At 42.4% G+C, this 576716-nt stretch overlaps 4 protein-coding genes across 12 annotated transcripts; 3 read left to right on the top strand and 1 right to left on the bottom strand.

Annotated features, from left to right (window-relative positions):
• The first annotated feature begins 152932 nt into the window (after nucleotides 1-152932).
• Nucleotides 152933-241028, top strand: VIPR2 (vasoactive intestinal peptide receptor 2). 3 transcript variants are annotated; one of them, XM_038755971.1, is made up of 13 exons: nucleotides 152933-153138; nucleotides 159807-159906; nucleotides 183464-183574; nucleotides 187384-187484; nucleotides 221333-221430; nucleotides 223873-224014; nucleotides 231154-231304; nucleotides 232714-232774; nucleotides 234382-234451; nucleotides 236504-236595; nucleotides 238984-239113; nucleotides 239204-239245; nucleotides 240538-241028. In XM_038755971.1, the coding sequence occupies exons 1-13, from the start codon at nucleotides 153037-153039 to the stop codon at nucleotides 240709-240711; spliced, it is 1374 nt and encodes a 457-aa protein (XP_038611899.1). In that variant the 5' UTR covers nucleotides 152933-153036; the 3' UTR covers nucleotides 240712-241028. The 3 variants fall into 3 exon arrangements, with proteins under 3 accessions (XP_038611899.1, XP_038611901.1, XP_038611900.1); XM_038755973.1 differs by lacking the exon at nucleotides 152933-153138 and adding an exon at nucleotides 157287-157364; XM_038755972.1 differs by lacking the exon at nucleotides 152933-153138 and adding an exon at nucleotides 157982-157995.
• Nucleotides 241029-330837: 89809 nt separating this feature from the next.
• On the bottom strand, nucleotides 330838-376060 carry DYNC2I1 (dynein 2 intermediate chain 1). Of its 7 annotated transcripts, none has more exons than XM_038755519.1 (25): nucleotides 376032-376060; nucleotides 370385-370435; nucleotides 369174-369606; nucleotides 365955-366115; nucleotides 365061-365372; nucleotides 363415-363473; nucleotides 362542-362599; nucleotides 358088-358153; nucleotides 353964-354041; nucleotides 352009-352213; nucleotides 351089-351191; nucleotides 349336-349465; nucleotides 347269-347380; nucleotides 345555-345649; nucleotides 344591-344720; nucleotides 342516-342688; nucleotides 341463-341625; nucleotides 340676-340789; nucleotides 340513-340574; nucleotides 339998-340049; nucleotides 338183-338243; nucleotides 336155-336254; nucleotides 335681-335812; nucleotides 334670-334893; nucleotides 330838-331205 (listed from the first exon to the last, which is right to left on the bottom strand). In XM_038755519.1, the coding sequence occupies exons 1-25, from the start codon at nucleotides 376044-376046 to the stop codon at nucleotides 331034-331036; spliced, it is 3261 nt and encodes a 1086-aa protein (XP_038611447.1). In that variant the 5' UTR covers nucleotides 376047-376060; the 3' UTR covers nucleotides 330838-331033. The 7 variants fall into 7 exon arrangements, with proteins under 7 accessions (XP_038611447.1, XP_038611448.1, XP_038611449.1 ...); XM_038755520.1 differs by having other exon boundaries at nucleotides 363415-363470; XM_038755521.1 differs by having other exon boundaries at nucleotides 365097-365372.
• Nucleotides 376061-382546: 6486 nt separating this feature from the next.
• Nucleotides 382547-485491, top strand: ESYT2 (extended synaptotagmin 2). The gene is made up of 23 exons (XM_038755645.1): nucleotides 382547-382990; nucleotides 419358-419399; nucleotides 419832-419966; nucleotides 425143-425219; nucleotides 429964-430036; nucleotides 430373-430462; nucleotides 454753-454808; nucleotides 457153-457273; nucleotides 459077-459253; nucleotides 459972-460054; nucleotides 460306-460354; nucleotides 461582-461671; nucleotides 462300-462395; nucleotides 467605-467667; nucleotides 469523-469597; nucleotides 471058-471144; nucleotides 473252-473401; nucleotides 474774-475159; nucleotides 477760-477858; nucleotides 479030-479161; nucleotides 480766-480871; nucleotides 481906-481955; nucleotides 482041-485491. Exons 1-23 carry the CDS (start codon nucleotides 382547-382549, stop codon nucleotides 482084-482086), a joined length of 2727 nt encoding a protein of 908 aa, XP_038611573.1. The 3' UTR covers nucleotides 482087-485491.
• A 16330-nt stretch (nucleotides 485492-501821) lies between these two features.
• On the top strand, nucleotides 501822-556547 carry NCAPG2 (non-SMC condensin II complex subunit G2). The gene is made up of 27 exons (XM_038755748.1): nucleotides 501822-501901; nucleotides 502432-502620; nucleotides 503968-504082; nucleotides 504649-504803; nucleotides 506045-506179; nucleotides 508555-508649; nucleotides 509343-509412; nucleotides 510454-510540; nucleotides 516873-516968; nucleotides 519327-519452; nucleotides 520982-521161; nucleotides 523977-524129; nucleotides 529950-530172; nucleotides 530410-530513; nucleotides 531142-531315; nucleotides 531879-531949; nucleotides 532725-532878; nucleotides 532978-533151; nucleotides 534771-534887; nucleotides 534977-535117; nucleotides 536120-536219; nucleotides 537783-537970; nucleotides 539617-539757; nucleotides 546434-546537; nucleotides 546736-546836; nucleotides 548911-549010; nucleotides 556368-556547. The coding sequence occupies exons 1-27, from the start codon at nucleotides 501824-501826 to the stop codon at nucleotides 556417-556419; spliced, it is 3423 nt and encodes a 1140-aa protein (XP_038611676.1). The 5' UTR covers nucleotides 501822-501823; the 3' UTR covers nucleotides 556420-556547.
• Nucleotides 556548-576716: the final 20169 nt, after the last annotated feature.

Below are 576716 nucleotides of genomic sequence, written 5' to 3'. Positions count from 1 at the left end.
GCTCAGGCTCCAAACTCTTGCAATCCATCAATCAATCAGTCATATTCATTGAGTTCTTATTGTGTGCACAGCACTGCACTAAGCATTTGGGAGAGTACAAAATAACAGAGATGGTAGATACATTTCCCACCCACAACAAGCAGTTTAGCTCTCTAACTATTGTCATGTCAGTCACCAGTTTTCTTTTTCTGACATTAGGTTTTAATATGCCAATATGATTTTCCGTGATTCTGCCTTCTTCCAGAAAGAATTTACCTACTCTGTTTATCTGCCTATCTACCTTTTTAAATGTATCTTTATGCCAGAGTCTGAAAGCAAACTTAATGCAAGAGCACTTCAGGGATTCAGAGCCTGCAAACCATTTAGCTGATTGACACTAGAAAAAAGGGGAAAGTCTAAAATTCTCACAGATTTCTGGGTCGACAGGTGTTACCTGTTTACCATCCAGGAAACCTGCTTTGGTTTTTCCCTAGAAGGAAACAGCTAGAAGGTCAAGCCTCTTCTTCATTTAGTCCGTTAAAGGTCCTCAAATACAGTGAAATCTTTTGAACTTTTACCTTATTTTTCTGCTGCCTTCTCAACTTGAAGAATGGGCTGAATAACACTGTCATTCAGCAGATGAAGGAGGAAGCTCAGATTTCAAAAGGAGAGTTTTATGTCTTTTTTTTCTCATCCTCAGCTTCTCACCTTTACTTTTCCTTCAACTATCCTGCAGCTGGGCTGCTTAAAGGGACACATCCATCGTTGTGTTTGGTTGGCCCCTTTGAGAAAGAGGCTCACTGGCGAATTCAAGATGAACACAGACAGAACACCAGAACTGGGGAAAAGGGGACCAGGGAGAGGTGAGCAGGGGCAGAAACAGCAGACCCATCTCTGCTGGGGAGAGAACCACTGGTCTCATTTCAGTCCATTCCCAGGCTACCTCCAGTTCTACCCTGTTTCTCCACAGGCCTTCCTGCCTTCTCACATTTTGCGTTGGTACGGAACTGGCAGACCAAGGAAGGCTATCCAAGGAAGAACTGAGGTTGCATCCCAACTTGCACTGCACCTCCCAGATGGAAGCGCTTAGTACAGTGTTCTGCACACAGTAAGCACTCAGTAAAATGATTGAATGAATGAATGATAATAATAATGATGATGGTATTTGTTAATCGCTTACTATATGCCAAGCACCATTCTAAGCGCTGAATGAAGGGCAGAAACAACAGCAGGAGCATGAGACCATCATGAGACAAAGCCGCTGGCTTCTGTGGCTGCATTTGTGACTGGAAGCCTATGAGGAGTCTGAAATTCCATTCCTCTAGCCAGAGTTCCCTATTGATTTTTGCTTTTATTTTTATATTTGTCCTTGCCTTTTACTTTGCTTAAGGGTTTTATTGCTTCATCTTTCCTTAGGTATCTGGCCCAGTCCTCTCCCTCAGCCCCTTATGTTCTTAGACTTTATGTGCCTTGAGAGCCAGGGACCATGTCTAATTTCTACCCATGTATTATTTCCCAATGCTTAATAGTAATAATAATAATAATAATAATAACAGTGGTACTTATTAAGTGCTTACTATGTGTAAAGCACTGTTCTAAGTGCTGTGGTGGTTACAAGGTGATCAGGTTGTCCCACAGGGGGCTCAGTCAATCCCCATTTTACAGATGAGATAACCGAGGCACAGAGAAGTTAAGTGACTTGCCCAAAGTCACACAGCTGACAATTGCCGGAGCCAGGATTTGAACCCAAGAGCTCTGACTCCAAAGCCCATGCTCTTTCCACTGAGCTACGCTGCTTCTCTAGTACAGTGCTCTGCACATGCAAGTGCTTAATAAATATTGCTGTCATCACTACTAATATTATTCCAGGCTGAGGGGGATCAGTGAGAGCCAGTATCTAATGGCCTGGCATTAGTAAGGTGTTTCTAGATTGTCACTCTATCAATCATATTTATTGACTGTCTACTATGTGCAGAGCACTGTACTGCTTGGGAGAGTACAATATAACAGAGTTGGTAGACACGTTCCCTGCATCAGTGAGTTTACAATGTAGAGGATCTTGAGGTGCTCCTCTCAAGACTTTAAATTTGCAGTGTAATCTGGGAATATGTCTACCTTTTAAAGGGGTAGGTCACTCACTGGTGTAGATAGGCAACTTAGAAGCAAAATCCTCATTACCATCCTAAACTCCTGTATACTTGTTCACTCCTGAACAGTTACAAGTTTCTATGTCCTTGCCCTATGTCCCTACCCCTTCATGTGATTTTTAATCAAATTGTGGAATCCATTTTTGCACTAATTACGTATTTCCAAGTTGTGTCTTATTCTTTGTCAACCTCCATAACTGTGTTTCCACACAGGAAAATGGCCAGTACATACTATTAATACTCTATGAGTGTTTTCCCTGAAAGCAGCTGCCATTTACAAACGGCATACGGACTTTGTGACATCAGACTATCAGTTATTGCTACACTGATCTTCCACCCACACGTGTGGTTTTTTCCATTTTCATTTTATAGTTTTTTTAATCTTACAAACAGCAGAAACTTTCTTTTGAAGCTGACTTCACAAAATACAGATGGAGAGTGCATGGATAAGTTAATCAATTCCTCAAGATCAACTGCATGTATCAAATGGACTCTGCTGAAATCTGGGCCATAACGCACGTAACACATGATAAATCTTTATGTTTAAAATCTCCTGAACTGTATTTCACTTATCAACTCGAACCTCAATCCATCGGCTTTGCTTATTGGAACAGGGAACAGAGAGGGTGAGAGGATGTTAGAAAGATTGTATGTCTCTTTCTCCTCTAATGCAGCCTCACCCAGAGTTGAATGAAAGCTGTTTATTGCAATTCTAACTGGGAAATTGGTGTAATCACACACTCAGCTCTAACTGAAATGATGCTTGAGGGTACAAATCTGGAAAACAACTACACCACAAAATCCAACAGTTAGAAGTACAGTAACATCTGAATTGAATGATAGTTCTGATTCATGATAAATTTATTACATGCAGGGTATATAAACCAGATGCATCTTTTGACTACATCAGTCAAAAAACAACTGTCACACTAATAGCAGCCATCGTAATAATAATCCCAACAGGAATCCAGATTTCCAAAGGGAAGATTTACAAACTTAAGGGTTTGAGGGTGGAAACTTGCAAAGCCAGTTAACAGAGGTGGGCAGGATCCCATGAGTGTTGGGCAGCACGGTGTGGAGTCGGGAACTGCTGAGGTCAGGACAGGAAGAATTGAGGTAAAACGGCAGGCTGCCCTCGCTGGTGCTTTCACTACGAAACAGTCTCAGATTGTACCCACTGAAGCAAATGGGGGAAGCACCGTGGTTTAATGGAAAGAGCCCGGGCTTGGGAGTCAGAGGTCACGGGTTCTAATTCCGACTCCGCCACTTGTCAGCTGTGTGACCTTGGGCAAGTCACAACTTCTCTGGGCCTCAGTTCCCTTATCTGTCAAACGGGGATGAAGATTGTGAGCACCACATGGTACAACCTGATTACCCTGTATCTACCCCAGCGCTTAGAACAGTGCCTGGCACATAATTAGCACTTAATAAATACCATTATTATTATTATTATCAGGCTCAGAATCATAATTCCCATTTTACAGATGAGGTAACTGAAGCACAGAGAAGTTGAAGTGACTTGCCCAAGGCAACACAGCAGACAAGCGGTAAAGCCGGGATTAGAACCCATGTCCTTCTGACTTCCACCATGCTGCTTCCCTAGCATCAAGTATAGTGCTTTGCACACAAGTAGGCACTCAATAAATAAATCTGTCCCTCAGGGTCAAAGATGATTTCTGTCATGGTGAGATTTTTGTGTTGACGTGTACCAGTGTAGCTGATCTGAGCAAGAGGTGACTGACATCGCGTTAGAAAGATAATCATCTCTGTAAAGATGGGTAATTGTAATAATCAGATTTTACTCACTATTTCCATAAAGCTTTGGTCCTGAAATTAGTTCACTGTGAGCTCAGTTCTTCCAGAGTCTAAAGGTGTTCCCTGTTAGGACGCTAGACAGTTTGCAGGCAAATTTATCTCTTCCAATGCATTGCTGAATACAAGGCACAATCAGAGTGGCAATGCATTTGGTGACCCCCTAGGAGTCTGAAACTATTCATGTTTATTGCAAAGTGCCTAACTTATTCCCAGGGAAATGCTTTGAGCACTAGGAGAATCAGACTCATTGTAATTTAGTGCTCAGAAGTTGCAGCAGTAAGATCAATGACTCTAAAAACAATTCCTCAGTGTAACCATAAACACGACAACAAGATGAAATATGAGTCACAATGAGGGTGGATACAGCCTCCGGTCTTGTTAGTGCAGTGCTGAATTTTGATGTCATTGTCTCCAGGTCCTGAGCTCAGAATACTACTACTACTACTAATAATAATAGCAATCATAATAAAGGTATTATTGTTATTCTGGTGTTTGCTAAGCATTGTATTACTATGGGCCAAGCATTGTACTAAGTATTGGAATAGGTACAAAAAAAATCAGGTTGGCCATAGCCCCTGTCAAATATGGGGCTCATAGCTTAAGTAATATCCCAAACCTCCTGGTTTTTTATTGGACCTCAGAACAGCAAACAAATCAATCAATCAATTGTATTCACTGAGCACTTATTGGGTGCAAAGCATCACCATCAATGGTATTTATTGAACACTTACTATGTGCAAAGCACTGTACTAAGTCTTGGGAGAAGTATATAACAGAGTTGGTAGACACACTCCCTGTCTAAAATGAGCTTAGAGTCTAGAGGAGCACACATTAATACAAATAAATAATTTATAATATATATCAAGCACTTGGGAGAGTCCAATATAACACAGTTGGTAGACTTGTGCTCTGCACACAAGGAGCTAGCGGGGAAAACAGGCATGGATATAAATAAATTACAGCTCTGTAGCTGTGTTGTGGGGCTGAGTGTGGGGTGAATAAAGGCAGCAAATCCAAGTGCAAAGAGGATACAGAAGAGAGAGGGAGCAGAGAAATGAGGACTTGGTTGGGGCATGCCTTCTGGAGATGTCATTTTAGTCAGGCTTTGAAGGTGGGGAGAGTGATGGTCTGGCAGATGGGAAGGGGGAGGGGGCTCCAGGCCAGAGGCAGGACGTGAGTGAAGGGTCAGTGTCAAGACAGACAAGATCGAGATCCAGTGAGTAGGCCAGCGTTAGAGGAGCCAAGTGAGTGTAGTGGGCTGTAGAAGGAAACCAGTGAGGTAAGATAGGAGGGGGCAAAGTGATTGGGTGCTTTAAAGTCAATGGTAAGGAGTTTCAGTTCAATGCAGAGATGACTGGGCAGTCATGGGAGGTTCTTAAGAAGTGGGGAAACACGGACTGAATGGTTTGGTAGAAAAATGATCTGGGCAGCAGGGTGATATATGGACTGAAGTGGGGAGAGACAGGAGGCAGGGAGGTCAGCAGAGAGGCTGAGGTGATGCGGGGTGGGGCGCGCTGGGCCTCATTTCTTGAAGGTGCTCACACACACAACACAGTTCTTCAGCCCCCCTAGTGTCCAGGTGCCACTGACTTGGTGAGTGTAGGGGATCTCTTTGGGGATTTTCTGGGGAGCAGGCCCAAAGACCGGTTGGGTTAAGATCCCAGACAAGCCTGGGGGAAGTTTGGCTAAGATCCCCATCCCAAATCTCCTCATTACACCTGGGAGGTGAGGACCATACCCGGTTGAGCGCTGAGAAGGGTGGCAAGCTGAGGAATGGAAGACGTGGGAGGTAAATGGCTGGGGACCAAGGGCCAGCAACTCCCTCCCGCACCGAGATTCAGGATCCCAACTAGAACGGAGACATGTTGAGCACAAAAATCAGCACCTCAGAATACCGCTGGGGAGCCTTGCACACCAAGAAAATGAATGAACAAAGACATCTGGATAATGATTCCCACTGTGCTCAATGACTTCCACAAAGATGAATGGATAGAATAAATGGACACAAGCATGCCACAGTTAACTGCTTTCTCAAAATGATTACAAAAATATAAAGTCAAGAGAGAAAAAAAAAAATCAAACTCGGGCCTTCCAGAGTAATCAAAGGAAATATTCCTGTTTTTAAATAAACTTTTTCACCCCTTCTCAATTCCACATCATCTTTGGCAGTGAACAGAAAATGTGCAAGTATGTTTTGGGCCTCCTAATTCTAATAAAATAATTAGAATTGGTTCTAATAAAAAATAAAATGATTCGTAGCAGTCTCAGTAAGCACTCAATAAATACCACTGATTGATTATGCCCTTTAAATTGTAGAGCCCTTAATGACTGATCAATGGAAGCTGAATAGGAGGGAGTTCACTCATTTTCTACATTCATCTAGCTCTAACCTGGGAAAAGCAGAACAGATGACAAGGAGTTCTGATGAAATGTGCATTTCTGTTAGCATATGTTAGTCATTTTCACCCAGATCTACTATTCATGCTATTCAGCCTGTCCTAAAGAAAACTTTTCTCCCCCTCACTGCTGTAAAGTTCACCTAGTTTTTATTAGGATCTTTATTATGCAAAGCTGAGAGTGTCCTATAGGGAGATTCCCTAAACAGCAGCAAACCAAACCCAAATTAGAAAGTTGCTGAGCTTTTTTTTTTTTGTCAGAAATACATTTCTTGTAAAAGTGAGACAAACTCTCTTTTAGGAGACAAAATTTGGGGTTTCCACGATAATCTACTTTTGCAGCCCTCTCAACTGTGCTTAGCTGAGCCAACTGAGAAACTGGAGTTGTTGTTGGGTAACTCTCAAACTCTCAAACCACAGAGTCAGAGTTCCTTTTGATATGGAGCACAGTGGAACTACCCATTGCCTCTCCCTTTCCAACACATTAGAGTTAGACAGCAACGGATGATCTGGATTATCCTCAGGGGTACATTTCTGTGAGAAACACCAAGTAATCAATCGATCAATAGTATTTATCCAGTGCTGTGTGCGGAGCACTGTACAAAATGCTTGGGAAAGTTCAGTATAAGCGTTGGTAGACTCATGCCCTGCCCATGAGTTGACTTTCTAGAGATGAGTTTACAGTCTAGAAGTAATGTATTCATGTAGTAATGCTATTTATTATGTACCCGCTGTGTGCAATGCAGTGCACTAAGTGATTGGGAAAAGCACCCTGGGCACATGACACATTTCTTGCTTATAAAGAGTTTACACCCTTAGGATGCTTGTACTCTGTAGAGAGATGGATTCCACTCCTAGCTCTGTCACTTGTTTGCTGGGTGACCTTAGGAAAGTCATGACTTCTCTGTGCTTCAGTTTCCTCATCTGTGAAAATGGGGACAAAATATCTGTTCTCCTCCCTTCCCCCACTTTAACTATGAGTCCCATGTGGGACAGGGACAGTGTGTGAACTGATTATCTTGAATCTATCCCAGTGTTTAGCACATTGTTTTGCAATGAGCACTTAAGACCTTCAATAACAATAATGACTTATTGTAGCAGGCTTTAGGCAAACCCAAACAAACTTTATACAGTCAGAAAATTAACTCACATACTTGGCTAGCCCAACTCCAGCAGTGCTTGGAAAAACAGATTAACTAGAATCCACGCAGAATCCAACTAATCCCTGGTGAATCAAGAATAGTGTCCCTACAAATGTTCTTCAGAGTAAGGAGGAAAGAATACATTGTTCTTCTAGAAGGTAAGCTCCTGTGGGCAGGGTATGTGTCTACCAACTCTGTTGTAATGTACTCTCCCAAGCGCTTAGTACAGTTCTCCGCACAGTCAATGCCCAACAAATACCGCTGATAGATTGTCCTCAAGACAGCTTCTGACATCATCTCAGGACTTGCAAGTCAACCTCAGCCACCCAGTTTTGGGGGGTTTTTTAATGGTATTTGTTAAGCACTTACTACGTGCCAGGCATTGTTCTAACCACAGTTGGCAGGAATACCCTATTCTTGCCCAATTAATCAATAAACAGTATTTATTGAAAACTTACTGTGAGTACAACACTGTATCCACCCAAGTGCTTAGAACAGTGTCTGGCATATAGTAAGTGCTTAACAAATGCCACAACTACTATTATTATTATTACTAAGTGTTTGAAATCCCAAGGATTGCATAAAGACCGCAGAGCCAGAGACACCTGAGACTTGAAATATCCAGACTAGAATTATTATAAGCAATGATTCAAATTACACATTGTAGTTAATAGGTAACCAGAACTCCAGTAGTCAGTGCATTACTGAACTAGCGATTTATCACACACATTCATCAAAATTTATTGGATGCCCATAATGGTGTAAAGCCTACACATAAGTATGACAGGTAGTGTTTTATTTCAAGCCTCACTTTTCACTTGCTGAAATATGTCCGCCTGGAATACCTGACCTGAATCCCTATATGGTTGTTAGGATTAACAGAAGAGCTAAAAGTTCAAACATTAGACATATTTTTAAAAATCCATATTTTCCAAAGCGATTTACTGATGAAATGTTGCTATGGAGAGTCACACCTGATTTATTTGTCAGTATTTGTCATACTTGATGCTTGGCAGAGTTCTAATTAACACATAATTGCTCCATTGAGTTTTGGGGGGGAACTGCCCTGTTTCTAGAGCTCTGTCCCTTTACTGATTAACTTGTTTACTGCAGAGTTATTCTGCAGGGTCAGGCTGAACTAATGAGTTGAGCGCTGAACTTGAGCTAAACAGAAACCAATCAGAACAAGCCAAGGTTGGAAATGGTCCAGATTTGGGGTATTTAATCACAGAGATTTCTGGAGCTTTGGGGATAGAGCTGAAATGAAGTACAGGAAAGGCTAGCAAAAAAGAAAAGGAGTTACATGACAATCTGGGGGGCGGGGGGGGGGGCGGGGGAAGAGGGAGTATGAGTTAATTAGATGGGGGATATAAAGCGGAGAATAGTAAGACTAAGAGGGATTTTTAAATTCATGACAAAATGTTCTTTGAAAATGGAGATGACTGGGCAGAGAACAGAGGTGCTTGTGTGGCTAACGATTTTCCCTGGGTTTGTGACTTTTTTTTTTAAATCATTTTACAGTCCTATATCTTGCCTGCCTCCTCTGCCATAATTAGTTCCACATGTGATCTCTCCATTTTCAGAAGATTTATTCCTCTTTAAGCTGCCATTTTCTTGAACACAAGGCCAAATACACTGGTGCTTTTGAAGGGTTGTGCTCCCTCTGCCACATTGCAGACAAAGAATGAGTAACTCAAAGGTTAATTTCTCGCCACCCCGCCTCCCCGCAACTCTTATTAGCACTAATGGGTAAGTCGTAAGGGGGTTGGGTTGCCTCTCTTCCCAGGGGCTACAAAAAGGTCAAAGGAACATTATATATTTTTCCATAGTCCCTACCCAGTTCAATGTTCGGTTCCTCCCAGACGCTGAGTGGCACACACAGATAATTTCAGCAGATGCTGCTAAATATTCCCCCATCCAAAGCACTCCTTACTATAGTACACCATTCAGCTCAGTATATAGCCTCAGGTGACAACAGAAGACCAGCTGCCATGGTAATAACAGGCGAAAGAAGGAGAATGTTATGGCAGTAAGCGGGGAAAAGAGATTTCTCCAACTTTTGACTCCACCAGTTTAGAAATATCGAAGGACGATTGACACAGTGAAGTATGTGTTTTCTTCCCCAGGAAGAGCCTAGAAGAAAGTCGCCATTGCAAGCTCTGGCGGGGGCCACAGAGTAGTGAAAAGTAGAAGTCTTGGCCTTCTCTGCTCCCCGCTTTGGGCTGTGATAGCCCTAGCTATGAGTTCTCTGCCTTGGATATAAATACATTTTAAGCCCCCTGAAGGCAGGGACATTCTGCCTCAATATATTATTTATAAATATATTTATTTATTATTATTTAGAGAAGCAGCATGGCCCAGTGGAAAGAGCACGGGCTTTGGAGTCAGAGGTCATGGGTTCAAATCCCAGCTCCACCAATTGTCAGCTGTGTGACTTTGGGCAAACCACTTAACTTCTCTGGGCCTCAGTTACCTCATCTGTAAAATGGAGATTAAGACTGTGAGTCCCCTGTGGGACAACCTGATCACCTTGTTACCTCTCCAGCACTTAGAACAGTGCTTTGCACATAGTAAGCACTTAATAAATGCCATTATTATTATTAATAAATTATTATTAATAACTAATCAAATTATTAGCTCCAAATGCATCACCAGATACCCAGGGTATTATACCAGTAACAATAACATTTATTAAGTGTTTACTGTGTGCTAAACACTGTGTTTAGCTCCTAGGTCCCAGTTGAGACTCAGGCTCAAGAGGGAGGAAGAACAAGTATTTTATTCCAATTTTATGGGTGATGAGACTGAGGCACAGAGAGGTTATGTTACTTGTCCAAGGTCACACAGCTGGTAAATGGTAGAGCTAGGGCTAGAACCTGTGTGCCCTGACTCTCTAGCCCATTCTCTTTCCACTAAGCCATGCTGCCTCCCTGGTGGAAACCCAATAAATGTTATTTGAATGAAAAAAAATGAAGCACTCTCCAAGTTAAACAAAGAGAGCTGCCATCTGAGATTATTCCACTTCATTTGTTCCTCCATTTTGACTAGAAGTAGGCTGCCAGGTATAAGTAGAGTTGCTTGTTTCAGAGACAATAGCAGAGTATCTGGCAAGATCACGATGTAGGCAGATTTTCTTTGAGCTTGAAAATGGAAAGATAAACTTTAATAAATAAGCAGTTCCAGAGAGGCTAGACACTCACATTTGACATTTGCACAACCTCTTTCTTTTCAAGGCAGAACACATCATATGTTTTCTTAAGGTCTTGGACTTAACAAATAGCTTGCTCAGAATCTTTATAAATTGATATGTGATCTATCTATATGGTTTAGACAGGTGCTTAACCGGTACTGAACACTGAAGCTGTATTTCTCAGGTTTGAAGACAACAGCATCAGAATCCCTGGATGCAGGCTTACAAAGAGGACTGGAGTGGTTTTTAGCAAGTTATTTTTGTCTTTGGGGCAAGTAAACTTGTAGCATAAATAGGAAAAGAAAAACCAAGGGGCATTTTTTTGTATGCACTTAAGATCCCAAGCTGCAATAATGTGCACTTAGGTCAACTACCATTTTTGATAGGACTCTTGCTCACTATGCCTAGTCCAAATGGACATAGGGATTTGATTCTGAAATGTTTCCATTTTAATAATAATAATAATGGTATTTGTTAAGCGCTTACTATGTGCAAAGCACTGTTTTAAGCACCGGGGAGGATACAAGGTGATCAGGTTGTCCCACGGGGGGATCACAGTCTTAATTCCCATTTTATAGATGAGGGAACTGAGGCACAGAGAAGTTAAGTGACTTGCCCAAGGTCACACAGCTGAGAAGTGGCAGAGCCAGAGTTAGAACCCGTGACCTCTGACTCCCAAGCCCATTTTAGGAGACTGATTGCTTTGGAGACCCCTTTGTAAATTCCTAATTTTTTTTTTATGCTCCTGAGATGCTGAGGTATGCACAGTGAAATCATATGTCTCATGAAAGATGTAATGGCCAGTGTGAAATGCGACTGTTTCAAGTATACCCTTCACTCCACAGGCAGGGGGATGGGAATGTAGTTTTTTTCTACTTGCTGCAGAGAGGAAGTATCCAGACTTTTTGGAGTTTGAAATGGAGCATTCTTCTTAGGATCCCTTCATTGTCCCCATCCCCAGACTACCTCGTAAATAATGTTCCTTTAATATGGTATTGGTTTATGGAAGCTGTTTGTGGGTGGGGAACTCTTTGTACTGTACTCTCCAAAGTACTTAGTACAGTGCCCGGCCAGTGGTAAGCATTCAATAAATACCATTATTTAGATAAATATGTATATTTAACTATCTCTCTCTAAATAGGCATATGTATACTAGAGAAGCAGCATGGCCTAATGGATAAAGTAGGTGCGTGGCAGTCAAAAGGACCTGGGTCCGAATCCCGGCTCTGTCACTGGTCTGCTGTGTGACCTTGGGTAACTCATTTAACTTCTCTGGGCCTCAGTTACCTCATCTGTAAAATGGGGATTGAGACTGGCAGTCCTATGTGAGACACGGACTGTTTCCAACCTGGTAGTTATTTTGTAACTACCCCAGTTCTTAGTACAGTGCCTGGCACATAGTAAGCACTTAAATTCCACAATTATTATATATGTATAAAATATGTACTATATATAAAATGTACAGATATTCTTTCATATCCAAAAGACCTCCCCTTGATTTCACCTTATTCCCTTCCCAAGCTCCATCCCCCATGTTGTTACCCCTGCCCCATTTCCTTGGTTCTGCTATGACTTTAAGTGGAGGAGCCAGTCTGTTTTACAGTCTGTGATTGTGGCCACACTTTTGTGCGGCTGCAGCAACTGGTGTGGGTAACCCAGTCATTGTAACCCTAAAATCCTATAGCAACTTTGAGGCCCACTGCTCTAAATCAACCAAAGTTTGAAGCATAATCACTTTTTTTTGCATTCCATAGCTATTTTCTGTGATTGATTCGTCATCCAAGACTCTCTCCCATCACTACAAAATGTGCATCTATGACATATACTTCTATATTACTTTTTGAACATCATAATGATTGCCAAGATTTCACATGCATTCAAGTTGAAAGCAGATAAGGTTTCAATTGCTTAACACATCAACCTTTGGTGCAGTGCTCTAAATAAACTTTTGATCATACTCTTGCAGCCGGCTTCTGCAGTGGCTTATAGAAATCTGAAGTGGGGAAATTTACAGATTGCAATCTATCACCCAAACCCCATCATCGTGTTGGCTCTGAAGTCAAATCTTCACAGCCAGATAACGTTCATGCCTTACTGAACCGAAAAACTCTATGCTTCAAAAGACCCGACTTTACTAAAACACACCTGGAATGACCTCGCTGTACTTGCTATTGAAGTAACTCTAGATTAAGAATGGAATAGAGGTCAAGGTTCCCAGAGAGGTCAGACTACTTTAAAGAAAGGCTGTGTCAAACCAAAGAGGCACTTTTTCTGGGAAGATTGTAAAAAATGTACACTCCACAAAAAGACCAAGAATCCATTAATAATTGGTAAAGCTGTAAACTTGACAGGATCCTTCCAATATCTGTACATACACCAACATAAGAACCAAAAAACTCCCGTCTTCTGAGGCAGACAGAATGCCAATACTACATCTCTATTTTAAGAAACTAAAGAAAATGGAGGAAACCTGATAACCCAAATAAACCTTTCAAATGAGACAGAACTTTCAAGAGGACTTAAAAAACTAGATACACATTTATTTTTGCTCTTCTCTTTTATTCTTTGTTATTGCACACCTGTCTTTCACCTGTCCCACACAGAGCCTGTATTTGGATCTTAACTTTTCGGTGCCTCATCTGTAAAATAGACTAAATACCTGTTCTTCCTTCCCCATGGACTACTAGCCCTCTGTGGACAGGGACCGTATGGGATCTCATTATCTTGTATCTGACCCATTGCTTACCCTAGTATTTGGCAGTGCTTACACAACCATTTGATTTTGACTATGGTTTGTAGGTGGGGCTGGTGAAACTGCTGTAGAAGTTGGAAATGCCAGCTGCAGAAGACACAGTTCTCATAGTCATTTAGAAGATTAAACACCACAACACCCGTACAGGCCTTCCATTTCATACTCCGATTTGCAATCTGCTGAAAGCCATACTGTCTTTTTAAATTCTTTTTTCTATCTCTTTGTATAGCTGTGCACTGTAGGACAGTGTACTATCAAGGTAGCAGAACTTGATGACAGAATTAAGCGCTATGTTACTGATGAAAAATGACTGCATTTAAGGCTCTCCTGGGTCTAGGATGGTTCATGACTTCCATTTTCTTCAGACTTAATGATTAGCCTATGGATAGAGTCTCTCATCAAGCCTTGGGCTTGAGGCCTCAGGATGGGAACCTGAATAAAGTAATTGATTTTGGTGCTAGTGCTTTCTACATCACCACTTCACCTTCTCTTTCTTGCCAGGCAAGTTCCCGCTGGGGCATGAGTGCAACAAGCATGAGAGCAGCAGGGGTACAGTACACTGTGAAATTTACGCCACAGCTTTTTATTGCAAGATCCATCTATGGCTGAAGTGACCACAGCATAAAGCCAATGTTGCAATGTGGCAGTATGACCCAGAAGGTGGTGGCCCTGGTAGCCACAATTTGCTTGGCCCTCCCATCTTGCAGAATGCCCCATGTGGTGCTTTGAGCAGAAGCTTTCACCCGAACAGGGAGATTAGGGGCTAGAACAGGGAATCATCTGTTTGCCTTCCCATGTGAATAATTCTAGAGCACATTCATCTGCATAAAGCAGTTACTGAGACATCACCTCAAAGACGTTTGACAATGCTCATACCTTATTTTGTTGGAAGCATTTTTTCTTACTGGATTGGAAGCCTATTTTGATTTTTGCATGCAGACACCTAGTTGTATCTTCAGACATAGCCCTGCTTCACACCAACAGTAATGGGTCGTATAGGGCACTTTCAACTCTGATTCTCCAAACCATTCCATTGTTTAGAGGTGGAATGAAGGAAGCAGAGAGCCCTCAATCGGCAACAGCTGTCCACCAGGTGTTCTTCTGAGCCAATTAGGAGACAAGCTTGAGGTCCCCATCTCAAGGAGAAAAGTACCCCCCCAACACCCCTCTTGATGCTAGGTAAAGGGTATTTTCAGAGCAGCAAAACTTCAATCCAAAGCTTTCCAAGCCTTTGGCGCAGAATTGTGACAGAAAGCACTAGTATCAAATTCCTGTAACATTAGCTGGTTAACCAGTCAGGTATCATTAGCCTCATTAACTCAGAAGTGAAATCCAAGGAATTTTTGAAACTTGCCATTAAAATTGCTCCCAACAGACCACTAAAAGTCTTTCTGGAATTCTTCCTCAGAACAGGGATCTGGTCAACTTCTCTATCTTTGGGGTTTGAACAAATATGCATTCACTTATTCATTCAGTCATATTTATTGAGCGCTTACTGTGTGCAGAGCACTGTACTAAGCACTTGGGACATACAGTATGCATGAACCCCCTGAGGGAAGCTTGCTAGCATTGAAAAAACCCGACAGCCGCTTAATTTAAACTGGAAATTATTTGAACAGTAGAAGGAAACATAATCTTTATACAGAAGCAAACAAGACAAAATTTCAATAGTGTTCTTTCTATAAGCTATTCTCTTCTTAATGCCAGGTAGAAAGCTAGTCCCAGAATCTTTTGCTGGACCATCCTTTTACTATGCACGGAAAATATATCAGACGAGACATTCTGTGCAATTACAACATCTAAACCTTGTCCAACTGATAGGTACCCAAGGCTCATGGACTATGCCTGGCAGCACTCTGGGGAAGAAAGAAACCAGTTCTTTTGATCGGTGCATGTAGGAGGAAGGTAGTTACAGCCCAGCAGAACAAGATCACCTAATGAAGCATTTCGTAGCATACTGAGGAAAGAGTTCTGGTCAAAATGGTCTGTTGGGTGGGCTTACTGATTTATGACCTTACTACCAGATGTCTGGCTGGCCGGGGTTGGAATTTCAAAATACATGCGAGGAGGCATGGCAGAATCATTCTGATTAGGGTGGGCATCACTTTTTACGTTGCACTGCCTGATTTTCAACTGGCTTAGCTCTTGTCTGGACCTATTGAGGAAGGGAGGAAGGTTGGCAAAAGGGTGCCTAGAACTCTTAATGCTACCAGTTGCCACTATAATTCTGATACTAAGAGCTAACTCAGGGTTTTACCAGAGTTTCTCCTTGCCCTCCAGTTGACCTCTGGTATTGCCACACCACACAGACTGTGGAACACTCTTCAGTCTCTGGCTTCTTTCCTCTCCACCCACCACAGTGTTAAGAAGTTCAAATGGAGTGGAGACATGTCCTGAGGCCAGCCACTCTGTAGCCAAGGACCAACTCACTCCCCTGAGAGGACCACTGATGCCTTATGATCTCCCCGTTAGGAGCAGCCTTAAGCATAGTTTAGTTAGTTTCTTATTGGGATAGTCACAAGACATGTCAGGCAAAAAATGTTTTGGGTTATTGGTTATACAATACAGTTCTTTCAGATGGACATGGGGTCAGTGACTTTCCCAAGGCATCATCAATCTTTAATGTTACTCGATGCCCGTAGGATGGCCTGAATTGGAAACTAAACTCCACTTCTTCCCAGAATATACACAGCACTAACCTCCTCAGCTCTGCCCAGTGGTCACATGGAACGCATGGGACTGGGACACAAACACGGAAAAGAATGACTTGCAACTGCCAGGGAAATAGCATAGTCTAGTGGATAGAGCACAGGCTTGGGAGTCAGAAGGATCTGGGTTCAAATAGTAACTCTGCCACTTTCATTCAATCGTATTTATTGAGCACTTACTGGGTGCAGAGCACTGTACATTTGTCTGCTGTGTGACCTTGGGCAAATCACAACTTCTCTGTGCCTCAGTTCCCTCATCTGTAAAATGGGGATTAAGAATGTGAGCCCTGTGTGGGACAGGGACTGTGTCCAATTTAATTATCTTGTATTTACCCCAGCACTTAGAACAGTGTCCAGCACACAGTAAGCATTTAACAAATTTATTATGTTCTCCCTATCTCAAGGCAGACCTGTAGACTTTAGACAGATAAAGGCCAGGTGAATCCCAAAAAGATACCAGATCTAGAAGACCATGGGGTGAGTAATCCTGTGGTCTCAGGAAAATTTAATCTCTGTTTTTTGGCTGAGTTTTTAGTCATAACAGAGGACATGATTGATATGCATTCCCTTCTCTCCAAGCAGTCTGTGCTGCAATTTCAACCTGTTCATGAAATTCACTCCAAACAATTTTGGGTACCTATTGATTCGGATTCTGTCTGCTCTGAAAAGGGAGAGTGCTGCTGTCATAAACTTAGGGAGTGACAGAATCAAGAACCTCCACCAATTTAACACCGGCATGAGACTAACTCTTGGCCATGCCTCACACAAGAGTGAGCTCAAGTGACGGGATGAACCAGGTGCCCAGTCTATCTTGGAGCCCCTTAGGGAGTTGGGTTGTAGGCAGTTGCAGAAGCTTCTGAAGCCCCGGAAGTAATTCTCAGGAGTGGCCTGGTTCAAGTTGAGAATACACAAATAAGGAGAGAGCAGCTCGGCCTAGTGGATAGACTCTGGGCCTGGGTTCTAATCCTTGCTCTGCCACTTGTCTGTTGTGTGGCCTTGGGTAAATCCTTGATTTCTCTGTCCTTCAGTTATCTCATCTGTAAAATGGGGGTTAATACTTTGAGCCCCATATGGGACAGGGACTGTGTCCAACATGATTATCTTACATCTACCCCAGTGCTTAGTACAGTGCTGGCACGTAGCCAGTGCTTAACAAATACCAAAAAAAACCCTCAAAACAGAGAACATATGTTCCTCTCCCCACACCTCCCCAAATCATGGGGTTATCAATTTGAGTGTAAGCTCCACTGGGCAGGAAACATGTAACTTCATTATTCTGTATTTCCCAAGCACCAATTGCAGAGCACCACACCAAGTGGGAGTTAAATACTACTACTACTACTACTACTATTAATAGTGGTATTTGTTAAGTACTTACTATGTGCCAAACACTGTACGAAGAGCTGGGGCAGATACAAAGTCATCATATCCCACATGGGGCTCACATTTTAAGTAGAACGGAGAACAGGTATTGACTGTCCATTTTGCAGGTGAGGGAACTGAGGCACAGAAAAGTTAAGTGACTTGCCCAAGGTCATACAACAGGTACGTACGTGGTGGAGACGGAATTAGAACCCAGGGCCTCTGACTCTCAGGCTCATGCTATTTCCTACTGCACGCTGTTTCTTGCTGAAATGCTGCTGCTACTACTACTATTGTTACTATCCTTCTGTAGATGCAAAGAGTGAACTGGGATCAATCAATACAATAAAAAGATGGTACCTATTAAGCACTTATTATGTGCCAGGCACTATGTTAAGTGGAGGGGAAGATATAAGAGAATCAGATTGGACTCACACAGGGTTCTCAGGCTAAGAGGGATGGAACACAGATATTTTATCAACATTTTACAGTTGGGGAAACACACAGAGAAGTTACGTGACTGGTCCAAAGTCACACAGCAGGCAAGTGGCAGAGCCAGGACTAAAATCAGTTACCTGGTACCTAGTCACATGCTCTTTCAGGTAGGCCACACTGCCTCCCTAAAAATGATTGACTGCATAACTCTTTGGAAACATAAATTTCTCTAGGTGGTGGAGATCTGAAAGAGCAGACTGGAATGGTTTGGGTACAGCTTTTTCTGGAGGCAGGAGGATGGATGAGATGACCTAAGAGAGGAAATGTGAGAGGGAGAGAGGAGAAATGTTCAAGGTCCCTTGTCTTCCTCAGTAGGCAGAAGTTTCCACAATACCCATATAGTTCCCCAAATACATTATTTCTATTGACACCAATGATGACCTAACCCTTTGATTTTATAATATCTGTAAATGTCCAAATAATAGAAAATGATCTCCATGTGCTATAATTGGGATTCAAACACCTAACATAAATCAACCAACTGAATCTTCCATTCTCTTCCAAAAAAACAAATGAAATATTAAATTTGAGGCCCTGTTGCTTATTACTGTTTTAATCATTTGCTAAGAAGGAAACCCAACCTAGAACACTGCACATTTTGTTAATATTGAGCTGAGTTTCGTGGGATATTTGCCAAAATGAGAGTTAAAGGACATTTCCTGCTTCCTGAAAATCTTTTCCAGTTTAAGCTGTGCTGTTATTATCCTTGCTTGAGAAAGCACCATAAGGACCCCACATGTAATCAAAACAGTCCATTCAATCCTGGGGCTAAGAGGAAATCTTTTCATATGTTGCTTCACTGTTTTTCAGACATTGGATCCTTTTAGGAGCAGATAGCCGAGTTATTTTTACATTTTCTCCGTGTAATTGTTTTTCACCTGTTGTCGATATGAAACTGATGCCATTTTCAGATCAAGTCCATGGTACAATAGTAAAAACCAGGTCGACTTGACTTGAATTATGTTTTCAGTATCTTATAGAGCCCTGTGATGATGATATTTGTTAAGCGCTTACTATGTGCCAAGCACTGTTCTAAGCACTCAAGTAGGTGTTTAATAAATCATCAGTGGGACTTCCTGAACATCTGTTCTGGTGTAGCACTGTGCAAGGTGCAGTGGGGAATTACAAAGGGCTAAGCCATGAATCCTGCCCCACTAGGGCTTTCAGTCTAATGAAAGAGATGAGAAAAGCTAAGAATGTGAACATACAATTGAAGTGTAAGAGCAGACAAGAGAAATGCATCTGGAATCCTAAGGGCTGTGCCAAAGCAGCTGTAGTGCTTGGTGAACGAAAGAGAGAGAGGAAGAAAGGATTCCTTTGGTAAAGAAAAGTAGAAGCCAATGAAGAGAATCTAGAGACCCATTGCTCAGAGTTTCCCAAGAGCAAAGAGATTTTGTTGGAAAGAACATTTTTCCTGTATGAAATGTATTAAACCTCTTAACAGCATAATAAAAGAATATATCAGATAACTCCAGTTGAGTCTATGTTTTTAGAAGAAAAACAAGTTACCCACAGCATAGTCATAGACCTGATATGTTTCATATCCAGAGATGTTCTTGTGTGTTGCCATGAAATTGTTATGGTTCTTTTATTGTCAGTATTTTTTTTCCAAAACTTCATAAAATTACGAGCATAGTTTTGGAGACACATAATCAGGCTGAGATACCTCTATTCCCATTAGTAAATATGGCATTTTCCTGTTGAAATGAGGAGATTGAGAATGTTTATTCATTTAGCCCACTCCCAAGTTTCTTTGTTTTTCTTTAACTAAACAGCATTTCAAGATGAAATGACAGCGACAGCTGCCCTTTGGTTTTTATAGAAAAAAAGTCAAAGGGATTAGAAGCAGGCATGAGAGAGCTAGCCACAGTTTCAAAAAATCCATTTTGTTTTCTTTTTACTATGTGGTGGCTTAGCTCTTACATTCATTAATGCTTGTGGAAGAGACTAGGGTGATGACAGGCTGAACTTCAAGGAGAAAGCAAAAAGAAAAAAGCTGGATCATGAACTTCACTTGGAGGGCCAGAACTGGTGCCCCTCTAAGTGGAATTTTACTTTCTCATTCCTGAAAGAGTCGAGCATATCACTAGAGGAGTGAAGTGTCCCAGATTTTCAGGTCAGACCACAACAGGTGGTGTGCCAGCAATTGATTAATAGTGGGATGAGATCCAGCAACTAAATTGGGCCCGGGCGTCTGTCTCTCACGGAGGCCGCTCCCATTTTCCGGCGTTCGGCAAGAGAAGCCTGTTATGAACTGCTTATTGTCCAAGGCAAGAAAGGGACGTCCCCGGGAGCTCTTTAATGAAGGAGCCACCTGTCTCAGAGCTCGGGGGCCCGACGCTTTGAGGCCGGCTGGGCGGAAGCTGCCCTCTCCACCTCAGACCTCGGGACCCGCTGAGGTGGGGAAGAGGGCGCTTGTGTCTACGTTTCCCGCCAGATGCCCTGTGCGGCACCTTTCTTCCTCTGTTGAAAGAAAAACGATCTTCAGTCCCCAAATTGCCATCCCAGCTTGCAGGGCTGGTTCGGCCAGATTCCCAGCAGCAGATTCGGTTTAATGGGATCAGGCGCAGCTTCTCTCTGGCCTCCTTCCCCTTCCATCTCATGCTAATGGGGACTGGGGGGCCCCGGTTTTGTCTGCCTTGCCTCTGGCCACCTCAGGGCCGGTCTCGCCTTTGACTTGGAAGCCGGGGTTTTTCTTTTGTGACCCTCAGGAGCCCTCAGCCCATTTTTCTAAGACTCCAATGTCAAACTGCAGCCTCAGAGGCCTTACAAAACAGGAATGCCGCCTTTAGCTCAGCCGGAGCTATGGAAGCATTGTCCCAAACCACTTGTTTTGGCTACTGGGCTCCTTTACAGTTCTCCAAGTCGACCTGAATCTCGGACTGGGCTTAGCATGTCCATTCTCCCACTCTCTCCAGGTTCTTGGCGTAGGTTGCTACTGTTTGTGCATGGGGTTTTCAGCCCATATTAGATGGCTTCATTCAGTGACTCGCTTTCACGTCTTTAGGGATGAATCAATGCAGTACACCCTGCACGTTAATCACAGAACCAAACCACTGTGAACTGCCTCCCAGATGCATCTCAGAAAATGTTGGTTTAATGCAAAATGCCCAGCATCCTTTGTTAGGGAGTGGAAAAATAAGTCTGGCCAAATTAATATCTCCAACAATAGAACAGAACCATCTACATCTGGGACAAACTGGTTGGGCACCATTGGTACTGACTCAGTTCTTTTCAGAGAGAGACAAGCGAACCTTGGAAAATTTGTTCTGCATTTTTTCCCCACGATGGAGCATTTCTCTGTTTCAAATGTGTCCTCTGTGGACGCTGGAAGGATCAAATAAGAATTTTATGTTTTGGCCTTTCATTTTGAAAAGAGCTTAGCATTCCATTTATGAGCCTCCTGTTTCAAAGCCTAGAAGTTTATCTGTTGAAATGTTTCCTGGTCTGTGCCATTCGATTAGGCTAATACTTTGATTTTATAGAGCACGGACTTGGGAGACAGAGGATGTGGGTTCTAGTCCCGACTCTGCCACTTGTCTGTTGTGTGACCTTGGGCAAGTCACTTAACTTCTCTGTGCTTCAGTTACCTCATCTGTAAAATGGGGATTAAAAGTGTGAGCCCCAGGTGGGACAATCTGATTACCCAGTATCTACCGCAGTGCTTAGAACAGTGTCTGGCACACAGCACTTAGCAAATGTCATAATTATTACTATATAGCACTTTTATTCTCACATCACTTATCTCATTTGTGTTCTCATTCCATCCCCATGAGGTAGGAGAAAGAAAGGTATTACACACTGCCCTGAATAAGATCTTAATAAATAGCAATATTATACTCTGCCCTGAGTAAAGGCTCAGTAAATAGCAGTGGTTGTTTGATTATCCCCATTTTCCAGGTGAGGCAATGGAGGTACAGAGAGTTTTGTTTGACTTGCCCAAGGTCACACAGCAGCCTCATGGTAAAGCTGGGACTTGAACCTGGGCCTTCCTGGCTACCAGATTGGCATTTTTTTCACACCATCCTATGTCCCCTAAATATAATTTATAGGGCAGCACTGCAGATGGGTTGGGCTAAATCATATGGCTTTCAGTATTTTGAGTTTTAAGGAGGAAAAACTTTATGTGGTCTGAATCTTATGATTGCATTTATAATGAGGTATCATGTTAAGGGTAGTTAAGATGATGACTTTGGGAACCATGTATATATTGCTGTATCTCCCCCTCTAGACTATAAGGCTCCTTTTGGGCAGGGGATGTGACTGCTAATTCTGTTGCATTGTACTCTCCAAAGTGCTTACTACAGTGTAAGTGCTCAATAAATATGATTGATTGATAATTGATAAAATGAAATATGTTCCACAGTCTGTAAGGTAATGTCTACCATCGACGTCCAGTGGACAGTTTTTCACTTTCCAACTGTGCTCCAACTCTGCTCTAGTTAAGGCAGTTTGAATTCCTCCAGTGGATACTTTTTTATGGTATTTATTCATCACTTGCTATGTGTCGAGCGCTGTTCTAAGCACTGGGATAGATACAAGTCAATCAGGTTGGGCACAGTCCCTGTCGCAAATGGGGCTCACAGTCTAAGTTGGAGAGAGGACAGGAGACGAGAAGAGAGAGAGGATTCATGAGAGATCATTGTAAGGATTTTTTTGGATTAGAGCATGATGGATATAAGGCTCTGTCCATACTTCTCTAAAAAAATGTGAGGGGGCAGTTTTCCCCAACATCAATCAGGAGAATGTCCAAATGACTCCTGGAAATATTCCAACTCTGTAATCCTTTGAGGTACATTTTTTCAGAGGTCACGGAGGTTACTCCTTATGAGCCCCATTTCATTCATGTGAACATTTGTCAGGTTGAACATCAAAAAATGTTTTCAAAAGTTCTTTTGTGACTTCATGTCTCGGTAAGGGATAGTGCTTCAGTCCTAATGGCTGGGAAGAGATGTTCTTCCTCTCTCCCTGCACCCCCACTACTTTATTTCACAGGGAGTTACCAAAAGTAAAACTGAAGCATGGAGCCTTCAGGTTGTCTCTACTGGGCGTAGGGAAAGGTGGTCATACAGAGAGACACGTTCTGCTAAAAGAAAATGTTGGAACCTAGTGGAGCTTTGATTTCCATTTGTGTCAAAAATATACAAAGTATATGCCTTTTGGTATTGAAAATGTGCTAGTGGAAGGAAAGGAGCTTAATTTAATAAAATTCAGTAGAGGGAGCCACCATCCGAAAAGAAGGAATAGACCAGAACTTCAGAAGGGGCAAGTTGGGACAACGCCAGAGGAAATTGCTGATGAATTTGGAGGTTTCCTAGTTAAGATTCTTCCCAGGACTTCAATGTTGGGCTTAATCTCATAAACCCAAGTACACTTCAAAACACTGCTCTGAACCTGGCTCCACACTCCTGAAAAATCTCCAGTGGTTGCCCATTTTTCTTCACATCCAGCAGAAATTCCTTGCCATCAACTTTTAGGTACGCGACCAGCTCCCTGCCCCCTCATTATCCTCACGCCTCTCCAACTATGCCCCAGCTCCCATGCTTCATTCCTGTGAAGCCAACTCACACTCCCTCGTTCTCATATCTCTCACAGCCAACTCTTGCTCACGCTCTCTCCTACTGAAATTTCATTTCCTCTTCTCCCACTTCCTCTGTGTCACCCCTGCACTTGCTTTCACACCCTTTATTCATACCTCCCTTAGCTCCACAGCACTAATGTACATATGTGTAATTTATTTATATTAATATCTAATAATGATTATACTTGTTAAGCACGTACTAATTGCCAAGCACTGTTCTAAGCACTGGAGAAGATACAAGTTAAACAGGTTGCACACAGTTCCTATCCCCCACAGGGCTCATACTTTTAATCTCCATTTTACAGATGAGTTACCTGAGGCCCAGAGAAGTGAAGTGACTTGTCTAAGGTCACACAACAGACAATGGCATAGCAGGGATTAGAACCCAGGTCCTTCTGATTTCTAGATCTGTGCTCTATCCACTAAGCCACACTGCTTCTCTATCTGTCTCTCTCCTCTAGACTGCTCATTGTGGGCAGGGAACATGCCTACCAACTCTATCATACTGTACTCTCCTAAGTGCTTAGTACAGTGCTCAGCATAAAGTAAGCACTCAATATGATTAAATGAATAAATGAATAAATATGATTGATTGATTTATCAGTTGATCAATAATTTTCTTTCCCTTTACATCAGTAGAGCAATTCTCTCCCCACCTTCAAGGCCTTTCTGAAATCACTTCTCCTCCAGGAAGCCTTCCCTGATTAATCTCTCAGGTCCCCATACAACATCCTCAACTTCCACCTCAACGCTTCCACAACATCTAAATACTTGAGTGTTCATTTTCCAACCACATTTAGCGCTGATGTACCTATCTTTATACTCCATTACTTTCTCCTACTTTCTCCTAATTTATTTTAGTGTCCACCTCCCCTACCAGATGGTAAATTCCTTGTGGGAAGGAATAGTGTCTGATAAGTCTATTGTACTTCCCAAGTGCTTAGGGCAGTGTTCCCCACTCAGTAGATGTTCTATAAGTATTATCGGCTTTCCGGTGGGCAAAATGTTGCAGGGATGGTCGAGGATAAATGAGGACGTATGTAAGCGTGTTGTGGGCAGGGAATATGTCAACCACCTCTGTTGTATTATACTCTCCCAAGCACTTAGTATAGTGCTCTGCATGCTATAAGCACTCAATAAATACTCTTTATTGATTGATCTGAGAGTCAACAGCCAGCCTGTTGTTCTGCTTTTGCTCTTGAATCGTTTCTGGAGACAGCCAGGGAAACGTACTCTCACCTAGCCGAAATCTGGAGAGGGATCCTTATTCTTCTTTCAACCATTAAAGCCCCAGTTCTCCCAACATTATCCCTCATAACCATGGATGTCACCCATCTCATTTTGTGAAACAGTTGGACGAGAACCTCATTTCCAAGGAACACAGTAGAGAGGTTACGGCAGAGGGACTGAAGTCCCTCTCTTCAAACTACCCATGAGAAGTGAATTTGCCAGTTCTTCTCTGCCAAAGAGGAATGTGCAACAATGTTGAGAGTCACTGGGGAGAGGCAAAACAATGAATATGAAAGACTGTGCCAACATGGCGAAGCCTGAGAAGAGTATGAGTTTATTTACAGTGTTAGTACTGGTTAGGATGACCATGACGGTCGGCAATTAGAAATGATCCAATGATGAATCTTGAGCCCAAAGCCTATACTCATTAATTTCATATTCCGCTAAACCCTTATAATGCCCAGCTCTTCCCAGCTTCACTTGCAGCTACAGACTAGCCTGGCAAGTAAATAACAACATTTATCATTAGAAGCCTCTAAGATTACCATTCTTCCTGTTCCAGGAGACAAAGCCTGAATTTTTCAGGCAACAACATAAAATCCAATACTTTCTATGATTAATCAGCCGAACACTGATATTAGCCTTAGTTATGGGTCTCACAGTAGGGTGTCTCTGTTGAGATCCTACTGATGGCTTGTATTTTACTGTTTTACTAATTCCGGTCACACCATGACTTCTATTATTACAGCTTCTGTTATCTCTGACACTTACTGCACCTATTTCTGCATAGAGGTTAAAAGACACCCTAGCTGAGAAGGCAAGATTCACTTAGCAAAATAGGTCAAGCATAAATATGTCCTGCATGGTTTCCCAAAATGAACGCTTGCAGAGAACAGGAAATGAACATAATTTCCAAGACTTAGCATCTCCCCTTAGAGCATCCTGGCCAAGTCTTCAGAGTCAATGTGAAATAGTGTACTCTATTAAGCACCATGGTAGACACAAGATAATCAGATCAGACAAAGTCCCTGCATCACGTGGGGCTCAGAGTCTTAAGAGGGAGGAAGAACAGGTATTAAATTCCCATTTTACAGACGAGGAAACTGCGGTACAGACATGTTCCGTGACTAGCCCACGTTAACACTGAAAGCAAGTGGCAAAGCTTTTACTAGAACCCAAATAGTCTGACTCCCAAACTCACGTGCTTTCCACTAGAACAAACTGTTTCTGGAAAGATGGAAAAAAAGAACAGTCATGGAAATATGAAAGACTTTTCTGCTCTGTCCAGTCCTAATGAGCTATCTTTTCATCTAGGCCAGAGACACATTAAACCCTTAGCAATTTAGCTACCTGGAGAAATCAAAATCAACATTTGTGTTCGGATTTGTTTTGAAGAAAAAAATCAAGTCAATAAAATCACAGTAGCCATGGCCATTCCAGGAACTAGTATTATACCCAATAAGTATTTTCTATGGAAGAGTTATATTTTAGCTACAATTTCCCCCAGGGAAAGATTGTTGGCCAGTGGCTCACCGAGATTTGGTCTGCATACATGCAACAGAGAAATAACCCTTGGGGGAAGATGGCTATTTGTCTAGTTTTCTACTGGATAGTTGGGTTTTCAGCAGACTCCCCTAGGTATGCCATTCTTATTTTCAGGACCCAATCTCCCTCCACCTTGGCTCCCGCTACTGAGCTCTGCAGCTTTTGAAGCATGGCCAACATTCATGGGAATCTGGGAAGGTAATGCAAATGCTCTGAAGTAACAGAAAGGGGAAGAGGGAAATTCCCCCACCCTCGAGAAAAAACAGTCTAGGTTCTGACAGACTCAAAATGATTCTTGTGCAAAATGGTGTGTGTAATATTATATCACTATGTTAAAATGCCCTAGGTGTCAGTGGACTTGGACTTCGGGAAACAGTAAATATGATGTTGTTAAGTTATACAGCGGGCCCAGTGAGATGCATCTCATGCCTTTTGCATCCGCGCAGGCAGGCAGTGGCCGGCTTGCTCGGTAAGGTTCACGTCAATCCTTCTCCCCCTCGGACCTCCGTCATTGCTCTGTTTGGCAAAGAGAACTTCAGGATATTCCAGTCCTGTCACCCTACCACCAGAGCAGATCCCGAGATCCACATTCCCAATGGGAAACTTCAAGGGGACCATCAGCTCCCTTGGGAATCAACGGTCTATCATGCGCACTCCAAGGCCCAGCCAGGGAACACTGAAGTGAAAAACCAACATCAGAACACCGGTCCCCCTCCCCCGCCATGACCTGGAGCAATAAAAAAATGCCAGTTTTGTATCCAATGGCTGGAATTTCAATAGCTGTAGATATCAGGCAGTGGACTTTCAGATTCCCTTTATTTCTTTCAAATCTCCATGGAGTCGGCCTGTTGTATTGAGTCACGCTATTTGAAAGAAATTGAATAGCTACTAAGTCCTACAACAATGAGGGTCAGTGCTTCAAAAATGACTACAGCCATCTGTATCACGCTTTCCCATTTGGCTGGGTTTTACCAGCCCAAAGTAAAGGGGTGATTTGGTGAATTATCCCATGAACTGGGACTGTCTACACTGAATGATATTGCCCCTGCCCCAATCAACAATAATCAAATTAACCCAGTAAATGCCTAAACTCCAGTTTCATTTGTAGGGTTGGATTTGTTCAAAATAAAAATAGCGGAAGCTGCATGCCGTGTTTAAAATCCAAGCCTTCTACTTATAAAAAAATATTTCTTGTCTAAACCAAACAAGTTATTTGACCCTGCATTTTCTTTCATTATTTCTAGATGTGTTTTTCTTTATTTTAATTAACTGCATTATCCCACCTGCTATGAATCATGTATTTTAAAGAGCAAATTTAGTCGTGAAGATTCGCTATTTTAGTCACCTTTCCATTATGATTAAAATTAGATGTTCATCATGCTTATGGCTTCTTTTTGAAACCACCAAAAGCTGCTTCACCCTCAATGAGAGAGAGAGAGAGAGAGAGAGAGAGAGAGAGAAAGAGAGACAGTGGTGAGGAAAATGTCTATCTTCTTGGAACTATTACTTTCTCAACTTGATCATTCAGAAAGACTAACCACCTTATCCAGGTTGTCAGAGTCCTCAATCAATCAATGGTATTTAGTGAGACCTTACTGGATTCAGGGCACTGAATTAGGCAAGTGAGAAAATACAATGCATCAGAGATGGTAAGCATGATCCCTGCCCACAAGAATCTTACAGTCTAGAGGAGAAACTTATAAGTGGGTCTTTGCTGGGCCATCAGGAGGGAGTTCCATGAAGCTGATGAAAAATTCTACTTTCTGGACACAAATTAGGGGAGTCTCTAAACCCCTACAGTTCTACTAAATCGTAGGATGTTCAATGTTGGCTAGATTTTTTTCCCTTTCTTTTTAATAGTTTCCTTTTCTTCATGAGAGAGTCAGAGAAGCTTCTCCTGTACAGTTGGGCCAGTGGTTCTCCAAAGGCTCCCAAAGCAACAGCAGATCCCTTCATTCACTTTCTCAACACTCACTTGGATAAGGGGAAATCTTTCTCATCCATGATCTAGGAATTGATATTCTGTACTCTGCCTTCTGAACAATTGGCTCTTACACAGGATCTGCACAAAAGAACACTGCATTTGTATGACAAGTATCTTTTTACAAAGAAAATAATGGTAGACTTGGGATAAATATACACAAGGCTCTGAAATTTGGGGGACCAAGATAGGCAGATGGATGATGACTAACTCCAAGTCACATGATGCCAGTGGCCAAGCTTTGCTATAGAAACCCAGATTCTCTACTCCCCATGGTTTGCTTGTATTGCTAGATAGCTTCCACGGGTCTCTTGCTAGGATAGGGAAAATTGATCCAAAATGGAGAGTCCTCTTTTTTTTTCCTACAGAACGTTTGGGTTTTGAAATTTGGCAGAACGGCTAAGTACAAGAACAGATCTCATTTTAGATGGGTAATAATGAGTCAGTTTTACCCTGTGCCTCTTCTGAGGGGAGAGCGCACTGTTTGATCCAGCAATGGCAGAGGTGTGAGGGAGTTGTTAGTTTACCCGTCCCTCCCACACCTGCCTCTCCTTGCCCTCCCCACAAACCCTGAGTTTCTGCATGACTGCAGCGACACTTTGCCCAAAAATAAATACTGTGTGGCTGGATACTGTGAGCTCTCAATAAAGCACTGTAATAAGGGGTTGGGAGAGTGCAGTACAGTAAATAAAAGTAATTGTTTTCCTCCAAAAAGTTTCCTTTCATTTCTCCTCCCCTCATGAAGAGAGCTTTTCTTGAGCACACTGAAGGTTTATTTTCAACACTTCCTATGTGTCAAGCATTGTTCTAAGCATTGGAATAGATACAAATTAATCAGGTTGGACGCAGTCCCTGTCCCACAGGGGTCTTGCAGTCTAAGTAATAACAATAATAATAATGATGATGGTATTTGTTAAGCACTTACTATGTGCCCAACACTGCTCTAAGAGGGAGAACAGGTATTGAATCCCCATTTTACAGTGGAGGAAATTAAGATACACAGAAGTTAAAGTGATTTGCCAAGGTCACACAGCAGGCAAGTGATGGAGTTGGGTGTAGAATACAGGTTCTCTGTCTCCCAGGCCTGGACTCTTTTATTTTATGGTATTTGTTAAGCGGTTACTATGTGCCAGGCACTGTACTAAGTGCTGGGATAGATACAAGCTAATCAGGTTGGACACAGTCCCTGTCCCACATGGGGCTCACAGTCTTAATCCCCATTTTACAGATGAGATAACTAAGGCACAGAGATGTTAAGTGACTTGCCCAAGGTCACACAGCAGACAAGCGGCAGAGCCGGGGTTAGAACTCTGGTCCTTCTGATGTCCAGGCCTGGGCTCTTTCCACTAGGAAATACTGCTTCCTATTTTAATGACCATGAAAACTTCATAGTGGCCAAAAATGTGCTTCCAGGTGACCCTTTTCTACCCCTGAGGTGAACATGAGGACAAGCTGAGCAATGAAGAAGCACATTCCTTGTTCACATATCCCAAGGTGGAGGTGGTAATCTGGTCCAATCCCAGGGTTTCCAGCAAAGAGAACTGTCCTATTTGGTTTTTCAGGGTTTACCTGTCACCTGCGTGACCTAGTGAAAAGAACACCGGTCTGGGCTCCAAAACACCTAGGTTCTAATCTTGGTTCCCCCTTGGGCAAATCGAACTTCCCGGTGCCTCAGTTTCCTCACCTAAAAATGGAGACAAAGAAATTATTTTCCCTCTTCTTTAGACCATGAGCCCCATATGGGTCAGGAACGGTGTCTGACAATGATTAGCCTGTATCTACCCCAGAGCTTAGCACATAACAAGCACTTCCCGAATATCACTGTTATTAGCTGCAAAATGAAACCCTAGTTCTTACTGTCTGGCACTTACAATACAAATAAATGCTAGACATGAGATGAGCATGAGACTTTCAAAGCTGGTTCAGCCTGGATTACACAAGGGTAAAGTCAGGTCCACTGCCTCAGTGCAATATACAATATATTTCCTAAAATAAAAGGGAACAGAACTCCTATCGTGAACCTTCCCTTCACAATTTTATGTACACAAATAGGAGTTTTTCCTACCACGCATTTTCACACACCTCTCAAGGTGGCACTGTAAGCACATGGATAGGTTTCAACACAGCCATTCTGAGGGACTCTCAGGAATATTGGGATTTAGACTGTAGCTGTAGTTTACAGTCCTTCTAGACTAAAAGCCTCTTATGGGGAGGGAAAATGTCCATCAACTCTATTGCATTATACTCTCCCAAGTGCTTAAAATGGTGCTCTGCAGTAAATGCTCAATAAATGCAATTGATGTATTGGTGGAAATGACCTTCCCATGAAGAGGGATTTTCTAATGATAAGGCTGAGCCAGAGGGATGAATCCCTGCCATGTTTTCAAGGAGACCCTTTATGCCCCCTCACCATGCATCACTTGGGGACACTGAGCAACCCCCTCGTGTATGTGGTGCCTACGTGCTCTGAGATTCAACAACAAAGAATAGGATTTTGTTTCCAGATGCTAACATCTGCACCTGCCCTGCCTCGGTATATTCGAGGTCCCCCCCCAACCCCCACCATTTCATTGTGTGTTAGTGACACCGACTCAATTGCTATCACTGAGAACAAGTTTAGAGCTAGATTATGAATTCTCCATTAAAAAGAGGGATTTGTTGAGCACCTACTTTAGGCAGAGCACTGAACTAAACACTCTGTACCATACAATACGCCTGGGGCTCTTCACCCATTTTTCTACATTTCGCTCATGCAGATTCAATAACTGTTCTAAATTAATTTAAATCAAGAACCCAGTACTTGGGAAGGCCTTGCGGGCCATTTTCTGACCATTATTTGAAGGAGATGCTGCACAAATTTGGCCAAGGAACACTACTAGACTAGGTAAATGGGTTTGGTTTGGGATACCTGGAAATCTGCAAGACTCGACACTGCCATAGTCAATTCAGTTCCCAGCAGGTTATATTTATAGGCATCGCACTGCTCTCCCTTGGCCAAAAAGCAGTGACATCATGAAAAGGAGTGGACTTGGCAGCATCTGCTTTATTGGTTCTGGAGGGGTTCGAATTCACGGGTGGATGTGCCACCAAACACACGCTGCTTTGACTGTACCTCTGCCGTGACGTCAGCTCCGGTCCAGAGCCAAAGTGTCAGAGGCAGCCCTTTTCCTCCTGCTCAGAAACCTCTTGGGGTCACATAAATAAGTCCCAAGCCAAACTTCACACAGGGCCAGACCAGGGCTGATAGGTGGAGGCTACTGATTCCATGGGCAGGGGGAGCTTTGACAGTGCTTAGAACAGTTCTTTGCGCATAGTAAGCGCTTAATAAATGCCATGATTATTATTACTATTATTATAGGAGAGCTTACTCAAAGCACTATTTTGAAAGTAGCAGCCCCAAAAATGTGCAAGGTAAAAGTGAGAGGAAATGGAAATGAGGAACTTCTCCCCCTAGTATCACAGGAGGGAAATTTAGACCATAAGCCCCATATAAGAGAGGGGCACGGGAACATCAGACATTCCTTTGCTGACCCAGAAGTATCAGACGTATAATAATAATGATGGTATTTGTTAAGCACTTACTATGTGCAAAGCACTGTTCTAAGCACTGGGGAGGATACAAGGTGATCAGGTTGTCCCACGGGGGGCTCAAAGTCTTAATCCCCATTTTACAGATGAGGTCACTGAGGCAAAGAGAAGTGACTTGCCCAACGTTACACAGCAGACAAGTGGCGGAGCTGGGATTAGACGCTTTGTCCTCTGACTCCAAAGCCTGTGCTATTACCACTAGGCCATAGTGCTTCTCACCCAAGATCAATCAATCAATCAATTGTATTTATTGAGCCCTTACTGTGTGTAGAGCACTGTACTAAGCGCTTGGGAAGTACAAGTTGGCAACATATAGAGACAGTCCCTACCCAACAGTGGGCTCAAGATCTCATCCAAGCGGAGGTGGAGAGAGGCTGGGGCTTATAATCAAAGTTCCGGACATGAAGAAGCCCAATGCTATTCCTGCACTGAGTGGGGGGAGACCAGCTGAAAACCTTATTGGTTTAAAACTGGGTGAATAATGATAATAATAATAATAATAATAATAATAATAATAATAATAATAATAATTACAGTATTTGTTAAATGATTAAATATCTCTTCTCCCTCCCCCTTATTCATATTAACTTGTCTCCCCCTCAAGACTGTAAGTTCATTAAGGGCAAGGAACATGTCTGCTAATTGTTGTATTGTACTCTCCCAAGTGTTTAGTACAGTGCTCTGCACACAGTCGGCACTCAATAAGTACCATTGATTGATTGATTATTCTACAAGCCCCATGTGGAACAGGGACTGTGTATGATCTGATTATTTTGTAGCTACCCCAGTGCTTAGCACAGCACTTAGCACACGCTAAGTGTTTAATACCACAATAATATTCAGAAAATTCAGACACACAAGACAACACCAGAAAGCACTCAATTGAGTAAAGTATAGGGATTTAATCAGAAAGGAAGATGCTTCATTTTCAAGCAAAATCCCAGGCATCACCTTTCCTTCACGTTAAACTAGGGAGTCTCCATCTTAGTGTTCCCAAATAACCCCAGTGCCCAACTTCAGGCACAATTTACATCTACCTACTAAATTCCAGGGTACAGATGAGTCCCCCACAAAAGGCAGTCTGACCACCCTGATTTACATAAAACTCAGTGAGACAAATTAGGAGGAAGCATGAGTCATCTAGCATTAACAGTTTTCTCTGAGCTTTGTTTCTACCCACATAGCTTCCCAGTCAAGCATCTACTGGTTGACTGAAACCTTCCCTTCACTCACCTCAGCACATCAAAGTCCCTGCTTAACCATTTTTTAAGTTATTTGTCATTGATTTATTTATCCATGTGACCTTTCATCAGTTTATACGTCTTCCCACTAGATTGTAGTCTCCTTGACGACAAGGGCTAGGTTTTGTATTATTCTTCTGAATGTCATCCAAGTGTCTAGTTCAGTGCTCTGTAAGATGATGATATGATGATAATGATGAAAGATAATTTAAGTTGCCAAAGTCTAAGCTGGCTCCAGCTAGAAAGCCTCAATTAGTAAGAGAACAATGAAACCTTAAAACAAGTAGGGGAAGGTGATTTACATTTAAATGGAATACTAAAGCCAAATCTGACTGTTAATATGCCTAGTTGTTTGTGGTGCTTCTGGCTTGATTCCCAGGAACTGATCTGGACCGCTGTTAACTCTATTTCCTTAAGTCGGTTCTGGGTTGGGAGTTATGGGGTATGGGAAATAGGAGTAGGACACAGAGATTGTGGGAGAGAAAACCATCCCTCCCACAAACATTTTAAGTGTTATATGTCAATACTTATCACAAGATCATGACAATCTCAGACCCTGAGAACAATTCCCATTTCATCCCCCTCCTTATCTTGATGATTCAGAAGAAGCAGTTTCATAAAATGTGGTTGTCTCTAAGAATGCATCATCAGTGTTGCCTAATGAGGTCTTGATGATTACAAGTTCTTCATCATAGTGAGCTCCCTCTAGATTGCGAGGTCGTTGTGGGAAGGGAACGGGTCTACCAATTCCATTGTATTGTACTCTCTGGAGCACTTAATACAGTACTCTCTACCCAGTGAGCACTCAGTAAATACAGTTCATTGATCATTATGAAAAGTACTTACTGAGTGCACACTGTTTGGGCAGCCCTGTTCAAAGCACTCAGACGAGTATAATAGACATTGATGGTCCCTGCCTTCAAGGAGCTTAAAATCTAATGGGGAGACAGGAAAACACGGGCTTTTTTTCAAATAGTGAGAACAGGGGAAAGAAAGAGGGATATAGGTAGAAGGAGTCACGAAATGGAAAGAGAAATAAATGAATGCATATTTAAAAAAGGAGAGTACCTGCACTGCTCTAAGTGCTAGTAACACAAGTCTACTTAAAACTTGCTAAGGGGGACTCGCATCCAGCAAACCAAAACTCAATCTATCTTTTTAAAAGAAGATTATTTCTCTGCCTTCTCCCCCAAAACTGAAAGGGAAAAACTGGAGCAAATATTTGAAAATTGTACAGCAAGTTGTCCCGATTGAAACAAAGTAGCACATTTTCCATTCTCAATCAATCAGTGGTATTTCTTGAGAGCTTACTGTGTGCAGAACATTGGGGGAGTACAACAGAATTTATAGACACTATTCCTGCCCACAACAAGCTTACAGTATATAGGGGGAGACAGACATTAATATAAAGAAATTAATTACAGATATGTAAATTAGTGTTGTGGGGCTGAGGGAGGCGTGAAGAAAGGGTGCAAATCCAAAGAGTCAGAAAGACAAAGAGGTCCAAGTGAGCTAACTGGAGCTAGCAAGAACACAGGCTGCAAATTCAGACAAACAGCCCAAAAATGTTTCCAAAGGGAAGCGATGGGGAGGGACCAAAGGATTCTGAAGGAGACTAGGCAAAATTCTAGGTTGGTGGGAGTTTTTTGGTGGGTAGAAAGGGAGCCTGCTTACTGACAGTGTATAACTCACCGCAATCCTTACAAAGAGCAGCCCCGTATGCAATAGGAAATGGATTCTGTTTCCTAGGAGACTCCCCCTTCATTATGCTCTTATCAGCGTATTAGACAAGAGATGGTAAAAGCCTCAATGTATTTCGAGTCTTTGTTTCACTTCTGAACACTACTGTAGTTTTTTGGTCTTTAAGGAGCCTGTTTAGGAATGTAGCATAATGAACCCAGAGAGCACCATGAATGTTCCTGGACACTCTAACACAAGCTATATTTCAAATTTAGGTACAAGATCCAGAGTCGAAGTGTGCTGCCATTTTTCAATATGGCTTCCTTTTTCCAGTCTCCTAGCATATAACCATTGTGTACCCATCACTGCACGAGTGACAGTGAACAACAACAAAATGCACATATAATATAAGAATTCTTCTAAAAATGACCTATTATTTTCAGCAGGAGACTAGTGAAGCCTCACTTTCCTGTTTTCATTTCTATGTTTCTCTCCCTTCCTGTCCCTCCTTACAGGGCAGGGCGTGGCCAAGGCTCAAATCGGGATCACTGCGACTCTGAGATGATCAGGCATTAGTCTCTTAGCCCCGCAAACCAGATGATCTCACTTCGGCCAAAGGCAAAAGGGAAAGGTACATTTGTTCCCTGACCGGGACAGTGGGAGAATTTATGAGTATGTTGGTAAAATGCTTTGAAATTTCCAACCTTGTCATAAAGAGATTTCATTCTCTGCCTGCTCTAGTGTAAACTCCAGAGTGTGCTGTGAATTGGAACATGAAAAACAATGACCTCGTTGTTCTGCCCCGTGAAAAAAAAATCCATCCCTCCTGGTGAAGCACTGGAATTCTTATTCTCCGGCACCAGAGGTGGGCCCCTGAGGCTCTGCATCTGTCCAGGATTCTGGCTTCCCTGCCCCATGCTGCTGAGACACAACAGAGGATTGCCTATTACACAGGCAATCCTGTGAACGGGACCTATCTGCTGAACGCAGAGTTTTGTCTATTATGCTATTGTGTTTTTATTGTTTTGCTTTTTCTTATAATAATAATAATGGTATTTGTTAAGCGCTTACTATGTGTAAAGCACTGTTCCAAGCACTGCGGGGGTTACAAGGTGATCAGGTTGTCCCACCGAGGGCTCACAGTTTTAATCCCCATTTTACAGATGAGGTAACTGAGGCACAGAGAAGTTGTAACTTGCCCAAAGTCACACAGCTGACAGTTGCAGAATCAGGATTTGAACCCATGACCTCTGACTTCAAAGCCCAGGCTCTTTCCACTGAGCCACGCTGCTTCTCCTGTTCCATAGCCCTATCTCACTTTGTCTTAGATTGCGATCCCCTTGAGGGCTGGGGACTTCCATCTGGTTTATTTTTCTCAGAGCTTAGTAAAGTCTTTTTTATGGCATTTGTTAAGCACTTACTCTGTGCCAGGCACTGTACTAAGCGCTGGGGTAGATACGATCTAATAAGGTTGGACACAGCCCCTGGCCCACATGGGACTCCCAGTCTTAATCCCCATTTGATCGATGAGGTAACTGAGGCCCAGAGAAGTTAAGTGACTTGCCCAAGGTCACCCAGCTGACAAGCGGCAGAGCTGGGATTCGAACCCAGGTCCTTCTGACTCCCGGGCCTGTGCTCTATCCACTAGGCCATACTGCTTCTTTTGTACACAGCAGGCACTTAATGAACGCTACTGATCGACTGATTAGTCAATAATGCCCTCCGTAGTCAATAAAAATTTCTGGAAGACCATTATGATTTTGACAATGATGACTAAAATAACACTCAGAAGTAGGATTTAACTGAGTATCGGATATCAGATGTTAATTTACATCCTATATCTTTTTTTTTTAGTTCTGGGAAATTTCTCAAAGAAAAAGAATGGCACCATTCCTTTTTTAAAGGCATTAAAGCCTTTTTACCTTTCCTCGCAAAGGTTCCACATCCCATCAGTCCTGTAACTGGGTACATTCACTTTTATTCCAGAAAGTTCTGCCAAGGAAGGATCTTGCTTTTGATAAACAGCACTAACCTCCAACAAGGGTGGAAAATTTATTTCCCAAACTCTTCTTTAAACAGTAATTTGGATCCAACACTCAATAATCTCTGGCAATTGAAAAATATGACTTGCATGGTTAAATGAAATTACAGATTACCCGGAAACGTTATCTTTCATTTTTTTTAACCTATCCTACATCCTCAACACCTAAAAGCCGCACAACTGACCAATTTCAGTGTTACCTCTTTTTTTTTCTCTGCTTATACCGCAATAGAGGTGAAATGAGAAGTACTTAAAATACAGCCCGCAGCAGGCGAGAAGAGGAGGAATATAAGGGGCTGGCACAATCCATAAACAATCAGTCTCTGAATAATTGAGGGCGGACGTGTTTAGAAAAGTGAAAATGATGAAACCCAACTGCATCAGTTGCAAAAAGCACCGAAAAGCGGGTGATTTTCTATTGACTTTCACCATCTATTTGGGTGAGGGGAGAGTGATGAGATCCTGGGTCATTTGGCCATCCATCTTTCCAAATGAAAAACACAGGCTCTGACATATTTCCGGAAAACTCAAGTTAACCTGCCCTCATTTATTTCTCCAAGAATGCAGTTCTGCAGCACACAGGTCTCGCCTCTGTTGGGCACACTGCATGTGCAGCTGAGCAAAGCATTCTCATTATTCCGGACATTTTCTGCATCTTGATGTCCAATCTGTTAGGCAAGAGGTCCATCTGTTGACTGGCCTGTGAGCTACTGCACTCACCCATTTTGTTTGGCCTCAAGCAGAGAGCTCTCTTCCTAATTTTGGTCTGAAGTGTGTTCTTAAATGGGTTCCCTTCTTCGGAGGCGCTGAAATCGGATCCACCAAGGTCCAAACTTCCACGAGGGGAAATTTAAAATGAAATCCCAAAGAAAATGATCATTGTGGAAAAAAAAAAAAGTAAGAGCTGGTGAGGTTGGTGCAGGCAGTTCTTGATTTTGAGCGCTAGAGGGCGACCTGACAAAAGACAAGACACAAACTTGTTTCTGAGCTTTGTCATCATTGACGAGCCACCTTATTTCACCCCTAAATTGGAAAAAGTACCGATATGTGTATGTTAAAATTGTTGGGTTGTACTCTCCCAAGCGCGTAGTACAGTGCCCTGCATACAGTAAGCGCTTAATATGATTAATTGATCAATTCAAAGCCCTACTGAGAGCTCACCTCCTCCAAGAGGCCTTCCCAGGCTGAGCCCCCTTTTTCTTCTCCTCTTCCCCATCCCCCCGGCCCTGCCTCCTTCCCCTCCCCACAGCACCTGTATATATGTTTGTACAGATGTATTACTCTATTTTAATTGTACATATTTACTATTCTATTTATTTTGTTAATGATGTGCATTTAGCACATCATTTAGCACTCTCCCCCTCCTCATCCCTCCCGGCCTTACTTCCTTCCCCTCCCCACAGCACCTGTATATATGTATATATGTTTGTACGTATTTATTACTCTATTTTATTTGTACATATTTATTCTATTTATTTTATTTTGTTAATATGTTTTGTTTTGTTCTCTGTCTCCCCCCTCTAGACTGTGAGCCCACTGTTGGGTAGGGACCATCTCTATATGTTGCCAACTTGTACTTCCCAAGCGCTTAGTACAGTGCTCTGCACACGGTAAGAGCTCAATAAATACGATTGAATGAATTAATGAATTTAGTTTTAATTCTATTTGTTCTGATGACTTGACATCTGTCCACATGTTTTGTTTTGTTGTCTGCCTCCCCCTTCTAGAATGTGAGCCCACTGTTGGACAGGGACCATCTCTATATGTTGCAAAATTGTACTTCCCAAGTGCTTGGTACAGTGCTCTGCACACAGTAAGCACTCAATAAATACAACTGAATGAATGAATGAATGAATTGATGAGTGTGATCTGGTCCAGTTGGCCAATAGGCCCAGTTGGGTCCAGGACATGGGTCCATTCTGGGTGAGCAAAGGGGTGAGCCTAGTTGGGACCCCCAAGTTCTTCCGGGGGCAGCTCCGGTGGAGCTCCTCTGGAGTGTGGGCAACCTCGGGCACAGCTTGACCACCTAACTCAACTAATACAAGGGAGCAGGGCAGAGAGGAGGTTGGGGGAATTGGGGTATTCATTCATTCAATCGTATTTACTGAGCGCTTACTGTGTGCAGAGCACTGTACTAAGCACTTGGGAAGTTCAAGTCGGCAACATATAGAGACGGTCACTACCCAACAACGGGCTCACATTAGGGCCCTGGGCTATAGAAAGGGACCAAAGTCTCCTTGTGGTCTCACTAGTGGTTGGAGACTTCGAGGTGACCAGTTGTCCACTTTTACACTGGCCAGTCTGGTTTGTCAGATGGCCCAGCATGGACAGGAGTCAGGATGCTTTTATTTTCAGTATCTTTAATTTAGGACCAAACCTCTATCTGGATAGAACATGACTGCAATTTCTGAAGAAATGGTTGTGTGTATGTGCATAGCACTGGGCAAGACACATTTACTCTAGCATGCATTTTCCTTAAGACAAAATTGGACAGAAATGTAACCCTCCATGTTACAGAACTGCATGTAATTCCATCTCCTTATTGGCACTTGGTGTTCAATTGGGCAGACTGGTGGGCTGACCTGACCCTCCTGCTCCCCCGCTTAAAGCAACTCTCCTTAAGGACCAGACCCTGAATTTTACCCTACCTCTGCTGAGCCTCACTTTGCTGTAAGCTCCATAATAATAATAACGATGATGGCATTTATTAAGCACTTACTAGGTGCAAAGCACTGTTCTAAGCACTGGGGAGGTTACAAGGTGATCAGGTTGTCCCACGGGGGGCTCACAGTCTTGATCCCCATTTTACAGATGAGGTAACTGAGGCACAGAGAAGTTAATTGACTTGCCCAAAGTCACACAGCTGACAATTGGCAGTGCCGGATTTGAACCCATGACCTCTGACTCCAAAGCCCTTGCTCTATCCACTGAGCCACACTTCCATCCCACAGACCACATCTCTCTACCCCCTACTCTCCCTGCATGCACGCACACACGCTTTGGAAAAACGAATATTTTCCTTCCACTAAGAGGTTCAGATATCTTTTAAATTACTCTTAAGTTGAAGACCACAATGAAAACAATTGTGAATAAGAAGATTTTGATTCCATATTGACTGATGTTGGATGAATAATGCAAGGAAATGGTTCTGTGATTTTACTATGGCTTTTTAAAAGCCCTTCCACCTTGTGGACTAGTGAGAAGATCCATGATGCTAACAGCTGTGGTTGGAAGCATACTGAAGCAAGGCTTTTCATCTCGCACTGGCTAACCAGTGTATGGCTTGAATTATTTTTCCGGATTGAGCAGTGCAGGCAAAAAGAGATTCTGAATTTATCTTTTTAGCCAAGGATTTAGTGGGATCTCTTGGGGTGAAAAGTCGACATTTGTAATCAAAACATTCAGGGTTTCCCATTAGAGCTATAAACCCAGTTTAAACCCATTCAGATCAGAACTATTGTCCACCATCTCTAGGGCAGGGATGGAGGGGCTTTAAACATTCAAATATCTAGAGTGAATTGCTTGGTGAGCATTATGAACACCTGCTCCCTGGTTCAATCCAATTTCATTTGGATATCTAATACTCTGTTCTTTCTTAATGCTCTGCAATAGGAAGGGATCAGGCTGGCTCAAGAGGGGAGTTTCTGCTTTGCTTTTTGAAAACATATTTCAAAAACTCAATAAAATACAGAAGATACTGTTTGGCCTAGTCCCAGCCCTGCCACTTGCTTGGGGCAAGTTACTTAAATTCTTGGTGCCGCAGTTTCTTACTTTGCAAATTGGAGATTAAATTCCTGTTCCTCCTTCTTAGATTGTGAGTCCCATGTGGGACAAGGACTGGGTCCAATCTGCTTATTTCATATCTGCCCCAGACCTTAATATAGTGTGGGACATAGTAAATGCTTAAAAAATGCCTTTTTTATTATTATTATCAACAATAAAGGCAGGATGAGTGGCTCCTATCCAATTTCTGGAATTAAAGTACCTTAAGGTACAGAGGCAACTATATTTTGAAAGAATTTAGAGCAAAGGTTTTTTTAAAAAAACTCTCTATGAAACCAACCCAGATTGTTCCGCTGTGCAATTAAGAGTCCCAAACTACAGGATTTCGGGTTGTGGTCAACTACTGACCATCCTTAGTTTTTCTGGCCTGAGGACAGAGGGAAGTGTAGCATTGATTTAGTTCTTACTATGCCAACTACTGTACTAAGTGCTGGAGTAAATACGAGACAATGGGGTCGGACACGGTCCCTTATCCCACTTAGGGCTTATGAGGGAAGACAGGTATCTTATGCCCAATTTATAGATGAGAAATTTGAGGCACAGAGAAATTAAATGACTTGTGTAAGGTCATACAGCAGGCAAGTGGCAGACCTGGGATTAGAACCCACATTTTCTGACTCCCAAGGCTGTGCTCTTTCCTGTAGTCCACAATTTTTGTTTAATTGGTCACTGTCATTATCATCTCCTTCATCACTTATTAAGGGTTGCTCTGTCCAGGAAGCTGTTTAAACTATAGGAAAAGAACTTTAGGTTAAACAGTGATTCTGGACAAGGTGAGATGGCATTGGCTATAATAATAATGATGATGGCATTTATTAAGTGCTTACTATGTGCAAAGCACTGTTCTAAGCGCTGGGGAGGTTACAAGGTGATCAGGTTGTCCCACGGGGGGCTCCCAGTCTTCATCCCCATTTTACAGATGAGGTAACTGAGGCCCAGAGAAGTGAAGTTGCTTGCCCAAAGTCACACAGCTGACATCTGGCGGAGCCAGGATTTGAACCCATGACCTCTGACTCCAAAGCCCGTGCTCTTTCCATTGAGCCATGCTGCTTCTCACACTGCTATGTGCCAAGCACTAGGGTAGATACAACATAATCTTATACGCAGCAATCCTCCACTGTAATGCTCTTCTTTTAGTGCATTTCTGAGCTGCTGCTATTGGATTTTTGCACCTGTATTGCTTACAGTGCTCCTGCACTTTGGGACAGGGCTCCATTTTGCCACACGTGCACTGTGAACAGCCAACAATGTTTGCACCCTGTGTGTTGGGAATACCTGAGCCCCAGGATCTGCCCCAGTGCACGCAGCCACTCTGTTTTCCATTGAACTTAGAAGTCAAACAGACATGGTACATCATGACCTCAAGGCAAATCTCTAATCATGCCTACAGAGGCAATCTGCTGGAAAGCCTCAGGGATATATAATAATAATAATAATAATGGCATTTATTAAGCAAAGCACTGTTCTAAGCGCTGGGAAGGTTACAAGGTGATCAGGTTGTCCCACGGGGGGCTCACAGGCCTCATCCCCATTTTACAGATGAGGTCACTGAAGCACAGAGAAGTTAAGTGACTTGCCCGAAGTCACCCAGCTGACAATTGGCGGAGCCAGGATTTGAACCCATGACCTCTGACTCCAAAGCCAGTGCTCTTTCCACTGAGCCACGCTGGCACATAGTGATAAGGTGGTTCTTTGAGCAGTCAGGTGCTGCAAATAGCAAACATGGAAACAGCTTAAATCTGGCAGTTAAATGAGTTTTGCTGAAGTGTCTGGACTCAGCTGAGCATCAGATCAACATATGCAAGTCTTTTGATGAGGACAATCTTTTTATGTATACATATGCTAACATTTCATTCTTTCCATTGTCTTATTTTTAGTATGTAATTAAATTGCTATTTGAATCGTGAAAATAAAACAAAGGTTCTTTTGGATCACTTAAAATCTATATTTATATTTAGTTGATTTTTTTGGATCATGGAACAAGTTAATGCACTTTTCATTTTTCCTATACTGTACTATGGAAAACTATACTTCATTTAAGTGCTCTTTCATGATACACTATTTTTGTGGAAACAATCAAGAGAATTCTTGGGTTGTTTTTTTTCCCCACAGTGAAACAGGTTGCCAGAGGAGACTGTGGTTTTGTTGGTTGTTTCTAAAGTGAAGTGTGCCGTTCCTCAATTAATTTAGAGCTGGGGCACTTCTAACTGTATCAGCGGTCCAATACGACAAATTTGTCTATTCTTTCCAAATCGGTCAGACTAAGCTGGCAGCTCACTGCATACGGAATACCACTGTACAAACAAGGACGGACAGAGCTGGCTCTCCCATTTTACTTTTAAACCACTGATTTGAGCCCCGCAGTAAAACTCAAGAGTTTCCTGGTCAAATAAGACTTGACCACATATTTATTTTCTTTTAACCTGTTAAACAAATATTCCCTGGAATCTCAGGTAACTGTTGGTTTAGGGGTAAGTCCAAGGCAGGATACTACTCCTTTTTTTTTTTGTTTGCCATTTCCTTGCATTACATCCACCTTGAAACAAGAAGCTCCCAGTGGACACCATAAATGGGTTTTGGAGTCAGCATTATATCTGTTTTCCTTCTCCTGGAGCCATGGGGCTGACCTCACTGTTAAGGAAAAGAACGCTCGTGGCTTCCAACAATACTGGCTTAAATTTACATTTCAGGAGAACGTCACACCAAAGAAAATCTGAGTATCGTACAAGTTGAGCTATTCTTGACTTGCAGGTAGTTTCCAAACTATTAGCCCAACCAAGATTCTGAGTTCAGTCATACTTGCATTGGCTCCATTCATGTTTGCTAATTTCCTATGCCCCACTCTGGGCCTTTTCTACCTCCTTCTATTCCTTCCCTTATATTACGCCTAGAGAATGTGAATCTTGGTGAAATAAAGACAGAGTGCTGCTTTCATCAATAAATCAATATACTTATTGAGCACCCATTTTGTGGGGGACACTATCTGCTCAGGAGCTTCCAATAAACAGACAGGATCCCCATCCTCCAGGAGCTTTCAGTCTAGTGGGAGAAACAGATCCTGACATCATTTATAGACAAGGGGAAAAAATAAATTGGTCCCATAGCTTTCCCTGCTGCTCTCCACAATACGCTCTCCAGCAGCTGCTGGTTTTTCCGCCTTCTAGCAATGACTCGGTAAGCATTCAGTCTTACCAAAAGTTTTAACAAAAAGGTACCAGGCTGAAACAAGTCCCAGGGCTGACTCCCTGAGCCCTGGCACAAATTTTTCATCAAAGATAAGCGCGGGTCCAGTGCCCAGGGCATTAAAAAAAACCTGGGTGGGCCCCTTAGAAATCAAGCAGTGGGCTGAACGATAATCCACTCTAGATTTAGAGGCAAATTTCTGGGACTTTTCCCTGGTTATATTCTGCCATTATCTTATTCTAGCATTCTAGTGACCAGGAAGAGGTGAGAGATTTTGTTGCGAGGGAGGAGGAGAGTGGAGGGAAGGAGGGACAGCACTGGACTAAGTGGGGTCAATGTAAATTGTGCCTTAAGAAGAGAATTTTAGAAAACCAGCCCCCTGCCTGTCCCTGGGACACAGACCTGCAGCGACATATCATTCTGGCACGTGAACCATCAGAGATGTAAAATCCCGGTGGCATCAGCCCAAATGTGTGTTTTCTTGGAACAAAGAACAAAGATGATGATCCTGACCTTGAGCAAGGCACTTAACCTCTCTGTGCCTGCTTCCTCATCTGTAAAATGGGGATTCAATACCTGTCCACCCTTCTAAACTGCAAGCTCCATGTGAGACAGGGCCTGCCTCTCATCTGATTACCTTGTATCCATCCACCCCAGCACCTAGAACAGTGTTTTGCAGACAGTAAGTGTGCAACAAATACCATAGAAAAAAGAGAAAAGTGCTCACATAGCCCTGCTAGGAAATTCTTTACTCTAATTTTGCATGTTTCGGAGGTTTAGTACCAGAGGACCCTAACCACCGGAACAGAGGCAAGCCTGGGAAATGCCAGAAGTTTGGAGTGAGGAGTTGATTCTATCCAGAGATCAGTGTACATTTATATTCTATGTAAAATCTCTCCTTTGTGATCGACTTGAATGTTGCAGATCCCACCAAGGAGTCTTTTGAAATCCCCTGTGACAAACAACTAGTTAGTCTGATATGGCTGCAAGAGTCTTCCCAGGCAGGTATAATTTTTTTTTCTCTTCTTTTGTTGATATGCATCAGAGTTGGGCCATGTGTCCTGATGAAAAGAGTAAAGAGCTTCTGGTTTAGAGATAGGTGTCAGGTCAGTAGTCCCTAGTTTAAAACTTAATCCCTAGTTTTCAGTGTTGTTGGTTGCCGTTTCTAAGTTCAATTGCCCTGGTCACTGGAAAAGTTTTGTGGGAAACAGTGAGTCAGACCCACAAGCAGTTACCACATTCAGCAGGGGGTTTCAATTGGCATCATTGTTGGCTTCAGTCACTGACGTGTATTTGCTTTGGAAGAAGCAAAATGCATGACTCAAAGGGGATTCACTTCCCAGTGTTTCAAATCAGGAAGTATGAAACTTTCACACCACAGGTAATTTACTGCTGCTACTTGAATATATTATGGATTCTGTTTCTATTGGATCAAACGCTTCATTAGCAGAGTTGGACAATTCGAGTGGTGCCTAAGATCTGAAACTGAGGTCTGTGCCTAGTGGAAAGAGCACAAGTCTGGGCAACAGGAGACCTGTGTTTTAATCCCAGCTCCACCATATTTAAGCTGTGTGATTTGGGGCAAGTCACTTAACTTCTCTGTGCCTCAGTGACCTCAACTTAAAATGGGGATTAAGACTTTGAGCCCCACATGGGACAACTTGATTACCTTGTATCTACCCCAGTGCTTAGAACAGTGCTTGGTACATAGTAAGCACTTAACAAATGCCATCATTATTAAGTACCTGACAAAGAAAAAAAATAAGAAAACAGGCACAGAGAAATTAAGTGACTTGCCCAAGTCAACATCAGACAAGTGGTCGAACCGGAATTAGAATCCAGGTCCTCTGGCTTCCAGGCCTGTACTCTTTCTATTAGGCCATACTACTTCCCTGCTAAGAGTCTGCTTCCTTATTTTGGGCAAGTCATTTCACCTCTCTGTGCCTCAGTGTCCTCATCTGTTCTCCCTCCCTGTGAATTCCATGTGGGATAGGGGCTGTGTCCAATATGGACAGTCTTGTGTTTAGCCCATTCTTAGGGTGATGCTGGGCACATACCATGCATAAATGCTAATATTATTATTGAGTATGAAGCACTGTGCTAAAGCACTTAGCACAGAACAACAGAATCAAGATGGATACACGTTCCCTGTCTCCAAGGAGCTCACAGTCTCCAAGGGTTTTTGAGAGTTACTACAAAAATGTTCCTTTCTCTACTTCTTAGATTGGGAATTCCATATAGGATAGAGACTGTGCCCAATCTGAATATCTTGAATCTACCCCAGTGCTTAGCGCCTGTAAGCACTTAATAAATATCATAATTATCCCTATGTCCGCTGACCCTGGGGTGATAGCAGAGGCTGCTACCCAAGTTCCCAAAGAGTACCTCATGAGCCTTAGATGGAGGATTGCCAATTTATATATGTTGCCAACTTGTACTTCCCAAGCGCTTAGTACAGTGCTGTGCACACAGGAAGCACTCAATAAATACGATTGAATGAATGAGGGGGCAGCTTGGCCTATTGGGAAGACCCTAGGCTTGGGAGTCAGGGAACCTGGGTTCTAATCACTGCTCTGCGACTACTTACCTGCTGTGTGAACTTGGGCAAGTCACACTTCTCTGTGATTCAGTTGCCTCACCTGCAAAATGGGGATTCAATACCTGGTCTCCCTCCTACATAGATTCTAAGCCCCATATGGGACTGGATTATCTTGTACCTACTCCAGTTTTGTACAGTGCTTGGCACAGTACTTAAATACCACAATTATTATCATTATCATTACGTAGACAGCTTTAAAAGCACCTGCACTCTATTACCACATCTCAGCCCATCAACTTTAAAAACAAGTGCCGGTAATGGCAGATCCATTTCAGGTAAAGGTGCTTGTCTTTTGATGCTGTCTTTAAGCCGTGCTCTCGAGGCAAACAGAGGGACTATTTTTTGCTATCACCCTGAATGATGCTTTCAAACATTTCTAGGCATCTGGAAAGTCAATATTTATTAGTGATGCAGATAACTGCAAGTGACTTTTACTCTGCAGTCCTTTTCTATCCCCATAAACCAGAATGCATATTGTCTTTATTGTGAGGTGGATTATGGTTCATTAGTTGCTAGTCTACCAGCTCTGTTGGCTTGTAATTTCCCAAGCATTTAGTTCAGGGCTCTGCACGGAGTACATGCTCAACAAATATCACTGATGGATTTATTGATAGTGGGTCAACTCTATGTCCTATATTTCTGCCGCCTAAAATAACTGTACAAAGTTCAAAAGCCATTAACAGGCCCTTGTTCCTTTTGCAATGATTAATAAGTGATGTAAAGAGGAATCTCTGTGACTCAGTTCCCTCGTATATCAAAGCAAAACTATGGAAGCAAAAATATTATCAATCATATTTATTGAGCGCTTACTGTGTGCAGAGCACTGTACTAAGCACTTGATAAATATCTGCCTCTTGCTACCTCAGAAGTATGTGAAAATGTTGTGAAAAAAATAAAAGTGCTCTATACCTTTAAGGAATTATTATTATCATACGCAATTGTGTAGACGTCTGTTAAATTAGAAGCAACATTGTCTAGTGGATAAAACAAGGGCCTGGGAGTCAGAAAGACCTGGGTTCTAATCCCAGTTCTGCCCCTTGTCTGCTGTGTGACCTTGGGCAAGTCAACTTCTCTGTGCCTCAGTTACCTCATACGTAAAATAGGGACTAGGAAGACTGTGTGCCCCATTTGGGACAGGTACTGTGTCCAACCTGATAAAGTTATATCTACACCGGTGCTTAGTACAGTGCCTGGCCGACACTAAGAATTTAACAAGTTCCATTAAAAATAACAACAACAACACTTTCCCAGCACAGCTGGAGCATACTAGACTGCTCCCTAACTTGCCAGCCCATTATTTCTTGGATTGTGGCTGCTGAGATTCAAAGGAATCTTCATGGGATCTTATCATTAGCTGGAACCTACCCACATCCAAGTCTTGTGCCTATGTTACCTTGGTTGAGATGACTTTGACCCTACTTTCGGAAGATGAAATTGAGTTTGTCAGGCCTTAAAGGTTTTAGGTAATGGGACATGGCAGTTTGTCCTCTGGGACTCAAATACCCACAGTTTTGGAGTCAGAGTTCATTACCATCAATTAATGGAGAAACTCCCCTGTGCTTTTCTCTCTGCTCAATTCTGCTTTTGAATTTTTATCGCACGGAAATCCTCTCTAGTTGCCTCTGCCATGCTCTGCTATGCTCTTCAGAGGTCTGTGGTTGGCGGAGGATCCGTATGTGAAAAATGGCTCCGGATACCCCCCGGGAAGCTCAGTTCCTCACCACTTGGTGTGAATATCTGTGGCCAACATCTGAAATTAACATTCTTCCCTTTGTTAGCACATGTGGGCCTCACCCACTCAATGGACCTTGTATTCCAGTTCAGAAATGTGCTGGAATGTCCACATTCCAGTTTGAAGGACAGAGTCCTTTTGTTGAAAACCGCCGAGCAATGTTCATCATCGTGTATGGCTAAGGTAGTCCTGGAAGGCAGCCATTAACCGCCTTACAACCTGCTTAGAATATACTTCCTTTCAACTGACGGAGGAAATGGGAGGGAAGAACGATACAATGCAATGATAGGTTTGAGCCATTCAGCCCAAACTCACAATATTCATGATGGGTGGGAAGGCTGAGAGGGAATTGCTGGGTTGCAGAGCAGAGCAGGTGATTCTCCAATGTAGAAAAAAAAAAATCCACTTCTACTTTATTCAAACACTGACTTGACCCAGCTTCATTTCTCACTTCAACCCAGAAACATAGCTCCAGTATCAACCATCACTGTAAAATGAAATTGGATGAGGGATGGGTCCTAAGCCTCAAAGGAGAAATTTAAAGCATCTTAATGGAAAAGGGAAAGTGTTTACTTTATTGTTTACCTTTGGGAAATTTGGTGAATAACCATCTCCCGAAAGGCAGAGACTGTATTGCAAGAGTGAACCTCACTGGCAAGTTTGTTGCTTATACCAATAAATGTAATCTGTATCAGTCAGAAACTCCTCACCCTGGGCTTCAAGGTTCTCCATCCCCTCGCCCCCTCCTACCTCACCTCCCTTCTCTCCTTCTCCAGCCCAGCCCGCACCCTACGCTCCTCCGCCGCTAATCTCCTCACCGTACCTCGTTCTCGCCTGTCCCGCCATCGACCCCCGGCCCACGTCATCCTCCGGGCCTGGAATGCCCTCCCTCTGCCCATCCGCCAAGCTAGCTCTCTTCCTCCCTTCAAGGCCCTGCTGAGAGCTCACCTCCTCCAGGAGGCCTTCCCAAACTGAGCCCCTTCCTTCCTCTCCCCCTCGTCCCCCTCTCCATCCCCCCCATCTTACCTCCTTCCCTTCCCCACAGCACCTGTATATATGTATATATGTTTGTACATATTTATTACTCTATTTATTTATTTATTTTACTTGTACATATCTATTCTATTTATTTTATTTTGTTAGTATGTTTGGTTTTGTTCTCTGTCTCCCCCTTTTAGACTGTGAGCCCACTGTTGGGTAGGGACTGTCTCTATATGTTGCCAATTTGTACTTCCCAAGCGCTTAGTACAGTGCTCTGCACATAGTAAGCACTCAATAAATACGATTGATGATGATGATGATGATGATCTGTTCTAAGACAACTTCCACTTCTCTGGGAGAAATCAAATGAAAGCTGTCTCAGCATTAAACATTTTAACTGAAAAATGCATAGACTAAGCAGGCTGTAGGACGGCTTCCCTGTGGGGTATTTTCCCAAGCAGTTTGAATGGTAATAATAATATTTATTATGGGATTTAATATGGAACCAAGTACTGTATTTATCAACGGGGTAGAAACAACGTAATAAGGGGAACACACGTGGAGCTCACGGTCTAAGTAAGGGTACTTTGCTTGCAGTGGACACTCAATAAATGTTATTATCACTTTGCTGCTACTGCTATTACTGTGACGACGATGATGCTTGTACAGAAGCAGACTGTTTGTTCCCACACAATGCTCCTTCTTAGACTTCAAGCACTATTAATCGGCTTTCACCTTAAACGGTTTGCAAAGGAAGAGGGAATCTCAGGGTGTTCCTGGAGAAGGGCCATGAGGTGGCAATAAAGAATAAACATTAAGATGGATATTAATATTTGCCCATCCTCAGAGTGCAGTCCTGCACGCTAAAAATAACCTTCTATTGCCTAGCCATTTTCCCTTGCTGTAACTCCTCAGACTAATGCTCGTGCTTATTGTCACGTATATTCCCAAGAAACACAATACACCCCTAATAAAGTCTTTGCAAGTGAGGGGTTTAAACATTCAGGTCGAAGCCCAGGTAATGAGCCCACGGGGACACGGAACCTGGAAGCACGAGCGTTTAGAGGTTCGGAAGCGAGGAAAAAATTGATTCCATATGTTGCCATACTACAGTCCAGCCGAACACCGAAACCTAGAGTTATTTCTCTGTGGGGAAATTATCCTTGAGACCAGAAGCAACTTGAGGGCAGGAATTGTGCCTTCCAAATGTATTGCACCGTCCTCTCCCAAGTGTTTAGTACAGTGTTCTGCACCAAGTAAGCACACAACTGACTGATTGATTCTACAGCCACTGCATCCCCTTCCAAGGTGAAGGGAGGTAGGGCCTTGTATTCTCCTGGCAAGCAGCCTCCCCACTCACTAAATCGCCTGAAGATGGACCAACTTGGGAATAAGCAAGAAGTGCTGACTTGTACTTCCCAAGCGCTTAGTACAGTGCTCTGCACACAGTAAGCGTTCAATAAATACAATTGATTGATTGATTGATTGTAGGGGGAGGAAAGTCATCTGCCTAAGAGAGAACAACAAGTTTGGGACTTGAAATCCTTTAGTCAACTCCTCTAATGGAGCAATGGCCTTTTAGTTTGTGCCCAAGGAATCGTGCCCTAGTGGAAAGAAACTAGGAGTCAAGAGATTCGGGTTCTAGTCCTACCTCCGCCACTGGCCTGCTGTATGAGCTTGGGTAAGTCACTACCCTGCTCTGGGCCTGTTTCTTTATCTGAAAGATGGGATTAAAGTATTTGTTTCTCCTTTCACTGAGAGGCCTGTGTGGGTCAATGACAATGTCCAGTGAGGCACTGAGCAGCATGGTTTAGTGGAAAGAATACAGGCTTGGGAGTCAGAGGACGTGGGTTCTAATTCTGCTGTGTGACCCTGGGCAAGCCACTTGGCTTCTCTGTGCCTCAGTTACCTCATCTGTAAAATCAGAATTAAGACTGTGAGCCCCACGTGGGAAAACCTGATGACTCTGTATCTACCCCAGCACTTAGAACAGTGCTTGACACACAGTAAGTGCTTAACAAATACTATAATTAGTATTATTACTATAATTATATCTACCCCAAGGTGAACCACAGTGCTTGGCTCACAGTGAGGGCTTACAAGTACCATGGATATTATTATTTGTAATATTATTTACCTTAATTAATAAAATAACTTATTTATATATTTTATTCAAATATATTTATGTAAATGTATTTACATTATATATTTATATAATTTATTTTGATTGTCTCCTCCTATAAACTCTAAACTCCTTATAGGCAGGGATCAGGTCTATCAGCTCTATTGTATTGTACTTTCCCAAGTGCTTCGTACAGTGCTCTAAACACAGTAGGAGCTCAGTGGATATCACTGATTAACAGAGCAAGTCTTAAAGTAGAGTTACTGCAAAGGCAGAAGGGGAAGGAGGGAAAGAAGGAGGGAAGGAAGGAGGGAAGGAAGGAGGGAAGGAAGGAGGGAAGGAAGGAGGGAGGGAAGGAGGGAGGGAAGGAGGGAGGGAAAGGAAGGAGGGAGGGAAAGGAAGGAGGGAGGGAAAGGAAGGAGGGAGGGAAAGGAAGGAGGGAGGGAAAGGAAGGAGGGAGGGAAAGGAAGGAGGGAGGGAATGGAAGGAGGGAGGGAAAGGAAGGAGGGAGGGAAAGGAAGGAGGGAGGGAAAGGAAGGAGGGAGGGAAAGGAAGGAGGGAGGGAAAGGAAGGAGGGAGGGAAAGGAAGGAGGGAGGGAAAGGAAGGAGGGAGGGAAAGGAAGGAGGGAGGGAAAGGAAGGAGGGAGGGAAAGGAAGGAGGGAAGGAAAGGAAGGAGGGAAGGAGGGAGGGAAGGAGGGAGGGAAGGAAGGAGGGAAGGAAGGAGGGAAGGAAGGAGGGAAGGAAGGAGGGAAGGAAGGAGGGAAGGAAGGAGGGAAGAAAGGAATCTTCAAATGAACAAAAGATCCTGCAAACAATGCTAAGCAGGGTAGAACCAAAAACATCTCCATCAGAATATGATTTAAACAGCAAAGAGATAAAAAGCTTCCTTAGGATTATGTCCCTGGCAAACGACTCTAAAGAAGAGAAGAATGGGGAAAGGCCAGGCTGATGATTGAAGACAGAAAAAGGTGAAAGAGAATATAAACATCTCTCACAATCATTCACTAGAAATGTCACCATTAAAATGATTCTTTACCTGACTGCACAAATAGAAGAGATCATTGGAACCTGGAAGGGAGTGTTCTTAAAGGCAACATGACTGCTATTTAATTATAATAGTGGCATTTATTAAGTGCTTACTATGTGCAAAGCACTGTTCTAAAACCTGGGGAGGTTACAAGGTGATCAGGTTGTGCCATGTGGGGCTCACAGTCTTAATCCCCATTTTACAGATGAGGTAACTGAGGCACAGAGAAGTTAAGTGACTTGCCCAAAGTCACACAGCTGACAATTGGCTGAGCCGGCATTTGAACCCATGACCTCTAACTCCAAAGTCCGTGCTCTTTCCACTGAGCCATGCTGCTTCTCTATTCTCTATTTTCTCTATTCTGTATTTGTGAACTACATTACTTTTCTTCCACTTTAAGTACTTCTCTCAGTATTTTGTTTGCCCTGAATCAGGCCAAGAACCAGAATGGAAAAAAGTATGTGCAATATGTGAGTCCTTCCATAAAACATATTTCACTATGCATCTTGGATAAAACGTGACGGGGGATTAGGAAACAATTCTTCTGTAAACATCTGGATAAAGTGCTGCGTGGAGACAGATGAAGTGGCTGTGGGCTTTGCACACTGCATCCAACATGGGGGAATTCTTCAGGACAAATCTCTGTGAAAATTCAAGTCCCATGTTACCTGGGTGGCTAGTGATGGCACTGAAAAAACGACCTCAAGATCACGCACTGTCAATTTTTAATTTTTGTAAATTTTTTATGGTATGTGTTAAGCACTTAGTATGTGCCAGGCACATACTGCACTAAGAGATAGGATAGATATAAGCTAATCAGGTTGGACACAGTCCATAACCCACGTGAGGCTCACAGTTCTAATTCCCATTTTACAGATGAGGTAACTGAGGCACAGAGAAGTTAAGTGACTTGTCCAAGGTAACACAACAGACAAATGGCAGAGTCAGGATTAAAACTCAGGTCCTTCTGATTGCCTTAATCTGCCAGAACTGAGAGCATAATGTTCTCTGTTGCTGAATCTATAATAATAACAATAATGATGGCATTTATTAAGCGCTTACTATGTGCAAAGCACTGTTCTAAGCGCTGGGGAGGTTACAAGATTGTCCCATGGGGGGCTCACAGTCTTCATCTCCATTTTACAGATGAGGGAACTGAGGCCCAGAGAAGTGAAGTGACTTGCCCAAAGTCGCACAGCTGACAGTTGGCAGAGCTGGGATTTGAATCCATGACCTCTGACTCCAAAGCCTGGGCTCCTTCCATTGAGCCACGCTGATTCTCCTATACTAAAAAGGCAACAGATCTGCTGAAAACCAGACTGACCAGTGCAAAATTGGATGAATGATCAACTATCACAATACCTGACAATTTATTTTAGCTATTGATCATATTACCATATCTTCTGCACTACAAGCTCCCCCTCTGGACTGTAAGCTCCTTATGGGCAGGAAACAAGCCTATACAACTCTGTTATAATGTACTCTTCCAAGCTCTTAGTACGGTGCTTTGTACTTAGCAAGCACTGGATAAATACTATTGCTTGATTAAAATGTTACAAACTAAACAGAAGGCCAGATAATATTTAGCTAGAGTTTCTCAGGTTTCAGGAGGCCATCCTGAAAGAAAAGAGCCTTAAGATAGATTCTACCTACTCATGTTCCCTGTAGGTGGAGGAAGGAAGAATTTTTTCTGCTTCCATCGTGTGTTCTTCTGTTCACTCAGGAGAGGCCAGAATGGGTGGGCTTGTCTGGACAGGCAGTCCTGGCCCTGTGCAGAAGAGTTTTTCTCACACTTCCAAGTACATATTTTCCTTCTCTTTGCTAGTAGGCAGCCGTAGGACAAAAGGGCATGGCAACTGAGGGCAGAACTCATGTGAAATGTGGATGGAGCCCAGACAAATTTAGGGAGCTATTTGCAAGGCCACTGTAAATCACCACTGCAATAGCAGCCCCAGTCAAGACAACATTCCAAAGCATTCTTGCTAAGAGGATTTATCCCTGTGGCATGTGATTTTGCCTGGAAAATACCATGTTTATTTTTATTTTTTTTTTTCGTTAACCGCCTCAGAACCTGCCTAGAACTTGCTCCCTTGAGTACCTGGGCCAAACTTCTCTGGTCCTGCTTGAAAATCTCAGTCAACTGAGAACCCAGAACCTTTAAAGAATGAAGGGTAAATGTATTTTCCATGAGGCAGAGAAAAGGAAAGAGCTTGTCCCGGCGGCTTGGAGAAGGGAAAGCATTTTAAATAGCAGTCAGAATTCCAAGTTTGCATGATTGAAAGCAATTTTCCAGGACTCAGCTGGAGCTCACTTTTCGCATTCAGAAAGTGGTCTGAGTTTTGCAGGTATACATATTACCATCATCAGGATATCTTTCTGATTTTTGCTAATGGCTTACTTTTTCCAGGAATTTGTTCCAAGCCACAGAATCAGTTGCACTAACTTCCAGGAAACATAAAGGTCTGAAATGTAAAGTGCCTGTGGAGTGATTTGCATTTTTTTCTCAGAGGCAAAGCCAGGCCATTACTCACACTAGTTTTGCTGCCAAAACTCGGGACTCTACCCAGTAAGGACCACCAGGCCTTAAGCCTTGGCCCTGTTGGGGCTAGAGATATTGAGAATGCATCAGTATCTCTCCACTCCTCAGAGAACTTCTAGTGATTGCCCATTCACTTCCAAACAGAAACTCCTTACTATCAGGTTTAAAGCATTGAATCCATTCGCCCCCTCCTATCTTACCTTACTGACTTCCTGCACACTTTGCTCCTCCGATGACGACTTACTCAACTGTACCTTGATCTCATCTACTTTACCACATCCTCCCTCTAGCCAGAAAATCCCTCCCCCTCCATATATGACAGACCACCTCTCTCCCTACCTTCCCATCTCTTCCAAGGGGCTTTCATTCATTCAATCATATCTAGAGTGCTTACTGCGTGCAGAGCACTGTACTAAGTGCTTGGGAAGTACAACTTGGGCTTTCCCCTAATTATCCCTATTGAATATTTACTAATATTATTTAATTTTTTTTACATCAGCTCCTAGGTGAAGACTCCCACCTCCTTACAAATTTTAGGTCTAATAAATGATCATCCCCATGATATCTACAGAAAACCTACCAAAGAAATGGAAAAATGGAGCCCAAAGAATAATACAAGGCCATTAAAAGAGGTTAATTAATATTAATATGTGATATAAAGGACATGTGATACATTGGGTTTTGCTGCCTAATGTAAGCTCCTTGATATTTACTGAATAACTATTGGGTGCAAAGCTCTGTACTAAGCACTTGGGAGAGCACAATAGAAACAAGATATATGCCGCCTACCCTTCTCAAGCTTATGACAATGTAAATTAGGAGAACACATCTATCAGGACAACCTTAAATCCACAAACTATGCTCAGAGTCCCAAACGATGAACATCTCTGACTATGAATGCTATTATGACATTGGTTTTGACTAGAGAGGCATTCCCAAGCACTTAGTCCAGTGTTCTGCACACAGTAAGCACTCAATAAATATGACTGAATGAATTTAAGATGGAAGCAACTTTAGGACTCAGTTTCTGATACGTGCATTTGTTAGGGTGCAAGAAATGCCTCAAAAAATTGATTGCATCCTCTGAGGTCCATTTTGATCCAAGTGAAAACCTTTGTGAAATCAGTGTAATGTTAAGAGCCAAACTGTACTTAGCCCTATCAGACAGTCAAGATGACCCAATGGTATTTTTCATTTTTTGTCTGCTATTTTGAAGCTCCAAGATGATTAAATGTTTCAGTTAATGGCGACCAACTTAGTGGACCCAGGACCAGATATTCTTGCATTTAAAAAGCAGCATGGTCTAGTGTATAGAGCACTGGCCTGAGAGCCTGAAGAACCTGGTTTCTAATCCCACCTGTGCTACTTGTCTGCAGTATGACCTTGGGCAAATCACTTAAACTCTCTGTGCCTCAATTCCCTTTGTAAAATAGGGATTAAGATTGTAAGCCCCCGGTGAGCTATGGACTGTGTCCAACCCGATTGGAGTCTATCTACCCTAGAGCTTAGTACAGTGCCCGGCACAAAGTAAGTGCTTTACAAACACCATTAAAAAAAGAAAATCTCATTGTTCTACCCTCCTTGTTACTCCCAAGCTGATTTGGATTCTGACTTGAATTCCAATGAAACTCTGTCCATCTTGAAATGGAAGTAACACTATTCAAAACTAGAAAACATCAAACACCACAAAAATTAAAAGAGAGGGACTTGAGGGAAAATCAAAAAGGGGAAATAAGTGAAGGAAAGTGAAAAAATGAAAACAGAGAAAGCAAGAAAAGGGAAAGGAGAGGGGTAAGGGGGGAAAATAGGTGGAACATGAGTTATTGCAACAATATTGTAGTCTAAGGTCATAGTAGAATGCTCTAGGGAGAAACTAACATTTTAGATCCATTTTGCAGAAGAAAGATTGCACTGACAGATCAGTAAAAAGTTAGGGAGTTCTGGAATAAGCCTACTCTCTAGCCCTGTCTTGTCCCAGTTAACTAGCTGAAAATTTCAGCTTTTACTTTCCCAACTCCAGCAAGCCTCAGCATATCCTGAAGTGCATATTAATTTCTAAGCCCTTCCAAATCCCAGAAGAACTAATCAATATTTTACTAATTCTATACTGGGCCTCTTGGCCTTGAAACAATGTCAGAGGTCATTTATTAATGTCAAAATCTATTTCTTATATCTGCCTACTTTACTAAATCTTCTGAGTGAACACAGCTTGCTCCAGATTTATTTTACTAATGGCTGCAACCTGACTTTCAAACGCCATTTAGATTAAACTTTTATGACCAGACATTTCTGCTGAAAATGTCTCAGTTGACAATTACGAAAGACTTTTGCAGAGATTAAAAAAAAACACCTCTTTTTTTTTCCTCCTCCTGCTTAATGGATGTATGGGAAACTATTCCCATTTATAGATTCATTTAAGAAACATAAACACCTAACTTGGCAGCTGTTGTTTGGGTTCTAAGAGGGCTTGAAGAAGTGGGGAAAATTTATTTTATTAACATCTTCTTGACCTGGAACCTCATTTGAAATTTTCTTGAGTCACTGACTGCTTATTTAAATACTGGGCTGTGATGTAAAGGAAAAAAAAAGCAGGGTGGGAGTGGGGGAAATATATCTTTTCAGTTTAAAAATGGATTTCTCTGCTTTTCATAATTGGAAATGGCAGAGATCAGTTTTGACATTTTATTCTATCTAAACTACCCTGACAGCTTCCTGGGAGTTCTTCAGAAAACCTCACTCTAAAGAGAGACATTTTCTCTGTTGAGATTTTTTTTTTAAATTTTCATGTAACTTACAAATATATTTCCTGCAAAACTCTCCAAGGGCAAAGGGTTCCACAAGCTTAATCTCGTCACACACAGGCCTAAGATTTTGTTGTGAGTTCAGGTTTTACTATTTCTTTCCCTGGGCTAGCGATCAGGCCAATTATGTCCAAGAATTCATGCTTATGGCAAAGACTAGTAATAAGAACTAGTTGACCTGAAAGTTATTTGGCTAAGTTTCTGGAGGCCTGGGGCACAGCTCACATTTTTCTGGGTCAGTTGCTGCGTTTGCCTTGTCTCTACTCTTCCACCTCTTTTCACTCAAAGGGGGACACTAGGGACATCATTAATCCCTGCTTCTTGGAGCTCCATGCATAAGGCCTGGAAATGTGGGAATTTTCAGAATCGGTTGTTTGGATTTAGTCCAACAATAATAAAAATGGTGTCACCTGAGGCACCCATCCCATACAGACGGCTCTGGAAAACAGGGAAATATTGGGGATATAGGGGAAAATTTCACCTCGGTTTTTGGACACCTAAGAGTTTGTATAAACCCATTGGGAAATGCAAGACATAGAGGCTCTGGTTTGTAGCGGAATCGTTCAGGATATGCAGACAGGTGCTCAGGTGCTTGGGACCCTGAATATTTTTTAAATGGTAATTGTTAAGTGCTATGTGCCAGGCACTCTACTAAGTGCTGGGGCAGACACAAGCTAATCAGGTCGGTCACAGTCCCCCTCCCACATGGGGCTCAAGGGCTTAATAGGACCTAGATTCTAATCCCACCTCTGCCACTTACCCGTTGTGTGAATTTTGGCAAGTCACTTAACTTCTCTGGCCCTCAGTTACCTCATATGAAAAATGGGGATTAAGAATGTGAGCCCCACGTGGGACAGAGCTGTGTCCAATCTGATTAACATATCTACCCCAGCACTTAGAACAGTGCTTGGCATATAGTAAGCACTTAACATGTATAATAATAACAATAAGAAGTTCCTTAGGGGTGGTGATTGGGTATACTTACTCTATTTCACTCTTCCCAGTGCTTAGGGCAGTGCTTGAGCCAGGGTAAACATTCAGTGAATGCTATTGATTGATTCGTTGGAGAAGAGACCTGGGGGGCTTTGAAGTCTGAGAGGGTACCCCAAAATATTGAAGATGGGGTCTGCCCACTGGGCCACACAGAAGGTATGCACTGGGGGAGTGGGATATTGGAGTAGCATTTAGAACCTACCTGCTTTTCAAGCTCGCTCAAAACTGCCCCAAGGAAACAGCAAAGAGGCTGAGAGCTAGATGACCAGCAAATGTGGGGCTTTTGCTTCTGGAAATCTTTCCACCACTCAGTCTACCTGTGCACTGAGCGAGGGCAGAGAGACATTCGTCTGATCAACACGGAGGCTCTGTGGGCTGAACAGGTTTGTTTTCAGACTACTGTGACTTTTCTCTTGAGCATGACTAACACTAGCTTTTGCTTGAACAGGCAGTTGGGACTGATGCATTGTGACATAATTAGGAAGAAAATTCTGAAAGGCAAAAATTATTTACAATTCAAAGCAGCTTGATTATTGGCCTGTCTGAATGCTAAATCCGAGATCACGGATTCTATTCCTGGTGCTTCTATTTCTACTGGGAATCGTCACGGAGCTGCTTGCGTGTGTTTGGAGCAGACGGCTGCCGACGGCTTGCTCCTTGCAGTGGTTTTCTCCAGGGAAATCCAGACCAACATAGTAAATACTTCCTAACAAGTTAACGGGCCTCTGGTGCCACAGTAGAATAGGGCGCCGATAGATGATTAATGTGCATCTGTGGGGAGAGGGAAGGCATGCGTGGGAGATTGGGTATGGGAACAACAGGCCAGACGAATAATCACTAATACGTGGCGTTATTGTGGAGGAAAAATGTACACTTCTGTTGGCAACCTAGAATGGTTCCAACCTACTGACAGCCTAAAAATGCAGACATCACCCAGACAAGGAAAGGGTGGAAATGCAATCAAGGGAAGAAAAACAGAAAGCAACATCACCACTGGGTCTGGGCGGTGGCGGGGAGTTAGTAGATGGAACCAGAAGAGGCTTCTCAGAAGTCAGCCCCAAGGAGAGATTTGAAAGAGGTCAGCTAGTTCCTTGAAAATATGTATAACTGGAATGGAAATTGATCAAGTTTGGAACAGTGTTTTTAACTTCATGGGTAATTGCTCAGATTCACGGGATAAAACTGCACACCGTCACTATTTAAGATGTTGTCGGCTAACAAGCTACCAATCCGCTACTGCTCTACATTTCTACTCTGCTCTACTGATCTACACTTCTGCTCTGTAGTTTTCTCTGGGATCTTAAAATCCCCAGCAAATTTTACTTGCCAGTGTGCGTGAGCTCACTATCATTTTCCTAATCACCTTGGGTTTGGCAGGGGGTAGTTGGGAGAAAGAGCAACATCCTGGGATTTGCAAGAATTAGGTTCCAGTTTTGGTTCCATCTTGAGATGTCATCTTGTGCAAGTCATTTAACCACTCTGTACCTCATTTGCTTCATCTGTTAAATGGGAACAAACTTCCTGCCTCTCCTAGGATGTTGCGAGGACAAAATGAAATGCCAATGTGAAAATGTTTCTGTGTTCTTACTGGACTGTAAGCTCTTATCTAACAACTCTGTTATATTCTCCCAAGCACTTAGTACAGTGCTGTGCACATCGTAAGCACTCAATAAAATACTGATGATGAAGATGGTGAGAAACCGGACTGACTTCCAGGCTTGTGATCTATCCACCAGACCATTCTGCTCCTGCCTCTGGCCCAACACTTTGAGCCCACTGTGGGCAGGGAAGATGTCTACCTACTCTGTGGTACTGGACTCTCCCAAGCTCTTTATACAGTGCTCTGTATACAGTGAGTGCTCAATAAATACCATTAATTGACTGATTCATGCAGCGATGCACTGGAGGCAGGAGGAAATGTGAGAAACCAGAGGAGGAGAGAAGTTAGGGCTATCAAGGTAGATTTGGGAATCATCCAAAGAGGTGGTAGTTGAAGCTGTGGGAATGGATATGCCTCTGAAAGGAGCGAGTGTAAATTGAGAAGGTGACCCAGAGCAGAGTCTTGAGGACCAAAGTTTAGGTAGTGAGAGACAAAGGAAGGACTGGAGAAACTGATTGACAGCCAGAGAAGAGGAGAAAACTGGGTCAGGTAAACAAATTTCAGATATCATTTCCAGGAAAAAGGGGCCATCCACGGTGCCCAAATCATCTGAGGGGTCAGAGGAGGTTCGGGATGGAGTAGAAGATGTTAGATCTGGCAAGGAGGAGGTCATTGGTGCCCTTGGCGACAACAGACTCAGTGGAGTGAAGGGAGTGGAATCCTGATTGCAGAGGGTCAGGAAATTATCTTCTGAGTTTGGTTCAGCAATCACATTTCTAAACAATGACATCTTGTAGATGAAGAAAACTACACAGCCTAAGAGACAACAGTTGCATAGTTTAGAAGCCATCCAGTTTCTCAAGACTGACATGTGTTGATATTTGATCTGCACTAGAAATTTGTTTTTTTTAACAAGCCTTAGCCTGTACTGTAAAGTTTCAGGGTAAACTTTCCTTGGTATTTAACTGATATATACAATCTTAACATACCAGGAACAGTGTATATCCTAACATTTTAACAATCTCTGACTGCTAAAAATACACTTAGACATTAAATATTATGAGCTAAAGCTTTTATTGGATTCAGAAAAAAGACACATTGGTCAAACTTTCTGAAAACCCTCTGTGATTCTGCTGGGAACCCCACCTATGTTGAAGAGACTCAGTCTCAAATCTTTTTCCTAAACTCGATTTAGGACCAAAAAATACTTTGAGCTTTTTTGAGCCCCGTTCTTCCTCCCCTTTCCTATGACTTCTCCAGTTATTAGAAATACAGTGTTTCAGTATTCCAGACCCAGATTTACTGCACAGCTCCTGCAAGTTCCTGAGCCATATAATTTGGAATGTGCTTTCAATGAATATTCAGATATAAACCAGAAAGAATCTCACAGAGCATAGTAAAGTTGATAAGCCCTTGCTATAAAATATATTTTCGGCTTTTGCCTAACAGAATAACAATTGTCTAACAGACTGATTGATCTTTTAACTGTGGTGTTTTTTTTTCTTCAGTATATCTTATAAGGTTTTTGATTGGAAGCCACCATTCGGGATGTTTGTACAATGACCATTCTGGATTGAATTCACACTAACTGCACTTGAAGTAGCATGGTTTAACAATTAATCAGTTAAACAATGCTATTTATTGAGTGCTTACAGGGTGCAGAGCACAGTAATAAGCACTTGGGGGACTACAATACAACAGAGTTGGCAGACAGAATCCCAGCCCACAAGGAGTTTATGATCTAGACAGGGAGGCAGATGTTAAAATGAATTACAGGTAGGAAAAATGGGAGAGTATACTTAAAAATGTACACAGAGTTGTGGGGCTCAGGGTGGGGTGACTATCAAGTGTTTAAGGGGCACAGAGCCAAGTGCATGGGCGAAACAGAAGGGAGAGAGAGTAGGGAAAATGAGGGCTTAGTCAGGGAAGCCCTCTTGGAAGAGATGTTTTTAGAAGGGCCTTGAAGGTGGGGAGACTGGAGGTTTGTCAAACATGAATGGGGAAGGAGCTCCAGGCCAGAGGGAGGATGGAGGCAAGGGGTTGGCAGCAAGATGGACAAGACTGAGGTATAGTGACTTTAATTTTGCTTGAAATTCTTAGGACCTATAAGAAAAGGGGCAGGGAGTGTGGTATAAGGGAGGGATCACAAGAGAAGGCCTGTCTGGAAGACATTTTCTCACCATCTTTGGTTCTATCTTGGACTGGTCCACAAAATCCCCGATCAGTGCCTACCTTTTGTGAGCTATGTATGCACAGTGCACTAACCTACTAAAGTAAGTTTTCTCTGCCTCTTCTCAATTTTCCCTCTATTCAGATTTCAGGAGACGCTGCTGAGGTACTCTTAGCTGAGAGAGTTGATGAGTACAAAAAAGTGAAAGGGCTGGCTGGGAAGGGGAAAGGGTGACCTCAGAAAACACGCCAAGGAACAGTTTTCAGGTCAAATGAAAGTTTTTACCAGCCTGATATAATTAACCCTTAATCATTCCTTCAATCATATTGTTGAGCGCTTACTGTGTGCACAGCACTGTACTAAGTGCTTGGAAAGTACAATTCAGCAATAGAGACCATCCCTGCCCACAACGGGCTTACAGTCTAGAAGTGGGGAGACAGACATCAAAACAAGTAAACAGACAATGAATCCTCAATTCATTTATATAATAATAATTATGGTATTTGTTAAGCGCTTACTATGTGCCAAGCACTGTTCAAAGCACTGGGGTAGATACAAGGTAAATGACACTTCCTGTTCCTGGTGGGAAAGAGTATGGGTGTTTACTTCTCCTAGTTTCCTATCAGGATCTTCCCACTGGTCCCTTAGTTCTGATTGGTTAAGAAGGGGAGCCAGATTGATGCCTGTGAAATGCCACTTTATTGTATTAGTGAGTTTAATATGCATCACTTCAAAAAAGGTGGCTATTTGTGGAGCTATACAATTCCTAATGGTGGAAGAGTTTTGTAACTAAGTAACTGCCCCCAAAGCAGACCCAGAAACCCAATTAAATGGCTGTTTTGGGTTTCCTGCTAAGCCCATTTTCATCTAGCGTCCCGTGTTTTGCATAAATTCAATAACATATCTTCGACTATTCCATTCTTACATTACTGCTATGGCAACATTTATCATTAATAACTTCACTCATAAACAACTGAGACAGTTGAGTAACTCAACCTTAACTCAAGGAGCTGGAATGTTAATGCTGAACTTCTTGGCACCCGACTGGAGTGATACAACTATTATTTTAAAAGCTTAAAAAAATAAATATGAGCCATTCGTGGGACAAAAAAAATGAGGATTATTTAGAAGAGCTCCCTCACACTATAGGATAAAGTTAGGGAGTTTACACACTATCATTATATTTCTTATCTGCCCAGAAGTTTTAAAATGATAGAATAAAATTTTGCTGTTTTATGCCTATACTGTCAAATTCTTCCCAAAGCTAAAAATTTAGCATCACAATGGTCAACAAATCAGAAGACTCATAGGCAGAAAATATTGGGGAGGTTCAGAAGACCTAATCTCTGAGGTGCTTTGTAATTAAATTTTTAAAAATTGGGGGCTGTTTTGGAAGAGATGTGGTGCTATTGAAACATGTTTCCAGAACAGAAGCAGAATACAGATTGTCGACACTCAAGTTCCCCAGAAAATTAGACTAGGCACCTAGTAACCGAAAATACAAGGAAATTACAGAGGATGGGGAGGGAAATTTGTTTTGGGAATGAGAATATTATGTTTTGAAGGAAGAACTGACTATTGAAAAATATACCTATTAGAATGTACTAGAATTCAATGACCTTCTCAGCCACTCCTAGAGAGCCGCAACTGCGGAACCTGTATCAGGGGAGCCTATTTAAGTGCACTGCTTTCCACTCCACTAATTTCAAAGAACATTATTTGTTTCAGATCCAAATATCTTCTGCTCCACACAAGCCTGACATTATCTCACCTTAAAAAAGACAAAAAAAAAATCCTGCAAATTGTTTCAGAAATCTCAAATCCCGCAAATAGGGATCTAAGATGGTTTTCACACAATGTGCTCTGAATAAGTGTCACTGGAGAGCTATCCTATTGCTGTTCTTCATTGCATTTACTTCAAAAGGCCACTACCACTCATTTAGGCTTCAATGGGGTGGGCGCTGAAGATACCAGGCTCATAGGAATGCTTTTCCTAAGAATAAGGAATGATAATGCAGCGTGGCTAGAGAAGCAGCGTGGCTCAGTGGAAAGAGCCTGGGCTTTGGAGTCAGAGGTCATGGGTTTGAATCCCGGCTCCCCCACATGTCTGCTGTGTGACCTTGGGCAAGTCACTTAACTTCTTGGAGCCTCAGTTACCTCATCTATAAAATGGGGATGAACACTGTGAGCCCCACGTGGGACAAACTGATCACCTGTATCCCCCACAGCGCTTAGAACAGTGCTTTGCACATAGTAAGTGCTTAACAAATGCCATTATTATTATTATTATTATTATTATTATTATTATTATTATTATTATTGAAGAGAGTAGAAAGGGGCAGGAAGTCCTGAAGGGAAGGTAGTTTTTTTCTTTCTCCTGGGCCATTTTAATTCCATCCCCACCTTTCTTCCTTGCTCTTTTTTATTCCCATTCCCCCCTCTCCTCCTCTCCCACCCACCTCCACTCTCTTCTACCCTACCCCGGCCCCATCTCTGTCTCTCTGTTCCTCTCTCTTCCTTCCTTGCCCTTTTGGGCAAGTGTTTGGTGCTTGTTTTTACTTCCTCTCACTCACTGCTTAACAGTGGTTGAGAGGAAGAGAGGAGTAAGAAGAAATAAAAAGGCCACTCTGGGAGATAGGTGGCAGCATCTGTTCAGCATTATGTAAGAGGGATCCCTCCCTCCTTTCCTCTCTTTTGATTTTTCTTTCTCCCTCTGTTGCTCTCCCTCTCTTACTCATTAACCTCATCATCAGTGTTTGCTGAGTGCCTGCTGTGTGCAGAGTTATAGACTAGGTGCTTGGGATTACACAGTAAAATTAGAAGACACAGGTCCCTACCACTGAGTGGCTTGCAATTAAGGGAGGTTCTTCCAATCTAGTTTTCCCACTTTATATGAATAGCTACTTGTCTTTTGAATTCAAAGATGAGGAAATCCTCCCCACACATTTAAGCATGCATTTAAAACAACAACTAGATGCGCTGGCAATCTAGTCATTCATTTGATCATACTTATTGAGTGCTTACTATGTGCAAGGCACTGTTCTAAGCGCTTAGCACTGCACTATTCCATACCCTGTACATGTAAAGTTGGCACCTTCCTCCTGTGGCCCCTGATGCTGTTTTGCACTTGTCTCTTGTCCTAAGCTTTCTGAAGCTCTGTCAAGAGAAACTTTACTCCTGATTGAACCATCAGCTTGCTGTGTCTGCCAGAATTGTCTCCAACAGACTTTACTATTTGAGATAGGACTAATTATGTCTTTAATGTGTTCAATCAATGGTATTATTATTATTAAGAATAATACTAACAATATTATGGTATGTGTTAGGTGTTTATTATGTGCCAGACCCTGTACTAAGCACTGGGACAGATATTCATTCATTCAGTCATATTTATTGAACACTTACTGGGTGCAGAGTGCTTTACTAAGCACTTGGGAAAGTACAATACAATAATAAACAATGACATTCCATGCCCACAGCGAGCTTACGGGGGGAGACAGGCATCAATACAAACAATTAAAATTACGGCTATGTACATTAGTGCTGTGGGGCTGGGAGTGGGGAAGAACAAAGGGAGCAAGTCAGAGTGAAGAAGAAGGGAGTGGGAGATGAAGAAAAATGGGGCTTAGTCTGGAGAGGCCTCTTGGAGGAGATGTGCCTTCAGGAAGGCAATAAGGTCACACAGTGGACAAGTGGCAGAGCTGAGATTAGAACCCAGGTCCTTTCAGCGCTTTACAATGTGCAGACCAGTGTGCTAAGTGCTCGGGAGAGGGCAATAGAGTTGGTAGATATGATGCCTGCCTTCGAGGAATTTATAATGAAATTTCTTCTACCCTTCCTAACAATCAATCAGTAGTATTTAGTGAGTACTTACTATTGCAGAGTACTTTAGTTAGTGCTTTGGAGAGTACAATACAACAGAATTAGCAGATATGTTCCCTACCCATAATGAGCTCACAGTCAAAAGCCCTGCCTGCAGGGGCCCTTTTTCAGTTCCTCAAACAACTAGCTGCTTGGTTATTTCACTACTGTCCATTCTCCTCACACAACCCATTCCAGTGGAGATAGTTGGTGATTGGTGTTGCCTTAATGTGAATGAATTGGCTGGGTTACAGTATCCCATTATTCAAGTTCCTGCCCTGTCATTTGGTGTAGAAAGTGGCTCTGTTGAAATTGCTAAGAAACCAAATTTGCTTCCTGTGGTAGATGTGGGTCTCCCAGTCATATTCGAAGCAATGGAGGTGAAAATTTGGGACATGGCCAGTCCCAGATCCTATGACTGGCCTACTAGCCAGACATAGCTAGCTACCTCTCATTCTCCTTCCCTACAGTCTTTCATTTGGGAAAACTTTATTTCTCTTTGAATATGGACTTGAACATTGCCACTTCGCTCTGCATTTTTATAGGGGTGTTCTGGGAAACAAATGTTATTCTGGGTTCCTAGGACACTGGTCTCTGAGTGGATTCTCAGGAGTTCAGGGCTTTTAGAATACTCTTCAGGAGACAGACAAGGGTCAATTCCCAAACAATGGCTCCACATAGCCAAGAGTGACTGTTTCCATTTCTTGGCAATGCACTCTCTAGAGAACGTAGATGAAATGGCAAGTCCTAATTGGCCCTCAGGTCTCTATTTTCTTTCCATTTGGATCTGAATGAATTTTTCCTCCTCACTGAAGGAGAGCAGAAGGGGAGGTGAAGCAAAGGTCACCAAACTGCAAAATAACCACCATCCAATTGAGTGAGGTCATTAGGAATACTGTAGAATAATCCATCTCTGAAGTGGGCCACCAAACTGGTTAGCAGTTTAACCCTGTGGCCTCCATGGGGCTGGGTGGGAAAACTGTAGCCCAGTTAGATATGTGCTCCAGATTCCCCAGAAAGTGGTAGGGCTGGAACTGGAATTTATAGCCTCCCAGTTTCCAGTTGGTCACTTGGGCGACTGACTCTTGATACCGTTCTGGTTTCGCTGAAAGATCAAATGTAATTTTTACACCTGGAAATCTTTCTCCAAATGTCCAACACCCCAAAATTCAGTGGTTCCTTTCCTGCCTTCCCCCACCTTGTGGAGAGATGTAGCGGGGCAGAACTTCCCCCTTCTTGGTGTGCTGAGGGATGGAGTGAACAGTGACAAGCTTATTGTGGGCAGGGAGCATGTCTACTAACTCCATTATATTGTACTCTCCCAAGTGCTTAGTTCGGTACTTGGCACACATTGAGCTTTCAATAAATGCGACTGATTGATTGAGTGGGGTCAGTGCTCTGGGCACTGGGACCTGCAGGCTTTGAGGGGGAAGAAACTGGGAGAGCCAAGATCAACCTCTGGAACTCCTTCTCCTCTGGAAGAGGCAATTAGAGAGAAGGGCAGTCCTAGTTACACTATCAAAATACAACAGTCTCAGCATGTACTTGCCATGAATGGAAAAAAAAACCTCACCCATCCCTACAGTGATCCTCCAGGCACATATCCTGGGAATCAAACTGCTAAGTAGATTCCAGCCCAAACCATATTCTGGGAAGGAACTCCTCCCAGCAGGCAACCAGATTCATTCATTCGTTCAATTGCATTTATCAAGCATCTACTGTTTGCAGAGCACTGTACTAAGCACTTGTGAGAGGACAATAACAATAAACAGACACATTCCCTGCCTGCAGTGAGCTTACAGTCCAGAGAATGAGCTTACATGCCATTTGGAGAAAGCAAACTGAAGAAAACCAAACAAAAAGAAGCTATTAGAGAACCAGCCCACTCAGGCAGAAAGTAGATCGAAGGGCACGCTCTTTCCTGCGGAGTGTCAACACCCTCTGAGGAGCAGCAGGGTCTCAGTTTGTGAGCACAAATCTCTTTTTCTAGAACTACTCCATCCTCCTTCTCTAGTTCCTTTGCACATGTCTCCACCTTGTTCCACCAGGGTCACCTTATCCACCATTCTCCACTCTTTCCTTCTGGAAAGCTGGGGAGAGCCAGGAGCTCAGCAAAAATCCCACCTTCTGGGAAAAGCCTTTTCTCCTGTCTTCCCCTTGACCCTGGGAATATGGCATAAAATCCCTTCTCCCACCATTACTGTTATTATCATCAATTATAATAATAATGATAAGCACTCATTTATGTGTCAAGCACCGTATCAAGAACTGGTGGGTAGATACAAGATAATCACACCCTACATAGGGCTCACAGTAGAAAGGAGAACAGATATTGAGTCCCCATTTTGCAGAAGAGGATACTGAGGCATAGAGAAGTGTGACTTGCCCATGGTACACAGCAGATAAGTCTTAGAACTGGGATTTAGAACACAGGTCCCATGCTCCTAGGCCACGCCGCTACCTGCATCGATGGTTCATGAACTGCTCCTTGAGAATTCGGGAAGCAGGCTCTGATATCACCTCAGGGTCAGAGGACAGAGTGATAATTATGATATTTAGTGATTTCTTTGATTGCCCCCAAACTTTCAGAAGTTTTAAAGAACTTTTAGGGAAGTGTGAATAATGTAGTCAACAATGTCCTTTGCTTGCTCTCCAAAGAGAAGGTGCTCAATAAATCCATCACTTTACTGATTATGCAAGAAACTATAGCTGCTTTTATTGCACTTAGAATCTCAGATTTTAGCCGTAGAAGGACTTCTTTCTTCATTCCACAGAGAGAGAGAGAACTAAATATTCCAACTGGGACCTGTTCTGTCTTGGACCAGAAAGAAAATGACTTATCTTTTGTCAAGAGAAGGACAGAGACCTGTTGGAAGAATCCATCAATAATATTTATTGAATACCACAAAAGCCTTGCCCATAAGGAATTTACCACCTAATGGAAGAGAATCTGTCAGTGATATTTATTATTATTTAGACTGTCAGCTCCTTGTGGACAGAGAACAGGTCTACCACCTCTGTTGTATTATAATCCCCCAGGTGCTCCGTACAGTGCTCTTCACACAGTAAGTGCTTAATAAATATTACCGATTGAGTGGAAGGCATGATAGAGTAGTGAGTGGAAGTGAGGAGGCAACTCCAATGGAACAGTACCTGCCCTGTGCATGAGCACTATACTACGCACTTGGGAGAGTATAATAGATATGATAAACATGATCCCTGCCCTAAAGGAGCTTACAACCCCTCTAGATTGAAAGCTCATTGTGGGCAGGGAATATGTCTGTTTATTGTTAAACTGCACTCTCCCAAGCTCTTAGTACAGTGCTCTGCATACAGTAAGCACTCAAAAAATACAATCGAATGAATACAACTCACATGCATCCATCATTAGGACCGCTAGTCCTCTGATCCCATATAGAAAGAGAGATCCCATTTGGGAAGATGCAGCTAGGGGTGACGGGAAACCGGACTTCAGCCCTCCTTTCCAAATGGCTTTCTGAATTCACCCATGACATTCTCCCACTCCCTGAGTATACAATATGCTTTCTTGTCCCAGAACACTTCCCGGCTTTGGATGTCTCTTTTCACTGGGGCTGTACCTTGCTGGGATTGTTTCATCCTGGTCTGTCCTTTAGCTCATAGAGCTCACTGTTGTTCACAGACCTGTTATAGCTCCTGTTTCCCTTGCTTCTTATGAACTCATGCTGTTGGCCAAATTAACCTTTCTTTAAAAACAAAAAAGTCTGCTCCTTCACCTCCAGCTCTACGACCCAATCTGCCTTAGAAGAGCCGCCAGGCTTTCACCTCTCCAAAATGACTTGTTTTTGCCATAGCAGCTGTGAGGCCACTTCTCCATCTGCCCATTTAAATTTATCTTCTTCACTCGCCAGGAAAAAGATGTGATGCAGAGGCCAGGAGGGCTGCTAGATAGAGCCCTCTGGAAAACAGCTTTATCCTTGACTCCACTTTGGGCTGTAGGGTGACTTGGACCAGTTTCTTAACAGTTTCTCTGACAGCAGGGCTAGTAATTACTGATGAAAGGTGCCAGAACATATCTCTCCTATAAATTCTCCCCTTCCTGCAGAAAACTGGATTAATCCCCAACAAATCCCTGAATGTTGGGGAGGAATCTGGACCTGCAGGAAGTCCCGGAGACCCCTAAACCTGCCATCCCCCAATCCCAGCAACTGGAATGATCTTGCAGTTCAGTGAAAATTCTGCTGGGGACTTTGGCAAGTTATGAATTCTTCTACCTTGGGAGCAGGTCTCGTCATGCCAAGTGCGACCAGACCCCAGGTCAGCTGGGGACTCCCAGGACTGCTAAAGTGGGATGCTGTCCCTGCCTTCCACCTCCTCACAACTCTCCTCTCGCTTATCACCTGCCCTTCCCCTCCCCGACCACCTCTTCACAACTCTCCTCTCCCTCATCACCTTTCCTCACCCCCCACCACCTCCTCATAGCTCTCCTTTCCCTCATCACCTGCCCTTGCCAGACATCCAGTCATCTGGTTTTAAGTGGTGCAATCCCTGCCTAGTATGGATATAGTACCAGATACCTTTGCATCACTATTTTTATGTTAAGAGCCATCCCTCCATCACAACTCCCGTTGTCAAATTCTTTTATTTGATATATTCACCTGGACTTGGGAGGGGAATGCAACCTCTCTAAAGCAAACTTTGAGGTTAGGGGCCACCCAGAAAAATGTTCTATGTTCAGGCACTTCAGCACTAAGTATGATTTGGGTGCTTCCCAGAGATTGGAATAGTACTGGTGACTGAAACAGGCCCAGAGTACATTTTGCTTTAATATCAAGTGACTTGTGGGAGATTTGGGAAGGCTTGATTGAGAATTTCTACTCATCCTTTCTCCTTCTTTCAAAGACATTAGCTTTCTGTCTGGAAAATGCAGTTTTAGAAGCCTTTGCAATGAACACTTATTCTTCAAGGATTTTTCTCTACATGAGGCAGCAGAGTAAATGCCTCCCTGGAGTAAAGAATTGCTCACTCTTCCTTCCCAATTATTTCAGGAACAGTTAGCCAGAGACAAAGGCCCATTCCACTCCATGAACTTTGCTCTTTAGGTGGTGACTGGAGAATGTGTGAGATTTCCTGCTCTTTTTAGGAGTTGGAACAGAGGCTGAACACTGTGGGGCAGAGCTGGGGCAGTTTTGAGTAGCCACTAACCCCAGGAAGGTGCCTTTAGTATGATACTCACAGATTCAGATCTAGCATAGTTCTGGGAAAGCAGCTTTGTAACATGAAATCAAATGTGTTTATGCCTTCCTGTTTTCTCTCCACCTTGAAAACTTCTTGGCCTTGTAAGAGTCTTCAAGCATATAATGTGCACATATATAAATATTTCTGTTAAGTAAAAGCAAAGTTATATATGCCAGGGTAATGAGTAAGTACCAGAAACACCTCACAGGGCAGAGAGGAATTGCGGAGTCAGTGAATTATTTAAGGGGGATGGTACAGGATGGGAGGGAAATTTCCTTTCTTTGGTCCAAATATCTCCCAGATGATGATTATGGTATTTTTAAGTGCCTACTATGTGTTAGGCACTGTACTAAGTTCTGGGGGTAGAAGCAAATTAATCAGGTCACAATGAGTAGAAGACACAAAGATAGAACTTTGATTTTCTGGTCTTGGGCTACGTGCCAACAGCTTGAGCTTAAGTCTTGATTTTGTGACATTTTTCTTTTTAATAATAAATTTGTTAAGTACTTACTATATGCCAGGCACTGCACTACATGCTGGGGTAGAGACAAGCTAATCAGGTTGGACACAGTTCATGTCCCACAAGGAGCTCATAGCCTTAATCCCCATTTTACAAAGGAGGCAACTGAGTCCCAGAGAAGTTAAATGATTTGCCTAAGGTCACACAGCAGACAAGAAGAGGAGCTGGGATTAGAACCCAGGTCCTCTGACTCCCAGTCCCGTGGTCTTTCCAGAAGGCCAGGCTGATTCCAAACTACACGTGAAGCTGAGTCTCTTAATTCTACCATTCTCTTCCAGACTGTACATTCAAAAGGTACTCAGTGAATTAGTCCCCTTTCTTTCCTTTTCAACCAAGATGTTCACACATTTTAGGGCAGCAACTCCCCTACCAGTGCCTATTGTCTGTGGGGTAAGTGCATTTGGACTCTTCTCCTCCTCCTCCTACCCAGACATCCACAGTGATCTCTGCTTACAAAAATAATCTTTTAATTCCTCCTTGAAAATTGGGGAGGGAAAATTATGCAGTCGAGGCAATTATAAAGAGTAAATTATGCAAGTAAAAACAGTAATTGAATGTCATACAAATAAATGAAATGTATAGATGTACACACGTACTGAGCATAGGAAGTGGTAAAGGTGACTGCTGGGTTGATGGGATTAGGGTGTTGTAAATTAATAAAAGAAAGTGGGAATGTAGGAAGGGTGGGAGTTGAGCATGGGGAGTGCTGGGGATTTGAGGGAACAAGAGGGAGGTCCAGTTTGGGAAAACAGCAAGAATGCGGCGGGTAGGGTCTCCTGAAAAGAAATATGGTCCTCTAGTGTGTAGGCTCCTTGTGAGTAGGGAATGTATCTGCCAACTATGTTCTGTTGTACTCTCTCAAGTGCTCTGCACCAATTAAGCGCTCAATAAGTACTACTACTGATGATGATGATGATGATTATAGTATTTGTTCAGCACTTACTGTGTGTCAAGCACTGTTCCAAGAGCTGATGTCAGAGTTTGGAGAGCTAACTGGAAGAATGTATAGATGATGAGCTGAACTGCTATCCAAAGTACACATCATTTAACAGAGGACCCAATCTTGGTGCTGAACATGGGTAAATTACAACTTGGGCTGTATTCACAGATTTTAATGTATGAAGCTTCACTGAGAAAGCAGCATGGACTAGTAGGGAAGCCGTGTGGTCTACTGGGTAGAGAATGGGCCTGGGCGTCGGAGGACCTGGGTTCTAATCCCAGTTCTACCACTATTCTGCTGTGCGACCTGAGGCAAGCCAAAACTTCCCTATACCTCAATTACCTCATCTGGAAATGGGGACTAAGACTGTGAACCCCAGGTGGGACATGGACTAAGTCCAACCTTTCATCTACCTCAGTACTTTGTACAGTGCCTGGTACATAGTAAGCACTTAAAAAATACCTTTTAAAAAAACTGAGTGAATGGAACAAAGTCATCCCTTCAAATGATTCTCCACTCATGGTGATGTACATCTAATAGACTAAGTTCCACCACCTGACAGTCTGTCAATCAGTGGTATTTACTGAGTGATTACTATGTACAGAGCACTGTTCTAAATGCTTGAGCACTGGCACTGGGGGCTGAGTGCCAGAGAATCTCTTAAAGTCCCTTTCAGTTTTGTGGCTTTAGGATTTTATGGGCTGTTCAATAGAGGTATCTGCAAATTAAATGTTTACAATGTAAGTAACAGGATCTGGAACCCTGCAGTTCTTCAAAATTGTGGTGACAGTTCATCCACAAGACCAGGCTGACAGTTTGATAACAAAGAGAGGGTTGAGTTTCTGAGGTGAAACATTTAGTGTCTGCCCAGATGGGCTCCCACGCTGGTCACGGTTCAGATCAGGACCACTGTCGCGAACATCTTGGTTCAAATAAATAAATAAATAAATCCTTTGGATAAATCCTCCCTCAGCGGGTCGGAGAATGACGATTATTGCTGAGCCGCTAAATCCAGGTTTGTGCCACTCAGTCTACAGTCTGCAATTTCACCGAGATGCTCAGAAATCAGAGCGGGCAAGAACCCATTCTAGATTAGTGCTAAATGGATCTGATGATGGAAAATGAGTAAATGATAGATTGCCCACCTGTGATTTTCTTTTTAAATGACATGAACCTGCCTAGCCTTTTATCTTAAATATAAGGTTTAGACGTCCCAAAGGAGGAAAAGGTAAGAGTAGAAAAGAGCATGTCATCCCAAGGCTGGGTGAAATGCTATCAGAGGATGAGCTCAATATTTAATCAGTGTTTTAACTGATCAGTAAAACACCAAGAAGGGATAATTTATATTAATCTTTGAACTTCCAATACCTTAGGCATTATTTTATTTAGCTCTGTTACTGAGGCAAGCTCCACCTTGTTATGATTCTTCTGCCAGTTCTGGGAAATATCAATTCTCCCCACTTAAATCATCATTATTTCAATGCACTGAACATTAATGCTCTTCTTTCTTCAGAGGTTTATCTAACCCATATTTTCCATGTGGATTCTACATGATTTAAAAAAAAATAAATTACCTGGGGGATGCATATCTACGTAATAAAAACATTTTAAAAACAGATCAGCCTTTAAAAATGCAATTAACAGATCTGATTTCAAATGACATCATTTGGGTGAAGCAGCAGCAGAATTCTTAGAAACAATCAGTCAGGAGCCAATAGCTGGAAAATAATCTTTGAAACCTCACACATGCCCTCATCAGAGTACATGCTTGCTACTGTGTCCATTCCCGGAGAACAGACCTGCTAGGGGACTTGGTTGGGAAGGGAGTCTGGATGCAATTCAATGGAGGATATTCTGCAACAGGCTGGCCAGCAGAAACCATCCAGAATGCTATTGGATGGAGGTTTCTCACGCCCTACCCACCCCCTCTTCCTTGGCCAAGGAAGACAATTGGAAACACTCTCCCATAACCAAAGAGAAGAACAGAGGTAGAGAAAAAAAATGGTAAAAATTAATCAAGGGCATTTATTGAGCAATTACTGTGGGCAGAACATTATATGCTGCACTTGGGAGAGTACCATACAACAGAATTGACAAGCAGGTTCCCTGCCCACAAGCCAGTGCTTCATTTTTACCAAAGCAAAAAGGGCTCTGGAGACTACAGACTGGCAGGTAGTAGTAATAATAGTGTTTATTGAGTGCTCACTTGGTACATCCACTATGCTAAGCGCTTTAAACAGAGAAATGCCAGCTTCATATGCTTTTTCATCAACTCAAAACTCTCAGGATTTCCTTCTCTTCCCCTCCCTTTCCTCCCGTTCCCCTTCTTCTCATCTTTCCAAAGTCTTGTCCACTCTTCAGCCTCTGGATCATGCAGAAGCTCAAATTTCTTGCTCCCTTCAGAGCCCATGTCCAGTCTCAACAACCCTTTACCACAAAAGACAACTATGGCATCCTGAGTTTGCTCCTTCTAAAGGAAATCTACTTTGAGGCTGAATTTTCTGTGGAGAATTCCACAGAGAACCAATTTTGCTCTGGGGAATTTTGTTGGACTAGCTCTCCTAATTGGAAGTGGTTCCACAAACTAAGGAAACATCATCTCAAAGTGTTGCTAAAGGTAGAGAAACAAGTTATCCGATCGCTAATGAACGGGAAAATGATGCAGCATTACACAATGCGTAACATACAAATTAGGAATTAATGAGTGAATGAAAGGAATTCAACATTTTCCATCTGGATTTCCTTTTTGGAATCCATTTCCAAACAATAATTAGATACCACCTTAGATGCGGAGCACAAACCTTCAAAATTTTGCAGCAGAGGGGAAGATTGACCTATTTATTCAGGTGGGAAGGCGTGAAATTAGCTTAACCCATGAGTGACATTTATTGAACATCTACTCTGTGCAGAGCACTGCACTAAGTACCTGAGAGAGTACAAAGGAGCACAGTGAAGAATTTCATTCATCTGGGCCAATTTTGAGATGATTTTACTTAAACATAATTTATCTTGTGCAGTGGAAGAAAAGAAAGGGGTTTCTGTGTGCAGCAACAGATGGAGAAAGTTTAAACCTCCTAACCTCGCTCTGGGCTCTGGTCAATTCACAAATGGAAGGGAAAGTCCCACTCCTGTCCAAATTGGAATCTGTTTTTGGTCTACTTAAATCAGAGCTGAATACACAAAGATGACCTCAGAGGTTTCACCCCACAGTTTTTACTTAATACAAGTAAACAACAGCCAAGGGACAAAGAGAAATAGAATTACGAGGCTATTAAGGGGATGATTCTCAAGAATGGAGCATTAAGTTGGGGGTAGCTGGGTTCGGAACACTGGGGGAACATTGCAGTTCTGTAGAGTCTGGCTAGATTTGGCTTCTTCCTCCCTTCTCATTAACCTCTGGACTGCCAAATCTGTGGGACTGGCTTGAGCTCTGTCTTCAGAATCTCTTTTCCCGAATAACAGCTAATGGCCATTATCGGGATCTAGTCCCACCCATCACCACGAAGTCACCGGGGATTTCCTTTCCTCATTCTCACTTGCTTATGCCAAACATTAGGGAAAGAAAATAACATTTCCCTGGCCCCAGCCCGGTGCCATAAGTAACAACAGGGATTTTTACCACATCTAACCTGAAGCAGGAGAGAACAAGATGACTGGATAGAAAAGCTCATGCTACAATTGACTTCCTTCTATTTTCCAAAGTATGGATTGCTTGATACAGCTATTCATTCATTCAATCGTATTTACTGAGCACTTACTGTGTGCACAGCACTGTACTAAGCGCTTGGAAAGTACAAGTCGGCAACATATAGAGACGGTCCCCACCCAACAACAGGCTCACAGTCTAGAAGATAATAATGACATTTATTAAGCACTTACTATGTGCAAAGCACTGTTGTAAGCACTGGGGAGGGTACAAGGTGATAAGGTTGTCCCATGGGGGGCTCACAGGTTTAATCCCCATTTTACAGATGAGGTAACTGAGGCACAGAGAAGTGACTTGCCCAAAGTCACACAGCTGACAATTGGCAGAGATGGGATTTGAACCCCTGACCTTTGACTCCAAAGCCCATGCTCTTTCCACTGAGCCACACTGCTTAGGACACAGTAACCCCCAAGGCATCAAACTATTTGATTTAGTCTTTGTGGGCTAATAAAGCATAGCCTAAAGAGGCAACCTGGCCCAGCAGATAGAGCATGAGCTGGGAATCAGAAGAACCTGAGTTCTAATCCAGGCTCCGCCACTTGTCTGCTGTGTGATCTTCAGCCAGTCACTTCACTTCTCCTTATGTCAGTTTCCACATCTGTAAAACAAGGATTAAATTCCACTCCCTCCTAAACTGTGAGTCCCATGCAGGACGCGGACTGTGTCCAAACTGATAACCTTGTATCTACCCCAGTGCTTAGAAACAGTGTTTGGTGCACAGTCAGCACTTAACAAATACCATAATTATTATTGGCCAGTCCTTTGGCATTATTTATGGTTTGCTCATTTCCAGGGGGATACTTGGCTCTAAACGAAGTCCAAAGGGGGAGATGGCCCCTAAGGAAAGGGCTTGCACTCATCTTCCTCATTTCTACTCATTTTGCTCTATGCGGACATTAGCGTTCAGTGTTTGGTTACTTTCAAACAGGGATCAGCAACAAATATGGGGTAGATTTTCCGAGTCAATTAGGGCTGCTAGTGACCCTGGAAAAGGGAGGCCTGTAGCATCAAGGGGAGGGGTTGGTTGTGAGATGACTTTCTAAAAGCACAGCTCAGATGAGAATTGAACAAAAAGCAGTGAAACCTTTTGTTATGCGGAAGAGATTGCAGCTTGGCAGCCATCTGCAAATTTGCCAGATGTAAGAGTCTTTCACTGTTTCTGGGAGTCTCAGAAGTCCTATCTTGCAGCAGAGGAAATCGATCTGTCACTGGCATTTATGGTTACCTTCTGAGGCACTTCAGAGACTACAACAGAAGCAAGAGGTATGTTCCTGACCCTCAAAGAGGTTTCAGATAGGCAGATACTAATCATAGGCAAATACTGGGAGCAGGAGGAAGAATAAGATCACTGCAGGAAGTGGAACAACTATATCAGGATGCAATCAAAAAGGAAAATACACCCTGAGAAGCCGAATTGCAAGTACAGGCTCTGGTGTAAATGGATATTGAATTCCTTTCATCCACTCATTAATTCCTATGAGTATTTTCACCGGCTCATTTCACCGCCATCCCCCAAAATAGGCCACCAAGATCAGACCCATCTAGGGATAAGATAAGGGGACTAATTTTGCTGGATTGGGAGAGGGTGTAAGGGTGGTGGTAACAGAATATTCCCCATTGGTAGGGCTGAGTGTGAGTTTAACAAGTACCATAATTATATCGTTATTATTAGTAGTAATAATAAAGCCTCTCAGCATTCAGCGACATCTATAGTACAGGTCCCACAATGCTGTGGGACCTTAAATCAGCATGTACTGAACACACTCCAGTTGAGACGTGACCCAATTTAGCCAAAAAAGTTCCAATTCCAGGGTACTTGTTTATTTTTCTAAAGCTGCCCAAAATAGTAAACAAAAAGAAATGGAGCATTTGGATTATTCTATACAAAGAGACACCCAGTAAAGACTCTTGGATGATTGTCTTTGTAAAGAATAATCATTCAGTAATACTGAGTGCTTACTGGGTACAGGGCCTTCTACTAGGCACTTGGGAGAGTAGAATTAGTAGACATGTTCCCTGACCTCAAGGAGGTGACAATCTAGTGGAGACAAACACTAAAGTATAATTCAGATAGGAGGAGGTAATAAAGTTTAAGTGCTATGGTGGGGGGGTTGTGAATACTTGAGTGCTTCAGTGGCACAAAGAGTTGGGGGATGTAAGGTGAGGAGATTAAAAATTAATTGGGATGGTCTTCTGGGGAAGATATGATTCCAGAAGGATTTTGAAGATGGGGAAACTGTGGTCTGGTAAAGATGAAAGTGGAGAGGTTTTCAGGCAAAGGGAAAGATGTGATCAAGATGTGAGCAGCAAAAGTGAGGAGAATGAGGCATGGTCAATAGGTTATCTTGAGAGAGAATGAGCAGGAGTAATAGGAGGAGAGAGTGGAGAAGCAGACCATCACGGGCACTTTATCAAAGCTCATCTTATTTTTGAAATCCAATATTTTTTGCAACAGATTAGAAAACAGTGAACTTGCTTAAGTTAAAAGCACCAAGCTACTCACTTTCACCCGACACAAATAGTGTTTTCTCTTTTGTTACTCCAACTACTAGGTGGAATAAAGAAAGACGACACTAAAACAGACTGTCAAAACTCATACAGTGCAAGCTCAAGCTTTGACACATCAACTCAACCGAAAAGACAGTTAGGACAATGATTTTTTAAAACTTCCAAAGTGGAATAAATATCTTTCCAGTAAACAAAGGTAAAAAGAATAAAAGATTTAAAGCCTTCAGACTCTTTGGATGAGATCTTAACACACAGTAAACTGCAATAGTAAGATCTGATAAATGAGTAAGTAACTAGTCTAAATATGTGTGGTCAGCTAAATGGCAAGCATAACTAATGCAGGTGTTGGACTCCAAATGGATTTTGCCTGCCTTGTCAAACAAATGTTTCTTATTTGTTCCACTACTTGGATTATGAAATTGTTACGTTAAAAAGTTAATTTCACAAGAAGAAATGTGTCTGTGTATTGCTACATGAATACTCATGAACCTAAAGGTCTTTAAAAAAACAATACAGCTTTTAAATCCCATCATGCAATTCAGACAGCCACTTTTGCATAGAATCCTATTTCATTTAAAACAGCTTGACAAAGAAAGCCTTTGAGAATTTCAGTACTATTAAAATTGCATTCATTCAGTAGTATTTATTGAGGATCTATCTACTGTGTGCAGAACACCATTAGATGCTCAGAAGAGAGCAATGCAAATAATAGATATTGTCCCTTCCCTCCAGAAGCTTACAGTCTGCTTAGGTTGACAGAGAAGGCAGCATGATTGCTTTTCCTCAATCAGGAAAGTAAATCTACTTAAGACCAAAAGTTGAATCAATGGTTATCATATTCATTCATTCAATCATATTTATTGAGCGCTTACTGTTTGTAGGCACTGTACTAAGCACCTGGGAAAGTACAATAAAACAGGGTTGGTAGATGCAATCACTGCACACAAGGACCTTACAGTCTACAGGATGCTGTGCTGTCTTAGTTGAGCGCTCTTGATATCAGAACACAAAATCAGTCAAATAAGTTGCAATATAGGGGAGGTGCAGGAAATACTTTCTTTTTTGTCTCACCATAAGAGACAAAACAGAGTAGGGTTGTGTTTTTTCTTTCCTCCCAATTAAATAATGGCTCCAAACTTGCAACCTTAGGGTCTACACTTGGTTAAAATGGGACCCAGAAGGTATCTGACAAGCTACTTAGTGCAAGTAGGAGCAGGACCGTTCTAGGAAAAATCTATTCATGTCACATCTTTTCCCGGCCCAGGTACCAGCCCTCCTCCAATGAAGATTGCTATTTATTGAGTTCTGAGAGGGATTTTTCACCTGTTCCAAGAACAGAACTCAGAAAAGGTCTATCTCCTCTCCAAATCATTGTACTGGTGCAATTTCTGGTTTGGGAATCTGGTTCGGCCATGATTATTGGAGACCTCACAGAGCTCTCGACTAGATGCTGGCTGGAGATTTGAATCAAGCATCTTCCTTGGATTGTATTGAACATAGGCTGGTCAATAGTTTTATAGTCCTAGCTCAGTGTCATACAGCTAAATAGTTCCAATTACAATTTCATGAAGCAAAAGCTTTAGCCTAATAGGCCAAAACACCACTCAGTAGTTCTACTCTTCAGCTCCTTTCCCTGTTAATGGGCTAAGCCTGGCCTCTCATCAAATGATTTTATCCCAGGTCCAGCCCCATTTAGGAATAAGATAAGGGGACTAATTTCCCTTATTTCTTATTGGAAAAAAAGCGCCTCATTTCAGACGACTTAGATCTGATACTTGTGCCAAAAATCCAAAAGTCAGTGTAGCAAGCAGTTTCCACCAAAAATGTATTATTTCAGCATGGAAAATTTTCAAAAGGAAATATTTGCTTAGCTGAGGCAAGTTCTCAGTAGGAAACATTTGTTTTAGGCATTATGGCAAAACATTTATTTCTATGACAGTTAAGACAGCTAAATTATTGCAAACATTTCCACAAGCCTGTGGCTACTTCTGCCTCCACTGCTAGCTGTGGCTAGGAATTCTCTAAGAGCCTTCAGTGGCCGGCAGCCAGTCGGTGAAAATTGGGGCAAAGTGTTTTTATAGATAGATAGACCCTCGTCTTTTCTAAATGTTCTTTTTTTTCCTGGAAAAGTTTGGCAGCATTTAAAATGTCCCTACCCAAAGGATTTTGAAGCATATTATTTCTCTTCTCTTCACAATGCTTCGTTTGCCAGGACAGCTATGTCCTGACTCTCTTAATTTTCTCCCACATCATTTCCAAAAACAAAAACATCAGAGCATCTCCTGAACTTGGCTATGCAATCCAAGAAGGGCTTGTAACACACTGGGGCTGTTCACATTTTTCTTCAAATGTGTCACCTGCCACTCACATACAGAATTGTGGAAATATCTTATAACTTGTTCTCCTCAGCCTCTATGTTAATCTGTCACCACAGCTTTGGTTCCTTCCTCTCTACTGGGCCTTGAATCAGCATGGCTCAGTGAAAAGAGCGCGGGCTTTGGAGTCAGAGATCATGTGTTCAAATCCCGGCTCTGCCAATTGTCAGCTGTGTGACTTTGGGCAAGTCACTTAACTTCTCTGTGCCTCAGTTACCTCATCTGTAAAATGGGGATGAAGACTGTGAGCCCCACATGGGACAACCTGATCACCTTGTAACCTCCCCAGCGCTTAGAACAGTGCTTTGCACATAGTAAGCGCTTAATAAATGCCATCATTATTATTATTATCACTACCTTTCTTCTCATCACCACAGCCAAATCCCTGATGCTCTAAGCACTGCAACCTCCTCCATGCCCATCTGATCTGCCTTTTCTGATAAAACCCACTCTTCTCCTACTGTTTACCTTCCCCAAACTCCATTATTTTCCTTAAGATTGTATTTCTCTTGCACTCAATTCCTAACCACAGAGCCCTAGACAGGTTTTCTGTCTCTGCCAATTCCTCCATCTCTCTCCCCAACTTTCCACCCATTTCTTCTCCCCGCCGCCAAAACCTCCTGCCATTCATTCTCTTTTCCATCCTCTCTAGCTTCCTTAGCAGATGAAAGAGTCCTGTACAGAATCCCCGAAGGCGGCCAGTCTGAACAGACCCCCCAACTTTCACTTTGACTGTAAGCCCCACGTGGGACAGGGACTGTGTCTGACCTGATGGTCTTGAGTCTACCACATTGTTTACAACAGTCCTTGACACATAGTAGGACCTTAATATATGACCCAATTATTATTATTAGTTGGCCAATCTAGATAATAGGGGGAGGCCTATTTGAGCCCCCACTGTTTCTCACTGCCTCACTAGTTCAGTCATATGATTTCAATTTTATAAGCAGCCTTTCGATGTGTTAACATGTTATGCCACTCTTGAGGTCCCAATCAATGTTATTTATTGAAAACTTACTGGATCAAGAGCACTGTTCTTTGGTTTTGAGAGAGTTGGTAGAGTTCACAGACATGATCCCTGCCCTCAGGAATCTTACAGTCTACCATGAGCCCAGGTTGGAGACCCTTTCATGACCCTCTTTGAGACTAATCTCCAATCCAGCTTTATATAGTGCCCTTTCATTTTACACATTGGCATTTCTTTTTTCTTTTCTTCTCTATCTGTTTCTATTCTTTCTGCTCCAGCTGAACTCATTGCCTTCCCTGATCTGTAGGCTCTTCTTGAAGGGAATAGAATACACTGATTCTGTGACTGATTCTGAAATTTGGCCTCCCAGAAAGCTCTGGCCTCAAAGTCTTTCTCCACACTGTCACGTGAATGGGTTGGAGATAATAATAATGGCATTTATTAAGCGCTTACTATGGCAAAGCACTGTTCTAAGCACTGGGGAGGTTACAAGGTGACCAGGTTGTCCCAAGGGGGGCTCACAGTTTTCATCCCCATTTTACAGATGAGAGAACTGAGGCACAGAGAAGTTAAGTAACTTGCCCAAAGTCACACAGCTGACAATTGGAGGACCTGGGGTTTGAACCATGACCTCTGACTCTAAAGCCTGTGCTCTTTCCACTGAGCCATCCCATGCCACCTTCACTCGTGGTTCACTGGAGAGGAGAGCTTATCAGAGCCCTGTGCAGCCTGACTGCTCATTCTGTATTGAAATGGCTAAGAATCAGCCTGGCCTAGTAGATACAGCAAGGCCTTGGGGTCAGAAGGACCTGGGTTTTAATTCCAGTTCTCTTACTTGTTTACTGGGTGATCTTGAGCAAGTCACATCACTATGCCTCAGTTCCCTCATCTGTAAAATGAGGATTAAGACTGTGAGCCTCACGTGGGACTTGGAATGTGTCCAACCTGATTAGCTTGTGTAGTGCCTGGCACCTAGTAAGCGCTAAACAGATACTACAATTATTATTATCATCTCAGTCAGCAAGCACAGTGCTCATATCTACAGCAAAGATTCCATGGCATTATAAAAACTCATTCCCTAAGGAATGACAATGGGCCTGATGTCTCCCATGCTAGGAGGAGAGCAGATGTCATCAAGATGTGGGGATTTGGTTCAAGCCAGTGCAAATTTGGGAGATCGTGGAAAATATTTCAATTTGGATGGGTAAAAATGACTTCTCCTGGTTTGTAAATTTACCCAAGTCAAGAATACCACCACTGTTGACTCTGCCACTGCAGACATTGCCAGACTAAAGAAATGCTTCCCAGAAGAATAGTAAATGTCCCTGCATCCCCGAGGGTCTGCCAACCAACAGTACTGATTGAGCTCTTCCTGTGTACAGAACACTGTACTAAGCACTTGGGAGAATACAAGGCAATAGAATAGGTAAACACAATCCCTGCCCACAAGGAATTTATAGTTTAAATGAGGAGACAGACATTAAAATAAGTTACTGATTGGGGACATGGGACAGTACAAGGATATATACGTACACACTGTGTGCTGTGGGGCAGAAGTTGGGGTGAATATCAAGTGCGTAAAGGGAACGGAGCCAAGTGGATAGGTGATGCAGAAAGGAGAGGAAGTAGGAGAAATGAAGACTTAGTCCTGGAAGACTTCTTGGAGGAGTTGTGATTGTATTAGGGCTTTGAAGGTGGGAAGAGTGGTGGTTTGTCATATATAGAGGGGGAGGGAGCCCCAGGCCAGAGGGAGAATGTGGGCAAGGGATTAGAGAGGAATGTGCAGACTCTCAACATCATTATCGATAGTATGTATTGGGCATGACTACAGAGCACTGTGGGGAGAGTACAAGTTTGTAGAAATGATACCTGCCCTCAAGGATCTTACAATCCTCTCCATTTTTAATGCTTGCTGGAAAAACCCAAACAAATCCATGAAAAATGGTCTTAGGCATAAATGACCCATCTGCTTTCAAACGCTGTCCATGATCTTCCAAGAATGTTAAGTGTGAAAACACAGCAGGATCTGCATTTTACTAGGAAAGAGTCTAGAGTGGTATCCTCTGGGAAGCAAATTAGCAAGTCGCAAAAACCCTTTCACACATTTCCTGTTAAATTAATGCTGAAAATCGAGGAAGAGCAAGATGGAAACTGGAGTGGGGATAGTCCAGAGGTCCTGCAGTTCTCTCATTCAGAATGGACTTAAAAATCCTCCTTGAATGAGCCCCAAGTGTTGAAGTCTTTAACATGACAACTGCTTAGGGAGGTAGCTTTCTGGATGTGTCAGAGTCGTTGGCTTTGAGAATTGAGCAGAACTCTGACTGCCTTTCCCCCTCTGAAAAAAGGCCCCTTCTTCCTCCTCCCCAGCTGCTCTTCACCTTCACTGTAACTGGACACTGGCAATAGGCATTGGCAGTTTTTCTGCCCAATCACCCCTGCATTTCACAAAGGGAGTGGAAGTGCTGGAGAGGACCCAGAGAAAACCACACAGATGATTACAGGGATAGAAACTAGGGCCGCCTGGGAAAGTTCAAAGGAATGGAAGGTGTTTAGTCTAGAGAAAAGGAGACTAGGGCTTTCAAGTATTTGCAGAATATGTTTTGATGAAAAGCACCTTGCCCAGTGTTGTTCAATAGTTTCACAGTGGGAAAAAAAAAATAAAGGAAACGCCACAAGAGAGTTGGGTTAGAAATAAGGAAGATACGTGATAATCAGGGTTGACATAGTTACTGCTCCCACACAGGGCTGATGTTTTAGGTAGGAAGGAGACAGTTTTTTAAAATGGTATTTGTTAAGCTTTTACTCTATGTCAAGCACTGTTGTAATAGCAAGGGTAGATGTAGAATAATCAGGTCAGGCACAGACCCTGCCCAATGTGGGGCTCACAGTCTAAGGTATTGAATCCCAGCTTTACAGATGAGAAAACTGAGGCACTGAGCAATTGAGTGACTTGCCCAAAGTCACACAGCAGGCATGAGACAGAGCCAGGATTAGAATCCCACTCTTTCCACCAAGCCATATACTTCGTTTCATGTTGTTTGCAAGAAATGGAAAAGAAAAGTTCTCCTCCACCCTTAAGCCACTCTGAATATCATATTCATCAGTGGCTTAGCAAAATGGGTGAGGGCACAGTGTGTCTGCCGCTGTTAAAATTTCGGTGATATTCTGTTCTGTGACCTTAGACTGTACCAGTTTCCTCTATCAGCTGTTTTGCAGTGCATGTTGCTGAGCATATGGACATTAGGCGACAAGAGTGTGGATGGCTCATCGCAAACCATCAGCACTGCTGCAAAAACAATTCAGATGCATGACCTGCAGGTGGTAGGATGAACCCTTCTCCCCTTAACCACTGATACCTGGATCAGTGTTCACCCCAAATGGCAAGAGGCCAGGAAAGGTACACTATTGAATTTTAATGGATAAAAGTATACAAATGTGTAAAAGACTGATGATCTCTCAATGACAGTCACTTTTGCGGATGCTGCCAACCGCTGGCAATGTCATCTTTGCACTGAAGGACACTTCTACTGCTAGGAAAATGTCACTGATGGTCATGGAGGAAACCCCCTGTGGCTGTTGGGTGCAGGAGTCAATCAAATTGAGTGCTAAGTGTGTGCAGAGCACTGTATTAAGCCCTAGGGAGAGTACAATGTAACAGACTTGGTAGACACTTTCCTTCCCAACCAAGAGCTTACAGTTTAGAGGGGAATAATGTGGGCCTCAATTTACCAGAAACCAACCTGAAACTCTGCTTAAGTTTCATGTAATTTTAAAATGTAATTATTCAAAAACCTTTTTGGGCCCATTTCTCTTGATGCATAAGTTTACTTTCTGGTAGCTAACTAGGCATCTTGAGACGTGCATTAATTCTTTCAGACCCTTTCAGCTTGTGCACTGCCCCAGTGTAGGTTCTGCGGAGACAGCAGTGGTCCTGAAGGGATCTGGAAGAGTGAAGTTTCTTCCCCAAGCAGGTATTGTGTCCGTGTGCTTAGTACAGTACTCTGTATATGTTGGGCTCTAGATAACTGCCTTGGACTGATAAACAAATCCTGGGGGAATTTGCCTTGCAAATTGCAAACAGACTTCTCTGCATTAGTGCTCTTACATGCACTGAGAATTTATGCATGTCTATTGACGTTATGGAGGATTCCCACAGTATGATGGTGTAATTAGTTCCAGGACTTGATAATGCACGTTTCTATCTATCTGCCAAAGCCATAAATCCTTTACCTGTTACCTTGAGATAAGTGCAGCAATTCGGTTATTCAAGCAGAAAGGCAACAAGTACAAAAGACAATGCTCCGAATTCTAGTTTCAGGGAATAAATATTCTTGTTGCATATGAGACAACTTGACACTCTCCCCCTTCCATTCTGATGATAAATACTGAAATAGATATTTTTCATCCTCTTTAGAATTTGATTTTTTCAAATACATACAACTACCCCAAAGGCTATTGGACTTGGGATCAGAACATAAACATTCTAATTAAATTAGATTCAACAGTTAAGTCCACAAAGCTAAAGTTTCCTGAGAAAAGAAGTAAAGGAGTTCTCTATTAGGCAAAGAAAACCAGATTAGAGGGATGCATAGTAGGCATGCCCCAGTGATCATACAAATGAGGCTGTCAGCCTTTCTTAGAGGGAGTCGATTTGCGGACCATTTAAAAAATGATTTTAATTTTCTCAACCTCTAAATCTAATGGTATAAGAATTCCTTAATATAAACCTGAAAGGACCAGAAAAACCACACACACACAAACACACACATACACAAAATCACACTGTGTATTGACAAGATTTGAATTAAGTAAATTACACAAAATCCTACAAAACACAAAGATGGCTGTAATACAATGAAAAACCTCGCTTCAAGTTTGCTTTATTTACCCAGTGCCATCTATATTTTATTTATTTATATTTATATTATAAATATAATATTTATATTATAAATTTATATTTATATTATATTTATTTATATTATCTATATTTATTTTATTAGAAGCAGCGTGGCTCAGTGGAAAGAGCCCGGGCTTTGGAGTCAAAGGTCATGGGTTCGAATCCCGGCTCTGCCACATGTCTGCTGTGTGACCTTGGGTAAGTCACTTAACTTCTCTGAGACTCAGTTACCTCATCTGTAAAATGGGGATTAGTACTGTGAGCCCCACGTGGGACAACCTGATCACTTTGTACCCTCCCAGTGCTTAGAACAGTGCTTTGCACATAGTAAGCGCTTAACAAATGCCAACATTATTATTATTATTATTATTATTATTTAACATAGTCGATGCATTTTAAATAGGCCTCTGATATTTTAGAAGGTCAATCTTCACAGAAAATGTCCAATTTTACCTGAATCTTTAGCAGTCTGTAAGCTCTACAGACAGTTTGCTAAATTCAACCCACCTCTTTATCTCCCTCATTATATACACTCACTGACTTGCATTTTTTCTGTACCAACATCGTAAGTACACTTGATAAAAGACTATCAGGCCTAGGGTCTGACTAGTACAATAGTAGTAGTAATAACAACTCCTACAGGATATAACTCACTCTACAGAGTGCTTGGAAAATTCGAAACAAAGAAATGACACATTCCTTTCCCCTTGAAGTCCACAGTCTGAGAGATAGGGTGAGCAGTTATCTCATTTTCATTTCACAGATGAAGAACTGGAGAGACAGAATTAGTAGCTGTGATCTTTGGGCATTTGATTCTCCCCACTCTCAACCCCCCAACACTTATGCACATATCTTTAAATAAATATTTAGAATGATTTAGAATATATAATTTAGACACAATACTCTAAATGTGATCTTCCCATCTAGACTGTAAATTCGTTATGGGCAGGGAAGGCGACTGTCAACTCTGTTGTACTGAACTCTACCTACCACTTGTACAATGCTCTGCACATAGTATGCACTCAATAAATACCTCTGATGATAGCAGGAGAAGTAATCATAATTAATAGATGCTGCATGGCTGAGTGGAAAAACCCCAGGCCTGGGAGTCAGAGGACCTGGGTTCTAATTCTGACCATCAGTTGCTTGCTATGTGATCTTGGGTAAGTCACTTAAACTTTCTCTGTGCCTCAGGTACCTCATCTGTAAATTGGGGATTCATACAGTGAGCCCAATGAGGGACATGGATTGTGTCCAACCTGATTAGCTTTTAGCTACTCCAGCACTTAGTACAGCACCTGGCATATAGTAAGAACTTAAATAACATTAAAAAAAAAAAAATACCTGTTCTCCCTCCTTGGGTTGTGAGCACCATGTGGGACAGGGTCCGTGTTCCACCTGACTGACTAGTATCTACCCCAGCCCTTAGAACGGTGCTTGACTCACAGAACGTGCTTAAACAATATCATAAAAATAGCAGTAGTAATAGTAGTAACAATACTTCCTGAGCACCCACTGGATTCAATGCAGTGTACTAAGCACTTGGAGAGTATTAGACTGAGGTCTCCTGACTTGCAGCCCCAGGGCTTTTTCCACTAGAGCCTGCTTCACAACAATGGAACAGTGTAATATCTCTCAGGATGCAGAAAAGGGACATTTTAAGGGTTGAATTATTTCACTAATAGTTTTGTCCTTAATACCCACTAGCTTGAATGGTGGCTCCAACAAAGTAACTTACCCTTAACCCTTTGCTTCTTCCTCCCCAGCAATCAACCCTCCCAGTATCAGCCACATTATTGCTCAAGAGCCACTGGAAACAGAGGCCTTATGAGCAGAACAATCCACATATTCAGGGAAGGTTGCTGTCCCAAATGTGCAGTATCCTGTAAACATTAAGTAATCAATAAATACTACTGATTGATTAGTTTACCTTCAATAATAGAGGGCACTCTGTGGCCCACAGACAGACAGCTGGTGTGCTCCATCTAAACAGCTGCAAGAGAGTGGAGCGTGAGAGTAACACTGGCAAAAACAGATGCTTCGTGTTTCTTGTGACTAGCTGACATTCTGTTGCAAAGATTATTAATTTAGCTAAGCAATGTTGTTTAACTTTGGAATGCATTAGGAACTGTTTCAAGTTGAAAGCTGATTTTTTTTCTTTTGGTTACTAGAGTTCTGCACTGACTAATTTTTACATGATGCAGTAATAACAAGACTGATAAATAGCACCACAGAGGCTATCTGATCAGTGCTGTGGGGTAATCCTTTGCTGAGATCGGTAGCACATGTGGTCTTAATAACTGGGAACTTTAAAAACAGCCCAAAGAAATGAAAAGCAACCTCAATAATACCCTCTGGCTAGAGTGCTTTTGTAGAATAATCTTGAAGTTAGCAAAATAGCTCTTTAATAGCCTTTGTTTCAGTATTTTTATGGACTTTTGGGTTTATTTAGAGTTAAATGTTTTATCTTATTATGAAAACCTATGTAGACTTTACTATGCCCACACATACCAAATATTTGAAGTAAATTCACACAAGAGTCCAGGATCAAGATTGTTTTACAAGCAGTTTGAGCTAGAAGGACTTTTGGACATTTTGGACATAACCAGGATCTAAGCAGTGGCACCTTACTGATGATATTGTCATCTGACCTATACTTGCAGGACGTTGGCATGATACTGGGTGCAGAACAAACCACTGCCTAGTATGCTTCAAACTGTATAATGAAAAAGCCAATGGGTCACAGAATGACATCCAAACCTTCCAGACAGCTGATTGTTAAATGTCTGGAGAACGAAAGAACATGCAAGAAACTTCCTAACAACATTAAAACAGCCCATGCTAGGGCAAGAAACCTCCTTTGCTTCTCTCTCGGCGACCAACAATTGATTGTCTCTACACAGGAAATGACCCTTACGAATGTCAGCCCTGGACACATCACAGAGACCACATTCCAAGTTTTACACACATTGCCACCTACTTTTAATACTCAACAATAAGTAGCAAGGTAGAATTTCAAACAGAGACACTGAAAGGAAACTAATCCACTAGAATCAAAGCATATCACATCACACCTTCCCTGAGTAAGACAAATGAGGAAAACGGACAATAGCAGGGTATCCAAACAGCTACTCTATGGGGTGTCAAATAGTGTCCAAACTGTCCTGCAATCAGGTGTTCATAGCAAACACAGAGTCTGCTTGTTGGTACCCATTCTGACATTTAATTACTTATCTCAGCAAGTTCCAGAAGGGGTAGAATTCTTTAGAACCCGATTGAAATGAGTTGGAAAATTAATCATATTTATCGAGTGCTTACAGTGTGCAGAGCACTGTAGTTAGCACTTAGGAGAGTGCAGTATAACAGAGTTGGTAGACAAATTACTTGCGCACAAGGAGATCACAGTCCATAGGAATTCCATCTAGTTGTTCAGAATCCTATTTCAGGGAGAATAAATGGAAAAATTTCCTCTTGCCAGTCTGGCCAGCCAAAGTTTCTAAGACATCTAAGACTTTGGCTGCTAGATACCAAAGTTTGGCTTGGCTTTTCTTCGTTCCTGTCATCTAACAGATACAGGCAACCCACAGAAATGAAATTCCCACACAAAAATCAAGCAGTTATTCCCATGTGAGCTTGGAGAAATCCCTCCACTGTTCTGCAAGTGTTTCTAAGCATTTGCTAAATATAATAAATCAGAACATGTGACAAAGAAATTTACATTTAAACATATTCATAGTTCTCCAACCAAATACTAATTTTGAATGAAGTTAAAAAAAGTGCTTTGTTAGTACAGTGATGGAGTCAATGTAAATAAACAAAACAATAACAATCCTAGCTCAACACTACTGGTCAAAATTTTTAGCTCCCATTCCAAGCAAACTCATTTTTAAGCATGAGTAAACAAACAGATTTCCACTTATGGGTCTCAACCCCAAGAACAAAAGGAAATAGTGGAAAGAGCATGGGCTTGGGAGTCAGAGGGCTAGGGTTCTAATCCTGCCTCTGCCACTTGCCTGCTGTGCAGCTTTGGACAAGTCACTTCACCTTTCTGTGCCTCAGTATCCTTATCTATCTATAAAATGGGGACAAATTACCTGTTTTCAACTCTACTTTGATTGTAAGCCCTATGTGGGACAGGGATTGTGTCTGATCTGATTATAGTGCACCAATTAAATTTGAGTACCTACTGTGTGCAAAACACTGTACAAAGTGCTTGGGAGAGTACAACAATAACAGACATATGCCCTGCCCACAATGAGGTTACAGTCTGTGCTTAGTACAGTACTAGGCATATAGGAAGTACTTAATGAATACCCCAAAAATGATAATAAAAAAGAATATTTTTATAACTTTGGTGTAATATTATTGTTGCTATACTAAAAGATGTTTACCTCCAAAAAATAATTGTTGCCAGGATACACTTGGGCACAACTGCTATCTAGCTCATGATCATTCTTAAGAAGCAGTAGATAGAACGCTGAGGAGATAAATACACCTGGTGGAAAAAGACTGGTCTACTCTGAGGACAAGGAGATTGTAATGAATTTAGTGTGGGATTTGAGTGGCCTTATCTATTTATCACCTCTACCTCCTGGGCTAGAATTGTAGTAACAGAAGAATTTTCAGTGAAGTGGTGAAGTCCCCATCATCATCATCAATCGTATTTATTGAGCGCTTACTGTGTGCAGAGCACTGTACTAAGTGCTTGGGAAGTACAAGTCCCCATTCCAAAACCCATCTCCATTACAATGAATCCTTCGAGGCAGCAAGTTTAGAACAAAAAGACTAAATGTCCCAGAACTGAGTGTGGGGGAATATCGGTCAGTGGTATTTAACGAACTCTTACTGTGTGCCAAGAACTATTCGAAGTGCTTGGGAGAGTACAGTACAGTAGAGTTGGTAGATGGGATCCTTGTCCACAAGTAGCTTACAATATACAAGAGAAAATAGGCATTAAAATAGATCAGGGGTAGGGAAAATAGTAAATATCCACCAAAAGAATGCAAGGAAAGGGGAAAGAGTCAGAGAAAGAGCTGTCAGAAAGGTGGAGGAAAACCAAAATACACCCATGCCCTTGAACAGAAAGAGCTCCAAAGAGGAAAATGTGGTCAACAGATGGTATATGCAGTATAATGGGAATAAAGAAGTGGGGGAAGGAGAGGAACGTTTCCTGTTCTGTGGAGAATTTCCTTAGTAAACACCACATGTACAGCTGGTGACCTCTCCCAACATCATAAAAACTTTAATTCACACTAAGCATTATGTAGTGATAATGGGAGACAAAATATTTTTCATTTTTAGCAGGGTTTTTTTTGTTAGTTTCAGTATTTGCCTTTCTCCCCTACACTCTCTTTTTCTGTCTTTTTTCCATTTGCATGTGAAAGAAATGGAGCCGCTTTAGCTGGAGAACATCATGGGCCTTGGGTTGACTGTGGGTGAAATGGAGGGCAGACCATCTTTGCGAAGGTCAGCCTTGGCGTCATTTCTTATTGCTCTGAAATTCAGAACCAGAAATGGGAGAACATGGAATTTATTCAGACTGGAGCTTGAGATTCTCAGGAATTACACAGTCTAAATTGGGAAACCAGACTTCCCCCTGGTTCTCAAGAAATCTGTAAACCGAAAAGTATCTTGAGGAACATGGACAATGCTCCAATCTATAAACAATTCCCTAATTTCCTGGAGCCTATTTTTCACTTCCATTGCCTTCTTGGAACATTACAGTTAATGTGGTGGTTGTTTTGTGATAACTATGCCTTGCTTAATAGCATTTTTTCTTTCAAGTTTTTTATGTAATATCCAATTCCATCATGCTTTAGCCTCTCATGTGAAGCAAGGATTAGATGAGAAAGATTATTTACTCTTCAGCTTCTAGACCTAACTTGGTGTCATTCCCTGTACTTCTCCTGCATGATGAGCAGCAGGGATCCTGTCTCCTGTACTGCTCTGTGGTCCAAAGTCACACAACCATTTCAGAAGTTCATTCTTAACTATGTTCTTCATTGGCTAGTCTAGAAGAACTCTGGATAGGAACCTCCAGAAGAAAGAAAACAATGAGGTAGCAGTCATCTTTAGCACTTACATATTTCAGTCTTGTCCTCAGCATGTAGATATATATGTATATTTTTACTTACAGTGGTCTGCACACAGTATTTGCCCAATACATACAATTTGTTCATTACTTATTTTTACATTTGTGAAGCAAATTTTTCACTTGAAAGCAATATGGCACAGTGGATAGAACATGGGACTGGGAGTCAGGAGGTCATGGATTCTAATCCCGGCACCACCACTAGTCTGCTGTGTGACCTTGAGCAAATCACTTCACTGCACTGTGCCTCAGTTCCCTCATCTGTAAAATGAGGATTGAGACTGAGAGCTCCATGTGGGACAGGGACTGTGTTCAACCCAATTTGCTTGTATCAACCACAGCACTTAGTACAATGCCTGGCATATAGTATGTGCTTAACAAATACTATATTATTATTATTAAATTCAGTTATTTTTCAATGATTTCGCCCCGAGATCTAAGTACATAGTTTTAGTCTGTCTTCCCCATTTGACTGTGAACTCCTTGAGGCCAGGGAACATGTCTTGCTTCCACTTGGTACAATGCTTAGCAGTCAGTAGGAATGCAATAAATGCCAAATGATTGTTTGAGTGACTGAAGCACTGTGACAATTACCATAGTCTGCTCCTTCTCCCTTCTTGAAAATCATGATGGGGTGGCATCTATAGGTGCTTGTAGCATTTCCTATTCTAAGAAAAAACTCATGTATGTTCATTAACTGGGCTAGATTTATTCATGTATAGTTTAGGTCTATGCACTTCATCATTTTCCATGGCTCTGGGTACTGACTTGCTTGAAAGTAGAATGTGGGCCATATCTTCACATGTTAGCTGCTTCCTTATGTTTTGTACAGTCTCATTTTCCATAGAGGAAGGCACATTCCAAAGGACTTCAAGGGGTTAATGTTCCTGTAGATGTTTTGGTCAAAATTCTTTAATCTCAGAGTTATTCCATTACACCCACCTAGATGACTTCTGCTAACTGCGATGAGATACTCCCCTTCTTCCTCTACCACTTGGGTGACACAGCTGCACCCTAAGGCCAGGATCTCTCTGTCTCTGGGAGGCAATAACAGAGCCCCTTTTGTGTAGGGGAGGGAAAAAAAAGTGCCTGCCTCCAAAATGCCTTGTCATAAAAAAAACCCAAAAAAACACAAAAGACTATAACTCCTGTCAATACCCCAGAATGGCCAGAATGGCCAGCAGTTTGTACTTGGCAATGCTACAGTCATGCTGCTAACAGGTTCAGTGAGTAGTACAGACATACAAATCATCCCTGAGATCCTGACAAGCTCCAAGCTGAGTGGTTCTAACCACATTTTCAATGAACATTGTTTGCCAAGACAGACGGAACATTTCTCCCCGAAAAGGGAGGGATTAAAAAAAAAAACTGTACCTTTAGGTTGGAGATGTTACTCTGCCTCAGTAGTTGGAAGCATACTTTGTCAAGTACTGTGCGTTCCTTTCCATTGAACTCAGAGAAGGTGTGGATTCCCTGATGTTCACGGAAGAAAGTAGCCTGGTCAACAGGGCTACAGTACAGCCAGGTGTGGGAGGTTATGGCGACTTTTAACCACATAATTTCTCTTTGGGGAGGTGGGTAGAGGGAGAGAGGGAGAGAGAGAGAGAGAGAGAGAGAGAGAGAGAGAGAGAGAGAGAGAGAGAGAGAGAGAGAGAGAGAGAGAGAGAGAAGTAAGGAATCTTTGTAGCCACAGGGATATAAGATGAATGATAAAGAGTAGAGATTTGACAGAAAAAAGATCAAGCATTAAACAAATTGATTGTTCCTTGAGGCGTTGCATTCCCATGCAGGGCTCCATTCTGGACACAATGAAGCTCTATATTTTTGGCAATCAATCCAGAATGCTTCTGGATGGGGTTTGGAATATATTAGTGATTCCAGCTTAACTGCTAGACTGTCAGGGACCAAATAGGGTTGCTTGCTACTACCCTACCTCTTAGGCTGGGAGCCTCTTGTGGGAAAGGGGCTGTGTCCAATCTGATTATCTTGTATCTCCCTCCCAGTGCTTAATACAGTGCTCTGCAGACAGTACACACAATAAATATGAATGCAGCATTTAGCACCATGCTTCGGCACAAATAAATGCTAAATAAATACCACAATTATTATTATTACATCCTTCAAGTTTGAGTCCAAAAATATACTCCGGAAAAGGATCGACCTTAACCAATGACTGGCTGGGAGACAGTGTGGTGGAAATCCTTATATTCATCAGGACCCTGAGTATGGGCGAACTGCAAATTGGATTGAACAAGGACCTTGATTTAAGTTCATAGAAAATCCAAAAAAAAGCCCAGGGATTGACCAGACCACATAGGAGATTTTCTGAGGGCTGGAATTTCCAGTTAAAATCCAGAGTGACAGCAGCCTTGGCCACTCTGAGGCAGTCCAGGCATACATGCCCTTCTTGAGACATCTCCTGAGTCTGAGCCAGTTATAGATTAATCAGTCATATTTACTGAGGACTTACTGGTGCAGAGCACTGTACTAAGCACTTCGGAGAGTACAATAGAACTGAGTTGGTAGATATATTCCCTGCCCACAAGGAGCTCGCAGTCCAGATTAACCTAGAGGTACCAGTCCTGTGCAGAGATACGGCACTTTGGAGTCCCTTAGCACAACTAGTCTGCTCTTCGGCTTTCTTGGTAGTCTCCTTGTAGCTCCATGGACCAAGGAAAAGCAGGGTCCCTGAGTTGGTTTCCCAGCCTCCCCAAGAATTCTGATCTATTGGAGGGTGGTCTTAGGGGTCTCCGTTGAGCCTAGGTTGGCTGTTGGCCAGGGAAGGGGGTGGGCAGAATATATTTTCTAGGCCTACCATTCTATTTTCTGAATCAGCTAGAGTGAAAAATTCCAGGACTGGGTGTGCACTCGGTGGTCAACAGTTGAGTTGACCACTACTGTTCTTCGGCAGGTCACTATTCCCAAACTGTAACCACTGGGGTGTCTTAAGATGTGCTTTCTATTCCTACCTTTCCCTTGAGGTTCACTCTAAAAATCACTAAAATAAAATGAAAAGTCCTTGAAGTGTCTTGTGTGAACTAAAACTACCCTGGATTTTAAAATAAAATGCCATTTGGCCTGAATTAGCATCATAAGCTTTCAGAGCCAAATGTAACAGCTCGAATCTTGTTCTAGAATCATGGAGGCTTGGTGGCTCCATGAGAGCTGGTAGATGCACTTTACAACGAATTACAAAAAGAACAACAATGTAGCTGCAGAGTAACTATCTGCCCCCACTTCAAATTCTTTGCTTTTACAGATTGTCATTTGTTATGAAGTTGAGCATTAACTCTATTTATAATAAAAATGCCTCTGCAGTTTTAAGTAGAGAGAATGATGGGGACAGTATAAATACGCTCGATAATTGATAAGTACATTGTGTTAATTCAGATGTCAAAAAGGAAAGTACTCCAGCCTGAATCTACAATTTCTTTTTCTCCCAATGTTCTGGATTCCCCACTTGAAGACGCAGAGGCCAGTGGAAACTTGGGGAAACAAAGGACGCTATGAACTTTTCCCTTTCCTCGGCTATTCCGTGGGTCTGTCGCAAGACAACTATGGTGTGGGGAGGGAGAAAGGAGACAGAGTTGTGATTAAAGTTTGGGGACTGGGTGGAATCAATAGTCTGTAGGGTTGGAGGCTGACCCTGTATCCTAAACTGCAACATACAAAGAGAACTGAAATTTGGAACAGTTCCTTTTATAGACAATTTGCAGCAAGTTTTTTTTTTTGATGAAATATGAATCCTCTGAAAGTGGGCAGGAACCACTAGAATTCTACAATTAAAGTTCATTATCAAAGATGCTCCCTTGAAAAGCGACTAATGAAGAAGACATGTCAAGAAATTTCTGGATGTTACATCATTATAAGTGGAGGTTGCACGAACACTCAGCTCTGTCTGCATGGGTCAAAACTAATAACAGGTTGAAAAACTTCTCCAGATCCGCCTACGCCTTAATGGTGTTAATGAGTCCAGACTTGTTATCCAGCTAACTATAGGGTTTTTTTTGGGGGGGGGGGGTGGGGGGGTTTGGTTGCAATTCAGCAGAAAAGCATGAGGTTGGGCTTTTAAATAATCAGGTATTTTTACCATGAGATTGTACCTTTTTGTGAGCCTTCTGGGCCTCCCAGAAGAGGTCCGAATGCTTGTGGTACTTAGTTCTTCTACCCCAACCCCGGTGCCCCTGGGATCTGGGGCAGTTTCACACCATAAAGAGTGATAACAGTATTGAGGACCAGGGCTGGTACTCAAGTGAGTGTGCAGATGGTTTGCCCTGGGCACCAAGATGGCACTTTGGTACTAAAGAAATTAATTATTCCAGTACAGCCCAGTTCCTGCTAACATGTAGGTAACCTTTGATATAATGTTTGCCCAGTAAAGAATTGGGCCTGCAAGTAATTATCCAACAGGGTGACTTAAAAAAATATATAAAATGCAGGCCCAGTGAGGCAGATGCGATCAGTAAATCAGATCCTGTGGAAGAATAAGCTTATTTATTGTGTGTTCTATTCTTTAGGAGGTGAATTGCTACCACGTTCATCACCACAATTATTTTCAAAGTGTCCTACATTGTGTCAGGTGCTGCATTAGGGAAGCATTCCGGGAGGATACATACCTCAAAATCTACATATCTCAAAATCTACATTTGGAGGAGAAAATATCCCTCTGAAAACTACACCTAGAAACAAACATGAAGTGCTTGATAAACATTTCTGTAAGCAGCTTGTCCAGAACCCCAAGATACCACACTGAATGTCCAGATACAAGATCATGTGAAAACTCAGCTTCTCCCTGCTTATCCCTATGACTGTGGGAATGCGGCCCTCTTTCCCAGGTGGTTGCAGGATTAGGAAGACTATCGTGTCTGAGGCCTCCCGCTGGTCAGACCAGTTCTCCAGGCATTAAATCATCTTGGCAAGAACTTCCTAAGATTTTTAGTTTACTTCCAGGGAAAATCTGTCAGAGTCCCTAATGAAATCCCAACTCTGGTTTTGTTAAGTTCTGGCCTTGCTCTTTGGTCCTGTCCTGGAGTCCCCAGTAACTGGGGTCACCCCAAGGCAGAATAGGGTCTGGTACAAATTCACCATTGCAGGGCTTGAAGGGAGAATTTAGAGAGTCAAACTACTAACCCAGCACTGAGGCCAGGAGTCACTTGGTCCCAGGGATTGATTTAGTCCAGCTCTGGCAGATTTCTCCTGGACTGGGCAACCCTTCTAACCTAGGTCAAGTGTCTCTAGCCACCACTCTCCTCTGATAAGCCAGCCCATATCTTCCATTAGTGCTATTGTCTCTCAAAGAAAATGGCTTTGAAAGCACTCTGCCATAAGACATCTGTTTTCTTTTGGATGGACATTTCATTTCTTTGAGCATTCTTTCCATCTAAATTTAGCCAGTGTGAAGGAAATTCTCATAGTTGCTTTTTTCTTCCATAATTTTACTTCTTGCCAAAACTGAACAGACTTGGAGATGTGTGGAATTTATAAAGGGAGTTGAAGAGAAGGTCATGAAATAAACATCATGCTTCAAGCCCCCGTTCTATTAAGACTACTGGGATATGTTCATTATGAGTCTTTACATCGGCACCAGTATTCCTAGTTAACCAAGGAGGTTCATTTGATTCTCTTTGGTGAGATGGATGCTAACCAGAAATAAAAGCAGTTCTACCATAGAGTTGTTCTGATCTATTATGAGAAAAAACACTTAAAAGCAATGGCCTGAATAGCTTTTAATGGCAGAACTGATCCATAAAAAGCTGAAAATTTCTCACTTTCTCTTCAGGCTAATCATTAAATTGAACCTGAGAATCAGAAATAACCATCTCTTAATTAAGTGATAATAGCACAGGTGACTGAAGCCAGCACTCTCATCTTTGAGTAGCTGCTGATTCTTTGACTTTAATGCCACAAATTTGCTAGCATCCAATATGGTAATTTTGGGTAGGTAATGGAAAACTATTTTGAATTCAGTGCAAAAAGACAAGCCCATCATTTATAATTCAGGATTTAATTTATACACTTGATAAAAAGGTGAAATATTTTTTCTTTTACTCCCTAATATTCAATGATGCTAAGGTTCATGTGTATTTACTAGTTTGGCTATTAACTCCTTGTGTTTATGCCCCTTGGAGCAATAGTCATAGTAATGCTATTTACTGAGTGGTTATAAATATGATGTACTGTACTAAGCACTGAGATATGCAACATGTGCAAGAGACTGGTTTCCTCTCCATGAGGAGCTTACAATTGAATGGAAAACAAGGGCTGGATTTCCCACCAAAACCCTCAGAGCCAAAGACAAAGTGAAAACTCTACATTATTTGTGCTCTCTTTTGGAATTCCTGGGTTTAGCAAGATAAAGAGGGAATGATAAAGAAAGCCCAAAATCAGGTTATTTTAATAATTTAAAATTTCTAAATTTCATCTTCAACCAGGGCCTGCTTCAGGCCGTAAGACAGTGACATAGGAATGGACTGTTGGAAAACAATGGCAACATATGGGCCAGCCTAGCATCTTGCCTTTAACAGTTGCTCTCCTTGAGCAGAGGCCTATTGGAAAAGTTCAGTATCCAGATGCCAGTAACTTGCAAGAGGCAAACACAGAAAAGCAGCAGGAGTCCACCTTTGTGAACCTATGATGTGGAATGGACTCAGTCAGGAATCAGTCTTTTCAACCATTCCTGTTACAAAAACTGTCAGTAGCAACGTCTTTAAAAATGAAGGACTGATGTGTCTATGAATACACACACACACACACACACACACACACCCTCACATCTTCAAAACAGAATGAGTATTGATTGTGAGAGAGAATATTAAGATGAAGAAATGAGAAACAGCATTGTCTCATGGAGAGGGCTCGGGCCTGGGGTCTAATTCTGGGTCAGCCACCTATCTGTTGTGTGACCTTGGGCAAGAAGTCATTAACCTTTTTGTGACTCAGTTACCCTGTCTGTAAAACAGGGATTAAGACTGTGAGCCCTATGTGGACAAGGACTGCGTTTAACTCAATTATCTTGTATCTACTCCGGGATTTATTACAGTCCCTGGCACTTACTAAATGCTTAAATATAAAAAATAGGAGATGATATTAATCGATATGTATAATTCAAACAATCCTAAACAACAACAACAAAAAATCTTGGCTTTCCTGCTAATGCTGCATTTGTTTTAAAATGCTCACATCTTTAAGAGATGTCAGTATATCCCTACTAAAAAGATTTATTCTTCATTAAGTAGTTAAGGCTACAGCTTCTCCAGTGACACGGTGAACAAAATATGCCACATATAAACAGGAGTCGCCCTAGGGATAGGAAGAGATGGTGTAATTAAATTATTTCTAGTCATATGCAACTATGAAATAAAAAAAACCTTCCACCTTTCATTTTATATTGTAATTTCATAAATGAAATGATTCCTTTAATCTGCCAGGTGCTAGACTGCATGCTCCAGTTCAAGAGATGCTTGAGAACAACATTAATCTCCCACCAGTAAATCACTGTGTGCTTGCACATGGTTTGCCCTGCCACAGTTTATAGGAGATAGCCTTTTAGTAACCATAACAACCCATCCTTGATGGGGAATCATTTCACTTAACTTAAAAATAGCAAGAGTATATTGTCATAGTAAAATGTCAATTTTAAAACTGCAATTGGGCTCTGAGTAGCTAGAGGAATAAGTCTCCTTGCCTTCTTAAAGATTGCTGCTTTGAAAGAGAACCCAAGTATGAAAAATATTGTTCAAAATGATGTTAGTTTCAACGTTTTATATACTGTCACAGATGTAAACCCTGTAGCCCTAGATTCTGCAATATATAGCTTTAGTGGAAAAGCTAAAAGATGCCTGCAGTGAGCCCAACTCAGTGTGTGTGTGCGTGTGTGTGTGTTTTCTTAGCTTCTAAGATGATGGTGCTACCAGTAGAGAGATATGATTTAGAATCCTAGTATGGCTGAAAAGCCTACATGATCCACATTTCCTTTCTTGTGGTTCTTCAATATAAATACCTACTGAGTTAATGCCTTAGTCCCACATCAATGGTATTTACTGAACACTTAAAATGTGCAGAGCACTGTACTCAGCTCTTGGGAGAATACAATAAATGGCCTATTTATGAACCTGCCTCTTGGCAAAGCCATTGCTTGAGGAGAGTGGTCCAGCTAATGGTCCTCTGCTATGGAGCACTCTTTGAGACTGCTTCACTAGAGCTTTAAATTGTTTTTTCTTTATTAAGCCCTCCCACTAACTTGCTTCTGCCCTCTTCCAGTTTCCTCCACAGCAGCAGCTTGGATCTCTTATCGTTGCCTAGAGAAATTGTGTGTGAAGATCCTTGGGGCTTCCTCTTTCCTCAGGAAAGGTGAGCATGCAGAGTTAGTCCAGGATGGGTAGAAAGAGGTGGGACACTCAATGAGCCCCGAGTGCTTTGGGAACTGATTGGGAGAGTAAGGGGGGGATGGGAGGAGATGGTGGAAGAGAGAACTGGGAGGTCACTCCGTTTCCTAAGGAGGCTTATGGTGCACTATCCGCAAACACAGCTACAGGTGTCAGCCAGCCCACAGGAAGACAAGCATCCAAATGTAGAGAGAGGCTTGCATGAAGTAGACAGCAGCCCTAAGATGAAGGCAGGGGCCCAGACCCAATCACGCTGAGAAACTGCATGGACTAGAGGAAAGAGAAGAGGACTGGGAGTCGAAGGACCTGAGTTCTAATCCTGACTCTGCCAGTTGCCTGTTGTCACCTTGGGCAAGTCACTAAACTTCTCTCTACTCGAATTTCCACATCTGTAAAATGGGGATTCAATATTTGCTTTCCATTCTAGACTGTGAGCCCCTTGTGAGACAGGGACTGTGTTAGACCTCATCAACTTATCTCCACCCAGTACTCAGAACAGTGTTTGACACATAGTAAGTGCTGAATACATAATAATAATAATCTGTAATTTATTTTAACGTCCATCTCCCCCACTATATTGTAAGCTCCTTGAGGGCAGTGATTATGTCTTATTAACTCTACTGTACTTCACTTTCCCAAGCAATTACAACAATGCTCTACACACAGTAAACTCTGATAAATATTATTGACAGAATAGATTCCCCGTGGTTCAAAGGCATAATCTGGCTCCAAGTCCAAATCTTTCATCACCCTCTAGTACGCCAATACAGGGGAAGAGGAGTGGATTGATTGACCACACAGCCCATCACTCTAACAGGGATGGGGAGAGGGTCTAATGGAGTCCCTTTAACTTGGATTTGACCCATCGAATCATCGTAGAATAGCCTAAGAAATTTTGCAGGAAAAATGAGTTTCCTTGGCAATTTCCCAAGCCCTTTGATGTCAAATCAATTAACTGGATTTATTGAACATTAGTGAACCCTCCCAAGTCTGTAGTGTTCAATAAGGGCCATTAATTGAACACTACATGCTTGGGAGGGTTCACAGGTTCAAGACATGATTCCTACCCTCAATGAGTTTAAAATCCAATGCTTTTGCAAAGTCAAATAATACAGTAAGGAGCTCTGCCCTTTCCTTGTATCCGTCATGATGCAAAAATCCTACCTTCTCTGCTACAATTAGGTCAGAAGCCGAGATGAGATTCAGAGAGTGCACAGTTGACTATATTCTTTAGCAGTCTCTGCTGGAGGATTCTGGCTAGACTCTTTCTGGCAATGGAAAACAGTGAGGTCCCCCAGTGGTTTCCAAAGTCTCTTCCCATCCTTCTTGAATATGGCTTTACAAGAATATGGAAAAGCCTTGGATTTCCTGAATGTTCCATATTCTGAAGAAAAGCTGTGGTCTAAGAATAAGTCCCCTCCATGCTTGAAGATTCCTGAAGGAATGTCACTGGACCTGAGTTTTTTTACCTTTTATGGTTTTAAAAGTGGAGGTTACTTTCTCAAAAGTCAAGCTGAAGTTGTGTATTCACATTTTGGTCAGTATCCTAGCCTTCAAACGGTTTATCTTTGATGGTGGAAGGCTAGCCCGGGAGTTCGTTATGTTGCTTCTGCCCATTTTTTATTATCATGCCTATTTTTTTTCAGTGGTGCTTACTATGTGCCAGGCCCTGTCTAAGCACTGGAGAAGATACAAGATCATCAGGTTGGACACGGTCCCTGTTCCACACTGGGATCACAGTCTTAATCCCCATTTTACAGATGAGGTAACTGAGGCACAGAGAAGTTAAGTGACTACTTGCCCAATGTCAAGGAGCAGGCCAGTGGCTGACCCGGGATTAGTACCTAGATCAGAGTAGGAAGAGTGAAGGACTGTATAGTCTTTTCCTTGTGGTATATTCAGACTGGGCTAGTAGTCCATCAGTGACCTTTTCCAAGCACCTAAACTTTATCTTACAAGAATGAGAAAACTCTGGGTACCTTCAGAGACTTAACAATTCCCTCCCTTACTGCAGGCAGGAGCAAGCCCACACTTCACTGCCATTTTGAGGATGAGACGGAAAAAAAATTAGAGAGAGAGGCATGGAACTAAAGAGCTTTGGACTATGCACAACTGGGCTTCATTCCTTCAAAACCCAACACAAATAGCATCATAAAATCAGGGCACAAGTCGTTCATTGACTAATGCCCTGCTACCCTGATCGTTCCTCCAATTTATGAATATATTTTGAAAAGCAATGTTCCTTGCCTCTCCTCCATTAGACCATGCTCATTCTCCACAGTGCCAAGTGTCCCAAGCAGGCAATAAATAAATTCTACCAAGACTCTAAAGTGGGTGTTTCAGTGTAAGGCAAATGGCCTTCAACTTAGAAAACCAAAAAATCAGCAGAAGACCAGAGCTGGTCAGACCCGCTTTCCTTTTCAGAGACATGAATGTACCTTTCCACTGAGAACAAGTACACCAGGAGATTTTAGGACATGATGGAAGAGGAAAACAAGCAAATGGCAGGGAGCCTGGGAACTGTGAAGCAACAAGTCAGAATTGAGAAAACATCCACTCAGCGTGTGTTTGGCTACAACTGCCTCCCCAGCCTCCTTATTGCAAAAGTCCCTTTAAATACTTTTTAAATGACTCCTACTAACTACATTTATCGAAGATCACATCTTCCATCACTGGGGATTAACAGCTGCTTAGCTACATTTTAATTTACAAAATAAAATAGGGGCCTCAGAGGTTCAGGCTAAACAGTTAAATTCTGGACAGAAAAGATACCTATTAAATAATTCTTCCTAATAGGTGATTTTGATTTGATACCCCTGAATTTCATAAGTCTAGACCTTGACTGTAAAACGCCCAGTCTAGTATGAAATCTTACCATTCAAATCAGTGCTCTACTATATTTATAATATTTCTTCCCATTCATTCAATAGCATTGGAGCACTGGAGGATACAACTGAGGTGAAAGAATTTCCACCCTTATGAAAGCTCACAATAAAGCAGGAGACTCCCACAAAAACAGTTACAGTTTGGAGAAAAAGAGATGGATAAGTGAACAAATAAATGCTTAAACAATAGAGTATATAAGTTGGCATGTAAGTTCTGTAGAAGGCCGTGAATATCTACTTTGATAACTGATTAAGAAATGAAATGGGGAGGAAAAAAATTGATCAGGGGATGTCTCGGAGGTGGGGGGAATCAAGAAGGGCTTTGAAGATGGGGAAAGCTGTGGTCTAGCAGATTCAAAGGAGAAGCAAAGTTCTAGACAGGCCTGCAGACGTGGACAAGCAGACATGCAGACTCTTTTAGACTGTGAGCCCACTGTTGGGTAGAGACTGTCTCTATATGTTGCCAATTTGTACTTCCCAGGCGCTTAGTACAGTGCTCTGCACATAGTAAGCGCTCAATAAATACGATTGATGATGACAAGGGTCTGCAAGCAGGAGAGGTGAAAGCAAGGGGTAGTAAATAGTTTTCCTTGGGAGAAGCAGAGAATGCAAACTGGGAATTAGTTGGGGAACAGGTAGATAAGGATCTCTATCTGTAATTTAGCCACTACATCCCCAACTAGACTGTAAAATCCTTCAGGGCAGGGCTGATGTCTATTAAGCCTACTGAAATTATCCAAGCATTTAGTAAATTGCTTTCCTCACAGAAGGTGTTCACCAAATACAAGAAGCAGCATGGCTCAGTGGAAAGAGCACGGGCTTGGGAGTCAGAGGTCGTGGGTTCTAATCCCAGCTCTGGCACTTGTCAGCTGTGTGACTTTGGGCAAATCACTTCACTTCTCTGTGCCTCAGTTACCTCATCTGTAAAGTGGGGATTAAGAATGGGAGCCCCACATGGGACAACCTGATTACCTTGTAACTCTCCCAGAATTTAGAACGGTGCTTGGCACATAGTAAGCTCTTAACAAATGCTATTATTATTATTGTTATTAATAATAATGGCATTTATTAAGCACTTACTATGTGCCAAGCACTGTTCTAAGTCCTGGGGAGGTTACAAGGTGATCAGGTTGTCCCACAGTCAATCCCCATTTTACAGATGAGGTAATTGAGGCACAGAGAAGTGAAGTGACTTGCCCAAGGTCACACAGCTAACAAGTGGTGGAGCCAGGATTCTAACCCATGAACTCTGATTCCCAAGCCCGTGCTCTTTCCACTGAGCCACACTGCTATGAGTTGAGTTTAAGACATGGTCAATATATGGTACTGGTGGGACATCCAGGTAGTGATAGCCTAAAGGCCAGAGGTCAGCACTTAGTACAGTGCTCAAATACAACTGACTGACAGAGATTTTATATTAGGAAAGAGATTGGGGCTGGTAAAGGAGATGTGGGAGTTGCATGGATGATGTGTATGTAAGGTAGTTAAAGCCATGCAAGATGATGTTTTGCATGTGACCAAAGAATTGTCATTCGCTTGCTGGAGGATAGGAGAATGAATGTGAAAAAAATATGTAATGTGTATAACCTTAGACATCATTTGTACAACCTTAAACACAGTCTCAGAAAACATACTGTCCTTCCCAGCCCCTCCATTCTAGAAAAAATAGTTATTTAAGGATTCTCTCACAAATCAGAACAAATCCCTGATCCCCCCCACCACCACCACCATCACCACAAGAATTCTGTATTCCCTTTCCTTTTTCCACTTTCCAGCAGTAAGCGGCCTCCTCACTAAGGACAGTCTGCACCGCCAACAGGCCCTGCACTCCTCCAGGGAAGTGTCTGAAGAACAACCACGTTCATCGCTTCCCAGCTGCGAAGTTCCTGAGCTCCAACTTGTTGGGGCTGGAGAGAGATGGCAGGTCTGGCGAACAATTTGCAGGTTTATTGACATTGCTGACTGCCTGGGTACTTGGGGACATGGAAACAAGTTCAAATAAAATAGAAGCAGCAGGAATGCTCTACCTTTTACTAGGTTGAAAACCATTTCCCCGGCCTCCAAACCGTTCCACATGGTCAGTTGTGATTGATCAATCAGTGTTATTTATTGGATGCTTACTGTGTGCAGAGAACTGTACTAAGCACTTGGGAGGGTAAAATATCATAGAGTTGGTAGACACTTTCCCTGCCCACAGTAAGCTTGAGGAAGACGTATTCATGGTGACTGACTCCCGGACCTTGGAATTGTAAGAGCTCAAACCAGGGAAGGTGCCCATCCTGTTTTACAGCTTTTAAGAACTAGGATTAAGCATCTTGACACAACACCTTCAGTTATCTTGACTGACTCTCCTGACTCATCTGCCAATCTACCACACGAATATTTAAAATTTTCAGAAGAAATACATTCTGCAGACACTCTTCACATGTGAGCTCTATTCCCACACTATTAAATGTTCAGGGGTTACATTCACAAGTTCCCCATGGGGCTCAAACTCTCAATCCCCATTTTACAGATGAAGTAACTGAGGCCTAGAGAAGTGAAGTGACTTACCTAAGATCACACAACAGATACGTGGAAGAACCAGGATTAGAGCCCACGTCCTTCTGAACCCCAGGCCTGCGACTAAGCCTTTCTGCTTCTCCAAGCAGTTTACTGTTGTTCCCTTGCTAATGCTTAAACTGGGACAAACTGGATATCCCTAAAAGTCTCAAAATCCTGGGTGATCTTGGATTCACAGAGAGGAGGCAAGGGAGAGGGGCCATACTTCTCCCTCTGGACCTTCCTCGGGCTCTTATGGCTACAGAGGGTGCTGCAAAAGGATTCAGCCAAATGGAGTAGTAGAGATGAGAAGAAAGTGGTAAGGTGTTTGGGAGAGACTTTCTGTATCTTTTCTCTTTTCCCTAACCTAACACCAGATGCCTCGGAACTCCTGGGTAGATGCAAATAGAAATCACCCTATCCCAAAATCTGCTTCCCCTTTGCAAACTAGACTCAGCATCTCTGGTGTTATCCATCCTTATGAGCTCCATGGGTGACTATCTCTACCCAGCTGCTCTTACACTGGAAAACTTTTCTCAGAGGGTAGATAAGAGAAGAGGATGGAGACGATGGGAATTGCAGGATGCATTATGCACTTAGGACACGTGTGAATACAATGCATTTTGACTGATTCCAACCAGTAGACCTAATTATAAACACAGGGCCTGAGTTTCCAATGTAGCAAAGTCAGATGCCTATTCACGGATCACACTCAAGCACGCTTTTGAGCACCAGGCTAATAATCCACAGGGCTAATGTGAAAGGCGGTTTGGCTTTTACTGCTAAAGTTTTGGGGTGAAGGAGGGTACTCCCTAAGATCCGGAGCACAACTATTAGAGTGCACACAACATCTGGGGCTGGCAGGGGTGGGTATTCAGATACCCCCAGATCCCACCAGTAAGGAGACACAACTTGGGTTGAGGTGGAAGAGGCATGGGAAGGGAGAAGATCCCTACAGCCCAAAGGAAAAGACAAGTACTCCAGCTGCCCCCTGTCCCTGCTGATGGCCAGAGTGAGTCACCTCTGGTCAATAGTAGATGTCTCTGGAGATGAGTCGGTCTCATTGATTTGGATGAGATTTTTGTGTTCTGGTTGTTGGTGAAAATGTGATAATGTGGGATGGAGGGGAATGAGGGCTTATGGGAGTGGTGGGAAACATCTCTGATCCAGTGGGATAGTTTCGAGTCACAAACAACTGTCAGTGGATTCTTGAGAGGTGCCATTCAAGTACCAAGAACTCAAGTCTGGGAGTCAGGGGACCAGGGTTCTAATCCTAGCTTTGCCACTGGCCTGCTGTATGATCTTAGTTACCTCTCTCTGACTCAAATTCCTTCCTCTGTTAAATGGGGCTAAGATACTTCCTCTCCCTCTCTTTTCCATGTGGAGCAGAGACTATGTCTCTCATGATTATCTCCTACCCAGTGCTTTGCCCATATCAACTGCTTAAAGTCATTATTGATCCATAGTTTTTAAGTCCAGCTCTGTGCAGAGCATAGTATGAAGCCACTAGGAAAGTACAAAAGAATTAGGACACATGATCTGTGCTCTTCAGGAGTTCACAGTGTACCAGGGGAGACAGTAAAATTAAAAGGAGGAAATAGGAGTATTAAGGCATACAAATAAGTACCATGGTGAGAGCTTTTATTATTATCCCCGCTTCCATCTTAAATTCTCAAAGTCCCTTCTCAAAAAAATAAATTATTGCTCCAAAATGACAACCCCCCGCTCTAAACTTAGTGAAAATTTCATGGGCGCTTACAGTGAGAAAGTGGGAGAGAAGCTTGCCAAAACCAGAAGAAATTGCTTTCTGATTTATTGTGTTACAAAAGTTTCCAGGAAGTGTAATTCAGAAGCAACTTTTCCTGGTTCCATTAAAACTATCTCATTGTGAAGTACAAAGCAACTTGCCAAGACAATGAGATTCCTGATCTTCCTGGATTTCAAATGTAAATGCTCCCTTGGTGTGAGAGGAGAAAACATTTTTTCTCCATAACAAAAATACAACAGGCTTTAGGGAGGGACATCCTGTCCTCGTCTTAGGGAAGGCAACATTGTTTTGTGTTGTTGAACCAGAACAGGAGAAAGATGCTCATCCCATATTCGTTCAGAGTTCTTTGCACAAAATGTCTTTGTGGCTCTCAAAACTGGTTAGAAAAAAAGCAAGACAGAGTTCTGTTTTATTTCCTTGGGATTATTAAAGGTTATGGCTTTTGGAATTTCTGCATTTGTTTTTCTTGGTTTGAAATCGGGAAGCAGCAGCAATGATTCTGTAGTACTCGTTTCAGAATGATAGAGCCCTACTTAGAGTATTAAGTTAACCATTATTCCTTTTACAACAGTAGCTACTAAAATGTTTCTTTCAAACTCAATTTTTTAATCACAAATTTCCAAAATCATGTTGGTCCTTGAAGTTAGCCCTCAAATTTGAAGACTTTGGAACTTCTAGATGCAATGATGTGAGCTTTTCCAGTACCTCCATTAGCAGGAATAATTTTTATTTAAAATTGTGTCTTAGGAAAAAGAATTCTAGGGAAAAAGTGATGAATTTCTATATATCTATACATGTAAAATACATACAATATAAAAATATTATACACAGGTGTATAAGTCTCCTTTTCCTCATCTCCCATTCCCTTCCACATCACCCTGACTCGCTCCATTTGCTCTTCCTCTCTTCTCCCCACAACACTTATGTATATATCTGCAGTTTTATTTATATTGATGTCTGTTTACTTGTATTGTTGTCTGTCTCCCTCTTCTAGACTGTGCGTTTGTTGTGAGCAGAGCTTGTCTCTCTTTATTGCTGTAAAGCACTTTTCCAAGCCAGCTCTGCATCCAGTAAGCTCTAAGTATGATTGAATAATCAAACTGGACACAGTCATACAAGGGTCACAGTCTATAAGCATGGAGAGAACAGGTATTTTATCCCCATTTTACAGATAGGGAAACTGAAGCAGACAGTGGTTAAGTTACTTGTCCAAAACCACAAGGCAAGAGGCAGATTTCCAGGTCTCCTGGAATCTCAGTCCTATTTCCTTCCCACTTGTCTACTCTGCTCTTATTTTTATATTTTTAATATAATAGGGCCTCATTTTCCACAAATCAATGGTATTTTTTAATAGCATTTATTAAGCGCTTACTATGTGCAAAGCACTGTTCTAAGCGCTGGGGAGGTTACAAGGTGATCAGGTTGTCCCACGGGGGGCTCATAGTCTTACTCCCCATTTTACAGATGAGGTAACTGAGGCCCAGAGAAGTTAAGTGACTTGCCCAAAGTCACACAGCTGACAATTGGTGGAGCCGGCATTTGAACCCATGACATCTGACTCCAAAGCCCAGGCTCTTTCCACTGGGCCACGCTGCTTGGTGTTTGAGCATTTACTGTGTACAGAGCACTATAATAAGCACTTGGGAGAATACAAAATAACAGAGTTGGTAGACCTGTTCCCTACCCACATACAACTTACAGTCTAGACAGAGAGAGAAACATTATATAAGTAATGAAATAAATGCTGTGGGATGAGGGTGGGGTGAATATCAAGCACTTCAAGGGTACAGATCTAAGTGCATAATGACATAGAAGGGAGAGGGAGCAGGAAAAGAGGGCTTAAACAGGGAAGGACCATACGTGGAGATGTGATAAGGCTTTGAAAGTGGAGGGGAAGTGAAAATGGAGTCTGTCATATATGAAGGAGGGAGGAGTTCCAGGTTAGAGGGCGGATGTGGACAAGCAGTCAGTAATGAGATAGGTTAGACTGAGGCACAATGAGTAAGTTGGAGTTACAGGAGTGAAGTTGAAGTAGGAAAGTAGTAAGTCAAGGTATGAAGGGGTTGAGCTAATTGAATGCTTTAAGGCAGATAGTACAGACTTTCTGTTTGCTGCAGAGGTGGAGGTTCTTGAGGAGAGGAGAGATGTGGACTGAATTTCTTTAGGAAAATGATCCGGGCAGCAGAGTGAAGATTGTAATGGGGAGAGATAGGAGGCAGGGAAGTCAGCAAGGGGGCTAATGCAGTAATCAAGGTGGCACAGGGTAAGTGCTTGGATCAACAGAGTGGCAGTTTCGATGGAGAGGAAAGGGCAGTTTTAGTGATGGTGTCAAGATCAAACCAACAGGATTTGGTGACACTGAATATCAAAGTCGAACGAGAGAGATGTCAAGGATAATGCTAAGGTTATGGGTTTGTGAGATAGGGAGGATAGTGATGTCTATAGTGATCAGACAGGCAGGAGGAGGACAGGGGTTAGGTGGGAAGATGAGGAGTTCTTTGTGGACCTGTTTAGTGTACACACAAGAGAGCTCTTTTCTTCCTGTTCAGAGATTATATGATCGGCCGAGAGATTGTGTGCCTGAGTAAACATAGTCCCACATTATTTTTAACTACTGTGGTGAGAGAGATGAAGAATAAATTGCCATTACTTCCTTGTGGTAAAACAGCTCGGCAACATCACAGGGTATCCTGGCAACTGAGGAGAAATTTACATGGATGCATTTTAATAACTCCTGGAGTCTGCTGGGCTGACTTGGATGGGAATCAAATCCAACAATCAGTAGTCTATACTGAGGACTTACTGTGTGCAGAGCACGGAACTAAGTGCTTGAGAAAGAGCACAATACAACAGAATTGGTAGACACTTGATCCCCGCCTTCAGATCTGCAGACGATGGCTTTGGGTGCTTACTAAGATCAGATTACCTCAGGAAAGTCTCCCCCTGAATGTAACTCCTTCTGAAAAACCAGCCCTTTACAATCTCCAATACTGGCTGGGGCTCCAACTTCACTGACAGAAATGGAGTTGGGGAAGGTGGGAGGACAGGAAGTGGGGTTGAAAGGAAATGGGCTGGCAGAAACTGGGATGGGATTTTTTTTTCAAAAAAGATTCAACATCTCAAATCACCATTCCAATCTATTGGCTCTCAGTCATCCTTCCACTGAACCACTCTTACAATAAATTCCATATTGTAAATGGAGTTTCCATCTCATTTCCAACCTGCGTAAGGGTCCTTCAGGGTATAGAGAGTCATCAAAGCAAATAAATGTAGAGAGAAATAAACTACCTTCTTTACCTTTAGTCTGTTCAAGGTAGCTGAAATTCTAGTTTTTTATTATTTAATTCATTTCTTTTCAGAAAGGCCCATAAAAAAACCTCTCTCCTAAGGTAAATCTGTGACGTCACCTCCAGAGTCCCTATAGTACAAGTACTGCCAGGGAGCTAACAAGTTGTTGGAGTGGATTTGTGTGGCCACCTCCTGGAACCCTCATTTATCTGAGACCTTCCCCTTCTCTGGACCCTTCCTTGTTGAGCTTAGGCCTGCTGGAAGGAACAGCACTAAGGATGCCAATGTGCAGGACACTTGGGGACTATTCAAAAGCAACAAGTGATGTGATCCTCTGGAGGAGTTTAATTTAGAGAGGACTGCACCAAGGTGTAGGGAGGTTGAAGGTCGGGGGGAGACCCATACTATTGGGGGTTTCCCCAACACTTCTTTCTCTCCCAAACCCTGCCCTCTTTCATCATAGCACTAGTTGTAGAGGATTTGAGCTCTTCGACTATCAGTCTACTGACTGTTTGATGTATTTATTACTCTATTTAATTTGTACATATTTATTCTATTTATTTTATTTTGTTAATATGTTTTGTTCTCTGTCTCCCCCTTCTAGACTGTGAGCCCACTGTTGGGTAGAGACTGTCTCTATATGTTGCCAACGTGTACTTCCCAAGCGCTTAGTACAGTGCTCTGCACACAGTAAGCACTCAATAAATACTATTGAATGAATGAATGAATGATTGATTGTCCCCTAAACTGCACTAAGGCCTACCTGCCCTCTTCTCTTCCATTGTACAGCATTCTCTGCCAAACTTTCGGAATATATGCTATTAAAAAAGGGGAGCAAGGGCAGGTTAGGGAAGGGAGAGGGTATTAAAACTCAAGAGCCTGAGCTAGCACTTGAGGAGAGAAGGTATTTCCCCATGTGAACTCGTTGGCAGAAGGCTTCAGGTGAACCAGACCAGAACATTTTGACTCAGGAGCTAAGCATTAGAAATAATCCCTCATTGTTTCTGTTGTTCCACCTCCCAAATGAGCTCGACGCTGCCGAAACACTTTAATGTTTTTTAGTCAGAAGGGAATTTCTCTAGGGGAAATCTGCCATGCAAAGGTGGGGGAGAAAGCCTTGCTTGGAAATTTTACTCTGAAATTTAACCTCCTGTTCCTATGCATCGGTCTAAGGAAAGTGATCGGGGAAAAGGCCATGTCTACTTGGGAAACGTGGCAGACTTTATATGGATTAGGACTCTCCATAAACTTTGGGAAAAAGAAAAATGAAATTCTTAATTAAAAAAAATCTTCATGGAAAGAAACATGAGACAGTAGGTAGGGTGGGTGATGAACACTAAATCATGGAAAACAGATGTCATTTAGTCCTGGACCTGAAGGTATAGATTTGGACAGATCTGACAGTTTCTTCAGGCTAGGTTTAGTCATCAGCTTAAGCTTAATGTCCCAACTGAGAGGCAGTGTTGCCTAGTGGAAAGAGCACAGACCTGGGAGTAGAGAATCTAGGTTATAATCCCAGTTCCACCAGTTTTTAAGCACTTACTATGCTTACTATACTTTCCTTTTCTGTGTTGTGTTTTTCTAAGGAATGATCCAGTACCTGTGCTTCCTAAAGATACAAACTGTCTACTAATTTAGTAGATTGCAAGGCCTTTGAGGGCAGGGAACAGATCTTCTAATATATTCTCCCAGTCCTTAGTAAAGTGCTGTGCACACTGTAGACATTCAGTGAATACTATTGATTGACTAAGCCTGAAAAGATAGAAATTTGGGAGAAACCTAGTCTCAAGGGAACTTCTTAAGGCCAGTATATACTAACTTTTAATATTGTTTACAGAGCAGAAGATAAGCCATGTTGCAGTTCTGAAATCATACATATAGACAGGAACCTCACAGTGCAAAAAATCAGGCTTCATCTTGGTGAAAATACTGTACATGAATTCAAACTGTTCTTCCCCATGGAGAGAGAATTCATTTCAAGGCAGACCACCAAATAAGAATCCCAGTCAGGCTCAGGCAGTGGGAAAAGAAATGCGGTTTGAGGAGGCCTGTCAACTTGTCCTAGAAAGAAAAACAGAACCTATACCTCTCCCCAGATTTCTCAGGTCCTGAATTTGATTAATGCTGAAAAACACTACACTTCACTCCATTTTCTTATCATTAATCTGCCAGGAGGCCCATGTCTCCAAATATCCCGTTCTCTCTCTTCACTTCGGACCACATGGTTTAAATACAAAAAGATAACTTGCTCCATTCTTCCCAGTTCACCTCCAAGAATTGAATTTATATTTAAGGAAAAATTAAGTCATTCCATCTGCATTGTGACATTTGTTTTAAATATGGCAGACATGGTAAAAGGCATCTATGGGTGGTGTATATTTCATGTGCATTACTCGCTAGAGAAGTAGCATGGCTCAGTTGAAAGAGCACGGGCTTTGGAGTCAGTGGTCATGGGTTCAAATCCCAGCTCCGCCACTTGTCAGCTGTGTGACTTTGGGCAAGTCACTTAACTTCCCTGTGCCTCAGTTACCTCATCTGTAAAATGGAGATTAAGACTGTGAGCCCCATGTGGGACAACCTAATCACCTTGTAACCTCCCCAGTGCTTAGAACAGTGCTTTGCACATAGCACTTAATAAATGTCATCATTATTATTATTATTTACTTTTGTCAAATAATTGCCTTTGAATTGATTAACCTTATGGTTACCATCCTGCTCTTCCTCTTAAGGCTTCAGGTTTCATTCTTCAGTTGAAAAGGGTGTCATAGTTCAGCTTGTAAAGCATCCTAATAATAATTGTGGTATTTGTTAAGCGCTTATTATGTGCCAAGAACTTCACTAAGCATTGGGACGGATGTAAGATAATGTGGTCAGGCAGTCCTTATCCCACATGAGGCTCACAGACTTCGCAGAAGCATTTGGGACACTGAAGATATGTCCTTAGCTGTTCTATTTTTGTGGATTTATCATTGAGGCATGAAATTTTCCTCTGAGGAAAGAAATTAGTGTTCAATTCAACAGAAAGTCTTTCTTTGTAAAGAAAATAGCGAAAAGGTATCTCCTTGGCCATTTTCTGGTTAAACAGGTAATGCCCAGCCAACGGTGGGGTATTATGTTGTAACAGACACACTCAAATAATTTTTTTTTAAAAAGTTACTTGTTTTGAACAGGACCATTTTTAGGGCATGCAGGTGGGAGCTTTTCTGAAGTTTTAGTCATCAGATTTTTCTTTTAAGGTATTTAGGGAGGAATTCAGCATTAAAGGAGGGTGTGATTTTAAAGTTCCTTCTTGGAGCTTAAGGTTTAAATATAAAATATAAATAGGGTTCATGAACACTCGTTTGGCCAAGAAGGTCACTTAGTAGGGTGATCTTTCTTCCAGTTTCATATCAGACAGGCTGGTTTTACTCTCCTACCCCCAACTTCGCACTTGTGTCCACAATGCACTTATACATTCACAAACACCTGTAGCACTTCTGTACATATTAAGATACCATATTACATAGTCACTATCTCTTATACTTTCTCTTCCTCCTATATGTAAATCATTTTATTGTCTGTCTTCCCATTATATTGTAAGCTCCTTGAGGGAATACATCATGTCTAATAATACTCTAACTCTACTGTACTGTCCCAAATGCTTAATTCAGTGCTCCACACAGAGTAGGAGCTCAATAAATATTCATTGGTTGATTGATTTATCTGGTCTGCCCCTGTCTAGAATGGACATGCACCAGATACCTTTATGTCTGGTAGTTTTACACCCAGCCACCCTCTACCTCTCCTCCTACTGCCAAGTTCCACTGTCAACTCTCTTCCCAAGGATTTGGGAGGGGAGCTACATTATAAGTTCCTTCCACAAGACTTTAAGCTTCTTGAGGGCAGAGAATCTGTCAACCAAATCTATTGTACTGTACTCTCCAAAGTGTTTAGTACAGAGCTCTGCCTACAGTAAATGTTCAATAAATACCATTGATTGATCAGCTGATTGAATGAAAAAGCTCTGGAGTAAATAAGCCGTGCCAAGGGACCCACTGGAGAAATGATCTAGATTTGGGTGCCTTGGATGGACTTGCACAAAATGGTACTATGCCACCTCTCCCCCTTCTAGACTATGAGCCCACTGTTGGGTAGGGACCGTCTCTATATGTTGCCAACTTGTACTTCCCAAGCACTTAGTACAGTGCTCTGCACACAGTAAGCACTCAATAAATACGATTGAATGAATGAATGAACCTCATCTCGCTTCCCTCTTTCTACAACCCAGCCTGCACACTTCACTGCTCTAGTGCCAAACTTTCTCACTGTGCTTCAGTCTCACCTGTCTCTCTGTTGATGCCTAGCCCAAGTCCTGACTCTGGCCTGGAACACCCTCGTTCCTCAAATCCAACAGACAATTTCTCTCCCCCACTTTAAAATCTTACTGAAGGCTCATCTCCTCCAAGAGGCCTTCCTAGACTAAGCCCCACTTTTCCTCATCTCCCACTCCCTTCCGCATTGCCCTGCCTTGCTTCCTATACTCATCTCCCTACCCAGCCCCACAGCACTTATGTACAAATCTGTAATTTTACTTATTTGTATTGATATCTACCTTGCTCCCTTTAGACTGCGAGCTTGTTGGGGACAGCAAATGTCACTGTTTATTGTTGTATTGTACTTTCCCAAGCACTTAGTACAGTGCACTGCACAGAGTAAATGCTCAATAAGTCCAACTGAATGAATGATTTTATCATACCACATACTTGTAGTGGTGCATACCTTCAAAGCCTTATTAAAATCACATCATCATAATAATAGAACTTGTTAAGTGCTATGTGCCACTCACTGTTCTGAGTGGTGTGGTAATAATAATAGTGGCATTTATTAAGCGCTTACTATGTGCAAAGCACTGTTCTAAGTGCTGGGGAGGTTACAAGGTAGATACAAGCTAATCAGGTTGGACACAATCCACGTCCCACATGGCAATCCCAGTCTTAATCCCCATTTTACAGATGAAGTAATTGAGTCACAGAGAAATTAAGTGACTTGCCCAAGGTCACACAGCAGACAAATGGCAGAGTCAGGATTAGAACTCAGGTCCTTCTGACTCCTAGGTCTGTGCTCTACCCACTAAGCCATGCTGCTTCTCCTCCAAACTGCCTTCCCTCTTTTTCCCTACTTCCTCTCCCTTCTGCATCACCTATGCACTTGGATCTGTACCCTTGAAGGAGTGTGGCTCAGTGGAAAGAACACGGGCTTTGGAGTCAGAGGTCATGGGTTCAAATCCTAGCTCCACCAATTGTCAGCTGTGTGACTTTGGGCAAGTCACTTAACTTCTCTGTGCCTCAGTTACCTCATCTGTAAAGTGGGGATTACAACTGTGAGCCCCCCGTGGGACAACCTGGTCACCTTGTAACCACCCCAGTGCTTAGAACAGTGCTTTGCACATAGTAAGCGCTTAATACTATTCTTATTATTATTGAAACACTTGATATTCACAGCATCCTCAGCCCCATAGAACTTACATACATACTGGTAATTTAATACCTGTCTCCTCCTCTAGACTATAAACTCCTCATGGGCAGGGAACATGTCTCCCAACTCAGTTATATTGTACTCCCTCAAGTGCTTAGTGGAGTGCTCTGCCCACAGTAAGTGCTCAATAAAACACAACTGCTTGATATGGGCTTTCCTCAAAGGCTCTAATGACTTGTGACAGGACATCATAAGGTGTCATTAAGTCAGTTGATCTCAGAGTAGAAGCCTTAACACCCACTAGATTCAATCAAGTTCTGTTCCTGTTTTTGAAGACACACCCTTCTCATCAATCAGTAAACAGGCTTATTGGGGGTGTGGAAAGCCCTGAAACCCTCTTCCAATCATGCAGGCATGTGACATCTGATTGTGCCAGGATGGAATTGGGTCCTGTAGTTGGGGGCACTTGCCTCTGAACCATTTCCCTTGTCTACACGGCACGCTTCCTGTTGCAACCCAATTATTTTTCATGATTTTACAAGACCTCAGCCTGCTTGTGATCAGTCAATTCCCCAAACTCTTTCGGGTTCATGTTCTCAAAATTAATGGTGGAGGGAAGAATTTTTTTTTTACCAACAAGTGTTAGGAAAAGAAATAGCTTGTCAAAACAGGGAGAGATGCACATGCCTCAGTGTTCTCCCTTTCTAAATGTGAGTCATGCTTCAACTGAAGAAGCAAATGAACCCTCCCCACAAATTCGGGGAAAGAAGTTAGGGAAGGATGGTAATTTTCTGACAGGATAAACATAACTTCCATCTTTTTCCGTCTCATATTTGGGCATCTATATTAAGGAAAAATCAATCATCCAGAATAGACGAAACGGTCATGTTATAAAACATCTTCCAAAAAATAAAATACTAGAAGAAGCTTTACACATCTGGCACAAGAGCAGGAGAAATGTTTCGGTAATGCACATAAACTCAACTTTTATAAGGAGGAATATTTACAGATACCCTCTACAAGTGAGCCAGATTCTCCTTTGTTTGGGAATGTACTGAAGCGTTCAATTACTCTTATGAAGAGTAGCAGAGTAACTTCTCTTTAAGGAGAGCTCAGCCCTGGAGCAAGAGGACATTCTGTAGGTCAGTCTTGGGGTACATGTCACTGAGACCAGGTGGGACAGATTCTCTAGCTCTAGGATCTGTTATTTAAGGAAAAATGCATTGCTGCAGCAGAGAAGAGTCAGGGAAGCGGAATGACTGACTTTCTCGGCACTGGACATTCAAGTAGAGGTTACACTCGTGGGTCCTAATTGCGGCTCCGCCATGTGCCTGCTGTGTGACCTTGGACAAGTCACTTAACTTCTCTGTGCCTCAGTTACCTCATCTCTAAAAGGGGGATTGAGACTGTGAGCCCCATGTGGGACTGTGTCCAACCTGATTACCTTGTATCTACTCCAGCGCTTAGAACAGTGCTTGTCACATAGTAAGTGCTTAACAAATACCAGAATAATAATACAATAACACCACCACCTATCCCGAGTAGTCAAAGCCTCACACTTTAAGGTTTACTTAGGGGAAAAAAACAACAAACCTATCAGTAGTATTGTAGGGAAAGTAACAACTCTAAGGTTCCAGGGATAGCTGAGGTTGGCAGGGTAAAAGCAGGGAGCTCAGAGAAAGAAGCCCTGTTCAGTTCACCTTTCCCCCGGCCTCCCCCATCAGCAGTTCATGAATTTTCAAAGCTTTTTAACTAGTAACCTGACTTTCCTGTTGCCTGTTCCACACTTTCCTTGCCCCAGCCTCCCCTCTAATCCTCAAACTGCTGTCTTAATTTTTTCCCCTCTTCTAACTTTATCATGCCTACAACCTTTAAAAATGTGTATTGTAAAAGCAGTTTGGAAAATTTACAAGTTCTCTGCACACCAACAAGCACTCTCCGGAGGATAGGTGCTAAAAGGATCTCAGAAATAAATAAAGCTTGCCTTCTGAAGAAGGATGAAGGACAGAACTGGCCCTGAGATATTTGGGGGATTTTAGGCACCCAAGGCAAGTCATGTCCTGAAGGTATTCACTTCCATTACCCCTGGTTGCCGAGACCTCAACAATATAGTGATAAACCTAATGACCCTATCAACATGAACACAAGTCTAATAATCATACCAAAGACAAACTTTGACCAGTTCAAAACCACCCCAAACCTGACAGTTCTCTCCTGAAAGACCCCATATGCTTAAGAAGGAATTCATACCGGTAATTCCCACGTAGCAGGACTTTCCTAGATGCAGGCAAACTTTCTCAGATGACTGGTTAAACTTCCCTTTATCTCTGATCCTAAGGCAAAGACACAAACATTTGGCCACCTAGGCTTGCGGAACTTCATTAAATGTTAACTGCACCTCTCTCTCTCCCTCGCTCCTGTCTAATGACAGGTGAAATCAGTTGGATTGATTTTGCTTTAAAAACTTTCAGGTGCTGAGGGGCTCAGCCACTGATTTTTACAATTCCTTAGTTCCTATGACGAAAGGGTTGTTATCCTAGCAGCGTGGCTGGCTCTCCAAAGTAGTTCATTTCAGTTAGTTTCCCAGGAATTATTTTAACACTTTTGCATTTTTAATGGTGCATTATCAACACTTATGTATATATGTACATATCTATAATTCTATTTATTTATATTAACTCCTGTTGTATTGATGTCTGCCTCCACTCTTTTAGACTGGGAGCCCAATTGTGGGGAGGGATTGTCTCTTTATTGCTATATTGCATTCATTCATTCACTCAATCGTGTTGGGCCCTTACTGTGTGCAGAGCACTGTACTAAGTGCTTGGGAAGTACAAATTGGCAACATATAGAGATGGTCCCTACCCAACAATGGGCTCACAGTCTAGAAAGGGGAAACAGACAACAGAACAAAACAAGTAGACAGGTGTCAGTACCATCAGAATAAATAGAATTATAGCTATGTACACATCATTAATAAAATATAGTAATAAATATGTACAAATATATACAAGTGCTGTGGGGAGGGGAAGGAGGGAGGGGGTGATGGGGAGAGGAGGAGGAGCGGAAAACAGGGGACTCAATCTGGGAAGGCCTCCTGGAGGAGGTGATCTCTCAGTAAGGCTTTGAAGGGAGGAAGAGAGCTAGTTTGGCGGATGTGTGGAGGGAAGGTATTCCAGGCCAGGGGGAGGATGTGGGCCAAGGGTCGATGGTGGGACAGATGAGAATGAGGCACAGTGAGGAGGTTAGCGGCAGAGGAACGGAGGGTGCAGGCTGGACTGTAGAAGGAGAGAAGGAAGGTGACGTAGGAGGGGGAGAGGAGATGAGAACTTTGAAGCCAAGAGTGAGGACTTTTTGCTTCATTCGAAGGTTGATAGGCAACCACTGGAGATTTTTTAGGTGGGAGTGACATGCCCAGAGCGCTTCTGCAGAAAGATGAACCAGGCAGCAGAGTGAAGTATAGACTGAAGCAGAGAGAGACAGGAGGACGGGAGATCAGATTGTACTTTCCAAGCACTTAGTACAGTGCTCTGCACACCGTAAGTGCTCAGTAAATACAATTGAAGGAGTGAATGAATTATCAACGGTATTTGTTAAGCACTTCCTGGGTGTAGAGCAGTGTGCCAAGTGTTATTTATGGTATTTGCTAAGCACTTGCTTGACTCGACTACGCTCCGAGATTGATACAAGCAAGTCAGTTTGGACACAGTCGCTGTCACACGTGGGGCTCATGATCTTAATCTCCATTTTACAAATAAGGGAACTGAGGCACAGAGAAGCGAAGTAACTTGCCTAAGATCACACAGCATACAAATGGCAGGGCTGGCATTATAACCTAGGTCCTTCTGATTCCCAGGGCTGGGCTTTACCCACTATGGCATATTGGGTACAGCGTATTTTTCTTAACCACTGGTATCGGGGCATTGCTCATCCACCCGACAAGGGGCCAGAAATGGTGCTTGACTTTATTTTCATGGACACAGTGTTCCAGGGAGCATGAAATTATTTCTATGACTTTCACGCCAGTGGAAAGGGCCTCACCACCAATAATCAAGCCCTTGGCTATTGTTCAATATCCATAAACTCTGATAGGAATGAGGGTGTTTTTCTTCATCCAAATTAGGTGATCTGGAGAATGGAGGTCAGGAAGACAGCAAACAAAACTGGAAGGAGGCTGCTTAAAGGAGCAGAGTACGGGATGGTACAAATATTTTAGATGAGTGCACAAGACCAGAGGTTCTGCTTCTAAACACACTGAAGGTTGCTGTGAAGCCTAGGGAGAGGTGAACAGACAGACACTGGCTATCCTTCACTTGGCAGAGTCAAAAAAACTTCTGCACATTTTAGTCCACATCCCCATTAATCTGGCCTTGTATAAACGAGTCTTCTTACTAAGAATCATCTCTCATTTAGTATTTATCTCACCCCCTTGTAAAGAAACACACTGATAGTGGTTGCAAAAGAACTAATTTATGAGTGTTTGAGCGGAATTTAAACTGCTTTTTAAAAAAATCCCCTGAAAATAGGGTCTTGACTATGCCTGACTCTGAGGGCAGAACGTTCTCTTAAAAGGACTAATTGGGAGGCTTTGTATACCTGAATCCATCTGTGGATGTGTTTTCTCTAAGTTTTTATGGATAGCTCAGATCTTCCACTCTTGGTGCTGGAAACCGAATATTGTGATTAAGGGCAGACTCACCTAAATCTTCTCTCTGACCCCATCCAACATCTTTGCCATGGTCTTAAAAAACATGTTGGTGAGATGCCCTCCTTTCCCTAAAGCTTATCAACATGATAATACAAGGGTGACTGTTTTCTTACATTATCTCAGTGGGAAAAGTGAATCATGGAACACAGCAACGGAGGGGCATGAAGGGGTCACTTTAACAATTGTGTGTTTTTGAAAATCCTAAGAGTGGAGCTGCTGCAACGTAAATTTATCATGTTCATGAGCCACCCTAGATCCCTCCATGACTGGCATCTGGGTCATGGACTTCTAGGGAGAAAGCACACTGATGTAGATCACTAGCCGGTCTGGCCTAGTGGAAAGAGCACGGGCCTGAGCATCAGACGAATCTGTGTTCTAATCCCAGCTCTGCCACTTGTCTACTAGGTGACCTAGGGCAGGTCACTTAACTTCTCTGGGCCTCAGCTTCCTCATCCGTAAAGTAAGGATGAAAGACCTGCTTTCTCTTCCACTTAAAAAGTGAGCCCCATGTGGGACAGAGACTGTGTCCAACCTGACTGCTGTATTGTGTCTACTTCAGTGCTTAGAACAATGCTTGCCACACAGTAACAATAATAATAATAATGATATTTGTTAAGCGCTTACTATGTGCCAAGCACTGTTCTAAGCACCGGGGGAATACAAGGTGATCAGGTTGTCCCACGTGGGGCTCACAATCTTTATCCCCATTTTACAGATGAGGTAACTGAGGCACAGAGAAGTTAAGTGACTCGCCCAAGGTCACACAACAGACAAGTGGCGGATCCGGGACTAGAACGCATGACCTCTGACTCCCAAGCCCGTGCTCTTTCCACTGAGTCACATTGCTTCTCTAATACTTCTCTAGTAAACACTTAATGAATAGCAATTACTATTATTACTCAGAATAATAATAAAAATAATAATAAACTGGCTTTCAGGCTCACCTTCAGAAGCTAAGTATTACCATCCATTATAGTTATGGTAAACTACATTGGTTTTTATTTCTTTTCCTTTGCTTTTAAATCCTTCAATATTTGGAAAGGAAACTGTGAAAATAAATCTTGCTAGGACATTCCACCAATGCCTCCCATATTTCCTAGAAGTTTAGCAGTCATCTGCTAGTAACTAAACTGTTGTACAGATTCACCCATTCCCACTGCTCTCCTATTCTCTCCCATCTTCGCCTCCCGGTATAAATCTCACTCAGTACTTCCAAAAAAAGAAGCCAAACATACCAATGGGTGTGCACAGTGCAGGGAGAGGGGTGTTTTAGCAACTAATTTTATTTTGTTCCGGGCTGCCTGGTGAACTGTGATGTTGCCTGGTGAATTGTGATGGGCTTAATCTGATTCTATTTTTTTTTAAGTTGGGCCTCTGCTAGAGTTACTATTTAAGTAGTTTACTTTATGGTTGTCAGTTGTTTAGTTTCTCTGGGCACTGTGCACACAGCAAGCTACACACCAAACTAACTGTGAATTATTGTTACTTAAACATACTGGCCTTAGTTTAAACAAATAAATAGGCCATAAGTAACCCCCTCTGGTGTTGGTCTTACATTAGGATCACAAGTGAGGGGAAGGTGAGGGAACAGGTGACCTGAATCCCTCCTAAATAATCAGGTTTCCAAGGAACTTCTCCTGGAGAACAAAAGGTCTGATTTACTTTGAGATCATTGGGCTCATAATCAAACCAACTTCATCCATTTCTTTCAAAATCTGGGCTGATTTTATTGTGACAGGCAGGGTTCCATGATGTTAGGAGAAAGTGGTTTTAGGGGAGTAAGTGGGGAAGGAGACATTTGGAGTCAATCAATCAATGGCATTTATTGAGCACTTACTGTGTGCAGAGCAATGTATTAAGCACTTAAGAAAGTACTGTACAATGGAGTTGATAGACATTTCCTGCCCACAAGGGATTTATAGTCTAGAGGAAGGAATGGAAAGAATGTGCTAATATGATTCTTTGTACTACCAACTTCCTGATTATTGATCACTTCTTTAAAATGCAGAGCACTGACACTGCCTTTGCCTACAACCAAATAATTTCACTGATTGACTCCTAAGGTCTTCTAACCTAATTACCGGGATATTTTGGGCAATTGGTTTTTTGGACAGAAAATTGAGGCCACAATGCAGTAGAAGGGGGAAGGAGAAAGAGCAGACATAGTAGTGTGTCTGATCTGATTATCCTGTGTCTACCCCAGGGCTTAGCATAGTGCTTGGCATAAAGTAAGCACTTAAATGTCACAGTTATTATTACTATTCGATAGCATAGTAGTAATGGCATTTATTACTAGTGAATGTAATGCACTGTACTGTTTTGGAGATAGAGCAGCAGCATGATGACGATGGTGTTTACTGAGGGCTTACTGTATGCCAAACTAGGGCATGTTCTCTGACCACAAGGAGCTTCCACTCTAATTGGGGGTACAGAAAGAAATAATGAAATGTGGATATATACATGGGCTGAAGATGGCCTTAAATAAATTTCTTTATCTCATTCTCTGGGGGAATTCGGAGCCTTTTTTTTCAAGCTACCCATTCACCTCATTCCTGGAAGTTTGTCAACAGTTCATCCTTCCAGTCTTGCACTGATGTAAAGCTCAATATTTACCAAGGGATAAGTTTTAAAGATATCTTGGCCAAATGTTCCTTTTCCTAATTCCCGCTATAGGCTTCAGCTGAGGGGCCATCCATTTTGTAGCCTTAAATTGTCTCTACTCAGAGCCCTACTCATCCCACTCCTCTTAGATTTGGATCATTGGCCAAAGCCCTGGTTCGATGGCACCCAGACACTGAGCTTTGTTTTCTGGAACTAGTGGAAATGGAAGCTTCTTGAGTGGATACAGCAGGCCCATGTCAACACTCACCTCTCTTCTTTGGGAGTCAGGAGTCAGTCGGTCAGTTAATCATATTTACTAAGCGCTTACTGTATGCACAGCACTGTACTAAAGGGGAGTCAAAGGAGATATATCCTAAAGCTTTGGGGCTCACGTCAGGCAGAGAATCTGGAGAAAGTTATAGACTTCCAATTCTCTTTGATAAAGCCCCTCCTTTTGAGGCTCTCCTAATTCTCGCCAACCTCCCAGTTATGGCCTCTCCTCAGCCTTCTCAGTATTGTTATATATTAATGTAGTCATTAGTAATTTATCCACTTGTTTCTTGTTTACATCTATCCTCATGTTCTTTTGTGACTCGAAGTGGGTTAAAGACCTCTGGGAAAAGTCCTATCACCTCTATCCAATCGAAGCCACTTAGCCCTTCCACCCACAGTCATCGGTTCTAATAGCGCCAAGAGATTCCATCTCCCGGCACTACCCACTGCAATTGGAAAAGCTTCAGCTCCTCAAACCTCTTTTTCCTTTTTTTCTCCTCCCCCATGCAGTCCCATTCCCTACCTACAAAGAGGGAGATGTACATTTACAGCCCAGGCACCTTTCCCAGTACAAATGGAGCACTTACTTGAGTCACTGAATTTGTGCTGGTCTATCCCCATTAGATCCTATGCATTTTGTTGGCAGGAATTGCTTCTTTTATGTTTTACAAGGACACTGTAGAGTGCTCTACACAGTAGGTGTTCAGTAAATATCAGTTTAGGAACTTGCATCTAGGGAAGAAAGGAATCTGAAAATGAAGGAAAGAAGCTCCTTCCTCCCACACAAAGTAATTCTTGACATCAGCCCTTCTCCTCAGCATCCACTCAAATGAATGTTTTCTTTGTTAAAGGCGACAGTCCTAAATATCCAACCAGGTAGAGTCATCTACAGTTGCTATGACAAAGAGGCATAACTAATCCTTACATATATTAATAATAATTCTGATAATAAGCAAAATGATATGTCGAGCACTGGGCTCGATACCAGATAATCAGAACAGACACAGTCCCTGTCTCACGTGGGACTCACAAAGTAGGAGACTGAGAAAGCAGGTATCTTGTCCCCATATTATAGATGAGGATAATGAGGCCCAGTGAGGTTGTGACCTGCCCAAGTTCATCCAGCAGGTCAGGGGTAAATTGGGATTAGAACCCAGGCCTACTGACTCCCAGTATCTCTCTCTCCACTGGGTTATACTACACATCGTCAATGGTATTTACTGAGCATTTACTGTGTGCAGAGGACTGTATTAAATGTTTGGAAAACTACGGTACAACAGATGTGGTCAATGCAATCCCTGATCACAAGGAGCTTACAGTCTACAAGAGGAGCTTGTATGTAATAATAATTTTAATAATGGTATTTGTTAAGTGCTTACTGTGTGCAAAGCACTGTTCTATGTGCTGGGGGGGGAATACAAGGTGACCAGGTTGTCTCACGTGGGGTTCACAGTCTTAATCCCCATTTTAAAGATGAGGTTACTGAGGCACAGAGAAGTGAAGTGACTGGCCCAAAGTCACACAGCAGACAAGTGGTGGAGGCAGGATTAGAACCCATGACCTCTAACTCCCAAGCCAGGGCTCTTTCCACTAAGCCATGCTGCTTCTCTATATGTATAGTGCAAGGGCTATGTCTAATTCCCTCCTGTGGTATTTTTCCCTACGCTTAGTACAGTGCACTGCACACAACATGCACTTAATACTATTACTACTAACAATGCTGCTGGGCTAAAATCCAATGTGATCTCTGCTTAATTTCCTCAAGCTCAGTACTTAGCCCATTGGTTCCTGCTTCTTGTTCAGGGCCTGGAGGCATTTTTTTATTTTTTCAGTTGAGCAACCGAATGCTCCTCGTCACTCTTTTCACACATTTTGAGGTCTAGTTGTCTAGATTATAAACTCATTGAGGTCAGGGATCATGTCTACTAAACCTAGTGCTCTCTCCCAAGAGAAACAAGTGTGGCCTAGTAGAAAGAGAACCAGAACTAGTAGAAGAGAATCAGAGGACTTGCGTTCTAATCCCGGTTTTACCAATTGCTCTGCCAACCAATTGTTTGCTGTGTGACCTTGGGCAAGTCACTTAACATCTCTGTGACTCAGTTTCCTCAAGTCTAAAACAGGGATTCAATACTTGTTCTCCCTCCTATTTAGGATTATGAGCCCCCATGTGGGACAGGGAATGTACCCTACCTAATTAAATGGTACCCATCCCAGCACTTAGAACAGTGTTTGACAAATAGTAAGCACTCAACAAGTACCACAAAACAAACAATACAAACTTAATACAGTGTTTTGTTACAGTCTCTACACTGTAAGCTCCTTGTGGTCAAGGAACATGTCAACCAAACTCTGTTACTTGTGCTCTCCTAAGGACCTTGTACAGTGTGCTGCATACAAAGTAACTGCCCAGTAAATATGGTTGATTGCAAACATTAAGTACTGAAAAATACTACTGACTGATTGTCTAGTCCCCTTCCACCCAGAACCAATAGTTTCCATCCAATTAAACTTGGCTCCCTCCATTTCTCTCTTTTTTTTCATTCATTCGTTCAGTCGCATTTATTGAGCGCTTACTGTGTGCAGAGCACTATACTACTCACTTGGGAAGTACAAGTCGGCAACACATAGAGACGGTCCCTACCCAACCTTTCCTGCACTTCCATCTCTCCATAGAGAAGCAGCGTGGCTCAGTGGAAAGAGCCCGGGCTTTGGAGTCAGAGGTCATGGGTTCCAATCTCGGCTCCGCCAACTGTCAGCTGTGTGACTTTGGGCAAGTCACTTAACTTCTCTGGGCCCCAGTTCCCTCATCTGTAAAATGGGGATTAAGACTGTGAGCCCCCCGTGGGACAACCTGATCACCTTGTAACCCCCCAGCGCTTAGAACAGTGCTTTGCACATAGTAAGAGCTTAATAAATGCTATCATTATTATTATTATTATTATCTCTCCTCTCAGCCTGTCTGGAGAGTCCTCCTTTCCCTTGACTAATCACTGCAGCTATTGCTGCGTCCTTGGTGAAACCTTCTCGGGTCTAGAGTTGACAGGCTGGGGCCCACTGTGCCTGGAATGCCCAAGGCAGGGAAGATTTTTTTTTTTAAGATCCAGAACCTTTTTCAGTAGAAGGGAAAAAAACAGGCAATGCACTTCCGGCGCAAATGTGCAGGAAATCTCCGGCTCTAACTGAGGATTTAAATGTAAGAATTGGCATTTTACCCCCGGCCTAAATAGAGTAACGGTTTTGATCTTGTTGCTTCAGTAGTGTTTGAATGAGTCAGCAGAGGGAGCCGTGTGAATATCGTTAAAAGCAAAGAGTTTCTGCAACTTTCATGCGCAGCTTCTGCAGAAAAAAAAGCCTCCTAAATAGTTGAGAGGCACTGGAGCTGACTGCAATATGTTCGATTTTAGAAATTTATTCAAAAACAAAGCAGGGAATGTAGAGAAGGCTGCCCCTCCAAGAATATAAAGCAGAAGGAGGAGGAGGAGAATGTATTATCCACCACTTGGTGCAGTGTACTTGGGATGTGGTATATTGTATGAGAGTAACTGTCCTCCAAGGGTTATTTTAATGATATTAGTTAAGCACTTACCATGTTTCAGGCACTGTACTATGTGCTGGGGTAGATACAAGATAATCAGGTTGGTCACAGTCCCTGTCCCACATAGGGCTCAGACTTAATCCCCGTTTTACAGAAGAGGTAACTGAGGCACAGAGGAGTTAAGTGACTTGCCCAAGGTTACACAGCAGGAAGTGTCAGAGCCGGTGTTAACTCAGATCCACTGATTCCCAGACCTGTTTTCTTTCCTTTAAGCCACACTGCTTTCCCTCTTGAAAATGAGTCTAATTAGGAAATATTTAGGTTAGATGCTGGGAAGACTTTTGGTTCAGTTACCTCATCTGTAAAATGGGGATTAAGACTGTGAGCCCCACATGGGACAACCTGATCACCTTGTATCCCCCCAGCGCTTAGAACAGTGCTTTGCACATAGTAAGCGCTTAACAAATGCCATTATTATTATTATTATTATTATTATTATTTTTAAGGAGATAAGGCCACCAGAATGTGTTATGAAGGGAAGGATTGGAATCCTTTTCTCTGGAATTCAAGGAAAGAGCAAAACCTGCCCTGCTGAGGTGGTACAACTGTGGTTATTCCTGGAGATGGAGGGATGGATGCAATGACCTACTGACGTCCTGAGATATTTATTGTTCCCATGTGAAAGAAACAAAACACTTTTCCTTGGAAAAGTGGAAAGCTAGGAAACAAAAGTTCTAGTCACACTTCCTTCCTACATAGCAAATTTTCATCTCACAGGATTTACAGGCACCTCAGAGGTATTGTTATAATATCAATTCTGGCTTGGTAGATTTGGCCTTTTGACTGACAGGCTGCAGCCATACGTTAGGCAGAAACTCTCTGTTTCTTAGGCATTTCCAACTTTTGGGCTATTGGGGAAGAGTGAGTTTGTATCAAGTTGGAGAGGTTCCTTTCTGCTCTAGCACCAGAACCAAACCTGGTGGTCACGGTAGAGGCAGTGTGAAATTCAGCAGCAGGAAATTCTTGTTATTGGATTCACTCATTGTGGGCAGGTAATGTCATTATTTATTGTTGTATTGTACATTCTCAAGCACTTAGTTCAGTGCTCTGCACACAGTAAGCACTCAATAAATATGACTGAATGAATGAATTCACTGCAAATGTTTCCACTGCTCATTACCATTCCTAAGTCGGGAATCCTTCCTTCCCCACATCCCAACTGTCTTTTGACTGCGGAGAAGAGTCCCCAGTAATATACCCTCTAGATTGAAAGCTGTCTTGAGGTCAGAAATCATGCAGTTTAACTATTGTACTCCCTCAGTGCTGTTGGTGTGGCAGAGTAACTGAAGGTAAGAGCAGAGAAGACAGATCTGATCTACTCAGTGGAGTCAGTGGATGAAAAGAAGTACTTCATAACTAAATGGAGAGTACCGTTGCTTCCTGTCAGTGGAGCCAAGAATTATAGACCTAAAAAACAGTATTGGCTATTTCCTTTAGCGCTTGTCTTCATTTCACTTTCAATAGTGCATCATTTTCATCACACTATTGAAACCACTTAAAGCTGCCGCATTGTTTTTGCAGCGGAAGCAAATCTGCCAACGGGATTGAAGGACACTTTTAAAAAAGCTAAATGCTATTGCAATAAAGCTCTGCTTCTCTAAACATAATGCTTTATTAGGCCAGGTATGTGACGGGTCAGCCATTGAACACAGTTTATCCCCAGGGGAAGTCACTGCTTCTTTCTTCTGAATTTACCCAGAGCTGACCGTTTGTTGCTGCAAATATGGAACAGCTTTAGAATTGCCCAGAGCAATATTTCCCATCCGTGTGCCCAGCCAACTTCCCCATGCTGCTTGGGAATTCTGAGAGTCTTGGAGGTTTCCGAGGGTCATGAGAGAACCAGGCCCCCAGAACTCACTCCCCCATTGAGCTGACTAGAGTCCTTAGTCGGGAGAAACCCCTTGGTGCCCCTTGACTTTAACATCGTGGGTTCTGATGTGGCTTTGACCTCATTCCCACTTAGTCGGTTCCACAGAAATGAATAATTTAAAAAGATTTTTTAAAATGAAATCTGACAACACCAACTGAGTTTCTTCTTCAGAAAATAAATTGTTCCTAGTGTTAAACTTCTAGGACAAAATTTAAGAGAAAAATTGGTGGCATCTTCTGTATCTTAGTGTATCATCTCATATTAAGTGATGCGTGTTACCATGGTGATTGCAGGCTCAGCCTGAGGGAAGCACTCGATATTTTTGATGGCCTTTGGCCTAGAGTCATCACTGTTGGTTGAATGGAGAGTGATGGTGTGAGAGTGGCTTTCCAAGCCTTTTGATCCAAATTGGGGTAGTTGTGGGCAGATAGGTAGATAGATAGATATCCTGTTCTTTCTTCTGATTCAAGAGGTAACACTAAGCTTCTCTGAATCTCTGAGAGGCTCCCAACTAGACCCTGTTAGCTAAATTTGAAATGGTCAATGGCATGGCTTCCAAAGGTGTCTATAAAGAGATGTATAAATTCATTCATTCATTCAATTGTATTTATTGAGCGCTTACTGTATGCAGAGCACTGTACTAAGCGCTTGGAAAGTACAAATCAAGTGTAATATGGTCCCCTGGAAAATGAGAGCCTTGCCCCTTCATGGCTTCAGTGATCGATGAAAGAACCTGATGTGGAACTGCACTTTCCAAGTGCATAGTACAGTGTTCTGCACCTAGTAAGCGCTCAATAAATATGAATGAATGAATGGCAGGTGATGCAGGAAACAGAGTCCTGGAAAGATTTATTAGTCATGCGGTCCACAGTTTGGTTGGTGTGAATTTCAGGACTAGAGAGATAGACGACTTTGATCTTTGATCTGATGGAATCTAATGGTAACTCATTCATCTGTTAAGAAACACTGGCTCAACTGATTGTGATACAAAATTTCATTCCACATAGCACTTTATTGTATGGTACTTTCCCAAGCACTTAGTACAGTGCTCCAGTAAGGGTTCAATAAATGTTATTGATTGATAGAGATATTACCTTATAACATAACCCTAAAGTTGTTTCTTCAGAGGAGCCCCATGATAGGGGAGTGTTCTTTTTGCTGACATTTTGCTGATCTTCTTTATCTTCTCCAGTTCAAGTTCCTCAAACGTGATGGAGATTTCAACTTCAAGGACGGTTGACCCTGAAGAGGAGTGAGCTCCCCCTTCTAGACTGTGAGCCCGCTGTTGGGTAGGGTCCGTCTCTATATGCTGCCAACTTGTACTTCCCAAGCGCTTAGTACAGTGCTCTGCACACAGTAAGTGCTCAATAAATACGATTGAATGAATGAATGAATGACCATTTGGGCCTGGCTTCACTATCCCCACATTGGAGGCCAACCTACTTCGAGTTCAACCGCTGGCTCAAGTGTTCGTTCTTTTCCAAGAAATCCCCACTGGACCCACGAGAACCAAAAGTCATTTCCTGCTCAGGCCTGGAGGGCTTAGGGTCTCCTCTAAACTCTAAGCTCATCATGGGCAGGGAACGTGCCTGCTAATTCTGTTGTATTGTACTCTACCAAGCACTTAGTACTGTGCTCTGCACATAGTAAGTACTTATTAAATGTCACTGATTGATTATAATAGGGAAAATTGGAGGGGACAGTGGAGTCTGATATCTAAGGGTGGTTCTGGACCTGCTGCATAGTGGGCTCTTTATTTAAAAAAAAAATGGTGATTGGTAAGTGCTTGCTATGTGCCAGGCACTGTACGAAAACACTGGGGTGGATACAAGCAAATCGGGTTGGACACAGTCCCTCTTCCACATGGGGCTCACAGTCTCAAACCCCATTTTACAGATGAGGTAACTGGGGCACAGAGAAGCAAAGTGACTTGCCCAAGGCTACACAGCAGACAAATGGTGGAGGCAGGATTAGAACTCATGACCTTCTGACTCCCATGCCCTTGCGCTATCCACGATTCCATGCTGCTTCATTCAACCAGGGAGCCCTCTTGGACAGACCATTTGATAAGTCAGTAGTCTGTATTCGCTGCCTTAATAAGATTAGGAGAAGAGTATTTTTCTCTTTCTGTCACTTTAATCGACATCCCATTCTTACTCACCTCCCAAAGCTGCATCTTTCTCCTCCATGACAGAGCACAACTTTCATTCAAATGGGAAATATTGAATTTTACATTTCACCTTGGAGCTTTTTGCATATAAAATCAGAGAGCTGGCAGCAATCATCCCCCGTTGAGTTAACTAGTACGCTAGCACACTGAGAAGGGATCATTGAAAATAAATGAAATGAAAAGCCCTCCCATTAAAATGAGCTAAATAATCACTTAAGTTGTTGGTAAGGCTTATGTGTATTTAAATAACTTCCTTCACTGCTGGATGCTTAAGATAATTCTTGTCTGCTCAGTAAGCTGTTTAAGCTAAAGCCTAACCCCTCTTACAGATACCATTTTAAGCCACTGACTTAATAGTACTTGGTTGTTTTGCTTAATAATAGTAGTAGTATTTACTTAATACCCAGTGCAACGCACTATACTTGGAGCTTGGAAAGCGTAAAACAGAGAAGGGACACGATCCCTGCCCTCAAGAAGCTTATACTCTAATAACAGAGACAGACATAAAAATAGTTACAGTAATTAAAGTTATTGAATGTACCACAGAATAAACATATCCATATGTGCATGTATATATATCTAATAATATATTATGAATATATATATATATATATAAAATATATAAAGCAGTGTGGCTCAGTGGAAAGGGCACGGGCTTGGGAGTCAGAGGACATGGGTTCAAATCCTGGCTCTGTCTTTTGTCAGCTGTGTGACTTTGAGCAAGTCACTTCATTTCTCTGTGCCTCAGTTCCCTCATCTGTAAAATGGGATGAAGACTGTGAGCTCCATGTGGGACAATGTGATCACCTTGTATCCTCCCCAGCACTTAGAACAGTGCTTTGCACATAGTAAGCGCTTAACAAATACCATTATTATTATTATTATCTGGGTATTTGTAAGGACATAAGAGCTGGAGATAGATGGCAGGTTTGTATGACTTGGGATGCTGGGGACTAAACAGGTAAGGCTTGTGGAATTTTAGGAGGGCTTTGAATGTGGGGAGTTCTATGGTTTGTTGGATTTGGAAAGAGAGAGAGATCCAGGGAGGGGGAATGGAGTGGGTGAGAGAATGGAGGTGGGAGAGGTGGGAAGGGAGCGTGAGCTGGGGAACAGTGACTGCACAGAGCAGATAGGTAACAGGAGGCTACTACGTGGAGATCCCTGAAGCCGGGTGTGAGGAGTTGATCAGAAGGACCTGGAAAGCCACTAAGAGTTTTAAGGAGTGGAGAGATGTGTGCTCTGAGACGATTCAAGAAAATTCTTCTCCATGTTCTATTATTATAGGTGTTCCCTCTTTTCACAGAGAGAGCTAACACTGAGCCATTTATATTAGAATTATACAGTTCAACCTTAATTTATACAAATAAGCAAACCCAGGATACAGTTGCTGTTTACGGGAGGATTAAACAAAGGCAAAATAATCACATTTTTGGCCAACTGCCTTCTATAGTAAATGGGCCTATATGAGTAGTAAATAGGTAGTGCCTTCTCATCACCACTCTTGGGTGGAGGCATCTCACTATTTGTGAATAGCCCCTTGCTAATACTGACTGGCATCTTCTTCTATCCAATGTGCCAATAACTTAATGCTTTTTATGATAATGATGATTTTAAATTATTGATAAATGACCTTCCAGTTCATTGTGTTCTAGAAAAATGGAGCTTCTACAACCTAATGGCAAAGCCCAAAGACACACAAATAAGTTTAAAGATGCAACAGTGCTTGGCACATAGTAAGCGCTTAACAAATACAAAAAAACCCCTGAATAAACAGGGAAAGTGCCAGGGACATAAAACCTGGAGTACAGGTATGAGGTTTATACACAAGAATTGCAGCGATACACATAAATACTGTGGAAGGGGTCCTGAAGGAACTTCAGAAGGGCTATCTAGGAGATCAGAGATCAGGAGATCCTACTCCACTGGAGATCAGTGAAGCAACAGATGTGGTCCCGGTCAGACGCCTAGGATCACCAGTACAGGTGTCTCAAGCCCAGGGTTCAGAACTCAACATGTCCAAGGGCAGGAACCAGAGGAGAAGCTCCAGTGCCACTTCACTCCGAGGAGACCAAGGTTCTTCTGCCCATCCCCAGAGGAGGCCTGAGACCCATGGCCGTGATAGAGCTGTCTCAGTGTCTCCAGGAGGAGGTGACCTGCCCCGTCTGCAGGGAGGTTTTCACTGACCCGGTAACCATGGACTGTGGGCACAGTGTCTGCCGGGGGTGTCTCCCTCAGAGCCAGGGAGCACCCGAGACATCCCCCTCCTGCCCCGAGTGCAAGGAGCGTATCCAGCAAGATGTCCTCGAGTCAAATCGATGCCTGAGGAAGTTGGCCCTGCTCGCCAGACAGCTCAGCCAGCATTTCCAGCCAAGGCCGGATGAAGATGGCGTCTGTGGGAGACACCAAGAGGACTTTGACCTGTTCTGTGAGGAAGACAAAATGGTCATCTGCCTGGTGTGTAGCTGGTCCCGAGAGCACCAAGGGCATGTTATCGTCCCCCTAGAAGAGGCCTCCAGAGAATACAAAGCCGCCTTGCTGGCTCTGCAGGAGAATGGTCTGGAAGCCACCCCCATGAAACAGGAGCACTTCGTGAAATCCCTCGTGAATGTGTGACCGTCGATACGCCAGAAAGACTTGGATTTTTATGAAGGGCTTATTTAGAAAACAAGAATTACTCTCTGATTTAGAGAAGCTGTAAAGACCACCCGTCCATTATTTGGTCCTGTGGACTGCAACCTCACATTTGGATGGTTGACTTTTGTGTCTGGGCGATGACCCCAGTGTTCTGGGGCACCGTCCACGCATTCTTGTATCTGGGAAACGGCAATGTTTGCCTGCTTCTTTATAAAGGACCTTCAATTATCGTTTGACCGAAGGCTGTCCATCACCTCGCCCCCTCCTGCCTCACCTCCCTTCTCTCCTTCTACAGCCCAGCCCGCACCCTCCGCTCCTCTGCGGCTAATCTCCTCACCGTGCCTTGTTCTCACCTGTCCCGCTGTCGACCCCTGGCCCACGTCATCCCCCTGGCCTGGAATGCCCTCCCTCTGCCCATCCGCTAAGCTAGCTCTCTTCCTCCCTTCGGGGCCCTACTGAGAGCTCACCTCCTCCAGGAGGCCTTCCCAGACTGAGCCCCCTCCTTCCTCTCCCCCTCGCCCTCTCCATCCCTCCCGTCTTGACTCCTTCCCTTCCCCACAGCACCTGTATATATGTTTGTACATATTTATTACTCTATTTATTTATTTATTTTACTTGTACATATCTATTCTATTTATTTTATTTTGTTATTATGTTTGGTTTTGTTCTCTGTCGACCCCTTCTAGACTGTGAGCCCACTGTTGGGTAGGGACTGGCTCTATGTGTTGCCAACTTGTACTTCCCAAGCGCTTAGTACGGTGCTCTGCACACAGTAAGCGCTCAATAAAAACGATTGATTGATTGACTGATCTAGGAAGAGGTCTGTGTCTGAATTATTTTCCTGCTTTTTTTTTTTTCTCCAGTGTTTAGTAGAGTTCAGGGCTCAGCCCAGAATAAGTACTTAGTAAATACTACTGAATGAATGAATAAATGGTAGTGCTTATGCCAGTTTTAGGAAGGGACTTAAAGAATTCAGTTTTAGCCTCTTAAATTTGTCATCACCCAAGGGTCAATGTCCTGGACATAGGAGTGCTTAGAACAGTGCTTGGAACATAGTATGCACTTAACAATTACAATTAAATATAAAAGGAATTTGAGTTTGGTTTATTCATCTTCTGCTCATAGCTTAATACAGTGCTCTGCACACAATAAGTGCTCAATAAATACCACTGACTGATTGATACCCAGCCCAATGGAGCTGTGTTGTGAAGTTCGTAACACCAATCGATGGCAGAAATGGTGGTGTCAGATAATAATAATAGTAACAATGGTATTTGTTAAGTGCTTACTATGTGCCTAGCACAGTTTTAAGCACTGGGGAGATACAAGCTAATCAGGTTGTTCCACGAGGGGCTCACAGTCTTAATCCCCATTTAACAGGTGAGGCAATTGAGGCACAGAGAAGTTCAGTGACTTGCCCAAAGTCACACAGCTGACAAATGGTGGCGCCAGCATTAGAACCCACGACCTCTGACTCCCAAGCCCGTGCTCTTTCCACTAAGCCACGCTGCTTCTCCCGACGAAGAATTCCTCTTACCTTAATTCCTACCAGGACCTGAATTAAAGTGGATACCATCGTTATCAACAACTGCCTATGGTGTGCATAGTACTGTACTAAACACTGAGGAATGGCCTACTGAAGTAGAAGTCAAAATCCTGCCATCACGGAGCTATCAATTCTATTATGTCCAAACTTTAACCAACAGAACAGCTGTAGAACAATCTAAAGCTAAATGACCAACTCTTCTTTTACAAGTCACCTTGCTGCAAACAAAGCCCCCACATATATCAATTCTGGCTCTTCAACAGTTCTCTCTCTGAAATTTCTGCCTTTTCTCCTACCTAAAAATGAGGCAGCCAAGACTGTCCAGAGGTTATGCAATGTTTATTGATTCAGAATATTTCATCAGCCACCTCAGCAGGAAAAACAACAACAAAACCTCTCCTTTTCCTATGCTATTCTTGCCAGTTGCATTGATTGTCCCTGTTGCCTGCTCATGCATTTTGCTTTTATTTAAAATTAGTCAGAATATGCTGTAGATATCTGTACAGATATAGCTGTCCTTCATACTTGAAAAAGGCACTGATGAAGTGAGATTATAGCCATGCATGAAGGTGATGGGTACCCCTTAGGCACTCTTTGCCCAGAAGGATAGATCCTTACAAAACTGATGGATTTGGCCCTTACAGAACCAGTCTCCATTTCTGAGTTTGTCTCTTGTTTTGCTGATCTTTGTGAAGGCATTCCTCGAGGAGAACAACCCTCTGACTGGAAGCCACCAAGGTGTTATCGGTCTTCTGCATAGTCTTTCCACAGTCAGATGCTATATTGCATTGTTTGAGACTGTTTCATTGTCTTTAAAAGCCTCTTTTTCAATGTCCCAGGACCAATCGATCATCAATAGATTGATCATTGCATTGTAGGCAGCATAGCCTTGAGGAAAGAGCACAGGAGAGACCAGTGTTCTAGTCCTGGCTCAGCTGCTTGCCTGCTGTAGTAACCTGCGCAAGTCACTTAACTTTGTGCCCATTTCCTCACCTGCAAAAATGGGGATAAAATATCTGTCTGCCTTCCCTCTTAGACTGGGAGCCCCAGCTAGAACAGGGACTGTGTCCAACCCGATGATCTTGTAACTATCTCAGCACTTAGTACAGTGCTTGGCACATAGTAAGTCCTTAATAAATACCATCATTGAGAAGCAGCATGGTTCAGTGGGAAGAGCATGGCTTTGGGAGTCAGAGGTTGTGGGCTGTAATCCTGGCTCCACCACTTGTCAGCTGTGTGACTTTGGGCAAGTCACTTAACTTTTCTGTGCCTCAGTTACCTCATCTGTAAAATTGTGATTAAGACTGTGAGCCCCACATGGGACAACCTGATTACCTTGTGTCTCCCCCAGCGCTTAGAACAGTGCTTGGCACATAGTAAGTGCTTAACAAATGCCATTATTATTATTATTATTATTATTATTATTATTATTATTATTATCAATGACTGCCTTCTAAGTGCAAAGCACAGCATTCACCACTTGACAGAATAAAAGAGAACCAAGATCTGTGACCCCAGCCTTCAGGGGGATCACAATTTTATAGGGTTTTGATAGCTGTTTGAAAAATGTCTGCTCTTCTCTGGACTAGTGAGGCAAAGTACTGGATGAAGATTCAGCTACTATGAGTTTAATACTGAACTGTTCCACTGACATGCCTCTATAACATCCCAGCCAGGATTTTAATGCCTGGTTTTCCATCTGTGCTTGTTACCTATTTCACTCAGGGTTGTTGCGTGGTTTAGTCACATAGGTTCCTTAGAGTGTTTGGAGCTCATCGAAAAAAAAAAAAATCATCCGAACACCAGATACTTCCATGATCAACAGTTCCCGACACTTCCAGCCACTTAAGACCCAAAATGACACGTCTCTTCTTGTGATCATTACTGAAAAATAAAATAAGAGCCGGGGTGTAATAGTCTCCTCTGGCAATACTCCTCAAAGATTTAAGAATGTCAGGAATTACTCCATTCTCCTAATTTGAAAGGAATCTCTTGTGGAATGAGAGTGGCAAAAACCAAGGGGTCAGTCATAAGAAAGCCAAAGCAAGAATACTGGAAAATCTACTTGACTAGATAAAATGAGGGCAATCGGGTAATTATTAATATCCACCTTCCCATGCTCATTCTGAGACCTGAAACATTCTAGACACAGGAGGGTCCTTAGTTTCTAGTTTAGCAAGCAAGCATATACCCACCCACACCCCACTTCCCTCTCCTCCTTCCCCAACACCTGCATTTAGCACTCCATACAGGTTGGCATCCTGATCTGCTCACCCCACCTCCACCTTAGAATTGAACTGTTTGGCTCATCTTTAACGGTTCTGCTTAAGAAGTTCAATTTTTTCCCATCTTCTGCAGAATGAAAATGAGGAACCCTGCATGAAAATGACATTTTTTTTTTAAAAAAAAGGCACTTAAAGAGGTCCATAAGGAAATGGAAATATGAAAAAGAAATATTTTTGGGCTCAAAAAGAAGAGAATGTGAAGCAGCAAAATTGCATTAGTAGAGATCAGATTGACATGTTTTAATGGGCTTCTGCCATCCGCTAAATCTATTCTTCTCAATGTTCTCCAGCTTCATATTTTGATATTCGGGGAGAGCCTGTAGACCCGTTCATTCTTTCGGGTACTTAGATAATGAAATAACTGATACTAGAATGGAGACACAGCATTACCATGCTGTTTACTCTAAAAACCCCTAAAGTAGGTTTGGCTTTTCAAAAGTATAGCTGATCTCTATACCTGAGAGAAGAGATTACTTCCTGAATTACTGGTCTGTTTGCAAAAATATAGTAATTTTACCTGGATAATTGTATTTGATACAGCTTCAAAGTATAAACAGGTTCTTAAATTCTATACAAGGGTCTTGGAATTTGACTCTTTTAAAATGAGGAATCTGTCCTCATTTTAAGGGATACAATTGATTCTGTAATTATATTCCTCTGGTTTTCATATGAAGGGACCTCTTGTTTTTTTGCTGGATCAAGGGAGCTTCTCAATGAAGCTTTTCACAGCTCTATCCCCAATCCAACTGCCAGGGAGTTGACTGTCACTCCTAGTTTTTCCTGTAGATCCAGAGGGGAATACGTAAGTAGAAGTCAGTAAAGGGGCCACTTCCCTATTATTTATTTGATTTTCTGCCTCTGCCACTCAAGGGCAGGGATTGTATCTACCATCTTTATTGTGTTGTACTCTCCCAAGCGCTTAGTGCAATGCCCTGTACCGAATAAGCACTCAATAAATACCACTGATTGATGGATTGATTGACACACACACATAGAAGGAAGGATCTGGTCAGTCAATCAGCTGGGTTGGAGCCGAGTACGTTGCTGTGACCAAGATGACCACCACCACCACTTCCCCTTGGCTTCCCAAAAGGACAGAAAATGACCCCGGTTTGGAGAGGTGACTGAAGGAGTGGCCAAAGTTGAGCCCAGGTGGATCAGGAAGACAGAGAAGGCCATGCCTTCTTGGACATTCTTGGACGTCTGTCCAGACATCACATGGATTTATCTCAAGGAGTCCATCTGATTCCAGTCAATCCTGCATGATCAGATCACTATAGCTTTCTTGATCTGTTTCACCATAAAATGTTACCCAACAGGCAAAACAAATGCCTCATTCTCTACACTGTTTAGTTTTACTATCCTGGAAGTTGGTTCTTTCCACAGTCCCTCTTCATACCCTGCCTTCTGAACAGCTCACTCCAAATGCATTACCTACTAGCAGGATGGCGCATCTGGGAGGAAGAAAATGGTTATCTGGAAAATTTTTTTTTTCAAAACAAAGGCAAACTGGTTTCCATGGGAGAGCTTTTAGAAGAAGCCAATTGCAATTCCAGTGAGATTTGATTTAAGTGCAGCAATAATCAGAGTTAATATTTACAAAGTGATGATGAATCCAGATTTGTTTAGGAAACCCCAACTATGAAATACCAATTATAGAGTCTGGCCCCGTATTATTTGGTCTACTTTGGAAATTTAAAATTATGTCTGAGCTGGGTGGTTCATATTCATGCTTTGGTACATTATATCAGATTATATTGCATACAATTTTAAGGTTAAATGCTATTATTTCATTTTCTTCTGATTAAAAAAATGTTATTTGTAGGCTCTGGATTTTTGAAAATACCTTTTCTTCACAGAAGTAATGTTATAATCTAAAGAGGAAATATCAGAGTTTGTAAAATCCCCCACCAAATGTTTCCAACCACTAGAAGAACTTTAGTTACCCCCTTCAAGTGCATTTGATTAACATTATTTTCATTCAAAATTTTTCCTTCATATTAGTAATTACATATTTTTAAAATGCCAATTATAACACAGTGCTTTTAAAGATCTTCCATCGAAAGGGTGCAGATCTCAGATACTCCAAATAGTTGGAGAGATCATCCTAGGTCAGAAAGTTGACGCTACAGCCCTTTCAAGAAAATTCCTTTCTTTTCAGAAGGCCCCGCCATGGTATTAAATAAATGCTCTGGAAAGCTACCTGAGACCTATAAAAATATTTAAAATTTAGAATTTAGAAAAATGTGAACTCCTTAGGTTTTGGAAATATTTTAAACCTAATTGTTATTTTCTGATGCTTCCCTCCTCTTGCTTATCTCCTCCTTAATTTGATTTAGTATCACTTAATATTACGGTCATTACTTGGTAGAATACTTGGTCAACAGAGACTTTAAATAGTTCCCAATACAAACTCTATCCTCTCTGAATGAAGTAATAATTACATGGAATTTTACATATGTATATATTCAGTTACAAATTCATAATTCTCCCTTAACATCTCCATGAATTTAGAATGTCCACATACTACAGGTGAAAAAAATGATCCACTCAGAATGTAGCAGGCTTGGCCCTAGTCCTCAGGTGAGTTTGGGATGATGGATTAAAGCCATAACCTACAATTCCTAGTAGGAACTCAGCCCTCTGCACCATTGTTTCACAAGAATGCAGAGGAAAAAAAAAAGACTTTTTCCAGCTCACTATATTCTATTTAAACAAGCCCCTTGAGATTATGTAGTTCATACTGTCATTTAAAATATAGCCCGACTAAATTTGAAAAGGCTGTTAAGTCCACCTTTATATGATTAGTGGGTTCTTATTCAACTGAAATATATTCACGGATTTAAAAAGTGAACGGGCACGCCGGGAAGGGATTAGCTTGTCTGTTTCAGAAGAATCCAGATTTCAACAGACTATAATAAGTTATTTCCCAGGTTGTGACAAGAATGCATTTTAAGTGCTTTGTAATTAAATTTGATCCAACTAGTAGATGAAAAAGAGCTACTCTGTGAACACTGCAACAATGCTGGTTGGCTTTCAGGGACTCTTTCACATGGAGGTTGTCAGAAATGCCAGTCCAATCACCAACTTGGAAGACTCTTGAGGAGAAAGCCAGACAAGGAAAAGGGGCAAGAAGCCAGGCCTGAAGAGATGAGAAGATGAGTTTCTCCTTGCCTTAGTTAAGGAGCAGAAGTGTGTTGGTTGGGGGGGGGAGGAGGAGGAGAGGGGAAAAGGAGGGGATTGTTTTAGCAGTAGTAGTAGTAATAGAGCATTTATTGAGCATCTATTTGGTGAAGTGCACTATACTAGGCATTTGGAAAGTACAGAATAATGAAATGACACATTCCTTGACTACAAGAAGCATATGCTTTAACAGGTGAGACAAACATAAAAATGTTACAACTAGAGTGGTCAAAATAGATACATTGAGCAGACATGCCATTTTATTTTTAAAACCTGACTGTAAATTTATGGGCAGCTGGCAGCATGGCCTAGTGGATAATGCACAGGCAGCTCCATCACTTGTCTATGTTACCTTGGGCAAGGCCCTTCATTTCTCTGTGCCTCAGTTACCCTGTCTGTGAAATGGGGATTGAGACTGTGAGCCCCATGTGGGACATTATGTCCAACCTGATTAGCGTGTATCTACCCCAGTGCTTAGAATAGTGCCTGGCACATAGTAAGCGCTTTATGAATTCCATAAAAAAATCCTGTGCCAATGCCACCAGCTCTTACTCCACTCCTCAAAAATCTCCAGTGGCTGCCTGTCAACCTACGCATCAAGCAAAAACTCCTCACTGTCAGCTTCAAGGCTCTCCATCCCCTCGCCCCCTCCTACCTCACCTCCCTTCTCTCCTTCTACAGTCCCGCCCGCACCCTCCGTTCCTCTGCCGCTTACCTCCTCACTGTACCTTGTTCTCACCTGTCCTGCCGTCGACTCCCAGCCCACGTCCTCCCCCTGGCCTGGAATGCCCTCCCTCCACAAATCCGCCAAGCTAGCTCTCTTCCTCTTTTCAAAGCCCTATTGAGAGCTCACCTCCTCCAAGAGGCCTTCCCAGGCTGAGCCCCCTTCTTCCTCTCCTCCTCCCCATCCCCCCCGCCCTACCTCTTTCCCCTCCCCACAGCACCTGTATATATGTTTGTTCAGATTTATTACTCTATTTATTTTACTTGTACATATTTACTATTCTATTTTGTTAATGATGTGCATTTAGCTTTAATTCTGTTTGTTCTGACGACTTGACACCTGTCCACATGTTTTGTTTTGTTGTCTGTCTCCCCCTTCTAGACTGTGAGCCTGTTGTTGGGTAAGGACCACTTTACATGTTGCCAACTTGTACTTCCCAAGCGCTTAGTCCAGTGCTCTGCACACAGTAAGCGCTCAATAAATACAATTGAATGAACGAATGAATGAAGGAACTGCTTCAGTTCCCCTCCCTCTTCCAGTCACCCACCCTCTGCATCTGTGTTCCTGTCCCATTCTTTGATCATCATCATCATCATCAATCGTATTTATTAAGCGCTTACTGTGTGCAGAGCACTGTACTAAGCGCTTGGGAAGTACAAATTGGCAGCATATAGAGACAGTCCCTACCCAACAGTGGGCTCACAGTCTAAAAAGGCCGTTACCTCGCATACATTTCAATGAAAAGGGAATTCTGTATAGTGTACAATCATGAGCAAAAACCTGCCCCTAGATATTTCTAAAACCTACTGTTTTTCTGTGTAAAAGCAAAGTAACTAGTTGAAACCAATTAGGCATACAAAATCCCCTGCCTTCTAGGGCACAAGGTGTTTAAATTTCTCTCATGAGAATATTATTAATTATTTAAAGGGCCATCCGAGTGCTTAATTATCCCTCACTCTTCAGTTTGAATGCATACTTTGAAAACTTAGTCACATTAACTAATTTATCCCTCAGTTGGTTCCTTAATTTTCTTGAATATACAGTTGGTAAACAGATGGCCCTTCCTCATGGCTCCTCTAATTTTATTCTGGTTTTCCCCATCTTCCTTAAAAAACACAACAAAACTCACTTGGGAAAGCCAACCAATCTGTTGGGCCCGTGCTTTCTTTTTTTATGGCTTTCCAGTGTGAGGTCTGTTTTGGGGCGGAGAGAGGACTGTGTGGGGAGAGAAGACAGATGGTACTTCCGAGAAGGAGAAGTTATTTACAACTGATCCTAGAGCACTGGCCCCTTAGAAGCTATACGCCCCAACTCCCACCACCTCCCCAATAAATAACACTACTAATAATAATATTGATGATGATAATGGCATTTATTAAGTGCTTACTATGTGCAAAACACTGTTCTAAGCGCTGGCACTGTTCTAAGCGCTGAAGGCCCCCTCCCCCGTGGCAACTGTGATAAAGACTTTTAATCCTTTGTTCCTAACTGGCTTCCCTGAGCATTTTGATGCCAAGAATTGAAATTAAGACAGAGTGGGGCCTTAGAAGAAAAAGCAAGGCCTGGGAATCAAAGGACCTGGGTTCTAATCCCAGCTCTACCACCTGCCTGTTGCCTTGGGCAAGTCTCAGTTTCCTTCTTGGTAAAATGGGGATTAAACCCAGGTTCTTCCTCCGACTTAGCAAACCCTGTGTGGGATAGGAACTGCGACTGACCTGATTACCTTGTATCTATCCCAATGCTTACTGCAGTTCTTGGCACAGAGTAAGCAATTAACAAATACCATAGTAATAATAATCATCATTATCAATAATAAAAATGATACTCTAAAAATATAGAAATTAAAATCAACTTTTATAGTGGGACCTGAGAAAACATACTTCTAAGATCAAAGGAACTTGAATAAATGGCTGCTTTTCCGGCGCTACTGTTGAACTTAATGTTTTCATAACTATTGCGTGGCTCTCCCTGAAAATTTTCGGGCAGCAACAACAAAAAAGTCAGCTAGTCAACAGCATGTACCACAAAGCACTATTATGCAAAGCACTCTTTATGGCACCAAATAAACAGCACTTATTTTGACCATCTTGTTTTTTTTTTTCCCAATGTGATATATTTCTGGTCACTCTTTTCAGTCGCATCCATAAAGAATAAAAGCCAAACTTGTAAAATGGAATTTAGAGATTTGTATGCATTGTTTGAGAGATTCCAATGTGGAAATGATTAAGCTGAATGTCTCTAAGGAGCTCCTTTTGATGGCAGGGATAGCAAAACAATCCTTTGCCAGCTAATAAAAATAACCTCCCTGCTTTCTCTATTTTCCTTTCCATTTCTGTCTATTTGCCCCACATCTGGGCACTAGATGAAAGTCATCTTTCTGTGCATCCTTGAGAAGATGTTCAGAGAATTTATAAAGCTCAGAAAAGAAATCCTCATAGACTCACTATTTCCTCAAGCTCATTTTCAGTGTTCTTAATACAGATTCTCCTTGTGCCTAACTGGCTGGTTTTGTTAGTCCCCTCTGGAAGCTGCATTAATCTTTTAGCCCTCTGCATAAGAGGCATCTTCAAAGTCCTAAAAGGTACCTACGTCACTAAGGAGTTAATGCAGTTCCTACAGGTGCCTAGTTTACCTCTATGGAGAAGCTTAGGCATTAGGAGAATTCTACTCCCCATGTAATAATAATAATAATAATGGCATTTATTAAGCACTTACTATGTGCAAAGCACTGTTCTAAGCATATTGCCTATGAAGAAACCTTCCACCTTTCTCCAGTCTAGCCAGCATGAACTAATATCCCAGAGGTTAAGCACATTCAGAATAACTGTGACAACAAGAAATCGTTTCTGGGCTCTTCCATCTCTGCGGCTTTAGAACTTGCTCCTGAAAATTAAAGCAGCACTGTTCGTTTTACCCAGGGGTACAACAGAAGCATCTGCTTTGGAACAGTAATCATGCCATTTAATGATGATTTATATCTACAGGCAAAGGAAGCTGGATATAACAATTGCTGAGTGTAGTTGGCAGGGAGTGGGAAGGGCCGCATTACAAAGATTTCTAGTGCCAAAGGCGTGTACCAAACTCATAGATTCAAGGCCTACTAGGAGAGGGCAGAGGAGAACGTGGGAGGATATGAAATTGCAGAGATTGGTTGAGCTTTACCTGCTCCCAGTGGTGCAAATCAGCAGCATACTAATTCGTATTATCTTCAATGTGAGCGTAACATGTAATTTAAGTGATTGAGGCTGTAATATGGTAAAATATGAGTCACTTCAGGTTAAAATTGTGAGATAATCTCCCTCTGCTCTTACCTTCTGAACACCTAACCATGCTTGCCCCACAAAATGGTGCTGAATTTACAATTCTAATGTAGGCCATGGAAATGCCAATGGGAGATAATCTAGTAAATGTCACTAAGGGGGGGGGGGAGAGGGAGGGAGGGAGAGAGGGAGGGAGGGAGAGAGGGAGGGAGGGAGGGAGAGAGAGAGAGAGAGAGAGAGATGAAAGCGCTCTGATTGGATTTCATGTCAATCAGTAGTATTGATTTGAGTTCTTACTTGCACCCAGGGCACTGTACTAAACACTTGCAGAGTTCAATAAGGCCTTTTCGGCCTCACTTGCACACAGAGATAGGATTTTACCATCAGTAGTATCATCTTCTAAATCAAAGGATAAAATAATGAACCACTGCTTCTGGGATCTAATGAAACAGGCAGATTAGCTGAAAACTCCTGCAATTTTACTTCTTGTTCTTTTTTAAATGGTATTTGTTAGGTGCTTACTATGTGCCAGGCACTGTACTAAACACTGAGGTAGAGACAAGATAACCGGGTTGAACACAGTCCCTAGCCCACATAGAGCTCACAGCCTTAATCCCTCAATCTCCATTTTACAGATGAGGAAACTGAGGCAAAGAAAAGTTAAGTGTTTGTCCAAAGTCACACAACAGACAAGTGGTAGAGTCAGGATTAGAACCCAAGTCCTCTAACTCCCAGGCCCATAATCTTTCCAGTAGGCCATGCTGCTTCTCAATTATTAGGGGAATTACAAGGAGATGAGAGGAGGATGGGGTTTATATTAGATGAATAAATACATGGAATGCAAGCATCAAGATTAATCTCCATGCTGGGATTGCTGGCCTGGGGCAGATCTGTCTCTCAGTCGCTGCGTCCAGGCAGGAGAATGTCTGGGGGCTCAGCAAAGCTGCTGGGCTGGCAGTTTGGTTAGATGCAGGAAAGTTGCCTGCAGAGTATGGTGAGGTTTGCTTGGAGAAATTTATAAACTGGTCTGTAGCAGGAGAAAACAGCCAGGAAACAGTGTGGCCTAATGGATAGAGCACAGGCCTGGGAGTTCGAAGGACCTGGGTTCTAATCCCAGCTCCGCCACTTGTCTGCTGGGTGAATTTGGGCAAGTCACTTTTATTCACATTAATATCTTTATTCATATCAATGTCTGTCTCCCCCTCTAGACTGTAAACTCGTTATGGGAAGGGAATGTGTCTGTTAATTCTGTTTTATATGATTCTCCCCAGCACTTAGTACAATGGTCTACGCATAATAAGTGTTCAATAAATACAACTGATTGACTGAAGTCACTTCTCTGTGCCTCGTTACCTCATCTTTAAAATGGGGGTTCTTACTGCAAGCCCTATATGGCACGTGGACCGTGTCACTGTGTCCAATCTGATTACCTCGTGTCAACCCCAGGGCTTAGAGCAGTGCCTGGCATATAGTAAGTGCTTAACAAAAATCCCAAGCGCTTAGTACAGTGCTCTGCACACAGTAAGCGCTCAATAAATACGATTGATTGATTTAAAAGCTTCCACGTCTTTCTTCCCACTTCTAGACTGTGAGCCCGTTGTTGGGTAGGAATTGTCTCTCTCTGTTGCTGAATTGTACTTTCAAAGCGCTTAGTACAGTGCTCTGCACCCAGTAAGCGCTCAATAAATACGATTGAATGAATACCATTAAAAAAATAAAATGACTGGGAGAGCAAGGTGCTCTGCACCCAGTAAGCGCTCAATAAATACGACTGAATGAATAAGGCGCTCTTGTGGCTCAGAGCTTTAGCTTTATGGATAATGGGGAGTCACTATAGCCTTTTAGTGTTGTGTATTGTGTATTGTGTTTAGTGTGTATTTTCCGATCACAAGTCCAATGTGCTACTCGGCTCCCTGCTCTAGTTTAGGTCCAGGAACTGGGCTAGAAGAATGTCCATCCTCAGTGGCTTTGGCACTGAGGATGGGCATGGACCTTTTTCCTCTCTTCCTCCCCATCACCCTCCCCCCCACCCTACCTCCTTCCCCTCCGCACAGCACTTGTATATATTTGTACATATTTACTACTATATTTTATTACTGATGTGCATATAGCTATAATTCTATTTATTCTAACGGTTTTGACACCTGTCTACATGTTTTGTTTTGTTGTCTGTCTCCCCCTTCTAGACTGAGAGCCCGCTGTTGGGTAGGGGCCGTCTCTATATGTTGCCAACTTGTACTTCCCAAGCGCTTAGTGCAGTGCTCTGCACACAGTAAGCACTCAATAAATACTATTGAATGAATGGTCAATATGAAAGGCAGATTTTGGGCCCAGGTGGGTAACTCACCTCATCAGGTGGGTGCCGACCCAGTGACTACTCCCGGGGGGTGCCAGGTAGCCAGAGGATGGGGCTGGGCATGCCCTGGGCATTTCTCCTCCGTCATCTGCCTAGCGCCGAAGAATTTGAAACAGCTCTTTTTCACTCCCTGAGAGCCGTAGCGGTGCCAAATTGGGCGTATCAGGAGGCTGCAGCGGAATAAAGGCGGTGTAGTGGTGGTGGTGGCAACCTGGGCACGTCAGTGACCCCTGAGCTGGCCGGGCCTTTCCTGGGACCAAGGGGCTATTGGGGTCCCCACTCCCTGGCCCAGGGGCTGCCCTGCCCGCTCGCTGCCATCTTTAGAGAAGCAGCGTGGCTCAGTGGAAAGAGCCTGGGCTTTGGAGTCAGAGGTCATGGGTTCAAATCCCACCTCTGCCACTTGTCAGCTGTGTGACTTTGGGCAAGTCACTTCACTTCTCTGGGCCTCAGTTCCCTCATCTGGAAAATGGGAATGAAGACTGTGAGCCCCCCCGTGGGACAACCTGATCACCTTGTAACAACCCCAGCGCTTAGAACAGTGCTTTGCACATAGTAAGCGCTTAATAAATGCCATCATTATTATTTCGGAGATGGGAGATGCCCACGTTTCTCCCCTTGAGCTTCTGCCCCAGTGGGTCTCCTCTCCTCGGGTCCCACTTCTCCTCCTCCCCCCCCCCCCCCCCGCCTCGTAATAATAATAATAATAATGGCATTTGTTAAGCGCTTACTATGTGCAAAGCACTGTTTTCCTAATCATCATCATCAATCGTATTTATTGAGCTCTTACTATGTGCAGAGCACTACTAAGCGCTTGGGAAGTACAAATTGGCAACATATAGAGACAGTCCCTACCCAACAGTGGGCTCACAGTCTAAAAGGAGGAGACAGAGAACAAAACCAAACATACTAACAAAATAAAATAAATAGAATAGATACGTACAAGTAAAATAAATAGAGTAATAAATATGTACAAATATATACATATATACAGGTGCTGTGGGGAAGGGAAGGAGGTAAGATGGGGGGGATGGAGAGGGATTTGAACCCCTGACCTCTGACTCCAAAGCCCGGGCTCTTTCCACTGAGCCACGCTGCTTCTCGAGAAGTGAGAAGTGAAGTGGCTCGCCCCAAGTCCCACAGCTAAGTGGCGGCGGCGGGATTTGAACCCACAACCTCTGCCTCCAGAGCCCGGGCTCTTTTCCACTGAGCCACGCTGCTTCTCTAGCCCTGTTCTCAGCGCTGGGGAGGTTACAGGGTGATCAGGTTGTCCCACGGCGGGGGGGCTTACAGTCTTCATCCCCATTTCCAAGATGAGGGAACTGAGGCCCAGAGAAGTGAAGTGGTTCGCCCCAAGTCCCACAGCTAAGTGGCGGGGGCGGGATTTGAACCCACGACCTCCGCCTCCAGAGCCCGGGCTCTTTTCCACTGAGCCACGCTGCTTCTCTAGCCCTGTTCTAAGCGCCGGGGAGGTTACAAGGTGATCAGGTTGTCCCACGGGGGGCGGGGGGGCTCACAGTCTTCACCCCCCATTTTCCAGATGAGAGAATAATAATAATAATGATAATAATAATGACAATAATGACATTTATTAAGCACTTACTATGTGCAAAGCACTGTTCTGAGCGCTGGGGAGGTTACATGGTGATCGGGTTGTCCCACGGGGGGCTCACAGTCTTCATCCCCATTTTCCAGATGAGCTAACTGAGGCCCAGAGAAGTGAAGTGACTTGCCCAAAGCCACACAGCTGACAATTGGCGGAGCCGGGATTTGAACCCCTGACCTCTGACTCCAAAGCTCGGGCTCTTTCCACTACATATTTCCACATCTTTCCACTACAAATACATACATATTTATTACTCTATTTATTTATTTATTTTACTTGTACATTTCTATCCTATTTATTTTATTTTGTTGGTATGTTTGGTTCTGTTCTCTGTCTCCCCCTTTTAGACTGTGAGCCCACTGTTGGGTAGGGACTGTCTCTGTCTGTTGCCAATTTATACTTCCCAAGCGCTTAGTACAGTGCTCTGCACATAGTAAGCGCTCAATAAATACGATTGATTGATTGATTGATTGATTTCCACTGAGCCACGCTGCTTCTCTAGCCCTGTTCTAAGCGCCGGGGAGGTTACAAGGTGATCAGGTTGTCCCACGGCGGGGGGGCTCACAGTCTTCATCCCCATTTCCAAGATGAGGGAACTGAGGCCCAGAGAAGTGAAGTGGCTCGCCCAAAGTCATACAGCTAAGTGGAGGGGGCGGGATTTGAACCCACGACCTCCGCCTCCAGAGCCCGGGCTCTTTTCCACTGAGCCGTGCTGCTTCTCTAGCCCTGTTCTAAGCGCTGGGGAGGTTACAAGGTGATCAGGTTGTCCCACGGGGTGGATCACAGTCTTCATCCCCATTTTCCAGATGAGGGAATAATAATAATAATAATAATAATGACATTTATTAAGCACTTACTATGTGCAAAGCACTGTTCTGAGCGCTGGGGAGGTTAAAAGGTGATCGGGTTGTCCCACGGGGGGGCTCACAGTCTTCATCCCCATTTTACAGATGAGATAACTGAGGCCCAGAGAAGTTAAGTGACTTGCCCAAAGCCACACAGCTGACAATTGGCGGAGCCGGGGGGATCATCATCATCATCATCATCATCATCATCATCAATCGTATTTGTTGAGCGCTTACTATGTGCAGAGCACTGTACTAAGCGCTTGGGAAGTACAAATTGGCAACATATAGAGACAGTCCCTACCCAACAGTGGGCTCACAGTCTAAAAGGGGGAGACAGAGAACAAAACCAAACATACTAACAAAATAAAATAAATAGAATAGATATGTACAAGTAAAATAAATAGAGTAATAAATATGTACAAATATATACAGGTGCTGTGGGGAAGGGAAGGAGGTAAGATGGGGGGGATGGAGAGGGATTTGAACCCCTGACCTCTGACTCCAAAGCCCGGGCTCTTTCCACTGAGCCACGCTGCTTCTCTAGCAGTGAGAAGTGAAGTGGCTCGCCCAAAGTCCCACAGCTAAGTGGCGGCGGCGGGATTTGAACACACAACCTCTGCCTCCAGAGCCCGGGCTCTTTTCCACTGAGCCACCCTGCTTCTCTAGCCCTGTTCTAAGCGCTGGGGAGGTTACAAGGTGATCAGGTTGTCCCACGGCGGGGGGGGCTCACAGCCTTCACCCCCATTTTCCAGATGAGGGAACTGAGGCCCAGAGAAGTGAAGTGCCTCGCCCAAAGTCACACTAATAATGATGGCATTTGTTGAGTGCATACTATGTACAAAGCGCTGTTCTCAGCTCTGGGGAGGTTACAAGGTGATCAGGTTGTCCCACGGGAGGACGGCTCACAGTCTTCACCCCCATTTTCCAGATGAGAGAATAATAATAATACCGATAATAATAATAATAATGGCATTTATTAAACACTTACTATGTGCAAAGCACTGTTCCGAGCGCTGGGGAGGTTACAAGGTGATCAGGACGGGGGGGCTCACAGTCTTCATCCCCATTTTCCAGATGAGCTAACTGAGGCCCAGAGAAGTGAAGTGACTTGCCCAAAGCCACACAGCTGACAATTGGCGGAGCCGGGATTTGAACCCCTGACCTCTGACTCCAAAGCCCGGGCTCTTTCCACTGAGCCACGCTGCTTCTCGAGCAGTGAGAAGTGAAGTGGCTCGCCCCAAGTCCCACAGCTAAGTGGCGGGGGCGGGATTTGAACCCACGACCTCTGCCTCCAGAGACTGCTTGATTTCCCCGGAGCCACGCTGCTTCTCTTCTCATGACTGTGGGGGCCGGAGGAGGCGGAGCGCGGAGGGGGCGGAGCCGGGCGGGGTTGGGGGGCTCCCCGCCTCGGCCCGGACCCCCAGGGAGGAGAAGGGGAAGGAGGAGGAGAAGGAAGCGGAGCCCCAGCGCCCTTCAGCCAGTCAGTCGCATTTCTGGAGCGCTTCCAGTGTGCAGGACACTGTACTAAGCGCTTGGGAGGGACAGGTCTGCACCAGAGAGAGCCGGCAGCGGGGATGAAGAGGGGCACCGGCTGGACCCCCCTTGGCTTCTCCCTTGGCTTCTCCTGCTGCTGCTGCTGCAGCCTCCTCCTCCTCCTGCTGCTGCTGCTGAGGCCCGTAAGTCCCCCGGGGCGGCCCCCTCTCCCCCCCCCCCAATCAATCAATCAATCGTATGTATTGAGCGCTTGCTATGTGCAGAGCACTGTGCTAAGCGCTTGGGAAGTCCAAGTTGGCAACATATAGAGACGGTCCCCCCACCCAGCAGCGGGCTCACAGTCTTAAAAGTCCAAAGCCCGTCATCATCATCATCAATCGTATTTATTGAGCGCTTACTATGTGCAGAGCACTGTACTAAGCGCTTGGGAAGTCCAAGTTGGCAACATATAGAGACGGCCCCCCCCACCCAACAGCGGGCTCACAGTCTTAAAAGTCCAAAGCCCGTCATCATCATCATCAATCGTATTTATTGAGCGCTATGTGCAGAGCACTGTACTAAGCGCTTGGGAAGTCCAAGTTGGCAACATATAGAGACGGTCCCCCCACCCAACAGCGGGCTCACAGTCTTAAAAGTCCAAAGCCCGTCATCATCATCGTCAATCGTATTTATTGAGCGCTTACTGTGTGCAGAGCCCTGTGCTAAGCGCTTGGGAAGTCCAAGTTGGCAACATATAGAGACGGTCCCCCCGCCCAGCAGCGGGCTCACAGTCTTAAAAGTCCAAAGCCCGTCATCATCATCGTCAATCGTATTTATTGAGCGCTTACTATGTGCAGAGCACTGTACTAAGCGCTTGGGAAGTCCAAGTTGGCAACATATAGAGACGGTCCCCCCACCCAACAGCGGGCTCACAGTCTTAAAAGTCCAAAGCCCGTCATCATCATCATCAATCGTATTTATTGAGCGCTTACTATGTGCAGAGCACTGTACTAAGCGCTTGGGAAGTACAAATTGGCAACATATAGGGACGGTCCCCCCACCCAACAGCGGGCTCACAGTCTTAAAAGTCCAAAGCCCGTCATCATCATCATCAATCGTATTTATTGAGCGCTTACTATGTGCAGAGCACTGTACTAAGCGCTTGGGAAGTACAAATTGGCAACATATAGAGACAGTCCCTACCCAACAGTGGGCTCAAAAGTCTAAATGATGATGGTGGTATTTCATTCATTCAATCGTATTGATTATTATTAATAATTGATTATTATTACTCTATTCATTTATTCATTTTACTTGTACATATCTATTCTATTTATTTTGTTCATATAATAATAATGATAATAATGGCATTTGTTAAGTGCTTACTATGTGCAGAGCACTGTTCTAAGAGCTGGGGGGGATACAAGGTGATCAAGTTGCCCCACGTGGGGCTCACGGTCTTAATCCCCATTTTACAGGTGAGGTAACTGAGGCTCAGAGAAAGTAAGTGACTTGCCCAAGGTCACACAGCAGGCATGTGGCGGAGCCGGAATTCGAACCCATGACCTCCGACTCCAAAGCCCGTGCTCTTTCCACTGGGCCACGCTGCTTCTCAGTGATGATGATGATGGTGGTGGTGGTATTTCATTCATTCAATCGTATTGATTATTATTAATAACTGATTATTATTACTCTATTCACATTCATTTTACTTGTACATATCTGTTCTATTTTATTTTGTTCATATAATAATAATAATAATAATAATGATGGCATTTGTTAAGCGCTGACTATGTGCAGAGCACTGTTCTAACCGCTGGGGGGGATACAGGGTGATCAAGTTGCCCCACGTGGGGCTCACGGTCTTAATTCCCATTTTACAGGTGAGGTAACTGAGGCTCAGAGAAATTAAGTGACTTGCCCAAGGTCACACAGCAGACATGTGGCGGAGTAGGGATTCGAACCCATGACCTCTGACTCCAAAGCCCGTGCTCTTTCCACTGAGCCACGCTGCTTCTCAGTGATGATGATGATGGTGGTGGTATTTCATTCATTCAATCGTATTGATTATTATTAATAATTGATTATTATTACTCCATTTATTCATTTTACTTGTACATATCTATTCTATTTCTTTTATTTTGTTCATATAATAATAATAATGGCATTTGTTAAGCGCTATGTGCAGAGCACTGTTCTAAGCGCTGGGGGGGGGGGGGAATACAAGGTGATCAAGTTGCCCCACGTGGGGCTCACAGTCTTAATCCCCATTTGACAGGTGAGGTAACTGAGGCTCAGAGAAATTAAGTGACTTGCCCAAGGTCACACAGCAGACATGTGGCGGAGTCAGGATTCGAACCCATGACCTCTGACTCCAAAGATGAATTTATTGATGAATTTATTGATCACTTACTGTGTGCACAGCACTGTACTAAGCGCTTGGGAAGTACAGGTTGGCAACATATAGAGACGGTCCCTATACTAATAATAATAATGATGGCATTTATTAAGCGCTTACTATGTGCAAAGCACTGTTCTAAGCGCCGGGGAGGTTACAAAGTGATCATGTTGTCCCACGGGGGGCTCACAGTCTTCATCCCCATTTGACAGATGAGGTAACTGAGGCCCAGAGAAGTTAAGTGACTTGCCCAAAGTCACACAGCTGACAATGGGCAGAGCCGGCATTTGAATCCATGACCTCTGACTCCAAAGCCCGGGCCCTTTCCACTGAGCCACGCTGCTTCTCTAATAATAATGATAGCATTTATTAAGCGCTTACTATGTGCAAAGCACTGTTCTAAGCACTGGGAGCGGGGTACAAGGCGATCAGGTTGTTCCACGTGGGGCTCACAGGCTTCATCCCCATTTTACTCTTTCCAACAACGGGCTCACAATCTAGAAATTGTTAGCGCTTACTATGAGCAAAGCTGATGATGGTATTTGTTAAGCGCTTACTATGTGCAAAGCACTGTGCTAAGCGCTGGAAGGGCTTACTGTGTGCCAAGCGCTGTTTCAAGCGTCGGGGTAGGTAGAAACTCATCGGGCCGTCGCATGTGGGGCCCACAGTCTTAATCCCCATTTTACAGGCGATGATGATGATGGCATTTGTTAAGCGCTTACTATGTGCAAAGCACTGTGCGAAGCGCTGGAAGCGCAGCGTGGCTCAGTGGAAAGAGCGCGGGCTTGGGAGTCAGAGGTCCTGGGTTCGAATCCCGCTCCGCCACTTGTCAGCTGTGACCTGGGGCAAGTCACTTAACTCCTCTGTGCCTCAGTTACCTCTTCTGCAAAATGGGGATTAAGACTGTGAGCCCCAAGTGGGACAACCTGATCACCTTGAAACCTCACCAGCGCTTAGAAAAGTGCTTTCCACATAGTAAGCACTTAATAAATGCCATTATTATTATTACCACTGTAGCAGTGTGCAGAAATAGAGCAGAAATACAGTCTTAACCCCCATTTTACAGACGATGATGATGATGGTATTTGTTAATCAATCAATCGTATTTATTGAGCGCTTACTGTGTGCAGAGCACTGTACTAAGCGCTTGGGAATTACAAGTTGGCAACACATAGAGACAGTCCCTACCCAACAGTGGGCTCACAGGCTAGAAGGGGGAGACAGAGAACAAAACAAAACATATTAACAAAATAAAATAAAGCGCTTACTATGTGCCAAACACTGTTTTAGGCACTGGGGTAGATAAAAGGTAAGCAGGTTGTCCCACGTGGGGCTCACATTCTTAACCCCCAGTTTACAGACAATGATGGTGATGGTATTTGTTAAGCGCCTATTATTATGCTCTGTAGGCAGCGAGCGCTCAATAAATGCCATATATTGATCGATTGGGCAGGGCCCGCGGGAAGGGGAAGCCCCGAAATCGGGTGGTGGGGAGAGTGACCGGCCGAGAAGTAGGAAGGGCTGAGGGCCAAGTTGGGGGGACGGAGGCCTGGGTTCCCTGTGGCCCCTCACCAGCGTGGCTCAGTGGAAAGAGCCCGGGCTTTGGAGTCAGAGGTCACGGGTTCAAATCCCGGCTCCGCCACTTGTCAGCTGTGTGACTTTGGGCATGTCACTTCACTTCTCTGGGCCTCAGTTCCCTCATCTGTCAAATGGGGATGAAGACTGTGATCCCCCTGTGGGACAACCTGATCACTTTGTAAACTCCCCAGCGCTTAGAACAGTGCTTTGCACATAGTAAGCGCTTAATAAATGCCATAATTATTATTATTATTATTATCCCAGCGACCCTCGTAGGGCTGGCACGGAGCTCCTAGGAGAGCACAGCTCTCCACTTCCCCGCCAAACCTAGCTCCAGTTGGCATCTTCTCCACTCACCGCCCCCCCCCAAACCAGCTCCAGTCGGCAAGCTTTTCGATTTAGAATTTGCGGTCATGACAAGCTGGTGAGAAAGCATTCCTCGACAACATTTCCGTGGGTATTATTCCCTCCCTTCCTTCCTTCCTCCCTCGTCCCCCTCTCCATCCCCCTCATCTTACCTCCTTCCCTTCCCCACAGCACCTGTATATATGTATATATTTGTCCATATTTATTACTCTTTATTTATTTTACTTGTACATATCTATTCTATTTATTTTATTTTGTTAGTATGTTTGGTTCTCTGTCCCCCCCTTTTAGACTGTGAGCCCACTGTTGGGTAGGGACTGTCTCTATATGTTGCCAACTTGTACTTCCCAAGCGCTTACTACAGTGCTCTGCACACAGTAAGCTCTTAATAAATACGATTGATTGATTGATTATTATTGCGGAGATCCCAGCCTGCTTAAAGAAAGAAGGATAAAATTACCCACCCGGGGCGATACAAAGGCCGGGGGAACCGACAGCGTCTCTTGCTCACGGGAACTTCGGGTACTAATTCCCCTTGGTGGAAATATTTGAAGACCCTCGAATCGAGCATTTGGTCCGAACTCTAGCTTCACTATTTGCCCCTCGGGGTTCAGAGCCCCTGAAAGCCAAGATAGCTGGCGTTTTCAGGTGCATTGCCTTTCCAAGCATATTCTATGTAAAGGATGGGACGTGACTGATACCTCCTTCACGAATCATGGTAATTGGGTCTTGAATCTCCAGCACGCTAGATTTTTATTTTTATGTCTGCTGTCATTTTATGTTTAAAGAGCTCGGTAAAGAAGTTCACGCTGAGGGGTTTTTCACAAATCCACCAGGAGCACAAAGTAGGCATATCTGCTACTTTGTCTCCCAGGAATGTTCTGAGGATTAGAAATGGGGACGATGAATAACGACGGCGAAAAAGCTTTAGAATAAAGGCTCTAGAGAGACCCAAAGCATGGTTACTAAAAACCCCAAGATAATGACTTTGTAGAATGTTTGTAGTATGTTTGGTTTTGTTCTCTGTCTCCCCCTTTTAGACTGTGAGCCCACTGTTGGGTAGGGACTGTCTCTATATGTTGCCAATTTGTACTTCCCAAGCGCTTAGTACAGTGATCTGCACATAGTAAGCGCTCAATAAATACGATTGATGATGATGATGATGATAGAATTCAAGAGACTGTAGTATCTTCCTCAGTAAGTCTTTCTATTTTCTCTATGACAACTACTAAAGTTGTCATTTGACTAACATGTTCTCTAGTCCAAAGGGCTGCCGGTTACATCTTATCCAAACTAGATTCCTCAAGTAGGAGTAAATGAGTTCCTAAGCATTTATTTCACTCTGCCTAATTATAGTTAAATTTTTAAAAGAATGGAAAATTGGGGGTGAACTGGGCTATCTGAACCCTCCACAAAACATAAAACGATGTGGTTCTTTAGATTTTTTTTTCCTTGGCGGGGGGCAGGGTGGATTCTGATCTTGTTTATTTCTTTTTCAAATTTTCCACCATGGTGTGTATGTGTGTTTAAAGTGGGAATTCCTACTGACCTTTCTTAGTAGTAGTGTAAGCGTATACTGCGTGCGGGTGTCTGTAATACGCATCACACTATGGGATCTGTGTTTACTCACTCCATATTAAAAGTAAACTATCCTTTTGGGTTGCGAAAAGGTAGAGAACCTACATTCCTTAAATGATGAAATGCAGTTGAGGCACACAGATTCAAACATTTTAAAGAATGGACATTCCTGCTCTCTATTGGAATTCTTGGAAACTTTACCATCTTAGGAAAAGAAATAGCCAGTATTATTCATTCATTATTTATGAAACGTGCAAATCCCTGGGATAAGACGCTCGCCTCATTCTTCCCCACCTTCTTCCTCTTTCCTTCCCCCTGAATTTTAAAATTAAAGTTGTGTTTTGATTTGTGTTGTGTTGTGATTTGGTTGTGTTTTGATTTGACCTAATCATTAGGAGAAAATGCAATAGGCCATGTAATTTTGCTTTGCTTGATATGACTTTACATTTGAAAAAGAATGAAAAGTATTTGGAGGAAGTGTGCTCCAGAACATACTATTAAAGAGTCCCTATAACAAAGCATCCCTTTCTGCATTAGCTTTAGAATTAAATCTTTTGCAAAATGTGATTTCTAAGATCAAACGAGAAAATCTAGTCTTTGATATTTATACCTCCCCAATAATATCATTTGCTGACCTAGGTTAGTTTAAGAGCTCAAAAAATACCCAAGTTCAGTGGTATACTTTTGTGGCAAAACAAAACAAAAGAGCTTCTATAAGCACTGTCAGTAAACACAAAGTCAAAGAGATAAAAGTGATTCACTTTTAACTGGCTATATGGTTGTGAAGAATTTGAGAAGAAATGCGGGTTTGGTTCTTGTTAAGGAAGTCATTTGATTTCTTCCAAATTTTCAAATGTTTAGTTATTTAATAATAATAATGATGGCATTTGTTAAGTGCTTATTATGTGCGAAGCACAGTTCTTACTGAACTTTCCATTTAACTTTGAACAGGTAAATGGTATTCACCCAGAATGCAGATTTCACTTGGAAATCCACGAGGAGGAAATACAATGTATGAAACTTTTAAATGACCATAAAGTGGAATATAAAGGTAAGGCTGAGATGTAATGTCTGATGAATAGGAAGCTCCAAAATCCCCCAAGAATAACCGATGCTAACAGATTGTGTTTCAGAAATCCCTACTTAAGTGACATTTTAAGGCCCTGGATGTGTCTGCATTTGACAAGTTTGTCTTTGGAGTTGATTTAAAAAAAAAAGGTTTTTGCCCTGTTACGTGCACCTCGAACATGATTAGGTTTTGGCTGTGCAGACCAAAGCATAAATACAGCACAGTTCTGGGAGTCAGGAGACTTGGATCTAACCCCAACACCATCCCTTCCCTGCTGTGCGACCTTAAACCGTTCACTTAACTTCTCTGTGCCTCCATTTCTTCTTTAAAATGGAGATTAACTACCTGTTCTCTCTCCCCCTTCGACTGTGGGCACTTTGTGGGGGTAGGGATTGTTTCTGATTGTATTGCATCTACCCCAGAACTTAGCATATAGTAAGTGCTTAATGAATATTAATAGCCAAGCAATTATCATTATTTTTACCTCTAAACTTACCCAGGAAACCCCATGTCATCAACTCATCTGCCTGGAGAGTCATTGCTCCAGGTTTGCATCTCCCCTGCTCTCTCCCCACCAGCCTGCTGCAGGCCTGAGTGGCCTCAAGGCAATGTCCAGAACCAAGTCAGGCCAGGGTCAGTATTGGCAGTCCCCTGGGGACTGAAGAATTTTGACATCATGGCTCAATGGCAGGAGAGGCAGTGGCCTGTCCATCCAAACTTTCTGTGAGGCCGTGATGGTGATCCATCCCACCATTTCTCAAAGTCTACAGCTGGGCTTCCTAAGGGTAGAGAATGGGAGTGAGGTACATGCATGGCCACCTGAAGCATGGGCTTGGCTTCACAGACTCCATCCGCTCCTGGTTCTCCTCTTATCTCTGTGGCCATTCATTCTCAGTCTCCTTTGCGGGCTCCTCCTCCCCTTCCCATCCCCTAACTGTAGGAGTTCCTCAAGGGTCAGTTCTTGGTCCCCTTCTGTTCTCCATCTACACTCACTCCCTTGGTGAACTCATTCACTCCCAAGGCTTCAACTATCATCTCTATGCTGATGACACCCAAATCTACATCTCCTCTCCTGTTCTCTCTCCCTCCCTCCAGGCTCGTATCTCCTCCTGTCTTCATGACATCTCCACATGGATGTCTGCCCTCCACCTAAAACTCAACATGTCTGAGACTGAGTTCCTTCCCTGTCCTTTCCCCGACTTTCCCTTCACTGTGAACGGCACTACCATCCTTCCCGTCTCACAAGCCCGCAACCTTGGTGTCATCCTTGACTCCGCTCTCTCATTCACTCTACATATCCAGTCCGTCACCAAAACCTGACGATCTCACCTTCACAACATGGCCAAGATCCACCCTTTCCTGTCCATACAAACGGCAAACTTGTTGGTACAATCTCTCATCCTATTCTGACTGGATTACTGCATCAGCCTCCTTTCTGATCTCCCATCCTCCTGTCTCTCCCCACTTTAGACTATTCTTCACTCTGCTGCCCGGATTATCTTTCTACAGAAACGCTCTGGGCATGTCACCCCCTCTCCTCAAAAATCTCCAGTGGTTGCCTATCAACCTTCGCAGGAAGCTTAAACTCCTCACTACTGGCTTCAGAGCTCTCCGTCACCTTGTCCCCTCCTACCTTTCCTCCCTTCTCTCCTTCTGCAGCCCAGCCCACACACTTCACTCCTCTGCCGCTAACCTTTCTCACTGTGCCTTGTTCTCTCCTGTGCCACTATCGACCCCTGGCCCACGTCCTACCTCTGGCCTGCAATGCCCTCCCTCCTCATATCCACCAAACTAGCTCTTTTCCCCCCTTCAAAGCCCTACTGAGAGCCCAACTCCTCCAGGAGGCCTTCCCACACTAAGCCCCCCTTTTCCTCTGCTTCTCTTCCCCTCCCCATCGCCCCTACTTCCTCCCTCTGCTCTACCCCCTTCCCCGCCCCACAGCACTTGTGTATATTTGTACGTATTTATTATTCTATTTATTTTATTAATGATGTGTATATATCTATAATTCTGTTTATCTGTTCTGATGCTATTGATGCCTGTCTACTTGTTTTGTTGTCTGTCTCCCCCTTCTAGACTCTGAGCCCGTTGTTGGCTAGGGATTGTCTATCTGTTGCCAAATTGTACTTTCCAAGCGCTTAGTAGAGAAGCAGCGTGGCTCAGTGGAAAGAGCACGGGCTTTGGAGCCAGGGGTCATGGGTTCAAATCCCAGCTCCGCCCCTTGTCACCTGTGACTTTGGGCAAGTCACTTAACTTCTCTGTGCCTCAGTTACCTCTTCTGTAAAATGGGGATTAAGACTGTGAGCCCCCTGTGGGACAACCTGATCACCTTGTAACGTCCCCAGCGCTTAGAACAGTGTTTTGCACATAGTAAGTGCTTAACAAATGTCATAATTATTATTATTATTATTATTACAGTGCTCTGCACACAGTAAGCACTCAATAAATATTATTGAATGACTGGGCACCCAGGGCATTTCTTGGAAGTAATATGTGCTACTGCAGTCCCTCAGTCCCTTTTTCCAATGGAACCTGAACCCTAGGGGCCCTGGAGTCAAGGAACCCAATGATCAAGCCACTTTCCCTTCCTCCTCTCAATACCCAACCCAGAGAACAGTGTTTCAGGCTTCCCTGAAACCCATAACAAAACAAAATCTAAAACTGCTTGTTGAAGGGAGAGGGGTAGGCTGGGGGTCACTTGTCTGCTGAGTTACCTCATCTGTAAAATGGATTAAGACTGTGAGCCCTATGTGGGACAGGGACTGTGGCCAACCTGATTAGCTTATAGCTACCCCAGCACTTAGTACAGTGCCTGGCACATAGTAAGCTCTTAACAAATACCATAAAAAAAGGACCACACATGATACACAAAAGAGGACAAGAAAAATATTGATAGAGCAAAAGGAAAAATTTGAAATACAGAAGATGGTAACCTCCGGTGGACAGAATCTTCCACCACCATTGTACTCTCCCAAATGCTCTGGAAACAGTAGGTGCTCTGTAAATACCATTGATGATGATGATAATGATCATAGATACCATTTATTGAGAAAACAAAGGTTGAGGAAACAGAGGGTGTAGGCTAGCAGGGAGATATAGTGGATGAGCAGTTAGAGTGGTTGGAACAGAAGGGAGAAGTGGATGGGAGAGAGAATGGGGGTGAGAAAGGAGAGAGACAGGGTAGGTGAATGTCCCACAGACTAAATCCAGCATCCCCATACCTAGGAAATTACAACGAAACAGATAGTCCTGTTGAACTTATGCTTTACAGGATCCTTAAGAGCAATCCTTGTGATCATTACCTAACCTGCTTTTCAAATACTATACCATTTTTAAAATATACCCTGCCGGCCAATAATAAACCTTGAAAGTGTATCTGCATTTTCCACTGCTTGGGATTCTTGCCATTGAAAGCCCTCCCTCACCCCCGCCCCCTCCACAATTGCCTGGTAGTAGAGTGGTAGTAATAGTATTTATTAAGCACCTACTTTGCACAAAGCACTGTACTAAGTGCAGGAGGGAAACAATACACTGGTGAGAAGTGGACGCTGTCCCAGAGCCTGCTGAAATATTATGAGGAGGTAGTTCAATCCTGTGGCTCAGGGCAAGTTGGGGGTTAGGGGACAGAGACGACAGGAAGGAAAAGGGGGCCTATAAGTCATTTGGCCAATGGACCCTGGGATTTGGGTCTAGGCTGGTACCGTCTCCCTTCATGGCGTAGGAGTTGTGGGGAGGACAGAGAGAAGAGGAGGCTCGGTGCCCTCTGGGAATTGTAGTGCCAAATCTCAGCATTTTTACCATGCTTATACTCCAAACTAAAATTGGGGCTAATTCTCCATGAAATTGGGCGCATAGAATGTTTTTGGGGTGCCCTAGGCCAACTGCCCCAGCAGAGTTTTATCCCTGTCATTAGTTCTGGCAGCAGCTGACAATTTTGAGTGGCCATTGGCCAATCAGGAGACATGCGCAATGAAGTGATGTCAGACCACTCTAAGCCCATGTTTCTATGAGCACATCCTACTGTTTCCCAGCCCAGCTGGCCTGACTGGCAACAATAAATATTAGTTGCCAGACCTTCCTTCAGTTGACCAATGAGTCAGTTTAAGGTAGTGCCATCTAAGAATTTGTAAGCATTTTTTTAACAGGAATCAGGTTTGCCAGTGTCTAGGAAAAGTGTTTTTTTTGTGTGTGTTGGGGGGATTTTACAAACTGGATCCATGCAGTATTCAGAATGCAGTCAGTGCTTCCATAACAGGTGTTATCACTGTGTGTTTTGGATAGAACACGGTTAGGCCATTAGGGTACATTCATCTGACCATGCTCCTCTATCTGGATAAAACAGGATGTGATGTTGGAAGAACGGCAATACAAATGATCATGATGTGGGTCAAGGAAAGGGTTTTTCTTAAAGTAAGGTTTTCTAGGAATGCATACTCATATTACAGGTGAACTGACTAGTTACTCTTGTCTTGACATTTAAACCAATTAAATGTAGACCTTAAAAGAATACTATCGAATTTTGATTTAGAGTGGGAGCAACAGTTCCTGAATTATTCCAGAATCCCTACATTTAAAATGAGTAGGTTGCAGTGTGCATGAAATGAAAATGTCATTTTTCTCGCTGTGGTGAGTTTTTTCAGTGGAGTTTGATTTCATGTCAGTGTGAAGTGTGCTTTTCAGAAAACCAATAGCCAAATGTTATATTTTCCCTGAAGACAGGTGGCTCAGCACCCGCCATTGTGTACAACATAAACATGCCTGCTGTGTTGTTTTTTCCCCCCTTAAAAAAAATAAGAACATAATGCTAGAAATACTCATAGTCACTAATGCCCAGTGACTCCAATGGACAATCTTGAGTAGCAACAAATACTGACCCATCTGCTTTTTTCCCACCAGCCTTCTGCTACTCAGTCTCTGCTAATTTTGTTACTGGGACTTCTCCCAGAAACCAGAAAGTGTCCATCTACCCAGACTTTCACAGACCTGTCTGCTGTGGCACCTGTACTGATGAATTCAGTGCAGCTACAGGGCCCTGAAAGATTCAGTTTCTATTTGAGAATGTAGACCTCATGGCTATAGCCTGGACTCTTTGGCACGTTTGATGAAACCTCCTCCCCCACCCCACCTCTTTTTCCACTTTTTACTCCCCAGCAGCTGGAAGTCACCATGACAGAGAGGGGCACGGATAGGGGTGTCAGGTCAGGCCTTCCTCCCTACTCATTCTGCCGTCATTAAACTCCAAGCTCCAGTGGGAAAGGGCAGGAATCAGGTCACTGCACCTCTCCTTGCCTCAGGCACTTGATGCTCCGTGGCTGGATTTCCCTCCTCCCTACCTTAACTTGCTAAAACCCAACAAAGCTCATATAGGGCACAAAGGAGATTTAAGCCTGACTGTCTCCATTCTCCCAAGTGTCTAAGTTGCCCCCGTCCACATTGCTAGTAAACACTTAAGGAGACAAAGTTGTTCTTTTAGGCCTCCCAGGGTTCATTTGACACTTTATTGCTTTTGGCCCCTAATTGCACTTGAAAGAATGACTCAGCCACTGGGGAGAAGATGACTCTTTATTTAATAATATATTGGCCCAGTGCCACTAAAGATCTGACAAACTTTTATCTGCAAAAAGGCTACCTAAAATCTCCCATGAGAACTGAAAGGCTTTCCTTGCCTCTGATCCCGTGCTCACGCTATACCCTTTGCCTAGAAATCCTTTCTCCTTAAAGTCCAGTAATAATAATAAGAATGATGGCATTTATTAAGCGATTACTATGTGCAAAGCACTGTTCTAAGCGCTGGAGAGGTTACAAGGTGATCAGGTTGTCCCATGGGGGGCACTCAGTCTTCATCCCCATTTTACAGATGAGGGAACTGAGGCCCAGAGAAGTTAAGTGACTTGCTCAAAGTCACACAGCTGACAAGTGGCGGAGCCGGGATTTGAATCCATGACCTCTGACTCCAAAGCCTGTGCTCTTTCCACTGAGCCACGCTGCAGTAGATCTCAGCTCAGTTCAAAGCCTGCCTGAAATTCCACCTCCTCCAAGAAGCCTCTTCTGATTAATTCTCAACAGCACTTACGTACTATTTACATTTATCTTCAGCATATATATAGTTAACCAGACATGCATTATTCAGCTATTTCATTCTCATATTCTTGCACTACTACCTGCTCTATGTTCTTCCTCCTGCTCCCTCTATTTATAAATAATTTGTGTCTGTCTTCCTCATTAAGATTGGAAACCTCCTGAAGGTAAGGACCATGACTTTTGCTTCTGGTGTGCTTTCCCAAACATTTAGTACAGCGCCTTGAACTGTGCCTCTGATTCATTGATTAATTGAAAATGGGTTGAGTTTATAATAATAATCATGGTATTTGTTTAGCGCTTACTATGTGCCAGGCACTGTTCTAAGCATTGGGTAGAGGTAATCAGATTACAAGGTAATCAGGTTGTCTCACATGGGGCTCACAGTCAATCTCCATTTTACAGATGAGGTAACTGAGGCACAGAGAAGCCAAGTGACTGACAGGAAATGGGTCATTTCATTGTTCTGCACTTCCTAAGCACTTAGAACAGTGAACATCACCAAGTGGGGGCTTAATAAATGCTTCTATCATTATTGGTATTCATCAATCATTGGTATTTATTGAGCACTTCCAGTTTGCAGAGCACTGTTCTAAGTGCTTGGAAGAGTATAATGCAACAGAGTTGGTAGACATAATCCCTGCCCAAAGCGAGTTTACACTCTAGAGGATTAATTTATTGGCGGGTTGAGATTTTTTTCACTCCAAAGTGAATAGGAAGTATAGGACTTACCCTGAGCACTACCCAATGGTGATCTACTCATTTTATTTAAGATCCACATTGCAGGACTTGCTCTTTCAGAAACTGCTACTCTTAAATTCCACCAATATCAACACTGAATAGGTATGTTGCACCGTAGTGAAATACATTTCAAAACATGGGGCTGCCAGTTGTCCTCAGAGAAGCAGATAGTATTTTCTGACCTGTCTTCCTCTGAGGCAAGAGGGAGGAAAGGAGAGACAGGGAGGGCAAGCTTTGCTCTTTGCACCACAGAAAAGAGAAAGGAGAAGAGGAAGAAACCATGAGAAGACATTAGATAATAGAAGTGGAGACAGGAAAAGAAAATGAAGGAGAAACAGAAAATAGTTTTGAGAGAGATGATAGAAGGACATTGGAGAGGGGACTCAAAGAATTAGCAGAAGCCACCATTGAGACATTATTATATTTCCTATGAAGCTGTGGGTGAATAAAACTGTAAGGATGTTGCTTCTGCTCTGCCCTAACTATTCAAGACTGCATTGTAGGGAGAAATAATGGCATGGCCTGATCCCTGTCCACCTTTTTATAAACAAGCCAACTCAGAAAGATGACTCCGGACACCTCTAGAGGGGTATTCTCAGGTAACAGATTCTCGTTTAGCACCCCTGTCAATCTGTGGTATTGATTAAGCACTTACTTTGTACCGAGCATGACACTAAGTGCTTGGAAGAATACAGTACAGTTGGTAGGCACGATCCCTGCCCTCAAGGAGCTTACGCCTAACTCGAAGCTTTCTCCTCCCCTTTACAAAATTGCTCAGTTGCTTGTCTGATGCAGAGGGAAGTAGAGGGGTAACTGTCTCTCTGAAGGTTGGACTAATCCCAAAGAACTGGAGCCAGGCAGTGCCATACCAGACAGGTGTCTTTGCAGACCATCCTCTAACATGGCAGATGACTTTAGCTCAGGTCAGGAAGAGGCTTTGATTCACAAAGAGAAATCTTTGTGTTGGAATGGCATGGTAAGAAGAAGTAACAAAGTTCAAACAGTTTCATTTACTGAGATCTTAAATCCCAAAATATTCGCTCCAGCAAGGAATGACATTTAATTCACCCCATGAAATGGATGGCTAAAAATGCACATCACCAAGTTTGGCTAGTTACCTTTTGGTAACTAATGGACAGAGCATGGGGCTGGGAGCTCATTGTGGGCAGGGAATGTGTCTGTTCATTCTTGCATTGTACACTCCCAAGCGCTTAGTACAGGGCTCTGCACACCGCAAGTGCTCAATAAATATGATCGACTGAATGAATGAGTCAGAGGACATCGGTTCGAATCCTAGCTCTGATACCTGCTTGCCATGGGGTCTTGAGCATGTCGCTTAACTTTCCTGTATCTCTGTTTCCCCATCTGTAAAATGAGGATTCCAATACCTGTTCTCCCTTCCTCTTTAGACCGTGAGCCCCACGTGGGACAGGGATTGTGTTCGATCTGCTTATATTGTATCAACCCCAGTGTTTAGCACAGAGCTTTGTTCATAATAAGTGCCTAACAACAAGTACCACAATTATTATTAGGAGAGAAGAAACAGTGTTGATGGACACAACAATATGTAAAGATCACCCACTGGCGAGCTTTTTGTGAGGGGAGGCAGCCAGGTTCAAATTGCAATATTTGCTACAAAATTTCCCCAGTTCAAATACCAGGGATAAAAATAGGGCATTGAAATGCCAGAATAAAGATTCCATAGATGGTGTAGATTCAAAAGCTGACAAAGATGAGTCAAAGCCTGCTGAGAGAAAAAGCCATCTCTCTTCTCTGTATGTGTGCATATGTTCTAGCTAAAATAGAAAACAAATGCAGAACCGTACAGAGATTCAGGATGCAGCGAGGTCTCCGAGTAAATTCCAGAGCATTTTACGTAGCTGATAAATTGGAGGGGATGAGGGCTGAATTTAGAATTTGTCAGTAGGGAGTCAATTGGTAAAAGTCTGAAGCGTGAAGCTCCTTTTCCAGAGTAAAACCCTGGAAAATAGGCCCCCTGGATCTCTACTATTACACGACCCTCCCCCACCTCCCAAAACTGATCCCAGCAGCCATGGGCTGCTTAATCAGAAATTCCAACCAGAAGTGCCCAGGAACTCACTTTTCAGTGGGCAATGGGGGCACTGACTCCTGCCTTGCTCATCCCGTATCTCACAAGACCTGAACGTTTCCAGTCGGGGCTGAAAAGATTCAAAATGGTGGCTCTGTAATTTATTTTAATATCTCTCACCAACACCAGATTGTAAACTCCTCATTGTCAACCGATTCTGTTGTACTCTCCCAAATGCTTAGCACAGTGCTTTGTGCCCAGTAAGTGTTCAGTAAATACCACTGATTGCCTGATTAATTGTTTTCTGGCTTATTTGTTCCTTGAAGTTCATCCCTACCTAGTCCTCATTCTCCCTGAAATTCCTGTTCCTCATTTTTCCCGCATGCTCAAAGTGGCTCCTGTATGCCGAGATTGCTCCCACCTGCTGATTCCCATTGGAATTCAGAACTGCACGTTGTCCCCTGGTGGGGGGGAGGCATGGGTGGCTTTGATAACCCGATTTGGTGTTTTTAATTTTAATTTATCCATCGCGACTCATTCATTTAGCCTCAATCTTGGTTTCACCTCGCCAACTTCGGCCCCGCCTCTGAGCATCTTGCTCAATAGCTGGGCAGCATTGCCCAGTTTTTAGTCACCACTGTTGCTGAAACAGCGGGATGGATTTAAAGCAACTCCCGAAACCAGAAGGCAGGCAAGGCATTTGGTGTACTTCTGACTTCAGCCACACATTCGGATAAATCGACAAGCATCTTTTTTTCTCCTAGACGCATCTATCCTCCCTTAGACTAATCTAATTAAGAGAATAAGATTTTCATGTAATTACAGTTCATTAGATTTGTATGGATACATATCATATTACTCATAACTACACTCTGAGCATAGCTCTCCTGCTTGGGCTAACACCCACCCCTTTCAATATTATGGCCTAAACCAGTGTTGGGGGTGAAACCGCCATTTGAGCTGCGGGGGTCGTGTGATAAGCTTGGGTAAACTTTGGAGAGGAGCACCCATGAAACAGTTGGCATTCACAATTCCTAGCAAGGCAGCTGATTTGGCATTTATTGTATTCTGCCTCACCCCATTTCCCTAGACTGGAACTCCCTCACCCTCCAAAACCCACCAGACCACTGCTCTCCAAAGCCTTCCTAAAACCCCACTCCTCTGGAAAGCATTCCAGAATTGCCCAGGCACTCACCTTCAGCACTTAAGTCAGCCTCTTCTTTACGTATATATGAATCTTCATATTTGAGCATTCAATTATTCAGCTATTTCATCCTGATTCATTTCTGCTATCCATCAATCAATCATATCTACTGAGGGCTTACTAAGTGCTCGGGAGTACCCTACAAAAGAGTAGACAGACACGTTCCCTTACCAACAATCAGTTTAGAGTCTAGAGAGAGGGACAGACATTAATATAAATAAAGTTACAGATATGTTCATAAGTGCTGTGGAGCTGAGTGCCTGCCTGAGGGAATGGCATCATCCCACCCTTCGAGGAGCTTACAATCCAGACTGTTTGCGAATAGGATTTAATGCTAGAGGTACCCCGGAATACGGCTGTCATTTCTGGGAATGAAGACCAGGGACTCAACATAGCACTCAATAAGAGTTTGATATTTACTCTAGGGAACTGAACACTTGACCTCCAGACTCAGCAAAGGCTCAGACTAGAGAGGGGTTAAGATTGGCTCTTTCTTCTCCTGACTGTTGTGGGTCGGAGCAGATGTTTTTCCTAAAACAGCCAAGCTCTGGTACCTGCATGCTTTGGGCTAAGTCCAGGCAAGATTACCTTGGCAATAACATGGCACCCTTCCCAATCTATGCATCCAATGAGGAGCAGGGGTCTGGTTTCCATAAACGTTTACCATCTCCAGATTAGACTCAAATTCTTGCCTGACCTCTCTCATAAATAGGAGGCAGAAGCTTGCTTGGTTCCTAGAGCTTATTTCAGGGGTACCTGCTTCAAACAAGGCACACCCTAGGCTTTGGCTGAGCTCTCCTCTAACCACAGTCCTGAGACTGGACCACCCCGAGAAAGGCCTGGGGAATTGCAAAAGTGGAAAGAAATGGGTCTGCTATGGGGACCGGAAAACGCTAGTCAAACGCTATTGACTGGAGGTGGACGGGCAGGGGAATACAGCCTTTCACACAAATTTATCCAATTTCCATAGGAAAAGTCCTGCAACTTTGGAATTCTCCTACTTCGTGGCACTGTACCAGGATTCTTTGGACCTTGTATATGTGAGAAAGCTCTGACTAGGCTGCCCTGACCTTGAGATGTTATAGTCTTTCCCTTCTTATAATACCAATTGTGGTACCTCTTTAGCGCTATGTGCCAAGCACTGTACTCAGTGCTAGGGTACACATAGGATAACCAAGATGGATCTAATCTCTGTCCCACACAGGGCTCACAGCCAAGTAGGAGGGAGAAAAGGTATGTACGTCCCCATTTTACAGATGAGGAAACAGACACCAGAAGTGACTCGGCTAAGGTCACCCAACCGGACAGGTGTCAAAGGGAGATTAGAATCCAGGTCTTTGGACCCAAGCCCATGCTCTTTCCACTAGACCATGCTGCTCCTACTTTATTAAAGAGTGATCAGGCTGCTTTCTCCTTTGAGCAAATCTTTTGACTTCTTGAAGCGGGTTGAGAGCTGCCCTGGGCCTCCACGTCAGCCTTCTACACTTAGTCTTTAAACCGGTAGTTTCCTACCCAGTTTGGGCTTGTAAATTCTAGGTTCTCTCTTTCATGTACGGGATCAGCCAGGAAATGAATTTGGCAACTGCTTCAGATTGGACCGAGGTAACATCATAAGGAAGCTCACAGAAATGTAATTGTAAGCCCCTTGGGGGCAGAACATATGTATGTTGCCTCTGTGTACTTTCCCAGGCACTTAGTACAGTGCTGTTCTTAGTAGTCACTCCATAAATACCATTAATTGGTTGATTTCTTTTTACTATGTTAAAATGGCAACCCTTCCAGTTTTATGTCGGGAAATGTGCTGCACACAGTAAGGCCTCAATAATATCAATGATTGATTGTTTTCCCTCTGGGACAGTCAGAGAATTCCCCCACTGGGACAACAGTTTTACTGGTTCCCTGAATATATGATCTGTTCTGTGTAGTCCAACTTTAAAGTGCCATGTAGTGGCACTGTCCAAGCAGTCGCTATTTTCTAGCCCCTACCCTGTGTGACTCTACGTTAAGTTGGACTTGTCAATGAACTGGACTATTTATATATGCAATTTGCATGAGGTGAGATAGCTAGAAAAATCCAAAGCAGCTTGATATTTTCAAGCTTCTTGTTCTTCGAACCAACTCTTCACAGATGCCTTCCAGTAATGTGAGGGTTACTATTTCCATTCACGTTAACGTCATTGATGGCATTACTATTAGTACTGGCATTTATTGAGCACTGTATTAAGCACTTGGGAAGTACAGCCGAAGCCGAAGACATCTTGTACTGTCTACAAGTAGATTTCACTCTAATGGGGGAGACACAGGGATATTCCCAAGGAGCAGAATCAAAATTAACACAATTGAATATGTAGCTTCAAGACTATAAGCTCCTTGAGGGCAGGGATTACATCTGCCAACCCTACTGTAGGGTACTCTCCCAAGCGCTTATTACGGTGCTCTGGACACAGTGAGTACTCAATAAAAACCATTGACTGATTGAGGTGTGGGGTGAGAAGGGGTGCTGGGCTCCCATTAATTCATTCCTCCAAGAGAAAGTAGAAAGTTAAGGAAATTCAATCGGTTTCTTATGAAAAACTAGGGAGTTGGGCCATAGTAGCAGTAATAGCATTTATTGAACCCCACTGGGTACAATGGACTCTACTAAGTACTAGGGACAATTTATCTGTCCACAAGGAGCTTACACTCTAGTGGGAGTGACAGATATAAGTATTTACAGAGTACGCAAAATAAATATTTGAGGATAGACTTGAAAAAGAGTATCTGCATAAGTGCTGAAGGTGGGTGGGAGTACTGCAAGTCTGTTTAAAAATAACAAAAACAAAACAATCATGAAAGAAGCAGGTGAGGAAGCTGCACAAAGGATGGAATATCCTCTATGGGGAAAGTGAGATTACACAGACATCCAGTGTTCAAAACACAATGGGGAAAGGTCAGGAGGAAGTGAAGATAGAACAGGTTGGATTAGCACAGCAAGGGAAAGTTGGTTAGAAGAATCAACCTTCTCCCCTCCTAGACTCCTTCTTGCCAGGAAAAACTCAGCTTGGTGGAAAAGGATGCCTCTTCTTTTCAATCACTCATCCATTTCCTTTTGCTTTCAAGATAGGGACTCTATTGCCCTTCCCATCCCCTGAAAGTCAAATGGGGTTTACCTCTAACACTCTTCTCTTAGTTATCTTTATCTTGAAAATCCTCATCCTTTTGGAATTTTGCCCTGCCTCTGAAATCATTCCTTCCTGCCCTTCTATTTTTTCTATTGCTCTGCCCATCCCTTGAAAGTGTCAAATGGGGTTTATCTCTAATACCCTTCTCTTAGTTATTTTATCTTGAAAATCCTCATCCTTTTGGAACTTTGCACTAACTCTGAAATCACTCCTTCCTGCCTTACTGAGACATCTTTATCTGAAGAGGGAGCCCTCTTCTCACAGGTCCGTGGTTGCTTTCTCATCTGCCCTGGAGAGCCTCCTTGCCTCCTATGTCATATTTTGGCCCCACCTGTTTCCAAGATTCAGATACACAGTCCTCACTCTCTTGGGGATTGCATGGATTCTAAGACCAGTACAGTCAGTTTTCCTATTGCATGGGTGTTGACCCCAGGTTCCAGAAAACTCGGGATATAGTTCGTTCACCTTGACCAACCCCTCACATCTACACAAAATGATTTCTTCCGACACCATGTCGGACCCAAGCAGATGTACAACATTGAATCCAAAACGTGGAATGAAAATGTTCTTTGACCGAACCGACTGTCCTGCAAACCCCGAGGCACACCCAGCAGAACCAAGAAGGGAAGAATGTCCCCTTGGAATGGGAGGGAGCCAGCTATCGAACGTTTCCGATCGAACCCAGAAATCCCAGCAAGTAGCAGGCATCTTGGTGAGAGTCACCACCATTCTCTGCATTTTTATATGGTGCCAGAAACTTTAAAAAAAATAGGCAGGCCAGTTGAAACGAAACAGGAGTTAGCTTCTTCACGGAATAAAAATAAGTGTGCTGTGCTAGATCAAAAGGGATAGGTAGCTTGGGGATGTTTTCAAAGCTTCTAAAAATAGGCCCCGGTCTTCAGCGCAATTGGCATGGTTTGAACTGCTCCCTTTCTCTGCTGTCCTACCACTTTGGAGCTGGACCAACCACCTAGAACTTGTTTTTAACTTTATTATTTTCTTTTAATTTTAGGTGAGTAGAGAGAGCAGCAAGTCTCCTTTTTTGAAGCAGCTTCCTTTTAGGAAGCAGCGTGGCTCAGTGGAAAGACCATGGGCTTTGGAGTCAGAGGTCATGGGTTCAAATCCCAGCTCCGCCAACTGTCAGCTGTGTGACTTTGGGCAAGTCACTTAACTTCTCTGTGCCTCAGTTACCTCATCTGTAAAATGGGGATTAAGACCGTGAACCCTCTGTGGGACAACCGGATCACCTTGTAACCTCCCCAGTGCTTAGAACAGTGCCTTGCACATAGTAAGCACTTAATAAATGCCATTATTATTATTATTATTATTATTATTTTGAGAGCCAGGCATAGGAAAGCTTTCTTGCCTGCTGTTCTACACCAACAAAGGCAGCAAGTGAAGGGCTGCAGTTTCTTCTGGGCAAGTCCCTGGAAGAACGTAGTAGGAGCCCTGGAGCTAAGACTCTTAGCAGTTCTGACTGTCACCAAGTTCCTGTGCTGGGGAGGGAAGGGTAGAGAACATATCACCTTTACCTGTTCCTTCTCAAACGCTTAGTAAAGTGCATTACACCCAGGGGATGTTCAGTAAATACTTTTACTACTACTATTACAACCACCATTACTACTGCTACCATTACTAGGTGGCCCTCTGGTGCGTGGAACCTTAAGTGTCTTAACTTACGTCCTTCCTCACCCCATCACCAGGGAGGACAGCTGGGCTGCCATTATTCTGTTACAAATTTAAGTCTCTGCAAATTTAGGCATCCACTAAAGTCCAATATTCTTTTTAAGTAAGGTGGAAATGGGCCATTTTTTGGAACCTCTTACCTGGAAGCAGCAGCAGAATAATTTTTTGGACATTATTTACTTGAATCCTCTGACTGTAAGCTCGCTGTGGGCAGGGAATGTGTCTGTTTATTGATATATTGTACTCTCCACATGCTTAGTACAGTGCTCCACACAGTAAGCACTCTGTGAATATGACTGACTGAATCCATTCTGTTCTAATGAGTGACTTTGGATAGGCAGGCCCTGCCCTTGTTTGCACCTCTGCTTCTCGAACCCCTAAAACACCTTTGTTTGAACTGGATTTCCTCAATTCTGCCTATTGTGATTGTATGACTATTGAGTGTGAAAGCCTAGTTGTCACCCTAGTTGATGAAACATGAACTCAGGAAATACAGAGAGCTCCCCGTGGTGCAGCAGTTGTGTTCTGAAGAATATCATGTTGCAGGAAGATCATGCCAGAGCAATCATTGATTTAGTGGCCTAGGAGCAGATGGAGATACCGTGGCTAACATTTCTGGCAGTGTGGCTTAGCAGAAAGAGCATGGGCATAGGAGTCCGGGGACCAGAGTTCTAATCTTGGTTTTTCCTGCTGAGTGATCTCGGACAAGTCATTTACCTGCTCTGTGCCTCGGTTTCCTTGTCTATAAAATAGGGATTCATTACCTGTTTTCCCTCCCACTTAAGACTGTGAGCTCCAGGTGGGAGAGGGACTGATCATTTTGTATCAACCCCTGTGCTTAGCACAGTGCTTGGCACATAGTAAGCACTTATCAACTGTTTAGATAATTAATAAGTCTAATAATAGAGAATCTCTGCCCAGTGCTCCTATTTCCAGAACAGACATTAATAATTCACTATTCTTTTGTGTTCACCAAGCTAGTGGACAGTGATGGTTTGACAGTGCCCCGAAACACAAACTGGAAATCCTGTCTGGTGTTTCCCAGCACAAACAGATCTCTCTGTGGCCCTGAGGTAATAGAAACATTTGGGGCTCTCTCTCTCTTGAAAAGATTTGGTCTCTTAATGATCCTCATTTCCAACTCGCTTTCCAAGCCATAATTGTCACTGTCCTAATTCATTTTCTCTGTCAAAGGCTGCTCCCTAATTTAAGGATCAAGCAACTGATGAAGAAAACTGCAAGTAGAGCAAAGGAAATGAAATTTATTTTTCAAGCTTCTCCTCTCCTTCAGTGAGCATCACGCACAGAGCTGCTGGCGGACTGCCTCGATTGAATCACTGTGGGCAAAAATTTCCTTCCCTTCCTAGCATGGTGCAGAATGTTGCCTTAATCCTTTCGTTCATCCCACTCCTCCCCCTCTAAATGAGACTCCCTCACGGAGAGAAGTCTACTGTTAGGGCTATGTTTTCACAGTCATTGCCGAAGGACATTCACACAGTCATCAAGACCAGCAGACCAACTGACTAAGCATTCTTTGAGAGTAACTAATTGTGGCCATAAAAAGCTACATAGCCTCACCTGGCTCTCCTTGCTTTCCTAAACTTGAAAGCTCATTGCTGAAGTCACAATGTTCTTTCTTGTGACTTGCACTGAGACCACAATTCACCAGCTCATCAATCAAAGGTACTTATTGACCACTTACTGTTTGCAGAGCATTGTACTAAGTGCTCTGGAAAGTTCAATACAGTGAAATAGGTAGAAGAGATCCTTGCCTTCAGGGAGCTTACAAGCAAAAGGGAGAGACAGTCATCAAAATATATTGCAGATGGGTATGTACCTAAAGTGTCATGGGGGAGTAGGGTAATATCAGTACATTTAAGGGGTTCAGACCCAAGTCCATAGGTGTCACAGAAGGGAGGACAGGGGACGTGGGAAGTTAATCAGGGAAGGCCTCTTGGAGGAGGTATGATTTTTGTAGGGTTCTGAAGATGGGAGAGTGATGCTCAATTCATCTAGTAAAATCGAAATTGTGATTTCTTGCAAAATGTATTGAGCTCTCATTAGCTCCCCGTGGGTCAGGAATGTGTCTACCAACCATGTTGTATTGTACTCTCTCAAGTGCTTAGTACAGTGCTCTGCCCACAATAAGTGCTCCCCAAATACTAGTGATTGAAGGATAGCTTGAGTGCCTAGAGATGGGGGAAATATTGAGCAGCCTATAAGAGCTCTTTGGATTCTCCCACTGTTGGGTAGGGACTGTCTCTATATGTTGCCAGCTTGTACTTCCCAAGCGCTTAGTACAGTGCTCTGCACACAGTAAGCGCTCAATAAATACAATTGATTGATTCTCTTATGACTAGTTGTACCCCAAAGCATGTCCTGGTGTCCCTGGAGTGAGCACATATGCTAAGTTAATAATATTTCCAGTCCCTAGCGGGACTCTGCTGCCCCCGCTGCTGCCTGAGAAGCTTCATGGAGCAGTCCTCGAGTCCAGCCTGGGTGGCACTGGTTTAGAGGAGAGCTGAATCTCTTCCCTCTGGACCCCCATAGCAACAGGCATCCATGAGAGCCTTCGTGACGAAGGTCGGAGAATAAAATCCTCAATCGCGAAGTCCCAGATAATTTTGGCCAAAAAACCTCAATCAAAGTTTCCAGAACCTTATTGTTTGGAGCAAATGGCAGCTTCCTAGTTGCTCTGAAATGATACAGATAATAATAGTTATTATCATTACGGTACTTAAGTACTTACAATGTGCCAAGCACTGTTCTAAGTGCTGGGGTAGATACAAGTTAATCAAGTTGGACACAGTCCCTGTGGCACATTGGACTCATGCTCTTTTCCCCATTTTACAGATGAGGTAACTGAGGTACAGAGAAGTGAAGTGACTTGCCCAAGGTCACAAAGCAGACGTGTGGTGGAGCCGGGATTAGAACCCAGGTACTTCTGATTCCCAGACCCAGGCTCTATCCTCTAGGCCACGATACAGATGGGCACAGGATCCTTTGTGGAACTGAATAACGGTTGTCCCCAGGCGGACTCTGCATAGCTCTTCTACACTGCGAGGTGCCATCTTCACATTCTTATGCAACCCTCCAGGCTAGGGCGGCAGTCCATATGCCGACATTATTTTAAAAGGGAAAATCCAAGCCTCTTCCTGCCAAGGGATCCAGGCTCACTAAGCAACCGTCCCACTTTTGTTTGAGCTTCAACATCACACAAGGTAGCTAAGCAATCTGCAATCCCACTTCCTGTTATTTCTTCCTTTCTGAACATGGGGTATCATTCTGCTGATACCATTCCCAGACTGCTTGAGAATTCATGCAAATATTTTCTTTTGTAATTTACCTCACTAATGCTGTGGTGCTCACATTCCTCCTGCTCCCTCCCTCTGCCCTTTCTTACAGTCATCACTAGCCCTAGGGATATTAATTGAGCACCCTCTTTGGGCCATGAAAGTGCCTGCCAAGGGCTCTGTTTCCTTCCTGCTCTTTTTTGCTTGTTTTTGTTCCATCATTGCTGGCCTCCAGCCGCAGAAAGACTTTTCTCTGCTCCAAACGCTCTCTCAACTCTTGCAGTTGCCCTCCCGAGCAAATCTGCCTTTTCAGGAGTCCTAGAGTACCCCTAGGAGACAGACGGATGGAAGACACTATCATCCCTACTTTACTGATGAGGGTACTCATGTTGAGACTGCGTACCATCAAGGAAACAGTTTCTTAGATCAGGATGCCAGGTGGCAGAGAAGCAGCATGGCATAGTGGACAGAGCACCAGGCTGGGAGTCAGAGGATGTGGGTTTTAATCCCAGCTCTGCCATTTTATCTGCTGTTTTACCTCGGGCAAGTCATTTGACTTCTCTGTGCCTCAGTTACCTCATCTGCAAAATGGGGATTGAGCCTGTGAGCCTCACAAGGTACAGGGACTGTGTTCAATCCAAGTTGCTTGTTTCCACCCCAGCACTGGCACATAGTAAGCCCTTAACAAATACCATAATTATTACTATTATTATCTTAATGAGGATGTCCTAGTGGAAAGAGTTTGGGCCTGGGAGTCAGAGGACATGGGTTCTAATTCCAGCTCTGCCACTTGTCTTCTGTGTGATCTTGGGCAAGTCACTTCACTTCTCTGTGTCTCAGTCCTCTCATCTGTAAAATGAGGATTAAGTCCTACTCCCTCCTACTTAGACGGTGAGCCCCATGAGGAACAGGGACTGTATCCAATCTGAATATCTTGCATCTACCTCAAGGCTTAGTACAGTGCTTGGCACATGAATGCTTAATAAATAATTAATTAAAAGGCCTGGTCCCTGCCCTCAAGGAGCATACAATCTAATGAGAGTGGCAAAAGAACTACAAAAATTGTAAACTTACAATTCATCTTTAAATAAACTTTCAAAATGAGCTTTCGTTTTAGTCAAGTGATCTCAGGTCACCTGAACGCCAATTTTTTTTTTAATGTACTGATGACACAGTCACAATCAGTGGTTTTTCCAAATACCTCCTTACATTTTCCAAGTTTTCCTTGGAGCAGATAGGGAACATATCTATCGATTTTGTTGTATTGTACTCTCCCAAGCACTTAGTACAGTGCTCTGCACACAGTGAGCGTTCAATAAACACAATTGATTAATACAGTTTATCAATAATTGAGCCAAGACCTCCTCTCTTTTGTTCATCTCTGACAGTCTCTTATGACTAGATACCCTTGCCTTTTAACTCCCAAGAGTAAGTCATTAATATCAGTTCTTGTTCTTCCTGAAATCAGTCTTTGCGGTTGGCATAGACATGGTTTTCTCTCTTGAAGCTAAGGGCTTAGATAATGCATGTCTTTAATTCTATCTCCAGTAGAAAAATGATTCCATTTGTTTATATTCTGTGGTTGAGGCATTACTAAAAAAAGACGCAAATACCGACATGGGAAATTTTAGCTGAATTATTTATGGCCACTTAAAATTGTAAACTATGAAACAGAAAAACATTTTGAATCATATCACTTTGAAGAACAGGGCAGGTTGTTTGATTTACACCCCAGTAGCAGAGATTGGGCCAAACATGTTATATTTCCACACTGCCTTTGTTTCCTGATGACCTCCAGCAGTAGACTACTTAGTGGCAATTTGAGTTTAGCCATTGGTCAACAAAAGGCATATAGCTAAATGTGAAATTAAACTAGTAATATAATTATTTTAATAAAGCATCTCTGGGGGCTGGATAAATTTTATGCCTGCTTAAAAACCAAATCATTGAGATTTTGAGAGGCATGAGCAAAGTTAAAATGACTTGACCTGTTCTCTCTTCTGGGAATCATCGTAAGTCCCTTGTAGCATGTCATTTTGCAAAATGTGGCCCCAAGGTCACCTTTGGGGAGACAGGCCCTTGTACTTGAAACCTTAGGCAAATATTATTATGCTTAATTTTTCTGATTGTGGCTAACCTAAAGACTATGCTTTTGGCCCAGTGGGATACTAATTGCTGAATGGCTTCTAAAAGCTGTAAACAGAATTAATCACCATCAGACCCTCAAGTCACTAGAGCTTATATAAATGCTTGGGGAAAAGAGATGGGGCTGAGAAGCCACACAGCATAAGCTAATTCAAGTTTGATCTATTCTCTTTGAACATGTGCAGTCAGTTACATTTTTTGATTTCTACTGGTGGACTGTAATGCGGAATTGGAAGTGGCCTAGGACATCCACATTAACTTAATCTGGATTCTTGTCCATCCAAATGTGGGACATCATCTAACATGGAGATGCAATTAGAACTACAGATTTTATTTGTATAGTTTAATTACTATTACTATATAGTTTTATAGTTTTGCTACAGCATAAGCTAATTCAAGTTTGATCTATTCTCTTTGAACATGTGCAGTCAGTTACATTTTTTGATTTCTACTGGTGGACTGTAATGCGGAATTGGAAGTGGCCTAGGACATCCACATTAACTTAATCTGGATTCTTGTCCATCCAAATGTGGGACATCATCTAACATGGAGATGCAATTAGAACTACAGATTTTATTTGTATAGTTTAATTACTATTACTATATAGTTTTATAGTTTTGCTACATAATTGCTACATTTGTGAAAATGAGAAACTACCAAGGAAAAGACAAAACCTATGGAAAATGTTTTCACTTGGCAGTTTGAAATAGTGTGAGCTTCTTACGGGCAGGGAACGTGTCACTTCATTATTCTTTGCTTCCCAAATGCCTAGTACAGTGCACCACCCCAAGTATGCGCTCAAGAAGTGATATTACTATTGCTAATATTGCTACTGGGGGAAAAAGGAAGACATAGTAAATCTAATTTTAAAAGCTTGCAGGCCTAACTACAAGGTACTAGGACTTCTGAGATGCCTCTTGCCCTTAGTTAAAAGGAATTTCATTTTTTTCCTCCACAAATGTGCCCACTGTCCCATTAATCATGATTCCTCTTCAGTCAACCAATAATAATAATAATAATAATAATAATAATAATGGCATTTATTAAGCAGTTGCTATGTGCAAAGCACTGTTCTAAGCGCTGGGGAGGTTACAAGGTGATCAGATTATCCCACGGGGGGCTCACAGTCTTAATCCCCATTTTACAGATGAGGTAACTGAGGCACAGAGAAGTTAAGTGACTTGTCCAAAGTCACACAGCTGACAATTGGTGGAGCAGGGATTTGAACCCATGACCTCTGACTCCAAAGCCCTTGCTCTTTCTACTGAGCCATGCTGCTTCTCTGAACAATACAATCAATGAATTGTATTGATTGAACACTTACTGTGTGCAGAGAACTGTACTAAGCACTTGGAAGAGTAAGTGTTGGGGATGGATGGAAGTACTAACGAGCTAAAAGTAGGTTTTGCGTTGACACGACAGTGCGGTCGGAATGGTTTCCCAGGGGTGAAACTTCAAAAAAAGGCTTTGAAGATAGGGAGGACTGTGGTTTAGCAGATTTGAATGGGGAGGGAGTTTCGGGTCAAGGAAAAGGATTGAACCAGGAGTTGGGGGGGAATTGTCTAGAGTTTGAGAGGAGTGAAGCAGGCAAGGTGGAGAATAGCAAACAAAGAGAGTGGTTATGCAAGGAGGACGCTGTAAGGAAAACCTTGAAGTTGATGGTATGACTTTCTTCTTGATGTGGAGGGAAAATGGAGGGCTTTTTGTTTTTCTGTTTTTGAAGAGTGGAACGATAAGCCAAATGTTTTAGAAAGGCTATCCTGGGCAATGGTGTGAAGTGAGGCTGGGAGGTTAATGAGGAGGCAGATGCAAAAGTTTAATTGTGAGATGAAAGTTAACCTAAACAACATACACTTTCTGCTTCTCAAATTATAAACCCAGACTTTCTTGATTTTTTAAAAATTCCCTTCCCTTTTAAATACCCCAGACCACAGCTCTCCCCACGTCAAAGGACTTCTAAAACCCTACCTCTTCCAGGAGGTTTCCCCCTCTCACTGTAAGCTCCTTGTGGACAAGGAACGTTTCTACCAGCTCAGTTGTACTGTACTCTCCCAAGCATTTAGTACGGTGCTCTGCACACATTATGCATTCAATACATACAGTTGATTGATTTCCACTATTTAAGGTTTTTCTCCCCACACCGTTATCTTCTCAAATGCAAACATTTACTTCCCAAGCCACCAGGGCACATATGTACTTTTTGATCTACTGTTTAAGTACTTATTTATTCACGTATCCATCATCTTTCCCTTGTCTTGGCATAAACATTTGTTTAACTTTTTTATCTCTTTTTACTCTTAACTATAAGTCACTTTGTAGTTGTCTGTCTTACTTGGTACATTGCTAGCTCCTCAGGAGGGATTGTGTCTTTTACCTCTATTGTTAAGTCCCAAGTAATCAATACAGTACTATGCCTAAGGTATTGACTGGTTGGCAACCTGGTCACCCGGTTGTAATGGTCTTTGTTGTATTAATCCAGGTATATGTCTGAATACACTTATGAATTGATCTAGATAGGTGCTGTCTGTTTTAGTTGATAACGTCTGTTTCATTTGCTTTGTTGAACACCTTCCCCCTGTGAGGGCTCTGTTAGATGACGATAACAATGAACTCTATGCAAAGCCTGTCGTGATTATAAATAAAAACTCATTTCATGTCAATGTGCTCCCCAGGAACTGTGCATTTACTGAACCAGATCCTTTCAGGATATAAGCTTCAGCTCTCTAAATGGAACGTCCCAGGTTCATGCAACTCTCCAAAGGGTCTGCCTTTTTTCAAGGACAAGCTTTTCACAACTGGCTAAACCCGGCTCAAAAATCTAAACTCTGATTGAAACTCTTAAGATCCCAGGATTACCAGAAAAACATCAGATTGGTCATCAATTACTGAGATATTTTTACCCCTCGCAAACAGTAGGAACAGAGTAACCAAAAACAGGTGCTGCATCCTTATGGCAACTGTTGCTGTATTTTCATTCCAAGAGAAAGGGGACCTGCCACGTGATTAGCTAATTAGTGGGCTTTTCCATCTGTGCAGCCTTTCAAAGTGACATTAACTGATTATTTTGGCTCTTTCCCTTCAAGCAGTTATTCGCTGAAATGGCTTTCACATGTGGATTGCTAGCTACTTCCCCCACCCGCCGCCACCACCCCTTATTTCCTTTATCTCTTTCTGCTTCCAGCATGCAGTGGTGTTTGGGACAACCTGACATGCTGGCACCCTGCCGACATCGGCGAGACCGTCACTGTCCCCTGCCCAAAAGTCTTCAGCAATTTTTACAGCTTTAAAACAGGTAAAACAGTGTGTTGGGTCTCAAATTCTGGTCTCGCCCGTCTGCCAGTTCTGGAGCTGGTCCTTTCTCCAGACCAGGCAATAAGAGCTCCCTTGGGGCCATTTTTCTTTCTGCTTGCTTCCACCGCTCAGTGAAAATGCAGAGTAGCTTCCAGTTGAGTTGATAAATGTTAGTTTTTAGAGCAAAGGAGAAAACAAAGCTTTCTGACAGAGGCCATTCCCCTTAAACAGAAGATCAGGAGGAGGAGAAGAAGAGAGGCATATGGGGAAAGTCCGATAGAAGGCAGCATTCAAATAACAGCTTGTATAAAGACTACATTAAGCAGACAAACCCAGACCTGGTAATATAGAGCAGGCTGCAATTGAGATGTGACTGAACAGTTGATGCCAGAATTCACCCAGAGGTATTAATTAATAAGGATGCCCACAGCTTCCAAAAGCTCCTTAGGTGAGAGGCTTCCGGCGTTTCCAGTGACTAGAAGTTATTCTTATTTCATTATCGTCATCAACCATATTGATCAAGTGCCTACTGTGTGCAGAGCACCTATTAGAACAGGCACAAGGGAAATCTGCAGAAGTAAATCAATCGTATTTATTGAGCGCTTACTGTGTGCAGAGCACTGTACTAAGCGCTTGGGAAGTACAAGTTGGCAACATATAGAGACAGTCCCTACCCAACAGTGGGCTCACAGTCTAAAAGGGGGAGACAGAGAACAAAACCAAACATACTAACAAAATAAAATAAATAGAATAGATATGTACAAGTAACATAGAGTAATAAATATGTACAAACATATATACATATATACAGGTGCTGTGGGGAAGGGAAGGAGGTAAGATGGGGGGATGGAGAGGGGGGCGAGGGGGAGAGGAAGGAAGGGGCTCAGTCTGGGAAGGCCTCCTGGAGGAGGTGAGCTCTCAGTAGGGCCTTGAAGGGAGGAAGAAAGCTAGCTTGGCGGATGGGCAGAGGGAGGGCATTCCAGGCCCGGGGCCGATGGCAGGACAGGCGAGAACGAGGCACGGTGAAGAACGAGGCACGGTGAGGAGATTAGCGGCAGAGGAGTGGAGGGTGCGGGGTGGGCTGTAGAAGGAGAGAAGGGAGGTGAGGTAGGAGGGGGCGAGGTGATGGACAGCCTTGAAGCCCAGGGTGAGGAGTTTCTGCTTGATGTGCAGATTGATTGGTAGCCACTGGAGATTTTTGAGGAGGGGAGTAACATGCCCAGAGCGTTTCTGGACAAAGACAATCTGGGCAGCAGCATGAAGTATGGATTGAAGTGGGGAGAGACACGAGGATGGGAGATCAGAAAGAAGGCTGATGCAGTAGTCCAGATGGGATAGGATGAGAGCTTGAACGAGCAGGGTAGCGGTATGGATGGAGAGGAAAGGGCGGATCTTGATTCCCACCTTCCAGGGTTTTACAGTTTCATGGAAAACGTCCCAGGTTTTGAAAGTCGTTTTGTGAATCAATTGCATTATCTGTTCCTCTTAACAAATCCCTTCTCTTGAATGACTTGGAATATTTTCCAGTTCCCTGCCTCCCCCTGCCCCAGATTAAATTCTATTGAAATTACTGAGAGAAAGGATATGCCTCAGAGACACCCTTGTCTCTAGAGTCTAAGAAAACAATTTTTGGTGGGAAAAGTTGAAGAATTTATTTACAATTTTCTACTTAGAAGCCACCCAAAGACCTTGTGTAGTAATTCTCTAGGCTGTAGCTCCTCCTTCCTTGAAATTGAGGGGCTAAATGATGTCCAAGTTGGGGCCTCTACCACTCATCTTGCAGAGCAGAGTCCCTTCCCAAAGGGGACCAGTTTCACCTGGCTTCATCTCACCTCAGTGTTGCCATTTTCCTCTCTATCTTACCAAAGATGGTCACCCTGGGACCAGAACCCTAGTGAGCTGGGACCCGAACCCTAGTGAGTTTAGTAGAGTAGTAGTAATAGAATTTATTAAACACCTAATGTGCAAAAGCACTGTACTAAGTGCCAGGAAAAAAAAAATCCACAGGACAGAAGTAGACAAGAGCCCAGCCCTCCAGGTCCCAGTGCTTTTTGCAGACTGTGTGAGATGACTGTTTAAGCACGTTATAATATGGACATTTATCATTACCTGTTCTAAGGAACCCAGATAATTCTTTCAGAACTAAGTTTTTCTGAATCCCCTCGAATTCAGTAGGCCACCTTTGGCTCCAAATTCTTCTCTTAGAAACTAGAAGTGAATTGGCACCCTTGAAAGCCTCTCTAATCTGAGGTCAGAATTATACAAAGTGTTCCTCCAGGGGAGCAAAATCATTTTGGGGATTTTTATTCTGCCATTATTCAGCCTGGCAGATATCCAGATATGGGGGCCCGTTGTTGGGTAGGGACTTCTCTATATGTTGCCGACTTGTACTTCCCAAGTGCTTAGTACAGTGCTCTGCACACAGTAAGTGCTCAATAAATATGATGGAATGAATGGGGGAAGAAGGGCCAGGAAGTGGGGGAAGAGCACTCCAGAATTGCTGCCCGGAATTCTCCAGCCAGAGCTCTGCCCTGGAACTCCCACTTATGTAGGTTCACACCTCCCCTCACCCACAACAAACAGGAATAAAGTAGGCTGTGGAGAGACATCAGGCTCAGGTCTGGTCCATATCTGGTGTTCTGTGGATCACTGGGGAGCCCTCTTAATAGAAGATGAGAACTTTTGTCTGCTATAGGCATTTTGTTTAATGGTTTCTCATCAAAACAAATATTCGACCTGAAATCTCTGGGAGTTTTTCAGTGTTGGTCTTTCTACACAGGTAAAAGATTCTGAACTTTTCCCAGTGATGGGTAATCCCAGCTAAATGCATTTTAAAACAGTGCAAAATGGATTTCAAGTGCTTCACCCTGGAAATACGTAGGTTACTAATGGATGACATATAAATCTATAGGGAGAGGCCTGTGATAGAAATGCACTGAGTCTTGTAAATGGGATAAGAATCCCCACTACATCAGTGAACACTTACTAAGCACACAGATTGTGCCTGGTGCTGAACTCAGATGATTCAGCAGTGATGGCGAGGGAGGAAGTACAGAGGCAGAGAGCAGGCTGTTCGCACTCATGTGCACGTGAACACACACACACCTCATAGTTAAAAACCCACTGTCTCTCATTTTCCTTACCCCTTTTGCTTCTCTTCCCCTCGTACCTTTCATCTCTACTAAAGGTGCAGTAGTAAAAATGGAAAAATTCACATGAAGAACATTCAGAAAAAGATTGAAAGGCCAATTAGCCTTATAAATAGCTCTGCTTTGATAAAATGGTTTATTGAATTTCATCAAAGGCCTTGTTAATGCTTTCTCTGGATTGAAAGCACTTACTGGATATGGATCAATCTCTTTGGATTATCCACTAAGCAAGGAGTCTAATACAGTCAATCCTTTGGGCCGATGGAGGACAGAGATAGTAGTATGGATCATTAAAGTCAACAAGGTCCACATCGCCCTCTTCACCCCAAGTCCCAATCTTCATTTCCAACACACTTTTTAACCAAGTAGCCAAATTGACCAATTTGAGTTTTATCTAATATTTCTGCCTCTGACCTCTGTTCACCAGAGATGCTAAAGAGCTGTGAATCACTAAAGAGAAGCTTCGTAGCTTCTCATGTCATCAGTTTCTCATTCTGCAGAGACAGTCACCCAATGACATTTCCATTTTGTGCAGTTCTCAGAGGTCTCCCAAAAAGCTATTTTTTGCAAACGTGATAGATGCCTTGCTGGCAGACACATTTTCAAAGACCCAAGGGTAATATTTTGGTTTTTGACTAGAGTTTTAACTTTTGTGTTACAGGAACTATTAGCAAAAATTGTACAAGTGATGGGTGGTCAGAAATGTTTCCTGATTTCATAAATGCCTGTGGTTATACTGACAGTGAGGATGATGATATTAAGGTAAGCAGTGATCATTGTTTGTTCTTGTGATTTTTATTCTAGGCAATGTCATTTCAGTCATTTAATTTCAGAAGCAGCGTGGCTCAGTGGAAAGAGCCCGGGCTTTGGAGTCAGAGGTCATGGGTTCAAATCCCAGCTCTGCCAATTGTCAGCTGTGTGACTTTGGGCAAGTCACTTAACTTCTCTGTGCCTCAGTTACCTCATCTGTAAAATAAACTGTGAGCCCCCCGTGGGACAACCTGATCACCTTGTAACCTCCCCAGTGCTTAGAACAGTGCTTTGCATGTAGTAAGCGCTTAATAAATGCCATCATCATCATCCAGAAATAAGATGAAAAGGTTTATTCCTCTCCCCTGGAGTCTTTAAATAGTTTTTTCTTAGGTAGTCGATATGTCTCCTAGCTTGCGTTTATATGTTTCGTGTCAGTATATTTTTGCTACAACTATTAAGTGAGTTTTTCCCCTTAATCCTAGATTCAGTGGAATGTGATGTAAACCAATTTAAAGTACCTTTTGGAAGTGAAAATGTTGAATCATTTTTTTGAAAAAATCCCATCCCAGTTTCTGCCAGCCAATTTCCCTTCAGCCCCACTTCCTGTCATCCCTCAAGCCAACTCCATTTCCTTCTGTTAAGTAGGAGCCACAGCCAGGGCTGGTGCTTCTACAGAGCTCGTTTGTTGGCCTGATTTTCAGAAGGCAGTGTAGAGCATGAAGGAGTCACATTAAGTGTGAGACTTTACTGGGCTAACCTGATCTTAATGAGTACCCAGAGCCATTTCCCACAGACTGATTGTAAGCTCCTTGAGGGAGGTATGGTGTTTACCAATTGTATTGTACTCCCCCAAGCACTTAGTACAGTGCTCTGCATACAGTAAGTGCTCAACAAATACCATTAACTGATTGATTTGATTCCCATCCAAGTTAGCCCAGCAGACTGGGGTTGGGGGCTGCATGATGTACATTTCCCCCACAGTTTCTCAGTCTGCCTTGTGGTGTTGCAGAGTTCTGCTGTTTCACCATGATAATGGGCTGGATCCAGAAACTGTGCAGCAAATAGGCACATCCTCAGCCCGGGCTTGGGAGTCAGAGGTCATGGGTTCTAATCCCAGCTCTGCCACATGTCTGCTGTGTGACCTTGGGCAAGTCACTTAACTTCTCTGAGCCTCAGTTACCTCAACTGGAAAATGGGGATTAAGACTGTGAGCCCCACGTGGGACAACCTGATCACCTTGTATCCCCCCAGTGCTTAGAACAGTGCTTTGCACATAGTAAGTGCTTAATAAATGCCATCATTATTATTATTATTATTCAGAATCCCCCAGCCCTGCCGTCCAGAACCTAGGTGTCTGACAGAGGTGGTCTGGAAAATCAATGTGATTTTTGAGACTTTAGACTGGAAGTTCCTCATGGGCCAGGATCACATCAACCAACTCTCTTATACTGCACTTTCCTCAGCTCTGAGTACAGTGCCCTGCCCATGGCAAGCCCTCTGATTGACTGAGAAAGGAAAATGCCACTTGAAGCACAGCTGCTCTGTAAAATGCAAAATGAACCTTCCCTCCTTCTCTCTCTCCCCCCAGAAATTTCCTCTATTTGTACAGTTGCCACTTTTCTTGGGATAAATTATTTGGAAGTTTGTTTGTTCATTTAATGATAAACACCCCTGTACTATGCAGTCACTGAGCCAGTCACTTCCACACAAACACATAGCAACTGGCCTTTCCTTCAATTTATTTTCTGATTAGAAGAAATATTGCTTCACTCTAATCAGAACATAACAAGAGCCAGGCAAATATTACAAATTAGGATTCCCCTCAGCACGTGGATTGATGGAGCTTCCTGGTACCAATGTTGGATGGGCCTCAGCCCAGTCAGGAAGACTTCAGAGCCAAGAACCTGCATGAAGGAACTGAATAGAGAGCTAGTGGTTTGCACAATGCCAAGCATCCTCTGTCAGCTGTGTTTCTGAAGGGGTAAAGATTGCAACAGCAAGTAGCCAGGCAGGGGTGCAGCCCCCTGTAAAGTGTACACAAGAATTTTACGTGCAAAATCTATATTCAGCCAGAGGAACTCAGCATGGTGGCAATGCCTTAACACCATGGACTAGTAACAGGTGCCAGGATTAACAGGGTTAGCAGTGGCAGGGTTAGCTGCCTCTGCAGTCTTCAAGAAGTAGCATGGCTTAGCAGAAAAAGCCTGGGCTTGGGAGTCAAAGGACATGGGTTCTAACCCCAGCTCCTCCACTTGTCTGCTGTGTGACCTTGGGTATGCCACTTAACTTCTCTGTGCCTCAGTTACCTCATCTGTAAAATGGGGACTAAGACTGTGAGCCCCATGTGGAACAACGTGATTACCTTGAATCTACCCTATTGCTTAGAACAGTGCTTGGCACATAGTAATCACTTAACAAATATCATCATTATTATTATTATTCAATTGCCCATGTTAGCTAGCTATTTTCAGCATACTTTCAGAGCCCATCCACCACGAGATGATCTAGGCGGTTCTTTCGGCCGCCTCGCACCCTCAGCGTGGTGAGGGGTAGGTTACTCTTTAGGGAGAAGTGAATGAATATTTTTAGTGTGGGAAAGGGACCACTGACAAAACAGTAAAAAGGGCATAGGTTTACTTTATTTGGGTGGCTCTGAGGTAGTCTCCTTTTTGCAGCAGGGAACAGTCAGTGCTTGAATTGAGGAAGCACTTCAAAATAGAACCAAAATCAAAATGCAGCATTTCCAACCAGAACTTGGGTATTGGTAATGGGATGATAAATCAAGACAATAACTATGGCAAAGAGGGGCTGTGGAGATGGTTCAGTTTAACACATTCATTATCAGTGCAGGGGAACGGCCAATCAACCACCGAACTGAATTCTCAGTTTGAAATAAATGGGGACACCCATGTTCTTGTGTTGGATCTCTGAAAAAGATTTTAAAGCTGAGATATTCAGTTAAAGGAAAAGCATATTGATGGGAAAAAGTTGGGGTGGAAGTGGGCAGTAAATTAGATCTGAGATTGGAGCATGGTCCCCAGATGGGGAAAGTCAATTTGGAGGCATTAACATTAGAAATGGGGAAAAACAAGTTTTTACTCCTTTGGCGCCACTGATCAGTGTACCAGTGCACCCCACACTGATTGTGATTGAACTCACTGTCCCACAGAGAACAAAGCAGTGGAGGGAAATCAGACAAAAGCCATCACTAATTGCTAATTTTCAGGGATATCCATGTTCAAAGTGTGAGTCCTAGTGGGTAGAGCCCAGGCCTCAGAGGGAGAAGCACCCTCATCTGTAAAATCATCATCATCATCAATCGTATTTATTGAGCGCTTACTGTGTGCAGAGCACTGTACTAAGCGCTTGCGAAGTACAAGTTGGCAATATATAGAGACAGTCCCTACCCACCAGTGGGCTCACAGCCCCATGTGGGACATGGACTGTGTGCAACCTGATTAGCTTGTATCTACCCCAGCACTTAGTATAGTGTCTGGCACATAGTGAGCGCTTAACAAATATCATTTAAAAAGTCCATCTAAGAGTTCATCACTTATAAGACCTGGACAGAAATGCATTTTCAGTCAGGAGAATCCTAAAGTGGGATGGTAAATAGAATAAAAACGTGAGTACATTGTGTTTCTTTTCAATATTCAGCCACTTAAAAAAATTTCATCCCAACAGTGAGGTTTATTAGAGAGCATGATAATTTTTTCAGAGAAATAACAGAAGCGCTATCATGATTTCCACCCCATTTGAAAGCATGCTATCAGAAATGTCAGTCTCTGGAAGAAAAGGGGTTCAAAGATGTTCAACTAGGCTTTTATGAGCCCAAGTTTTCTTAGTACTGGAGTGTGGCTGGCAGGAAATGGATACCTGATCTTATTTGTTGAGTCCCTTTCAAAGCAGCAAAACAGAGTGAAAGCAGGCAAGTCTCTCTGGCACCGAGAAATTCTCTTCTAAGTCCAGTTTTGGGATTTCAATTCAAAGTGCAGCTCTCATTTCTATTTTGAGGAAAAGTTGGGGGGAACTACTACCCAGAAAGCACACTGTTTTGTAAATGCATTGTGACATTGGTTGAAAATATTTACTGTTAACGTATAGATCTGAGAGTAGCCTTACTTTTAGAGCCTAAGAAAATGTTGTCTCAAAGTTTTACTGGATGACAGAAAGGCATCAATCAGTAGAATTTATTGAGCACTTACTATGCGCATTCATTCATTCAATCATATTTATTGAGCGCTTACTATGTGCAGAGCACTGTACTAAGCCCTTGAGAGAGTTCAATACAACAGAATTAGCAGACACAATCCCTGCCCTTACAGGGGAAAGCAGACATTAATATAAATAGTCTACGGATGAGAACCAGAGCCACAGACCAAGATTTTGTTTGGTGAATGGCAGTGCATTTCCCCTCGCCCCCCTCCATTTTTTTTTAATTGTTCTTGTTGAGGTCTTACTACATGCTAAGTGCTGATGTAAATACAAGATCATCAGATTAGACACAGTCCCTCTCCCACAACAGAGGGAGGAGGATTTAATACTCATTTTGTGGATGAGGTAACTGAGGCACAGAAAAGTTAAGTCACTTGTACAAGGTCATACAGCAGACAAGTAGTGGAGCTGGGATTAGAACCCACGACTCCTGACTCCCAAAACCATGCTCTTTTCATTAGGCCACACTGCTTCCCAAATGTTAGTCAATTGCTATTTCTGACACTGCCCGATTTAATGGCCCATTGCAAATATTTCCCAGAGCTAACTGATCTGTGTGCCAGCTATCACCGGTGGAGAAGCTCTCTAAATCCCCCCAAACCACCCAGGATTGCAGCAGTGTGATGGGACAGGGCTTGGGAATGGAAAAACTTGAAATGCTGCCTGTCAGTAAATTAGGAGAACTTCGGTCAGCAAACTTCGGTCAGCAACTGATGTTAGGGGGATTTGTGACTTGTATTTTCTGTCAACAAGGAGGGGCTGAAAGTTCAGCTTTAGGTTGAGGTCTCCCGTGCCCTTTGAGGGTCTTGTATCCTCATTTGACCCTCCTAATTGGCCCTAGGGCCCAACCTATTGACAGTTATTAGTGACCGCCCAATAAGCCCTCTGCTCCTCTACTCCACTGGCATCTGTCTGGACTGAGGGAGCTGCCTTTAGCCCCTTAAGTGTGGTAGTGGAATGAGGGGTTGGGATACATTTCGACTGTTACTCAGGATGATTTACTGACATTGAGGTTCCCAGGGACTCAGAGATGAGGCAGGTAAGAAATGATTCCAAAATACTGATTCTGCCCACGTGGTAGAAAGGGAAGCTTCACACTAAGTTGCTACATAGGTTTGCTCCGGAGAGATAGGGCCAAGTATTGTTTCTTGGGGAGGGATAACTATCTTTAAAAAATATGTCTGGCCTTCTTGTGAAGTCAGTGAAAACAAACTTGAAATCAGGCTGAACCTGAAGAATGGCTCATTGCCCATTTCCCCCGTGGATTAAATTCATTCAGGTCTCTAAGGCATCTAAATCAACTGAGTTAAAACAGGCATCTAATCAGAATCTGATCCATTCAAGGATGTTACTTCTTTGATCTCTGAGGCATTTTGGTCTCCCAGTCAACAATTTAGGAAATGAACGATGATTAACTGTTCAGAATTGGCTAAGCCACCACTGGAATGCCCAGGTGGACAAAGGAACTGCTGATCCCGGTACTCCTTGTACATGTAGTGCAGAGCTGAACTGGCCCCTCCACCTTTCGTTTTCATTACTATTTTAATTGGATTCCAAGATTAGTCTTGGTCAAATTTTGTCCAGGGTTATGTGCGAGCTACTTTTAAGGGCTTCAAATCTAATTCTGTCCCAGGAGAAAATTTGGTTCCTAAAATAAACATTGGATTTGACTGCATATAACGAGAGAATCGATGTAAATTATAGAACAGGATCTTTAATGTGGGTCTTTTCAAAGGGGGAAAAATGGCCAAGGTATTTCATTCAGATGAATGCTTTTTTCTGGAAAATGTAATGATGGGTCCATCTATTTTCAGTATGAGTCAGCCATGCATCATGCTTGAGTTAGTTTATACCAGTCTGGGCATTTCTGTCATTTTCTCCCCACTGGCTGTACTTACAAGTAAAGTGTCATTCTTCCTTGCATACTACTATGACAATGCAATTTCACCGATCTTTTTTTTTTTTTCTATGACTAAAGTTCCCAGATTGAGTCCGAGATTGGCAGTGAGGCAGAGGGCAGAATTCCCCAATTATGCTGTCCCAAAGGGAGTGCTTTGGTGTAGCAGTAAAAAAAACCTTCTTCCTTTAGCCCAAGTGTTTGCTCTCCTCTGCTTCTTTTATGTTGATACTGAATACCTAAGAGTCTACAAAGAGTAAACCACCACCCTGCTTGAAGAAAAAAAAATCCCAAAGCTCCACATTTCTTGACAGCAGAAATTGGTAACCGCTTGTTTTCAACTCAACAGCAGTTTAATTAGATAGGCTTATAATCATTTGTTTAAGGGGAGATATGGGGTAGGGGAAGACATTGCGTGCATGTCTGCACTGTCGATGATGGCTGGAAAAAGACTATGCAAAGGAACAGCCATTGTGCTTAGACTAACGATGAAAGGTTCTCCCCTCCACAAGTTATTTCTGAAAGTTTGTGGTAGAAACTTTCTCTCCTCCCCACAAAGAGTAAGCCAGGTGAAAGTAACATCAGTCAGTAAGAGGCTTCTGGTGGAGTTGCTAACCCCAAGCTATATTTGAGTGGATAATAGGGAGCTTTGGGGTTAAGAAGGGAAGCAGGAGTCGGTCAGTTTAGATTTGTGAAGTCTCAGAGGAGATGAAGTTGTAAGCCAGATAAGTAAGGGAAAGGGCAGGGAAGTGAGGACGTTTTTGTGTCCATGTGGAACAGAGAACATGTTCCCCTGTTCTCTGGGGAACAGGGGATATTTGTATTTGGGACCTAAGGAGAGCAGGTTGTTAATCCAATAAAGGATTCCTGATTAGAGATCTGCCCCTTAATATCCTCAGACCTATGTAAAAACCACTTTGGACCATTACCAACTGGGAAACTGTCTTCATCTTGACTGGGTATGACTAGCAGAGAGTAGAAGGGATATTAAAATGCCCATTGCCTCGTGGACTGTGAGCCCCACATGGGACAGAGACTGTGTCAGAACTTGTATCTACCTCAGCACTTAACATAATGCTTGGCACATAGTAAGCACTTAATCAAATGGTGAAAAAACAAGGTTTCTGCTAATTCTGTTGTACTGTACTCTCCCAAGTGCTTAGTGAAGTGCTCTGCACATAGTAAGTGCCGTGTTCTTTGCACATGGTAAATGCTCAATGAATTCTATTGATTGAATTTCAAGGACTGATAAAGTTTCTCCACCACTACACGAATAGACATGGGTAGTTTTACTAGGATTATTGAATCATAACTGTACTTTGGTTTAGAATGGCCTTACTCAGCTTTTAAAACAAATCTCCAGTCCCTGCAAAATCATTTAGTTATCAATGAGATTAAGTTCTACAGGTAGGTGACTGGGTAAAGCTAATTGCACGATAATATACCATAATCTCACTTATTACGCATAGCCTCTTTTGGGTAGGTTACATGCTCTTAATGATACCACTGGGGAGATGCATGACAAAGAGACTGTACAATTACCTCACAATTATCACCACAGGATTAGGCCCGCATTGGCATGCTCTTACTTTGGATCATCATTATGTAAACCTTTCCATGCAGGCTGTTTTTCATCCAAACTATAGCAGCCGAACATTATGGCACTAGCCACCTGAAGTGCTATATTTAGTGACAGAAGCACAGCACATTATATTCCATTTGTAGACAGATGAATAGCAAATAATTTTTTTTAATGTTTCCAAATGTACCTGTTTACTCCTGAGAAACAACACTTTAAACTAAGTGAGGGTGACTCATAGCAAGTGTTTAAATTGTGCCTCTGTGATGTCAAGAATCTACCATTGTCATGTTCCGTCTGAAGACCAGCGGGTAATTGTTAATGCACCTTCAAGCGGTGGCTCAGAATGCCGCAATTTAATCACTGAGTCAAAATGCCAAAATGTCTAGAAACGTGCAGTTTCCTTACACCATAAGAACTGGTGAGGATAAAGCATTTAAATTTATATTTAGACATGTACACAGAAGTATTATTTTAATTCCTTTTTTTTTAAAAAAAAAAAAACCCACTCCAGGGCCAGGTTGCAGGTTGATTACTTCTTTAAAAAAAAAAAAAAGAAAAGAAACTCTTCTATGAGCCAATTGACAGGACTAAAATATTTAACGTGGGGAGAAATGGTTTTTTAAATTGATCTTCAGTTACAAGTCTCTCATGTAACATTAGTTATCCTTCCTCCTCCCTTTTTGCAGGTTGCCTTAATGTGCTCTAGGTTATTTCAAATATTTTTTTCACTCCCAGCCAAAGCAGAAGGGAGAGGTGGACTGGCTGTCTAGTAATTCAAACAAAATACCAACCTTTGAATTATTTAAATGGTTGTCTCATGCTTTCACATGCTTTGGCAGAAGAAACGCAGCATTCCTGAGTTATTCCAAAAATACACATTTGGGGCATTTTCTAGAGTAAAATGCAGTTTCCTAGACCTGTCTTCCTCTTTCTCTGTTTCCCTGAATGGTTTGAAGTTGAACTTCTTGGAAAGAGGTTAGAATGTAAGCTCTTTGAGGTCAGGGATGGTGTCTACAAACTCTATTTTATTCAACCCAAGTGCCTCATATAGCGTTCTGCACACAGTAAGTGTTCAATAAAAACTGTCCAATAGCAGCTGTGGGTGAAGATTCTCAGCTCGGCAGTGGTACAGTAGCAGTCCAGTTGCCCTCTAATAGTATGGTAGGGGCCTTGATGGGACTCAGTGTCAAAGAACTGCGGAGAGAGATCAAGGTTGTAGGTTGACCCTCAGACTTTTGATGGTTTGGGCCATCATTATGATGATCATCATGATCATGATCATTTGTGTGATAGACACCACACAAACCAGTTTTTCCTGTAGCTTCCATTCAGCTCATCCTCTTGGCTATTCAAAAGAGTTAAACACAAGGATGCTGAGAATGTAAGCTCCTTGTGGCAAGGACTGCACCTACGATTCTGTTGTATCGTACTTTCCCATGCTCTTAGCGCTTTGTTTCGCACATGGTAAACACTCAATAAATCCCATTAACCGATTCAGGATAGAAGTGGGGTTATTTTACTGTGCATATGATTGCTGTAGATATCTGAGCAAGGACTAGTGTGGTCCAGGGTGGTCTGATTATTCTACAAGCAGCAATCTTTTTATTCCATAGAGGATGGAGGTTTGGGGTTGGGTTTTTTTTTCCCATTCCATAGCAGTGTAGTTTGGTCCAAGAAAAACTAGACAGAACTCTGCTGTGGGTGGAAAAGTCGGCCTTACCAAATGGATCTTTATCAACGGTTCTGAAACCAGCACAGAAATGCTCGCAGTTGGGCATAGCTAATGCTGCTTGCTGTTCCTTTGCCAGAAGAGGGGGATGGCTCTCCAGAGGCTGAAGAGAGAGAGTTCTCACCTGTCGAACATTTATTCCACTGTAGCCATGCGATCCAAGCTGACAATCAGAATTTCTTCCACTTAAAAACCTAATCCTGCTGGGCAAATTGAGCCAGATCAATGTCACCCCATACAGTTGGCTCTGGCTTTTTGGAATGAAATGTCACATGCCCCCGAACCCTTGAGAATCAGTGCTAATCTGTTTCCTTTCTGAGATGCAGTGTTCTCAGTATCTTCTCATTTAGATGTGTGCTGAAGTTCCTGCTAGAAGAACAATTCAGGCATACGCAGCAGGGCTCGACACTGCCTGTACCATCAATAGCATTTATTGAGTACCTGCTGTGTGCACAGCCCTATTTTATGAAGCTGGATGATGTATACCAAAGAATCAATAGATATGATCTGTACCCTCAGAGATTTTAAAATCTAGTGGGAGAGATACTAGAATAAATTACAGATAGGAAGTATATAAGTACACAAGATTTGTATAACAGTAATGGGTGTTGCGAATAATTAAGTGCCTAGGAAGATATAAACTGGGGAGCCGAGAGATTAATCCACGAAGGCATCCTGGAGATGTAATTTCAGAAGGTCTTTGAAAATGGGGGAAATTACGAATACATCATGGTTAGATATCACATGGACCAGCTGTGGAATCTGCCAAAGCAATAGTCCTCCCAAGTGTTTTCTGTTGGTTGATCTAAAAAATAGGAATTCCAAGACTTGAAGGGGTCAAACTCTATTTCCAAGCCTGCAGGTTAAAACCCTCCAAATTATTCCCGGATTTTGATTGTGAAATTAGAAACCGGAAGCTTTGTATGTTTAGTGTGCAAGTTGTATTGTGATTGGCAGATCTAGTGAGAGGAATTTTAAATAAGATGTTTTCTCCTGGGTCTTGCTTTTAGTGACAGGTTTAATCTGTCAGATTTACAAGCATCAAAGGTCCCTATTAAATTTAGATTATTAAATGATGGAGGCAATTCATGTATTCCCACTTAAAATCTTCCTCTGATGGTGTTGAACTATTGTTAAAATATTATTGAATGTTCTTGAATAAGAAGATGGTTTTATTGTTGTGGGTGAGAACATAGGAAGAACAGCATGAATCAATGGTATTTACTGAGCACTGACTGTGCGCAGAGCACTGGACTAAGCCCCTGCGAGAGTGCAATATAATAGTGTCAGCAGATACGATCCCTGACCTCAAGAGTTTACCGTCTGGTGGAAGAGTTTCCCATCTAGTGGGCCAAGATTGGGAAAGTGAAGCACCTGTTTTCAACTTTGCTAAGCAGAAGAGACTCTAGTTCCATAAAGGCTCAGGGCTAGTCTAGTGTGAGGGCACAGACTGTCCTCACTTCTAGGTTTGGATTAAGGCCTTGGAGGGGCTCAGGCTTTAGGAGAGACCCTGTCATCCTCCTTAGAATGTCTTTACAGTCCTACCCCCACTCCACACTGGTCCCCCACATGGACGTTGCCGAGGCTGCCTTAGCCCCGAAGCATTAACAGCAGCTGCTGTGGAGGTTAGAGCCAGGGCAGAAGAGAGGCTGCCAGTTAGTTGGTCCAAGCTGCAGTCCAGTAGTCCAACGAATTCCCTGACCTGGCTCCTAGCCTCAGCCTGGCCCCTCTTCTTGCAGCCAAGAACCCCCAGAGATCCCACCTTCAGGCCTCGGAGCGAAACCAAAGGAGATATCTTGGTGGTCTCCTCTCTGCCTCACAGATCCCGAGGTCTCCATGGAAGTCCCAGCTCCTAATATCGTCTTCCCTTGGCCAGCCTCCTCCATTTTTGGCCTGACTGAAGCAGTTCTGGTGTGATCCCATTGGGTCCCTAAGAATAGATGTCAGAACAGTAGAAACATGGCTTCACAGGAAACTAGGTTTCGTTGTTTGGGCACTTGCCCAGAACTTATTTTAAGAAAGGAATTAAGAATTTTGGAAACTGCACCTTTCAGAATATCCTGACTCATGGGGGCAGAAGGGGAGGGAATCTGTCAGGATGAATTATATCATTTTGTTTTCACCAAAACTAATATGACCTGTCACAGAGCGTCACATCACTCTTGGAAATTGAAGGATTTTTATTTCTAAGCAATATTTCAGCCTTGACATAATCTTCACCCAAGGCTTCTATTTGCAGATGATTTTATGTTTTGTTCTGGTGGAGGAGTGGTTTAGCTACAACATCCTTGTTGATGAGAACTACTAAATCCCTGATCACTAAATTGAAAACACTCTGAGGATATTTCTGAGAGATTCAACACAAGGAAATGGCAACCCTACTGTTGCTATTTGTTGGGTGATCCTTATTTTTAGATCCTGAAATTACAGATAGTTCATCTGGCTTCCAAGAAAGCTATGTATGAACCTGTGCAGTAAAGCTCCATGTGGGAGAAGGATAGCCTGGGGATGGGGCTCAGATGGCTGCCCATTGCCCACTGGGATCATGGTACTGCAAGTGCCAAGCTGGAAAGCATTCTGGGGAATGCTAGAGAGAGTGGAGCTTCCTTTGCGGACTCTAGATCTGTGGAGCAATCTGGATCCCATGGCAGAGTCTCAGGAAGTGAGCCCTGGCTTCTTCTCATTTGTTCCTCCTCCCTAAAGTGGGTAGTGCCACATTGAGCCAGGCCAACCCTGGAACTGAGCATGGGCTGGGTTTGGGCAGGGTGTAGAGTTTGTGGGGCCCCACATCTCCACCTGTGCAAAACTCGACCACAGAGTTTGCAATAACAGGGCATGAGACAGAAGATCCTCTCATCTCTTCTGCACTCTTAGGGAACCCTGGGATTCAATCAATTTATTGAGCGCTTACTGTGTGTAGAGCACTGTACTAAGCACTTGGGAAGTACAAGTTGGCAACATATAGAGACGGTCCCTACCCAACAGTGGGCTCACAGTCTAGATTCCTGGTTTACAGGGACCGTGTTGATAAACTATGTTGTACTTACTCTCCCAAGCGCTAGTACTGTAAGCTCTCAACAAATCCCACTGATTGATTAGCCAAAACCCTTCCTCCACCATCTCTTTCCCAAGACAACAAAACCCACACGAGTGATAGAACAGCTGTTAGAGCTCTGACACTGTTAGTCTTGTGGACAAGCCACACACAGAACCCTTAGGTTTCCTTTTAAACCCATTTTTCATAGAAAATTCCAGAGTATTACAGAAAACATAAATGGGTCGCCCCCCCCACCCCCCGCCAAACGGTTACTAACACTTGAATGAGCCAATTAGAGTGCACTCTATACCATCAAAAACATAGGCTATCAAATCAGTTTTGAATTTCTAAATATTTTATGCAACAGAGAGTTGCCCTGGTCTCTACCCCTGGGTCAGATGGGATACCAGTGAACAGCTCTGGACTCCAAATAGAAGCTGGAGGGTTTTTGGCTTGACCCTGCCTCAAGTCCAGAGACAATAGCAAAGGATGGGTCATCTGGACTCAGTATCTGACCCACAGAAATGTGGTTAATGGGTAGCCTACACTGCTAGTAGTAGTAGTTCTGTAGTGGCTGCACTGCACTGTACTAAGCACTTGGAAAGAAAAAGATAAGCAGTTGACATCTTCCCTGTCCACAAAGAGCTCATGCTCTGAGGGGCAAGAGAGATATAAAAGTATTTACAAAGAATATAATCAAAGTATGCATTATAATGTACACCTGAATAAACTTGTATACCTGAGAATGAGTATCCTATAAATAGGTACAAGAGCACCAGATTTGGCTGATGGGTTTATATGACTTGGGATGCTGAGAATTAATGGGGAAGGCAGGTTGAAGGAGGTGGACTGAGATCTGCCAGATGACAGAGGATAGCCCAGGACCAGAGGGGATTACGTCCTCCCTTGAGACAACAAAATACTTTGGGAATGCAAAGTTCAAAGGAAATAAAAGGGATAGCAACCAGCGAATCAGAAATTAGTAGGAATAAATGGTAGTTATAATACAAGAGCCAAATAAAAACCTCCAGAGGCACTCACTTTGCTCAGCTTAGAAGTTTAAGAAAGAAAATTTTTCTTGGAAAAAAAAACCCTATTACCATACTAATACACTGCATAATATGTAGTTAGGGAAAGAGTCTGGGGTTTAAATCACAAATAATAACAGTGATTTATCATGATGACTGCCAGGCTATTTATGAATTCTAGAGCTGCGATTTGGAGGAAAAGGGTTAAGTTTTAGGTTAGCCTTCTGTCTAAGTAAAGGAGGTAGGAAACAAGGCGGAATCTTTCTGATTTGACTTTCAGCTTAGCCCTTTTGGTGAACATTACTTTGTCAGCTGAATATACAAAATAGAAAAAGAACGGGAAGGCTACTCCCATCAACACACTGTTACAGCAGGTGGCTTGAGGTCCTTCTAATACATTCAGATTAGAGAAATGGATCCCAATTCTCTCTTCCCAAATCCTGCTTTTTGGTTTGTCTGTTTTCATCCTATGGCATTTGTTAAGTACTTACTATGGTTCTAGGATTGTTCTAAGTGCTGAGGTAGATACAAGATAATCAGGGTGGATATGGTCCCTGTCCTACATAGGCTCACAGTCTAAATTGGAGGGAGAAGGATTTAATCCCTATTTTACAGATGAGGTAATTGAGGCACAGAGGAGTTAAGTGACTTGCCCAGGGTGACACAGCAGACAAGTAGAGGAGCCAGGATTAGACGGACAAATGTAACAGAAGTGTTCATTTAGTTTCAAAAGACGAAACCTTGTGTTCAGTGCAGAAACTAGGGGTGACCACAGCAGACCGTCATCTCAGTGGTCTGTCTAAATTTCAGTATTCCATGATCGAAGGGTAAAGGGAGACCCTGTTGCAGTCTAGAATGACTGGTCAACTATTTTCTTATCAGAAATGGCTCCTGTTTAGAAGCAGGTTTAAATCATTTCACAAATTATGAAATCACCTTAACTGGCACCCAGGCCAACACAGATTACATTTGTAAAAATTAAAAATCAAGTGTGACTCTTGTTTCAGTGTTCAAAGAGCAGCTTTCTGGATGATGTAAAACAACCATATTTCAGAGATGAAATCCTAAATAGGACTTTACTCAATGGGACAGTGTGAAAATGTGCACGTTATTCTTGCCTCTTTGGTTGGTACCTTCCTTTCTGGAACCTTTCTGGAACCTGGAACCTCGACAGTTAAATTGTCGTTAAACCATTTTGGTTGTCACCATTATGGAAAGTGTATTTCCCCCCAAACACCATTCAAAAACAAAGCTTGTTCTGTTCTATACTTGCTCCAAGTAACAGACAGGCCAATCCCTTTACTCCTGAAAAACTGCCCCTGCTTCATTTAAAAGACTTGAGGAAAAAGAAAATCATCTTTTTCTTTCACTTCTTAGGCCCAGGAATCTAGAAAAAAATACTGTTTAAGTACATACCCCCCAAAAAAATAATTAAATAGAACATCAGTGTTTCTATTTGCTTTGATACTTTACAAATATTCAACAGATAATTTAAAAGTGAAGAGTAGCTACACATTTCTTTCATTCATTCAGTCTTATTTATTGAGCACTTATTGTGTGCAGAGCACTGTACTAAGCACTTGGAAAGTACAATACAGCTACAGAGACAGACAGTCACAATGAAAAACATTTCAAACTGTTACATGCAGAAGCACCTTCAAATATTTGCTGTTGGGTGCTTTTCTCCCCAAAGCAGTTTTTCTCTTATACGTGGCCTGTGCACAGAGACTCATTTGTCTATAAAAAAAATATGAGTTTTCCTATCTAATAGGAAGAATGAGCACTCTAGAGGCTCAGAGATGCTGGAAAACATATTTCAAAACCCCTTAAATAATGCTTTGCACACCTCTAAAGGGTTGCAACAAATGATCTTTGAAACTCTGGAAAATCCTCCAGACTGGGCAGATTGGGGTTGCTGTCAAAGATTCCTGTGTTGAATGTGCTTTTCAGTGCAGTTTGTCACGTTAATTCTCTTGCCAAGTGCAGTTTTCTGCTAATCACTCATCCACATGGTTGCAAGACTCTCTCAGACAATCAACGCTGAATAACTAAATCTAGTATTCCATCAGCTTCCTAATCCACCTTCTTTTCCCATTGCCCCTTCCTGTTTCTCCAGCTGAAGCCACTGGCCTGCACTCCTAGGATCAAACTATTGTCCATCCTTTCCTGAAGAGAGGCATGATTTAAGATGTCGGGCAGCTTTTTGCCACACAAAGCGTCACAAGAAAGTATTGTTAGAGAGGCAGTAAACCCGAAAATAGTCTGCAATACCACTTGGCAACAAGAAGGCAGTTTTATTAAAATTTTAGTGCCACGCTAACTCCATTTGGCTATTATACATATATCAGAAGATTTTTCAAAATGACTTTTAGGCATCTGCTGTGGCTTTTAAGTGTCATTTAAGATGTTGAATATGTTCCCCGCGCTGTCACTCCCTCCTACTAGTAAATGCAAGGAACTAAGATTGAAGGAAGTCCTAGATTCTGCCGATATATAGTATTCTTTGTGTGTCACCTTTATGACAATTTCCTATACTCTGAGTCCATCCTGTAGACTTAATTCAGTGCCTGTAAAATAATTACTTCCCTATATGGAAAGCTTGTTATGAGCAGGGAACGTGTCCACTAATTCTGCTTTATTGTACTTTCCCAAGCACTTAGTACAGTGCTCTATACATAGTTAAGCGCTCAATACCATTGATTGATTGACTGACTGAAAGAAAACAAAGAGAATGGCTATGGTTTATCTTGATGCAAATGTGTTGTCACAGTATGGGTGGGGTTTAGAGAATGGTTTGGCAGAATACTAATGGTTTGGCACATACTAGCAACTTAAAGACATGTCCACACTAACTTGGCTTGGCACAAGCCAGAGTCAGAAATAGGGAAACTCTGCAAAAACCCAAGGATCTTCCTTCATAAGGTAAAGCTATCACCACATTCAGTTACTTGGAAACACATTTCCCAAAGGTACTACAACCTGTAAAGAATTGGAAAATCTTACATTTAAAAGACAGCATCATTTGGGGGATGCTGACAAGGTAGCATTAACTGGCCTCAAACTAAAGAGAAACACAAAATGTCTTTAGGGAAATGGTAGATTCTGATCTTTAGGTGATTATGAGACCTGGCCCTATCCACATACCAACATTATTTGATAATTGGCTCTGATGGGATTGCTTAATCAATTGTATTTATTGAGAGCTTACTGTGGGCAGAACACTTTACTAAGTGCTTGGGAAAGTACAACACAATTTGACAGACACATTCCCTGCCCACAGTGAAGGCAGACAATGATATTTACTGAGCTGCTTGGGTGAAAGCAATAGATTAAGTACATACGATCCCTTCCGTCAAGAAGTTTACAATCTAGTAGGGGAAAATTACAGGAAGGGCAAGCAACTATGTATAAAGCTACATTTGTAAGCATGGTTGGATTTATGGGTGGAGTGAGCACTTAGTTGCTTGGGGGTTAGGGACTCAAATGCATGGGTAATGCGGAAGGATGGGGAGGTGGGAGGTTAGTTAGGGAAAGCTTCATGGAGGAAATGTAATTTTATTAGGACTTTGAAGATGGGAAAAGTAATGGATTGTCTGACATGTTGGCATTTTTAGTTTCTCAAGAAAAAATGTCACTATTAATAGTATCATCTTTGATAAAGTACATGTACATATATAGAGTATGTGCTCTTTGTATTCAAAGATGGTGAAAGAGTGAGTGAGAGAGAGAGAGAGAGAGAGAGAGAGAGTGTGTGTGTGTGTGTGTGTGTGTGTGTGTGTGTGACTGAAAAGGCCAATATGGGTCTGGGAATTTCTTTTGTTTTTCTCTTTTTTTATTTTAATGGCATTTGTTAAATGTTTATTATGTACCAAGAATGGTACTAATCCCTGGGATAGATACAAGAAAATCAGGATGGTACTTATCACTGGGGTAGGTACAAGATAATCAGGTTTGACATGATGATGATGATGGCACTTATTAAGCGCTTACTATGTGCAAAGCACTGTTCTAAGCACTGGGGAGGCTACAAGGTGAACGTCTCAATCCCCATTTTACAGATGAGGTAACTGAGGCACAGAGAAGTTAAGTGACTTGCCCAACGTCACACAGCTGACAAGTGGCAGAGCCGGGATTTGAACCCATGACCTCTGACTCCAAAGCCCAGGCTCTTTTCTGCTGAGCCACCCCTTTCCCATATGGGGCTAACCGTTTAAGTCAGAGGGATGAGGAGTCAATCCCCATTTTAAAGATGAGATAACTGAGGAGCAGAGTTAAATGACTTGCCAAAGGTCACACAGCAAGTAAGTGGAGGATCTAGAAATAGAACCCAGGTCCTCTTACTCCTAGGCCCATGTTCTTTCTATTAGGCCATACTGCTTCATTTCATGATTTGTGGAAGGTTCGCTGCTTTCATTGCTATCTACTCTGCCTGGCACCAATTTCTAGACTTTCTCTGGGTGTCGTGAGCTACTGTAGTGGATGAATTACAAATATCTGTGGGGGAGGGAGAGGTTCTTTCTGTATTGCATTATTCATCTTTAGTACATCTTAACTTCCCTTGCAGTCTGTGCGTTATCTTTGAACTCTGATATTATTATAGTTATCACGTAAGCTTATATTCTGTAAATGCATATATGGATTTTGGTAAAAAGTGGAGTGATATACAACCTCAGAGAAACATAGCTCCGGACCAGTAGGAGACAGCGGTAGTGACAAGTCAATCCTGGCCAATCGGCAAGCAGAAATGGGCTGGCTCTTTTGGAACAAATATTTCCGGCAGCCCAACAGACTAAACATCAGAGTAAGAAAATAGCACTAGATTCTGAAAATAGCAGCTGTAGTTATAAATTGAAATCCAGTCTTTTTTGTGTTCCTGGTGTGAAAGAGATGGTTGGTTGCACATTTGGTTACACACCATTACACACAGCTACACTAGCACCCATGGATGGTAAACACTGGGAGTGTAACACCGTCTCTACACATGAAGGTCCACCATATTAACTCATTTTAATCAATCATATTTATTGAGCACTTACTGTGTGCAGAGCACTGTACTAAGCGCTTGGGAAGTACAAGTTGGCAACATATAGAGACAGTCCCTATCCAACAGTGGGCTCACTGTCTCCTGCTCTAGACTGTGGGCAGGGAATGTATCTACCAACATTGTTGTACCATATTCTCCCAAGTGCTTAGTACAGTGCTCTGCACACAGTAAGTGCTCAATAAATACCATTGATTGATATTAATTACTAGGTGTGAACTGAACACACTGCAAAACCATCTCTATTGACCCTCATCTAGTAATGTAATCTTGGGGTAGAAAGTGTAGTGATTTTCAGTAAATTAATCAATTAATAGTATTTATTAAGCACCTTCTGCATGCAAAGCTCTGTACCAAGTCACTGGGAGAGTAGAATGGAGTTAGAAACAATGATTCCTGCTCTTGGGGAGTTTACAATCTAGCCGGGCAATTGTATTTATTGAGCGCATACTGAGTGCTGAGCACTGTACTAAGTGCTTGGGAGCATATAATATAACAATATAACAGACACATTCCCTGCCCTCAACCAGCTTACAGTCTAGCAGGGGAGGCTAACACAAATTGAGTTATAGATTGGAGGAAAAAGACAGTGGAGTGAATTTGCTTCAGTGAAGCTGGGAACTCATCATTCAGAATGTACTCAGTAGTAGGAGTGGCCACTGAAAGGATCTGACTGCACCCCAGAAGCTCCATTCTCTAAAAATTGTGGGGTTTGTTCAGTGCTTTCCAAGGCCAAGCACTGTACCAAACACCAAAGCAGCATGGCCAGGTTGAAAAAGTACAAGTTTGGGAGTCAGAAGGACCTGGGTTCTAATTCCAGCTCTGCCACTTGCCTGCTGTGTGACCTTGGGCAAGTCACTTCATTTCCCTGGCCTCAGTTTCCTCATCTGTAAAAAGGGGATTAAAATTGTGAGCCCCATGTGGGACCGGAATGATGTCCAACGTGATGACCTTGTATCTACCCCAGCACTGAGGACAGTACTTGGCACATAAAAAGCACTTAAATACCATTTAAGTATTTAAGTACTGAGAAGCAGCTTGGCTCAGTGGAAAAGAGCACGGGCTTTGGAGTCAGAGGTCATGGGTTCAAATCTCTGCTCTGCCACTTGTCAGCTGTGTGACTTTGGGCAAGTCACAACTTCTCTGTGCCTCAGTTACCTCATTTGTAAAATGGGGATTAAGACTGTGAGCCCCCCGTGGGACAACCTGATCACCTTGTAACCTCCGCAGCACTTAGAACAGTGCTTTGCACATAGTAAGCGCTTAAGAAATGCCATTATTATTATTATTATTATTATTATTATTATTATTATTATTATTATTATTTAACCACCCCTCAAAAAAACACTGGCGTAGATACAAGATAATCAGGTCCGTTAGAGTCCCTGTCCCACATGGGACTCACTGTCTCCTGGGGAGGAAGAACAGGTATTTAATCCTCATTTTACAGATGAGGAAACTGAACCACAGAAAAGTTAAGTGACTTGCCCAAGATCACACAGCAGACAAGTGGCAGAGTGGAGATGAGAGCCCAGGACATGGCATAGTGGCTAGAGAATGGGCCTGGGAGACAGAAAGTGGGTGCTTATCCTGGCTCCATCACATGTCTGCTTTGGGCCCTTGGGCAGGTCACTTTACTTCTTTGTGCCTCAGTTACCTTCTCTGTAAAGTGGGATTGAGACTGTGAGCCCCATGTGGGACAGGGACTGTGTCCAACCCAATTTGCTTGTACCCACCCCTGCGCTTACTACAGTGCCTGGCACTTAAGTAAGCGCTTAACAAATACCATTATTATTATTATTATTAGGCCCTCTGATTCCCAAGCTTGGGCACCTTCCACTAGGCCACACTGTTTCCTGGCTTCCCTTGCAAAGACTTAGTGTCCATTGTTTAGCCATTTTATTTTACTCAGAAGGAAAGAAGAAAATGCTTAATGTTCTTGTTTGTAAACAGGAATATCATAGTCTCCCTTCCCTGGAGATAACTCAATGTCTGAGAGCACATGAATGAAAACTGTTATGAGTCACTTTCAAAAACTCCTGAAAAATAAGGACACATGATTGAGAAAGCGGGGGACCCCCAACTATCTGGAAAAGAAAACCAGAGAAATAGGGAGTTTCCCACTTAACCGTAATAGATTAATAGTGGGACAAATAACAAGGCACAGAAATCTGCAGGCACTGAAGGGTAACACGATAAGTGGCGGGTAGCGTGGGCTGAGAAGAATAGAATTTGTCAGACTATCTATACAAAACCATGCTAATGAATCTGCTGAACAAAGAGAACCAAGTAAGCACCGCCAGCTTAATAACTAGGCCCCGAAGAATGCTTCTCCACCTGTTATTACTGCCAATTCCTGCATCAGCACTGGGCTTGCCATCACGGTGTCTGACTGAACATTGAAACAGGTACTCGGTGGCCATGGATGACACTAAAAATCAAGGGGAGAGCCACCTGCCAGGGGACGATTTGGGATCAGCCCTGCCTGCAGTTCTGGACCTGGGAAAAGTCAACTCATCTGATCTGTTCCATCCCTGTGGTTTTGTAGCATCTCTGTCAAATGTGAGTGCACAAATCACCATCCATGTGCTAATGTCGGGGCCAGCAGGTTTGCTAGATGAACTATAAATAATTGAAATACCGCTCCTCCGCAGTGACTTTCTTATCTCCTTTCCCACCTTGCCAGGCTTGGCTGTGCTTCTTTTTATCTGTTGTCCCTTGAGACCTTCTTCTCCTTTCGGACTCCCCCTTCCTCACCTTAATTGGTTTGATCCACGGCCATCGCCATGTTAGCATGACAAATATGGAGCAGCTCATCTCTCCTGGACCCTAAAGTACCTCCTGATTTTCCTACTTCAGACTTCAGCTCTGTCTCTCACAGTCATAACCTGAGAGTCATTTTCGCCTCCTTGCTCCTGTTTGATTCTCACTTTTAATCCATCACTAAATCCTGCTGCTTTTCCTTGGTAAAGAGTTCATAAATTTGTTCCTTACTCCACTCCTCTAGACAGCCTTATTACAAGATCATAACCCTTGTTAACTGGATTACCTAACCTCTCCTCATTCTAGTCAAACTTACAAAGAAGCATAAACAATATTTCATTACTGTCAATCTAATTATGTCCTTCCCCTCCTAAAAAGCTTACTATGGTCTCCAAGATTCTAATCATTTTGGCTTCCAGACAACTTGAGGGAAGGGATTATGCTTTCTAACGCTTTTGTTACTCTCCCACACACAGTATAGTGCTCGGCACAGAGTAATCACTCAATCAATGCTATTGATTGGTTGATTCACCCAAAGACTTCCTAAAACCTAACTGCCCTTCTTACTCTGGTTCTTGTGTTTTTGTCCCAAAAAATTTGTTCCCTGACCTTCATGTAAGTTCTCTTTCCTCCAAGTTATAGTTGGCTCCTTGAACAGCTCCATCAGTGACATTTACAGACAAACTCAATATCAAATGGCAAGTCCGGATCAATCAATTCTGCTTATTAAGGACTTACTGGTGCAAACCACTGCACTAATTGTTTGAGAGAGAATAATGGAGATAGACCCCATGACCTGTGCCAACAAGGAGCTGATAATCTATTGGAGGAGGCAGACATAAAATAATTTACAAACGGGAGGGGAAGATTCTCAAATAGGAAGGTATGAAAATAATTATGTACAAAAGTGTCCTACTTTTGTACCACAAAAGTTCAAAAACGCTGAGATGATCATAGAGAGGCTGTGAGCACAGGTGAAGAAAATTCAATCGGGGTAGGCCTCCTAGAGGATAGGGAATTGAAGATGGGAAGAACTGAAGTCTGACACATTTATAGAGTGAGGGAGATCAATCAATCAATCAATCGTATTTATTGAGCGCTTACTATGTGCAGAGCACTGTACTAAGCGCTTGGGAAGTACAAATTGGCATCACATAGAGACAGTCCCTACCCAACAGTGGGCTCACAGTCTAAAAGGGGGAGACAGAGAACAGAACCAAACATACCAACAAAATAAAATAAGTAGGATAGAAATGTACAAGTAAAATAAATAAATAAATAAATAAATAGAGTAATAAATATGTATGTACATATTTATATGTACATATGTACATATGGGAGATCCAGGCAAAAGGAAGGGCGTGAGCCAGCGGTTGGAGGAGGGAGAGTCAAAAGTGAGGTAAATTTGAGATGAAGGATCAGAGAGTGGTTAGATTAGAAGAATAAAACTGATGGAAGTGCCCTGAAGCCCATTCCAGCCTTTTGAGAATTGGTGAGAAATGTGCAGAATAATGTTTTAGAAAATATGTTGAGTAGCAAAGTGAAGTATAGTCTGGAGAGGGGACAGGTTGAAGGCAGGGAGATGGGTGAAGGGGCTAATAAAGTAGAGAAGCTGGGGTAGGATGAGTTATTGGATCAGAGTAGTGGTCCTTTGCATGGGAAGGAAGGAATGAATGTGGGAAATATTTTAGAACCGAGCCAGTCTCCTACCATATGCTTACCTTAGCCCCACTACACTGAGTAGGAATTGTGAGGAGAATGATGACAGCAGACAGCAAATTCTAGACTGCAAGCTCGTTGTGGGCAAAGAACATGTCTACCAACTCTGTTTAGTTGTGTATTGTACTTCCAAGTGCTTAGTACATTGCTCTGCACTCAGTAAGTGCTTGATACAATTGATTCACTGACTGTGGGAAATCGAAAGCAAGGAGGACAGAGGAAATATTTTAATGAGACAGTTAAATAAAGCCTCAGACAATGCTGTCTTCCACCCAAAACTGGGAATCGATTGCTGTGATAGACTAGCATAAAATATTGTTATCAAGAAAGGAGTGGCTCTTTCTGAGCCAAAGCTTTAAAAGCACCGAGAGGCAAGGAAGCAAAAATACAAGTGGCACCCAGTGTTACGAACACCCAACATGACAGTACAACAAAGGACAGCCATTATGTATGCTCAAGCAGCCAGGATTGGGGGCTCCAAATGCAGACCTTTTCAATTATAGAATCACCTGAAGGTGAATTTCACCATCACAGCCATCTTCTTCGAACAAGAAGGACATCTACTACTTCTGAATTGCTCTTGAAAGTGAGTCACTTGGGCTCGACAATAGTTTGAGACCATGATCTGATACTACTTAGAAAGAGCCCGTGCTGATGAGAAGATATAAATCACTTTATTGTAGTTATGTTGGGGGTTAAAATTATTCAACTACAGAATGGGCTTCTTATCCATTATTGTAATGCCACCTGTATTGTTAAAGAGAAAACGTCTCCAACTAATTATGTAGGGAAAACGTCCCTAAGAAAAGAATCTGATAAAACTTCAATTCTTTGTTCATTCTTCCAGTGATTCATTGAAGTAAATGTGATTTTTAGTGATAGTGAATAAGGAAAGAAAGATGAGGAAGTATGGATTTCTGGAAATAAAATGAAAACATCAGGACATTCAGACTTGGTTTCCATTGAAACATCCTTATCAGGGACAAAAGGAATGATTGGAGGCAAAGGTTTGAACAAGGGACCTTGGAGGAATGGAAAGAGTCTGACATGATTATAATAATAATAATTATGATACTTGTTAAGCACTTACTATGTGCCAACCAATGTTCTAAGCACGCGGGTAGATACAAGTTATTCAGGTTGGACATAGTTTCTGTCCCACATGGGGCTCACACTCTCAATCCCTATTTTACAGATGAAGTAACTGAGGCCCAGAGAAGTGAAGCGACTTGCCCAAGGTCACACAGCAGACATATGGCCTAAGGACTGGAGGTTAAAACAGGGAGAATAAAGTGCCTAAATATCCACTGGAAATGGAGAAAGTCCTTATGAGTCAAAATAGAGGTGCTACAGAAATGAGGAGATTCAACTGCAGCCCTGCTTTTTCAGTGCCTGTGCTTACTTGGGCAAACGTTTTCAAAACAAAACGTTTTCTACCCAGTCTCTGAGGGATAGTTCAACCAATCAGTCCAACCTCCACCCTGAGACGTGTGAGAGACTCTGTTTCTCCACTCCTTCCCACTGCTTCCTTTTTAGAGAGAAAAAGGAAAATGCCAGTTGCCTTTTTTTCAACTAAATTCTCACCTCATGTATAAAGTTTACTACCACTCTGCACAGGATTGCCTTTGGAGTCTGTAAATTATTCTTCCAAATATTGAAATGTAATGTCACTTACCACACATTTTCTTCTCTCTTGTCTCCTTAAATTGGAGTTTTGCAAAATATTTGTCTACAGAGATCAGGTCTATGGACAGTCTGACCTGAATACATTAATTACTTCCATAAATAGCTGAAAAATGTGTAACGCATTGTTAGTGATGTTCAGAAGTAGCCTGGTGAAAACCCAGTGGAATATCTAGAGGTCATTGGTACACTGCATCGCATCTTTGGTCAAAAAAGTGAAAGCAGGTATTAGTGAGAACAAATGATAAATATTTGCTATGCTCACTGAAGACCCAAAGCATGATTTAAATATAAAAATTGTAATACAGTGCCTTATCAACGAGTCCTGAAAGGAAAAGATGAACAAAAGAGTCACGTCAAAACGTGACAGGCTCTTCGAAAGTGCTGTAACATAATAAAACACTCAAGTCTAGCAGCATGGCCTAGTGGAAAGAGCCTGGGAGTGAGAGGACTTCGGTTCTAAGCCCAGTTTTGCCACTTGCCTGCTGCGTGACCTCGAGCAAATCATGAAACGTTTCTGTTCCTCAGTTTCCTCATTTGTAAAATGGGGATAAAATTCCTATTCTTCCCCACTTAGATTGTGAGCCTCAAATGGGACTGGGACGGTGTCCAACCTGATTATATTCTATCAACCCCAGAGCTTAGAACAGTGCTTAGCACAAAGTAAGTGCTTAACAAATACCTTCTCCCCAAACGTCTGCCCCTGTCAATTTCCATCTAGAAAATGGGACTCACAGTCCAATCAATCAATTAATGGTATTGATTAAATGTGTACTGTATTCAGAGCACTTTACTACTACTACTACTACTAATAATAATAATGTTGGTATTTGTTAAGTGCTTACTACGTGCCAAGCACTGTTCTAAGCACTGGGATAGGTACAAGGTAATCGGGTTGTCCCACGTGGGGCTCCCAGTCTTCATCCCCATTTTCCAGATGAGGGAACTGAGGCACAGAGAAGTTAAGTGGCTTGCCCAAAAGTCACATAGCCGACAAGTGGCGGAGCCAGGATTTGAACCTATGACCTCTGACTCTAAATCCCCGTCTCTTTGCACTGAGCCACACTGCTTCCCCTAAGAAGTTGTGGAAGTACAATACAAAAGGGTTGGTAGATACAGGGCCTGCCTGGAAGGGGGTTTCAGTCTAGGCCCTGAAATTCATTCTGTCTCCTTAGATACGTCTTTTCAGGTCCAACTTTTTTTTCTTCTCGGATTTCGCTATGGCCATCACAAGGATGGCACTTTTACCCCCAAACTGTCATAAGTAGAAGTCAGTAAGGTTTTGTAAGAGCTTTTTTACAAAGAAAAATGGATGGTGGCAGCCCACGATCTATATTTTCAAAATTAAAGTTCTTACTCTTCTGTCCTTTTTGCAGCCACCCCAGTGAAAATATACAGGAAAATTAAACATCATTACCGCTCTAGGTGATATGTGTAGTTCTCTGGGACCGTGATGTTTAATGCCTCATATACTTTAGAGTGGGAAGGATTTAGTGTCCAAACTTTTCACATATTCAGTGTACTTTGCCATTCTACATAAAATGGCATACCTGCCAATACGCATTCCTAGGTAGTGGATAAAGATGACTTCATCAAAGAAGCCTATTCTTATCAAGAATTAAAGAAAACATTCTTGCCAGTGGTGAAACAAAACTTCCTCTGTCTCTCACAGATGTTTTATAAAGAAGCCTCTCCCCTGGGGTGATACGTCTGTGGGAGGGGGATAATCAATGAATAGTATTGAGTGCTTACTATGTGCAGAGCACTGTACTAAGCATTTGGGAGAGTGCAATACAACAGAGGTAACAGAGGTTCCCTGTCCATAGCAGGCTTATAGTCTAGAGACAGTGAATCCTATGCAGTTCACTGGTTTGGTCAATGGATAAATCATAAAAATGTAGTTGATTTGTATTACAAATACCAGTATAACCCATTTGGATATCTCCTTTAGAAAAAAAAAAACACATGCCTAGGTAAATCAGCTAATAAGATGAATATTTAAAAAAAGATTCTTCTTAAAGTATCAACCCCATTTAATCACATCCTCCCTTTAATTTTTAATGATAGCTGGGAAAAATTCTATTTCTGCCCACACCATCTGTCTAGAGACTACTTTTAGTAGGATAAGAATCTTGTTTGGCTCATAACTGAAGATGCAAACCTATCCTAAGGAAAATCTGTGTTGAAGAGAGCAGTATTATTAAATGGACATCTAATCCCCTTGTGTTACATGAAGGAGATAAAGCTTTTCTTGTGTCCTTGAGACAGCTGACTGTAGAGCTATCAGCTGAGAAACAAATGATACACAAGAGATCTGTGATGTCAACTGCTCTAGATAGGACTATCATTTCATACCAGCCTTTCCTACAGGAAGCTCAGGCTTTGGTTGAGCTGAGAAGATTCTCATTTGACCTGTATTCTGCCTTTGCTTTTTTATGTTATGGTATTTGTTAAGTGTTTAGTATATGCCAGGCACTGTATTAAGTGCTGGGATAGAGACAAGCTAATCAGGATGGACATAGTCCATGTCCGATACGGGGCTCAGTCTCAATCCCCATTTTACAGATGAGGTATCTGAGGCACACAGAAGTGAAGTGACTTGCCCAAGATCACACAGCAGACAAGTGGCAGAGCTGGGATTAGAACCCAGGCCCTCCGGCTCCCAGGCCCGTGCTCTATCTACTGCTCTAAGTCCTCTGGTGTCCATATCATAATGAATGCCGTCAGCACATCCCCTAGAACTACAAATACTAATACATTTTTTTTTAAATGTACATTGGACTTTAAAAAAAGGAATTATAAATTAATCCACATTATTTATTCTAAGTCAAAGATGTGCAAATATGGGAAAAAAAGGGTTAGGGAAAGCAGCACATACCTAACATGGTAAGGTTTCAGAGACATAGCAAGAAAAACATGACACCAAATAGCTTCCAGGGAGAAAAGAATGATGTGGGGTCTCCTCTCTCTCTCTCTCCTCAGAAACAGGAGAATGAGTCTGCAAAGCAGGAGGGAGAGCAGTGTCAAAGCGGGAGAGATCTGAAATTGTGGGAAGAAGCTAGCCACCTTTCTAGACTGGTCAGAATTAGTCCCTTTAACATCTCTGACCCCCATATTTTCAGCAGTAGAACAGACCCCTCAAATATGCCCTGAGTCCAGGGATCAGCATTGGCTTCCTGACATCTGCTTGAGGCGAAAGCCCAGGCTGATTTGTTTTGGGGTGACAAGAATATTTGCATTCCAGGGTGTCACTTTTCTTTCTCCCCCATGGCCACCATTTCTTGGCTCTGCTGGGGTTAAAGAGGCTGCCTGAACTTTCAACCGCTGCAGCCCTCTATCTTTTCCATCCTGATTGACTGTGGTTCCTTCACGTGTCCTTCACTTGTGAGACATTCATTCGGAAGGTTGCCGTAATCCAGGCCGGAGTTCACCGCATTCAGTCGTGTCTGCGTAATGCCCCACCACTCACTTCTCTTTGGGAAGGACTGTGCTCTGCACATTTGAAGGTTGGGACTTAATAGCTATGATTATGTTCAGTCAATCAATCAACAAAACTAAAGAGCTTACTGAGTGCAGTGCACTGTAAAAAGCTCCCAGAAGAGTAGACACAAACCTATAATCTAATAGGGATAATATCCACACTTTCGCCATACACCCACTCCAAATGCAGAGCTATAACTTCATCATCATCATCATCAATCGTATTTATTGAGCGCTTACTATGTGCAGAGCACTGTACTAAGCGCTTGGGAAGTACAAATTGGCAACACATAGAGACAGTCCCTATCCAACAGTGGGCTCACAGTCTAAAAGGGGGAGACAGAGAACAGAACCAAACATACCAACAGAATAAAATAAATAGGATAGAAATGTACAAGTAAAATAAATAAATAAATAAATAAATAGAGTAACTTCTACTGGACTGTAGAATCCTACAGGTCAGGGATTGTGATTACTGGCTGTACTGTGAATGCCAAACTATTACTACTACTACTATTAATAATAACAATAATTATGGTATATGTTAAGCACTACGTGTCAAGCACCATCCTAAGTGCTGGGTAGATACGCTGTAATCATATCGGACACAGTCCCTCCCCAACATGGGGCTCAGGGTCTAAGTAGGAGAGGGACTGAATCCCCATTTTACAGAGGCATAGAGAAGCTAAGGAACTTGCCCACGGTCATGCAATTGATTCTCAGACTGGTGCTCTTTCCACTAGACCCCACTACTTCTGTTTATAGATTTTTTTTTTATTTCTAAGCTCTCACCAGCTGTGAGTTTGGACAGCTACCATATTCCCTCAGACCCTTGCTACATTGAAAGCTCCTTGAGTTCAGAAACCATGTCTCCTTACTTTCGTGACCTCTCTCAACCAATCAATCAATCAATCAATCAATCGTATTTATTGAGCGCTTACTATGTGCAGAGCACTGTACTAAGCGCCTGGGAAGTACAAATTGGCATCACATAGAGACAGTCCCTACCCAACAGTGGGCTCACAGTCTAAAAGGGGGAGACAGAGAACAGAACCAAACATACCAACAAAATAAAATAAGTAGGATAGAAAAGTACAAGTAAAATAAATAAATAAATAAATAAATAGAGTAATAAATATGTACAACCATATATACATATATACAGGTGCTGTGGGGAAGGGAAGGAGGTAAGACGGGGGGATGGAGAGGGGGACGAGGGGAGAGGAAAGAAGGGGCTCAGTCTGGGAAGGCCTCCTGGAGGAGGTGAGCTCTCAGCAGGGCCTTGAAGGGAGGAAGAGAGCTAGCTTGGCGGATGGGCAGAGGGAGGGCATTCCAGGCCCGGGGGATGACGTGGGCCGGGGGTCGATGGCGGGACAGGCGAGAGCGAGGTACAGTGAGGAGATTAGTGGTGGAGGAGCGGAGGGTGCGGGCTGGGCAGTAGAAGGAGAGAAGGGAGGTGAGGTAGGAGGGGGCGAAGTGATGGAGAGCCTTGAAGCCCAGGGTGAGGAGTTTCTGCTTGATGCGCAGATTGATCGGTAGCCATTGGAGGTTTTTGAGGAGGGGAGTAATATGTCCAGAGCGTTTCTGGACAAAGATAATCCGGGCCGCAGCATGAAGTATGGATTGAAGTGGAGAGAGACACGAGGATGGGAGATCAGAGAGAAGGCTAGTGCAGTAGTCCAGACGGGATAGGATGAGAGCTTGAATTAGCAGGGTAGCGGTATGGATGGAGAGGAAAGGGCGGATCTTGGCAATGTTGCGGAGCTGAGACCGGCAGGTTTTGGTGACGGCTTGGATGTGAGGGGTGAATGAGAGAGCGGAGTCGAAGATGACACCAAGGTTGCGGGCTTGTGAGACGGGAAGGATGGTAGTGCCGTCAACAGAGATGGGAAAGTTAGGGAGAGGACAAGGTTTGGGAGGGACTCAACCACTTAGTACAGCATTCTGCACACAGTAAGCACTCAATAAACACCAATGGCTGATGGAATAACTGGCTTCTCATGCTGCTTTCCCACTCTCCCCTACAATGGTTTCCTTCCAGCAGCTTTCCCCTTCAGCCCAGGCTCTTCTGATTTTGCACTATCTGTCCTTTTTCCTTCTCTTGTACCACTTCTAAATTGGTTTGCACATCCAATTGAGAGTTGACGGTATTTTATTTCGATTGTTTCCTTAACTTACATTTTTGGTCATGAAAAACCAAAGGTAATCCTGGTGTTAGTGAGAGGAGGAAACAGGCTGGACAAGCAACCAGAAAATCCAAAGAAACACTGAGAAAGAAGGGAGCTGATTTGAGTAATTGCTACACTGCTGCTACTCTGATGGCTATTATTCTTGATGATCTGTCTCCTGTCTAATAAAAAAAATTCTCACTCTAACTGCACAAAACTTTGCCCACAAAGCCCTCTCCACAGTGCACTGGTACCTGACTAGTCTGCAGTGGGAAATATCCAACATGTACAAGAACTATTCACTGATCTGACCATTCATGAACAAAGAAAAACCAATAAAAAACCCTTTTAAAAACGCTTTTAAAAGCCCTTAACCAGTACAACTACTGAAACCAAATGGGAGCTCTGAAAATAAAGACTTGTGTTTGAGAATTCTAACATCATCTTCAAAACTCATGAGCTTTAAGCAGAAAATGAAGATGATGTTGGAAAATGAGTTCTTGGAGCTGACAAATGTGTCTCTTTTTGGAATAACTCGATTCTAATCACAGTCAAGCGTGGCCAAAGCTGTTGCTTCTGGCAACAAGATTCGTTTTCACTGTATCACTGATCACGTCTACTGATTCTGCCGAAATCTCTGAAGCGCTCTACATACAGGAATGCTTTACCTACCTTTTTATCTTTCAGGTAAAAAAACTTCTTCTCAGCCTGAGTTGTTGTCAATGTCAAAACTGGACTCATAGATGGAGAAGGGAGAGTGACAGAAGAAAAGACAAGAAACCCATATAGAAACCTTCACTGTGTTTCAGCTAGGCCTTAGAAAATGCGGCAACTGTTCAGGGACACAAGGCAGGGCACACTACCTGGCACACATTAAGCACTATTATTAACTGGGGTCCCAGAGAGGAGTTAGAGGAGCGATACTCACCCTTCATCATGGCATCCGTTGTTGCCCCTGCTTCTAGAGAAGTAGTGGGGCCTACTGGAAAGTGTGTGGGAGTGGGAGTCAGAGGTCCTGAGTTCTAATCCAGCTCTACCACTTGTCTGGTGTGTGACCTTGTCAATTAACTTCTCCTTGTCCCAGATTCCTCATCTGTAAAATGGAAATTTAATACCTGTTCTCTCTCCTACTTAGAATATGAGCCCCACGTGGGACAGCGAGGGCATTTAACTTAACACATCTACCCCAGCACTTAATTCAGTCCTTGGCACAAAGTAAGCACTTATGAAATACCACAGAGTGATGAACATCATCATGACTACAGCTTCTGAAGCTGTTGAAAGAATAAGGGCCTCACAGTTGGTGAGGACTGACAGACAGCAGGCTTCTCTCCCATCAAAGGCTAAATTGGGCATGTGAAGCACTGTGGCCCGGTGCAAAGAGTACATTTCTGGGAGTCAGAAGACCTGGGTTCTAATCCTGGCTCTGCCACTTTCCTGCTGGATGACTTTGGGCTCGTCATTCAGTTTCCTCATCTATAACATGGGAATTAAATACCAGTTCTCCCTCCTACTTAGCCTGTGAGCCCCATGCGGGACTGATTATCCTGAATGTAGTCCAGTGCAGAGTATAATGCTTAATATATAATCAGTGCTTAACAAATACAACAAGAAAAAAATGGCACGGGAACTATCCCACTCTTTCCTCTGTCTTTCCCCCCAGCACAAATCCATGGCAGGCTGGGAAAGGGCATCTCATCATCCAGTCCTATCCAACACTTAGAACAGTGCCCAGTGCTCAGTAAGCACTATGTGCCTGGCACATAGTAAGCACTTAACAAATACCATCATTATTAATATTATATAAAGTGGGTCGTTAGACCTCCCACATTCCCTGGTTACTACCCTAAGCCATTGGAAGACTGAGCAAGCCCTCAACGTCTGATCCGCCTTTGTATTGTAGAGATGTTTTTAAAGTAATGGTGACATAGCGAGGCTATTTTAGAAACAGTGAAAAATGTTCTCACTGCCCATAATGTTGAAATGTGGTCCATGCCTACTTATATTTAGCAGAAACAAATTCATTTCTCATTTGAAAGAATGTGCTGGCCCTTTCTAAAGTGCTCCTGCTTTACGCAAAACAAAACTAAGTTATATTTCTGGCCCCCAATTATTTTACCATATATTGCCTTGTCAACACAATTCCTACAGAACACCTTAAGCAAAAATGGAAAGTAGCTCCAGGAGTTTTACATAATTTCACCACTGAGGTTCTTACTGAGCCCCCTCTAGACTGTAAGCTTGTGATGGGCAGGGAATTATTCATTAATTTATTCATGCAATCATATTTATTGAGCGCTTACTGTGTGCGGAGCACTGTGCTAAGCGCTTGGGAAGTATAAATCGGCAACATTTAGAGACAGTCCCTACCCAACAACGGGCTCACAGTCTAGAAGGGGGAGACAGACAACAAAACAAAACAAGTAGACAGGTGTCAGTACTATCAGAATAAATAGAATTAGTATTTGTTGATTTTGTTGTAATATACTCTCCCAAGTGCTTAGCACAGTGATCTGCACATAGTAACCACTCAATAAATTCCACTGATTGACTTAGCCTGATTCTCCCCACTGTTTGCGTGGAGAACAGTCTGACCTAAGCTCCCAGAACAGATAATTCCTTACACTGTATGGGAGCGAATGGCGAATGCTTTGCATAGCATCACTCATAAGGGGTGCACCCATGGGCTCATGGCAAGGTTGGGCGTGTGTACCTGGGGGTGGGACAGTCAGCATACACTGCCATGGACTCCGCCGTCAATGTGCCAACTCCTGGAGAAATTACAAGATGATCAGAGTGGACAGAATCCCTGTCCAACATGTGGCTCACGATCTAGGAGGCAGAGAGAACAGGTGGTAGTATCCCCATTTTGCAGATGAGGAAACTGAGGCCAAGACAGATTGAGTTGCCCGAGGTGACACTGCAGGTAAGAGCTTGGACTAGAACTTGTGTTTCCTAACTCCCAGCCACTTTCTCTTCCCACTAGGCAATGCTCACACATCTCAACCCAAGAGCTCCACCACCAATCACCCCAGTTGCCTATGATAATCTCCCTTTGAAGCACCTGTTCATCAGTCTCATAAGAGAAAGCCAGGGGAACTTCAACTCTACCCACAGCTACCCAGGATGCGATGCTGCAGATGGAAGCGCCGAGCTCATTGTTCTTTGAACTAATGGATGTGCTTGTTCTTATAGGTGCTACCAGCTGCAGTTCAGCTCTCGGCACTTCTGCCTTACTGATGATTAAAATTGCTCTTCTACTTCTGAGGATAATCATGTGCTGAGCCAAAGCATCAAGTCATGAATCATAGCTACACTAAGAATTGTTGGAAGGCGGGGTGGCCTTTTTTTCCCACAGCTCTGACCTCACCTTAGGGCACAAACAACAATATAGGACCACATAGATAAATGCCTGTAGGAATATTTGACACTTTTTTTGGATCCAGGTCAACATTGATATCATTACAATCTTGGCCACAGCACTAATAATTTAGGAATGTATTTTTCTCTCCTAGATCACTTTCTACATCTTGGTGAAGGCAATTTACACCCTCGGATACAGTGTCTCTTTGATTGCTCTTACAACAGGAAGTATTATTCTTTGTCTGTTCAGGTGAGAATGGGTCATTCAAAAATTGAATTATCCATAGTGACCGCCTTTCCCCCCGCCTCCCCTTACTGTTTCATTAATGTTCCAAAATAAAATACGGTCAGCTGCGCACAGTCAATCCTCTCACCATTAAGCTTTCTTCCTCTGTGATGAGAACTTGACATACAGCATAAACACAGGGTATCGATGGCTGTGTCGATAGACTAATTTCCCTTTGGAATCTCAAAGCTCATGACAGGCCTCAACCCCGCTTTATAGATCGCAAATCCAAATGCCTCACAGATTAAGACACCTGCCAAATATCAGACAGTGTATTTGAAAAGTGCATCCCACCAGGCCCCTAAAGAGTGAAGAGTCTGAATTCTTCATCCTATTTTATAGAAAAGAACACAGACTGAGGAATGCATCCCTCCCGATTGACTCACTCCTGTTATCCCACTCAATACTTACTGATCATAGCTGGTGATGATGGTATGCTCTGTGCCAAACACCCAGTCCTTTTGAAAATGTTTTTGGATGTAAATAACGATAGAGGAATTTTGGCAGCTGGACATGTCTTTTTAAAATTATTCCATTGGAGAACCTCGATTTCCAACATCCATTAATTTCCCTACAGTTTGAACTCAGAGATATATAAGCCATGTCTGCATAGGGCAGTGCGGGGTGGGGGGGGGGGGGGGGTGTTTACGTGTGTGTGTGGGGGGGGGTGAGTAAGTGACTGGAATTCTTCTTTGGAAAATTCACATTTTCATCCTAAATCTGGAAACCTAACATAAGGTGAACATAATGTTAGTAGCAAGAATTGCACATTATAAAGCTCGACTACACTTAAGACTGTGAGCCCCAAGCAGAACAGGCACTGTATCCAATCTAATCTGCTGTATTTGAGTGTTTATTATGTGCAGAGCACTGTACTAAGCATTTTGGAGAGCACAATATAACTATATATCCGAGTTGGTAGACACATTCCACAATGAGCTTATAGTCTAGAGGGGGAGACAATTAACTTGCACCTACCCCAGTGCTTAGTACAGTGCCTGGCACATAGAAAGTGCTTAACAAATGTCATTATTATTAACAAATACCATAAAAATAAAAAATAAGTAAAAAACAGCAACAAAACATTTGGTTACCTGAAAGACTAACCCTAGAGTCGTGACCTCACTGTATCTTTCTAATGAACAGACTGCACTGTTAAACTTTCACACAAATCCACCCCACATTTATCTATACAGCCCTGCAACAAGGGCAAGTTCTCAAAGTACAGATTCCAGGTCTGATCTTGAGGCAAGAGAGGCAGTGCAGCCTGGTACCCAGAATAGATGCCTGGAGGAGGGCATTAATTACTCAATCAATCAAGCCATTGTATTTATTGAGCACCTACTGTGGGCCATGGGCAGAGTGCTGAACTAAATGCTTGGGAACCACTGAGCTGACAGAAGAGCCACCATAATACACATTTTCAGGTGTGTAAGAAAGCCAATGAGAGAGAGAGAGAGAGAGAGAGAGAGAGAGAGAGAGAGAGAGAGAGAGATTGTGTATATATGTGTCTGTGTGGTGGGGGGAAGGGGGGTGTGAGACTAGCTCAGGCAATCCAAAAAGAAAGTTCAGACAACAAAGCAAAAGCCTCATTTAACCCGACTTCCAATTATCTGAACTATCCCTGGGCTGAAGTCTCCCCTCTCTAAAATCCCTTTTGGTCTATTAAACAGCCAAACAAAGGAAGGGTCTAAAGGCAAACCATTAATTAGCAACTGGGAAGGGGAGACAGTCTGACTCTCCAGAGGTGCTTTCACGTCAAGGAAATAAAAGAACTAAAAGGTTCAAGAAGGATAAAAAGGAACTCAAATAGGAGTTCACCTTCAAACATCAGCATATCAGGAAAAAATAATAGCCTGGCCACTCAGTGTGTGATGATAACATGGTGGTAAGCGGGGCAGGAGTGTAAACTTTTAGGGCTGGAGTCAATTTGCATCCTTGGGAGGAGTAATAGCATTTACTGAGCATCCACTTGGTGCTGTACACTGTACTAGGTGCTTGGGAAGTACAGAATAAAAAAATGGCATTTGCTGGCCACACACAGGCTTCACCCTAACACCAGAAACACTAGCGTGGTCAAAGTAAATAATTGAGTACACGTAGGTACGTGAGTCCTGAGGAAGGTATATATAAGTTCATAAATATTAGAGGTGGTAAAAGGGATCTTACAGCTTCGGGCGCTGGGAAATTAGTTGAGAAGGCTTAGTGGAGGTGGTGGGATTTTAGGGGGGCTTTTGCTTCTGCAGCTGCATTTGTGACTTAGAGCTGGCAGTCAGCTCAGAAAGAAACTGCAGGTTATCTTCTGCTCAGTTTTTTTTATATAGAACCAGCATGAAATGAAACAGCAAAGTGTTCAAATGCATTTTACTCATATATTGTGTTTTCACTTTTATATATCACATGCAGAAAACTTCACTGCACACGGAATTACATCCATCTGAATCTGTTCCTCTCTTTTATCCTGAGAGCCATCTCTGTACTAGTCAAGGATGATATTCTCTATTCCAGTTCAGGCACTCTACATTGTCTGGATCAGCCTTCCTCTTGGGTAATTATGAGCCTTCCGCGTTCACGCATGCGATGCCTGCAGGATTTTACTTTTTTTTTATCCTGTTCTTGTCTATTCATCATTGCCCTGACTTTAGAGATTGGGAAGCAGGATGGTCTATTGGAAAGTAGTAGTAGAAACAGTATTTATTGTCTTCTGCTTGCAAAGCACTGTACTAAATGTTGGGGAAAAGTAGCTGAGCAAAAACTAAACATGATCCCTGGCTCCCAGGGGACTCAGAAGCTAAGACTTGGGGAATTGGCAAACAGATACGTAAGGAAAGAGAAAATAATAAAACTACAAAAATCCCCCAGAAAAGATAATTAATCAATCGTATTGAGTTCTTTTGTGTGCAGAGCCCTGTACTAAGCACCTGGGAGAGCACAATGTAACCGAGTTGGTTGACAAGTTCCCTGGGAGTTACAGTCTAGAGAGGACAAAGACAAATACCACTGGTTAAGCATTAAGCACTCAGAGTTAGGACAAAGTTATTGTTCAGCTACACTTCTATTGATAAAAAAATTTCAATAGTAGGTATTAAACACCTGTTTGCCGAGCAGAGGCTTAAGAATTGGAATTTTTGGACTCTACTTCTTGTTCTGCACTAGCTGGCTGTGTTTCTCAGGCAATTCCCCTGACTTGTCTGAATTTCAGTTTCCTCATCTATAAAATGGAACTGATAACACTCACTTTTACCTCTCTCAAAGGGATATTGTGAGGATAAAATGAAATAATGGGGCAGAAAGTGCTTTGGATAAAAACAGTCTTATGACATATTGGGGGTTACTGGGGGACATATTGATGGGAGTTTTTTGCTTGTTTTCATTTTTAAATAAAACCAATACTGCACAACCTCCCCATCCCCTCAACTTGCACATACCTTTTCCTTGATTTTGATTTGTAATAAATAAAAGCAAAGATATCTCGTAAGAAGCAGAACATGGAAGTAGGGCCCAGTCCTTTTTCTGCATCCTTCCTACCCAGGACAACATAAGGACTGATAAGGCCTGGGAAATGGAAGAAACCTTCTCACCACTTTCTCACTCAATCAGTGGTATTTGTTGAGCACTAGTTTGTGCAGAGCACTGTACTAAGCACTTGGAAGAATACAACAGAGTTGATACACACATTCCCTGCCCTCAAGGAGCTTACAGTGTAGAGGATCTTAGAGTCTAAAGTCACTTCCCTCCTCTCTCTGTAAGAGTCATCATGACCCCAGCAGAAGCTGAGGTACCCCTATGTACCTCAGCTGACAGGGGAGTCAAAGGTACAGTAACATGGAGGGTGACAGCTATGTCATATGCCCCATCTGCCATTCCTTCAGAGGTGATTATTCTGACGAAGGGAGTCAAGGTTGATTTGCAGCCAGAAACATCCTTATTAATCAATTGTATTTACTGTCCACTTACTCTGTGTGGAGCACAGTCCTAAGTGCTTATTCTATTCCCTGGCAAGAGAATACCACCTGAGTGTCGTAATAACAACAATATTAGCAATGGTGGTATTTGTAAGGCACTTACTATATGGCAGGCCCTGTATTAAGTGCTGGGATTGGCAAATCTGGTTGGACACAGTCCCCGTCCCACATGGGGCTCAGTCTTAATCCCCATTTGGCAGATGAGGTAAATAAATAATAATAATGATGATGGCATTTATTAGCACTTACTATGTGCAAAGCACTGTTCTAAACGCTGGGGAGTTTACAAGGTGATCAGGTTGTCCCATGGGGGGCTCACAGTCTTAATCCCCATTTTACAGATGAGGGAACTGAGGCCCAGAGAAGTGAAGTGACTTGCCCAAAGTCACACAGCTGACAATTGGCGGAGCAGGGATTTGAACCCATGAACTCTGACTCCAAAGCCTGGGCTCTTTCCAGTGAGCCACGTAACAGGCTCAGAGAAGTGGCGGAGTTGGGATAAAACCCAGGTCCTTCTGACTCCCATGTTCGTAGGCAACACTGCTTCTCTAGAGAATGGTTGTCCCAGAGACAGTGTTCTCATAGTACTCACGATGCCCCCAAGTCATCTGAAGCTGAGGTGGGGGCAACGCACCTGGGAAGGAGTCTCAATCTCCTTTTCTGTGCCTATCTCCCTATCTAGACTGCAAGCTCATTGTGGGCAGGGAATGTGTCTGATATATTGTTCTGTACTCTACCAAGCCCCCTCTCTAAGGATGGCACCTGGAAAGTTTCCAGTACTCTACCAGTCTCAGCTATTCATTCATCGTATTTATTGAGCGCTGCGGGAGGGAGAGTCAAGCAGAGGCCTACCCATTCCTTTCCTAGCTTGGGCATTGGCTAGCGAGTGGAAGGCAATCTGCTATAAGCCAAAACTCACCTGTATTGGGCAGCAGCATCATGGGAGAGAGTCGAGGGTGGAGACTTAAGTTTACTGCGTGGAAGAAGGTAATGGTAAACCACTTCCATATTTTTACTAAGAAAACTGTATGGATACACTACCAGAACAATTACAAATGGAGAGTGGGGTGTTCTGGGAGAGATAATGATGGCACTTATTAAGCACTTACTATGTACAAAGCACAGTTCTAAGTGCTGGGGAGGTTACAAGGTGATCAGGTTGTCCCACGGGGGACTCACAGTCAGTCCCCATTTTACAGATGAGGTAACAGGCACAGAGAAGTGACTTGCCCAAAGTCACACAGCTGACAATTGGCAGAGCTGGGATTTGAACCCATGACCTCTGACTCCAAAGCCCGGGCTCTTTCCATTGAGCCATGCTGCTTCTCTAAGAGATGTGTCCACTGAATTGCTAAGTGTCGGAGACGACTCAACTGCCTAAGACAAGACTCCCCCAAGCAGGTAGTACAGTTCTCTGCACCCAATAAGCACTCAATAAATACAATCAACTATCTCCTCTTCCGGGACTCTGATGGAGTTCCAGCTCTCACCCTCCACAGAGTTTCCCTGGGCTCCCTTGGTGCTGAGACCATTCCTTTGAGCTGGTGGGTGTGTAACTCTCAAGATGACACGGAATCCATTTGGAGAGGCCATGGCCGCCCCTTGGGCTCTCTGAAGTCTGGCTAGGGTCAGACACAATCAGGGATATTGGAGCCACCTGTCTGCATTCCCTTTAGATCAGGCCACAGGTTCAGCTGCTCCCAGCTGACTGGTTCAAAAAACATCCCTTCCACTGGAAATGAATTTTCTTTTAAAAGCAAATGGGAAAAAAAAAACCTTAGCTGGCAGAGCATCTCTTCTCAGGTGAAGGCCACAACTGCCATTGCCCAGGGGCAGCCAAGGGGTGGAAATGCTTCCTGCTGGCCAGGAGCTGCCTGAGACTCTGCCACCAGCCTCTTGCACACCAAAGAAGGACTGAGCATTAGTGGCGGAACTTGCAGGTCATTGGCTATAAAGGAAACTTCTCAGTTTGCAGCAAGTTCGCCAACCTGGATTCTGGCTTCTCTTCTGGCCCGGACAATCAATTTAGAATCTCCCTGATTGTCACAGCTTGGTCCTTTCTCTCCAGCCTCCAGAGTACAGTCCCGACTTTCAACAATTGCTGCAGAAAAATTGCTACTTTCAAAGTCCCCAAGAGCGTGGGAGGGAGTGTAGTTGATTGAAGACACAAGGAATGAAAAAATGTCTGGGAGACTCAGCTCTGAACACCGTGCCTGACACTCAGGAAGATATTTTGTCTGGATGTTTGACAGTGTTGGCATATTAGGCTGAATATGCCCTTTTCAGCAGTGTAGTCTTTTGAGTCGAACTTCAGAAAAAACTTGTTGAGGCCCCACAGTGGGCGTGAGTGGCTGCCTGGGTAAAATGGCCAATAGTGGAGAGGGGGGAAAGGAGGAATAGCGGGAAGCGGGAAGGGAGGAAGAGGCCAGATCTCTACCTGCTGCCTCACAACTTGATACCACTTTCTTCATTCCATCTCAGAGGAGACAAAAAAGAAAGAGATGGAGGAGGAAGAGGAGCAAATGTGTGTGAGCTAATAATTCCCCTGGCCATGTCTCTTTCTTGTCAGGCTAATTTCCAGAAAGAGGCAAGGGAGGGTGACAGAGGCAACGGAAAAAAGGAAGGGGCAGAGGAAAGGGGGGGAGGGGAAAGAAAGGGAGGAAGGAAAAGAAGGAAGACTAAAGGGAAGGTGGAAGAGGAAGGAAGGTGTATACTGTTCCTGCTGATACTATCGCTGGAGTAGAGACTTTGCTGCTTGGTACTGGGTCCATCTAGCTGTTTAGAGGGTCAAGAGGTGTCTCACCCTCTCTTATTTTGCTATTTCTGCCAAGCTAGTAAATCTTGAACAATTCAACATTTGGCAGACCAGCCCCCAAACTCTGCAATGCTGCCAGGTTCTGGAGAAGAAGGACCCCAGTTTGATGGGTCACACCCCCAAAGACACAGGCCATGCAGGGCATTCTAGTTAGCAGAGAATATGCATAGCCAAAATATGTAAATGTTTTTGTGTCAGGATTTAAGACTGCCGGGGTCCTGCTAAATATTTACTGAGTGACTGATGGACTGCCAAACTGAGGCTAGATTTAGTTTGCCTGCCTAACTTTTCTCATTATTTGAACCTGCCTTCTCCCTCTCCCACCTACCATTATTGGATGACCATGCAGGAAACTTCCTGAAGAAAGCTAAGGGGTCAGGGGTCATGGCTCATATGGGCATTGCTAGGGGCCCAATAAGGCCAGGAAAGAATGGTCAGCTGATGCTAGAATCCAGGTCTGTTGGTATTTAGGGAGAGTGGTCTCTAGAGGGTTCCTGTTGGCAGGATCCTGGTTGGCTGGCTAAGGAGAAGTTGTATTTAGATAAGAGGGAGAGATGTTCAAGATGTAAATCTCTGAGAGAAGTGGATTTAGGCTATTCCATGAGAAACCAACGAGCAGTCCATTCCCACCAGTTTCAGATTCTTATCATGTGAAAAATCTATGGGAATGTTCAACCTCCCAAACCTGCAAGTTTGAATTCTGTCTCTTAAGATAGGGATTATCTATATTTGCATGGAAGGCTGAGACTTTAAGTATTTAAATACCCAAATAGAAGCTCAACTTGGACCAGGACTGGTGAAACTATCCGAAGTTGTGGGATTGGAAGGAAGAGAAGCCAGGGAGTGTCAGGGGCAAGAAATGGGCTGAAAAGTAAAGTGAAAGGGAGAGCCACTCTCTCGCTCCAGTTCTGAGCAAGAGTTGGGGACAGTTGGGATAGGAGAGGGATGTATATGTGAAGGCACACACACATACACCTGTCCTATTTGAAGATGGCACACATGGCAGTGACATCTTGTGGTATACAGAAGGGTCAAAGGCCAACAGTCAATCAGGTTTGAAAATAATCATAATACACGGCAAGCAAGAATGTATGATAGACAATTATAAAAAAACAGTGACTTCATTGGCAGAAAATGCATTTTTGTACTATTGTGCTGTGGTGTAAGCTCTTTCATTCATTCAATCGTATTTATTGAGCGCTTACTGTGTGCAGAGCACTGTACTAAGCGCTTGGGAAGTACAAGTTGGCAACATATAGAGACGGTGCCTACCCAACAGCGGGCTCATAGTCTAGAAGGGGGAGACAGACAACAAAACAAAACATATAAACCAAATAAAATAAATAGAATAAATATGTACAAGTAAAATAAATAAAGAGTAATAAATATGTAAACATATATACAGGTGCTGTGGGGAGGGGAAGGAGGTAAGGCGGGGGGGGAAATGGGGGTAGGGGGAGAGGAAGGAGGGGGCTCAGTCTGGGAAGGCCTCCTGGAGGAGGTGAGCTCTCAGTAGGGCTTTGAAGGGAAGCCCTCTTTAAGGGCATGGTCCATAGCAACCTACTCTGTTGTACTGAACTCTCCCAAGCACTTAGTACAGTGTTTTACATGCAGTAAGCACTCAAATACCACTGACTGGGACTAAAATTTGTAAACCGCTGTTTCAAATCTTTCCCAGGTGACCTTTTATCAAGCTAGTGTTCAACAACTGTCTTGCTCTCTCCTTCTGCAAATAGGCAACGTTGACATGTTGCATTGCCCAGCCAGCCCTATCTCTCTGAACTCTCTGGGTAAAGGGGGAACAGGAAGACCAATGATTGAAATCCCTCAAAACCTTAATTCGACCACAAATTTCAATCTACTTTCCCCACCCAAGCTTTTCCCTACCCTGTTAATCAGGTAGCACAACTGGCTTATTGAAGTTTCTTGCCCTCCTTTTCCTTGCTCACCTTTTATCAATTAATTGGAAGTATTTGAGCACCTTCTGTGTGCACAACGTTATACTGGAATACAATAGAATTAATACGAACACTCCCTGTCCTCAAGAAATTTACAGTCTAGCAAGGGGTACAAGCATTTAAGTAAATTACATATAGGTACCCACATCAGGAAGCAACCAAACAAGAGATGATGGTTTATCTGTGTCACAATTAAACCAATCCTGTTCAAGTCAGAGCAAGTTTCAGAACACTCAGTTTTGATATAGCGAATGTTTCACTGCATCTTGCCGAGGAAATTACAGAACATTCATCCAACTTCCCCACCCTGCCTGGATACAGTGCAGCCTTAAATACCACAGTACAAATTTTTCTTAACATGGAGTTTTGCAAGAATGTGATCCCTGCATTATAGAACTGGGCATACATACATGGGCATTAAACATACATGCTCTGGCCTCCTGAAGCTCGCAATCTAATCTTTGATAACTGGGGAACCTCATCTCCTTTCCAGCCCGTCTCGTGTAGTTTTCTGGGTGAGCTGAGGATATTACTTTGGTCACTTCTCTCTGGAATTTACCCACACCTTGGTGATTTCAGTAAGTCTTTAGTTACATAACTCATGGAGCCTATTTATTGCTAAAATTTGTCAGTTTAGGAAGTTTTTTTGCAATTGATTTTCAAGGCAGAAGTTTATTAAGTTGCAAATTTACATTTGTCCTTTACTTTTCCATGTTTATTGTATGAGTTCATAGTGTCTGTGTACATGGTCTTGCAGAGTGCCCATTTCTTATAAACACTCTAATACTTTATAATAGTCATTTTCTTCTCCTGGACATAGCTTTGTTTTGGGTTGGTTTTTTTTTCTCTCAGAATCGGGAACAAAATGGAGTCAGCAAACAGCTATTTTTAATCATTCCTGCCTTATTTTCTTTCTAATAGGACTTACTCTTTGTTTGCAATATTCCAGGTTGGCTGCAAGTTTAGCTTGGTATTTTTCCAGTACAGTATCATGGCAAACTTTTATTGGCTCTTAGTGGAAGGCCTTTATCTCCACACCCTCCTTGTGGTTATATTTTCTCCAAATAGACACTTCCTGGTCTATCTTCTGATTGGATGGGGTAAGTTTCAGGCTTCTGTTTTTTTGTTTTTAATCCCCAATCGCAAGTTTAGTGTTCTTATTTCACTCTTGTCACTACCTAGTACGGCCCAATCGAGTCAGAATTCTTTTAAAATCTCCAATGTAGGGCAAGGCCTTATAGACTTTCAGAAATAGGTTTACAAGGTTGGGTAATTTAGATGATCTGTCAGCTCTTTTAGCCATGAAAATTAAAGGCAGAGACTGTACAGTTAACTGATTTCCATCATAATGTCAACCCCTCATTTAGCCGGGGCTTTTACCTCCTCCTTGTACACCAATATCTTAAACCATATACCAGCCAGTGGAAACACAAATTGATCAATCAATCAGTTATATTTATTGAGCACTTACTGTGTGCAGAGCACTGTACTAAGCGCTTGGGAAGTACAAGTTGGCAACATATAGAGACAGTCCCTACCCAACAGTGGGCTCACAGTCTAGAAGGGGGAGACAGAGAACAAAACCAAACATATTAACAAAATAAAATAAATACAATAGATATGTACAAGTAAAATAAATAGAGTAATAAATATGCACCAACATATATACAGGTATATACATTTTATATACACAATATATAATATATATATATATTTATACATATATAAATATATATATATTATATACATATAAACAGAACCCAGGCCTAGCTCCACCACTTGTCTGTTGTGTGACCCTGGGCAAGTCACTTCAGTTACCTCACCTGTAAAATGGGGTTTAAGACTGTGAGCCCCATGTGGGGCAAATTGATGTGAGTTAATCTCCACTCTCAGACCTGACCTCTCTTAGCAGAGGCCAAAAGGCTGGCAGTAGGACTGTGTAGTAGTAATAGTATTTATTAATCACTTAATATGTGCAGAGCACTGCACTAAGCACTGAGAAAGAATATCCAGGTTGGTATAAGACATAATACCAGGGGTCAGGGAGATGGAGATAGACAGGGATTGGGTTGATTTTTTATTTTTGGTACATATTAAGCTCTTACTATATGCCAGGCTCTGTCTTAAGCGCTAGCACGAGCTATTCAGGTTGGGCATAGGTGAGTCCTACATGGCGCTCACAGTACTAAACCCCATTTTACAGATGAGGGAACTGAGGCCCAGAGAAGTTAAATGACTTGTCCAAGGTCACACAGACAAGTAGCAGAGGAGGGATTAGAACCCAGGTCCTTCTGACTCCCAGGCCTGTGTTCTACCCACTAGGCCACCCTACTTCTCACATTTAACCCTTGGCAGTATGAAATTGCAAATCACTGATTCCAGGCAGCGTTCTACTAGTAGTAATAAAATTTTTTGAGCCAATACTCTTGAGCCAACACGGTAGTAAGAAGCCTATACTGAGGGCCTGTTCTGCCTGGGCTTGTGTGTGTGACAGTGTATCTTTTCACAGGAATTCCTACAATATTCATCATTGTGTGGGCAATAGCAAGGATCTCTTTAGAAGACACTGGGTAAGTCAATCAATCAAAGGTATTTGTTGAGCACTTACTGTGTGCAAAGCACTTTACTAAACCCTCAGGAGAGTACACTACAAAAGAGTTGTTAAACATGTTCCCTGCTCTTGAGGAGCTTACAGCCACAAAGGGGAGACAGATAGTACCACATCCATCCCTTTCACTAAAGGAAACCCCCTAAATCCAAGGCTGAAGCCTTGAACGAAGCTTTGAAGCTCCCCCCAGCCCTACCTCCTTCCCCTCCCCACAGCACCTGTATATATGTTTGTACAGATTTATTACTCTATTTATTTTACTTGTACATATTTACTATTCTATTTATTTTGTTAATGATGTGCAGCTAGTTTTAATTCTATTTATTCTGATGACTTGACACCTGTTCACATGTTTTGTTTTGTTGTCTGTCTCCCCCTTCTAGACTGTGAGCCCATTGTTGGGTAGGGACCGTCTCTACATGTTGCCAACTTGTACTTCCCAAGCGCTTAGTACAGTGCTCTGCACACAGTAAGCGCTCAATAAATATGACTGAATGAATGAATGAACAAGACCAGTGGTTCAGGGCTAGTATTGCTCCCAATAAGTTGTTAAAAATTGCAAAGTCTGTGAACTTCCAATAGTCTTTTTATGCTCCCAATTCAAAAAGAGCAGTTTGGACACCTCACCCCAAACCACTACCGACTTGCTTTTGCAGAAACACCTGCTCCAAATTGACAGGAGCAGAAGGAAAGACCCTGGGACAATTTTTGGAGTGGGAAGATGTGTATTCTCCAAGGGAGGGAAGTGAAAATTGAAGGGGGGCTGGAACTGGGGGGGAGGAGATAGAGAGATTTCTGGGTAAATGGGCAATTTGGGCCTTATCAGAAGAGTCTAGGAGCCCAGCAAGGAAATACTGAGTCCTAATCCTGGTTCCTCAGGCTCCTGGGAGTCACCAACATCCCGACACAATCCTGAAATCCAGCTTGTTTGTGGGAGGACAGCTTGGCATCGAGGGATTCCCCAGAGGCACACCAGTCTATAAATCTGGGACACCCTGTGGAAGATCTCAGAAACAGGCAGTGGACTGAGGTGGAGGCACTAGACTGAACCTGAAATGGGTTGGTTCTGTTGGAAAAGTTGGAATCTTTAATGCTGGCCAGAGCAGCAATCTCTGATCTGAGCACCTTGGTAGGCAAAATCACACTTGGCCCTCACTACCGCAGTCGCCTGTGCTTTAACAAGACAATTTATGTCCTATTGTTCATGATTACTAGAGGATCTGGCCTAGACTACGATATCTCGTTTAGCTTGATGCCTCACCGTGTTTTCATTCACAACAAAATGAACGTTGCTAATGCAAAGTGATCCCTAAAGAAGTATTCGCTTCACCATACAATGCATCTGTATCCATGACATTTACATCAGAGAGGAATGAACATGTCAAACCCCAGGCAGGAAAAAAAAATCAGGGTTGGAATACAGTCAAGTGAAATTGCATAGGGGGCAAGGGTAAGTTTGATTTAGGAGCACATGTTTACCGACCGTTGTAGTCTCATCTGCATGTGATTTTCTCTCTAGATAAAATTAGTACTAACATTATTTTTCCTTCTAACTTTTTTTTTTAATAGTTGCTGGGATACAAACGAACACAGAGTTCCCTGGTGGGTTATACGAATACCAATTTTAATTTCTATTATAGTAAGTAAACTCTGTATTGAAACATGAATTTTCCACCAAGGTGCAGGCTTGGTCGGAATGTGTCCATTACCCTTCATTAAATTTGAATCACCCCAACTCCACCCCGATTTTGGAGAAAATGGCTTTTTAAGTTTCAAATGAATGTCCAGGCAGGTTGAATGTTTTCCATAGAAAATACAGCTGATTTTTTACTATGTCACAGTTAAGTCTGGTTGGAAAGGAAAGTTGGGAACTGGGAGAGAGTGGGAAGGAAGGAAAAGGGAGAAAGAGAGTCCATACTCATCATCTTCAGTTTGGGGGGTGGGGAAGGCAGGGGAAAACAGGTTGAATGAGTTTGCTCAATTTTAGAATTAAACTGGATTTCCATTTCAAATTTCATTTACATGAACCTGATATACAGCCGTGACAGGCATGCAAACCGTGTCACATGTAGCCCCTCACTTGACTCATTTCCAAAAGCAGAAATATATTGTTTAGTTCAGCAACTTCCAAATAAAGAAACTAACCACTGGAAGAATGAAATTCAGATAATTCACACAACAGGTCCCTATGTCACCCAGTCCCCTCCTGCAACAGACCTCCCACCTTCACAGATATCCTCTCACTAGGAATTGGGGTTCAAAGAACAAACCCAGTCTAAGTAGTGGTTCCCTCTCCTCTACAGGCCTCCCACCCACTCACTAAAGAACCAGATTGGGGAATCTTGGGAAATGCTGCTTAAGTCCTATCTGCCTTCCATTGTTCAAACTCACGCCAAGTCCAGTCCATTGGCTCAGGAGAAATACACACTGGAGGGAAGTACTTATGAAGTCCCTGGATTCAGGGGTCAACAGAGCTTTGTAAACAATTATGGGAGGGAAAGAGGCACTTCCCCCCCCCCCGTGGAAAACAGCAGGACGTTTGGGAAGCAGCATGGCATAATGGATAGAGCACAGGCCTTGGCAGTCATGGCTTCTAATCCCAGTTCCACCACTTGTCTGTTGTGTGGCTTGGGCAAGTCACTTCACTTCTCTGTTCCACAGTTACCTCATCTGTTAAGGGGGGATTAAAACTGTGTGTACTATGCAGACAGGGAATGTGTCCAACATGATTTGCTTGTATCCACACCAGTGCTTCGTACAGCATCCGGCACATAGTAAGTGCATAACAAATACCATAATAATTATTATTCTTTCAGGCCTTTTACAAGCAGTCACTGGAAGTCAAGCACATTCAGTGGGATTTTAGGAGCAAATCAAGCTTCAAAGATCTTCTGAGACCTAGTTCAGGTGCTTCGGTCCTCTGGGAGGCCGCTTAGGGAGGCAGCGTGGGTTTTCATCTCAGCTCTGACATTGCTCTGTTGTGTGACCTTACACCTCATTTTTCACATGTGTAAAATTTAAACAAGATACCTCTGTCCCCTCCCTCTTAGATTGTGAGCCCCATGTGAACAGGAACCAAGTCTAACCTTATAATCCTACATCTAGCCCAGTTCTAAACCCAGTGCTTAGCATGTAGTAAGCACATAGTATCATAGTTATGGTGATATCATTACTATTACTGCTAATAATAATCAGTTGGCGGTATTTATTGAGTGCTTACTGGAGCCTTGTATGTTGGGAAAGTACAAAACAACAGAGTTGATAGGCATGATCCCTGCTTGCAAGGAACTTATAATCTAAAGGGGGAGATGAACATTAAAATAAATTGCAGATAGGGGAATTAATGCTGTGTGATGCACTTGCCGGCTAGCCACTCAGATTGCTTGGAGAGAAATGGCACAAAGGCCAAAAGTTTCTTTTGAATAGTAACCATTTCCCAAAGAAGTTTGGGTCATTCCCTAATTATTTGAGATAAATTACGGTGGTCGTCAGTTTTTTAGGGCTGCAAGTGAAGTCTTTGGTGAGCCCCAGTGAGACAGCCAGTTTAACAGAGATGAAATTAATGTGTCCTCATAGGGAGCACAGAAGGCTCGCTAACGAACAGGCTGACCCAGTTTTTGTAACACTTTCCAATGCCCTGCAGAGCAAGTTGAATAACTAAAAGCTTTGACATGTCCCCTTTTCTTGGCAGATGACGTTTATCCTTTTCATTAGTATCATAAGGATTTTACTGCAGAAGTTACGATCACCTGATATTGGAGGCAACGATCAATCCCAGTACAAGTGAGTATATTTTTTGAAAGTGATAAGAATACATTGAAATGCAGTCTCATATTTCTCCTTACCTAACGATCACCTCCTCCTCTACTGAACCAAAACAGTAGTAATAATAATAATAATAATAATGGCATTTATTAAGCGCTTACTATGTGCAAAGCACTGTTCTAAGTGCTGGAGAGGTTACAAGGTCATCAGGTTGTCCCACAGGGGGCTCACAGTCTTAATCCCCATTTTACAGATGAGATAACTGAGGCACAGAGAAGATAGTAGCCTCTGGTTCTGGAATAAGCATGGGTTTTCCACCAGGGAGAGTACAATGCAACAGAATTGGTAGACACTCTCCCTGCCCAGAGTGAGTTTACAGTCTAAAGGGGGGAGAATGGCATTAATATAAATGATTTACAGATGTGTACATAGTGCTGTGGGTGAGGTGAATACCAAATATCCAAAGGATACAAATCCAAGCTTATAGATGTTGCAGAAGGGACGACTCTAAAAGTTTATGAATTTCACTTAAAAAACAACTAATACCTAATTTGAATGGCTATAACCATATCCTCAAATATATTCAGGAGGATGGGTGGTCCCAGGTATATTTTCTATGACGGGGGGTGTGGGGAGAACAAGAGCAGAGAAAGAGCCGGGAATGAACTGTTTCCCTTTCAATAATCTCTTGGCGTTATCTTATAAATTAGCTCACCAGGAACCCAAAATCAGGGAGAAAAATTGGTGGTAGTACTCTGTTCGAAGCACAAACAGGTACAGCAATTTAGAACAGACTTCACCTCATCAAGGGCTCGGGAGTGAACCGGGTGAGGTGAATGAAGCTTCCTGATGACTGGGTGCTAATCAGGGTAGAGCAGAGGTAATTTACCAAATAATCTTCTGGGAGCAACTCAACTGCAAGGGTGACCTGTCTGACTGAGCACAAATCCAAGCATTATCCAAAAGTCCTGCAAAGTGCAGGTGGGCCTATTTCACCTGCAGCTGGATGAGGTGGGGAGGAAAAAAAATTTCCACTGGCTCTTGAAATATTTGCATGACAAATTAGGTCTGATGTTTCTAGGAGGAGTGAAAATTTCATGTACATGTGAGAACCCAAATTACTGCCATGTAGGCAGAGAGGAATCATTGTTTTGCAGTACTGAGTAAACTGAATGCCTAGTTTGGCAGTCCTGTGTAAAGACTAGTGTGGGAAATTTACTGTCCACTCCGGTGGAGCCAATGCTCCCCAGTAATTTCAGTAATCTATTACAGAAGACTTTAATGACCGAGAGTGAAACAAAATCCTCCAACAATTAGAGAAGCTTTCAAAGAATTCATCACAACACTAATGTTGAACCCTTCCTCATCCCACAGTTTTTGAAAAATAACCTCACGGTTAAAAAAGCACTTTTCAGGACATTGGTCCAGGGCCAAAGAAACTTTACTATACTGCAAGTAAGTGATTTCAGCTAGCTAAACTGGTGGACAACAAGCCATTAAAAAGCCTGGCATTTGCAGCCTTCTGAAAAAGGGGATGTTGCTTATAAGTCTTATTTCTCCTGGCAGTGCGTTAAAATGATAATAATGGTAGTAGGAATTGTAATATTTATTAATAATTATGGTATTTGTTAAGTGCTATGTGCCAGGCACTGTACTAAGTATGGGGTGGACACAAGCAAATCAGATTGGAAACAGTCCTTGTCCCATATAGGGCTCAGAGTCTCAATTCCCATTTTACAGATGAAGTAACTGAGCACAGAGAGGTGAAGTGATTTGTCCAAGGTCACACGGCAGACAAGTGGTGGAGTCGGGATTAGAATTTATGACCTGACCCCAGGCCTGTGATCTATCCACTAGGCCATGCTACTTCCCACATACAAGTCATCTTGTATCTACCTCAGTGCCTGGCTCATAGTAAATGCTTAACAAATATAATTTTAAAAAAATCTCCATCATGGCAGACAGCCAGGGGCACCATTGGAGGTCACCTGGGGGAGGGAAAAGGTCAGATTCAAAAATCTGATAGCAGCCAAGCGAGGACCAAGTGAGCCAAAAACATGTCATTCAAATGTCCAAGTTGGAGAGACAAAAGCAACCAGGAAGCTCCCAGGGTTTTTAGAAAATGGAGTTGATTAGGAAAATCCCCAGTGGGTGGGTAGAGGCCAACACCTCTACTCTCTTCTAATGACTGGGGAAATGGAAGCACAGAAAGGTTAAACTGTTAGTTTGTGGCCACCCAGTCGGTGTCAAAAGTTATGGCTGGGAGCCAGCACTCCAATCCAATGTCCTGCCCATTCTACAGCACTTCAGCTTGGCCAAGTCTCCCAAAGTCCAACTAATACTCATATTAATGAAGGAACGCGACGAAGGTTGTATCTGAGCTTTTCTCCCATTCTTCCCATTTAGGAGGCTTACCAAGTCGACTTTGCTGCTGATTCCATTATTTGGTATTCACTACATGGTGTTTGCTGTGTTTCCTATTGGCATTTCAAAAAAATATCAAATTACATTTGAGTTATGTATCGGATCCTTTCAGGTAAAAATGTGAAAAAAGCTGTTGCATTTTTTTTTTTAAAGTTTTCTGATCCAAGTCTTGTTCTCACTACTGTTTCTATCCCACTTTCAGGGGCTGGTGGTAGCAGTCTTATACTGTTTTTTGAACAGTGAAGTAAGTTTCTTTTCTTTTCCCCACAAAATTGTTGGTACTGGATCCTGATATGCCAATTTCACTCAATTTCATTTCAATTTAAGTGAAAATTAAATGTTTCTAAAATTTCCCAATTTTAAGTTTCAACCAGTCAAGGGCAAACAGATATACTGACCATTTCCCCCAATCAGTTAATCAGTAGTATTTGAGTATCTGTGTGTAGAGAATTAGACTAAGGGCCTGGGACAGTAGAGTATGGAGAAGTGATCCCTGGCCTCAAAGGATTTACAGTCTAGAGGAGGAGCGTATTAGGTACTTGGGAAGTACAAAATAGTCAAGTGATTCATTCCCTGCCTATAAGGAGCTTGCATCCTAATGGGGGAAACAAACATTAAAATATATTCAACTAGGAAGGTCAAAAATAAATAAAGACTTACAGGAGTGCTAAGGAAGGTATAAATATATTTCACAAGTGCTAGAGTTGGCTGAAGGAACAATATGGTCCAGGGTACTGGGAAATAAGTCTGGGAAGGCTCGTTGAAAAAGGGGGGAATTCAATGTTGGGAATGCTGAGGCTTGTCTGATGTGGGGAGAGAGGGAGGTCCAAGCTGGGGAAATAGCACGAGATGGGGAAAACCTTGAGCAAACTAGGGTGTAATGGGAGAAGTGAGTGGGTAAAGGAGAGTGGGTAAAGAAGGAGAGAGGTAATTAAATACCTTACAGTCAATGATCAAGAATTTCTGCTTGATTCAGAGAAGAATTGGGTAACCATTGAGAGTCTGGGGGGGAGTGGGCAGACTGATGAAGGACAACATTTTAGAAAAATGATCCACAAAGCAGATTGAAGAATGGACTGGAGATGGGAGGGGCTGGAAAGACGACCGATGAGACTGATGCGACCAACTAGGATATTCCAAGCGCCTGGACCAGCATGGTGACCATTTGAGAATGAATACATTTTGTAAGCATTGTGAAGGAAAACAAACTGACAAGATATTGAGTATGAAAGTTAAAAGAGAGGCAACAGTCAAGGGAATCGCCAATAATTGTGGGCTTCAGAGATGGGGAGAATGGCAGTATTGGAACTGTGATGGGAAAGTTGGGGAGAGGAGAAGATATGGGAGGAAAGATGAGGGTTTTGGACACATGAAACTGGAGGTGTCCCTGGAACATCCATGTAAAGATGCCCTGGAGGGAGAAGGCAATGTAAGGTTGCAAAGAAGAAAGGTCAGTGCTAATGAGGTAAATTTGGGAGTCAGCCACTTCGATCCGACACCCAGTCATTCCTCTCCCTATCCTTTGTTTTTGTTCAGGTGCAGTGTGAGCTGAAAAGGAAATGGCGAAGTTTATGTCTGAACCAAACAATGGGTCGAGATTACAGGCTTCACAGCTCTTCTATTTCCCGAAATGGCTCAGAGAGCGTCTTACAGTTCCACAGGAACTCAAGAGCCCCGTCATTTCTGCAGACAGAAACCACAATGATCTGAACAGGGCTTGTGTTTGTTTAAAAAAAAAAAGGCATAACGAGAGACGGTACGACACCAGGCACAGCTCATTGTGGCGCTTTCCAAAGTGTACAAATGTGTGCTTCGCTTTTCTCCAGATCTGCGTTTTTAGGGATGGCCTAGTTCTGTGCATCGGGTGAACCAGTGACGTCTTGGCTTTACAGACTCTCTGAGCTTAAATCTAGTCCTAGCACACAAGGCAGCCCCATTGTGTGGTTGTTTGACTTGAATTTAAATGCAAATTATTGTATCCCTACAGTTTTTAAATGCCTCATTTCTAAAGAACTTCAGTTCTGGGATGTGTGCCGAAATCTGTCCTACTATGTTGTCATTTCCATTTTCAAAGGCAGAAATTAATAGAGGGGCACATCAGTCAGGAAACCGGTGGCTAAAGGAAAGTGCGACTCCCATCAATGTGGTTTCCTTCCAGAAGGTCAAAGGGAAAACAAAAAGAGCAGAATCTGATTCTGTCCTCCTTCCACCTGCACCTTTCCCATCCACGCCAGCAAGGGGTGCTTCCACCTTATCCAGACCTGTGGGTTGTACAGAGGAAAAGAAAAAGAAGCCATCTAGAATTCAGAACTACTTCCAAAGAAATGTTTTATCCAAGGGAGATAATCCTCCTCTACTAGAGGAGGGCACGAGCCTCGGGTGTATGTCAGCACCAGCAGCTCTTGGCTTGGAGAGAGTGATTTCTAAGCTTTCTGACAACACACCCATTAGAAAATGCTCTCAATCCTTCAACCAGCAGGCCAGGGGAAAAACATAAAATGCGCTGAAAAATGATTCCGGGCTGTGCATTTTTTAGCTGTCCTGCTAGCCGGCTAATGGTAGACAGGAGGATTACGTTACACTGGGAGAATTAAGCATCAGGTGGAGGTCAAACAAAGTCTTTGTGCTCTGGAAGACTGTATCCTCGTTTGCTGGATTGATGGACAGCTTTTCCTCAGAGGTACTGGGGGCTCTGCACTGCTCCCTCACCCAACAACAAACCATCCCGGACTCTGGATTCTTCCTAAAGGACCTCCGTGTGGGCAGGGAGGAGTGAGGCGGAGAGATGGGGCCGGTGAGCAGGAAAAACACAGATTTCTCCCTGGCACCATGCGGACATGCTGAGGCTAGGGTTCTCAATATGTGTTTTGAAGTACCATTAGATGACCAAAACGCAAAAACTTTCACCTTGTCTGCACTGAGTGCTATTTACGCCTTGTCCTCTGAGGGCAAAGCACAGTACTAAGTATTTGGAATAGAACAGAAGCAAGACTCATGATCTCTGCCTATAAGGAGCTTACAATGCATTGCTCAACCCGGGCAGCGTCCTTTAAAGCTAAACTGACTCTTCAAGTTTGTTTTGTCCCCGGCAGATTTAGGTCCATAGTGAGACTCTTCCCATTCGAAAATAACTTGCAAAAGCTACGAGTGGCCCCCATGCAGACTCCATCACTGCCAAAACAAACCAAATTGAAGCAATTGGCCGGATAGCACAGGTAAAAATGGTGAAGGCTGGAATTAACTGGGAAAGAGAGGTGAAAATACTTTTTTTGCCTAAATGATCCAGATTCCAATTCCCTCGCCTGTGGGCACTTGGCCAAGTTGTGCCTTCTTAGAATCAAGAGAATCTAGTGACGCCCTGCAGATCACTATGAAAAACTCACCAACCCACAAGGGTCCACCCCAAAGGCTGAGCCAATGATACATTTGCAAGGAATTTGAGAAGTGGGCCTAGCGAGTCTCATTAAACACGCAAGTGGGAATCCAAATGCAAAGAGGGAAGAATCCAGGAAAATGCACTTCAAGATAAATATTTGCAAGGCAAATGGGGAGCCCTAGACTATTTTTATCTCTCAGTAAAGGGGACAGAATGAGTCTCTGCAAATAGAAACAGCTCGGTGGGAATTCAACAGGGGGAGCCAGTTGGGATCAACCAGATTGATTTTGTCAAAGGAGAGGGGGGCTAAATTAAATACAATTCTAGATTGCACATTTGGCAACGGCAACAAAGAAACTATTTGGTAGACATTATCTAAGCTTAATGAACTGTGTAAATACTTTTCAATAAAACACCATTTCGTGTCTGCAAACCAACTAAAAATTCTATGCTGACCCATTTTAATGGCCATTAAAGAGGACATTTTTTGCCAGCTTCAGGGTGACAAAATGACAAGAGACAAGTACACAAAGCAAATGTAGTATCTGTACTGAAAAACAGGTATAGTCCATGGCAATAGATGCACTGCACTGTACGAAGCCCCAGGAAATGAGGGGGTCAACCCCGTTCTTAAAAGACAGCTCATATCCTCCAATTAGAGAAAGAACCAGGGACTTGGGGGCTTGCAGAGTGGGTAAGATTCATGACATTGCTGAAACTACAATTGATTACAGGAACAGGCCAAGAGTAGGAGGATCAAGGTACATGCCTTAGCTGCCCACTCAGGTATTCTCGTAACAATAGGACCCAGGAGCCTGGGTCAAAGAAAAAGAGAGATCAAATGAAAAGACAAAAGGGTGAATGTAAAAAACTCTGGGGAATGGGAGGAAAGAAGGGCTGTTCACTAGGAGGAGCCAAAAGGGACCTAAGGGTAGAGAAAATACCACCCTGTTAAATCGTTCCAAAGTAAAGGGAGTGGGGAATCAATCAGTGGTATTTATTGAGCACTGACAGAGTGCAAAGCACTGTATTTAGAGCTTGGGAAAGTACAATACAGCAGAGTTGGTAGGTGTGATACCTGCCCACAAGGAGTTTTACAGACTAAAGGGAGGAGCAAGGTGTCTGCATTTCAGAAAGAGAGAAAGAAGGGAAAGGCATGATCTCCTTAAACCCTCTCCTGCCCCTCTCCAGTCCCTCCTTCCTCCTGCCTCTCCTTCAACTCTTCCACCTTTCCCAGCAGTATCTCAACAGATAATAATAATAATAATAATAATAATGGCATTTATTGAGCGCTTACTATGTGCAGAGCACTGTTCTAAGCGCTGGGGAATTTACAAGGTGATCAGGTTGTCCCCCGTGGGGCTCACAGTGTTAATCCCCATTTTACAGATGAGGTAACTGAGGCCCAGAGAAGTTAAGTGACTTGCCCAAAGTCACACAGCTGACGAGTGGTGGAGCTGGGATTTGAACCCATGACCTCTGACTCCAAAGCCCAGGCTCTTTCCACTGAGCCACGCTGCCTTCTCTCAAATTCCACCTCCTCCACTTGTGCATCTGATCCCATCCCTTCTCACCTTATCAAAACACTTGCCCCCACCCGTTTTCCCTCTGTAACTTCCATCTTCAACTGTTCACTCTCCAGAGGCTTCTTCCCCACTGTTTTCAAACATGTCCATGTCTCCCCATCCTAAAAAAAGCTCAAAAAACAATACCCCCCAAAAAACTCAACTTTCCTTGACCCCACAACTCCCTCCAGTTATTGCCCCATCTGCCTACCATTCCTCTCCAAACTCTTTGAGCAAGTTGTTTACACCTGTTGTCTCAAGTTCCTTTCCTTGACATTCTCCAATCTGGCTTCCATCCTCTTCACTCCACAGAAACCACCCTCTCAAAGGTCACAAATGATCTCCTTGCCAAATCCATTGCCTCAACCCCATTCAAATCCACCTCGACCACTCATCTGTCTTTGACACTGTCAGCCATACCCTTCTGGAAACATTGTCCAACCTTGGCTTCACTGACACTGTCCTCTTCTGGTTCTCCTCCTATCTCTCTGACTTCTCATTCTCCATCTCTTTCAAGGACTCCTCCTCTGCCTCCCACACCCTAAATGTGGGTGTCCCTCAAGGTTCAGTTCTGTGTCCCCTTCTATTCTCCATCTACACCCACTCCTTTGGAGAACTCATTCACTAACACGGCTTCAGTTACTACCTCTATCTATCATTATATCCTGGTGGTTCCACCTCCACAACATCCTAAAATTCATCCTTCCCTCTCCTTCCAAACTGCTATCACGTTAAACCAAACATCCTAACTTTCCTTGATTACTCTAACAGCCTCCTTGCCGACCTCCCTGCCTCCTGTCTCTACCTACTCAATTCCATATTTCACTCTGCTGCTCCAATCATTTTTCTACAAAAACATTCTGGCCATGTTTCCCCTCTACTCAGGAACCTCCAGTGCTGTCCCTCCACCTCTGCATCAAACAGAAACTCACAATCTAAGAGTGTAAATGCAAAGAAGTATAAATATGAAAGGAGAATGTGAACTACTGGAAATCGATCAATTGTATTTATTGAGCACTGTGTGCAGAGCACTGTACTAAGTGATTGGTATGGGCCTGGGAGCTAGAAGGAATCCTGACTCTGCCACATGTCTGCTGGGTGACCCTGGGCAAGTCAATTAACATCTCTGGGCCTCAGTACTTCATCCTTTAAATGGGTATTAAGACTGTGAGTCCCACGTGGGACGGATTGTGTCCAACCTGATTATCTTTTATCTACCTCAGCACTTACTACAGTGCCCAGCACATAATAATTGCTTAATACCACCAAAAAAACCACAATCCCCCTGCCAAAAAAAAGCACCTCGCTCTACCACACAGATTCCTTGGAAGCAAAGGCCCTCGATTGCCAAGAAATGATACTTGGGAAAGTAGGTATTTTCATCAAAACTGAAATCACGACCAACAGTGTTTACTGAATTCTGCCGGCCATTGATGCTCATTCTTGCATTATCTTTGTATTGAGTGGAAAAGGTTGAAGAAAACTTTGCCGGCTGAAAGATTGTTTTTAACCTATAAGACTGATGTAACTCCTTTGTGTATTACAGAGTCAAAGTTTTTCAAAGTGTCCTGATTAGGCCTGTCGTATTCTGTCCTTTATAAGCAAAGGCAGCTAACCGTGAGGATTCAGCATTAAAATACGTTCTATTGAGGAAGTAAATAGTCCACAGCACACAGCTGAGCCTCTTCATCCTGCACTACCTGAATACAAGCAGCGAACATATCAATCTCTGAAGTCTTCATCTGTCCCTCTGCTCTCTGGTATCTAACAGAATTCCCTTTCTTATTCTAGAGAAAACAAAAATGGCAGTTCAGTCTTAACGCTGCTTTCAAAGCTATTTCATAGGTTAGGACTCTAGGTGTAATGACATTGCAGAGTCTGAATAAATACTTTCGGGTGGAAAACTTTCTCAGCTATGAAAAGGAGAAAAGAGTCTCATGAAGCTCAGTGAGTAACTAATTGGACACAACACATTACAGGACATACTGAATTTGGAGAAACAGCTGTTTCCATTTGGTCCACTGCTATGTCATCAAATGAGAAACTAAATTATACTCTTAGAAAGTTTCATATCACTGAAAGAGATTATTGCTTTAACTGAAAACAAAAAGAGGCTCTTTTCAGTTTCATTTGGGGGAAACAGAAGCAAGGACTAGAGAGAGCAGAGACTTTTATATCATCTAACACTAAACTGATTTTAATTTATATTTTACAAAGACACAGTGGTCAAATATGGACAGATCAAAATAAACTTCTGACAAAAAGAAAGTGGAATCTACATGTTTCTCAAAAGCACCAACATTTTAGCCTTAAAAGTCCTGGTCATCAGACTAGGAGGGAGATGTGAGCTTTTTTTATTGTTTTAAGTTAAGAAACAACTGAAAACCATCTGGCTGAGAACCAATAGAATAATTTTTTCTGAGATTATATCCTTGGAGTTGGCTCCTGGCTGGCCCAGAAATCTGATTAATAGACTGTTATTTCTGGGTTGGAGAATACTTGTAATCTATATGTTTATGTCTCTGCAGCAACCCTTATGTGGGAACTGTGGAAATACTTATGGAAGCCTGGTGTTATTTAACTCATTGGGCCTCTCTGTAACTTTTATTTTCCCCCCATCTCCAAAACAGGACAGAAGCCTTGTCAGCAGCTGCAGTTATTCACCCAGTCAATCAAGAACTCTGTGCTAAGCATTTGGGAGAGTACGATGCAATTGAGTTGGTACTGTCCCTGTCCTCCTGGAGTTTGCAATCTAGTGGCTGCAGCAGTCTCCTAGCTTGCTTAAGTCTCCTAGCTTAGCTGGAGTGTGATGGGAGGGGAAAAGAGATAATTCAATTTAGTTCAGAAGTAAACTTTTCTACTGTAAAAATACTTTGAAAATATAAACCTAGTCCAAGCATATTCAGCTAACATATAATCACAATTGCAGTGTGTGCAAGTACTACAAGGTTAAAGCTTTTAAAATGTGGATTAATGGAAACAGCCTGGGCTTGGGAGTCAGAGGACGTGGGTTCTAATCCTGTCTCCACCACTTGTCAGCTGTGTGACTCTGGGCAAGTCACTTAATGTCTCTGTGCCTCAATTACCTCATCTGTCAAATGGGGATTAAGACTGAGCCCCAACCTGATTACCTTGTATCTCCCCCAGTGCTTGGCACATAGTAAGCGCTTAACAAATACCATCATTATTATTCCAGCACTTAGAACAGTACTTGGCACATAGAAAGCCCTTAACAGATACCATCATTATTATTAAGATGTGGACTTTTCTAACTGTTTCAAACACAGATGGTTAAAGTTTTACACCTACATGGAATATTAACGCTTTCTGATCATCATACCAAATTGTCATGTTTGCTAGACACAAAAAGGCACTTTTATGGGTAAAAAAAGATCCGCTTGGTTTATTTAAAATGAATGTCATTACCCAAGAGGTTTTGAGCAATATGGATTTTAATAAAAATTAAACATATTTTAAAGGAAACAACATGTCTAGTGATCATAAAGATCCTTCAAACTCACTTTCTTGAGAACGTCATACCCCAATTCTATAGAATGTAGAACTTCAGAAAAGTGATAAACAGTTCATATTAGCCACAGTCACCTGTAAGTCAAGATGCCCAGCTGGCAAAAAAAATGCTTTGAATAAGGACTTAGTGGTCTATTGCTTTAGCGCTCTTCAATTGCCATCTGAGTCCAACCCTCTGCTGTCCAACCTCTACTTAAGCATGGCCATTTTCATTAGCCCTTATTTTTGGTTTTGCAATGAACCCAATCTAGCATTTCACTGAGGCTGCTGCACTCATTTCATAATTCACCAATAACTGGAGAGTATTTTTTGATCAATCTTATTTGCAATTCAACAGACTCCCAGGAGAAAATTCTAAAAAAAAAAAAAAAAAAAAAAAAAAGGATTTTATAGGACATTGCACTTGTAGAGGACTTGAGAGTGCAGATGTTGCAAGGCAAGTAATCAAAACTAAAATAACACAAGCACAATCTTGCTTCTAGTGAGATGTCTGTTACTGGAAATAACATCTTTAGCAATACTATCTTTGACCTTAATTTAAACTACTCATACATGGCTGTGTGAATTTGTCTATTAATGTGATCCTATAAGTTGAGAAGTAGGTGAAATATCAAACACCAAAATCAATCCCTTGCTTTGGAAGTGTCTATTGGGGTGATGGATTTTTTTCAGATAAGCTTTGAGTCAACGTGGGTAAATTTTATTCCTGCTAAACAGCGTTGATGGCATGCAAAAAGCAGTCTGGTTTTAAACCAAGATCAAGTTTTCAGAAAGAAGGGTCAGACTTACTGCAAGCCAAACATCGAGTCCTTCCTTCACTAGTGTGACAATAGAGAATCAATCAATCAATCAATCGTATTTATTGAGTGCTTACTGTGTGCAGAGCACTGTACTAAGCACTTGAGAAGTACAAGTTGGCAACATATAGAGACAGTCCCTACCCAACAGGGAGAACGTTGAACATCCAGACTGGGCATTCTCATCTTGGTCACAATAAAGAAGATGGATTTGACTTGATAAAGCTGCTTCCAGTGGGCATTCTGACCTTCCTGCTCCCTGACCCATGTTAAAAAGTCAGGAATAGAGGCTATTTTAACAAGACAGTGTCTCTCTGCCAGGGATAAGGAGTAAAAAGTCCCTTGTGAGAACCTCTTTGCCTGTTTCCCAGTATCCAGAAGTGACCAATCAACCTCAGTTAAGCAAGTACCTTGACCAAATGATTCAGAGGAGCTTCTATTCATAGACAGTTCTCCCACAGCATGGGTTTTCACTAGGCATTTTGGATTGTTGTTTGGGAATGTCCTTTTGATGACCCAACTGACCAGAACTCACTCTGCTGTCAGAAGAAACGATTGTGCATGTGAGCATGGCATTGGTCAAACGTGTGTGCTCTAACCCAAGTCTTCCCTAATGCCGAGTTTAGTCAGGAATGTTAACCCTCTGTTTAGAGAGAATGGAGCCTGCTAGGACATCATAATGCAGGCTGATCATTTTCTACTGATACATCTTGATGTGGCAGCTGGACCGATACAGCTCTTTCAGTTAGGCAGAGAATTAGTCACCCACCTCTATTTTGGCACCATGTAGGAGATCCAGATGCTTGCCAGGCAAGATCTGGACCTGAAATTGGTTTGGGGTGACTAATGAATGTGCAAGTCTGAATGCGGCAAAGTTTGTAAAAAAGAAAGTATGTAGGACAGAGGAGGGAGGTTGGTTTTCAAGGTGGGAGTGGATGACAATGGGACTGGGGAGTTGGGGGGAAATCTGTACAAAAAGGAAGGAAAATATTTCAATCCTTCATCTAGATTTATCCACTGCTACCTCTGATTTGGGTCTAGAAGTGCTTTGAAATGAATGGGAGCAAAGGAAAAAAATTGGGATAGATGAGCCCCAGAGTTTTTCATCACCTGACCTTTGGTGATTCTGAAAACCTCTGATGATTCAGAGTAGAAAAGATAACAGAATTCAGGCCAGATCACTGAATGAATAAGGAAGCCAATTTCAGGCTGGCAGCACAGACTAGCGACGGGCCTGAGACATCAGGAAGGGGATTGGCTGCTGTGTGGAGTGCTTGTGTGAGGGCTTAATCACCGCAGCCAATTTCACCTTTTGCAGAGTCACATGGAATATATGGAGGGTTCCGTGACAAAGATGTATGTCAGAGTTTCATTACACCACTATGGGAAGCTAGGTGACAATGAAGGATTCTCTTCCAACTCATGTCAGTTTGGGAGTATGGCGATGGTGCCTGTCCCGCCATTGACCCCCGGCCCACGTCATCCCCCGGGCCTGGAATGCCCTCCCTCTGCCCATCCGCCAAGCTAGCTCTCTTCCTCCCTTCAAGGCCCTACTGAGAGCTCACCTCCTCCAGGAGGCCTCCCCAGACTGAGCCCCTTCCTCCCTCTCCCCCTCATCCCCCTCTCCATCCCCCCATCTTCCCTTCCCCACAGCACCTGTATATATGCATATATGTTTGTACATATTTATTACTCTATTTATTTTACTTATACATATCTATTCTATTTATTTTATTTTGTTAGTATGTTTGTTTTTGTTCTCTGTCTCTCCCTTTTAGACTGTGAGCCCACTGTTGGGTAGGGACTGTCTCTATGTGTTGCCAACTTGTACTTCCCAAGCGCTTAGTACAGTGCTCTGAACACAGTAAGTGCTCAATAAATGCGATTGATTGATTGATTGAGTACCATGGGACCAGAGCTGGCCTAGTGGGTTCCCAGGGACACACTCTAGAGAACCTGGAATGGGAAGAACAGACCAAGCACAGCTCCTATTTCAGGGATCCTCTCTACAGGGCTAGGATGGTCTGGACTCTCAGCCAACCCCAAAATGGAAGATTGTTCCCCAAGACTTCCCCTAGAGCTTTATGTTCTTCAGAAGGTCGCTATAACCATCCCACCCTAAAGGCTCAGACCATGGCTTAGTTGAGAGAGCCCAGGCCTGGGTGTCAGAAGGAGCTGGGTTCTAATCCCAGTTCTGCCACATATCTACTGTGTGACCTTGGGCAAGTCATTTCACTTCTCTATGCCTCCGTTACCTCATCTGTAAAACGGGGATGAAGACTGTGAGCCCCACATGGGACAACCTGATTACCTTGTACCTACCCCAGCACTTAGAACAGTGTTTGGCACATAGTAATCGCTTAACAAATACCAGCATTATTATTATTATTATTATTATTCTCTGGGGCTCAGTTACCTCATCTGTAAAGTGGAAGCCCCATGTGGAATGGGGACTGTGTCCAACCTAATCATTAGTGCTTAAAAAGTACAATAATTATTATTATTATATAGTTGGGTCTAACAGCCCAGACTCTCCATCTCTTTTTCACCCCCAGAGGCAACAGTGGCATAGAACAGGCCCCTGGAGGCTTCTCTAGGGTAATCCAGTCCCTCTGGCTGTCTTAGGTTCACCAAGATGACCACATCACATCACTCATGGGGAGGAGAGCTCTTTGGAGTTGGCATTTTGCAGCCCAGACAGCATGTGTTGCAGTTTGCTGCAGGAATTGATATTGCCCCTCACTTGTCCAGAGTGTTCCTCCAGAACCAGTCATGGGTCATTGGAAAAGTTGCCTCATAGTCACATGCTGGAAAATGGACATCCCATGTCTCCCAGCCATATGGGACATGATAGAACCCATTGGAGTGTGAGTACTTGAATCCAACATTGTTTCTTGTTTCAGTTGTATTTTCCCCAAGGATTTGATACAATGCTTTGTGCTCAATCCAAATATTTGATTTCTAGGTCTATGTCTGTGGGTTAAATATGATCAAAGGAAGGAAAGAAAGAACTTCTATGTAAACATAGGAAACCTTACCAAACTAGGAAAAAAAACTAAAGTGGGGAGAAGGATGCCTTTTCCAGACTCATGTGTTCAATATTTTGCAGCACACCAAGATCCTCAGTTATTACCATAGCAACAATGACACAATTGGCGAAGTATTTGGCCCAGAAATGGCCATGTTTTGCCTTAGAGAAACAAGCGTTGTTGCAGTTTTTCTTCTCTCTCACTTGAAAACCAATTCAACCCTCACAACCAGCACAGAGGTTTTAGCTGTCTGTTCACTCATGGACTTCCAACAGCTGAAGAACAACTGTCATTCCTAATTTAGTAATGCATAAATGCACCTGAAAACAGATCCCATGTAATGTGCCGTGTCTCTTATGGCTGCATTTATGTGAGCAATATGAAGAGCTGAGCAATTATCCTGAAAATCATCATCAATATCAACAGCATTATTGAACATCTACTCATCGCAGAGCCTGGGGGATGTAGAGCAACAGAAGACCTGAACCCTGCCCTTGAGGAGCTTATACTCTAATGGGGTGAATAAGCAGATGCAACTCCAAAGGAGGCAGTTAAACCACATAGAAGTCCTTCTCCCCAGTGGCATGCTCTTATGTTTGAGTGTGTCATTTCACTGTCCATATAAGTTATCTCAATGAGGCCCAAATGACCAATCATATTTATTGAGTGCCTACTGTGTGAAGAGAACTGTACTAAGCGCTTGGGAGAGTATAAGAGTTGGTAGACATTCCCTACCCACAATGAGCTTACAGTCTAGAGGGAATGTATTTTTGCCTTCATAGACAAGAGACAGGCTTCATCTCCCCAGCTAACATACTTGTACTTGATTTAGATTTTGCTCTTCTTACTCTATCTTTTAATATTTTTGAAGAGTGCAACTTGAGGAATATGTTGTTTTCTTTTTGGATCAAGACAGCGATCGTTCCAAGTAATGATCGGCTAAAATGGGTGGACTCTGTAGGCGAGTGCTGACTGATACTTTCCTGACATGGGTTAGCGGTTGGATGTGACAGGTTTCATGGAATGAGTTTCTCTTTCATTTAAAACTAAAAGTTTGTCATTTGCCCAGTATTTTTTTTAAATCTTCAAAATGACGCATATTATCCTGAGCTCATTTCAAACTATCTTATCTCTTCATCCACTAATCCCCAGATAACAAATTTTACCTCTCCCAAAGTAATCTTACTGCACATAGCTCTTACCTTTCCTGCCTCTGACAGATAAGCTCATTGTCTATTACTGGAACCCCTTCCCCACTCAAATTCTTAAGATCATAGCTCTAGATTTTGCTTAGTGTAATAGCAGAGGGAAACTATGAATTGGGTAGGGTTTTTGTGTATTTTGCAAAGCAAAATTTTATCCCATTAAATCAAATTATGTGAATTCTTGAGTATTCTTTACACTCTGCCATTCCTTTATGAAACAGTTAGTCATTTTCTGTCAATTTGAAAATAGCTTTTCAATTCATGGTAAAAGCTCTTCAGATTACACTGCACAGAGTAACATTTTAGTGATCTCTTGAGAAAACTTGCCTTGCCAAAAGTCCAAATTCGTAATTTTTGCTTAACAGGCAGAACTTTTCACCCCACTCTAACAGTGATTGATCTTTAAACTCCTGTGGTGATGTGAAACATAACTGTTGATGGTAGCTGCAATATATCACTATCTCAGTTCAGTTTGGAGTCTACTTTACCCCCATCATTAGCATTTGAGGAAGAGGGAGGAAGGTTACCCGAAGGCAAGAGAGATGTAGACCGATTTAGAACAAGAATATGAGAATTGTCTTTATGAGGTCAAATCAATGGTTGCACAGAATTCCACTTCCTTCAGGACAATAGGATGCTTAGAGAAACTGTGGGATGGTTGTTCTCATGGACAACAACTCTAATGTTGAAGATAATTTTTCTAGAATCTGCCCTTTCTGCTCCATCTAAACTGCTACCATGCTGAGCCAAACACTTATATCCTGCCTTGACTGTTGTCTCTGTCTTCTCCCTGACCTCCCTGCCTCCTGTCTCTCCCCACTCCAGTCTATTCTTCACTCTGTCTCTCCCCACTCCTCAAAGACCTCTCTGCCTTCGCATCCAACAGACACTCCTTAGCCTTGGACTTAAGGCTTTCACTCAGCTCTCCCCTCCAACCTTACTTTACTGCTCTCCTACAACTCAACCTTCACACTTTGCTCTTGTAACACCAACCTACTCTCTGCACTTCAATCTCCTCTATCCTGCCACTGACCCCTTACCCTCATCTTCGCTCTGGACTGGCATTCCTTCCCGGTATATATCTGACGGTCCACCACTCTCCTCACCTTCAAAGCTCTCCCTAGAACAGATCTCCTCCTAGAGACCTTCCTAGCTAAGCCCTCATTTTTCCCTACCTGACTTGCCCTCTGCCTCACTTATGCACTTGGATCTGCAATTTTTAAGCATTTGATATTTACCCCACCCTCACCCCCACAGCACTTTATGTACATATGGTTACACTCTGACACATTGCCTGTCTGTAGACTACAAGCTCTTATTGTGCTGAATTTTCCCTAGCATTTAAGTACAGTGCTCTGCACACAGTAAGTATTCAAATACCATTGATCTACTGATCAAAAGCCCCAACTACTACCCACCTCAACACCACTAAGTTACCCTCCAGTAACCCATTATGGAGCATTCATCCATGAATTTATCCAAACCCCTTCTTGAATTTTTCTAAGTGTTATCCTGCACAACTTCTGGTGCTAATGAATTCCAAATATGTATCATCTGCTACATAAGGAAGCACTTCTTTTTTTTGCTGTTCCCTGGTGCTATGGGATTTGATTGAAAAAATATTTCATGTGCACCCAGTCCAGACTTCTATGATTTTGTAAATCTCAGTCATAACCCCCTCTCGACTTTTCTTTACAGACTATGGTAACCAGAAATCTGGTCCCTTTCAAGTGGAATGGGGCAGGGGCAAAGTGGAGGAAGAGAATATAAAAGGCAGAAGGATGAGGGGAAATGGGGTAAGGGAAAGAGAGGAGCCTGGGAAGAGATGGGGGTGGAAAGGGGTGACAATGTTGTTGCTGGAGTTGTTGTCTGCTGCCACATTACACCATCTAGCTGGGCTCAGCCAGCGAAGGCTGCTGCCATTGTCCTCCACACTCAGCCCCAACCATTTGGATGAGGGCAGGAGGTCTGAGCTACCACCACTAAACCAGGTTGCTGGTGGTAACTACAGCTAGCTGACTGCACCAAACATTTTCCTTTCAGGACAAGAATGGTCCAGAATGGCCAAATAATAATAATGATGGCATTTATTAAGCACTTACTATGTGCAAAGCACTGTTCTAGGTGCTGGGGAGGTTACAAGGTGATCGGGTTGTCCCACGGAGGGCTCACAGTATTAATCCCCCTTTTACAGATGAGGTAACTGGCACAGAGAAATTAAGTGACTTGCCCAAAGTCACACAGCTGACAATTGGCAGAGCCGGGATTTGAACCCATGAACTCTGACTCCAAAGCCCATGCTCTTTCCACTGAACCACGCTGCTTCTCTGCCAATTAGCAAAATTGCCACGCTGCCAAATGATATATATCCAGTAGTACCCCAAATATCTGCCCACAGCCTGGTGATGGTAAAGATGGTAATGGCCACACCAGTTTGCTCTAGCTAAAGAGTTGGGTCCCATCCCCTGAAAAGCCTAGGGTGGGATGACAACACAGAACCCCAGAAAGGCATAACCCACCCTGCCTTAAGGGGAACTTGCAGTCATCGCCCTCCAGATCAGAGAGCTTATCCTCATCACGAAGCTTCTTCATTGATGCTCTTTTCTGTAACATCAGGAGCTCTCCGATCAGAACGGCTCACAGTATTCTAGAGGAAGATGAGCTATTTTGTTAAAAAAAAAATGTTTTTTTCTTTTAATTTCTGCCTTTCCTCATGATACCCAGCAACCTGTTGGGCTCTTTGGCTGCTACCTCACAATGGGCTAATAATAAGAAAGAAAAGGCAAGAGGGACTCCACAACTCCAAGCAACCTCTCTACCTCATCCCATACTCCATCCTGGTAACAGAGGTGTCAGGAGTGCACTGCTAAAGTGACTTATTTTTAGTTACCACATCCCGAGTGTTTTGAGTTACAAATAAGCACACCTGTTCGTTAGATAGTAGGTGAGGGAATATCAAAGTACCAGTAAAAAGAGAATTACCAAACTCAAAATATTTCAGCAATCTTATATTAAACCAATTTTACCAGTGTTATACTAATCAACTAAATATAAGCTAGCTATTTATTAAAGTATAAAATTGTGAAGGTGTGTTCATTTCCACTTGATTTGTTCTCACTAGCTCACTAATCTCTGCCACTTTTTTAAAAGTTTCAATATGATTCAAACTTTCTTTGCATGTCTCTATCTGTATTTATCTCTATTTGCATTATATTACCTTAACCATGATAAAAATTAATGATGTGATTGTTATTGTCAGAAAAAAATAAATGTCTACAAATAGACCCACTTTCCATTTTTTGTTATATTACTCCACCCTTGGCTGCAATTTTGCTAGTTGACAACATCCTTATTGCACCAGTGTGGTTTTTATCCTATGCATAAAAAAGAATCTAATAACAAAAGTATTTTGTTGGCCCAAAGAAGCTTGTAAACCCCTATGGCTGGGGAATGCAAAATAGCTGTGATTGCTAATTTCCACATGTGCTTGACTTGCTAAATAGAAGATGATATGGGAAACGATCCAATTTCTAGCTGATGGGAGAGCCAGGGAAATTAATCTAATTGGAATGGAGTGAAGTGACCCTTAGTTTTTATTTCATTTGCTAATCATATTTATCTTTGTAAGAAAAAAAAATCATTTCTCTCAAGTGCACGTTTAGAATTCATCAAGGATAGCCATCCCTAGCTTCTTTTCATCAAAATATCACAGAGAGTTCATAATAATAATAATAATAATAATAATAATAGCATTTGTTAAGCACGTACAATGTGCAAAGCACTGTTCTAAGCGCTGGGGAGGTTACAAGGTGATCAGGTTGTCCCACGGAGGGCTCACAGTCTTAATCCCCATTTTACAGATGAGGTAACAGGCACAGAGAAGTTAAGTGACTTGCCCAAAGTCACACAGCTAACAATTGTCAGAGCCGGGGCTTGAACCCATGACCTCTGACTCCAAAGCCCGTGCTCTTTCCATTGAGCCAAGAGGAAAGTGTAATCAGCAATTAAAGGGTTGGAGAATTTAACTGAAAGGCAAATTTCTCAAACGAACTAGTGTATGGAGAGTGACCTGAACACGCCTACAAATATTCTTAGGTTGTAAACAACAAGATGGAAACAATTATTTCTCAGTTGCAGGGAAATGAAAGGACAATGATTTTATCCTGACAGATACATTTAAAGTAATGGAAATTGAACTACACAAATTTTTCTTGACCTCCTGCCCAAGTTTTCCCAAGAATGGACTTTCCCAGCACTGTACTTGTTCTAATATTTGCTTGAGCAGGTAAATATTACATATGTCCCATCACTTAGAACTGTCTCATTATGTGTTTTCAATCAGATAGTCCTCAGACTTATGACACAATTGGTTTCTGAAAAAAATAAATGGATCTTAAATTGAAGCCTATATTGGGCTTAATTTTCCCATAAGGACAAGGTTCTAAGTGGGGGATTGGTTCCTGACCCACTGTCTGATACCTTATTTTTACCAAAATGGTTTCAAATTGTGTCATCAACTATTGATTAATGTACTAATATCGTGAAAGGGGCTCCACAATAAGGTAGCCAATATCCTTGGAAGCAAAATGGATGTCAACCTTCTTCCCCATAGCCTCTTTCTCTCATCCACCCCCTCATCCACCCAATGCCCACTAAGTCATAAAGTCAAACAAATCTGTTATAAGGCTGAAACACGATGTAAATTTAGAAACATTAAGTACTTTCAGTGTAAGTGGAACTATCATGTCCAAGGCTGCCTGCAAGTGCTTTGGCTTGAACACATTTAGGGAATGGTCTTTCAACCACGTGGACCTTCTGGGGGTCAGTGAGCCACATAGTTGAAGTAACTGCTCATGGGCACACATGTGGCATTAAATTGGGCATATACTACAGCACCAGTTTTCCTTAATGAGGAGTTTTGCAAGTATGCAATGCTTGCGTGATTGAAGACCCGAGAGCATTTACATGCCAAGTCAAAGAACTTATACATTAAGTCATAACAAAACCAGGCTGAAGACTTAATGGGAGAATATTTAGGCCACATCTACTCAAGGCAAGTGTTTCCCACCTGCACTTTATTTTTATGGTCCCAGTGTTTTCTCGCATGCCATGGCAAGCTCTACATCAGAACAAGGAAATAAACTCCAAAAAGCAATCACACTGAGTGGGTATATTTGTTTTTCTGGTCAGAGTTTTCCCTGAGTGCCTGCTGAGCTACTGGGGTTGGCCAATATCTGCCCACTGTCCTTCCCACTATATCCCTCAATCCAATAACCTCTCCTCCTAACAACCCAGCCACCGCATCAAATCTTAGCATTTCCATGAACTTGGTATGATGGAAGAGAATGAGTGACCTTCCTTGGGGAGTCCTGTGGGTGGGGGCTGATGTTTGGGTTGACTGCTCTTCATTATTATACATTTCCTTTTGGCAGTTGATCACAGTCATTCACTCCTATCATTCACCCATTGCTTGACATGTACCAAAGCGGAGCTCTTATCTACCCGAGGCATTAACAAATAGCTCTGGAGATTGATATGGGAAAGTAGCGCCGCAGACCCCACTTAAGCCACTTTATATTAAATATGCCGCTAATGCAACTCAGCAGCCGGACTGGATCCCCTTAGCTTCCTACCTTACAGGTGCTGAAGGATCTGTCTTCCACTGAGGAATCTTTGATCCCAAGGTATTCTCTGGATCATCTCACTCTCAGAGGAAAACTGTGGAGGAAGAACAGGAAGGGAAGGAGGAGAGTTGGTGAAACTGGAGAAGATGCAGCCCCCAAAGCTATAGTGATCAGTCACTGTGTCTCTCCACCATGGTAAGATGGTTACACACACTGATCTCTTCTACCACACAGGAGAAGCAGCATGGTTCAGTGGAAAGAGCCTGGGCTTGGGAGTCAGAGGTTGTGGGTTCAAAATCCCGGCTTCACCAATTGTCAGCTGTGTGACCTTGGGCAAGTCACTTAGCTTCTCTGTGCCTCAGTTACCTCATCTGTAAAATGGGGATTAAGACCGTGAGCCCCCTGTGGGACAACCTGATCACCTTGTATCCCACCCAGTGCTTAGAACAGTGCTTTGCACATAGTAAGCGCTTAACAAATACTATTATTATTATTAGAAGTCAGTGGGACCAGCAAAAATTGCTCTTCCAGCCACAGAGGTGGGGTTGAGAAGGAAGATCCTAGGAAGCTCAGCAGAGTGCTGCCAGCTCCTCAGATTACCAACGATTTTAAAGCTCTTCATCACCTTGTCCACTCCAACCTTACCTCCCTGATTTCCCACTACAACCCAGTCTGCTTTGCTACAACCCACTTTGCTCCTCTAATGCCAACCTACTCACTGTAACTCCATCTTGTTTATCTCATCTATCTCACCGCCAACTCACTCACCCACATCCTGCCTCAGCCTGGAACTCCCTCTCTCTTCATATCCTACAGGCGATCACTCTCCCCACTTTCAAACCCTTATTAAAAACACATCACTTCCAAGAGGCCTTCCCTGACTAAGCCCTTATTTCCTCTTCTCCCACTCCTTTCTGCATCACCCTTGCACTTGGATTTGTGTACTTGCGGATCCATGCACTTGTACATATTTATTCTATTTATTTTGTTAATATGTTTTGTTTCGTTGTCTGTCTCCCCCTTCTAGACTGTGAGCCTGCTGTTGGGTAGGGACCATCTCTATATGTTGCCAACTTATATTTCCCAAGTGCTTAGTACAGTGCTCTGCACACAGTAAGCGCTTAATACAATTGAAAGAATGAATGAATGTGCGCACTTTATTCACCTATCCTTCATGCCCATAGCACTATTTTTTATGATATTTGTTAAGCACTTACAATGTGCCAGGCACTGTACTAAGTGCTAGGGTAGATACAAGGTTGGGAAGAGTCCATGTCCCATTGTGTTCACCCCATTTTAAAGATGAGGTAACAGGAACAGAGAAATGAAGTGACTTGCCCCACATCACAAAAGCAGAGCAAGTGGCGGAGCTGGGATTAGAATCAGCCCCTTCTCGCTTCCAGGCCCGTGCTCTATCCACTGGACCTCACTGCTTCTCTACCAAACATTATTTTCTGTGGGTTTATATCTGCAACATGTCTCAGGGGTCACCAAAGAGAGTTGCTGCAATGTCCATCTCAGCCTGGGATTCCAGGCATCCTTTACTTCTTTTGCTAAGGATTCTGGATATTTGGAGTTGTCATTTTAATAGATACCAACCAACAAGCCAACCTTAAGGTGAAGGATTTGAGCGTCTCTCCTTCCCTCACAAATGCATGATGGGAGACTGAGCATGAACTTGTTTGGTACACAAACTCTTTAAAATATCTACATTAGAGGAGCTAAGTGTGTGGACTGGGTTGTAGAAGGAGGCTAGTGAGTTGAAGTAGGAGGGGGGAAAAGTAACTGAGTGCTTTAAAGTCAATGGCATCAAGACCAGTGTAGAACAGTGCTTTGCACATAGTAAGCGCTTAACAAATGCCATTATTATTATTATTATTATTATTATTATTATTATTATCATACTAGTGGCTCCAAGTCAGTGCTTTAATATACACACATACACACACACATATATACATAAAATACAGGACTGCATCCCTTTAGATGAAAGAGCAAAGAATGCCTTTTTACAGATGAACTCCTTCAGGTACCAGGAAACTGCTTATATCATTTAATACATTATCAGATAGTATATTGGGTTTATATGTACAGTACATTCAGACATATGTAAAATATAGATATTTTGAAGAGTTTACATAGTAAACTAAAAGAGGTGGATAATTTTGTTTTACATCTTGCTAGACACATTATGAAAAACATACTCTGGTGGAGCATTCTATTCCTTTAAAAATCAACAAGCTCTATGTACAGAGTACTTACTATATGATGCACGTGGGAGAGTATAACAGAGTTGGTAGATATGTTTCCTGCTCATGAAGAGCATCTTGATCCTCCACGGAGAACAGTGTGGAAACTATTCTGCACCCTCTCCAGAAATGTGTTCAATCATATCATTCTTAAGAAAATCTATGGCAGATATCACAATTTCCCCCTGTGCCGTGTTGCTAGGCCTCCTGGGTCCCAATAACCTCTAGCTGCATTTATCCAAAACCTTCCATTCCAGCTCTCTGTAGATATTTGATAACTTATTATGGGAATGCCTCCGTAAGAGGTGGCCGGGATTTACTATCACAAGCTCACGAGATTGATGAGATTGCCCTTTAACAATATACATTGGAGATAAATGTGATTCAGAGCCAGCTGGTAAGCAGACACTCCTGGAGGGCTACCTCAGTTTTGACATCCAACTGTTGCCTTTGACTCGGTTACCTTTGCAACCTCATCCTGGCCCTCTCTGCTTCGTTTAAATTAGCCCGCTCTACTCCCTAACCAAATTTTTTAGGGTATTTGTTGAGCACTTGCTATGTGCTAGGAACTGAACTAAGCACTGGAGTAGGTACAAAGTAATCAGATTGGATGATTACTGATCAGATGTCCCGCATGGGGCTCACAGACTTTATCCTCATTTTACAGATGAGGTAACTGAAGCCCAGAGAAGTGAAGTGACTTGCCCAAGGTCACACAACAGACAAGTAACAGAGTCAGGATTAGAACCCAGGTCCGTGCTCTATCCACTAGACCTTGTTTCTCAAAGAGAGAGAGAGAGTGTGTGTGTTTTGTGGGGGGGAGGAAGGCCGTGGTGAGCACTTACTCAGGAGGTCTGAGAACCCTCACTCCTCAAAAATCTGCCACATAAACATCAAGTCTCCAAAACCAGCCACATTCACTTATGTAAAGAAAAATGTCATGGAAAGAAACATCTGTTTCTGATGCTACATCTCTGTGGCAATGGCTTCTTCCAGTGGTTTTTCTGCCGAGTCAATTAGTGATTTTCTGGGCTAATGTGCCAGCAATGTCAACTGTAATGGGTTGGTCTCCTCCTGCCCTTTGATTATGTGACAGATACCAGGGGCTTAATTTACAACTGAGAGAGCTTTGCATGAAAAGGAGAAAAATAACCCATTATTAAAGAGAAATAAAAAATGAGGGGCTTTAAGAGGAAAACACAACTTTGAAGTGGGAGGATAAGGAAGAGGGAGGATTTGAGGTGTCAGGGAAATGAAAAATGCACCCAGTGCTTATCGGTTCACCGTGGTACCAGGACAAGAAAATCTTGACCCTGCCACATAGGGTCATCAGGGGGGAAAAAAAAAAATTTTCACATTTACTTGCATCTATGCTTCCAGTGTGTTGGAATGGCTGGTTCTGCATTTCCTGATTTGGCATTCAGCCTGCTCCCATCTACATTTCTCTCCACTGATCCACATCAGTGGGTGGATCTGAAGAGGATAAAGCTAAATTAGGCTGGGAAAAAAGTTGGCAAAATCCTGACGCTTCTCATTGGCTTCTTTGAACTCTGCCATTTTAGCTAACAAATGGTGGAAAGATTAGGTAATCCACTATCAACATGGAAGGATGGGGAAATATAAGGATAGAAATGCTTGATAGTACTGCCTTTCTCCCTGGAGTTTGTTCTGGGGTAAAATCAATCGTATTTATTGAAATAAAAGGAGTCTGTTGGACTCCCCAAGGCTGTCCAGAACTGCTGGAGCCTCGTCCTCGTTACCCACTTTCCCTTGATGCTCAGGGGAAATCCCAGTCGGCCTTTGTGGCCTGTTCAGTGGGCTTCCAATCCCTAAGGGTCACAGTTGTGTGGAGTGTAGACAGTAGGAGCACTGGTTCTAGTTAGCATGCAAAAGCAGCTACCACAAGCCATCTCCTTAGGGGTGTTCATGCCTGAATGCTTACAAGCAAGTTTGTGTAAATGTAACTCAATGTTGCATCACTTCAGAACAGCCTATCCTGAAACTAAAAGATTTCCCGAACCTAATGGACTGCTCTCCGGTTATGGAGAACAAGGGCTGGCTTTCTCCTGGGCGTTTCTCCTTCTAAATGCTCTGAAAATTCCCTCAAACAGCCAGTTGAACACAGTCCTCTGTTATTTGGATTAATTTGGTATTTGTTTATGGCTGTTTTCAATACAAAGGGACTAGGTCTCCAGAGTCCTGTTTCTTTATGTAACCTCCTCCGACAAATATTGAGTATGTCAGGAAAGGAGCAGTTGGAAAAAAACAAAACAAAAACTTTTCACCTCTGTGCTAATGATCTCTTTTAAGTCCCAAGTTGTTACAGGTCTCCTTTTGCATTTCTCTACTGCTTGACACTGACAGAAGGACAATGTATTTGCAAAGTGGCACCCAAACCATCCAGATGGCTTAGTGTCAAATGCCTTGAGAATGAAGAGGCTTAGGAGGAGCTTCTTGGCAACAGTAAAGCAGCTCTATTAGAGCAAGGAACCCATCTGCCATCATCCACCAGAACAGGCAATGGGTACCCCCATGTCAACAGCAATTAACACACGAGAATGACGAGGATTATTCCCTGGGCTGGTTTGCTTTGGGAGGCAGTGCAGGCTGGTAAAAAGAACCGGGAGTCAGGAGACATGAGTTCGAGTCCTACCTGCGCCCCTGGCTTCTTGTCTGACTTTAGGCAAGTCCCTTAACGTTTGCACCTTTATTCACAAAGTCACGTGGTCTAGTGGAAAGAGCATAAGCCTGGGAGTCAGAAGATGTGGGTTCTAATCCCGATTCTACCACATGTCTGCTGTGTGACCTTAGACAAATCACTTCATTTCTCTGGGCCTCAGTTACCTCATCTGTAAAATGGGGATAAAAAGTGTGAGCCCCATGTGGGATAGGGACTGTATATGAACCAGCTTCGTTGCATTCACTCCAGGGCACAGAACAGCGTTTGGCACATAGTAAGTGCTAAAATACCACAATTATCATTATTCACCCCTCCCACAGCATAACACTGGAAATATATTTGTAATTGCATTTATTTCTGTTAATGTCTGTCCCCCTCTCTAGACTGTAAACTCTTGGTGGACTAGGAACATACCTACCAACTCTGTTATACTGTACTCTCCCAAGCACTAAGGCCAGCGCTTAGAACAGTGCTTTGCATGTGGTAAGCACTTAATAAATGCCATCATTATTATTATTATTATTACTGTGCTCTGCACACAGAAAGCGCTCAATAAATACAATTGACTGATTGATAGAAACACGAGCAACAACTCTGCAGGTCGTTGGACCTCAAAGAAGCTACCCCAGCACTGGTGAAGAGTGGCGAGGCCATTATGGATGATCTGGAGAGGCTGGGAGAGGAGAAACCCCTGTGGATTCCGATTGGATGCAAACACCTCACGGTCTCTCCCCAGGGCCCCGCAGTCAGCCAGAATAGGCTCATCATTCAAAGCAGGACTTCACAGGACTATTCCAGGAACTTGTTTGCAAGATTACAAGTCAGGGGATCAAAGTCCACTCTAGGAGAGGCCCCTGGCCAAAGTGCCTTCTTGAATTTCATCCAAGTGCGAATTTTGACCTGATCTCTGGCTTCTGATATCAGAAATGCAGGCCACCATTTATCAAGAGCCCAGTCAATCGGTGAAACTGCCCTTTATCAAGCTGCTAGCAGCCTGCCTTGAAGTGCCACAGCAAAGCAGAGATGGCTTAACTTAGTGGAGCAGGAGTACCTTTATTAGACACCTCATCACCGCTCAGAAAAGTCCTCAGTTAGGCCAGGCTAAGTGAAAGCCAGTTGAATGGATGCCACAGAAGAGCTCTTTAAGGTCAAGAACTACGAAGTCCCTGAACACAACAATACAACTAAGCTTATCAGTCAATCAGTCATTTATTATGAGAAGCAGAATGGCTTAATGTATACAGCAAAAGCCTGGGAGCCAGAAGGACCTGGGTTCTAGTCCCGGCTCCACCACATGTCTGCTCTGTGACCTTGGGCAAGTCACTTAACTTCTCTGTGCCTCAGTTACCTCATCTGTAAAATGGGGTTAAGAGTATGAGCCCCATATGGGACAGGGACTATGTCCAACTGGATTAATTTATAATAATAGTAATTTTGGCATTTGCTAAGCACTATGTATGTACCAAGCACCCAGTGTTTAGAAGAGTGCTTGGCACATAGTAAGTGCTTAACAAGTGCTATAATAATAATAATAATTTATTGAGTAGGTGTGTGCAGCACACTGTACTAAGTGCTTGAGAGAGTACAACTTAACACATTTGGTAGACACATTCTCTACCCAAAATGAGCTTATAGTCTAGAGGAGGTGTCAGACATTAATATAAATTATGGATATGTACCTAAGTACATACAGAGAAGCAGAGTGGCTCAGTGGAAAGAGCCCGGGCTTTGGAGTCAGAGGTCGTGGGTTCAAATCCCAGCTCTGCCACTTGTCAGCTGTGTGACTTTGAACAAGTCACTTAACTTCTCTGGGCCTCAGTTACCTCATTTATAAAATGGGGATTAAGACTGTGAGCCCCCCATGGGACAACTTGATCACCTTGTAACCTCCACAGTGCTTAGAACAGTGCTTTGCACATAGTAAACACTTAATAAATGTCATTATTGTTATTATTAAGTAGTGTGTGGCTGAAGGAGGGATGAATAGTTGAGAGAGAAACAGTGTCATCTAGATTGTAAAATCCTTGTGGTCAGGGAGCATTTCTACCAACTCTGAAATGCTCTGTTAACTCTTTTACACTGTACTCTCCCAAGGACTTAGTACAATGCTCTGTACATAGTAACCTTACCATAAAAAATTTGTATTTATTGAAATTATTTGGCACCTACTATTTGTCAATCTTTATTCTTAGTGATGTGTAGATACACAGTAATTATGCTGGCTGCAGTCCCTGTCCCACATGGGTCTCACAGTCTAAGCAGGGGGAGAACAGGTAAGTGAATCCCCATTTTGCAGTTACGGAAAGTGAGGCACAGAGAAGTTAAGTGATTTGCCGAAGGTCACACAGCAGGCAAGTGGCAGAATCAGAATTCAGATCCTCTGGGTCCCAGGACTATGCTTTATTCATTGGCCACGCTGGTGCTCAAATGATCGACTAAGTGCATGCCATAAGGGATTTGGTTGCGGGATAGTTTCATCCCACCTAACCAATAATTCCATTCAGTTCCTCCTCCTCCCTGCTATTTCGGTCACCTCTGTAAACGGAATATGAATTATTGCTGCTTAAGCTCATGACACAAGTGCCACTCACACAAAGTGTCTTCTTAAATGTCTTTTGTCTTTAAATTTCCCTTTCAATTGTTAAATTTCCACAAGGGAAACAGTCACGTTTTGGTCTCCTTTGGAAACTCTCCAAGGTGACTATATTGTTGTGCTCGGCTCCCAGGGATGAGCACTCCGCAGATTTTAGGGATTGGGAGACTCCTTGAGAAGGATCTCAGCTGGTGTGGACCCTCTCATCAACTCCTTACAGGGCAGGAGTTTGGAATGAATGGCCCTTAATTCCTCAAAGATGGCAGGAGTCTGTAATTAAATCTAAGAAGCAGCTCTTCACTGAAGAAGTGGATATTGAAAATTCAAGGCAGGTACTTAGGCAGCATAAAATGGTTTCAAATTCCATAAAAATCTACTTAAAGTGCTGCCTTTTATATAAGATTTCCAGGTTCTGAGAATGAGGCAGGATGGAAAAATCAGAAATATTTTTCAGTGGAAGAGACAGCATGGCAAATGTGCTGCCAATAATTTGTTTTTCAGGTGGGATAAATGTGATTCATAACATTTTACTTTCCTACAAAATAATCAACAGTTTTAAGCATCGTATATGGTTCTTTCCTCAAAGAAGGATTTGTGCAACTAAACAGAACATCTCTTCCACCTCCTCCTTTGGGAGCATCAAAAAACACCAAAACCTTAAAAAAAACCCACATTTGACTCAATAGTAACCTTAAAAAATAAGGCAGTAACTTCAGAGGGAGTGGTTGATTTAAAAAAAAAGGGCCATGGACAGAAATAGAGGGGACAGGGTAATCTGCAGAGATGAAAGACTGCACCAACAATTCTCCACCTAAAAGTGAACCCAAGTGCAAAAAAAAATATCAAATTTTGCCAATCATATTTATGCCTCTTGGAATATGAAGAATATTTGCTCGTAAGTAGCAGCCTACTGCTTCAAAGAAAGCAGAGTTAAACTCCAAAGTTTATTTGATACTCAGGAAAAAAGAACTACCATTAAAGTTTGAGTCACCTGAACAGGAGAAGAGCTGCAGATTGATGCCAATTTCGCCCTACGTATTTTTCAAAGCACTTCGCTTCCAGAGCTTCAAACAAAAATCAGAAGATCCCAAGAGTTTAGGGGTCCGGTGCATGTTGCTCTGAAATGCTACCTACTTGATTGCCTGGGATACTTGAACAGAACTGATTTCTTTAAAAGTATGGAGTTTGGTGAGCGCTGACCTTCCCCTGTTCCTTTATGATGCTAGATTCTGTTGAGAGGGACAATCAAATCATGTTCAGAGCTGCTGAGAGGGAGCATGTGAAGAATGGGTGGCAGAGTACCCAAGCAGCTGTTGAAAAGAAAATTCAAACGGAGCGACCTGAAAGCCTGAAAGAGGTAGTGAGGCATAGTCTCAAAAGTGCAACAGGGCAGAAGAATGTTAACAGACCTAGGCAGTAGGCAAAAGTCGTGACAGGAGCTGCTCTCCTTGAACAAAGGTTTTGTGAAAAAAATCGGGATAATAATAAAAATCACTGCGGTATTTGTTAAATGCTTACTGGGTGCCAGGCACTGTACTAACTGCTGGGGTGGATACAAGCAAATCGGGTTGGACACAGTCCCAGTTCCACATGGGGCTCACAGTCTTAATACCCATTTTAGAGGTGAGGTAACCGGAACAGAGAAGTTAAGCGACCTGCTCAAGATCACACAGTAGACAAGCTGCGGAGCTGGGATTAGAACCCAGGTCCTTTGGGCTCCCAGACCTGTGCTCTATTCACTAGGCCATGCCAGGGGATCACCTCTAAAACAGAGGCACACCCAGTGTGTGGGGCTGGATTAATTCACCTGTGGGACTGGGGCTATTTGATTTTGTGTGACTATATAACGAAAAACAGTAGAATTCCAGCATTGAAGAAACTAACACTTTGTTAAAGCTGCCCTTTAATTAACCTAAAGCAGCATGGCATAGTGGATAGAGCATGGGCCCAGGAATCAGAAGGTCATGGGTTCTAATCCCTGTTCCACCACTTTTCCACTATGTGACACTGGGCAAGTCACTTCATTTCTCTGGACCTCAATTCCCGCATCTGTAAAATGGGGATTAAGACTGTGTCCAATCCGATTTGCTTGTATCCACCCCAGTGCTTAGTATAGTGCCTCACACAGAGTAAGTGCTTAATACCATAATTATTATCATCATAAGCCTTTTTGTATTGGAAAAATCCATTCGCATTTTCCTTGATTTCTAATATCCTTACCTTGCACGTCCCTGCTCTCACTTTTCCTTTTTTGTGTCACCTTATATCTTCTATAAAATATAGAGAAGCAACGTGCCTCAGTGGAAAAAGCACGGGCTTTGGAGTCACAGGTCATGGGTTCAAATCCCAGCTCTGCCAATTGCCAGCTGTGTGACTTTGGGCAAGTCACTTAACTTCCCTGGGCCTCAGTTACCTCATCTGTAAAATGGGGATTAAAACTGCGAGCCACCCGTGGGACAACCTGATCACCTTGTAACCTCCCCAGTGCTTAGAACAGTGCTTTGCACATAGTAAGTGCTTAATAAATGCCATCATTGTTATTATTATTATTATTCTATTACTTCTTTTTATTTGTAATTTATTTTAGTGCATCTCCCCTACTAGACTGCTATCTCCTTGCAGGCAGGGATCATAACTTCTAATTCTATTGTACGTTTTCAAGTGATCAGTCCAGAGCTCTGCAAAAAATGTTAGCAATGGAGCAGTGCAAAAATGACCTATTCTTCCTTGCAAAGAATAAAGGAGCAGTGTTGCATATATAGAACCACACACACAATACATTTTGCTTCTCTATTTGGTCCCCATTTTCCAAGTAAAACAACCTCTTCAAGTTGGTCCCTTCCTCCAACTCCTAGAAAGCACAGGCTGTTTCTCCGTCTAAACTGATTCTATCATCACCTGTCCCTGCCTTAGGTAGTAGGCTCTAGGTGTCAGTGATCCTTTACTCCTGACTTTAGTCTAAGTTGATAATAACAATAATAATAATGGTATTTGGTAAGCACTTACTATGTGTTGCGCACTGTTCTAAGCTCTGGGGTACATACAAGGTAATCAGGTTGGACACAGTCCCTGTCCCACATGGGGCTCACAGTCTTAGTCCCCATTTACAGATGAGGGCACAGGTTGTCCCATGGGAGGCTCACAGTTTTAATCCCCTTTTTACAGATGAGGTAACAGGCATGGAGAAGTTAAGTGACTTGCCCAAAGTCACACAGCTGACAGTTGGCGGGGCTGGGATTTGAACCCATGACCTCTGACTTCAAAGCCTGTGCTCTTTCCACTGAGCCACGCTGCTTGCTCTCCAGAAAGCTTCCAGATTTGCTTCCTACCAACCCACGCCACGGAACTTATGAAATTTTATTTAGAGGAGGAGGAGGGGACAGGGTTACAGAAACCACAGAATAAACCATTTGAATTTATTCCAGTTAACCCACTTCAACTGCTCAACTGGAAAAGAAAAAAGCCACCATCATCAGTACTCACCAACATGCACCCCATTTTGAAAACAGCCACCAGTGATACTTCCATGGGTATTCTTTAGTGTCAATAAACATCTCTGTTTATAGATGTCTGATGCAAAATATTTGTGAAATCATTTGCTAATACAAATGTGTCTAGAAAATTGCTCAACCATTTCATAAAGAGTGGGTAGCAGTGTTTACTAAGTTTCCAACTGGGAGAAGCGTATACATCATCCTATCTCTCGCTTTTCTCGGGTTTGAGCAAAGATAGAACATGGCTCTTTTTCTCTTTCTTTTAAGTTGAGCTGTCCAGTGGGAGACTGAGGCTCCCTGGGGGAATGCTTGAATTGTTGCTACTGTGCATACAGCACTAAGGATTCAGTGCATCTCTTCCGTCCATCCAGGCCATCTGGGAACATGTTGCTCATTTGTATCTTGGACTATTTGGTCCAAGTGAAGTGTTGGATGGTTAAATCTAAATCACTGATGATCCTCAAAGTTTTCAACCTAAACATCACCTTAAGACTAGGCTGGATGAGAAGAGCTGGGAAAATAGCAGGTGGAGAGGAGGGACGATAGGTCTCCATCCACTTTCTAAGCACACCATCTATCTGATGGTTCCTAGATTTCCCTGAACATCTACCCTGTAGTGGGGGCAGGGGGGGAAGAAGAAAGGAGGAGAGAGGGAGAGAGGGAGAGAGGGAGAGAGGGAGAGAGGGAGAGAGGGAGAGAGGGACAGAGGGACAGAGGGACAGAGGGAGAGAGGGAGAGAGGGAGAGAGCTCACATCCTACACCGAAAGTAGATAGTAGTTCTTTTTTCCTTAGTATCAAACAAACTTTGGAGTTTAACTCTGCTTTCTTCCAAGCAGTAGGCTGTTACCTATGAGAAAATATTCTTTGTATTCCAAGAGGCATATTACATATATGATTGGCAAAATTTGACTTTTTTTTTTTTTGCATTTGGGTTCACCGTTAGGTGGGGAATTGTTGGTGCAGTCCCTTTCATCTCAGCAGATTACCTTGTCCCCAGCTCTTTTTTTAAAATCAACCTCTCCCTCTGAATTTACTGCCTTATTTTTTAAGGTTACTATTGAATCAAGTGTGGGGTTTTTTTTAGGTTTGGGGTTTTTTTGACGCTCCCAAAGGCCTGGGAATCAGAACAACTTGGGTTCTAATTCCTGCTCCGCCACTTGTAACTGAAGGCAGATACATTATCAACACAAATACCACTAGATCCCTGCTGTACAAAAGCATTTGCCCTATAGAGCACCTGACTGTTTTCAAGTCCTGTGTGACCTTGGGCAAGTCACAACTTCTCTGGGCCTCAGTTAGCTCATCTGTAAAATGGGGATTAAGACTGTGAGCCCCTTGTGGGACAACAACCTGTTAAGCTTGTATCTACCCCAGCATTTCCTCTCTCAGGATGGCACCTGGAGAGTTTCCAGTACTCTACCAATCTCAGCTACAGGAGGAAGAGTCAAGCAGAGGCCTAGCTTGCATTCCTAGTTTGGGTAGGGGCTAGTGAGTGGAAAGCAATCTGCTACAAGTCAAAACTTACCTGTGCTGGGCAGCCGCACCACGGGAGAGAGATGGGGGAGGAGACTCAAGTTTATTGTGTGGAAGAAGGTAAGGACTGCAGATGGAGAGTGGGATTTTCTGGGAGAGATGTGTCCAGGGAGTCGCTATAGTCAGAGACGACTCGACAGCCTAAGACCCCAGCGCTTAGAACAGAGCTTGACACATAGTAATTGCTTAACGGATACCATTATCATCGTTATTTTAGCAGTCTATGCTGTCCTTGGTTTTCAAAGATGATGCTCCTGAGGATTAGATCCTAACCACTGGCGCAAGTGTAACTGAAGACTGATATATTATCAACACAAATACCACTAGATCCCTACTGTACAAAAGCATTTGTCCTATACAGCACCTGACCATTTTCAAGCCTCCTAGTACCCTCATCTACACATGGTCTTTGCTTGGAGCAAGACCTGATAACAAGGACCTAGGATACTCCCAGGATTTCTGAATCGGGCTCTTTTTCCCTGAGAAGATTACCCTGAAGTGTCACCACCTGCAATGTAATGAAATACCTCAGAACTGGATGGAGAGGATGCTGGCAAAGAGAAAGGGAGGCAATGCTGCAGTCAAGGGTATAAATCAGGCTGGCAAAGGAAGAGAGGATAGAAACCGCTCATGAGACGCTCTGCAGGCAGAAATTCAAGGTGGTGCCAAGACATCACCTCTCCGCGGATGAACAGGTTGCCAAGGAAGCAATGCTTCCAAAGGCTCATTCAGCAAAACCCCAAGGCACCAATAGAGATGACCGGTCAAGGAGGTGATGGGAAGTGGCCATAGCTGCTGAATCTCTCTTGGCCGGAGGGACAGAGAAGCATTTCAAAGTTGCCACTGCTGAGTTGAAATAGTCCGCCCTTCAGCTGAGATGATGAATGAGTGAAAGGAAAGCAAAGAGAGGCATTTCTGAAAGTGTATGCTCACTCAGTCATCATGATGTTTTCTGAAAGACCCCATTGGCAGCTTCAGGGCCCAACCCTGCCTTGCTTCTAAGGATTTAATAAATGAATACTTTGTTTGAATCATCAGCCACATTTGAATAAAAGCAGCCCCAGGCTTGTTGCAGAATGCAATCTAGTGGCCCCAGAAGTGGCGAGATGAGGTATCAGGTGGTTTGGGGTCCCAGATTCTGTTTTATCCTTTTTTTTAAAAAAAAGTGTATTTGTTAACCACTTACTATTATATGTCATGCACTATATTAAGCATTGGGAGAACTACAAAATAATCATCTTTGACCCAGTCCATGTCCCACATAGGGCTCACAGCTTTAATCCCCATTTTACAGATGAGGAAACAGGCACAGAGAAATGAAGTAACTTACCCAAGGTCACAAGAGAGACAAATGGCTGAGTCTGGATTAGAACCAAAGTCTTCTGACACCCAGGTCAGTGCACTTCCTACTGGACCACACTGCACATTCATTCAATCGCATTTACTGAGCGCTTACTGTGTGCAGAGCACTGTACTAAGCGCTTGGGAAGTACAAGTTGGCAACATACAGAGACGGTCCCTACCCAACAGCTGGTCCACAGTCTAGAAGGGAGAGACAGACAACAAAGCAAAACATATAAACAAAATAAAATAGAATAAATATGTACAAATAAAATAAATGAACAGAGTAATAAATACATACAAACATATATACATATATACAGGTGCTGTGGGGAGGGGAAGGAGGCAGGGCGGTGGGGATGGGGAGGGGAAGGAGGGGGAGAGGAAGGAGGGGGCTCAGTCTGGGAAGGCCTCCTGGAGGAGGTGCGGTCTCAGTAGGGCTTTGAAGGGAGGAAGAGAGCTAGATTGGCAGATGTGCAGAGGAAGGGCATTCCAGGCCAGAGGGATGACACGGGCCGGGGGTCGACGGCGGGACAGGTGAGAATGAGGCACAGTGAGGAGATTAGCGGAAGAGGAGCAGAGGGTGCGGGCTGAGCTGTAGAAGGAGAGAAGGGAGGTGAGGTAGGAGGGGGTGAGGTGCTGGACAGCCTTGAAGCCGAGGGTGAGGATTTTTTGCCTGATGCGTAGGTTGATTGGTAGCCACTGGAGATTTTTGAGGAGGGGAGTAACATGCCCAGGAGTGTTTCTGCACAAAGACGATCCGGGCAGCGGCGTGAAGTATGGATTGAAGTGGGGAGAGACAGGAGGATGGGAGATCGGAGAGGAGGCTGATACAGTAATCCAGTTGGGATAGGATGAGAGCTTGAACGAGCAGGGTAGCGGTTTGGATGGAGAGGAAAGGGTGGATCTTGGCAATGTTGCGGAGGTGAGACCGGCAGGTTTTGGTGACGGATTGGATGTGAGGGGTGAACGAGAGAGCGGAGTCGAGGATGACACCAAGGTTGCGGGCTTGTGAGACGGGAAGGATGGTAGTGCCGTCAACAGTGATGGGAAAGTCAGGGAGAGGGCAGGGTTTGGGAGGAAAGATAAGGGTTCAGTCTTGGATATGTTGAGTTTTAGATTGTGGGCAGACATCCAGATGGAGATGCCCTGGAGGCAGGAGGAGATGCGAGCCTAGAGGGAGGGAGAGAGAGCAGGGACAGAGATGTAGATTTGGGTGTCATCAGCGTAGAGATGATAGTTGAAGCCACGGGAGCGAATGAGTTCACCAAGGGAGTGAGTGTAGATAGAGAAAAGAAGGGGACCAAGAACTGACCCTTGAGGAGCCCCTACAGTAAGGGGATGGGAGGGGGAGGAGGAGCCCACAAAAGAGACTGAGAATGAATGGCCAGATAGATAAGAGGAGAACCAGGAGAGGACAGAGTCCAAGGTTGGATAGCGTGTTGAGGAGAAGGGGGTGTGTGACCACCGTCCACAGTGTCAAAGGCAGCTGAGAGGTCGAGGAGGATTAGGATAGAGTATGAGCCATTGGATTTGGCAAGCAGGAGGTCATTGGTCACCTTTGAGGGGGCAGTTTCCGTGGAATGTAGGGGACGGAAGCCAGATTGGAGGGGGTCGAGGAGAGAGTTGTTGTTGAGGAATTCTAGGCAGCGTGTGTAGACAACTCATTCAAGGAGTTTGGAAAGGAATGGTAGGAGGGAGATAGAGCGATAACTGGAACGTGAGGTGGGGTCAAGAGAGGGTTTTTAGGATGGGAGAGACGTGGGCATGTTTGAAGGCAGAGGGGAAGGAACCAGTGGAGAGTGAGCGGTTGAAGATGGAAGTTAAGGAGGGGAGAAGGGACAGAGCGAGAGATTTCATAAGACAAGAGGGAATGGGGTCAGAAGCACAGGTGGCTGGAGTAAAACTTGAGAGGAGGGAGGAGATCTCCTCTGAGGATAATGCTGGGAAGGATGGGAGAGTAGCGGAGAGCGTTGAGAGCTGGGGGGTTGGGGGGGGGGGGAGTGACTTTGGGGAGCTCAGACCTAATGGATTTAATTTTATTAATGAAGTAGGAGGCCAGATCGTTGGGAACCGGGGGCCTGAGAAGGCAGTTAAATGTACGGAAGAGCTGACGGGGATGATGGGCATGGGTGTCAATAAGGGAGGAGAAATAGTTTTGTCTGGCAGAGGAGAGAGCAGAGTGAAGGCAGGAAAGGATAAACTTGAAGTGAACGAGGTTGGCATGGTGTTTAGACTGCATATCATATCTAACGACACGAAAAGGAACTCCTTTGGTTTGTAGGTGACTTTGTATCTCTGCATCAGTGAAACATTCTCCCTTTATCTCAACCATGAGGACATTGGGACTCAGTGAAAGAATATAATGTAGAGCTCCTCCAGTGCTATGCGCAACATCATTAAAACGAAGTTCAGAAGCAGCATGGCTTAGTGGGTGGAGCACCGGGCTGGGAGTCAGAAGGTCATGGGTTCTAATCTCAGCTCTGCCACTTGTCTGCTGTGTGATCTTGGGCAAGTCACTTCACTCTTCTGTGCCTCAGTTACTTCATTTGTAAACTGGGGATTGGGACTGTGAGCTCCCATGTGGGACAGGGACTGTGTCCAACCTGATTTACTTGCATCCAATCCAGTGCTTAGTACAGTGCCTAGCACATAATAAGCACTTAGAAAATACATCATAATTATTATTTTGACATTCCCTGTCTGGGCCTAATGGAGAGAGTTTTGAACAAGATTCTTTCCCCAGCTCCTGCCCTGACTTGTTCTGGGATTCCCAACTACCTGGATCTCCTCCTGTATCAGGAAGCTGATTTGGGAAGCCGCGGGAGGTAATTTGGAAGTGATTTTAATCCTTCCAGAACCTAATACAGCGTTAAGCAACTTGTGATCATTCAATATATACTGTAGGGTTGGTATGGGTTAGGGAAGAAGCAAAAAGGAAAGACTGGAGAAGCTTTGATACCTGTAGCAAAAGCTACCTCCTCTTTTTTTTAATGACATTTGTTAAACACTATGTTTAGGCACCGTACTAAGCACTGGGTTAGATACAAACTAATCAAGTTGGACACAGTCCAGATCTCACATGGGGCTCACTGTCTTAATTCCCATATTACAGATGAGGGAACTGAGGCCCAGAGACATTAGATGACTTACCCAAGGTCACACAGCAGATAAGAGGCAGAGCTAGGATTAGAACCCAGGTCCTTCTTCAAAAACCACCACCCTCATGCCTATCCTTGGGGAGTTTCCATCCTACAAAACATAGGACTCCTAGCATGGTTTTTCCCCAACACATTTGAGCAGGGAATCCTTTGAAATCCATGACTTGTGGACTTCATTTATCCCCATTATGCCATGATGGTTGAGAACCTGTATATTCTGTTGATGATTTAAGGAAAAACATATCTGAGAGACAATGAGAAGCAGTTCTATTTCGAAAAGCTCCAATATTTACTTGATGTACTCTTTCTAGGTCTAAAGAGGCCTTAACAGAAATAAATGGCATACAGACTGCTACTAACAGATGGAGATAAATTTTGTGACTAGATAATAACCTTGCTAACATGCAGCACTGTCCTTCTGGAATCCACATAAAATACTTGTTTACCTCTTAGCAGAGTCTAAATCCCTGTTAGAATGAATTTGACCTCTTTGTCTCGTTCTTTAGTGAGACCAGACCAAAATTCTCCTCCTCCCTCGGGTTCTCAGCTTTCAATTTTTCCTGCCCGCTCCCTCCATACCCTGCAGCCTCCCCTTTGGCCCCCTCCATGCCCCATCCCCTCCAAACCCACACCTGTTATCTCTAACATGTCCCCTGCTATTGTGTAAGTTCCTTGTGAGCAGGGATGAGTCTCATACTAGTTGGTTTGTTTATGGTACTAGTTAAGTGCTTACTGTTTGTCAAACACTGCTCTAACCCCTGGTTCAAATCCCTGTCCTAAATGGGGGTTCCCAGTCCTAAGTAGGAGGGAGGATATGTATTGAATCCCTATTTTACAGTTGAAGAGGCACAGAGAAGGTAACTGATTTGCCCAAGGTCACACAGCAAGCAATTGGCACAGCAAGTGGCAGAGCCGGGAGTAGAACCCAGGTCTTCTAACTCCCAGGACCGTGATCTATCCACTAGACCATGTTAATAGTAGCAGTATTTATTCAGCACGTGCTAATGTGGTGTGGTGCACTTTAAGAAGTAAGGAAGTAACACATAAGCTGCCCACAAGGAGTTTAAACTGTAATGGAGGACGGCATGGCCTTTCAAAAATGCACCTCCAACCCCTTTTTTCCCCCACTCCCACAAAAATAGTTTCTTACACTGTAGGAATTATTTATATAAACTTTATTCCCCCCCCCCCCCCAAAATAGAGGACTTTCTTTTTGTACCATGGATTCAAGTTTTTAGAATAGACACAGAAATGTGTTGTGGAGTCCCTCAGAAGCTAAGCAAAGGCTGGGGATAGATTCAACAATCAATGGTATTTATTTAGTGCTCATTGTGTGTAGAGCACTATTTTTTTGTGGGGGAGTGGGAGGGATTTGTTAAGCACTTACTGTGTGCCAGGCACTGTATTAATCACTGGGGTGGATAACAAGTTAACCAGGTTGGAAACAGTCCCTGTCTCACATGAGGCTCACAGTCCTAACCCCCATTTTACAGATGAGAGAACTGAAGCACAGAGAATTTAAGTGACTTGCTCAAGGTCACACAGCAGACAAGCGGCAGAGCCAGAATCAGAGGAACTGGGTTCAAATTCTGGTTCCACCACCACTTGTCTGCTGTTTGACCTTAGCTGAGTCATTTAACTTCTTTGTGCCTCAGTTTCCTCCTAAAATAGGGATTAAATTCTACTCCCTCTTACTTAGTCCCTGTCACATGGGGGAATCACAGTCAGTGTCCAAACTGATTAGCTTTTATCTACCTCGCACATAGTAAGTGCTTAACAAATACCATTGTACTTATTCAAGTAAGGTGTCCTAGAGGAAATGTGGTTTTAGCAAATCTTTGAAAATGGGGAGCGCAGAGGTCTGCAGGACATAAAGGGGAGATTGTTTCAGGAAAGAGGAATGGACATGATCAAGAGATCAGCAGTGGAAGAAAATGAGACACGTAAGTAAAATTGTCTTGAGATCCCTCCAAAGTCTAAGTTTTCCTGCTGGACCACAAAAACATCCTCCTTATGAGCACTGTAGAAAGTGAACAAAGGAAGGAGAAGATACAAAAGTTTCTAGGTGCCTTTGCTGCTGAATTTCATGTTGTATTTACCCCATCACTTAGTGGAGTGGTCAGCATGAAACAAGCTCTCAAAACCAAGTATTAATCTGCCATGCAAATATTTATCTTTCAGATCTCTAGTAAACAAAATAGAATCACTTTAGCCATTGTCTGAATTTCTAATTTTAGTGCTGCAAAAAATTGGAACTACCCAAAACAAGGAGGACAGAGGAAACGTTTTAAAGGGCATAGTAAAATAAAAGCCACAGGCAATCCCACATCAGTTGTACTTCCCAAGCGCTTAGTACAGTGCTCTGCACACAGTAAGCGCTCAATAAATACGATTGAATGAATGAATCAGGAACCGAGGATAGACCAGCATGGCATTTCACCGCCAAGAAAAAAGCTGCTCTTTTTGAGGTTTGTAGGGGCTGAGAGACAAGGAAGCAGAAGAAAAAAAGGCACCAGATGCTACAGACATCAAACATGATAACACAATAATAATAATATTTATTATGGTACTTGTTATGTTACTTATTACTATGTGCCAAGCACTATTCTAAACACTGAGTAGATACAAGTTAATCAGGTCATACCCAATCCCTGTCCCACATGGGGCTCAGGCTCTTACCCCCATTTTTCACATGAGGTAACTGAGGTGGAGAGAAAGTGACTTGCCCAAAATCACACAGCAGACATGTGGCAGAGCCCTTTTGTTCACACAGTGTGGCTGCGATTGAGAGTCCCACATTGGTCTTTTCAGACACACACACACTTGACCATCAGTGTTTTCATCATTGAAAGGGCGGCCAGATAAATATGTTGCCTCTTACTGAACTGTTGTACTCAAGAACGACTTACCCTCTAGGATACTGAAGAACTTGGAGTGTTTCAAGGACATTAGAAAGAAGAATAAAGGCAGAAAATTGTGTTTAACTCCTCTACCACAAATCCAGTCAGTTTGGCTCACTGGGATGAGCAACAGCTTGAAGCTAAAGGGGCCAGATGTTGAGCTTTCCGTTCAGCAGGGACCAGTTGTCCACCGTGGCCGAGTACTTCCGCAGAATTGGCATTAACTGCATTTTCCCTAAAGGCTTAGCATAACCGACTCCATTGTATGCAGGGCATGTGAGAAATAGGCACCGGCCTATTTCTGTAACAGGAATATTCTGTAATGGAGGAGGGCTGACACTGATCAAGGCGGCTATGCCCTGTCTAAAACGACCCCATCCTGTGTGGGCAATGTCTCCTGCTAACAGCTCCTTTCATTCATTCAATCATATTTATTGAGCGCTTACTGTGTGCAGAACACTGTACTATGCGCTTGGGAAGCACAAGTTGGCAACATATAGAGACGGTCCCTACCCAACAGCGGGCTCACAGTCTAGAGGGGGGAGACAGATAACAAAATAAAACATATTAACAAAATAAAATAAATAGAATGAATATGTACAAGTAAAATAGAGTAATATGTACAAATATATATATGTATATATGTATGTGTATGTATATATATACAGGTGCTGTGGGGAGGTGAAGGAGGTAAGGCGGGGAGGTAAAGCTCCTCACAACAAGGTGCCAAAGTTTCGCAGGCGGGGGAATCCTTCGTGTAGCTCGGATGGGAAACCAAATAAAAGGGAAGAAGCGGCTGGAATCGAGGCTGTTCGTCTCTCGTACCTCTTGGGAGGTGAACGGATGAGCAGTCAGCTTTCCTACCATTCATTCATTCACTCAATCGTACTTATTGAGCACTTACTGTGTGCAGAGCACTGGACTAAGCACTTGGGAAGTACAAGTTGGCAACATATTGAGACGGTCCCTACCCAACAGCGGGTTCACAGTCTAGAAGGGGGAGACAGAGAACAAAACCAAACATACTAACAAAATAAAATGAATAGAATAGCAAATATGTACAAGTAAAATAGAGTAATAAATACCAGTCAGCTTTCCTACCTCTATTTCTCTATCTGAACTCATCTCCGAGTCACTTTTCCTATCTGCATCACCACCTTGGGTTCTCGAACCCTGCGGCTGATTTACACCAGTTAATTTTTACCCCTACTTATATATAACAGTATTTAGTGAGCGCTTACTGTGTGCACAGCACTATACTAAGCCAGTCTTTATTTCCTCTGGGCTGACCCTTCAGGCCAGATTGTCCTCTGTGGGGCACCTCGACAGCTCACTCTAATCAAGTTCAAATGACTTCAAATGAGAAGCAGCGTGGCTCAGTGGAAAGAACCCGGGCTTTGGAGTCAGAGGTCATGGGTTCAAATCCCAGCTCTGCCACTTGTCAGCTGGGTGACTTTGGGCAAGTCACTTCACTTCTCTGGGACTCAGTTACCCCATCTGTAAAATGAGGATGAAGACTGTGAGCCCCCCATGGGACAACCTGATCACCTTGTAACCTTCCCAGCACTTAGAACAGTGCTTTGCACATAGTAAGCGCTTAATAAATGCCATTATTATTACTATTATTCAATGCTCCCATAGCTAAAATTCTTTACTGTCGATAGAACTTCAAGCCCCACCTCTCTCCAAGTCCACTGCCTGCCCCGCACTTGATAATGTCAAGATAAAACACCTCTTCCTTGACGGGGTAGTTTTGCAGGCAGTGAACATAGTTAACCCCCAGAGAGCATGATTAATGAGCCCTGCTGAGCCCTGAGCAAAAGCTTCCTTTTGAGCTGCACGATTGGCAGGTCCACAAACTGGGTAACCATTAGGAATAAAATGAATTTAAACAAAGAGATGGGTCCACAGATGAAACTCCTGCATTCAGGGGAAAAAGGATGGTTTTTTCCATTTTCGCCACCCTGCCAGTAAGTATTCAGCTTTGTCAAAACAGTTTTGTGTTTATCTTGAAACCCATTTTCTAGGGGCCTATTTTACGTTTTGGGAACAGTACCGTTACATCTGACCTGTTGGTCAGGCACAGATCCCGGCTCCTCCACTTATCTGCTGGGTGACCTTGGGCAAGTTACAACTTCTCTGTGCCTCAGTTCCCTCCTCTCCAAAATGGGGATCAAGACAGGGACTGTCCAACCCTATTTGCTTGTATTCACCCCAGTGCTTAGTACAATAATTATTATTGTAATGGAAGGTGAATAATTATTTGAAATGCATTAAATAGTTCAATTAATGATGGGTTTTTGCTTGTGTTTCTAGGCTTTGTGGCCAAGAGAGCAATTTCATAAATTAAGTCAAATAAGTTTGATGATTCCTTCCTGAAAAATCAGACATTGGGTCAAGGGAAGTGGTGAGGGAGGGGTTACATGGGGATAATGAATTATCACACTGTACTAGGACATTTAAAATGTACTTATGTTTGAAAAACAGGAACTATTTCCTTGTACTGATGAAACTGTTTTCAAGCACGGTATATTTGTTGTTATGAATTTTGTCAGTTTAGATCATTGGAATTTTTCTCTTCATGTTTCTTTCACTTTTCCCTTCCTCTCCAAGTCTGGATATTGAGCAACTTGAGGGCAGGGCCTAATTTTCACTATTTTCTCTAGCACTTAGTACTTTAATATTATTATTATTTAGTAGTAATATGTATTACAGCTAAGCACTTACTTTGTACCAACCACTGGGGAAAAGGTACCTGGATATTGAATTAGATATGATTCCTGACCCAAAACAGGCCCACAGTCTAAAAGGTGGGTAAGGGACAGAAACATTGGTTTTAAAGTCGTCTCTCATCACCCCACCCTATTTCCCCCACTACTGCCACTCCAGCATTTCTGAATCATAAGTATCAATCAAGCCATCAACCTGATGAACTTGTATCTACCCCAGTGCTTAGAATAGTGCTTGGCAAACAGTATGCACTTAAGTACTAGAATAACCATAGTTATTATTATGTCTGCTAAATTTATAGTGCTCTCTCAAGGGCTTAGTGCAGGGCGCTGTACAGAGTAAAGACTCAGTAAGTCATTCTGCTTGATAAACTGAAAGAGAGGAAATCCAGTAAAAAAAAACAAAAAGAAGAAAAGCTGCAGTCTGTCATTGCTCCAGTCAGGGTTGTTCTTAGGCAAACAATGATATTTATTGAGCACCTCCCTACAGTTGTGCAGAGTTTTGTGCTGAGCACTTGGGGGAGAATAATACAGTAGGGTTAATAGACACGATCCCTGTCTGTAAGTATCTTGGTCAGTCAGGAAGGTAGACGTCTATGTCTGCGGCTCTAGCGGTACAGGGCTCCTCTTCCCAGCAATGGAGGAACATTCTGGTTTCAGAGACCACCACTAAGCCCCCAGAGCTCTGCGGATGGGAAAGACAGTTCTCCACATCCTCTGCTGCTAGCCTCCTCACTGTGCCTCGTTCTCGCCCGTCCCGCCGTCGACCCCCGGCCCACGTCCTCCCCCTGGCCCGGAATGCCCTCCCTCCGCACATCCGCCAAGCTAGCTCTCTTCCTCCCTTCAAAGCCCTACTGAGAGCTCACCTCCTCCAGGAGGCCTTCCCAGACTGAGCCCCCTCCTTCCTCTCCCCCTCCCCGCAGCCCTACCTCCTTCCCCTCCCCACAGCACCTGTAGATATGTTTGTACAGATTTATTACTCAATTTTACTTGTACATGTTTACTATTCTATTTTATTTTGTTAATATGATTTGTTGTCTGTCTCCCCCTTCTAGACTGTGAGCCCGTTGTTGGGTAGAGACTGTCTCTATATGTTGCCAGCTTGTACTTCCCAAGCACTTAGTACAGTGCTCTGCACACAGTAAGCACTCAATAAATACAGCTGAATGAATGAATGTACTAATTCCTGGGGAGATGATGATAAATCCACTAACATGGAGGATTTCAACCGCAGCTTGTTCCGAGAGGACAGTGTTGGATCTGGACATCCACATGGGTGCTGTTCATCAACCAGGGCAGAGTTGGAAAAGGGGAGGAGATTCTGTTATTCACGACAGCCCGAGTGAGCACTGACAGTGGCTCAGGGAAGATGTGGCTGGAACTTTTCTCCATGAAACCACCCTCCCACGGGCTTGCCCTTACTCCTCCTCCTCCTAGTCTCCTACCAGCCCCTCACTGACCTGTTCTTCACTCCCAGGCTTTGCTGACATCCCTGGACTGACCTTCTGTCATTGGGAAACAGTGTGACCAGGCAAAGAGAACCAAGGACTGGAAGTTGTGAGACCTCCTCTGCCACTTACCTTCTGTGTGATCTTAGGCAAGTCACTTAGCTTCCTGCTGCCTCAGTTCCATCATGTATAAAATGGAGATTCAATACCCTTTCTCTCCACCCTTTTGATGCTGAGCCCCATGAGGGCCAGGGACTGTGTCTGATATGATTTGATTGTGCTTATGCTAGTGCTCAATACTGCTGTTATTATTGTTAAAATTCCCTCAGTTACAATTTATCATAGATCCACCCTGTGCACGGTCTGTGAGTGTCCCCACATCTGTGCAATAGAAATTATGGTACTTGCTAAGCATTTACTATGTACCAAGTGCTATACAAGTTAATTAGGTTGGACACACTCCACACACTCCCTGTCCCACATGGGGCTCACAGTCTGAGGAGGAAGGAAGATTTAATCCCCATTTTACAGGTGCAGTAACAGACACAGAGAATTGATTTGCCTAAGATCACACAGCAGACATATGGAAGAGCTGGAATTAGAACCCAGGTCATCTAATTCCCAGGCCCGTGCTCTTTCCATTAGGCCACACTGCTTCTCTGCTTCACATGCAAGAGATGTCCGTAGTCCCTTCCTGACTCTCCACGTTAAAAAGCACCTCAGTGACCTGCTCTCTGGGAGTGATCAGCTGACAAACCTAGGGCCCAACATCCCTGAGCCCTTGGCAAGCCCCTACCACTGGGGAAAGAGTGTTCCCGTGATCCTTAGATGCTGCCAATTGCCAAACCTTTCCTGCTTTTAGGGCAGGATCGGGAAGGAGCTAAACTCCTTGTATTTACCAATTCCAAAGTGCTTAAAGTGCTCCACACACAGTAAGCAGGGAAAAATTACCATTCATTGGACTGACAAAGCCATTTAGCCCTGCCCCTCTGGGAGCCACTTATCTGTCCCCCAGAAAGCAACAGCTTCAAGAAGTTGAGCAGGCAATGTCTTAGTCTGCCCTTCCCCCAGAATGTATTTAGATAAGGAAATAAATGAAACTGAACATCCCTGGCTCTTCCTGTACAAATTTCTCACCCTGGATGAATGGCTATTTCCAAGGAAGTTCAGTTCTCTGTACCTTCTAGGGGCTATCATTTTATCTCATCGAGATGTTCTCACATCCCAGTTCTCTGTACCTTCTAGGGGCTATCATTTTATCTCATCGAGATGTTCTCACATCCCGCTTCACTGTTAATGGAACTCAAATTCAAAAGGAGTCCTGAGAGAGTCTCCCTTTCCATATCAAATCAGGAGGGCAAACACTTCCTTCAGATAAGGGGGACTCATGCTGAGCTAGACACACTGCAGTTCAAGCTTTTAAATTTAAGGATTCTGTTTCATTCTCTGGTGGATTGTAAACCCGGGAGATAACCAGGTGACTTCATCACTAGCTTCACTTTTATTAAAACCCAGAGTTGCTTCCAGGACTAAGAGGCTAGAAGGATAATCAATTTGCTTCTCCTACACAATACATGTAGATTGTGCTATTAATCAATCGTATTTATTGAGCGCTTACTGTGTGCAGAGCACTGTACTAAGCTCTTGGGAAGTACAAGTTGGCAACATATAGAGACAGTCCCTACCCAACAATGGGCTCACAGTCTAGAAGGGGGAGACAGGCAACAAAACAAAGCATGTTTATGTTACGTTTACATTCTGTGGTAGCTGTTCAGAGGCAGTCTGGGACTACAGGAAAAAGGTCCAGGCTTTTTTGTTTTAATGATATTTGTTAAGCACTTACTCTGTGCCAAGTACTGGGGTAGCTACAAGTTAATCAGGTTGGACACAGTTCCTGTCTCATACAAGGCTCACAATCTTAATCCCCATTTTGCAGATGAGGTAACTGAGGCACAAAGTGAAATGACTTGCCCAAGGTTACAAAGCAGACAAGTGGCAGAACCAGGATTACAACCCAGCTCCTTCTGACTCCCAAGCCCTTGCTCTATCCAGTAGACCACTCTGCTTCTCAGGCTTGGAGCCAAAGGGCCTGAATTCTGCCAGTGGGGACAGCAGGACCTGGTCCAGTGGCTATGGTAGTCCCCAACAGTCACCATGAGTGATGATGATGTTGACAATAGTGGTATTTGGCAAACACTTACCATATGCCAAGCACTGTACTAAGTACTAATCAGGTCGGACAAAGTCCCCGATCCAAACGGGACTCACAGTCTAAGGTGGAGGTTGAACAGTTATTGAATCCCCATTTTACAAGTGAGGAAATTAAGGAACAAAGAAGTTACATGACTCGCTCATAGTCACACTGCAGGCCATTGGCAGAGCCAGGCTCAGAACCCAGTCCTTGCTCTTTCCACTAAGCCATGCGCTTGAAAGGCAGCATGGCTTAGTGGAAAGGGCCCGGGCTTGGGAGTCGGAGGTCATGGGCTCTAATCACTTGTCTGCTGAGTGACTTTGGGCAAGTCACAACTTCTCTGTGCCTCAGTTCCCACATCGGTAAAATGGGTATTAAGACAGTTATCCCTTGTGGGACAACCTGATTACCTTATACCTGCCCTAGTGCTTAGAACAGTCCTTGGCACATAGTAAGTGCTTAACAAATGCCATTATTATTATTATTATTATTATTATTATTATTCTCTCCCTTCCTGCAGAAGAATAGGATGAAGAGGATCCAGGAAGCACATGGATTTTTTTAGTTCCCTTCCCCCAAGGGTGCTGCCTACGTCCGTCTGCCTGACCAGATGGGAGTGAAACACTCTTTCCCTACTGTGATGGTCATGATATAAAGACTAGGGATTAGTATATGAAGTTTACATTATTAAATTATATATATGGGAATAGGAGCAAACAAATGAAAAGAATTACCAATTAACAATTCCCTACTGTGATGGTCATGATATAAAGATTAGGAATTACTATATGAAGTTTACATTAATAAGTTATATATATGGGAATAGGAGCAGACAAATGAAAAGAATTAACCATCATCATGTGGAGGGCACAATCCCTCAGGAGAAATGATCCTTGGAGACAACAAATAGGACAACAAATTAGCATCATACAAGGAAAGGAGCCTGCAGCTGAGCAGATGTTATGAAAACCAATCTCAGGCTAGCAGGAAATAGTCAGACTTAATATTCCAAGACACATGGCCTATATAAGACGTTGCTTTTGCAAAGAGCAAGTTTGCTTCACTCATTCAATCATATTTGAGTGCTTACTGTGTGCAGAGCACTGTACTAAGCGCTTGGGAAGTACAAGTTGGCAACATATAGAGACGGTCCCTACCCAACAGCGGGCTCACAGTCTAGAAGGGGGGCAGAGACAACAAAACAAAACATATTAACAAAATAAATAGAATAGTAAATATGTACAAGTAAAATAGAGTAATAAATATGTACAAACATATACAGGTGCTGTGGGGAGGGGAAGGAGGTAGGGCGGGGGGATGGGGAGGAGGAAGTGGGGAGGAAAGAGGGAGCTCAGTCTGGGAAGGCCTCCTGGAGGAGGTGAGCTCTCAGTAGGGCTTTGAAGGGAGGAAGAGAGCTAGCTTGGTGGTTGTGCGGAGGGAGGGCATTCCAGGCCAGGGGGAGGAGTGGGCCGGGGGTCGACGGCGGGACAGGTGAGAACGAGGCACAGTGAGGAGGTTAGTGGCAGAGGAGCGGAGGGTGCAGGCTGGGCTGGAGAAGGAAAGAAGGGAGGTGAGGTAGGAGGGGGTGAGGTGATGGACAGCCTGGAAGCCGAGAGTGAGGAGTGAATCTTTGCCTGATGCATAGGTTGATTGGTAGCCACTGGAGATTTTTGAGGAGAGGAGTAACATGCCCAGAGTGTTTCTGCACAGAGATGATCCAGGAAGCGACGTGAAGTATAGATTGAAGTGGAGAGAGACAGGAGGATGGGAGATCAGAGAGGAGGCTGATGCAGTAATCCAGTAGGGATAGGATGAGAGATTGAACTAGCAGGGTAGCAGTTTGGATGGAGAGGAAAGGGCGGATCTTGGTGATGTTGCGGAGGTGAGACCGGCAGGTCTTGGTGACGGATTGGATGTAAGGGGTGAACGAGAGAATAGAGTCGAGGATGACACCAAGGTTGCGGGCTTGTGAGACGGGAAGGATGGTAGTGCCGTCAACAGTGATGGGAAAATCAGGGACCAAGACTCCCTCCCACAAAAATGAAAAAGCTGATCAAATACCAACAGGAAACCAGTTTGTTTTACTTCACCATATCTTTTCACAAAATTCAGCTTGCCTCCATTTTTTGATCTGCTGAGCTCTTTTTTCTTGTGCTTGCTTTAAATATTCTGGAAAAGTGAATTGACTGCTTACAAGAGAGCACAGATCAGTAACTGGAAACTGAAGGCTGCCCATCCACAAAATGATACAAAAAAGAAGAAAACTGACATGGAAGAGAATTCTTGGTGCATCTGAAGAACACGGGCAGTACACAAAATGAATTGTTTAGAGAGTATATCTTATTGGTCTATTAAAGTCTCATTTGTCATCTGATAAAGGTCAAGGCAGGAGATAGTTTCTTGTCCACGAGTGACTTTATAATGGTTCTATCCATATTTAGTAGTGACTTTCTCTAAAATGAGATTTATGAGTTTGGACTAGGCTCTTGCTCTGAGGTCCTTTCCCAACTACTTCTTGGAATTCTGTAAACTTTTCAGCCATTTGGCATTTTGAATTTTATGTACAAAATGGGCACATCAGTGATGTGGTTAATCGCATTTGGAGTCGCTCTATCTGCCTCCCAAATAATCTTTCACAGCTGTGAAGATATTCAAATGCAAATCTTTCCAAAATATGTTGCTGGCATGAGATTGTAAACATTTTACCGGAGCAATATTAATGTGGGGTTGTCACATTTGAAATATAGAAATAAACATTACTGTTTCATTGCATTTGATTTTCTCTGGGGAAACATTTGTAAATGCATCCAAAGTGCTGAGTGCGTATGATAATGTACCTTTGCACATCTCCTGAATCAATGAAACTGGAAAACATACTAGGGAGAAACAGCAAATTCTCTTGTTGGTCCAAGTAAAAACACACAGCATTTTGCAACAACAAGAAAGGAAGGGCTAAGTTTCAAGTATAATTATTGCCATCTGATTATCGCTGGTTGGCCTGAATGTGAATTCAGTGGCAGCCACCCTGTCAGACTTCCATGCTTGGTTTCAGATCTGTGAATGATGACTAAAGTTCAACTCCAGACCACCCTCTCAATCAATGGCATTTACTGAATGCTTACTGTGTGCTAAGCACTTGGGAGAGTACAATCCAATCAAGTTGTTAGACATGATCCCTGCCCACAAGGTGTTTACAGTTTAGAGGGGGAGATGGGACTTTAAAATATTTTAGATGGGGGAAATGGCAATTGATTCTATTTACTGAGCACTGACTGTTTGCAAAGCACTGAACTAGGTGCTTGGAGAGTACAATAACAGAATTGGTAATAATAACGATGGCTCTTAAGTGCTTACTATTTGCAAAGCACTGTTCTAAATGCTGGGGAGGTTACAAGGTGATCAGGTTGTCCCAGAGGGGGCTCACAGTCTTCATCCTCATTTTACAGATGAGGTAACAGGCACAGAGAAGTTAAGTGACTTGCCCAAAGTCACACAGCTGACAATTGGCGGAGCCGGAATTTGAACCCATGACCTCTGACTCCAAAGCCCATGCTCTTTTCCACTGAGCCATGCTGCTTCTCAGTGGAAAAAGTGTGGGCCTGTAACATGGTAGACATGTTAAATGCCCACAAGCTTACAGTCTTGAGGGGGAGACTAATAAAATTGTGGATACGTATATAAGAACTCTGGGGCTGAGAGGAATAAAAAAAAAGGGAGAAGAGAAAGATATGCACATAAATACTGTGGGGCTTCAATCACAATCCCTACCCCACATAGGGTTCACAATCTAATGGGACAGAATAGTAATAATAATCACTGTACAATGTGCTGAGATAGATATAAAATAATGAGGTCAGGCAGTCCCCATTCCACATGAGGTTCGCAGCCTAGGTAGGAAGTAGAAGAGGTATTGAAATCCCATTTTACAGAGGAGTTCACTGAGGCACAGAGAAGGGAAACGATTTGCCGAAGGTCCACACAGCAGACATGTGGCAGAGCTGGTATTAGAACCCAGATCCCTTGACTGCCAAGCCCATGCTCTTTCCACCAGGCCATTCTGCTCCCTCTAGGCTGATAGACTCCAAGGGTCCCAAAACCTAAAAAGACCAGTTTTAAATTTCAGACCCATCAATTTCTCAATTGCCCTACAAGAATTGGAAATCTGGTCACTTTACTTTCTGGTTCCTGGAGCTAAAATTATCTGGGACCTGCCCTGAGAGGTGACAAATATGAATCAAAGTCTTATGGAACTAGATCTTAAGGAAACTTTTGAAAGCAGGATTAGGACGCTTCCTCAAGTCTTCAGTTCACAGAAAATTCCTACAAGCTTCCAAGTGCAATGCAACACACACATTTAGATTTTCCTAAGTGTGTTTTCGCTACAGCTTTGGGATAGAACTGTGTCAGAAGTAGATGTGTTGCGGGAAGAATGCTTCATGTAAAGTCAGGATATGATAGTAATGTAGGAAGAAACAATTGAGCAAGGCAGGTGGCATTGCTCCTCGTGAACTACAACTTGAGTTTATTTAACGTGGGGCTCCACCAGTATTTCACCTCCATGTTGTAGGAGAATTGAGTGTGTTCTTGTCCTCTGCACTTGAGGACAAAACTACTGACAGTGAAGTTCACCACTGAGATTTAACAGAGCCAGAGTTAGAAGCCAATCAAATCTGATGCTCCAACACCAAAATAAACCCAGCCCCGAAGGAGTTTATTCAGTCCTTCTTTGATTTCCCCACTTTGGGTCTTAGAAAGCTTCTTTTGTTTCTTGGGCTTTGGGATGGAAAACTGATTTGTAACAGCTTGCAGAAAATCTTGTAAAAATCCCCCCATGAAGTAAACTGGAATGCAAGCACAGGGTTCAAGGTCTAGCACTACATCACAATGAGCCAAAATGGCTGAAAAAGCATCTAAAAGGGGGAAGAAAAAATAAAAAATGGATGCTACAGTCATCTCCCACAGCAGGGAATTGGATCATCAAAAATTCTCTGGCTCTGTAGCAGCTGGCTGTGGTGCAGAGGGGAGAACTGGTTGAGTGACGCTATTCTGATTAAAAAGTGGCAACATCAACTCATTTGTATTTCACCTGCCCCACTCTCACTTCACTCTGCATCCATCAATGCAATTGATTCATAACTGGGAGCAACAATATCTTTGTTTTTCCTTAGTCATTATTGATTCATTACACAATTTCTAAAATGGTTCCCCCCATTAAAAGGAGCCAGAGGACCCTAGTAAAGCAAACAACATTGACTAAAATGCATCTATAAAACCCTTGACATCAGCACTAAGACCACACAAAATTTCATTAACAGCGACCATTATTTTATTATTCCTCACAGGTCACCATCTTAAAGATATACCTATGTAATTAAGTATTGAGCTATTTTAGGTTTTTTTTTTTTATATACTCACCTTACTTCTAGACTGTTGGTGTATATATAACTGGAAGAAATAACCAGAAGCCTTCTGGTCTACCTAATTACCTTCAGCTGTGCTATATCTAAGTCATATAGATTATACTTAAATCTGAGTTGACTTTTCTCACACATACACACCACCGACACAAAAAAAAAGGCCTCAAGGAAAGGTAATTTTCCAGTCTTCCTTTGTAGCCCATTGTACTAGGTAATGTCCCACTGTCAGAAAATTCTTCTTCATTTAACCTAAATTCAGTTTTGGTTAATGTCTGTTATCTTTAATATAGATAGAACACCTCTGATATCCATGAGAATGCCAGATGCTCCACTAGACTGAAAACTCCTTGAAGGCAGGCATGAAAAGCAGCACGGTCTAGTGGGTAGAGCACAGGACTGGGCATCAGAAGGACCAAGCTTCTAATTTCGGCCCCACCACTTGTCTATTGTATGACCTTGGGCAAGTCACTTCTCTGTGACTCAGTTACCTCATCTGTAAAATGGGGATTAAGACTATGAGCCCTAGGTGGGACACAGACTGGGTCCAACCTGATTAGCTTGCATCTACCCCAGTGCTTAGTACAGTGCCTGGCACATAGTAAGTGCTTAAATAGCAACAATAAAAAAGGGGGATTGGGCCTACCAACTCTATTGCACTCTCCTGAGTGGTCAGTACAGTGCTCTGAACATGCAAGCATTCAATAAATACCATTGATTATGAATAGTAAAGTCCACTCCTGTAACCAATGGACAAGCCCCCGTTCCATTCCCAAAGTGTTTGGGAATTAAGAAATGAGGGAAGGAATGGATTATCATGCTCATGGTGTACATAGCGTCACCTTCTTTCTTTATCCTTTCAGCTGGGTTCCCTCTGGGACTGGGACTGCCACATATGAGGAGAGAGGCAGGAGCGAAACACACCGCACCCACATATCTTATGTGTAAAACCTGTTCATGGCAGTAGGGCATTTATTAATAATGGCATTTATTAAGCATTTACTATGTGCATAGCACTGTGCTAAGCACTGGGGAGGTTACAAGGTGATCAGGTTGTCCCACGGGGGGCTCACAGTCCTAATCCCCATTTTACAGATGAGATAACTGAGGCACAGAGAAGTTAAGTGACTTGCCCAAAGTCACACAGCTGACAGTTGGCAGAGGCAGGATTTGAACCATGATCTCTGACTCCAAAGCCCGTGCTCTTTCCACTGAGCCACGCTGCTTCTCAGTGTAGGGGCAGGGAGGCACAGCGGTGAGGGAGGAGTTGAGAGTATGGCAAAATGAATGGGAGCTCACCACAACCTGAGCAGAATTTAGCACACACAACACACAAATTGAGCAGAATTTAGCACAAAATGAACTCCAGATCCAAGACACATTCAGTTGCAAACTGAATAAAAGTCCTGACAAAGATCAACCCTGGTATAATTTAGGCTGAAAGAGTGGACAGAGGTTAAAATTTGTCTCAGGATTGTGAAGTTCCACAACCCTTCCCCTGGGAACTTCCCCCACCCACGACCCCCTAAAAAACAAACAAACAAAGCCAGAGATGAGAAATGAAATTGCTTGCAGGCTTAAGGGGAGGAGGAACTGTACCAGCAAGTCATTATGCTCTTAAATCCTCTTCTTCCCACTGCTGACACAGCCACAACAGAATTGTTTTTCCAGGGCTTCCCCAGCTTCCCACCCCCAACCCCACTTAATGTTAGTCCTGCCCATACCCTGAGAAAATCCTACCTAGGTTTGGGAATACCATAAAACATTTTCAGATGCAAGATCTCTATGTCTTTTGGTATATTTAATTACTTGCCTGAAAAACAGTAAACATTTCTCTAGTTTGAGAGAGGGCACAACTCATTTCTCATTTCCTGCATGTCTCTCAAAAAGCAGATGTTCAACGTAACCCAGTACCTCATCACTGATTTTTGCCTTCTGTAGGGTTCAACCTGGAATCAGGCGCTAAGTGGAGATTTTGTAGCCTATATCCTTTGACAACCTTCTACAATATCTGCCATAAAAATATATTAAATTAACTTTAAATCTAATCCAACTAAGAGAAACAGAGGAAGAGAATAAATTAGAGGATGTCAAGTTACACCACATTTTAGTCACTTTAATTTGTAGTTACAAGCATGTTACAATTTGTTGCCTTTAATGTGCTCTGCAGCTTTTACAATTTCCTTCCCATAGATGACAACAAAAAAACCCTACACACCCAGGCAACTGAGAACATTTAATTTTCATGATTCATCAACACCTATATTTCTAGAGTACACATGTCAATAAATTCACTTTTTAGTCCATATAGAAAGGAGCAAATTAAATGTTTAGCTTCAGAAGGAATAAGCTCTGATCTCTAGTAGATACTTGAAATCAAATATAAATAGCGATTCTGATTCTCTTCTGAATAAAGTGTGCCTGGCAGACAAAGTCTCTTCATCTAAGAGTAAACAAGCCAAATATAAGCCTCTCCAAAAGCCCTTTATTGCCAACATTTTATGGTCTTTCATAAAGCAAAAACCCCTAATGTTTTCTTTGACAATGATGAGAAAAGGGCCACTCTGAGTAGATTGTTTCATACGATTCTCTCTCAGCCTGAAAAAGTCTCCATAGGACAGTCCAGAATGAAGCACACTTTAGGTTTTCTTGAGCAATGCAGCAAGTCTGCACTATTTCTATAAGAAATTCAAGGATTTGGGATATTAAAAAGATGAGAAAGTGGATTAAGTTCCTGCTAGCATCCAACGCTGCACGGCCTAGTGAGAAGCAGCAAGGCCTAGTAGAGTACGGGCCTGGGGATCAGAATAACCTGGGTTCTACTTCAAGCTCCACCACTTGCCTGCTGTGTGACCTTGGGCAAATTACTTAACTTTTCTGTGCCTTAGTTACCTCATCTATGGAATAGGGATTAAGACTTTGAGCCCCAAGTGGGACAGGGAATGTGTAGAACCTAATTATTTTGTACCCACCCCAGCACTTAGAACAGTTCCTGTTACATAGTAAGTGCTTAATGAACATCATACAAAAAAAAAAAAAAATCCAAACTGGCTTGGACTGCAAAGAACTAGTGTGAAAGATTTCTTTCTCCATTTCAACTTTTTCACAATCATGACATTTTAATAAGTGCTTACTATTTGCCAAGCACTGTGCTGAGTGTTGGAGTGAATAGGAAATAATCAGATGAGATCTGACATAGTTGTGAGCCCCAGTGGGACAAAGACTGAGTTTTCTTTAAGAATTTTTGGTCAGAGGAGGAAGAGATTGTTGGTTTTACCAGCAACTTTGGCATGCATGTGTGCACGTACACACATGCACCCACAAAATCAGTAAAGAGCAAAATATCTCACTTTCCTTCTCTTACCAGTTCCAGAAGAGGAGAATTCCACTCCCTGCTTTGTCCTCTCAGAGTGTAAGCTTGTCTAGATAGCAAGCTCATTGTGGGCAGGAAATGTGTCTATCTACTCTGTTCTTTTGTACTCTCCCAAGCTCTTAATACAGTGTTCTGCACAGAGTAAGCGTTCAAAAAATACCATGGATTGATTGATCAGAGCTCCTCCATCGGAAAGCCCAGGTTCCCTGAAGAGTCACCATTTGCCATTCTTAGTTCCAAGAAAGAGATAGGTAGTGAATGTGCACTCAAGGACTCAGAGAGGGAGCAATTTGAACTCAGAGCCCCTTTCTCCATCAGTAACTTCCTGAAAGAGAAGCAGTGTGGCCTAATGGATAGAGCACAGCCCTGGGAGTCAGGAGGACATGGATTCTAATTCTGGCTCCACCACTTGTCTGCAGTGTGGCCTTGTGCAATTCTTTTAACTTCTCTGTGCCTCAATTACCTTATCTGTAAAATGGGGATTGAGACTGGGAGACTTCTGTGGGACAGGAACTGTGTCCAACCTGATTAACTTGTATCTATCCCAGCACAGACCTGGCACATAGCAAGTGCTGAATACCATAAAAAAAATAAATTGAATCATATGGGCTGGATGGTTTTGAATCATACAAGGATGTCATTTAACCTTCCAGTTACTGCCTGTTCCGCCATAATGTACAATAATTGTATTATCTGTTACGAGACAAGCTCTGTGCTCAATTTTGGGGTAGGAAATACAATAAAAAATATCAGATATGGTTCCTGTCCCACATGAAGCTTTTAATCTAAGGGTCAGGAAGAACAGATATCTTACCCCATTTTACAGATGAGAAAATTTAGGCATAGGGAAGCCAAAGTAATGTGCCCAAGTCACAGAGCAGACAATTGGCAGAGCCAGGATTAGAATCATGATCTGCTTCTATTTCTCTCTAGCCCCCCTGCTAGTAGTAGTAGTATTTATTGAGCACTCACTGGGTGCAATGCATTGAACTAAGCACCCAGAGTTCATCTTCTGGCCCTTGCTGACCTGATCCTGAAATGGCCTGCTCAGTAAACCCAGGCACACTTGCAATGGCTGCTTTAAAAATAATAATAAAATTGGGACATGTAAGTTATTACAAAAAATAAAATTCATTCAATTGTATTTGAGCACTTACTGTGTGCAGAACACTGTATTAAGTGCTTAGAAACTACAATAAAGCAGTAGACAATCCCTTTCCACAACGGGTTTACAGTCTAGAGGTGGGGGGACAGACACCAAAGTAAGTAAAGAGGCATCAATAGAAATAGAATTATAGATATGTACATATGTGCTGTGGGGGGAGGAGAGAAAAGGGAGAGAGTCAAGGTGATGCAGAAGGGAGGGGGAGCTGAGGAAAAGGGGGTTTCATCTGGGAAAAAAAAAAGGCACAGATCTGTAGTAGCTAAACCAGGGCAAGATCAGGTAATCTACAAAAATGTCAATTGAAATATGTATATCCTAACCAAACATACCTAGTTCTTCCATAACATTAGCTTTTCACTATATAATTTGACTAGCATGACCTTAATGAACAAGGGAACAGTCATCCAACACTGCAAGCCCAATTGGATAGAACAAGCCACAGTATTGGGGAAAAAAAAACAACAAACCCAAACTTGGGTGGTAAGGACACAGAATCAGTCAAGTCACATGTGAGTTTCTTTAAAGGAGGTGGGGAAGGGTAGGGAGGGAGGGAGGGAAGGGAGATGAGGGCTTGTCAGGAATTCAACCACTTTAATTTTCCTACCAAGACACTGCAGTTTATCTCCAGCTGGGTTAAATAATCTAGGGGTGCTCCTTATTTTCCAGTTCTCAGTTCCCTTTGAACAAGGCAGAACTAGTTCTGCCTCCATTTTACTTTCATGTTAACTGAGTAAAAGACTTAGTAAATTTAATCTGACTCAGTGCTCTACATATGTTTCAATTTTCTTCCATGTTCACTCATGCCTAAATATAGTAAATGGGTTACCATCTGACAGAAAAAAAAACAGGCATCTTCTTGAATGATTCATTATGCTCAGACCTTAAGGTTCACTAGATAGGTAAAGGAAACTTTCAGATTATTTTTCTCTACTTGTAATGACAGTCTAGGTTTTCCTTCCAGCCTTCTAAATTTTGCAATGTTTTGACTTATGTAATACTCTCCCCCTCCTCCCCACAGGCTCCAAGAAGATTGTGTGATGCCTTAAAAAGAAGAGAAATGACTCCCTGGCTAGTAATAATAGAAAGAGACTAGCAGTGACATCCGCACCTCTCAGAGGTCAAAGCGCTTAGTGGGCATTGACTCATCAATATGCAAAGCATTCCTGTGCTCTTTGCCAAAGCTCCTTTGATTAGCCTAGAGAGAGAGAGAGAGAGAGAGAGAGAGAGAGAGAGAGAGAGAGAGAGAGAGAGAGAGAGAGAGAGAGAAAGAGAGAGATAAATATAAATCTCTCTCTCTCTCTCTATATATATATGTATAGGCTAATCAAAGGAGCTTTGGCAAAGAGCACAGGAATGCTTTGAATATTGATGAGCTAATACCCACTAAGCGCTTTGACCTCTGAGAGGTGCGGATATCAATGCTAGTCTCTTTCTATTATTACTAGCCAGGGAGTCATTTCTCTTCTTTTTAAGGCATCACACAATCTTCTTGGAGCCTGTGGGGAGGAGGGGGAGAGTATTGCATAAGTCAAAACATTGCAAATGTATATAAATATATCTCTCTCTATCTCTCTCTCTCTCTCTATATATATATATCTTTAATGGAATTTCCTCAAGATATGAGAGGCCTTCTGGCTATTCAGAATGTATGAGGGAGCTCAGCAGGCCACTGTAGAATTTTCTTGTTTTAGGTCAGAAACCCTAGAGAGACTGTGAGCCCACTGCTGGGTAGGGACCGTCTCTATGTGTTGCCAACTTGTACTTCCCAAGTGCTTAGTACAGTGCTCTGCACACAGTAAGCACTCAATAAATACTGATTGAATGAATGAATGAAAAGCCCATCACCCACAATCATTTCCTCTGCTTTCAGTCTGAGGTCTACCTAAACCAGAAGCAGATCGTGTATTTGGGCCTGGGAGTCAGAAGGTCATGGGTTCTGGTCCTGGCTCTGCCATTTTGTCTGTTGTGTGACCTTGGGCAAGTCACTTCACTTCTCTGGGCCTTGGTGACCTCATCTGTAAAATGGGGATTGAGACTGTGAGCCCCACTTGGGACAGGGACTGTTTCTAACTCGATTTGCTTGTATCCACCCCAGCTTTTAGTATAGAGCCTGTCACATAGTAAGCACTTAAATACCATCATTATTATTACTACCAGAGCTGGCTTTCTGCCTTCTTCTCAGAAGCTTCTGGGGAAAAATCTGAAAGGGGTGAGGGGCGGGGGCATGTCTTCCATCAGGAACAATAGAGGGGTCTTGATCCTAAGATTTCAGAACTTTGAATCTGTAAAAAGGAATTGATTATAGTAACTCTTTCCTGCCAGTCATGTTCCTGCTGGGGCACAGAGGGAAGTGAGTGAGTAGAGGGGCAAAGGATGCAGTACATTGTCAACTACAATCAGTGCTATTTATTAAGCACCTATGAGTAGAGAGAGCATTCTTTAAAATTGTATTTGTTGAACACTTACTATATGTCAGACACTGTCCTAAATACTGGAGTAGATACAAAATAATCAAGTTGAACACAGTCCATGTCCCACATGGGGCTCACAGTCTTAATCCCCATTTTCAGATGAGGTAACCGAGGCACAGAGAAGTTACATGACTTGCCCAAGGCCACTCAGCAGACCAGAGACTGACCTGACATTAGAACCCAGGTCCTTTTGACTCCCAGACTCATGCTCCGTCCATTAGGCTAAACTGTTTCTCATTTCACTCATGTTCTGCAGCTCCAGGCAGAAGCAGGACAAGAACCCAGGCTTCCTGATTTCCAGAGCAGTGCTCTGGCCACTGGACCAAAGGAAGAGCTGGGGAAAAGAATGACAATCTCTTCTCATAAGGTTTCAGTTACATATTCACTGCCTGAAATTTCTTCCCTTTGTTTCCACTATCTCTGTTCTGGAAGGGGTTATGAACTTAAATGCTGGTTCTCAGTGGGATGGTTTACCTTCCTAATTAAAAAAAAAAATCTGTATACTTAAGTTATCACCACTGAGCCTTCTTCTCTGGGGACTAAATTCCAGCTAACATCTGTCTAGCCACATATTTGAATCCAGTTTCAAGTTTACCAAGAGAAAATATCCATATTTAAGCAAAAATACTACAGAACATATTGAGGGTGAGTGTTTTTCTAGAATATGAAAGAGATATTGGAGCCAAAAAAAGTGCAATCTCACTGTGTATTCTCACTCCCTAACTAATCTAGCCCTGATAAAGCTGTCACCTCCTTGCCCAGAGCCAAAAACCATTTATTCTAGGTGAAAAGAAAAAGGACACCCAGTTCATTTATCAAGTTCACTTGTCTTATGACTCACCAAGGGAGTTAAGCATTTGCATGGGTTGGTGAATTTTGGGTGGCTGTACTAAACCATTCTATCCAAAGGGAAAAAAAAAAAAAGGTTTCGGCCACATACATGATGAATGAAACAAGTACTGTTGCATAAGAGATTGGTTTCTAGGCTCACTTTCACTGATCTATCAAGGCTGCGACACCAAGATTAAAGCCAAAACAAGTCTCAGCTTCTGCTGATAGCATCTGTCTTCACTTTCCACCCCTGGGAAATGGTGGGTTTGGAGGAGGCAGTGTCAGACCCGGCAGTTTCTCTTCTGAAAAAAAAAAAAAAAACAAAACACTGGTGCCACTTCGTTCTCTAAAGATTTTCTTTTGGCCGCCTGAACTTTCTGGGTGGAAGAGTATCCTGTTGAAAATCCCCAACCAGGCAAACATCTTTGAATCAGAAAATAGGAATGAGGAAATACTGGACTGTAGCCTCTAAGGGCAGGGAAGGCGGGGGGTCTTGCTTGTATCACACTCCCCCCAAGATGAGGGCACTCAATAAATACTGTTGACTGATTGGGAAAGAGGGCTAGAAAAAAATTTTCCCTTAGAGTTTACACCAAGAGGGAGGTGGTGCCAGCAGCTGCTGTGTGTTGGATTCTTTTTCAAAAGAGAAAGAAGTTTCACAACCCCAAAGGCATCTATTCTGCCATTGTCATGATGTTATTTATTAAACACTATATGCAAAGCACTGGAGAGTAAATAAAAAGATACTTAGATTCGATGCTGTCCCCTTCCACCTCAGTTTAAGAGGAAGGGGGAAAAACATTTCATTTGCCTCATTTCGTAGAAGAGGAAACTGACTTACAGAGAGGTTAGGTGGCTTGCTAAAGCTTACACAGCAGGCAAATGGCAAAACTGGGATTAGAATCTAAGTATTCTGCCTCTTGGTCCCAATTTCTTTCTACTAAGCCATGCTGTCTCTCTAAACTCAAATAACTAGGTAATACCAGACAAAAATCTGAAGTTGGAGAATTGGGGGGTGCTAGGAAAAAGGTGCACATTGTTAAAGTTGAATTGAAAAATTCAACAATAATTGTGGTATTTGTTCAGCACTTACTATATGCAAAGCACTGCATTAAGCACTGAGATTGATGCAATATTAACAGAAAAGACAATTTTCCCCCCTTGGGGCTAACAGTCTGAGGGAAGGAGAACAAGTATTTTATCCCCATTTTACCAGAGGTAACAGGTACAGAGAAGTTAAGTGACTTTCCCAGGGTCACACAGCAGGCACGTGGCAGAGTCAGGATTAGAACTCAGGTCCCTTGATTCCTAGGCCCATGCTCTTTCTACTAGGCTATTCTGCTTAAAGGAGAAGAGAATAGATCGGAATACATACACAATTTCAAGGGAGCAGCAGGAGAAACATGGCCTAGCAGATAGAACATGGGAGTCAGAGAACCTGGGTTCTAATCCCAGCTCTGCCTCTCATTTGCTGTGTGACTTTGGGCAAGTCACTTAACTTCTCAATGCCTCAGTTACCTTATCTAAGACTGGGCCCTATGTAGAAATGGACTGTGACCAACCTGATCAGCTTGTATCTACCTCCAAACTTAGTACAGTGCCTGGCACATAGCAAGCACTTTTTTATAGCATTTATTAAGCACTTACTATGTGCAAAGCACTGTTCAAGCACTGGAGAGGTTACAAGGTGATCAGGTTGTCCCACGTGGGGCTCACAGTCAATCCCCATTCTACAGATGAGGTAACAGGCACAGAGGAGTGAAGTGACTTGCCCAAAGTCACACAGCTGACAATTGGCAGAGATGGGATTTGAACCCATGACCTCTGACTCCAAAGCCCGGGCTCTTTCCACTGAGCCAAGCTGCTTCTCAAGTACCCTAAAAAAAAAAGAGGGGGCAGGTCCTGAGGCTACTCCCACCCCAAGACACAGTCGGTGCAAGTGAGTGGGGGCATAGGATCACAGTGCCTGGGCTACAAAAGCAGCCTAGCAAACATTTGTGCAAATGCTTGGGTTTTTGAACATGCCTCCCGTCTCCGGATGCCCCTGTAATCCAACCCATAAATTGTTCTCGACTCTCCACTAGGCCACTGCTGAGACGTAGCATGGCCTAGTGGAAAGAGTTCAGCCCTGGGAGTCAGAGGACCTGGGTTCTAATCCTGGCTCGGCCACTGCCTCCTGTATAAACTTCAGCAAGTCACTTCACTTTCCTATGCCCCAGTTTTCTCATCTGTAAAATGGGGATTAAATTACTGCTCACCCTCCTAGACTGCAAGCCCCACCGGGGTCAAGAACTGTGTCCAGTCTGATTACCTTGCCTCCACTGTTCCCCGCTCCACCCCACCAGGTAGGGCAGAGAAAAGTAGCAGCAGGAAGCTGGCGTCTCTACCAAAGCTCAGGAAAGCTTTGACAAAAAAAACCCACTCATTCTAGTAGAACCTGGTCGACAGGAGAGGAGCATTCAATACTGTCAGTTACAAGTGGAGGTATGGGAGACAAGGAAGAATTGAGAATCTCCCTCTCCTTTCCAACCCCAGGCCATCACCCACGGTGTGAAGCCTAGGGGAGGGTTTATGGCAAGAAAGAGGAGGCTCTGCATTCCACAGCAGCAATGGCCCTCTCCCAGCCTTTCCCTACCCCCAGCCCCTTCACCAATTCCTTATTGGTTTAGCCTCTGAGGTGGGTGGGAAAACTGGAGAACGGAGAGGAGAAAGGAAGAGGGAGGCAGGTGGGGGAGATGTCCAACCAATAACACCATAGACTGTGGTCAGATAAGTTATTTTCCTCATCCTAGGTTTGAGTACACACCAGGCATTCATTCGTTTGGTCACAGGCTTACTCATTCTTTTCGTCACTGGCTTTGCAAGTAAGCCTCCGCAGAATGACGGTTTTTAATAGTGACTCTACCACTTCTTTCCATGAGTATCCACACCTTTTGTGTGAAGCATCGGAACTATTTCTATCCACTGTGTAGGGAAATGAAGATCAAGGGGGTATTAGGATTGCATAAATTTACAAAAGTCTTCATCCTAGGCTTTTGATCAGTCCTCAGGAGTTACCTCTTCCAAGCATTAAATAGCATTTCCAAAAGCTAAACACCTGCTAATTGTTGTTAGAGTAATGCAAATATTAGCCCTTCTCTATTATTTACCTTTAAATATATGCTGCATTTCTACTCTGCTCTCTGCTGCCCCAGTTATTCCTTTTGTTAACATAATTTGGTGAAATACAGGATTTTACATCAAACCCATTTAACTGACACAAATAATAGGCAAGCAATTTCCACAGTGAAAAGAAATGTTAAGACCGGATAGTTGGCTTTTTAAAGCACGACAGATGCCACACTAAATTATAAACTCTTCAAGTTTAGGGCCCACATGTAATAATCCCTCTGACACCCTTAAAGCCTCATCCAGAGCTCTGAATATAGAGGTCGCTCAATAAATACTGTTGGCTGCCTGCTTAAATGTTCCCAAGAGGATGCTTCCTAGAGCATTAGACCAAGGTCAAACTCCAGGTTATCAGAAACACCAGTGAAGTACTTATTCCAGGTCAGACAAATCTCTAGATAAAGAATCATGTAATTAGGGAGATAGTTCAGAAAATTCTCTAAAACACTTTCTTGGTAATGGATGAGCTGATGTCATTGCTTTTTACCATTCCTTTCATCCTTGGCATGTCACAGGCGATTTATAGTCATCTATTAGCTCATGATAAGCATGATTATCTGCATTTTTACATGGAGAGATATGGAAAGATTATGGGACAGGTAAGAACTGGACTTCAGGAGCTTCTGTTCACAGGGTTTTAACTACTCCCTACCAATTTAAGCTGAAAGAAAAAAAAATAGCCCACTCCACCAACTAATGCTGTAAAGGATAATTTGGACTCTAAGGATTTGGGGGAAATTCCTTATCAGTTGGACACATCTATTCCATTCCACCAGGTTAGTCTACAGATCCACTGAGTCTAAGCTTACTCACAATGCTCCATCCTGTTGTATTTTGAATCTGACAGTCCTGACTAAAGATACAGTTTTTACAAAACATTTGTGCCCTAAGTCTGAACATTGCAAATCAGAGCCCCTTTTCCCATAAGAACTATATTATAAATGGGACACACTGCTCCTGAACTATGGTAGAGACTCTTTTTTAACCAAAACGTTTACTAGAATGATGTATTCAAACAATAACACAGCTACAGTAATAAATGCCCATGCTCCCAGAGCTAAGTGGCATAAAGGAGGATAGTGTTGTAAAGTCAAAATCAATATGTTGCAAAGCTATAACAGGGTATAAATTGAGGTGTTTTGCTTTTGTGGCATTTGTTTAGTGTTTACTATTTGCCAAGCACAGTATTAAGCAATGGGGTAATTACAAGATCATTAGGTCAGTCAGAGCCTAAGTAGGAAGGAGAATAGGTGCTGAATCCATTATTTTACAAATAATGGAAACTAAGGTACTAAAAAAAATGAAGTGACTTGCCCAAGGTCACACGGGCTTAGAACCCAGATCCTCTGACTTCAGGCCTGTGCTCTTTCCACATGGGGCAGTTCATCCTAAAAATCCAAGTCTTCCATCAAGGACTTAATGACAAGAACTTTCTTTCACAGAATTATATGATGCAGCAAGCTGGATTGGCAAAAAAAAGCTGGGGTTCTAAACAAATGGTGGTCTAGTTGGTAACAATCCTGCAGCGATTTTTTAAGATTTTCAGATGAAAACAATGAGTTTTGCCATTTATTGAAAACAGTTTGAAAGAGGCCTCCAGCTAAATATCTGCGAGATGCCAGTTCAAATCAGACAAGAGAAGTCGGAGGGAGGCGGCAGCTGTGTTCATCTCAAATATTGATCGACTTACATTTGCTGAGTCAGGTTCCTGCAGCATTTAAATTTCTCCCTGGAAGTGAAATAGGCACTTGGAAGCTGAACTATTCTTCCAGGCCATTAGGGTGCCATTTAGCAAATCCTTGCTTCATTGCACTAAATGGTTCCTGGGAGTCCAAGTGTCTCAAATTAATTAATTGCTATTTATAGTGCTTCCAAGAAAGTGATCCTGGCCCTGCCCTCTGGGAACTTGCATTCTAAAAGCACCACATTATACATCAATGCACCACACACAGTAAGTGCCCAATAAATAGCATTAATTGATCTTTCTAGAGTGCCAAATTATTATGATAGATTGCCTTCTACATATTTAAAGTCTGCACTGTGGAGTGAATGGAAGGGGTTTGTGCCATTAAGGTGATGAGCTGGTAGGTCCTGTTCAATTCACCTATTTTAAGTGCTTAAATACAAAAATACTACTACTAATAATAGTAATAAAGAGAAATCTTCCTGAAGGACTCCAAAGGAAAAAGTTCATCTTGAACAACAAAAATGTAACCCTGTCATTTCCAATCAACATGGAATTTCTTCCCTGCTATCAGGGAGGATTGTAGGATTAAAAAAAAAGCACTACAACTTAAACATATTGTTTCCAGGACTCACAACTGACTACTTTCTCTGGGCAGTTTCAATAATTCAAGTGCTTCCTATAACTCCTTTACAACCCCATGTTTACCCATACTTGGAAAAACCATTGCTTTGGAATTTAACTGGATTTGCCCAATCCAGTTTATGAGATTTCTTTATTACATCCAGTGTAACTGCACCAGCCAGAAGAGTGTGATTCATGAGTGAAAATAATTCTTCAAGTTTTGACGATGCCCTATCTTCACTTGATCAGGCTCAAAAGTCCAAATCCCAAATTAGAAGGGAAATTTTAGGTTTCTGGGCCCTGATACAAAAGTCCAAGATTTAACTACCTGAGTACTCTCTCATTCCCCCACCTCCCCTTTTCTGCTTGTTGGCTCACAACTCCTTGGGGAGAATTAGGGAATGATCCTTTACCTTAGAAGACGGATTAATCTGAATTTTAACTATTCAGAATGTCCTTCCTAGTCATGAATTATGCATCATCTAGATGGAAAAGTTACAGCAGAAATCCTTCTTGTTTCATAATTTTATTAAAAAATGTCAAATCAGAGTAATTGTACAATAAATGGCTGTTGGGAAAATGTATTAAACTGCATTTCTACAAGTTGTGGAAATTTCAAGTTAGACAATCAACTTGAGTATAATGAGGGGAAAATTATAATTCAGTGGCCACCATCTCGATTCAGAGCCCATTTCAATGGTAGATTATCTAAAAATTAGCTCAAAATCCCTGTATTTTGAAAGGCACATGAGTTTAAGGGCTTATACAAGTAAAAATGTTGTGAACATGCACAAATCTTCAATGAGTTCTAATCTTGGTCTCTTCGGACATAGGAAGTGGCATGGCCTAGTAGAAAAAGCATGGGCCTGGGTTCTAAGGGCAGCTCCACCACATACTTGCCGTGTGACCCTGGACAAGTCATTTAACTTCTCTGTGCCTCAATTTTCTCATTTACAAAATGGGGATTCAAAACCTGATCTCTCTCCTGGACTGAGAGCTTCTCGTGGAACCTGATTATGTTGCACCTATCTTAGTGGTAAGACTCATAGTAAGTGCTTAGCAAATCCCCCAGTTACTATTATTTGGCCTCCACTCTTCCCTCCAAATTACCACTGACTCCAGCTCAGTAATAGCAAGTGTTATGTGTTAAGCATTTACTGAGTGCTAAGCACTGTACTAAGCGGTAGAGTAGAAACAAAAGTAGAAACAGACCGTGAGCTAGATGAGGGACAGGGACTAAATAGGAGGGAGAACCAGTACAGAGCCCCCATTTTACAGAAGAGAAAACTGTAGCACAAAGAATGTAAGCGACTTGCCCAAGGTCACACTACAAGCGAGTGCTGGAGCCAAGATTAGAACCTAGGATCTGAGAAACAGGGTGGGCTAGTGAATAGAGTCATGCCTAGGAGACAGGAGGACCTTGTTCTAATTCTGGCTCCACCTCTTGTCTGCTGTGTGACCTTAAACAAATCACTTCACTTCCTTTTTGCCTCAGTTACCTCATCTGTAAAATCAGAATTAATAATAGTCATTATGGTATTTGTTAAGCATTTACTGTGTGCCAGGCTCTGTACTAAGCACTGGGGTGGTTCCAAGAAAATCAGTCTGGAAACAGTCCCTGCCCCATGTGAGCTCACAGCCTCGATTCCCATTTTACAGATGAGGTAACAGGCACAGAGAAGCGAAGTGACTTGCCCAAGGTCACATAGCAGATAAGTGGCAGAGTCAGGATTAGCACCAAGACCTTCTGACTCCAAGGCCTGTGTTCTATCCACTCCACATGTGGGACAGGGACTGTGTCTACCCTGATGAGCTTGTATCTACCCCAGTGCCTAGTACACTCTCCGGCACATAGTAAGCACTTAAGTTATCATTAAAAACCAAAGTCTTCTGGAACCCAAACCCATACTTGCTCTTCTAGACCGTGAAACACACACATTTGTGCTACCCTAAGTCTGTCTTGTTTATGGGAAGGAAATCCTTCACCCTCTACCCAGCTCTGGTCCTCCGCACTTATGCCTCCTCATTACTTACTGCTTGTGGTTTCCTGCCTTCTCACCTCATAATCCAAAGTGTCCAAGGGAAACATCTTCCCACCAACTCTAACACCCTTCCAGGAGTCTCCCGCTGCGTGATTGGTGCTCTATGGGCTTGGGCTTTAAAGGGGCTATAAATGCAGAGGTTCCTGTTGGTGTATAAAAATCACTAAGCCTAATAGTTTACTGCGTGCTTCTGGAGAAGAGGAGAGGTGGGAACCATCTGTGTATGAGTGAAGGGTAGGGAAAGAAAGCCACGAAGAACAATCATGTGCACCTGGACTCTCTCCTCCCTCAGGAAACATTTCATCAGCAATGGCAATTGTTGAGAGCTTATGGTTTGCAGAGAACTGTATTAAGCACTTGAGAGAATACAACAGAGTTGGTAGACAGGTTGGAGTCTCAAGTAAAATGGTTGAATACAGAAAAGCTTATCTTCATTATTGTTCCCCTTCCTACCTCGCTTCAATCCCTACAGTTTCTCTTCCCCCCAAATTCTGGCTTCTGATCAGCAATTCAGCCTCTCCCCTCTCTCTTCACCTCCCACACACACACTCCAGTGAGTCACACACAGCCATGGGATTTCTAAAACAGCTACTGGCATATTTTTTAAGAAAATGTACCCAACTGCCCACAAACTCAATACATAAAATGAAGTCAGAGGAGCAAAAAGATGAGTGACAGAGAATAAGAGTGGTCTATCTATAGTGAGGTTAATTTATTTTAATAATGTTAAAGTATCACTAAAGTGTGCATTCAATTAGGTTATTTACATTTATAATTTCATTTTGAAGTTAAGGGGAATTTCACTCTGATGGTTGATAATGTCATATCAGAAGTTACAAGTTTATTATGTCCTATTACACCTACAGATTGTAGCACTTGTTAAAAAAAAGCTCATATTTTAAAAAAATTATTTTCTCATCTGAAATGGTTGCTTTGTATCAGAATGAAAGGTTGGCTGTTTTTTTTAAAACAAAGTTCTTGAGAAAGTAGCTGAGTTTTAGAAAAAGTAAAGATTAGCTCATTTTACTAAAACTCCAGTCTCTGAAATAATGAAAGTAATTATACATTTTGCTAGCTTGAATCTAAAAATGATTACTCTGCTCCTATGGAGGCTGTTTCAAATCAAGTTCTGGATTCATATCAACTTTCTGACATCAGTAATGGACACAACTTTATAAAGTTCAGTGTTCTAATGATAGCAAAGATCATGGGGCTTTTTGGCAGGACTGGATTATCCCCTAGTTTATGTGAAAGGCACTTCTAATACATGTAACAAAACAACGTGAGCAGTAAATTTCACAATAATAACATTTAAGTACTTACTGTGCAAGGTCATGAGCTCAAATACAAGCCATATTTTCTCCATTTCACAGATAGAGAAACAGGCTCAGAGAAATAAAAGATTCCTTAATATCAATAAGCCACTAGTGATACTAAAAACCCATCTCCCAACTCACCCTCTAGGACTTTGCCCACTAAGCCATCTTAACACCATTGTTTTAACAATCACTTTCCCTTAACTCAACTGAAAACAAAAAACCTATAAGCAGGAAAAAAACCCAAGAACATAAGTCTGTCTCTTGTTCTTGAGGCTATAACTACCATCATGGACATCTAAGTAAAACATGAGAACCTACCTGCCAAATTAGGTCCTTTAATCCTGAGTCAGGACTCTTGGAAATACAGAGAGACAGGTAAGACTGAATACCAACCCAAGCACTTACTACACTGAAGTGAGCCCAGTAACCCCTCAAAAACAATGCCATTTACTGATTGATTGATTGTTTGCAGGTGGGGAGAAGGAGGCAGGGTCTGTCCGTCACACTGAAGCATGCCCAGAATTAGAGGCTCAGCTGAAAACCTGATTCTCCCCGTTTCTCTCAGGCAGGAGGCTCTCAGCTGGAAGAGATCATTAGAGCAAGGCTGAAGGCCATTAGAGCTGCAAGTGCTTTCTTCCAGAGATATGGCTGTAACTGTGACCCAATCCTTAAAATAGAAAATGTGGTTAGCAATAAAATCTCAAAGCTAGGACTGGGTTAAGCCACTTGAGCATCCCTTGGGGCCATTTGAACCATGTCTCAATGGGGCCAATACACATATTATTAATAATGTTATTATTATGAATAATAATAGTGTCATTTGTTAAGTGTTTACTTTAAGCCAATCACTGTACTAAACACTAGGGTAGATACAAGATAATAAGGTCCAACATGGGGCTCACAGTCTAAATAGGAGGGAGAACAGTACTGAATCCCCATTTTGCAAGTGAGGGAACTGAGGCACAGAGAAGTTAAGTGACTTGACCAAGATCACGCGGCAGGTGTGTGGTGGATTCAGGATTAGAACCCTCGACCCTGGTTCCAGGCCCATGCTCTTTCCAATAGGTCACACTACTCCCTAATAAATCTCTCAGAGTTTCTTCCTGGACTGCTCAAAACTCTTAGAAGAATCCCGGGACCAACTCACCCACCCAGGCCTCTCCCAGACCTCTGGGGTCAATGTTGGCCCAGAGAAGATCCTTCAGGGTGGCCATAATAATAATAATAATAATGATGATGGCATTTGTTAAGCGCTTACTATGTGCAAAGCACTGTTCTAAGCGCTGGGAGGATACAAGGTGATCAGGTTGTCCCACGTGGGGCTCACAGTCTTAATCCCCGTTTTACAGATGAGGGAACTGAGGCTCAGAGAAGTTAAGTGACTTGCCCAAGGTCACACAGCAGACATGTAGCAGAGCCGGGATTCGAACCCATGACCCCTGACTCCAAAGCCCGGGCTCTTTCCACTGAGCCACGCTGCTTCCCGATGAGCCACACACACCACCAGACCACCCCACACCCCTCAAAATTGGCACATCCAGAAGAACTACATTATGAAAAATGGTACCCACTTATCGATAGGGAGGATGTAAAAAAAACCACACGGTTTGCACATAGGCAATTGAAGTACAGCAAGAGCTGTTCTAATTATGTATTTAGTATGGATTCATAAAATCCCAACATCAATTCTTAATTAGACAAAAAGCATTAAGGCTATAGTTGTTCAGGCATTCATGAGGCTCTAGTCCCAGGGTAATTGAAATTAGTCATTGGCTATGGAGGACAAATTGCATCCTGGAACCTAATTCAATGGGAAAGGAAGGAGTGTAATAATCATCAGGATTTCAACACTTTAATTGAGAAAGAACTGGGGAAACAGAGGACCTCTGTTCTTGGGAGGCCTGGGCTGTAGGTTTGGCAGCAGGAGGTTTGCATTCACAGTAGGGACCCAAACAGAACCAATCAAATGGTTCAAACGGTCTCCCAGTCCTGGGCGGCCTGGTGTCAAGTCAGGTTGGCTGATCCAGGAACAGTGCAAATTTACGGTCAGGACAAGGAAATCCCGAATGATCCTGATTCCTAAGTTTGCTATGTTGTGGAGACAGCCAAGAAGAGGGGTCCACCAGTAACTACAACCCACCCATCCTCCTCCATCCCTCGGCCCACACCAAAGAGTTAGTAGAGACAGGAAGCTACAGAAAAAACAGCAACAGGTCTGACTAAACTTCCAACCCAACTCTCACTCTGATTCATGGTGAATTGGCAGCATTAAGGGAGTAAATAATGGTGAGAGAAGGAACTTAAATGTCTCATTAGACAAATGTGCTGTATATTTGCAATACATACACTCGCAGACAACTTAAAACATTTCATCAAATTCACTGTTTGCAGAGGCAACACCATTTCTTCTGGGTGTTTCACATAATCCTTCAACAGAAGTATTTCTTGGAAACATTTCATCTCAAATGTTCACCTGATGTAGTTAAGGAATAATTCTGGTAGCAAATGTGTTTAACTGGAGAAGCAGCTTGGCCTAGTGGAAAGAGCACAGGCCTAGGAGCCAGAGGACCTGTCCCGGCTCTACCAACTGCTTGCTCTGTCACCCTGGGCAAGTGGCTTAACTAATGACCCTAATTTCTCTGTCAGAACCACAGACTTCTTTCTCGGCCATGACATCTCCAGCAAGTCCTGGTCTTGATCTTTCGGCTATCGCTAATTTTTTCAAGATGAACAAACTGCCATTTTAAAGGATGCCATTTTTCCTTATCTCCATTTGGCTCCAGCTACTACCAGATATTTATCATATTTACCATCCGGATTAGTTTGGTGTCACCATTTGTGACATTATTCCTCTACAACCAAGATGGTCTGAAGTGCAACCATTGTAAACTGCTGCACATCCAGGGATTTCTAAGAGCCGAAAAATTTCAGTTGCAGGATCAAACTTGGCATTAAAATGTCCATTTAAAAAATTTTACATTTTAAATGGAAATAAAACTTTTTATCATTTATTAGAGCTTATACTTTACATATAACTGTCCTCTACATTCAAAGAAGGCACCACTGATAGTTCTGGAGTTTAAAATAAATGAGGGCAAACAAAATTTCATCACTTTTGAAGTAGAATAGAGTTTTTGAGCACACAGGTGTGTGTGTCTGCACGAAGATGGAGGACCAGAGGGGCTTTATTGGACTACAGGGCTCCCATAATTGATCACTTGTGAACTCTATCAAGACAGCCAAGAACTGTTGGGCCTTGGGATTTAAACATCCCCCCATCTGGGAACAGTCATCTGTGAGCACCAACAGCTTTTCAACCAAGAGCAAAGCCAGGAAACTCTTCACAGATGTCCGACGAAACCCAGACAAAACATTAACCAAAGCAGCTCAACACACAGCAACCCTGATGTGTCCACTTACCAAAGATAGAGAGCCTCTACGCATAGATTTGTCCTTCATTTTTTCTTAATGGTATTTAAGTGCTTACTATGTGCCAGGTACTGTACTAAGCACTGGGGTAAATACAAGCTAATCAGGTTGAACACAGTCTTAATCCCCATTTCACAGATGAAGTAACTGAGGCCCAGACAAGGGAAGTGACTTGCCCAAGGTCACATAGCAGACAGGCAGTAGAGCCCTTCTGATTCCCAGGCCCATGCTCTATCCCACTAGGCCACACTGCTTCTCAAGTTTGAAGATGTTTGGTTTGGTTGTTATCAGGATGAAGAGAGCAGATCAAACTGAAAAACAATCCATGATTTCTTGTAAAGCCCAAGGAGCCAGATGAGGTTTTTTTTATGATCTCTGATGTTTTAGCTTCCAAAATTAGAATATCCAGTTTAATAAACACCATTTTTTTCTCTCTGCCGGGTGGCACTGATTTCTTGTTTAGATTAAAAGCTCATTCAGATCTAATAACTGTTAGATAATGTGTTAAAGTTTGATTCATGTCAGGAGTCTTATTTCCAGGGGGGCTAGATTACCAGGCCGGAGGCTGTAGATAAAATAAACACCACTTATAATGGAACGGGTGATTCGATGCCTAGGCCAGATGCAGAGAAACAGAATTACCTACTCATAAAAAGCAAAAAAATAATCAATTTCTTTCTAAATTATTATCATTGTTCCCCTTCAGAAGATGAAGCTCTAGATTGATCACGTCATCTGAAAGCCTGGAATGACTGCAGAAACCGCTTCCCAGGATTCTGCGATATTCATAAGACTTCATAATCTTGGCTTTAGATTCATCTCCATAATAAGGGCCCTCCCTTCAGCGACTCAAAACCTCATGAAAGTTGATTTCCATTGGAAGTGCAGAGTGAAATTCCTACCTTAGGTCCCATTCTTTGTGATTTCCCACTCTCCCCACCTTCAAAGCCTTTCAAAAATCACATCTTCTCCAAGAGGCCTTCCCTGATTCAGCTTTCATTTCCCCTACTCCTTCTCCCTTCTGAGTCACCTAGACACTTAGATCTGTACCCTCAAAGTACTTGACATTCACTCCATCCTCAGCCCCACAGCACTTATGTCCATATCGTAAGTTATTTTAATGTCCGTCACCCCTCTAGACTGTAAGCTCCTTGTGGGAAGGAAACGAATCTACCGACTTTGACGTATTGTATTCTCCCAAGCACTTAATACATTGGTCAGCACCCAGTATGTGCTCAAAAAATACCAATAATCGATTCATTCCCTTATCCAAATGTGGTATTTCCAATCGGTTTGAAGTTAGAGACTATGAGAGATAAACATATTGATAAGGTTGGGAATAAAAAGTAGCTGTATTAAATAAGCAGTGTGGGCTAGTGGATAGAGCATGGGCCTCAGAGTCAGAAGAACCTGGCTTCTAATCCTAGCTCCACCACTTGTCTTCTATGTGATCTTGGGCAAGTCACTTGACTTCTCTGTGCCTCAGTTGCCTCAACTGTAAATGGGGGATTAAGACTGTGAGCACTGTGTGGGGCAGGCCTTAGAACAGTGCTTGATACATAAGAAGCACTTAACAAATACCATTAAAAAAATATTGGGTGCAGAAATCCTCACAGAGACTCTTGTTTCTAAGAGAAATGATTTTAATTAACTAGGAGATGTAGAATCCTAAAAGGGAGATTCTTAGGAAGTACTGTTAAGAACTAGGTTTGAACCTTTAATCATTGTGAGAAGACAATCTGAGATGAGCAAACAGAGGCAAATAAAGCCCCGTTCCACCGCCAGACTGGTTTAACACACTTCAGTAGTCTCATTTAGACATGATTGGTACTTGCTAATGAAGTATCCACTTTGTCTAGTGTTCCAGCCTGGCCAAACCAAAACACTTCAGCCACTTAATAGATGATAATTGAGGAAGTTATTTAGAGAAAAATAGGTAAACTTTGAACGCTTAATCTTTAGAGGAGATCAATCAACCAATAGCATTTAGTGAGCATTTAGTGAGTGCAGAGCACTGTACTAAGCACTTGGGAGAGTACAATATAGCAGAGTTGGTTGACACGTTCCCTGCCCACATCAAGCTTACAGACTAGAGAGGGAGACAGCCATTAATATTGGTACAAAAATTATGGATACATATATAAATGCTGTGAGGCTGAGGGAGGGGAGAATAGAATAAGCAAATCCAAGTGCAAGAGTGATGCAGAATGGAGTGGGAGAAGGTTAAATGAGGGATTAATCGGGGAAGAGGAATGCATTTGATTTACCATAGGTGCCAGGAGATAACATCTTCCCCTTTCCTGGATGACGCAGAGACTTACCTCAAAAATTGTGATTTAGCTACCTTGGGTGGAGGAAGGGAACATTTCCACCCTAAAGTCTCCACGTAAATTGGTTATGTGATGCAGGTAGACTTAGCTGTCCTGAGGTTCCAACGTAGAGGAAGAAAGAGAACAGATCTCCCGCTCCAAATCAGAACTGTGCGAGAGCCAAGGTCATTCTCGGTCTCAAAACCCACTTTCAGGAAGGCTAAAGGAGTCGGCTCCACTACCCTGTAACTGTGCCAGTGGGAAATGTAGGATTCAGTTCTCGAGCCCTGTTTGTATGGGATCCTTATCTCTATTTTTATTATCCTGCTTAGATGTTGGGAATCTAACTCCCTGTCTCCCCTTGAATCAAGGATTCAAAAATTCAAGTCTCACAAGACACTGGGTTTTACGATTAGTCTACATACTTCGTAAGGTTTTACTCTGCTCTCAGGTGAGGACAAAGAGGAATTTATATTGATCCAGATTGATATATTGACACAGATTGACTCTGCCACTCAGTTGTTGCCAGGATCTAGGCACTTCTACAGATCATCAGTAAGCAGGCAGCAAACCACAAACTGTTTTCCAAGAGCATTCTCGGAATCGTACTTTGGCTTCATGGTTTGGCAAGCCCAGTCTCCACCTACCAGATAGCTCCTCCTCCTCACCTTTGCAATGCTCTCTTCATGTATGGATGCCATTTTAGTTATCTTGCCTGAAAAAGAGGGAGAAGGATGGAAGATTTGGCCTTGAAAATAGGAAGCTGGGTCAAGGCCCTTCACAAACCGAACTCATACCAAACCTCCCCCAAATGGACTTTTCCTAAATTCCCATATTCTCTTCTCAATAATTTACATTCTTAAAGGCATAGCATTTTTTTCTATAACCAATCTGAGCAAAAAGCAGCCTCTAGGCTGATACAAAATGAACAATATGAAATAAAGAGTGAGACATCCTTGAAAACATTTTTCTTTGCATAATATTGATTTCTTTGGAGAAGAAGCAAAAGAGTTTGTCTCACTGCCAATAAATCAAGGTAGAGTACAATTCTCTAAATCATCAGTATCTGTCAACTGCTCAGATTATGAGTGCCCAAAGGAGAAGGCAAACAACATGTAGGCTAGCCTGCCCGTGGAAACCCCATGCCCATATTAAGAAATGAGGAATAGGCACATTTAGCCAAATTGTTGCATTAAAAATTAAACAAGTGCTTAATAATTTCTTTTTGAAAGCATTGAGCTTCTCCCTTTCCCTCGTTTCTTCCCCTCCCCTCTATTGGATTCTGTCTGCCTCCCACAAAGAATTAATTACCTCATCACACACATACCCTTTTACTGCTTATGAGATAAAATCCTTTTCATTTGACTTGGAGTTGCACTTGCAGCAATCACTAGGCTAGCATCACCCTGTTTAGCATGCAGCCCCATTAGGAAAGACGGATGACATTATTCGATTCACTCTATAAAGCATTGTGGTAACAGACCATAAGAGCACGTTTATTCATTTTTTTTTTAATCTCCAGGAAGCCAGAGCTGTTTAGACAGAGCACAAGTACCGTATGTTAGCATCATGCTCCAATGATGCAGCATAACTGCTCAGAGAGAACAGCAACACAGAGACGAAGGTGGGCTGCCATCAGGATTGAGATGGCTATTTTAGAACTAAGTCTTTGGGAAGATCATATTAAGAGGCAGACCGGATGGGCTGGATAATGCAAACGGCAAAACCGCAGCAGAGCAAAGGACCATTTTTACATGAACATGGTATGGGAAGTAGCAGTAATACCAGTTATTAAACACTAACTCTGTGCAGAGCACTGTAGTAACAGCTGGGAAAAATACACAGGGGATGGTTAGATACAATCCCTATGGTGCCAAAGAGGAAGGATTTTCATCACCCATCAGTCTTCAATCAGATCTCAAAAGGCTGAAATCTGACTATTAATAGTGTCATCTTCATACTCAAAAACTATCTTTCAGGCTTCCAAAGCATCTCAGTGACAATGAGGAACTGTACTAAGCACCTGGGAGAGTACATTATGACAGAATTAGCAGCAACGTTCTCTGCCCGTAAGAGGCTTACAGTCTAGAAGGGGGGCCAGACACTAATATAAATAAATATGTGACATAATGCCTTCCCATCGCCCTTACTGTGAGTCATCCCATTAATCACCTTGCTACTGTAGCTGGCACCATCTAATTTGTTCCTCATTTTCTAACTTTCCCAGAGCCCTTTTCTGATCACCTGTCTATCCTTGTTTGTTCCAGGGGAGGTTTCACCACTCTAATTTTGGCTCCTCCTTTTCTTACAGACCCTCATTTCATCTCACGCTTCAGTAACTGCTCTTTAGGAACATGTTCAACAGAAGCTTCACCCGGGCTTTTTGGTTCAGAGACATATTGCTCACGCTTTCATTTGGGTTTTGGCACATACAGGAGGAATCTGTGCTTTTCCAACATCCCACTTTCTCTCCGTGTTCAATGCTCCTCTAATTCAGTCAACAGCTCCTTTAATTCCAGAGCCTCCCCATCTTCAAATTGGAGGTCTCCAGTGCTACCTCCCCAGTTAATGACCAAAGTCCTCCATCCCAGTTGCTGCTAAATGCAATTCAAACTTTTGCTGGAACTGCCTCTAATTTTCTGCAAGATGACCTGACCTCTGAAGGCTAAATGGGAGTCCCAAAACGTGCATATTTAATTTCTTATCCTCTCTACTTCTCAGAATGTGGTTTGTGGGGAAGGGGCATTCCCAGAAGTCTTTATTTCCAGAGGAGCGTATCTGTGCCTGTTTGCAGGCGTATGTTTCCACATGCTTTCAGCTGAAAACGTCTTTGGCGGGATCACCTTTCCTTCCATATCTTTTTGATTTATCACTCTGACACTTTAAAACCTCAGGATTCAGTAATAACACCTCCTCAGGAATGAGACGTGACAACTTTCAATAATAACACCTGCTTGAAATGTATCCTTCTATACAAGGAAACACTGAATTTCTCTTCAAGGTAAGAAATGCCTCTCAATTTCCAACCTATCAGCCCATGCCCACCTAAAGGAGCATCTTTACATACCTATGTACCTACCTATATACCTACCTTCACTACAAGAATCGAAGGTGCTAAGTACTTGTTTGAGAAGCACAAGTCCCAAACACAAGGTCTTTCACTGCCATCATTAATTCTGCCCCACCCAAAGAGCCTGTGATCCTGCGAACTCTGACCAATAAGGAAAGAAAATGAAATGAATGGAAGGAAATTTAAAACCAGAGGTAATCTTTTTCCACTGTAAGCAATCCCAATCAAGGCTCCTTCTTTCTTTCCCCATCTTCAACCCAAGATCATTTTTCTTGGTATCCCATTTGACATTGGGATGAAGGATGCACCTACATTTACATTTTTTCTGACATGGACTTAGGTACCCAGGACACAGCATGTGTGGCAGTCGACTCATCCTAAGATCTCCTACCGGCAGGAAGAGACCATATATATTTATTATTAAAAACCCCCACAATAACAGTATGTCTTTCCAGAGAGAGGAATCCACTAAACTATTGTCCTTTGTCTTCACATCCAGGAATTAAAAAAATTCTATATAAACAGCAAATGTCTATTTCTGGGCCACAATAGAATAAATTGGGGACATCATTTTTTAAATAGCATTATTAACTTACAGTGACTGTAATACAAATGCTCTTAATTTGAAATTTCTCTTCCAGCAGCTAAATTTTTTTGCCCACTGTGAGGCCAAACAAATGTCTTAGTTCATAGTTTGCATTCCTCACCAACAGGCATGCATAGTTTTATCTCCATGCTACGAAAAAGGCAGAGCCCAAGAAGTGTTTCATTAGGGACACTTTTATAAATGCACAATTCTGTTAGTGCTAGAGAGAAGATATTTAAAGTCATTGTTGAATCACATTAACAAGGAAACTACTATTCAAACAAATGGCTGTGTTTGGATAACATGCTACTACTCCCTTTTCTTTTATCAACCTGCTTTCATCTTTGTCTTTCATTCATTCATTCATTCAATCGTATTTATTGAGCGCTTACTGTGTGCAGAGCACTTTACTAAGCACTTGGGAAGTACAAGTTGGCAATATATAGAGACAGTCCCTACACAACAACGGGCTCACAGTCTAGAAGGGGGAGACAGACAACAAAACAAAACATATTAACAAAATAAAATAAATAGAATAGTAAATATGTACAAGCAAAATAGAGTAATAAATCTGCACAAACATATACCCAGGTGCTGTGGGGAGGGGAAGGAGGTAGGGCGGGAGGGATGGAGAGGGGGAGAGGAAGGAGGGGGCTCAGTGTGGGAAAGCCTCCTAGAGGAGGTGAGCTCTCAGTAGGGCTTTGAAGGGAGGAAGAGAGCTAGCTTGGCGGATGTGCGGAAGGAAGGCATTCCAAGCCTGGGGGAGGACGTGGGCCGGGGGTCGACGTCAGGACAGGCGAGAATGAGGCATGGTGAGGAGGTTAGTGGCAAAGGAGCAGAGGGTGTGGGCTGGGCTGGAGAAGGACAGAAGGGAGGTGAGGTAAGATGGGGGGAGGTGAGGTAAGATGGGGCGAGGTGATGGACAGCCTTGAAGCCGAGAGTGAGGAGTTTTTGCCTGATGTGTAGGTTGACTGGTAGCCACTGGAGATTTTTGAGGAGGGGAGTAACATGCCCAGAGCGTTTCTGCACAAAGATGATCCAGGCAGCAGCGTGAAGTATAGACTGAAGTGGGGAATAATAATGGTATTTGTTAAGTGCTTATTAAGCACTGTTTTAAGCACTGGGGGGGAATACAAGTTGATCAGGTTGTCCTATGTGGGGCTCACAGTCTTAATCCCCATTTTCCAGATGAGGTAACTGAGGCCCAAAGAAGTTAAGTGACTTGCCCAAAGTCACACAGCACACAAGTGGTAGAGGCGGGATTAGAACCCACAACCTCTGACTCCCAAGCCCGAGCCCTTGCGACTGAGCCAAGCTGGGCGTGCAGAAATATACTCAGTTCCTCTGCCCAGATCCCCATGGAAAGTACTATGAGCCCCATGTGGGATATGGGCTGTATCCAATCTGATTGGCTTGGCTCTACCTGCACTTGGTAGTAATAATGATGGCATTTATTAAGCGCTTACTATGTGCAAAGCACTGTTCTAAGCACTGGGGAGGTTACAAGGTGATCAGGTTGTCCCACAGGGGGCTCACAGTCTTAATCCCCATTTTACAGATGAGGTAACTGAGGCCCAGAGAAGTTAAGTGACTTGCCCAAGGTCACACAGCTGACAATTGGTGGAGCCGGGATTTGCACCCATAACCTCTGACTCCCAAGCCCATGCTCTTGCCACTGAGCCGCGCTGCTTCTCCAGTACAGTGGCTAGTATAGTGTCTGGTACATAGTAAGCACTTAACAAATACCATAAGAAAATAAACAAAGGGAGAGGCAGAATTTAATTTCTTTTCGGTTTATTTTCTGTTTTCTATTTGTCCTACTCAGCCTTCCTTTAGGTCCTGGCCATGTGAATCAGTGATTATCCTCATGGTTAGTACGGACACATTTCTCTGTAATGTCATCTTGAGAGAGTGCTGGCCTCAGGGGAAGACTAGAACTTCTTCCTTGGAAACAGAAGGAATCAGAGAACTGCACTTCTCAGCATCAGTTTTTCAAAGGACAGGGTCCTTATGAGCTCCTTGCGGGCAGGGAACGTGTCTACCAGCTCAGTTCTATGGGATTCTCCCAAGCACTCAGTATAGTACTCTGTACCCAGTAAGTGCTCAATAAATATCATTGGCTGATTGATAAAAAGTTTATTTTTCTATCAGAGGAAATCCCAGCCTTGCAAATGTACTCCTTTATATTAAACATCCTCATCATCAGCATTGATTAAGCCGCTACTGGGTGTGGAGCCTCTGATTAGGGCCTTGGTGGCCTACAACAGAAGTAAAATCAATCAGTGTTATTTATTGAGCACTTGCTTTGTGCAGTACACTGTAATTAATAATAATAATAATAATAATATTTTTTGTTAAGCGCTTACTATGTGCCAAGCACTTTTCTAAGCTCTCGGGTAGATGGAGAAGCAGCATGGCTCAGTGGAAAGAGCCCGGGCTTTGGAGTCAGAGGTCATGGGCTCAAATCCCGGCTCTGCCAATTGTCAGCTGTGTGACTTTGGGCAAGTCACTTAACTTCTCTGGGCCACAGTTACCTCATCTGTAAAATGGGGGTTAAGACTGTGAACCCCCTGTGGGACAACCTGATCACCTTGTAACCTCCCCAGCACTTAGAACAGTGCTTTGCACATAGTAAGCGCTTAATAAATGCCATCACTGTTATTATTATTATAATACAAAGTAATCAGGTTGTCCCATGTGGGGCTCACAATCTTAATCCCTATTTTTCAGATGAGGTAACTGAGGCAAAGGGAAGTTTAGCCCTGGGTCACACAGCAGAGTTGGGATTAGAACCCATGTCTTCTGATTCCCAAGCCCATGCTCTTTCTACTAAGCCAGTGTACGAAGCACCTAGTAAAGAAACTAAGTAAAAGAAACTGTTCCTGTCCTCAAAGAGTTTACAATCTATGCTAAGCGTATCTGTAACCATAAAGCAAAAGCAATACTTTCCTGGTGTTAAGAGGAATTCAAAATCATACCCTAGATAGGCATGGTGTTCTCTTGTTTTGTCATTTTTAATATAGTTACATGCTGATTTGGCTTTACAACCATTTTCCCCACTGCTCAGATCTTTCTTTCAGATGCAGTGGAGAGAAATCATACCGCAATACCTTTGTTTGCTTAGCAAGAAGTAGCTAAAGCCCAGTTCTAATACCTTCAATCAAACAATCAATGGCATTTATTGAGTTCTTATTACATGCAGAGCACTGTACTAAGCGCTTGGGAGAGTACAATACAAAACAATTAGTGGACATATTCCCTGCACATTATGAGCTTATAGTCTAGAGGACAAGCTTACATTCATTAGGGATACGTTTTCCCTTAATTAAACTCTGAACCGGCCAGTTAAAAATTTCTGGGGGAAAGTACTGCTAAAACATATTGCTAAGAATTAATAAAAAATAATCACATTTAAAATTTAACTCTTCATAATATTTTCCAGCAAATTTTAGCTTATGACCCAAAGGCAAAAATTTTAATGGAATGGTATTTGTAAGAATTCAAATTTAAGGAACATATTTCTCAGTTCCGATTTGTATAAACTGTACCAGTGTTTGGGCTATATTTCCACTTTCATAAATTGCTCCTTCTGTGCACTATTCCAAATCATAAAAAAAGTGTCAAATGAATTACACCTGTCAAATGGCCTGTAACCACTTTCTCTGGTTCTGAACCGAAGGTATTCCATGCTTTGCAAAACAATCCATTTACCCTTGTAACTGATGCTACAGTTTTTATTTTCAGGTTCCAGGGAGGAAAATGAAAGCAAGTAAAAGATACTATCCACCACCTTTCATCAGCCTCACAAACCATAAAGCAGATTAAAGCAAAACTACAAAATGAATATCATAGCAATTCTGTGGCTTCTGAGTAACAGTGAACCCATCGTTGGTCAAGTTGCGAAAACTCTTTTGAAGTTCATGGCTTAATGGACTGTTATCCTAAAGTTGCACCGGGCCCTTAGGAGGCTTTGGGGGATTTGATTTTCAAGGCTGGTGAAATGTTGGAGGCTTTGCATTTCTAAAGAGCAAGAATGACTCCCAGTGGCCAGTAAGGCTGATGAAAGCTTCCCCATCTGGTTCTTGGATTCTTGCTTCTCTCTGGAAAACATAAAGGCACCACTTGAAAGCTACTCTTTCAAATGTTTTGGTTCCGATTTGCAGGTGTATATACCTTTAGGGAATGTGCTCCCATTTTTCCTCTCCTCCACCCCATCTCCTCTCACCCCCGGCCTACCTCCTTCCCCTCCCCACAGCACCTGTATATATGTTTGTACAGATTTATTACTTTATTTATTATTATAATAATAATAACGGCGTTTATTAATAATAATAATGGCATTTATTAAGCGCTTACTATGTGCAAAGAGCACTGTTCTAAGCACTGGGGAGATTACAAGGTGATCAGGTTGTCCCACAGGGGGCTCACAGTCTTAATCCCCATTTTACAGATGAGGCAACTGAGGCACAGAGAAGTTAAGTGACTTGCCCAAAGTCACACAGCTGACAATTGGCAGAGCTGGGATTTGAACCCATGACCTCTGACTCCAAAGCCCGGGCTCTTTCCACTGAGCCACGCTGCTTCTCTATTTATTTATTTTACTTGTACATATTTATTTATTCTATTTTGTTAATGATGTGCATCTAGCTTTATTTCTATTTGTTCTGACGACTTGACACCTGTCCACATGTTTTGTTTTGTTGTCTGTCTCCCCATTCTAGACTGTGAGCCCGTTGTTGGGTAAGGACTGTCTTTCTATGTCGCCAACTTGTACTTTCCAAGCACTTAGTACAGTGCTCTGCACACAGTAAGTGCTCAATAAATACGATTGGATGAATGAATGAATATTAGAGGATTTGGCTGAGCGACTTTTGTTAAGAAGCACTGCTGAGAAGCAGTGTGGCTCAGTGGAAAGAGCCCGGGCTTTGGAGTCAGAGGTCATGGGTTCAAATCCCAGCTCTGCCAATTGTCAGCTGTATGACTTTGGGCAAGTCACTTAACTTCTCTGTGCCTCAGTTGTCTCATCTGAAAAATGGGGATTGAGACTGTGATACCCCTGTGGGACAACCTGATCACCCTGTAACCTCCCCAGCACTTAGAACAGTGCTTTGCACATAGTAAGCGCTTAATAAATGCCATTATTATTATTATTATTATTATTAAGGGTTGCCTCCTCCTCCTCCTCCTGAAAGCATTTTTCATTGATTTTTTTTTTAATGGTACTTGTCAAGCTCTTACTGTGTGCCAGGCACTGTACTAAGCATTGGGGTTGATACAAGCTAATCGGGTTGGATACAGTCGCTGTCCCACATGGGGCTCACAGTCTTAATCCCCGTTTTTCAGATGAGCTAACTCAGGCATGGAGAAGTTAAGTGACTTGTCCAAGGTCACACAGCAAGCAAGTGGTGGACCTGGAATTAGATCCTAGGTCCTTCTGCTTCCCAGGCCTTGCTTTATTCACCAGGAAACAGTGTGCGACTAACTAAGAGCTAGTTAAAATCTCTCCCTTTGAATATAATGGCATGACTGGAGCAACATGCTGAGATAGCTGGTGTATTACATAATCCCTTAAGGGCCATATTCCTGGTTTAAATGGAGTGGAATGCTTTTACTTGATTGCAGGGAGGATAACAGAAAGAAGAGCAGGGTAGCTATCCGCTGAAGAGAGGGGAAATTTTGGCCAAGAGGAACTTCCCTTTACTATCCTTGGCTGAAGATGGCCTGGTCAGGCGAACATCATAAAACTTGGGATGTTTTCCAGCAAGAATACTTGGCTACCTTGCATGTAAACCAGAATCAAAATAAATACAAATGATGTTGCATGCTGTGATGATGATTGGACAGCAGTTGAAAAAAATCTACAAACCACTACCATGGACATATCTTCTGGCTCGTATTTCCCTAACCTCAATGGGGTTTCTTTGATTTTTTTCTCTTTCGCTGAGGTATTTATAACTAGGTGAGACAAGAGAAGATATTATTTATAATTTGTCAGAATGCTTTACCCTGCCGTAGGGGGAGTTACACAAGTACCAAGATGTAGCAGAACACCCCAAGACGGTTCTTCCAGTGACGGGAACATTCACTCTGGAGCTACTTCACTGGGAACCAGCAGAGGAATCTGTGGTCTGGTGGGGAAGAGAAGAAGGTGTTGGGAAAGTGTTCAAAGAAGACATAGGTGGAGTTAACCAGGCTCACAGCTGGAACCCTCCATTCTTTTTTTACTGGGTCTGGCTTGGTGGGAAGGAATCTAAATAATGATAATATTATATGCCATTATATACAATATAAGATATAAGTAGAATAATAATATTATTAGGCACCTAATAGTATTTATTAGGTGCTTACATTGTGCTAAGCACTGTGTTAAGCATTGGGTAGGCGTAAGACTGTCAGATTGGATACAGTCTCTGTCCCTCCCGGAGCTCATAATTTAAGCGACAGGGTAAGCAGGAATCTGCTTGCCGTTCTGCAGCTGAGGAAACAGACCCGAAAAGTTTAAATCACTTGCCCAAGGTCATCCAGTAAGTCAGTGACAGAACTAGGATTAGAATCTGGATCTCCATGGGGCTCACAGCCTAAGAAGGATGGAGAACAGGTATTTAATTCCCAGTTTACAGATAAGGAAACTGAGGCACAGAGAAGTCAAGTGAATTGTTCAAGATCACACAGCAGGCTATTGGCAGAGCCAGGACTGGAACCCAGGTCCTCTGACTCCCAGGCTTGTGCTCTTTCCATTAGGATACACTGCTTCTCAAGCTGTTCCCCTGCCTTTCAACTCCCTCCATCCCCACAAAGACAGGCCACAGTTCTCCCACAATTCAAATCCTTCCTAAAATCCCACCCCTTCCAACAAACCTTCCCCAATTAATTTACCAGCACTCTTAACTATACCATCTCTACACCCAACTCTAACCCTTATGAATTTATTCACACCCACTTGGCACACATGTATGTAAGCTGCTTCCCTTTTTTTTATCTTTTCTAGTCATAAATGTTTTTATGTTTGTCTCCCCAATTAGCATATAAGCTCCTTGTGGACAGGGAAAGCGTCACTTCATTTTTCTTTACTTCCCAAGGGCCTAGTTTAGTGAACACCACGTGGGCAATCAATATATGTTGCTAATACTGCTGATCAGAATAAATTTAGGGAGCACAGCAGAAGAATCTGATCAAAAGTGATCAGACAAGCCATTAGTGAAGCCACCATATTACCAATCAGAGTCACGGTCATGGAAGGCCAAGCCAACAACTTGGGGTCCTGGAACTGACAACGCTAACTCTACCTCTCTGAGGAACTCACTGCCCTCTGTCCCCTTCTCTGACACTCAAATATCCCCCTGCAAGGGGCAAATAACCACCGCCAACCATCTTGCCAGTTAGAGGTGAAAAGTAACCGAAAGCGCACGGAAAAACAATTGTTCAATATTTACTTTGGGAATAAAAATGTGTTTTGAACCCAAGGAGAGAATAATAGCAGTTTTCTCCCAACCCCTAATTGCTTCTCGGTGGTTTGCAGAAAGTGGTATTGAATTGCTAGCAGCACGATAACAAATATCCCAACTTTTTTAGTGGTAATTTGGCTTGGTAATGTAATAGGTTCTTTCCTCTGTTTTGGCATAGGCTCATTCAGCTACTCAGATAATTACTTTGGCATAAAGTGTGCAGTCATTTGACCAAGGCTCCCAATCCATTTAGTTCTCTTGAGTTTGAGATGGGTGATTTTCTGGGCACCTGAGGAAAGCCAAAATAAAAGGCCTCTCCCTAGTGTCTCACTTTATTGTTTCAATAATGCTTCCTGAGCCTCTGCATTTGAAGTCCCTTTCGTTTGCCAAAATAATCCACTTGGCTGGGATCACCTAGCCGCCGGGAGCAATGCAATCCTGGTGTGCGCTGAGCTACGGGAACCTCTGCCCTCCGTCTGATCCATTACACCGGCAAGCCTGGGATGGCACCAAAATCACAGTCTGAGATGTTTGGCGGAATCATCTGCATGGCCAGGCTACAGAGCCGACCTTTAAATTCCCTCTAGGTCAGTCTCCAGTCTCACCCTTTCTCTTTCTGAGCCCTTCGCTGGAACGTGGCTCTGGAGGCATAAAACTCTAAATTACCTCATCTGAGCCTTCTTTATTTTAAGCCCGCTCAGGACCTGGTTGAGGTCCCAGGGTTCATCACATTTCCCCAAGTAAACACAGCCCGACAAATGAGTAATCCTGGCTAAAATGGAAAGCGAGCAGGAATCTGTCAATAGCTCTCAACCTTTGGATGTAAAATCCTTCACACACACCACTCCCTGCCACTGAGGTGGAGACAGGACAACAGCTCTGTGGCAGACGCCATCCAAGCCTGGTTCCTTCTGGTCCCTCGTGCCATCTCAAGACCCTGAATTAAAAATCCATGGAGCAGGGCTTCCTCTTGTTCTTCCTGTCCTCCTTTCTCAGCCATGCCCAATGGCCCTATTTAGGGGGACACTGCAGCTCACCAGGACAGATGTCTAGATTTGAATCTGTAAGAGGCTGAGAGGTCCCCGCTCCATCACTAACCTGCCATGTGGATCCCTGGGCCAAATGGGAAACAGACAGCAAGGTATGATCATATGACCAAAAACGCCAATTTTAAAACATAATCACGAATTTCACCATCAATGCTCCTTGACTTGACGGTCAAAAGAACTGGATGTAGTCTGCTGCACTGTACTCTCCCAAGTGCTTAATACAGTGCTCTGCACACAAGAAGTGCCCAGTATATATCACTGATTAATTATAGTTGTACATTAAGTAAATGAGGATGCTGTAATTTTCCCCAATTAGAATGTAAGCTCCTCGAGAGCCAAGATCATGTCTTCAATATCGGCTGTAATCCACCAAAGACCTAGTACAGGATTCTGCACACGTTAGGTGAGCAATAAATATTACTAATAGATGGATTTTAAATGAGCCTTGGTTTTACACTAGAGAGGCAAAGTCAATGGCTACATTTAATCCCGAAGCTACTCTCAGTGTGAGCTAGGCTTTTAAATATCCTGCCACTAGACAAATTCCTAGGGAACAGAACTGAAGAAATACTTACATTTAATATCTGAGGAAGCCTCTTTTCCAACAATGGCTGCAGATTATTTAAATAGAATGTGAACTTTGGGAAAAAAAAATGAAGACAAATCTGCTGAGCAGGGAGCACCAGCAGAGATTAGAGTGACATGCTTCCTTTCCATCTAAGTATCCTCCGATGAGAAGCTATTGATCCAAAGGGACAGACAGAAACCCTCTCTCTTGTGATACAAGAATATACCACCCCAAGAAAAACAGAGACATTTTAAACTGCGGGGAGATGGTAATGTTTGGAGCAAAGAAATTCAGAGTGAGAAACACGAGCAAATCACATGTGTTCCTTTCTCTGCCACATTCAGAGTAGTTTCCCAGAGTTAACTCATCTAGCCCCACAACTTCAGGGAAGAGCCAGGTTTGCTCACTCCAAGGTAGAGTAACCACGTAAGCCAGGGTCAGACAGAAAGTCCATAGCAAGTTCCTGAACCAGTTCAATCTTCTTTTAGGACTGAACAACAGCAGACGTGCCATTGTGAAAGGGAACTGAAAAGGCGACAGTCAAGTAAGGGGATGGAGGTGGGCATCATCAAAGAGCTATTAGGCTAGAAATGCTCCATTTTGGAAATCTTTGGGTCTTACCCAAGTTCTGGGCACTTGTGGTTCTTGTGGAAAGGAACATGACGGTGATTATCTCATAAGGGCCAACACTTAAGCGCCTGTCATTGTGATATGACTGTGAGCCCGTTGTTGCGTAGGGGCCGTCTCTATATGTTGCCAACTTGTACTTCCCAAGTGCCTAGTACAGTGCTCTGCACACAGTAAGCACTCAATAAATACGATTGAATGAATGAACTGTGATGAGGACAAAGATTTAGAATTTAGACTGTGCCACTTCCACCCCTTCTCGCCTTACCTTGCAATGGTGGCCAAAGACAGCTGAATGAGAGGAGAGGGAGAGGGAGAGGGAGAGGGAAAACTGATCTAGAGGGAAAACTGATCTAAGGGTTGAAGCCCCAAAGCAAGATTGAACCAGGGACCTAAAGAAAACTGGTCAAAAGAACAGACAGTCAACAGTTACACTATCCTTGCTCCTCCACCACTGGCCACTAGACTTAGTAAAAATAGTCGGGAAATATCCACTTTCACTTTTTCCATATGATTGCATTTACGTTTTTATCATTTTGGATGGACCTTTGGGTGGAACCTTTAACAAGCAATTAAATATTAAACAGAAAACGCTAAAGTGACTTTTTTTCCACAACGGAGAGTGGAAAAGGTCCAGAGGCAGATCCTTTCTGAGGGAAAATAATAACTTTAGGACTTGGCACATTCAGATTGTTTCTGCCTTCAAAAAGCTTTACTGAATGCAAATTATATGTTATGAAGTGTAATAAGTGCTAGGAGCAGCATGAACTTCTAACAAACATCAAGATTTCAATACTTAAAAACACCGTTCTTACCACTTACTTGGCTTTCCTCAATTTTGGTTACTTTTGTTGTCTTACTTGTAACAGATTGCCTTCCACTCACTAGCCACTGCCCAAGCTAGGAATGGATTGGGTATGTCTCTGCTTGACTCTCCCTCCTGTAGCCGTGACTTATAGAAGACTGAAAACTCTCCAAATGTGACCCTGAGAGGGATCTGGTTACTTTATAGTCTTCTTTTTTTCTTTCAGGGGGGAGCTAAGTTCTGCTTTTTCAAAAGGGGCTAACCACTGTGAAACACTCTGCATTGTAATATCTTGACAGGACAGCAGTCCACGGCCAAACTCACCGCAGAATCACTCAATTTTTACTGAGCACTTACTGTGGTGGGGTGAACTTTGTTAAGCACTTGGGAGAGTACATTGCAATAAAGTTGGAAAACACAATCCCTGCTTACAAGGAGCTGAGCCACCATCTCAAGACTGTAGCCAAAGGTGAACTGATTGACTCTGGCTCATCATTCCCACCATAAATCACAAACCAGAGCCAAAACCAAGGTCATTCATGTGTCCTCAAGCCAAGGATTCAAACAAAGCTGGAATTTGAATGTCCGCTGATTCTGTTGTATTGTTCTCTCAGTGCTCTGCACATAGTTAGTGCTCAATAAATACGATTGATTGATTTTGCCAACAAGTTCCAGAACAAAGTCAAATACTGCCTCTGAAGCCCCACAGACTTGGCTTTTCTGCCTCCTGACATATAAGAGTTTGCTTACCCCTTAACTTCCTGATTCACTTTCAGACTTGAAGAACTTTAAAAAAATAGCCATTTTTACTTAGGGATTGAGGTACTAAATGTTTTCCCATAGAAAGGAATCCGAGCCTAAAAATATATATATATGGTATTCTTGAAGCACAAACTATGTGCCAGGCACTGAACTAAGCACTAAAGTGGATATAAGCAAATCGGGATGGACACAGTCCCTGTCCCACACAGGGCTCACAGTCTTAATCCCCATATTACAGATGAGGTAACTAAGGCACAGAGAATTGAAGTGACTTGCCCAAGGCCACACAGTAGACAAGTAGCAGAACGAGGATTAGAATCCATGACCTTCCGACTCCCGGGCTCCTGCTCTCTCCACTAGACTATGCTACCTACTCTTTCCTTAGAGGATATAAATGGGACTAATAATAATGATGGCATTTGTTAAGCACTTACTATGTGCAAAGCACTGTTCTAAGTGCTGGATATTTAGAATTAGGCAGGTCACCCAACACACACACTGGGTTTTTTTTTAATGGCATTTATTAAGTACCTACCACGTGCAAAGCACTGTTCTAAGCGCTGGGAAGGTTACAAGGAGATCAGGTTGTCCCACGGGGGGCTCACAGTCTTAATCCTCATTTTACAGATGAGGGAACTGAGGCCCAGAGAAGTTAAGTGACTTCCCCAAAGTCACACAGTTGACAATTGGCAGAGTCGGGATTTGAACCCATGACCCCTGACTCCAAAGCCTGTGCTCTTTCCACTGAGCCACGCTGCTTCTCCCACAGCGGGTGGGCAGGGCAGCCTGGCGGCTGGGTCAGTGTGCGTGGGTGAAACAATTATGGTATTTGTTAAGTGCTTACTATGTGCCAGGCACTGTACTGAGCACTGGCGTAGATACAGGTAAATCGGGTTGGACACAGTCCCTGTCCCATGTGGGGCTCACAGTCTCAATCCCATTTTTCAGGCGAGGTAACTGAGGCACAGAGAAGTGAAGTGACTCGCCCAAGTCACACTGCGACAAGTGGCAGAGCCCGTAACTTTCTGACTCCCGGGCACGAGCTCTAACCGCTGCACCATGCTGCTAAACTTCTGGGTGCGGTTGGTCCTGGATGCAGGGGGCTGGACTAGGTGAACCCTTGGGGTTTTTTCCAGCTCTGGAATCAATCAATCGTATTTATTGAGCACTTACTGCGTGCGGAGCACTGTACTAAGCGCTTGGGAAGTACAAGTTGGCAACATATAGAGACGGTCCCTACCCAACAGTGGGCTCACAGTCTAGAAGGAAGTCTATGAAGTTTACTTTGAAACTCCTCTCATTCCCTGGCAGCAGTGAACACACAACTGAATGTTTGCTGCCATCCTGTGGCACTGTCTGTCTTCCTTTCACCCTTAAAACCTAATTAATCGTTAAATCTAACCTCTTTCCTTGTAACCACAAAAGGCAGACAGAAGAAGCATTCTGAGAGATGTTCTGGACAGAGTTAAAGCTTGCTAGAAAAATAACTCGAGGTGTTACCCAGAAGGAACTCCTTACATATCCTGGGAAGGTTCAATCTTGCAAACTGTTCAACTGCGGTTCATAATAATAATAATAATAATAATAATAATAGCATTTATTAAGCACTTACTATGTGCAAAGCACTGTTCTAAGCACTGGGGAGGTTACAAGGTGATCAGATTGTCCCACGTGGGGCTCACAGTCTTAATCCCCATTTTACAGATGAGGTAACTGAGGCACGGAGAAGTGAAGTAACTTGCCCAAAGTCACACAGCTGACAAGTGGTGGAGCTGGGATTTGAACCCAGGACCTCTGACCCCAAAGCCCGTGCTCTTTCCACTGAGCCACGCTGCTTCTCAACCCACTGAGTACTTATAATAATAATAATGGCATTTATTAAGCACTATGTGCAAAGCACTGTTCTAAGCGCTGAGCACTGTTCAAAGCGCTAAGTACTTCCACCTCCAAGGACGCCTAACGGAGGAGTCTGTCTGGTTCAAAACACATCCTGAATCCACCTGCTCCTTTTTATGGTGGAACTGTACTCCAACTAATTTTCAAGATGACGAATGTTTGGTGCAGCGGAGAGATGCAGGCACAGCATCAACCCATTTCACAGGGATCAGTTGAAATACACCTCGGGAGAATTGTGGTGGATTCTTGGACCTGCTTCCCGAGGAGCAGGCAGAGCTTCACGCCTTTTCTTGGTCCCTTTTCCTCTTTAGAAAAGGAAATGTTCAATTCTGAATATTTGTCATGCCTTTCTACATTCAGCATGTAAACCATTTTGTTGCACTGAATATATTCTACAGACTATTCAGTTAGAGTTGGAAAATTTAAGATTCTGAGTTAAGCCCTGTTGGGATAGTGGGATTTTTGTTTTGTCCTTTTTTTAATTAAAAAAGTCACTTATCTTGCATTGGCTTACAATTTGTACTGTGAATACTTCTTAGGTCGTGGTGGTCTTATCCTCCCTGGGTCATTTTTCCCCTCTGGTCTCTGATGCTCTGCCACTGGCAGAGGGAAACATGCTACATCTTCCCTGCTTCCGGGCTTCACCTTGCCCCTTCAATAGATGAATCAATCAGCCAAATCAACACTATTTCTTGAGGGCCTACTGTATGAGGAACACTTGACTAAGAACCCCAGTAAGTACAATAGAGGTAGAAGACAGGATTCCTTGCTACCTTTTCCCCTCCAGACAGCTGCTTTACCACCACCCCTCCAACAACAGAGCCAGAAGTACAAAATGTTAGTTTTAGGCCCCCGCGCAGTCTAAGATTCAAGCGCAGGGTGAGGCAGGTAGACCCCGTGGTGATGCCCAAAGGCAGGGCTCCAGGACACAACTCCAAGAAGCACGGTTTTGGTCCACGTTGGATCCACTGGAAAAATCTTCCTAAGAAATACGGCTGCCCCGTGCAGAGGTGACCAATTTCCCTAAGAGGCAACTAGACAACCGTCCTTTTCAAAATCTTGGTGCGTGTACAGGATTGTTATCTGGGCTCATTAGGTTCCTACGAGAACGTCTCATAAAACTCAAACTGGGCTTGTTAGTTTCCTGCCAATGAGCTCAACCTCTCTGCAGAATTCCCTTTACAGCCCCGTTGCTCATTCTGGAGGCTATATTAGTTGGCATCATTTTTATCCGAAGCCAGGCGAATGAATGAATAATGCAGATGGCATAAATAATTCATCCTAAAGAAAACATACTTGAATATATGAATCCTGTAAAATAGTTCCTCAAAATGATCTGTAAGGAGTTTTTGAGAGTGTCATGGTCACAAATGTAACTGCAAAAAAATGGCTTTTAGTTCACACAACAGCACCTATTTCGTTATAGCTCATTGTGGGCAGGGAATGTGTCCTGTTCATTGTTTCATTGTACTATCCCAAGCGCTTAGTACAGTGGCCTGCACATGGTAAGCGCTCAATACGATTGTATGAATGAATTATATATTGAGTAAGAAAATACATTTATTGATTGTCCTTCACATGGTGGACAATTTGAAACCTAGCAAAATCAATTTTAGAGTAATATTTTAAAACTGGGGAAAAAAACAGTGTAACAATTGCTTTGAAAAAAGTAACTGAAGAGTAATCGCATTAAAAGTCCTCCTGATTTATGTTTCTTTTAAAAATACATATCCAGCTTCTTTAGTCATTAAATACTGCATGTCAAAAGACTAATAAAATATACACAGAATATAAATCATACATACAGAAATATACATAAACTCTGATATAGTGAGCAAATCAATTATATAATCTAATTGCATCTGAGTAAATTGTTCACTAAACAAACGCCATTCTCTGGTTAACAGTCAATTAAATTTATGAGTTCACCGGAAGGCAATTTTTTGAGTTCCTAGAAGGATTGTTGGAGAAGCACATGCAGTTTCTTTTGCTCGTCTTCCAGGGGTAATGCCCACTTCTTCTTTACGAACTGAATGTCTATGGTGCCAGATTCTTTGGCCAGGGCAAGGCTGAGGAGCCCATTGGTCTTTCCTGGCTCAGCCAGGACCTTCATGGTTGTCAACCTAAAAGACAAAGGAGGGGTTATAGTCTGTGGCAGGCTTATTTGTGACAAGAATCACCACACACCTTTGTGGTACAGTTCTATTTTTTTTGTCCCCAAGTACCCACATGAACTCCCTGAATAATGAGCGAATCGCAAGCAGTTTTGGAAAGGACCCATTAGTTGAATTATGTGGAGCATTTTTTTTTACGTATTTATTGAGCACTTACTGTGGGCAGAGCACTGTACTAAGCACTTGGGAAGTACAAGTTGGCAACATATAGAGACAGTCCCTACCCAACAATGGGCTCACAGTCTAGAAGACTAGAATTATAGCATTATACTCCTATTCTGGTTCAGTAAGGCAGATCCAGGCTGGAAATCAGCAGACTTGTGATGGTTGGAGAGCTGCAAGAGGATGTTAGGAATGGAGCAGAGCTGCTCTTGTGTTGCCTGAATTTCCAAACTGGCCTTATTCTCAGTCCTTGGGGATGCCCCTTCGTCCCTGGTGTATTTCAAAAGCAATGGGTGTTCTTGCAACCCCCTGACCCTAAGAAGGCTGGAAATCTATCAGGTACTCATTGAACTCCAGGGCCTCTGGAGACTGGGAAATTCTAGACTTTCCTAGCAGCCAATTTCCTTGTTTTGCATCTGTTCCTGGGACAACCTTCAGGCCTGTCAATGTTCCCTCCCCGTCAGGGTGGGCCCAGAACTGGCTTGGCCATCCAGACGACCTCTGGGTGAAACCTGGATGACAGAACAACCAGGGCTGCCTCGAAGAGGTCAAACAACCTGGACTCACTCCCACTCTTCAGTTACATCCTCTCTGAGCCTGTCGCTTTCTAGCCTGGAGTCTGAATCCTCCAGCCTCTCATCTTTCAGAAGCCACTCCATCCCCTGAACAATTCATTATTGCCCTTCAATCAATCAATCAATCATATTTACTGAGTACTAATGTGCAGAGCACTGTACTGAGCTCTTGGAAGAGTACAACAGAATTAGCAGGCACATTCCCTGCCCATAACAAGCTTTCAGTCTAGAGGGAGAGGCAGACATTAATATGAATAAGTAATTTAACAGATACTTTAATTTAAATATTTACATTTAATAGCTCCTAAAATAGGATAACCAAGCTATATATACCACTGAGGGAGCTGGCATGAAGGAGTTGAGAGGAAGAATTTGGGTTGGGAATGGGGAAAGAATAGGGAGAAGTATTTAGATAACAGCCCTTACTTACAGTAAAAATGGGCTCAGGAAAGAAAGACGGTGATCAGACTTGGAGGTTAGAAGAGGAGATGAAGGGAAAAAGCTTAGGCATAGTTTAATGAGTATATCTCTCCTCTAAGACTTAAAAGCAAGACAGATTACAACAGCAAAACCAATAACAGCAACCATCTCCCACAGCTATACTCTGAATGCACAGTATTCATCCTGCTGTGATTTGCTTTTCAATTACTGAGATGAAGTTACCGTTCACGGCACAGGTAAAGTTAATCACCATAACAGTGACACATTAGTAATGGCTGATTAACACCACATATTCTCATGATGGCAGGACCGAAATTAAGCTTGATGTGCCATGGGATGATTAAAATTCACACATCAAATTCACATATCAGAATGGGGGAAATATACCCCACTCCTGAGTTACTAGTCCCATTTATCAAATTACTCCTGATTTTCTGCCTAGATATGATAAAAAATGTCAAGAGTGGAAATATTCAAAGTGTCAAGCTGGGTTCTACAATGGCATGTTTCTTTTAAATTATGAAATAATCAGGTCAAAGGTTCATAATGAAGTCCAACCATCTGTCTTCAGGCAAGACTACACTTCACCCACACAACAACCACTGTATTTTTCAGACGAAAATGTCCCTACTTTCTCTAGATAGATTCGGTATCTCCCAACTCTTTCAGATAGGTTATTTCTGGTGACTAACCCAAATCCCTCAAGCTTCAAATTTGAAGCCAGGCTTGGTTCTCCCTTGGTCCACTCAACTCCTGACAGAAAAGGAGATCAGTCTCAGGGGCCTTTTTAGAACAGGTGTAGATGATTTGATTTTTTTATTCACTCTGAAAACATCGGAAATATATATCGACATTCTTAAGAAACTTCACATTGTGGTTAGGAGACTTGATTGCTAAAATGTTTACACTGATAATGCCATCAGTATTCTTCTCTGCCTCTAACATTGACTTCTACGAATGAAACATTCTCAGCTGACTCCTAGAATTGAACTGGTTCCCAGCCCTGGAACCAGTTAAACTGGGAACCAGTCCTGATGCAGAAGGCTCCTGCAGATGACATTAAGAGAAGCAGTGTGGCTTAGTGGAAAGAGTCCAGGCTTGGGAGTCAGAGGTCATGGGTTCTAATCCCGGCTCCGCCACTTGTCTGCTGTGTGACCTTCGGCAAGTCACTTAACTTCTCTGTGCTTCAGTTCCCTCACCTGTAAAATGGGGATTAAGACTGTGAGCCCACATGGGACAACCCGATTTTCTTGTATCTACCCCAGCACTTAGAACAGTGCTTGGAACATAGTAAGTGCTTAACAAATACCATCAATATTATTATTAAGAACTGCTGGGTGGAATTCAATTGTTGTGGCAACTCGTGAAGAAAGACGAAGGCCTTGCAAATAACCTTTATTCTTGCTTGTCAATCAGCTCTTCAGGATGGCTTACTGAAAACATTGAACTTCAAGAAAGGCAAACAGCACTGATGCCTTCTTTACCAAGTCAGAGGAAACACCATTCTTCGATGATTCCGTTATTTTGTGGAAAGCTTAAAGAATGTCAGGCTCACACCAGGGTGACCTGGAGGCTGAGAAGGCACCTAAACCATAGCAAAGTAAGGAAAACAGAGGACAGGGACACCTCTCTAAGTTAGAGATGGCAAGAATTCCCTTAAACCACTGTGACAATGTGCAACTCAACACCAAGATCAGGCTAAAGTGTCCCTCTCTCTCCCTCAAAGTCTGCACTACACCATCACAGCATTAAGTCCGCCCGAAAGTCCCTTTAAAGCCTTAATGTGCTTTGCATTCATAACCTTGACTTGCTACCAAGTGACCTTAGGCTAACCGCCATCAACTACACAGAAATCCCAATATGGGCTCATAATCAAATGACTTGGAGACAGTCCATTACACTGCAACAGTAGCAAACAATAATAAAGGAGCAAAAAAGCTGGGGTAATCAAAATGTAGACAGCCACTCAGTCCCCAGATCATTTAAACATTGTTTAATGATCAGGCTCAACTACTCAACTCTCCCTCACTCTAGACTGTAAGCTCGTTAAGGACAGGAAATGTGCCTGCTTAATGCTGTAGTGTACTCTCCCAAGCACTTAGTACAGTGCTCTGAACACGGTAAGAGCTCAATAAATATGATTGAATGGATGAATGAATGAATTCAAGGCAGGACTCCTAAGGAGCGAAGGGAAAAACTGCTTATCGCGACTATTGCAACCTCCGTTGGACTTACTTATCCACAGAGAGGAGTTGTCTGGCTACAGGCCCCAGATCGCTTTCCAGTAAGTCCCAAATATAAATAGTGGATGATGCGTCCAGGACAAAAAACACAGCGGGTCTTGTGAGTGCCCAGTGGATGGCTGTGATGGGCTGGCCACCGGTGCTGTTGTTCCACTGCCCAAGGGGATACTCAGAAGCAAGCTGATGTAAGCGGATGCTTCCATCTGAACAGCCAACCTACGCAGGCCAGAAAAGGAAAGAAAACTTAAAACATCTTGGCTCTCAAAAATCAGAATCCGTAACTTATTTATTTATTTATGTTAATGTCCATTTCCCCTTCTAGACTGTAGGCTTGTTATGGGTAGGGAATATGTCCGTTCAGGCTATCTCATTTGCTCAGTCGTGTTGTTATTAGACAGTAAGACAATTTGTGCTGTCAAATTACAGATAATTACATTTGACTCTATGGAACAGAATTATCCAGCTCTAATTTGTTACTTCCACATACAATAACAATAGTTTGTGGCAGACATAACTTCTGAGAAAATGCCCACAAATCAAAGTAACTGCAGTTTCACTGACCAAAAAAAAACAGATTCAGGCTTTAAGCAATGCACTCCAATTCTTTTTGTCATTACGGCATTAATTCAGACTAATTTTAATCAAGTTTATTGAGGACACCCTATGAAAGACAAATCCAGAAAAACACATCTGTTTAAGAGGCTAAAAGAACATCAAACAGTAGAAAAGATTCATCTGGGCTATTCTGTTTGAAAATTAAGTGAGAGTTTACCTAATTTATATGCTATTGCTTAAAACCATACATTAGAGAACATGACAACAGCAATAATAATAATAATAATAATATTGAGGTTTGAAACAAATGTAGCAACTGAAATAGGATGACCCTGGATGCCATCACTTAAAAGGCCCTCAAAAAAAACCATGTCTTGACACCTCTCCAGGGTCCAAATTACCAAAAGAAATACCTCAGTCCAACAAGAAAAAAGATAACTCTCCATACCAAAAATATTGGTTCTCCAAATGGTGAAAACTCAATTGCATTGACCCTTATTGCTCTTGTGCCTTTCTGCTGGGGTTTGAAGAATTTTGGGCAGACTCTCAAATCATGTCTTGCGCTTTGCCTTACGAGACCCTAGAAATAAAAACAGATGAGTTCAAGGCATTCCTAGTAAAATAAAAACTATAACTGGAAGCTTACACAGATGGCCACCCCAGAAAGAATCCAAATTAACCAGTTAAGGCCTTTAACATCACATTCTTAAAATCGAATCTTTGAGCGAATCATCCGGATGCTGCAGGCACAAAACATTTTCCCTGCAATATCTAAATCATTGAGAACAAACTGTTTTGAGGAGGGGATGAGATATTGCTAATGTAAACCTGATCTAAGGTGTATTTAAATAAAGACTCATTTGGGAAAACACTAGGGAAGCCAAGAAATCAGTACTAATAATGAACATCAAACAATACTCACAATATCTGTCCCAAAAATGAAACGATTAGGATCAGAAGGCAAAAATTTAACATTCAGTGCCTGGGCAGTCCCCAGGCCCACATCATCCTTTAGAGAGAAACTGGAAAAATGGAACAGGAAAAACACTGTGAGTATAGAGGCTGGAAAAATGGAATAGGAAAACACTGGGAACATAAGAGATTTCAGTTGTATACCTTTGAGATAAGAATAATTAATACGAAGATCCCCTTTTTTCCTGTAAGACTAAGCTCCCTGTGGTCTGGGACCATGTCTACCAACTCGGCTGTATTGTACTTTCGCAACATCTAGTAAGTACCGTGTTCTGTGCAAGTAAACCCTCAGTAAATACTATGGCCTGGCATTCTCACTTGATGGTGAGAACCAAGATAACCAGGCTTCTGGCACTTTAATCATGATATCCTTTACTTCCTTTCTCAGAACTTGTACCTGCCCAATTGGTTGCCCACCCTGCAGATTATAAAGTTCTAGACTACGGACCACCAAGGCCAAAGCTCTGCTCCAGAAGAGGCACAGAAACTACCACTTTTTTTTTGTTAGAACAAGAGCACTGGAAGATACTATATTATATTAGATATAATATTCACTGCACAACCAATTGATGATAAATTTTGAGTAAAGCAGTGTAATGCAGCAGGTAAGTCTGGAAATCAAGAAACTTTGTGCCAAAACCATATTTGTACTCCATACAGAAGACAGAGAAGCAGTGTGGTCTATTTGAAAGAGCACAGGCTTGGAAGTAAGAGGACCTCGCTTCTACTTCTGGCTCTGCTTCTTCTCTTTTGTTTTACTTTGGGCAAGTCACTTAACTTCTCTGGGCCTCAGTTCTCTCAACTGTAAAATGGGGAATCAAAATCTACTCTCCCTCCTACTTACATTGTGAGCCCTTGTGGGACCTGATGATCTTGTAACTACTCTAATGCTGAGTACAGTGCTTGGCATGTAGTAAGCGCTTGTTCAATCTTATTCACTGAGCACTTACTGTGTGCAGAGCACTATACTCAGAGCTTGGAAAGTACAATTCAGCAGTAAAGAGGGACAATTCCTGCCCACAATGGGTTTACAGTCTAGAAGGCGGGGGAGGCAGACATCAAAACAAGTAAACAGGCAACAATAGCATCAATATAAACAGAATTATAGATATACACACATCAATAGTCAATACCATTAGTTATTACTACTATTACTAGTCTTACAATTCGTTAATCCCCAGTTGCACATATTGGAGTAGTAATAATTTAGGATTAATAATAATTTAGGGTGAGTAATAAAATGAGATAAAGAAACATACATAAAAAATGAATTCTGTATGTACAATATTCTAGAACTAAGTTATTCTAGGTTTACATCGAAAACCTGACCTATTTAAAGCAGTCTTCTTCCTATCAGTAAATTACTATGTTATATGTCTGTGTCCCCTGTAAAACTGTAAACTCCTTTAGGTTAGGGACCGTATTCTGCTTCTATTGTGCTCTTCAGAGCCCTCAATTTAGTGCTCCAAACATAGTAGGTAAATAAATACTATTGATTGATTGCAACATTAGGGAGTTATACATAAAATATAGGATGTTATATTCCTGGATCAACATCCAGACTATTTCATCAAACTTTCTCCTAAGCATTGTTTATCCCAGGCACTGTTTTATCCTTTTTTTAAAACAAATGATGCTTGTTAAGTGCTTACTACGAGCCAGGCACTGTACTAAGTGCTGGGATAGATACATGATAATGAGGGTGGACACAGTTCCTTTCCCATAAGAGGTTCACAGTTTAATATCTAACAAAGATTTGATTACAATTCCTGTTACACTGGGAAGAAATGACAAATAACACTGCCACTCAATAATGATCATAAAGCATTGAGAAATGTATAAGCTCAACTACGGAGGTAAATCACTAGCCTAATTCTAAATATGTATGACTCCCTTGCCAACAAACCAAATTAGAGCCTCCTTTTTAGGTTCTTTCTGCTCCTTTGTCTCTTCTTTTCTGGCATTCTTTGTCTCTTACCTGGTATTCAACTGAACCACAGAGCTATGGACTAACTTTATCTTCCCTCCAGGAATCAAACCTAAAAACAAGTACATCAATAATAAAGTACAATTCTCTGTCCATGTAATAACCAAATAACTCCAAATAAACATCAAATCATTTTTTGCCAATCACAGAGAGATCTATTAACCCATAGGGAAACGGATGTGGAAATTCAGGAATATGGGGTATGCGAGGCGAAGATGGCACCAACTTGAAATGGGTGAAGGGTAGACCCATTGTTCTATATCAGATTATCTTTACTTTATCTCCCAGCTCTTAGTAAGGATAAATTTGCCACCAGCCTTTTCCTTCTTGCCTCAGACAGTCCTGATCTCTTGATAAATTTGAGGCTTTAGAAACAAGGGTAGGCTTTTTCCAGCAAGACCTTGGAGACTAATACCTCCTACTGCCTGTAAATGAATACATCTGGCTTCCTAGAAGTGATAATAATAATAATAATGATGATGGCATTTGTTAAGTGCTTACTATATGCCAAGCACTGTTCTAAGCTGGATAACAATGGCATTTGTTAAGCGCTTACTATGTACCAAGCACTGTTCTAAATGCTGGATAACAATGGCATTTGTTAAGCGCTTACTATGTGCCAAGCACTGTTCAAAGCGCTGGGATAGATATAAGGTTATCAGGTTGTCCCACCTGGGGCTCACAGTCTTAATCCCCATTTTACAGATGAGGTCACTGAGGCACAGAAAAGTGAAGCGACTTGCCCAAAGTGACACAGCTGACATGTGGCCAAGTCGGGATTAGGATTTACGACCTCTGACTCCCAAGCCCGGGCTCTTTCCACTGAGCCATGAGCCCGATGCTTTTCTCCCTTTCCTTTCATTAAAAGGCAGAGCAAAAATATCCCAAAGATTTATAAAATGGCCCAGTGTACAAAATAAGCCCTCAGATGACAAGAGGTAATGCTGGATTTATGCTTGGACTTGCAAAAGAGTCGGTGTCCCTCATCTGCAGGGGAGATAATGAAGGGGAGAGTGAGAGCCGGCCAAAGCACCTGATCTGACGAGTCATCGGCCTGGAAATTCAAATGGAGGAGGGATGGGGCCGAGCAAAACTGTTGAGTGCCCTGGCTGACTTTACTCAAAACCACCTCAGAGCAACTGGTCTGTGAATAAAGGTCCAAACAACATTTGATCATCTTCAGAGGGTACTGATCTTTCTTGGTTAATGAGATCAGTGAAATGGGCCCAATTGCCATAGTCAATGGATGAAAAAGTAATATGCTGGAAAAAGGGGAGGGGTGCCTGCTGAAAAGAACTTCTTCCTACAATGAGACCAATAGGCCACATCGAATCAGAGCCACTTGGTAGCGAAAAGTCATTTTGCCAAAATCTGGCAAATGTCCTGAGACCTCACCCCCCCGACAGATTTTAACCAATCACTTCATTCCTGGTGTGGTCTTCAGTTTCCAATCTACTTTCTGCTCTTCTTCTCCTCCTAACATCTAGTTCTGGCTACTACTCAAATCAGCTTGCCTCGGATATCAGGTGGTTAATTCAATGACGTACAATAGTATAACTCTTTAAAATGTTAGATTAATGTTATTTCAAACTGCCTGGACAATTTCCTTGATGTGCAGTTTCAAAATACCAAGAGACTCAAGGACCTTTCATCCCCTGTATGTTGCCAACTTGGACTTCCCAAGCGCTTAGTACAGTGCTCTGCACACAGTAAGTGCTCAATAAATATGATTGATTGAATGAATGAATCCCCAATTTTCAGAAAACATCTAGCATCATAATTGTACCAGGCACATTCAGTAGTTACCTAAATCGCTTTGCGAACCTGCTAGATCTGCTTTCTGTAGTTCAACTACCACCTGGAAATGGGAAAGAATATAGTCTCAAGTTATATAAGATAAATAAAACAAAAACAAGATGTCATTTTAGTTCATATAATTTTACCCCTGTTCTTTATAACTGGAACACAAATGGTGTTAGCTAACTGGAGGCTGAGAATACTGATAAGTGATAATTCCCAAGCCAAGCATAATATGGAGGGGCAGCTGTGGATGAATTTTAACCAAATCTGTAAATTGCCTTCTGCAATGATTTTTAATCTGGATGCTTTAAAAGTATTATTGCTGAACAAAAATAGAGCTCATTATATTCTGACAGAATCACATTTCTTTTTTGCATACTGAGCTTCTAAAAGTTATGCCTTGTTAAAGAAATAACTGTTTGAAAACAGTCCTCAAATTGGTTGCTAATTCCAAGAGAACGATTGAAAAATGTTTATTATTTTGCAGTCCAATATTCACCAATTTTCATACATGTACTCACCCACAGATTAAGAATTCCACTTTCATCCAGTGAAGCAATCTGGAATAACAGACCTGACATTTCTAATGAAAAAAAAAAAGGGAAGTGGAGGATGTAGATCAAAGTCTTACAAATATGAAACGGTAATATATGCCCGTTTACTTTGGGATTATGGTACACGTACCTTCCTGAGATGATAATGGGGACAGCACACAACTTTGTTTCTTGTAGACAGATGTTGAAACCTGTTCTATTGCCTGAACAGGACTTCTGTGGTTTACTGTGGTAAGAACACCATCTACAATTTTTTTTAAAAAAAATCAATTATAAATATTTCTGAGCTCCTCCTGTACTAAGTGTTTGGGGGAGTGTAAGAGAATCAGGAAACATGATCCCTGTCCTCTAGGGGCTTACAATAAAAGCTGTAACATGCCACCAGTTATGGAAACCTCACTGAAGGAAAGAAAACCTATTTTCTCCCTTAGTTCAGTGGTTGTGTCAATCTTCCTTTCAAAAAGATTATTTTTAAAACTAATTTTAGCACTTGACAAAAACCCCAAAACAGCATACTCAATTTATTCACTGCTAATGATGATTTCTATCATTTCAGACTCAAGATGGTTGGGGTAAGTGCATCACTAAGCTATCCTATGCTTACAGTTTTTATGGTGCTGACGAATAAAAATACATAATGTCGGAGGATGTGGACCAATCACATATGTTATCTCTAGCTTGATAGTCGAATACATTTAGTCAGATCTACTAGGGTGTAAGTATGTAAGCATAGTATTTTAAGCTAGGTGTTACCTTCTTTCGGCTTTAAGCACCTTTTATCAACTGTGGTGTAATAAATGGGTTCTTAAGGGTTAGAGAAAGGTAATACACTTCTCAAATCGTTAACAGGAAATAATCTGTGCTTTGGCCTGAATGCCAGAGAGGTTAATGGAACTTAAAAGGCCAATCCCACTGACCAGTTGAAAATGTTGATGTTCTGAATATCCAATCGGAATCCTTTAACTTCAGATACTGATGAATCCTGGAGTCTTCGCGCAGATCCCAAACGATTACTGACCCATCCGTTGTTCCAGCAAACAATAATGTTGCTTTAAAAGGGCTAAAACAACAACATTTGACCTGAAAAGAAATCAAAGAGTTACCTGAGAAGAAGAAACACAGTGAGAACGCCAAGTAAAGCCCTAGGCCAACCCAATGTTTGGTTCCCCTCATTCATGCCCTGGTTTCTGCAGAAAGGTGGCTGACCTTCTTCCTTTCCAACTGTTGTGGAGGCCGTTCTGTTGCACCTGCCGGGGTTCCTACCAGGCTCTATTCATTCATTCATTTATTCAATAGCATTTATTGAGCACTTACCATGTGCAGAGCACTGTACTAAGCGCTTGGGAAGTACAAGTTGGAGGACTGCGTGGGTCCAGTAGGCCACTGCACGAGCCACTACTCCAAAGAGCAGCTTCATGGGAGATGGGGGGTTGGCGACTGAATTCACATCTGGCTGGAAGTACGGTCGCTTTCCCTCATCCGGCCTCCCCTGGTTTCCTCTACCGAGCCCTCCCCGATGGCATCTGTGTGCAGCCTTTTGCCCACTTCAAAATCCGAGGGGGCGCGGGAGGGGAGGTGCTCCAGCCAAAATAACTGTCTACCCCTGTGCTAGTGGAAACGTCACCGAGCGCCAACAGAGCCCTCCCACTGCGCTGAAGTGACAATGGCTGACAAAAATGGAAGGGAGAGGACGGGTTTGGGAATCCTCAGATCTAATGAAACAGACATCCCAATCCTCTAATCAGTGCTGCCTTTTCTTTTTTCCATTTGACTGCTGTTTTTTTCTCCTCTCTTTTCCTTCTCGTCGCCATCCAACTTCTTGGATTACGCAGCTCACCACACCCCTCTCCTTTTACTCAGGATGTGGTTTTCAGTTTGCAACAGTTAACTTTGACGTGCATTCATTCGCGGATTCATGAGTTTATACATTCGCTCACATAATTCACCATCAAGACAACATAACACTGTACCTTTGATTCACAGATTAAAATTTTCTGAGGACTGGAAGGCTGCCAAATATCCCATATGCACAGGATAAATTTCCTATCCAGTTTGACAGAGTAAGGCTTTTCGGGTAACTCATGGACAGAAACCAACATCTGCCTCTGAACTTCAGAGATATGTAAACTGGAGACTTTTCTACCTATGGAAGAAATGAAGGATAGCGTTTCTGACATGGAGAAAAACAAGTTCCTAAAATTAAACAAACAAAAAATTGAAAAGGAAATCCAAATTACTGCATGGTACTGCCAAAGCCTAGCATACCGTGGCTCATTAAACCATGAATAATAGTGTGGGTCAAGTCTCATGACCCAGACATACCTCTTCAATTCTTCCAACAGCCTACAGAAGGGCTGCAGTGTGGACATTATTCAAATCCCCCAACTGCTATATATCAAACTTTTGCTCTATTTATTACAAACTAATCCACTTCCTCCAGTATAGACTAACTCCCTTCAAATGCAAGGCATGCACATTTCCATACAAATCAATAATATAATGTTTCATTAAAATGACACTGAAGAAGGAAGTATAAAACCATATGTCAGCTTGCAGATGAGTTGCGGATCACCCGTGTAAACAGAGCATGGGCTTGGGAGACAGAGGTCATGGGTTCAAATCCTGGCTCCGCCACTAGCCTGCTGTGTGACCTTGGGCAAGCCACATAACTTCTCTGTTCCTCAGTTACCTCATCTGTAAAATGGGGATAGAGAGTGAGAGTCCCACGTGGTACAACCTGATTACCTTCAATTTACCCCACCGCTTAGAACAGTGCTTGGCACATAGTAAGCGCTTAACAACTACCATAATTATTATTAGTATTATTATTATGTCTGTGCTTGCGATGCATGGCATGCGACTTTTTGGATTTCTGCAGGCCCTCGGTCTCCATGCTGGGGCTATTGTTTGAGGACAGATCTCCAATCCTGCACACACATTTCCCTGGCTGCCTCCTACATCAACTTCTGCTTGCCAGTGTTCACATCCAAGGGCCAGACAGGTAACTTGCAAAGGCATGTCATTTTTAACAAGTTTTGATTTGAAGAAGGCTATAAAAACCTCACATCTTGGGCTCCATTTCAATCTCAGACATTTTGTCCATCTAAGCATTTTGCAAACAACACTATATGCTGCAACTGTTCTCAGGGGGATGAAGTGTCACATAAATTAAGTCAATTAGTAGACCATATATTAAAAAGTTTTTTGCCTCCAGGTCTTTGCCTTTTCAATAACAAACTATTATCCTGCTCTGCTCAATTGCCCTGTTAATTCAAAGTCAAGAACATTAAGATCAAAAAGTAGACCAGAGTGGACACTAAATCATTAAACATAAAAATGGTACAGGAAACATAAACCATAGTACTTACCTTAAATTAAAAAAATATTTATTTTATGACTCTCTGCTTCTCTGCTTTTAAATGAGCACATAAGAATAAAATAAATGATATAGAAGATCAGACCAGTGGACCTACCAGTGTGGCACACTGAATCTCCAACTTTGCCCCTAAGGGTATCTAAAGGACATTCATTCATTTACTCATTCAATTGTATTTACTGAGCACTTACTGTGTGCAAAGCACTGTATTCATTCATTCAATCGTATTTACTGAGAGCTTACTGTGTGCAGAGCACTGTACTAAGTGCTTGGGAAGTACAAGTTGGCAACATATAGAGACAGTCCCCTACCCAACAGCGGGCTCACAGTCTAAGCGCTTGGGAGAGTACAATATAACAATGAGCCCCCAACGAGCTTACAGTCTACACATCCATTTCTATCGTTGGAATGCTCTTTTTAAAATGCCTAATTTTTCCCTCCACTAATTCAAACATGATCACCCTCTAATGTGTTTTCCTCAAATATGTGAAAGAAGACTGACTTTAGTGAAATGAGATAAACAAAACCTCCTACAGCTTCAGTTGAGCTCTCAGAACCAGGGTGGGGACAAATACTGAAATAAGAAAAGTCACAGTTTATGTATTTTTTGTCTTTCATTGACTAAATCAGGTGAAAACCTGTTAAAACAGACAAATAATGTCATCTTACTGTGGAGGAATGGTAGATCCGTGTTCAACTGGAAGCAGCTATCGCTTATAGACAGGGTGTTTCCTTGAGGTCGAAGATTCCAGCTGGGTTCTGCTGCAGCTCGCTCTTCTTCTAGCAAAACAGCGATCACCTTGCAACATACACATGATTACACTGATTGAAGAAAAGAGAGGCTACCCTTATGTCTCAAATGTATTTGCCTTTTAATTTGAAATTCTTTTACCATGCTTTTCCTCTATTTTACTATTGTTTCCATCTGCTACAGTTTATTTCAATAGTTGCTAAAAGGAAATTTGAGACTTTCCTGAATAAGGTGTCTAGGATTTCTTTTCCCTAGCTGGGGCCTACAATTTTTTAAAGAAAAAAGGTCTGTCTGTGGGGTAAGGGAAGCATCACTTAATATCACGATACCAGAGGCCAGGTGGATTGAGACTATTTAGTGGACCACCAAGGCCTAAATCCCATTCTTTTTAAGAAGAAGAGAAAGTGGAGGAATCATTGCCTCTACAAGAGAAATGAAGGGCTGGGCTGTCCAGTTTATGAAATGTCACAGATAGTTCTCCAGTCACAAACCTTCACTGTTGATGGCATACCCTCAGCAGTCAGAACTGGGATTCAAACCCAGGGCTCCTGATTCCCAGAGGAGTGTTCTTTCCACTGGACTATCAGCAGGGCTTGAACATGTAGCAACAGTGAACCCGAAACACTGACATTTAGTTCCCTGGGAAATGCTAATGAACAGAGACCGCATTTGCACAAAGAAACGTAATGCATTCCTGCTTGAAAGAGGTACTGTGCAAAGCTTCGTCATGGTATTGCCAATTTATGGCCTCAAAATGGCACTGTCTTTCTCTATTCTGCTATCATGTGCTAGCTAAATAGCACACTAACATGTCACGCTCTAGCAGGAAGAAGTGATTTCATTTCGCCCACCTTAAATATTTGTAGAATGTAGTCATCATACCTTACAAGCAGCCTGGAGAAAGTTTGACAATCTCTGTGTGTCTATCTTTGGTACCAGTGCAGACTCAACAAGAGAATCCCTGTCATTTTTATTACCTAAAAAGGACATAAGGTTATATAATGGATCCCATCACCAGGTTAGCCCAGTACAACCTGTAAGAAGAATGTATAATTAATACAAAATGAAGAGTGGCATTGCATCTTCTAGATAACAGGGAGTTGTGAGGGGGGTAATGGAAAAATAGAAGAATTAGGTTCTAATTATTAATCTTCTCTATGGCTTTGGCCTCAGTTTCTCCTTTTAACAATGAGAAAAAATGTAAAATATAAATATTTAATAAGTTTAGAGAGCTTGGTACTTCACTATGGCTCCTGTTTCTGAAAAAAAAATTGATAATAATGCTAAAAATGGGGACTCTTTTGAGAAGTAAGAAATCACAGGACTATAGTTAAATGTCACGTTGCCATACATATCTATAATTTCTTTTTCTTATGGTATTTTTAAGCATTTACTATGTGCTAGGCACTATACTAAGTGCTGGGATAGATACAAGCTAGTCAGGTTGGACACAGTCCGTGTCCCCCATAGGGCTCACAGTCTTAATCCCCATTTTACAGACGAGGTAACCGACGTACAGGGAAGTTAGGGATTTGTCCAAAGTCACACAGCAGAGAAGTGGCAGTGTCAGGAATATAACCTAGGTTCTTCTGACTTTCAGGCCAGGGCTCTATCGACTAAGCCACACTGCTTCTCTGTTGCAGTTTTTTGCAGCTGGTAGAGGGGTTTTGTAGAAGCTTCATATTTTCATTGATGCTAGCCACATCCTGAAAATATCTAGTTGAACTCTGGACAAAATGTCAATCCAAGGAGCTCAATGTGCAATACATGTATGGCACGCTCCAAAAATATGGTGTCCCTTCCATCTCTCCCTCCCTCTTTTTACAATCAGGGAGATCGTGTTTTGATATATAAATTCATCACCTTCACAGAGACCTTCTAAGGTATTGGGGTCTTTAAAAGGGAAATGACTAAATAAACAAATAACAGAAAAACAGTCTCAACGAATACTATAGTAAGGAAACAACATAGAGAGTTATCTGGATTCCTATGACCGATATCTTTTTTCACTCATGTGTTCGGTTACATGATGAATGTACTTATTTCCCTTCTAGGCTGTGAGCCCGTTTGTGGACAGGGATTGTCACTCTTTATTGATGCATTGTACTTTCCAAGTGCTTAGTACAGTGCTCCACATACTGTAAGTGCTCAATAAATACAACTGAATGAATTTCCCCTTGAGATTATTCCTGAAATTGTTATCAGCCACAATCAGAGGAAGTATTTACCTTGAAAAAGGCTGTTGTTTATACTAGAATCCATGGTTGATATTCAGAGTGGGGGGTTGGGGGGGAGGTATACAGTCCAAAAGAGCGGGGCTTAACTACTCGGCTACAGCGAGGCTTATTTATAAATACAGGTTTAAAAGAAAATGTTTCATAATAAAAATACTCTAATAAATACATAAATACTAGCATGAGTTGTGATATTTTAAAGTACATTCAGTAGGTGCAAATTTACTATAAAGGTCAAGTCTGAAAGGAAAGATATAACACACAGGTGAACAAATTTGAAGCCTTTTTAAAAAGGGTAAGGGAAAAGGAAAGAAAATAAAATTATGCAAAACTTTGAATAATGAAACCAAAAGATAATTTACCTCCAGATACAAGACTACTTTCTCCTGGATGCTGTGTCCATGCTTCACTAGTTTCTATTTCTTTTGTCTGAATTTCTCTTTCAACATTATCTTCATTGCACTGAACATAAGCCTTAAGAATCAAAAACCAATTATTTGCATTTTCCCCCAAAGATTAGCATAACTCTTAAAATCCCCCCAAACTTAATACTATGCTAAGGAAAATAATCTTAAAACACAGTTAATACTGATATCCTTTTGGCTCAAAAATTGATTTGGGGGCAAGCTGTCACAATGACAGGGGAAAAGACAAAATCCATGTAGATTCCATATACAATTATTTTTTCATGTTAGGTTTGGATTAAATTGAATATAGTGTCCAAGAATCTGCTCAAATAATTCTGTGCTTATATTTCAAGCCTGAAAATGTTCTCTACCTAAAGGTAACCCCAATGCCTGCACTAAGTTGTTTTAAGTTGCTTTGTCAAAGCAAATTCTGCATTTTTACTTCTTCAAAGCAATGTTCTGAATAAAGGCAGCACTTCCAGATCCAGTTAAGAGAGGAATAAAATGAAACAAAGGGGTTAAGTCATTTACCCAAGGTCATGGTGAGTCAGTGGCACAGCGGGGATTAAAATTCTCAGGTTCTTGAATTTCATGCAGCCACTTTAATGAGCTATTCTGCACACAGAGAATTCTGAGATCTTTGAATGTAAATTGTTCTACTCATTCGGAATACGGCTACTCATATGTGGAAAATGGTTATCACACCTTTTCTGCTATTCCAAAGGAGTTTATCTAACCCTGGCCTAATATCTGACTTCAAATAATGGCTGAGTTTGGCTCAGCCTGCTGGACTGTGAAGCACGATTAGAAACTACCTTCAGAAGACGAAAGTGAGCTTTTGGCATTTAATAATCATTCAGTCGTATTTATTGAGTGCTTACTGTGCGCAGAGCACTGTACTAAGCGCTTGGGAAGTACAAGTTGGCAACATATAGAGATGGTCCCTACCCAATAATGGGCCCACAGTCTAGAAATAATCCCATGCAGATGCCTGGTAACATGTGGAGTATGTAAGCTAGGTATTAAGTTTCAGTTCTGGAGGACCTTTTCCAATCCTGAATTATTAGTGTCAGAGAATCTCATAATTCTTAACTAGTTTGGAAAGAAGGGATACAATGAGGTAATGAATCCTATGTAGGTCCCCCAGTCAGCACTGCAGCAGATTTCTCTCTGCTGACAGGGAGGCAGGGAGGACGACGTAATAAAAGAAGGGGCTGGGGGAGGATGTGTAATTTCTCAATTCTGAGGAATGTGGTACTTCTCAGTTAGGTGGTTTCTCCATGGGGCATGATGACCCAGGAGTCTTCCACCTGTCACATCTACCATGCCAGGGTATTACAATTGGTGCTGCAGACCAGGGCAACAAGGCTTATTCCTTCTTTTGAAAAGCAGTGTGGTCTAAGTGGATGGAAAACAGGACTGGGAATCAGGAGACCTGGATTCTAATCCTGGATCCAGCACTTCCCAGCCGTGTCACCTTGGCAAGTCACTTAACTTTTCTGTGCATTAGTTTCCTCATCTGTAAAATGGGCATTAAATACCCATTCTCCCTCCTCCTTGACTGTTAACCACATCTGAGAGAGGGACTGTGTCCGATCTGATTATCCTGTACCTATCCGAGGAATTGGCTCTAAGAAAGCACTTTATTTATTATTATTATTAATGTCATTGTTGTCATTATTATCTCTCTTCCCACTCCGGCCAGGCTACTGGGACTCTTCACCATCATGTTTCATCTACTCCATCCAATCCAACAGATAACCTCCACACTAAACATTCCATACCACCTCATTATTCTGCACACTACCCTCCAGTCTTCCCACTCTCTGCCCCCAATATAAAGTCTGAAAAAACATCCTCAGTACCACCGGTTGGCTAGAATATGTTGGGACACTTTTTATCCATATGCCAAATTAGAAAAGTTTGAAGAGATACACGGAGTTACAGTGAAAAGGTACAAATGAATTTCTTATTTGCATTTTTTTCATTTACCCTTTTTAATGCCACAAATTATCCACTCACCTGCTTAGTGTTTCTTTTGCCAAAGTTTCTGATATACATGTCATATTCATTTACCGGAGGCAAATCCAAAAGAGAGAAACTGACTGAAAAATCCAAGTCAATTAGTCGGAGCAGCTTTGTGCTGCGTTTCCTTTAAAATGAATAATCAAAACAAGAAAGAATTAAGTTGCATTATTTATCAATCACTTGTATTTATTGAGCGCTTAATGTGTAGAGCACTGTACTAAGTGCTTGGGAGATTACAATATAAATGCACTTATGTACACCCTCCTTAGCACTCATTTATATATGTCCACTCAATTTATTTATCTGACTTATCTAACTGTAAATATTTTTAGGTATGAATCCCCCACTAGAATGTAAGCTCCCTGGGGGCATGGAAAGTGTCACTTCATTTTTGCACTTTCCAGGAATCAGATACAAAAATATCACAACAACTGAGCATCCATAAACACCACCACTACTACTACTGCTATTACTACTAGTAAAACATTCAAATTTGACATTTTTATTATATAGTACTTGCATTTTAACTCCTTTACAGCATATCCAACTCTTATTAACACTAAGGATCATGCCTTAATCCATATTTGAAATGGAGAAATAAAGAATTTCTTTACTGTGATTACTGAATGCACTGTCTTAACATTTCACTATCTAGAGTAAAAGCACCACAAACATAAAAATGATGCTTTCTCCTGGCAAGCTGTCTGTGCTGTTCCATTGCCAGTATTATATAATGTCTCAAACATAGCATTCTTTTCTCGGAGAAGATTAAATGCCTTCTTATATGTACTTGCAGAACGCAGTCACGAACATGTCAAATTTCTTACATGGCCATCTCAAAGCCTATTTTTTCCAGAAGTCTAACACTAGCTATTAGCTTTCTTGCTGCTTCTTCAAGACCGGATTAATAAAACTCACTGAAAAATACTGCATCACTCCATTAGTGATGGGAAATGGACATAAGGACACTGATCAACTCTGTCATCATCAGTAATACCATCATGGAGCAATCTTATGGGATCCATGGACTTCCCTGGCTAGCCAAAACTGGGTAAAAACTGAAAAAGCTTTGCTGTACTGGTGGTATCAAATGCTTTGAGATAGAAGAGTATAAGGAAGTACTCAATGATTTTCCCTGCTTTTCTTTATTTGCCTGGCCGAAAAGATCACGTCCTCTATTCCACATAGAGTGCTAGAGAGATACTATGATTCTGAGAATGCAGCAAGATATCATGCCAAATAGTCACTAATAATGAAAATAGTAATGTTTTTGAGACATTGGGGAACTTCTTCAAAACTCTGTTGTGGAACCACAGTAAACCCAATCATCTCTGCTTAAACATTCTCAGCCAGAACGTCATTAAGTTCAGGAGTATATTAATCTTTTGAATCTTGACAGCAGTGGAGATGCAAATTAAAAGAAAAGCTATTCTGTTTTGCTTGTTTCGCTCTAGAAATCAGGTTGATACTTGCAGTACCACTCATGTCTGAAACGGAATGTTAAATTACATAATTATATGAACACAGTAGGAAAATATAACTGCAAACCTTTAAGTTATAAAGCATATTGGCAGGGAATGTGTCTGTTATTTGTTACATTGTACTCTCCCAAGCACTTAGTACAGTGCTCTGCACACAGTAAGCTCTCAATAAATACAACTGACTGACTGACATTATAAAAAAAGGAGTATCTGGGGACAAATTAAAAGACTGCAAGTCACCTGCTGAATTTATTAATGACACTTACTTTTGTTTAAGGGCCAGATTTCGACTAACTTGCCGCTCTTTAGCTGTTACAAAATCCATGAGCAATCCACAAAGAGAACCTCTGGAAGGAGAATCTTTTCCTTCTAGATGACAGAAGAAAACAGTTTTAGTAATTAAAAAAACCCCAAAAACTTCTGAAAAAACAGATGAGACCTAGAAACAAATGAGATTATTCATGGCACATTGCACAATCATATCCATGACATTTTAAAAACAGGGCTTTAATTCAATGATGCCAGGACTGGAAACGGAACTGAATCTTAAGCGCTTCAGCTGAGCTTTAATGGAAAATCAATAGGAATTCTGAGTTAAGACATTTCCTTTTGACTCACAGGAAAGTCTACAGCAGTTTCCAGCAATTTCAGGATGTGATAATGTTGAAACTGAGTCAGTAGAATAATGCTCTTGTGTCTTGCTAGGGGGACAGCATTTGGATTCATTCATTCAATGGTATTTATTGAGAGCTTTCCGTGGGCAGAGCACTGTTCTAATCACTTGGGAGAGTACAATATAATAAACAGACACATTCCCTGCACACAACAAGCTTACAGTCTAGAGGGGAAGATTGGATAGCACTGGGTAGGAGAGATTCAGGGCCCACAGCTCTGTACAGTTAGTTCCCAACAGGCCCCACTGTCTTCATTACCACCAAGGTGTTCTGTCCCAACCCCACCCCGAATAAATGCCAACAGAATTGACCAGTGACTTTGACAACTGATGAGCCCAGAAGACATGACACCGTCATAAAGCTAAAGTGTTCTTTCAACACTGAACATAGCTTGGTGGGCAAGGAATGAAATACTGATCGAGACAGCATCCACCATTAGATCCTTTGTGCCCAAATAGTTTGTAGTTTGGGAAAAACCTTTGGAAGTGCTTCGTTCGGTTCCTGCTACATACCCATTCTTGGTTCCCTTTCAGGTTCAGTTTGAACTTGTTTCAAAGGTAGGGCATGAATAATCCTTTGGTTTTCTGCATTAATTGCTCTTTGAATTTCCTCTATTTGTATTTTTTTGGCTAAGGGAATTTCTTCTTTTTTTTCTTTACTCTCTTCTTCTTCCTCCTCCTCAGCTTCATCAAAATCATCAAAATCGTCTTCATAGTCCTTCAAGAATACAAAATAGTTGTAAAAAAACTAATTGTTAGGGATCCACCTTAGTCTAGAAAGTCCAAGGGACCTTGAAGCCACTCTGGATTACAGGGGTAGACTGGAGTGGCCAGTGACTCAAAATTACAACATCTAGATATTGCAGCTGACTGGCATGAGGCTAACCAGGCTTCCAGTTGCCCTTGAGGAGTGGCACATTGGCAAACCTCATGAATTTCTTATCACTGGACACTCTAAACAGAAGACACTTAAAATAGTTGGGCTAGTATCTGTCATAATAAGAACAATAGTCAAAGTGATAAATGAGTATTTTGAGTGTATACACACAAATGACTTTGGACACAGTACATTTGCATTTGGATTACATTTTATGACCAATTCAGCCAATTCATGTCTTCAGGTTAAGTCAAAAGAACAGCAAGGAGTTGGGAAGTAATACTGTTTCCAGATAGTTATCAAAGAAGAACTAAAGACAAGAATAAGGTATGAAAAGCTGATATGGAATTCTTGTTATTGAATCTCATTCATTCATTCATTCAATCGTATTTACTGAGCGCTTACTGTGTGCAGAGCACTGTACTAAGCGCTTGGGAAGTACAAGTTAGCAACATATAGAGATGGTCCCTACCCAACAGTGGGCTCACAGTCAAGAAGGGGGAGACAGACAACAAAACAGAACATATTAACAAAATGAAATAAATAGAATAGTAAATATGTACAAGGAAAATAAATAGAGTAATAAATCTGTACAAACATATATAAAGGTGCTGTGGGGAGGGGAAGGAGGTAAGGTGGGAAGGATGGGGAGGGGGAGGAGAGGGACAGGAGGGAGGGTGCTCAGTCTGGGAAGGCCTCCTGGAGGAGGTGAGCTCTCAGTAGGGCTCTGAAGGGAGGAAGAGAGCTAGCTATGCGGATGTGCGGAGGGAGGGCATTCCAGGCCAGGGGGAGGATGTGGGCTGGGGGTCGATGGCGGGACAGGCGAGAACGAGGCACGGTGAGGAGGTTAGCAGCAGAGGAGCGGAGGGTGCAGGCTGGGCTAGAGAAGGAAAGAAGGGAAGTGAGGTAGGAGGGGGTGAGGTGATGGACAGCCTTGAAGACGAGAGTGAGGAGTTTTTGCCTGATGCATAGGTAGATTGGTAGCCACTGGAGATTTTTGAGGAGGGAAGTAACATGCCCAGAGCGTTTCTGCACAAAGATGATCCGGGCAGCAGCGTGAAGTATAGATTGAAGTGGGGAGAGACAGGAGGGTGGGAGATCGGAGAGGAGGCTGATGCAGTAATCCAGTCGGGATAGGATGAGAGATTGAACAAGCAGGGTAGCGGTTTGGATGGAGAGGAAAGGGCGGATCTTGGCAATGTTGCAGAGGTGAGACTGGCAGGTTTTGGTGACGGATTGGATGTGAGGGGTGAACGAGAGAGCGGAGTCGAGGATGACACCAAGGTTGCGGGCTTGTGAGACGGGAAGGATGGTAGTGCCATCAACAGTGATGGGAAAGTCAGGGAGAGGGCAGGGTTTGGGAGGGAAGATAAGGAGTTCAGTCTTGGACATATTAAGTTTTAGATGCTGGGCAGGCATCCAGATGGAGATGTCCTGAAGGCAGGAGGAGATAGGAGCCTGGAGGGAGGGAGAGAGAGCAGGAGCAGAGATGTAGATTTGGGTGTCATCAGCGTAGAGATGATAGTTGAATCTCATTCTGTTACTCAAAAATAAGTAGTAGCCAAGAAGAATAATATGATTTTGCACATACTTCAAAATCATCTTCATAATTTTCATCAAAATCATCATTAGCACCATTTTCTGAATTGATATCTTCCTTTTCTATATCCTTTGGAAGTAAGCATAACAACTGATTAAAAGCAAGAAAGGAGATTGATAATATGTATCTGAAAACGGCAAACGGTTTCATCAAAAGGTTTCTGGAGAATTTAATTAGATCTTTTGCTTTAGCAAATACAATTCAAATTTCATTTAGAAAAAATATATTTCATTTATGGTAATTCTGCCTTATTTGATGTTGAATAAGGCATGCAAAATGATACTAATAAGACTGTTCACAAAATTGAATGAAGGTGGAAATGTCAGCTATTATCATATACTAGAGAAAATAATAATAATAATAACAGTAGTATTTGTTAAGCACTTACTATGTGATAAAGCACTGTTCTAAGCTCTAGGCTAGATATAATTTACCCCAGGCAGAAAAGAAGATCTCACTGAAGAAGTCACAAAATATCAAATTCAAATTGGAACTTGAAGAGGAATTTGTGTAGCTAGAATATGACTAAATTTTGAATTTGGAAAGATCCTGCAGTTCATGCAGTAAGTCTTAGCTGACAGACCACAGTTGGCTAAGAAGAAAGCCAGTCAGCTAGAATGCCCCACAATGTACCTGGTCAAAGTCATCTGGGAGTAGATTCTATTTTAAACGTATAATGCCTTCAGATTGATAAGAAAAATTTTATTACATTTCCTTTCACGTTTTGCTAATTATTTATGACTTTTCGGACAAGAATGTACCAGTTACAAAATGGGCTGGTTTACTGTCAAGAACGGTCAACTCAAAGTGAAAGATTCAATAAATCTGATCCACATTTTGGGACTAAAGAGATTATGTGACTGAGTCGGCTTTATTTGCATGCATGCTTCTGTTGTAAAAAGGGAGAAAACAGGTCTCTGATTATATGACTCTCTTTCCGGTTATGTAAATTTCTATTTAGTGGGTAACCTTCTTGTTTACGCTGACCTTTGCAGTGGCCCTGTGAGTAGGAAAATACAGTAAGATACACTACCCTTTCTGTGAGCGGCTGGATGCCTGAGGGCCTCACAGATTTCCACCCAGCCAAGCCTTACCCACAGGATTCCTTCCCTTTTTTTAAAAAAAAATGGTATTTGTTGAGCACTTACTATGTGCCAGGCACTGTTCTAAGCGCTGGGGAACATACAGATTACAGTGAGGGGTACATATGGATTACAGTGAGCACTGCACTAAGCACTTTGGGGGAAGACAATATGAATTTCAGGGTGCTGGGGTATTCCATCCACAAAACAGAGACTCTAGGAAAGGCTGGCAGCCTAGCTGGAAGGAAGCTGTCACAGCAACTCCCTCTAATTAAGGAATGGGAGGTTGCTGACACCAGAGAGGAGCTCCTAAGGAGTATCCAAGAGGAAGAGGAAAGTGGAGGAGGAGGACGTGGAGGAGAAGGAGGAAGGATTGTATTAACTAAGTACTTGTGTGCCAGAGCCCTGAATTAAGGACTAGAAAAGAATAACATGGGTGGGAATTAGGCACAATGCCTGGCCCTCAGGGAGTTTCCAAACTAAAAATAAAAAAGGAGAGAGGGAACTGGCAACAGACCCATAAGGAAAGATGAAGCAAAACACTAACATTAAAAAAAAAAACAAAGATCTATAGGATGACTGCGGCTAGAGGTGAAGAACTTCAGGCTCCTGGTAGCTCAGAGTTCATCTTTCCTTAGTTGTGGTCTCCCAAGGAATCTCATGAATTTCTTTGTGTGCATACAAAATCAAAACTTGACATTTACTCTAAAATTAGAGTCAGGAGGCGAGCCAGCTTTAATACGGAAATATAAAGTTTTGCTCACACCCTATCCTTATCTTAGTCTCTAGGAATAAAGACAGTATCATTTCGTGCTTCCTTCAAGAGTTTTCCTGAAGTAAAATAGTTACGGTTATGAAACACAGCCTGGTGTTTACCTGATTATTTGAGTATGTTAGTTTAATCAGCACAGGCTACTCCAGAAATGTTTACCACACCAGAGTGGAGCCAAGGAAGCCTGCACCACTGCCTCTTTTCTTTTTAAGCAGAGGGAATTATTTCTGTTTTAATTAATCAGTAACTTAAGATCTTATAAATACAATACTTCCCTTTATTATTTGATTAATTTTTTTTAATCTTTCCAATCGCTGGCATGCACCATTGAGTCTCTCAGAGTACTCTCAGGCAGCTAGAGTTACGAAGAGTAGCCCAAGAAGAAAAGGCACAACTATGCAGGTTGCTGGGTAAATATAAGAATCGTCTCAATTGACCTTCTGGAGTATCATAAGTAAATATGAAATTTTGTGTTTCAGAACCTTTAATCTTATTACTTGAAAACCCCTTAGAGGGTGCTTGCACTTCTTCACTTGGGTTACTTTGCAAGCCAAATTAAATGTCAGTGAGCCTGACCCACACTCATCCACCCACCCAAGTGCTAAGAGGTCATCCAAGGAAAGCTGGGAGTCATGTGTCCTAGGTTCTGCCACTGGCCTGCTGTTTGGCCTTGGGCAAGTCATTTGCCCTCTTTTGACCACTTTCCTCATCTGAAAAATGGGACTAACAACACTTGCTCTCCTTCCCTCTAAGATTGCCCTCTGTGGGACACGGACTGTTTGAATGCTATTTGTTAAGCGTTAACTATGTTTCAAGCACTGTTCTAAGTGCTGGGGTAGATACAAGCTAATCTGTTTGGACACAGTCCATGTCCCACATGGGGCTCAGAGTTTTAATCCCCATTTTATTGATGAGGTAACTGAGGCCCAGAGACGTGAAGTGACTTGCCCAAGGTCACACAGCAGACAAGTGGCGGAGCCGGGATTAGAATCCAGCTCCTTCAGACTCCCAAGCAGTGCGCTATCAATTAGGCCATGCTGCTTCTCATTTTATCTGCATCTTAGCTGCTTAACTGCACCTATTTCAGTGCTTGGCACCTAGTAACTGCTTAATCAATTCCATAATTATTATTACTATATGCTTTTTTTCCTGTTCATAACAGCAGGTGACGGTTGGCACACTTTGAGAGCAAGGGAACCATTACAGTGGACACTGCTGATTTTCCACCACCAATTCACTGCAACTGTAAGAGCTAAATTAGGCAGTAATAGAGCTGTCGGCAGGTCAGAATGCCACTGACCTAGATGGAAATTCTCCACATAAAGCAGGGATATACTAGGGGAGCTAGAGATATCGCCATCACCCTGAATAGACAAACCAACCAAAGGAGCTTCACTCAGACTATGCCTTCAGCACTGTACAGGAAAATTTTTGCAAAGCATTAAACCATTACTTTGCGGTGACCTGCCTCCAGAACTTGTCTTGTAAGAGGAGGACACTGAACAGAGCTGGGGGCTATGAGCAAGGATAATGGACCAGAATTAACAGGAAAGTACACTTTGGGGTACTGCAACTCTTCTATTAAATGGAGGACCACTCCCCAAATTACGTGCTTTTCAAAACGCAAAGCCCTTTACATGTTTTCCTCCTACAAAGTTCAAACAAAAATGTTAGTTCCTGACAAAAAGAGGCTTTAGCTCTGGGAGAAGTGTGCAGAGACGATAATGATAATAAGAATAACCACGATAATAATAATAATAATGGTTGTTAAGCATTCACTACATGTCAATCACTGTACTAAGTGCTGAGGTAGAGACAAGATAATCAGGTCCCACATGGGGCTAAGTAGGAGGAGAACAGGCATTGAATTCTCATTTTGCAGGTGAGGGAATTGAGGCCCAGAGAAGTGAAGTGACTTGCCCAAAGTCACACAGCAGGTATGTAATAAAGCTGAGATGAGAACCCAGGTCCTCTGACTCCCAAGCCCATGCTCTTACCACTAGACCACACTGCTTCTCAATTTGATTACATTTCCACCTTCATTCAATGTTTCAGATTGCGTTTAGGAACACCAAGTATTTTCAATCTGGTAAAACTGTAAGTTTCATAGTATATAAAAATCATTTTCAGTATTCTTAAAAAAGGAAGATTTTATATTAAGCCTCATTTTTAAAAACCTTTGAATTTCATTGGGGGCATATGTTTTTGAAAGATATTCTCCAGGAATGAAAACAATGTGCATAAATAGGCATTTTCCTTACATCAGCTTCATCACTGGCTGGCTTCTGGGCAGATGTCCACACTGACATATGCTCTTCTTGGCTGGGCTAATGTAACAGAACATAAAAAAAATTGCGAGGTGGATTTGAATGTCAAAAGCTGGAAGCCATTAGACTTAACTATAAGAAAATAAAGTTTCTTTCAAACATAAAATCTCTGCCAGACAGCACAATCTAAAGCAATGCCAGTGTCTGAAACCAATCTAACACTTAATGTACCATTTCTGATCATTAAAAACAAGATGCTTTCCTGTAGACATACATTCATGGAAATACTATTTAGATATGTATACGAGAGGAAATTGCAAAGAAGCTTTGGTACCTGTCACATTGCCGAAGCTCAGAAAAATCCAACTAATTATAAGCATGTCCAAGTCAAATGGGAAGCAGCATGGACTAATGAAAAGAGCCCACACCTGAGAGTCAGAGGACCTCAGTTCTTATCCTGGCTCTGTCAATTGCTTGTTGTGTGATTTTGGGCAAGTCTCTTAATTTCTCTGTGTCTCAGTTTCCTCACTTGTAACAAACACAGAGAAATGCTTGCAGGAACACAAAAAAATTGCAAGGTGGATTTAAATGTCAAAAACTGGAAGCCATTAATTTAGACAACTATAAGAAAACAAAGTTTCTTTCAAACATTAAATCTCTGCCAGATGGCACAATCTAAAGCAATGCCAGTGTTCGAAGCCAATCTAACACTTAATGTACCATTTCTGATCACTAAAAACAAGATGCTAAATAGTATTTCCATGAGTGTATATCTGCAGGAATAGTTTCCTTCCAGGAAGTATTTGATTCTCCCTTGCAAATCACGGGCCCAGATAATAACATGAACTGTAAGGGAGAAAATGTAAAAGCCAGTTAGTGAAAAGTTCTTTGGAATTCACAAGAAGAAGCTAAGTGCTTACTATGTGTCAAGCACTGTACTAAGCGCTGGGGTAATCAATCAATCAATCAATTGTATTTATTGAGCGCTTACTATGTGCAGAGCACTGTACTAAGCGCTTGGGAAGTACAAATTGGCATCACATAGAGACAGTCCCTACCCAACAGTGGGCTCACAGTCTAAAAGGGGGAGACAGAGAACAGAACCAAACATACCAACAAAATAAAATAAGTAGGATAGAAATGTACAAGTAAAATAAATAAATAAATAAATAGAGTAATAAATATGTACAACCATATATACATATATACAGGTGCTGTGGGGAAGGGAAGGAGGTAAGACGGAGGGATGGAGAGGGGGACGAGGGGGAGAGGAAAGAAGGGGCTCAGTCTGGGAAGGCCACCTGGAGGAGGTGAGCTCTCAGCAGGGCCTTGAAGGGAGGAAGAGAGCTAGCTTGGCGGATGGGCAGAGGGAGGGCATTCCAGGCCCGGGGGATGACGTGGGCCGGGGGTCGATGGCGGGACAGGCGAGAGCGAGGTACAGTGAGGAGATTAGTGGTGGAGGAGCGGAGGGTGCGGGCTGGGCAGTAGAAGGAGAGAAGGGAGGTGAGGTAGGAGGGGGCGAGGTGATGGACAGCCTTGAAGCCCAGGGTGAGGAGTTTCTGCCTGATGCACAGATTGATCGGTAGCCATTGGAGGTTTTTGAGGAGGGGAGTAATATGTCCAGAGCGTTTCTGGACAAAGATAATCCGGGCAGCAGCATGAAGTATGGATTGAAGTGGAGAGAGACACGAGGATGGGAGATCAGAGAGAAGACTAGTGCAGTAGTCCAGACGGGATAGGATGAGAGCTTGAATTAGCAGGGTAGCGGTTTGGATGGAGAGGAAAGGGCGGATCTTGGCAATGTTGCGGAGCTGAGACCGGCAGGTTTTGGTGACGGCTTGGATGTGAGGGGTGAATGAGAGAGCGGAGTCGAGGATGACACCAAGGTTGCGGGCTTGTGAGACGGGAAGGATGGTAGTGCCGTCAACAGAGATGGGAAAGTCAGGGAGAGGACAAGGTTTGGGAGGGAAGACAAGGAGCTCAGTCTTCGACATGTTGAGCTTTAGGTGGCGGGCGGACATCCAGATGGAGATGTCCTGAAGGCAGGAGGAGATGCGAGCCTGGAGGGAGGGGGAGAGAGCAGGGGCAGAGATGTAGATCTGGGTGTCATCAGCGTAGAGATGATAGTTGAAGCCGTGGGAGTGAATGAGGTCACCAAGGGAGTGAGTGTATATTGAGAACAGAAGGGGACCAAGCACTGAACCTTGGGGAACCCCCACAGTAAGAGGATGGGAGGGGGAGGAGGAGCCTGCAAAAGAGACTGAGAAAGAACGACCGGAGAGATAAGAAGAGAACCAGGAGAGGACGGAGTCTGTGAAGCCAAGGTCAGATAACGTGTTGAAGAGAAGGGGGTGGTCCACAGTGTCAAAGGCAGCTGAGAGGTCGAGGAGGATTAGGACAGAGTATGAGCCGTTGGATTTGGCAAGCAGGAGGTCATTGGTGACCTTTGAGAGCGCAGTTTCCGTGGAATGAAGGGGACGGAAGCCAGACTGGAGGGGGTCGAGGAGAGAGTTGTTGTTGAGGAATTCTAGGCAGCGCGTGTAGACAACTCGTTCAAGGAGTTTGGAAAGGAATGGTAGGAGGGATATGGGACGATAACTAGAAGGTGAGGTGGGGTCAAGAGAGGGTTTTTTTAGGATGGGAGAGACATGGGCATGTTTGAAGGCAGAGGGGAAGGAACCAGTGGAGAGTGAGCGGTTGAAGATGGAAGTTAAGGAGGGGAGAAGGGATGGAGCGAGAGATTTCATAAGATGAGAGGGAATGGGGTCAGAAGCACAGGTGGCCGGAGTAGCACTTGAGAGGAGGGAGGAGAGTTCCTCTGAGGATACCGCTGGGAAGGATGGGAGAGTAGCAGAGAGTGTTGAGAGCCGGGGGGTTGGAGAAAGGGGGGAAGGGACTTTGGGGAGGTCGGACCTGATGGATTTAATTTTGTTAATGAAGTAGGAGGCCAGATCGTTGGGGGTAGACACAATGTAATCAATTCGGTCATAGTCCCTGCCTTACACAGGGCTTGCAGTCTAAGCAGGAGGGAGAACAGGCACTGAGTCCCCACCTTACAGATGAGAAAACTGAGGCACAGATGAGTTACATGATAGGCCTTAGGTCATACAGCAGGGAAGTAGAGGGGCTGGCTCCTCTGACTCCCAAGGCCATGCTCTATCCACTATGCCACACTGTTTTCATATTGCACACTGTCTTCTGGGTTCTTTTTCCATCAGAACTGGAGCACAGTAAACAGAATTTGGGAGCAGTGAGGATCTTGGATTGCTGAAAGGGGTAGAAGAGAAGCCACGCTGGCTCAGAGCCCTATTAAACAGCTCTGTTCTCGTCCCCAGTTTCTCCCAAAACTGGTGATGGCTTGTTACTATTCAGTGCCCTTAAATAGAAAGCTTATCCTAGATCGGTGAACATTTAACTCAGAAATTAAAACCCTCTGAGAGTACATTTTCAGTTTCCCTCAGTGAATAGTTTCAAGTCTGTTTGATACTTTAGCCTTTCCATATACGGCTAGGAAGAGTTACATCAGTCAGCTCAGGATCCTGAAAAACAAGTTTTCAGTGGGAGTCGTGTTTTCCCTAACAAAGTCTCCTAGCTTTTTGACAAAAATAATCAACTCTTCCACCTTTCAAAATCAAAAGCTGAATACTTTATAAGTTTATAATTCAATCCTCTTCCAGAAAAGTTGAATCTTAACCCCAGAATGATAAATTACTTCTTGCAGGAAAAACATACTATAGCTTCAGTGGCATCTGGCCTTCCAGGAAATGCTTTCTCTCAAAGCAGGAAGAAAGGAGTAGAACAATAGCCAGAAAAGCACAACTGATAGTCACTGTCATTTAAATGCAGAAGTCTTGTTAAGATATGAAAATCAAAACACTGTGTCCGTCATTTACACAGTACATTCACAATATTACTCAGGATTTGAAATACCTTCAATTTTGTGTAAATGATTCTTCTTCCAAGCCTATACTGTTGTTACTTTGCTGTAAAACTGTACATTTTGTTTGACTGCATGTTGTTGCCGATTCCCGTTTACTTCGGTACCTTGATCTCGCCTCTCACCTTCAACTCCTTGGCCACATTCTCCCTCTGGCCTGAATTCCCTCCCTCTTCATACCTGACAACTCGTCGTCGCCCCATCATCAAAACCCTACTAAAATCTCATCACCTCCAAGAAGCCTTCCCTGACTAACCTCTCATTTCCCAACCCTTTTGGGCCTCTACCCCTTAAGTACTGTTACTCCACCTCAAATCCCAAGAAGTTATATACGTAACCTTCCTTTCTGCTCCTTCCCTGTTTCTACTAGATTGTACACTTTTTGAGGGCAGGGATCGTGTCTACCAACTCTATTGTACTGTCCTCTCCCAAGCAGTTTAGTAAGTACTCAATAATTACCATTGATTAATAAAATCCATGGATTCTAATATCCCAAAGTGAAATATTTTACCTTTTTTCTTGTATCTTTGTTTTCTTTTCCAATGTCTTTTATTAAATTCTGTATATTCCTACAAGCCAACAGAGATTATCATCAAAAAAAGGTTGTTTTAAAAGCAAGATCATTCTACCTACCAAAAAACCCTCTTCACATTTTGAAAAGGTGAAATGAAAATGCCCAAACAGAAAGCTATCATAACCAAAGTGGTCAAGTGCTTTTTCTGCTCCACTAGAAAATGTATACTGAAATATTCCCAAATTTTAAATATTTCAACAAGCATTCAGGCCAAGGAAATTAAAAATGGCATATATGGATTTACGTGGAAAGATGCTTGCCCTTCTTCTGAATGAATGAATTTGAACTCTCTCCTTGGGAAACTCTTCCAGGGGGGACAAGACCTTACAGAGGAGTTACTCCTTAGCTGCTCTCAATTCCCCTTCCCGATCCAGCCAAACCTCTGACAATCAGATCACCACTGGGCCTTGCCTGCAGTCCCTAGATGATGTTTGGACGTGGGGCGGGAGGGGTTATTACTACTACTACTACTACTAACAATAATAATGATAATAATGGTTTTTGTTAAGCGCTTACTATATGTCAAGCACTTTTCTAAGCGCTGGGATAGGTTCAAGCTAATCGGGTTGGAGGATACAGTCCCTGTCCCACAAGAAGCTCACAGTCTTAATCCCCATTTTACAGATGAGATAACTGAGGCCCAGAGAAGTGAAGAGACTTGCCCAAATTCACACAGCAGATAAGTGGACGAGCCGGGATAGAACCCAAGTCCTTCTGACACCCAAGCCCGTGCTCTATCCACTAGGCCATGATGCTCAGTTAATGAGCATCAGTCTGTCAACAACAGGTTAAAATGGTGACTTCGCATACCAGCTGGGTAATCCAGATTCTCCTTTTGAACTTGCTCCTTGATTTCTATGATCACCCTGCTGACAGAAAAAAGAAAACCGTGCATTGATTTCTATTTCCATTACTGGTCGAACATCTCTGAATTCCAATTTAAAGTAAATTGAAACAGCTTTTTTCAATGTACTATGAAATGGAGAGCCATCATGCCGAGAAAAATGGTTAGGGGAAGCTGGTGAATAAAGATGCTAAAAGGATGAATGTGTATTTTTTTAATGCTTAATATTCACAATCATCAATTCTGCATGGGCAGTGTATTACTTACCAAATAATAATGACTGGCTAGTTTCCTGACTCAAAATTGCTTTAAAATATACACAATAATTTTGCGTATTTGTAATGAGATTATTGAGAAAAGATGAATATTCCAGGTATATTTATTTGTCTTGCCGGGAAAAAAAATTCAGATCCTTTTTTTCTTTCTATTTTAGTATTACAATCTGTTACCACTTCAATAATGTGACCTATCCATCTTAACTGAAATATATGATTTGTTTAGTCTTGAAAAATGCTCCCTTTAAATGTTAAAAATGTTGATTATTACTTTCCAGATTAATTACAGGTCAACTTTCAACATGAATGAAAAAAAATACGGAAATAAACTGGTGGAAAGGGTGGGTACGCTGGAAACCTAGACTTTAGCCCAGATTCTAATCATGATTGAGACCCTAGGCAAGTCACTCCCCTTGCCTCAATTTCTCCGTCTGTTATATGGAAACAATGATAATACCTTTTCCCTACTTCAGAGGGCTGATGTGAAGTTAAACAAAATAATATCTACAAAAGCCCTATTAGTTCTTTCAAAGAAACTACGAGAATTCAAACAATTATTGTTAACATTACCATCAGAGTATTGATTACAAAGATAAGATCGTGGATCCTCATTAAAAATAGCATGCCAAAACATGTGAATATAGTTTGAGCTCTTTGAAAGAAATGCAGTTTCTTAACTTTATTAGTCTTTATAGTATTACCCTCATTATTGCTATTCACAAAAACAATCTGCTTCCGAAAAATAACCAGCTAATGACTATAAAAATTTCCACCAATTTGGAAATAAATATATTGAGAGTTGAATAATCTCAACCAAATAGATTTCAGAATACTATAAACCTATGCCCCCTATTTAAATTCCTGGCAGGCAATTACAGTGTTCTATAAATTCAAAATGCCACCTCATGTCTTGATTGGGATATCAAAATCATTTTCCTAGATCTTTAATTTCCTCTTTGCTACAATAAAAAAGTTTCTTTTAAAAGCTCTACTTAAGTCAGTCAGCAGGCAGTCTTCATTGCATGCCCTCTAGGTAATGGATTTCTAGACATTTCTCATGAATACATTCAGAATCTAATGATACATAATGACTTCATATTTCTCCACATAGTAAGATTTATCACCCCTCAGAGTGAATATTGACTTCAGTCTTGCTTATGCCAATATTTAGTTTGGGGCAATAAATCTTGACATTAACCTCAACAGCAGTCCAAGGCTGCTTATTAGATTTTGTAAATAATATGATTTCTTGCCAGGCATGTTGGTCTCAGGTGGAATTTAAAGGTATAATTGAACTATGTGAGAGATTCTTTTTCCAATATGGGAGGGAAAATAACCTTTGAATCCCCTTTCTTTGTGGGTTCTTCTCTCACTTTTCTTTCTTTTTTTTCCATAGTGCTTCTTCGTCTATCATCACCACCAAAAGAAGGTATTTCTTTTTGTTGTTTTTCTTTATGCTTCTCTTCACCATCTTTACCAGGCAATGAGCTACTTTTTTCTCTTGACAATCTTTCTCTTTTGTCCCTAAGGGCACTTTTTTCTTGATCCTTAGTTTCTCGAATATGCTCTTTTTGTCTCTTGTGCCTCTTCTCTCGATCTTCATCTTTACTGAGCAAATATTTAATACGATTGTCTTTGCCATCAACAAACTGCAAAATCAAAACCAAAATGAAATATCTTAGAAAATGTACAATTTCCAATTAGAACACAACAGTTCTCGCTTCTGATTAACCCTGGAAAACAAACAGGAAAACATCTGCCTGCTCGGAAAATGAAAGGATTTCAAAAGATCTACTGAGACTTCTAGCCCTTAGGGTGGGCTAGAAATTCAGTGTTACTCCTTTGTTACTCCTTGCAAGCATTTTGTCTACCTTTGTTCACATGACCTGATTTCCTTCAGTTTCTTTGAATGGCTACAGTAGTAGCTTTAAACTCACCATGAGCAGTAACGTCTTTATGTTAAGCGTTTGAATTTGAATTTGCTTAACCACCTTCTACAAACATTATTTCCTTGGTCATTTCAGAAACATAGTGCCCTTTATCCAAAATAAATACAATTCTGGAATTTATTAAAAGAGGGATATTCAAGATCAAGAAGTAGAAAATTTAACTTGAGGTTTCCTCCTAGCCTCTTATCGATCCATTTGACAAAATTTACTAGAAAATGTTTCAGTTTACATTTCCCTCTACTTTGTTATTCTAAAATGTAAAATACATCTTGGTTTTTTTACTTTTCTTTCTTGATGCCTCCTTTCTCTGTCTTCGTCTTTGCTTTCTCGGCGCCTTTTATTGCTGTCATCTCTAGTTTCTTGATGTCGCCTTTCTCTGTCTTCATATCTTTTTTCTCTGCTTTCATAACTTCTCACTCTCTCTTCACCTCTTGTCTTATTTTCTACAATAATGAAAAACATCTTCTTACACTCCCAAGCCCAGATCATTCCGCAATGTTCTTGCAACATCTCATTACTAAGGACATTTATTATCAAATCACTTCTGCACTCTGGAGGCTGAACATTTCTAGTCATAGAATCCCTAACAAGTAGGGATAGTGACAGGATCAATTATTTCAAAGAACAGAATTATATTTAATTCCTTCATTCATTCAATCGTATTTATTGAGCGCTTACTGTATGCAGAGCACTGCACTAAGCGCTTGGGAAGTACAAGTTGGCAACATATAGAGATGGTCCCTATCCAACAACGGGCTCACAATCTAGAAGGGGGAGACAGACAACAAAACAAAACATGTGGACAGGTGTCGTCAGAAAAAACAGAATTAAAGCTAAATGTACATCATTAACAAAATAAATAGAATAGTAAATATGTACAAGTAAAATAGAGTAATAAATCTGAACAAACATATATACAGGTGCTGTGGGGAGGGGAAGGAGGTAAGGCAGGGGGGAAGGAGAGGAGGAGAGGAAAAAGGGTAAGAACTACAACCAATTTTCAGTTGTTGTTGAGCCAGCACCCTAGATGTCTAATGTTCAAAGGGACCCATAAAAGGGATAATACTTTACTTATGGTTTTTGTTAAGCGCTTACTATGTGCCAAGCACTGTTCAAATCACTGGGTGAAATACAAGGTCATCAGGTTGTCCCACCTGGGGCTCAAAGAATTAACTACAGGGTCTTCAGACTGACAGCTATAATTAACAACAAACAAATGATTAAAAAAGACTGATTTCAGAAAGCAACAGTGAAGTAAAAGATGTTGTTCTAAAGGAATGAATTTTAGAAACTTTCAGTAGCTAGCAATTCCTTCAAGGTGATGCCCAGACTTTCAAAATGGTACTTGTTAAGCATTTACTTTGCGCCAGACACTGTACTAAGCTCTGGGGTAGGTATAAGTTAATTAGGTTGGACACAGTCCATATCCCACGTGGGGCACATGGTCTTAATCCCTATTTTACAGATGAGGTAACTGAGGCACAAAGAAGTGAAGTGACTTGCCCAAGATCACACAGCCGGCACATGACGGAGCCAGGATAGGAAACCAGGTCCTTCTGATTTCCAGGCCTAGTTACTTGTGAGTGGACGGCAAAATTTCAAGAGGTCAACGTCACCCAGAGCCCTCCCCAAGATCAGGAGCAGAAGCAGCGTGGCTCAATGGAAAGAGCCCGGGCTTGGGAGTCAGAGGTCATGGGTTCAAATCCCAGCTCCGCCACTTGTCAGCTGTGTGACTTTGGGCAAGTCACTTCATTTCTCTGTGCCTCAGTTCACTCACCTGTAAAACGGGGATTAAGACTGTGAGCCCCACGTGGGACAACCTGATCACCTTGTATCCTCCCCAGCACTTAGAACAGTGCTTTGCGCATAGTAAGCGCTTAACAAATGCCATCATTATTATTATTATTGTTAGAAGCACCATGGCCCCTCAGGCCACTTTGTGCCAAGCCAGCCTCTCTGCTTTCTGCCAAGCTATCTCTGAACAGATTCCTGCCATCAAGATCAGATCTGATCTAAGGCTGGAGAGGCTGTAGGGGTTTGTAAACAAAGACTCTGCCTTAAGGGAGCTTTAGGACAAGTGAGGCTTTCTCCCTTCTAATAACTGGGGGGCCAAAATGGAGGGCAGGGGGCGGCGGCTCGGGAGGAAGGCCTGGCCCGGCCGGGCCTTCCCCGGCGACCACGGCTCGGGGCCCGGGGACCCTTCACTCGTTCACTCCCCCCCTCCATCCCCCCCATCTTACCTCCTTCCCTTCCCCACAGCACCTGTATATATGTAGATATATTTGTACATATTTATTACTCTATTTATTTATTTTACTTGTACATATCTATTCTATTTATTTTATTTGGTTAGTATGTTTGGTTTTGTCTCCCCCTTTTAGACTGTGAGCCCACTGTTGGGTAGGGACTGTCTCTATATGTTGCCAATTTGGACTTCCCAGGCGCTTGGTCCAGTGCTCTGCACACAGTGGGCGCTCAATGAATACGATTGATGATGATGATGATGATTCAATCAATCAATCAATCAATCGTATTTATTGAGCGCTTGCTTTGTGCGGAGCACTGGACTAAGTGCTTGGGAAGTACACGTTGGCAACATAACATATAGTATATGTATATATGTATATATGTTTGTACATATTTATTACTCTATTTATTTATTTATTTATTTATTTTACTTGCACATATCTATTCTATTTATTTTATTTTGTTAGTATGTTTGGTTTTGTTCTCTGTCTCCCCCTTTTAGACTGTGAGCCCACTGTTGGGTAGGGACTGTATATGTTGCCAATTTGGACTTCCCAAGCGCTTGGTACAGTGCTCTGCACACAGTGGGCGCTCAATAAATGCAATTGATGATGATGATTCAATCAATCAATCAATCAGTCGTATTTATTGAGCGCTTACTTTGTGCGGAACTCATTCAATCAATCAGTCGTATTTATTGAGTGCTTGCTTTGTGCGGAGCACTGGACTAAGCGCTTGGGAAGTACACGTTGGCAACATAACATATAGTATATGTATATATGTTTGTACATATTTATTACTCTATTTATTTATTTATTTATTTTACTTGCACATATCTACTCTATTTATTTTATTTTGTTAGTATGTTTGGTTTTGTCTCCCCCTTTTAGACCGTGAGCCCACTGTTGGGTAGGGACTGTCTCTATATGTTGCCAATTTGTACTTCCCAAGCGCTTAGTACAGTGCTCTGCACATAGTAAGCGCTCAATAAATACGATTGATGATGATGAACTGTGCCTATATAGTTATTGATGGTCAACCATACAATTCATTGTCGCTTTGTTTTCCATTGATATTGTTCTATCCTTTGGCTTACTCCCATTTTGGACCACATCTCATCTGTTTACTTCCTATGTACCCAGTGTTTATTTTGCACATAGCAAGCATTCAATGCATACCACCACCACTACTAATAACAGTACTAAAATAGAGGAAAAAAGCTCAAAATATGACCAGAAAAGCACATCAACCTACCTGATGGACTCTTTTTTTCTAATCTTTCATGATGTTCTTTACCTCTTCCTTCAGGCTCCTTCAGGTTATGATGTCCAACCAATTGCTTATGTTCTTCTTTTCTAAGGTACCTATCTTTCTCTCGGGCCCGGTCTTTATCTTTTCCTCTGCTGAGGTACTTTTCCCTCTCCACATCTTGTTCTCGATGCCTTTCTTTAGATTTTTCACTTTCCCTTGGATCTTTCTTTCTCTCTCTCTCTCTTTGTTTTTCTCTATCTCTTTCGGTACGATGACTGTCCCTTTCTCTTGTTCTTTCTTTATTCTTTACTATAGTTCTGTCTCTTTCCAGGTATTTAGAGTCTTTGTAATCACCCAGGTCATTCGCCTCTAAATCTCTTGGCAGTTTCTTGTCTCTGTGTTTCTTCTCTTCTTTTTGACCGTCTGACTGAGATACCTAAAATTGATAAATGAAAAAAACTAGTGTTCAAGGAAAAGCGTTCTTTACCCTCTTAAAATGCATTTTATCTCGAAGGCTTCCAAAGACCTCCAGATCTCCAGTACGGAATTTCTCTCAAATTCCCCAACCTCTTAATGATGATGAGCTAAACCAACCCTTATAGTAATATATTTTAATTCAAACATGTCTGCCAACTGTCTTGTAGTGTACTCTCCCAAGTGCTTAGTATAGTGCTCTGCACACAGTTAAGTGCTCAATAAATACCACTGATTGATAAGGAGATCCCAACTCTGCTCCCACTGTAACTTCTAAATCCCTGAACCCTACAGGAGAATCCAGCACCTACTAAATTCCAGTTTCAGTGGAGGTATAGGAATTGAGGAATCTCAATCAATCAGTTAATCAGTGGCATTTATTGAGCACTTGCTGGGTACAGCGCTTACTATGTGTTTCTCCAAGACCCTTGGGATTAGTTCCCTTTGATCGTCTGGAAATGAGAGCAGGCTGCTTCCAAGGGAGTCCTATCTTGGCTCAGCCCCAATTAGACTTCCATAGGATTTGGATTATCCCTCGGACTGCAGGGAAGTAAATGGCAGTTGAAGAGCATCTTAAAGCGTCAGAGTCCTTGGGTGCACAGTGCCTTTGTGTCAGCGTCCCAGGGGATACTATTCCCCAATCTTTCTGCAATGGAAAGCACATTCTCATGTATGAATATTAACTACAGTAAATGTATCCCGTTTTGTAAATCTCGTTCAAAATCTCTCAAATGGTTTACCCTCAGATGCTTCTTAAGGTCATCTGATTTCCAAGTATCTTCTTTTGTCCTCTAAGAAAAAGAAAAAAAATACAGTTAAGTTTAAATAAAGCCACTTGAATGCTGGGATAAACAACTATTACATTTTTTTCTTTGAATAGGAATGTTTTCATGGGGCTATTAAAGGTAGTGAAGATACTATGTTCATTTACTAAAGGGGACCGACTATCAACTATGTCCCAAAAACAAATTTCAGTTCTATAGGGACCTATTTCCTTAAATAACCATTCAAAAGTGTACTTTTCTGATCATGCCTCCAAATTTTATAAAACACTCACAAGCAGAACTCATTATAAATGAGTTACTAAATATTATTCTGCTGATTGAGACTATGTCCCATATGGTATTCAAGTTTAATCAGGGACTGAACATTTAATTTATTCTTACCTGCCACATTAATTGGTATGATGGGTTTGTGAACATGTACTACTTATCTGGCATCTGCTTCTAAAAAGATAGTCTCCTAGTTTCACTACATTTTTAAGTCTTTCGAGTTTTGTATGTAATTTAACTATTAATATTAAAACAGATGATAATAGTACTTTCAAATTTCACTGCTGTGCAAGACTGTGTATTATCCCACATGGAAATGATGGTGGCTGGATGGTAATCTGTGAGCCCACTGTTGGGTAGGTACTGTCTCTATATGTTGCCAATTTGTACTTCCCAAGCGCTTAGTACAGTGCTCTGCACATAGTAAGCGCTCAATAAATACGATTGATGATGATGATCTGAAAGGCCAGATTTTGTCCCACCTCTAATGCGGCGCTTTGAAATATTGCGTGAGACTGAGCTAAACAATAACTCAAGGCTACTGAGACTAAATTTTAGCAATCCATCAGGTTTGACGAAAGGGCTAGCTGAAGATGAGAAAGGACAGCCTCTGCCATTTCAAATTTACCTTCTAACTCTGCCCTTTCTTCAGCTCAAGAGCAAGCGCTACTATGCCCCCCTTCCCAGCTCCATCACCCACATCCCAAACCAGCTATTTTGGACTTTGAACACCCTCCTCAAGTTCCCAGTGCCCCAAACTCCTTCTTCCCTACCCCGGCTGACCTCACTAGGCAGGATAGGGGCTGACAAAAGTGAATTTTCTAAATGGCTGTCACTGCCCCTCAGTGCTCTCCTGGGCTCAATCCCAACCTTCTCCTCCCTAGCTGTTTTTCAAATTGAAGAACATCATCATCATCAATGGTATTTATTAAGCACTTACTGTGTGCAGAGCACTATACTAAGTGCTTGTGAGAATACAACAGAGTTGGCAAACATTCCCTGCTCACCACGAACTTACAGTCTTAAGGGACTCCTGCCTGATCTTAAAAATCTAAATCCTCTAACCTGTGCTATGAAACCCATACCTTCTGACCTCTTAAAAACATTTACCCCTCATTCTCTTCAACCTCTCACTCTTATCTAGGTCTTTCCTCTCTGCCTTCCAACATACCCAACTCTTCCCCACATTAAACTGTCTTCCCACAGTCCCCTTCAACTACTGCCACTCTTCAAATTCTTTTCCAAATTACATACGTATATCCCTACTGTTTTTATTCCTCTCCGGCGAGTCTCTTCTCAACTCTGTAATCTGGTTTGCAACACTTTCACTCTCTGCAGATCATGCTTTCGTGACCTCCAGTGACCTCCTCTTGGCCAAAATTAATGGGCTCTACTCTGTCCTAATCTCCCTTGGCTTCTTGACCACCTTTGCTACTGCTGACCTCTTTCTCCTCCTTGACACCTTCTGGTTCCTTGATTTCAACAACACAGGGCTTTCCCGGTTCTCTTCTGACCTCTCTTGCCTATTTCTCTTGTCTCCTGTTTTCTCAAGGAGGAAAACAGACTTTAGATTTTAAAAGAGCTGTAACAGAAAACAATGCTTTTTAGAAAACTTGACTGGAAAGGAGTTAGAGTCATTTGACCTAAAACCCTTCCTTTCATTATGGGGGATAGCACATAATTCATTTATCTAAGTGATATTATGTTCATCATTTAATTGAGCAATGATAACCTCTGGGTTGATTTGTTCTCAAGTTAATGACAACTTGCCACCGACAGGCTCACGTAGCCTGTCGTCAACTGCCAGGAAATATCTGACCTGGAGGTCACCGCCGTGGTCATCAACCGAAGCTACTTCTTAATTTTGATTTCTAAAAGATGTCCATAAAAGCAATAGGTCTTTGGAAATACAAAATGCAAGCAAGACAGGATGTTTAATTAACAGATGGACTTTTTTTTACCGGCAAGATGAGGGAGAAAGACAACCTAAAACAGCATGCTAAGACTACACCTCTGGAGACGCTGCATCACTCAAAAAAAATTTCTATGAAAAGTTTTCTACAGAAAAACATAGCTTGTCTCTAGTCTTTTCATTCATCTTCAGAAACGAGCAGAAAGACACCAAATCTAGTAGCTCCTATTGTGTGCAAAGCACTGTGTTAAGGGCTGGGACAGAATACATAGGTGGGAATTAGACACGGTCCCTGCCCCTTGGGAAGACCACGTCCATGAATGTTAGAGCTGGTTGCTGTGCGGTGCTCAAAGTCTACTTGCGCCTATTATGTTTTTCTTTTGCTGAGGTTCCTCTTTTGCTGCAGTAATGTGGTTTTTTTCCCCAAAAGACTGAATGGCTCAATGACAGTTGAGGAGGACTTGTCTCGTGTCACAAGTCCCCAGGCATCTGTGTCAGTGGAGCACATTTTCAGACTGTTCTTCAGTACAACCTCTGACCATCTTGGAAGGTATTAAAGAATGTCCCCCAAAATATAAAGTAATTCAAATGACTCCAGAAATGTACAAGCTATGGGGAGAAGAGAGTGGACAAAATTCAATATTTTTAAAAACTGACGAAGACACAGGAGGACAAACAGTGAACAGATAAGCATATAGGGTTTATACTTTATACTTCCCTCTCCCTTTTTTGAGCTCAGGAGGCTTTGGTCTACAGGCTTGGACTGCGTGGGAGGAATTTTGAGGGGCGGAATCACCTACTCCCCCTCCCTTCTGCATCACCCAAGCACTTAGATCTGTACCCTTTAAGCACTTGATATTCACCCTACCCACGGCCTCATGGCGCTTGAGTACCTATCCCTCATTTATCTAATTATATTCACGTCCGTCTCCCCTTCTAGACTGTAAACTCCTCGTAGACATAGAAGGTGTCTAGCTCTGTACACAAGTGCTCCAAAAATGCCAGGGGTGGGTTAATTGGTTACTCTTCCCTTCCAACAGGTAGATCGGCCACTTTCCTGAAGCTGTCGGACACTTGGGCCACTAGAATGGAGAGGAGGGCGACCAGGAGATCTTCCTGAGGTCTCCAGCCTTGAGACCTCTGCCAGTTGTGATGTGGGGCTGGTCCCAGAAATAGCAGGCCTGATCCCCCCTTCTAGTCTGTAAACCCGGTGTGGGCAGGGATTGACTCTATTTATTGCTGGATTATACTTTCTAAGCGCTTAGTACAGGGCTCTGCCCCCAATAAGTGCTCAATACGACTGACTGAATGAATCCACTCCTCCAACTGGCTCTGCCCCTTTGTGCCTTCCTCTCCATCACATCTTTAGGAGATTGGGGGGCGGGGGGTGATTGACCGGCTGGGCCTCTTCCAGGAGGAAGAGGATTGATTCATTCAATCTGTGTGCAGAGCACTGTACTAAGCGCTTGGAAAGTACAAGTCAGCAATAGAGACAATCCCAGCCCGACAACGGGCTCACAGTCTAGAGAGGAAGAGGAGGAGGAAAAGGAAGAGGAGGAGGAAGAAGAGGAGGAAGAATGATGATGACATTTTTATTAAGTGCTTACTATGTGCAAAGCACTGTTCTAAGCGCTGGGGTAGATACAAGGTAATCAAGTTGTCCCATGTGGGGCTGACAGTCTTAATCCCCATTTTCCAGATGAGGTAACTGAGGCATAGAGAAGTTAAAGTGACTTGCCCAAAGTCACACAGCTGACAAGTGGTGGAGCCAGAATTTGAATCCATGATCTCTGACTCCAAAGTCTGGGCTCTTTCCACTGAGCCATGCTGCTTCTCTAAGAAGAGGAGGAGGAAGAGGAGAAGGAAGAGGAGGAGGAAGAAAAGGGGGAGGAGGAGAGGAAGAAGAAGAGGAGGAAGAAGAGAAGGAGGAGGAAGAAGAGAAGGAGGAGGAAGAAGAGAAGGAGGAGGAAGAAGGGGAGGAGGAGGAGGAGGAGGAGGAAGAAGAAGGGGAGGAGGAGGAGGAAGAAGGGGAGGAAGAAGAGGAGGAAGATGGGGAGAAGGAAGAAGAGGAGGAGGAGGAGCAAGAGGAAGAAAAGGGGGGGAGAGAAGGCGGAGGAAGTCAGGAGGAAGGAGCGAAGGGGGGAGGAGGAGGCCCCACACGTCCAATCTCCTAATAATAATAATAATGGCATTTATTACGTGCTTACTATGTGCAAAGCACTGTTGTAAGCGCTGGGGAGGTTACAAGGTGATCAGCCCCCACGGGGGGCCCCCAGTCTTCATCCCCATTTTCCAGATGAGGGAACTGAGGCCCGGAGAAGTTAGGTGACTTGCCCAAAGTCACCCAGCTGACAATCGGTGGAGTCGGGAATCTCATGTCTGTCGGCGTATCGGTCCTCGGCTTGTCCTGTCTAGGGCCCCGAGGAGCCCCGCCGCCGCATCGGGGGGGGGAGAGGGACGGGCCGGGGGAGGGGGGAGAGGGAAGGGGGAGAGGGATTGGAGGGGGAGAGGGGGGAGAGGAGGGGGAGAGGGGGGAGAGGGGGGAGAGGGGGGAGAGGCGGGAGAGAGGGAGAGCGGGGGAGAGGGAAACAGGGGGAGGGGGGAGAGGGAGAGGGGGAGAGGGAGGGGGAAGGGGAGGGGGGGAGGAGAGGAGGGAGAGGGAGAAAGATGGGGGACAGGGAAAGGGGGGAGAGGGAGAGGGGGAGAGGGAGGGGGGAGGGAAGGGGGAGAGGGGGAGAGGGGGAGAGGGAGGGGGGAGAGGGGGAGAGGGAGGGGGGAGAGGGGGAGAGGGAGGGGGGAGGGAAGGGGAGAGGGAGGGGGGGAGAGGGAGAGAGGAGGGAGGGGGTGAAAGGGAGAGGGGGAGGGGGGAGGAGAGGAGGGAGAGGGAGAAAGATGGGGGAGAGGGAAAGGGGGGAGAGGGAAAGGGGGGAGAAGGGGTGAGAGGGGGAGGAGAGGAGAGAGAGGGAGAAAGATGGGGGAGAGGGAAAGGGGGAGGGGGAGGGGGGGAGGGGGGAGAGGGTCGGGTCGGGGTGGGGCCCCCTGGATTGGGGAAGGGAGGGGTCGTCGGCGCCCGGAGGGGGTGAAAGGGAGAGGGGGAGGGGGAGGGGGGAGGAGAGGAGGGAGAGGGAGAAAGATGGGGGAGAGGGAAAGGGAGGAGAGGGGGTGAAAGGGGGAGGGGGAGGAGAGGAGGGAGAGGGAGAAAGATGGGGGAGAGGGAAAGGGGGAGGGGGAGGAGAGGAGAGAGAGGGAGAAAGATGGGGGAGAGGGAAAGGGGGAGGGGGAGGGGGGAGGGAGAGAGGGAGAGAGGAAGAGGGAGAGAGGAAGAGGGAGAGAGGAAGAGGGAGAGAGGGTCGGGTCGGGGTGGGGCCCCCTGGATTGGGGAAGGGAGGGGTCGTCGGCGCCCGCACCCGCACCGGCACCCACCTTCCCGGGCTCCATCGGCCCCCGGGCCGGGCCGGGCCGGGCCGGGCCGTGTGCAAGCCTGAGGGCTGCGGGGCGGCGGCGGCGGCCGGACAGGGCCGGACCGGACCGGACCGGACCGCGGGCCGGGGGCCGGGGGCCGGGGGCCGGGAGCCGGGCCCGCCGCTCCTCCCTTGGGCCCGCCGCTCCTCCCTTGGGCCCGCCGCGGCGCCTGCGGCCCGGACCAAGGGGAGGCCGCGGCGCGTCCCCTTTCCCCCTAGCAACCGGCAGGCAGGACCAGACGAGCGCCGAGACGCGAGCGCGGGTGGGCGGGCGGAGGGACGGAGGGCCGGCCGGCCGCCCGCCCGGCTCCCTCCGCTCAGCCCAAACCTCCCCCGATGCCAGGGCGGGGGGAGGGGCCACACCCACCTAAGAGGCTTCCTCCCCCACACCACTTCATCATCATCATCATCATCATCAATCGTATTTACTGAGCGCTTACTATGTGCAGAGCACTGGACTGAGCGCTTGGGAAGTCCAAGTTGGCAACACATAGAGACAGCCCCTACCCAACAGTGGGCTCACAGTCTAAAAGGGGGAGACAGAGAACAAAACCAAACATACTAACAAAATAAAATAAATAGAATAGATAGGTACAAATAAATTAAATAAATAAATAGAGTAAAGAATATGTACAAACATATATACACTTATGTCTATATGTGGCCAGCTCGTGCTTCCCAAGCTCTTAGTACAGTGCTCGGCACACAGTAATCTCTCAATAAATACGATTGAATCATTTATCTAATCATTCATTCATTTCCGCTGCAGAGAAGCAGCGTGGCTCAGCGGAAAGAGCCCGGAGGTCGTGGGTTCAAATCCCGCCACCGCCAATTGTCAGCTGGGTGACTTTGGGGATTAAAACTGTGAACCCCCCACCCCCCGGGACAACCTGATCACCTTGTATCCCCCCAGGGCTTAGAGCGGTGCTTTGCACATAGTAAGCGCTTAACAAATGCCATCATCATCATCATCATCCCCATTTTACAGATGGGGTAACAGGCCCAGAGAAGTGACTTGCCCTAATAATAATAATCATTATTATTATTACTGTGATATTACTGTAATAATAATTATTATTACTGTAATATTACTGTGATAATTACTATTATTACTGTGATATTGCTGTTATTATTATTATTATTTGGGCAAGTCACTTCTCTGGGCCTCAGTTACCCCATCTGTAAAATGGGGATGATGATGATATTTGTTAAGCGCTTACTATGTGCAAAGCATTGTTCTAAGCACTGGGGGGATACACGGTGATCAGGTTGTCCCACCACGTGGGACTCACAGTCTTAATCCCTATTTTACAGATGAGGGAACTGAGGCACAGAGAAGTTAAGTGACTTGCCCAAAGTCACACAGCTGACAATTGGCGGAGCGGGATTTGAACCCATGACCTCTGACTCCAAAGCCCAGGCTCTTTCCACTGAGCCACGCGTGGGACAACCTGATCACTCTGTATCCTCCCCAGGGCTAAGAACGGTCTTTGCACATATTAAGCACTTAACAAATGCCATTATTCTTGTTGTTATTATTATTCAATCGTATTTATTGAGCTCTTACTGGGTGCAAGAGCACTGTACTAAGCGCTTGGAAAGTACAATTCGGCAACAGAGAATTCATTCATTCAGTCGTATTTATTGAGAGCTTACTGTGAGCACAGCACTGTGCTAAGCGCTCGGGAAGTCCAAGTTGGCGACATTTAGAGACCGTCCCCACCCAACAACGGGCTCACAGTCTAGAAGGGGGAGACAGACAACAAAACAAAACAAAACATGTGGACAGGTGTCAAGTCATCAAACAAACAGAATTGTAGAGCAAATAGAACAAATAGAGAAGCAGCGTGGCTCAGTGGAAAGACCCCGGGCTTTGGAGTCAGAGGTCATGGGTTCAAATCCCGCCTCCGCCAATTGTCAGCTGTGTGACTTTGGGCAAGTCGCTTAACTCCTCTGGGCCACAGTTCCCTCATCTGTAAAACGGGGATGAAGACTGTGAGCCCCCTGTGGGACAACCTGATCACCTTGTAACCTCCCCAGCGCTTAGAACAGTGCTTTGCACATAGTAAGCGCTTAACAAATGCCATCATTATTATTATGAATGAATGAATGAATTATTCATGAATGAATGAATGAATGAATGAATGAATGATGATGATGATGATGATGATGATGAATTATTAATGCCTGCCTGCGGGGCGGTACTCGGGGCCCCGCCCCCTGCTGCGTGATGACGTCACACGCCGGCCTGAAGGCAACGTGATCACCTTGTATTCATTCATTCATTCAATCGTATTTATCGAGCGCCTGCTGTGTGCGGGGCACTGTACTAAGTGCTTGGGAAGTACAAGTCGTCAACATATAGAAACGGTCCCTACCCAACAACGGGCTCACAGTCATGTGAAAGGGGGTGTCAATCGTGCTGTGTTCATTTCTTCCACATCTCCATTTTATAATACATTTTCTAATACAGTGCTTGGCGCATAATAAGTGCTTAACAAATGCCGTGATTATGATGATGAATGAATGAATGACGGCCGGCCCCGCCCCCACTGCGTGATGACGTCACCCGCCGGCCCCGCGGGCAACGCGATCAGCTTGTATCCTCCCCAGTGCTTGGCACGTAGTAAGCGCTTAAGAAATGCCATTATTATTACTATTGTTATTATTATTATTGTTATTATTATCAATGAATGAATGGCGGCCCGACAGAGGGGCGGTGCGACGCTCGAGGCTCCGCCCCCCTCTGAGTGACGACGTTTCTCACCGGCCCGCGGGCAACGCGATCAGCTTGTATCCTCCCCAGTGCTTAGAAACAGTGCTTGGCACATAGTAAGCGCTTAAAAAATGCCATTATTATCATTATTATTATTATTATGAATGAATGAAGGAGTGACGGCCCGCCCGAGGGGCAGCGCTTAAGAAATGCCGTTATTATTATCATTATTATTGTTATTATGAATGAATGAAGTAATGACGGCCCGCCCGAGGGGCGGTGCTTGAGAAATGCCATCATTATTATGATGATGGTGAATGAATGAAGAATGACGGCCCGCCCGAGGGGCGGAGCTTAAGTCATGCCATTATTATTGTTATTATTATTATTATTATTATCATCATCATTATTAATTATTATTATTATTAAGGGAATGACGGATCGCCCGAGGGGCGGTGCTTAAGAAATGCCATTATTATTATCATTATTATTGTTATTATGAATGAATGAAGTAATGACGGCCCGTCCGAGGGGCGGTGCTTAAGAAATGCCATCATTATTATGATGATGGTGAATGAATGAAGGAATGACGGCCCGCCCGAGGGGCGGAGCTTAAGTCATGCCATTATTATTGTTATTATTATTATTATTAATTATTATTATTATTAAGGGAATGACGGCTCGCCCGAGGGGCGGTGCTTAAGAAATGCTATTATTATTATCATTATTATTATTATGAATGAATGAATGAAGGAATGACGGCCGGCCCGAGGGGCGGAGCTTAAGAAATGCCATTATTATTATTATTATTATTATTATTATTATTATTATGATGAATGAGTGAAGGAATGACGGCCCGCCCGAGGGGCGGTGCTTAAGAAATGCCATTATCATTATGATGATGATGAATGAATGAATGACGGCCCACCCGAGGGGCGGTGCTTAAGAAATGCCATTATTATTATTATTATTATTACTATCATTATTATTATGAATGAAGGAAGGAATGGCGGCCCGCCCGAGGGGCGGCGCTTAAGAAATGCCATTGTTATCATTATTATTATTATTATTATTATTATTATTACTATAATTATTATTATGAATGAAGGAAGGAATGGCGGCCCGCCCGAGGGGCGGCGCTTAAGAAATGCCGTCATTATTGTTATTATTTATTATTATTATGAATAAATGAAGGAATGACGGCCCGCCCGGGGGGCTGCGCTTAAGAAATGCTATTATTATTATCATCATCATCATTATTATTATTATGAGTGAATGAAGGAATGACGGCCCGCTCGAGGGACGGCGCTTAAGAAATGCCATCATTATGATGTTGATGATGATGATGAATGAATGAAGGAATGACGGCCCGCCCGAGGGGCGGTGCTTAAGAAATGCTATTATTATTATTATTATTATCATTATTATTATTATTATTATTATTATTATGAATGAAGGAATGACAGCCCGCCCGAGAGGCGGCGCTTAAGAAATGCTATTATTATTATTATCATCATCATCATTATTATTATTAATGAGTGAAGGAATGACGGCCCGCCCGGGGGGCTGCGCTTAAGAAATGCTATTATTATTATCATCATCATCATTATTATTGTTATTATGAATGAATGAATGAATGAATGAATGACGGCCCGCTCGAGGGGCGGTGCTTAAGAAATGCCATTATTATTATTATTATTATGAGTGAATGAAGGAATGTCCGAGGGGCGGCGCTTAAGAAATGCCATCATTATGATGATGATGATGATGATGATGAATGAATGAATGAAGGAATGACGGCCCGCCCGAGGGCGGTGCTTAAGAAATGCCATTATCATTATGGTGATGAGTGAATGAAGGAATGACGGCCCTCCCGAGGGGCGGTGCTTAAGAAATGCTATTATTATTATTGTTATTATTATCATTATTATTATTATTATTATCATTATGAATGAAGGAATGACGGCCGGCCCGAGAGGCGGCGCTTAAGAAATGCTATTATTATTATTATCATCATCATTACTGTTATTATTATTAATGAGTGAAGGAATGACGGCCCGCCCGGGGGGCTGCGCTTAAGAAATGCTATGATTATTATCATCATCATCATTATTGTTATTATGAATGAATGAATGAATGACGGCCCGCTCGAGGGGCGGTGCTTAAGAAATGCCATTATTATTATTATTATTATGAGTGAATGAAGGAATGTCCGAGGGGCGGCGCTTAAGAAATGCCATCATTATGATGATGATGATGATGATGAATGAATGAATGAAGGAATGACGGCCCGCCCGAGGGCGGCGCTTAAGAAATCAATCAATCAATCAATCGGATTTATTGAGCGCTTACTATGTGCAGAGCACTGTACTAAGCGCTTGGGAAGTACAAATTGGCATCACATAGAGACAGTCCCTACCCAACAGTGGGCTCACAGTCAATAAATACGATTGATGATGAAATGCCATTATCATTATGGTGATGAATGAATGAAGGAATGACGGCCCGCCCGAGGGGCGGTGCTTAAGAAATGCTATTATTATTATCATCGTTATTATTATTATCGTTATTATTATTATTATTATTATGAATGAAGGAATGACGGCCCGCCCGAGAGGCGGCGCTTAAGAAATGCTATTATTATTATTATCATCATCATTATTATTATTATTAATGAGTGAAGGAATGACGGCCCGCCCGGGGGGCGGCGCTTAAGAAATGCTATTATTATCATCATCATCATCATCATTATTGTTATTATGAATGAATGAATGAATGACGGCCCGCTCGAGGGGCGGTGCTTAAGAAATGCCATTATTATTATTATTATTATTATGAGTGAATGAAGGAATGTCCGAGGGGCGGCGCTTAAGAAATGCCATCATTATGATGATGATGATGATGATGATGAATGAATGAATGAAGGAATGACGGCCCGCCCGAGGGCGGTGCTTAAGAAATGCCATTATCATGATGGTGATGAATGAATGAAGGAATGACGGCCCGCCCGAGGGGCGGTGCTTAAGAAATGCTATTATTATTATTATTATTATTATTATTATTATTATTATTATTATTATGAATGAAGGAATGACGGCCCGCCCGGGGGGCTGCGCTTAAGAAATGGTATTATTATTATCATCATCATCATTATTGTTATTATGAATGAATGAATGAATGAATGACGGCCCGCTTGAGGGACGGTGCTTAAGAAATGCTATTATTATTATTATTATTATTTTTATTATTATTATTATTATGAGTGAATGAAGGAATGCCCGAGGGGCGGCGCTTAAGAAATGCCATCATTATGATGATGATGATGATGATGAATGAATGAATGAATGAATGACGGCCCGCTCGAGGGGCGGTGCTTAAGAAATGCTATTATTATTATTATTATTATTATTATTATTATTATGAGTGAATGAAGGAATGTCCGAGGGGCGGCGCTTAAGAAATGCCATCATTATGATGATGATGATGAATGAATGAAGGAATGACGGCCCGCCCGAGGGCGGCGCTTAAGAAATGCCATTATCGTTATGCTGATGATGATGATGAATGAATGATTGAATGACGGCCCTGCCGAGGGGCGGTGCGACGCTCGGGGGCCACGCCCCCCCTGTGCGTGATGACGTCAGGCGCCGTCTTTCGGGTGGGCGGGCGATCCCGGGCGAGCCGAGTGTCACCGTGAGCGCGGGATGCGGCCGGTGCCGGGGCTTCCCCGCCGTTCGTAGCCCGTGGGTGCGGGCGCCGCCATGAGCGGCGGGGGGCCGGGGGAGCAGGGGGCCGGGGGGGAGCCCGGCCCCAACGCGGCGGACGACAAGAAGGAGGACGACGAGGAGAAGGCGGCGGCGGCGGCGGGGACGGCGGCGGGTCTGGGAGCCCAGGACGAGGCTCCGCTCACGGCGCCGCCGCCGCTGCTGAGCGTGGACGTGTCCGGGCTGGTGTGTCAGCTGGCCGTCAGCTTCCTGCTGCTGTTCCCGGTGTACGCCCTGGGCTACCTGGGGCTCAGCTTCAGCTGGGTCCTGCTGGCGCTGCTGCTGCTGCTGCTGGTCTGGGGCCCCCGCCCGGGCCCCCGCGCCGCCCGGGGCCCCCGGGCCGCCCCCGCCTCCCGCTGGCGGCGGGCGCTCGCCTTCCTGGACCGCGACCGGGGGGACGACCCCGCCCCGGGGCTCCGCGCCGCGGACCTGCCCGCCTGGGTCAGTCAGTCAGTCAGTCAGTGAGTCGGCCACCCTGCCCCGCCCTACGGCCTCCCCTCGCCGCCGCGCTCGTTGGGCGCTCACTACGTGCGAAGCGCTGCTCCCCTCACAATCGTGATGGCACGCGTTGAGCGCTTACTACGTGCGAAGCGCTGCCCTCACAATCGTGATGGCACTCGTTGAGCGCTTACTACGTGCGAAGCGCTGCTCTCATAATCGTGATGGCACTCATTGAGCGCTTACTAGGTGCGAAGCGCCGCTCTCCTCATAATCGTGATGGCACTCATTGAGCGCTTACTACGTGCGAAGCGCTGCCCTCCTCATAGTCGTGATGGCATTCATTGAGCGCTTACTATGTGCGAAGCGCTGCTCTCCTCATAGTCGTGATAGCACTCATTGAGCGCTCACTACGTGCGAAGCGCTGCCCTCATAATCGTGATGGCGCTCATTGAGCGCTTACTACGTGCGAAGCGCTCTTCTCACTGTAATCGTGATGGCACTCATTGAGCGCTTACTACGTGCGAAGCGCCGCTCTCATAGTCGTGTTGGCATTCATTGAGCGCTTACTACGTGCGAAGCGCTGCCCTCCTCATAATCGTGATGGCACTCATTGAGCGCTTACTATGTGCGAAGCGCTGCCCTCCTCATAATCGTGATGGCACTCATTGAGCGTTCACTACGTGCGAAGCGCTGCTCTCCTCATAATCGTGATGGCACGCATTGAGCGCTTACTACGTGCGAAGCGCTGCTCTCCTCATAGTCGTGATGGCATTCGTTGAGCGCTAACTATGTGCGAAGCGCTGATCTCCTCATAGTCGTGATGGCGCTCATTGAGCGTGCGAAGTGCTGCTCTCATAGTCGTGATGGCACTCATTGAGCGCTTACTAGGTGCGAAGCGCTGCTCTCCTCATAATCGTGATGGCACTCATTGAGCGCTTACTATGTGCGAAGCGCTGCTCCCCTCACAATCGTGATGGCACTCGTTGAGCGCTTACTACGTGCGAAGCGCTGCCCTCCTCACAATCGTGATGGCACTCATTGAGCGCTTACTAGCTGCGAAGCGCTGCTCTCCTCATAGTTGTGATGGCACTCATTGAGCGCTTACTAGGTGCGAAGCGCTGCTCTCCTCATAGTCGTGATGGCACTCATTGAGCGCTCACTAGGTGCGAAGCGCCGCTCTCCTCATAGTCGTGATGGCACATTGAGCGCTTACTACGTGCGAAGCGCTGCCCTCCTCATAATCGTGATGGCATTCATTGAGCGCTTACTAGGTGCGAAGCGCCGCTCTCCTCATAGTCGTGATGGCACTCATTGAGCGCTTGCTATGTGCGAAGCGCTGCCCTCATAATCGTGATGGCATTCATTGAGCGCTTACTATGTGCGAAGTGCTGCTCTCATAGTCGTGATGGCACTCATTGAGCGCTTACTACGTGCGAAGCGCTGCCCTCATAGTCGTGATGGCACTCATTGAGCGCTTACTATGTGCGAAGCGCCGCTCTCCTCATAGTCGTGATGGCACTCATTGAGCGCTTACTACGTGCGAAGCGCCACTCATAGTCGTGATGGCACTCATTGAGCGCTTACTACGTGTGATGCGCTACTCTCCTCATAATCGTGATGGCACTCATTGAGCGCTTACTACGTGCGAAGCACTGCCCTCCTCATAATCGTGATGGCACTCATTGAGCGCTTACTACGTGCGAAGCGCTGTTCTCACCATAATCATGATGGCATTTATTAAGCGCTTCCTATGGACAAAGCACTGCTCTCGTAATAGTGATGGCATTTATTAAGCGCTTCCTATGTGCAAAGCACTGCTCTCGTAATAGTGATGGCATTTATTAAGCGCTTCCTATGGGCAAAGCACTGCTCTCGTAATAGTGATGGCATTTATTAAGCGCTTACTATGTGCAAAGCACTGTTCTCATAATAGTGATGGCATATATTAAGCGCTTACTATGTGCAAAGCACTGTTCTCGTAATAATCATGATGGCATTTATTAAGCACTTACTATGGGCAAAGCACCGTTCTCATAATAATCATGATTGCATTTATTAAGCGCTTACTATGTGCAAAGCACTGTTCCAATTAAGCGCTGACTATGTGCAAAACTATGTACTATGTACATAGTGTACTATGTGCACTGTTCTCATAATAGTGATGGCATTTATTAAGTGCTTACTATGTGCCAAGCACTGTTCTCATAGTAATCATGATGGCATTTATTAAGCGCTTACTATGGGCAAAGCACTGTTCTCGTAATAATCATGATTGCATTTATTAAGCGCTTACTATGTGCGAAGCACTGTTCCAATTAAGCGCTTACTATGTGCGAAGCACTGTTCTAATTAAGCGCTGACTATGTGCGAAGCACTGTTCTCATAATAGTGATGGCATTTATTAAGCGCTTACTGTGTGCAAAGCACTGTTCTCGTAATAATCATGATGGCATTTATCAAGCGCTTACCATGGGCAAAGCACCGTTCTCGTAATAATCATGATTGTGTTTATTAAGCGCTTACTATGTACAAAACACTGTTCCAATTAAGCGCTTACTATGTGCGAACCACTGTTCTAATTAAGCGCTTACTATGTGCAAAACACTGTTCTAATTCAGCGCTTACTATGTGCGAACCACTGTTCTAATTAAGCGCTTACTATGTGCGAACCACTGTTATAATAATAATGTTGGCATTTATTAAGCGCTGACTATGTGCGAAGTACTGTTCTCCTAATAGTAATGATGGCATCTATTAGGCGCCTATTTTGTGCAAGGCACTGTTCTCGTAATAATAATGATGGCATATATTAAGCGCTTACTATGTGCGAAGCACTGTTCTCGTAATAATAATGATGGCATTTATTAAGCGCTTACTATGTGCAAAGCACTGTTCTCCTAATAGTAATGATGACATCTATTAAGTGCCTATTTTGTGCAAGGCACTGTTCTCGTAATAATAATGATGGCATATATTAAGCACTTACTATGGGCAAAGCACTGTTCTCATAATAATAGTGATGGCATTTACTGAGCGCTTACTATGTGGAAAGCACTGTTCCAATTAAGCGCTATGTGCAAAGCACTGTTTTAATTAAGCGCTTACTATGTGCGAAGTGCTGTTCTCATAATAGTAATGATGATGGTATTAAGTGCTTACTGTGTGCAAAGCACTGCTCTCATAATAATACTGATGGCATTCATTGAGCGCTTACTATGTGCAAAGAACTGTTCTCATAATAATCACGATGGCATTTATTAAGCGCTTACTATGTGCAAAGCACTGTTCTCGGAATAATAATGTGGCTTATATTAAGCGCTTGTTATGTGCAAAGCACTATTCTAATAATGATGGCATTTATTGAGCACTTACTATGTGTAAAGCACTGTTCTAATAATGATGGCATTTATTGAGCGTTTACTATGTGTAAAGCACTGTTCTAATAATAATAATGATGGCATTAATTGAGCGCTTACTACGTGCAAAGCACTGTTCTTATAATAATGATGGAATTTATTGAGCGCTTACTATGTGCAGAGCGCTGTTCTCATAATAATGATGGCATTTATAAAGCGCCTACTATGTGCAAAGCATGGTTCTAATAATAGTGACGTCATTTATTAAGTGCTATGTGCAAAGCACTGTTATAATAATGATGACATTTATTAAGCCCTTACTATGTGCAAAGCACTGTTAATAATGATGACATTAAGCACTTACTATGTGCAAAGCACTGTTCTAATAATAATGATGGCATTTATTAAGCGCTTACTATGTGCAAAGCACTGTCCTCCCCAGCGCTTAGAACAGTGCTTTGCACATAGTAAGCGCTTAATAAATGCCATCATTATTCTAAGCGTTGGGGAGGATACAGGGTGATCAGGTTGCCCCAGGTGGGGCTCCCAGTCTTAATCCCCATTTTACAAATGAGGAAACTGAGGCCCAGAGAAGTTAAGGTAAATAGCTTTGAATAATAGTAACAATGGCATTTGTTAAGCGCTTACTATGCGCAAAGCACTGTTCTAATAATAATAATGACATTTATTAAGCGCTTGCTATGTGCATAGCCCTGTTCTAAGCGCTGGGGAGGTTACAAGGTGATCAGGTTGTCCCACGAGGGGCTCAGTCTTCATCCCCGTATTACAGATGAGGAAACTGAGGCCCAGAGAAGTGAAGTGACTTCCCCAATGTCACCCAGCTGATAGTTGGCGGAGCCGGGATTTGAACCCATGAACTCCGACTCCAAAGCCCGGGCTCTTTCCACTGAGCCACCCTGATGTCTTCTCCAGCTGCCCGGCCTGGCTTCTCTCCCCTCCACCGTCCCCCAAACCATCCCAAAATGACATTTTTTGAGCACTCACCGGGCGCAGAGCGTGGTAATAATAATAACGATGGCATTTATTAAGCGCTTACTATGTGCAAAGCACTGTTCTAAGCACTGGGGAGGTTAGAAGGTGATCAGGTTGTCCAACAGGCGGCTCACGGTCTTAAAATCTTAAGAGAAGCATCGTGGCTCTGGAAAGAGCACGAGCTTGGGAGTCAGAGGTCATGGGTTCTAATCCTGGCTACGCCACATGTTAAGCAAGTCACTTAACTTCTTGGAGCCTCAGTTACCCCATCTGTAATATGGGGATTAAGGCTGTGAGCCCCAGGTAGGAGAACCTGATCACCTTGTATCCCCCCAGTGCTTAGAATAGTGCTTTGCACATAGTAAGCACTTAACAAATGCCATCATTATTATTATTATTAATCCCCGTTTTACAGATGAAGGAACTGAGGCACAGAGAAGGTAAGTGACTTCCTGAAGTCACACAGCTGACAATTGGTGGAGTCTGGATTAGAACCCATGACCTCGGACTCCAAAACCCGGCCCCTTTCCCCTGAGCCACGATGCTGTCTTCTGCCCATTCGGCCTGGCCTCTCTCCCCTCCGTGCCGCCCCCAAACCGTGCCAAAATGGCATTTATTGAGCGCTCACCGGGCGCAGAGCACGGTACTAAACACTTCGGCGAGGGCAGGGCAACATGATTAGTGGACACGTCCCCTCAACTGCCCAATTCCCCCGCCCCCCTTTTTCCAGGTCTGCCGGAGTCCCAGGAAATGAGTGCAAGAACCTCATGTTACCTGCGTTTAGTACAGCTACCCCACCCCGGCCCTGCTTTTATCACTTCCTAATAATAATGATGGTATTTGTTAAGCGCTTGCTATGTGCCAAGCACTGTGCACCTAATAATAATAGTGATGGTATGAGACGCAGCGTGGCTCAGTGGAAAGACCACAGGCTTGGGAGTCAGTGGTCATGGGTTCAAATTACGACTGCCAATTGTCAGCTGTGTGACTTTGGGCAAGTCACTTCACCTCTCTGGGCCTCGGTTCCCTCATCTGGAAAATGGGGATGAAGACTGTGAGCCCCCCGTGGGACAACCTGATCATCTTGTACCTTCCCAGCGCTTAGAACAGTGCTTGGCACATAGTAAGTGTTTAATCAATGCCATTATAAATAAAATAAAATATTTGTTAAGTGCTTACTATGTGCCGAGTACTGTCCTAAGCGCTGGGGGAGATACAAGGAAATGAGATTGTCCCACGTGGGGCTCACAGTCTTAATCCCCATCTGACATATGAAGGAACTGAGGCACAGAGAAATAAAGTGACTTGCCCAAAGTCGCCCAGCAGACAAGTGGCAGAGCTGGGATTAGAACCCACGACCTAATGCCGATTGCTAGAAACCCCAAGTTTATTAGTCGATGCCCCCCGCCCCCTCCCAAAAAAAGGTATTCAGTTCGGGGAAATCAATCATTGGCATTTATTAAGCGATGACGAGTGCAAGATGACAGTAGAGGTGTTTCCCCGTCCCCAGGGACCTTAGTCTAAAGGGGGAAACACACATTTATTGATCCAAATTATGGATTTCTGCATAAATGCTGTGGGAAATGGCTGCCTTTGCTTTATCTTCTGGGAAGAGGAATCGTTATCTGCTTTCCAAAGCCATTAGGGATACCCTATCCCCGAGTTTCACATGGTCAAGTCAGAACCTGGAATGTGGAATTGATGGTGGCTGCGATAGAATTTTGGTTTCTTAACATTCAAGCTACGTATTAGCTACTTTTCTCCATAACCCCTAAAATCAAAATGCCCCTTCTGCCCCGAGTTGAATCACTCGGTCCGTGGGCGTTTCTGCCACATGATTAAGAAAGTAAGAATTTAAACCACAATGGGTTTCTCAGTAGAGAGCCGTTGGCTGAGGTTAAAAAAGTTTGAAGTGTATATTTCAGCCACTGTGCATTCATACCATTTTGATGTTTAAAGGTACATTTGTAAAATACGTGACAAATGTAGGCGAATGAACTACCAAAATGTGATGAATCTGCCCTTGAATTTATGCTGATTTCATTTGGATAAGATGGGAATATCAGAGTTGCCGGGCAGTCACAGAATCAATTGTTTTATTTGTACTCTTTCTAATACAGTGCTGTCTTGAGTTGAACGTGGGGACTGATACACTTGATGGATTCCTTTCTATCTTTTATCCAAGCCCTCTTCAATTCTAGGTATCGCTTTTAAAAGTATATTTTGCCGCAGTGAAGACAAATACTGTAGTGCATTGCAGGGTGGTAGAATTTCAAATGGGTCATTTTATGTTTGGAAGGAGCAGTTCCAAGTTCTAAAGATGGGATTTTGTGAAATAAGAAAATAAGAAAAGAAATAAGCAGAAAAATTTTGGAAGAGCTGAAGTATGTGCATGTACATGAGTATATCTATCGAGGATGAACTGTGAAGGTTAACTGGAGGGAGTTAAATAAATTTAAAAGTTTTTTTTTTGTCTCCAAGTGTTGCTAATGCAGTAATTCAGCGAGTGGTATTAAGAATACAAAGTAAAAAGTAGCACTTTGGATGTAGAACAGGGAATATCAAAGGGAAGCCAGAGAACAGTAAATTGCAAAGTATGGTATGGTAGAATATGAATGTTCAGTTTGATTGAGAATGCCAAGAGCTGAGACTTTAAAAGCAGCATTTGAATATGTATGGTATATTAATGAAAACAAGAAATCAATTCTTAGACATCGAGGAATCAGCTGTATCAGCACTACATTATTAAGAATAGTGATGTATGTTATTCAGTGCCTGAGATGTTGATTTAACAGCGATTTGAGATTTAGCAGCAGAAAATTTAAAGCGAGAAGATTTGAAATCATCCTTTCAGGCAGCGGGCAAAAACACCAATTACCTTCCTCTTTGATCCAGTTCCTCTTTTCTTACATTTTGTAAAGTTTGTCTTTGAAACTCTTCTATGGTAGTGTTCCCTTGCCCTTGGGACTAAGGATTGCACACTTTCTGTAGGAAATTTTACTTATTTATTCTGCAGTGTAGTGGTGTGATATACTCTTCTTGATGCCAGGGACTGTGTGTATCCTTCCTTTGTTATTCTCACTGCTAATTGGGGTTCAGGAAATATAGTTGACTACTGAAGTTTCTCCTAGATGTTGTTATGCCCTGCCCTTAAAAGAGAAAGTTGTTCAAGAGTATTTCACAGTTGAGATCTCTGACAAGAAGAGATTTAAGCTAAACTTTTGTTGATTTCCCTCTTTAACATCTCTATTCCTTTGACAATAAAATAGTGAGGAACTGCCATAAAGATGACTTTGGGGATTGAAACCTGAACTTCTAAATTCTTGAACTTTGGGGCGGGAATGCTGCTCTACTTTGATCACAACCATGTGAAAGAGATTTTCATAGATTATCCCCACTGCCTATGACCCGGGCAACTGAAGATAAAATATGTACTGTAGGTGTTTTGACACTGGCTCCAAAACTTTGAAATTTTGGATTTGCGTAAGGGATGATTGTCATTCATAGATCGGCTCCCCCTGCTAGACTAGGGACCGTCTTTATATGTCACCGATTTGTACTTCCCAAGCGCTTAGTACAGTGCTCTGCACACAGTAAGCGCTCAATAAATACAATTAAATGAATGAATAGATGATGTCAACATTAGAATGTGGTCTTCTGTTCAGGTGACAGTTAATGCTGGAGATGAAATGAAGCAATTGAACAAGTCAAGTTTGAAGAGAGTGAAAGGGTACTGGAATTTTCCATCCCCATGCTAAGATGATTGTACAGTAAGACATTGAAAATTTTCTTAAATGTTTCTTCATTTTGTCCTTTAATGCTGCAACTGGAGCCCCCTAGACTTCTCTGTGTAAGATGGAGGTTGGAAGGTTGCCTGCCCTACATTCTTGTCAGAAATGAAGACATTGCCGAAGAACCATTTCCTGGATACGATGATGGAGAATGTTTTCGTTACTAATCTGATTAGGCTTACTTTAAGCAGAGTTAGTGTGGTGATTTGGAGCCGAAGGGAAGAGAGGCAGAGCCTCATATAGACCACCTTGCCCACATCCCTTTTGTCATTCAAAGTCTTTAATATATGGCTTTCAAAGTAGTGAGGGCTGTGATGAATCATCATCATCGTCAATCGTATTCGAATACGTATCGAATCAGTCAACAGTATTTGAGTGGTTACTCTGTAGAGCACTCTACCAAGAACTTGGAGAGTAAAGTAGAACTAGTTATCGTGATTCGTGCCTTCAAGGAGCTAGCAGTGCCAGAACATAACTTCACAGAAATGTAGTGACATTTTTTTAAGGGACTGAATCAGCTCCCTCCTACGTATCCACTCTCTTCTCCTATACCTCGTTTTGTACTCTTCATTCCTCTAAGGCCTACCTACTCACTGGTTCTTATTCTCACCTCTCCCCATTTTTCAAAGCTCTTTTTTATGGTACTCGTTGAGTGCTTACTGTGTGCCAAGCACTGTATTCATTCAATCCTAGTTAGTGCTCGGGTAGATAGAAGATAATTAGGTTGGACCCCGTCCCTGTCTCATACAGGGCTCGCAGCCTTAGTAGGAAGGAGTAGGATTTAATCTTCATTTTGCAGATGAGGAAACTGAAGCCCAGAGAAATTGAGTGAGTTGCCGAAGGTCTCATAGCAGACAGCACACAGTAAGGTTTAGAATCCGGGCCTTCTTCCAGGCCCATACTTTTTCCACCATGCTGCTTCTGAAATAACATGTCCTCCAGGGGTCTTCCCTAATTAGTTTCTAATCTCTCTTTTTTAAATTTCCCCCGTATTGTCTGTCCAGCATTTCTGTGTCACCTAAGCATTTAAGTACTCGCTTCCAAGGCATTTTTACAAATCTGATCAACCCTATTACTTAAACTCATATACATCATCATCATCATCATCAATCGTATTTATTGAGCGCTTACTGTGTGCAGAGCACTGTACTAAGCGCTTGGGAAGTACAAGTTGGCAACATATACGTATACCCTTTTCTTCCTCTTAATTTAGATGTCTTTCTTCCTCACCAGATTAAGATAAACTCCTCGAGGACAGGGAACACTCATTCTGTTGTACTCTTCCAAGGGTTTACTGTTGTCTGCAGAGGGAGAATTCCTTTTCCTTTTCAGATAATAGAACAAAGGGTCTCCAGAACTGGGTATTTATCACTTCTGACGCTAGTCAAAACTTCAGGAGTAGAATCCTAAAATCGAATAACAGAAACAAGTAACATTTAAACTTTAACCATGAGTAAAACGAAGAGCAAATAGTTATTGTTTCCCAGTGTTGGTAATGGAATTATACTTAACTAATCGAATTTTGGAAAGACCTTTACGGAAAGGAGGAGATTTTAGTAATTTTTTGGCACCTCTGCTTTTACGGCTTGCAGTACAGTGCCCTCAAAACCAAAATGTGATTGCAAGCGTAGCTGTTAAACTTCCTATGTACATGTTTTGTGTACTGCGCATAGAAGTAGATGCAAAAATTGTATCTTGATTTTATCTTGGATTGTGAAACAGATGCTGCTTTGTGCTGTATTATTATACCACACTACTGCTATAATTCAGAGAGGAAAAGACAGTGACATAATTATATCATTGTGGGTTACTCTCAGTTTAAGTGCATCATTAAGTTAGAAGTTAAATGCAGATGTGTTTCTAAAAATAAGGTCATAAATATAGTCCAGATTTAAAATTAATTCTATGTTGCAGTTAAACTCTGAGTTTGTATGCTTACTGTCAAGTTCCCTACATTTTCTGATTCCCTAACATCTCTTTGTTGCTGGTAAATAGCCTCATTTCACTGATGGAAGGATTGAAATGTAAAGAGAGCCTGAATGCCTGTTTGCCCCTGATGGGTTGGGAAAGAGGAGGGGGTGGTTATAGGGATTGGGGAAGGATGATTTTAAAACACCCTTCCAAATATTGGTGCTTTGCATTCAATAAATACGCCTGAATGAATAAATGAATACTAAAATTCAGGCTGAAGCAAACAAGAAATCTTCCACTAAAATACTTTGTAACTTCCAGGACATAAAACAAGTCCCTGCTGAGTAACTGAATCCAAATTTTGACAGCATTCGAAGATTGAGATGGATTTGTAAATGTGGTACGGGTTGAACAGTGTTGCCCATAAGTCTTGGAAGAATTGGATTAATTGCTAGGGAGAATATTCAGATGTTATTTAGGGTTCTCTTTAAGGTTGAAGTAGATGCAATCCAATTGTTGTTTCATATTTCAGCTGTACTTTATTCAAGCAAAGAACTTAACAAAAGGGTTATAGTTAAGCTGCTTAATGGGATTTTGTTGACTGTTGCCTTCACCTTCTTTCTTGGGACAATCCATTCTTTCTTCAATCAGTGGTATTTACTGAGCATTTACTGTGTGCAGAGCACTGCACTAAAATCTTGGGAGAATACAATACAGCAGTGTTAGACATATTCCCTGCCCACAAGGAACAGAGCAATTTTCAAGTTTGTCCTTGGTTTTAATTGTTCAAGCCCTGAAACAAAGCTCACTTTGGTGAAGAGATCAAGCAGCAGGAGTTCAGGTGAAGTCTTTCCACCGAGATTTGCAGAACGTGGAATCATTGAATATCCTGATCAGTTTGACTTGCTATGCAATATTTGTCATATGCTTGGCTTCATTAAACCAGTCAGAGAGATTAAAGAAATACTGATTGAGTTGCCTGTTTTAGAGTTATGAGTGGTATAGAAAAGGACAGTCTCAACAACCAGTCATTCTGGAAAATCTGGTTCAGGGCTTAAAATGGCAGTTCGACATGGTGCTTAACTATGCAAAAAAAAAGGAGGAGGCAAGAAATCTTGATTGTAAAATCTGGCAGAGGGCTGTTTAGGAGGCCATCCCATTGTGAGCGAATTTCCTGTTAGAATTGGAGTGTTCTCAGTAAAAGCAGTGCCCCTGAATTTGCAAGGAAACTGTTCTTCCGATGCTTCCCATGAGGTCAAGTGCAGTTTTTAGTTATCTGGAGTCCAAACCAGTGCTTGTTAAGCAATGGATATGCTTGTAACAGTTCAACCTTTGATACGAGCAAATAGTGTACGTAGCATGACTCCTGTGAAAGAGTTAGTGTTTTCCAAAAATGAAAACCCCTTTCAATACCTTATTCAGTGTTTTTGTTCTCACGAACCTTTTCAATAGTTCATAATTCCATTTTAAAACTGGGACTTTGGGATTTTCCATTTTCAGACATTTTCAAGCCTTTACATACTGTATGCCTATTTTTCTACTGAATATGATTGCTGTTCTTATTATTTTTGAACGTCTCTCAAGGGTCTAGTACAATTTTCTGCACAAAGTTGGCATCGAATAAATTCAGCACTGACGAATTGGACTCTCTCAAGTGCTTAGTACATACAGTGGTCTGCGCACAGTAAGCACTCAATAAATCCCACTGATTAATGAATGGCAGTGATGTACACAGTTATGTTGACCATCTCCAATTCTTATTTAAAAAATGAATGTCAGGGCTTTAAAACTATCTGCTGTTGGATGGGCATGATTGGATTAACAGCACTGTCAACTTCTCTAGTAGTGTCAAGTTTCACTGTCTTCGCTTAGTACATTTCTCAGACTGTAAGTGTGGGAAATGGAACCAAATAATTTTGAATGACGAATCTCCTGTCCTTAGGTCCACTGACTTCCTGAGAAAAGGTCACAAGCTTCAGTCAAGATAATGGTAAAATTTCTTTATCTGGACTGCACGGGACTGTGAAGTCAGACCAGATGCGAAAATATTTTGGCACCTGAGTTTATGTAATTGGCCTGAATTTAACCCATTTGTCTGAATTTTCTTGGGCCCAACCCTCAGCCAGTTGGATCCAACCAGAGGTCTGTGCAGCTTGGTTTTGGAGCAGCAGGCACAAGCCTGTAGCAACAACTGACTCCCCAAATCTAGAAAATTTGAGTTTGGGGGTTTTTCTTTTCCCCTGTGGTGAGTTTTTAGAATGTATTATGGAGGTTTTGCTTGGTTCTTAGCTGAGCAGTACAAAAGAGCATAGACCACGCGGTAATGCGGAGAGCCCCTTAGATTTCAGCAGTAAAATTATTTTAAGTGGGTAAAGTACAGTTGACCTCTGATGTTACCAGCCACGTAATTACTTAGATATCTTCCTTGGCTTTGAGAAACTAGTTTCCCCTGAGCCACCAACATTTTGGTACCCCAGGGGGGTCAGAAACCACTAATACTTTCTCCCTAAGGTATTGCTTCATAAAGTTGCTTTAGGCAGTTAGTATATTCCATGGCTTGCAAAACCGCTAATGAATTGCCCTCTCACCCACCCCACAGTTATGCCCAGGGCATCAGTATGCCCCGGTTTTAAAGAGCACTTCCTGGTCTCATTTTTCTACTCCCTGTGCTCCTATGGAGGGGACAGGAATTGTCAGTTTGTGTTCCTGTGGGAAGGGCCAGAATTTTATAGGAGCATTTCATTTGTTCGTTCAGTCATATTTATTGAGTGCTTACTGTGTGCAGAGCACTGTACTAAGCGCTTGGGAAGTACAAGTTGGCAACATATAGAGACGGTCCCTACCCAACAACGGGCTCACAGTCTAGAAGGGGGAGGCATACAACAAAACAAAACACGTAGTGTTCTTGTGCTTGATTTGTGTGTGATTCGAGAGGGATTTTTTTTCACTGGTAATAACCAATTATTTGGCTCCTCTGGAATATTTTTGTGTTAACCAAACCAAAAAAAATCCTTTGGATCTTTCAGCCTTCAGGGTTCACATTGTTTATCAAGAAAATATATAGAGTTGCCCTTCAAACTAAAAAAAGATGCCCCTGCCTGATGTTAAAATTCACCTATGGGTGTGGGTGTGGCTGAAAATATCAATCAGTGGTATTTATTGAGGGCTTAGTTTGTACAAAGCACTGTATTAGGCACCTGGGAGAGTACAGTACAATAAATTAGGCTAAAAAGGTCAGTGTGGGATACATTATGCTGACCCTGTTGAGCTCGCACAAAGACTGCCCTTTGTTGTGTTGTCATGTTTATTGTTTGAGGTATTTGGCGCTGTTTTTCCTTTTGCCTGCTTGCCTTACAATCCTTATGAAGTTTCTGTGCTTCGATTGTAACATGCGGTCGTGATTTATCCGGAGCATCTGACTCCAAATTGTTAGGTGAGATGCAGCATTGCCTCAGGTTTGGTTTTACTCCATCAGTTCATAGTATTTGTTCCATCAGTCGTATTTATTGAGCACTTACGATTTGCAGGGCACTCTACTAACCGCTTGAGAGAGTACAATATAACAGAAACATTCCCTGCCCCTAACGAGCTTACAGTCTATGTATTGAGCACCTTGTCTGAGCAGAGCATTGTACTAAACCCTACTGTATCCTTGGAACTTCTGCTCTGTTTCTCGCTTTCATTCATTCGATCATATTTATTGAGTGCTTACTGTGTGCAAAGCACGATACCGAGCGCTTGGGAGCTTTCAGTTTCCGAGTTCCATTTTCCCAAGCAGTAGCTGTTTTGGCTTCCTACTGTCATCCAGTCTCCTCACCCACCCCGCCCAGCACAACTGCGTGGAGGTGAGCAGAACCTCAGTGTTAGACTTGTTTTCAGGACTTGGCGGTTTGTGATCCTGTTCCGCCACTTGATGTTAAGTACGGCCCCTTCTAGACGCCGGCGAAACTGTTTAAGGAGTCCTGTATGGCATCGGTAGGGGAGGAGGTTGGACGGCATTACAACTTTACATACCAAATTCAACTTGATCAGGAGCCTGATACCGGGCTGCCCTCACTCTGTTGGGCAGTGATCCAAAAGGATGTGTTTGCCTTCTCAGTTCGATTTTCTATTTCCTTGTCTGTATCAGGGAAAAGAAAAACAAATCTAATTGGAGCCGATCTCCTTGCAGACTCCAGCCAGGTGCTAGCAGAGCTAGTGGGGTGTAGCGCGAGCCCCAGCGAGGGGATTTCACCTTTTGACCCATTTCTATTGCCCTCATCTAGAGGGATGTTGCCTGCGCAGACAGTATGAAGTGCACTGAAAATAGGTTTCTTTGCAGATCACTGTGGGACTTTGAGGCCTGGAAATAGGCCTCTGGTTCAGCTAGACAAGGCATGGCTCAGTGGAAAGGCTTTGGAGTCAAAGGTCATGGATTCAAATTCCGACTCCGCCAATTGCCAGCTGTGTGAGTTTGGGCAAGTCACTTAACTTCTCCGTGCTTGTTACCTCATCTGTAAAATGGGGATTAAGACCGTGAGCCCCCCGTGGGACAACCTGATCACCTCATAACCTCCCCAGCGCTTAGAACAGTGCTTTGCACATAGTAAGTGCTTAATAAATGCTATTATTAGTAGTAGTAAAGGGATGGACCCGCTTGCAACCTAACTGGCTGAGCCAAAGTAGTTCTGCTTCAGTCAGGTAATGGTGCCCCTAAATTTAAGTTAGCCTTACGCTTGTGACAATTTTGGGGCTGGTCCTCCATGAATGAATGGTACTTTTTTACTGAGTGCTTATTGTGTGCAGAGCACTGTACTAAGCGCTTGGGGGAGTACGATACGGTGGATCGGTAGACTGTGCACAGCGAGTTTCCAGTCTAGACTGTTAAGCAGTTAAGAGTCTGCTGTCCATTAATAGGACTTACCTGAGCAACCACTAACTTGGTACGTTTGGGAAGCAAGTTCCCTCAAGCAGAATTGGCGTAAGCCTGATTTTCTTCTCACAGCTGTTGCGGTTTAACAAATCCGACAGACAAGTCTGCGGGAAAGCTGGCACGGTCCGCTTTGTTCAGCCTTTGGCCTCAGGCAGCCAGACCCAACCCGGATCCATCTCGGCCAGGCCTCAGCAACGCAGGTCTCTACATCTGTTACCCGAGGGTCACAAGCCATTGACCACAAGGAGTATGTGAATGGGAGCCCTGCATCTCAGGAAGCTGCTCTGACTTGATCAGGCCCGATTATTCAGTCACTTCGAATCCCGACTGAAATACTGTTGTTTAGAACTGTGGACAGCTGTAAGAATTTGAGCATTTTTCATCAGCTGGGCTGATTGAATTGGAAGCCCTTGATGGAGGAACTTCAATTCCTACCAGACAGCTTTCTTGATCAACTATGATATTCCCCTTGTCCCCAAGGATATTTCACCTATCTAGGGATTTACAAGAGAAAACAGGCCTGCAGATTGAAACTTACCTTTCAGTCAGTGGACTTTACTGAGTGCTCACTGTTTGGTTCACACAGGTAGTAATTGTTTTATATCCTCTTAGTGTCATTAATGGAAGTCCTCTGATGTGTTCTGTTCAGCCAAAATAAAACCACAATCTCATATTTTCCATCACAACTCTGATGTTTGAAATCTGAGACTGTGCTCTTCCCTGAGACCTCTAATCCCATTTTCAACTTTTTCAGCTAAAGTTGAGAAATGAAGTATTCTTACATAGCACAGTGGAAAAAACCATCAGAATGCCTGACTCAGTGCAGGAGAATGCTGCTTCTCCAAAGGTTGTTTACATAAGATTGGTTCTGGCTAAATACATTTGGTATTATAACAATTTGCTGCATGTGAAAACACACACACAACATACCATTGCCAGTTTCTTCAAAACCTTCCTACTGCAGACTTCAGACAGCATGTCCCTGTTTCTTTTAAAGAGCATTAAGAAGGGAGTGACAGGAAGTGGTTTGTCAGAGAGAAACCTGAATAATTCTTTCTACCATCCTTTCCAAGAAAAAGCCATACTAACAGTTGACCCATTTCATCACCTAACCAACAGTTGCAAATATTCTACTGTTATCTGGTTGTCAGCACACTCCAACAGCTAGGACTTAAGTAGGTACCCGTACTGTTCTCAAAGACTGCTTAACATCAAAATTTCTGTTAGTGAAGTGTCTCCTACCATAGCACGAAACAAGTCTTAAATTTTTCAGATTCTTTTAGCTTTGAAATAATCACACAAATGCTTCAAATATTTTTGCCCTAGTACTCACTGGGTTCCCTGTTTTATCAGAGCAGTAGAGCTGCTTGTGTTCTCAGAATCATTAATCCATTACTCCATCTTTGGAAAACCATCACTTGGTCGAAGAAACCATATGCACGTTCAATTTCCAGAGCAAACTCCTTCCTATTCTCCCTAAAGTGAGGTAAATGCCAGGCTTTTGCCTTATTAAGTGGTAATTTGAGCCAAACCCAGTCAGTCCAGCATCAAAGCGGTACTCATTGCAACACAGTTTCTTGGCTTTCTATCTTCAGAGCCAAAAGGAATGCCCAAGTCTTCAAAGAGCAAATCCAATGCTCATTTCAGAAAAGAAAACACATCTCAGAGCCATGTGTCTATGGGATTCAGTTCCCTTTTCATTCAAACCCAAAGGGCATTGGCAATAGAAGATTATATACTCCAGGGTTGGCTGGAAGCCATTGGTTTCAGCCTGTTGAGACTGGGATTTTTGGCCAGGCAATTGAAAATTGCCAAAGACTCTGTATTGCTCATCTCACTCTTCTGTTAGTCTGCCTGGACTCCGGAACAACTAAAAGGCTCTTTAGGAAGAGGAAGTGGGGCTAGTGACTGACAGTGCCGTGAATGTGACCTGAACATCAGGTAGCCTAGCTTGTGTTAGGGTTCTGGGATGGGTCTGATAAGTGTACGGTTCCAAAGCTGAAACAACTGTTAGCACGTTGTCCAAAATTAGATATACCGTAAATAAATTTGGGCCCCTGAAGGAGTTTTCACGTTTCCACTTAAGTTTTTGAAGGAACGCCATGCTCACAAAGACCTAGCATTATGGTAAATACTTAAGTAACACCAAAGTATGATGACTCTTTCTGTATTTATGTGATAGTTTCTACAGAAACGCCCTGGGCATGTAACCCCCCTCCTCAACAATCTCCAGTGGTTGCCTATCAACCTTCGCATCAAGCAAAAACTCCTCACTATTGGCTTCAAAGCCCTCCATCACCTTGCCGCCCCCCTGCCTTACCTCCCTTCTCTCCTTCTGCAGCCCAGCCCTCAGCCTCCGCTCCTCTGTGGCTAATCTCCTCACTGGGCCTCATTCTTGCCTGTCCCGCCATTGACCCCTGGCCCACGTCCTACCTCTGGCCTGCAATGCCCTCCCTCCTCACATCCACCAAACTAGCTCTCTTCCCCCCTTCAAAGCCCTACTGAGAACTCACCTCCTCCAGGAGGCCTTCCCAGATTAAGCCCCCCTTTTCCTCTGCTCCTCCTCCCCTCCCCATCGCCCCTACTCCCTCCCTCAGCTCTACCCTCTTCCCCACCACACAGCACTTGTGTACATTTGTATATACTTAATATTCTATTTATTAATTATGTGATTTATCTATAATTCTATTTTGATGCTATTGATGCCTGTCTAATCGTTTTGTTTTATTGTCTGTCTCTCCCTTCTAGACTGTGAGTCTGTTGTTGGGTAGGGATTGTCTCTATCTGTTACTGAATTGTACTTTCCAAGCATTTAGTACAGTGCTCTGCACAGAGTAAGCGCTTAATGAATGAATGAGTGAGTTTGAGATGGAGAAGTACAAGAATTAGGTAAATTAGGGTTATTCTCTGCGTTTTTACAGACTACCAGCAATTTCCTGGAGTCAGTTGCTCTCAACACACTCACCAAGGGGTGACGACACCTTGGATGGGCACGCTGGCAATATTTGATTGATGCTGTCTGTTCTATACTAATAATAAGTAATAATAATTATGGTGTTTGTTAGGTGCTTACTATGTATAAGCACCCTAATAAACGCTGGGCCACATACAAGATAATCAGGATGAACATAGTCCCTGTCCCACGTGGGGCTCACTCGTCTAAATATCACAGTAAATGGAAGAATATAGGCAACCATATCTAGTGGACAATCCACCTTTCAACAAAATGTTCAGGCATTTACAAGTCAGCGAGACCTCTGCCATTCAGGACTCTTGTTTTTTGTTGAATAGTTTAATTTGAAAGCAGCCTGAAGACTGAAGCCTGTTGCTTTGTACTTTTAGTGTCTTTTTGCACTTAAAGTAAATAATATCTGGAGAGCAGTCGTGGAAGTTTAGTAATCTGCTTGAAATGCACCACTTTTTCACATTAAGCAAAGTTTGTTTGGAAAAGGATTTGAAGGTATGGGGTCCAAAAAAATCACTACACTGATATCACATTTAGGCTTACGAGCTATGAATGAGCACAACAGTAAGCATAACTTTTTTCTAGATAATTATTAATAATTTAAGTAGTTACCATGTGCCAAGCACTGTAATAAGGACTGGGGTAGATATAAGATAATTAGGCTGGATACAAGCCCTGTCCCACATGGGGCTCACATTGTAAGCAGGGAGGAGAAGAGGTACTTAATCCCCATTTTACAGATGAGGGAACTGAGACCCAGCGATTCAATCCATTGTATTTACTGAGTGCTTACTTTGTGCGGGGCACTGTATTAAGTGCTTGGGAGGGTTCAGTATGACAGAGGTGGTAGACACATTTCCTACCCACAACGAGCTCACAGTCTAGAGAGGAACTCATAGTCCAGAGGGGAGAAGTGAAGAGAAGGGAAGCAATTTGCCCATGGTCATACAACAGGTAAATAGCAGAGCCTGGATTAGAATCAGGTCCTTGGAGTCTCAGGCCTGTGCTCTTTCTACTAATTCACACCGCTTCTAAGGCGGGCAAACACTGTTTTGATTTCTCTTTAGACTCTCTGAGGGAAGTCCAAAACCTGAACTGGGTAGGTGTGGTAAGCAAGCAATGTGAAAGCATATTCTTTTCACACAACAGTACGACGTCTGAGCTCTTACAAAGTATGTGGTTACTGCAACTTAGTTTTAGTTTGTGGGTGGAATCATGAATTTCACCCAACAGGAAAATGAGTTGACTGGTCAGAGGGCATAGATGAGGAAGTTGAATCTTTCCCCTGATCTTTTTTTTAAGTGAAGTCAAAGAGGTGCGTCTAACTGGTCTAACGTTAGAGCTTCTCATTTAAATGCAAACAAAATGTCTTCAAGGTTGATGTGGATTTTGCGTTATTCAAATAGAGAAGTTACTAGGATGTTGTACAAATATTTGTACAGATGTTTATATTCAGTGTTATGAAACTGTAAGTCCTAAACTGTTTTATTTAAGTCTGTAGGTTACCAAGTTCCTTGGGGGTGGGGGGGGTCAGAGGGGTGTGTGTGTCTGCAAGTGCGCACCTGCGGATGTGTTATGGTTGGCTCTCTTTTGGTCAGCAATTCACTTCTTGGTCTATGAAGTCATTTGGCCCTATTGTCTTTAAAACAAAGGGGGTTATTCATTTGTAAGTGCAAATAAACTTCAAATGACATCATAATGTATGTGTCTATACTAACAGAATCAACTATCAGAGTTAGTGACGTGCTGTAAAATAACACCGCCAAAGAGTTTTTGGAGTTATTAGCAGTATGCCCTAGATATACTTGGATTAATATCAATCATATTTATTGAGCGCTTACTGTGTGCAGAGCACTGTACTAAGCGCTTGGGAAGTACAGGTTGGCAACATATAGAGACAGTCCCTACCCGACAGTGGGCTCACAATCTAAAAGGGTGGTTTGCCTAGACTGTGTTCATGCATGCTTTTCAATGATAGAGGATGACGATATATGTATTATTATTGTACACAACCTGTTCCTAAAGACACTGAATATTCTTTGCAGAATACTCTAGTAATTTTTTAAGGTAAATGATACTTGATGATTTTGCCTTCTGCTGTTTTGAGGATGGAAAACAGTTCTAGTCCCGCAAAGATGTTTACTTTGGCTTTTCAGTCAATCAGTCAAGACAGGGAATTATCAGCCTGGAAAGAAGCAATTAACTTTTTCCTGTGTGATGAATTAAATGTTTATTCTCCTAATGAGAGAAATTTGTAGATGCTTCCAAGTTCATGTGCAGAACCATTAAAGCTGTTTTGAATATTAGGGGTGTGAAATCCACAGCTAAAAGTGAAAACTGAGCTAGTTTGGGAAAAGACTCTCCAAATTGAATATTTATATATTCAGTTAAATTCATTGTTGAATATATATATAAGAAAAAACCTACAGTGTGAATCACTGTACATGGTTTCTGAAGCCATTCTTGTTTTCTCTGGAATTTCACAGTCTGTTGTGGTGTTTCTTAATGGGAAACAAAACTGCGTTGATTCCACATGGCGAACCAAGCAGACGCAATTAATTCAGAACTACAATTACACATCTATCTATCTTCTAGTCCATTTTAGTCAAAACATGAATTTACAAATTTGCATAGTAGTACTTGATTTGAATTCAAAAAAGAAACGAGCATATTGTCTCAAGTTCCTTAGCGTAAGAGGACAGATTCCCTGTTCTTGTAGTTTGGTGCTTTTCTGCTGAGCATTTGCCCAAATTCGAGCCAAAGCATCGTGCCTTTGCAGTGTCAGTCCTTCTGTAAAAATGTGTCCTTTTCCTATATGTTATGTCCTCCATAATTTGAATTCTTCCATAGGTGGAAAGGGTCAGGCACTTAGTGATGCACAAGGTGGAATTTAGGTGTGTTTGAGAATAATCCTAGTAGATAAGGCTGTTGGTTTTAGTGAATCTATTTGGATAAAATTCCCGACTCTGAGGGAGTAATTAAGGCATTAGGTCTGTACACTGATGGCTGAGGTGGCATAGAGGAAAGAGCACAGGATTGGGAGTCAGGAAACCGTTCCTGTGGTGTGACCTTAGGCAAGTCACTTCACTTAATTTCCTCATCTGTAAAATGGGGATCAGGTACCCATTCTCCCTTCTGAGCTGCATGTAGGACAGCAACCATGTCCAATCTAATGTATTTGTATTTATCTCAGTGCTTAGAACATAAGTGCTTAATAAACTCCATCATTGTTGTTGTTGTTTCAGACCTTGCTTGTTAGGATAGCTGTTATTCCAGGTTGAGTTCGTTCATTCAGTTGTATTTATTGAGTGCGCTCTGTGTGCAGAGCACTGAACTAAGAGGTTGGGAAAGTACAATGCAGCAATAAGTTTCTAAGCAGGAATCGTATATGTGTTGCCTTGATGATTCTCTGCCAGTGGATTAAGGAACTTAATCTGGCTTGTTTCTCTTCAGCCCATCCCTATATCTAGAGAATGTCATTGTCCATGAGAGATCTGCAGGAAATAATAATAATAATAATGATGGCGTTTGTGCATAAGCATGTTTAAGTGTTATAACTATGTGTGATATGACATGAAGGGTCCTTTATATGTATTATGGATCAATATGGTAGACACCAGATATTTTGTGATAGCAGCACTCAGTATTTTGCAGTGGGGGTTTTTTGGGTTTTTTTTTAAAGAAATGGAAATCCAGTGATGTGGGTTTAGGGAAGCCTATTGTGTATGTTTGGTTTCTGGGTAAATCTTAGTTAGGCTTGGCACATGGTTTGAACTATTGAAAGCTTCAAGACTGGGAGTGTTCTGTAGAAATACTTAATGTCATGCAGCTGGCAAAAAAATAGCTCTGTGCTAAGAGAGTCGGTTTTATTGCCTTTGGGGAATGTGATGGTTTTATTTTTTTTAAACCATCAATCTTAATGTGAACACAAGATCAGATATGGCTTATGCATCATCAATCACTCATAACTGTAGAGTGCTTACTGTGTTCAGAGTAATGTACTAAGCGCTTGGGAGAGTACAATATAACAGAGTTGATAGACACATTCCGTATTCACCTAGAGAGAGCCAAATTTTGTTTTTCAAAATAGGAACAGTGTGTAGCAATTGTGTTTTTTTTTTGAACAGCTACAGAATTCTAAATGGTGTACATATAAATTATGGAAAGATATGGCTTCATTCCAGAAGCTTGCGTTCAGTAAACTAGGGTGAACAGAAGCCCTCTCTTGATGAGAAGGAACAAGGAAGGGAATGGATGGAAAAGGAAAAAGAGTGAAGGGGAGAGCCGTGGAAAAGCCTTCTTGCCGCCATTCTGCCTTTTATGGAACGTAACAGTTGGAAAACTTCTTGGTTCTCTTGCTGTTCCCAGGGGTTTTGGGTTGAGTGCAGATGTTGATATGATGGGAAGGGCTCTGATGATGGAGGTGCCACCTCAGTCCAACGGCAACTGGGTTATTGGGCCAGAGGCGAGACGGTCCTAAAGGCTGGGGAAGGACACTGACCCTTCCAAGGAAGGGAAGGCAGCTGGGGAAGAAGGTGGTTTTCCCTAGTAGGCAAATATGACCCATTTCTTAGTCGTCCTCTTCTACTGGGTCCGGTCCTGCGTAGAGACTGAGAATCATGTTTTTCCAAACCTGTAACTGCTCCTTTCCGTTGGCTTGCTTCTCTTCTCGGCACCTGAAATTCAAAATTTCCTCCTGTGTTTCCCTAAATCCTTCTGTTCCCCACTGCCCATTGCTCAGCTGACAACTCCCGTTTCAGAACTTTTTCTCGAATTTGGGGAAGTTGATCTGGGGCCGAGTCAAGGTGACGCTAGATCAATAGAATGATCACTCAATCAGTCAGTGGTATTTATTGAGCGCTTATTGTGTGCAGAGCACTGCACTATGTATTTGGGAGAGTACAGTACAAGAGAGTACAAGAGAGTTGGCAAACACATTCCTTGCCCATAACGAGCTTAATGTCTAGAGGGAAAGAATAAAGTTAAGGCTACAGCTAGTCCTGTCTCCTTGGACTACACCATCCAATGATTCCAATCAATCAGTAGTATTTATCGAGTACTCATTCTGTGCAGAGCACTGTACTATGTATTTGGAAGTGTAGACATGATCCCTGGCCTCAAGGAGTTTATAATATAGCAGGATTGTAAGTGCATATCTGTCCCGGGCTTATGATAGTGCCTTATTTGCATTTGGTAGGTTGAACAAGGGTTCTGTTGGGATTCTGTTCAACACCAAAACAATCCATTTGAGTTGGGCACAGTTCAGGGCAATTGACTGTAATTAATTTGTCTGGAAACTACAAATGACACTAGGGTGACTGCATTGGTATTACACAGATGAACCATCCATATCTCTTTTAAGCTCTGGTGGCAGGAACAGAAAAGGAATGCTGATTGACCGCATTTGAAATTGGCCGCAAAATTGGTGACGGAGGTGAAAGATGAGAGGTTGGGATAGATTCATAGGTCGCAGGAAGAAAGGTGAAATGAAGTCAGGCAAGAGGATTGGAAATGAAATCCTGGTAACTCTCAAAATACTGTAATTGGTTTGTGATAGTTAAAGGTTACTTTTGGGTAGACTGTTTATTCAAAACATTAATCATTCATTTGATTCATTCATTCAGTCGTATTTATTGAGCGCTTACGGTGTGCAGAGCACTGTACTAAGCACTTGGGAAGTACAAGTTGGCAACGTATAGAGAGGGTCCCTACCCAACAGTGGGCTCACGGTCTAGAAGGGGGAGACAGACAACAAAACAAAACATATTAACCAAATAAAATAAATAGAATAAATATGTACAAGTAAAATAAATAGAGTAATAAATATGTACAAACATATATACAGGTGCTGTGGGGAGGGGAAAGAGGAGGTAAGGCCGGGGGAGAGGAAGGAGGAGGCTCAGTCTGGGAAGGCTGCCCTTCCTAAATAATGCTTTACAAGCATTAACCTAATTTATACATGCAGTTGGCCCCTTAAGAAGGTATGGCTTGAAGAAAAGCGAAATGGCTTTCCCAAGGCTAAAGAGTGAGTCATTGGAACAGTTGAGCTGAGTCTAGCCACCATTCCTGCTTCCCGGTACATGTATTTTCCTTAGATTATTGGATTAGGTTGCTTATTTGATTTTGGTGCCCAACTTGAATGAGCTGGCATTTAAGATTTTTCCTTATAAAGAACCCTGGAAGAAACATCTGGAGGGCAAGGACCTTGTTTCTTATTTTGTGTTCTCCCAAATGCCTGCTGCAGTTCTCTGCTTTGTAGGCACTCAAATATTAATGAATGAATAACGTGAATATCTATATGCCTAAGACACATACATTTAAAATCTGACCTTCAAGTCAGAGTTGACAGTATGGATGGCGGGATCCCATCCATGCGTGAGGCTGGGGCTGAAGCCACTGATGCGAGACCTACCCCTCCAGCCCACACTGTTTAAGTAAAAGCGGTATCTTCAGCCAAATTGTAAATGGGATTTGACTTTAAAAGGTGGCATCTGGCATAGCATTAGGAGTTTCCTCAAAGTCTGGCCCTTACTAAGACTTAAAGTACCACTGACTGAAGATACTTGTACACTTCGTTATTACAGTATTGTGAAAGAATGTATGCTGTAATATGAACATTAATTAATTTCCTTTGCTATGTTACAAGAATGCAGTTGGTGATCAAAAAAATCACTCCACCTGTGTCAGGAGATTCCAGGCAATCACCATCCACCCAGTGAATAACAAAAGGTCAGAGAGAGTGTCCCTTCAGTGGAGCTGGGAGGAATGGTAATAATAATAATAATAATAATAATGATTTTGGTACTTGTTAAGTGCTTACTATGTGCAAAGCACTGTTCTGAGCGCTGGGGAAGATACAAGGTGATCAGGTTGTCCCATTTGGGGCTCACAATCTTAATCCCCATTTTATAGCTGAGGTAACTGAGGCACAGAGAAGCTAAGTGACGTGCCCAAAGTCGCACAGCTGACAATTGGCAGAGCTGGGATTTGAACCCATGACCTCTGACTCCAAAGCCCGTGCTCTTTCCATTGAGCCACACTGGTCGGAGGCTGGATCCAAGATATTCCACATGTGTCTTTCTAATCCTCTTTTCCCTGGGATTGATGGTATCAGATACCCTCCGGGCTACTCTCTTGCATTTTCATTCCCCTCCACAGCCATTGTGTCTTTCTCCCCTCTCTCTCTTTTTTAATGGTATTTGCTAAGCGCTTACTATATGCCAACACTGTTCTAAGCACTGGGGTAGATACAGCATAAACAGGTTGGACACAGTCCATGTCCCAAGTGGAGCTCAAGGTTTTAGTGCCCATTTTACAGATGAGGCTCAAGTGACTTCCCCAAGGTCACACAGCAGACAAGTGGTAGAGCCGGGACTAGGACACAGGTCCTTCTGACTCTCTGGCCCGTGCTACTTGTCTGCTGTGTGACCTTAGGCAAGTCACTTCACGTCTCTGTGCCTTAGCCTCTTCATCTGTAAAATGGGGATTAAAACTGTAAGCCCCTATGTGGGACAAGACTGGGTCCAACTTAATTACCATGTATCAACCTCAGAGCTTAGTGCTTGACACATAGTAAGTGCTTCAGCGTGGCTCTAGGGGAAAGAGCCCGGGCTTGGGAATCAGAGGTCATGGGTTCAAATCCCGCCTCCGCCACTTGTCAGCTGTGCGACCTTGGGCAAATCACTTAACTTCTCTGTGCCTGCTATTTCATCTGTAAAATGGGGATTAATATTGTGAGCCCCACATGGGACAACCTGATCACCTTGTATCCTCCCCAGTGCTTAGAACAGTGCTTTGCACATAGTAAGTGCTTAACAAATACCAAAATTATTGTTGTTATTATTCATTCATTCATTCATTCAATCGTATTTATTGAGCGCTTACTGTGTGCAGAGCACTGTACTAAGCGCTTGGGAAGTACAAGTTGGCAACATATAGAGACAGTCCCTACCCCACAGCGAGCTCACAGTCTAGAAGAGGGAAACTGACAACAAAACAATCAATCAATCAATCGTATTTATTGAGCGCTTATTGTGTGCAGAGCACTGTACTAAGCGCTTGGGAAGTACAAGTTGGCAACGTTCAGAGACAGTCCCTACCCAACAGCGGGCTCACAGTCTTAAGTACCATTATAATCTTTATCACTAGGTCACAATGCTTCTTCTCCCTTACAGCTTGTCGTAAATGCTCTACACATAGTAAGTGCTCAATAAGTACGATTGATTGATTGATGTAAAGCCTTATTTAGTGCCAGAGCGATTCCCGGTCCACTGCTTGGTTAATATAATAACAATAATAGTAATAGTGGTATTTGAAAAGTGCTTACTATCTGCCGAGCACTGTTAAGGTGGAGAGGGGTGGGTTGAGAGGGACAGAGAGGGAGAAAAGAGGAAGAGTTTACCTCCCTCTGAACCTGGCTCAGGGGACCCCGGTCACAAGACTAGCGCTTAGAACAGTGCTATGCACATAGTAAGCGCTTAACAAATGCCAATATTATTATTATTATTATTATCATTATTATTATCTGCACCAGTTTCAAGCCCCTTGCTCTGCAGCTGCAACTCCTGGGCCTGAGCCAGCCACTGCTTGGCTCTTGAAGGGACGTTATTAGAAAGCGCGGAGAAGTCACCACTGCTGGTGGCTTTTTAATACCGCTTTCCAAACGTGCCGTGTGGAAAAGAGAAAGGTGAACAGATATTAAGCGCGAGAGGATGTGTGATTTGCAGTGTCTATTTTTGAAGGCACGTGGTAAAGGCGGTGTTTCTCTCTCTGCGTTGTGACAACCGGACCAGAGAGCTAAATACAGTCATGCCACGGACGTGCTCACCTTCAGAGGGGAAGCAGTTTTCGGGCTCTGATTACTTGGCCCCGACTCGCAGTTGAGATGGGGAATTCTTGTCCCTGTGGTTCCAGGGACTGGGGGGGAAGAGGGAATAGCACGTTCCCCTCCGACCCCGGACTCTCAGAGCACAGTCCTGGGACTCAGGGGACCTGGGTTCTAATCCCAGCTGCGCCACTTGCCTGCTGTGTGACCTTAGATGAATCACCTAACTTCTCAGTGATTCAGTTTTCTCTTGGTAAAATGCAGGTTAAATACCTGTTCATGCATGACTTGATTAAGCTCGTTGCCAGCAGGGAACATGCCTGTTTATTAATAATAATAATAATGATGGCATTTATTAAGCGCTTACTATGTGCAAAGCACTGTTCTAAGCGCTGGGGAGGTTACAAGGTGATCAGGTTGTCCCATGGGGGGCTCACAGTCTTCATCCCCATTTTACAGATGAGGGAACTGACGGCACAGAGAAGTTAAGAGACTTGCCCAAAGTCACACAGCTGACAATTGGTGGAGCCAGGATTTGACCCCCTGACCTCTGACTCCAAAGCCCGGGCTCTTTCCACTGAGCCACACTGCTATATTGTACTTTCCCAAGCTCTTTGTACAATGGAAACAATTTTCCGTGTACTGCATTATCAACAGTATCAGTAGATTGTTATTTACAATTTAAATTCATTATCATAACAATACTGCTTAGCTAAAATTGAGTACACAACTCTGGGCAATTTTGTCGAAGAAATAAGGTAATTTGCCGTGGTTCAGGAACCAACCCATCATTTATAACATTGTCCCAGTGGGAAATCTGGCCCAGACTCTTATTTCCATTTAAAATGTAAGTTTCAGGAAGCAACTCTATTCTGTGAGGTGACTGCTTTTATGTCACTTTTTTTGGGAGATTAATAATTAATAGTAATTGTGGCATGTGTTAAGCACTTTGTGTCCAGCACTGTATTAAGCAGTGGAGCAAATGCAAGTTAATTCATTGTCGTATTTATTGATCACTTACTGTGTACAAACTCTGGGTAGTCTTGCCAGTGGAGAGCAATGAGAGCCAGTCAATTGGCGGTATTTATTGAGCACTTAACCATGTGCAGAGCACTGCACTAAGTGCTTGGGAAAGTATAGTAAAGTAAGTAGATACAATCCCTGCTGAGGAGCGATCAACCAAGTGTCAAGGAGACAGATGTTAAAATAAAGCCCACTTAGTGTAAAGAGCAGCGTGGGGTCAGTGGAAAGAGCCTGGCTTCAAATCCAGGCTCCGCCAATTGTCAGCTGTGTGACTTTGGGTAAGTCACTTAACTTCTCTGGGCCTCGGTTCCCTCATCTGTAAAATGGGGATGAAGACTGTGAGCCCCCCCCCGTGGGACAACCTGATCACCTTGTAACTTCCCCAGTGCTTAGAACAGGGCTTTGCACATAGGAAGCGCTTAATAAATGCCATCGTTATTATTATTACTATATGTGCACAGGTGCTGTAGGGGTTGGGTGAGTACTTAAGTGCTTATGGGATAAGGATGCTAATGCAGGGGGATATTCCAGGATACATCCCGCATTTGAGGCTCTCCCTACATTCCACTCTCTCCCCGTTCTTCTTCTTCTTCTTCTTCATTCGTTCATTCATTCATTCATTCATTCATTCATTCATTCGTATTTATTGAGCGCTTACTGTGTGCAGAGCACTGTACTAAGCGCTTGGGAAGTACAAGTTGGCAACATCTAGAGACGGTCCCTACCCAACAGTGGGCTCACAGTCTAGAAAGGGGAGACAGAGAACAAAACAAAACATACTAACAAAGTAACGTAAATAGAATAAATATGCACAAATAAAATAAATAAATAAATAGAGTAATAAATACGTACAAACATATATACATATATACAGGTGCTGTGGGGAGGGGAAGGAGGTGAGGAGGGGGAAAGGAAGGAGGGGGCTCAGTCTGGGGCTCACTGTTCGTGCTGCTTCGCCAATTTTCAGATTTTCAAACAGAATTTTCAAATTCTGTTGCAATATAGTTTTAAAGAAGTCCCTTCATGGTGCCAACTCTCAAAGTGGCAGTGACAAAGCAGTCAATCAATCACATGATCAGAAACGTAGTCCCTCCCAGGGTGTTGCCAATGCTGGGTGTAATTAATGCCTTCTATTTTCCAACTCTCTAAATGAAAGAATCGAAGGTGTCAGTGCTTTTGTGGTGGAAGACAAAAGGATGTGAACAGTTTTATGAATGCATTTTGCACCTTCCTGGTGATAGCTTTTGTTTTTCCTTTTTCTAATCTGATTTTTTTCTCGCTTTAAAATGCAGCTCTATGGAATGCCTACATTCTGCTTATGAATATGCATTACATCTAAAAATGCACTTTATTTAAAGAGCAGAATTTCAAATTTGGGAAGTAGGTTTTGCTTCCCAAAATGGAATGTGAGCCCGTTGTTGGGTAGGGACCGTCTCTATATGTTGCCAACTTGTACTTCCCAAGCGCTTAGTACAGTGCTGTGCACACAGTAAACGCTCAATAAATATGATTGAATGAATGAATGTGCTGTTTTCCAAGAAGAGGGAGGAGGAAGGTGCATTGATGGTGATTCAGACACCTCTTTTGGTCATTCCTAAATGCCTCTGGAAGCAGAATCACGGAACCTTAACAGGGCTGAAGGCTTTATAATAATAATGGTATTTGTTAAGCGCTTACTATATGCCAAGCATTGTTCTAAGCGCTGGGGGAGATACAAGGTTATCAGGTTGTCCCAGGTGGGGCTCACAGTCTTAATCCCCCTTTTACAGATGAGGTAACTGAGCCACAGAGAAGTTGTGATGTGCCCAAAGTTGCACAGCTGACAAGTGGTGGAACTGGGATTAGAACCCATGACCTCTGACTCCCAAGCCCGGGCTCTTTCCACTAAACCACGCTGCTTCTCACCTTGACCTTGGAGCCATCTGGCCACCCAACAATTTTCACTGTTTCAGTCTCTAACCAAATTCACTCATTCAGTCGTATTTATTGAGCGCTTACTATGTGCAGAGCACTGTACTAAGGTCTTGGGAGAGTACAATACAACAATGGACAGACACATTCACTTTCCGCCCTGAGTTTACAATCTAGAGATAAGAACACAACCTGCCTTGATGTGGCAGCAGTTTTATTCAGGCAGTGCAAGATGATGGCTTACCGCTCCGTTATTTTTTGAATATCTGTACTTGCTTTGCTGTCCATAGAAAGTGCATAAACATGCTTCTATTTGGTCTTTAGAGGTTTCTTCATTATTCTAAAATAAGTACACTGGTTTGCTATCACTCCCAAAGGGCTAGCTAACTCAGGAAACATTGGTCTTACTCATCACAGGGACTCGATAATGATTGAAAATAGGAAGTACTATTTTTGTTTAGAAGATTACCGAACGTTGAGTCATTGGACAAATTCTTATTAGTCAAATCACTTATTCTGGTGTAGTATCCTCAGTAACCCTAAAAACAATGCCACCCGGCAACAAGATACTCTTTTTAAGACAGTTTTCTAAGCATCCAGTGATTGAAGATAGCTGTTCTATACAATGCTAAACTCAAAGAAAAGGGGAATTATAAATAAGAGTTATTTTAATAAGCGTGCCATGCCTTCCCATTTAGCATCCCTCTTCAAGAGTAAGAAGTCAGGGGCCAGTTTTTAATGTACCTGATTCCATTCCTCACTCCTACTGTCACAGCTGTAATCAGTCACATTTATTGAGCACCTACTATGTTAAGGACACTGTAACTAAGCGCTTGGGAGAGCACAATACAAGGGAATTAGCAAGAGCTCTAATGACACAGGGAGATTTTCGGTTAATTCACAAGTTGGTTGAGATGGGCTGTGATAATGTTGAAAAGCCTGCTAATTGTTTTAAATGCCATTTTAATTGCTGTGATTAAAAACTAGGGTGGGGAGTAGAAACAGTCATTTGAGGTTCTTAAAGATGGATCTTTGCCCATGCACATGGATTTGCAACCCTTGATTTCAGGGCTGTTTCCCCCTCTGCAGTGTAAGCTCCTTGAGGACAGCAAGCGTTTCTCCTCTCCCAAGCGCTTAGTGCAGTGCTCTGCACACAGTGAGTGCTCAATAGATATGATTAATTGAATCCAGTAGAATTCTGCAAACCTTTGGTTGGCAGGAATTTTGACTGGTTCAGATATTGGCCTGCCTGCAATTGTTTCAGACACACTTCTATGCAAATAGCGTGAGGTTCGTAAATAGCTTTGAATATTCATAATAATGGCATTTAAGTGCTTACTATGTGCAAAGCACTGTTCTAAGTGCTGGGGGGGGGGATACAAAGTGGTCAGGTTGTCCCATGTGGGGCTCACAGTCTTAATCCCCATTTTACAGATGAGGTAACCGAGGCCCAGAGAAGTTAAATGAGTTGCCCAAAGTCACACAGCTGACAAGTGGCAGAGCCAGGATCCCTGTTAATTGTCTCAAATGTAATGCTGATTGTCCTGCTACAATCTAGACATATTTCTATGCAGATTGCATAGAGTAAGTAAATTGTGTGGTTGTGTAAATTACTGGTGATGCGTAAATTGCGTAGGGTGTGTAATTTGCAAGTTGTACATAAATTGCTCTGGATGTGATGTGTAGGTTGTGTAAAAACATAAGTTCTGTACTGTGTGCGTTGAAGGTTCAGCTCAGTTTCAAATTCCTTTGTAATTATTTCCGTCCTGACTGATCCGCCTGTTAAAATGGTTTAGACGCGTTTCTATGCAAATTGTCTAAAATATGAAAATTCCTTAAAGTAAGACTTAACAATAGTTGCCTAAATGACGAACGGTTGAACTCATATATATGATGTAGATTACACAAATTGCGTGAGCTACTGAAATGACCCAGGCCATGCAAGTTCCATAGTTTGCGTTGGGTGCCTGAGTTTTGAAGGTTTTGTGGATTCCGTAAAAATGACTTTGGTTTGGTCGTTTCTGCAGAGCCCCGGCATTGCCGATAACCGGCCACCCCTGCGACTGTAAAATTATAATAATAACAGTGGCATTTGTTAAGCGCTTAACTATGTGCCAGGCACTGTATTCATTCATTCAATTGTATTTATTGAGTGCTTACTGTGTGCAGAGCACTGTACTAAGCGCTTGGGAAGTACAAGTTGGCAACATATAGAGACGGTCCCTACCCAACAGTGGGCTCCCAGCCTAGAAGAGGGAGACAGACAACAGTACAGACACCGTACTAAGCGCTGGGATGGTTACAAGCAAATCGGGTTGAACACAGTCCCTGTCCCACATGGGGCTCACAGTCTCAATCCCCATTTTACAGTTGAGGTAACCGAGGCCCAGAGAAGTGAGGTGACTTGCCTAAGGTCACACAGAAGACTGGGATTAGAACCCATGACCTTCTGAAGCCCGGGCTGTAGCCACTACACCAGGTTGCTTCTCTAAAATGATCTGAGCGTTAAATCCAGGCCCTTATCAGTGGAATCACCTTCCCTCTCACCCCCTTCAACACCTCCATCCTCTCTCGACTGCCCATACACACACACACTGCGCTGTGTGGGACGAGCCCGGGTTGTGGGTCCTAATTCTGCTTCTGCCACTTGTCAGCTATGTGACTCTGGGCAAGTCACTTAAGTTCTCTGGGCCTCAGTTCCCTCATCTGTAAAATGGGGATGAAGTCTGTGAGCCCGACATGGGACACCCTGATTACCTTGTAGCTACCCCAGTGCTTAGAACAGTGCTTTGCACATAGTAAGCGCTTAACAAATGTCATCATTATTATTACTGCAACACCCCCCCAGGTCCCAACACCGCTCCCACTCCCTCTTCCCCCCACCCACTCCAGCCCCTCCCTTCTCTGCAGCAATCAGTTGAATTTATTGAGTGCTTCCTGGGTGCAGAGCACTCTACTAAGCACTCGGGAGAGTGCAGTATAATAGAGTTGGTAGGCGTGTTCCCTGCTCACAACAGTCTAGAGGATTGAGCACTTGGGAGAATACAGTAGACACCATCCTTGCCTACCCCCTTTTCCAGTTATTTAAGGTCTTCCCCACTCAATTGTTAACTCCTTAAGGGCAAGGATTATGTCAACTAATTGTTTTTTAATCCAAGCACTAGTAGGGTGCTCTGCACACCGTAGGCATTCAAAAAGTGTGATTGAGACCGTGGCAAAAAGCAGAGAAAGAATAAGGGAATATGTAATGGGCCACTTAAATTCTCAGCTATCATCTGTAGGATTGGGAATGTAGTTTGGCAATAGTCATTTTAATGTGGTGGTGAAACTCTAGAAAGGTTGCTACTTTGTTTTTTTATGGGAATTCAGCTGCAAGACTGCGCACATTCTCAGGAATTGTTTTAGTTGGGAAATAGGGTAGAATAGTTTACAGTGAGCTCCTCATACCCTTATTTTAAATGGTATTTGTTAAGCGCTTACTATGTGCCAGGCACTGTACTAATCAATCAATCAATCAGTCGTATTTATTGAGCGCTTACTGTGTGCAGAGCACTGTGCTAAGCGCTTGGGAAGTCCAAGTTGGCAACATATAGAGACAGTCCCTACCCAACAGTGGGCTCACAGTCTAAAAGGGGGAGACAGAGAACAAAACCAAACATACTAACAAAATAAAATAAATAGAATAGATGTGTACAAGTAAAATAAATAAATAAATAAATAGAGTAATAAATATGTACAAACATATATACATATATCACTGGGATAGATTCAAGATAATCTATATGTTGCCAACTTGTACTTCCCAAGCGCTTAGTACAGTGCTCTGCACACAGTAAGCGCTCAATAAATACGATTGAATGAATGAATGAATAATCAGGTTGGACACAGTCCATGTGAGGATCGTTTTACAGATAAGGGAACTGAGTCACCAGAGGAAATGAATTGACTTGCCCAAGATCACACAGCAGACAACTGGCAGAGTTGAGACTAGAACCCAGGTCCTCTGAGTCCCAAGCCTGTGTTTTTTCCACCAAGCCATGCTGCACACCTCCTTGGGTTGCTCATGCCAACCTAAAAATCTCCCAGAAACTTCTGAATCTAGAAGTACCTGCAAACCACGATAGTATTAAACAATTGAAAGCGAATTAAGGGGGATGTCTATCTCAAAATAGCCAGGATCATGAAATTATTTTGTTAATGCCTTTGTCCAGCGAAGGCAGACATGATTGAGTGAGCCACTTATTCATCATTAGAGTCGGTTTGTTGAAAGGAAAAAAAAAATCTCATCCTTAAGCTTCCCTTAACTCCTTAGCTGTTGGTTTGGAGTGAGGAGCCAGGAAGGGAGATGCCAAATCTAAGGAAAGCAATTGGCCGAACTGTGTTAGCTTCAGTCTTGCTGAAATCATGCCCACAACCCCATGGCACATAGAGTAATGTTTGGAGCCTGAGACACAACAAACATAAGGAAGGGAGCAACCGTTAAACACCCCCTTGGTTACCCAGTGAGACGCGGTCTGGCATCGAAGCTTTAGTGCGAACAGCTACAATGTTTGTTAAACTTTTGGTATGTTGCTACCCAACTGTTTCGGAGCACGATGAACTATTTAAACGCAAAACACACAGACCATTATTAAACCCCCCAAATGGTCTGCTTTTGGCTGGCTTAACAGAAGCTTCTTCGTGCACCACGAGGGACATAACCTGAGATGGGAGTTTAACTCATTACAGGCAGGGAGCGAGTCTGCTAATTGTGTTGTATTGTGCTCTCCCAAGAGCTTAGTGCATTGCTCTGCTCATAGTAAGCGCTCAAGAAATGCGATTGATTGATTATTGACCTGAGTCACTGTGGACTTTAGCTCAGTAAAGATTGAGGTGATAGACTGTAAATTCATTATGGGCAGGGACTCTGTTGTATTCTGTGTAAGTGCTTAGTATAGTGTACCTACTAAGCACTCAGTACCAGGGATTGATTGGTAGGGATGCATCCATGGGCCACAGTTAGATCGGAAGCTTCATCCCTATCTCTTCACCAGAATTTTCTGGAAGAGATTTGTGGAGGTTGCCTAGGTTACATAAATTGTGTGAATCATGCAGGCTGTGTAGGTTCCACCGAAGTTGTGGGTGAGGCTTGTGACTCCAGCCCTGGAATGAACCCCAGCCTGTGGGCCCTGGAATTTCTTCTGAAAAGATGGGGCTCAGGGGATTCCAGCCCCTCTCACTTTACTCCTCGCCACGGAGGAACGATGGGGCATCTCATAGCAATATTCCCATTACCGTAAAACGTTTAAGGGAGAGCAGAGACCACACATCTGGCTCCTTGGAGGCATGGAGGTGGAGCAGAATGAGGATAGGGGGCCATACTGCTTAGGAAGGTCGCCAGAAGCCTAAATCAGTGGTAAGGAGAGAAGTCCTGCTTCATGGGTCTCCTGGGAGTCCATTAGCACTCCCTCCTGTTTTGGTTTGCTTCCCTTTGGAAGGCCTGGACCAGAGGAGCTGTGGAACTTCTTAAGAGGGGAATAATTTCTAGCTCAGAGAATTTCCTCTCCTCCGCCTTACCATTCTTCATCGTCCCCCCAAGTGGGTTTGGAGGAGGGCCCAGCCTGAAGTCGTCCCCCACCCCCCGAGCACTAAGAGAACTGTCTGTGATTCAGGGATGAAGAAATCTCCCAGCTGAAAGAGTGGGAGTGTCCATAAGACCCTTGACTTCCAGGCAGTCCAGTGTGGGGTGGGAGAATCAATCAATCAATCGTATTTATTGAGTGCTTACTGTGTGCAGAGCACTGTACTAAGCGCTTGGGAAGTACAAGTTGGCAACATATAGAGGCGGTCCCTACCCAACAGTGGGCTCACAGTCCAGAAGAAGCAATCAGTGGCATTTATTGAGTGCTTAGTGGGAGCAGAGCAGTGTCCTAGAGCTTGAGCACTCTAGTCAGAGGGATTTGTATACCCAGGTCTAGGCTCTTAATGAGCAGAAGCTGTTCTACACCTATTAGAAAATAGTATTTGTTAAGCGCTTACTATGTGCCAAGGACTGTTCTAAGCGCTGGGATAGATGCAAGGTAATCAGGTTGTCCCACTTGGGGCTCACAGTCTTAATCCCCGTTTTTACAGATGAGGTAACTGAGGCACAGAGAAGTTAAGTGACTTTCCCGAAGTCACACAGCAGACAAGTGGTGGAGCTGGGATTAGAACCCACGTACTTTGACTCCCAAGCCCGTGCTCTTTCCACTAAGCCTGCATCTCACCACACCACACTTAACCACTTAACAAATACCATGGTTTTTTTTTTTTAAAAAAAGACCATGTTTACCACTCTGTTATATTTCCTCTCCCAGGTGATAAGTACAATGCTCTGCACTCAGTAAACACTCAGCAAATTTGATTGTAGTTTCACTGTCTGAATTAATGATAAGGGTATGTTGTAAGGCAGCATGTTGATGTGGGTTTAGGATCAGACTCCTTAAAGTTATCAGTTGTGTTGACTAGGCTTCAGTTGTCCCACACCTAATTTTTCGTCATTAAAATAGACCTATATGATCCCTTTTTGGGGACTTAGAGAGGAGCAACATATTTTCATAAAGTAGTGCAAAGTACTCTAAAAGCACTAAATAATTCAGTTGTAATTTTGTCAGATACCAAGAGGAGCCTGAATTAATCATTTATCTCTGTTGTTTTTGTTAGGTCCACTTTCCAGACACTGAAAGAGCAGAATGGCTAAACAAGGTAAGACTGGAAACACAAAATATCTCTTTAAGAGATTAAGGGTAAGATATTATCCATTTTGGACCTGGAAAATTGAAAATAGCATTTGCAATAATAGTGTAGATCATGGTAACAGCTGGACGTCTTCCTTGTCTAGTGGGTTTTTTTGAAAACCCAGATGAAAACATCCTGAGGAATTCATGTTGCATGTAAACATTCCCCGTGCAAGGTTTGTATAATATGTCATAGCGGTGATCATTGTCCAGGCCTGTTTATAGAAATAGTCATTTATTTTGTCATCTGAAGAATGGTAGCATTTCTGGGAGTACTTGTGGGTTTAGGGCAGAGTTCTTCTTGAAAGATGTAGAGCAGTTGATGACACGATGAGTAGACTGTGTTGATGGGGCGCTTTTGTTTTTTTTTTACAAGTCTCTTTTTCTTTTTCCTCCCTAGACTGTAAAGCATATGTGGCCTTTCATCTGCCAATTCATAGAGAAGCTATTTCGGGAAACAATAGAGCCAGCCGTGCGTGGAGCGAACACCCATCTTAGCACCTTCAGTTTCACAAAAATCGATATGGGCCACCAGGTCAGTTCTTCAGGATGTTCCCTTGTTAGAGAAACAGGGTGTCTTAAATTCAGTGCACAGGAACCTTGAGGTACTGTTTGCATATATGCACACACATGCTAACTTAAAACATGCATGTGTTCTATAACTTAGTTGGACAGACTGTCACTGGACTCTATGGCCAAAGCAATTTTCATCTTTCATGGTATTTTTCCTTTTCTCCCGGTTCCTGAGACCAAAGGCATTCACACTAAGGAAAACCTCAACTCCAGTTTCTGTGATTTTTCAGTCGTAGACGGTTGTTTGTAGGTCAGTGCCTAAGGTTCCATCCTTTTGTGGATTCTTTCGTTTTTGATATGAGTAATATTTAGCTACACGTAGACTTTGCTTTGGTTTTTTTAAAAAATGATGCCAGTAATACCTTCAGAATTGTAGTACATCTTAGGGATTTGGCCCAGTAATTAATTCAGAATTTTAGTTCATTTTAGGGGATTTGGCGTAGTTTAAATTTAAATTGTCCATACCTTAGGGGAAAGGTAAGTAATTTAACTGCAGTATTTAAGTGCTTACTATGTGCCAAGCACTGTACTAAACACTGAGGTAGATGCAAGACAATCAGCAAACACATCCTTGCCCATATAGGGGTCACAGTCTAAGTTAGAGGGGGAAATAAGCACTAATTACCCACCCCCCCGAATCCAACACTGCTCTTAGCACATGAACTGGACAGCCCAGGGCGTGCTAATAATAGTACTAAGAGTGGATGCAGAACAATGGGTCCATGTGCGAAGAACTTTGTGTGTTATTGTCACCTCTGTCCCTTTCCAGATGTGCCCTTCATTACTCCACATTAAATGTACTCTGGAGACGCTCCCAGTTGAGCTGCTCCCTAAAAGATGTGCCGCTGAGCCAGTTGCACCAACATAGTGTGACTTCTAGGTGTGTCTTAATACAGATACCAGTTTTCTGTGTATTAGTTTCCTGCTTTCTCCTTTATTCAGACTAGCTCAGTGTCCTCACTGCCCAAAATTGTTCCCCTGTCACTGTCCAACACATGCCAGAACTTAGGCAGCTAATGAAAGTCTTCCCAAGTGTTCTCATTCAGCCATCAAAATCTGCCCTACAAACCCCAGGTGCCTACTGAAAATACCCTCTGTTTCTTCTTTCCATGGTCCCTGAATATCACAGCAGAAGGCTCCTGCAATATCCCGACGCTGTAAAGCACATTTGCCCAGGGCCTTTAAACTGAGGCTTTTAAGGTAGAATACATTAGTGCCTGCTTAATGGTACGTTCAAAATAGATCTACTCTGAGATCTCAAGACTAGAAAGGGGAAGGCCCCAAGTGAGATTCAGGCAGTAATTGGGATTTCAGGTCAGTTATTGAAGCTGAGTTCATTCATTGTCATATTTATTGAGCGCTTACTCTGCAGAGCACTGTACTAAGCACTTGGGAGAGTACAATACAACAATAAACAGGCACATTCCCTGCCCACAACGAGCTGGAATTTTGTCTCTAAAGTGAAAGTTCAGTCTATCAATCAACAGTATTTACTGGGATTTAATAGTATTTACTTGGGATGGTACTGAGGAGAGAGTGGACACGGTCCCTGCCTTCCAGGAATTTACAGTCAAACGGGGGAATCAGACACTTTAATAAATTACAGGTAGAGAAAACAGCTGAATGATCAAGTACGGCAAATGCAACCAGGAGGGAGGGGGCAAGTGTCCAAGGGTACAGGTGTAGGGGAAGTCCTGACGTGGCAGCTAGGATGAGAGTAGGGTGGGTGAGGGTTTTTTTTCCTTTTTTATGATATTTGTTGAGTGCCAAGTGCTAGGATAGGTGCAAGCTAATCGAGTTGGACTCACTCTGTCCCACATGGGGTTCACAGTGTAAATACGAAGGAGTAGGATTTAATCGCCATTTTACAGATGGGGGAATTGAAGCGCAGAAAAGTTAAGCGACTTGCCCAAGGTCACACAGCAGATGAGTGGCAGAACCAGGATTAGAACCCAGATCCTCTGACTCTCAGGCCTTTGCTGTCTCCTCTAGACCCCACAGCTCTTCAGCTCTGATAGAGGGCTGGAGAGAGAAAGGCACTGGAACAACCAGGTGGCAGATTTTCTGCTGTTTTAAATGATCAGCACCACTGCTTAAGCACCTTCAGTGGCTCACGTGATTAATTGTGGATGGCTACGAAGTGTGCTTGGCCTGGTCAGTTCTTAAACGGAGGATGATTAAGGAAAACCAAGATTATTCCAGGAGAGAGATTGAGTCAGTAAGTGACACCTTCCCCCTTTGAAGTCAGTAATAATGATAGCATTTATTAAGCGCTTACTATGTGCAAAGCACCATTCTAAGCACTGGGGAGGTTACAAGGTGATCAGGTTGTCCCACGGGGGGCTCACAGTCTTAATCCCCATTTTACAGATGAGGTAAATGAGGTTCAGAGAAGTTGTGACTTGCCCAAAGTCATACAGCTGACAAGTGGTGGAGCCGGAATTTGAACCCATGACCTCTGACTCCAAAGCCCATGCTCTTTCCACTGAGCCATGCTGCTTGTCATAATTTGAGGCTTCAGCTTGGAGTTGTACATTATATTGGTGCCTTTCATATTGGGATTTATATTGTTAGCTATAAAACAAGGACTCTGAACCCTGAATGACTTTACAAGAGTAGAAGCATTAGCATGAAATTTTCTGGCTAAACTCCTTGCAGGCAGTTAAACTGAGACTTTTAAAATTTTCCCGATGTCATAGTAGTTATTTTGTCCCCTTGAATTCTGCACACTGTGTAATAGTGTTGGTGCAGAATGGCTGTCATATGTCTCATAAGTAATGAAATATCAGAAACGAGATCATTGGATCATTTGAACACTCTTGCATGACAGTAATACACATATAATACTGGGGCCAGTGAACCTCAGTTGAAGTTGAAATAGTGAGAACTGATATTTTTGCACTTAGATTTACCTGGAGGATATGTTTTATTGTGTTTGTCTGACATATATATATATATATGGAAATCTAAATTGGTAAAATGGGGTGGGGGGAGGGACTCTTGCAATACACTGTTGATAACAATAAAAACTCAGTTGTATAAAGAGTATTGTATTTTAATCACACAACTCTATGTTTTGGATCAGTGGCAAAAATTGAGTGGTTAATGTCATTCTATTAAAAACTGCCTTTCAGGTTTGCTGTTTTTAGTTTGGTTTGTGTGAGGGGTGTGCACAAGTTGGTATTAAGTAAATGCCATTTTGACTCTTTTCTGATTTGGCCTTGTTGTCTAGACATCCAGGGAGTTTTACTTGGCCAGTGTGCAAAGCTTAGGAAAACGTGACCTGTTGTGGGAGATCTCCCCCAGTTCCCATGGAATACATTCTAATTTTATGGGGCAGACAACACAGCAGTACAGTTTAAAAATGTGAAACACACCCTCTGCTTCATAAGCTTTATGACTGAGGTTAGTCCAGAGGCAAGGGAGCAGTAGGCTTCCTCAAGACTGTAAGCTCGTTATGGGCAGGGAACATGCCTGCTTATTCTGTTGTACTTTCCCAAGCACTTAATACAGTGCTGTGCACATAGTAAATGCTCAGTAAATACTATTGGTTCATTGATAGGCATTTGGGGAAGTAACACCTGCCCCACACTGATAGTGTAGACAGAAAGAGTCCACACTTGCAAATCCCTTGGGAAAAAGTTGGAGGTTGGTTCCGAGCCAAAGCCAGCTCTAAGCAGAAATCTAAGACTTTCAGTGAATCAGTGAGCCGAGAAGGGAAAATCCTGGGAGGTGATATTTTCCCCAACCATAGCTTTCTGGCTAGTCAATTCAATAGCAATTTTCCCTAAGGAGTTTTCTGAACTTAACTATGAAGTATTCTGAAGGATCAATCTTAAATTCTGAGGAGCTTGGGAAAGCTTTAAAGGATGATGAAAGTTTACATTAGGGTTCCCTTCAAGTGTCAAATTCCCTTATGCCCCAGTGTTAGTAGAAACTTTCTGGGCCTTAATTCTCCCCAGCCTTTCTCTGCTTGTTAACCTTTTCACATATCCCCAGCCCTCCTTCCCCAGGTCACTAAATTAAGATCGTCATCGTATGGCTGCTGCCATCATCATCATCATCATCAATCGTATTTATTGAGCGCTTACTATGTGCAGAGCACTGTACTAAGCGCTTGGGAAGTACAAATTGGCAACATATAGAGACAGTCCCTACCCAACAATGGGCTCACAGTCTAAAAAAAAAAATGCCAAAAACATTGCATCCACCCACAAACACATGTCCATAGAAACCTAAGAAAAGGTCCTGAAACTGGGCAAAAGAACAACTGCACTGTATGTTGGAAAGTTGAAACTCCCTTTTGGAATGAGAGAAGGAGCTGGAGAGCACAGAGGCAACTTATTGGGGAAAGGAGGTGTCAAATTCATTTAGGCCTGTCTCCGAGTTTCATTTATGCAAGTACTCATTGGCGTCAGACTGCTTCATTTTCCAGAGTGTGGGTTCTTGAACCTCTTCACCCCCAAAAACCTGTTCACTCCACCAAAACTTTTTGAGTAGTGACATCTTTTGGGAAAGCTTTCTGCTCAGGAGAATGGACAGGTGAGCACAGCAAGGTGCTGATGATGGATGAGTGATAAGGGAGGGGAAGAGTTGGAGAGAAGGCATTTATTAAGAGCAGGGTTAGTGGGGAGAAGGTGAATGGTTAATGGTTGCCCTCTCCTCTGGAAGAAGGTTTGGAGAGCCTCGGGTCTAGACTCCATGGCCCCTCAAGAAACTGACACTGTATCCTGAAAGGTGATAGTGTGTGCGTGTGTGTTTAGAAAATTCGAAGAAGCAAAATAAATGGCAGTTCTGTAGGTCAGTACACCAGGATACTGTAAAAATCATAGTCTGAAAATTAGCCCCCCCCCAAGTGATATTACTGATTTAGACCCTTAAAGGGATGAGGAATGAGAGAGGGGGAGAGAGAGGGAGAGAGAGAGAAAGGAGGGGGGAGGGAAGGAATCTGAATAGATCCTTTATTATTCTCCTCCTAGAATTTGGAAGTTTATGTAACTCAGGCTTTTTAAGTAACAAAGTATTTGAAATACACTCAGTGCACTATAGTGGGAAGACTAAAAATATATCAAAGTTGGGCAGAAATGTCTGTTTCTAAAGAACTCTTTAAAATAGAGGGTTTTTTTTTTACATTTCAGCCCCTAAGGATTAATGGCGTCAAGGTTTATACTGAAAATGTGGACAAAAGGCAGATTATTTTGGACCTTCAAATCAGGTATGTGTGTTTGTATTTCCATCCCATCAGAATTCCATTTTTAATGACATAGGCACAGAGGTCTCTAGGGGTGAGATACCTGTAGTGGAGAAACATAGCAGTCCACTGACTGGTTGCATGTATCTTACTAAACAGGTGCTGAATTATCTGTGGTTCACCTGCAGTGACCATCCTGGTGGTAGCCATCTATAAAAAAAGATGAAATGTGAATAGAAGGTATTTTTAGGGTTTCTAGTGTAATTTTGTTCTTGATCTTTGTAAAACAAAGCTTTTTATGAAAGCTAGAATTTTTCTACGATGTGGTATTTCAGTGCTAAATGCAATTTAATTGGGTATAGAAGGCCCTTGAATTAAAAACTAAGTAGATTTTATTCCAGATGATGATCTTAGACAAATTACTTAAGGACTATAGCTTGAGGTTTTGCTTCCCATTAAATACCGTTTCAGGTGGTGAGCATTCCCCTTACTAATTTTTTGGGGGACATTTAAGTGCTTAATGTGCTAAGCACTTTACTAAATGCTGAGATAGATAATGATCGTCAGGGTGGGCACAGTCCATGTCCCATTTTACAGGTGAGGTGACTGAGACACAGAGAAGTTGCGACATGCCCAAGGTCACACAGCAGACAAGGGGCAGAGCTGGAATTAGAACCCAGATCCTTCTGACTGCCAGGCCTGTGTGCTATCCGCTAGGCCACACTGCTTCTCAAGTCTGCCATCGCTGAAGTGGACAAATGGGGCAGATGTGGTGCGAAATAACAAACTCAGTTCCTGTTCTCATGGTGCTGCCAGGCTAATATTGGGAAAACCAAGTACATTTCGCAGTCCGGGAACACCCAATAAGATATTTCAGAAACAGGTTAAAACAGCCCCCTTTCTAGGCCAAAGTGTCCGGTGCCTCTGGGTCTATGATCCACTCCGTTTATAACCAAAATATACAGGCCATACTGCAGGGTCCCATCATTCCCCTGCAGCTGAAAAATGAGGATGGGGAAGAACACAATCTCTTCCTCTCCTGGTTGGTGGCTGGAGATGAGGGGAAGGAGGGAGGCACTGAACCTCTGAAAAGTTCCTTTCAGCTTCCTTTGAACCCTGGCTCAGGATGCTAAAGAAACGCAAAGTGGTTTTATTAAAACATTAGTAACTTAACTTTCCCTTCAAGGCCCTACTGAGAGCTCACCTCCTTCAGGAGGCCTTCCCAGACTGAGCCACTTCCTTCCTCTCCCCCTCACCCCCCTCTCCATCCCCCCCATCTTACCTCCTTCCCTTCCCCACAGCACCTGTATATATGTATATGTTTGTACATTTTTATTACTCTATTTTACTTGTACGTATCTATTCTGTTTTATTTTGTTAGTATGTTTGGTTTTGTTCTCTGTCTCCCCCTTCTAGACTGTGAGCCCATGTTGGGTAGGGACTGTCTCTATATGTTGCCAACTTGTACTTCCCAAGCGCTTAGTACATTGCTCTGCACACAGTAAGTGCTCAATAAATATGACTGATTGATTGATTAAGTGCTGACACAAATTTTTGAGCAGCGTTATCATCTTTCTATATGTGTGGCTTCGATTTTTAGTTCTTTACAAACTTAGTGGTAATCACAGTTTCTCTAGGGAAGATCTTTTTGTCCCAAATAGGGCGAGTATCATATCATAGAGAAGCATCGTGGCCTAATGCAAAGAACCCGGGCCTGGGGTTCAGGGGACCTGCGCTCTAATCCCGCCTTTGCCAATTGCTTGTTGTGTGACCATAGGCAAGTCACTTCACTTGTCTGTGCCTCAGTTTCCTTAACTGTAAAATGGAGATTAAATTCCTGTTCTCGCGCCAACTCTGTGAGCCCCCTGTGAGAATGTGTTCAACCTGATTAACTTGTAGATACTTAGAACTGATTCCTGTAGATACTTAGGGCATGACACATAAATCCTCAATAAATATAATAATAATCATTCTTTTCACATAAACTGCCTGCCAGTAACTCTGCTCTACCATGGAAAGAGTCCTCTTGATTCAGATCCATAGACATTTATTCATTCAGTCGTATTTATTGATCTCCTACTGTGGGCAGAGCACTGTACTAAGTGCTTAGTAGAGTACAGTATAACAATAAACAGATTCCCTGCTCACAACAAGCTTACAGTCTAGAGGGATAATTCTCGTAACACTGCAAAATGAGATGACTCAATTTTGGACAGGGTGTGTTTCACAAATGATGGGCTTGACTAATATATGTGCAATGAACAGGGTTTTTTTCAAGTGGTATGGAACTAAAGAATCAAGGGACAAAATTGGATTTAATTCAGTTTTCTAATTTTAGGCCGATTATGAAAGAACTTGAATTTTGATCTTTCTCTTCCTATTAATTGGCTCTGTAACCAATGAAAACATTTCAGTGAAATCTTATCACTCGGGGCCACCTGCTAGGTTAGAAGAAAGGTTTCCTGTGAGAGATGGAAATAGCCTGGAGATGTTTAGGGACATGTTTTTGGAATGAGAGGATAGGAAATAGGTGTGTTCTCCTCTGTTATTGCTTTATGCTTTGTTCCTCTACCAAAATTAACATTCTCCAGTGTTCCATATTTTGCAGTCTTCCATAAAATATTGATTTGCTTTAATTTTGTGCTCTCTTTTAGATTTATTTTTCAGCAGCTGTGCAATAGTTGCACGCAGCGTTATTTCTCTTTGTAAAAAATAGCAAAGAATTGGGATTTTATCTAAGATTCAGACCGCCTAGATTCTTGCAGGCCCAGTCTGATTTTTACTGAACAAATAGATTCACCATTCTGGTAGTGAGCACTTAGTGGTTTAAATTGAATTTTAAAGGAAGAATTAGCCCAGAGCAGTGGCCTGAGCTGAGGAGAAACACCTCTGGAGAAGAGGTGAGTGTCAGCAAAGTAAAGGGAATGTTGGATAGAGGGGAAAAAAGTGGAATAAGAAAGCCTGAAAGATGATTGCAAAGCAAAAAAAGGCTGAGGAGAATCAAAGTGAGAGGAGGAGCAGGAGGAATATATATATATACGGAAACAGACAGACAGAAAGAGGTGTAAAAGGCTCCAAGGGAATGACTGAAGCTGAAGTGCAGCGGATAAAGTATTTTGGAAACCAAGAAAGGGAGAAAGGATCGTTGAGTAGAGGAGGAAAGAGACAGAAGGAGAATGAGAGACGTTACAAGGAAATGAAAGCAACACATTAGAGGGTCAGTAGAAGGGGCAGGAGAAATGCAGATAGATAAATGCAGAGAGGAGAAAAAACACACATCAGCAGAGGACTGGGAGGTCCTGGGTGGTAGTGAGGGGCAGCAGAAGAGACAAGAACACTACTAGCCTGAATGAGAAAATGGTAGTTTTATTAGCGTTAGAATAAAAAGGATAATTCCAGCTTATGTCTTACATGACTAAATGGGAAAAAATGTTTGAGAAACTTAGCTGTAATTTAATCAAGCACAAACGTCACTCCTAGTTTCCTTTCTCTTAAAGTCAAGACTGTGAGAACTGACCAACAGTGTAAATAAACGCTACCTATTCTTTCTTGCCTCATCTTTTCATGTTCCTCTTGAAGTTCATTTATATTTTACATGGATAGGAATGAAAATGTGAGAATAACAAACTCACTGTATTGGGTAGAAAAATATATTTCTTAAAAAATTCCAGCTCAAAAAACCAAGGAAACAATTTGTTAGATATGTTCATGAACACAAGCCTGTACCTTTGTTGAAAAAGTACTCCTAGAAATGGCTACAGTAGAAGTTCTTCTAAGAAGTTTCTATTTGAAAATATTCCTGATTTTTTTTTACCTGTTTTTAGATCCTGTCTCTTTGTAAATCAGTTTGATTACACCCCTAAATAACTTACTGGAATGAAATAAATAAATGGGCTGAGTATTTCTGACTTTATTCTCAGTATAATTCAGTAAGTGCTAAGGTTATCATCATCATCAATCGTATTTATTGAGCGCTTACTATGTGCAGAGCACTGCACTAAGCTCTTGGGAAGTACAAATTGGCAACATATAGAGACAGTCCCTACCCAACAGTGGGCTCGTGTGAGAGGAACTTTAACTGGAAAAGTTAGTTGTCCCTCACCCCCACCTCCTTTTTTAAAAAAATGGTATTTAAGTACTTACTGTGTGCCAAGAACTGTACTAAACTCTGGGGTAGATACAAGATACTCAGGTTGGATACAGTTCCTACCCCACACAGGGCTCACTGTCGTATTTACAGATGAGGTAACTGAGGCACAAAGAAATTAAATGACTTGCCCAAGGTCACACAGCAGACAGGTGGCAGAGCTGGGAGCTCACAGAGCTCCTTCCATCAGGCCACACTCCTTCTTTGTTTAAACCCTCTGAGTTTAAACTGATCTATGCAGTGGGTCAGCCTTGCAGGTAGTTTCAGAAATGACATCCTTTCTAGTTGCTTACTGTTACCATTGTAATAATGTGTTCCCATTCCCTAAAATGTCAGTCCCTCCCTCTCCCAACAGTGTGTTTGCCATTACCAACTTTTCACGAAGGGTGCCATCAGGAACACCCTTCAACACGCTGTCTGTCTCCCCAGTGAGCGTGTGGCAACTTCCTACTCACTGCACTGGCTTCCTTCCAGAACGGGAAGTCAGTCTGGTGCTTTCACTTTGGAGATTGTTTTTGTGCAGGTATGATATGATGCAAGGCCGGAGAGAACCCCAGGAATTTAGGATGACAGTAGTTACTTTAAAAAAAAAAAATCAAAATATGCATCTTTCTCTTTCAGTTATGTAGGAAATTGTGAAGTTGATTTGGCGATCAAGAGGTACTTTTGCAGAGCTGGTGTGAAAAGTATGCAAGTAAGTTCCTTTTTCAACTGTTCACAGAGGTTTTCAGTTATACGTGGGGAAAAGTATCACATCGAGAAATGCATTTCTTTTTAATTTCATACTGAATTGTGGCACAGTCTAATTCACTTTGGACAAATCTGGATGCCAAAATATTTCAGAATCATCAGATTATACGTGTATATATATCCCTCCCTCAAGCACTTAGTACATTGCTTTGCACCCAGTAAGCACTCAGTAAATACGATTGATTCCTTTTAGCGGGGGTGAACATTACTTACGATTGATTGATCGATTGATTGTAAGTTATTCTTTGCATTAAATTTTCTTCTTTTCTTTTTGGTTTAGATTCATGGTACCATGAGAGTTATCTTAGAGCCTTTGATTGGAGACATGCCCTTAGTTGGAGCTCTGTCTATCTTCTTCCTTAGGAAACCAGTAAGTCAGACTTGAAATATCATTTATTCTTTGCTCACTGACCATCCCTGTGCGGTTTGTATGTTCACCTTGATGTATTGAAGAGAGTAGGAAAATGGTAGGACCTTTTTAACCACTTAATGGCAAAGATATGCATAATGATATTGATGGTATTTATTAAGCACTTACGTGCTAAATGCAGGTAAATGCAAGTGAATATGATCGGAAACAATCTCTGTCCCAGAGTGGCATAAATTATATCCTGGTCTCCTGTGTTTCTTGTTCCTTATCATCTCTCCCACTTCCCCCTTCATTTTTTGTTTTTCCTCATTCTGAGGTCTCCCCCTTTCTCTAGTAAACCCTCTTTAAAGGTACTCTGTACTGTATTCCTGCAGGAAAGCTAGCCGGGCCCCTGGAATGCTTGAGTTTCTAGAACTTCACCCAGGGAGAAGCAGAGAGGGTGGCACTGTAGGCCTCATATTGCTCCCACTTTCCCATCAGTCACAATACAGATCTCTGACTTCTCGGATGCCGACTACTGTTCTTTGTCAGATTGAGCATTCACAAGGCAACTGGTTAAATCCCACCCCCCTTTACAGTCATCATCATCATCAATCGTATTTATTGAGCGCTTATTATGTGCAGAGCACTGTACTAAGCCCTTGGGAAGTACAAATTGGCAACATATAGAGACAGTCCCTACCCAACAGTGGGCTCACAGTCGAGAACAAAACCAAACATACTAACAAAATAAAATAAATAGAATAGATATGTACAAGTAAAATAAATAAATAAATAAATAAATAGAGTAATAAATATGTACAAACATATATACATATATACAGGTGCTGTGGGGAAGGGAAGGAGGTAAGATGCGGGGGATGGACTTTCTGATACCATGAACTTTCTGATACCATGGAGGCTAACTCCAGCTGAAAAGGCTACCGTGAACACCCAGCCTCATTTGTCTCAAGTCTTGAGAGAAAGCCTACAAGGCCTGAGTTTGAAGTCAGAGCAGAAAACTGATCTGTGCGCTCTTCAGTGCCTGCCTCCTTTCCATTCCCTGACCCACTCTAACAGTTCTAGAATCCCTGCCCTCTTTTCACCACTGCATTTAAAATAAAAAGTTGGCAGTTTTGACTGATAGAGCCCCTAGGACCAGTGCCAGTGCCCACAGGAGGGAAGAACTGTCCTCCTTTGACCAACCTCATTCTAGAAGTATCTAGACACCATCAGCCTTTGTGTCAGGAGTCCCAAGACTAACTCAGCTTTCACTTGTTACTGGCAGGGAACCTTTCCCCTAATTCTGCTGTACACTCCCAAGTGCTTAGTACAGTGCTCTGCACATAGCAAGTGCTCGTTAAATATCACTGATTGATTTCACTGCTTCTTTGTATTTGATAATGCCGCACAGCTTTGTTCACTGGGGACTGCCTTCTGCTGAAGGGAGTAGGGAACTGAGGGCAGAGCTAGCCTTCTGGGCTACTGTATAAGCAAGGTCTAGTAGTCTGAGCTGTCTTCCTTGCTGCCTCGCTCCAGGAAGTCTTTACTGTAAGCTTGATCAGATGTTAGCTCGTACCGATTTCTGTCTAGGTGCCATTGCAGCATGAGGTTTCTGTGGGTTTGCTTTTTTTTTTGCTGTTGAGACATTTCTCCTAGAAAATAATTTGCGGGTGACCTTTGACACCTTTGATTTAGAGAGAAATTTGTTCATTAGTTTCCCATCACTATAGACAATACTACTATCCTCCCCGTCTCCCAAGCCTGTAACCTTGGTGTTGTCCTCGACTCACCCCTCTCATTTCTCCCACATATTTGATCTGTCACCAAATCCTGTCGGCTTCACAAAATCGCTAAAATCCGCTCTTTCCTCTGCATTTAAACTGCTACCGTGCTGATCCAAGCAGTTATCCTATCCCTCCTTGACTACTGCATTTGCCTCTTCGCTGACCTGTCCTCCTATCTCTCTCAACTCCAGTCTATACTTTACTCTCCTGCAAGGATCATTTGTCTAAAGAAAAGTTCAGTCCATGTCTCCCCATTCCTCCAGAACAACCTCCAATGGTTGCCCATCCCCTTTTTGTATCAAAACAGAAACTCCTTACCACCGACTTTAAAGCACTTAATCAGCTTGCCCCATCCTACCTCACCTCACTGATCTCTTACTACAGAGGCAGCGTGGCTCAGTGGAAAGAGCCTGAGTTTGGGTATCAGAGGTCGTGGGTTCTAATCCCGGTTCCGCCACGTCTGTGTGACCTTGAGCAAGTCACTTAACCTCTCTGAGCCTCAGTTCCCTCATCTGTAAAATGGGGATTAAGACTGTGAGCCCCACATGGGACAACCTGATCACCTTGTATGCCCCCAGCGCTTAGAACAGTGCTTCGCACATAGTAAGCGCTTAACAAATGCTATCATTATTATTACCTCACACACTCCACTCCTCTAGCATCAGCTTACTCTTTCCCAATCTCACTGCAGGCCCCTTTCCCGTGTCTTCCTCCTAGCCTGGAACTCCCCCCTCCATAAACGGCAGACCACCACTCTCCCCACCTCTAAAGCATTATTAAGGTCACATATCCTCCATCTTCCTTGATTTGCCCTGATTTCTCTTTCCCCATGTGCTCTCCCTTCTACGTCATCTGTGCACTTGGATCTGTTACCTGTGGGCATTTGATATTTGCCCCACCTTCATCCCCATAACACTTATGTACACATCTTTAAATTACATATATAAAAATCATTTATAGTAATGTCTGTCTCTCCCTCTAGACTGTAAGCCCATAATGGACAGGGGATGTGTGCTAATTCTGTTATATTGTACTCGTCCAAGCTCTTAGTACAGTGTTCTGCACGTAGTAAGCCCTCAATAAATACAGTTGATTCTAGAACGCTCCTGTAATTGGCCCACACAAGTGATTTGTATTTCAGGACTTTATGACCACACCCACTGTGGTACCATATTTCCAGTTTCATTGAAATGATTTCAAGTTTTTTAGTTGTTAGGGGACAAAATATTATTTTTTCTTCTCTTCCCAAGTAGTGCCTATGAAATGTAACTCCTTAAAAAAAACATAATGTTAGGTTTTTCAAGACATCTAAAATTAGTAACTTCATTATCAGCCAGAATGGAGCCTCAGAGCAAATGAAGCTGCTACATCTGGATGAGTAAGATTCCTATTTCAGGAAACTGTGTGTAACTTGTGTTACTTGCAGTTCTTGAAGCACTGAAGTCATTCTATCTGAGCATTTACGGCTTTTCGGGTGGAATGAAGCGCAATCCAGCTTGAGATGAGAGAATGTTAAGGCTACTCCGGACAGCACAGAAACTGTTGTGAAACAAATCAGACTAGACTTCTTGCCTCCTTTTTTTGAACAGCAGCTATGTGCAGTCTTTTGTTTTTTTCCATTCTGGCTCTACCAGAATTCTGTCTTGCCTAATGAATCCTAAAATTCTGAAAGACTAAGTAGGCAGCAGCGTTGATTCCGACAACCTTTTAGAGATGTGTGTTGAAATTTATTCCCAAGCTACTGCTGTGAATTCAGTGAGTAGCTCTATAATGTTCATTCCCTCTGCGGCACTTTAAAAGACTGCAGTCCGTGGTTTAGATTCAATTTAAAACTCCAGGGTGAGCTAGTGAAAGAACAAAACAAAAAAAGGGCCCTTGTTCCAGCATGAGAATAAGAAATCCCAAAACTGTCCAGGAAAATCCTAGAGGGGATCACTAAACTGTGGATGAGGGGGTGGTTTGCCCCCACCTCTATCTGCTGAGCCTCCTGGTCCACTGTTCCACTACTTTCCTCTGCAGCATAATCAATCAATCAATCAATCAATCGTATTTATTGAGCGCTTACTATGTGCAGAGCACTGTACTAAGCGCTTGGGAAGTACAAATTGGCAACACACAGAGACAGTCCCTACCCAACAGTGGGCTCACAGTCTAAAAGGGGGAGACAGAGAACAGAACCAAACATACCAACAAAATAAAATAAATAGGATAGAAATGTACAAGTAAAATAAATAAATAAATAGAGTAATAAATATGTACAACCATATATACATATATACAGCCATCTACAGGCCCAACCCCTGGCACTGACTGCAGTGAGCTGGGGTTGCTTAGGCCACACCAATTCTGGGGCTCCTGGGAATGCAGGTCACAGTGATTGACTTTAAAGAAGCCCTAGCAGAGGAACTGGTTCTAAGGCCCTCAAGTTTTGTGAGCGGTAATTTTATTTTCACATCTATATCCCCCACTAGACTGTAAGCCCCTTGAAGGCAAAAATCGTGTCCACCAACTCTGTTGTACTGTGCTCTGCACACAGTAAGCACTCGATAAATACCATTGATTGAGGGGAGTCCAACAGGACCTGTCCCAGTACAGACTCTCATGGTCCTTTCCCGCCTCTCTCCCGGCTTCACTCTTTCCCCACCCCTTCAATTCTCGTTCTTGAGGTTTTTTAGGGGCCCTTCGTCCAACCAGACATCCCTGAATGTGAGCTGGTAGCCTCCCACTTGTAGTGGGTGCAATTTGGAGTGCACATAAGAGGGTTCCAGTCAGTCTGCTGGTTTCCCAACTGCCCTTGTAAGCCACAGTGCAACCAGATTGTCCAATATCCTCCTCCAGTGGACCCTAGGCTGGGTTGATACCCACTGCCAAAGCCAGGTCCTACTCCTAATAGTAATAATTACAATAAGGGTGTATTTGGTAAGCACTTACTATGTGCCAAACACTGAACTAATTGCCGGGGTTGATACAAGATGATCAGGTTGGGTACAGTCCCTTCCCACGTGGGATATTCAAGTCTCTCAGGGAGGGAGAATGGATATTTAATCCCCATTTTACTGATGAGGAAATTTAACGGGATTTGTTTAAAAGTAGGACACTGTCCTTTAGTTGAACTTTTAAAACAAGATACTCACAAAATATGTAACCTCTATTAAGATTTGTATAACTCTGTAGGATCATTAAACATAGCATATCAGAAAACTAAGAAGCAATGTTAGGGTTTTAAGACCGAGTTTTTCAATGAGTGGTATTATTTACTCTGTAATTTCTGTGTGCAGAGCACTGTATTAAGCCCCTGGGAAAGTACAGTTCAATAGAGCTTGCAGACACGATGCCTGTGTAAAAGAAACTTAAAGCCTACAAGGGGAGACAGATATTAAAATAAATTAGAAGCAGGGGAAATGGCAGAGTGTAAGGATATGTACATAATAAGTGCTATGGGGCTGGGATGGAGTCCTTCATTGTTCAGTTCTGGGACCCCTTCTTTTCTCCATCTACACCCACTCGGAGAACTCATTCGCTCCCATGGCTTCAACTACCATCTCTGTGGATGCTTCCTAAATTTTCATCTCCAGCCCTGATCTTTCTCCTCCCCTGCAGCCTCGTATTTCCTTCTGCTGTCAGGACATCTCTCCTTGGGTATCCCGCCGACACCTCAAACGTAACATGTCTGAAACAGAAGTTCTCACCCAAACCCTGTCCTTCCTCTTAATTTCCTATCACTGTAGGCAGCACCATTCATTCTTTCAGTCGTATTTGAGTGCTTACTGTGTGCAGAGCACTGTGCTAAGCGCTTGGCACCACCATCCTCCCTGTTTCACAAGCCCATAGCTATGGTATTATCCTCAACTCATCTCTCTCTTTCAACCCACATATTCAATCTGTCACCAAATCCCGTCAATTCAAGTGCTTAGTACAGTACTCTGCACACAGTAAATGCCCAATAAATATGATTGAATGAATGAATGACCCATCACAGCATTGCTACAATCTGCCCTTTCCTCCCTGTCCAAACTTTACCATGTAAATCCAAGCATTTACTCCTCCTCCTACTCCTAAAGAACTTCCAGCCGTTGCCCATCCACCGCCACTCAAACAGAAACTCATTACCGTTGACTTTAAAGCACTTACTTTGCCCCCTTTAATCATACCTCACTGATTTTCGTACTACAACCCAGAACACTCACTTTACTCCTCTAACGCCCACCTACTCATTTCCCTTGATATCGTCTGTCTCGCCGCTGACCCCCTCACCCACATCCTGGAATTCCTTCCCCCTTTATAGCCGATGTACTTTCACTCTCCCCACCTTAAAAGCCTTATTTAAAAAGTCACATGTCCAAGAGGCCTTCCCCATCTAAACCCTCATTTCCCCTACCCCCTCTGGCTTCTGCATCGCCTTTGCACTTGGATTTGTACCCTTGATTTGCCGCACCCTCAGGCTCACAGCACTTAGGTACAATTCCTTTTAATGTCTGTCTCCCCCTCTAAACTGTAAGCTTGTTGTGGGCAGGGAACGTGTGTACCACTCTCCCAAGCACTTAGTTCAGTGCATCGCAGAAGGTCTCATGGAGGAAATGTGATTTTAAGAGGATTTTGAAGGTAGGGAGAGGAGTGGCTTGTTGGATCTGAAGGGAAAGGGCGTTTCAGCTTGAGGGAGAATGTGGGCAAGGGTCAGTGGTGGGATGGACGAGACTGAAGTATAGAGTAAATTGGTGATAGAGGAGCTTGCCGACTGGATTGCAGTACGAGATCAACAAGATGACGTAGGAGAGGAATAGCTGGTTGAGTGCCATAAAGTTAATGAGAGTTTGATGCAGAATACTGTTTGAATACTAGAGGTAGTCACAAAAAGTGCCTCCCAGCTATATTCTGTAATATTTCTACCAGAGGGAGAAGGAGTCGTCGTTTGGCAAGCCGTAAAGGATTTTGTTCTCATATTTTCCAGACTAAAGCAACTGTCAAAAATTCCCTTCACTGGGAAGCATCTGTTGCTGCCTTAGTGCCTATATAAGGCAATGCTGCCTAACTGAACGATTCTGAACCGCTCAGCCTCTTGCTTCTTTCACAAGCATTTTGCAAGCTCCTTTTGAAAGTCTTCATATTAAACCTGATGTCAAACACGTTTTTAGAAATAAATTTCTCTGGTGTGGAATGTTTATCCCAACCCTGTAACTTATTACATATGTTCTTTACTTGTGTTTGAAATTAAGGATCGAGGCACTTCACTTTTTTTTGTTTTCTGAACTGAGGAAATCTTCAGATTGTACTGAATTGTTTGAAATGGTATAATTATGGTATTCTTTAAGCACTTTGTGCTAAATGTTGGGATAAGTACAGGATGGTTAGTTCAGATTCATTCAATCGTATTTATTGAGCGCTTACTGTGTGCGGAGCACTGTTCTAAGCGCTTGGGAAGTACAAATATGATCCTTGCCCCATTAGGAACTCAATATTAAATATGGTTGTGACTAATGTATTCAAAAGATGTATGTATTTAAAGTCCTTGGTGACATTGAACATTTCTTTGCACTCCCTTCAGCTATATTCTTAGCAGTCGTTATTTACCATTTGAGCATCCTTCTGTGAGAATTGGCACATGAGATATGACCAATTTTTTTGAACTGTCTTTATACCCTCTCCCTCAAATTCATTGTTCACTTGAAGCTTCATGAGAGGAGAACTGTCACTGGACTTAGTGCTTAGTACAGTGCTCTGCACATAGTAAGCGCTCATTAAATATGATTGAATGAAAGAATGACTTCACCAGTCCATAGTGTTTATTGAGCACATATTGAGTGTGTTGAGCACTGTACTAAGTGCTTGGGAGAGTGCAATAGAATTAGAAGGCAAGATCCCTGAACTCAAGGAGTTACCAATCCAGTGAGGGAGATATAGTTAGGAAGAAGTAATAAGGTATAGGAAGATATGTATGGAAGTGCAATGGATTTGGGTGGTATGAGCTCCTTGTGGGCAGGGATTGTGTCTTATCAACTCTATTGTATTGTGCCCTCCCAAACACGTAGTAAAGAACACTTTCCACAGTAAGTGCTCAGTAAATATCGTTGAATGCTTGAGCACTAGAGTGAAGTAGAAGTGCTGATGTGGCTTTTGGGGGAAGGATGAGGAGATAAATGAATCAGGGAAGGTCTCTGGTGGAAATGTGATTACAGAAGGGCTTTAAGATGGGGAGAAGAGTGGTCTGCAGATGTGAAAGAATCTGTGAGGGAAGATGTGAGCAAGAGGGTAGTAGGAGAGAGAAGAATGGTGCGAAGGAATTAGGTTGACGTGAGAGTAAGCGTATAAGTTAGATTGTAGTGGGAGAAGATCGTGGATAAGTAGAAGGAAGAATGCTGATTGAGACCCACAGAGACAGTGGCTAGGAGTTTCTGCTTGATGCAGCAAGGAAGAGCTATAACTATGGATCTATTTGTTGATGAAATGGTGTGGTTCAACAGCTGAGAGCTCCCCAAAAACCAAAGTTAGGCTTTGGCGTCAGACTGGTCATATTTAGGTATAGAAAGAGTAAACTTAAGAATCAATGCTCCATCCCAAGAATGCATGGGTCTGATAATATTAAATATTCATTGAGCACCCATAATAATAATATTGATGGTATTTAAGCGCTTACTATGTGCAAAGCACTGTTTTAAGCGCTGGGGGTATACAAGATGATCAGGTTGTCCCACGTGGGGCTCACGGTCTTAATCCCCATTTTACGGATGGGGTAACTGAGGCACAGAGAAGCTAAGTGGCTTGCCGAAGATCACACAGCTGACAAATGGTGGAGCCAGGATTTGAACCCATGACCTCTGATTCCCAAGCCTGTGCTCTTTCCACTGAGCCACGCTGCTTCTCTTCTCACCCATAGACTGCATGCCTTTCTACTGTGAAATGAAGCCTCTTCAAAAATAAAAGGATTAATTTCCACTGAAACACCAAATGAGAAATGTGCATGTGATGATGTGGATTGGTCCCCTTTTAGGTCTGATGACTAACTGAGGGGTGAGAAATTGATTGTCGTAGGGCAGGAAAGAATTGAAGAAGTCATCGAATCTTCTTGCTTTCAAGCCAGCCCTCAGCCCAGCCTGGAAGTAATAGCTTTCTGACTCCTTTAAAGTCACTCCAGAATTAAATTCCTCCAACTTCTCTTAAGCTGAGTTGCTACATAAGAGATGCTTCCTGATACATCCTTTTATCAGGCTTTAAACAAAATAAACTAAAATACACTGTTCGAGCAACTCATATCTATCTTTTGGACCACCATGGCCTGCCATACGTGCCTATGTCCAATCTTGCCCTCTTTATAGCGAATTACTAAGCAAATTACTCTGCCCTTGTGCTGCCTTATTCTCATGCCATAGGTATTTTTAATGTCCCCCAGGTGCTGTCTATCCCAAGTTATTTTAAATATGCAGGTGCCGCCAAGCCTACTTTTTTCATTAAATGAGTTTTTAATAAAATCAACCTTTACTCCTGTAAAATGCTATTTGAGTTATGGTCTCCTCTCTCCTATTTCCCTCCTCCCATCCCACCACATCTCGTTTCCTCATCCGTTTTTGTACAGTTGGGGACCCATCAAGCATCTAAGCCACCAGAATTGATCTGGGACCCACTCTAAACACACTGTCTCTCTCACTCTTTTTCTCTTCCCTCTCACTCTTTTTTTCTCTCTCTCTTTCTCTCATTCTTTTTCTCCCACTCTTTTCCTCTCTTGCTCTTTTTCTCTCGCACTCTTTTCCTCTCCTTGTCCTTTGTGCACCCCCCCCCCCCTTTTTTGTCATTTCTCTGATACCTGACCCCCATCCTCTCCAGGTTGGTACACAAAGTTCTTACCAACCAATCACCAGGTGTGTATGTCATAACATATTTATGTCTGTGTGGGTGTGTGCTTATGTTAGAGAAAGGAGAGGCTGCCTTCAAAACCACAGGCCTCGAGGGCCTGGGGGCATGGCCTGCTTTCCCCGGGCACCATCCCAGTAATTGAAATCAGCTGGCATTCTTCTGACAGTTTGCAACTTGGTGCTCCAGAGACCCTGAAGCAGGTGCACCCCAGGAAATTTCCTGCAATTTCAGAAGTGCACCTGTATACCGGATCTCATCACACCTCCCTCTGGGAGGATTTATCAACTGCTGTTCTTCCAGCTGGCTAGAATCATCCCAGTTAGAAGCCAGCAGTTTAGAAAACCCCAGAAGCATGCAAGACATTGATAGTGGAGGGCACTGCTTTGTGGTGTTCTCTCCAGCTTGTGTCCAGCAAATTCCCATGGTCTTTTGCCTTCAGGGCACGACGCAAGCCCTAGTAATTTAGAATCATGTATCTTAATTGGCAGAACTCCAGCCAGTGCTTCACTGGCTCCTTCTCTTCCCTCTCTCTTTCCCTTTCCTCCCCAACTATTCCTTAACCCAACCGCTGTTTTAGGACTGCACGTGAGGTGTCTGCTATTGTTTTTCCCTTCATTAAGTGTCAGTTTGTTGCATGTGGCACTGGCATTAGCATTCTCATGGGAAGGACAGAATGACTGCCCTTCATCAGCCCCTTTCCCGGACCTAGTATAAGTAGAGTGTGATTCTGGGGTACAGTCCCACCCCATGGGGGTTCAGTTCTGAATGCCCCCGTGTTAGCATTCACTCACTGTAAGGTGGCTTTCCAGTCAGATCACAGGAGGGGCTACAGCCACATTTGTTCTGAAGCAGTGAATGTTTGGTCCTGGTAGTGATGGCCCCATTCACCCGCTTCTAAAACTGGCTCTGCTACCTCCAGTGCGATCTTTGCCAGTGGATGCACTTTGTGTTTAATAAAAAAGTACCCCGTGTGACTCTTGATATTTAGTACCTGAGGTTAGGTAGATTTACATTACACTTAGTGCTTTGTGGAACACAAGGGGCTACTCTTATTTTCCATGTGTGGGAGATTCTGAAAGTACAAGCACTGTAATTACGTGCCTAATTATTACTTCATGAGCATTTATTGAACCCCTGCAACGTGCTAGGAACAGACCCAATCTTGTTGCTCTAGAGTTCGTCCCTCTCCATTTAGTCTTAATAATAAAGTGGTTGGTGGAGGGAAGGTGCCCCCTTTTCCTGGTCTTCTAGGAGCTTGTCTCAGCAATCCCTGCCGGAAAAATCTTACTGAGGTTTAGGACCCTTCATGTTAAGTCAGCAGAACAGACAGCGCACAGAAGTGCCATGAGGATAAAGCTAGACTAATTAAAACTGATGTCCTGGAGTAATGCAGAAGTGTTACTAGCCTCCAAGATTTTTCTTCCAAATATATTTACTTATAAATATATCCGTATATAAAATTTATAAATTACGTATTATAAATTACCTGTATTAACATCTACCTACCTTCCCCTCTAGATTTTGAGCTCACTGTGGTCAGGGAATGTGTATGCTACTCATACATTCTCAAGCGCTTAGTTCCAACAAATAGCATTGATAATTGATAAGTATCTTCAGAAAAGATCTGATACTGTGGCAGATTCCTCCCATCCTTTGTATTATAGGTAATTCTGTAATGATGCTGTGATCACTTTGGCCATGAATGGGTTTTTTATGCAAAATAAATGCGTGCACCTGGTAATGTGCTGCAATCCTGCCCGTTTAGTTCCAGGTCTTCCCAGACTCATACGGAGTATGAGTGGTGCCATGCAAACCACTAGCACTGGAATCCATTCCTTTGCCCTGGTTTTTGTCCTGAAGTCTTTTGGAACTGGACCAAGACCCTTCTGCCATTTAGCATTGCAGATCACTTTGAGCTGCCTCTAATTTCCATCCAACCAATTACATGCCCAGACCTCTTCCTTTTTCTTATAAGTGTAAACCAAAGTTCTAATGTGCCTTTTCAATGCAGTCTTTATTCCTGGGCTTAGCAGTAATATCACTAACACAGCTTTTCCATACCCTAATCACGATTTTATCATACTATAGTGTTCGCTGCGGCCAACTGGATAGTTTTGTGGAAACTTCCCATGCCCTTCATCTAGCCTGGAACTTCCTCCCCTTCCCTATAAGGCAGACCACCACTCTCCACACCTTCAAAGATCATATCTTTTAAGAGGCCTTCCCCAATTAAGCTCTTTTCCCCAGCTCCCTCTCCCTTCTGCATCATCTCCACTTGGATCTGTGAACTTGTGGCATTTGATATTTGCTCCACCCTCAGCCCCATGGCACTTGCTGACATATCTAGGAAGTACATATTATGAAGTGTTTATATTTGTCTGTCTCCTCCACTAATAATAATAATGGCATTTAAGCACTTACTATATGCAAAGCACTGTTCTAAGCACTAGACTGTAAGCTCGCTGTGAGCAGGAAACGTGTCCATCCATTCTGTTGCATTGTACTCTCGCAAGTGCATAGTACGCTGCTCTGCACAATGATAAATGCTCAGGAAATACCATTGATTAAAATGGAAAATTATAAAGCAAGAACAGTGTTAGGGAGGGGGTTTGAAAAATGAAATTGGCCTGTTGAGAAATAGTTTGCAATTTAAAATTTGATTTCTAAGCAACCGCAAAGGTACTGTGACTTCTCAAAATAATATTTACGGAGATGTCATCCAACCCTTGAGTTTGGGAGCTTGGGTTGCTATGACAAATGCAGAATTTATTTTCAAAGACATGTATAATCTTAATGTAGTTTTCAAAGTTATAATACTTGTACATTTGTTAAGCATTTACTGTGTGCCAGGCACTGTTGTAAGCGCTGGGGTGGATACAGGCAAACTGGGTTGGATGGAGTCCACATATTCTGTTATAGATTAAATCTGAACTGAATTTCTTTTGTTAAAGTCTGTTTAACATTTTTCTTGGCATATTTTAAATTGAATTATCTCATTGTTTCCCAGGAAGAGGGTACAAAAGGTAATTGGATGTTTTGTGAAAGGCAGCTCTCTACATGAGTGCAACATGACAGAATCTGCATACTTGGTCTTTGTAGTGAAAATACAAAAACTATACAAAAACGTACCTCTTTTGTACCTAAAAATGCATGCTGGTAGTCTGCAACATACACATCAGGATAAGATTTTTAGTCTGCAAAATGTACACGCAAACACATCAGGGTAATATTTTCAGTCTGGAAAATATACACACACATCAGGGTAAGATTTTCAGTCTGGAAAATATACACACACATCAGGGTAAGATTTTCAGTCTGCAAAATATACACACACATATCAGGGTAAGACTTACAATCTGCAAAATTTATACACACACATAGGATAAAATATGCACATAAACACACATCAGGGAAAGACTTTCTGGAAGAATGTTAAGCAAAATGGTTAATATCACGGGCTGAACTGGCACAGTGAACTCTTGGAAGAATACTCAGTGGCCCAGAGAAATATCCCATGTTCGGGATGGTGACGATAGAATCCCAGTAACCCCTGGGTGTTGCTCAGCCCAGACTTCCCCCTGCCCAACATCGTGGATCTAAGCTTCCTTGTCTTTCTCCATCCCTGCACTGACCAGCCCCTTTAGTCCCAACCCTATGTGAAGCCAGGACTAAGTGGGATGGGACAACAAGCAGCTCTTTTGCAAAAAATGAAAATAGTTGCCATTAAGGAGTGGCAGTGCTCATCAAGTGAGTGAAAATCTTTGCATGTCATCATAAAATGAAAATTTTCATGAGCCAGAGACTATTCTCAAAGTGGGAATGTTTCTTTATTCAGTACATTTACCTTTTGCCAGTTGGCATTCTCCCAGTACTGAAATGGCATTTTAGCTTTGTAATGAGGCATCTGCATTTCAACATCTTGCCTTAGTCTCCACATAATTAGCAACACCGAAGGCTACATGTACACAGATAGAGAAAAATGTGGACTAATGCCATGTAATGATAACGCTCAGAAGTGGTATATAACTGCCGGTTTCACAATCAGAAGACTGTGAGGCTAGAATAATGAAGAGGAAGAGCTGCTTTAGAACTATTGATTATTATTTTCAAAACTTCCACTTAAAGAAGAGGGCAGTTATGGAGTTTAAGCAATCCAAAACACTGCACTGTGGGGTATTTCCTGGGTACTTTTTGGGAAGGGGTGATGACCTAATCAAAGAAGTGAAGCCAAATTAGACAAAGCAGATTTTGAAAGTGGAGGAAAAGCTGTAATGATGATGACATTTATTGAGCACTTACTATGTGCTAAGTGCTGGAGTAGATACAAGGGAATTAGACTGGGCTCACCTGGGGTTAAGGGAGTGGGTTTTTTCTCACATTTTACAGATGAGGAAACTGAGGCGTCAACCAGTAAAGTGGTAATAATAATTGCTCTATTTGTTAAGCTATTATTATGTGCCATGAAATGTGCACTGTTCTAAGCACTAGGGTAGATACAAGTTAATCAGGTTGACCTCAGTTAAATGACTTGCCCAAAGTCACCCAGCATGTCTGGCAGAGCCTGGACTAGAATCTAAATCTTCTGGCTCTTACGCCCAATATCTTTCCACTGGGCCTTACTGCCTCCCTATATAGCTATATATAACTCTGAATTCTATGAGTGAAATCATGTTGTTGGTATTCTTAATTAAGTTACTGGTTCCCACATTCACTATTGATGATGAAGTTGGCATATTTTTCAAGTTATACTATACTCAGATTGAGTCTATTTCTAGGCTTAATGGTTGTTGTCAGTGGTACTGTGATGGGTCACAATCTGAGAGAGAACGTTTAATACCTACAATAAGGTTGGTGTCAAGAATGAGTGTAAATTAGATAATATTCTCCTAATGTACACTCAGGGACCAGTTTCCTCTCTCCGCTAGATCTAGGCCACTGTGGTTCCTTACACATGAAGGGACTGAGGAGTGAAGGTGAGCGATTTCAGAGCGAGACAGGAACTGGTAATGGAACCTGGAAATCCTGGTTTTCATCTTTGGGTGCAGTAGCCTCTGAAGCCCGAAGTAGCATGCTTCATGAAGAGTTTAGAAGTGCGGAGGTGCTTACAAGGAGTTAGCTTGCTATAACCAACAGGACGAGGAAAAGAAGAAAGCTTCCGTTCAACCTAAATTGGGCGTATTCTTCACTGAAGTTGAAAAAACACTACCACGTAAGAACAGGGTTCTACTTCTGCAATGGCTCAAAATCATATCACAACTTCTCGTTTCATTATTCATTATTATGTGACTTTGGGCAAGTCACTTCACTTCTCTGTGCCTGTTACCTCATCTGGAAAATGGGGATGAAGACTGAGCCCCCCGTGGGACAACCTGATCACCTTGTCTCCTCCCCAGCGCTTAGAACAGTGCTTTGCACATAGTAAGCGCTTAATAAATGCCATTATTATTATTATTATTCTCCTAGACTTTCTACACTGCATCCTCAATTATGACATGCAGAAGTCTATGGCGAAACATACCCCACACTACTGAAATAGTATATTCACGCTTTTAAGAAATAAGAAATAAAACCCCACTGTATCATGTAATGTGTCTGTGTTGGGGAAAAATAGATTCAACTAGGTGTGAACTAGTTTCTGTGAAAAAATATGTTGGGGGGAAAAAATGATCGCTGAAGCCTCAAATGTGAAAAGCCAGTTTAATGTTCTGAATTTGGGTAAATACTTATTTTGCTAAGTTATTCACATTGTCAATGAGATGAGAGTAAGGTGTAGAATTGTCAGATGTTACTTTGGCTTTTGAAGAATAACTTGAGAATACCTCAGTTCTTAGTTCAGTGCCTGGCACATAGTAAGCACTTAACAAATACTACTTTTTAAAAATGGCTATTTGGCATTAGTGCTCTAGGGTGTACTGTGTGTTCACATATACACAGGCATATAAATATGTATATCACTCCTTTAAAATGAACCCTATTGTCTATGTACAGTGTAGGTTTTGATTAAGCCTTTGACTGATGGTCCCATATTTATTTTGGGGGCTTAAAATGCATAAATCGGTTGGTTATTATGAAAACAAACAATAATGCTGCTGCTGATGATGATAATGGTGGAATTTAAGTGCTTACTACATGCCAAGCACTGTACTAAAAATTGAGATAGCTACAAGCTAAGGAGGTTGGACCCAATCCCTATTCCATATTGGGCTCATAGTCTAGAATCTAGTTAGAAGGGGAAAAGACTAAGAAACATCGTTTTTGCAATACAACCTGTGCATAATGACCTTCAACTCTGAGAAGTGAGGAGATACTAGCAAGGCTGAAAAATTGGGGTTCGATGTCTTATAAGAAAATCAGAAAGAGCCTTATAAACTTTCTCATTCAAGAGGGCATCACAGATGGTGGACTCTGCTACAAGTCTCCTGTACAACAAATTATATCATGTCAGGAAGCAGGACATAGGCAAAAGAACTATTGGCAGTAGCTGGGATTGCCAGTTTTTGAATGATGAATACTGTACCATAAATGTGCAAGACGCTATTAATTGAGATCAAATACAAGGACAACTTAAAATCATAACTTTGGTAATCAATCAATCGTATTTATTGAGCGCTTACTATGTGCAGAGCACTGTACTAAGCGCTTGGGAAGTACAAATTGGCATCACATAGAGACAGTCCCTACCCAACAGTGGGCTCACAGTCTAAAAGGGGGAGACAGAGAACAGAACCAAACATACCAACAAAATAAAATAAATAGGATAGAAATGTACAAGTAAAATAAATAAATAAATAAATAAATAAATAAATAAATAAATAAATAGAGTAATAAATATGTACAACCATGTATACATATATACAGGTGCTGTGGGGAAGGGAAGGAGGTAAGATGGGGGGATAAATAAATAGAGTAATAAATATGTACAAACCTATATACATATATACAGGTGCTGTAAGTAAAATAAATAAATAAATGCCAATGGGAGGGCGGCCCCCTCCCGGCTTCCGGCCATGGGAGGGCAGCCCCTCCCCGCCCGCGGCCAATCATCATCATCATCATCAATCGTATTTATTGAGCGCTTACTATGTGCAGAGCACTGTACTAAGCGCTTGGGAAGTAGAAATTGGCAACATATAGAGACAGTCTCTACCCAACAGTGGGCTCACAGTCTAAAAGGGGGAGACAGAGATAAAACCAAACATACTAACAAAATAAAATAGAGAGTCAGTGGTATTTGCACAAAGAAATTGGTCCTTTCAGAAGGTAGCCTTGAAAACGTGAGTTTAAAAGAAAGGATGTAAGGAGTGCTACCCTGTTCCAGCTCCAGTGGCCCATTAAGACCAGAATTCTATCTTCAGCAGGGACACCACAGGAAACATAGCTAAACAATGCGAGAGTTGCTCTTTTCTTTCTACTGCCTCCTTGCCCTTGCGCGATTTTTCTTGGTCTCAGTTTTCTCATCTGCAAACTGGGAATAAAATACTTACTCTACCTCTTAAATTGTGAGCGCTTTAGGGGATCGAGACTGTCTTGCCCTAGGATATAGCACAATGCTTGACATACAGTACACACTTAGTAAATACTGAAAATAATTATATATTCTAATGTTCATTTTTCCCCTAACACATACTGCTCACAAATAATCAAATATATGGAAACTTGTTACCTTGTCTGAACAAAAGTAATTTTTTCTTATTTCTACAAAGTATGATATTGACTCATCAGCATTGACCTTCTATCCTTATATTATTATCTTTCCAGGCAGATTAAATACTCAGCATGCCCATTCCATGGCTTGTAAAACCCTGGAAAAATACATTGTAGGTTGAAAATGCTTTGATATTTAAGAATCTGAAGGTTTGAACTTGAGGCGATTCAGTTGTCATGAGATCAAATAAAATTGAAGTACTGCAATCGTTAGTTCAAGTTCTTAATATTTAATACCACTTTCCATTCATGAGGTTTTTTTTTATAATGGCATTTATTAAGCACTTACTGTGTGCAAAGCACTGTTCTAAGCGCTGGGGAGGTTGCAAGGTGATCAGGTTGTCCCACGGGGGGCTCACAGTCTTAATCCCCATTTTACAGATGAGGTAACTGAGGCCCAGAGAAGTTAAGTGACTTGCCCAAGTCACACAGCTGACAATTGGCAGAGCCGGGATTTGAACCTGTGACCTCTGACTCCAAAACCCATGATCTTTTCCACTGAGCTATGCTGCTTCTCTTAGTCCTAGTATAAAATCCTTGAATGTTCAGATGGAACTCTTTTGTTTTTAATAGCCACTATCAGAAGACTATTGGAAATAGTTATATTTGATTAGCACCATTGCTGTACTAATAGAAGAAGCCTCTAAGAAGCCTTCTCTAATTAAGCCCTCCTCTTCTCCCACTCCCTTCTACGTGGCTCTTATTTGCTCCTTCATTCACCCTCCCTCCATTCCCACAGCACATATGTATAGATCTGTAATTTATTTATTTATGTATTTACATTAATGTCTGTCTCCCCTCTAGGCTGTGAGCTCATGGGCTGGAACGTCTCTTGTTATATTGAACTCTCCCAAGTGCTTAGTACAGTGCTTTGCACATAGTAAGTGCTCAATAAATATGATTGAATGAATGGATAGAAGTGATGTTTATTGTATGCCCGCTGTCATTGAAATGGGCAATAATCCCATCCATAAAAAGTATTCTAGAATCTTAATTTGCTTCTTCAAAGAATCATCGAGATTTGGTTGGATTTTAACAACCCAGAAGACTGATTTTTTGAGGACAGATGAATGAATGTAAGCTGAACTGGGAAGAAAAGTGTTTTTGTAATATACCAAAGTTGCCATTCCATTTGGCATTCTTTTCTCTAGAGCAGAATAATTACCTGAATTAGTATTGCCTAGTTTTGAGAGATCAGATCCATGTTAAGACTAGACTCAATTTGACCATGGCCCCGCTTTGTATTGCTTTCAGCTATCGATAGTCTTTCATCTGATGGTAGTAGTAGTAATAGTATTTATTAAGTACCTATTGTTTTCAGAGCACTTTACAAAGCACTGGAAAAGAGTGTACAAGTATACCTCCAAAGATTGTAGACTGTAGAAACGTATCTACTGACACTGTTGTAGTGTAGTCTCCCAAGTGCTTAGTACAGTGCTGTGCATGCAGTAAGTGCTCCATAAATACCATTGATTGAATGTCAAACATTTTGAGTGTTGAATGAGAGTGTACACTGGCATTTGAGAGTCTTATTTCACCTCCTGATCAATTCAGGATTCTAAACAAATTAAAAGCATCTCAAGAACTGGGGAAGGAAATTATACTGGCATAACATTTGAAGACGTTTTAAGAATAGCGTCTTTGGCGTTCTAGATCTTCATCTTGGCTCTGGGTGAGCAAAAATAGATTCTTTTAAAATCAGGACTTGGTTCTTTATAATCTGTGTGCAGGTTGGCACATACAGCTATTAGTGCTAGACAGTATTTCAGGGTCAACCCCAGTGAATGAGTGAGTAGGCATGGATGCCTACTTCGAGTGCTTTTCTCAGTATATTTTTTATTTATCTAAAGAATGAAAAAAATAGAGCTTGCCTAGAGGTACAAGACGTATTTGCCTGGTGCTCACCACAGTAGAGAACAGTAGAGACCTATAATGCAAAGTGCTCCTGTACATTCCCTTGATGACCTAGCCTTAATTCCACTTGGTGTCTTCCCCGTTGTAAACATAAGCTGCCTCACAAATGGCTACTTCGTCTTTGTAGGATTTGATGTTCAGTCCTGGTGCCTGAGCCAAGTTGCATCCCTTATGCCTGTATACGGAAGTGTTTAAGTGAGATTTATTCCTAGGGATTTTTTTTTAAACCTTTTTAGACATTTGCAATGCCATGCTTGGACCTTTTATACGTAACTCCTCAGTGACTGATTCGATGTGGGGTAAAACTCTTTGCATTCTCAACCAGTACAGTCTCTTATTGGATTTACTGAGATGAGGGAGGCAGTTTAGTGTCTGGACACAGCTCGTTAACAACCGATCCTTTTATGGTATTGTGTTAATAGAGTCGGTGTCTTTGTCCCAAAAGTTAGTTTCAAATACGAATCTGTGTAGGAGAGAAAACACTGTTAGCAGCTGGATCCTGTAGCACATCTAGGACAAGTCTTGCCTTACCTGATCCTCCTGGCACTCTAAAAGGGCAGGAGGATATTGCCACTACCTGCTGGCGTGTTGGGAAGTTGTTCTCTGACTCCCTCCATCCCCAAACAGCTATTTCCTTTTATAGGCAAGAACAGTAGATTGTATGCAGCCTTGTGAAAACCACAGGACATAGTAACCTCAGAAAAGTGCTCTCCCCCACTGCTCAAGGGCACTGAGTAATGGGTGAGGAGGAGAGGCATTAGAAAAAGCAATTCCTCCCCTTTTCGCGTATTTGGTGGAGTAGGGGCAGGCTTGGAGAATGAAATGGAGAGAGATGTAAGAAGCTGAAGGGAATGGGGGAAAATAAAATCTAATGATACCAAAATGTCCCAATAATTGCATTTCAGCATATAAAATACATCAGAATTTAAAATAGTGGAAATTTATCACCAACCAACTCGTGTTGTGCTTTCCCAAGTGCTTAGTATAGTGCTTTCTACACAAACTAAGTGCTCAGTAAATACTACTGATTGATTAGCACCGTTTCTGTGTGGTGTTCGAGTGTCCTCTGTGTTCAGTACACCGAACTAAGTGCTTGGAAAAATGCAACAAAATCAAGAGACATGTTTTAGTCTACTGGTACTGGGTTAGGCATACACCGGCGAGGTCTAATACCTGGCTGGGCCCTGCATTTCCAGTTTAGTGGAAGACTTTCTGAAGATTAGAGAGAGGGGGAATAGGATGTCAGGGGTCACCAGACTCTCCTATTTTCTCCGGGTCTATTTCAGGGCCTCTTGGGGAACTAATGGTATAATTCTGAAATCTGCGGTTGTAATTTGTGTCCTTAAGAAAGTATGTAGCAATCAGAGCTGAGCACTTTGATCTGTTTGGCAACTTGCCCCCTGAGGATGGGTTTATCAGCAGAGGAAGTCGGTCTAGAATTGGTGTATTTAACAAAAACATAAGTGCTGCTTTTGGGAGACCACCAGAGGCCAGCCTGGAATTGGTGTATTTAACAAAAACATGATCAAGTGCTGCTTTGGGGAGACCACCAGAGGCCCCTGGTTGTGCACAGCGTAACTCAAGGGGGATGACTTGGACCAAAATTTGATCTCTTCACAATTTACCCAAACTCCTGAATCTTGTTGTGGCTCAAAGAAGCAGACATAGTTTCTTCAGGTTCCACTCCAGGTGGTAGAATAGTAGGGTCCCTGGAAGTCCATTCAGAAGCAGGAAATAAATCCTAATTTAGTTGCACCTCACTGTCGGTTATTGTGCATGTTAACCATGAACAGAGCGTTAGCAAAACAGTACAGTACTTCCTTTAGGGTGTCCCTACTTTTGGCACTGATCAATAAATGGATACTGGTTACCTTCCAAAATAAATCAGTGCACCGCTGTTTGTTTCCACTGTTAACGTCATGTCAGATCATGTCCTTACGTATCTCTAAACTGGCATCCGTTTTGGAAAGTAGAAATTACTGCCTGCTTCTCTGTAAAGGCCGTTTCTAAACAGTTCTAGAGAAATTTATTGGGGCACAGGCAGGGTGATGTGCTGTTGTATAATGTCTGGAAGCCATCCAGACTATATTATCCATTACCATATCAGGAAGGAGGCACAAAAAAGCCGAATCCTCCATTCTATCAAGTTGATAAGGGGCACAACACTCAGTCCCTTTCTTCAGTCCTCTGTGAGGCTTGCTAATGAAATGGGGAAACGAAAGACGCTGGAGAGGGAAGAAGTTTGAGTTGTGAAAAATACATAAAGTAAACCAGGAATTCACTGATTCGGCTGTCTTCCTATTGCCAATCACTCATTCACTGCCTTGGCTTCACTCTAATAGTAAGGCGAGGATTGAAATGCAGAATGTCCTAAATGGAAATAGCAAAAGCCTACGGTTATCAACTTTAACCTCTGGCTGCCTGACAGCCCTCATTCGTCAGCAGCTTTTTGCTGCAAATAAATAGGATTTGTTAGGAAAGGCACTTAATGAAAAAGCCTTTTACAAACCATCCGGAGAAAAATTTGCATTCTGGCTGACTGGTTTTTAGTGACAGAAGACAAAGCAGAACCTTTAGAATCTGAGACAGGATAGAGCCATCGCCTGCTTGAGGTGTGGGGGCTAATGGAAGAAAGGCATGGGGATCCATCCAGAGCACTGGGAGAACCACTAAATTGTGATGAAAGTGCTTTCTATGTGCAAAGCACAGTTCTAGGCACTGGGGTAGATACATGTTAATCAGGTTGGACACAGTCCCTATTCCATATGGGGCTCATAGTCTTAATCCCCATGTTACAGATGAGATAACTGAGACACAGAGAAGTTAAGTGACTTGTCTGGGTCACACAGCAGACATGTGGCCCAGTCAGGATTAGATCCCACATCCTCTGACTCCCAGGGCCTTTCTCTTTCCACTCAACCATGCCGCTTTTATCCAGACTACTAGTCAAGGGACCCCTCCCAAGCCATTGGTGTAATAACTGCCTCTTACATCGCATTAATCTGAAATAAAGAGGTCCGTGATATCAGCCACACAAGAAGCAGACACTGCTAGACTGTAAGCTTGTCGTGGTAAGGGAGTGTGTGTGTTATATTGTTATATAGATTCATTCATTCAGTTGTATTTAGTGAGCGCTTACTGTGTGCAGAGCACTGTATTGTACTCTCCCAAGCACTTAGTACAGTGCTCTGCACACAGTAAGTGCTCAATAAATATGATTGACTGAGACTAGAATATAGGTGGCTACAGTTATTCTCAAGCTGCTTTCAGACCCGGGACTTTTGTGAATGTAATTTGCAAATATACGTGGGCTGTCTGAGGTCTATGAGGATTATGATTTGATTACTCCCTCTTTCATCTGTTTTGTGATAGCACTCCTGTGTTTGAAATAGATCTGTAATTTTTTAAATTCTGAGTAATTAATTGCTTTTAGCAAGTGACAGATCTCTCTATAAGGTGAACGGCAAAGAGCTTCTTTGAGAGTCAAATTAAAACAACTTTCCATGAATAAACTGTGTGCTCCCAAGTTTTCGCCCGAATGTCTCTACCTTTTTAATATGCCACAGTGCTTTAAAGGAGAGAAGTCTTCCTGATAAAGCTGGTGGTAATCTGGCTAATTGCTTCATGCTGTTGTGTTCCAACTGATGTCATGGTTTCAAGATGCACTAAACTGCCCAAGGGTAATTTCTTAGAAGCAATGGCAGATTCTTAGCTCCCTGATTTAAAATAACTGCCTCTGAGTGCCCCACTTAGCATCATCATGATCAGCAGCATCAGGATATATTGAGCTCCTACTCTTTGCAGAACAATATATTATGTGCTTGTTGATTATAGAGGAGAAGGAAGAGACATAGTTTTTACCTTTGAGCTTTCAGTGTAATGGGGTAGAGTACAGTGAAAATCCATCATCATCATCAGTATTAGAAAGATCTGAAATTCAGTGTTCCCATAAGGCCACTTTGAAGTGGTCAACTCTTTTATAGCAAAAACAGTGCTGTTTGGGCATCTTTATTTTTAGATTTTTATTTTGTAAGAGTTCAAATTTATGTATAAAGGTTAATTGGGAAATTCCTTGAACTGCTTGACTTTTGCTGCTCAATTGCGTCTATGAGAGTCTGATGAAATAGAGGTCATTTCAGTAGTGTCTGCCAATCCGTAGATAAACAGTATACCAAGTTCTTCTGTAGCGTGAGGTTATGTTCTTGCAGAACTCCACTTTAGTCTACCAGTTAAGCACTTACTGTGTGTAGAGCACTGTACTGAGTACTTGGGAGAGTGCAATACAACAAGGAGCTTACAGTGTTGAGGGGAAATAGACTTTGAAATAAATTAGGAATAGAGGAAAGGCAGAGAAATAGGATGTATGCATGGGCACTTAGTACAAAGTACAAAGCTGCTTCTTAGTAGAGAAGCAGCGTGGCTCAGTGGAAAGCGAACAGGCTTGGGAATCAGAGGTCATGGGTTCAAATCCCGGCTCCGCCAATTGTCAGCTGTGTGACTTTGGGCAAGTCACTTAACTTCTCTGTGCCTTATTTACCTCATCTGTAAAATGGGGACTGACTGTGAGCCCCACGTGGGACAGCCTGATCACCTTATATCTCCCCAGCGCTTAGAACAGTGCTTTGCACATAGTAAGCGCTTAACAAATACCATCGTTGTTATTATTATTATTATTACAATGCTCTGAACACAATAAGTACTCAACAAATATCATTGATTAAGTGGGTGGGGTGATTATCAAATGTTTAAGAGGTACAGACTCAAGTGGATAGGCAATACAGAAGGGAGGGAGAATAGGGGAAATGAGAATTTAGGGGAAGCCCTCATGGAGGAGATGTGACTTTTGATGGCTTTGAAGGTGGGGAAGGTGATTTGTCGGGTATGAAGGGGGAGGGAGTTTCAGGCCAGAGGGTGAACATGGGCAGTGTGTTAAATGAGTTCCTTTCGTATTTTCAACTTCCTCTTAGTATCTTGTATTTTCTTATGCTGCAACAGAAATGATCTTCTAAAGAATGTAAAGGAATGCTTATTTTCTTCTGCCTTTTTTTTTTTCTTATACAGCTCCTGGAAATTAACTGGACAGGACTGACTAATCTTTTGGATGTCCCTGGACTGAAGTAAGCATTAGATAAGTAATCTATTAGCAGTGTAGTTCTAAAGTGCATCTTCTATGGTGGGATGTTTAAGACCCATTCAGAACTATCAGTCTGCTTAATACAGTTCACATTGTAGAATTGGACACAGTCCTTATCTGTGTGCTCACAGTATAAATGAGGGGAAGGAATTTGCAGTTGGGTGTAATGGTGGATGTGATGATCCTGAATCACTGGTACCCAAATGACTCAGTTCAGCCATGTTAGAAAACGCCCCTTCCTGAAGAGAAAAATGCAGCCAGCCTAGTTCTGTCATTAGTTCTGTCATTATTCAACAGTGCCAGTCTTTGGATGGTGATTATTTGTGGTGAACCTGTAAATCACCACCCAAAGTGGGGACTGCTATAATCACAGCCCTATGCTGAGGACTCCCTTGTGGTGCTTCTCTTGTGTTTTATTTGAGGGCTGAAATGGTCACTTTAAGTCTGAAACTGCTGGTATTTCTAGTCTTTGGTTTAGGGTGGCACCTCTCAGTACAGAAGCAAGCTTAGAAGGCCAGTTTATTATCCAAGGGACTAGTAAAATGTTTGTTGCTGCTTACTTTGTTTTTGGTCCTTGTCCATGAATTTGGCTTTTGTAGTCACTACTATATTTTCAGAGCTCAGACATATAATCAGAAAATGAAATTCAAGAATTTTGACACTCTGAGGTGCCGTGATAAAAATAATAGTAATAGTAACAGTAGTCTTCTTAAGAACCTACTATGTGCCAAGCACTGTACTAGGCCCTGGAGTTGATACAAGCCTATGTCACAAGTGGTTCCCAGTCTAAGGGAAGGAAGAAGGTCCTTTCTCCCCATTTTATAGATGAGGAAACTGAGGCCCAATGAAATAAAATATTTATTTTATTTTGTTGGTATGTTTCGTTCTGTTCTCTGTCTCCCCCTTTTAGACTGTGAGCCCACTGTTGGGTAGGGGCTGTCTCTATGTGTTGCCAATTTGTACTTCCCAAGCGCTTAGTACAGTGCTCTGCACATAGTAAGTGCTCAATAAATACGATTGATTGATTGATTGATTGAAGTGGCTTGCCTAAGGTCACACAGCAGACGAGTAGCAGGTCTATGCTTGTTCTGACTAGACTGTGCTGCTTCTCTAGTACTATTAAAGTAATCAATTTTCTAATTTGTTTTACCAGCACCTGAGGTTCTAAATTTCTTAAAAACTCCCTCACTTTCTCTTTTAAATCTTTATTTTAGGGAAAATATATTTAGTTTTAATATCCTGGGAGACCTAGAAAAATTATCCACTTAAACCCTTCTTTCTCATATTATAAATTTCCAGTGGAGAAAGCCTAACTCCAGTCTTCCAATTTCTATACTCTTCCTTCCTCTGCAAATGACCGTCATTTATTTCTGTCTCTGCACTAGCATATTGTTCTCTGGTCACAGAGTAAGAGGTGGAAGAAACCTTGAAAAGATAACCTGGGTCCAGCCCTTTGCCTCCAGTCATGAATAAATCACGTCAGGATACATGGTTACCTCTCCTGAAAGATCTTGAGATGGAGACACTGCAGTCGTTCCTTGATAACTTTTACTCAGAAGACTTCTTTTCTAATGTTTATACCATTTCAGTTATGTCTCTGGACCCCTTCAAATTTCTCCAGTCCTGTCTTAACGATGTGGGGCCCAAACCTGGAGGGATTGTTCTACAGGTTGATGAGAAATTTAATGGGAAGATAATTTCCTGATTCTTTCATGTTATAATTCTGTTGAATCATTCCCAAAACGTTACCTTTTCTAAATAGCAGCATAATGGGTTGGTAATTTAGGCAACTTGCCATCCATCCACTTTAGCTCCCAGTATAAATGTTTTTTGTTGTTGTTGTTGTTGGAGGTGGTATTTTTAAGTCTAATCAGGTTCTTCCAAACCTGTGTCTGATTGCCCTGGAAGGTGAAGGCATAGTAAATTCTGGTCCAAAATTTGTAATACACCTAGAAATATTTATCACGACTACTAAAGTAGGAAAGCAAAGTTCAATCGTTGCTCTTTAAGGAATGAAACAACTTGCACCAAATTGCCACCGTATACAAAGACCGTATCACCGATCAGATGAATTAGAAAATTCAAGTACTTCCAAGCATTGAGTTAAAACAATAGAGTCAATTCTTAGAAAGTTATTTAAGAAACCAGCCTGTTACTGTGGTATTTTTTTTCTTCTTAATTGATGGGGGACAGTTTTAAATTCCCCCTATTTGAGTGATGAGGCAAACTACAAGATTTTGACAACTGTAAACATTAATAAGTAACTTAAAATGAAAGCCTTGAGTTGCCCATCAAAGTGTAACAAATATTTTTCTTTTGTTTAACAGAGGCTTATCAGACACTATCATTCTGGACATAATATCAAACTACCTGGTACTTCCCAATCGAATTACAGTTCCTCTTGTCAGTGAAGTTCAGATTGCTCAATTGCGGTTCCCTATACCAAAGGTGAGCATCTTCCTGTCCTGAATTTGTCCAATCACAGAGTGTTTAGAAACTTTCAGAGTTATTTGGTTGAACCCCCTCCTTCTCTTCTATCAGTAAAAATATAACTTGAGAGAGTAAATGTATTGCTTGAAGGGGCAAAGCAGCATTAGTTGCTTGTGATTTGGTTAGGAAGGTGGTTAGTTTTCAACAGTTGTTCAACCTCGGATTAAGATGTTTCCAACTTGTACTTCCCAAGCGCTTAGTACAGTGCTCCGCACACAGTAAGCGCTCAATAAATACAATTGAATGAATGAATGAATATCAGGCAGCGCATTAAAGCCCGGTTGAGATCCAGTCGTCCATTTGAGGGTAGCAGTCTTTTTAAAGGGTGACTTGAGGAATTGGTAAAGCCCAGGTACAGAACACCTTATTTTCAGAATCCATTTAGGTTGGCCTGAGATGGGGGTCAATAATGATTTGGGCTCTCATATCCAAATCAGTTTATTTATTCTTTTATGAAAATGGAAGGAAAGAAAGGAGCTTCCTTTTTTTTTAATCAGAAGTAGCAGCAGTAGATGTTAGTCTTCTTCCAGTTACCGACAGGGTGGAAACCGAGAGGGTAAATGCGGAATGGGTCCGTATAAAGATGTATTAAATCAAATCTATTAATATCTACACATAGTATGTATTTTTTTCTGATAAATTTATTATCAAGAAGAGAGACAGTGTGGCCTAATAGAAATAGGCATAGGTGTGTCTGGATTCTGGATTCCAGAACTGGATTCTAATTTCACTTTTTCCACTGTCCTGCGACATGACCGCGGTCACGTCACTTAATCTTCGTACCTATTTCATCATCTTTAATTGCCTCTTGCTACTTCTCAGGATTCTTGTGAGGATAAAATGAGATCGTACATGTAAAAGAGCTTTGAAAAAAATAAAGGCACCATACAAATTCAAAGCAGTCATTAATAGTAATGCCACTATTATGTTCTTGTCATCAAATTAAGTGTGACATTCACCTCCTTTGAAATGAAGATTGTTTTAATATTCTTTGAGTCACTACCAAGAAACCGAGAATTTTGTTAGGTTTAGAAATCTAGTTCTGTAAAGCTTAAAAGGCATTTTCTAAAGTATTTTGTTACCGTTGGAGAGTAAGGAAGAAAGAGCCTAATCTTTTATTTGGGAAGAAGAATAGCTAATTCCTATTCCAAATGTACTTTATTAATTCTAGAAATTTGTGGAATATTCAAAAACACTGTGATTTAAAGGCTGTAGAGTCTTTTTTGCTCTATAGCTGCCCTTATATCTCTCTCTCCCCGCCCCCCCCCCACTCCCCAAAAGATCCTTGCATGCTAAGACATTAACTTTCCTACAGTTTTTTGTAATAATCAAAAGGCATTCTCTCCAAAAGAGTACCAAAAACAATTAGGTATTTACCTTTTTGACTCTTGACTATTGTTATTAATATTGTAGTTAAATGTCAAAGCACCGTTTAAAGCACCGGGGTAGATACGAGCTAATCAGGCTGGACACAGTGCTTGTCCCACATTCATTCATTCATTCATTCAATCATATTTATTGAGAGCTTACTACATGCAAAGCACTGTACTAAACATTGGGAGAGTACAGTACAGCAACAGACACATTCCCTGCCCACATAGGGCTCAAAGTCTATGTTTGTTTCCTTTCCTTTGATTCTATTAAAGCAAAGTTTTGGGAAAATCCTGTACTGTAAGAATTTGAGTGAAGGGGAAGAGAAAGTATTTTATAAGGCTGTGATATATAAAATGAATTTTAATCTTCTTTCTCACCTCTCTTCAGGGTGTTCTAAGGATTCATTTCATTGAAGCTCAGGATCTTCAGGGCAAAGATACTTATCTAAAAGGCCTTGTCAAAGGGAAGTCAGATCCTTATGGAGTCATTCGAGTTGGCAACCAAATCTTCCAAAGCAAAGTCATCAAGGAAAATCTCAGTCCAAAGTGGAATGAAGTTTATGAGGTAAAATAACTTCCGGGGGCTCCTGAAAAATGATGTCTAGATTGTGAGCAGGAATTGTCACTTTTTATCGTGATATTGTACTTTCCCAAGTGCTTAGTACAGGGCTCTGCACCCAGTAAGCGCTTAATAAATGCGATTAAGTGAATGAATGAACGTCTCTTTGTCCTGTAAAGTATTTTTACATTAATTATACATTTAGAAGCTCACAAAATGTCCCAAAATCAGTACTCCAGTTGGAGAAATTTAATAGCTAAAATGAGTAGGAGTTTGTGAGGTAGTTATTCTAAAAGATTTACTTTATTTTTGCTGATTAATGGTCTGTAGACCCATATAATTTAAAGTAATAAAGTACACATTTGCTCCTATTGGATGCATTTTGACATGCTTGCAATATTGAAATAGCATGGAAATTTTGTTCGGATGTGGACTGCAGATGCATATGTGTTTGTTTTTAGATTTTGCCATTTAGCTCTATTTATCCGTATATTTAAAGGGGAAAAGTGTACTTGAGTTAGGGCATTGATTTGACATATTTACAATGTGATAATTTATTTTCAGTGAGCCAAGAAGAATGTTAATAGCCATGTTTTAAGAGCCCAGAATTGCACTAACCATTTATTGTGGTTTTTGTTGCACTGCTTAATTGGTTAACTCATTTACTTAAATGGGTAAATTCGTTACCGTGATGCAGAATAACTAACAAAGCTGTATTTTTTAGGCTTTAGTTTATGAACATCCAGGGCAGGAGTTAGAGATTGAACTCTTTGATGAAGATCCAGACAAGGATGACTTTCTTGGAAGGTAAATTTTAGTCTCTCAACTTTTGTGAAAGAATTAAATTGACATACTTTTTTCTTTATTTTCCCCATCCCCGCTCCCCTCCAACCCCAACATCACCACCAGACATTGGCCTGTTAATTATTTTCTTGATAATAGATTGTGTTCTTGTAGTGATTATGTACACACCACTACTAAGGGCCTTTATTGTTGTAAAAAGTGAAATGCTATTAAACTATTGAATTGTAAAGTAAAGGAATTGTTTTTTTTTTCAGTCTCATGATTGATCTGATTGAAGTTGAGAAGGAGCGTCTCTTAGATGAAGTAAGTCTATTTTTGTTGATGATTGGAATCTTCTGCGGTATTTCTGCCAACTTCCCCTTTTATTTTTTTATTCGATCAACCCAAAATTCAAAAGTCCAGCCTCTTTAAAGAAGAATATCTGATCAGCAGGAGGTGAGATGATGAAATGAAATGTTTTCTTTCAGATTTAGGCAATCTTAATTGTCACAGACACTTAGATCTGCTACTCAAAACATCCACACATGTATAGAAAAAAGCTTGGGTCCATCTTCTTGTGCAGGTGGATTGAAATGTTCTAATTATCCAGTTAGATGACAGGCTTTTTCCAGCTAGTATATTCTAAGTGGTAATAAAATAGATCAGTGAAGCAGCGTGGCTCAGTGGAAAGAGCGCAGGCTTGGGAATCAGAGGTCATGGGTTCGAATTCCCGCTCCGCCACTTGTCAGCTGTGTGACCTTGGGCAAACCACTTAACTTCTTTGTGCCTCAGTTCCCTCATCTGTAAAATGGGGATTAAGACTTGGAGCCCCAAGTGGGACAACGTGATCACCTTGTATCCCCCCAGTGCTTTGCACATAGTAAGCACTTAACAAATACCACTATTATTATTATTATTATTATCTTATTTAAAATACACTTAACCTCAAATAAGGAATCAAGTCCATAGCCTTTTTCTGCCCTCATTATTGTCACTACCGTAGTTAAGCACTGAAAGGTAGGTTTGTGTATTTAATTCAATTTCGAATTCTAGAAATCTCAAGGTTCAAAAGAGGTTAGAACTGAATAATAATAGTGGAATTTAATACTTACTCTGTGCTAACACTAACACTGTGCTAATACGAACACCGTACTAACCACGGAGGTATATTCAAAATAATCAGGCTGGACACAGTCCCTGTCCCACATGGGGCTCAGTGGCTCAGTAGGGGAGAGAAGAGATATTTAATCCCTATTGTACAGATAAAGAAACTGGGACACAGAGAAGTTAACTGACTTGCCCAAGTCACCCAACAGGAAAGTGGCAAAGCCGGCATTAGAATCCAAGTCTCCTGACTCCCAAGGCCTGTGCTAAATCCACTAGACCACGCTGAAGCTGCCTCTCAGGAACTGAAGAACTACAAACTATTGATCCTCGGAGCAATGGGCAGCTAGCTACCTTCCTTTTAAAAAGAGTGGTTTAGTTTGAACTTTAGATTTATAGGAACTTTTATCTACATTAATCCGATTTTTAAAAATATTTTATTTTCAGTGGTTCACTTTGGACGAGGTTCCTAAAGGAAAGCTGCATTTAAGACTGGAGTGGCTCACATTGATGCCAAATGCTGAGAATCTTGATAAGGTACGATGTGTCTGTCTTGATATCCTCCCTTTCCTGTTCCTTCTAAGAGTAACCTATATTAAAATAATTGATTATTAATTCCATGCTTACTGACATTAATATAAAGTAAAAATAATGCAATTATTTTAGTGGCAGTTTAAAAGGCATTCACCCTTAGTTTGTAAGCTGTCTGGAAGTCTGATTGGATCTGTTTAAGAAAGTGATGAGAACTTTGTAAGTGAACTGAAAAGACTGTCAATGAAGCAATCACTTGAAATTATTCACTTAAGAGGTGTACGGAGCTCAGTAGCTTTATCTTAAAGCAAACGTCTTCACCGTTCCAATCTTTATCACTTCTGTGTATCCAGAGACTGTAAACTCACTGTGGTCAGGGAATGTGTCTGTTGTTATACTGTACTTTCCCAAGCGCTTAGTACAGTACTCTTCACCGAGTAAGCGCTCAATAAATACGATTGACTGACAGACTGACTGACAGCCTTGGACTTCATCTCCTTACCTCCCTCCTTTCTTAGCTTGGAAGAGAATCCCTTTTCCATAAACAGAACTCTACACAGTCTTAAGAAGAACAGCATAGTACGGGGTTGGATCGGAATGACTGAAATCTATGTTGAAAATATTTTCATTTTAGGTGCTAACAAGCATTAAAGCTGACAAAGACCAAGCCAATGATGGCCTTTCTTCAGCATTACTTATCCTCTATTTGGATTCAGCCAGAAATCTTCCAGTAAGTAAAGCAGTGGTAAATCTCACTTTGATGCCTTTTATTTCCTTCTTGCACATCTTGCTTGGTAGTATGTCACACTGCTTTGTTGAGCCACGTTATGCCACGTTTTTAATGTTCATGTTTTCACCTGCACACTGTTAGGTCTTGAATGTGTCTAACAGTCGTGTGAAGATGTCAGCTTTCACAGACCAAATGTTCTTATGGCTAGACCAAGGATTTTCAACATTTCCTTTTGTGTATAACTTTATTTTTCTGCTGGAGGAAGCTTTTATAACAATCTATAAGCTAGGTTTTCATTCTCAGTAGTCTCATGAAGTCGGTCTAGTAGTTGGAGCCACAATGTGTTCTACTTGATCAGTAATTATAGAGGAAGTGAGAAATTCTGGAACTAGAGTGAGCTGAAGCAAAGTCCAAACTATGTGTCCTAGTCTGGCCTAAGATGTACTTTTCAGTTTGTGAAAGTGAAAGCAGTGTTTAGATTTATATGATGTTCACTTAGAAATTATTCACTTGATCTCTCAAAAGATATTTTTGAAGTTTCAGGGAAATTCTAGCACATTAAAAAAATTAGTCTCTAAATCATGAAATATCCAAGCATAACTATGTGCAGTTTGAAAATGCCAGTGTGCTTTTATTTTCTTGTCCCTTAAAGGATTTTGAATAGTTTCTATCAATATTGCTGAGCTTTCAAATGTAAAATAAATAATTCCTCTGAGAGACTTGTTTCTCTCTTGTTTGAACAGTGTACAAAGTGGTATGTCTGCCGCATTCCATGTTTCCATTCAGTACGTTTTACCATTTTGACTAAAAATGAAAGTTTAGATTTTCCCATCTGTCCTCTAATCATGCTCACATACAGGTGCTCCTTCAACAGACGTTCATGCTTTGTTCCCAGTGTAACCTGGCTGTACTCAGGCAAATTCTGCAAGCACCACCAGCATAATATTGTAGGCAATCTGCCCCCAGAATAGCTTGCAATGTTTCTGTTTTGTCCAGCAATATTGTCCTTTGGTATTCAACTTTATGATTTTAAGCAGATGTTGCCTCTCTTCACACTTAGGTGAATGGAGACTGCTCAGTTTCAGTTCAGCCTCAACAAAGCTCTTCCTTAACCTTTGTATATTTCTTTGCACATGAACCCATTTTCTTTTTTCTGGGTTGGAGTTATGCACTGCGTACCCTGTCTTCAAAGAGAATATGATGGGGGAAAAAAGGACTAGACAGATTTTCACTTGCAGTATATCCAGTTCTGATATTGACTGCCCTGCTGTTGCTGCTGCTGGCTCTTATTCCACTGGTTTCTGGAAGTAGAGTATGACTGTATTTGAGAAGCAGCCTAGTGAATAGAGCATGGGCCTGGAATTCAGAAGGTCCTGGGGTATAATCCCGCCTCCGCCACTTGTCTGCTGTGTGACCTTAGAACAGTCACTTCACTTCTCTGGGCCTCAGTTACCTCATCTTTAAAATGGGGATTAAGACTTGAGCCCCACGTGGGACAGGAACTGTATCTAACCCACTTTGCTTGTATCCACCGCCGCGCTTAGAACAGTGCCTGGCACATAGTAAGTGCTTAACAATTACTATTATTATTAGTTTTGTCATCCCTGGAAGCTGGCAACCAAAGGGGTCACGGAAGGGCTGAAATTACTCCGAATTGGGAGGCGGGGGGTTGGGTTGTCCTGTGGGAAGTGCCCTGCTGCAGTCAGGGCCAATTTCTCGCATTTTCTGGGCCCTCTCAAACTGAGCAGTTATCATGTCCCCCGGGATGCTAGTGGGTCTTTGGAGAGCCTCGCGGGAGTGGTATTGCTATTATAATGTTTTGGGGTCAGTTGAAAATGAACTGATAGCTCTGGAGTTTCAGAAGAACTGTGTGGGTGAATGGAAAATGGCTGGGAGGCCCTTAGGCCCTGATCTCACCACAGTAATGGGGCAAGTTTGGAAATGTCAAGACAGCCCTTTATAAAGTGTCGGAGAAGCCAAAATGTTGAAAACTGCTAAGGAATCTCTTAATCAAGACATTTACTGTGATGTGTAATCTGACTGACCATGGCAAAGCATTTTCCGGTTCAACTTAATTAGGCCTTAATAGACGTGGTTACTGTTTAGATTTTTATTCACTGATTGTCTCATCAGCAATTGTAGAATCTTTTGACCCTTTCCCTTTCCACCTCTAAATTGCAATGCTTCTTGTGCATTCATTTTACCACAGTCCATCACTCTTTGCTTTTTCCTTCCATTTCCATCTTCTTAAGATTATCTACGAGGGAAACTTTGGGTGTGGCTACTTAAAAGAGAGGAGAGCATCGGGACTAGTCTTTTGTGAAAATACTACCTCACTCTATAGAGCACTATTTGTGAGTTCCCTGGTGTTATTTCTTTTTCTATGGAGACTGCTAGAGTGTGGACTGGTGCTACGACCGCAACGTACTCTATAGTGGAATGATTAAGCATGCTTATTGGATTTTTCTTGCATGATTTTGATGAATGTGCATTTGGTTGTGCTACTTTTCAAGTGTTTCCATTTTTTTACAAGTTAATTGAGCAGTCTAACATTGGTAAGTATAGTGCATCTTATGATGAAAGGCACCTAAGAGTAAATCATTACTAAGAATCATTAAGCATAAACTCTTGGAAAAATAAATTAGGTTGCTAAAATGTTGAGAGCACAACAGAAAAATTATTGACTGCATTTGGAGAAAAAAGGAATGCCTAATTGTTCCAATTCATCTCACTTTGGCTGTTTTTAACGTGAGATGTAAAGGTAATTGGATAACATTCCAATACCATTCCCTCCAGTGGTGTCCCTTATCTGCCTCCAAAAATGCCAATTCACATTTGAAAATAAATCATGATTCTGCATTCTCTCTTTGTCCTAATTCCCCTTTGAATGCTATATACAGCCAACTCTTTGATTATTTGTTTTAACTGGGACACGGTTCATATCCTGCTATCCTGCTAGTTGTAATTGCCTCCTTTACCAAACCTTATAACAGAGCTACTAACTCTCATTTGTGTTTTCATCTTCTTTGGTTTCTCTTGCCAAGTGGTGGAAGTGAATTAAGTCTAAGGGAGAGAAGAAGAAAAAGGAGCCTTGATAATCTGTCCCTGATAATCCTGAGTTGACTGTATATTATTTCTGGTGCAGATTGTTTCCCTTGCCTCTTATTTCCCATAGTCTTCCCCTGCAACAATCCCAAATGAAGAGTACCTTTTGCTTGCTTCAGAGTAACAGAAATCCAATAATGACTTTCAAAGTGTCTTCTCTATGATAGGCTATTTGAATCAAGGCCTTGTTTTGAATGTAGTCTCTGAAACAGCAGATAACTAGACATTGCCTAACAGAGTTTATGCATTATATAATTACTAAGTAAAGGTAAAAACCTCCTGTGAACCATATTAGTGCTCATTGCAGATGTTATCTATCATCTTTAAAGGAAAAAAGAAAAAGAAATCCTAAGCCAGATTCTCCTTAATCACTTAAGGGACTTCCTGGTAAGAAGTCAGCAGCACTTCAGAACAGATTTCTTCAGATCCAAGATCTCAGTTATGGCCCTGTTGTGTTCTGAAAGAGGTCAGGCAACTGCCTTTCTTCCTGGAGCGTTGATGGAATTACGTGGAGTGGATTGGAACCTCTTTACAGCTACCAGGTCATTCTTCAAAAACAGCATAGCTAAATATAGCTATAGCTAAATAGTCAGAAATGGAAGGATAAAACTGTATAGCATGTGCTCTAGAAAAATTCCCAAACTACTCTTCTGTTGGTTTTCAAGGGAATTATTTCTGTACATTTTGGTCGGGAGTGTCTTCTCTTAACTATTTTATAATTTGGGGATATTCCTCTTAGGAAATCACCCCTTTTTGCTGCTTTATACAAGTAGATGATGGTAATATACAATATTCTAGATTCCTAGGAAACTTACATTAACAGACCGCCCAGATTTCACTCCCCTCTGTTACCTCTATTTTGTGCTTACCACCTCTGAATTTAATCAGGCTCTCTTAGTACAGTGCTTTCTTCCCTGATTGATTGATTGATCTTTGATTGATCCAGATCAAAGCCATTTATTACTCCCTTTCTACTTTGATCGGGAGCACCATGTGGGACGGGGACTGTGTCCAACCTGATTAACTCTTATATTCCCCATCACTTAAAACGGTGCTTGTAGGTGTTCAACAAATACCATTAAACAATTGCATTCTTTATAGAACGTCCTCACATGGCTCTTCAGAGGAAGGGCCCCTTCCCCTAGACATTTATGGCACTTGAGAAATATGATGGGACTATAATCATTAGTTATCTCTCAGCCTATCTTACTGATTAGAATTTCTCTGAAGCATCTATCTTCCCACCTAACCAAGTTACTGGAAGATTGCCATGGTCATTAAATCAGTATATTAGTTACTCATCTGTTTATTATCACATGGAGTAAACAGAGACTTCACTGGCTTAAAAGATTTGAGATACGTTCTCTTGGAATTAGTGATGGCAAAAAAATAAAAATACGTATATGTCCCAAAACTAAATGCTAGTCCAAATTCAGACCAGGGAATCTATAGAATTTGTTTCTTTGTGGGTAGGAACATTGGGATAAAATAGAGAATTCACTCTTAATTTTGTAAAGGGTTTTCCTATACCTTTTTGGTTCTTTTGACCACCAAAACCCAAACAGGAATAAGAATCCTTATGTCCTAAGTATTAGATTGAAAGTGCCTTCAGAAAGATTGTCTCTGGAGATTGACTATATAATAGGCATTTTAAATAAGGTAATTTTCCATTCTATGCTGTGATTTTATTTGAAAACCGTTGGTCCTTTTTTCTCTTCAGATCAGTTGCTGCTTTTGAACTTGTAGATTAATAATAGGTAGCATAAACCAGGACATGAGACAGTAAATTAAAGCCTTCCTTCAATTACTACAGTTGTGTCTTACAGACCAAAAATACAGCATCAGAGAAGTTGCAGGGAATTTGTCTCAATGTTAATAAATTTAGGATTCATTCTGTAATGATTCTTGTGATTAAGGAAGGAAAAGATGAATAGATGGTTTTTACTGGATGCTTTCTTATTTAATTTTTGTTTTTGGTCATGGTTCCCTTTTTGTTCTTTTGGAAGGAAATGGTTTCCATGTTTTCATGTCATTAACCTTACATAAATTCCTCATTGCATGTTTGATTAACCCTCGGAATATTCATTTTCTTCTGACTTGAAAGAGTAATCCATTAGACTTTAACCATGATGGCTTGAAGAAGGCTGCTGTTCAGAAAGCTTTAAAGGTAAACTAATACAGTTTTCCATAAAAGTCAACTGAGACACGGTGTTGGAGAGAATCCTTAGGTTCCTTCTGAATTTATTCATTTAAAAATTCCAACAATGATGAAAGGCTGGCACTGAAGAATGGGTCCTATCTTTTTTTCATGTTTGATCTCTCTCCCTCCATCCCTCCGCCCTAATGAAAATGAATTTAAACTGTCAAAATATATTAAATCTGCCATGCAGGTGACTATAACATTTTTCACATAACCCACCTTTTTCTGTTCCATCTCCCTCACAAATGTTAAAATAAGGCAAAACCTTTCACTGCTACCATCAACTATTCAGCTGCCTGCAAGGCTCTCAATCCTTTTGAATTCTCGAAGAGAGTTGCCAAATGAGCAGTTCTGTTTAAAATGAGTAAATTTCACATCAGATTTTAAGTCCTGCTTAGGACCCAGGTTCACATGATTATTAAACTATCAGTTCTCCCATCACGTTGAGTTAAATGGTTTTGGGCCATCTTTGAAAGAGGTACTGTTGGATTTGGGGGCCACATATGTTCTCAGAAAGTTTTAAACTCCATCAGATGAGGTATATTGAAAACTGAGCTCCACTCCTTGAAACAAAGAAGATGAGCAAATTATACTCAGGGAACAGTTTAATCACACTAGGTAGGCCCAGTGTTTTATCTTAAAGTCTGATTCTCAGTCTTGTCATTAGTCTTTGCACACAGCTAACTGTTCAGGAGTCTGGTGCATTGAAATGTAGGGCAGTTTTCTCTCTAAAATTTTGTTAGAGACTTTACAATTAATTTTCACTAACACAACATTCATGTTTAATTTATGCGTAACAGTGTTTCTGTCTTATGGGCCAAAGTCCTAAGTAAACCTCATTCCGTGTATTTAAATGTAGAGTCCAAGATTGATGTTCAGGGAGAGAGCAATCTTCTCTCCTTTCTGTCAGTCCCTCTGGACATGGCCAGTCAGTTAATACTGTTGTCTATTATTGCTTTAAATAGCTGTTTGCACTAAATGTCTTTTATTTCTTACTAATTTTTCATTTTTATAAAACTGCTTTGGAATATTTTATAACTTCAATGAAATGCTTATTTTTAGTCAGAATTTTATGAAGGTGGCTATTAAAAGTCAGATCTATGAGGGCTGAGTGAATGTGGAATACACTCTAGACTGTGAGCTCTTGGGGGCAAGGGAAGTTGTCTACCAAATCTATTGTATTATACTCACCCAAGCACTTAATACAGTGCTCTGCACAGAGTAAGTGCTCAATAAATATCATGGCATCACTGATTGCATTTTACCAAATACTTTTTACAGTATTGGTTTCTTTTCAGTGTATTTCCCTTTTCCATTCAAAAGAAAAGGTTTGGTTACCATAGTGTTTGATCAACTTCCAAGAAGAACTGTCTTTTCCTGAAGGAAAAAAATGGTTCCTACATTTGGGTTTTTTCCATATATTTTTCCATCTGCATCCATGCCGCTGTATTCATTTTATCACCCTAATGATGTCTCAACTTTGGAAATGGTAATGTACATTGAGATGTTTTTTTTTTCAATTTTTCCAAAATAACATTTTTTGAAAGTTTCCAACTAAATTGTAGGGTAAAAAACAATTTTCTTGCATTATTCCCAATGTAGAGAATAATGCTGTCACTGTATCTTTAACAATTAAGAATACCCTGACTGCTTGCATTTTTGTCTTCTTTTCTAGCATCAAATGAGAGTAAAAGTGTGTGTGTGTGTGTGTGTGCGCGTGTGTGTGTGTAGTGTTTGCGATTTATGTCCAGGAAATTTGCACTTTAAAAAGATCCAAAATGAACTCTATATTTTCTATGCTCAATTACTCTTGTTCTTTCAGTCAGGGAAGAAAATCAACAGCAACCCTAATCCTGTTGTTCAAATGTCAGTTGGACACACAGCTCAGGAGAGCAAGGCAAGTAATTGATGATATTTTGGCTTTGTTTTAATGAGCAATGTCTCCTTTAAACTTTAAAGTTGAATGTGCTGGTTTCAGTTCATGCTGTCAGTAGCAAAATTATTACCTACTGCTTGCTCATTGAATAACTGAAAGTAAGTTAATAGCATATTTCCACATTTGCTTCTCCTGGATATAATTGAAATTCAACTCAGTTTCCCTAAGAGACATTAAGTGTAGTGTCCAAGATTTCGTTCAGGGAGAAAGCAATCTTCTCTCCCTCTGTCAGTCCCACTGGGCATAGCCAGTCAGTAATACTGATTAGTAATCATTTAATACCAACCAAAGTGTTTGAAATTCCTGACCATGTCACCAACAAGTCAGATTTAGGATGTCCAGGAAAACTCCTGGGATTCAGGTCGAGATAGGATGGAGCCAGCTGACATCTGTCTTAGACACTCAGCCGAAGACATCTGGAGAAACCACCTGGCATCTAAGTCAGGAGTCATTTCTCTGCAGCCATTCTGGAAGCTTCTCAAGGAGTTTGATCTACACCAGATTTTTTCAGGATTTTTCCAGAATGCTTGGGACCTTTGGGTAAGGCCCCAAATCTTCCTGAGCCCCTGAGGAAAACTGGGATCAGCAACCCCCATCCACAGAGAGGTGTAGGTCCTTCTTATCAATCTCAGAAGAAACTCCCAACCCCTCAGAAAGGTATCACTGAACCCCAGATTCTAGGAGGAAATTCCTCAGAGCCTCAGAGAATGGCATCATGCCATTCCTCTACCAGTACCAGAGGTAGAAATGTGAATTAAAGGTAACTATGCTGGGACAGAGTTCAAAGGGGTACTCACTGCCACCTGAACAAGGATTTTCAAATCTGTTTTTTGGCCCCTTCCGTGAGTACTCACTAAATTCATGGGTAACAATGTTGGCAAATGATGTTTTTAACATTGTGTCCAAACCTATAGCCAGTGGATGGCATAAAAGAGAATTGATATCAACCAAAATGGTTGTGTTCATTTTTTTGGACAAATTAGATGGATAATTTTTTGATTGTATTTATTAAGGGATACTAGGTGTCAAGCACTGTACTAAGGACTGGAGAAGATACGACATAATAATATTGTACAGAAACCCTGATCCACATAGAGATCACAGTCTAAGCAGGAGGGAGAACAGGAATTTTTAACCCCATTTTATGGTTGAGGAAACTGTGACAAAGAAAATATAATTGACTTGTCCAAGGTCCCACGGCTGACAAGTTATGGAGCTGAAACTAGATCCCAGGTTTCATGAATCCCAGTTCCCATGCGCTTTCCACTAAGCCATTCTACCCCTCAGTACATTCCAGAAAAGAATTCTAAATAATTTGAACCTTTCTCATGTTTCATTGTATTTGCTTCATTCTAAACAAATTCCAACATTCCCTGACCTTTTTTTAACCCAAGATATTCTATATAACATGTTTGTTTCAGATTCGTTACAAAACCAATGAACCTGTGTGGGAGGAACACTTTACTTTTTTCATTCACAATCCCAAGCGGCAGGACCTTGAAGTTGAGGTACTGTTTACTTTGCTTTCTTGCAATAGCACATATAAATCAGAGGACCAGAATTGTAAGGTGGCAGTCTTTCCCTCTGCCTTTCAGCAAACTCTCCCTGTACCACTCCCGGTAAATGGGTGTCTGTCTTAATTTAAGTTATTCAAGGAACATGATCTTCTAACCCATTCTAGTTCTTTAGAGGTAGAGTCGTCCTCCCCTTTGAAGACAAGGCTATATTACCCTACTTACTGTTGAAAGTTTCTTTATCCTAAAAAAAATCTCCTTTTGGAACAATACCGATCTTTCCCCAATGGAGACTATCTGATAGTCCTTCATCCTTTATCCTCTTACATTTCTTTAGATTGGAATAATCCTAGTTCTTCTCTAATGTTTTTTTCACACATCCCACTGGGGATACATTTCCAAATTTCATCGCTCATATCTGAACTTCCTTAGCCATCTTTCTTAAATGGGGTGGATTCAAAGCTCATCATCATCATCATCAATCGTATTTATTGAGCGCTTACTATGTGTAGAGCACTGTACTAAGTGCTTGGGAAGTACAAATTGGCAACATATAGAGACAGTCCCTACCCAACAGTGGGCTCACAGTCTAAAAGGGGGAGACAGAGAACAAAACCAAACATACTAACAATATAAAATAGAATAGCTATGTAGAAATAAATTAAATAAATAAATAGAGTAAAAAAATATGTACAAACATATATACATATATACAGGTGCTGTGGGGAAGGGAGGGAGGTAAGATGGGGGGATGGAGAGGGGGAGAGGAAGGAAGGGGCTCAGTCTGGGAAGGCCTCCTGGAGGAGGTGAGCTCTCAGCAGGGCCTTGAAGGGAGGAAGAGAGCTAGCTTGGCGGATGGGCAGAGGGAGGGCATTCCAGGCCCGGGGATGACGTGGGCCGGGGGTCGATGGCGGGACAGGCGAGAGCGAGGTACGGTGAGGAGATCAGCGGTGGAGGAGCAGAGGGTGCGGGCTGGGCTGGAGAAGGAGAGAAGGGAGGTGAGGTAGGAGGGGGCGAGGTGATGGACAGCCTTGAAGCCCAGGGTGAGGAGTTTCTGCCTGATGCGCAGATTGATTGGTAGCCACTGGAGATTTTTGAGGAGGGGAGTGATATGCCCAGAGCGTTTCTGGACAAAGATAATCCGGGCAGAAGTATGAAGTATATGAAGTATATGAAGCTCATAGAGCCCCTAATCAGAGTAGAGTCACTTGGAGATTTCTACTTGATCCATTCCCCCACATATTTGCCTTAACTGTGTTGAGTTGCTAATTCTCCTGCTGCAGCTTTATTGGGACTCATGGGTCCTTCCCTGCACTGTCCTTGCCTGACTAATTATATCCACATCTTTGAGTGATGCATATTTTCCTCTCCAAATGTGTGATGTCACCAAGTGTTGTGACGCTTGCAGGCTGCTTCCCTAGTCTCCCCTCCCTACCCCCATCCAGTGTGCCACGGACACTCTGAGATTTCCCCTCAGCCCGCTCCTCTAAAGATGCTGGAGGGAATCTAGGGCAGGACAAATGTGCTGCCTGGCTAGGACCCAGCAGCCCCTTAGCAGACTGACCTTTCCTTTCTTTTATTTCATTTGAAGAAAAACAGCCCTGCTGGCCACCCTCGTTGCCTCGGTTCTATCATCTGGTTTGTATTTGTTTAGAGAAAATTCTTTGGTGGCCATTTCCTCCCTAAAGCTATTAGACTGATCTCCGGAGATCCTGTTCTCCTATTTATTTTTATGAATTACTGAAAATAACTCTGATCAAGTGGGATGTAAAAATGTTCCCGAGATGATTTGCATACTGTAAGGAGGCAGTGTATTCATTCATTCTATAATTCTATTTATCTATTTTGATGGTATCGACACCCATCTACTTGTTTTGTTGTCTGTCTTCCCCTTCTAGACTGTGAGCCCGTTGTTGGGTAGGGATTGTCTCTATCTGTTGCCGAATTGTACCTTCCAAGCGCTCAGTACAGTGCCCTGCACACAGTAAGCTCTCAATAAATACGATTGAATGAGTAATGAATCAAGATGGTAATTTTGGTTCGTTTTCTAGGGTTTTCTTTTTCCCCTCTCAAAACTGAGTGTGCTTCTTGTTTTCCTTAGGTCAAGGATGAACAGCATCAGTGTTCCTTGGGGAACCTGACGATTCCTCTCAGTCAGCTTTTGGCAAGTGACGATCTAACTATGAATCAACGGTTCCAACTCAGTAATTCAGGTCCCAACAGCACTATAAAAATGAAGATTGCACTCAGGGTACTTTTTGTCACTTTTGAAATTAACATAATAATAGGGTGGGGTCTGAACGGGATTCCTGTGTAGGTGATCTTTTGGTTCTGCATGCAAATTTGAGGAGTAATCTTTGTGTAATTATTTCTAGAAAGCTCTCTGGGCAGTGCTCAGGAAATTTTAATAAATGAAATTTATGCATGTCAGGCAAATGGGTAAAAAATGTGTAAGTGGTGAAGAGAAGGCCATTAAGGGAGAAATAGAAATGGAGTTTAAAGAGTTTTGAGGTGGAGAAACAGCTGGTGAATTCTGGAGGAAAAAAGTTGATGGGCCACGTATGCTGCAGTTCACTGGGAAAATCCGTTCAAAATGATTGCACTGAATTCAAATATGGGTACGAGTTAGCGTCATGGAGGTGCCCTATGGTGAGTAAATGAACACTGAAGGCTGATATTTGAAGGAAAATGCACCCTGTCTGCATTAACATGGGTCACAATGAACTGCCCAGTGAAAGCACTGCAACTTGATTCTGCTCTAACCGCGGTTTTACCACTGAATATGGTCATTAAAGATGTCTCCTGATGCTCTGCCCTTTTCACTTTCGTAAGATTAAATTTCAAGGGGCACTCATTGGAGAGAATGTAATGGAGTAATCAAAATAATACTGTAGAGGAGAGTCCTGTACGCACATATTTTCCATGGCTTTTGCAAGGTGTTTACTCTGTGTCAAACACTGTTCTGCGTGCTGGGGTAGTTACACATTAATCGTTTGGACACAATCCGTGTCCAATATGGGGCTCACAGTCTAAGTAGTAGAGAGAACAGGCAGCACTGAATAATAATAATAATAATAATGATGGCATTTGTTAAGCGCTTACTATGTGCAAAGCACTGTTCGAATACCCATTTTACAGATGAGGAAATTGAGGAAATTGTCACAGAGAAGTTAAGTGACTTGCTCAAGGTCATACAGCAAGCAAGGGGCAGAGGTGGGATTAGAATCCAGGTTCTCTGACTCCTCGGGCCCATGATCTTTCCATTAGTTCATGCTGCTTCACACTGACCAGATTAAGTTTCAGAACAGAGCTGTATTGCACTCTCCCAAGCACTTAGTACAGTACTCTGCACACAGTAAGTGCTCAGTAAACACCATTGATGACAAGAGGTTGCAGGTTAAGAAGTAGTTGTGGAAACTAGTTGAGGGAGTTTAGAAAGTTGTCTCTGGAAAGGCCGTTCCCTGAAGTTCCCATCCCCAAGCTCTGCCTAGAGTGGGTACCCAAACCATGTTAGAAAATGCCCATACCAAATTGTCAATGAAGCATTTTTTCGGTGAGTGGTTAAAAACGCTTTTCTGTGTCAGACATTTGCTGTGAACCATCTTGGTTTCTGTTGCTCCTAGGTTCTTCATCTTGAAAAGCAAGAAAGACCTGCAGATTACCAACACTCAGCCCAAGTGAAGAGACCCTCGGTTTCCAAAGAAGGGAGGAAAATATCTGTCAAATCTCAGGTCCCCACGTCCACCACAGCCGACTCTAGCAAAACCGTCCCGACCACCCCGGTGATTGATAGTAGAAAGGCTGACCCGGGAGAAAAAGGCCACCCGGCTAATGCCAGTCCACAGTGGCCAACTGAGCTCAGCAGGAGTTCCTCCAGCCTTCATGCTTCCAATTTTGCCTATTCCCCCAGCCATCTTTCTGTCAAGGAACCAACCCCAAGCATCGCCTCAGACATATCGCTGCCCATTGCCACCCAGGAGCTGCGGCAGAGACTACGACAGCTTGAAAAGTAGAGTCATAAGTACTCAGTTTGTTTCATTATTGTCGGTGCTGATTTGGAGAGGCACGGATGAGCCATTACCAAAGGGAAACAGTCTGTCTCTCTTTTCTTTGGGAGATAAAAGTCTTTTAAAATTGGCTCCTGTCCTGAAAACAACCCAGACGATGATGATACGAAATGGTTTGCATAGTTCAGTGATCCAGTCTTTCAGGGCGTCTTGGGGAAGAAAGTTATGTTTGAGGAATCGAATATTTATAGTTGTCCTGTGTCCTCGAAGGAGGTGCTATTGATGGTGAAAATCGTTTATCGTGACAGAAAAGGACAGTGCAGACCCACAGCCCTGGCTATAAATAAATAGTTAAACAAATGCACACACAAAGCCCGACTCTTGCTGTGCTCTTATGTTTAACAGTCACAACTTCTGGAGCTGCTTTCTCTCTCCCTCCCTAAAGAGAGAGAGAGAGGGAGAAAGAGAGATAGAAAGAGTTACTCTTTGAATACCTATTTTACAGATGAGGAAATTAAGGCATAGAGATGTTAAATGCCTTGCAGAAGGTCACACGACAGGCAAATGACAGAGCTGGGATTAGAACCCACGTCCTCTGTCCCTGTGTCCTGTGTGCCTGTGTCCTTTCCACTAGGACACAGCTGTTAATTGGCTGTTCAATAGAAGCCTGGAAAATATTTGATTCCAGGAATAGATAAGCAAGGAGTCAGGCCAAGAAACTAGTAAAGGAATACCGTAAGGCAGTGTTTTTGTAGTGAGGGCTTTTCCTCTTCACTGGCTGCACCATTTTTCTCCCCCCAATTTACTTTTCATTGTCCTTGAGTGTCATGTGTCTAGTTTAGGTGTAATCCCCAAGTGAGTTAATATTTATTTTTCTGGTACTCGGCTTTGAACCCAGCTCCGGCCAAGGTCCTGAAGCCATGTGGGAGCCACACCCTAGAAAATAACTTTTAAATCACCCAGAGAGCAAAAGGTGACCCGCTGTCACGTCATAGTGGAACAAGATCTCAAGTGGTCGTTCCTGGAGGCTTTCCAGTATTATGGTTCAGCAGTCCCTGCACTTGCCAGAGGTTGCTCGCTCCTAGGGCTCAAAATAGGGCCGGGTGAGTCCTCCCAAGTCGGACCCCTGCCAAGCGCTTAATACAGTGCTCTGCACACTAAGTGCTCAGTAAATACAGTTGATTGATTTGGTGGTAGGGCTCTAAAGTGGGTTGGCTGTAATGTAAATTCTACCTTCGGTCTGCCCAAAGCTCTCTGATTTCTCAGATTAGTGAAAGGGGATTAGTTTGACCTTTGGAAGAGTTTTCACTCATTTTGTTTAGAAGAAATTGCCTGATTGAAAAACATAGTGGCATTGGAAAGGGAATGATAACTGAAAAAATTTACGCTGCTTGCATTGTTGGCTGCATAGCAATTCCCTCACCTCTGAACGCAATCAACTTCTCCCCTAGGGAGTTAGAGGGAGTTTGTTGCCATGGTGATCTGTGCCGGTTTACAGAGGTCTCTGTGGTTTAGATTCCTTTCCCGCAGCGGATGGGATCTGGTGGGGATACGCCTGTCTAATCCTACCCTTTCCAGCCTCAATCAAATTGATTCCCAAAGCTCCCTTCTTCCAGCGGAGACACCCACCCCCCCTGAAGACCATTTTCTGACAAGAGTCACCCCCTCCTCAGGCAGCCCAGCCTGTTATCAGTGTGTCAAAAGGACCGCCAATCCTTTGAGCATGTCATGGTGGGGACCAGTATTTCTCAAAAACCTTGTGTTGGCATATTCCCAGGAGAGACTTGAGAACTACTGATTTAGGGAAGTGGTTCTCAAACTGCCAAGATCTGTAAAGGCTGTTCTGATCATACTTTTTTTTTGGTATTTGTTACATGCTTACTATGAGCCAGGCACTGTACTAAGTGCTGAGGTAGACAAACTAATCAGGTTAGACTGAGTCCTTGTCCAACAGGAGGCTCACAGTTTTAATCCCCATTTTACAGATGAGGTAACTGAGGCACAGAGAAGTGAAGTGACTTTCCCAAGGTCACACAGTAATCGAGTGGCAGAGCTGGGATTAGAACCCAGGTCCTTCTGACCCCCAGACCCGTGGGTTCTATCCATTAGGCCGCACAGCCTCTGCTTGATGACATGTCTTCTAAGTGGAAACAGGATGAAGAGAAAGGACGGTCTTCTCTGCCTCCATAAAGCATACCATTCATTGTACATAAAGTCTGAGAGGCTTTGCTGTATTGGCACACACTCAAATGCCCTATAAAGCTATGAATGGTTTATATCGGATACTCTGTGGGCGGTATATGAAAATGGTGTTGGGGAAGTTTGAGGAACTGAAAAGGAATTAGCTCTTAGGCTATTTGAAACCCTCAGGGTACAGGAGGAAATTCTAACCACTTACTCTTTTTTTGAAGTTTCGGTTTGTGTTTATAGTCTGGATCCTGAGACATTGACACCATACTCCATGGGCTGAATATCCTTCTAGGTAGTCCGGGGCCTCCTTTTCCTGCAAGCTGAAATATAAAGGATTAGTATTCCTAGAGTATCTAAGTGTTGTGGGGCAGCCTTGATCATGTAGGATTGATATTCTCTCTGTTTCCCGCAGTGGGACAACTTTGGGACAGTCTCCTCTTGGGCAGATTCAACTGACTATTCGTCACAGTTCCCAAAGAAACAAGCTGATTGTGGTTGTGCATTCTTGCAGGTGAGCATAACGTATGCCGATCCATTTTGGAAGATTTTCTTAAACCTAAGGAAGTGGGCAAGGTTTTGAAGAGGGAACTATTAAAAGTTAATAGTGGTAGCTAAGAATTATTCAGCAGTATTTGAAGACTGATCAAGTAAGGCAGAGGGAAAGGGGAGAAGGAGGCGTGAGGAGAAAGCCATGGAAGACAGTCATTAAATGACTCAACTGTAACGAGGAATTTGGCTGCAGAGATTTCTCTCTCAGGGGAAGATGTGACAGCAACAATTTGAATGTGGGAACAAGAAAGAGGATTTAGGCATTAGAAGGCATAGAATCTCATGAGTCTGTTGACCAGGAGGCAAATGCGATAGCAAGACTGTGTGAGCTTGGAGAGGCCGAAACCTTACTTCTGACTGATCGAGGGCTGGTTGGGAATGGTGAATTCTAGTGAGCATTGCAGTACCACACAGTCTTGCGTGTGTGAGAGCATGAGGTCACTGGGACTTGTAGTACATAGTAATACATATCTATTCTATTTATTTTATTTTATTTTGTTAGTATGTTTGGTTTTGTTCTCTGTCTCCCCCTTTTAGACTGTGAGCCCACTGTTGGGTAGGGACTGTCTCTATATGTTGCCAACTTGTACTTCCCAAGCGCTTATTTTATTTTGTTAGTATGTTTGGTTTTGTTCTCTGTCTCCCCCTTTTAGACTGTGAGCCCACTGTTGGGTAGGGACTGTCTGTATGTGTTGCCAACTTGTACTTCCCAAGCGCTTAGTACAGTGCTCTGCACACAGTAAGCGCTCAATAAATACGATTGATTGATTGATTAGTCCTAGCAGCCCAAGGGAAAACTTGGTCTATTCTCCTAACAGCCCCCACTTGGAAGTGAGCCTGGACTGATGAAAGCTTCAGGTCAGCCAGGCCCACAGTCCCGGAGCTCGGCTTTGTTTTGGCTGATGTGGGTGGGGCTCTTCCTTGAATGGTGACAACGCACTCGGAGGAAGGGGATGGCCAAAATGTGCACAGAGGGATGCAGAACTCTTTGGGTTGAATTTAATATTTAGTAAACATTACTGGAATTTTAATAGGCAGTGTTGGAAATTTAAGCGTTTAACTGAAGCGGGACACTAGGCAACACGCATTTCTTAAAGTATAAAATCTTGTGTCCTCTTTGTTTTATGTTCCAGAAATCTGATTGCTTTTTCTGAAGATGGCTCTGATCCTTATGTCCGGATGTATTTACTGCCAGATAAGAGAAGATCCGGGAGAAGAAAAACCCATGTATCAAAGAAAACGTTAAATCCAGTGTTCGACCAGAGGTTCTTTAGTATACCTTTACTGACATTTCACAATGTAACTTGTCAGAGAGCATCTTCTATGCCATTTAAATTGGGCAGGATATTTCCCCACAATTACATAACACTAAGATTTGGATGTACAGGAATATAAATACCAAAAACAGAATAGTTATTCAGAGCCTTCGCATTCTTAAAGGGGAATATGAACTCTTTTTCTCCATCTGTCCATTCCCAATGGATACCCTAAGTTCAGTAGCAAACTGTTGCACTTTGAATGTATTTAATTACACATATTTATACAAAGAAGAATAATCAGGAAAAACAGTCTTTGAATTCTGGTAAAAGAATAGACTATAAATCCAAGGGAATCAAATCAGTCATATTTATCGAGCACTTACTATGTACAGAGCACTGTACTAAGCACTTGGAAGAGTACAGTTTAACAGAGTTAGTAGATACATTCCCTGCTCACAATAAGCTTTCAGTCTAGAGGGGAGGATTTGAAGGTTCATTATCATACCAGTTATTGTATTGATGTTTAGGCTGCCTGTGATTTATCTCCATATTCCCATGGTTTTGATGGTAGTAGTAAGCTAAATGTTTTTTTCCCAAATGTAAATGTGCCATTTATTCTTTAATCCCCGCTCTGTAGTACTGGGGAAAAAAAATCTCTTCCTGGTCAGCTGGACTAACAAAATTTTGAGAGAGGAGAATTATTTAAGATCAATTTAAGACCAATGGCATTTCTAAAAGAGCGTAGCTAAGAGGCTGGGCATTTGATTCATATGAATTTTATTGTCTCGTCCAGTTTTCTTCATTTTTGATTCTTAATTTTGCTCTGGGAATGTGTCAGGAGGCACTTCTACAACAATGAGAGCAGGAACAATTCAGTGGAAAACAAATGCATGATATTTCTAGGGGAATTTCAAATTTATTTTGGGGTATGAAAGGGCAGTACAATTAAAAATATTCCATTCCCTGTTTCAATCTGCTACAGAAAAGGGAACTCCTGCGTTCCTTTCTAACCAAGGTTGGTTTCAGGACTCTCTCTGAATTCTACCCTGGATCCGAAAGGGGGAACCTCACATCCCCTGCCTGTTACTTGCAATATTTGGGAATTGAAAATGGATTGTGTTCTGAACATTTAGAGAACAACTGACTGGCTGGGTGCCTCTCACATCATATAATTAATTTTCTTCACGCATTGCTCATGAATAGGTAATACAAAATTAATGTGAAAACTCAGAAAAACCAGTGGTGTTTTTTATAAATCCTGGAACTGTCTATAGAAATCAGTTGAAGTGCCCTCTGTCTCAAAGTTTAAATGTAAATGCTACACATTTGCCCTTTCCGTTGGCCTTCATTTTTCTTGAGCCCCGCTCCAAAGTCTAAGTACTACGTTTTCTGGAAAAGTAGCTTTTTATCCCTTAAACTGTACACCCAAAATCAGTCCCTTTGGAGGTGACAGATAAGTCTAAGAGATTGTTAGCATATGAAGAATCTGGAGAATATGAAGTCTGAAGCAGAGTTGACTCCACAACAGTTTGAGCTCTACTATTTTTATATTCCACAAGTTCAAGACATGTAACTAGCCCTCTGATAACATCTTCCATTTTCTGTGACAGCTTTGATTTCAGCGTTTCACTACCAGAAGTACAAAGGAGAACATTGGATGTAGCTGTGAAAAACAGTGGTGGTTTCTTATCCAAAGACAAAGGGCTTCTTGGCAAGGTAAGCACTTTTTAAAATCAGTCAATCAATGGTATTTATTGAGTGCTTATTATGTGCAGAGAACCATACTAAGCGCTTGGGACAGTATAATACAACAAAATTAGCAGACATGTTCCCTGCCCATAATGAGCTTACAGTCTGGACCTGGAGAAAGACAGTAATGTAATTTGTTAAAGAAGGCTCTGACTTTCTTGAACTACCTTGGCAGACCAGCTGCACTTTTATTTTTTGTAAGGACCCTTCAGATTATCAATTTAGGAGGGTGAATATTGTAAGGTAAATGGGATGGAGAAAACCAAGCAATTTGGTATCCAGGAATGAATTTTACAGCATCAATGAATGAGCATTTATAGAACTCCAGAGTGTGCAGGATATTGTACTAGTTATTGGAGAGATGCAACAAGGAAACTACGACCATAATTAACTATTATTATTATTATTATTATTATTATTATTGTTAAGAGGTAAAGCTCAACTTCAAGTACCTTAGCAGTTCTTGTAAAGGCTGAATGAGTTGAAGCCAGTGGCTAGCTTTGGATCTAGTGCCTTAGATGACTGATTGGTCAGGGAGTGAAGTATCTTGAGTGGTGTCTACTAAAAACATATTTTAAGTGTTCCAGTGCAGTTGACTGACTGGCCAGAGAGAAGTGTCTTGAGTGGTGTCTACTAAAAACGTACTCTTTAAGTGTTCCAGTGCAATTGACTGGCCAGGGAGTGAAGTATCTTGAGTGGTGTCTACTAAAAACGTACCCTGTTCCAGTGCAGTAAAGGGCTGTTGGGTTTGTGGCCCTAATCTCAAGGTCCTAAAGCAGAAGAAGTTGTTGTTACTTGACAAAGGGGGAAAAAAAATGGAAGAACCTAATGAAAAAAGAGGCAAGGAGGAAGGAAACTTCAGCAGGATGGGATGAGATGGACAAAAATGGAAGAAACATTAAGTGGAGAGGGGAATGAAATGCTAGCTGGAAACGGGGCCCACCTGTGTTTAAAAAGAAAAACTGATGTATTGAGGCTCTCGATTCATTTTTGTTTCATAGCTGTTGATAGCTCTGGCATCGGAAGAACTCGCTAAAGGCTGGACCCAGTGGTAAGTATGGATCACCTTAGTTACGTGGTTATTTTCCAGAGAGTCGCAGAGCTATATCAGTAAACTGTCGTACGTTCTCTCTCAGGTATGACTTAACTGAAGATGGTTCACGGCCACATGTCGTACACTAGACCACTTCGGACACCGACAATTTCTCCCCGGATTATGTATTTAGCCAATCTTTATACATTTTGAATGCGTCGTTCTCACAGATGTATCGATATTATTTTTATAGCTTCATGTATTTAGTTATACACCCCAGTGGTTTTATAAATCTTAACACTTTGACATTTTATGCAGACTTAACCAATTTTATTGTTAAATTTCAAATTTATAATTTGCTCTCAAATATTATATGTATCGTATTATGTGCAATAGGGTTAGAGAACTGTTGTGTTTAAATGGAACTGTATGACAGTTGTGTATTTTAGACAGTCAATCTATGCTCTGCTTTATTCCTGCCTTGTTTTGTATATCACTGAGGTACCTGGTACCCTGTAAATAGATTCTATTTTTTTATAATCTTTCCATGCTAGTGTGAGATCAGAAGAAAATGGATCAAATGTATATTTTCTTCTGAGTGCATGTCAGATTCTTATGACAAATATTCTTTTTTTTGTTTTTGCAGCAGAGTGGTCTAAGTGACCCTTTGGTGTTTCTTTTCAAAAAAGAAACAAAACTGAAAGTCAGAAAAGTTAATATTTTTCTTTCGCTTAGGCTAGTGAAAGAAAATGTACAAAATAGCATTTCTACATAAATATTAAGATGTTTCACTAAAAAGTCATTCTATATAGAGTATTATAAGCAAAAATGTTTTAGAACTAAGATATATACAAATATTATATGAAGAGAATTTAAGATCCAGAAATCAGAGTATAAATCTAGTGTTTCTTACACAGAAATGAGAATGTATTTACGGTAAAATATTTTATTCACTTTTTGAAATTGCTTGTTGTAACTTATTCATGTAATCTAGAGCACGGACTTATGCATTTCCTGAAAGGGTCGCGGGGATAGGCTTCTTCCACATTAGAAATTTGGTCTCTTAAATAACCACTTGTAAAATGTTAATATCCTGGGGGGCCAGCCTTCATCGTTAACGTTCAGGCTTCAACTTGCACCGAAGCTTGAAAGATCCCAATATTAAAGACCAAAAAGTGGTTACTGAGAAGGTCATGAGGTAAGCTGGAAGAGTCATTGAATATCAGATTAAAAGTTGATGCCTTTTACAGGATTTGTCCCCAATGTTGCAAAAAGTTCTATTTAGGCTTGTCGCCCTTGGAGTGAAATACTGCTGCATTCTGCACCACACAAAGGTTGTCACCAGAAGCAAGTCCAAAAGGATTAGTCTATTCCTCAGTAAGAGCAACTGTTAGCTTTAATATACCTCCTTCTACGTGTGAACAGTTTGGGGACATGGGGCAGGGGGTGGGGAAGGATAATTGTATAAAATTGTTCTGTGTCTTGGAAATTTTTTCTCAACTCCTAAGGACTGAGTTACCCCAGAGCCTTCAGTACTTCTGCCAAGTTCACTCCAGTCTCATTGTGGGGGAAATTGCAAACTTACACAAAATATGCAAACATATGAACAATTAAAAAATACGTTTTTTAAGCCCAAGTGATTAAAAGTTTCCCTGGGCTGGAGGGATTTTTTTTAGGTTATGTAAAATAATTCCTTTGGGAGCAAAAAATATCCAGACAAGTAGCGTTAGGACTGTAGTTTAAGCTTCAATAAACCCATCTACTTAAGGATATTCTTTCAATGTAGAAAATAGTGGGCTAAGAAATTAGATGATGAATGTGACATGACCAAACATACCAAAGTGCCTGCTATGGTTGTGGCTGTTCTCTGAACCTGATTTCCGAGCCATCTGATTTTAACCTCAACCCTCTGAATCCCCGTCGCCACTCCCTCTTCTGCCTCTCACCCCCACACACCCTGCTTGTGGTGGCCTCAGTCTTTTCACCCTGCATTTTCACTGTAACCAAAATGAAGATGGCTTGATGTGGTAAAGTAATTCCAGATGTTTCCGCTATTTCCAGTTGTGCGAAAGTTTGCTTTAAGGCTTCAGTGGATTCTGTTAAGTGGGAGTACGGTATGGGTAGCTATTCCGGGGAGAAAGAAAACCTCTATTTATAAAACTCTCACTCCAGGATTGTGGGACACGGATATTTCAGATATGGGAAAGATCTGACCAGTCGGGCTAGCTGTATTAAAAACTTCTTTTTAGAGCAAGACCTGTGGTCTCTGCCACAACCAGAAGGGAGGATGTACAAACTGCTGTCCACCCCGAATTGTGAGTGACTTGTGCTTCTCTCTTTTCCTGCATGATTGTCTTTTGGGTTTTTTTATTTTTAAACTTGAAATAGGTATTTTACTTCTATGTGAGGGCGGTACAACCAGAGGAGAGGAACATATTAAAGTAGATAATGAGAGGCCTATTTTAGTGGCTTAGGAGTCCAACTTGGCGATGTATAGATCCAGTTACTGGTAGTTGCAATCCTTGGTTACTTTCCCCCAGGAGTTTGGGGCTCAGTTCAGACACTCTTGTCTTTCTCAAGAAACCCAATTTCTCGGGGGGAAAGGTTTAGTTGGTGATTCTAAGGCAGGCCCCTGGAATCACGGGGTAAACTGGGCAATTGTTTAGGCTAGCCCACTCCCATTAGATTATAAGGACCTGGAGAGCAGTAATTGTATGTCTTCTGTTGTCCTTTCCCAAGTGCTTATTTCTGTGCTTGCTACTCAGTGGGTGCTAAGTAATTGTCATGAAGGATGAGGCCTGTCCCAGAGGCCTCTCAAGCAACTAAAAAGAAATTTCACAAACTTTATTCTCCCCAACATCACAGTTGAAAATACCCCCACGTTCCTGGGAAAAGAAGACTGTGCCTATCCGTGTCAGAGTCACTGCACACCATCTCCCAAACGGCTACCTCGTGGCCTTCAGAGTGATGCTTGGAAAGAAGGGTATGGTTACAGTTAAAGGGAAAAGGTATTACAAAACGGGAAGAAGGGGTCTTCATTGCCTTCATTCTTCACTTCTGGTGGATGGTATAAGTGAAAAGAGGGAATGTATCATTTTTCCTTTTGGGTAAAACCCGGGGGCGGGGGGGTGGGCGTTTGAAAGCCAGGTCTTGTTAACTTTTCATGTACTTCGTTTATCCTGTGCCTTAAAAGTATGAAAGTTTAAATGTTTTAATTTCTCAAATGATTAAAAGAAAAATGCTTTAGCTGAACAGACCACCGTTTTTATATTTTGTGCTGTGAAAACGTGTGTAAAACTGCTCTGCTTTTGGGAGCAAAGAATTGCATTTTTACTATTAGTTAATGTAAATCCAAACATGACTGTATTTGGCAATTGGATGTGGGTTGAATTAGTTGCTCTTTTGTTTCAACTTGATTGTTTGTAAAGATAAAGTTACAGCAACCAAGGAAAGTGGAAATCGGAGTGAAAAGGGGCCTTTTTGAGCAAGTCGTCCTTCTTGCTCAGTTCTACATGGCAATGCATGTATTTATTCAATAAACAGATCATATTGTGGATGGTGTGGCACTTCCTTCGGTAATCCCTGCGCCAAATTAAAACCTTTTTGGGAAGAACTCAGTCATGAGAGTGGGAGCCAAGATGAAGAGAAAAGGGTTTTTCAGTTGCCCTCCTGTTCAACAAATGCAAGAGGACTCTTTCTGAGGCAAAAAAACAATGGACCGAATGCTCCTTTTGGTTTGTCTTCACTTTTCCCTGGTATTCCTGTAGGAATTTTTAAAAAGGCTTCATCTTGGCCTGCTGCAGTTACTGGGGGGACCCTGATAACAGTGGGCCCTAGGCAACTGCCCAAATCATCATCATCATCAATCGTATTTATTGAGCGCTTACTGTGTGCAGAGCACTGTACTAAGCGCTTGGGAAGTACAAATTGGCAACATATAGAGACAGTCCCTACCCAACAGTGGGCTCACAGTCTAAAAGGGGGAGACAAAACCAAACATACTACAAAATAAAATAGAATAGATATGTACAAGTAAAATAAATAAATAAATAAATAGAGTAATAAATATGTACAAACATATATACATATATACAGGATGATATATAAATACCAAATAAACACAATGAGACAATAGTGCAATGAGCAGCTCTTGAACCGTAATTTGCTGTGCCAGGAGTAGAGGAATGACTTAGTTTCAAATTGAGCCAGTCAATATTAATAATAATAATAATAATAATGTCATTTATTAAGTGCTTACTACGTGCAAAGCACTGTTCTAAGCTTTGGGGAGGATACAAGGTGATCAGGTTGTCCCACAAGGGGCTCAAAGTCTTAATCCCCATTTTACAGATGAGGTAACTGAGGCCCAGAGAAGTTAAGTGACTTGCCTGAAGTCACACAGCTGACAATTGGCAGAGATGGGATTTGAACCCACAACCTCTGACTCCAAAGCCCGTGCTCTTTCCACTGAGCCATGCTGCATCTCCAGTCAATGAGGGGGTTGCTTGTGATGCCCTTTTCCCTTTGTTTCAAGGACTTAGATAACTAATTTAGATTACTAAGTCTTTTAGACTGTGAGCCCACTGCTGGGTAGGGACTGTCTCTATATGTTACCAACTTGTACTTCCCAAGCACTTAGTACAGTGCTCTGCACACAGTAAGCGCTCAATAAATACGATTGATGATGATAATTTAGACTTCTGGGACAGGGACTGTGTCTGACTGGATTATCTTGCCTCAACTCTAGCGCAACTTAGTACACTGCTGGTCAAATAGTAAATGCGTAGCTTATTATTATTTATTATCTCTTCCATGCTCACAAAGTGAGTTGTTGATTATCTCCCACCTCCAGATAAGAAAGCCAGGTGAGTATTAAATAGAACGTGTAAAACTCCATTTAAATAATGTCTCTGTGCTGTTCAGATAGGAATTTTCCCAGGACTTTAATGACACTAAATTAAGTCAGGATCTTCTACCTTGAACTCCACCTAAGGCCAAATTTTCCGGCTGTATCTCCTCAAACCCACTCGAAACCAAGAGGGAGGGAAGAGGATGCTTAAAGAAAATTATACTGAAATCTGGCAATTTAGCAATTTATAAGTGGGATACAAGCAATAGATTCCACTAGATGGTGCTCTGATTCCTACTTGGTATAAGATTGTTAATTTTTATTTTCATTTTATTCAATATTAACCACCTACAGTGTGCTAGGTGTTAAAGAATACAATTGCATCTCTGGTGGAGTTCCGTGTTACCTGTGTCGCATACAGATCAATCAATCAATCAATCAATCGTATTTATTGAGCGCTTACTGTGTGCAGAGCACGTACTAAGTGCTTGGGAAGTACAAGTTGGCAACATATAGAGACGGTCCCTACTCAACAGTGGGCTCACATTCCAGAAGGGGAAGACAGACAACAAAACCAAACATATTAACAAAATAAAATAGAATAGATATATGCAGGTAAAATAAATAAATAAATAAATATGTACAAACATGTATAAATATATACAGGTGCTGTGAGGAAGGGAAGGAGGTAAGATGGGTTGGAGAGGGGGATGAGGGGGAGAGGAAGGAGGGGGCTCAGTCTGGGAAGGCCTCCTGGAGGAGGTACAGATTTAACTAAATAATCAATTCCCTCAAACACATTGAATGAAGCACCTTTACAATTCTCATTCCGGTTCTATAACCTAATAGAAGTGTGATAACATTTTTTTTCTTCAGTTAATTTTGAAACCCCTGACATTTCCATGTCATATTTTGATTAATAAAGAAAAACTTGGGAATTTCCATGCCCCCAAGTCCCTCAGTGATTAAAATGTCACAATCTGTAGCAATAGTTCCTTGTGGGCAGAGGACCCATCTACCAACTCTTGTATTGTACTCCAAGTGCTTAGTACAGTACTCTGTACACAGTAAGCACTCACTAAATATCCCTGATTAGTTAAAGGACTACCAGGTTGAGTAATTTGGCAACCAAGATAAGGTTGGAAAGTCTCTATCCTTGGAGAACTTTGTAACTTCCTTCTGGGAACTTTGTGGCATCCTGATGAGATTTGGGGCAGGCCTGAAGTACAGGTACTCGCTACCCCCATCTTACTTCCCAAGCGCTTAGTACAGTGCTCTGCACACAGTAAGCGCTCAATAAATATGATTGATTGATCTTAGGGTAGCTATGACTCACTTTACAGATCACTGGCCAATTGAACATGATTTACATGACTGGATTAGGGGTGGAAAACAGGATCTCTGAAGGAAATCAAAGGAATGAGGAGTGTTTGGAAAAGACACGAATGGAGGGGTGGAAACTAGTTTCAAATCTGAAAAGCCAGTAACACAGGGATGATCAGCTTTCCGTCTGAGGAACACGTTAATAAATCTGAAGTACTGTATCAAGAATTTATGTTAGCTATTGAAATAGGCTACCTTGTACAATTGGAAAGTTTCCCTGCAGGGTCGAGAAGCAAGGACCTTGAAATAAGGTTCTTGATCGAACCATTTCTTACTAAATCTCTCCCTAGGCAGTGTAAATTTGCCCGTTTCTGAAAATGCTACCTAATACCATCTGAAATATGAGGGAGTTACAGAACCTAGCTACAGCCTGGTTAACATCTATTTGGTTTGACACCTTCCCCTAAAAAAAAAAAAAACTTCTTTGAAGGTCTGTTCCTGATGCACTTACTTCGTATGCACCACTGAACCAAAAAAGCAACCGCATTATGGAATGATGACACAAAAGCAAATCGGTAATTGCTGTTGCTCAGCAACCACCTGCAGATGTTCCATTTTTACCGCTATTGCCGTAACTAGACTCGGCAGGGAAATAACTGGGAGATTAATATCAAAGGATACAAATACTTTGAGCGGACATTCAAGAACGTCAAAGATAAATATATGTGCTAGTTCTGGAAAAGCAGCGTGGCTCGGTGGAAAGAGCATGGACTTTGGAGCCAATGGTCATGGGTTCAAATCCCGGCTCCGCCAACTGTCAGCTGTGTGACTTCGGGCGAGTCACTTAACTTCTCTGTGCCTGTTACCTCATCTGTAAAATGGGGATTAAAACTGTGAGCCCCCCCGTGGGACAACCTGTTTACCTTGTAACCTCCCCAGCGCTTAGAACGGTGCTTTGCACATAGTAAGCACTTAACAAATACCATCATCATTATTATTATTAATCATCATCATCATCAATCGTATTTATTGAGCGCTTACTATGTGCAGAGCACTGTATTAATAATAATAAAAGGCCGGTTAGAAATGTGGAAAATGGAGCCACAGACTTGAACTCCCAAAAAGTCTGTCAGATCATAGTTTGCCTCATATCTGAAAGTTATTTGGTGGTTGTCTTGCCTTCAAGACTGTGAACTTCTAGAGGGCAGGGATGGTATCTTCTAATTTTATTGTATTTTCCCAAGTGCTTAGTACAGTGCTCTGCACACAAAATAGGCAGTGTTCAGCAAGTACTAATGATTGATTTTTTTTTTTTTGGATGCATAGGAAAGACCAGTGGCTTGGGAGTCAGAGGACCTGGGTTCTAATCCAGTCCCTGCCACTTGTCTGTTCTGTGGCCTTGGGCAAGTTGCTTAACTTCTTTGAGCCTTAGTTACCTCTCCTGTTAAATGGGATAAAATATCTATTCTTCCTTCTTAGACCAGGCCACAGGTGGGTCAAGGACTGCGTCCAGTCTGATTGCATCTTATCTACCCTAGTGTGTAGTAAGTGGTTGGCACATAAAGCCTTCACAAATACACACTTATTATTATTACAGCATTGATCAAGGAGTACCTTGAGAGTACCGTCTTACCTCCTTCCCTTCCCCACAGCACCTGTATATATGTATATGTGGTTGTACATATTTATTACTCTATTTATTTATTCATTTATTTATTTTACTTGTACATTTCTATCCTACTTATTTTATTTTGTTGGTATGTTTGGTTCTGTTCTCTGTCTCCCCCTTTTAGACTGTGAGCCCACTGTTGGGTAGGGACTGTCTCTATGTGATGCCAATTTGTACTTCCCAAGGGCTTAGTACAGTGCTCTGCACATAGTAAGCGCTCAATAAATACGATTGATTGATTGATTGATTGAGTACCAGTCCAAGGGCACTAGAGTAGAGGGGTTGAGTGAGTGTATATCTTGATCATCCTGTCCGGGCAAATGCAATTAAATATACAGAAGGGCGGACGAAACTAAAGCTGTAGAACTGGAGAAGGGGAAGCGGGGTCCCAGAGCAAAAGCCACCAGTGCCCTCTGCGCCCCCCCATCTTACCTCCTTCCCCCCATCTTACCTCCTTCCCTTCCCCACAGCACCTGTATATATGTATATATGTTTGTACATATTTATTACTCTATTTTACTTGTGCATATCTATTCTATTTATTTTATTTTGTTAATATGTTTGGTTTTGTTCTCCGTCTCCCCCTTTTAGACTGTGAGCCCACAGTTGGGTAGGGACCGTCTCTATATGTCGCCAACTTGTACTTCCCAAGCGCTTAGTACAGTGCTCTGCACACAGTAAGCGCTCAATAAATATGATTGATGATGATTTTGTTAATATGTTTGGTTTTGTTCTCCGTCTCCCCCTTTTAGACTGTGAGCCCACTGTTGGGTAGGGACCGTCTCTATATGTCGCCAACTTGTACTTCCCAAGCGCTTAGTACAGTGCTCTGCACACAGTAAGCGCTCAATAAATTCGATTGATGATGATTTTGTTAATATGTTTGGTTTTGTTCTCCGTCTCCCCCTTTTAGACTGTGAGCCCACTGTTGGGTAGGGACCGTCTCTATATGTCGCCAACTTGTACTTCCCAAGCGCTTAGTGCAGTGCTCTGCACACAGTAAGTGCTCAATAAATACGATTGATTGATGGATTGATTGATTTGGGAAATCTTTCATATATCATGTGGACAACTAAAGCGATCATCTGGGTTTTTTTTTAAATCTGACTCTCTGCTTCCTCCTTTTACCAGTCTCCACCCGATGACCAGCAACCGCTCTTCTGTAGCAGTGGCCTGAGGATACACTGAATTGTTGGAAATTGCCTTTCCTTTTGCTTTTAAAACATTTGTTCCTCCCATTCCGGCTTGTGTATGCCCCATTCCAATTCACCAGGTAGCAGCTATTATTTTGCAGCTGGCCATCCTCCTCATCTGCCCCACCCAGAGAAGTAGTTGGCGAGTGGAAATTTGGCTTTTGTGCCTGCCTCCTCTGAGAGTTTGTTGAGGCAAAAAGAAGGAGTGTGGCTCAGTGGAAAGAGCCCGGGCTTTGGAGTCACAGGTTATGGGTTCAAATCCTGGCTCCGCCAATTGTCAGCTGTGTGACTTTGGGCAAGTCAATTCACTTCTCTGTGCCTCAGTTACCTCGCCTGTCAAATGGGGATGAAGACTGGGAGCCCCCCCCGTGGGACAACCTGATCACCTTGTAACCTCCCCAGCGCTTAGAACAGTGCTTTGCACATAGAGAAGCAGCGTGGCTCAGAGGAAAGAGCCCGGGCTTTGGAGTCAGAGGTCATGGGTTCAAATCACGGCTCTGCCGATTGCCTGCTGTGTGACTTTGGGCAAGTCACTTCACTTCTCTAGAGAAGCAGCGTGGCTCAGTGGAAAGAGTGCGGGCTTGGGAGTCAGAGGTCGTGGGTTCGAATCCCGCCTCCTCCACATATCTGCTGTGTGACCTTGGGCAAGTCACTTCATCATCATCATCATCATCATCATCATCATCAATCGTATTTATTGAGCGCTTACTATGTGCAGAGCACTGTACTAAGCGCTTGGGAGGTACAAATTGGCAACATATAGAGACAGTCCCTACCCAACAGTGGGCTCACAGTCTAAAAGGTGGGCTCACAGTCTGTGCCTCAGTTCCCTCATCTGTAAAATGGGGATTAAGATGGTGAGCCCCACATGGGACAACCTCATATCCTTTTGTTCCCCCTAGCGCTTAGAACAGTGCTTTGCACATAGTAAGTGCTTAACAAATGCCAACATTATTATTATTATTATTATTATTATCATCATCCTCTGGGCCTCAGTTCCCTCATCTGTAAAATGGGGATGAAGACTGTGAGCCCCCCGTGGGACAACCTGATCACCTGTAACCTCCCCAGCGCCTAGAATAGTGCTTTGCACACAGTAAGCGCTTAATAAATGCTATCATTATTATTAGTAGTAGTAGTAGTAAGCGCTTAATAAATGTCTTTATTATCAAAAGGCTCAAAAAAAGTGTTCTGGCACCCCCTAGAGGCCGTAGTCTGTACTGCAGGCCTAGAATGCAGTACTGTATTCAAGACCGAATTTCATTCATTCATTCAATCGTATTTATTGAGCGCTTACTGTGTGCGGAGCACTGGACTAAGCGCTTGGAAAGTTCAATTCGGCAACAGAGACAATCCCTAGCCAACAACGGGCTCACAGTGTAGGAGGAGACAGACAACAAAACAAGTAGACAAGCTGCGGCCCCTCTTTCCAAATTTCTTTCATTCATTCAATTCAATCGTATTTATTGAGCGCTTAGTCCAGTGCTCCGCACACAGTCAGCGCTCAATAAATATGATTGATTGATTGAGAGCGCTTAAATACCATCATAGTTATTATTATTAATAAATACGATTGAATGCTAACGTGTACTTCCCAAGCGCTTGGTCCAGTGCTCTGCACACAGTAAGCGCTCGATAAATACGATTGCGTGAATGAATGAATGAATGAAATCATGAATGAATGAATGAAATCATGAATGAATGAATGAATGAATGAATGAAATCATGAATGAATTAATGAATGAATGAAATAATGAATGAATGAATGAAATCATGAATGAATGAATGAAATCATGAATGAATGAATGGAATCATGAATGAATGAGTGAAATCATGAATGAATGAATGAATGAAATCATGAATCCCCTTCTAGATTGTGAGCCCACTGTTGGGTAGGGACTGTCTATATGTTGCCAACTTGTACCTCCCAAGCGCTTAGTACAGTGCTCTGCACACAGTAAGTGCTCAATAAATACGATTGAATTGAATATGAACGAATGAATGAATTAAATCATGAATGAATGAATGAACGAATGAATGAATGAGCGAATGAATGAATGAATGAAATGGACTACTGCATCAGCCTTCTCTCTGATCTCCCATCCTCGTGTCTCTCTCCACTTCAATCCATACTTCATGCTGTTGCCCGGATTATCTTTGTCCAGAAACGCTCTGGGCATATTACTCCTCTCCTCAAAAATCTCCAGTGGCTACCAATCAATCTGCGCATCAGGCAGAAACTCCTCACCCTGGGCTTCAAGGCTGTCCATCCATCCCCTCGCCCCCTCCTACCTCACCTCCCTTCTCTCCTTCTCCAGCCCAGCCCGCAACCTCCGCTCCTCTGCTGCTAATCTCCTCACCGTTAGGCCTCGTTCTCGCCTGTCCCGCCATCGACCCCCGGCCCACGTCATCCCCGGGCCTGGAATGCCCTCCCTCTGCCCATCCGCCAAGCTCGCTCTCTTCCTCCCTTCAAGGCCCTGCTGAGAGCTCACCTCCTCCAGGAGGCCTTCCCAGACTGAGCCCCCTCCTTCCTCTCCCCCTCGTCCCCCTCTCCATCCCCCCATCTTACCTCCTTCCCTTCCCCACAGCACCTGTATATATGTATATATGTTTGTACATATTTTTTTACTCTATTTATTTATTTATTTTATTTGTACATATCTATTCTATTTATTTTATTTTGTTAGTACGTTTGGTTTTGTTCTCTGTCTCCCCCTTTTAGACTGTGAGCCCACCGTTGGGTAGGGGCTGTCTCTATATGTTGCCACCTTGTACTTCCCAAGCGCTTAGTACAGTGCTCTGCACACAGTAAGCGCTCAATAAATATGATTGCATGAATGAATGAATGAATGAAATCATGAAATCATAAATGAATGAATGAAATCATGAAATGAATGAAATCATGAATGAATGAATGAATGAAATCATGAAATGAATGACATCATGAATGAATGAATGAATGAAATCATGAATGAAATCATGAATGAATGAAATCATGAATGAATGAATGAATGAAATCATGAATGAAATCATGAATGAATGAATGAAATCATGAATGAAATCATGAATGAATGAATGGATGAATGAATGAATGATCGTATGAAATCATGAATGAATGAAATCATGAAATCATGAAATCATAAATGAATGAATGAAATCATGAAATGAATGAAATCATGAATGAATGAATGAATGAAATCATGAATGAATGAACGAATGAATGAATGAATGAATGAATGAATGAATGAATGATCTCAAAGAAAGCGCAGCGAGCCCCGCCTCAGCCACCTCCCCCTCCCAGCCGCGCGCCCCGCCCCGCCGCCGCCTCCAGATCTCGCGAGAAGTCCTCCCCGGAAGCCGGGAGGCGGCGCGCGATTTTGAATTGGCGGGCGGGTGGGCGCGCGGAGCGTCGGGGCGGCCTGGGCCGGGGGCAGCAGGTGAGCGAGCCGACAAGGGGCGCGCGCGCGCGCGCGTGCGCGTGGAGAAAGCTGAGGGGAGCTCATTCATTCATTCATTCAATCCTATTTACTGAGCGCTTACTGTGTGCAGAGCACTGGACTAACGCACCGCAAGGCCCCTTTCTTTCATTCATTCATTCATTCATTCAATCATATTTCTTGAGCACAATAATGACGGCATTTGTTAGGCGCCTACTATGTGCCACGCACTATTCTAAGCGCTGGGGGAGGTTACAAGGTGATCAGGTTGCCCCACGGGGGGGGGCTCCTCATAGTCTTCACCCCCATTTTACAGATGAGGTCACTGAGGCCCAGAGAACAATAATGATGGCATTTGTTACGCGCCTACTATGTGCCACGCACTGTTCTAAGCGTTAGGGGAGGTTACAAGGTGATCAGGTTGCCCCACAGGGGCCTCCTCACAGTCTTCTCCCCCCATTTTACAGATGAGGGAACTGAGGCCCAGAGAATAATAATGATGACATTTGTTAGGCACCTACTATGTGCCACGCACTGTTCTAAGCGTTAGGGGAGGTTACAAGGTGATCAGGTTGCCCCACGTGGGGCTCCTCACAGTCTTCATCCCCATTTTACAGATGTGGGAACTGAGGCCCAGAGAATAATAATGATGGCATTTGTTAAGCGCTTACTATGTGCCAAGCACTGTTCTAAGCGCTGCAGGAGGTTACAGGGTGATCAGGTTGCCCCACAGGGGCCTCCTCACAGTCTTCTCCCCCATTTTCCAGATGAGGGAACTGAGGCCCAGAGAATAATAATGACGGCATTTGTAAAACGCTTACTATGTGCCAAGCACTGTTCTAAGCGCTGCAGGAGGTTACGGGGTGATCAGGTTGCCCCACAGGGGCCTCCTCACAGTCTTCTCCCCCCATTTTACAGATGAGGGAACTGAGGCCCAGAGAACAATAATGATGGCATTTGTTACGCGCCTACTATGTGCCACGCACTGTTCTAAGCGTTAGGGGAGGTTACACGGTGATCAGGTTGCCCCACGTGGGGCTCCTCACAGTCTTCACCCCCATTTTCCAGATGAGGGAACTGAGGCCCAGAGAATAATAATGACAGCATTTGTTAAGCGCTTACTATGTGCCACGCACTGTTCTAAGCGCTGGGGGAGGTTACAAGGTGATCAGGTTGCCCCACAGGGGCCTCCTCACAGTCTTCTCCCCCCATTTTCCAGATGAGGGAACTGAGGCCCAGAGAATAATAATGACGGCATTTGTAAAACGCTTACTATGTGCCAAGCACTGTTCTAAGCGCTGCAGGAGGTTACGGGGTGATCAGGTTGCCCCACAGGGGCCTCCTCACAGTCTTCTCCCCCCATTTTACAGATGAGGGAACTGAGGCCCAGAGAACAATAATGATGGCATTTGTTACGCGCCTACTATGTGCCACGCACTGTTCTAAGCGTTAGGGGAGGTTACAAGGTGATCAGGTTGCCCCACGTGGGGCTCCTCACAGTCTTCATCCCCATTTTCCAGATGAGGGAACTGAGGCCCAGAGAATAATAATGACAGCAATTGTTAAGCGCTTACTATGTGCCACGCACTGTTCTAAGCGCTGGGGGAGGTTACAAGGTGATCAGGTTGCCCCACGGGGGGCTCCTCACAGTCTTCACCCCCATTTTCCAGATGAGGGAACTGAGGCCCAGAGAATAATAATGACAGCATTTGTTAAGCGCTTACTATGTGCCAAGCACTGTTGTAAGCGCTGCAGGAGGTTACAAGGTGATCACGCTGTCTCACGGGGGGCTCCTCATAGTCTTCATCCCCATTTTCCAGATGAGGGAACTGAGGCCCAGAGAATAATAATGACAGCATTTGTTACGCGCCTACTATGTGCCAAGCACTGTTCTAAGCGCTGCAGGAGGTTACAAGGTGATCAGGTTGGGGGGCTCCTCACAGTCCTTCATCCCCATTTTACAGACGAGGGAACTGAGGCCTAGAGAATAATAATGATGCATTTGTTACGCGCTTACTATGTGCCAAGCACTGTTCTAAGCGCTGCAGGAGGTTACAAGGTGATCAGGTTGTCCCACGGGGGGCTCCTCACAGTCTTCATCCCCATTTTCCAGATGAGGGAACTGAGGCACAGAGAATAATAATGATTTCATTTGATAAGCGCTTACTATGTGCCAAGCACTGTTCTAAGCGCTGGGGGAGTAGGCCTTCCCAGACTGAGTCCCCTTTTTCCTCTCCTCCTCCCCATCCCCCCGCCCTATCTCCTTCCCCTCCCCACAGCACTTGTATATATTTGTACAGATTTATTACCCTATTTTACTTGTACATATTTACTATTCTATTTATTTTGTTAATGATGTGCATATTGCTATAATTCCATTTGTTCTGACGGTTTTGACACCTGTCTACATGTTTTGTTTTGTCGTCTGTCTCCCCCCTTCTAGACTGTGAGCCCGTTGTTGGGTAGGGACCGTCTCTCCATGTTGCCAACTTGTACTTCCCAAGCGCTTAGTACACAGTAGGCTCTGCACACAGTAAGCGCTCAATAAATACGATTGAATTAATGACTGAATGAATTCAGTCGTATTTATTGAGAATAATAATGATGGCATTTATTAAGCGCTTACTATGTGCCAAGCACTGTTCTAAGTGCTGGGAGAGGTTACAAGGAGATCGGTTGTCCCACGGGGGGCTCACAGTCTTCATCCCCATTTTACAGATGAGGTCACTGAGGCACAGAGAACTGCAGTGACTCACCCAGAGTCACACAGCTGACGATTGGCGGAGTCGGGATTTGAACCCATGACCTCTGACTCCAAAGCCTGGGCTCTTTCCACTGAGCCACGCTGCTTCTCTAAAGGAGCAGTTAAAGTTAAAGTTAACAAATACCAAAATTATTATTATTATTACTGGGTGCAGCGCACTGTATTAAGCGCTTGGAAAGTACAATTCGGCAACAGAGACAGTCCCTGCCCACAACGGACTGACAGTCTAGAAGCGGCGAGACAGACAACAAAACCCTCTGCCTCACAGACTTGTGTGTATATGGACAGATTTATAATTCTGTGTTTGTATGTTAAGGCCTGTTTACTTGTTCTGATGTGTGTGTATATATATATTTATATATGTACATGTGTGTGTATGTATATATATATATATATATATATAATATCCTATTTATGTCGAAGCTATTGATGCCTGTTTGCTTGTTTTGATGTCTGACTCCCCCCTTTCTTACCGTGTGCAGGGCACTGTATTAAATAATAATAATAATAATAATTGGCATTTGTTAAGCGCTTACTATGTGCAAAGCACTGTTCTAAGCACTGGGGAGGATACAGGGTGATCAGGTTGGCCCACGTGGGGCTCACTGTCTTAATCCCCATTTTACAGATGAGGTAACCGAGGCCCAGAGAAGTGAAGTGACTTGCCCAAGATCACACAGCAGACATGTGGCGGAGGCGGGATTCGAACCCGTGACCTCTGACTCCAAAGCCCGGGCTCTTTCAACTGAGCCACGCTGCTTCTCTTAAGTTGGTAGATGTGTTTGTTCTCTGCCCACTTGGAGCTAAACAGTCTAGAGGAGGAGACAGACATTAAAATAGGTTATGGATATGTACAGAATAATAATAATAATAATGGTATTTGTTAAGCGCTTAACTATGTGCCAAGCCCTGTTGTAAGCACTGGGGTAGAGACAAGGTGATCAGGTTGTCCCACGTGGGGCTCACAGTCTTCATCCCCATTTGATAGATGAGGTAACTGAGGCACAGAGAAGTGGAGTGACTTGCCCAAGATCACACAGCAGATGTGGTGGAGGCGGGATTCGAACCCATGACCTCTGACTCCAAAGCCCGGGCTCTTTCAACTGAGCCACGCTGCTTCTCTTCAGTTGGTAGATGTGTTTGTTCTCTGCCCACTTGGACTAAACAGTCTAGAGGAGGAGACAGACATTAAAATAGGTTATGGATATGTACAGAATAATAATAATAATGATATTTGTTAAGCGCTTAACTATGTGCCAAGCACTGTTCTAAGCGCTGGGGTAGAGACAAGGTGATCAGGTTGTCCCACGTGGGGCTCACAGTCTTCATCCCCATTTGACAGATGAGGTAACTGAGGCACAGAGAAGTGGAGTGACTTGCCCAAGATCACACAGCAGACGTGGTGGAGGCGGGATTCGAACCCATGACCTCTGACTCCAAAGCCTGGGCTCTTTCCACTGAGCCACGCTGCTTCTCTAAAGGAGCAGTTAAAGTTAAAGTTAACAAATACCAAAATTATTATTATTATTACTGGGTGCAGCGCACTGTATTAAGCGCTTGGAAAGTACAATTCGGCAACAGAGACAGTCCCTGCCCACAACGGACTGACAGTCTAGAAGCGGCGAGACAGACAACAAAACCCTCTGCCTCACAGACTTGTGTGTATATGGACAGATTTATAATTCTGTGTTTGTATGTTAAGGCCTGTTTACTTGTTCTGATGTGTGTGTATATATATATTTATATATGTACATGTGTATATATTATATATATATATATATAATATCCTATTTATGTCGATGCTATTGATGCCTGTTTGCTTGTTTTGATGTCTGACTCCCCCCTTTCTTACCGTGTGCAGGGCACTGTATTAAATAATAATAATAATAATAATTGGCATTTGTTAAGCGCTTACTATGTGCAAAGCACTGTTCTAAGCACTGGGGAGGATACAGGGTGATCAGGTTGGCCCACGTGGGGCTCACTGTCTTAATCCCCATTTTACAGATGAGGTAACTGAGGCCCAGAGAAGTGAAGTGACTTGCCCAAGATCACACAGCAGACGTGGCGGAGGCGGGATTCGAACCCATGACCTCTGACTCCAAAGCCCGGGCTCTTTCAACTGAGCCACGCTGCTTCTCTTCAGTTGGTAGATGTGTTTGTTCTCTGCCCACTTGGACTAAACAGTCTAGAGGAGGAGACAGACATTAAAATAGGTTATGGATATGTACAGAATAATAATAATAATGGTATTAAGCGCTTAACTATGTGCCAAGCACTGTTCTAAGCACTGGGGTAGAGACAAGGTGATCAGGTTGTCCCATGTGGGGCTCACAGTCTTCATCCCCATTTGACAGATGAGGTAACTGAGGCACAGAGAAGTGGAGTGACTTGCCCAAGATCACACAGCAGACGTGGTGGAGGCGGGATTCGAACCCATGACCTCTGACTCCCAGGCTGTTGCCACTAAGCCACGCCGCTTCTCAACTGCTGAGGGGGCTGAGGGTGGGGTGAATAGCAAGCGCAGAGGCGATGCAGAAGGGAGGGCGAGAAGGAGAAATGTGGGCCTAGTTTGGGAAGGTCTCTTGGAGGAGATGTGATTTTAGGATTGTTTTGAAGGTAGGGAAGGTGGTGGACTGTTGGATATGACGGGGGAGGGAGTTCATTCGGTGGTATTTATTGAGCGCTTACTGTGTGCAGGCCGTAGGCAAGGGGTCAGCGGCGAGATAGAGGAGATGGAGCTACCGTGGGGATTTTGGGGTTGAAAGAGTGAAGCATGGGGGCTCGGTTCCACTGAGCCACTCTGGACACAGTAAGCGCTCAATAAATACGATTGATGATGATGATGATGAGGATTAAGCATTTGGGAGAGTTCGTAGATGCCCTCCCTCCGCACATCCGCCAATTTAGCTCTCTTCCTCCCTTCAAAGCCCTACTGAGAGCTCACCTCCTCCAGGAGACCTTCCCGGACTGAGCCCCCTCCTTCCCACAGCACCTGTATATATGTTTGTACATATTTATTACTCTATTTTACTGGTCCGTATTTATTCTATTTATTTTATTTTGTTAATATGTTTCGTTTTGTTGTCTGTCTCCCCCTTCTGGACTGTGAACCCACTGTTGGGTAGGGACCGTCTCTATATCATCATCGATCGTATTTATTGAGCGCTTACTATGTGCAGAGCACTGTACTAAGCGCTTGGGAAGTACAAATTGGCAACATATAGAGACAGTCCCTACCCAACAGTGAGCTCACAGTCTAAAAGGACTATATGTTGCCAACTTGTACTTCCCAAGCTCTTAGTACAGTGCTCTGCACACAGTAAGCGCTCAATAAGTACGACTGAATGAATGAATGAATGAAAGGTTGGAGTAATGATGATGATGATGATGAGGGCATTTGTTAAGCGCTTACTGTGTGCCAAGCACTGTTCTAAGCCCTGGGGAGGTTACAAGGTGATCAGGTTGTCCCACGGGGGGCTCACGGTTTTAATCCCCATTTTACAGATGAGGGAACTGAGGCCCAGGGAAGTGAAGTGACCTGCCCAAAGTCACACGGCTGACAGTTGAGGGAGTCAGGGAGGTACCAAAGGAGGGCGAGAGCTAATGGTGAGGAGTGCTTTAAGGCCAGTGGTAAGGAGTTTCTGTTCGATGCAGCAGCGGATGGGCAAACGTGAGAGTCATCTTTTTCCCTGTATGGCTAATCATTCATTCAGTCGTATTTATTGAGTGCTTACTGTGTGCAGGGCACTGTACTAAACGCTTGGGAAGTACAAATCAGCAACATATAGAAACGGTCCCTACCCAACAACGGGTTCACAGCCTAGATGATCCCTTTTCACATGTTTATAATCGTCTCTCCCCCCCCTCGCACTTTCTTGCATCCCCAAACGTTTAATTTAATAATAATAATAATAATAATGATAGCATTTATTAAGCGCTTACTATGTGCAAAGCACTGTTCTAAGCGCTGGGGAGACTACAAGGTGATCAGATTGTCCCATGTGGGGCTCACAGTCTTAATCCACATTTTACAGATGAGGGAACTGAGGCCCAGAGAAGTTAAGTGACTTGCCCAAAGTCACACAGCTGACAAGTGGTGGAGCCGGGATTTGAACCCATGACCTCTGACTCCAAAGCCCGGGCTCTTTCCACTGAGCCACGCTGCTCCTCCTGCAACTATTGCTTCACCTCCAATAGTTGCAGGAGGACTATTAATGCATGGATTCTGTGTAAGAACATCAGCATCATCCCTACTTGCCATGATACATTCTTGGGACCCAACTACTGATGTGATTTCCCCATCTCGACAGCCAATAATCTGTTTCTTTGATCTTAAAAGTATTTGTTAAAGAAATAAATATGAAAATGACAAGGCCCAGTGGATGGTCAATAAATACTGATGATTGACTCCACCTTTATTGCACCTTTCTCAGGTAAGAATAGGTGTATAAAGCACTTAGTACAGTGCTCTGCACACAGCAAGCGCTCAATAAATACGATGGAATGAATTTTCCTTAAATACTGTGGATTCCCTGTTCTAAATAAAACTTCATGAAATATTTTGGGAAAAAGAAACTTTTTAACATGCATGTTTTTAAAATTACTCTATATTTTCCCTTGTAGATTAGAATAAATGCCGAATGACATCATGGAAAAACGTGAGGCATTTATAAATAGCATTTCCAAAGATTCTGCTGGAGACTTTTTACATTTTATCCAGCTTGATGTAAGTACTAGGAGATTTGCACTCGTTACATAAATTTTATTTTCAACAATCTTAACTCTTCATTTTGAGAAATTCTCGTAGCACTTCTGTAAATTCTTAAATGGCCACTCAATTAAATCTAGTTCATCATTTTACTAATGGTAACCAATATAAAGTCAGTTTTCCTATAAAGATGAGTTTGCGTTCTTGCAAGATTTCGTGTTAAGGAAAACTTGTGTTGTAATACCAGAGTCTGATACTGCAACATGCTATATCCAGATGGATGTGTGTCGTTATAAGAATATCCCTTAATTCTGCCACTGCATTCTATGTGAAAATACACTGATGACACTTGCTGCAGATTTCCATTTAAAAATATTTTTCCTGCAATCCTCCATTCATATTTTATTTTCCTGAAAATGGTTTTCTGAAAATTAATGTAAAACCCCCAATAAAAATGCAAGGGGGCACACAAAAGTATTTGTGAAATGTCATTATGCTAAAAAGAAAACTGTTTTCTGTGTTTCTAACAATTTCTGATCATTTTACAGAAAGATGCTTCTGACCCTTTCAACCTGAGTGAATTGCTGGAGGAGTTACCAAGGAAACAGAAAGAAAAATTATGGGAAAGGCTGAAGAATTTATTAACTGCTGTGCTCTTAGAAAATCCAGTAGATGGCTGGCAGAGATTTGAAGATGACTGTGAAGATCAGATGGAAATAGAACGGGGCCCAGAAATGGTAGTATTTTTCTCTTCCAAAGATATAAATCGATGTGAACAGTTAAACCAAAGGACTTGAAAAAAAATCACATTCGACTGATTATCTTTAAATGTGCTCATTTCAAATTGAAAATAAGTGTGCTTTCCTCAAGGGTTCTTTGTAATTTTCAACTAGAATAATAGCAAGTCTTTTGAGTTAGTTCATTTAGATACATAGGTTTATATACATAAATAATACCTGCAAAATCCTTAAGGGAACTGAACACTTGTTCACAAAATTCCACAGCACCAAAACTATGGGGCACTTATGAAAGCTTAGAATGGTAAATAAATCAGTTTGAGATATTTGGATTAATTAGTTGTTGAAAGGTCCATAAAGAGAAAAATTAGGAATGTTACAGGGAAAGAAGAGCTCAAAAAAGAGAATAACTATTACATTATTCCTCCAAGTGTCTTTAGCACCATTTTTAGAGTCAATATTTAGTTTGAAGGGCCACTGTTTCAAAAGACGTAGTAGCTTAGGTATTAAGCTATTTTAGCTATTAAAAGTAATTGTACTTAGTTTTGCCATAATGCCATTTTTATGTATTTTGGCTAGAATGCTGCTAGGGAATTAGGGAGCATCTTTTCAAGAATAGCAACCGTGGGATTAATAATAATAATTGAGGTATTTATTAAGCACTTTGTGTTTATTATCAGAAGTAGCATGACCGGTGGAAGGAGCATGGGTCTGGGCATCAGAGTTCCTGGGTTCTAATCCAGGCTCTGCCACTTACTTGCTGTGTAACCTTGGGCAAGTTGCCTAACTTCTCTGCCTCAGTTTCCTCAACTGTAATATGGAGATTAAATACTCGTTCTCCCTCATATCTACATTGTGAGGCCCATGTGGGTCAGGGACTGTGTCCAATTTGATTAACTTGTATCCAACGCTGAGAACAGTGCTTGACTCATAATGCGTGTTTAATAAATACAATAGTGCTACTACTAATAATAATGCGTGCCAAGCCCTACACTAAGCATTGGGATAGATAGAAGATTATCAGGTCGGGCACAGTCCCTGCTCCACTTGGTGTTTACAATCTAAGGTGGAAGGAGAACAGAAATTTAGTCCCCATTTTGCAGATGAGGAAACTAGAGCACAAAATGGAAAGAAATGGATTTTGTGTGTGTGTGTGTGGCATTGTCATAATGACCACCACATTAAAAGTTTTACTTAAAATGAGATTTTACAAAAATGTGTTCCCTGCATTAAGAGGGAATGTATTCCGGTGAATTTGGTCCACTTATTGAATTTTCATTGCATTTCTGTTCTTTCAAAGTGGAAAGATTTAATTTAATGAATGGATATTTGTTTTTCCATTTCTAGAAACAAACTCTGGACGTAATTCATGGGATTGCATCCGTCGTTACAACATCAGTATCTGTAGTGAATGAAAATGAAAATTACAAAGCTCTGCTTGAGTGTGCAGTCATATTAAACGGTAAGTTGGTTGCTTCATTACATTATTTTTTGAAGTGAATTAAATGTGCACCCAATTTTGGAAAAGGAAAAAACTGGTTTGTAATCATTCAGTTTGTTTTTGAGAACTGTTTATGTGGAAACAGGCTCTTTGCTTGGACTCTTTTTGGCAAGAAAAGTAGAAAATTTTCCTTCATGGGTTTTACTGAATCACGTAATATGTGTTTTTTTAATTCAGTGTTATTCTTTCTTGGATAATTAATGGGTTTGTTGAATCAAGAATCCCACAAGTACATGCCTTTCTTGAATGTTGTAGAGTTTGCTATAAGGAGAAACTTCTCAGTTTGATGCAGAAGTTGGAAACATTGAGGTAAAATGTTACTATTTGGTCTGTAACAAACAATATTTTTTTAAAAACAGCAGATGACATTCTAGAAATCAGAAGGGAATAAATGCCACACATTTTAGAAGCTCCCTTAGACTTGTGGATCTTCCTGGCTGATGATGGGGTCTCCTGTCTAAAATCCGACTAGTATCCTGTAGGTTGAATTACCCTTGCAGAAAATAATTGCTTTTTTTCTATTTAAGGTATTTTATATGCATTACCTGAATCTGAAAAAAAACTACAGACAGTCATTCAGCATCTCTGTGTGACTTGGTGGGATAAAGGCCTGGATGCCAAAGAAGAGTTGGGGAAAAGTGCTTTGATTGTATTGCTAAGAAAGAGTCTCACCACTAAAACAGTAGGTTGAAATTCATTACATAACTATTTGGTATTGTTTTAGTTCTTAATGACTATCTCTTACTGTAAAGTTGCCTTCATTTTTGAATTTTCTGGGTAATTTATGTGTCTGCTTTACATTAATTCTCATGTTTTTGGGGACCAAATTTAATGGGATGTGCTGGGGTCTTTGAATGCCCTCCTAATGATTATAAACCTTTCACATATGAAACATCTAGGGAACTTTCTAAAATTCCTATAAGGGCTAAACCTCGAAATTACTACAGTACCTAATACTTTTTGCTCCATGTGTGTCTCTTCAATGGCTCTAGTCACATGAAAGTTAAAAACGCCATACTGGTGTTTCATTGATTCTGCAATCCATCGCCTGTTCCTGTACAGAGAGCACACTTGAAGATAAAATGTGACAAATTTAGAGATTTGTTCTTGTGCAAAATTTCCACCCATAGGCAACATGTGATATATATAATTTTTTAAAAATTTGAACTGGTGACTCCACCAGTCAGCAAAAAATTATACCCTATACAGCAACTTCAGTTGGCTGCTTAATACATTTTAACTAAGCATCCTAGTAATAGCATAAAGTTATGGCTATTTAAATTGGTTTGATCAAATTGAGGGTATTGGAAAAGATGCTATCTTTCCGTCAACAGTAATTTCTAAAATTTGAGCACCCACCGTAGGCAAAGTACGGCTCTAGGCACCCCGTAAATATTCTCGCATTGGAAACACAAGCTGCAGTTCATGTCCTAAAGGGTGTACAATCTAATGGTGGAACCAGGACCCCAATCCATTTTTCAGCTGTTATGAATTTCAGTGCTTTTGTAGTTTTGCTGGATTGTTACCAGTTTTTGTAATGTTTCACTTTCCATTTTTTGACACAATGGATTCACTATTTTTAGGCATACTCCACAACTCAAGAATTATCTTCCCAATTAACCTCACAAAAAGACTCTCATTATGAAATTTAAGCCTTGCTTGATGCTGTCAAGTAATGCAGGACTTTATCCGCAACATGCCCTGTGGGAAGAAAGTTCCCTAATTTTGCAGCAGGGCTTCAACCAAAGTGCAAAATGAGGATGCAGTCTATGAAACACCTGACTGTAGTTAATGCTTTAATATTCCAAATAGTTCTTGTAATTAGCTTGAAATGTGTGGCTGAGAGAATAGTATGCAGGTTTAACCATTTTTGAGAATATTGTATGAGTTACGTTCCCTATTTAAGTTTCTCATCTTTCCTAGGGTGCAGATATATGTCGGCTGTGGCACATCCATCCAGCGTTGCTTTGTTTTGATTATGAGTTGGAGGAAAGTCAAGAAATTAAAGATATGTTGCTTCAGTGCTTTATGAGTGCCAATCATGTTAAAAAAGAAGAGGTAAATAGATATGTTTTTTAGTCTCATAAGCTTATTTGGAGAACATGCTTTCAAAGTTCCCTTTGTGAAATTGTTGTTGACTACTATATTCAGATTATATGTTCCACTGATCCAGCGTATGGTCCTGGAGGAGAACCTTAATTAGGTGTAGGGTTTTGTTTTTTTTTTTACTTAAATTAGCAACTGGTAGCTCAATAAAGACCACTGATTGATTTCCCATATTGTTACCCTTTATTCTGCTCCTTCTCTAGGCTGCCTTTGTGGAGATCTCATAAACCAGGGAACCTTTTTTTTTAAGCTCAATAAAATCTGTTTAAAAAATTAAACGTATTTCAATTTAAATACAATTTCTAATGATAATAATGATGGCATTTGTTAAGCGCTTACTATGTGCAAAGCACTGTTCCAAGTGCTGGGGAGGTTACAAGGTGATCAGATTGTCCCATGTAGGGCTCACAGTCTTAATCCCCATTTTACAGATGAGGTAGCCGAGGCACAGAGAAGTTAAGTGCCTTGCCCAAAGTCACACAGCAGACAAGCGGCGGAGCCGAGATTAGAGCCCATGACCTCCGACTCCCAAGCCTTTGCTCTTTCTACTGAGCCATGCTGCTTCCAAAGATTACTTTTTAATAATTACTCAAGAAACCCATATTGTACTTATTTATTTTCCAAGAGCTACATATATGGTTAAAAAAGATTTTTTTTCCACATTTACCATAGAAGAATCTGATGTCCGTGAATAAAAACCTGAAGAAGTACAGAATCCATACCAATTTTTATTCCAATTTATTCACCACTTGACTTTTTTAATCCTAGACAAATTTTATTGAGGCTCGGGGGTTCATGCTACCTTCCGTGACTGCATTAGTTTAATAAAGGTTTTAGAGAATAACAAGTACATTTGAATTTTTCTCTGGTCTTCCATCTGCCACTCAACTGAAATTTCTTCCATTCGTTCTCTTTCAAAATGGAAAAAAGCAAGCATGTCTTTACCTGAATTCTCTCCGTGCTTTATGAGTGCCAATCATGTTAAAAAAGAAGAGGTAAATAGATATGTTTTTTAGTCTCATAAGCTTCTTTGGAGAACATGCTTTCAAAGTTCCCTTTGTGAAATTGTTGTTGACTGTACTATATTCAGATTATGTGTTCCACATAATTAAAATATCTAAGTATCCTAGGTCATAGATTTTTAAAAAATTATTATTCTGTTCCCTTAGCTATACTGATTTCTATTCATTTTGCAAGGAGAAACTCACCACACCGTAGCCGTTTTTCTTAAAGGAAGACTTAAGACTTCTAGACTGTGAGCCCACTGTTGGGTAGGGACTGTCTCTATATGTTGCCAACTTGTACTTCCCAAGCGCTTAGTACAGTGCTCTGCACACAGTAAGCGCTCAATAAATACGATTGATTATTCTAAAAGCAAAGTCTTCAGAAAAATCACCCAAAAAAGATATTTTTACACTTCAGTCAATCAATTGTATTTACTGAGTGCTTACTGGGTGCAGAGCACTGTATTAAGTGCTTGGGAGAGTGCAGTGTAGTAGAGTTGGTGCATACATTCCCTAACCACAATGAGCTTACAGTCTAGAGGAGTAAGCGCTTAGTACAGTGCTCTGCACACAGTAAGCGCTCAATAAATACGATTGATGAGTAGACATACATTAATATAAATAAATAAATTATGGCTATGTGCATTAGTTCTGTGGGGCTAAGGGAAGGATGAATAAGGAGTGCAAATCCAAGTGCAGGGGTGATGTAAAAGGGAGTGGGAGAAGTGGAAATGAGGGCTTAGTCTCTTGGAGGGAGATGTACCTTCAATAAGGCTTTGAAGGTGGGGAGAGTAATTGTCTACCGGTTATGTAGAGGGAAGGAGTACCAGGCTAGAGGCAGGTCAGGGGTGAGATAGAAGAGATTGAGGTACAGTGAATAGATTGACATTAGAGTGAAGTGTGAGGGCTGGCCTATTGTAGGAAATTAGCAAGGTAAGGTAGGAGAAGGGAAGGTGATCGAGTGCTTTTAAGCCTATTGTATGGAGTTTTTATTTGATCCAGTGGTGTATGGGTGGATTGGAGGTCCTTGAGGAGTTGGGAAACACGGACCGAACGTTTCGTAAAAAAATGATCCGGGCGGTAGAGTGAAGTGTGGGCTGGAGTCGGGAAAGACTGGAGGCACTTTTACTGGATCATGACATGTGGGTGTTCCAAAATATACTCCAAGCTAGATGTACTCTAAATTACGTCATTTTTTAGATGAGGAAGAAGCATACTTCAAGTTGTTCTATTTGTCATTCCTGTTGCTTTTACTTCTGAAAATGTTTTCTGACGTTACTGATAGTTAAAACTTTGACATCACTTCCAGCTTTTTATTTTCAGGGAAGGAGATTCCTCAGCTTTCTATTCGGCTGGAATGTAAATTTCATCAAAATGATCCATGGGACCATTAAAAACCAATTGCAGTGCTTTCCGAAGTAGGTGTTAAAGATGCATTTGGTGTGCTGTCTTGAAGCTCGGAAACATTCAGAAGGACTTGGCTTGAGCATTTTTCAATCCATGTAGTTCTCTTATAGTGAAGAACTTGCATTTTGGCAGAATCCCACATCAAGGAAAACTCATGTCATAGTTCTTTTCCCGTGTTCAGTGAATTTGCACATGCACAACTGTTTCCTCCAACACTTCTTCATGCTGCATGTAGACAGGCACCCATGAACAGAAGACTATTCTGTAATTTTGCCATCAAGTTATATCCAAATCTGAGTGTATTAAAATTTTCCTCTCTAATTTTATTCTTTATCATATTTAGCGCTTTTTAGCTGATAATCCATTATGGACACCATGGTGATTATCCTTAAAATTGGTGGAGCCCCATATACATAGCCGAGATTTGCAGCAAATTAAATTAGCCCATGTATCTGATATCTGTGGTTTAATTATAGCACTTAAAAATGGCACATTAACATTAGTATTATCTCTGACGCTAGCATACGCGGGTGTTATTTTAAATGTGTCCAGGGGCTTATTTCTAGTACCTTTTTTTATGAAATGTTCTCCTCTTCATCAAATGATATCTAAGTGGTAGGTGCTTTCCAAGTTATCAAAATGAAATTGTTTCAGGAAGGGATGGCGTTTCAATTTTTTGATGCTTTGTTTCTAAATTCGTCCAGGTCCTTGATGGTGCACATTGCTGAAATTTATTTCAGAGCATGGAAGAAGGCTTCTGGAAAGACGTTGGAGGTATTCACAATTGCTTTTCACAGAAGAGAGTGTTCTGTCCCTTCCGTGCCCAGAGGGATGGTCTAGACCAAGACAAGTGGTCCACTGAGGCCTGTTGGAAGTGGTGAAGCCGTCCTGAGGGCATCAGGTGTGCCCTAACACTTGCCAGGGAAGGTTGGGTTCGCTCTGGGCCACAGACCCTATCCGGTGGTAGCCACAGAGCCTATCTGGTCTTCCAAGAGGCTTCTGGATTGCAGAGTTTATGTAGGCTTGAACTAGCTTCTGAGAATAGAGATATCATACAATCTGATTTTACTCTAGTTTGGTTAAAGCTTATATTCAGAATAATAATAATAATGATGGCATTTGTTAAGCGCTTACTAGGTGCAAAGCACTATTCTAAGCACTGGGGGGGATACAAGGTGATCAGTTTGTCCCACGTGGGGCTCACAGTCTTAATCCCCATTTTACAGATGAGGGAACTGAGGCCCGGAGAAGTTAAGTGACTTGCCCAAGGTCACACAGCAGACATGTGGCGGAGTCAGGATTCGAGCCCGTGACCTCTGACTCCAGAGCCCATGCTTTTTCCACTGAGCCACGCTGCTTCTGTAAGATTATGGTGTTTAGCAGCATGGCTCAGTGGAAAGAGCCTGGGCTTTGGAGTCAGAGGTCATGGGTTCAAATCCCGGCTCCGCCAACTGTCAGCTGTGTGACTTTGGGCAAGTCACTTCACTTCTCCGGGCCTCAGTTCCCTCATCTGTAAAATGGGGATGGAGACTGTGAGCCCCCCATGGGACAATCTGATTACCTTGTATCCCCCAGCGCTTAGAACAGTGCTTTGCACATAGTAAGCTCTTAATAAATGTCATTATTATTAAGCACTTACTGCAATCTGCCTTCTTTTACACTGAACCCAGGAAGGTTGTGTCTTGCCCACAGCCATTGGGCAGACCAGGAACAGAGCTGGCAACTGGAAGGGCCCGGACTCTGGTCTTTCCAGAAGGCCATACTGACCCCTCAGCATTGTTTGTCTTTTGCCCTCTCTTTGTAATGCTTTTTCAGGTCATTGAAAATGGCTGCATTCAAGATTTCATGCATCACGGGGTTCATCTTCCCAGGAGTTCTCCAGTACATTCCAAAGTACGGGAGGTAAGTAAAGCACAGCAAAGAAACGTGATTCAGCGTACAGACAGACAACTCAGAAGTTGTGTTTTGTGGTTAAATGGACATACAAATTGGATTGCCTTTTTAAAATAGAGCCGGTCTTTAGAAACATCATTTTTCATATGTAGTGTATATTTTCTAGAGGATTAGGTAAATGATTTATCATCCTCATTAATAATAATAATAATGACATTATTATGGTATTTGGTAAATGCTTACTATGTGTCAAGTACTGAACTAGGCACTAGGGTAGATTCTCCCTCTCTAGACTATGAGCTCGTTGTGGGCAGGGAATGTGTCTACCAGCTCTGTTGTATTGTACTTTCCCAAGCATTTAATACAGTGCTCTGCTCACAGTAAGTACTCAGTAAATACAGTCAATTGTATCAATAAATACAATGGATTGAAGTCAGATAATCAGGTCCCACATGGGGCTCTCAGTCTAAGTAGGAGGGAGAATGAGTATTGAATCCCCATTTTGCAGAGAGAGAACTGAAGTGCAGAGAAGTTAAGTGACTTGCCCATGGTCACACAGTAGGTGCGGGGCAGACTCAAGCCCTCTGATTCCCAGGCCCGTGCTCTGAATAATCACCTCTCCGTGCGTTGCTGATAGAGAGTTGGAGCCTTTGATGATCGGGCGGGATTTAAATTGGGAAAATCATTGATGTCTTACTCGCTAAGGTGAGGCAAGTAGGTCAGGATGCCTAGTCTGTCAGTTGGCTTATCTGGTACCATATCTTCTAGAATGTAAACTCATTAGGGGCAGAGACTGCTAATTCTGTTGTGTTGTACTCTCACAAGCACTTAGCACAGTGTTCTGCACATAGTAAACGCTCAATAAATACCATTGACCTACAGTATTTATTAAGCACCTATTGTGAGTTAGAGCACTGAACTAAGACGTACTCGGGGAGCCTGTGAAAGAAGCGTAGGAGAGTATCCCAGGGCTTCCAATTAAATGCTTAACCTTCTAAAAGTCACACCTGGGTTTTTGCCCACCGTTTTATTCTCCCTGCCAAGATTTTAGAATATGATGGGAAAGATTAAGTTCACTTATACTGGAGTAAAATTTAGAGCCCTACCCTTTAAACAATCTTTAATTACATCTTGAAACATTTATAAGGAAATATTTATGGGGAAGCTACCTTTATCATAGCTTGAATTCCCAGGAAAGCTATAAGACCACCAGTATGTTTCTATTAGCATATTGTTTAGACTTTAGAAAATAGTCAAGTTCACTTGCAAGGTTTATTTTAGTGCCTTGCTAATTCTCATTATACAACCCAAGATCCCTATCATTTGCACAACATTTCTGGCAGTCCCACCTAATTTCTTAGCTCCGGTTTTAATAAGAATGTGCAAGACAAAGTGCATTTAAAATACAAATCCCCTCAGGATGCCAATAATTTCTGAATCACAGGTGATTTCAGCTAGTAGTCCTGTTTGGAGTGGAGTCACTACCTAAGAGTCATTATTACCCTGAGAGGTGTTTAATTGGTTCTAATGAACCTAGCAGAAGGGAGTGAAAAACCTGTCCCTTTGTTGTGTTTGGGAATGTTAAAGCAGATGCTGTTCACCAGAAGCCTAGTCCACAGGGTGATTCCTTTGCTTGTAGTTGGTTTTTTTGCAGATGATAGATGAATTGTCTGCCTCTATGCTTTGCACAGCAACTACCTCCGTCTTGGCGAACTGTTGAGTACATTTGATAGCTGCAAATGTACTCAAAGATCCAGTCTCAGTTTTAAGGCTAAGTTTTTAGAGATGGAAAGCTCTAGGAAGAGCATTGGGATCATGCAAAGACAGACCGAACGGAGTGTAGCTGGCCGTGTCTGAGACTGAACATCTGAATCATGGAAACTCTTGGGGAAATGACAATTGCTGTGGACTTTTGATAATTTTAAAGTAATTGCATAAAATTGATTTCAAGAACTATTATTTCAGTGGACTTGCTCTTTATCTGTCTTTCCTAGATAAAATTTAGTCATTACTAGAGGTTAAAGGAAGATGAGTTTACTTGAAAGCAAGGTGTATTTTAAGAGGTACTGTGACCTCATTGCCTCTAACTATTCAGTAGATAGGATCTCCTAAAAGGTATTCAGTGTTTTTGCACAGTGTGCACTGTGTGTTTGTGTGTGTGTGTGTGGTGCATGCATTTGTCATCAGGTTATATCTGAGTTGTGCCTCTGAGTTCAAATCCATAGTTGAAAATCAGTCTGAATTTATTTTTAGAACTATTGCAAAAATTCAATAAGTTGATAAGTGCCAAATCTTAGTTTATATAACAGTAAGCTTGCTGTGGGCAGGGAACATGTCTACCAACTCTGTGATACTGTACTCTCCCAAGCACTTAGTATTGTGTTCTTCATCTAGTAAGTGCTCAATAAATGCTATTGATCGGTATAGCAACCTCTCTGTTTAGTAGTAATAGTGTTTATTGAGCACTTAATGAGTGCAGAGCATTGTACTAAGTTCTGGGTGTCAACACACAGTTGGGAATTAGGCACAATTCCTTATCTGATCATTATGCAGTTTTCTTGCTGTGTAGACCTAAGTTTTGAAACATTTCCAGGAACTTCTGTTGATTTAGGCTGTTGTTTTTAGCTTGGTCTAAGGTTGGACCTCCACATAGGACATCCATTGAAGATGGAGAAGCAGCGTGGCTCAGTGGAAAGATCCCGGGCTTTGGAGTCGGAGGTCATGGGTTCAAATCCCGGCTCCGCCACTTGTCAGCTGTGTGACTTCGGGCAAGTCACTTAACTTCTCTGGGCCTCAGTTACCTCATCTGTAAAATGGGGATTAAGACTGTGAGCCCCCAGTGGGACAACTTGATCACCTTGTAACCTCCCCAGCGCTTAGAACAGTGCTTTGCACATAGCAAGCGCTTAATAAATGCCATTATTGTTATTATTATCTGGATACTGAACCTGTGAAGTTTGTATTTTGGGATCCGAGGGGAAACAAATGCTTGATTAAAGAGATCAGGAGAATGTATTTGATGGTATTTGTTAATCGCTTACGGTGTGCCAGGCACTGTTCTAAGTGCTGAGGTAATCAGATTGGACACAGTCCCTGTCCCACATGGGGCTCGCTGTCTTAATCCCCACTTTACAGATGAGGTAACTGAGGCACAGAGAGGTTAAGTGACTTGCCCAAGGTCATCTAGCAGACATGTGGTGGTGTCTGGATTAGAACCCAGGTCCCTTGATTCCCAGGCCTGTGTTCTATCCACTAGGCCATGCTGCTTCTCTCCAATATTGCTCTGCCTCCTCTCGTGAAGATGTTGGCTTTTTCCTGAGTTCCCCCTTATAGTGAGGATAATTCTATTAGTGAGACTTGCTGTTGAGAGGAACCAGTGTCTGGATGTCATGGATGGGGGTGGGTTCATTTTTATAGTGAATAATTAGACTCACTTTGGGCAAGTGCCTTTATATAATTGAGTTTTGTAATGATGCATAATACCCTTAGGGTATTATGTGGTCAAAGGTGGTGCTTATGGATTATCTCCCATTTCTGAGTGTCTTAACTAGAAAGCCATTAAATGGCAATAGCACTGTTTGTTTTGATTATATGCTTCGGTTTTAAGGGGGAAAAAAAAGCTTAGAAATCCTTTATTTTCATGTGGAATGATATGCAATTAATCTTTTCTCCAGGGCTGACAGCAAAATAGTAGAAGTGAGCATAGCCATGCATGTGTTGAAGTTCTTTACAATGCTATATTTGAAAAATGAGTGCAGTGAAAAGATAATTTCTTAAAGCTACAGGGTTTGGTAGATTTTACTCTGCGATTTCAAGTATCAAATTGGAGAACAAGAGTTAGAAAAGGAGTGAAAACAAATATTTCCAGTGAAAGTGTTCATTTATAAGCAATATTGAATGTTATGGTAGGATCATTTGGAATCTAATGCTGTTGTGTGTCTGGCTCAATGACAGATTATTGAATTTCACAGAAAAAAGTTTTTTTCTAAAATGTAGATGAAGATACCACTTTATGTATTGTCTTCCATTAATATTTAAAACTTTCTTCCTACACTTCTCACCCGAATTCATTGATTTATGAATGATTTAGAAAATTCTAAAGCAAGTTGCCAATTTCAAGTCTTATTTGAGTGACATAATTATTCACATCATCATCAATCGTATTTATTGAGCGCTTACTGTGTGCAGAGCACTGTACTAAGCGCTTGGGAAGTACAAGTTGGCAACATAATCCTGAAAGAGAAAACTATGGATTTCACTTGATATAAAGAATTGTTATATTCTTTCAGTGCCTTGAGTGGCATGGTTCCTGTAAAAATACTCATCTATATATGTTTGACTTGTGACTAGGGAATGAAATTGTACTCCATACCCCCAAAACTATCTAAATAATTAGACTGTGAGTCCCATGTGGGACAAGGACTGTGTGTCCAACCCGATTATCTTGTATCTTCCGGAGAACTTAGAACAGTGCTTGGCACATGGTTAGTGCTTAACAAATACTATTATTATTATTATCATTATTATAATAAAAAGGTTTCTGTACAGTCCATGTTTAATGTCCGTCTCCCCGATTAGATTGTAAACAACTTGAGAGCAGGGATCATATCTACCAATTGTATTTCATTTTCCCAAGCACTTAGTACAGTGCTCTACACAGTAAGTGCTCAATAAATATAATCGTTGTTGTGTCCTGAGACAAATTATGTATTATAGATAATAATAGTGACAGCATTTATTAAGTGCTTACTATGTGCAAAGCACTGTTCTAAGCTCTGGGGAGGTTACAGTGTGATCAGGTTGTCCCACGTGGGGCTCACAGTCTTAATCCCCATTTTACAGATGAGATAACTGAGGCACAGAGAATAATAATAATAATAATACTAATGGCATTTATTAAGTGCTTACTATATGCAAAGCACTGTTCTAAGCACTGGGGAGGTTACAAGGTGATCAGGTTGTCCCACGGGGGGGCTCACAGTCTTAATCCCCATTTTTACAGAGGAGGTAACTGAGGCCCAGAGAAGTTAAGTGACTTGCCCAAAGTCACACAGCTGACAAGTGGCGGAGCCGGGATTTGAACCCATGACCTCTAACCCCAAAGCCCGGGCTCTTTCCACTGAGCCACGCTGCTTCTAGATACATATAGAGCGTTTTTCCATAAAGGCATATTTAATTATTTTTCTTTTCCTTTCTACATTTTATGTGTGAAAGGGGAGGAGGGAGGATGCTGCAGTAGTGATAACGCTGTAAGGGCTGGAAAGAGGATACATTTGGACAATGTCAACTCAGAGGGAGAGAGAAGAGGGGTTAGGGTGGAAGAAGCCGGGCAAGATAAATCCTTTTGTTCTTTGAAAAAACAACCTCAAAACTCCTTCTAATTGACTCCAGAGGCAGCTGCAGCTTATTGCCGATCAGTACAGCTTGCAGTTCTGCTGGGTTTTGTTGGGTTTTTTTGCCATTGTTTTCATCTCATTACAGAATAGGTTGGAAGACCGATATTCTTTAACTACATCAATTCTAGTATTGTTACATTTAAAGACTTAAAAATAAAGGCTGTGAGAGTTACGATTTTTCAGGTGCTTTCTTGACCAAGGATTGTCTGTTAGGTGACATTCATCTATACTGTGACATTTGAGGATTTCTTGCTCATGATTTCACTTATCCATGGTAACTTCTTTGGTTCACTTATTTGTGTGAAACCACAAATGACAATCAAATAGGCCCTCTTTTAAACCGGGAAGGTTCCGGAAATCACGGTTCTATTAAAGCACTGCCTTTTCTCTTTTTTTATGGTATTTGTTAAGAACTTACTATGTGACAGGCACTGTGCTAAGCACTGGGGTAGATACAGGATAATTAGGTTGGACACAGTCCGTGCCCAATGTGGAGCTCACAGTCAATCTCCATTTTCACAGGTGAGATAACTGAGACACAGAGAGGTTGTGATTTTGCCCAAGGTCACACAGCCGACAAGTGGTAGAGCCACTTTGGAACCAGGTCCTTCTGACACCCAGGTTCATACTTTATCCATTAGGCCATGTTGCTTCTCAGAATACGTGAAGACATGTATTCTGGCAGATGCGGGAGGCATTTTTATCTTTTGGTAGCATGGAGTCAGGTGGTAGGAATGTTGAACCTAAACCTATTTTTACAATAGGGTTTAACTGGAGGCTTTTTAAGCAAGCTCTGTGACCATAACTCTTGTGAACAGTGAGTTCTGGTTGTAAATCCTCTGCATATTTCTTCCTATTAGGGAGAGTAGAGCAACTTAACTTTTGAAATTCTTCTCTACTCGCCGCTGTACAATACTGATTTCGTATGTGGTTTCTGCCCCTTAGGTATTAAGTTATTTTCATCATCAACAGAAGTGTCGTCAAGGAGTTGAAGAAATGCTATGTCGATTGTATCAACCCATCCTTTGGAGAGGATTAAAGGTAATTCTTTTAAAGTTAGCACATTTATGAAAACTTAATTGAACCCTTTAAGTTGGCCTTCTATTTTTCAAAATGGTCACATTGCAGTTTACAAATGGAAATCGCAGTGAGGCTGAAAATAAGGCCTTAATTTGGAGATTCACTATGTCACGTGTAAAAGAAGGGAGGATATCATTCAGAGGTGAAGTTGTCTACTGTTTGCTTTTACAGAAAATATTCCCTTGAGCATTTCCTTGAAACAATGCTCAAGTTTAAAAACACAGCAGTTTTCCTCATCCTGAAATTATCAATATTTTTTGTGGTAACAGCAATAATAATACGGTATTTGCTAAGTGCTTACTATGTGTTAGGAACATTTTTTCTTTCATTAGGATTGTCATTTCTCACATTCCTTCTTTTTGATTTAGAGAAGCAGCGTGGCTCAGTGGAAAAGAGCCCGGGCTTTGGAGTCAGAGTTCATGGGTTAAAATCCCGGCTCTGCCAATTGTCAGCTGTGTGACTTTGGGCAAGTCACTTGACTTCTCTAGGCCTCAGTTCCCTCATCTGTAAAATGGGGATGAAGACTGTGAGCCCCCCGTGGGACAACCTGATCACCTTGTAACCTCCCTAGCGCTTAGAACAGTGTTTTGCACATAGTAAGCGCTTAATAAATGCCATTATTATTATTATTATTTGATTTTTCCATTCTCCACACTCACATGGCTCGCTTTTTTTTTAATGATATTTGTTAAGCACTTACTATGTACCTGGCATTACTAAGTGCAGAGGTAGATACAAGTTGATCATATTGGGCACAGTCCGTGTACCACATGGGGCTCACAGACTTAATCCCCATTTTCCAGATGAGGTAACTGAGACACAGAGAAGTTAAGCAACTGGCTCTAGATCACCCAGCAGACAAGTGATGAAGCTGGGATTAGAACCACTAGGCCATGTGACTTACTTCCCTATACTTGGGACTCCTGAACCTAATTTTCTCTTGTATTGGGAATGCACTTTTACAAAGTTATATTAGTGTTCTGTCACTGCTAGTTTCAGGTTGAGAATCTCCTCCAGGCAACACATTTCTAAATCTTCTCTATTTAGGAAAATGAATTAATATTGGACAAATTTGTATTTAGGATTTTTATTTACTTAAACTGCCTAATCAAGCATGTGTTTGTATTTATCACTTCTAAGGCACTAGGAGTCATTCAGGAGATTTAACTGTGGACTATTGATCAGATTTTGATTCATTTAGACGGGTTGTCATCTTAAAAGTTTAGAAAGCAAAAACTCCTCACTCTCGGCTTCAAGGCTGTCCATCACCTCGCCCCCTCCTACCTCACCTCCCTTCTCTCCTTCTCCAGCCCAGCCTGCACCCTCTGCTCCTCTTCCGCTAACCTCCTCACTGTACCTCGTTCTCGCCTGTCCCACCGTCGACCCCCAGCCCATGTCCTCCCCCTGTCCTGGAATGCCCTCCCTCCACACATCCGCCAAGCTAGCTCTCTTCCTCCCTTTAAAGCCCTACCGAGAGCTCACCTCCTCCAAGAGGCCTTCCCAGACTGAGCCCCCTTTTTCCTCTCCCCCTCTCCGTCCCCCACTCCCTACCTCTTTCCCCTCCCCACAGCACCTGTGTATATGTTTGTACAGATTTATTACCTATTTATTTTATTTGTACATATTTACTATTCTATTTATTTTGTTAATGATGTGCATTTAGCTTTAATTCTATTCTGACGACTTGACACCTGTCCACACGTTTTGCTTTGTTGTCTGTCTCCCCCTCCTAGACTGTGAGGCTGTTGTTGGGTAGGGACCGTCTCTATATGTTGCCAACTTGTACTTCCCAAGCACTTAGTGCAGTGCTCCTTCCCTTCCCCACAGCACCTGTATATATGTATATATGTTTGTACATATTTATTACTCTACTTATTTATTTTATTTGTACCTATCTATTCTATTTATTTTATTTTGTTAGTATGTTTGGTTTTGTTCTCTGTCTCCCCCTTTTAGACTGTGGGTTGGGACTGTCTCTATATGTTGCCAACTTGTACTTCCCAAGCGCTTAGTACAGTGCTCTGCACACAGTAAGCACTCAATAAATACGATTGATTGATTGATTGATTGCTCTGCACACAGTTAGCGCTCAATAAATATGATTGAATGAATGAATGAAAGCCTCTACTGTTTGCAGCGTCTAACTCAATTTAAGGCAAATTCATATTTTTTGGTTGTATAAATTTATTGGCTCTCAGAGTTCCTCCAGTAAGGTCACCTTCACAAGAGAATTCTTTTCTAGTGTCATACTTGAAATGTTAACTTGAAAGATAGCTTTTGTCTTTTAAACCATTACCACTCTGTTTCCTTTTGTAACAGGCCAGAAATTCAGAAGTCCGGTCAAACGCTGCATTATTGTTTGTTGAAGCATTTCCTTTAAGAGATCCCAACCTGAACAGTGTAGAAACGGATAACGAAATTCAGAAGCAGTTTGATGAACTTTATGTAAGTGTTCCCACATTGGACAATGGAAGTCAGGTTCTTAGTCGCCATTAGAGCAAACACTGGCCCATAAACAAGATCTGTGAGTGTTTTCCAAACCGGCTGTTAGGTTTTTCATGGATTGTCCTCTTTGTGCCTTGTGGGGAGCTAGCTCTGTGCCTTCCTAAAGGTGGAGTGGTGAAGAGTCTCATTTTGCCCTCCTCATATATGTTTTAAGATGTCAGGGCCCCTCTGGAGAACACACAAATTCATTCTTGGCACCTGGGAGAGAGGTGTGTTGGGGCCCAGAAAAGCCAACACTCCCCAGAAGGTACTCTAGTGGCCTCTGACTGATGGCACGATCCCTGTAGGAGCATAGCTAATACACCTCATTTTGTGACCAAACAGCTGGGCCTGACATCTTGTGGGACGTGGAGCGTTAAGAATCATTTCTTGAAAAGTCTATTTGACAGGGCTTCATTCAGGAAATTTTGGAAGCCACTGCACTATTAGATGGGCACCTAGGAGGGGAAATCAAATATTAAGCATGTTCACATGAGTGTGTGTGAATGACTTAGGTTTTCATGTCCATCACCCATGGGGATAATTAAATTGTTACCTCGTATATGAACCTCTCAGGAGGGTATTAGAAATGTATTAACCTGGTGCTGTTAGAATCTGGAATGGAGTAATATTTCAGGAGACATGAATTGATGAGCAGAATGAAAATGTGTAGTATTAAGCATTGGATCTGCTGGAAGAGACCGCCTTCCTTGCCCGATAGTCTCAATCTTAGATTTCCTGGGCCATAAATTCACCTTTTCTTTCTCTTTCCCTTCATTGTGTAGTGTTTCTATTCTGTAAAAATCTTGGGCAGTGAAATTAATAGCCGTGTGTGACAGTTTTACCTCGGTGGGATATCTCCCCTGCAGTAAATAGAAAATCAGTGGTCAGTGTCTGTAAACCTAGGTGCTTTTTTTTTAGCATTTCAGTATAGACTGTCCCTCTTCTTACAATATGCCTTACGGTTCCTTTTTGTACCATTTCCTCTAGCAAGCAAGGAATAGGTATGATTTCCTACCTTCATTTTATAGATGGAAAGACTGAAGCTCAGATGTGTTGCCGCTTACTTGGGGTCGAATAATCTGCGGCATTGTTGCAGGTAGAACCCTTTCGATCCCTTTAGCTACAATGCTTCAGTTTTTTTCCTGAAGCAAGAGTTTTATTTGGAGGAGGCTTTTTTTTAATTTTAGAAAGCACTCTTTACAGAACTTATGTTCTTGGGTCCATTTAATTTATATCCTCTCAACGTCGTATTGACTAGAAGTATTTAAGTTTAATGCCAAGTGTTAGATGGGTAAGTGCTTAATACAGTCCTCTGCAAACAAAGGGCATTCAATAAATACTATTCATATCCTTCTTAGATTTTTATTTTTGATGAAAAGTTCTCATTTAGAAACAAATGCTTACAAGGATTCCGTAGTGAGAAAGAGTATTATTCTGTAAATAGAGCAAGTATTTGTTTTCTTTCTCCCATTCCCCTCCGTATGTAGAGCCTTTTAGAAGATCCACAACCATTGGTCCGTTCTACTGGGATTCTTGGTGTCAGTAAAATAACATCCAAATACTGGGAGATGATGCCTGCAACCATCCTTGCTGACCTTCTAAAGAAAGTCATTGGAGATTTGGCTTGTGATGTAAGCTCAGCTGATGTTCGCTGTTCCGTTTTTAAGGTGAGGTTTTTTAAAAAAATGCAAAAACAAATGGGATGAATTCATTTAATCTCTTTCACACTTAATGGTTGGGAACATCTCAGGGGCAGGGATCTCGTCTTATATATCAACAGTAAATCTCCCAAACACCGAGTACAATCGGTGCTTATTATATATTCACTAAACAAAGGTGAGGTGGCCAATTTTATCATTTTTCCTGTGATCAAATGGCGGTAGTTGTACCAATAGTATTACATCGACTACCTTTCAAAACTTAAGAAATTTTCTAAAGTTATTTTCTTATTTAAGAAGTGGTACAGCTTCCAAGTGAGAAGAGCACTGGGAGTTTACTATGTTTGTATTTTAAGGATAATTTGGTCTGTGAAACTCTCATGAGGGTGGAGAAGGATTTTGTTAAAAATGAGCACACAAATATATTTCAAATTATGCAGTAATGGAAATCAGCGTAAATGCAGCCAATTGAGAATAGTAGTAGTAATAGTATTTAAGTGCTTACCAGGTGTAGCGCACCGTACTAAGTCCGGGGGAAGACTATACAGGTGAGAATTTCATATAGTCCCTGGCCCTCAGCGGGCTCACATTTTAAGAAGTCTAATTACATGGACAAGTGTGCAGCCTGCAGTCACCACAGTTCCTCCAAATTGTTTAATTCCACGACGGCCCCAGCTTCTGTCAAGACCGGATGCCTTGGGGAAGCCCTAGAAGCCCATGGGGAATTTACAGGAGTAGAGTTAAGGTGTAACTTCGAAAAATTTTCCAAAGTAAGAACTTGGTTTGAGGATGATCCCTATAGAGACAGAAAGACGCTGGTCCAACTGGACTAGGTCGCTTGTATTTTAAGGAACTGGAGGTCCAGATGGCTAAGCATCCCCTTCGCTCCCTCCTCAAGTCCCCTTCCCCCCAGACTCACAGGACAAAGTCTGACAAAGTCTATTACTCTATTTATTTATTTATTTTGCTTGTACATATCTATTCTATTTATTTTATTTTGTTAGTATGTTTGGTTTTGTTCTCTGTCTCCCCCTTTTAGACTGTGAGCCCACTGTTGGGTAGGGACTGTCTCTATATGTTGCCAATTTGTACTTCCCAAGCGCTTAGTACAGTGCTCTGCACACAGTAAGCGCTCAATAAATACGATTGATGATGATGATGATGATGAAAAAGTGGAGCTAGGTAGACTGGGCACAGAGCAAGTTTCTTATTCTGGGATTGGCAACCAGGGATGAGATGCGGGGTGGGGAAATGGCTACCTGAATGCCTAAACTTTCACGACTCCGGCTTAGTCCGTCTACACTGTAAGCTCATCGTGTTATACGGAACTCACCCAAGCCGTGGATTGGAAATGTAGAAGAGAAAGTCGGGTTGGGTCACGGGGTCTTTTGGTCTGTGTCCAGACCAGATTATTTGCATGTCATATTTTGTGTCAAGATAAGCTTTCCCCTTCTAGACTGTGAGCCGGTTGTTGGGTAGGGACTGTCTCTACCTGTTGCCAATTTGTACTTCGCAAGCGCTGTACACAGTAAGTGCTCAATAAATAAGATTGAACGAATGAATGCATAAGCTATCTTCCACAAATTTACACCCTCCTCAGCCTTCATGTCAGCTTTCGAATTGTTTTGAGATCTCAAACGTTTTTAGGTTTGTCGCAAGCTCCTTGTGGACAGGGGAGATCCAACTTCATTATTCTGTACTTCATAATTGTAGATCACTTCATTGCCCTAAGTGGGTGCTCAATAAATTGTACTGCTACTTCTTTGTGTGTTTGTGAATGCGGAATGACCAGATGTGAATTGCCCTGCCTGGATGAAGCCTTCCTTGGGTGCAAATATTTCTGTCTCTATATGTTGCTAACTTGTACTTCCCAAGCGCTTAGTTCAGTGCTCTGCACACAGTAAGCGCTCAATAAATACGATTGATTGATTGATTATTCAGTGCTGCTGCTTGTTGTCTCCTCTAAGAGGCCTTCCCCTACTAAGCCCTAATTTCCTCTTTTCCCACTCCCTCCTGTGTCACCCTTGCACTTGGATTTGCACACTTTATTCATCCCTCCTTCAGCTTGGCAGTGTCCCGTCTTTGTACTGTAAGGTTGTTGTGGACAGGGAATATGTCTACCAGCTCTGTTTTATTGTTCTCTCCCAAGGGCTTAGTACAGTGCTCTGCACACAGTAAGTCCTCAAATATGATTGATCATTTGATTCACCTCGAGGCCCCGGGGCCCCACAACTTAGAAGCCCCTCTGAATCTACTATAGGATAATAGGACGTATACTGCCTGTGATTAAAGAATTTATAATTGTAACTCAGTTAAATTGTTTATATTCATTTAAAATGTAATGGAAAATGTTGCTGATAGAAACTCATATTTATCCGTGTGTTTAAATGTTTTGAGTACCAAAACCCTTGAATTTCAAAGGGTGTGGGTTTGCCAAATTAACATTGGTAGGCTATACTTTGATACAATTTTAGATAAAGGTGCTTCAAAAGTACACGGGAAACAATCTCTCCCAGAAATTGCTTAGTACTGCAATGAAAGTATTAAAAAAACCACCTTTTTAGAAATGTTCAGTGTAAATTAAAATATGCTTCCCTCTTGTTTTGAAAAAATAATGTCTTTGAAATGATACCAGTTTTGCATTGAAGTCTTTTTTGGAGAAAGCTTGTATAAAAACAATGATGTATCATTAGGTATATTTATCCATACAAATGTAATTTAGCTTAGCAGTTTTCTAAGAGCTGCGTAAATTCTTTCTTTTTCTTGCCTGAACTTTGATGGTGGGGTTCTTTTTCCTGAAAGTGTACGTCTCTCCTTTTTGCAGTGTCTGCCGACAATTTTGGACAACAAACTAAGCCACCCATTATTGGAACAGCTACTGCCAGCACTGAAATACAGTCTCCATGACAATTCCGAGAAAGTGCGAGTGGCTTTTGTTGATATGCTGCTGAAAATTAAAGCTGTCAGGGCTGCTAAGGTAGGATAAATAGGTCTTGCTAGGTCTTAGACAGGAGATAAATTTGTTCTGAAAGCTATAAATTTATCAATATTTCCAGAAACAAAAAAGCGAAGGAGTCTGCGAATAATATGTTGATATTGCTACTCCAAATGTTTCACTAATGCCTCCTTTTAAATCATTCAATCACTAGTCCATTTGGCCAGTAGTTTGTCAAAATTTTCCTACAGATGGTTGAAGTTTTTTTGTTAACGCGGCATTTTCGTTCAATGTTACAGATACATGATTTGAATGGTGGTATTGTTTTTCTTAAGTAAACCTAGCTCTCTTTGAAAATTATATCTTTTTCTCGCACTGAAACATTTTACAGAGATGCTAAATTTTCGCTTCTAAAAATGGCAGAAAGCAGCAATTTTCATCATGTTATCTGAACCCACAGTGGCTTTTTCTCGTTAAAGCGCAATTTATGTTTCCAATCCCAATCACCATTCAACTGTGAAATGTCTACTCTAACAAAACACTATTGTGTGTTTACAGTTGTGTTTATCAGAAATGGCTCTCTTATTATAGCTCACATTTTAGTCTTTTGTCCCCATGTTGAATATGTTTGACATTTGAGAGAGCATGCACATTCTATCCTTGGGTTTAGCAGATATGATATGACAGTAAGATTTTATCAGTTTATGTAGACGTGGCTGAGAACCAAGTACAGAGCCACCAATTTCTTCCACGATCCACACGGATAATGGCACTCATCCTTTGCTGTTGCTGTTGCACAGGGAAGCAGTGTGGCTCAGTGGAAAGAGCACGGGCTTTGGAGTCAGAGGTCATCGGTTCAAATCCCAACTCCGCCACTTGTCAGCTATGTGACTTTGAGCAAGTCACTTAACTTCCCTGTGCCTCAGTTACCTCATCTGTAGAACCGGGATTAAGACTATGAGCCCCACGTGGGACAACCTGATCACCTTCTAAACTCCCCAGCACTTAGAACAGTGCTTTGCACATAGTAAGCGCTTAATAAATGCCATCATTATTATTATTTATTGCTGCCTGGAGAGTCAAGCACCATTTTCCAATTCATCTCTTGACGTCACATTCTTCCTGTCGTCTCTCTAAGGATACCTTATCTGACAGCTGCATTCTAGACTGGTCTTGTTTCCCAGCTGTCCATAGCCAGGCTACATAGTTTCAGGTTGTGTTTCATAACCTGTACTTCCCAAGCGCTTAGTACAGTGCTCTGCACACACTAAGTGCTCAATAAATACAATTGATGATGATGATGGTAATGGTAATGTCTTCAAAATGTTCCTTCAGCCCTCCTGACCAGCCGGTGGTTTTTGAGCACCACCTTGGTGGGCAACGGTGTAACAAGCATTTGGGAAGAATTTTTAGACGTGATCCTTTTACCTCAAGGAGCATACAATCTTGTGAGGAAGACTGAACCCTACACTTTCTCAACTTCACATAACGTAGTCATCGTATCTCCTCATATATCCTTACTAGCCAAATTGTATGCAACAAGCATGATTTCATTGCTGGTGGGCTGTCGATTCTGAGACAGTGTGAGTTGTGATCCCTTCTTTTAGACTGTGAGCCCACTGTTGGGTAGGGACTGTCTCTATATGTTGCCAACTTGTTCTTCCCAAGCGCTTAGTACAGTGCTCTGCACATAGTAAGCGCTCAATAAATACGATTGATTGATTCTTTTGTCATTTGATGTTCACTAAAACAAGTACAGGCGGTGCTGATGGAACTGCTTAATGCAGGCGTGACATCTGTGGTTAGCTCAGGTCTCAAAGCCGTAAAGAATGTTGAACACTGAAGTTTCTTGGAGAAGCAGTGTGGCTCAGTGGAAAGAGAATGGGCTTTGGAGTCAGAGGCCATGGGTTCAAATCCCGGCTCTGCCAACTGTCAGCTGTGTGACTTTGGGCAAGTCACTTCACTTCTCTGGGCCTCAGTGACCTCATCTGTAAAATGGGGATGAAGACTGGGAGCCCCACGTGGGACAACCTGATCACCTTATAACCTTCCCAGTGCTTAGAACAGTGCTTGGCACATAGTAAGTGCTTAACAAATACTATTATTATTATTCTTTGTGTACTTGCATCTTGATCCAAAGGTAGATGACACATTGGTGTCACGTCAAGATGCCTTTCTTTCTTTATTCGACTTTCTACATCATTATTTTTGCATTTTTGGATACGTTATGGGGAAGGATTTGAAACTGTCCTCTGCTTGCCTAGTATATGACCTCGGGCAAATCCCTTAACTTCTCTGGGCTTCAATTTTGTCATCTGTAAAATGGGGCTTAAATATCTGCTCTCTCTCTCTCTCTCCTACTTGGTGTGTGACAGGGACTCTTTCCAGTCTGATTACTTTGTATCTACCCCAGCCTTTAGTGCAGTGCTTGGCATAGAATAAGCACTTAACAAATATTATAATTATTATTGAACTCTAACATGACCAGTGATGTCATTATAAATGCCCATATAATAATAATAATGATGGCATTTGTTAAGCGCTTACTATGTGCAAAGCACTGTTCTAAGCGCTGGGGGATACAAGTTGATCAGGTTGTCCCGCGTGGGGCTCACAGTCATCCTCCCCATTTTACAGATGAGGTCACTGAGGCCCAGAGAAGTTAAGTGACTTGCCCAATGTCACACAGCAGACATGTGGCGGAGCCAGAATTCGAACCCATGCCCTCTGACTCCAAAGCCCGGGCTCTTTCCACTGAGCCACGCTGCTTCTCTTTTGATAAATATGCTTTTGATAAACTTTTCAAAGCAACTAGATTTGTTTACTAGCTGCCAGACCCCAATCTATTAATAGTGTCAAATACTTATATAAATATGGGCTTAAAAATTCTGTAGAAAACTGAATTTTTGTATCAGCCTACACCTAGGAAACCCTACACACATCTGAAGATCCCCTTTTCACCTGGAATGTTTTTTTGAAGAAAACAGGACTCTGACAACTCATCAATAAATGACCTGCCTCTGCCTTTCACACTGAATCCCATTTACAATAGTCACCCAGTGAGTGATGATGTGCTGTTTTGGGCAGTTGTATATTTCCTTAGCTGAGGAATCTGTCGCTGGGGAACACACTCCCAGGAGCTTCCTGAATAAACAAGTGTTTATTCCTTCTTTATTGCCTTCTTCTGTGTGACCATAGAGAACACAGATACATGACCTACTCTGATCATTTTGTACTGCTTCATTGCTCTGAAACCATTTATTTCTACCGAAATTCTGAATTTCTATTGAGCCTCTCTGTCTTTTTTAGCATGGAAACTGTAATTTCAGGCAGCGTCCTGAATTAGTGTAGGGCCTGTGTTGTCATTGATAGATCCATTCCAACTCTGCCAACTTAATATTTGTTCTTTCATTTCCATTCTCTGACTAATCTTTCAAAAATATTGGGGGATCCCCTATTATGTTTCAGAATACTTCCATTTGGATATGGAGTTTCTGCAGCACTGTAGCTTATCCATAAGCTAACAGAGCCACTTTAAGTTCCTAGCTCCCTTGCCTCCAGGTAGCTTTTCCAACTACACAGGGGTCTTGAAAGCCACTGCTCTGTCCCGCACACTTTTCCAACACGATCAGCACTCAGCATTTACATATTTTTATTTTTTGAGCCTTAGGCCTTGTTTTGCTGTCCTACCCCTCAGAACCTTTACATCATCACCAGATACAATGTGTTAGATTATCCCTGTCGTGTTTCCCCTTCTTTCTGGCAAGCTGTCAAAAGTGAATTGTAAACGGTGACTGCAGTAAGTTCCTATGATGATGATCATCATCATCAATCGTATTTATTGAGCGCTTACTATGTGCAGAGCACTGTATTAAGTGCTTGGGAAGTACAAATTGGCAACACATAGAGACAGTCCCTACCCAACAGTGGGCTCACAGTCTAAAAATATGATTGATTCTAGAGGGCAGGGATTTTATCTAGCAACTGTATTATACTTGCCCAAAAGCTCAAAACAGTGGCACTCAATAAATACCATTGATTGATTGACTAATGACTTCCTAAAATCCAACCCCCTTCAACAAGCTTTTCCCAGTTGATTTTCCAGCACTTTGAACAATATTATCCTTTCAGCCAATTTAGGAATTTATTTACACCTTCCTGTACCATCTCGTGTATGTGTGTACACAAGAAATAAGATATATATATATATATATATATATATATATATATACACACACACACACATATATCTAAACACCCACCTCCCTTATCTCTTGCATATATTATATGCGTCTCTACTCAATTGCTTACTTTGCCCATTCTAGTTGTAAATGTTTCTGTTTGTCCCTGCCTTTAGAAGTGTAAGCTCCTGGTGGGCAGGGAACATGCCATTTCTATACTCTGTACTTCCTAAATGCCTCTTACAGCACACTGCACAAAATGGGTGCTCAGTAAATACTTTTGCAACTACTGCTTTTATATTGTACTTTCCCAAGCACTTAGTACAGTGCTTTGCACCCAGTAAATGCTCAATAAATACCTTTGATTGTTTGATTACTAATATCTTTGCATTTATTAAGGATAAATTCAAACAAGCTTGATCCCGAGATGGAATATGGCTTTGTTTGTATCTGTCAAAATGTACTTAAGTATAACTTTTAAAATTCAGTCTAAAAATTGTGAAAACACTATCCTTGGGAATATTCAAGTCAAACTCCTCTAATTGCTGCAAAGAGAGAGTACTCTGTTGGTTCATTCTTTCTATCATCCAAATACAGGAAAAGCTATTGACACGTATGAGGTGAATAAAACGTGAATACTGTAGCCTCTGTAATTCTGGGTGTATGGAGGATAAAATATGTTGATCAGAAATATTGCCTAGAGTTTTAGAGCAAGCCATATATTGTTAATAATTCAGTTAATCAGGGAACAGAACATTCAAGTCGCATTAAATGCTAATTGGTATGCTGTGATGTATGTTTCTGGAAATAATGTCCATTTTTCTGGCCCCACTAGCAGTAGAAAATTCAATAGAGTGATTCAGATTTGAATCGGAGAGAATTTAAAATTAAAACTTTCAAGAGGATGGTTCAGGCCTGGTGTTTCTGCTTTTGTCACCTTGTCTAAGGACTCTGCTGCATCAAGAGTGCTGCTCTTTTCTTGATTACAGTCCATCCTGCTGATCTTCTGGGGCAGCTGATTTGCTCTTTTCAGTTGAAATAAAGCACTGTCAGAGGTTTTACTCTACTGTACCCACCACCCTTCTTGCTTTTGACTTTCAAGTTCTAGCTGACCCCAGGGCAACTGTGAGAGTATTCTTCTCCCTGTCCAGGGTTGTGATGTGTTGTGTTGTGATGGGGTGTTGTGATGAACTTCAGTGTGAATGAGCTAACTGAGCTCCAGGATCCCAGTGTTTGTTATCCAGTCTTGCCATTTGCTGTAGGATTCATAATTCCACCATCTATTTCTCCTTCACCGACCATACCAGAGTTTTTGGCGTGTGTCCTAGTTTTCAAGGAAGGACTGGTTTCAAGCATCCATTTTAAATAGGTGAAAATGAGTGAAAAGTGGGCCAACGCGTGGGCCATGGCCGTTTTGGGCATGTTGAGCTGCTTAGCGGGATCCGTCTGCCCATCGATTTTGCTGAAGCAGCTGCACGGGTGCTTGCTCTGGCTCGGGCCTGTCTCAACCCAGGTTGAAAGCGGCCACACTTCCACCTCTTAGGAAGTTGCGTGTATCTGAACTAGGAAGTCAATCTGAGGCCACCTTTGTGAATTTGGGAAATTTTATAATTTTTCCAACAGATGGAAATACCATGAAATTGCCTTGGAATCGACTGTTTTTGTTCTCTTCGGTTTTCAGTTTTGGAAAGTGTGTTCTATGGAGCATCTCCTGGCTCGCCTTGAAATCGATTCGCGGCCCGTGTCTCGGCGCATAGTGAACCTCCTCTTTAACTCTTTCCTGCCGGTTAATGAGCCAGAGGAGGTGTGGTGCGAACGCTGTGTGACGTTAATCCAGATGAACCCGGCAGCAGCCCGAAAATTCTATCAGTATGCTTACGAGTACACTGCTCCCACCAACATAGGTGACGTTCCCTTCTTTTTTCTCAAGTAGCCTCCGTCGTGTTCATTTTTCTAATGGAAGTCCATCTTGTTACATGGTCAACATCAGATTCATGCAAATTAGATTTCCTGTTTTAATGTCTCCTCTCCCAACAATTTCTTAAAATTACCCTTTTCATCACTTTCACTTGTAACAGTCAAGATTTCTTGGGGTAAAAGAGGCTTTGAATTCATCAGATTCCCTGTCTTTAAAATTGTAGCAAAGTTGATGCACACTATCCGTCATTGCTTAAATGCTTGCATTCAGAGAGCAGAAAAAGACTGTCAAGAGGATGACAGTGATACTGAAGAGGAGAACAGAACTGTAAGTAAATCAGACCACTTGTCTGAAAGTCTTCTAGCTATAACTAATTGTTTTGGGGCATCATTTGAGTATTCTCTGAGCAGAAAAATGGCTTTTCGCATATACCTCAAGCTGCTCAGTGGAAGGACAGTCATGAATGAAAAAGGAGACTCAGCCTAAACTTACTTTCCCAGGTGTTTGTGAGGGTCACAATCTTAATACTGTTTAAACACCTTTTTTGGGAAAGGTGTGAAACTAATTTTTTTTGAAAATTGAGCCGCTTGTTATCGACTACTTCTCTTGAGGATTTTGCCAGATTTGACAAGAGAACAGTACATGTTTATTAGCAGTACCTCAAGTTTCTAAATGAATGGTTTGAGCCCTCTAATTCCTGTTCTATATTTTAATTTGTCTAAACATTTTAAACACCCCTGTGGACATAGCTTTATTAGATAAGGTTGCTTTGGACATTTTGTAACTGGATGATGGTGAGGTTGAGGATTATAGAAGTGTGAGGTAAATAATGTCTTGTTAGGGCAATTGGTCACAACTTTTAAATTTCATTTTAGGCAGGGCGGGAATAGACTAGAGGACTTCTCAAACTTGATGTGTAAAAATCCCTATTTTTTTCACAATGCTTGCTTTTCAGGTATTGAATGATGTGTTGTCAGTAAATGATGTGGCTTCCATGGCAAGCTTATTGGAAATCATTGTAATTCTTTGGAAAAGCATCCACAAGGCATTGGAATACAATAAGGAAGCTAAAGCCTACACCATTAGCAAGTTTGCTGCTGTAATTCCAGGGTATCTTAAAGTGTTTAAGGTGAACATTAGTCTTAACAATGCTGACAGCTTTTGAGAAGTTTGTAATAAATCATCACTAAAATATAATAGCATTTTCTCATAAATTTCAACCTTTTGATCCCCTCAAAACATATTACAGTGCTTAGTTTATCCTCTTGTTTTCAAACTTGTCAGAGCAAAGATGGAAGGTGCCCCTTTTTGTGTATTGAAAATGGTTACTTGGGAGTTTTACAGAAATATTGTAAAAGCGTGAGTTGAAGGCACTTCAAATTGTATTTAGCTGATAAAGTAAGCAAATGTTACAAAAAAGCATGGGCTCTGGAGTTAGGGGACTTGGGTTCTAATCCTGATCTGCTGTATGAATTTGGGCAAGTTACTTAATTTCTGGACCTTGTCTCCTCATCTGTAAACTGTGATTAAATATGTTTTAAAAATGTGAATATGTTTTAGTTAAAGAATGCACTATCTTACTGGACTACTTAGAAATAAATATTCTTGCAATGATATGTTCTTTGGAAAAATAGGAAGGGATTCAATGCTGTAAAGTATTAAAATGTATATCCTTTTTTTTTGTAATCCTAGGAAGATCGCTGTATAATTCCACTGATTACCCTGATATCTTTCCTTCCGGCTTCTGCTATTCCTCCATTCAGGTACTGTACGTGTGCAAAATTCGTGGATGGGTAATCTGTTTTCTTAGAACTTTTGCTCTTTATTATTTTAATTCTCGGAAGCGTGCAGCCTGGTAAATATTTAAATCAAAGCAAAACACCTGCTTGCCATGCTGCTGGATGTTCTCTTCTTGTTTTGTCCCATCGGATGGGGTCAGGAGAATGTCAGGCTGCAGATGAGACAGGTGGTGTGTATCTTGAGCCAAACACAGGGTCTCAGTGACCCTCCTCCAGTGGAAGGAGGAGTTTTGGGGCCCCTTGCTAGATGGCTACCCATCTTCTGGGAATGCAAAGGAGTCTATTTTCCAGGCTGCATTAAACCAGATAATAATAATAATAATGATGGTATTTGTTAAGCACTTACTATGTGCAAAGCACTGTTCTAAGCACTGGATGTCATTACCTATACAGATCTTTTAGACTGTGAGCCCACTGTTGGGTAGGGACTGTCTCTATATGTTGCCAATTTGTACTTCCCAAGCGCTTAGTATGGTGCTCTGCACATAGTAAGCGCTCAATAAATACGATTGATGATGATGATGATGATGTTTGTGTGTGGGAAATGCATTCCCTGTAAGTCTTGGAAAATCAATTGCCAGAATGCCAGTGCTGAATGTTTCTTAAAAAAGTAGTCATTACGTTGAAATGATCGACTATGCAGGATCTCGAAACTTTCCTCTTAGATGCAAAGATGCAAAGATGATCATCTTTTATGGATGTATTAAATCAGTTTTTGTGCATTTGTCGTTTTTGTCAGCTGTAGTGTAATCTCTACATTGAGAAATCAAGAGCAAGGAGTTGCTGAAAACAAATATCACTCCCTGATAGATTGCCTTTGTCGCTGGGGGCAGGTGGGACATATTCTTGAGCTGATTTGTGATTGGTTGCCCGATGGTCAGCCCCAAAGAAAGGTATGCAGAAAAATGGCCAAGTTCTGATTTGTCATGCGATGTTTACCTATTTGCTTCAGAGAATTCATTTACTAGAAATTGTTTTTTCCTTCCTTTCAGAATAGCTCAACGTCTTTGCGGCGAGTACAGATACAGGATACTCGGGAGGCAAGACCAGAATTAGCATTGGTTTACACGGAATATTTGCTGACACATACTGAGAATCGAGATTGTCTCCTCTCTGCCCCAACAAATATATTAAATCACCTTTTGAAAGCACTTGAAACTTCAAAGGTAATATTAGTAGTACCAACATGAGTATTTTTTGTCACACCCAAATTTGATAAATTGTCTTTCAAGACCTGAAATCATCATCAGTGGTATTTATCAAGTGCAGGGGACTGTACAAAGGGCTTGGTGTTTTCACCCTATTAAGTAAAGTTTTATTGATTAAAATAAAGGTTTTTATTTCAATTAAAAAGAAAGTATGCTAAAGAATAATTGACCTGTATAAAATTAGGTTGTTTTAATCATTTTTGCAGTCTTAAGGTTTCATCTGAGTTACCCCATCTCCCATACACATTCACTCATATGCGCGCACAGACATATGCATGCCCATGTACTCTGAAAAATTGTCCTCCTGATGGAGGAGAGCACAGTTGCTTATGGTTTTGAAGCACCAAGCAAGGCAATCTCTCATTACCTGCTCTTTCCCTGAGTGCCAAGTTGCCATTATTTGCCATAAAAACTGTTATCTTTTGAAAGATACAGAAGTATGTAGATGGTTCAAGATAAACTGCTATAATGAGGAAGTAACAAAAGTTTGTAAATACTGTGTTTGTGATACTGTAGTTTCTTACTTTGCTAATTATTCAAATTCAGAATTTTTTTTGTAGGTTTTTCTCTTCATTATTGTGCTTAAGTGCCATATCTTGGAGGCAGGTGATATTCCCTTCACAGGTTTTGGAGCTGAACTCAACCTAGCTCATCCCAGGTCACTGATGTGATCTGAGACTTTCCATTCAGGGCTGAAAAGACCCTAAATGGTGGCTTTGTGGCTCATTTAGTCTTTGAAGCCATACCATACCCTCTATACAGTCCCACCTCCCATTCCCCCACACCTATGATTGAGTTATTTATTCTTTCATTCAGTCATATTTATTGAGCGCGTATTGTGTGCAAAGAACTGTATTAAACACTTGGGAGAGTACAAAACAACAAATGGAAACAGTCCCTGCCCGCGGCGAGCTTACAGTCTAGAGGTTATGCAAATACTTCTCTATAGTTGAATGCTTTTTGTCCAGGAAACAAGTCATACAAAGGAAAATATTCGTACCCGTAGTTCTTTGAAATAACTCCATATATGCAAAATTGGGTGGTGTATTACAGAATTTTTGTGACAAATGTTCCCCCACTTACAGAATACTCTGAAAGTATTCAATGCTAGAAGATTTTTTAATATATTTTATTTTTCAATGTCAAGTGAATTTAGTTGATTATAGGAGCTAAGAGAGTAACATGTCCCTGTCCACCAGGAAAATATGTTTGAAAATTGTTATTTTAAGAGTACTTAGATTTTGTAACTGGAAAAATGATATAGCCTGATGATCTTTTTGGGTTGCATTCATGCGATTGAACTAGGTTATCTAGGAAGAGAGATAATGAAGTTTGCCCCAAGGCGTTCAAAAACATGGTGTGTGAATTTCGATTTTCCCAACTTAGGTTTTATTTCTTAATAGAAATATATGCAAAGAGCTTAGGGCACATTAAACCACAGCTAAAAATAATTTTACAAGTCAATTATTTGAGGTTATGATATCATATGCTTCAGTGACATCAGCTGTAGGTAGTGTTACTGCATGTAGGCCCTGAATATTTTTATGGCTATTTCAGTGTGGGCCATCTTATTTCAGGCAGCTTTGGAATCAATTTTACAGTCATCAGATACAGCGTCTCATAACTTCAATCAAGTAACTGCCTTACGAGCCTTCAGTCTCTATTGTCGATTAAGTATTCATCTCCAGCACAAGGTATTAATTTAGAGTTTCTCTAATAGAGTAAAAGAACTAATTAACTGTTTCACCTCGTTATTCACATTCTCCCTCTTTTTGATGGCTAGTTCAGCTCTGAAGAAAAGACTTACATGTTGGTTTTGGAGGACACTAGGATTTGGATAGAAAATAATGTGCTCCCTTTGATTCACAAAGAAGAAGAGGAACATTTGACGCACCACAGCGAGGTTTACCAGCAAATCATCCAGGTTAGATACACCATATTGCTTGAGAGCCAAAAAATGATTTTTGGAATTGGGGGTTTGGGGGCAAGAGGCACAAGGGGGAAGAAGGGAGAAAAGGGAGGCTGAGGAATTTTTAGTCTCATCTTCAAAAGAAAGCGCTCTGAGAATTGCATTTTGAGAGCTGAGCTCCCCTTTTCCTCTGAGCCAAAAGATCAGGTGAAGCCCTATACCAAGTGATGAATTGTTAAAAGAGAAGCAGAGTGCAGAATTCATTTCAGCGTAGAAAAGCAGCAAGAGGACATTTGTATATGTTTTTAAAAATCCTTTCCTTGTTTGCGTGTGTGTGTTTCTCTCTTGGAGTCCGTCCAAATCTCTCTTGTTGACTTTGGATTTTGGCATCACCTGATTGATCCTCATGCTGAACGGCTTCTAGCCTTCTATAACTGCTGCGGAAAAATTTAAAAGAGGTTGAGGGGGAGTATCAGATTAAAAATGGGGGGCCAGTAAAGAGAGCAATGAACAACAGAGTGATTTATAGACAGGATTCCCAGAAGCAGTGAAAAAGATGTATGGAGGGATGCATTTTTTTTTTACCATTCTGAAACGTATTTTGGAGGACTGCCTTAAACCCTATATAATCTAGGTTTTGGAGATACATGTAAATTTTCCTTCCTAGCTGCCTGAATTTTAGTTATTGTTTTGTTTTGGAGTTTTGTTAATTATCAAGACTGAATTTTAGTCATTAGAATTTCATTAAGGAGAGTTGTATTTAAATATTTGGATTCCTCCATAATTTGTTTTAGCGCACACTCTTTTCCTTCCATAATTTTCAGAAAGAGCCAAGATGGTCTAAATTATTCGTAGAAGTGCAGATCAGACTCTGGTCCTGTATTTTCATGGAAATATAGGCTCTACCCATCTGAAGTATTAATAATTAAGTGGGAGAAGTTCTTATTTAATTTTATTTCATTTGCTTTTAATATTAGTGATTATTAGTGTTCTAATTGCCTTCATTCTCATCTTCAGGCCTACCTGACGGTGTGTAAAGATGTCATAATGGTCGGCCTGGGAAACAGCAAATTTCAGTTACAGTTTTTAAATCTTACTTTGGCAATCATACAAACAGGTACCCTTTTGTTTACTAGAGAAATGTTTTATGTCAACGCCAAATTTCTTTTTGCAAAACTAACTTTAATTTAGGCTTTCTAAAATCGTTTTTCATAAAGTGTTTAAACTCTGAGTGACATATGTTTGCTATGTAAAGCTAGCTAGTTTTAAATGCCTTACACCCTCATCACGCTCTGATCTTTGATATTATTATTATTATTATTTTGGTATTTGTTAGACACTATGTGCCAGGCACTATCCTGAGGGCTGGGGTGGATACAAGATAGGTTGAACACAGCCCTTGTTCCACATGGGGCTCACAGTCTTAATCCCCATTTTACAGATGAGGTAACTGAGGCACAGAGAAGTGAAATGTTAATCGCATACTTTCAAATTAGGTACACTCGGTACTTGTTCAGAGTAATTCATTTGATTTTATTTCTCTCTCCACATGCCTTCCCTCCGGATTCTCCCCCTCCTTCTCAATCCATTACTCTCAAACAACATCATGGTGGTTTGCAAATATAATTTTGAATGGAAATTCTCATGATGTCTAAATTGATCACTTTTCTATTGTTACTACTGAGCCTTTTTCAACTACATCGAAATTAAGGAAAGGCTCCTGTGCCTGAACTATTTTATTGGTCAGTGTTAACAAAAATCAAACCTTAATTTTAAGGCACAAGTTTTCCAAAAGTCAAGATAAGGGGCTTGGATCGATTGAAATTACTTTTATTGTACTTTCATTTTACCTTTTAAATTGAGATTTAATGATTGCAATAATTTTCATAAACAAAATGTTAAAAGCTGCATTGAGTCAGTGTGGTACTAGAATATGAGTTCATTCGCGAGCTTGTGACTCTTCCCCAGAAGTAGGCTGTTTATTGTATTACTGCTGTTAAGAATGCCTTTACTGGGTAATTGGTTTTTGCTTAAGATTTTCAGTGTGGTAGTTTCCCCTCACTTGATACTTGTTTCCAAAGAAATTGGATTTTAGGGGGTTTTGAAGGTCAGGAGAGAGGCGGACTGTCAGATATGAAGTGGGAGAGAGTTCCAGACCCAAGGGACACCATGGGCAAAGGGTCGGTGGTGGGCTAGACGATATTGGGGTACCGAGAGTAGGTTAGTGATAGAGGAGCAAAGTGGATGAATTAAAAAATAGTAGTTGCAGATTTCTGTGTTTCTGAGACCATATTTAGTTGCCATGAAAATTGACACTTTCTTAGCTACTATCTCTTAGAGACCAGTATTTATCTCAAATCAGATGTTAAAAACTCACTTTGTATGGCTATATTTCCCTTAGTTATTTCCCATTTTTAAAAAATTACCAAAGTATCCAAAATTAAATAAAATATAATAGTGCTCTAAGTTCGAGTTTTTTGGTATTAACATTATCTTTATTGGAATTGATACAATAGCTGAATTATTTACAGGTGCACTGGCTTTTTTCACCAAGTAAAATTAAATGAATACCGATGTTAAACTTGTAATACTGATTTCTTAAACTTGTAATTTCATTTGGGAGATATTTGAATTTCTAAAAGTCCATCCTTCCACCACCTCTACCTTTTTTCTTTCCTAGAGAGGGGGAGTTTTTGTGTTCCAGTACTACTTAACGCTCTGAAAGACATTATAGCCATTTTCTCAGTGCACAATACTTATTCCGATGAAGAGGTGACAGTAATATTTGATGCTGTGCAGAAGGTGTTCCAGAAAATGTTGGAATGTGTCGTTCGCAGTCTCAAAAAGAAACAAGAAGGAAGTGCAATGGTAATTGTCTTTCCAGCGAATACACATATAGTAGATGCTGCCGTATTCTGGGCCCCACCCGAGTGCTCAGTGATTAGCTGGGAGGGTCCGGTTCAAAGAGAATGGAGACAAGAAGGGAGGAGAAGCTGCTTGGCTATAAATCACTATACATCTTTTTTTTTTAATGGTATTTGTTAAGCACTTACTATGTGCCGGGCACTGGACTAAGCTCTATGGTTTTTACAAACTAATCAGATTGCTAACAGTCTTAATCCCTATTTTACAGACGAGGGAACTAACACAAATCAATCAATCAATCAATCGTATTTATTGAGCGCCTACTGTGTGCAGAGCACTGTACTAAGCGCTTGGGAAGTACAAATTGGCAACAACAAAGAAATTAAGTGTGAGCCCGTGGTCACGCACAGCAGACGGGTGGCAGAGCTGGGATTAGAGCCCAAGTCCTTCCAATGCCAAGGCCCAAATTCTAACATCTAGGCCACGGGACTTATTGCTACACGCCCAATACGGCTCAACATATTGCTGCAGTGATCCCCTGCTAAAATGTTAATGTTTGCTATTTAACGCCTGTCAATTTTGATGCTAGTTTTGGACCAACTTTGCCAAAACATTCTGATGTTGTAGCTCGTAAAACAATCATTTGGCTCAGAGATTTCCCTCCTTTTACCCTCTGTCTCCTCAACCTTTGAAGCATTTTTACTGACTGGAATAGAGGGATGAAAAATAGTGGTAGTTAGTAAGTGCTTACTGTGTGCAGAGCACCTTACTAAACTCCGGGAGCGAATACACATGTGGAAATTAGACACGGTCCCTGTCTTTTCAATAATCTAAGAGCCCATTTCAGTAACTGTGATGGATAATCCTGACCCTTTCATGAGAATGCCATTGAAGTGGAGCAGGGTATGTCGAAGGGGCCTCTGAGCCAGTTGATTGCCTGCCTTATGGCTTCTAGAAGACCTCTAAAATTGCAGTCAATCTGACCCCACATTATACCTTCCATCATCTCCACCTCTGTGAAATGCCCAGGGTTCATCCTTCAGCAGCCAGGCAGTCCAGTGTAGCCTGGGATCCGGACAGCACCAACCGCAGTGCCCCCGTGTCACTGATGGACTGTAAATTGTTTGCTTATATTAATGTCTTTCTCCTTTTCTCTTCCCTCCCAGCCTGTTATGGACAGAGAATGTGTCTGTTTATTGTTGTATTGTTGTTGAGGGTGGAATAAATATCAAGGCTTGGTGGTTAGAGGAAGACACGATAACCTGACTAAATGAAATCCATCGATAATTCAAGTGGTTGCTTCAGTTTTTCCCTCGGTAAATTTTTGATCAGAAAAATAAAATCAAGCTCAAGAATGTGATGCCCCTGCCCCTCTCCCAGGTGCCTTCAATTTTAGGTAGAGGTGCTAATGATGCGCTTAGTACAGTGCTCTGCACACAGTAAGCGCTCAATAAATATGAAAGACTGAATAATGATCACCAAAACAGCTGGAAAAAAAAGCAAAGGGAAATTAGGGCCGTTGTTTAAATTCATAGATAATCACCCCTGGTTAATGGAGTTAAGGCTGGGTAAAACTAATCTTGATATACATGTCAGTCTCAAAACTCTGACTTTACTAAAAACACTTGGTCTGTTTTGCTTGATTCTAGTTACTTCGATCCATTCAAATACCCCTTGATGAATTTATCTGTGCCGTGCAGGCTTGGCATACGAATACAGCTGTTCAGCGAGGAGTGTTTTCTACTCTCTTAGCGCTAATGGTGGTTGAAATAAGCCACAGACTCCAAAAGGTAAAGTGAATTAGTCTTGAAAATACCTAGAGTCATATTCTATTTTACTATAGTTTATCAATGTTTTCCTGTAGTGTCCCCACTTTTTCTTTGGTAAGGTACATTTCCAAATGTGAAAAATCATATGGTTCTTGTTCGAAGAAAAATTATCTTTTCGTTGAACACTTTACCATACTTTGCTATATTAAGGAGCTTCTAAAATGGTGACATTTGTAACTAAAAAGATGTTTTTCACTTTGCAGTATTTATTTATTTATTTATTTATTTTACTTGTACATATCTATTCTATTTATTTTATTTTTTTAGTATGTTTGATTTTGTTCTCTGTCTCCCCCTTTTAGACTGTGAGCCCACTGTTTGGTAGGGACTGTCTCTATATGTTGCCAACTTGTACTTCCCAAGTGCTTAGTACAGTGCTCTGCACACAGTAAGTGCTCAATAAATACGATTGATGATGATGATGATGATGGGGTTTGAAATTGTCATCTTTGAATAGGAAGGACAAACAACAGTATTTAATATATTTGTAGTATTGGTCAATCTTCTTTTTGAATTCCTTCATATTGAGTAGCTCTATGAAATACACATACCCTCCCGCTTTGTGAAGTTATTGGTACTTGAACCAGTTATTGGGGAGGTCCCTTGCAGCAGAGCCATGAAACTTGGAAAAAACACGTGAACCCAGTGGCATACCTGCTGGGATCTACCAGCATGGAGGGAACAGCCTCCTTAAAAGCACTTAAAACAAACTCTTCCTCAACATCTGCACCACTGAGGAAATTAGAGCGGATCTCAAAGGATGCCACCATCCATAGCATCTTCAAGGAAAAAGCAAAAGATTAGGGAACAACAAGTATCAAGGCATCACATTACTCTCCATTGCTGGCAAGATCCTAACCGGAGCACTCCCAAGTCGGCACACAAAGAAGATCGTCCACTCAGTGCTCCCAGAACCACCGTATTGGTTACAGATTACAACAGATAAAGGGGACATGATCTCGGCGGCACATTTGATACAGGAAGAATGCAGGGAATAGCATCAAGATGCATGCTCACCAATGACCTCCTGCTTGCCAAAACCAATGGCTCCTACTCTATCCTAATCCTCCTCGACCTCTCAGCTGCCTTCGACACTGTCGACCACCCCCTTCTCCTCAACACGCTATCCAACCTTGGCTTCACAGACTCTGTCCTTTCCCGGTTCTCCTCTTATCTCCCTGGCCGTTCATTCTCAGTCTCTTTTGCGGGCTCCTCCTCCCCCTCCCCTTTCTGTAGGGGTTCCCCAAGGGTCAGTTTCTTGGTCCCCTACTGTTCTTTATCTACACGCACTCCCTTGGTGACCTCATTCGCTCCCACGGCTTCAACTATCATCTCTACGCCGATGACACCCAAATCTACATCTCTGCCCCTGCTCTCTCTCCCTCCCTCCAGGCTCGCGTCTCCTCCTGCCTTCAGGACATCTCCATCTGGATGTCTGCCCTCCACCTGAAACTCAAGATGTCCAAGACTGAACTCCTTGTCTTCCCTCCCAAACCCCGCCCTCTCCCTGACTTTCCCATCACTGTTGACGGCACTACCATCCTTCCAGTCTCACAAGCCCGCAACCTTGGTGTCATCCTCGACTCCGCTCTCTCATTCACCCCTCACACCCAAGCCGTCACCAAAACCCGCCGGTTTTGTTTTGTTCTCTGTCTCCCCCTTCTAGACTGTGAGCCCACTGTTGGGTAGGGACCGTCTCTATATGTTGCCGACTTGTACTTCCCAAGCGCTTAATACAGTGCTCTGCACACAGTAAGCGCTCAATAAATATGATTGAATGAATGAATGAACAGTAAGCGCTCAATAAATATGATTGAATAAATGAATGAATACGCAGTTTCCATAGGCTTTACCAAAGCATTGGTGCAGTCGATATACCTAGGCTTTGGAATTATAAATTTGGCTGTCCTGCAAGGTTTGCAGTGGTTCTGAGAGAGCCTCATGTTGCCATGACTGGCTGGATCAGATCTGAGGGTGATCTCTTTGATCTGCAGTCATTGTTGCTAATGGAGAAAAGCAGGGATGTGTAGTGGCCCGGTCCTGTTCAATTTAACGTTGCCATCCTGGAAGATGCAGCACGAGACTTCATTCCTTCAGTCATATTTATTGAGCGCTCATAGAGTGCCCACGAGTTTGCATGTAGAAGGTGAGGATTTTATTGTGAAAGGGTAAAGGCCAAATGGTTGAGTGTGAGGATAGGAGATGTAGGAGAATTATTTGGGAAGGAAGAAGAGAAGCAATTAAGGGAAAAAGAGACAAAGGAGGGGAATACCGGAGGATACCTGTACACATTTCTACTCTCAGAAGCAGTGTGTCCTAGTGGATATAGCACGGGCCTGGGAAATCAGAGGGACTTGGGACCATTTGCTGAATGACCTTGGGCGAGTCACGTCACTTCACTGTGCCTCAGTTACCTCACCTGTAAAAGGGGGATTAGGACTGTGAGCCCCATGTGGGACACAGACTTTTAGTCTTCTAGACTGTGAGCCCACTGTTGGGTAGGGACCGTCTCTATATGTTGCCAACTTGTACTTCCCAAGTGCTTAGTACAGTGCTCTGCACACAGTAAGTGCTCAATAAATACAATTGATTGATTGACACAGACTGTGTCCAACCTAATCAGTTTGCATCTACCCCTGCGCTTAGTACAGTACCTGGAGAAGCAGCGTGGCTCAGGAGAAAAGAGCCCGGGCTTTGGAGTCAGTGGTCATGGGTTCAAATCCCAGCTCTACCAGCTGGCAGCTGTGTGACTTTGGGCAAGTCACTTCACTTCTCTGGGCCTCAGTGGCCTCATCTGGAAAATGGGGATTGACTGTGAGCCCCCCGTGGGACAATCTGATCACCTTGTATCCTCCCCAGCGCTTAGAACAGTGCTGTGCACATAGTAAGCGCTTAATAAATGCCATTATTATTATTATTTGTAAGCACTGAACAAATACCATTAAAAAAACAACAAAACACCATGTCCCACTGGCAAAAATACTACTATCCTGCTAATGTCTCCTGGCTTCTAGGGGTCCCCTTAGCTCTTGCTACCCAGGCAAACAAATCGTTTCAGCACTTTAGTATGTCCATTCATTCATTTGTATATTTAACTACTTATTTTGATTGATCTGTTTTATGTTTGTGTCCCCCATTATGGAGGCAACTCCTTATGGACAGGGAATGTGTCAGTGGCTTGTCTGGTACTTTCCAAGTGTTTAGTGCATTGCACCGAATAAGAGCTCAGTAAATATTAAACCTATTACCATTTCTCCTGCTATAGAATTCTTGGCACGTGTCTCAACGTGAATAAGCATTTATTGTGACTGGTACTCTTTTGAAAGAAAATTTTCTCTGAACCATCTTGATAATGTTTTCTGTTTCGAGTCCGGGGAAAAGAGGAAAGGTGGTTGCTACTACATATAAACTTGAAGAATAATTGTAAAAAAGTTTCCAAAATAGCCACTAGGCAGTTAAAATCATTATTTCTCACAAGAAGATAATCAGCTGAAAGCTCACACCTCAACACTAAAGCAGGGCTAGAAGCTGGTATTTCAAGGATGGTGATCCATAACCATGTCAGTTTCATGTAGCAAAAGAGAATTATGGGGAAATTTTTCTAGTATGTGAATGGGCATTTACTGTAAATTTATTACAATTTTAATCTGGAATGTAGTTGAATTGAATTTTTACTCAAAGCCATTTAGGTAAAATACAGTGTTGTACACAGGTGCTTTAGGGAGTATTGGATTTCCAAGTAGAGACAGACCAGACTTATGGCATTTATTTTAACACCAATCAGTTTGATTTAAGAGCTATATAAAATTTGTTCTTAACTGTACCTTGAGTCGAACAATTAAATGTTCCTTACAGTAGTTTATGGGAAGCTCTGCTTACTGGGAAAATGACACAAAATTCATATCCCATTTTCATGAGAGTTGATAGAGACAGCAGTCATATGCCCTCACACTGACACTTCATTTCAGGACAGACTGTATTACAGAAATTCAGTTTGAAATAGCGTGCCACAATGAGTGATAACATTTTGGGGGGTTTTTTTGTTGGTTTTTTGTTTTACCAGATGAAGTTTCTTGAAATTAGAAATCAAAAGGTTTCTTTAAGCAGTTAATTTAATATTTGCTTTCACCTAAAAGATTATTTATACTCAAAGACTGCCATTCATTCTGTTGAGTGGACGGTTAGCGAAAATCTAGCAGCGGTAGTGTGTGCTTCACTTTCAAAGTGCTGAGTGGGGTTTTCTGAAAGGGATAGGGCAGAGGCAGCATTGGTGGTATTTATTGGGTGTTTAATGCGTGATGAACACTGTACTAAGCAGCATGACCTAGTCAGAGGACCTCGTTGTGGGCAGGGAACATGTCTGCTAATCCTGTTAAGTCCTGTCTCCCAAACACTTAGTACAGTGCACTGTATGTAGTAAGCACTCAAAAAATACTATCGATTGATTGACCTGGGTTCTAATCCCAGTGCTGCCAAGTACCTACTGTATGACCCTGGGCCAGTCACTTAATTGTCAGCTGTGTGACTTTGGGCAAGTCACTTAACTTCTCTGGGCCTCAGTTACCTCATCTGTAAAATGGGGATTAAGACTGTGAGCCCCCCCGTGGGACAACCTGATCACCTTGTAGATTCCCTGGCGCTTAGAACAGTGCTTTGCACATAGTGAGCGCTTAATAAATGCCACCATTATTATTATTATTATTATTATTCTCTTTGCCTCAGTTTCCTCAACTATAAAATGGAGATTCAATACCTGTTCTCCCTCCTTCTTAGACTGTAAGCCCTTTGGGGGCCCAGGGATCATGTCTAACATGACACACTTGTACCTACCCAAGTTCTTAACGCATAGTAACTGCTTAGCAAATAAAATAATAATTAATTATAATTGCCTCTAGGGCGACCTTGGGCAAGTCACTTAACTTCTTTGTGCCTCAGTTACCTCTCCATAAAGTGGATTTTTTTTTTTGGTATTTGTGAAACATTCACTATGTGTCAAAACACTGTTCTGAACAATGGGGTAGGTACAAGTGAATTAGGTTGGACACAGTCCCTGCCCCTCATGGTGCTCAAAGTCTAAGTAGGAGGGACAACAGGAGAACTGAGGCACGGAGAATTTATGTGACTTACCCAAGGTCACATCGCAAGCTTTTGGTAGAACTGAAATTACAACCCAGGTCCCTGGACCGTGCTCTTTCCGATAGTCCTACTTAAACTAATCTCCATGAGCGAAAGAGACTTTTGTCTTGAATCTACCCCAGCACTTAGTACAGTTCTTGGCATCTAGTAAGTGCTTAACAAGGACCATTTATAAAAAGGGCGTGGGTGGAAACGGGACCAAGATTTGATTATATTATGTTGCCAACTTGGACTTCCCAAGCGCTTAGTACAGTGCTGTGCACACAGTAAGCGCTCAATAAATACGATTGATTGATTGATTGCTTTACTCTATATATGTATATATGTTTGTACATATTTATTACTCTATTTATTTTACTTGTACATATCTATTCTATTTACTTGTACTTCCCAAGCGCTTAGTACAGTGCTCTGCACACAGTAAGTGCTCAATAAATGCGATTGATTGATTGATTAATCTGAAAAGGTGTTATTCCTACACTGCTTATTTTAGGACACAATCAGCCGATCAATAGTATTTGATTGAGTGCTTACTTTTTGCAAAACACCATCCTAAGTGCTTGGGAGAGGACAATGCAGTTGGTAGGCAGGATTCCTGCCCTCAAGGAGCTTACAGAAAGGCAGATTGCCTTCTGCGCAATTTTTACAGTTACTCCAGCTATCAGTTTGAGTCAAATTACCTGTCTCCTCCTCATTTGTGCCTTGTGTAGTGCTAAACAAGAATCTGTCTCAGATTCTTGGCCCGTGAAATTGTGATCATTTCCTTCTACCTGTTCAGTAGAGGTTTGTGAACTTGCCAGCGCTTAGAACAGTGCTTTGCACATAGTAAGCGCTTAACAAGTACCATCATTATTATTATTATTCTCCCCAGTGCAATTTATTGTCATTTCCGGTACTCTTTTTGCAGTGCAGCTTCTAAATTCTAAAATTTAGAATGCAGCTTCTAAATGCAGCTTCTAAAAGCAGCGTGGCTCAGTGGAAAGAGCACGGGCTTTAGAGTCAGAGGTCATGGGTTCGAATCCCAGCTCCACCACAAGTCTGCTGTGTGACCTTGGGCAAGTCACTTAACTTCTCTGAGCCTCAGTTACCTCATCTGTAAAAATGGGGATTAAGACTGTGAGCCCCACGTGGGACAACTTGATCACATTGTATACCCCCAGCGCTTAGAACAGTGCTTTGCACATAGCGCTTAACAAATGCCATCATTATTATTAAATTCAGCTTTATCTGTGAAATGGGGATGAAATCCTACTCCTCCCCAGTTAGACTGAGGACACCCCCCCTCCATTGAACAAAGACTGTTCAATCTGATTATTTTGTAGCTACCCCAGCACTTAGTATAGTGCCTGGGTAAGTGCTTAATAAGTATTATTATCATTAGTAGTAGTAGTAGTGATAATTCAAAATAATAAAATGCAACATATGGTAAACATTTCCCTGTTTTTCAGAGTACTGTTTATGTGTTTGCTGACTTATGGAAATTAAGCTGTTTTCTCTCTAGGCTTCAAATATAGAAGAGCTCGCTCCACCAGAGAGCCTTTCAGACCTCCCACCATTTTCACAGTATTTGCTGACAATAATAATAAAGTCAGCAGATATAGTCAGGTAAACTTCTTTTTCTTCATTCGTTCTAAAATGCTACTTGAGAAGAAAACAAGTGCACAATTCCCGTTGTGCCTGATTCTTCCCCCTGCCTCCCCTCACGCCCCCTCATCCCTTTGTAGAGGGATGACCACGTGGATTTATGTGGTGGGAAATGGATGGAAAATGGATAATCTCTCTGTTTGCTCTGCCTTTTTTCAGGTCATTTTTACATGAATTATTGGAAAGCATAACTTTTGAAGATATTGAAGGCATCAAATGTCTCTCAGCTGCTGTACATATGCTGGTGATTATTAGTAAATGTAAGTTGAATTCTTCCTCGCGGTGCTGTGTCATATATCACCAGAAATTTGACCTTCATAGTGTTCAATAAGCAGTGATTTCTTCACACCAATGCCTTTTGTAAAGTGATGGAATGCAGACAAAATGCCCAAATTTCATAAAGAATACAAGTATTCAGTTCTCTGTTCTAGATTGATAAGCTAATGGAATGTATTTCTTTCCATTAAAGGACTTGTCTGAATGACAGTATATTTTTAATTGTTTTCATAAGGCTACAGTAAGTTGCAGGCGTCTTTTGGGGATGTCCCAACCCCATTGTTCCAGCAGACCTTTTTTCAGTACTCTAGGAAGGCTCAGGAGTCAAGGCTCTCCATATGTTATAGTTGGATATCACATTTCTCTTTCATAAAATTAGTAATTATATCAGCGTAATTTATAATACATTCTTTTAAACCTGACACCAACCAAAAGACGCCTGCAACTTACTGTAGCCTTATGAAAACAATTAAAAATATGCTATCATTCAGACAAGTCTTTTAATGGAAAGGAATATATTCCATTAGCTTATCAATCTAGAACAGAGAACTGAATACTTGTATTCTTTATGAAATTTGGGCATTTTGTCTGCATTCCATCACTTTACAAAAGGCTTTGGTGTGAAGAAACCACTGCTTATTGAACACTATGAAGGTCAAATTTCTGGTGACATATGACCAGACATCCCACTGAGGCTCGGGGCCGGAATGGCGGGATGTGCCCAAGGCCATGGCTGGGGCGATGGGATGCCACGGGGAATTGCTGCATGTGCGGAGTCACCGGGAATCACAGCTGGCTGGCAGGCCGGGGATGGGAGCCCTTACTGGACAGTAGGTCAGAGCCCAGCAGTCAGAAGAGGAATTGAGCTACAGCCAGTCAGCGGGGTGGGTCAGAGTCAGCACAGTGGAGCAAAATCATTCAATCGTATTTACTGAGCGCTTACTATGTGCAGAGCACTGTACTAAATGCTTGGGAAGTACAAGTTGGCAAAGCTCATGGGGAAGTCCCTGATTGTGAATTCCTGAGGCACCCAGTTGCTGATTGTAACTGTTACTTCCTCACATTCAAAAGTTGTGAAGAGGCACGATGAGAGGGTGTTACTTGGGGCGGGCCCCTAGAACGAGGAGGCCATTATCCATCTACATACCCGCATTTTCTTTTCTCCTTTTCCATTATTTTCGATCATCTTTCCCGCTGGACCGTAAGCCCCTTGAGGGCAGAGATTGCGACTCTTAGCTCCGTTATTGCCTCAATACCACTGATCGCTTAATTGATGGATTAATCTATTTTTGGAACTTTTTAAAATTCCCCGGTTTCCCTGGAATCCAGTGAGAGAACCGACCAGGAAAGTAGGAAAAAGCAGGCCAACATGGCAATTGGTTGTGGGGGGATCCTGGCCTCAACTGTGGGAGTTTGGGGGAGGTAGGCAGGCAGAAGGGGTAGAGACTGACGCACAAGGTGGCCTGACTACAACTATGGTGATACGAATAGGAGAATCAAGAGATTTCCGTTAGAGAAAAGGGAAAATGTGGAGGTAGCAGGAGGAAGATTGAAAGAGGAGAAACAGGAAAGAGGAATGAAGTTGTCACTAATCCCAGCTAACTGGTACATACATTCATTCAGTTGTTGTCCCTATTGAAAGCTCACCTCCTCCAGGAGGCCTTCCCAGACTGAGCTCCCCCTTTTCCCCTGCTCCTCCTCCCCTCCCCATTGCCCCTTACTCCCTCTTTCTGCTCTACCTCCCCGTCCCACAGCACTTGTGTATATTTGTACATATCTATTATTCTATTTATTTTATTAATGATGTGTATATATCTATAATTCTATTTATTTTGATGCTATTGATGCCCGTCTACTTGGTTCGTTTTGTCTGTCTCCCCCTTCTAGACTGTGAGCCCATTGATGGGTAGGGATTGTCGAATTGTACTTTCCAAGAGCTTAGTACACACAGTAAGGGCTCAATAAATATGATTGAATGGATGAATGAGAAGTTTACCCTGACCCAAACATGTATTAATTCATTAAACATTGCCCGTTCTATTGTTTTTTTCAAAATAGGTAAACACAAGGGCTTAAATGTTAAGAACGTCGCCGCCACTCTTGAAAGAAAATTAAAGACATTCATGGAAATTACCTTGGAAGAGGATAGCTTTGAGAGGTAAAAAAACCAAGTGATTTCTTGAAACAAAAACGTTGGTCACAACCGAAGCATGAGTTAGGAGTTTCATCTGAGAATTGATTTTTGTCACCCGGAAAGGACGCCGACCCTGGCAGGAAGGTTAGGCTCCAGCTCCCCTCCTTAGACCACACTGCCAGGGTCTACTGGCATGGTTCGAATCCTGGCTCCGCCACATGTCTGCTGTGTGAACTTGGGCAAGTCACTTAACTTCTTGGAGCCTCAGTTCCCTCATCTGTAAAATGGGGATGATTACTGTGAGCCCCACGCGGGACAACCTGATCACCTTGTATCCCCCCCAGCGCTTAGAACAGTGCTTTGCACATAGTAAGCGCTTAACAAATGCCATCATTATTTATTATTATTATTACTGTGCCGGAAAGAAGCCCTCCCTACCCCCTGCTCCAGGCCTGAAGGACTCAAACGCCGGCAGAATGGCTCCTAACTTTTTAGAAAGTTGGGTTGGCTAACACCATGTCACTTCTGTGAATCTTGGTCTGAGCCAAGAGCATCCTGAAACCCTAGTCTTTAGCCAGAGTACCCAGTGGTCTCGTCATATTTATTGTCCTCCTTGCCTTTTATATTTTTGTTTCATCTGTAGATCCATGCCTGTCCCCAACCCCCTCCCTACCTCATTCTTAGATCTTTGAGCTCCTTGGGGACCTGGACTCTGCCAGTATCTCATCTGTGTACTTCTTTCCCAGCACTTTGTACACATTAGGTGCTTAATAAATACTACTACTACTATTCTCTGTGCAATATTCACCGAGAGAAGAACCAGGTGCTTGGGAGAGTGCAGTATAATAATAGACACATTCCCTGCCCACAATCTAAAGTTGGGGGAGAACAAGTATTATTATCCCTTTTTACAGATGAGGAAACTGAGGGCCAGAGAGGTGGTGACTCACATGGCAGGCCTGTGGCGGAGCTGGGATTAGAACCCAAATCCTCCGACTCCCTGTCCTATGCCCTTTCCACTAAATAATTCTGCCTCTGCACATAGTAAGCGCTCAATAAATACGATTGAATGAATGAATGCCTCCTTTCGGATCAATAACTAAAGAGTACAGAGGAGGCACTTCAGGCAGTTACCTGCCTTTGACTAAAGTCAAATGAAATCCATTGGTTTCTCCCTACTACTAGGGCCATTTTTCCATCTCATATTAATAATAATGATGATGGCATTTATTAAGCGCTTACTATGTACAAACATTGGAGTAGCGAAGTTGGCTTTGTTCTCCACAATACCAGCATCAGTGCTTGGAAATCGACCATTTATTCAGGTATTTTCCAGATATCACAGGTTTATAATTTGCAGTTACACTCATGTCTGTTTTTAGAAGATATGTCCTATTTCTTCCTTTTTCCAATTTTTTGCACTTCCATTTTTCATCCGCAAGTCTTCAGGAACAGTAGCTGGTCACTCGGTGATAGATTTGGCAGATTCCTTATACCAAAAATTAAAATCCAAGGCCAACACATCTGAAAAAAATCAACTGAGCAGGGCTGACAAAAGAATCAAATTTTCGCTTTGTTATCCATTGTGACTTTTGTTCATTGAGCACCTGAACTAAAGTATCTCTTTAACCCTTGGTGTATATCTGGATAAGGAAATAGGAGGTGCAGATAACTGAAGGAGTTGGTGATGGAGGCTCTCAGGACAATTTATAATTCAGATGCCAGAGCATTAATTCAGCTTTGGAAGTTTTTTTTTTAATAACTGTAATCTAGTTTTCTCTCCAGCAGAGTTAGCAGTTTGTTGACTGGCCTGTTGGGTGTTAAATGAAAAATGCTGCTCACTGCACTTTAATTTCTTTACTCAGAATAACATAAAGTGGGCAAATTTCTTCAAGAGCAGCAGTATGCAGTTGCTAATGCAGTAGCACATTTAATTGTCAAATATGTTGTGTTTATTACTATTGTAGATAGTGAGAAGATAGCCATGGATTTGTCATTTGGGAGGTAGAGAAATATAAATATTCTTTGTGAAATCTCGAGGTTAAAATTTATGTTATGGATTTGTTCCCATTGAGCTAATGAATGATAATCTTATTTCAAGCAAATTGTTTTCTAATATTAATTATGTCTATATGTAAGAAGGCTTAAATGGCATTTTAGTGCAGAGTCACCAACATTTAAATCTTGTTAACTGCTGCCTCAAAGGGAGGTCTCTGAAAAACTTTCATCAGCTTTTTCTCACATTATCTGCTGGACCTGATGCGTCTCAGGCTCTCTTTCTTGAATTAATGATTTATGGATTTTTTAACACAATGTTTTGCTTGGAACTAAGCACTAAATAGCTTATCTTAAAACTCACCATCATCAAAAACATTAATACCTGAAGGCCAAAGTGCTCTTTTGGCCCTTTAATGAAACAAAACTCAGAAGACAAAAAGTTGCCCTCAAGATGTTTCCAGTCAAAACCCCATTTCCTTAGGTTCTTTGGCAGCCAAAATCGCCGTTTCCATTGCAAAAACTGTCCTTACGTATGCTACAATATTTGCGTCATGTTTATGTTTTGCACATTTTCCTTCTAATTCTAAATTTAGGGAAATACCATACACTGCTGAAGGGATGGTATTCTAATTGGAATACTGTAATTCTTTGCAGAGTGGTATAATGCTACCCCCTCCCCCCCAAAACACACACAGACACACACACACACACACACACAAACCTCTATCATTCAACTTTGAAGATGACACTATTGACAGTGAGATCTTATCCAAGTTTACAAGTATGGATGAAAAGACAGATGTGTGACCTGGGCATTCCCTTCTTTACTGTGGGCTCTGAAGGTCTTCTAACAACTCCATTGTATTCTTTGTCTATTCTTCCCTCCTGGCTCACTGTGTGCTGCCTTTTATTTAGCTTTACATCCGCTGCTTGGGTATCTTCACATCATCTGTTGTCTTTGTGTCCTGCCCAGTAAAACCTCCTGGTTGTGAACATTGCTTGAAGGCCGATGGAGCTGCCTGCCATCTGTGATCTCTTTATTGAGAAGCTCTTCTCTTTCTTTTTAAATGGTATTTGTTAAGCGCTTACTATGTGGCAAACACTGTTCTAAGCACTGCCATTTGATATTGAGTCTAGTTTGTAGGTGATGCTTGAGAAATGGTTCAAGAAGCTGGATCTTTTGAAGTAGGTCCACGTTTCATAACCTTATAGAACTTGGGGCACCACAACAGGCTTCGTAGAGACCTTCTGCTTGGAAAGGACCATAATGTCCCGTTGTCACTACATTCATTCTATTGATCTGCCCAAAGCCATGCTGCCCTTTTTGATTCTGTTTTCTACTTCCTTTTCTACCTGTGCTTCCTAAGTAGCAGAACTTAGCGATAGCATCAAGTTCCCAGCATCTTTGTTTGCATGTGGGTTTCCTGGATGTGCCAGAACTCTACTTGTATTTTCATTTTCTCTAGCAGCTGTTTTCTACCCAACTACTTTTACTTATCATCATCATCATCAATCGTATTTATTGAGTGCTTACTATGTGCAGAGCACTGTACTAAGCGCTTGGGAAGTACAAATTGGCAACATATAGAGACAGTCCCTACCTAACATTGGGCTCACAGTCTAAAAGGATACATCAGATACAGATACATGTTATAGCCCTTGCATCACATTTTCGGTGTTCAACCCATAAAGGGAAATATTTCAAAGTTACCCTTCTCATCTGACAAAAAGATAGTTAACTGACGTGGAATCTTGCCCATGGTTCTATAGAAACAGATGAACAGATTTAACTCTAAGAGCTTCAAACTGGATCTGTCTGAATTGTGTGGATTATTAAGGTTCTATGTGATTCCTGTCATTACCCTTCAGAGGAGACTGCACCCTGACCTCAAGGAAATTGTCCCTAACACAGTTTTAAGGGCATTTGAATAACTGAAAATTTTAAGTTATTAAATGAGTTATAAGAATATTGAAAAGTCTGAATTTGAGGTCTCTGTATGTTTTCTCGGTAAGTCCTTCTCTATAACTAAACTGTAAACTTCTTGAGACCAGGGATTATGCCTACTAGTAATCAGTGGTATTACTAAGCACGTAATGTGTTGCAGAACACTGTAATAAGTGCTTAGGAAAGTACAAGAGAATTGGTAGGCATGATCCCTGCCCACAAGGAGCTTACAGTCTACGGGGGAGACAGACATTAAAATTAATTACAGATGTTGAGTGTGAAGATATTTATTACTTTTTCTTGAACATTCTTTAGTACAATTCCCTGCAAATTGTAGGCCCTCAAGAAACACAACTGATTGAATAAAATAGTAATTCAGAATTTTTAAAATACAAAGGAAATTGTATTATTTAGCAGGGATACTAAAATGCTCCCCCTTCTAATTTTTAACAGTATTAAGCACTTACTATGTGTAAAGCACTGTTCTAAGTGCTGCGGTAGATTCAAGGTAATCATGTTGGAGCCAGTCCGTGTCCCACATGGGGCTCACGGTCATAACCCTCATTTCACAGATGAGGTAACTGAGGTACAGAGAAGTTAAGTGACTTGCCCAAGGTCACACAGCAGCCAAGTGGTGGAGTCAGGACTAGAACCCAGATCCTTCGGACTCCCTCATCCCTGCCCTTGAGGATCTTAAAGCTTTCTTCTTGTGCCCAAATAATTTGCCTCAGACAAGTCAGCATCTCTGGTCTCTAATTTTATGATCATCACTCCTCTTCCTCATCACTCATAATTCCCCCACTTCCTAAACAGGATGTGTGCATTTCACAGGCTTTCCCCTGGTTTGAATAAGTATTTCCCTCTGTAAGAATTCTTTTCTTGCCCTCCCATGAAATGTAGGTAAATGTAATTCTGAGCTTCTGATAGTCACTTGCGAACATGAGGTCCTAAACCCCTACGTTTCTTTTGGTGTTAAAGTGCTTGGAAAGCACAGTACAGCAATAATGAGAGACAATCCCTGCCCTCAATGGGCTCACAGCCCCAGGAGACAATGATGGGTTTGTATATGTATGTATGTTTGTATATATGTTTGTACATATTTATTACTCTATTTATTTTTTTATTTATTTTACTTGTACATATCTATTCTATTTATTTTATTTTGTTAATATGTTTGGTTTTGTTCTCTGTCTCCCCCTTCTAGACTGTGAGCCCACTGTTGGGTAGGGACTGTCTCTATATGTTGCCAACTTGTACTTCCCAAGCGCTTAGTACAGTGCTCTGCACACAGTAAGCGCTCAATAAATATGATTGATTGTTAAAAAAAACTGCCATTCCTGAACTGTAACCCCTGATAACTGTTTCTGTGTATTCTGCTTTTGGAGGGTCAGAAAGAAAGGAGAAGGCAAAGGCCTCCTTCCTGGTGATGGGCTGATGCTCCTTCTACCTGAATAATATTGATGGTATTTGTTAAGCGCTTACTATGTGCCATTTTACAGATGAGGGAACTGAGGCACAGAGAAGTGAAGTGAGTTGCCCAAAGTCACACAGCTGACAAGCGGCGGAACCCACAACCTCTGACTCCCAAGCCTGGGCTCTTTCCACTGAGTCACGCTGAAAACTTCTACATTCCCCTCCCTGTTACACCCTAACTGAGGCAATGTTGGGGTAATTAGTTATAGAATTAATGATTGGGATTCCACCACAAAGAGAGGGAAAATGGGTGCAGTAAATATTATGTGGGATCGATTGATTCGCAGTTGGGGTGGGTTCAAAATATTAGTGATGTATTTTGGGCAGAGTGCCGTATTGTGGGCAAAGCTAACGAGGGAGTAGCTTGAATTATAATCCCTTTCCTATTGAGCGCTTACTGTGTGCAGAACACCATTCTAAGCACTGGGAGAAAATACATAGGTGGGAATTAAGACAAGGTCCCTCTCCTTCAGGGAGGCCCACAGTTTAAGTGAACGTATTTGGTGTGAAACCAATTTTGAAAACAAGTAGTATTCTTTCCCATACACCTTCTTGTGTCTGTGATAGTAAACAGCACATTAATATCATCATCGATTGTATTTATTGAGCACTTACTGTGTGCAGAGCACTGTACTAAGCGCTTGGGAAGTACAAGTTGGCAACATATAGAGACAGTCCCTACCCAACAGTGGGCTCACAGTCTAAAAGGTTAATAGTTATAATTCCATGTTTGCTGCCCTAAGTAAACTGTATTGTGGGCATTAACCGAGCTATCTTCTTTCGCAATGTAACGATTTTGTGAAACACGTTTGATGGCGGCCAGACTTCTCAATAGGAAATTAAACTGTTGAAACATGATTAATAAAGCAATAAAGGGCTTTGACAGAGGACATTTTCTCAGGATTAATGACCAACAGAGAGAGTTGATTAACTTTGGTCAATCCTTAATTCCCTGCAAAATTCTCTCTGTCAAGATAGCTTGGAATTATAGCCTTTTTCTAATGAAGAAAAACAAAAGAAATGTTTTGCTTTTATTTTCTGTACTGTAGTGAAGTCTAGCTAGCCCCAGAGAGAGTAAACTTGAGAGTGTTAATGAGCCAGGCATTTCTAGGGAATTCAAAGGGAAGAAGAAAGAAATATAGAATTAGTACAAGTATCCAATTAGCTTCGTGGAGCCTAACCAATGGAATTATATTTAATGTTGCATGTGTTTTTGCCAAAGAGAAGAAGAACAAAAACTTATAAGGTCTAAAATGCCTGAATCTCAAAAAACCTTTACCTTTAGTATATGATGACCATGCACAAAAGTCTCAGAAGTGGCCATCCTGCACTTTTTTTATGGTATTTCTTAAGTGCTTACTATGTGCCAGGCACTGTTCTAAGCACTGGGGTAGATACAAGCAAATAGGGTTGGACACAGTCCCTGTCCCACATGGGCTTCACATTCTTAATCCCCATTTTACAGATGAGGGAACTGAGGCACAGGAAAGTGAAGTAACTTGCCCAAGGTCACGCGGAGGGCAAGTGGCGTAGCCAGGATTAAAACCCTGATCCTTCTGACTCCCAGGCATGTGCTGTATCCACTAGACCATCCTGCTTCTCATTTTTACCTTGTTTGATATGGAAAGGGCGTGGATTAAATTATCTCGACAATTACAAACACTTTATGCCAGTATTTGAAAGTATTTGAGATAGATCTATATGTTATCTGTGGGCAAAAGGAAGATAGAACTTTCCGTAAGAAGGTAAGAGTAGATTTGAATTAAAGTATTGTTCAGAAATGGTTATTAAATGAATAATGTACCGTGTATGAATTACTATAAAAAAGTACTCCCACAAATTAAATATTTGATAATAGAGAAATGTAGTTTAAAAAATATTGTTGACTGGACTGATGATGCATTTTTGCCTTATCTCTTACATGTGCTATTCTGTAGCTAATTCTTTTTTTTTTTAATGTTTCAGAACATTATATGAATCATCCCTTAGAGTTTTGGGTGAACTTTTGAATCCATAAGCGAGGATCTAACTTTGGACAAGTGAAACTGCAGGAGAAAAATGATGCATTTGTTTATAAAAAGTGTATTAAATGTATAGTATATGATCTGTAATCCATATATCATAAAACATGGAATAGTATCTATTCAAAACGTGCGTGACCGTGAGTGGCTGAATTGAGTGTGTATAACCGATTCTGCCTGCACTTGTGTAAAATAGAGTATTTAGAATACATTTTTTAGAATGGGGCGGAAAAAAGAGAAGATTACTTCCACATTATTCAATCAATTTTTTGTATGTAAATAACATAAGGAAGAAGTGAACTGAAAGCCTAATAAATGAAGTGAACCATTGGGGTACTGTTACACTTGAAAGGAATGTTTCTTTTGCACACCAACTAAGGTCAACATTTCTCAAATTTGGCTCTCCTTCTGACTAAAATTAAGGAGCTGGGTAGCCTACGGAAGCCAGAGTAAAAAACCCACATGGATGGGGAAAGTGTCAGAGACCGGCCAGGCTTTGTTCAAGTCGTTAAATCCGGTACGTGAGGGGTGAGAGGACTCAGAGCGGCAACGATCTTCATGTTCGTCCAAGAGGGAGTTGAGACTGAGGCTATTGGAGCTGAAGAGAAGCAGCAGCTGGAACCCGAGGAAGGCCCAGCCAGATGTTGCTGAGCTGGGGGAGCCCATTCCTCTTTCCTCTCAGGTGACAGCTACACCTCCCTGCCAAATTTAGCTTGGCACTGAGGCTACTGCCGGACCAGCCCTTGGCCTTCCGTCCTGCCACTGTCCCAACCTTTTCCTAGCTCTCCATCTCTGCCCTATTCTCCCCTCATCGTCAGCCACCACCTCCCCTCCTTGCCATTACCCGTCCCCATCCTCCACTTCCTCACTCCTCAGCCCTTCTCCTTCAGTCTAGGTCTTCCACGCTTCCCTCAAACCCAAGAACCTGAAACATTCCTTATCTCCAGAGACAAAGAGTAAAAAAACAATAAAATAAAAATGCAACTGTATGTATGTTAATCCAAGTCACCTATATGTGGGTTATATGCGGCATTCTCAGCATTAGAATGCAAGTACTTACAGGACAGGAACCAAGTGGGGTTTTTTCTTTTTTTTTCATTTCTATGTGATCAGAATCATGCACACGTGGAGGCTTTAATATATGCTATTCTGATTCTGACCTGTTTGCCCAATGACAGATGAGCTACCTGTGTTGGCCATCTCTTAACTTTGGGGTAGAACCCTGAAATTCCATCCACTTCGGCTCCTGTGGCTCCAAATCTCGCCATCAATTCCCTAGCAAAGGAATGGGGGAAAACCAACATTATGGCTACAGCCTTTAAAAAAAAACAAAACAAAACTCTATAGTTAATTACTGCAATATAAAAGAGAAACTATTGAGCTGTGTAGCTGTGAATCTTTCGTAGGGTGTGAACTAGAACTTATTTCATAGAGCTGGAACTTACTGAATAAAAGTTGTAGAAATGACATTTCAAACTGCTCTGAGGATGCATGTTCTGAAAGTATGTATAGTTTTTCTTACTTAAAAGTTATTGTTCCCATGTTGGATATGATATCAGTATAACCAGTGCACATCAATCAATTGTATTTATTGAGCACTCTACTACGCACTTAGAATCAATCAATTGTATTTATTGAGCGCTTACTGTGTGCAGAACACTGTACTAAGCGCTTGGGAAGTACAAGTTGGCAACATATAGAGACGGTCCCAACCCAACAGTGGGCTCACTCTACAGAGTTAGTAGATATGCTCCCTGCCCACAAGGAGCTGCACATGTAATAGTATGCTACATTCTGCAGGTGTTACTAGATATTTTAGCAAAAATAACAATGATAGACTTCCTGGGACAATAGATTGTGTGGGACATGGCAAATATCTCTTTCCCTGGTATGAATTTGGGAAAAAGTAAATGGCCTCAAACTCAAGTCCAATATTTTAAGGATCCACTAAACTAAGTGAATTGTCTACAAAATGAAAATGGAGGAAAACGGTACAGGCAGAGAAGAGAAAAGATTATTTCAAGCTTATTTTTGTCTTCTGAATTTGAAAAAGGAGTTTTTGTTCTTGTTTATGTCTGGTGTCCAATATGGCATTGATTAGCCCAAATCCTTGCACCATGACAAAAGACACCACCAGAAGATGGACGATGATAATACTTTGATTGCTAGGAATGGTTCAGTGCTCAGCACACAGTAAGCACTCAATAAATGCCATTGTTTGTTTGAAAGAAGTAGGAGGAACCTGTTTTGTTTGCCTCCCTTGATGCTGACCTAAAATAGGCAATGTGACCTAGTGGAAAGACCAGAGGACTGGAGTTAGAAGACCTGGGTTCTAATCCCCACTGGACCACTGATCCTGTTGGGTGAGTTTAGGCAAGTTATTTAAATCTCTCTCAGTCCCAGTTTCCTTATTTATAAAATGACATAAAATACCTGCTCTTTTTTATGTTAAGTACTTACGTTTCAAACGCTGTTCTAAGCGCTGGAATAGGTAAAGGTCAATTAGGTTGGATACAGTCCCTGTCCTGCATAAGGCTCACGGTCTACATAGGAGGGAGAAAAGGTATTGAACCCCCATTTTACAGTTGAGGCTTAGGCACAGAGAAGTCAAGTGCCTTGCTCAAAGTCACACAGCAAGCAATTGGCAGAGCTGGGTTTAGAAGACAGGCCCTCTGAATCCGAGGCCCGTGCTCTTTCCATTAGGCCTCGCTGCTTCCTTCCTGCCTCTTAGTTGTGAGCCATGGCGGGACAGGGTAGTGTCTAATAATAATAATAATAATGGCATTTATTAAGTGCTTACTATGTGCCAAGTACCGTTCTAAGCGCTGGGGAGGTTACAAGGTGATCAGGTTGTCCCACGGGGGGCTCACAGTCTTAATCCCCATTTTACAGATGAGGTAACTGAGGCACAGAGAAGTTAAGTGACTTGCCCAAAGTCACACAGCTAACAATTGGCAGAGCGGGGATTTGAGCCCATGACCTCTGACTCCAAAGCCTGTGCTCTTTTCCATTGAGCCACGCTGCTTCTCTAGTCTAATCTGATTATCTAATCTAATCTAATCTGATTATCTTGTTATCTACCCCAGCACATAACGCAGTGTTTGGCACGTAGAGGTTTAAGAAAAACTATTATTATTACTGTTGTTATTTTTATTTCCTCAGAAGTAAATCCACTGTTTTCATGGGAATTGCTAAGACGTCACTGTCCATTCTTCCTCTTGACCACATTTGATTGCCTTGAATGTGGGTATGGTCTTAATACAGTAGATTTCGAGGCCAGAGTACACCCCAGAATAAATAGCTTTCTCCAGGAGTAAGTCATAATGTTAGCAAAAGCAACACTACAGTCTATTTGATTTTGCATATTCTAGATGCTGCTATGTGTCACTTGCATCTGGGGTAATTAGTTCCTGTAAATTAACTTTGTTATATTTTCCCATTGGATGCTCCTAATTCAAAATATTCAGCTGGCAGCAAGATCCAAACAGAATTTGCCTGAATTCTATGTGTTTATCTGGGAGAAATGCACAAAAGTAATTTTTCTGTTAAAATTTATGTCTGTCAAATCTGTTTCGATCACATTCTGTTAATCTCTTAATAAAACGTCCCTTGAGAGCCAAATTACATGCCTTCAGCCATATGTATGTTAACTACAAGCAAATGAACAATTTTTCCCCTGGGAAGTTGAAATAAAGCCTCTTAAACATCATTGCATCCTTTCTCGAAAAATAATTCCATTCACTTTTGATGATTGAGTCTGATAGTAAAGAAAGTGTAGGGTGCTTTCTCTCACTCTGCTCAGCAGCCATGATTGTATTCTAGCCCTTTTATGAGTGAGATCATTTACACCAGAGGTACATCAACTCGACATTGATTAAACAAACAGCATGTTTCCATAATAGGGAAAATGCGTAGCGTGGAAAAAATTGGCTTCTCAGGGATGTGGGTTACAATGTGCATTTCCTCTTGGGTACGTCTAGATCTTGGAACGAATGGAGGAAGAGGGAGGGGAAGATGGAGAAAGAGGGTGAGGTGAATTTGGGGGTTGGTCTCTCCCCTACCCCTTGGTCCGATCCCTGCCCTTGCCCCTCCGTTCTCTTTTCCCGGCCACTTTCCACAGACAAAAAGACTACTGGGGAAGAGTAGTACAACCCAGATTGAGAGCCAGCAGGGGTGGGGTAAGGAGGCGGTGTGGATGAAGAACCTTGAATATGGGGCGGGGGGCCTAATTTGAAAAGGTGTAGCCCATCCAAGTGAGGTGGTCATGGTCCTTGGTCGGGGCCAAGTCAAAGGCCACTTAATCCTATCTTTCCCTTGAGAGTCCTAATCTTTTCCGCACTACAGATAGTGTCTAATTGGAAATCCTCTACCGAGGGACTCGACCAAATCCGATGCTCTGCCTAAAGGGCTCAATACGTTATAAGTCCTGTAAAAGTGGCAAATAAAAAAATATACTGCAGTTGTGCTTATTATTCCAGAAGACCTGTGGGAGAAGAGATTTCAGAAAAACCGCAGGATCTCACTATTCTTCATCCCTAGAAAGATCCTAGCCAGAGTCCTGGATTCGGGAGAATGTTTCCATAATGGGGAAAATGTGTAGCGCTGAAAAAAACTGGAAAAAATCGGTGACTGCTGCTGAGCTTGCATTTCCTTGAGTGGCAGTTTAGCCTAATGTCCTACTGAGAGTGTGTGATGACCGCAAAATTGAAGTCTGCGAGTCTGTAGTAGTGCCTGACCTAGATGGCTATGGGACCCGGGGACCGACCACAGAAGGAAGATGCATCTTTATCGGGGTCACTGAAGTCTCCTATTCTGTATCAAATGACAAAGGCAGGACCGGAGGTTCTGAAACCTGGTCAATTAACACTGAATTGATGCTCACTTGTGTCACAGATTTGCCAGTGGGACACAGAAGAACGACGAAAGCAGGAAAGACAAGTGGGTGATGTGTAGTAAACCGAAATGGGATCCACACAAGCAGGGCGTGCACTTTGAAGACAAGTAGAACAGGCTCATACAAGATGATGATGGCTAGCACAGATCGCTACAAACTACAGCAGAAGAGAGGTGACTCTCCTTGACCAGAGGCAGTGGGAAGAATGGGATCCCAGGAGGTCGACTTGCAAACCACAGAAGGCCTGGTAAGCACATTGATGCAGCAAAACACTCCACATATAGTTGTGGGATGATCTGGAAATTGCCTGGCAGTTCTTTCAGCCGTACCCCACATTTAGGGTTGGGATCTCATCTGCAGGGTCATCTTTGAATGTAGAAGATAACTCCATGTTCTTAATATTAAAATAAACTATTTTCTAGTGAGATGAGATATTTCCTCATCTGTCCAGATATGAGAATCTGGAACTCAAGAACTGCAAGAACAAACCACACTTCAGGTTCTTTGGCCCAGCTGTTTTGCTGTGTTAGCAAAGGGTATTTTTTAGGTGTCCTCTTGCTTTCCCTTATTACGCGGCCCCAGTGGAAAAAGCTAAACTTATATTTTGATTGGCTGCTGGCACAAGCATCCATTCTCAAGAAATGGTTAAGCTTGGAGAGGGGAAACCATTACCAATAAGTCCAAACCCTACTCACATTAAATGCATAGTCTAAGTAAAACAACTACTCTCCAGAAAGCATTAGACTATATTTACTCAAGGGAGACTACCTATTACCAAGAGACAACAATATCTTCGCTCTATTGTACTCTCCCAAATGCTTCAAGAGCTTGAATCTCCAGATTGGTCCTGAAGAAATTGGAGACAGGGGAGCATTTAGCAAAGAGTAATTGAGAAGTATTCTGGATTCATCTTCCCCTGAGACCCTCCAGTCATAGCTGAACAATATGTTTCATACTACATCCCAGTATGGAAATCAAAACAATGAACTCAGGTCCTGCTGGGCTACGGGATCACTGTATGAACTCAGAATTATGAACAATAAGACAGCACGACTTGGCATCTGAACCTGAGAAGCTGTCAGCCAGGCAGCAGTGTTGTAGAGCGACCCATCCCCAAGAGGTCCAGTGACACTATTTTTATGTTCAAGATTTGTAAATGATTCCTTTCGGTTTCCACATTAGATTGTGAGTTCCTTAGTTAAGTGAACTTGAGTCTTGCTTCTGTTGTACTTTCTCAAGTGCTTAGAGACGCTCAGTAAATACCCCTTGCGGACTGACTGATGTGAATGAAACATTGACCAAAGCTACTCAATTAATTAAATTTATTGAGTGCTTACTCTGTGCAGAACACTATACTAAGCACTTGGAAGAGTACAATAGAACAAAGATACTGCACAGCAAGCACATATCAGAATAAAATTCCCCCCTTTCCAAACACACACACACACACACACACAAAAAAAAAAAAACAACCACTAAGACCTTTTCAATCTTCACCCTGGAACAGGACGCAAGCCTCTAAGACCTTATTTGCTCAACGATAGATGCACCAGAACTTCATTATAACAAGGTTAGATTCCTTGGCATTTTATCAGTAGAAATGGGTGGAAATTGAAGTCATTTGTCTTCTCAAGTTTGGAACAAGTGCTTAGATATTAATAACATGATTAAAATGGAAGCAATTTACATTTTAAAAACTGGAACAAGTGCTTAGAAGAAACTTCGTAACCCAGAAAACATATGGCAGAAGAAGGGGGAGAAAATAGGATTTTGAACCACAGAAGCATAGCCACGTTTGATCCTGAAATGTATCCATCAAAATTTTCCAGAACCCTTTCCCAGCTGTGTGAAATGATCAGAAGAGCTACAGATGAATTGACAAGGAATTGGCAAATGCCTTCATGGATAGAGCAACCCTTTCCCAAGCAATTTTTGAGTCAACTTTTTTACTAGACATAAAGGAGACTCTCCCTGCTCCCCTCCACCACCACCCCATTACTATGTCATCCAGTGGCTTCGCTCTGGACTTGCTCTATGCTAGCCAAGCCGAGAGAGAGCTACTCCTGGTAGATCCTCCCCTCCCCGACACTGCCTGGGGTTCCCCCGAATCAGGCCAGCAGCAGTTACAGCGACATAAGAGAGTCACTTCACTTCTCTGGGCCTCAGTTACCTCATCTGTAAAATGGGGATTAAGACTGTGAGCCCCCCGTGGGACAACCTGATCACCTTGTAAACTCCCCAGCGCTTAGAACAGTGCTTTGCACATAGCGCTTAATAAATGTCATCATTATTATAAGAGAGGACAGGAGAGGACAGAGTAACAGAGGGCAGCTAGGAAGGGCATGGGGAATCTCCAGGGACTGAGATCTTCGATAGCTTCACCTTCCATCCAAAAATTAAGGCGACTCTACCTTGCTAAAACAAAGCAATAATAACAATCATATTTGTTAAGCTCTTACTACGAGCCAAACACTGTGCTAAGTGCTGGGGTAGAACCAGGATAATTAGATCAGACATAGTCCCTGTACTACATGGGGCTCACATTCTAAGGGGGAGAGGGAACAGGAAGTTAGGTCCCATTTTACAGACGAGGAAACCAGGGCCCAGAGAAGTGAGAAGTGACTTCCTTGCCCAGCGTCACATAGCAGGCAAGTGGCGGAGTCAGGATTAGAACCCACACCCCCGAATTCCAGGCCCGTGGTCTTCCCACTAGACCAACCTGCTTCTCAAAGGAGCTTAGTTCTAATGAAATGATACTTGGCAGTGCTTTGAAAGAGGTAAGAGCTAAGCTAAGGGGAAGAGAAGGCAGAGGAGAAATAGCTGGGCTGAAAAAAACAGAGAAGCCAAGAAAGGACATGGCAATTACAGAACACAGGTGGACCAGTAGATTCAGCATTATCCTAAGGCACATAAAACTGCTACCCAGGGATGGTGGGCTTCAGGAAGCCACAGGAAAGCCCAGGGCACAGGGTGGGCTGCCACAGCACAGGACTTGTGTGCCTGAGTTGGTCAAAGGGAAGGATCCAGTGATCTAAGGGTATTTTCAATTGCATGATTGATTAGGAAAGCATTCAGATGTCACGTACAAGTCGGGCAATCATGAAAATGAACCTGTGCTTTGGTGCCTAATGGAAATCAGGCAGTGAGCCTAAAAGCCATTTAATTAGCCTTGCCTTTTCTTTCACCTTCTGCTGGGAGAAGGAGCTGGTGGAAGAACACGGAGCAAGTTTGATGGCAAGAAGACAAGTTTGTGCTCTTTCCACCGAGAGCAGTAGGAAGCAGTGGGGGTGAGAGGAGATGTGGATATTATGGCAGGGCAAGTGGATCAGAGGAAGATTTCACCAGCCTGAAGAGCACTGGTAATAATAATGATGGCATTTGTTAAGCGCTAACTATCTGCGAAGCACTGTTCTAAGCGCTGGGGGAAATACAAGGTGATCAGGTTATCCCCCGTGGGGCTTACAGTCTTAATCCCCATTTTACAGATGAGGTAACTGAGGCTTCGAGAAGTTAAGCGACTTGCCCAAGGTCACACAGCAGACATGTGGTGGAACCGGGATTAGAACCCATGACCTCTGACTCCCAAGCCCATGCTCTTTCCACTGAGCCACACTGCTTCTCAGCGTGGTACCTTCTCACTGGTACCTATTTGCAAGGCTCTAGTAATATGCTATCTGTAAATGAGTTGAAAGAAACTCTGACTCCAGAAGAAGATTTATTCTCTTTATTACATTCTCATTTTTGGAGACAAACCCCAAAGAAAATTCCTCTCCCCAAACAATAATTGAGCCCACAGAGGGACTTAAAAAACACTTCACTTAGACTAATCTCATGAACTTGAGTAGAATCAATATTGGAAACAAAATACTTCTAATACCCTGAAAATCTCCCAGGAAAGTATATTTCCTAAGAATGAGCCAATGATGAATAATTTAATAACTGGCAAACAATGTTTGTGACCATTTTATCTATCATATTGTAATCTCTCGAGGGGAGGGACCACAACTTCAACTTTCATTGTATTCTTCCAAGTGCTTAGTTTTACTGGAGAGCGCACAGTAGCTATGTCGAGAAGCAGTGTGGCTCAGTGGAAAGAGCACAGGCTTTGGAGTCAGAGGTCATGGGTTCAAATCCCAGCTCCGCCAATTGTCAGCTGTGTGACTTTGGGCAAGTCACTTAACTTCTCTGTGACTCAGTTACCTCTTCTGTAAAATGGGGATTAAGACTGTGAGCCCCCTGTGGAACAACCTGATCACCTTGTAACCTCCTCAGTGCTTAGAACAGTGCTTTGCACATAATAAGTGCTTAATAAATGCCATTATTATTATTATTATTATTATGTCACTAACACTTTTGAATAAATAGTTCTACACAATACAAACACCTTACACAGCTTTATCCATGGTCCTATCCTCAGTTTCCCAAACTGCTTACTTCTTTTACCTCCAAGAGAATGGTTATGATTAGTTTGTTAATGTGAATGCTCTGAAGATGAAAAGTAGTTCCTATGGGACAAAGCCATATTCTTTCTTTCCCCTTTTCTCCTTCCAGGGAACATTTCTGCTAATTCTGTTGTACTGTGCTCTCCCAAGTGCTTAATTAATTAATTAATTCATTCAATCATATTTATTGAATGCTTACTTACACCTTCTAGTCTGTGAGCCCATCATTGGGTAGGGATTGTCTCTATCTGTTGCTGAATTGTACTTTCCAAGCACTTAATACAGTACTTGGTGCAGTAAGTACTTAACAAGAACCGTAATTATTATTATGCTGCCCAGAATATATCTTCTGCTAATTTTGTCCCAGCCCACTTTCCTTTAGATCAGGTTTTCTTAAAATTAAGAGGTTATAACTGATTTTAAGGCTGGCGAACTTCAGCCAGTAAAGTATTGGTTTGGCTGGCACTTCTTTTACCTCAACTTTCTTTAGGAATCTAAGGAAAAGCTCCTTAAGAAGAAAATGTCTACCGGTCAGTTGCTCATCAAAAATTCTACGGCAGCTTTGAAATCAGCTCAACCCTCTTAGTTCCACTGTGTCTTGAGTTTATGTTGGACACCAGTGTTAATAAGGAATCTGAAGGAGCCCAAAAGCCCCTTCAGACCATTCGTTTCCTCAGGCTTTAATTTCAAAGATTTCCTCAGCCTCGCCTGAATCTGGTGGGATGCTGAGAATTCAAGAAGCAATAACGTTTGAGGTCAAGGGGTTTGAAGTGATTCTCTGGCTTACCAGAGAAATGAACTCTCCTCGTTTGGGAGATGCATGATCAAAGACGAATTGAAGTCGATTTTTCAATTAGAGTTTGTCTTCACTGATGGAAGAAAACAAGCCATGAGGATGGTGGCTTAGGTTCCCCATGCCGTCCCCCCTTCTCTTCATTTAATTCCCCCAAAGGAGAGGTTCTGATGGCAGTGAGTAAATAGCCCACATATAGGTAAACTCCCTGGATTAAAATACCTTGTTCTAATGTCGACCAGCAGCCTTAGCCACAGTTTGCTCTTTTTCTTCATGGCAAACCCTACCACTCCACTTCACAAAGCAGTGATACAATTATGCTATTTATTAATTGCATACTATGACCTAAGCCCTGGAGTGGAAACAAGATTTTGAGATTGGATACAGTCCCTGTCCTATATAGAGCTCATAATCTATCCTATCCCCATTTTATAGGTGAAGAAATTGAGACCCAAAGGAGGTTAAGAGACTTGTTGAAGCTCCAACCCTGGGCCAAGGTAGAGCTGTGGCTTGAACTCAGGTCTCTTGACTCCCAGTCCTTTAAAGATCTGACGCGTGGCAGGATGGGAGAGGAGAAATGGGACATACCAAAGATTCTACTTCATTAAACTTCTTGTGGGCAAAAGAACATGACTACCAACTCTGTTATATTGTAAGCTCATAATATTTTTGATGAGCAATTGACCAGTAGACATTTTCTTCTTAAGGAGCTTTTCCTTAGACTCCTAAAGAAAGTTGAGGTAAAAGAAGTGCCAGCCAAACGCTTAATACAGTGTTCTGCATACAGTAGGCATTGAATAAATACCATTGATTAACTGATTGATTGGATTCCTTCACTGAATTCCCCCAGCCCAAGGCAAAGTGATTCTTAGATGTCACCAAAGGGGCATTGCAAATGGGATGGAATCGACCAATGAATCAATGATATTTATTACTTATTATTTACTTGTTAGTACTTACTGTGTTCTAAGTGCATGGGAGAGTACACAGCAACAGAATTAGCTGATGTGTTCCTTGCCCATAATGAGCTCACAGCCTAGATGGGGAGACGGATATTAATATGAACAAATGAGTAAGAAGCAAATATCTGTTGGCTCAGGACATGGAACGCCGGTTGTTTGGCTCCGTCACTGGGTTGGCTTGAGCTCCAGTCAACCACACCAAGCGGTCTCGGCTCTATTCCGCTTGGTCAATGATGCACCAGCCTCTTTGGGGGCTTGTGAAGCTTAATTAATTTAGGCCGGTTAAGCCTTAAAATGGACAAATTGGAAGGGGAGGACAGAGAGGGAAGGAAGACTCACACATTGCAAATAAAAACAATTCATCTTGTTGATTTGGGAATTGTGGCTCTGAAATTAAAATGATTCCATGTGCAGTTTATCTACACTATAAATCAGCTCAGAGAGGATAGCTCCCGCACATTTAGACACCTTCAGACCGCAAAAAGTCTGCTCCCAATCTGGAAACAGGCCGGGATTCACTGGAAAATGGAAGCTGAAGGTTATGGGATAAGAAGCAGCATGGCTCACTGGAAAGAGCACGGGCTTTGGAGTCAGAGTTCATGGGTTCAAATCCCGGCTCTGCCACTTGTCAGCTGTGTGACTTTGGGCAAGTCACTTAACTTCTCTGTGCCTCAGTTACCTCATCTGTAAAATGGGGATGAAGACTGTGAGCCCCCCGTGGGACAACCTGATCGCCTTGTAATCTCCCCAGTGCTTAGAACAGTGCTTTGCACATAGAAAGCGCTTAATAAATGCCACCATCATTATTATTATTATTATAAGGGATGGGATAAGAAGAGGCAGCGTGGCTTTATGGAGAGAGCAAGGGACCAGGAGTCAGAAGGACCTGGGTTCTAATTTGGCTCCACCATTTGTCTGTTGTGTGACCCTGGGCAAGTCACTTCTCTGGGCCTCAGCTGGCTCATCCATAAAATGGGAATGTAAGCCCCATGTGGGATGTGGACTGTGTCCTACCTGATTAGCCTTGTATCTACCGCTTTGCTTCACATAGTGCCTGGCATATAGTGAGCTCTTAACAGATACCATTAAAGAAAAAAAAAAGAAGCAGCCTACCTATAAGAGTGCTTTCCTCCAGCTGGTCAGTTTTTTACACTGGCTAACCTGCAGCCCAGATTTTCCTTTTTTTTAAATCTAAAAAACCAAGAAGAGGAATGGAGTGGACTAAAGACCATCTGGCTGAAGCCTTGGTTTTAATTTCACTTCTTTTCCTACAGGTTTTCCATGAGGCCTTGGTTATGGATGTAATTGCTCTAGGCTTCTCATCTGGGAAATGGGTAGAACACCCCATCGAGTGTGAAACATGAAGGTTAATACCTAAAGGAAATGTTAATATCTACACAGAAGCACATAGACCACCCAAAAATACACAGAGATCCTTAAAAATGTACCTTTTTTCTCCTGTTTTAGCCCACCTTATGTCCCCTCCCTCTTTCGATTTGGAAATAGGCACGGGTTATTACTACTTGGCCTCAAGACAAGCAGAAAACTGGGTTTTCCAAAGTGGAGGAAGAAAATCGAAAAATATAAAGACAGATGATCTCTAGATCTGACTGCAGGTTTCTATGAGAATGGAAGTTCTCTCAGAATTTTTTTTTTTAGAGGGCAGACTACACTGAGAATCTTCACATTCAATAAATGGTTATGATTTAGAGAAACAGCAAAGTCTAGTAGAAAGAGCATGAACATGGGAGTCAGAGGATTAATCCCTACTGTGCCACTTGACTGCCATGGGACCTTGGGCAAGCCATTTACTTCTCTGTGCCTCATTTTCTTCATATGTAAAATGGAGGTTAAATACCCGTTCTCCTCCTACTTAGACTGTGAGCCCAATAAGGGACAAGGACTGTGTCCATCCTAATGATCTTGTATCTACCCTAGTGTTTAGAATAGTGCCTGTTACACAGTAAGTGCGTAATGAGTATCATTAATTTGATACTCATGCTGACACGTGTCCCTTATATTCATATGCTTGCCTCCCTTTTGAAAGAAAAATAATTACATTTTTTCTTGCTTATGAATCTTTACTGTTAGAATAATTTCCTTTACACCTATTCAACTCTAGACTGTATGTCCATTGTGGGCAGGGAACGCGTCTACCAACTCTGTTGTATCATACTCTCCCAGGCACTTAGTACAGTGCTCTGCCCACAGTAAGTGCTCAATAGGACTGACTGATCGATTGATTGATGTGGCCAATTATTTAAAGAGTTCAGGTCAAGGTTGTAGCTTTTAATCTTTCTCCATGAAATCATCCTTTCCAAAGGGATAAGGAACAAATCCATTTAAGGGCCCGTTCTCTTCCTTTGTATTCCACCCCCTTCCTTGTCTTTACTAGATTTCCCTGCAGTGATATGTATAAACTACTCAGTCACCGTCCACGTTTATGTTGCTTTGGCCAATCTTTCTCTTTTTCCCTTTCCATCTGCCTCCTCCCCCATTCATTCATTCATTCAATCATATTTATTGAGCGCTTACTGTGTGCAGAGCACTGTACTAAGCGCTTGGGAGGTACAAGTTGGCAGCATATAGAGACGGTCCCTACCCAACAGTGGGCTCACAGTCTAGAAGCCCATCCAGGGCTGTTCACACTTTTTATCACGTTACTGCATTCTCTTCTAATTCACTGTCATAGAATATAAGATGAGCCAAATGATAATTACCGATGTTCTTTGAATATTGCTGGACTTTCCATTCATTCATTCATTCAATCGTATTTATTGAGTGCTTAGTACTGTGTGCAGAGCACTGTACTAAGCGCTTGGAAAGTACAATTTGGCAACAGAGGCGTCCACTCCCAACCCCATCCTGTGCTTTGGTCTGGAAGCCAGAGGACCAAGGTGCTAACACTGGCTCTGCCTCTTGCCTGCCATGTGACCTTGGGCAAGTTACTTAACGTCTTTGTGCCTCAGTTACCTCAACTGTAAAATGGGGATTAGATCATCATCATCATCATCATCAATCGTATTTATTGAGCGCTTACTATGTGCAGAGCACTGTACTAAGCGCTTGGGAAGTACAAATTGGCAACATATCGAGACAGTCCCTACCCAACAGTGGGCTCACAGTCTAAAAGGGGGAGACAGAGAACAAAACCAAACATACTAACAAAATAAAATAAATAGAATAGATATGTACAAATAAAATAGAGTAAAAAAATATGTACAAACATATATACATATATACAGGTGCTGTGGGGAAGGGAAGGAGGTAAGATGAGGGGGATGGAGAGGGGGACAAGGGGGAGAGGAAGGAAGGGGCTCAGTCTGGGAAGGCCTCCTGGAGGAGGTGAGCTCTCTGAGATGAGTCCTTGTCTTTTGTTTGATGACCAAGGTGCCCACCGTAGACTTGTCTAGGTGACCAAGGCAGCCCCCGCATCGAGGGAGAGCCAGAGTAAGTAGGGAGCATTTGGAAGCCCTCTGTTAACAAGCCTACCAGCAGGACTTTTCCTGGAGCTTCACTTTTCTGAAAACAAAGGCCCAGGGCTGAGCTGATAAGGTCCATCATTTCTGTCGGCTAAGTGGCACATCTGGTAGTTAAAAAAGAGGGTAGCAAGAAACACCACTGTCTTTTCAACTGAATAAACAACCTTGTCCCTTTCATTAAATATTATTAACCACACCTCTTTCATGGAATTTATTATTGTATTTTATTATATTAATTTTAGATCTTCCTCCAATTTAGACTATGAGTCCTATGTGAGACAGAGACTGTGTCCAACCTGGTTATCTTGTACCCACCCCAGTGCTTAGTACAGTGGCCGGCACATAATAAGCAGTCGGCAAATACTGCAAAAAACAAAACAAAACAAAAAAACCCCGAGCACAGACCCGGGAGTCCGAGGACCTAGGTTCTAATAATAATAACAATAATAATAATGATGGCATTTATTAAGCGCTTACTATGTGCAAAGCACTGGTCTAAGCGCTGGGGAGGTTACAAGGTGATGATGATGATGATGGTATTTGTTAAGTGCTTACTATGTGCAAAGCACTGTTCTAAGTGCTGGGGAAGTTACAAGGTGATCAGGTTGTCCCGTGGAGGGCTCACAGTTTTAATCTCCATTTTACAGATGAAGTAACTGAGGCCCAGAGAAGTGAAGTGACTTTCCCAAAGTCACACAGCTGACAATTGGTGGAGCCGGGATTTGAGCCCCTGACCTCTGACTCCAAAGCCCGTGCTCTTTCCACTGAGCCACGCTGCTTCTCTAATCCTTTCAGACTGTGAGCCCACTGTTGGGTAGGGACCGTCTCTATATGTTGGCAACTTTTACTTCCCAAGCCCTTAGTACAGTGCTCTGCACACAGTAAGCACTCAATAAATACGATTGAATGAATGAATGAATCCTGGCTCTTCCACTTGTCTGTTGTGACCTTGGGCAAGTCACTTCTCTGGACCTCGGTTATCTCATCTGTAAAAAGTGGAGATTGACTGATCTCAGTGGGACACAGACTGTGTCCAACTTAATTAACCTGTATCTATTCCAGATCTTAGTACGTTGCCTGGCACATAGATACAAGATAACCAGCTCAGACACAATCCCTGTCTCACGCAGGGCTCATGCCTAAGTAGGATCTAGTACAGTGTACTTAGTAAAAGTGCTTAGTATGGTGGTGCTGCCATATAAAAGAGAGATTGATTGATTGAGGCTTCATTCATCCCCCCAGGCAAGACAGAACAAACTCAGATGTTACCATGGACCAAGGAGAATTTGAGGATATTTCCCAGAGTTTGAAACTCGAGGGGCTGGAGGCTGTGTATTCTCTTGAAAGGCTTGGCAGAGTACGAGCTAGTTGGAATTCAGAACACCATATAATGCCGATCTGTCTTAATGAGACTTAATGATGAACAATTTGAACAGGCTGTACTAAGGAAGAAAATGCTGATTTTCTATTTTTTCTGTCCCAATATTGGTAATTTACCACAACCCTCTCCAATAAGCGTCAATTTGTTTCTTCCACAGAAGTTGATGTCCTTAGGTGAATTTCTCTTAGTTTTTTCCACCTCAACCCTATTCTACTTTCACTCTCTGATATTCTTTCCCTTCAACTCTATTTGATGCTTCTTTCTCCAACCCTCTGTGAATAATTCAGCGTCCAGTGCTGCCTCCAATTCCTTTCAGAATCACCATGAAACCTGGACTGGTATCTGATGACCAATGCTCTGTCATCATGCTGTGATCTCCCAGATAACGCTGACTTGTTGCATGATCTTATATCGTAACTAACTTTTTACGGCCCGCTTACCCCTCTTGCTTTGATTCCTCTCTGAACAGCCTTCCCTATGCACACTTGAATATTTTTCTTTTATTGTTGTATCTGCCAGTGCCATTGCCAGATGGCTTGCAGAGCTTCTGAGAATACACTCGTTTATCTTTGTATACTTTGTATTCCTTACCGAGTCCTCTTTAGAGTATCTCCCCCCTCCCCTATTTGATTCCTTCCACCCCATTCTGCTGTCGACCCTAATTTTCCAGCTGCAGTTAAGGTTCTTGATTCCTCCCAGATTTCAGCGGGTGCTCTACTTACACCTATTCCGGGTTTCGGGGGCTGCTCCAGGTTAACTCAAGAATGGTTTAACGTCTTGTGATCCGACTTCCCGGACAGCAGCCCCCTACAGAGTCCACGACACATCATTCCATTTATAATTTCCACTTTGCTCAGGATTATTCAACACAGAGCTGCACTGGCAACTTGCCCAGGGCCTAAATGACTTAAAACGATGTGATAACAAATAGCTTGGCAAATTGTGCCCACCCACAAATAATTCCTACACTACCCTGCTTCCCCCATTTTTACTCCTTGCTCTAAATAAATACTTCCTGGTCTTGGGTGAGTGACCATTTGCAGTACGGTCACAGGCGGGGAATAAAAACATCATATTTCTTTCTAGGTAAACCCGGGTTTGTTTTCACTCACTCTATAATGTCTCTCAGCTGGATGTTCTCGGGGAACTAGTGGAGGCCAACAGTGCACCGACCACCAGTCAGAGAAAGAAGCCAAGTGAGCGGGCAACAGGACAATAGGCTGAGTAGAATCAGGAACTTCGTGAATCAGCCAGGCTTGACCAGAGAAAGGAGGAAGAAAAAGTGCGAGAGAACCACTTCCTTTTCCTCAGAACAGGTAACGCAGCAAAACAAACGACTACGCTCTTTATTTAGCCTCCAGAGCAAAACCTCAAGAGTATTTGTTGGAAGGAAGAAGGAATGGTCAGAAACAGATCACCTGTTCTAGTTTAGGATCTTCCAAAGAGGACACTGAAAGTGGAGTAGGGGGAAAGACGGGAAATCGTAGGAGGGAAGGCGAAGAAGGAAAATGAGGGGAGAGGGATGGGAAATAAGAGGGAGAGAGGAGGGAGAAGGAGTGTGGGGAGAAAAAAGGGAAGGGAGGGGAAAGGAAAATAGTAATAGTGTTCAAGTGCTTACTGTGTGGGTAGAAGAAAAGGAAAAGGGAGAAAGGAGAGGAGGGAGATCTTACCTCCTTCCCTTCCCCACAGCACCTGTATATATGTATATATGTTTGTACATATTTATTACTCTATTTATTTATTTATTTTACTTGTACATATCTATTCTATTTATTTTATTTTGTCAGTATGTTTTGTTTTGTTCTCTGTCTCCCCCTTTTAGACTGTGAGCCCACTGTTGGGTAGGGACTGTCTCTATATGTTGCCAACTTGTACTTCCCAAGCACTTAGTACAGTGCTCTGCACACAGTAAGCGCTCAATAAATACAACTGATTGATTGATTGATTCTATTCATTTTATTTTGTTAGTATGTTTGGTTTTGTTCTCTGTCGCCTCCTTTTAGACTGTGAGCCCACTGTTGGGTAGGGGCTGTCTCTATATGTTGCCAACTTGTACTTCCCAAGCGCTTAGTACAGTGCTCTGCACACAGTAAGCGCTCAATAAATACAACTGATTGATTGATTGATTGATTCTATTCATTTTATTTTGTTAGTATGTTTGGTTTTGTTCTCTGCTGTCTCCCCCTTTTAGACTGTGAGCCCACTGTTGGGTAGGGGGCTGTCTCTATATGTTGCCAACTTGTACTTCCCAAGCGCTTAGTCCAGTGCTCTGCACACAGTAAGCGCTCAATAAATACAACTGATTGATTGATTGATTCTATTCATTTTATTTTGTTAGTATGTTTGGTTTTGTTCTCTGTCTCCCCCTTTTAGACTGTAAGCCCACTGTTGGGTAGGGACTGTCTCTATATGTTGCCAACTTGTACTTCCCAAGCGCTTAGTACAGTGCTCTGCACACAGTAAGCACTCAATAAATACAACTGATTGATTGATTGATTGATTCTATTCATTTTATTTTGTTAGTATGTTTGGTTTTGTTCTCTGCTGTCTCCCCCTTTTAGACTGTGAGCCCACTGTTGGGTAGGGACTGTCTCTATATGTTGCCGACTTGTACTTCCCAAGCGCTTAGTCCAGTGCTCTGCACACAGTAAGCGCTCAATAAATACAACTGATTGATTGATTGATTCTATTCATTTTATTTTGTTAGTATGTTTGGTTTTGTTCTCTGTCTCCCCCTTTTAGACTGTAAGCCCACTGTTGGGTAGGGACTGTCTCTATATGTTGCCAACTTGTACTTCCCAAGCGCTTAGTACAGTGCTCTGCACACAGTAAGCACTCAATAAATACAACTGATTGATTGATTGATTGATTCTATTCATTTTATTTTGTTAGTGTGTTTGGTTTTGTTCTCTGCTGTCTCCCCCTTTTAGACTGTGAGCCCACTGTTGGGTAGGGGGTTGTCTCTATATGTTGCCAACTTGTACTTCCCAAGCGCTTAGTCCAGTGCTCTGCACACTGTAAGCGCTCAATAAATACAACTGATTGATTGATTCTATTCATTTTATTTTGTTAGTATGTTTGGTTTTGTTCTCCGTCTCCCCCTTTTAGACTGTGAGCCCGCTGTTGGGTCGGGACCGTCTCTATATGTTGCCAACTTGTACTTCCCAAGCGCTTAGTACAGTGCTCTGCACACAGTAAGCGCTCAATAAATACAACTGATTGATTGATTGATTCTATTCATTTTATTTTGTTAGTATGTTTGGTTTTGTTCTCTGTCTCCCCCTTTTAGACTGCGAGCCCACTGTTGGGTAGGGGCTGTCTCTATATGTTGCCGACTTGTACTTCCCAAGCGCTTAGTCCAGTGCTCTGCACACAGTAAGCGCTCAATAAATATGATTGATTGATTGAGGGAGATGAAAGATGAGAGGAAGAGAAGGGGAGAGAGCAAAGGATCTCTCTTTTTCCTTCTCTTCTGTTCCTTATTCCCTGATTTTATCCTTCCTCCAGTCATCTTGCACTGTTCAGGGGCTTTATTGGAAAAATGGGGCGGGGAAGTGGGGATAAGAGTGGACATCTGGCCAAAGTGGGGAAGGCTGATGGCCCACGGAAGCTCGCAGCTATGGCCCTGGGCACAGAGAGAATGGAGAGGGGGAGAGGAGAAGAAGACCCACCTGCTACTACAGGTGACTTGCTCCCTCCCCAGCCTAACATGGCTCAGCTCCCGGGGCTGGAGTTGCTGCCACCTTTAATTTGCCAGGGAGGACAGAATTCCCTCTCCACGACTTCTGGGAAATGGAGTAGTTCATTTTCTGTTAACAGGATTCCTCCTGCTGCTACCGAACTGCGGTGGCCCCCGGTATTTAATGGGTATTAAAATATTTTTATGTGCTTTCCAGACACAAACTGATTTCAAGTTACTTTTATTCATTCAATCGTACTTATTGAGCCCTTACTGTGTGCAGAGCACTGTACTAAGCGCTTGCACTGTACTTTTATTTACTGTCCGTGGATTGATGGGCAGTTGGCAACCCTGATTGAGCATTAGCAATGCTTTTAGGCCTTTTCCTTTGGTTAGATATCTCGCACAGTTCAGCCACTTTGGGAATCCATTTTCAGTTGATGCAAATACGATCCCTAGAGGTTGGGTTGGATCAGCTAGGGCAGAGATGTATTACTTTTTTTATGCTATTTGTTATGCGCCACGTGCCAGGCATTGCATAAAGCTCTGGGGCAGATACAAGCTAATCAGGTTGGACATGGTCCATGTCCCATGTAGTGCTCAGTCTTAATCCCTAATTTACAGATGAGGTAACTGAGGCACAGAGAAGTTGAGTGACTT

The sequence above is a fragment of the Tachyglossus aculeatus genome, chromosome 13, assembly GCF_015852505.1.
Source record: "Tachyglossus aculeatus isolate mTacAcu1 chromosome 13, mTacAcu1.pri, whole genome shotgun sequence".
Classification (NCBI taxonomy): Eukaryota; Metazoa; Chordata; class Mammalia; order Monotremata; family Tachyglossidae; genus Tachyglossus; species Tachyglossus aculeatus.
This window is presented reverse-complemented; position numbering and strand designations above follow the sequence as displayed.

Excerpts from the sequence above, each read along its gene's own strand:
- VIPR2 (XM_038755971.1), top strand. The coding sequence starts at position 153,037 with ATGAAGAGGGGCACCGGCTGGACCCCCCTTGGCTTCTCCCTTGGCTTC. Across the intron at positions 232,775-234,381 it reads ATCTCTTTAGAAGACACTGG|TTGCTGGGATACAAACGAAC; the intron begins GTAAGTCAATCA and ends TTTTTTTAATAG. Across the intron at positions 239,114-239,203 it reads TATGTATCGGATCCTTTCAG|GGGCTGGTGGTAGCAGTCTT; the intron begins GTAAAAATGTGA and ends TCCCACTTTCAG.
- DYNC2I1 (XM_038755519.1), bottom strand. Across the intron at positions 352,214-353,963 it reads ATTATGAAGATGATTTTGAA|GACTATGAAGACGATTTTGA; the intron begins GTATGTGCAAAA and ends GTATTCTTGAAG. Across the intron at positions 349,466-351,088 it reads AATCTGGCCCTTAAACAAAA|GAAACGCAGCACAAAGCTGC; the intron begins GTAAGTGTCATT and ends TTCATTTTAAAG.
- ESYT2 (XM_038755645.1), top strand. The coding sequence starts at position 382,547 with ATGAGCGGCGGGGGGCCGGGGGAGCAGGGGGCCGGGGGGGAGCCCGGC. Across the intron at positions 430,037-430,372 it reads CTGGTGTGAAAAGTATGCAA|ATTCATGGTACCATGAGAGT; the intron begins GTAAGTTCCTTT and ends TTTTTGGTTTAG. Across the intron at positions 481,956-482,040 it reads GCTAAAGGCTGGACCCAGTG|GTATGACTTAACTGAAGATG; the intron begins GTAAGTATGGAT and ends GTTCTCTCTCAG.
- NCAPG2 (XM_038755748.1), top strand. The coding sequence starts at position 501,824 with ATGGAAAAACGTGAGGCATTTATAAATAGCATTTCCAAAGATTCTGCT. Across the intron at positions 510,541-516,872 it reads TACATTCCAAAGTACGGGAG|GTATTAAGTTATTTTCATCA; the intron begins GTAAGTAAAGCA and ends TCTGCCCCTTAG. Across the intron at positions 531,316-531,878 it reads GGTATCTTAAAGTGTTTAAG|GAAGATCGCTGTATAATTCC; the intron begins GTGAACATTAGT and ends TTGTAATCCTAG.